The following is a 576,716-nucleotide window of genomic DNA, read 5'->3' on the forward strand; positions in this document are numbered from 1 at the left end:
CCCCCTCTCCCCTCCCGGTTGGAGGTGGGTCTTCACTGTATAAAGGCTCAGGCAGGGACAGGCAACCCCCCAACCCCGTTCTCCTTCCCCAGCCTCAGGCTGCTTCCTGAGGTGTATGGAGAGAGAGCCTGCCAAGTCTCATCGCTTTAGGCCCTGCCATCCCAAATGAACAAAATAAATGTGCCTCATGGCTCAGTTAAACTGCTAGCCATCTTGGATGAGGGGTTGTAGTTGTTGTTTCCTCCAAGCCTGCCTGAATGTACTCTTCTTTACTTAAAACAAACACAGTCCTTCTCAGCCTGTGATTGCTTCTCTGTCACCAAAGACATTTAGCCTGTGACTAGAGATGTTTCCTCCCAACACTGTAGGACTCCCGGGCTGGTGGTCTGCTGTGGAGGGACGGGGTAGGGGGGGCAGTGACTGACCCTGGGCCCCTCTGCTGCTCGGCCTCCCCAGGGCTCTGAGGGGGACTGTGCCCCCCCTGCCCCCAGGGGTACACTTATGCCTGCACCCATCTTACTGCTGGTGGACCACGGGCATGTGTACATGAGGGTCCTGGTTTAGCCTTGGTTACCTTGGGAAGCTGGCACAGGCCTTTGGTGCTGATGCCATCTCTTAGCAGTTCATACCCATGGGCACCCCAGCTCACACACTCGGTGCCCCCCAGTGTGCTGGGATCCTGGACCCTTCAGCATTGTCACCCCTGGAGCCAGGGCCAGTCCCACAGAGTTAGCTGTTAAGTGGGCAGACTGTGTGCCCCCTTGTCTATGGTAATAGAAAAACTCTGGTCCTGTGGTGAGGAAACCTGAGTTCCTGCCCTGTCTTCATGGCTTACTAATGGGTGAGGGACATTAGATACATTATTTAACCTCTGTTGGGTAAATGGGAATGATATATTACCTATTCACCAGTGGTGAAATGGATTCCAAAAGATAGGGGTGACCACTTGAGGCTTCTTTCAGGACTGTGGTCTACAACTCTGGTTCTCCCTGTCCTGTCTCTTCAACCCACATGGCTCCCTGGACTCTAATGCTTGCTGTCACCTTTCCCTAGAAAAGTCTGTTCTTAAGGAGCTGATGTTTCTAATTCATGCTAAGGTGTAAGTGACTATCTTAATGATCAGCTATTTCTTGACCACTGTGGCAGGTACTAGGGGAGGAAAGATATGGAATGAATCATGTTTGGCCCTTGCCCCCAAGGAGCTTACATTCAGAAACACAGATAGGTGTAGAATTATCCAAAGGGAATGAAGGAGGTGAGATGGAGGATGGGTTGAGATGGGAGCTCACCAGCCACTGGATCCCAGTCTGGAAGCCTGGGTCATAGTGTGGAGGGATGGCTTTTGAATCCTGCCCCGGGGAAGGGGGTGCTTTTATTTTGATCTCTCCCAGCATGAAGTTGCACTTAACATTTTACTTTTATTTTTAAAACTTTTAAAATTGAGATATAGCTTACATATAAGGATTGTATGCATTTTGACGGTTACTGAGTCATAAAGGGAATTGTGCACCGATTCTGGAATGTTAGGCCTGGACAGCAAATGCAGGAGGAGATTTTCTGGATGGGGACCTCACCTAGTGTTCAAGCATAATTCAGATCATGTCACTCCCCTGTTTTAAAGCTCTCCAACCGCCCCCGCCCTGCCTAGTTATTCAGAACAAAGCCCAAAGTCCTTGTCGTGGCCTATGAACCTCCTTAAGACCCACCTCATGCTAAGTTCTGTGCTTGGCGCTCCAGGAAATCTGGAGATGAGTAAAAACAGTCTGTGTGACTTGCCCGTGGGGAACTCTCAAGGAGTCTTCTGGGGGCATTAGACACACCCACACGTAACTGCAGTGCAAGATGGGCTGGATCAATGTTGGAAGGAAGGAACCATCAAGAAGGGACCCAAAGGAGGGAGAAACCCTCTCTCTTGTTTGTGAGGTAGAATTAGGACAGTTTCATGGTGGGGGGTGGGAGGAGGGCCTTGAAAGGTGGGCAGAATTTCAGCAGCTGGAGAAGTGGGAGGGGGGTTCCAGGTGCAGGGAAGGGCGTGCGCTCGTGCGAGAGTCCAGGGCACCGCTTAGGGTAGGAGGAGGGAATGGCTATGGGGCGTGAGGCTCTTGCAGTGGAGCTTTACACACAATCTCACTGAATTCTCGCAACTTTCCTGAGAGGTAGGCTCCCCCTTCCTCTCCCTGCGTTTGGATGAGCAAATGGAGGCTCAGAGATGTCGGCTTGCTCAGTGTTACCAGCCACCAGTGTCAGAGCCTGGTTCACTCTGCTCTACTAGGCTTGAAACAGCCCTGGAAAGAGGGCAGGACAGCATTTAAATCCATTTTACAGGTGAGAAAAGAGAGGCTTTAAGATGGAAAGAGACTTCCTCAAATTCACAGAACTCCAACCAGGTTCTTGTGGAGGCAATAAGGCCCCCTTCACCGTTCATTCCACTCAGGGGCCCCAGTGGACGTGGTAGTGTGGAGATCCACCATCTTGCTTTTTTGTTGAGGGCATTCAAAGCCCTTTAAATTACATGCAAAACCCCTCCCTAGGGAAGTAAGTGCTAAGCACATAGAACAAGAGCTTGGCGAGGAGGGCTGGGTGGGTGGGCATTGGTGTCCAGTTTGGCAGTGGAAGAAAATGTGCCCAGAGAGGCTGAGACCAGCGCACGGCACACAGTCAGGCCTCAGGCTCCCTCTGCAGTGCTCCTCCCACAGCCTGCCTGCCTGCCTTTCTGTGTTGCCTCCCTGAGACGGTCCAAGGAGGATCTGGCCCCTTGGGAGGCTGGCGTGGAGCTGAGCCTGGCTGAGGGGACAGCACTGCAGGCGTGCGGGGGGGACACTGTCCTCCTTCCCCTTCGCCCTGCAGAAGCCCAGCAGCTGCCAGGCAGGCTCAGTCCTCGGCAGGGAGGCTCTGGCTCCTCTGTCTGGGGTTGGGATCAAAGTGCCTGGTTGTGTGTGGGAACAGCTGCCAGTGCCTGCATCCTGTCAGCCTCTCTTCCCTCAAGCCCTGGCCTTTCCCCTCCTCTGGCAGGAGCTGTGCTGCTGGGAACCTCGGCTTCAGGAATGTGAGGGCCCGACTCTCAGGGCGGGGAGGCCCTTGGGAGGTGTGTTCTCTAGTGTCTCTTGCTGGTTGTACAAGTGTCCCTTTTTCAAAACCTTGGTGGCCACCCAGGCTCTAATAGAAGAATCCTGCAAGTTAGGTATTTTAATTCCACTTTCAGAGTTAGGAACTGAGGAGCGGAGGTGGGATCCCCCCCAGGGCTGTGTGACTCAGTGCATTCCCTGCCATTGGCCCCTGGCGTGGAGTGTTTGCGATGGGCCAGGCCCTGCAGGGAGCACTTGGTGGGCTTTGCCTCATAGGCTGGGTCCGTCTCCCAGGGGGAGCCTGTGTCCTCTGGCCAGAGGGGCTGAACCATCAGGCACGGCTTCCCTTCTGAACCTCCTTTGTCCTCAACTGCCTCTGTCCCACACCTTCTTTAGAATTAGCTCTGGGTTTTTTTTTTGTTTTGTTTTTTGTTTTGGCCACGCTGCACGGCATGCGGGATCTTAGTTGCTCAACCAGGGGTCAAACCTGTGCCGCCTGCAGTGGAAGCGTGGAGTGTTAACCACCGGACCGCCAGAGAAGTCCCTAGAATTAACTCATCAATTGCAATGGTTTCCTGCCTAGATGGGGGCGTCCCAAAGCAGGGACTGGGGCTACTTATCTTGGTTCTCTGTGCAGCCTGGTACAGGGACGGCCCAGGGCCAGAGGGGTCCAGGGAGGACCAGTTGACCAAGGGACCCCACTTGCTGAGGTGGGGAAATGGGCAACAAGATCTGAGATGCCTACAGTGTTCTTTGGTGGAGGGCCTCAAATGCCACAGCTGTACTTAATCTAGCGAGAGTGGGGACTGGTTGGTGTTTTCAAGTTGAGAAATGACACCATCAGACCTGTGTTTGGATCAGGCTGGTGCAGGTGTCAAGGATGGACTGGAGGCTCAGAGACAAGTGAGGTTGAAGGGATGGTGCAGCAAGAGGTGTTGGAGCCTGAACTTGGTCAAGAGCAGCGGCCAAGGGTGAAGCTGGAGCCCATTCCAGAGGCTGTCCTGAGCCCCCCACGGGAGGGTGGAGTGGATGGGGGGCGTGGACTCAGGTGGGGAGGGCTCTAGACTTTCACTGGTCAGGTGGGGGCAGGGCAGGGGGGAGGCCACAGTGGTGGGCACAGGCAGGGGCCCTGAGGCCTGTGCTCCTTAACCTCCTTCCCCCTTTACTCCAGCCTCCTGAATTGGTACCCAGGGAGCCCTAGCAGCCAGCAGAGCTTTCCCACTGGCAGAGGTGAAGCGCAGAGCAGACCCTCCTTCCTGTGCTCTGCTGGGGCACGTGAGGGATGGGGCATTTCAGCCTGCACGCCCAGAGTCGTGGTGCCCCATTAACATCGGCTGAGTGCTTCCTGCACCAGGCACCGTGCTGAGGGCTTTACAGGCATTGACTAACTCACCCCCTTTATAAGGCATACAAGGTAGTTGCTATGATTGTCCTCATAAACAAGGGCCCTGGGGCTTTGGGGGCTTCAGCTAATTGTAAGGCTAATGGGATGGAGCTGGGATTAGAGCCCAGGTCTGTCTAGTACCTGTTCCTGTTCCACCACCCAGAGTCTTAGACTTCAGGGAGAGCTCAGGATCCCTGAGCTGCTTGTTTACAGAGTGGATTCTTGGCCCTCTGCCCCGGAGATTCAGGTCTGAGCTGGGGCCTGGGAATCTGCATTAGAAACAAGTTCTCTGTGGTGGCTCTGAAGCAGGGATCAGAAGCCCCTTTTCTGAGATACACTGCCTGACTCCACCCTCCTGGCAAAGCCTCTACTGCATCCCTGCTGAGGAAGCTGTCTGAGCAGAGCTGGGGTGGCCCCCCTACTCAGGAGAGGGGGGCCTCATGGGGAAAGGGCTTTATGCTCTGGGGGAATCCTGGGGACTCTGGGTCAGACTAAGGAGAAAGCCACCTCTTTATCTATGGGGATTTGCAAAATCACAGCAGAGGCAGCCAGCAGGGCAAGGGGGAAGTGAGTCCTGGGTGAGTGACACAGGAGCTGGGGTGGAGTCCCAGCCCCGCCATAGTGCCCTCATCAGGGCTGCCGTTCCCTCATCTTGACTCAACCTCTACCGGCTCTGTCCTGCTATGGTTAGCGACCCCTGACGGCTCCTGGCTGCTATCCGTAGGCTGCTGCGAGGGGAGAACTTGGAGGAGGAAGGTGGGGTGGAGAGTGGGGTCTTACCTGTGAGTCCGGCTGAAGTGGGGGAAGCATAGGGTCTCTTTAAGGCTCCTCAGGGCTCCATCCCAGGAGGTGGCAGCAGGGACCTGATCACCCCTGTCATTTGCTGTCGTCCCTGCAGCCTCTGGCTCGGCACCTGTCTTTATACACTCTGGCTGACCTGAAACCTTATCCTGGAGAAGCTAGTTGACAGCCTGGTCACTTGACCAGAGGCGGCTGGTGAGGGGCAGGGAGGTGAGGGGGAAGGTCGGAGTTCCAGATCTGCTTCAGCTCCCTTGACTTGGGAGTTCTTTAAACTAGCCCTTTCCAGCTGATGAAAGAAGAGCTTCCTCGGGTGATGAGGTTATATACGGGGTGGGGGGTTTGGACTTGTCACTTTTGAGAGTCCAAAGGTCAAGGCTTCCACGATAGGCTGGGCAGGGCTCTCCTGGGCCTCCTCTTAATAGTAACAGTGATGATAACTCACTTCTTGGTGCCTACCACATGCTAGAAACTTTACATACATTATTTCTATCTCTTCACAACACCACGAGGTAGGTACAATTAGGAGTCTAAGTTTTTTTTTTAAAAGCTTTATTGAGATATAATTCCCATACCAGACAATTTACCTATATAACTGGTACAATTCAACGGTTTTTAGTGTGTTCACAGTTATGCAACCATCATTTTTAGAACACTTTCATTACCCTCCCCAATATTCCCGAACACATCAACAGTGTCACTTCCTTTCTCCCCTCCCCACAACCCCAGGCAATCACTAATCTACTTTGTCTCTATAGATTTGCTGATTCTGAACATTTTGTATAAATAGAACCACACAATATGTGACCTTTTGTGACTGGCCTCTTTGACTTAGCACAATGTTTTCCGAGTTCATCCATGTTGGAGCATGTGTCAGCACTTCATTCCTTTCTATGGCTGAGGATCCATGCATTTTAATGCTTAGGTTACAGAGGGGAAAACAGAGTCTTAGGGAGGGACAGTGACTCACCCAGGTCGCAGTACGTGGCAGGGCCTGACTTCCAGGCTGCAAACTGTAATGTACTTTGGCCATCTGCTGTTGACCACTGTTCTTTATGATATGACACTTGGGGGCTTCAGCATGGACACCCCTGAAGCCAAAGGGCTCTGGGGAGGGTGTGAGGGGTGGGGCGGGAAGGGTCCCTCGCAGCAGCTGCTGAGGCCCTGTTGGTAGACACGGAGGGTGAGGGGTGGGCGAATCTGAACCTGGGATCCAGGTGACTGAGGAAAGAGGAGGGAGGGGCAGGGGGCAGGGGAGGAGAGAAGAAGAGAGGTGGGAAGGGAAGGGAGGTGACTGGGTGGGGCAGAGGGGCAGGCAGAGGCCACTTCTAGACCTGGGCGCAGAGCCACGGCCACGGTCACAAGTCCAGACACTCAAGTGCAAAGGTCCTCCTCTTTGGAGCAGTCCCTGCGCCAATGTCAGCAGAACAGGCAGTTGGGTTAGTTCTACGAAGGGAAGGGGCTGCTAGGGCTGCTGAGGTGGGGAGCGTTCTGGAAGTAGGTTCTTGGCTCCACCTGAAAATGGCAGTCTGGAGGTGGTGGGTGAATTGCAGCCGGGAGGTGGGGAGGGGTAAATAGTCGGAACCCAAACAAGGGGGCAGTGGGCCCTGGAGAGACCCAGAGGGAGGGCAGCTTAGCTCATGTGGGCCTGGGAGCTCTTCGAGGGCAGGGCCAGGTCTGTCTGCTTTGGCTCCGTGTCCCCAGAATCCAGTCTGTGCTAGAAGTTCCAAAGCTGGCTGCCGTGGGCTGAGATCAGCCAACCCCTGGGTGATCAGAAGCACCCATTTTCAGGGCTCTGTGGAGGGAGTGCTGAAAGGGAAGTAGGGAGACGCTGGCTAGTTCTGTTGGTGGTGGTGGAACAAACATGTACCTCATGCCCTTACCCGGTGCTGCATGCTTGGCAGGACGTTTCTCGTCTGAGCTGTTACTGCAAAATAGATCCAACTTCTGGGGAGAAGACACTGGTAAATAACACACTCTGTAAGTGTAGGGGGAGGTTTTCAAACCCTCAGGGTGCCTCTGTGTTATCAGAGGCCGCCCTCAGCCTGGGTAGGAGTCATGCATGTCCTTATCCTAACTCGACCCCATCAAGTTATTTACAGGAGCTGGAGCAGGATTGGGAAGGGATATTCTTCACCTGAGGCTTAACCCCTCAGGCCTGGGCCCTTAGCTTCTCTGTGGCCTCAAGGGAGGCGGAGACCTGTGCCTTGAAAGCTCCTGGCAGACAGGCGGCTGGTGAGCTGAGAGGGAGACACTGGGGAGGAGGTGAGCTGGCAGGCCGAAGGTTAGGGGGCCGAGACAAACAGATGAAGGGGGACATGCTGGTCTGAGTGCACTTGACCGATGAGGAGGGCACCCTGCATCACCCTGTACCCTCTGGGGCATGTCCTGCCTCACAGTTAGTGGTGAGCCTGCCTATCTACTGACTTGCTCTGGGTCAGTGGGGGGGTGGGGCAGACATTTCCTACGCTTCCATTAAGTGCCAATTGCTGGCAAAGCACTTTCACAAACGTCATCTCATTTAATCTTCTCAACAACCCAGTGAAGCTGGGCTTGTTATCTTGCTTTACAGATGAGGCAACAGAGGCTCAGATGGAGGCTCGGGCAGTCAAGCCGGAGGCGTGGCCCGCATGCCCTGCTGGTTCCTCCCTGGTCTCACTCCCAGACTTAGCTCTTCAAGGAAGCCTTCTCTGACTGCTCCAGCCCACGTGGTTTCCTCCATGAACTCCCCGAATTCAAAGCACTTAACTGGCTGTATCCTGGGCACAGAAGCCTTGTGACATGTCTGGAGGTGTCTTGTGTGATCTGCTTCCTAAGTACGTGAACAGAGGCAAGTCACTTAACTTTGTTGAGCTTCAGTTTAACTATAAGATGGGAATCATAAGATGTGGGTTATAGAGTTGTTCTGAGGACTGAGATGACCTATGCTTGGGGGTGGAAAGCAGGGCCCTCCATGTAGTTCCCTCCCAGCCACTCTGCACATTTCTGCCCCCTTCTAATGCTCCCCACAGGCCCTTTCTATGGTAGCTGCTCGAATGTTTGGAGTCTGACAGTCTAAGCCAGAGCTATGTACTCATCCCAGAGAGATGGGGCATTCTGAGCGGGCCTGTGCCATGAGCCCCATTACTGTGCTGATAGATCTGAGGTACCAGCAAAGGAAATACTAGGTGTCACCCTAATCTGGATCAACCTAATCTTTGGAGGAGTCAGAAGTCTCATGGTGACCCTGGACCCCCCGTTCCAGATGAGCTTCTCCGAGGGATCGTATGGTCGCAAAGCTTTCTCTCTGGCTGTCAGTGCACAGGCAAACTTCTGACACTGCAGTCCAGTGGCCAACCTGGGAAACAGTTGTGCACAGAATACAAATACCAATATGATTTTATTCAAACACAGGCAGGAACAATGACCTTCAGAGCTGGGTAAAAACAATAAGTTAAAAGCATGGTTAGAGTTTCAGACAATCAGATAAAAAGTTTGAAGGAGGTAATTTCCCCCTCCTCTCCTACTGATTATTTCAACACAGCATAAAAATAATTTTATCTATAAAATACCCTTATTCCCAAGCAAATGAACTGGAGGTCGGCCCTATGATTTCCCTGGCTATGCAGATGCACAAAATCTCCACCCACCCTCCCCAACCCTCTTAAGGCAAAAGGGCCTATCATATTCAGGCAGAGGGTAGGCTCATGTCAGCAGGAGGCTCTGGTCAAGGACATTGGGAGGAGTTTCCCAGCCGAAAGATGCCTGCTTGGGTCCCTTGGTCAAAAGACGGGTGGGCCACTTGGGCACTGGAATCCACCATTTCTAGCCTTTGCCTCACCATCAGAGGAGGAAACTGAAGTCCTGGCAGGTGGACACTGGGCTGGTCTGTGACGCTCCTCTAGTCTGGGCTGACTGGTGTCCAGGGACAAGGCTGGTGGTGGTTTCAGGGCTTTCACAGCTCTGAGGGAAGCCAGACAAAGCTGAGGGTGAGTGGGTAGGTGGTCCTTCCCTCAGTCTCTTGGGCTGCATTAGTCTTTCTGGGAGTATTGGGAAGAAAATATCCGTGCAATCCTGCGAGTTTCTTCCTCAGACAGGCTGGGAGGCAGCGAGTTAGGTCTGGGACGACAAGGCCTTTGGGACAGGGCTCCCCTGGTGGTCTCGCTCTTGCCCTGGAGAGGAGGAGGTCAGCTAGGTTAGCACTGCGCACATGGCACTGCCTAAAGATGACTTTGACTCTTCTTGTCTTTTGGTCCTTTGGCTAATACTCGTATAGAGCTGACTGATTTACAAAGCACTTTACACGCGTGAGTGTGTTTAACCCTCACCTCGACCCCACAGGTTGGTACATGGTTCCCATGTCATGGATGAGGCAACTAAAGTTCAGGTGAAATAACCTCAAGGTCCCACAGCTCGGAGTAGCAGACCTAAGATGTAAACCCCTGTTCAGATTCCTTCTGTGCCTCTGGAGAAGGAGGGGCAGTCTCCTCCAGGACATCCCTTCTCTTGCTGTATGTGTCTAGACAAGTCATTTGTCCTCGAAGTGTGACTGTCCTGTGTGTGACCCTGACAGGGAGAAGATGCTGGTGAAAAATACGCTCTCCGTATGGCCCTGGGGAGTTCCTGGAGCTTCCAGGTGACATGAAGCACACACCCACAGCTCTGCTACCAAACATATCCCTGTCTTGGGCTGACTGGGTATCACGAATTTCCCCTTTAAGGTGCATGCATTTGGGTTATGACATTGTGGTCCTCTGGACTCCTCTATGACTCACCCATTTGCTCCTCCAACCCTTTTGTTTGCTTGTTCCTGTGCTTACTCTGTGCCAGGTTCCTGCCCCGAAGGAGCTCAAAGGATACAGGAAAGCCACCCCAGGCAGATGGCTGACAGCAAGGCCCCAGGGAAGAGGTGGAGGCCTGGCAGAGGAAGAGGTAGTGCGGAAAGGACATGGGAGTTCCCCCGACAGGCCAGCTTGGCTGACTCCACAGCGTGCAGCCTGTCCCCAAATACTGAAAGCACACGCACCACTCCCTAGGCCCCAAGAATCAGCTTGGTGGAGACCCCAGGGATTAAGACTACTTCCCTGCCCCTTAGTAATTCTGCTAATGGGAAACTGAGGCCCATTGCTTGTGGGAGTAGATTTGCTTGTGGGATCAGTAATATTCAGTAATTCCTTCTTTCCTTTACTTCTTTAACCTTCTTACTGCCTACTGTGAGAGGGAGATAGAGATGAACAGTTCTCGATCTCCATAGCTCAGAGTTAAGCTGGGGAGACAGAGAGAGCTATTCAAAGAATTAGAATAGCAGCCAGGAAGTGATAGGGGGAATGGAAGTCAGGCAACCTTGAGGGTCCCTGCCAATCTGGAATTCTAAATGCCTAGGGAGTGCACACAACCTGACAAGCTCTCAGCACTGACAGCCTACAGGCAGGTTCTCTTTGCTGGAGAACCAAGAGCAAAGCGGAGCCAGGGGCTGGACATGCCCAGCAGAGGTGAGTACATACAGCTCCCCATCTTCCAGGCACGCCTAGGCTAAAAGGGGAGAAAGGAAACCCACCCTGTGCTGGTGTTTATAGTTCTTCCTTTCAAAACATGGGAGGCACCTGCACCCCATAATGCCTCAGGCTGGGGAGGACAGCCACCCAGCCACTGCCTGAGGCCCTCTCCCTCCAGACTGGATGCTCCTGCAGGGCATGGCCTGTCTCTGATGCTTGTGACTCCCACTGAGACAGGTCCAGGATGGGAGCTTGGTAGCTGATAGACCAGTGAATGGGTCAAGCCACGGTGACCAGAGGCTTAAAGTAATTGGGGAGGAGACTGCCTCTTGGAGCAAATATCTCATTCAGTCATTCTTTCATTCATTCCAGAACTAGTGATTGCTCAAGCTAGAGGGGAGACGAATGCTGACCTACCCAGCAATCCCAAAGAGGAAGCTTAGAGCCCAGGAGCACAGAGAAAGAGCAATTCATGACAGCTGGGAAGGACAGGGCGGCTTCATGCAGAGGTGGGATCGGAGACGCGCAGGGTTTCAGCAGAGCTGTGTGTGGGGTGAGGTCACTGCACTGGGGGGCAGCGTGAGCACACGCCTGCACCTGCTAGCTGGGCTGACATCTGTGAACCAGCCACAGCCAACCTCCCAGTACCCACACCTGGGCCCAGCCACCTAGGGGGCTTTATCTGCATGGCCCAGGGACAGGACGGGGTTTGGCACTGGGTACTGGGCAGGGCAGAGCTGTGGAAGGTCAGCAGCATGTGGCTTTTGTTGACCTCAAAAGGGTCTAAAAACCATCTTGACTAGTAGTAAAGTCTCTTTCTTCGTCAGGGTTGCTATCCCGAGACATACAGCCTTGGCGGGGCTGGGCAGAGGTGTAGCTGCCCACGCAGGGACACCCCTCCATGTACCCACCACTCCTCTGAAAATACTCCCATGCTCCTGCTGGAGCTCTGGGGGCACCAGCAAACTGTCACCATAGCTTATGGTTTGAGGAGCCTCAGCCTTCCTGGGGAGGCAGGAGGAGCCCACATGGAAGCAGGACCATCAGACTGAGGGGCTGCAGGGGCCTTGGAGTCTGGACAGTGGGTGTCATACGTGGGGTGAAGTCCCTGGAAGGGTACTTTCAAGAAGATGGACTTGAAACAACATGAAGGTGGAATCTGAACAAAGAATATGAGAGAGGATGTTCCAGGTAGAGACTAGCTTGAGCAAAGGTGCGGAGAAGGAATTTATTTGCTGGGAAAGCCAAGGGGATGGAACTGGCTGACTGCAGGTATGGAGAGCGGAAGGCAGACCCAGCAAGGGAGGGGCTCAAGTTCCTGAATGTCTGGGGAGGAAATGACCATATTCCTCTTGGACTTTCCAATGATCCGGGGGCGTGGGGCTGACCCCTGTCCTGGGGTGAAGGACAGAACAGGCTTTACTGTGGTCTGGGTGTTAAGCCTGGCAGTACATGAGGGGCTCTGATTGATTGTCCCACTAAATCCATCCAGCTCTCCCATTAACTTCTCCCACTTCCAAATATGGGGACCTGCTCTTTTCTGGGCACCTGGACACCCAGGCTTCTCGGCCTATTGTTTGAGACAGACGTCTCAAAGGAGCCTTCAATATCAAAGGCAGAACTCCACCAGGGAGAAAATACAGCATCAGGGGAGGAGTAAGAAGCAGTGGTGGCAGGAAAACATGGGGCTTCCAGGGGTTCCTCACACCAAGAGGCTAACCCTGGTGGGGGAGCGCTTCTAGTCCTGGCTCTGCCACTTCTTAGCCAAGTGGCTTTGGGCAAGTCACTTCCTCTCTGGGCCTTGGTTTCCTCATCTGAAAACAGATCAGGCTGAGCAGGTAATACAGGAGGCGGTGCTCTGTAACCCAGGGACTTAGCCCGGCCCGTGGCTCCCTCTTTGGCCAGCTCCGTGTGATAGCATCTTCTGCAAACGCTCTCTTAGGAGGCCCCAGCCCTCTTCTTTGGCCTCGAAATGTGAGCTGATTCAAGCCACTGTGTTCTGGGTTCCCTCCATCTAGTCCCCAGAAGGATATCCCTACATAGGCCACATGTTTCCAGGAGGGTGGTAGGTGCAGGCACCCCCATTTACCCCTGCTTCTGGGTGTCCCTGGGACTTTCTCAGAGGGGAGGCAGTGGGGTGGAGTGGAAGGAACACTGGTCTGTGGCCCAGCCCAACTGCCCCACTTGCTTGAGGCCAAGACACGTTGTCTTTCTGGGTCTCAGTATCTTCATTACCAAGTGGAGCTGAGAACCTGTTTGCCTCCTTGCCCCAGGTCTACCGTGAAGCTGAAATACAATTCAGATGTGACCAAGGCTCTGGCCAGATACAAAAGCACGGGGGCTAAATAAGCTGGAGACACCAGCTGCGGAGAGCAAAATGAAGCCCTGCTGTTCTGAGACCTCACTTCAGCTGGAGTAGAACTGGGGTACAGCACCCCCAAAGGGATGCCCAGGGCTAGGCCAGGACTGGCCATGCTCTCCCCCTACCATTGCCCCCCACCCATTGAGCCCCTGGGCCTGGCATCAGGACTGAAGTTTTGTTTTTTTCCCCAGAGCAGATCCCTTACAATGACATAAACACTGCCTCAGGGGCTGGAAGCAAAACTTCCAAAGAGCTGAAAACAGAAGGTAAACAGCCGGCTGGTTCTGGCTGGCTAGGATAGGGCTGCCAACAGATTGTTGCTTCGGAGATGAGTGAGGCTCAGTAGAGCCGCCTGCCTTGTTCAACTTTCATCTCCTCGGCTGGCTGCCTTCCCCTGTCGTGGCTCCCAGAGTCCTCTCCAAAGGCTGGGACTAGGACTTCCCTGTGCTAAAGAGAGTAGCAGACTCAGCAGCTGCAACTAGGAGCAGGGGGGAAGCGAGGACAAGACACGCAGACCAGGGGCCCGGCCTTGAGAGGCCAATCCTAAATCTGACCACCTAGCCCAGCCGCAGTGTGGCTGGGCTCCACGCTCTGAGCTCACCCTCCACTCCTGCCTTAGAGTTCTGGTCATGTGGTTCTCACTACCTACATGCTGCCTCTGTTCCTCCCCACCCCCCCGATGCCTCTCTTTCCTTCCTCCGAGAAGGCTTCCCTGACAGCCAGCCTGTTCTGCAGGGCCTGGGTCGCCCCCCAGCCTGGGCCTCAGTCTCCCAGTCTGCACCGTGAAGACGCCAGACTAGATTGAGACTCTTCAACCTCGGACCCCACTCCCTGCCAGTGAGAGGGAAGGGTTAAAGTGACACTCTTGGAATTCCTGGCTCCTCCCAGACTCTGGCCTCAGCGCTCAGGCCACTTGAGCCTAGCAGCTGCCCAGCAGACCCGTAGGCCCTTTCCCTCGCGGTGCCGGCCAAACCGCATCTGGGCCAAGGTGGGAACCAGCCAATTCTGGCTGCTACCCCTGACTTCTGTACACCCTTGGCCAGAGAGCTCATCTCCTCAAAGCTTTGTGTGGCCTTAATCAGAAGCTCTTTGACCTCTGGGACTCCTGGGGCTCTGCAGAGGGCTAGGGACTTGGTAGCTAAAAGAGGTGACGTAACAGGTCAGGGCTTCTTGCCCCAAGATGGGCAGCTCAGCCATCAGGCCTGGACCACAGGCTGAGAAGAGGACACCAGGCTCAGGAACTTCTCTTGGACTCCAACCACCTGGTCTGGTGATTTTGTGGAGGACTGGGCTCCTCTACCAAGACTGTGTTTCTCTTAGATGGCTCTGGGCTTGGGGAAGGGAAACCAAGGGACAGAAGAATTCTTTGGGCTCCTGGGAGAAAAGCAGCAGCCTCAGGCCTCAAAGGCAGGCAGGCCACGGACTTCTGAGGCTAGGGCTCTACCACCCTTAGGTGGGGGCAGTGGGTCATCCTGGGCCTCTAACTCAGGGTCTGAACTGAGCACACGATCAACTGCTAGGGCCCTGAGCAATGCTCTCCATCCTTCTGGGGCTGCCCTGTGGGGTCTAACTTCCCGGGTCTCTGCGGCTCCCTGCGCCTGGTGCTAAGCTTTTGATGATGTCTCTATCCCTTAGCATTTTTTTCCTACTAGTTCCCCCAGAATGTAACAGCAGAAGAGGGGAAGTTGTCTCAATAATAATGATGATAAAAATAACAATAGTTAACATTCATATAGTTCCCACTATGTCATGTGCTAAAAACTGCTCTAAGCACTTAACATCTTACTCAGTTAACCCTACACAAGCTCTAGGAGGCAGGTACTGTTTCACCCATTTTTCAGATAAAGGAACTGAAGCACAGAAAAGGTAAGTAACTTGCACTAGGTTACACAGCTAGAAAGTGGCAAAACTGAGCTCTGAACTTAGGCTATCTGGATTCAGAGGCCATGTGCCTAACCTCTATACAAAACTGCCTGGTAGGAGAGAAGAGGGACGTATAGCCACAAATTACGTCTGTGTTGCCTCCTCAGACCTTGCTCAGCACCTCAGAAGGCCAGCAGCAGAGCCAGGGCAAGAAACCAGGTTTGGGCTTCCCTGGTGGTGCAGTGGTTAAGAATCCACCTGCCAATGCAGGGGACACAGGTTCGAGCCCCGGTCCGGGAAGATCCCACATGCCACGGAGCAACTAAGCCTGTGCGCCACAACTACTGAGCCTGCGTGCCACAACTACTGAAGCCCGTGCGCCTAGAGCCTGTGCTCTGCAATGAGAGAAGCCACTGCAAAGAGAAGCCCACGCACCATAACCAGAGGGGCCCCCACTCGGCGCAGCTAGAGAAAGCCCGCGTGCAGCAACGAAGACCGAACGCAGCCATAAAAAAAAAAAGAAAAAAGAAACCAGGTTTGCTGACTCAGCTCCCCAGCTGCCTGGAGCGCCTCGATCCCGATGATGTCTGAAACACTGTGGTCTGGCCAAGTGGAGGTGAGAACTCTAAGGTGGGGGGGTGGGCGGGTTGGACAACTCGAGGCTTTCAAGGGGACACTCGTGCCTGGCCTTGTTGCCGACCTCCTGCCTCCTACACACACTCCTCATGAACGGCAGCATCTGGCCCCAGGCCTGTGGTTAGTCCAGGAGCTTGGATGACAGGTTGATTCTTGCTCTTTACTTCTGATTCCTGTCCTGACTGCTTTGGTCCAGGCTGCTCTCTCCCCAGCTCTGACCTCCTCTCTAGCACATACTGTTTGTACTTCCCAGTTACCACATTCTGTTGATTCTCTGAGAGGTTTCTTTTCTCCAAATCCACAGCCTTCAAAGCCTTTCCTTCATCTTTGCTGAATTCTACTCATGCCACCCTACATGGCTCTGTCTTCCTTTCCCTGTATGCATTCTCTTTGTTTTGTTTTACTTAAGTATTAATATAGACTAATGTCATTTGAGAAAGTTAGTGAGTGGTTTGGTGGCCAGTGCCTCGTAAGGAACTGTGACCTCCCTGAAGAGGGTCCATGGCACCACGTGTAGCACTTTAAGCACGACGGGCGCTTGGTGGAGTTGGTGGAACTTACATATAAAGCTTAGTCCCCTGGGGAACTTTGAGCTTTGGCAGGGGAAGGGACCACAGCTCCTTCTCTGTCTACTTCTGCACCTAGCTCAGGACTATGGTTTTGTGATTTGCTGAAAGATACACATTTCAAGTTTGAGGCCCAAACTACTTTCCTACTCTCTGGCCTGCCTGTCCTCAGACCCACCTCGGGCCCTCCTAGTCATCGATGGAAAGTTACTGGAGGGTTCTGAGTGGAGAAGTCACATGATTTATCTGATGATTTACTTAACATCTTAAAAACTTAACAGGATACTGTATGGGGAATGGGGGCAAGGGTAGAAGCAGAAAGGCAAGTTAGGAGGCTCCTGCAACAATCTAGGCGAGAGATGACAATTTAGACCAGGTAATGGTGGGAGTGGTGAGCAGTGGATGGATCTGAATTTAGAGGTAGAGCTGCCAGAATTTCCTGGTGGATTGGAAATCAAGGCATCAGAGAGGATTCCAAGGGTTTTGGCAGGAACAAGTAAACTAGAAGGATAGAATATCTATTAACTAAGATGGGGAAGACCGAGGAACAGAGCTGAGGAATAAAATCTGGAGTTGAGTTTGGATATATTGAGTAGGCAGCTGGACGTATGAGCCTAGAGTTAGAGGAGAGGCCTGGGCTGAGATGATCATTATGAGTCTTCGGCATATACAGGGGATTTAAAGCCTGAGATGAGAAAGGATCATCTAGAAAGTAAGTGTAAATAGAGAAGTCTAAGGACCACACCCTGGTCACCCCTATTAACAAGCAGGGGAAATGAAGGAGAACCAGCAAAGGCGGCTGAGCAGGAGCTGCCAACAAGGGAAGAAGAGGACCAAGAAGCACTGATGCCTTAGAAACAAGTGAAGAAAATGTTTACAGGAGAGAGATCAACTGTGTCACACACATGCTGCTGAGAGATCAAAGAAACTGGGCACTCAGTTAATAACTGGTTTAGGAATATGGAGGGTTTTTTTGGATTTTGACAACCTTGAAGAGTCCCTCCCTCCTCCGGTGGTAGAGTGGGGGTAAGAGATTACAGTGGCCAATAACACTGGCTGCAGTATGGAGACGCATGGTGGTGGGAAAGTGTGGTTGTGAGTAAGTGTAGTTAGAAACAGCTATGGGGGAGACGACTGGGGCTAGATAATGGTGAGAAGTGAGTGGATTCAAAGGTATTTAGGGGACAGAATTCACAGGCCTTGGTGATGGTGGGTTGTGGGGGATAAAGGTGTAGGAGGAGGGGAAGACGACACACATGCTCTGGCAGGAGTAACTACATGACCGTGGTCGTGTTTACTGAGATAAGGAATGCCAGTGGTAGAGGGGGTGTGCAGAGGAAGATGACAAGCTCAAGGTCTGGATGTGCTGAATTGTTTGTAACATCAAGTAGAGACTTCTAGGATGTAGGTGGATCCACGTGTGTCTGCAGCATGGCAGAGAAGTCTGGACTGAAGATAAGGATTTGAGAGTCATCAAACTGTACTAATAACTGAAATAACTGAAGTGGTTGAAATTTTCCCAAAGAAACATCTGAAGAGCAGAAGACATAAGTCTGGGGAAAACAACATGTACATTAGTGCTGTCTCGTCCTCTACCTCCCCTCTTAGAGAAGTTGATAAAACTAGTTTGCCCCTGGCAGCTAAGCAAACAGAATCAGAAGTTACCATAAATAAAACCAGGGAGCTGTCCCATTGAAGAGTTACTTTATCACAAAGAGGAAAGAGAAAGCAGAAGCAGCAGAACCTGACTGATTCATAAGGAATTTCAAATGTGCCACTGGATGGCTGTTCGATGGTCCTGCTAGACCCGCCATCCTCCTCCCTCTGCTTCTTGAAGAGGTGACAACCAGAAGATGCAACAGTCATGAGGAAGGGGGGCTGAGAGCTGGCCTCTATACCCTATCTGTGTGACACCTGGTGCTCTTCAGTGCAACCATGCTTTGAGGCCTGATAACCCCATCTGACAGATGACACAGACTCAGAAAAATCAGAAGACTTGACGAAGGTCACACAGAGAACTGTATCCACTATACTGTGGGGAAAACACCTGTTTCACAAATGGTAGAAATGGAGACTGGGAGGTCCCTGGGTTCAGGTGCATTTTTTCAGTGTGGCTGAAGGATCAGGCCTTCCCTTAGATCTTGTGGTGGAGCCAGGTGAGCTAAGTATAGCTGTCCCAGGACACTGGGTGAGAAGAGCCAGCCTCTCAAAATGCTCCTCTTCAGCCTTCAGAGCCTTAGGAAGAGGCAAAATAGATGGAATCCTCAAGTTGGGGGTACAGGACAAGGCTCCTGCCCTCCCCTGCCTACCTCTCACTTTGAGCTGTTGACTCTGCCTGAAACATAACCACAAATAGAAGACAGAAGAGAAAACAGGGACTTCCCTGGTAGTCCAGTGGTTAGGACTCTGTGCTTCCAATGCCAGGGGTGTGGGTTCAATCCCTGGTCAGGCAACTAGGGTATTGAATGCCAAATGGCATGGCCAAAACAAACAAACAAACAAACAAATAAATAAATGGACATAAGAGAAAATAGAAGCTTCCATCAAATGGGAAACTCACCAAATCTAATCCTATCTGCTTTAGCACCCATCTTCTCTGTCTGCCTGTATGCTTGTATGCTATAGGGTGAGTTTTCTTTTTCTTCTCAACAGGCTAATATCTCCACATGTGCTCTGGATCCAGGGACTAGTCTTTCTATTCTCTCCCTCTCCTGCATCTTCCCCTTCTTCTTTTCTCTACTGGTCACTGCACTGCCATACAGAAAAAGCGGAAGCCTTTCCCATATAAAAAAAAAAAAAAACAGAACAAAAAAACAAAAAAACGTACCTTATCTCAGATGCTACCCCACCCGCTATCCTATACTTCTGATCCATATTCACAGCCAAATCTATGGAAGGACTTGGTGTCTCCATTTTGTCACCATTCAATCATTCTTAAAGTTTAAATTACATATGATTTTGTGATTTCATGGTGTAATATACCAAAGAATACTAACATATTTAAATTATGAAGCATGATAAAAATGAACATCAATAAACCCACAACCCAACCTAAGAACAAAAACATTGTTAATACTGTTGAATAGACCTATGTGCTCTTCCTCCCCCATCCTATTCCCTGTCTCTACAACTGTGAACATTGTAGTCAAACTGTTGAAAACCAAAGAAAAAAATCTTAAAAGTAGCCAAAGAACAAAGGTCACATAACATTCCGGGCAACAACAATAAGAATGATAGCTGCTTCTCATCAGAAACAATGGAGGTCAGTAGAATGTGGAGTGATAGTTCCAAAACACTAAAACAGGTAATACCCTGGCCGTCCAGTAGTTAGGATGTGGAGCTTTCATTGCTGAGGGCCAGGGTTCAATCCCTGGTCGGGGAACTAAGATCCCACAAGCTGCATGGCGTGCCCCAAATTAAAAATGAATGAATGAATGAATGAATAAATCAATTGCTAAAACAAACACAATTCAAGTTAGAATTCTGTATCCAGTGAAAAAATATCTTTGAAAAATGAAAGCAAAATACATTTCAGCCAATTGAAGCTGAGAGCATCAGTTCCCAGTACGTCTGCACTACATGAAATTCTAAAGGAAGTTCTTCATGCTGAAGGGAAATGGTAATAAACTGAGACCAGGGTGTGAAGAAGGAATGAAGCCAAGAGCATAAGTTGCAGAAAACGTGCTGCTACAAACACATCAGGTAGTGAGAAAGGCTCATCACCAGTGAGGACGATGAACACCCTGATGTTTCCTGGATCGTGGGACTTTGAATGCTGAAAATGAGACAGCTCTGGGTGAACTGTGATGACTGGCTACCCTAACTAGGACCCAGAATAAGGCCCCGAGGAGGGAGGTGTTCCTGAGAGCAGCAGACAAACAATGGAGTTTTGCTGTGGGCAAGAAAGAAAAAAGGCTACAAAGTATATGAGACTTTACCTTCTCAAAACTAGACTTGCCCTTTAACTGAAGTAAACATTATTACATCCCTCTCCCACCCTTTGTACCTTACGTTTAATAGATCAAAGATAATAAGTCCCCCCAGGAGCTGGCACATCATAAAGTCAGAAACACAAAAGCAGGAACAGCTGTTCCCTTTGGCAGTTGAGAGTTGACAGCTCAGACACAGTGACTCACAGACCTCCCTTCCTACAAGGCACACCTCACTCACATTTCACCCACTTGGCTGGGAGGGGAAGAGGGAAAGGAAACTAACAGTGTCTGCTTTTTTCCTCTAGGGTAATTCTTGTCATCCTCTTATTAGGTAAGAATTCTATTAGCCTGATGTTGCTTTAAAAAAAACCAAGACTCAGAAAGGTCAAGTCACTTGCCCAAGATCACTTAGCCACGTAGCAGATTCAGTATTTCATGTCATAGATGTCTTGTTCAAAAGCTTGTGCTTGGTGCTGGACACAGCCCTGCTACCCTAGCGTAAGTGCTGACGTGAATACATGGGGCATGCAAGGGAAGATGCAGAGTAGAAGGAGATGAACTGGTGACCTGAACCAGAGTAGAAATAAGGCCACGGAAATGCAGAGCTTCTGGTGGGGACTGGCACCTCTCCTCCTCTAGGACAGGAATACAAATTTGATAAAAACTGAGATATGTGGGAATTTAGACTTATCAATGTGCCAAAGAAATGAGGTGTCCTCAAAATGGTGCTGGGGAAGCTGAGGGAGAAGTGGGGAAGGAAACCAGTAAAAGAACTAGACATCTTATGGCATCTCTTTAGGACTATACCCCTAGGTTCCCAGGATACTTCTGGACTGACCCCATCTGTCATTAAAGTAGGCTCTGGAAGAGCATAAAAAAAGTTTAAACATTAACTTCAAAATGAAACCTATATAAAGAAGGCAAATTAGCTAGAAAAATATACCATAAGCCAAGTGTCATGATTTTAAAGTGGTGCAATGGAAAGCACAGAGTTTGGAGTCATACTGGTTGGGAGACCCTGGGTAGGTGACAACCTACTTAACCTTTATGTGTCTCAGTTTCTACAGAACAGAAACTATAATACCTTGTAAGTCTGTATGGGAAGTTCTGTATGGGAACCTCAGTTTTCTCATCTATTAAATGGGGATAACAATAGTACCCCTCTTATTGGGTTCTTGGGAGAATTAAATCAGTTTACACATGTAAAATGCTTAGAATAATGTCTAGTGCACGGTAAGCGTAACATAGGGGTTGGCTATTATAATTAACAAATAAGCTAATACATTTTGCTCATAGCATGTATTATTCTCTGAAATTGTTTTTTTTTTCAAAGCTCCACAATCCACCTCCTAGAGTAATGAAAATAAAACAAAAATAAACAAATGGGACCTAATTAAACTTAAAAGCTTTTGCACAGCAAAGGAAACCATAAACAAAACGAAAAGACAACCCACAGAATGGGAGAAAATATTTGCAAATGAAGCGACCGACAAGGGATTAATATCCAAAATAAACAAACAGCTCATGCAGCTCAACGTCAAGAAAACCAAACAACCCAATCAAAAAATGGGCAGGGCCTTCCCTGGTGGTGTAGTGGTTGGGTGTCCGCCTGCCAATGCAGGGGACACGGGTTCAAGCCCTGGTCCGGGAGGATCCCACATGCCGCGGAGCAGCTAAGCCCGAGCACCACAACTGCTGAGCCTGTGCTCTGGAGCCCGCAAGCCACAACTACTGAGCCCATGTGCCACAACTGCTGAAGCCCGCGTGCCTGGAGCCCGTGCTCCGCGGCGGGAGAGGCCATGACAGTGAGAAGCCCACGCACTGCAGGGAAGAGTGGCCCCCGCTCGCCGCAACTAGAGAAAGCCCACGCGCAGCAATGAAGACCCAATGCAGCCAAAAATAAATAAATAAATAAATTAAAAAAAAAAAAATTAAAAAAAAAAAAAATGGGCAGAAGATCTAAATAGACATTTCTCCAAAGAACACATACAGATGGCCAAAAAGCACATGAAAAGATGCTCAACATGGCTAATTATTAGAGAAATGCAAATCAAAACCACAATGAGATATTAACCTTACAGCAGTCAGGGTGGCCATCATCAAAAATTCTATAAACAACAAATGCTGGCGAGGGTGTAGAGAAAAGGGAACACTCCTACACTGTTGGTGGGAATGTATGTTGGTGGGAATGTAAATTGGTATAACCACTATGGAGAACAGTATGGAGGCTCCTTAAAAAACTAAAAATAGAACTACCATATGATCCAGTAATCCCACTCCTGGATATATATATATGTGTGTGTGTGTGTGTGTGTGTGTATGTAAGTAGTGCTGCAATGAACATTGGGTTGCATGTATCCTTTTGGATTATGGTTTTCTCTGGAGATATATATCAATATATAGTGCAACTGTAACTAGTGCTGCAATATATATATATATTGTAGCACTACTTACAGTAGCCAAGACATGGAAGCAACCTAAACATCTATCAACAGAGGAATGGATAAAGAAGATGTGGTACATATATACAATGGAATATTACTCAGCCATAAAAAAGAGTGAAATAATGCCATTTGTAGCAACATGGATGGACCTAGAGATTATCATACTAAGTGAAGTAACTCAGACAAAGACAAATATCATATGATGTCACTTACATGTGGAATCTAAAAAAAACCAATACAAATGAAGTTATTTATAAAACAGAATTAGATTCACAGACTTCAAAAACAAAGTTATGGGTCCCAAAGGGGAAAGGTGGCAGGGGCAGGGGTAAATTAGGAGTTTGGGATTAACATACACACACTACTATATATAAAATGGATAATCGGGACTTCCCTGGTGATCCAGTGGCTAAGACTCTGTGCTCCCAATGCAGGGGGCTCAGATTCAATCCCTGGTCAGGGAACTAGACCCCACATGCCACAACTAAAGATCTCACATGCCGCAACTAAAGATCCCGCATGCCGCAACTAAAGATCCCGCATGCCTCAACTAAAAGATCCTGCACACAGCAACAAAGATCCTGTGTGCTGCAACTAAGACCTGGCACAGCCAAATAAATAAATAAATATTAAAAAAACCCCAAAAATGGATAATCAATAAGGATCTACTGTATAGCACAGGGAACTCTACTCAATATTCTATAATAACCAATATGGGAAAAGAATCTGAAAAAATATGGATATGTGTATATGTATTACTGAATCAGTTTGCTGTACACCTGAAACTAACATTTTAAATCAACAATACTTCAATATAAGATAAAAATTAAATAAAAAGAAAAAAAGTCTTCATTGGACTGTTGGTGAGATGAGATGAGCCTAACCATCGCAACTGTACAACCAATAGAAATTTACTCCAAGATTTCATTTACTCTTATAAACTGCGTGCCCAAATAATAAAAAGGGGAATTAAAAATAAAATAAAAGCTCCATGAGGCAGGGGCTTTGTGTCTCCTCCTCAGTATAGCACAGTAGTTAGAAACACAGATTTTGAAACCAGACTGCTTGGGTTCCAATTCTGGTTCTACCACTTAACTACCTGTGTGAGGCAAGTTACTTAATTGCTTTGTGCCTCAGTTTTCTCATCTTAAAATAGGGATAAAAGTATGTACTTCATCAGGTTGCTGAATTAAAGGAGTTAACCTAAAGTGCTTCAAACAGTGCTGGGTACCTGGCAAGCACCACCATGATCATTTTCAGCTTAAACACTGCCTCCTCAGGGAAAGCCTGTTCTTTCTCAGAGCATCTAGGACTCATCACAATTTGTAAATATTTTTTGTTTACTGTTTGTACTCCGTTAAGACAAGGAATTTGCCTTATTTACTACTGCATGCTCAGCACCTAGCACAATGCCTGATACAGCACAGGTACTCAGTAAATATATGCTGAATGATTAGAGAAGCAGATATTATTTCCGTGCCACCTGCGAGAAAGGTCAGGTGCTGTGTCAAGGCAGAAGAGAGCACAGCTAGGATTTGCGCCAAGGTTCCAACCACCTAACTCAGCTGCATGACTAATAGTTATGAGGTATTCTGTAAACAACAAATAGGTCTAACACTCTTGTTACTCTCTTCATCCAGACCTTACTCATCTGCTACGGTCTCCCGAGGTGGCATCTCCTGTTTGAAGCTTCCTCCATTCAAACCCATCTTTGTTTAGTTGGAGCTCCCACAGCGCTCAGTATGCGTTTCTTAGCTGAGTCCTGTTTTTACCCTTCTGTGCTATTTCTTCTACCTGTCATCTCAGCTGATGATGCCCTTGCTCTTAACACATTTGCTCTTCCTCACTTTTCCCGAGCTCCTCCCACTGCTGGGCCCACAGGATACGCTCAGCACAAGCTTGGAGAGTGACCACTGCTGCTGCCTTTCCAGGAGCATGGCCGGGGCCACTCTGCATTCTGCATGCTTTCATGAAAGAGATGATGACTCTATAGGAAACAGGAGGTCGGCCAGGTGTCCTCTTACCTGATCTGCTGTGGCTGGTGGTGGCAAAGCTGTAGAGAGAGAGAGCATCCGCAGGGAGGCCTCCAACTGCTGGGGAGGTAAAAAGAAGTTGGGCACCACAATGGGCTCTGGGCTATAAAGGTAGTTAAGGGACACAAATACCTAGAAATCTTCCCCAGACCAGCATCTCCTCTGACCTCTACCACCCCTTGGTTTCCCTCCAACTTATTCCTGCCAAGAATCCTTTGCTCAAGTGGTTCCCTCTGCCTGGAAGGCCCTGCAACTCCTAACAAATTGGTCTATACTTTATGGGTCACTTCAGATCCTGCCTCCTCCCGGAAGCCTCCTCTAAATCTCAGCCACAGTGACCCCTCCTTTCCTAGTCTAGAGCCCAGCCTGAAACACCGGCTAATGCTTTTATTTATTTATTTATTTTAAATTTTGTTTTGGCTACGTTGGATTTTCGTTGTTGCCCATGGGCTTTCTCTAGTTGTGGCGGGCGGGGGCTACTCTTCGTTGCGGTGAGCAGGCTTCTCATTGTGGTGGCTTCTCTTGTGTGGAGCACGGGCTCTAGGCGTGCGGGCTTCAATAGTTGTGGCACGTGGGCTCAGTAGTTGTGGCTCACGGGCTCTAGAGCGCAGGCTCAGTAGTTGTGGTGCATGAGCTTAGTTGCTCCGCAGCATGTGGGATCTTCATGGACCAGGGCTCGAACCCATGTCCCCTGCATTGGCAAGCGGATTCTTAATCACTGCACCAACAGGGAAGCCCGGCTAATGCTTATTTAGTCTTATATGATTCTCAGTTTGTTTCCCTCAATATTCTCTAAGCTTCTCAAAGGCAAAGGCGGTGTGTTTCCTTCAGTCACCTCACTACTTCCCTAGAGCCCCATGAGGCTGGCAGGTAGCAAGCACTGGATGATACTTGCCGAGGGCCTGCTGGCCAAAACCTGACAGACAGGGTAGGGGTGGGAAGGTGGCTCCAGGGCAGCATCTTAGGCTGGAAGGTGCTGCCTGGCATTGAAGGAGGGCCTGTCCTCCTGGGTGTTCTGTGCTCACATCCAGAAACGAGGGCTCTGTATAAGTAGGCACAGCTGATCCACCACCTGGACGTGAGCCCTAGAAGTCAGGCGCTGTATCTTGCACTTCTCCATATCCTCTGGAGGTACCCAGTACTGTGTTGAGAACACAGTGTTCCAAAAATTTTTTCAGTCAAAGTAGTGATTCAGTTTGGGAGGGGAAGGAGGGGACTATTTTGATGGTCTATTTGTTTCTGTTCAATAAGCTAAGTATGGTTCTGATGCAAATTGGTCTATCACTGTTCTTCCATGCTAGACTTCGAACTCGAGGAGGGCAAAGATGAGCTCTTTTTCATACTATATTCCTGTCACCTAGCATAGTACCTGAGACACAATAAATGTTCAATAAATAGCTACTGAATGAATGAAATTCATCATTTCCTGCTTTGGCTCAAGTCCCTGATTTTTCTACAGAGAGGTGGGGACGGAGTTGGAGATCCTGAAGGGAAAGAGCCCTTTGACCTCAGCCTTCCTCAGAGGCCCTGGTGAGGTAGGGCCTATTTGCTGTTGCACTCTGACTGCTGAGGACTCTCAGCCTGACAGTCAGCTGGGCTGTGAGGTGCCCAGGGTGTGCTGGAACACCAAACTCCCCTGCTCAGCCCAGCACCACCTGTCTTTCTAAGGGTCCTGCTCCAACAGTAACCTCTATCACTTATTAGATGGTACCTTCACAAAAGTTCACACTTTGTGCCTGTTTCTTCACCTGTAAGATGGATATAATAATTGTACCTTTTGAGAATTAAATGACATTATATATACAAAGTGCTTAGAATGGTGCCTGACACATAGCATGTACTCAGTAAATGTCAGCCCTTCCTGTCTCCCCAGTTGAGGGGGAAGTCACCACTGGTTCCCTCACACCTACTGAAATCTGCTTTCCATCCCCACCTCCGCACTGTCCTCCTAATGCTAAGGCCAGCGAATATGTGTCAGTCCACATTGTGCTGGACTTGTCTTAAGCATCAGGGTGCTGACCACCACTCCCCGAAACCCTGCTGCTCCCATCTCTCTCGCCGGCCCTCCTCCACCTCCGCTGTGGGCGCGTCTGCTCCCCCTGCCCTCCTGTACTGGTGATCCTCAGGGCTCTGTCTTGTGTGGCTCTCCCTTTCCCTGTCTCCTTGCTGTTCTTGTCTGTTTCCAGAGATATCTACCGTTATGGCTGACCTCATCTTGAACTCCAGGCCTGCATTTCCTCCTGGACGTCTCACAGGCACATGTGCAAAATAGAAATCTGCCTCTTCCCTCCAAACTGTCTGTCTTTATGTGCTATTTCCTACCTAGTAAATGACCTAACTTGTGACAGAAATCTCTCAGTCATACTTTCTGTTTTCCTCTTATCCCCTGCCCCTATCTAATCCTCTCAGATCCCTCCTCCTTTTCCTCATCATAAAGCAGTCTATGCTTTAGGTCAGACTTTCTTCATCTTTCATTATTACTGCAAGTTTCCTACCTGGTCTCCTTGCTTCTGGTCTCCCCTGACCTAATCCACCCTCTACAAGGCACTGGGAGAATTTTCTAATATGTAAATCTGACCAATCATACGCTTGCTTAACATTTACTGAACACTATTTACGTACCAGGCACTATGCTAGGTAGTTTACATTGTTAATTTAATTTTCACAACAACCCCACAAGAAAACTACTGTTATTACTTATTTATTTAAAGATAAGGAAACTGAAGTTTAATCTGCTAACAAGACAGAGTCCAAGTACCTTAGCCAGATATAAAAGGCCCCTTAAGATCCAGCCCAGCTTCACCCCTCACCACCCCTCTTATCTGGGGGCTCTAACCACAGTGACTCCTGCCCACAGGCCAGGCTCCTTCAAGCGGCTACGCCTCTGCGCACACAGTTCGCTGTGACTAGAATGTTCTTGTCCCTGCCTACAGAATGGCTATTCACCTTTGAGGTCCAGCTCTACTGTCTCTCTTTCTGGGGTACCTCCAGTTATGGCAGTTTCCTCCTCTTGTTCCCTAGCATTTTGTCCATGCCTTAGAAAAATAAAGGCTATTTATCACTGCCTATTTACTGTTACTGTCATTACCTGTCTCCTACCTCACAACGGGAACTTCTCGAGGTAAGGTCTGATTCAAATCTCTGTCCTCGTTACACAGCACCGGGCCTGGCAATACTCACTTTGTGGAAGAATGAGCAGTCGGGAAGGCCCGAATTAAAGCAGTGCCCTTAGGACCTGGCACATGTGACTGCTCCTCCACTGACCATAAATTCTGAGCACAACTAAATCGACTGTAGAGGCAGAAACATCAGAAGCCAGGAAGAATGAGGCCAGGAAAGAACACTGAGGCACTCTGCTTTCAGTGCTCAGCCTCTAGCCATTTCACGCTTTAAGCCTCTCCTGAGCCCATACCCCCTACCCTCAGGTTTCTCTCTGCCTTGCATCAAGAATCACGTCTGTGTGGTATGTACAAATGTTCCCACTCATTTGATTTTCTCAAGAATCCTGTGAAACTGATAGCTCATTTCAATCTATATTTACTGATCCTTTCTGTGTGCCATGTCTGGGGACATGGAGAAAGACAAGGTCCTTGACCTGCCTGGCAGTGTACAGTCTGGTGGGTAAGGGATTATTACCTCCATCTTATAGGTGAAGAAATCGAGGCTCAGAAAGGTTAAACTATACGCTTGATGTTACACAAGTAGTAAGAGCTGGGTCTGAATGGTCGAAGTCAGGCCCCCTGATTTCTAGTGGAGAAAGAACTGCAAAGCACTACAAAGGCAGCCTGCTTCCCCCACCAGCCCTGCAATAACCCCTGCTTGTTGTTGGGATATCAGGTGAGCTGATGTGATCAGCTGGTTAGGCTACAGATGTGAGGGCTACTGATGGTCCCAAGTGGTTTCCTTTCCCCATAACATGCCCATCTGCATTTCAAAGGAGGAAGAGGGGGAATGTCAGATGCCCCTCTCCCCATCAACACTGCCATCCTGGGGGGGCTTGGGTAAGACCATTTCAACAGTGCCCACTTTCCCCTCCCCTTGGACCCATCACTTGCCTTTAAAAAAATTTAATTAGGCAAGTCACTAAAACTCTGAGTCTCCATTTCGTTACATGCAAAATAGAAATGATACCAACTTTAAAGACTTATGTGACCGAATGCAAAATGTACGTAAAGTACCTGGCACATGGTAAATGCTCAATCCGTGGTAGGACTCTTCTTTCTCTATACCCTCCCCTGAAATTTCAACTGAGATTAATGGTCTCATTCCTTAGATGCAGAACTTTGCCTTCAGGTGTAAAATACCCAGAGATTAATCAGATAAATCAGGCTAAGAGAGGCTAATGAATGTACTACCAACATCTAAACCCAGTTCAAAGCATTATGCTTCAGAGGCCTGATGATAATGGTAGAATCATAGCACCTGATCAGTACAGATGAGTCTTCAGCAGGAAGGGGCTCCCCACACCCCTGAGTGCATTCTATGAGGGGGGGACACTGCTCACACTCATGCGGCTGGCCTAAGCACCAGCACCCAAAATGCCTAGAGATGGCTTAAGGGGCTACGTGGGGGAAACACCAAAGGATACAGGAGGATGCTCTGCTTCGTGGACACCTCTGACCCAGATGTCTGCTGCTTCTGCCTGATGTCAGGGCAGTTGATGGGTGGCTGCGTATGGTTTTCCCTTCTGCTCTGGGAGGCTGGGTGTAGAGGGAGCTTCTCAGAGCTATCAGCAGAGTCACTTAGCTCATCGGAGACCACCTCCTTCTCAGCCTGGGCCTCTGGCTTGGGCTTCTGGTCCTGGCCTGCCTTTGGTGAGTGCCACCCAACACAGGTTTTGCTCTGTTGGGCTCCTGAGAGTGTCACATGGGAGCTGAGCTGAGGGCCTGCTGTGGTGGGCTCTCCAACCCTGGCCTTACAGGCCACGCCCTCACAAGGAACACTACTTTGGCTAGGAGAGCCCTGCCTGTGCAAGTGGGGGCTAACAGTCCTTTCCGGGCTGGACAGAAAGCTACTTCTGACCTTGAGCTCCTCTCCGGGGAAAGGCTCTGAAGGACAAGAGGGGCCTTCCCTCTGCCCCTCATCAGGCTGAGGGCTGATGATCTCACTTGCATCTGACATGAAACTGGACCAAGGGCTAGTTTTGTCTGTCACGGTGGTGATCTCATTGAGGGCCCTGGGCTCAATGATGTCTTCTTCATAGTCCTCATCACTGTAGGCCGGGCCTGCCTCGGTGTCCTCACTGCTTTGCATTCTTGTGGGTACCGTGTGCCCCAGGGCCTCATGAAGCATTCCTCTTCCACTTGAAGTCTCCTCAAGAGTAGAGGGAGGTGGGGAGTTTCTGCCCTCATCTGGAGCTCTTGCCAATGGCAGGTCTGGAGTTGTGCTTCGTCCTTGCATGGCTACTGTGTCCTGAGCATCTGGGAGGGTGGTGACTTCTCTGCTTCTACTCCTCGCTTGGTGAGAATACAAAGATCCTTGAGAGTTCCGGGTGATAGTCTGCAGATCTAAACAGTAACAGATATCACTCTTACTACAAGGTAGGGCCACAGACCACTCAACTTTCCCACATTAGCTACTAGTTTCAGATGTAGTCCTGCAATCAGACCTTTGAACAAACCTTAAAGATAATAGTTAATTTGCCCCCAAGAGTCAGTGAAACTATATTCAAGGTGGTACAATTTCTAGCATTTTATTCTAATATCAGAGGACCAAAATCTAATCCATTTATAGCTGTGGTTACGTCTGTGGAAACACTTTCAGAGACTATCTGCTCATGCTCAGGAATTCTTGGGAGCTGGGAGTCCTGGTGGGAATGTTCATGCTTCCATTTACTTCAGTAATTACCTATATTAAAAACCAAAATAAGAATCCACTTATTTACCTATTTGATGACAGTTATTAGAACTATTTTATTTGGAAAATAAAAGCAAAGAAATACCCATCACCCAAATGATAAGGCTGTGGAGATTTGTGAAGAAAATGGAGGCGGCATGGTGTGCTGGAAAGAGCACAGGCTTTGGAGCCAGTCAGTCTTGGGTTCAAATCTCTACTGTCACTTGTCAATTTTGTGGTTACGAGCAAACTATCCTGAGTCTGTTTATCTTTAAAACGTGATAAAACACCACCTTTTTCACAGCGCTATGGTGAAAAATATATGAGATAAATGGGCATACATTGTGTAGCACATATATAGGCATTCAGTAACTCCTTTCAAAATTCATCCTCTCCTTGTGAAAATCAGTTCTCCTTCCGTCATCCCCTTGCTTACAACTCCCTTTTTTCTTCCAGGATAAAGATTAAACGCCTAAGCTTGCCTTCAAGGCCCTTCGGCTTCAAGCCTTTGATTCTCCTCACTCTCCTCTTTTAATATGACCTTTAAAGGGATTCTCCTTATCCACTCTCACCTCCACCCCAAACAAGCCTCCCTCTGTTTTGCTCTTATGCTTTCTTTCTGGAGGGGCAGTTTCTTTGGTTGACTACAGAATGCATGCTTGATGAAAGCACAGACAATGCCTGTCTTGTCCACCACTGTATCCTGCCAGAACTAGTGACACAATAATGCCTGGCACAGTTGGTGCTCAATAAACAGTAAGTGGAAGCCAAACACAGAGTACACTTCTGTGGTCCTGGCTACCAACAGGTTAGGTATCTGGGAGAAGAGGGTAGGAAGGTTTGTGTCTAATATCAACCATGGTGGCTTTTTTTCCCTTTAAAGAGAAAAAACTGAACTTATTCATCCCTGTGTAGAATCTACACATTCTGCTTGAGAAAAATGATCCCGGGAATTCCCTGGCAGTCCAGTGGTTAGAACTCTGTGCTTTCACTGCTGAGGGCCCGGGTTCAATCCCTGGTCGGGGAGCTAAGATTGCGGTGTGGCCAAGAAAAAAAAAAACCTCCCTCAATGATATCAATACAGTCAAAGTGAGAACCACCACTTAAGGGGGCTTTTCAAAGGGTAGACTATGGACCACTAACACCTAGAATCATCTGGGGTGCTTGCCAAAAATGCAGTCTTCTGGCCTCTGAGAATTAAAATCTGAAATATGTTTGTAGCTGAGTTTTTCTGAAAATAGAGTGGCACGAGTTTACGAACTGCCACTGAAGAACTCATCCAATCCATTCCACTCTTTTTCTGGTTGGGGAAACTGAAGCTCAAGAAGGGAAAGGGTATGCTCAGAGTCAAACAGTTAAGTCCGTGCCACAAACCCACCAAGGACTCGACTTGGGTCCCCTGCCTCTCAGTCCCATGTTCTTTCTATTGCACATGTCCCAGTGCCACGCTGCTATGTCTCTCCTTTCAAAAGGAAGACAGTAAATAAGTAAGTAAGAAAGATGGTGAAAGCTGTTGGTCTCTATTTGCCATAAAGACTCGTCTAAAGGCACACATTCAAATGCTTTTTGAATAAGCACCCATGACCATAACTCCTCAACAAGAGTGGCCCTGAGCCATACCTGTGATTAAGGAGCTGACTTGCAACACCAGGTTATTGGATTTCTCCAGGATGCAATGGCTTTTGGGGTCTAGGCTGCTGGCTCCTGGCCGAAGATGGTCCCTCTGACTCTCTTGGCACTGCGAGATGGCAGTATGGGTCTGAGGACTGAGGGGAAGTAAAGGCTTGGTGAGCTTCTGGCTGAAGTACCGCTGGATCTGATCTAACTCACTCATATTCCTCCTGCAAAAGAAGGGGAGAAGAAAAAAGCGTCATTCACTGGGATTATGAGCATCTTTTATGTTCCCCTGACTTTCCATTGCTTGAGCTAGGACCTTAGCATCTCTCACTTGGTCTATTAACAGCAGGGCCCCTCTCTCTCCAATCCACCAATTCATCCTTCACCTCTCTGACTACAATCCCACTGCCGGGGACAACATTTTCCCCCTCTGTCTGGCTAATGGGATTCCTCTTCTTTTTTTTTTTTTTTTTTGCGGTAGGCAGGCCTCTCACTGTTGTGGCCTCTCCCCTTGCAGAGCACAGGCTCCGGACGCGCAGGCTCAGCAGCCATGGCTCACGGGCCCAGCCGCTCTGCGGCATGTGGGATCTTCCCAGACCGGGGCACGAACCCGTGTCCCCTGCATCGGCAGGCGGACTCTCAACCACTGCGCCACCAGGGAAGCCCGGGATTCCTCTTCTGATGTCCAGCAAGTATTCTACCTCCTTATAGGGAACCATTCTTATCATCATTCCAATCCTCACTTCACCTTACTCTGGGCTAGCACTGACCTCTGCTATCTTTTAACCATTCCTGATGGAATGGTTCAAGCAAGTGACCTTCAAGCAAGTGACCTCTTCCAGCAAGCCTTCCCTGACTCTCTGTGTTGGTTTAAGGGCCGCTCCTCTGTGCTCTAGTCTTTCTGTACTCTTCAACCATATCATCTGTTTGTTTCACATCCATTTCCCCTGATGTGATGTGAACTCTGTGCTGATTCCTTTATATCTACTGCACCCAGCACAGTGCGTGGCACAAAATAAATGAATACTGAATGAATAAATAGACATGAATAAATGAGCTTTAAAAAAATCTTCTGTTCAAAAACCTTTAATGGGGGCACATTCATTCTTACTACTCCGAAGGGAAATCACACCAACTATTACCACCTTCACTTGCATAGGATTTTACATTTTATGCTTTCAAACACATTACCTTGTTTAATTCTCATCCAACCAGATGAGATCAGTAATTACTGTTTTACAAATAAGGAATGTGAGGATCAGAGAATTTAAGTGATTTGTCTAGGGTAAGTAGTAGCATGCAGCTACTCGGAAACTGGAACTCCAAGACTTATGCTTTTTCCATTATAGTAGATGGGCTCTGTCCCAACTGGGTTCATTTCTGCCTCACACCCCTGCAGGCTAGAACCCGAGTTCAAGCTGCTCCCTGCTCTGTCCCTGTCCTATTCACTTTTTAAGGTGCAGCTCATATTTCTCCTTTTCAAAGTCCACTGCCCCAAGTCATTAGGCCACCTCTCCCTTAAACTCCTTCACTCTTGGCATCTAACCTTCTGCCTTAGATCTTCCCTTAGTTTTCTCATTATGTGTTAGTTTAGTTTCCCTAACTAGGCCATGCGCGTCTGGTAATAGAAGATAACATCTCAAACTTCTCTATTTCTCTAGTATACTCAGTGTGCCTGGCACAACTTGCACAACACAGACACTAAATAACTGTGAAGTAAACAGAAAGTCTTTCTATCCTTTTGTTAAGAACAGTCTGCATATCTTAGAGTCAAACGTAAATTAAATGAGAGGACAAAGCTGATCCTTATTCTATCACTAGAAGCCACAACTCTATCAAATCATAGTGGATTTACTTAGGTGTCTATATCTGGGTTTATGCCACAAAGATAAATACCTGTAGCAGGAACATGCAGACAAATGTCAACTTGGCGAAACTTTAGAAAATATGCAAACCCAACTGGCCTTGTCAGAGATTCTGGGTATAGAACCTATTAACACCTAGCTGCAAATTCCTCATTTGTGGGAAAAGTTTGGTAATACTTGCCCTGCAGGCCTCACAGGATTGCTATGACTCAAATGAAACACTGCTTTAGGGCTCCATGAACCCAAGGAAGTAATGCAAATTTGACATTATCTTGTTTCATCTCTGTTTCGTAGAGAATTTGTCTACGGCAGTGGTTCTCAAAACCTGGCTCTAGGACTGGCAGCGTCAGCATCACCTGAGAAGTTGTTAGAAATGCAAATTCTCAGGCCCTATCCTAGACCTACTGAATCAAGAACTGTATGGGTGGGTCCCAGCAATAACTATTTTAATAAGCTCTTCATGTGATTCTGACACACACTAAATTCTGAGAACCACTCCTCCAGGGCAGTGGTTTTCAGCCTGATGGTTTTAGCTCCAATGGGACATTGGGCAGTGCATGGACACATTTTTGGCTGTCACAGCTGGGAGAGGGGTGTTGCTGCTATTTAGTGGATAGGGACCAGGGATGCTGCTAAATATCCTACGATGCGCAGGACAGGCCCCCACAGGCAAAATATCTGGCCCAAATGTCAACAGTGCTGAGGTTGAGAGAAACTGCTCTAGGGTGAAGGAGAGTTTCTTTCTCTCTTTCCTCAGTGGGTGCTAAAGTATGTCATGTGAATGGACCAATAAAATGCAGCCACACTGTTGATGGTTTTACTTAGCCTCCAATCTCCAGCATCTTCCTAGAATGAGAATCTGAACATATTACTTCCTTATAAGTTTGAGCAATTTCCCAGTCTATAGCATGACTGCTCAGTCCTTTCTAACCCATGTCCCACCAAAAAAGATTTTGCCAATCTTTCATTCTGAGCTTGTTTTATGAAATCAAATAATAGATTAGTTTTTTCAAAAAATAAAATCCTTTTTTATTTGTTTCCTCAAACTTTACACATTCTCTTCCTCCCGACCCCATCACTTTCCATTTGAGAATCACTGTTGTAAAAGTGCAAACTCTTGGCCTGACATTCAAGGCCCTTCAAGAACTGACTCCCACACAGCTTGCCCTGCTCCTTACATCTTACGCTCAGCCTCACCCTAACTGCACTGCTGGTATCTCCCCAAACTGGGCTTATTGTTTCATGCTCCTGGGCCTTAGCACATTTTTTCCCTCCACATAATGCCCTTCATATTTGTTGACTTGTTCCTTTAAAGACCAGTTCAAATGTGACTTCTTTATATCTTTCCATGACCAACCTAGAATGTTACTCATTCCTCCATGTACCCTTGGCCAGGAAACCTGGAACTCTTATCATACATGGTTATAATTATAATGGCAACATGGCTGTCTCCTCTGCTGGGAATGGCAGAGCCAGGATTGGAAATCAAGTCTATCTGACTCTGGAGCCAAGTCCTTTCCACTGCACCACACTTCTTATTAGGTAATCCAGGGGCTGATCCAAATGATCTCTAATGGTCCTTTCAGTTCTCACAGTGCTTTTCTGGCTCAGATGCTGACTAAACTAAGAAAGAGATAGGGAAGCATTAACAGGACAGATGCTGGTCTGGAAGAATCCAGTGGTTGTGAGGATAAAGATAGTGAGACAACAGGCAGAATCAGGTTTCGTAAGTTGTAGAGCAGATGTGAGGGTGGTTATTATTAAGTGTGATGACCAATCTAAAGTTTCTATATTTATAGGTGGACCAGAAATATAGCCCCCTGAAAGACTGGAAGCCCTCAAGCTGAGACAGATTCATCTGTGAGGACTCCTGTGAGGCTCCAGGTCCACTTTGAAGCTAACATACACGAAAGCCCTTGCTAAACATCCTGGAGCAGTGGTAGCTGATAGAAAGCAGTACTGCAGGTTGCCTTTGCCCCTTCACCTTGCGCTCCACTATGGTTCCCTGTGTGTCTTTACTCAGCAGAGAGCCTCACCTGAGAGAAGTCAGAATGGAAGTATGGGAGGACAAGGGTGATGTGGTCAGTTTGTCATCACTTGGCAAGATTGCCTCTCCCTGCTGCAGGGATTCATGGAATCGGCGGATGTTCTGCACATGCTCTTCATGGCGTGATGCCTTGCTTCTTGTGGCACTGCTTCTATCAGGAATAAATGGGGGCAAAATAAATTCCCAACCAATGAGAAGACAAACAATAAATTTGTGACAACAGACGAATCACCCTCCTGACATGGTACTGCAAATCCATCCCCACTACCACAGTTCTAGCTTCATCGACTCAATTGCTTGGATTATAATTATCTCCTGAATAAGTCTGTCTTCAGTCTTATTTATTCCCCTTTTATAAATTCTCTACATTATAGCCTCAGTGATTTTTTAAAAACACAGAACTGAAATAACAATAACAACAACATGTATGGAGTCCTTATTATGTGCCAAGCACTGTTCTAAGCATTCAACATATACTAACCTATTCAATTACTATCATTCCTTTCTAGCTTTGGCTGCTCTTTTTTTATCTTTAGAACAAATTCCAAGTTCCTTAGCATGGTATTCAAGAACTTGATCCCAGCAATAATCATCTTCTTTTTGCTTTTTAATTAATTAATTAATTTATTATTATTTATTTATTTAAAATTAATTAATTTATTTTTGGCTTAGTTGGGTCTTAGTTGTGGCACGCGGGATCTTTCGTTGTGGCGCACGGGCTCTTCATTGCAGCGCACAGGCTTCTCTCTAGCTGTGGCGCGTGTGGGCTCCAGAGTGCATGGGCTCTTTAGTCGTGGTGCGCGGGCTCAATTGTCCCGTGGCATGTGGGATCTTAGTTCTCCAACCAGGGATCAAACCTGCGTCCCCTGCATTGGAAGGCGGATTCTTAACCACTGGACCACCAGGAAAGTCCCTTCTTCTTTTTAAATAACAGCTTCATTGAGATATAATTCACAAACCAAAGAATTCACCCATTTAAAGTGTACAATTCAATGGATTTTAATATATTCAGAGCTGTGCAACCATCAGCACAATTAATTTTAAAATATTTTCATCACTCTAAAAAGAAATTCTACACATAACAGCCATTACTCCATACTTCCTCCTCTCCCCTGACCCTCCACCCAAACCTCCCAGCCCTACGAAACTGCTAATCCACTCCCTGTCTCTATAGATTTGCCTAATCCAGATATTTTATATTAATGGAATCATACATATGTGATGTTTTGTGACTAGTTTCTTCCATTTAGCATAGTGTTTTCAAGCTTAATCTATGTGGTAGCATATATCAGTACTTCATTCCTTTTCATGGCTGAAGAATTTTCCATTGTATAGATATATCACATTTTGTTTATCTGCTTATCAGTTGATAGACATTTGGGTTATTTCTATTTTTTGGTTATTAGGAATAATGCTGCTACAAACAATCATGTACAAGTTTTTGTGTGGACATATGTTTTCATTTCTCTTGGGTATATACATAGGAGTGAAAGTACTGGATCATATGGTTACTCTATGTTTAACCTTTTAAGGAGCTGCCAGACTGTTTTCCAAAACAGCTGCACCATTCTACATTCCCACAAGCCATGTATGAGGATTCCAATTTCTCCATATCCTCCCCAACACTTGTGATATTTGTCTTTTTGATTACAGCCGTCCTAGTGGATGTGAAGTGGTATGTCATTATAGTTTTCATTTATATTTCCCTGATGGCTAATGACATCCATCACCTTTCATGTGCTTATCGGCCATTTGTACATCTTCTTTAGAGATATATCTATTCAGATCATTTGCTTATTTTTTTTATTTTTTATTTTTTTGCGGTACGCGGGCCTCTCACTGTTGTGGCCTCTCCTGTTGCAGAGCACAGGCTCCGGACGCACAGGCTCAGCGGCCATGGCTCACGGGCCCAGCCGCTCCACGGCATGTGGGATCTTCCCAGACTGGGGCATGAACCCGCGTCCCCTGCAGGCGGACTCTCAACCACTGTGCCACCAGGGAAGCCCCATTTGCTTATTTTTAATTGAGTTATTTGCTTTATATTATTAAGTTGTAAGAACTCTTTATATATTCTGGATACAAGTCTCTTATCAGATCTATGATTTGCAAATATTTTCTCACATTCTGTGGGTTGTCTTTTTACTTTCTTGGTATCGTTTGTAGAAGGAAAGTTTTAAATTTTGATGAATCCATTTTTTCCTTTGTTGCTTCTACTTCTGGTGTCATATCTAAGGAATCATTGCCTAATCGAAGGTTATAAAAATTTACTATGTTTTCTTCTAAGAGTTTTTATAGTTTTAGCTCTTATATTTAGATATATGACCCATTTGGAGTTAGTTTTGTATCTGGTCTGAGGAAGGGGGTCCCACTTAAGTCTTCTGCTTGTGGATATCCAGTTGTTCCAACACATTTCTTGAAAAAAGACTATTCTTATTATTAAACCATCTTGGCACCTTTGACATCTTGGCACATGGGTTTATTTCTGGACTCTCAATTCTATTCTGTTGATCTTTATTTCTATCCTTATACCAGTACTGTATTGTTTACTGTAGCTTTGTAGTAAGTTTTGAAATAGGGAATGTTTTTCTTCCTTTTCAAGATTGTTTTGCCTATTCTGTGTCCCTTAAATTTCCATATGAATTTTAGGACTAGCTTGCCCATTTCCATAAGGAATCCAGCAGGGACTGTGATATAGGGAGTATGTTGAATCTACAGATCAATTTGGGGAACTGATCTTAACAATATTAATTCTTCCAATCCATGAACATGGGATATTTTTCCATTTATTTATAACTTCTTTAATTTATTTCAATGGTTTATAGTTTTCAGAGAACAAGTTCTGTACTTTTTTGGTTATATTTATTCTTAAGTATTTTATTCTTTTTGATGCTATTGTAAATTGAATCATCTTTTCAATTTCATTTTGGATTATTCATTGCTGATGTACAGAAACACAACTGATTTTGTATATTTTGTTTTAAAAGTTTCTCAGTTTGGCGGGGGTTGCAGGGAGGGATAAGTTAGAAGGTTGGGATTATAACATATACACACTACTATATATAAAACAGAAAACCGGGAATTCCCTGGTGGTCCAGCAGTTAGGACTCTGTGCTTCCAATGCAGGGGGCACAGGTTTGATCCCTGGTTTGGAGACTAAGATCTTGCATGCTGCACAGCACGGCCGAAAAAATTAAAAAATTAAAAAAAAAAAAGATAACCAACAAGGACCTACTGTATAGCACAGGGAACTATACTCAATATTTTGTAATAACCTATAAGGGAAAAGAATCTGCAAAGGAATATATATATATATAAAATCACTGAATTACTGTGCTGTACACCTGAAACTAACATGTATTATAAATCAACTATACTTCAATAAAAATAAAAATAAAAAAATTGTAAGAAATTAAAAAGTATCCCCATTTAAATTTCTAATATAGTAAAAACTGATAGCTATAACCTACAGAAACAAACCTCTTGGAGGTCATCAATAATTTTTAAGAGTATAAGGGGGTTCTGAAGTGGAAATGTTTGAGAACCACTGCTTTATTAAAGTATAACCGGTATATAATAAACTTCACATATTTAAAGTGTACGATATGTATTTTGATATATATGTACCTCTAAGGAAACCATTACCACACACATTAATGAACATATCCATCACCCCTAAAAGTTTCCTCCTGTCCTTTGTAATTCCTCCCTCTTTCCTGCTCCATTCATCCTGCCTTATCCCTAGGCAACCACTGATTTTTCTTTGTCACTATAGATTAGTACACATTTTCTAGAATTTTATATAAATGGAATCATATACAATGTACTCTTTGTCTAGCTTCTCTCTCTCAGCATAATTATTCTCTCTCTCAGCATAATTATTCTGAGATTCCTTTGATTGTCTCCCTTATTGTCTATGGTCAACGTAACACCTATAAAATAGATATTGGGATCTAGGATTTCACATACACATGGGCTCCCTTTATGCAGAGGGCAGAGGCTCTCTTCATGTGGTAGGAAAGCTACATAGCACTGAAATGGGTCTTTGAGTGGCTAAGCAGTATTAGAGTATCTTTCTTGGAATAAAGGGTCTACTCAGTAACTGCTGCTGTAGGAGTGGCTCGTATAAGATCCCTTGCCTTCTCCCTGAGGTGGAGAGAGAGCCAAGGAAAAGACTGATGGAGGCAGGGGGATGCCAAATGACACTAGGGCCTGAGGGGAATGGGGTGGGTGGAAAGAAGCAATCTTAGTCTTAGATTCTACCCTTTGACAGGATGGAATATGCTCTAGTCCTGATATCCATATGCATATCCACAGTTGGCTAGGTGAAAAGGGTGGGCCAACTGCTTTTCACAAAATAACCTGGCCTGTAGGTTTGGGAGGGGAAAGGTCATATGTTTCTCACACAGCTGATGACTGATTTTAGGGCTGAAGGTTAAAGGCCTCTGAGGAAAAGAGAAAAGAGTCCCTTGCACTGAAGCTACCCTTTTGATAGCAGTAAAACTTCCCTTTTTAAAAAAAATATTTATTTATTTATTTTTGGCTGCGATGGGTCTTATTTGCAGCATGCGGGATCTTTCATTGTGGCATGCAGGCTCTCTAGTTGTGGCGTGTGGGCTCCAGAGCACGTGGGCTCTGTAGTTGCCGCGCACAGGCTCAGTTGCTCTGCAGCACGTGGGATCTTAGCTCCCCGACCACAGATCGAGCCTGTGTCCCCTGCATTGGAAGGCAGATTCTTAACCACTGTACCACCAAGGAAGTCCCTAGTTTCTATCTTATAAAAACTGTTTTCAGGGCTTCCCTGGTGGTGCAGTGGTTGAGAGTTCGCCTGCCGATGCAGGGGACACGGGTTCGTGCCCTGGTCTGGGAGGATCCCACATGCCGCGGAGCAGCTGGGCCCGTGAGCCATGGCCGCTGAGTCTGTGCGTCTGGAGCCTGTGCTCCGCAACGGGAGAGGCCACAACAGTTAGAGGCCCGCATATCGCAAAAAAACAAACAAACAAAAAACGGTTTTCATAGGATCTTGGGGTTCCCAGGGGTTATGAAAGAAGGTCAATTGTCTTTCCCTGTCTCTCATTTCTTCCTCTAATAAAGGAAAGAGAGAAATGAAAAGCTAGTTTGCACATTTCCACTCTTGACCCCATTTCCTTCTATCATAAAGAAATCACTCACCTCTCAGGAGAGGAGAAATCAGCTTCCTTTGATGAGGTGTGAACAAGTTGTTCTGGAGTCTGTCCTGCAATGCAGCCAGGGAATGCACCATACATATCAGAGGCAGGGAAGGAAAAGGTACTGTATACTGGGATCTGTAGAAGCAAAGAGAAAAATGGCACACTTGTTGCCACAAATCCTTTTGGAAAAAAGCAGTACAAATAAATTTGTAAAATTTATTGTATGCATATAATTTATTATTTTCTGTGTACTAAACACTGTACTAAGCAAGGTACATGCATTTTCTCATTTAAACATCACAATCTTATGAGGTAGGTACTATTATTATCCCCATTTTACAGACTACATTATCAGACTTTTTTTAATTTTTAAAAAACATTTGATTAATTAATTAATTATTTTTTGCCTGCATTTGGGTTTTCGTTGCTGCGCGTGGGCTTTCTCTAGTTGCGGCAAGCGGGGGCTACTCTTCATTTCAGTGCGCGGGCTTCTCATTGTCGTGGCTTCTCTTGTTGTGGAGCGCGGGCTCTAGGCACGCAGGCCTCAGTAGCTGTGGCTCGTGGGCTCAGTAGTTGTGGCTCATGGGCTCTACAGCTCATGCTCAGTAGTTGTGGTGCACAGGCTTAGCTGCTCCACGGCATGTGGGATCTTCCTGGACCAGGGATCAAACCCGTGTCCCCTGCATTGGCAGGCGGATTCCCAACTGCTGCGCCACGAGGAAGCCCTCAGACTGCTTTTAAAAGGCTGCTTTATTTTTATTTATGCTCTTGTTTCCTCCACTAGTTTGTGAACTCCTGGCTGGACATCTTACATTTTCCTTACATGTGAGGATAATCTGGCTGTGATATTTCTTGTCTCATGATTACCAGGGTTGATGTAAAGAAAAGACCCTCCTATATGGGGACTATTTAAACTCTTTGTCATTTTCTCACGCATGCATTTATTCACTCATTCATTCATTTGATATTTACTGATGCCCACTTTACCAAACCCTGGGCCAGGCATGCGTGACAGACAGATGAGTAAAACACGGTCTTTGCCTTGATAGAGTTCTCCTATCTGGGACAGCCTGGAAAAGTCTTCTTTCCTTTACAGTTAAACTCTCTGAAAGAGTTGTCTGTACTTACTATCATCAATTCCCCTCTTCCCATTCTTTTTTAATTTTTAATAGACCAATGATTTTAATGTAACAAGAGTTTTTTTTTAAAAAGTTCATCCAATGTGGTTTCAGATTCCACACTGCAACTAATCTTACTTTATTTAAAAATTGAGATTTAATTCACGTATTATAAAATTCACCCTTTGAAAGTGTTCAATTCAGTGGTTTTCAGTATATTCAGAATTGTGCATCCATCACCACCATGTAATTCCAGAACATTTTCACCCCAAAAAAGTCATGAAGTCATTATGAGACACAAATGTATTCTGTATGCTGGAAAGTACCAAACACATGTAAATTATCTTCTTATAGGTTTTGCTCAGTAGAACCCTTATTGGTTAAGGATGTGAATCAGGATACATACCAGTGATCCTGAGGTCTCCATCCTACGTCTTGCTTGCCTTTCTTCTCTGAAGTGCATCAAACTCTCCAAAGGGGAGATGGCAACTTTTATCTGCCCTTGGCACTCTCCACTGAAGTCTGTGATGTTGTACCAGCCACAGACAAACTGGAAGCCAGAGAGAAGCGGGGAGAGGTCCACTGAGGCAAAGCCAATCACCCTCTCCTCATCTGTGGGGGAAAGAGAAGAGCTAGGCAATGTGGCTGGACATGTCCTGCCACTGAGATTCGAGGTGGCACACAGAGAAACTGATTTAGAGGATGGGAAGGGGTTCAGTGATTCCACAATCAACAGAAAAGACAGATAACGAGGATGAGAGACTGGCAACCACAGCCTGCTTTCTAACTACTGTAAGTTCCCTAACTGTATGGTAGGGAAAGGCTGGCAGGGTTGAGTCCTGTCCTCTTGATACAGGCAACTAGAAAACATAAGAAACACTTGTTCTTTTCCCTATGTTATCACGTCTCACTGATTTTCCTTAGGGCAGTGGCTCTTGAAAGAAATCATTTGAAAGACCATCACCCTTGGAATTACGAGGGATTGGCATTTTCTTATTTTTACTTGTCTGTATTTTCCAAATTCTCTATAACATACATATGTATTATATTTAATTAAGAACAAAGGAGACATAATTCACAAAAAAAAGGACAAATAACCCCCTAGAAAACCAGTACAGGGTACAAAATGAGCTTGGGCTATGGCCGCTCATTTTTTGGTTTTTTTTTTTTTTTGGCTGCATTGCACGGCTTGTGGGATCTTAGTTCCCTGACCAGGAATTGAACCTGGGCCACAGCAGTGAAAGCTACGAGTCCTAACCACTGGACCGTGAGGGAATTCCCTCAGACCGCTCTTAATGACAGAGAGCGGGTAATCTGTGGGATTACCTCTAACATACATATGTGTTCCCAGAACCATCAGTGCCATGGTTTTACTTGGTTAAAAAAAGAAAAGGATTGGCAAATTGTCAACATGATGTGAACTTATTTTTACAACCAAGTAAGACAGAGTTCATACCTCCTTTATGCCAAACTTTGAAGACCAGAGTTTGTTGTGGGTCCAAAAGAAGCTCTTTTGATAGCCTATTAAGAAAAACAACCACCATAGATTAACTGCGTAGGAAGCTCCTCTAGAATGAAACTTAGACTTGAAGAACATCTTATAGTTGCAAAACACTTTTCTAACATTTTCATTTCATGCTTAGGATCATCTTCTAGGATATATTTTTATCTTCACAGTTAAAAGGAGGGACTGGAGGCTCAGAGAGGTGAAGTAACTAGGAACTTGTCAAGACCTAAAAACAAGCAACCGTGATGTAGTATTCTTCCCCCTACCCCCCTACCCCGTTTTATTGGAGCAGGTAAGGATTCTTCTTATGCCTTGTGGTGGTGTGTGGAGATAGTGAGAAGAGAGGAAAAAGTGTTCATTGAGTACCTACCTCGGGCCAGCCATGGTGCCAAGTGTTTCTTATACGTGTAATCTGCACAAAAACCTATGACATGGACATTATTATCCTTGTTTTACAGATGATGAAGCTGGGCTCAGAGATGTGAAGTCAGTTTTTCAAGGTCACATAAGAGTCAGTAAGTGGCAGAGCTGTGATTGGAACCCAGTTTGCCTGACTCCAGAGCCACACTGTGCAGAGGCAAGGCACCAAAATAAGAAAGTACCCAACTTTCTTACCAGGTTAAAGAAGTCAATGTGGAATTCACTGAGCACCTCTAATATATTTTATATGAAGTGAATTATATAGTTTTAAACTACAAAGCAGGTACCCTTGCTCCAGGGGAGCAAGATGGAGAACCAGAGAAAACTAAGAGACTTAATTTCCTTCTCCAGACTCCAATGGGGAAATGAAGAGAGCCGACTTCAAGACCAGTGAGAGGCACTGTGCTAACTTGGAACAAATACTGTGTCAGAGATTTGAATTCTAGCCGGGGGTCAAAATATCCACCTCTGAATTCTAGCTCTCCTAGTATTACCTGAGTGACCCTGAGCACTCAGTCTCTCTTTTTTTTTTTAAATGTATGTTTGGAAGAAACCAAATTTTTTTTTTTTAACTTAATTAAATTAATTTATTTATTTTTGGCTTCATTGTTGCACAGGCCTTCTCTAGTTGCGGCAAGCAGGGGCTACTCTTCATTGCAGTGTGCAGGCCTCTCATCGTGGTGGCTTCTCTTTGCTGCGAAGCACAGGCTCCAGGCGCACGGGCTTCAGTAGTTGTAGCACACGGGCTCAGTATTTGTGGACCACGGGCTCTAGAGCGCAGGCTCAGCAGCTGTAGCACATGGGCTTAGTTGCTCCATGGCATGTGGGATCTTCCCTGACCAGGGCTCGAACCCGTGTCCCCTGCATTGGCAAGCAGACCCTCAACCACTGCACCACCAGGGAAGCCCACTCAGTCTCTTTGAGCCCTGATTTTCCTACCTGTTAAACGGGATATTATTATCTACCTACAAGGTTTCTAGGAGGATGAAATGAAACAATTTTGTGATAAAGAAATTGCACACAGCACCATCATTCATTTTTCTTCTAATCTTGCCTCTGTTACCAACAGACTATGTAACTTCCTTGGGCCACAGTCTCCTCAACTGTATAGTTAGGGGACGAAATGAGGTGATTGTTAATGTTGCTTTAACAAGTTAGTAAAGTTAGGTTCTGAATGAACAAATCACCCTCACTTAGAAGCTCAGCCCTCTGGTCACCTATCTTTTGAGGCAGATTTTATATTTCAGTACTGGCCACTATGGCCAGAATATCTATTATTTCCAGTAGCTCACCATAGACAGTACTGAGTTGTCACTGCAGTTATAGCTCCTGACTCAAGTCAACCACTCAGATTTCACAACACTGAACATGTGAGCAACTGCTGAGACTCAATTAGGTACATAAACACTGTGAGAAAACAGCAGGTCAGATACCATGTGGCATGGCTAGTGTTGGTGGACAAGAATTAAACTTTGCAAAAGGTAATGCAGTGTAAAGATAATAGTAACAATAATTAGTAATAGAATCCCACTTTTAATGATAATGCAACAGGTAACAGAAGAAAAGGGAGGAGAGCCTGGTACCACAGCAGTGGGCCTCTGTACCAGCCCCTGACCTCCGAGCTGCACTGCCACATGGTTGACAGGACTCCATCTCCCCCTTTTTTTGAGCTTCCAAAGGAGATCTGTCATTTGTTATGTACCTACCACGTACCAGGAGGTAATTTCCCTAAATGTCATGTAATTTGGACCTCCTAATAACCCTGTAAAAATTACCTCCACTTTACAGATGAGGAATCTGAGGCTCAGAGATGTTATGTAACTTGTTCACACAGCTAGTAAATGACAGAGATGGGGTATGAGGCCAAGTCTCTCTGGTTCCAAGCCCTGGCTCTTTCCACTGCACCAGAAATCTTTTTCAAGGATGTATAATCCACAGCCTTTCCTGAGATCAGTCCTCTCTGCCTTCTTCACCTAGGTAGCTTGCATACATTCTTCCACACTTAGCTGAGGGGTCTTCAGGGACTGTCTTAATTGATTACCTTTAATTCCCATTGCCCAGAACAGAGCAGAGCATATAAGAGGTCTTCACTGAAAAATTTTTGAGTTGTACTGAGCAGAGTTAAAAAACACCACAAATAAACCTTTAAACCACCACTAGCTGTGAATTCATAAGCACTAGGATTAAAGGAAAGCATTCTCCAACTCTGCTCAATATTGTTGTGTCTGTTACATTCCTCACTCTGAATTTGTCTCTTGGAACAAAAAGCAGATTTTGGAAGGTTGATGGAAAATCATAAAATACAAACCTTGATTGCTGTTGAAAATTCCAGATGGGGGAATCTGTGTTTTCAACCACTGGGGTGTAGATAGGAGATGGCTCATCAGCTGTTGTGAAGGATACACAACAACTGGGTATTGATACTTTCCTCTGTGTCAAGGGGCTCCCTGAAATAGAAAAGAGTGGAGTGACTATACTTTAGGGTACTAAAAAGAATGTGTTGGAAGCCTCTCATTATACAGGTACAAGAAGAACCATTCTTAGCTCTCTCCTACCTTTGGGTCTTTCTTTGAGCTATTCCCTGTGTCTGAAATGTTTCTGCTACTGAAACTGTCCTTTCAAGGTTCAGTTCATAAATACTACCCAGCAAGAAACAACTTCTCCCATCTCCTTGTACTCTGTGGGATGATGGAAAATATTGGATTAAGAGGCAAAAGACAGAACTGCAAAGAGCCTGGACTTACAAGTCAGATGATCAATGATTAGCTCTGCCATACACATTCTGTGTAACCTTGGGCAAGGCCTATCTAGGCCACTGCTTCCACAAATGGGGCATATGATACTTACACCTCCTCAGATGTTGTAAACATTAAAAATAAATAATAATAGTAGGTAACACTTATATAACACTTACTATGTGCCAGGCACTATTCTAAGAACTATACATGTATTAACTCATTTAATCATTACAACAAACCTATGACGAAGATATTATTATTATTCCCATTATATAGATGAAAAAACTGGGGTACAGAGAGATCAAACACTTATTAAGTGGTCACACATTTACTAAACGGTAAACTGAGAGTCAAATTCAAGCATTCTGGCTCTAGAGCCCAAGCTCTCAGCCATTGCCTGTATTGCCTCCACTAGAGTTAAATGAATGTAAAACACTGAGTACTGTGCTGATGCTAATTTTACAAGATCGGGTTTCCAATGTGGGAGACTCAGTCATTTATTTTCTCTTAAAACAATGTAAAATGAAGACGGATGACAATATTAGATAGTCTAACTCGGCTGTCCAACAAGATAACCACTAACCACAGGTGGCTATTTTACTTTAAATTAGTGAAAATTAAATAAGATTAAAAATTCTGTTTCTTAGTTACACAGCTATATTTCAAACACTCAATAGCTACATGTGGCTAGTGGCTACCATACTGGACAGTAAAAATATAGAACATTTCCATCACAGTACAAAGTTCTTTTCGACAGTGATGAATAACACAGACTCTATAATGAAGTAGACTCTATACATTCCATAAGATCCCTTTCAGCTCTAAAATGCTATGACTCAGGATTACAGATGAAGGAAAGAGAAGAGAAGAAAATAAGTATGTCTTAAATATTATTTACGTGATCCAGAGGAACAAATTCTGTATGTGGATTCTAAATGGTTTGTCTTCTTTCTACCTGACTAGCTCAAGGCTTCCCCAAATGCCTACTCCCACTTTACTTTGTAGGTGAAGTTAATCTTTGAGGCTCCACCCTGCTCCTTCTCTGATTGCTCCTTTCAGTAATTACTCTTCCAAAGACCCCAGGCTGTCCCTGTGGACAGAAAATCCGATGAACACGTTTATACTCAGGAATGCTGATTTTACTCCCCTCCACAAGCAGTGTAACATTTAATAAGTAGCCTTTAAAAGACAGACTCTAGTACCTTCTACTCTGAGAAGCCTCTCTTGACTCTCTAGGCAGAATCTCTGAACGTTACACCCCCATCATTAGATCTCTCCAACTTCAACATTCTTTAGGGAAACAGAAGTGCCTGCAATTTTGCTTTGCTATGTTTTCCTCAACCAAAAGAATTTCCATTAGAGTAGACCAATTTTTTTTGTAGTTTTATTAAGTGCTTTTTAAAAAAATTATTTTATTTTTTATTAAAGTATAGTTGATTTACAATGTTGTGGCAATCTCTGCTGTATAGCAAAGTGACTCAGTTATACACACACAGACATTTTAAAAAATATTTTTTCCATGATGGTTTATCACAGGATATTGAATATAGTCCCCTGTGCTCTACAGTAGAACCTTGTTTATCCATCCTACATATAATAGTTTACATCTGCTAATCCCACACTCCTAGTCCTTCCCTCCCCCACCCCCCTTCCCCTTGGCAACCACAAGTCTGTTCTCTCTAATTTCCATTAGAGTAGACCAATTCTTTTCAAATTTTCCCACCAAAGTAACAACTTTTAGAGATAAGTAAATACTAAAATCTGGAGCATTGGGGTTCTTGTTACCTTGAAAGAGCAACAACACACATGACATCTATTAACAGGCTTGTATATTATCTAAAATTTCATGAGGATTTTACATTATCTTCCATAATATAGCCTTATTTGTTTAAACTAAAAATGATATTTCCCCCCAAATCTTGGTTAAAAATTTACGTCATGTTATTTAATCTAGTGACTTCTAACAACCAGACCAGATGGCATTACTTTTTAGTCCCTCTTACTGGGGATAATTAATAAAGAAAGAAAATGGGTGATGAACAGAGACAAAGGAGTGGAGATTTTGCAACAAGGCCTTGGGAAAGAGAACTGAAGAGGAGGAAGAGGAATGCTAGCCTTAGAAGTGAGAGCTGGTAGTGGCTGCAAGGCAGGAGGGAGCTGAGGCGTGTGCAAGAGTTGCCAACAAAGCAGGACCCTGAGAAAGGCTTAACCAGGAGGCAGAGAAACACTAAGATACACAGAAGAACTACAGGAGGAACAAAATAAAACAAAAAACCACTGGCTACAACCTGGCAAAACCAGTTTACAAGCATATTCTTGAAAGAGCAGGAAAAAATGATTCTAATAAAATGGTAGTAAGCAAAGAATAATTAATGGAAATCAATAATATAGCACCCGTTGTTACTAATGTAAAATGTACAGAATAGCACTAATGGTACCTTTATCTAGTGAGCTATCTTCTTTAAAAAGTTTTATTTTTGTGAAACTCAACAGTATTACATGGACTGACTTGCTCAGCATCCACCCCCACTAACTTTTACTGTATTGTATTCCTTTAATGGGGAGACTGAAAGGGTCACAGACTCTTTTGTGCTACAGTATGGATACAAATTGGTCTCTATCTGTTATATGCCATTACAACAGATCTGGAAGGCAGACGTGAGGCAGAGGACATACACGTTCCTTTCCCTTTTGCTTTTGCTACTAGCAAGGATGACACTGAGTTTTCTACTCAGGGTTTGGTCCCTGAGGCCACAGAAGCCCGATGTCAATAGTGCTGAGGCCCCAGAGGCCCGATATCAATAGCGCTGATGAGAGTTTCCAATCACTGGGCTGCAGTGTTGGCACTGTATTTCAAACTTAAAAGATCTACTGGTTCTCTCCTGAAAGCTTAGCCTAGAGCCCACTCCCTGAGCCCTTCCAATAACTTGAAGTACCTTAGTAATCTATATTAAACTCCTCTCTGTTTAAAATGGCTGGAGTGGGACTTCCCTGGTGGCACAGTAGTTAAGAATCTGACTGCCAATGCAGGGGACATGGATTCAAGCCCTGGTCTGGGAGGATCCCACATGCCGTGGAGCAACTAAGCCCGTGCGCCCCAACTACTGAGCCTGCGCTTTAGAGCCTGTGAGCCCCAACTACTGAGCCCGCGCGCCTAGAGCCCGTGCTCCACAACAAGAGAAGCCACTGCAATGAGAAGCCCGCACACCGCAACGAAGAATAGCCCCTGCTTGTCGCAACAAGAGAAAGCCTGCGCACAGCAATGAAGACCGAACACAGCCAAAAATAAAAAAAAATAAAAAAATTAAAAAAAAGTAAATAAAATGGCTGGAGGGAGTTGTTTCCTGTAACTGGACTCTCCCTGACACAGCTTCCATCTCTCTCTCAATCTCACCTCTCTCTCTCTGCCTCCCATTTTCCTTAGTATTAATAGGTCTCAAGCTTCTCAACTGATTTCTTCCAACAGAATGTCATAAATCCTCACAGCTAGGGAGAGATAATCTCCCTCTATACTGACAGCTTCCATAGTATTCTACAATAATCTGTGTGTGTCTGTGTTTCCCTCACTAAACTAATGCACAGAGTAGGCCCACGGCCTTTATTAAAGGTTTGTAGACTCCCTGCTGCCCTTTGTCTACAGATGATTGCCAGGGTTGGAGAAGAGAGAGAAGCTGCCTTGTGTGCGTGCTGTGTGCGCCAACAGAGGACAGCAGCATCTGCCCAGGAAAGCTCTGAGAGAGATCAGCAGAGAGGACCAACTGTAGTTCTGAGAGATAGGACCCCTCAGTTCTGGTGTACTCTGCCACTGATTTAGTGTGACATATTGGGTACTTCATTCTGGCTCTCTGGGCATCAAGTTTCTTCAGAAACATGTGCTCTCAAATTACTTCCTACGATAAAATTCTATGATTCTAGATATATACCAATACTGCTCCGATTTCTCTCTCATACCTCAACCCCCCCCCCCCTTTTTTTTTTTGCAGTACGCGGGCCTCTCACTGTTGTGGCCTCTCCCATTGCGGAGCACAGGCTCCGGACGCGCAGGCTCAGCGGCCATGGCTCACGGGCCCAGCCACTCTGCGGCATGTGGGATCTTCCCGGACCGGGGCACGAACCCGTGTCCCCTGCATCGGCAGGCGGACTCTCAACCACTGCGCCACTAGGGAAGCCCAATCCCCCCCTTTAAGGTTCGTTATTTTTGAGGCTGCTATTAGCTAAAGTCCCTGAAAGAGAAGTACTATTTTTACTTTGGAAAAAAAGAGTTCCTTATTCAGTCTTGAACAGAAATACTCCTTTCAGCCAAAGAGGCAGGTGATAAAGAAATCTGCTTGGGTCTATCAGGTTTCCCTGGCTCTCCCTTTGTGCTTGGAAATTTAGCTGGGCCTGTTTACCTTCCTGGAAAAGGTCAAGTTCTAATATACTTTTGGAGGCAGCCGAGATGAAAACTGCTATACTTCCTACTGGGTTGGGACACACATTGAGAGCAGTTAAGAGGACTTGAGATGAGCCAGCTTTACCATTTTAAGAGTTTTCACTGGATTTCCTGTGTTTTACATAAGTATGAAAGTAGTAGTTTTATGCATCAAAAATGGTATGATTGCTTCAATGAGATTAAAATAACCACCCCTTATTTTTAACACTTTACAGCTTACAGTTTTCTTATCAGCACTAAACTTGTGCTGATGACATCCCTGATAATCACACAAAATGGGTGTCTCTGTCTCTATTTTACAAATAAGGCAACCAAGGAACAGAGAGGTAAAGTGGCTTGCTTGTCACACATCTGGTAAACTAGCATTTGGAAGATCCAGCCAGGTTTCCTAACTCCTATTCCAGGGATATTCCATTGCAATACTTCTAATTAATTCTACCTGGTTAAGAGAAAAGCTCTCCCTCTGGCCTGGAGTGAACAGATGGAAACTTTCCCTCAAGCAATGCCCAAATTTTTATGTTAATAAAAACCTAGTTCAGTTTTGTTAAGCTAACATTAACTGACAGCTGCTCTATGGCACACCTGCACAGATGAGTCAGATCTGATTCTTGATCTGGAGGCAGAGACACAGATAATTATAATACAATAAGATAAAGACTATGCCAAAAGCACAGGGGACTGTGGGAACAGAGAAGGACCCGTAACCCTGCCTGGGTAGTTGAAAGAGAGCCTCTAAAGGATGATGATACTGAAGATGGTTTTGATTTTCACTGAGTATAATTTAGATTACCTCAAATCACTTTACATTTCTGTTCCTTGATTGCCTCATTTGTAAGACAGGGCTAGAGATACCAGTCATGTTGAGTATAAGTACACAAGTCTTATGAGTACTGAAGCTGATTCTTGAAGGTTCCTTAGAGCCTTTTCTAACAAAAGTATCCAAGAAACTCTTGTATTTCAGAACCAGGACCACAGTGGGGACTATGCTGCCTCGGGTTTAAGGCATAATTCAGGACTGTTAGTGAATCCTCTGCATGCAGCTTTGCACTAAGGAATCATTCGTTTCCTTCCTCAAGGAAGAAGCTTCTAAGGCATGAGAGGGACAGACACACAGAGAACACTGTTGAAGGCAGGACGACAGCCAGCCTGGATATTAAGGAAGCATCTACATGGTTTTCACAAAAGCTTGGCCATTTATAACTGACTCAGAGTGTGGGATATGCTGCCCTCAGCTCCATATTCTTAGAAGATGAGAGGTGAAGAGAACCTTAGAAATGATTTTATATGACCATCACATTTCACAGCTGAGGAAAAGAGAATTGGGTTTGCCCAAAGTCACTAAGCAAGTTAATGGCTTAGCTAGGGCCAGAAGTCAGTCTTCTGACTCCCATTCCAGAAGTCCTTCTATTATATCATCATTTGGAAGGCAATTTCAGAGAGATGATGGGCAGGTCTGTACACTCAGGGCCCAGCACAGGGTCTGACTGAAGCATAAATATTTGCAGGGCGAAGGACTATATGGGCCTATCACTGCGAGGGTAGGACTTGGGAGACAGGAGACCTCTGAAAGTGTCCACTCTGAAGCTTGATCTACCCTGGCTAAATGGAAAGAGGCCAAATAACAAGTGATTTACAGATTTGTAACTCATACCAGAAATATGAGAGGTGTTGAGCATCATATTCACAAACAAGAGCAGATTATGCTTGCTTAGTTGCATCAGGAAGACCCAGGTGTTGAGATACAGAAATAAACTCACAGTCCCTGTCCCCAAGGAACAGGCAGCCTAGTGGAGAGACACATTAAGAAACATTTTTAGTACAAAGTAATAAGTATAACCTCAGTAGTATAATGAAAAAGATATTGAAAGAGAATATTGTTCGCAGCAATCATTGAAAGGGCTACCGCATTAGTCCAAGTTTCTGAAGGCTGAACAAGCAAGGAGGCAGTGAGAATAGAGAAAAGGTGACAGAAACCTTCTGTGTAAGAGGACATGATCCTATACCCTGTATTAGACACAGTGGAAGCTTAATAACTATTTGTTGAATGAATCTATTAATCCCTGCAACATCTCCTCTGCTAAATTTCCACATAAGCAACTTTCCTGCAGGAGAGGCAAAGCATAAAATCAGAGTACGTATTAAAAGGAGAAAAAGGGCATTTGAGCAAGGTCTCATATTCATCTGCTCCTCATTTAACAAATATTCACTGCTTATTATGTGTCAGACACAGTTCTAGGTGTTGGGGATTTAGCAGTAAATAAAACAAAAAATTTCTGTCTCTGTAGGACTTATCTTTTTCTAGAAAGACAGAAAATAAACAAAATACACTATTTAAAGGCCATAGGAAAAAATAAAGCAGGAAAGAGGGACAGGTATTGTTGGAGAAAGGCTGTAATTTTAGATGGGTGACCAAGGAAGGCCTTGCTGAGCCGGTGATTTCAGTAAAGACAGGCCAGGAGTGAAGAATATTCCAGGCACAGAGAGAACACCAGATTCAAAGGCCCCAAGCAGGAGTCTGCCTATACATTTAAGAAAAAGCAAAGAGGCCAGCGTGGCTGGAACAGGGTGACTAAGAGGAAGAGAAGGATGTTGGGGAGAATTTGGTAACTGGGGAAGGGAGAAAGGAATCCTGGCTAAGAAAGGTGCATGAGCACAGGCCCAGGGAATGGCTTGCCATATGTTACAATTGGAAGGGAAAGGAAGCCAAGCACTGCTGGAAAAAGTCAGCATTGTGCCACCAGTATGTCCACTGCCACTCTAAAATTATGTCAATTAGTCTTAGTTGAGCCCTTGCTGCAGTTCAGCAATTTTCTTATTTATATCTTCATGATTCTCTATAGATCCCTTGTAATGACCATGAACTTCAGCCAAAGAGGATCAACTGCCACCACAATTCCCCATGTTTGCTCCAAGGAGGCCTAGAACATACACTTTCCCACTTCAATATCTTCGCTCAAGTTGAGATAACCACCTGGAATTTCATTCCCACCTTTCTGAAATCATATTCATTCTAAAAAGTTCTGATTTCTCAGACATGTCTGATTTCTCTGTTTCTAAACGCTCTAGACACTAGATATATATTTTTTGTGCTTCTTTTTTCCTGAATTTTATTTATTTTTTATACAGCAGGTTCTTATTAGTTATCTATTTTATACATATTAGTGTATATATGTCAATCCCAATCGCCCAATTCATCACACCACCACCATCCCCCCCGCCACTTTCCCCCCCTTGGTGTCCATACGTTTGTTCTCTACATCTGTGTCTCTATTTCTGCCCTGCAAACCGGTTCAACTGTACCATTTTTTCTAGGTTCCATATACATGTGCTAATATACAATACTTGTTTTTCTCCTTCTGACTTACTTCACTCTGTATGACAGTCTCTAGATCCATCCATGTCTCTACAAATGACCTAATTTCGTTCCTTTTTATGGCTGAGTAATATTCCATTGTATATATGTACCACCTCTTCTTTATCCATTCATCTGTCGATGGGCATTTAGTTTGCTTCCATGACCTGGCTATTGTAAATAGTGCTGCAATGAACATTAGGGTGCGTTTGTCTTTTTGAACTATGGTTTTCTCTGGGTATATGTCCAGTAGTGGGATTGCTGGGTCATATGGTAATTCTACTTTTAGTTTTTTTTTTTTTTTGCTGTACGCGGGCCTCTCACTGCTGTGGCCTCTCCCGTTGCGGAGCACAGGCTCCGGACACACAGGCTCCGCGGCCATGGCTCGCGGGCCCAGCCGCTCCGCGGCATGTGGGATCTTCCGGGATAGGGGCACGAACCCGTGTCCCCTGCATCGGCAGGCGGACTCTCAACCACTGCGCCACCAGGGAAGCCCTACTTTTAGTTTTTTTAAGGAACCTCCATACTATTCTCCATAGTGGTTGTATCAATTTACATTCCCACCAACAGTGCAAGAGGGTTCCCTTTTCTTCACACCCTCTCCAGCAATTCTTTTTTTTTTTTTTTTTCTTTTTGCGGTATGCGGGCCTCCCACTGTTGTGGCCTCTCCCGTTGCGGAGCACAGGCTCCGGATGCGCAGGCCCAGTGGCCATGGCTCACGGGCCCAGCCGCTCCGCGGCATATGGGATCCTCCCAGACCGGGGCACGAACCCGTATCCCCTGCATCGGCAGGCGGACTCTCAACCACTGCGCCACCAGGGAGGCCCAGCAATTCTTGTTTGTAGATTTTCTGATGATGCCCATTCTAACTGGTGTGAGGTAATACTGCATTGTAGTTTTGATTTGCATTTCTCTAATAATTAGTGATGTTCAGCAGCTTTTCATGTGCTTCTTGGCCATCGGCATGTCTACACACTAGATATTGTACTGCCTACCCTTCTGGTCCTTAGAGCATTCTGCTTTATACATCAATAATCATGTAGTTGCTAATCCCCTTATCTGGGTTATCAGCTCTTGGAGGACAGAAACCATGTGTCATTTGCTCTGCACTTTCTTTACCTGGCACTGGCCTGGCACAGATTTACTACTTGATGAACTGAACCACCATTCTTGCAATATAAGCACAGGACTGGGTGTATAGTACATAAGCACCCTTTTAAATGCAGAGAGTAAACAGGACTAACTGGTAAACACGGTTTATCTCATACCCAAGAGTCAGGATGGTATAGAGGAAAGAGCATGGGTTTTAGGTCCAGACATAGCTGGATTCAAATTCCAGCTCTGTAGAGCTTATTAACTATGTAACTCAAGTCATTTTACCTTTTTGAGCTTCAGTTTCCTCATTCATAAAATGGGTATGTACTGTAATCTGTTCATAAAATAACCCCACTGTGGTAAGGATTAAATGAGATAATTAATGTACAAAAAAGAGAATAAAATTTGGCACAAGGAGATGCTCAATGAACTATTGTCAATTGTCAAGCTGTATTTAAAAAATGTAACTCTGGGGGCTTCCCTGGTGGCGCAGTGGTTGAGAGTCCGCCTGCCGATGCAGGGGACACGGGTTCGTGCCCCAGTCCGGGAAGATCCCACATGCCGCGGAGCGGCTGGGCCCGTGAGCCATGGCCGCTGAGCCTGTGCGTCCGGAGCCTGTGCTCCGCAACGGGAGAGGCCACAGCAGTGAGAGGCCCGCGTACCGCAAAAAAAAAAAAAAAAAAAAGTAACTGTCTAATTGAGAAGTTACAAGTGTATTTGGTTTTTGCAATATGGGGGCAACCCCTAAAATGGAACATAACCATATTTTTGCACATTAAATTTTATTTTCAATGCAAAAACAAAAAACCAAAACAGTTCTTGTAAAAAATTAAAGCTTTTTTTGTGCTTTCCTTAAATTCATTCATGTATTGGTTTTTCTCTTTTAAAAAAATTCAGTTTTTACAAATCAGACTTGTCAAAAATGGGCTGCTTTGGTAGGGCAGTAAAAAAGCAAAAACTGTTTCCCAACATTGTGACTCATACAGTATGGACCTCAGTATCTCTAACACAGCACAGCAAGACTATGTGGAGAAGACTTTGTCCTGAGATAGAATGTTTCAGGGTCTCTGACACATAAAGGTTATGAGAAGGATGAGAACCTCAGAGTCTTTGTAGAAGCTTATAATCCTGGAAGTAATGTCTGTTGGTAGTGTGTATATGGAGAAACAGAAATGAAAGACAGACAACAGTTACTAGGAGCATGAATTCTGTTTCTGTTCCAAAGTAATAAGGATACACAGAAAAACTGAGGCAACACAGAATTGATAGGAACCGAGTAGGGAGGCCAAACCAGAAGATGTATATTGAAACCTTCTGGACTCATAAGGCTATGTTTTTCTGGCTCTCAGAAGCATCACACATCTCAGTACTGTTAATCACAGCCGTTTACAGATGAGAAATTCAAGACACAGAGAGACAATAACTTGCTCAAAGTCACTAACACACACAACTTATTGGAAATACAGGGCTGAATACATTCCTACTAGAATGTAAGCTCCACAAGGGCACTATTTTGTCTGTTTTGTTCATTGTTTTATCCCCAGCACCATGGACAGTGCTCACATATAGCAAGTATGACATAAGTTTTGTTGCTGAATGAATGAATAATGAATGAATAAATGAATGAGATAAGGTCTTTGCTCTTAAACAGCCCCTACCTAGTGGAGAAGAAAATCATGCAAACAATGTTAGTACATGTGATATATGCTATGATAAAAAGGGCAAAAGTGCTAGGACAGCAAACAGGAGGCAGCCTTTATGTCAGAGAAACTCTGGTAAATGGTGATGTTTGAGCTGAGTCTTGAGAGAGGAGTGGGAATTAAGCAAGCCAAAGAGAAGGGTGATGGCAAAAGGGAAGATTTTAGGAGAGATTACAGGCTGACTAAAAAGTAGGGCAGAGGTTCCTTGTGCCATGGATTACTTTGGCTGTCTGGTGAAGTCTATGGGCCTCTTCTAATATATACATATATATTTTTAATGCTAATTGTAAAATACATAAGATTACAAAGAAATGAAATTATATTGGCATAAGTTATCAAAGCATTAAAAAACAGTGACATAGTAATCACTATAGTTTTATTAATGCATAACAAGATCTAACTGTAGGTTTAATAACTACTGTAATTTTAAAGTAGTGACAGGTATAAATGATATTCCAAGATATCTACAGTAACTAAAATGTGATATGAAAATACCTGTGAAAAAAAAAAATACCTGTGATTTCTATTGTTGACAACATCACAAGTACTGTTAATATTACTAGGGTCTATTGCCTACACTCACAACTGGAGGAAATGTTCAATTTTAGTTAGAGATTAATAAAAATAAAGATGTAATTATTTTCCTATCCAAGTTCACCTACCCTGACTTTAATCCTTGGATCCCTGTGGGCTTATGGATCCAATGCTAAGAACCCTTGGCCCTAGGTACATAATGAAGAGGGCCTGAGTTGGAAGGAATGGAGAAGAAGGTAGAGATCTAAGAGAAATTTAAGAGATACAACAATTTTAATGGATCTGATGATTTGATGGTGGAGAAGGAAAAGAGAAGTATCTAAGTTGATACTCAGGTTTCTGGACTGGGGAAATTATGATATGCAAAATTAGGATAACTGACAAGGCCCACTTAGGGCCTCAGAAAGGCTTTCACTTGGCTTAAACCTTTAGGCTTGAGAAATATAATTATGATTAAGATGATTAACAATTCTTCCAGACCCTGTCATGATTAGAAAGATTTGTGAAGACAGGACCATAGCCTGTGGAGTCACATACCTATTTACAGATAAGTGAGCAGAACATACCTTTCAAGCTCAAGTGCATTGCTCTTTCTACCAGGATACTGACTGCAAAAGTTCCATCCAAGGCAGTAGGGCCCTCCTGGGCCAGGCAGACTTCAGCTGTGGTGCTGCTGCAGGGGACCTGGGTGGAGGCCGGAGACTTCTGGTGGTCATGTGGTGGAGAGAGCTGGAGCTCATCATTTCCTCTGGGGAGCTGCTCAGACTCACTGGGGCTGCTGCAGTCCATGGAGTCCAGCTCATTAGTGGGCCCAGGGTGTGAAGAAAGAGAGGAGAGAACCACATGAACTCTCAAGGCAGCTCCTGAGAGGTTGGAAGCATTTCGTCCAAATAGAGGATATACACCTGCAAGAGGATGAAGGAGGATAAGCCTAGGCAAGCAGGGACACTCTCTAAACCTGGAGATGCTCTCTGAGGGTGCTTGCGGCCCTCTCTCCTTTGGCAGGGCTACAGGCCCTAATATACCAATTTGCAGAGAAACTGTGAAGTTAACACACACTGTGAGAGTTTTTACTGCCTCCCTCCCCCATCACTACCTGCAACAATGGAAAGCAGTGAGAGGTCTGATTTCAAGGCAAGAGGATAAAAAGCTGGTGGGAGTGGAAAAGTATGAGGGAATGGACAATCTGAAAAGTTGAATACTGCCTTTGGTATCCCTCAATAAAAAGAGGTATTTGTGTTTGAGTTCTGATCCCTAAATCTATATTCAGTTTCCCAAACCTACTTGCTCCAGCAGAGTGAAGTTAAAAGCCTGTCTTTAAGAAATTTAGTTCAAGTGAGGCTTGCACACTTCGAGGACTTTTTCTGTAGTCTCTTTGAAGTGACTCTAGGCCAGCCCAGATAAAACAGGGCACAAGGCATTTGATGAGGTGCTCAACAGAGCCAGAATTATACCTGCTGGGTCCAGAGAGAACCAGAGAATCTGGGACGATCACCCAGATGCTCAGTTCTCCTTCTTTAGCTTGGGCCACCCGCTCAACAACAGGGTCAGAGCACAAGGCTAACAGAGCTAAAATAGGGTTGTGACTCAGTTTCTTCAACCGTATAGTGGGGGAAATAACTAACCTTACAGGAATGTTAAGATGAATAAATATGACGTTTGTAAAGGGTCTAGTCTGGCCGTCTCCAATTCAGTCTGTACTATAGTTGCCAGCCTTATTTATCTAGAAAGCAAAGCTGTGTCACTCTTCTCTTCAGAAGCCGTTAAAATAGCTTTCCATAGCTCTCACAAAAAAGTCCAAACTCTCCTGCTTAGAAGAGGCCTTCAACATAGTACTCCTGACCAGCTGTCTAGCTTCATCTCCCATCATCTCCCAACCTATGTATCCTGTGATCCAGCAGTACCAAATTATGGCACCTAATTGCACCTAAAATGTATCAAACTGCTTCCTGCCTCTGTGCCTTCACCCACGCTGTTTCCGTTTAGAAAACCCTTCTCTCCCCCTTTTCGTGACTTACTCCTAAATCCTCTGTAACTCAGGTCAAGCATCATCACTTCCACTGGGATGCTGTCCTTGAACCAAAGAGATGTTGTGTCCCTGTGCTCCCACAGTGCCACTGAGAATACCTTTTTCACAGTTCTTATACTTCGCTGTAATTGTTTATTTACTACCCTACTCTCCCATTAGACTATAAGCTCATTAACTATTTCTGACTCATCTTTGAACTCCCAGGGCCAAGTACATGTAGCAAATACTGAACAAATGTTTGAAAGAAAAGCACCCATAGTGCCACTTGCAAAATGTTATCTTTCTCCTTTCAGACCAGTTTATTACCATGTAGATTTTATGATTCCAAGATGTGCTGACCAGAGAGAGAGGATACCCTAATCTCATTAGCAGGTATGCTTTTCAATGTATTTTAAAACCAGCATTCTAGATTATAATATAGGCTCTTATACAGGTGGTTAAAGGTAGTCTCCTAAATTCACTCATTTTTATTTTACATGTATTAACTGAGGGCTTACAATGTTCTAGACACTATGTTAGGTGCAACAACCTTATGAATTTGGATGTAGTCTAAGGCTACAAAGTTCAGCACCAGTTCTTAGATCTCAGATAGTATACCTTAGATTCCACTAAGGTATACTGTCACTAGATAATGCCCTTCTTAAAGCATGCAGCAAACCTCTTTCTGAAATCTCTGTAGTTTTAAGAAGCATTACTAAATTACTATTAATCTTTCAACATGCAACAATGGAAAGAACACTTACTAACATGTGACCCTGGGCAGTTACCCAACCTACCTGAGCCTCCATTTTCATGACTGAAAAACAGGTTTCATACCTACCTCACATGATTGCTGGGAGGATCAAAGAAAATAATGTCTGAGAGGGTGTCTCACACCCTCATGGAGCAGCAGGTGCTCAAACCACAAGTGCTAAGGCTGGTTCCTCACTTACCACTGACAGTTAGTGTCCTTGCTGACCTCTCCCCAAGTCTGGCCAGGTCCACATAGGCTGAGCCAATCCAGCTGTCTGTCTGATGGGGCCTCTCCACACTGTCATTGCCATAAGCCCGCCAAACCTGGATCTCTAACCTCTCCTCTCTGAAGTACCAAAGCAGTGATGGACTCCTAGAGACTTCTGCTCTTTTGGATGCCTTGAAAGTAACCATGACCTGCTTTTTGTTTGCAGATTCCTTAGGCTTCTTGAGAGGTGTCCAAAAGCCTTCATGATCGTATAGCTTGTAGCGGAGGTAGCAATATGTATTCTTGTGAATGTGCTTCTGGCCAGCAAGCAGCACGCAATGGATGGGCAGCCAGAGCCTCGGGGTGGAGATGGTAACAGTGGCTGGCTCCTCTTCATCCATCTTGACAAAATCCTTCAGATTATTCTCAAAGCTCCAGCCCAATAGCTCAGCAGCTTCCAACACTCGCTCTCTGTCTCCAGGATGGGTGAAGGAAATGGAAAGCTCCAGACCACCCACAATCTTCTGCATGAGCTCCAAGCCGTGAGGCAGGGCCCCCTCTTCTGGTAAAATGATAGGATACCATCCTGTGATCCCTTATGAAAGAAAAGGAAGATTTTTAAATTATTGTTTTAAAAGTAAAAAGACTTAGCCACTTCCCACCCCATAGCCACTATCACCCTGGTCCAAGTCAGAAGAGAAAACATATACCCACAGTGCGTTGAAGTTTGTTTCATCTGACCACTGAAAGACAATGAGATCAGGTGGAAGAACAAAGGCTAGGAGCTGGAAGACCTGCATTTTCTTCTTGGCTCAGCCCAAAACTAGTGGTTCAGTCTGGGTAAGCCATTAATTTCTCTCAGCCCTATTTCCTTACCTGACAAATGGGAAAAATAGTGCTGATCTTGCTTACCAGACAACCTTATTATAATTGTCAAATGAGATAATGATTTTGGAAGAGCTTTGAAAGAAAATAAAAAATGTGTAATATTATTATGGTACTATGAGTACAATGGAGAAGGCATGGGAGATCTGGGGTCTAGCCCCAGGTCTTTCACCAAGGGAATTGCCACTTAGTGAACACATACAAAGGACCAGGCACTAGATTTCAAAATAACAATTTAAAATATTAGCTACTTGTTACTGAGCATCTATTATGTGTCAGAAATTCTCTTATGCTTTATATATATTACTTCATTTAATTCTCTTAATAACCCTGTGAAATTCTGAGGATTAAATGGGATAATAATCCCTATTTTGCAGATGAGGAAATGGAAGAGACCTGCCCAAGTTGTTATAGCTACCAGGTAGTAGAGCCAGGATTTGAACCCAGGCCTAGCTGGCTTTAAAGTTTACACACCACCTATTATAGGTTCACAATATCTTTTTTTTTCCTTTAAATTTTATTTATTTATTTATTTTTGGCTGCATTGGGTCTTTGTTGCTGCTTGTGGGCTTTCTCTAGTTGTGGTGACCAGGGGCTACTCTTTGTTGGTGTGCATGGGCTTCTCATTGCAGTGGCTTCTCCTGTTGCGGAGCACGGGCTCTAGGCACACGGGCTTCAGCAGTTGTGGCACGCAGGCTCAGCAGTTGTGGCTCACAGCCTTAGTTGCTCTGCAGCATGTGGGATCTTCCCAGACCAGGGCTCAAACCCGTGTTCCCTGCATTAGCAGGCGGATTCTTAACCACTGCGCTATCAGGGAAGTCCTGGTTCACAATATCTTATCTAGAACCCTTAGGGTCAGATTTGTTTCTGAATTTAAACATTTTCAGATTTTAGAAAGATACTGGGGTACATAAATTATGAATATTTTTCATAATGAATATTATGTACTAGTCAGTGGTCACATAGATCAGGGGTTGGTAAACTTATTCTGTAAAAGGCCAGATAGTAAGTATTTTAGGCTTTTGGGCCACATGGCCTCTGCTGCAACTATTCAGCTATGTTGTTGTAGTGAGAAAGTGGACACAGAAAATATGTAAATGAATGGGCACAATGTGTTCCAATAAAGCTATATAATCAGGCAGTGGCCTAAGTCAGAAAATAAAGACTAAATAGTCTCCTGTCAGTTGAGGTCAGGTTTGGCTGCTTAATGAGTTAATAAAAAACTTTTGACTTTCTGAGCTTTTTGGATTTCATAATTATGTAAAACAGATTGTGGATTGGTATAATATTCACAGCAACTTTCTGAGAAAGGTTTTGTATTAATTAAAATTATAGATGGGAAGATTCAGACTTATTGAGATTAATTTGCCAAAGGCCACTTAAGGTGTTATGATTTTTGGAAAAGGCATTTAATTTTTTTGGGCCTTCCAAGTTTTCATTTATAAAATGAGGACACTGAAATGAGGAGGTTGATCTCTATGACTCCATTTGACTTGGTCAGTCTAAGAACCTATGGCTTTGGCTTTAGTAATTTCTCATCACTTGGGTATTAATTTCCTCACAACCTAGTGCTTCTTAGCTTATTTGGTCACGGGCCCCTTTGGCTCTAATGAAAGTTATCCCCAGAAAAATGTACAAATACAAATACATAAAAAATTTCACACCACTTCAGCATGTAAGTGAATTAGATCATTCCTCTTGCTCTGTGATTCTGTAATTGAGATTACCGGCAGGAAGAAACAAAATAGAATGTTCACTTTAGAATAACTCAGAATATAAAGACCAGTGATACATTCCAAACTGTCTAAAAGGTTTATTTCCAAGGGGTTAAATTTAATTTGTGAAGGTGGGATTTCTCAGATGGTGCCTATTCTCTGACAAACTCTGTAGTAAGTTTCAGAAGGAAGGAAACTGAGGTGTCCTATGTGCCTAGTCCTGTGCAAAGATCTTTCACATGTATAATTTCATTGAATGCTTCGATAATCTTGCAAAGATCTTATTATTTCCATTTTTAGAGATGAGGAAACTATGGATCTGAGAGATGAAGTGACTTGTTCTAGATCACAGTTAGTGACAGAAGTGAGATTTGAACCCTATATCAAGTTGTAGAGACTTCTCTCTGGCAGGCACATAGTACCTGTTTATTGAGTATTGCTCAAACTTCAATTCACAATTAAATTTGGGAGATGTGTGATAAAATTTTGGAAACTAGATTATACAATCCCAGGGAGGAAGATGGGCAAGAGAAGGAAAACTAACATTTACTGAATGCCTACTATGTGTCAGGTACTTTATATAGCCTATTTCATTGATTCCTACCTCGTAGACTTGTCAGCATTAACAGTCTCCATCCATAAGGTAAGTGGGGCTCAGAAAGGTCAAGGTCACTCTGTCAAGGTCACTGAGCTAGTAAAATGTAGGACGGGACCAATATTTCCAGACTACTGCCCTGGTGGTTGTGCCTTCTTTTGGGTCTTTACCTCATACCCTTATTCCTTCTTCAGTGAGAGAGGAGAGTATAGTGAAAAAGAATGGGCAAATCTGGACTTGATTTCTAGTACTCTACTACCTGGCTGTGTGGTTGACAAATCACTTAACCTCTGTAAGCCTAAGTTTTCTCATCTGTCAAATGAAGATAATCCTGTATCCCCATCAGTAAGAGTTACCATGAGGCTCAAAAAAGATCTGAGAAAATATTTTACAAAGTGCTATATAATGCAATGGGTATTGCCATATTTATTATAAATAGTATCATTATCTTTCCTGGAGTAAGATGACAGTACAATGTTTTGAGCTTCTTTGCTTTATTAGAAGGCCTTTGAAATGATCAGGAAAGGACTTAAAATGTCTTTGAGAAAACCTTTGAGGTATCTGGGAGAGTTCAGAAGCATGTGTTAAGGTTTTTTTTTTTTTTTTTTTTGCATATCTTGCAAGAGAGCCAGACAAGATGATCTCTTGCAGGGAAGTGAATGGGAAAGGGTAGGATTAGAAAGTGATAATCCAGGATCCCTACCAGATCTCTTTTTTTTTTTTTTTAAAACTTATTTATTTATTTATTTATTTTTGGCTGTGTTGGGTCTTCGTTTCTGTGCGAGGGCTTTCTCTAGTTGTGGCAAGTGGGGGCCACTCCTCATCGCGGTGCACGGGCCTCTCACTATCGCGGCCTCTCTTGTTGTGGAGCACAGGCTCCAGACGCGCAGGCTCAGTAATTGTGGCTCACGGGGCTAGTTGCTCCGCGGCATGTGGGATCTTCCCAGACCAGGGCTCGAACCCGTGTCCCCTGCATTGGCAGGCAGACTCCCAACCACTGCGCCACCAGGGAAGCCCCCTACCAGATCTCTTGATCAGAAGATCTTTTGTTGGAATCTTTACTACTCCAAGCAGATAATCTTTGAATGAGCGGATACTGGTTATATCACTGGCTGTTAAATCGAACAAAGAAAGAGAAATTATTTGGTGGTCTGCTGACCAAAGGGCTTATATTACAATATAGCCATATAATCCTCCACTTACACTCAGTGAATTTCAGTGTTGGAAGATGCATTAGAGATCATCTTGCTCCAGTCAAAACTTGAATGCCCTCCAAATCATTTTAATTAAATCATTAAGTATGTGTATGCACACACTTAAATTTTGAAAAATTCAGGCATACAGAGAAGTTAAAAGAATACTACAATGAACTCCTATATACCCTTCACCTAGATTCACCCACTAACATCTTTGTTTTTTTTTTTGCGGTACGCGGGCCTCTCACTGTTGTGGCCTCTCCCATTGCAGAGCGCAGGCTCAGCAGCCATGGCTCATGGGCCCAGCTGCTCCACAGCATGTGGGATCTTCCTGGACTGGGGCACGAACCCGCGTCCCCCGCATCGGCAGACGGACTCTCAACCACTGCGCCACCAGGGAAGCCCACCACCCACTAACATCTTGACACATTTGCTTTATCTCTCTCTACATTCTCTCAAACACACTCAATACATATTCTACATATTTCTGCTATACCCTTCAGAAGTAAGTTGCAGAGAATGACTCCTCACCCCTAAACACTTCAGCATGTATCTCCTAGGAAGTGCTATACCATTCAAAACAGTGCCCTTTTTAATTTTGATTGTGAGTCATTTGGTGCTCACCTGACTTGGTATCTTCATGATAAATAGCAAAAGTAACTTCTGCAAACTCCAACAACTCTGCCAGGAAACAGGCTTCTCCACTGCAGTGCTGAGTTACCAAGTTACATGAGAATTCACTGTGATGGGAGAATTCAGGGCAGAAGGAACAGGCCACAGGGTGGGTTTGGCGCTGTTCTCCCTTGGGCAGGAAGGACAGATGAGTGGTGACAAAGGCATTGACCCCGACTGTGGCACTAAACTGCAGAGCAGGTTCCTGCTCAGCCAAAGCCCTGTAGGGGAGAAGGGTGGGAATGAGAAGGAGGTAATATCAGAAATCAGCTTGACTGCCTAGAAAACATCACCACCTCCACAAGGCCACCAAGAACACTAACCAACCATGTGTTTCCTATTTAGGCTTTTGGCAATGCCACTATGTGTTTTCTTAGTAATCTCGATATCACAGTGTACATGTATATGAGGGAGACAATATTCATCTGCCTACTAGAGTGATACTACAAGGACACTCCATTGTACTGGTCTGGCTTCTTGCCCTTTTTTCTTAAAAGCGCAACACAGACCAAATGCGGGACTTACAAAAAACTGCCTGCCATCTAACCTGACTTTCCCTGTGAGTTCCCAGAGAGAAAAGCAACTGAGTTTCTTATCTATTACTCAGTCTCTCTGAGGTCTACTGAGTATCGAAATTCCAAGTCCTTCTCTGTCAATTGAACAGTAGTTAATTTAACACCATGTTTAAGAATTCTGACCTGGGCTGGGTCTTACCCAGAACAGGTACTCCATTATACACAAGTTTCATGCCTCCATGGCCTTGGCACATGTTCTTCTCTTTGACCAGAATAATCTTCAGCTCTCTTGGGCATTATGATTAACTCCTACCCTTCTTTCAAGACTCAGATTAAGATATTTTGAAGGGTCTTGAATGCCACGTTGAGTAAGCAGGTTGCACCTTATCCTGTTGTGGACCACTACCCTAAAGTGGAGTGAGTACAATCTAGGCGGTTCATAGGGTAAACTATTTGAGCATAGGAAAAAATTATTAAAACTTCTAGAGTTGTTATCTCATATATTAAAGTTTTACTACTCTCTGGTATATTTTATAGTGTATATATTAGTGTAGTAGTACAGGAAGATGACTTATACATGAATAAGTATACACATATTTAGAGAGTCTGCTAAATTTTTATTTTTTTATTAATAGGAATGTAAAATTAAAATTAGGAGACCACTGCTACTGACAATGAGAAACCATCAAGAGTTTGAATATATGGGAAAACATGATTAAAAAACTGCCCTGGCATCTCACTAACACTAAGATGTTCTCAAGCAATTATTGGAAAAGTCTATTTGGAGAATTTAGTGAGGAAAAATATTAATTAGACTGAACATTTTACCAGCTACTTCAGTGTCAGATCTCACACGGAAGTAATCCCATTAGTTATTTAGCGACTATGAAGTTAAAGGTAAATAATCTGACTCTAAGTTGTAACAAGGGAAAAAGTTAAGGAGCACTTGTCTCTTTCTTGAACTCATGTCCAAAGTGAGCTAGTCTGCCTCAGGATCGTGATCTAGTTCTCCTTACTGGGCACCTGATATGTGCTGGAACTATGCTATGTGGTGGCGGGGACAGAGAGGAGTTCAGGCAGTATCTGTGTCTACAGGAACTCACAGCCTAGGTGAGGAAAACTAATGTATGCAAATAATTGAAACAGAGTGATATATGCTGCAACCAAGGTGCTAAGAGACAAAGGACAAAGCACTGATTCTATCTACATGTAGGAGAGACAGAGGAAGGCTGCAAAGTCTTGAAGAAAACAGAAGCTTGTTTAGAGGACAAAAGGAGGAAGAACATCCAAATTAGAGAGAAGAATGAGTGAAGACCTGAAGGAGGGAAGAGAAGGCCATGCTGTTTATACACAGAAACAGTGTTTCGGGCAGAGAAAATAGCAAGACAAAGGCCTTGAGGGGAAAAAGAGCATGGTGTGTTCAGAAGTAATAAGAAAGCCAGTGCCTGGAGTGGAGTGAGTAGAGCAGCAACTACCAGGAAGAGAGGAGGTCATAAGGATAACGGGGTCAGATCATGTGGGGTCTTACAGCCATTTTAAAGACTATGGCTTTTACTCTGAATGAGATGGAAAGGCATTGGTGGGTTTTAAGTAGATGCGTGTCAAGACCTGATTTAAGTTTTCATAAGATCACTGGCTTCTGTATTGAGAACAGACTAAAGGGGAATAAGCTAGGAAAATAGGAGGTGGTACTCAGAGATTGAACATGAGAGACTATTGAGTAGTGGTGATTGGTCCTGGCATGGTTGGTGGGCATAGGGTCTGACCTTGGGAATAAGAGGGTAAGTAGGGTAGAGGATAAAATCGCTGGACAAGGTCAAGAAACTAAATTGCTAATAACAGTTAAAACAGCAAAATTTGCAAGTGATTTATTCACTTATATTCCTATATGCTTTCTTAAGAGAAAAAGAGTAGAGTTGTGTTTAATAAACTGGAAATTGTACGCAAGAAAGTTTTACGTTATTTGGGCATCACATATCATGTGGACTGCAGTGGAGAAAGGTTTGCTTTGAGAATTGCTTTTCTAAGGTGAACTTACTTGGCTGCTGCTTGCAAACCACAGGCTCTGATAATCTGGACTGAGATGCAGACGGCTCGGGATGCAAGAACTCCCTCTGCTGTCCTTGGAGTACACCTGTATCTTAGGCCCACATCCAGTAAACCTAAAGAATGAGGGCAAAAGGAAAAATGAAAAGAAGGTTGGTTGGAATAATCTCTGTTCTACCAAACCCCAAGTCTAGTCAGGAAGGAAGGAAGAGGATAAACACTATAATCCTAATGAACAATATGGGGCCTTAGCAGTGAAACAATCTGTCTGTGGTCAGAATCACATTATATTATTGTACTTTAGGATTAATAAAGCAGAACAGACGTCACTATTTTCACTTTATATCCAAGAAACTATGGCTCAGAGATTCAACTGCTTGCCAAAATCACATTAACTATCAGAGGCAGAACTTAATCCCAGTTATTTTTATAGAATTGAGATGGACTCTAACCTTTCTTCTTTTTTAAACCTTTAAAAGGTTTTTGCACTCATATATTTCTGTCACCCTCCTACTGCCACCACCTTAAACACCTTCACATGCCATCTTTTTATAAAAATTCTATCACATTTCAGGGAAAGCTTTAAGGAACAACAGAACAAGCTGATCAGTGAGGGTCAGGAGGAACAACTCAATCTTAATCATAGCAAGATAAAACCTTTTGTTTGGGCAGATACTCTCCAGTAAGAATGAACAGTAATTTGATTTAGAAGGCTAATTCTAGTTATTCATGATATATTTGGAGGGTGGGTCATACAGCTGGAACCATTAGGATATAATTCAAAACTCCAAATTCTAACTAATCCCTTCTAACTTTAAATCCTGACCTCTTCCTCCCTCACAGTGAATTCCCAGTTCATGCTGACTATATTCTTCCAATCCTACATCATGTTGCCTTGGAATGATAATTCTCTGAGTACACCTATATGATACTTAGGTTTTATGCCATGAGGGCTTATCAAATGCCTGCTGAAGTTAAAGGTGAGATGAGACAAGCAACATTTATATACAAAGTCTACATAACTATGAATTTTCTAAAATTATATGCAAAATTTGCAGTGTATATTCTACACTCATTTTCTAAGAGAAGGTATCTCATAGTTTTTATCAGATTCTTTTAAAAGGGTAAGTACCACAAAATGTGAAGAACCACTAATTTATGAGAGAAAAGGGATATTTATATATACTAGGGAAAGATAAATTAGTCTTCAATTACCTGATGATTGGTTCCTTAGTTCATTCCTATTCTCAAGCCTGGGGGTTAAAGGGAGATTAAAGGTCTGCATTCCCACATCCTCACGGTGCTGCATGGTTACAATGGCACAGATCCTTGATAATGGCAAGGTTCCTTTGGCGACCATCTGGTCTCTCACATTAGGATAATAGTACCTGTAGGCCACAAAAGCACAAGCTGTCAGTTGAAAGAATAAGGCGGATGAATGATTCACTCTGCCCCAGGGATCAGCTTTCAGTATCTAGTTATCTTTGGTGCCTGATTGTTCTCTATTTCTGGTATACAGCTGTGGTTGTGTCTGGCTGGATTTACTGCCCAGTACTCGGAGGAAGAACCCCATAAATTATACCCTGTGTTCAAGACAAAGCCCAGCTTCTCACAGGTTTTCTGTTTGAGGAATCTGCAACTGGCTTGGCCCTTTGGGAGCAGCCTCTCCTGAGAGCATCCATCCTGCAGCACAAGTGGTTCTAAGTAGTGCAGTTCCAATCTCTTCTATGGCTTCAGGCCCATGCCCCTTAAATTTGAAGGGGTGATGTTAGTACCTACTCAATTTCCTCCTCACGTTAAAAGTATTTTAGTTGGTTTCTTGGGGGTTAGGATGCAAAGGGGGAGGTTAAACATCTGTATTCATGCCATTATCTTTCCTGGAAATCTGCCAAAGTCTGTGCCATGAGTGGAATTATATTTTACAAAGGCCACTCTTCTGGTGGTGGGAAGAATGGATTACAAGCAAAGATTCTAGAAGTGGGGAGACCAGTTAAGAGGGTATTACAATAATTTAGGCATGATATAATGAGGGCCTGAACTATACAAGGCAGAAAGAGAAGCAGAAAAAAGGTGACTGATACATTTAAGTGACAGTAGGAGATAAAACTAAAACTTCTCTTCCAAATGTAAGTAGTGGTTAGAAGTATGAGATACAACTGTTCCCAAGAGCCTAATAACTGAACAGATTTCAGTAAAATCTGGACAAGAGTCATTATCAAACCTAAATAATATTAAACAGGGCAGAAGGGGACTCTTTGCTTGCTTATAATTCAACCTGGGCTAATTAAGGGAAGGATGCTCTGTGACTGTGCACTTCCTTCCTAGGCACAGGCATGGGTTCTCCACACTGTACCTGCACCAGATTTCAAACTGGACTCCACCTCCAGGTACAAGCCCGTATGCAGAGAAGGCACTGAGTAGGTGCCTTTGCACTGGAATTTCAGCTGGCAACAGGAGAGAGTGACGGTGCTCACTATTAAAGATGGGGTCTGGAACGCAGAGTGTGGTTGCAGACCTGAAAGGCTTCAGAGTGAATCCTTTGGAAAAGAAAAGCAGTTCAGAATAATCCAACACATCATTTAGTGTTTTACAGGGACTTCCCTGGTGGTCCAATGGTTAAGAATCTGCCTTCCAATGCAGAGGACGTGGGTTCGATCCCTGGTTGGGGAACTAAGATCCCACATGCCATGGGGCAACTAAGCCCGGGCACTGCCAACTATTGAGCCCACGCACCACAACTAGAGCCCATGTGACACAACTACAGAGCCTGCATGCCCTGGAACCTGCAGACCACAACTAGAGAGAAGCCCACATATCGCAACGAAAGATCCCGCAAGCCGCAGCTAAGACCCGATGCAGCCTAAATAAATAAATAAATAAAAGAAGTGTTTTATATGTAGTTTTACAGTATGTTAATATCCAGTATTGTTCAATTTTATCCTCACAATACTCCTGTAAAGAAAACAAAGCAGGTATTATTTCTCCTACTACACAGATGAGGATATGATACCTTGATGTTACATAGTCAACCCAAAGGTCTTAGAGCTAGTAGGTCACAGACCTGGAACTGGAATCTGTATCTTCTGACTGTATTACTCCTACCAAGGTCCATTTCCCTAGCAGCTCTGGTCCCCTGAGATGCCATGGTAATACAGAAGACATTCCTTTGTTGGTAGATAACGTGTAAGAGTTCCAACTTCTTCACTTCCTTACCAACACTTATTAGTCTGTTTTTAAAAAAATTATAGCCATCTGAGTGTGAAGTGGTATCTTGTGGAGGTTTTGATCTTTATCCCCCAAATGACCAATGATGTTAAGCATCTTTTCATGTACTTATTGACCATTTGTATATCTTTAGAGAAGTGTCCATTCAGATCCTTTGCCCATTTTTAAATTGGGTTGTCTTTTCATTACTGATTTGTAAGAGTTCTTTATATCAATATATCCTGGATACAAGTCCATTATTTGAACCTCAAAACCAATACTGGCAGCACTTTCACGGTTATTCAAAGACAGGCTCAGAATAGCAGAAAATCTGAGTCACCCAACTTGCTCATTCCCAGCTGAGATCAAACAAGGTGACACTCTGTCTTCTTGTTTTAGCTCTCAGAGATGACCAGAGGGTGGGATGGCAAGGGACAGTGCAATGTAGTGCAGGGGCTCTGGCTCTGGGGCCAGTTGGACAGGGTTTGAATGCCAACCTTGGCACTTGTTAGTGGGGCCGCCTCAGTCACTAACACTCTGAACCTTGTTTTCTCTTCTGATGAGGATGAATCGTTTTAGGATTTAAGATTATGATCTATGTGAGATATGTATATGTACATATTTCCCCCAGGAGCAATGGTTTGGTATTCTCTTAATTCAGTGCTCTTGATGACTTTATAGAATATAACTACAGTGGATAATGAGAATCAACTGTATGTTAATAGATGATAAGAGTGAGTAGGCATGTAAATGATACAAAATGAGACAAAATGTAAATAACTGATGGACCTAGGTAAAGGGTATACAGAAGTTCTTTGTACTATTTTTGTAACTTTTCCATAAATTTAAAATCAAATCAGAATAAAATTAAAAAACAATTTAAGAAAAGTAAAAACTCAGGCTATCTCCTGTACTTCCCAGGTAAGGCTGGAAATACTGAGGAACATAAAACTGACTCAGGAAAAAAAAATTCCTAAGCATATTCAATAAAAGAGCCCCACAAGAATGAGAAAGCCTCATCTCCCAAACCTACCATTTTCAAGGAATTCAGGTCCTTTCAGCACACTGGGTTGCAAGTCTTGAACTGGAAAGTAGTACTGGACATAACAGTCTGCTTCTCCCCAGACTGTTGCCTGAAGAGGAGCGAGCCCTTTAATCTTGTCTATGAGGAGTTCAAAGTGGTGCTCCATCAGTCCATTTCCTTGGTCCCCTGCCTATTAAATGAAACAGAAATACTGGGGAGCTTTAAAGAGTAATTTGTATAGCGTATTCATGCTTCTCTATGAAGTCTGAGAACAGACGAAGAAATAAGCATAATTGGCTGATACTAAAACAGATACTTAATTTTCATTATGTATAAATCTCACAACTGTTCACTGTAATCAGATCAGGCAGGACTTACTCTAGGCTGTGAGACTGGGTCAATATTAGGAAATCCATAAATGTAATAGAGTGCACTAATAGAGGAAGGAAAAAAAGTGACTATCTCGGGCTTCCCTGGTGGCACAGTGGTTGAGAGTCTGCCTGCTGATGCAGGGGACACGGGTTCGTGCCCCGGTCAGGGAAGATCCCACATGCCGCGAAGCAGCTAAGCCCGTGAGCCATGGCAGCGGGGCCTGTGCGTCCGGAGCCTGTGCTCTGCAATGGGAGAGGCCACAGCAGTGAGAGGCCCGCATACCGCAAAAAAAAAAAAAAAAAAAGTGACTATCTCAATAAAGGCTAAAAAGGCATTTGATAAAATTTAATCAGATGTTCCTGATTCTTCATACTCTAAAAACAGAAGGCTATTTCCTTAATAGGATAAAGAACACATATTTGAAACAAGTTTTCATTTACTTTATTATTATTTTTTTGGCCATGCCACATGGCATGTGGATCTTCCCTGACCAGGGATCGAACCCATGCCCCCTGCATTGGGAGCGTGGAGTCTTAACCCAGTGGTTAAGTGGACCGCCAGGGAAGTCCTTAATTATTATTTCTAATGAAGTGAGGAATAACACTGAGACTGTTTATTAATGGGGAGGTAGTGAATACACTGTTACTGAAGGCACTTCTACTACTAATATGATAAATATATAATAGAAAAAGTTTAGAGTCCATAACAAATAAACAATAACAAACAAAACAAAAACAAAACCAATAACCTACTAATAGGTATTTTCTTAATAGTTCTTTCTCTGTTAGAGACATTAAATTTGTCATTCAGATTAAAAAACATAACATACTTAAATGGTGTGGACACTGAGACTTGGCTATACTAATAAAGACATCAAATGTAAGATAGAGGAGGACATGATACAGTGGATTTAAAGAGTCAGAAGACCTGTGTCTGAACACCAATTCTCCCATTCTCAGCTGTGTGACCCTGGACAAGTAACATAACCTCTCTGATTCTGTTTCATCACCTAAAAAAGAGAATGACAATGACCTACCTCATGTAGTTGTTAGGGGAATAAACATAAAGTATGTCAATGTGCTTTCTCAATTGAACAGCACTGTACAGAATAACTTTTAAGTTATTAGTAGAAAAGCAAGGAACTTCACTTTAACCTTCCAACATGGATTTGGTCAAGAAACAGAATATTTTGCTGGTTTACATTTGGGATCACTCTTCATCTCCATCCCCATTTTTTCCCCCAGATTACCTTTTCTTTTTTTTTCATTGAGACTATTTTTTTAGAGCAGATTTAGGTTCACTTCAATTTTTTTAAAAAGGCAATTAAGTTAGTAAATTAGAGGATTAAGATCTGGTTGTCCAATTACATTTTCTTTATAAATTCAAGGAGCTCAGAGGGACACAGGTATCCATTTAAACAAAGAAAGAAAAATACCAATGATTCTTTTCAGCTACAGAAAGCATTGAAGTGCAAGTATGTTCTTTTGTTGAGCCTTTCACTATTGAAATAAGAATTTGGGGCAATGGTTTCATTAAAACACGCAAGATAAAATGAGATTACGGTGCTTGAAATTTGCTAAGAGAGTAGATCTTAAGTGTCCTTACCAAACACACACAAAAGGTAACTAGATAAAATGATGGATATGTTAATTAGCTTGATTGTGATAATCATTTCACAGCATATGCATGTATCAAAACATCACCTTTTAAGCCTTAAAATAAGATTATGTTTTTTGTAAACAATCAAGTGTTTAGTCACTACCATAGCAACAGACGCTACAGATGGCTGGTCCAGGAGATGGGCTGGCCTGGGGTTGAAGGGAGGAAGTGTTCCTTCTTCATTCTTTAATCTTTGCAGTGCTATTATCTGATCTGAAGAACCCATAGCTAAAAAGACGCGAAGACTCCCATTTTGGTGGCCTGAGAACACATCAATCACAGGCATGTAGCTGTCGACAGCAACAACTGGATACTGAGCATCAAGCAGCAGGCGAGAAATCTTGGGATCTCTAAAGGGAGAGAAATTGTGCATGAGTAAGTAACAGTCATCAATCATGTCATAGAGTTGCTTCATTTCTTACTTGGCTTGTTTTCTCAGTTTGTTAAAATGGATCTACAGGGACTTCCCTGGTGGCGCAGTGGTTAAGAATCCGCCTGCCAATGCAGGGGACATGGGTTCGAGCCCTGGTCTGGGAAGATCCCATATGCCATGGAGCAACTCAGCCCATGCACCACAACTACTGAGCCTGTGCTCTAGGGCCTGCAAGCCACAACTACTGAAGCCCGTGCACCTAGAACCCGTGCTCCACAACAAGAGAAGCTTCTGCAATAAGAAGCATGCGCACCGCAACAAAAAGTAGCCCCTGCTCGCCACAACTGGAGAAAGCCCGCGTGCAGCAACGAAGACCCAACACAGCCAAAAATAAATAAAATATAAAAAAATTTTTTTAAAAACCCCAAAGAAAACAGTATACCAATTCCTCAAAAACAATTAAAAAAAAAAAAAGGATCTACAACTAGAAAAGTAATGGTGGTTCAAAAAAATACATGATTCTATCCATAATCCATCAAATAAAAATGACCAGGCAGATAAGTTCCAAACTCAGCAATTTGACAGGCGGGGGGACTGTGTCTAACTTATCTCTGTACCATCATGGCCCCAAGGCTTGCTGAATAGCATTATTTTAGAGGCAGGCAGTGTAGTCAGCAGAAAAAGTATAGATTTTAGAGTCTGGCAGATAAGATTTGAGTAGTATTACAAATAGTATCGGCCATTTACTGAGTACTTACTATGTGGTAAGCACTTTACAATGTTTCTATAATCTTTCTGACACAGCAAAGGTTGCTATTATCCACTATTCACAGATGAGAAAAAAGTCCAAATGCTCTTCATTACACCATGCTGAATCTCAGATCTGCCTCTTACTTGCTCTATGACTCTAAGTAATCAATATAAGTTTTAAAAGTCTGTTTCCACATCTGTAAAATGTAGGTAATAAAACTTCCATCAAAGGGCTGTTGTTAGGACTAAACTGAGATAACAAATATAAAATACCAACATGATAAGTGCTTAGTAACTGATAGCTATTATCACTTTATGCTCTCTCAGCAATGAATGGGGTCTAAGGAAATGAGAAGGAAAGGGGAATACCAGACCAAACTAATACCACAACAAAAAAGGGGAAAAAGCCAAAAGCTTACAGCTGACAATGACATCCATGATTCCAGCAGCACTCCTTAGCCTGACCAGGCTTCCCAATGTTACCATCATATAAGTACTTAACTGTTCACTGAAGGCTTACCCGTTTATTTTCTCACTGGATCCTCACAACTGCTCCAAGAGGGAGACAGGAGATCTGTCATCACCCTCATTTTACAGATGATGAAAACAAAGCCAGAGAGGCTGACATCTCCAAGTTAAATAAGTTTCCTCACTTGTATAATGGGGATAATGACAATACTTCCTGGGGTTATAGAAAGGCTCACATGACAGTGAGCCATTGCTAAACAGTGCCCACAACAGTGCTCTTTGCAAAATGTAAAATACAGCATTTAAAACACAGAACCATGAGAAGGCTGAAAGAGGTCAGTTCTAAAATAATTAAAGATCACTATCTTGAAACAAAAAATGAACAGTCTGTACTGAGGATAGAAATAATCTTCAGATAAATCAATACCCCATCTAGGTTTTGAGTAGTGATAAGCGAGGTACAGCAATCAAATCTGAAGGTCTAAGAAACAATGCTCAGTACAGAAATCTTGCAAATGGCTGATGTGAACAATACTAACTGAAGTTTGTGACAGAGAGATACACCATCAATATTTGAGGTGATAACTTGGCAGCTGAGTTTCTTGGTGAGGAGAGTGGACTACAGAGACAAACTCTCTGGGTTCTAACCTTGGTTCCACCATTTACAATATATATGACAAGTTATTTAACTTTCCTGTGCCTCTGTTAACTCATGTGTAAAATAGGGGAAATAAAATTTACCTGCCTCATGAAGGACTGTTGTGGGGATTAAAATGACTTGATATATGTAAGGTTCTTAGCTTAGGGCCTAAAACATGGAAAGTAGTATCTGTAATACTGCTATAACATAGGAGAAAGAGTAGCAACTGTGGTGAAATTGAGAAAAGTCCTCCAAGGAATTATTGGGTTGTTCATGTTTGCAAACCACAAATACTCCTCTTCAGTTCATACAAAGTTAAAGATATAAAAAAAGAATACTTCAAAAGGTCCTATTTACTTGAATGACATGTAAAACTGATGGAGAGGGAGTTTCACCAGCCCGAGCAGCTTGTCCTGTCCTGGGCTCCGCACCTTATTCCAAGTTTCAATTACCATCACATTGTTCTTAAGCCTTTCCAGGCATTTGGAAGACAGAGAGACAGGAATCACCTGGGGAGAGGAACAGCCGGAAAATAACAAAACAAAACCCCACATCTGAGACAAAGTATTAATTTATACTTTTATTCAACAAGCATTTACTAAAGCCTATTTGTGTGCCAAGCACAGTGCTAGGAGCTGAAGACGTCAAAATAGAACCCACTCTGTTATCCTCAGTCTAAAGCCACAGTCTTGTGTTAGAGACAAACACATAAAGGCCAAATACAAAATGGCATGAATTCTCTGAGGACAAAACTCATATAGATAGGGCTTCTGGGACACAGGTAGGAAAAGAGGATATTCAGGAAATGCAAGTAGCTGAGCACAGCTGGACTATCTAGTGTGAAGAGAAGAGTGGCCTGAGTCGAGACTGGAGAAGTATAGGTAGTCTTAAAGAGTCTTGCAGTCCAAACTTAGGGTTTGGATTCTATCCTGAAGGCTATGGGTAATCACCAAAAGGCTTTCAGCAGGAGAGTAAAATATTCAGGTTAGTGTTTTAGAAAGATCATTCCTGTTGGTGCACAGAGGAAGAAATGGACAGGGAGAGACAAGAAACAGGACAGTCTGAAGGCTAGGTGGAATGAGAGTGAGGGTCTGAATGAAAGCAGTGGCAATGGAGTGGAGATAAGAGAATTTATTCCAGAGATAATTAAGTTTGCAACATCTACTGGATTTGGTAAGAAAGACTCAAGGACAACTTTTAGGTTCTGCTTGGGTTTCTGAGCAAATTATAATATGAATTAGGGCAGACAGGACGAGGAGGAACAGATTTGGAGGGAATAATAAATTCAGATTTGAATACATCTGAATTTCTTCTTCCATTTACACATCTTTATTGGATACCTGCAATTTGCCAGGTGATGTGTTAGGTGCCAAGAGGAAAGTGCTTTTGAGATATCCAGGTGGTGACAACCAACAGGCAGTTAGACACAGAGATCTGAAACAGGGAAATGCCTGGCCTGAAAGAAGTATGGATTTCCAAGTCATCTTCACACAACTGAAGCTATGGGAGTAGATGTGGCGACCATGGGGAAAAGAGGGTTGGTTTGGAAGAATGCCAAGGATAGAGTAATGAATAGGAACACTAATATTTAAAAGTAGGAGAGAGGAAGAAGTACTGGGATCACGACTCTTCTCCTAGTTTTCTTACTGGCCCAATGACTGAAAAAAAAACAGTTCTTGAGTCAGGAAGAAAGAGGAGAGAGTTACGAAAATCAAGAAAGGAAACAATCTAAGCGACAGCATCAAATTCTACTGAGAAATCAAGTAAGATGAGTACTGAAATCAGTGGAGGAATAAATGAGATTGAGGAAAAATCAATAAATAAAATAAAGAAGGAGAGACTGGAGAAACAGAAAAGAAACAAGTTCAACTGATCAAAGCCCTAGAGGAAGCAGAAAGGAACAGAACTCAGAATTCAGGCAAAAGAAACAGTGGGAAACCATATCAACTGAGATAGAATAGAAAGAAACAGACACACAAAAAGTTTTTAAATGTTGGCAACGTCTTTTCCTCTTCCCATACAATAGTGGGATTGGATCTACATACCAGATAATTATAAAAGTACCTCCAGTCTGAAAATCCTCGTTGTTTTTTATGATGGAATTATGATTTGGGAAACATACTTCTCTCCCCTCCCCAAATCCTGCCTTCATCCTTAATGCATATGGAATGTTAAGACATGTACAAAGTTACCTGAGAAAAGTTAAAGACGGGTTTTGTTGTGCCCCATGCGATGACAGATCTGGTGACTTCTTCTGTGCTGAAGAGCTTGCAATTTAAATAAACATTGCATGATGGTTGTTTCTCAGATTCTCCAGTAATGAAATCTTTCCCATCTGGCACCATCAATAGCACATGCAACAGCAAAGCACTTTCTTTTGTTGACGCATTTATCTGATTTATCAAATCGTGAGAGGCTGGCACAGCTGTGAAGGTTGAAGGACTTGGTACAACAGGGCTTGGTGACTTTGGGGTGGGGAGCACCAAATTCTGTGTTTTCTTTACAGTTTCTTCATGAATTTGATTTAGGTTTTGTGGATTTTTGGTACAGGTAACATGTTGACTACGTTCTGGCAGTGTCTTATCTGGACTTGTAAGAGCACAAAGTGGGCTATGTTGGGTGTTGCTACTTAACTTTGTATTAACACCAGCGAAATCCTTGTTATCTATAACAAGCTCCACAGTTACCTATAGAACATAAAAGGAAGAGAGTTAATAGGAATATTTTCTAGAATCAGAATTTTGGAGCTAGGAGCAGCATCAGATTGTTAGGATATAAATTAATTCATCCTCAAATACCACAATAGTAGGAACACTAATAGACTGCACATACATCACCTTACCAGGACTAAGAAAAGCTAGGCAGATGATTTATTAATAATACAAGATGAGCCTAAAACATCATCTTGTGCCATAAATAAGTAAGTGCTCAGAAGAGAATGGAGACATATTTAAAGGACACAGAATCCAGTTGAAGGGGCTCTCACTGGACAAATCCAGGACAAGCTGAGTTTCAAAATGAATAATAATAGTAGTGGATTATAACCTTTTGAATAACATAAGAATCCATTAGTCCATACCAATATAAATAAGGGAGAAGGGACAACTCTTCTATATAGTAGAATGCCAATTAATAAATGCACAGGGAATGATGGAGTTAATGGTGAAGTTAGAAAATCATATTCTTTCAAATATCATAGTAATAAGTGATTCAGATAAACCCCAAATGGAGGACATTCTACAAAGTAACTGGCCTTACTTTTCAAAAATATCAAAGTACTAAAAGACAAAGAAGGGTGGCAGAACTGTTCTAGGCTAAAGGAGATTAGAGAGAGATGACATTTAAATGCAATGGGTGTTTGCTTCTTGAGTCTAAAATACAAACCCGTGTAGTATTTCTGACACACTTCCACTTATTAATGACTGTTAATGGCCTATAATCAAACGCTACCCATTAGCTATGCAAATAATAAGACCATTATGTAAACTGAGGTTAATTAATTGTTTAAAGGTTCATCCCTTCTTCAGAATTAGCTACTCTATGACCTTTAGCTCTATCACATATCATATGAATAAAGGTAATAAAATAAATTTAATTCATTAAAAATAACTAAATAAACGCAATGCATGATCCTGGACTGGGAAAAAAAATGCTACAAAGGGAAGTATTGGCATAGTTGGTGAAATTTGAGTATGGACTACAGACAGAATATACTATTGCTGTTAAATTTATCTTTATAACTGTACAGCATTATGTATAATGTTGCCTTTGTTCTTAGAAAATACACACAAGAAATTAGGGAGAAAGAGGTTTAATGTCTGTAACATATTCTCAAATAGTTCAGAAAGAAATTGTGTGTGTATGTGTATAGAGAGAGAGTGGGGAGGGGGACAAAAAGAGAGAGAAAGAGACAGAAGAGGTAGATAATTATAAAGCAAATACGACAAATAATTGCTGAGTCCAGGTAAAGGGTATATGAGTTCTTTGTACTACTTTTGTAATTTTTCTTTAAGTTTGAAGTTATTTTTTTTTTTTTTTTTTTTTTTTTTTTTTGCGGTAGGCGGGCCTCTCACTGTTGTGGCCTCTCCCCTTGCAGAGCACAGGCTCCGGATGCGCAGGCTCAGCAGCCATGGCTCACGGGCCCAGCCGCTCTGCGGCATGTGGGATCTTCCCAGACCGGGGCACGAACCCGTGTCCCCTGCATCGGCAGGCGGACTCTCAACCACTGCGCCACCAGGGAAGCCCTGAAGTTATTTTTAAAAGCTTAAAATGTTAAAAAGTAAAAAAGGATGTGGGATAAATGATGAAGAATGAAAGTGGTCACTATTACGAGGCTGAATTACTAGAGATAAAGGGGACGTGCAACTCCTTTTATTTAAAACCCACAGCAAAGTTCTTTTGCTCTATTGAATATAGACAGCAATCTATTTAGAACAGTACTTCTCTCAACAAAGCCAGGACAGAAACAATTTCTAGTCCATCAACTCTATTTATTACCCATTTCTGATTATAAACCTTGCAGTCTAGAATGGACTAGGAAAGCAGAAAATAAAACTTCGGTAGTGGAAGAATAATGTGATGTTAATTTTTTGCAATGGTAGTCAAACAAGTTTTTTTTTTTTTTTTTTCTTTTTTTGCGGTATGCGGGCCTCTCACTGTTGTGGCCTCTCCCGTTGCGGAGCACAGGCTCCGGATGCGCAGGCCCAGCGGCCATGGCTCACGGGCCCAGCCGCTCCGCGGCATATGGGATCCTCCCAGACCGGGGCACGAACCCGTATCCCCTGCATCGGCAGGCGGACTCTCAACCACTGCGCCACCAGGGAGGCCCCAAACAAGTTTTTAAAATTAAATGGTATCCATTACTAAGAAGGCCAGGAAGAGGACAGAGAGGGCTTCCAAGAAGAGGAAGCAACATGAAAATCAAGAACAAAAGCATGGATGCATAACCCAGCACAATACTTTAGCAATTCTTTACATAGTTTGACATGGCTATGGGAACAGGGAAGCTGGAACGGAGAAAGCTGCAGTGGTCAGCTGGGGTCATGTGGTATGCCCTGTGTTTTATCCTCTGGGTGATGAGGAGTCATGGAAATGTTTTATGTATGGCTGTGATGATTTCAAAAGCTTGCCAGTACAACAGGACAAAGCTATAGTGAAGCCACACACTCAAATTCTTCCACCTAACGGGAATGTAAATTGGTGCAGCCACTGTGAAAAACAGTATGGAGGTTTCCCAAAAAAACTAAAAATAGAACTACCATATGAATGAGCAATTCCACTCCTGGGTATATATATGAAAGAAACAAAAACACTAATTCAAAAAGATGCATGCATCCCAATGATACCAGCATTATTTACAACTGCCAAGATATGGAAGAAACCTAAGTGTCCATCAACAGATGAATGAATAAAGACGTTGTACATATACAATGCAATACTATTCAGTCATAAAAAAGAATAAAAGTTTTGCCATTTTCAACAACATGGATGGACTTACGGGTATTATGCTAAGTGAAACAAGTCAGACAGAGAAAGACAAATACTGTATCACTTATACATGGACTCTAAAGATACAACAAACTAGTGAATGTAACAAAAAAGAAACAGACTCACAGATATACAGAACTACTTAGTGGTTACCAGTGGGGAGAGGGAAGTGGGAAGGAGCAATACAGAAGTAGCAGATTAAGAGATATAAACTATTATGTATAAAATATGCAACAAAGATACATTGTACAACACAGGGAATATAGCCAATATTTTATAACTATAAACGGAGATAATCTTTAAAAATTGTGAATCACTGTATTGTACACCTGTAACTTATATAATATTGTACATCAACTATACTTCAATTAAAAGAAAATGATTAGGGCAAGCTCTAAAAAAAAAAAAATTCTTCCACCTAAGAAACTGATGCTTCTGAATAAAGGAAAGAACCCTCTCTCCGATGAATTACACAAAGCATTCATCCCACCACACACAAACTCAGCCACTTCTCTCCTTGTTCACTGCCACTACTCTAGTCCAAACTATCAATCATTTCTTTTCTGGATGAACGCAACATTTTCCCTCCTGCACCTTACAATATTCTCTACCTAGTAATCTTTTAAAATGTAAACCAGATGTCACTTCCATGCTTCAATGTCCTTTCTTGGCTCTTAGGATAAAAGCTAAACCCTTTACTCTGACCTACAAAGCTCTGAGTGACATGGCTCCCGACTGCCTGTCTAATCTCCCCCCCTTTTTTTTTGCAGTACGTGGGCCTCTCACTGTTGTGGCCTCTCCCGTTGCGGAGCACAGGCTCCGGACGCGCAGGCGCAGCGGCCATGGCTCACGGGCCCAGCCGCTCCGTGGCACGTGGGATCTTCCCGGACCGGGGCACGAACTCATGTCCCCTGCATCGGCAGGCGGACTCTCAACCACTGCGCCACCAGGGAAGCCCCAATCTCCCTTTTGGCTCACTATCCTGTGGCAACATTCTGCCCCTTGATGAAGTGAAGCCCATTCTCACTTTAGGGCCTTTGCGTGTGCCATTCTTTCCTCTGGAACGATCTTTCCTGTGCTTTTTACTTGGTGGCCTCTTCCCATCATTCTTCAAATCTCATCTTAAATGTCACCTCCTTAGAGAGACCTTCCCATCTCCTACTTCCCCCCAGGTACTTACTGTCACATTGTACCATTTAGTTCCTTCCCAGCAGTTTTTTTTTTTTTTAATTATACACGTGAAATAAATTCATTTATTTATTTTTATTTTTAATTAATTAATTAATTAATTAATTTTATTTTTGGCTGCACTGGGTCTTCATTGCCGTGTGTGGGCTCTCTCCAGTTGTGGCAAACGGGGGCTACTCCTTATTGCGGTGTGCAGGCCTCTCATTACAGTGGCTTCTCTTGTTGCGTAGCATGGGCTCTATGTGCATGGGCCTCAGTAGCCGTGGCATGCAGGCTCAGCAGTTGTGGCTCACGGGCTCTAGAGCGCAGGCTCAGCAGCTGTGGCACACGGGCCTAGTTGCTCCATGGCTTGTGGGATCCTCCAGGACCAGGGCTCGAGCCCTTGTCCCCTGCATTGACAGGCGGATTCCCAACCACTGAGCCACCAGGGAAGCCCCCTTCCTAGAACTTTTGTTGCCCTGTTTTAATATAAGCTGCAAGAGCAATAACACATGCTCCATAAATACTTGACTACCTGAATGTATATCTACATACCTTGAGGGGGCCAAGTGGAGTCTGACCATTTTCCTGTTGCACTGCAAGCTGGTCACTGAAAGAAAGCAGCTCAGACTGAATGACAGCTCTCAAAGGTAGTGATGCAGATCCAATGACTTCAGGCTGAGAAAAGAAGGAAAGAAAAAGTTTAGGTTAAAGTAAAGAGAAGCCACAGGGGACTTTAATTGAAGTGACAACATATGATGACTTATAAAGGAATCCATGCTTTATGAAGTCAGTAGCTTAATTATTTGACTGAGGCAACTCTAAGTGGGAGCCCATATTCTGTCATTTTGGTCTCCCTTCTGGGTTTTACCAATTCTCCCTGGAAGATTAGAAAGGGTTTCATGAGTCACAAAGAGGTCAGAAAATTATCTTTTTCTATTTTTAAGAGTTAGTTTTTACAAAAAATGTTCAACTTCACGCTTAAAAATAAAAAGTGCAATTAAGATGATGTAAATGTTTGCCATTAAAGCTGGGAAAATTATAAAACATGCCTGATGCTATCAAGGTTATGGAGAAACATGGGCTGTCATATGCCTGAAGTTGGGAATATAAACTGGCAACATACTTCTGGATAGGAAATTTAGCAATAAATATAAAAAGCTTTTAATATCCATACTCTTTGGCCCAGTAATTTCACTTCTGGAAATTTATACTGAAGAAATAATAAATAATACATAAGAAGTTTACATACAATGTATATTTTAAAAGTTAACAATGAGAAATAACTATATGTTCAAAATCAGGAATTATTAATTATAGCACATTCCTAGAATGGAATAATATATAGCTATTAAAATGATATTTACTAAAATTGAAATAATATGAACAATATTCGTTATGTTTATTAGAAATAGGGTATTAAATTATATATAGTAAACCTTCACATATTTATAAAATTATGTGGAAAAGATTTACATTTTTGAAAAAAATGAATAAAAATCCTCAGACAATGTTAAATTTAAAAAAAGCAGGATAAAAATTGCATATAGGGCTTCCCTGGTGGCGCAGTGGTTGAGAGTCCACCTGCCGATGCAGGGGACATGGGTTCGTGCCCCGGTCTGGGAAGATCCCACATGCCGCGGAGCAGCTGGGCCCGGGAGCCATGGCCGCTGAGCCTGCGCGTCTGGAGCCTGTGCTCCACAACGGGAGAGGCCACAACAGTGAGAGGCCCACGTACCGCAAAAAAAAAAAAAAAAAAAACAGAAAATTGCATATAAAATTATCCTAATACTGTCAAAGATTTACATATATAATGTATTCATTTGAAAAAGATAAAAGAGATACACATAAATATTAACAATAGTTATTTCTTGGTGATGAGATTACAGGTGATTTTTGTGTTTTAAAAATATTTTTCTATTAAAAACATGTATAATTCTTTTATAATCAGAAAAAAGCCTTAACTACGTGATTCAATGCAAATATACTGAAATGCTTATAGAGGTTGTCTTGAGGTTCTGAAATTATGTTTTTCCTTCTCTTCCTATTTTGCTATATTTTCCAAAATGAACTTGTATTATTTAGATCTCCTGAAAATACAAACAAAAAGAAAACAAGATGCATTCCTCATACTATCCATACCAAAGAGGTCAAAGATTATAAAAGCTACTCTTTTAATTGAAGTAAGTAAAAACTGCTCATGACATAGTTTGATTTCTGTTGTACCAGTTGCAAGTGGATTTTATAAACTTGGAATTAGCTGATAAAACTGCTACCCACATTATATTATTTTGCATATGGATGAATAACTTATGTATTCTGTCTGAAAAAAGAAAGCAGAGCCTCAAATTAAGGCTACTATCCTGTATCAATCCAAACAACCCTCCATAGCAGGGAGCATAGTAAAGAGGTTAAGAACTTAGGATCTAAAGACTCAGGACAGAGTCCTGGCTTTGTCTTTTATTAGCTTGGGTGATCTTAGACAAGTTACTTCACTAAATCTTGGTTGTTTTCATCTGTAGATTGAAGATAATAAGGTATCTAATTCACAAATTGTTTTAATGATTAAATTTAATAGTGTTGTTCACATAGAGCCTTTAGCATAATATCTAGCCTATAACAAATATCAAATAGAAATTTAAAATTATAATAAACAATAATCGTAAGTATTAATATTGTTTGAGCCTGGAGAATTTCCTAGTTTAGGTAGGAATATAATTTTAAGTATGCTCCAAATCCCAAGTGTGAATAAATGGTAAGGCAAAGGTCAAAATCACTTGAAGTACCTTTAACTGTGGGGTTTTCTTTCTGTAAATTTGGAAAGTAAGATTGGAATTCCACCAGTGTTCTATCATTGGGCCACCAAACTGTACCGGAAACACAAATCTCTGCTGGAATTTCACCACTGTAAGGAGAACCAGACACATAAGCACATGTCACACCACCCAACTAGAGCCATCTTCATCAATCCATGCCTTGACACCACCCACCTCCCTTTCAAATCTAACTAAGATCTCTTTCAGGAATCCAGTCAGTGTAATTTCACAAAAGTGTTAGGGTTATTAGGACTGAAGGAACAGAGACAAAGAGAAAATCCTGGGTACAGCACAGAGAAGATAAGCAGGGCTATGTTGCTCTGCTTTGCTATGACAAATGAATGTCAAGCATAGGAGCACAGGATGTGTAAAGAGACATACCAAACACTTCACTGGGTGTAAGGTATGACCAGTGTTTTAAAAGACAAGTTGATAGGTAATGTAATGAAAGAAGGGGGCTGGCTGGATGTGGGACAATGAGGGATAAATGAAGAGAAGAACTGAATCAAAAACTGTAATAATGAAAATGAGTTTATTTTCTGGCTGAAGACCAGGGGACTTCTCCTGTCACACTTGTACAAGGTTCTAAGTACTGATCTTAGTTTGCAGTGTTAGGCAGAATGGAATCTGTCTTTTCATAGATGGAAAGGAAGGGGTTTCTGCTGTAATAGCAAGTGTAAATGGGATAAATTGATGGTAGTATCTGAGTCTGTGCTCATTGCTATGCGGATTTAACAGGTTTAAAAAAAAAGGAATTTGGGGCTAGAATCATTTGATATGAATAAGTTATGTTACTTACTAATGAACCATTTCAGCCACAATTTACCACCTGTAAAATGATCTTCCAGTCCATTCACTTCTAGACCCTTAAAATGGATCTGAAGAACCCACGCAAAAAGGCCCAGTTACAGAGAATCCACTATCTCTGATATTCATTCAAACTGCCCATTTGACCTACTGATCTCTATCCTTGCCATCTTACTTCTTGACTCTTTTTATTTCTTTTGGTACTCATGGGCAGGATCTGGGTCTTGCTATCTGGATCCATCCACAGGAACTGTTAACAAAAGGACTGGGCCCAGCAAGCACACACCCACTAGACCAGTTTACCTGCTTATCCCACCACGGAAAGAGAAGTAAGACAACACCTACACCTCAGTGGTGTGCTGAGAGGATCAACTGAGGTAACAGATATAAAAGCACTTTAAAACACTATAAAATCTTTTATGTACAAACAGAACTGTATTTTCAACCTGGTGCTACTCAGATTTCTTCTTATTAAGTATGTTTTGGTACTATATTATTGTATTTGTCATATAATTCTCTGTTTCTCAAGCTCATTTTTTTAAAAGTAAGTTAAGGCAATAATGGAAGAAGAAATTCATGTAAATAAATTGCTAACAATATGCCAAAGCAGACTTTTTTAAAGTGTTGGAAGGGATCCTGAAAATAACTTGTCCTTTCCATATTATTGTTAAGAGAGGCCCAGAGATGAAAAGTTATTGTGTCTAGGGTCACACAATTAAGTGTGTGGTATAACCAGAACTAGAACTCATCCAATTCCTGGCTTGATGTTTATTCCAGATGTCCCATACTATCTTTCTCAGAAGGACAAAGGGAGAACTCAATCGCTGTGGCCAATAATAATACTAATGCATGAGAAGCAATATAGATGAAGGGCACACGATTTGGAATCAGAAATGTTCTAGTTCAAATTCTAGTTCTACCATAAACCAGTTGTGTTATCATAGACAAGTTACTTAACTGATATATGCCTCAGCTTCCTCTTTCTTCATCTGTGTGTGTGTGTGTTTTAAAGGATTACATGATTAATATATATAAAACACTGAGTAGAGTTCTTGACACATAATTTAGTGCCCAATAAATGTGAGCTAGTATTAGTTACATACGACTTTAGAGTTTAATGCTTTTACATTCATTAGCCCATTTGACTGTCCATTAAGCCCCTGTGTAATACAGGCAGTTCTTGCTTTGTAGATACTATGTTAACTGAAACTCGGGCATATCAGAACTGTGTCCTTGCTGTACCTCAATTTTACAGATGGGGAATGTGAGGCTCAGAGAAGTTTTAAGGAACTCATAAATGTCCTGTAGGTAGAAGGAGGTAGAGGGGGAAGACCTGAGAAAAGAATCCAACATTTTTCTTTGCATTGGGGTTTGATAAAAACAGTTTAATTGCATATAAGCTCCTCAAACACATTGACTTCAGCCAGCAGAATCAAGTATACATTCTCAAATGCTTTTAACAAACCTCCAGAGCACCTTCTGTTGCTATCGATAATTTAAGCATACAGAAAATAAACATATGAAAAATTTTAAATGCCCTAATTCTTCCTTATGGCGATGGGGAAAGTGAAACAATGTACTCTAGTAAAAGAGTATATTAAATTATTTTAGGTGCTGTTTTTAAGGGTAAATAAGTATTTATTTTAAATGCTTGCGCTGGATATACTCACATCAAATGAGAAATGATACATGTGCAAGATTATTCACTGAAGTACTGTCTTTAATAGCGAAATATTGAAAACTTAAATATTAAAAGTTGAAAATATTACAGTAAGTCCAAAAAGCCAGTCACAAATATCACATATTATATGATTCCATTTATATGAAATGTCCAGGATGGGAAAATTGAGAGAGACAGAAAGTAGATTAGGAGTTGCTTAGTGAAAGGGGGCAAAGAGAGAATTGAGGAAAGAATGCTAATAAGTACGGGATTTCTTTTAGGGTGGATGAAAATGTTCTAAAATTAGATTGTGGTGATGGTTACACAACCTATGAATATATTAAAAATCACTGAGTTGTATACTTCAAATGGGTGAATTGTATGGTATGTGAGTTATACCTTGATAAAGCTATTTTTAAAAAGGGAAGAAAAGAAAAACGTCAATAGTTGAAAGAACATGATCTAAGCATCAGGAGTTCTGAGTTACAGTTTCAGCTATGTCACTGCCTTTCTGCCTTGCATCAGAGTAGTCATAGCACCTCTGGACCAGTTTCCTCACTTGTCTTAGATTCACTTCAAAATTCTTTCTGCCTCTAAGATTCTATGATAATACAGGAGTATATGAATAATTAGGGATTCAAAAATTCTTCCAAAGCCAAAATATCTAAGGAGCAGAAATCAAGTTCTCTCTTACTTCCATCTGTAATTTTACTGGATGCGAGTCGAACCACCTCAGTGATCAAAGCTGTCTTTGTCGATCCATTTTTGGAAAAGCCCATAGGAAAGTGATATTCCACAAAGAAGGTGCTAAAAAATCAAAACAAGAAAAGTAATTAAAAAACAAACCAAATAATAAACCTATTTTCTCTCTGATAAATCCTACATATATTTCAAGGCCCTATTTTTAGAACCTCAGGTCCTCAGAGGACCGACCTGCTCTTTTCAAAGCCTTTACCAGTCTTGCGTTCCCACAGCACTTTTCATATAAAACATCTCTTTTGTAACATCTTACAAAAACCCGAACGAACTTCTTGGCCAACCCAACAGACAGCCTTTAAATGTTTCTCTTTCCTGCTGACTGTAAGGCATGGAAGAATGGAGCCTGGGTCTTAATTTTCTTTATTCTCATACTTTTAATGCTTGGGACCTAGTGGGGGATTCAGTACATTTTTGTTGATTGAATGAAGCATATGAAAGCACTTTACAAATCATAAAGTACTATGTAATTATTTATTATTACTACCAGACACACTTTCCAGAAATGTCAAATTTAGTTTTCCCATGTTAGAGACATACCGCTTTTTTGTTGTCAGCTTAGGTGGTCTCCCAGGAAAGCTTTTTTTGCCAGGGGCCTCCTGAGGACTATCTGGAGGAACTCCCATTGTTTCGATGATGATTCTGACCGAATGTGTTCTACCCAGAAGGGCCAGTCTATCCACACTTAGTGTCATCACTTGGGCATCTTCTGGAGTTTCTGATAGCACGTGTTGTTCAATCAAGTTTCTGAAAGGAGTTCATATAGACAGTGAGGTGGATCGTCAGATGCCAAATATGAAACGGTCTAGTTGGTACAGGCAAGAGGAGGAAGGAGGAAGGGCAGCAGGCATCTTATTTCACAAGTTATCAAGGATTGGGAAATGGCTTTAATCATTGTAATTCTGGTCCTAATCTACATGAAAGAAATCTCAAAAAATGTAAAAACAGGGACTTCCCTGGTGGTCCAGTGGTTAAGACTCCACACTCCCAATGCAGGGGGCCCGCATTTGATCCCTGGTCAGGGAACTAGATCCTGCATGCCGCAACTAAAGATCCCACAACAAAGATCCCACATGCGGCAACAAAGATCCCGTGTGCCACAACTAAGATCCATGCAGCCAAAAAAAAAAAAAAGTAGAAACATTCTTATAATCCAAAGGCTTATTATCTCCACACAAGTACAGAAACTGATATAACAGAATTAGGTTTTCAACAAGGGATACAGACTTTACTTCAGTTATTTACTACTTTAATATAACTACTATCATCACTTTTGTGTATTCCTTTTCATTTGTTTTCTTTATGCATATTTTCTACATTAAGTGTAACAGAGCACACATACAACTTAGAATTCTGCTTTCTCCCTTAACTATTTTATCACATCCATCTTTTCATGTTATTGCATGTTAAAGGACTGCAATACTTAATGAGTTACTGTAACTCAACCAGTCTGACAGTGTTGGCAAACACAGGTGATTTCACTTGAAGAGATCTTGTGAAAATAATCTTCCTTTGCTTTTGACCCTAAACAAGCATTCATAAAGAGGCTCACCTATTTTTCTTGCCCACCGCCTTCTTCTTCAACTTATGATCATTTGACTCTAGAACCTTAGAAGATCTGGCAAGAGCTTTTGACTGGCTCATTTTTTTAGAAGGGACAACATCATCATCTCCACTGAAGACATCACTGACACTGGTATCAGATTTCTATGGGGGGAAGAAACAAAAAGAGAGGCACTAAAAGATAACTGCTTTGGGGATAGTGGTAATGAAAACATTTCTCTAAAAGTAGTAATCAAAAGAGATAACTGACACCAGGGAGATAATCCTGTTTCTCCTGGCTATACAAAAATAATATGAAGTTCACAAAAATAACCTACAAGTTCAGTTCAAAGAAAATAAGTGAAAAGAGATTCTTCTTTCGAATTTTCAATAGTAATAACAACCACTATTTACTGACTGCCTTCTATGTATCTGGTACTATGTTAAATGCTGCATGTGTATTTCTAATACTTAGTACATTCCTGTAAGGTGTCCCCATCTCAATTTTTTTTTTTTTTTTTTTTTGCGGTACACAGGCCTCTCACTGTTGTGGCCTCTCCCGTTACGGAGTACAGGCTCCAGACGCGCAGGCTCAGCGGCCATGGCTCACAGGCCCAGCCACTCCGCGGCATGTGGGATCTTCCCGGACCGGGGCACGAACCCGTGTCCCCTGCATCAGCAGGTGGACTCTCAACCACTGCGCCACCAGGGAAGCCCTAAAGATTCTACTTTTTTTCAGCACTCTATACTCCTAATGATTCATTCTGCTTTTAATCTTGCTAAGACGAACTGTTTATTATACGTCACAAATTTTTGTAATGGCAGAACTGGTGGGTAAACCCCCTGTAATTTTATCATGAGAAATGGCAGCTGAAATTGACTAATCAGCTCTAACACAAATGCAAAATAAGAAGACAGTGTTACAGATATTTGGCTCCAATTTTTAAAAAATCTTGCTGTTATAAATGCAGGAGACCAATCCAAAGTAGTTTTAAGCTTATCACCTCCAACTCCCTTTTTTCAGCATCTCAGGGTGTATAACGTATTGACCTGTCATAAGGGTAACAAATTAATAGTTAAATAGGCATGATCAGAATGTCCTTCTAGGAGGCAATGTAACTTTTCCAAGGTGAAATTAAGAGCTTTTTGCTCTTAATTTTTTCTTTGTTAAGTGGCAGCTTCTAAAAATGGTTTTGACAGGGTGATCAAAAGCTAGATGGGTCCACAGCCTGAAGAAAATTAGAGTAAATATAAACCAGGTTGTTCAAAAGCTCATAATTTCAGGAAACAAAACCACAAGGTAATGCTGAGTTTCTAAGCTGTGGATGTTATTCAATATTAAGAACATTAAACACTGACCCCAGGGAAGGGCATGAGCATTCTAACTCCTTGGTCTTCCCAGTGCCTCAAGGCCGATTGGTTCACTCCTTCTTCCAGTAAACAAACGTTTTCTAAAATTATTTTCTTCAGATAGCATGGGGGATTACTTAGTACCATTCACACATTCATTCGTTTATTTACTATGAATTCACTGAGTACTCAAATTCTATCAGGCCTTTGTTTTACAGGTAATAAAAAGATAATGAAGACATGTTTTTATTCATGAGGAACTGTATCATACAACATAAGGGCTATAAAAGAGGTATGTGCAGGATACTGTGGACATTCAGGCAACAAACTCTGCTTAGAGGAGTCTGGGATGGTTTCTTCATAGAGGTGATGAGTTGATTTTTAAAGAATGAAGAGAAGTTTACCAGATGTATAAGGGCATTTCAACATCCTTCAACAAGTAGAAGGATCAGTATGAGCAAGAGATATGGGGATGGAAAAAGCTAGACTGTGGAGTGGTGAGACAATCAGTATGACTGGAGTCTCCAGTGGTTACAGGGCAAAAGTGGGAGATGAGGTTAGGGAGGTTAAGTCAAGATCAGATGCTAATGCTATGCTCAAGACTTAGGAGATGGTGTGGTCTAGTGGGAACAACATGGGCTTTTTGCCAGACAGACTAGGGTAAGAATTCTAGTTCTGCCTAATTACTAGTAATTAATGTCTCTAAGCTTTTATTTCATGATATGTAAAAGGAAAACACTATCTCATGGGGCTAGTAAAAGGATTAAATGAAATAATGAACTTAAAACGTTTGGCACAGTACTTAATAAATAACAGGTAACGTAAATTCCTTGGCACACAGAAAATGTGTACTAAATGTAAGTTCCCTTTCTCTTTTCTCCTACAGGTAACATAGTATCAGTGATGACTTTTAAGGTAGAAAGTCATGAAATCCTAACAATTCACAGTATCTTTTAACTCCATCTCCTCCTTTCCAATCCCACTGCTGCCACTCTCATTCTGGCATGCTCACTCTCTCGCTCTCTCGCTCTCTCTCTCTCTCTGTCTCACACCTCCAATAACCCAATGGCTTCCTATCTGCTCCCATTATTCTCCCCGCAGTTAACCTCCTACATCATTGCCAGTTTAACATTCCTAGAACACTATTTCAGTCATGTCATTTCCTCCTCACTCGACATTCAAACGCTGTTACAGACTGCTTGCAATGCGCTAGCCTGCCTCGTCAATGTCTCTTCCACACGAATTCTTACCCAGTCAAATTAGATGCCTTGTAGTACACAAACTGTTTCTCTAAACAGGTCGTTCTTTCTATTCCTATTTCATATCGTTTATCTCTCTGAACACTACTTTTCAAGTCTCAGTTAAAATCCCTTATCCCTCATGATGCTCCTTCCTGACAATCTCATGTAAAAGTCCTCCCTGCTTCTTCTGCACCCTCGTCACCCTCATTGCTTTTCCACTGAGCTGGTATAAACTACACTGTATTTCAGGTATCTTTGCTGACCTGGAGAAAAAGAAAATAGGGAATATGACAGCAATCTTCACAAATATGATTATTTGTGGAACAGTGAATGAACTCATTTTGTATACACTCTAGAAGATGCTAAACCAATGAATAGAACATACGGCTTGACATAAGAAAGAACTTTGAAAATGCTAAAACTGCCTGAAAAGAGAATGTTCTGTCTTAAGGGTCAGTAGAGGTACTTGTCCACCATGAGTAGAGGTGTTTCTGGAACACCTGTATCTGAAAAGATACCAGTCGAGGGTGGTTCTGAGGGTATACCTACATTAGCTCTTCCTTGAAAGAGCTCTTAGGAAGCCATATAATATATTAAGATTATAGGCTTTGGTCTCAGGTAAACTTGAATGTGAATCCTGGCTCTAACACTTACTTGCTATGATGTGTCCTTGGACAAAATAATCAATCTTAGTAGGCTTATCTCCTCATCTGTAAAACGAGGATAATACTCTCCTCTTCAGATTGTGATTATAATTAAGTAAGGTATGTACAATGGATAGCTTTCTGTCTGGCAAGTGGTAACATGCCTACACCCACGAATATTATTAATACTCTTGTTCTCCAATTCCTAAAGTTTCAGATTCAGTGACTTACAGGTGCTGTGTAAAACAAGTTCTCCAGGAGACTCTGGTCATACTGAGGGTCACTGGGCTCACTGCTGCAATACACCTCACTCCCAGGAGATGGGGAATCTGGAGGAGAGCCTAGCCCGTCCCAGTAACGACCTTGGGATAATTCGGCACTGCAGAGATAAGAAAAACAAAGCAGGACTTTAAGAGAAGTTTCAGCTGAGCTATTCTTTTTTTATTAAACGTTCTGAAATTCTAAACATGGAAGAAAATATGTTAAACAGAAGACTTACATTAAACAGAAGATTATCTGATAAATAGTTTCATATTATATTCCCCCTCCTCTGGGGTGTCAACAGCTAGCATTCAAAAAATACACTACTGGGCTTCCCTGGTGGCGCAGTGGTTGAGAGTCCGCCTGTCAATGCAGGGGACACGAGTTCGTGCCCTGGTCTGGGAGGATCCCATATGCCGCGGAGCAGCTGGGCCTGTGAGCCATGGCCGCGGAGCCTGCGCGTCCGGAGCCTGTGCTCCGCAGCGGGAGAGGCCACAACAGTGAGAGGTCTGTGTACCGCAAAAAAAAAAAAAAAAAAAAAAAAAAATACACTACTGACAGTGATTGTGATCGCATTCATTCATTTAACAAACATTTTACTGGGTAACTATTATGTGCCAGGCATGATGTTAGGTCCTGAATGCTACAGAGATGGCTAACCTAACTTGTTCTACTCTTGTGCTGCTTATGGTCTAGTAGGGAGGAAAAAAGGCAAAGAATTAACTATAATTCAATGAGTTAAATGTTATATACTGTTTTTGTGAAGAACGGCTAATTCGTAAATATGCCTTCTTCTATTAAGCAAAAATATGTGTATTTAGGTTAATTATGGCAAGATTAGTTCTATGTGGGATAGAGAAATAAGTAAAACAGATACTCTATTTATAAAGAGTTTGTAAACTAATAAGAAACATAAGCATACAAATACGTGTATATTTCATTCATTTTTGTTTCTCCTATAGTAACTAGCACTTAATGAACATCTGTAAATGAACTTACTGATTCTTAATGAACATGTTATTAATAATAAAAACAATAGCTATTAAGTACTTAATATGTGCCAAACACTGTGCTAAGCATTTCAATTATTCTTTCAACTTAGCTTCCCTTTCAAGCTAGCTACTATACTTTTTTTCCCTTCTGTAGTTTCCCAATAATATGTGATTACTACCTTCAAATTAGATCGTGTTCCTATAATTCTTGGAACAAAGAAATGCTCAACAAATAGATGCTCAATAAATGTTCCTTTCTTCACCTTTCCTTAATTTATAGCAGAGTTTCTCAACCTTAGCACTACTGACATGTTGGGTCAGATAATTCATTGTCACTGGGAGCTACCCTGTGCATTCTGGATCCCTGGACCCTACTCATCAGAAGCCAGTAGCACTCCTCCAGGTGTGACAACCCGAAGTATCTCCAGACATTACCAAATGTCTCATGGGGTGGGGGTAGGGGAGAACTGCCCTCCAGTTGAGAACCACTGATCTACAGTAATCTCTCTCTCAAAGGTCAAGAACAACTTCCTAACTGCCAAAATCCAACTAACAACTTCCCAATCCACACAGCTTCTCTGCAGCTTGTGAGCACTGCTCTTTTTTGAAGCTCTACTTCTTGGTATTCTACACAATTCTCATTTGCCACTTATGGTTCCCCTTCCCAACCCCCTCCCCAGCACCCCCCACCACCAGTTGCTTTTCTCCCCTCTTTGAACACCCTTAAATTTATGAATTCTGTTCAGTATATAGTCCTCTACCCTCCCCCTCCCCCACCAAATTAACATTTCTTTGAATTTATTCTTCTGTCTTTGACACAGAAAAAGGCATGCCATTTCCCTCCATGCAATATTTAGGACATACTTATAACCAGAAACTGGGAGAGGTCAGAGACATTTTGCACTGGCCAGAGGCCTGGGATTCCTGTTGGGAGGGCAGGAGATATAAAAGTAAAAGAAAAAGGGTGGGGGAGGGGTTGGAATTTGCCTGTATTCTTTGGCTACAAGACAAGTCCATTCTCAGAACTTCCTTCTTTTTCTTTTTAATCATGTTTTAATCAAAGAACACATGTACCTATTTTATATTTTTATTTAAAAATAAATTTATTTATTTTGGCTACACCGGGTCTTAGTCTGCCGCATGCGGACTTCTTTGTTGCGGCATGCATACGGGATCTAGTTCCCTGACCAGGGATTGAACCCGGGCCCCCTGCATTGGGAGCCCCAAGTCTTACCCACTGGACCACCAGGAAGTCCCTACACATACCTATTTAAAAGTCAAATAGGATTACTAAGACATAATGAAAATCAGTAGCTGCCTGCCTCCTTAGAATCACTTTCAACTCCTTAAGATGTTTCTTCTGGTATTTACCTTCATATTTCTAAGTAACACATGTGTACTGCTATTTTCTGATTTTTCACTTTTCTAAATGATTTATGGACTTTCTAGCATGAAAAATGAAGGATCCACTCTCTTGTACCATTATCCTTGGAAACAGATTTCCCTTTCCCGCATCTTCTCAATTTACATTACAACTTTTTGTTGTTAATCTTCAGGGTTAACATCATATCAGAGCCAAGTATAATTTACTATACTTTCTTTACAACTTCTAGTTTTCCTTGTTTTAATAACTGTCTTAACTTTCATTTACTTAGTTTTCTACGTGCCTATTACTATTTCATTATTGAACTCTCCAAGAGAACGGACAGATTTCCTCTCATTCTGCTCAAACACAGGAGAAATGTGTTTCCACCTACGCTTTCCCCTCCTTAGAAATATCCCTACTGAAGCCCTGTTCTGCTTCCATAAGAAGTGTTCGCTCTCTAAATATGACACAGGCCATAAAGCTCCTTTTCTCTTTCTTCTGTTACATCCCCTACTTCTTGGACTCCGTGCCTTGCTCTTTATTCCTATATCTTTGTTGTAGAGAATATCCTATGGTTCCCTGAGAACTAGTGCAAGAGAGGCAATCTTTCGAGTCCCTGCACGTATGAAGATATTTTTACTCTACCCTCACACATGATTGACTGGAAACGGAATTTGAGGTCAACAATTAAGAATTTTCAGAATCCTGGGACTTTCCCTGTGGTCCAGTGGGTAAGACTCCGCGCTCCCAGCGCAAGGGGCCCGGGTTCAATCCCTGGTTGGGGAACTAGATCCCACATGCATGCCGCAACTAAGAGTTCGCATGCCACAACTAAGAAGTCCACATGCTGCAACTAAACATTCTGCAATGAAGATCCCGCATGCTGCGACAAAGATCCCACGTGCCGCAACTAAGACCTGGCGCAGCTAAACAAACAAACAAACAAAAATAAATAAATAAATATTTAAAAAAAAAAGAATTTTCAGAATCTTGAAAGCAATTCTCCACTGTCTTCCATGGAGCTGGTAGAAAACTCTTTTTTATTTCTGGCTTTATTGAGGTATAATTGACAAATAAAATTGTAACATATTAAAAGTGTACAATTGATGACTTGATATACATTGTGAAAGAATTCCTCTCATTGAGTTAATTAATGCATCTATTACCTCACATATTTCCTTTTCCCTTCTTTCTTTCTTCCTTCTTTCCTTCCCTTTTTATTTTCTTGTGAGAACATTTAAGTTCTACTCTCTCAGTAAATTTCAGTTATGCAATACAGTGTTATCAACTATAGTCACATTATAACTAGATCCTCAGACCTTATTATTCTTATAACTGAAAATTTGTACCATTTTACCAACCCCTCCCTATTTTCTCCAACCCCCAGAAACCACTTTTTGATAATGTTTCAATAAATTTGACTTTATTTTTGATTCCACATATAAGTGATAAGATGTAGTATTTCTCTGTCTGGCTTATTTCGCTTAGCATAATGCTCTCCTGGTTCACCCATGTTGTCACAAATGACAGGATTTCCTTCTTTTTTAAGGCTGAATAATATTCATTCCATATTTTCTTGATCCATTCATCCACTGATAGACACTTAGGTTGTTTCCATACCTTGGCTATTATGTATGATGCTGCAATGAACATGGGAGTACATATATCTCATCAAGATAATGATTTCAAGCAAACTAAATGTCCATCAACAGAGGAATGGATAAAGATGTGTTACATATATACAATGGAATATTACTCAGCCATAAAAAGGAATGAATAATGCCATCTGCAGTGACATGGGTGGACCTAGAGATTGTCATACAGAGTGAAGTAAGTCAGAAAGAGAAAGCTGGGCTTCCGTGGTGGCGCAGTGGTTGGGAGTCCGCCTGCCAATACAGTGGACACGGGTTCGTGCCCCGGTCCGGGAAGATCCCACATGCCGCGGTGCAGCTGGGCCCGTGAGCCATGGCCGCTGAGGCTGCGCGTCCAGAGCCTGTGCTCCGCAACAGGAGAGGCCACAACAGTGAGAGGCCCGTGTACCACCAAAAAAAAAAAAAAAAAAGAGAAAGCCAAACATCGTATAATATTGCTTATATGTGGAATCTAGAAAAACGGTTCAGATGAACTTATTTGCAAATCAGAAACAGAGTTACAGAATAGAAAATAAACTTATGGTTACCAAGGGGGGATGGGAGGATGGGATGAATCGGGAGACTGGATTGACATACATACACTACTATATATAAAATAGATAATTAATGAGAACCTACTGTATAGCACAGGGAGCTCTACTCAATGCTCTGTGGTGACCTAAATGAGAAGGAAATCTATACAACAGTGGATATATGTATATATATAACTGATTCACTTTGCTGTACAGCAGAAACTAACACAACATTGTAAAGCAACTATACTCCAATAAAAAAAAAAAAGATAAACAACAAGGACCTACTGTATAGTACAGGGAACTCTACTCAATACTCTGTAATAACCTATATGGGAAAAGAATCTAAAAAAGAATAGATAAATGTATATGTATAACAAAACCACTTTGCTGTACACCTGAAACACAACACTGTAAATCAATTATACTCCAATATAAAATAAATGTTTTTTTACATTTCAAAAAAAAAAAACCAGACAATGATTTCATTTCCTTTGTATATACAACCAGAATTGGGATTGCTGGGTCATATGGCTGTTCTATTCTTAATTTCTGGAGGAACCTCCATACTGTTTTCCATAGTGACTATACCAGTTTACATTCCCAATGACAGTGTACAAGGTTTTTTCTCCAAATTCTCACCAGCATTTGTTATCTCTTTTCTTTTTGTAACAGACATCTTAATAGGTGTGAAGTGATATCTCATTATGGTTTTGATGTGCAGTTCCCTGATGATTAATGATGTTGAGCACATTTTCTTGTACCTCTTCACCATCTGTATGTCTTCTTAGGAAAACAGGTCTATTTAGGTCCTTTGCCCAATTTTTAATTGGGCTATTTGTTTGTTTGTTGTTTTTTTTACTATAGAGTTGTATAAGTTCCTTGTATACTTTGGATATCAACCCCATATCAGATATGTGGTTTGCAAATATTTTCTGCCTTTGCATTTTGTTGATGGTTTTCTTTGCTGTGTTTTAGTTTCATGTGGTCCCACTTACTTATTTTTGCTTTTGTTCCCTTTGATTTTGGTGTCAAGTCCAAAAAATTATTGACAAGACCAATCAATGTCAAGGAGCCTACCCCCCTATGTTTTCTTTCAGGAGTTTTATGATTTCAGGTCTATGCTCAAATCTTTAATCCATTTTGAGTTGATTTCTGTGTACAGTGTAAAAACAGTGTCCAGTTTCATTCTTTTTTTTTGGATTTATTTTTTAAATTTATTTTTTAATTTTTTTATTCAAAGAGAAACAAAATTTATAATCACCCTCATCAGTTCACTCAGTCCCATGTAATTAATTTTTTTTATCTTGATCTTTTGTTAGCACTTTTATGAATTCATCAGTTTTCCATTAGAGTTCTGAAAATGCTTATTCATTCAGTTCAGCAGTATAGTTGGTTACCAGAAACCTGTGCTTGTCACTCTTTTCCATGAATTCCTTGAAGATGAAACCGTTTTATAGGAACATTTTTGCAAAAGCATGAGAGTACACCCAGAACTGTCTGTAAATGACAAAAGACTTAAAAATGACCATGGTTAAAGATCTGATGAAAGTTCATAATAATGCAATTGACAAGGAAATTTAGTTATTTCTGAGATATACATTTTAAAATAATAACTAGAACTATGACTTATAACATTATACCAGAACATATAAGATTTTTAGGAATTTCGTGAAATGTCTGAAACATTTATATTAACATACTTCCATACAAATAACCCGAAGAAAGTTTAGTATTAGTCGTTTTTTGTTTTTTGGTTTTTTTATATTTTAATTTAATTTAATTTATTTTTTTAAACAGCAGATCATTATTAGTCATCCATTTTATACACATCAGTATATACATGTCAATCCAAATTGCCCAATTCATCACACCAGCATCCCCATCCCCGGCGGCCTTCTCCCCTTGGTGTCCATACGTTTGTTCTCTACATCTGTGTCTCAACTTCTGCCCTGCAAACCAGTTCATCTGTACCATTTTTTTAGGTTCCACATACATGTGTTAATATATGATATTTGTTTTTCTCTTTCTGACTTACTTCACTCTGTATGACAGTCTCTAGATGCATCCATGTCTCAACAATGACCCAATTTCGTTCCTTTTTATGGCTGAGTAATATTCCATTGTATATATGTACAACTTCTTTATCCATTCATCTGTCGATGGACATTTAGGTTGCTTCCATGTCCTGGCTATGGTAAATAGTGCTGCAATGAACATTGGGATGCATGCGACTTTTTGAATTATGGTCTTCTCTGTGTATATGCCCAGTAGTGGGATTGCTGGATCATACGGTAATTCTATTTTTAGTTTTTTAAGGAACCTCCATACTGTTCTCCATAGTGGCTGTATCAATTTACATTCCCACCAACAGTGCAAGAGGGTTCCCTTTTCTCTGCACCCTCTCCAGCATTTGTTGTTTGTAGATTGATGCCCATTCTAACTGCTGTGAGGTGATACCTCACTGTACTTTTGATTTGCATTTCTCTAATAATTAGTGATGTTGAGCAGCTTTTCATGTGCTTCTTGGCCATCTGTATGTCTTCTTTGGAGAAATGTCTATTTAGGTCTTCAGCCCATTTTTGGATTGGGTTGTTTGTTTCTTTAATATTGAGCTGCATGAGCTGTTTATATATTTTGGAGATTAATCCTTTGTCCATTGATTCGTTTGCAAATATTTTCTCTTTTTCTGAGGGTTGTCTTTTCATCTTGTTTATGGTTTCCTTTGCTGTGCAAAAGCTTTGACGTTTCATTAGGTCCCATTTGTTTATTTTTGTTTTTATTTCCATTACTCTAGGAGGTGGATCAAAAAAGATCTTGCTGTGATTTATGTCAAAGAGTGTTCTTCCTATGTTTTCCTCTAAGAGTTTGATAGTGTCCGGTCTTACATTTAGGTCTCAAATTCATTTTGAGTTTATTTTTGTGTATGGTGTTAGGGAGTGTTCTAATTTCATTCTTTTACATGTAGCTGTCCAGTTTTCCCAGCATCACTTACTGAAGAGACTGTCTTTTCTCCATTGTATATCCTTGCCTCCTTTGTCATAGATTAGTTGACCATAGGTGTATGGGTTTATCTCAGGGCTTTCTATCTTGTTCCATTGTTCTATGTTTCTGTTTTTCTGCCAGTACCATATTGTCTTGATTACTGTAGGTCTGTAGTATAGTCTGAAGTCAGGGAGTCTGATTCCTCCAGCTCCGATTTTTTCCCTCAAGACTGCTTTGGCTATTCGGGGTCTTTTGTGTCTCCATACAAATTTTAAGGTTTTTTGTCCTAGTTCCGTAAAAAATGCCATTGGTAATTTGATAGGGATTGCATTGAATCTGTAGATTGCTTTGGGTAGTATAGTCATTTGCAAAATTTTGATTCTTCCAATCCAAGAACATGGTATATCTCTCCAACTGTTCATATCATCTTTAATTTCTTTCATCAGTGTCTTATATTTTTCTGCATACAGGTCTTTTGTCTCCCTAGGTAGGTTTATTCCTAGGTATATTATTCTTTTTGTTGCAGTGGTAAATAGGAGTGTTTCCTTAATTTCTCTTTCAGATTTTTCATCATTAGTGTGTAGGAATGCAAGAGATTTCTGTGCATTAATTTTGTATCCTGCAACTTTACCAAATTCACTGATTAGCTCTAGTTTTCTGGTGGCATTTTCAGGATTCTCTACGTATAGTATCATGTCATGTGCAAACAGTGACAGTTTTACTTCTTCTTTTCCAATTTGTATTCCTTTTATTTCTTTTTCTTATCTGATTGCCGTGGCTAGGACTTCCAAAACTATGTTGAATAATAGTGGTGAGAGTGGACATCCTTGTCTCGTTCCTGATCTTAGAGGAAACACTTTCAGTTTTTCACCATTGAGAATGATGTTTGCTGTGGGTTTGTCATATACGGCCTTTATTATGTTGAGGTAGGTTCCCTCTATGCCCACTTTCTGGAGAGTTTTTATCATGTGGGTGTTGAATTTTGTCAAAAGCTTTTTCTGCATCCTTTGAGATGATCATATGGTTTTTATTCTTCAGTTTGTTAATATGGTGTATCACATTCATTGATTTGCATATATTGAAGAATCCTTGCATCCCTGGGATAAATCCCACTTGATCATGGTGTATGATCCTTTTAATGTGTTGCTGGATTCTGTTTGCTAGTATTTTGTTGAGGATTTTTGCATCTATATTCATCAGTGATATTGGTCTGTAATTTTCTTTTTTTCTACTATCTTTGTCTGGTTTTGGTATCAGGGTGATGGTGGCCTCATAGAATGAGTCTGGGAGTGTTCCTCCCTCTGCAATTTTTTGGAAGAGCTTGAGAAGGATGGGTGTTAGCTCTTCTCTAAATGTTTGCTAGAATTCACCTGTGAAGCCATCTGGTCCTGGACTTTTGTTTGTTGGAAGATTTTTAATCACAGTTTCAATTTCATTACTTGTGATTGGTCTGTTCATATTTTCTATCTCTTCCTGTTTCAGTCTTGGAAGGTTATACCTTTCTAAGAATTTGTCCATTTCTTCCAGGTTGTCCATTTTATTGGCATAGAGTTGCTTGTAGTAGGCTCTTAGGATGCTTTGTATTTCTGTGGTGTCTGTTTTAACTTCTCCTTTTTCATTTCTAATTTTACTGATTTGAGTCCTCTCCCTCTTTTTCTTGATGATTCTGGCTAATGGATTATCAATTTTGTTTATCTTCTCAAAGAACCAGCTTTTAGTTTTATTGATCTTTGTTACTGTTTTCTTTGTTTCTATTTCATTTATTTCTGCTGTAATTTTTATGATTTCTTTCCTTCTGCTAACTATGGGTTTGTTTGTTCTTCTTTCTCTAGTTCCTTTAGGTGTAAGGTTAGGTTGTTTAGTTGAGATTTTTCTTTTTTCTTGAGGTAGGCTTGTAGAGCTATAAACTGCCCTCTTAGAACTGCTTTTGCTGCATCCCAAAGGTTTTGGATTGTTGTGTTTTCATTGTCATTTGTCTCTACATATTTTTTGATTTCCTCTTTGATTTCTTCAATGATCTCTTGGTTATTTAGTAACGTATCGTTTAGTCTCCATATGCTTGTGTTTTTTACGTTTTGTTCCCTGTAATTGATTTCTAATCTCAAAGCGTTGTGGTCAGAAAAGATGATTGATATGATTTCAACTTTCTTAAATTTACTGAGGCTTGATTTGTGACCCAAGATGTGATTTATCCTGGAGAATGTTCTGTGCACTCTTGAGAAGAAAGTGTAATCTGCTGTTTTTGGATGGATTGTCCTATAAATATCAATTAAATCTATCTGGTCTATTGTGTCATTTAAAGCTTGTGTTTCCTTATTAATTTTCTGTTTGGATGATCTGTCCATTGGTGTAAGTGAGGTGTTAAAGTCTCCCACTATTATTGTGTTACTGTCAATTTCCTCTTTTATAGCTGTTAGCAGTTGCCTTATGTATTGTGGTGCTCCTATGTTGGGTGCATATATATTTATAATTGTTATATCTTCTTCTTGGATTGATCCCTTGATCATTATGTAGTGTCCTCCCATGTCTCTTGTAACATTCTTTATTTTAAAGTCGATTTTATCTGATATGAGTATTACTACTCCAGCTTTCTTTTGATTTTCATTTGCATGGAATATCTTCTTCCATCCCCTCACTTTCAGTCTGTATGTGTCCCTAGGTCTGAAGTGGGTCTCTTGTAGACAGCATATAGATGGGTCTTGTTTTTGTATCCATTCAGCAAGCCTGTGTCTTTTGCTTGGAGCATTTAATTCACTCACATTTAAGGTAATTATCGATATATATGTTCCTATGACCATTTTCTTAATTGTTATGGGTTTGTTTATGTAGGTCCTTTCCTTCTCTTGTGTTTCCCACTTAGAGAAATTCCTTTAGCATTTGTTGTTGAGCTGGTTTGGTGGTGCTGAATTCTCTTAGCTTTTGCTTGTCTGTAAAGCTTTTGATTTCTCCATAGAATCTGAATGAGATCCTTGCTGGGTAATCTTGGTTGTAGGTTCTTCCGTTTCATCACTTTAAATATGTCATGCCACTCCCTTCTGGCTTGTAGAGTTTCTGCTGAGAAATCAGCTGTTAACCTTATGGGGGTTCCCTTGTATGTTATTTGTTGTTTTTCCCTTGCTGCTTTCAATAATTTTTCTTTGTCTTTAATTTTTTCCAATTTCATTACTATGTGTCTCAGCGTGTTTCTCCTTGGGTTTATCCTGTATGGAACTTTCTGTGCTTCCTGGACTTGGGTGGCTATTTCATTTCCCATGTTAGGGAAATTTTCGACTATAATCTCTTCAAATATTTTCTCTGGTCCTTTCTCTCTCTCTCCTCCTTCTGGGACCCCTATAATGTGAATGTTGTTGCGTTTAATGTTGTCCCAAAGGTCTCTTAGGCTGTCTTCGTTTCTTTTCATTCTTTTTTCTTTATTCTGTTCTTCAGCAGTGAATTCCACTGTTCTGTCTTCCAGGTCACTTATCCGTTCTTCTGCCTCAGTTATTCTGCTATTGATTCCTTCTAGTGTAGTTTTCATTTCAGTTATTGTATTGTTCATCTCTGTTTGTTTGTTCTTTAATTCTTCTAGGTCTTTGTTAAACGTTTCTTGCATCTTCTTGATCTTTGCCTCCATTCTTTTTCTGAGATCCTGGATCATCTTCACTATCGTTATTCTGAATTATTTTTCTGGAAGGTTGCCTATCTCCACTTTATTTAGTTGTTTTTCTGGGGTTTTATCTTGTTCCTTCATCTGGTACATAGCCTCTGCCTTTTCATCTTGTCTATCTTTCTGTGAATGTGGTTTTTGTTCCATAGGCTGCAGGATTGTAGTCCTTCTTGCTTCTGCTGTCTGCCCTCTTGTGGATGAGGCTATCTAAGACGCTTGTGTAAGTTTCCTGATGGGAGGGGCTGGTGGTGGGTAGAGCTGACTGTTGCTCTGGTGGGCAGAGCTCAGTAAAACCTTAATCCGCTTGACTGCTGATGGGTGGGGCTGGGTTCCCGCCCTGTTGGTTGTTTGGCCTGAGGCAACACAACACTGGAGCCTACCTGGGCTCTTTGGTGGGGCTAATGACAGACTCTGGGAGGGTTAATGCCAAGGAGTACTTCCCAGAACTTCTGCTGCCAGTGTCCTTGTCCCCATGGTGAGTGACAGCCACCCCCTGCCTCTACAGGAGACCCTCCAACACTAGCAGGTAGGTCTGGTTCAGTCTCCCCTGTAGTTACTGCTCCTTCCCCTGGGTTCCGATGCGCACACTACTTTGTGTGTGCCCTCCAAGAGTGGAGTCTCTGTTTTCCCCAGTCCTTTCGAAGTCCTGCAATCAAATCCCACTAGGCTTCAAAGTCTGATTCTCTAGGAATTCCTCCTCCCATTTCCGGACCCCCAGATTGGGAAGCCTGACGTGGGGCTCAGAACCTTCACTCCAGTGGGTGGACTTCTGTGGTATAAGTGTTCTCCAGTCTGTGAGTCACCCACTCAGCAGTTATGGGATTTGATTTTACTGTGATTTCGCCCCTCCTACCGTCTCATTGTGGCTTCTCCTTTGCCTTTGGATGTGGGGTATCTTTTTTGGTGAGTTCCAGTGTCTTCCTGTCCAAGACTGTCCAGCAGCTAGTTGTGATTCTGGTGTTCTCACAAGAGGGAGTGAGAGCATGTCCTTCTACTCCATCATCTTGGTTCCTCCGGACTTATTGCCCATGCAGTTTCATTCTTCTACATGTGGTTGTCCATCGTTCCCAACAATATTTATTGAAGAGAACATCCTTTCTCTATTAAGTATTCTTGGCCTCTTTGTTAAAAACTCATTGACCATATATGCATGGGTTTATTTCTGGGTTCTCTATTCTGTTCCATTGATCTATGTGTCTGTTTTTATGACAACGCTATACTATTCTGATTACTATAGCTTTGTATTATACTTTGAAATCAGGAAGTGTGATGCCTCCAGCTTTGTTCTTCAAGATTGCTTTGGCTATCTGTGGTCCTATACAAATTTTAGGATCGTTTTTTTCTATTTCTGTGAAAAATGCCACTGGAATTTTATAGACATTGCACTGAATCTAAAGATTGCTTTGGGTAGTATGGACATTTTAACAATATTAACTCAATCCATGAACATGGAATATCTGTTCATTTATTTGTGTTCTCTTCCATTTTCTTTCATCAATGTCTTATAGTTTTCAGTAAACAGATCTTTCATGTCCTTGATTTAACTTATACCAAGTATTTGATTCTTTTTGATGCTATTGTAAATTAACTGTCTTCTTACTTTCTCTTTCTGATAGTTCATTGTTGGTGTAGAGAAACGCAACTGATTTTCATATACTGATTTTGTATCCTGCAACTTTACTGAATTCATTTATTCTAACTAGTTTTTCGGCAGAGACTTTAGTGATTCATGTCATCTACAAACAGTGGCAGTTTCACTTTTCCAATCTGAATGCTTTTTATTTCTTTTTCTTGCCTAATTGCTCTGGCTGGGACTTTCAGTACTGTGTTGATTAAAAGTGGTGACACGGAGCATCTTTCTTTTATTCCTCATCTTAGAGGAAAAGCTTTCAGTGTTTCATCATTGAGTATGATGTTAGTTGTGGGCTTGTCACATATGGCCTTTGTTAAGTTGAGGTACATTTCCTCTACACCCAGTTTGTTGAGAGGTTTTATCACGAATGGGTGTTGAATTGTGTCAAATGCTTTTCCGCATCTATTGAGATGATCACATGATTTTTATCCTTCTTTTTATTAATACGGTGTATGATATTTATTGATTTGCAAACGTCAAATCATCCTTGCATCCCTGGAACAAATTTCACTTGATGATGGCATATGATCCTTCTAATGTATTGGTTTTTTTTTTGTGTGTGTGGTACGCGGGCCTCTCACTGTTGTGGCCTCTCCCGTTGCGGAGCACAGGCTCCGGATGCGCAGGCTTAGCGGCCATGGCTCACGGGCCCAGCCGCTCCACGGCATGTGGGATCTTCCTGGACCGGGGCATGAACCCGCGTCCCCTGCATCGGCAGGCAGACTCTCAACCACTGCGCCACCAGGGAAGCCCTCTAATGTATTGTTGAATCTGATTTTCTAATGTTTTGTTGAGGATTTTTGCCATTTATGTTCATAAGAGATATTGGCCTATAATTTTCTTTTCCTTGCAGTGTCTTTGTCTGGCTTTAGTGTCAGAGTAATGCTGGCCTCATAAAATGAGTCTGGAAGCATTCCCTCCTCTTACGTGTTTTCAGAGAGTTTGAGAAAGATTGTATTAGTTCTTTAAATGTTTGGTAGAATTCACTACTGGAGTTTTTGGGACCTCAAATTTTTTTAATTTAATTTATCTTTTTGGCTGTGTTGGGTCTTCGTTGCTGTGCACAGGCTTTCTCTAGTTGCGGTGAGCAGGGGCTACTCTTCGTTGCAGTGCGCAGGCTTCTCTTGTTGTGGAGCACAGGCTCTAGGTGTGCAGGCTTCAGTAGTTGTGGCTCAAGGGCTCAGTAGTTGTGGCTTGCGGCCTCCAGAGCACAGGCTCAGTAGTTGTGGTGCACGGGCTTTGTTGCTCTGCGGCATGTGGGATCTTCCCACACCAGGGCTCGAACCCATGTCCCTTGCATTGGCAGGCAGATTCTTGACCACTGCACCACCAGGGAAGCCCTGGAATTATTTTGTTGGGAGGTTTTTAATTATAATTCAGTCTCCTTGCTAGTAATCAGTCTGTTCAGATTTTTCTGTTTCTTCATGATTCAGTTTTGGTAGACTGGATATAAATTTATCCATTTCTTTTAGGTTTTGCAATTTGTTGGTGTATAATTTTTCATAGTAGTCTCTTACAATTCCTTGTATTTCTGTGATGTCAGTTATAGTATCTCCTATTACATTTATAATTCCATTGAAGTCCGCTCTCTTTTCGTCTTAGTAAGTCCAGCTAATGGTTTGTCTACTTTATCTTTTCAAAATACCAGCTATTAGTTTCATTGATCTTTTCTATTGTCTTTTTAGTCTTTATTTCATTTATTTCTGCTCTGATCTTTGTTATTTCTGCTCTGATTTTTGTTATTTCCTTCCTTCTGCTAACTTTGGGCTTAGTTTGTTGTTTTTTCTAGTCCCTTGAGGTGTAAAGTTAGTTTTTTTATTTTATTTTATTTATTTATTTTTTTCTTTTTTGCTTTGTAACAAATTTAATCAGTTATACATATACATATGTTTCCATATCCCCTCCCTTTTGCGTCTCCCTCCCACCCTCCCTATCCCACCCCTCCAGGCGGTCACAAAGCACCGAGCTAATCTCCCTGTGCTACGCGGCTGCTTCCCACTAGCTATCTACCTTACGTTTGGTAGTGTATATATGTCCATGCCGCTCTTTCACTTTGTCACAGCTTACCCTTCCCCCTCCCCATATCCTCAAGTCCATTCCCTAGTAGGTCTGTGTCTTTATTCCTGTCTTACCCCTATGTTCTTCATGACATTTTTTTTCTTAAATTCCATATATATGTGTCAGCATACGATATTTGTCTTTCTCTTTCTGACTTACTTCACTCTGTATGACAGACTCTAGGTCTATCCACCTCATTACAAATAGCTCAATTTCATTTCTTTTTATGGCTGAGTAATATTCCATTGTATATATGTGCCACATCTTCTTTATCCATTCATCTGATGATGGACACTTAGGTTGTTTCCAGCTCCGGGCTATTGTAAATAGGGCTGCTATGAACATTTTGGTACATGTCTCTTTTTGAATTATGGTTTTCTCAGGGTATATGCCTAGAAGTGGGATTGCTGGGTCATATGGTAGTTCTATTTGTAGTTTTTTAAGGAACCTCCATACTGTTCTCCATAGCGGCTGTACCAATTCACATTCCCACCAGCAGTGCAAGAGTGTTCCCTTTTTTCCACACCCTCTCCAGCATTTATTGTTTCTAGATTTTTTGATGATGGCCATTCTGACTGGTGTGAGATGATATCTCATTGTAGTTTTGATTTGCTTTTCTCTAATGAGTAAAGATGTTGAGCATCCTTTCATGTGTTTGTTGGCAGTCTGTATATCTTCTGTGGAGAAATGTCTATTTAGGTCTTCTGCCCATTTTTGGATTGGGTTGTTTGTTTCTTTGTTATTGAGCTGCATGAGCTGCTTATACATTTTGGAGATTAATCCTTTGTCAGTTGCTTCATTTGCAAATATTTTCTCCCATTCTGAGGGTTGTCTTTTGGTCTTGTTTATGGTTTCCTTTGCTGTGCAAAAGCTTTGAAGTTTCATTAGGTCCCATGTGTTTATTTTTGTCTTTATTTCCATTTCTCTAGGAGGTGGGTCAAAAAGGATCTTGCTGTGATTTATGTCATAGAGTGTTCTGCCTATGTTTTCCTCTAAGAGTTTGATAGTGTCTGGCCTTACATTTAGGTCTTTAATCCATTTTGAGCTTATTTTTGTGTATGGTGTTAGGGAGTGATCTAATCTCATACTTTTACATGTCCCTATCCAGTTTTCCCAGCACCACTTATTGAAGAGGCTGTCCTTTCTCCACTGTACATTCCTGCCTCCTTTATCAAAGATAAGTTGGCCATATGTCCGTGCGTTTAACTCTGGGCTTTCTATCCTGTTCCATTGATCTATCTTTCTGTTTGTGTGCCAGTACCATACTGTCTTGATTACTGTAGCTTTGTAGTATAGTCTGAAGTCAGGGAGCCTGATTCCTCTAGCTCCATTTTTCGTTCTCAAGATTGCTTTGGCTATTCCGGGTCTTTTGTGTTTCCATACAAATTGTGAAATTTTTTGTTCTAGTTCTGTGAAAAATGCCAGTGGTAGTTTGATAGGGATTGCATTGAATGTGTAGATTGCTTTGGGTAGTAGAGTCATTTTCACAATGTTGATTCTTCCAATCCAAGAACATGGTACATCTCTCCATCTATTTGTATCATCTTTAATTTCTTTCATCAGTGTCTTATAATTTTCTGCATACAGGTCTTTTGTCTCCTTAGGTAGGTTTATTCCTAGATATTTTATTCTTTTTGTTGCAATGGTAAATGGGAGTGTTTCCTGGAGTTCACTTTCAGATTTTTCATCATTAGTATATAGGAATGCCAGAGATTTCTGTGCATTAATTTTGTATCCTGCAACTTTACCAAATTCATTGATTAGCTCTAGTAGTTTTCTGGTAGCTTCTTTAGGATTCTCTATGTATAGTATCATGTCATCTGCAAACAGTGACAGCTTTACTTCTTCTTTTCCAATTTGGATTCCTTTTATTTCCTTTTCTTCTCTGATTGCTGTGGCTAAAACTTCCAAAACTAGGTTGAATAAGAGTGGTGAGAGTGGGCAACCTTGTCTTGTTCCTGATCTTAGTAGAAATGGTTTCAGTTTTTCACCATTGAGGACGATGCTGGCTGTGGGTTTGTCATATATGGCCTTTATTATGTTGAGGAAAGTTCCCTCTATGCCTACTTTCTGCAGGGTTTTTATCATAAATGGGTGTTGAATTTTGTCGAAAGCTTTCTCTGCATCTATTGAGATGATCCTATGGTTTTTCTCCTTCAATTTGTTAATATGGTGTATCACGTTGATTGATTTGCGTATATTGAAGAATCCTTGCATTCCTGGAATAAACCCCACTTGATCATGGTGTATGATCCTTTTAATGTGCTGTTGGATTCTGTTTGCTAGTATTTTGTTGAGGATTTTTTCATCTATGTTCATCAGTGATATTGGCCTGTAGTTTTCTTTCTTTGTGACATCCTTGTCTGGTTTTGGTATCAAGGTGATGGTGGCCTCGTAGAATGAGTTTGGGAGTGTTCCTCCCTCTGCTATATTTTGGAAGAGTTTGAGAAGGATAGGTGTTAGCTCTTCTCTAAATGCTTGATAGAATTCGCCTGTGAAGCCATCTGGTCCTGGGCTTTTGTTTGTTGGAAGATTTTTTATCACAGTTTCAATTTCAGTGCTTGTGATTGGTCTGTTCATATTTTCTATTTCTTCCTGATTCAGTCTTGGCAGGTTGTGCATTTCTAAGAATTTGTCCATTTCTTCCAGGTTGTCCATTTTATTGGCATAGAGTTGCTTGTAGTAATCTCTCATGATCTTTTGTATTTCTGCAGTGTCAGTTGTTACTTCTCCTTTTTCATTTCTAATTCTATTGATTTGAGTCTTCTCCCTTTTTTTCTTGATGAGGCTGGCTAATGGTTTATCAATTTTGTTTATCTTCTCAAAGAACCAGCTTTTAGTTTTATTGATCTTTGCTATCGTTTCCTTCATTTCTTTTTCATTTATTTCTGATCTGATTTTTATGATTTCTTTCCTTCTGCTAACTTTGGGATGTTTTTGTTTTTCTTTCTCTAATTGCTTTAGGTGCAAGGTTAGGTTGTTTATTCGAGATGTTTCCTGTTTCTTAAGGTGGGATTGTATTGCTATAAACTTCCCTCTTAGAACTGCTTTTGCTGCATCCCATAGGTTTTGGGTCGTCGTGTCTCCATTGTCATTTGTTTCTAGGTATTTTTTAATTTCCTCTTTGATTTCTTTAGTGATCACTTCGTTATTAAGTAGTGTATTGTTTAGCCTCCATGTGTTTGTATTTTTTACAGCTCTTTTCCTGTAATTGATATCTAGTCTCATAGCATTGTGGTCGGAAAAGATACTTGATACAATTTCAATTTTCTTAAATTTACCAAGGCTTGATTTGTGACCCAAGATATGATCTATCCTGGAGAATGTTCCATGAGCACTTGAGAAAAATGTGTATTCTGTTGTTTTTGGATGGAATGTCCTATAAATATCAATTAAGTCCATCTTCTTTAATGTATCATTTAAAGCTTGTGTTTCCTTATTTATTTTCATTTTGGATGATCTGTCCATTGGTGAAAGTGGGGTGTTAAAGTCCCCTACTATGAGTGTGTTACTGTCGATTTCTCCTTTGATGGCTGTTAGTATTTGCCTTATGTATTGAGGTGCTCCTATGTTTGGTGCATAAATATTTACGATTGTTATTTCTTCTTCTTGGATCGATCCCTTGATCATTAGGTAGTGTCCTTCTTTGTCTCTTCTAGTAGTCTTTATTTTAAAGTCTATTTTGTCTGATATGAGAATTGCTACTCCAGCTTTCTTTTGATTTCCATTTGCATGGAATATCTTTTTCCATCCCCTTACTTTCAGTCTGTATGTGTCTCTAGGTCTGAAGTGGGTCTCTTGTAGACAGCATATATATGGGTCTTGTTTTTGTATCCATTCAGCCAATCTGTGTCTTTTGGTGGGAGCATTTAGTCCATTTACATTTAAGGTAATTATCGATATGTATGTTCCTGTTCCCATTTTCTTAATTGTTTTGGGTTCGTTATTGTAGGTCTTTTCCTTCTGTTGTGTTTCTTGCCTAGAGAAGTTCCTTTAGCATTTGTTGTAAAGCTGGTTTGGTGGTGGTGAACTCTCTCAGCTTTTGCTTGTCTGTAAACGTTTTAATTTCTCCATCAAATCTGAATGAGATCCTTGCTGGGTAGAGTAATCTTGGTTGCAGGTTTTTCTCCTTCATCACTTTAATTATGTCCTGCCACTCCCTTCTGGCTTGTAGAGTTTCTGCTGAGAGATCAGCTGTTATCCTGATGGGGATTCCCTTGTGTGTTATTTGTTGTTTTTGCCTTGCTGCTTTTAATATGATTTCTTTGTGTTTAATTTTTGACAGTTTGATTAATATGTGTCTTGGCGTATTTCTCCTTGGATTTATTCTGTATGGGACTCTCTGTGCCTCCTGGACTTGATTAACTATTTCCTTTCCCATATTAGGGAAGTTTTCAACTATAATCTCTTCAAATATTTTCTCAGTCCCTTTCTTTTTCTCTTCTTCTTCTGGAACCCCTATAATTCGAATGTTGGTGCGTTTAATGTTGTCCCAGAGGTCTCTGAGACTGTCCTCTGTTCTTTTCATTCTTTTTTCTTTATTTTGCTCTGCAGCAGTTATTTCCACTATTTTATCTTCCACCTCACTTATCTGTTCTTCTGCCTCAGTTATTCTGCTATTGATCCCATCTAGAGTATTTTTTATTTCATGTATTGTGTTTTTAATCGATGCTTGATTCATCTTTAGTTCTTCTAGGTCCTTGTTAACTGTTTCTTGCATTTTGTCTATTCTATTTCCAAGATTTTGGATCTGGGAACTAGAATCTTGGATCATCTTTACCATCATTATTCTGAATTCTTTTTCAGGTAGACTGCCTATTACCTCTTCATTTGTTAGATCTGGTGCGTTTTTATCTTGCTCCTTCTCCTGCTGTGCGTTTTTCTGTCTTCTCATTTTGCTTATGTTACTGTGTTTGGGGTCTCCTTTTTGCAGGCTGCCGGTTTGTAGTTCCCGTTGTTTTTGGTGTCTGTCCCCAGTGGCTAAGGTTGGTTTAATGGGTTGTGTAGGCTTCCTGGTGGAGGGGACTAGTGCCTGTGTTGTGGTGGATGAGGCTGGATCTTGTCTTTCTGGTGGGCAGGTCCACGTCTGGTGGTGTCTTTTGGGGTGTCTGCGGACTTTTTATGATTTTAGGCAGCCTCTGTGTTAATGGGTGGCATTGTGTTCCTGTCTTGCTAGTTGTTTGGCATAGGGTGTCCAGCACTGTAGCTTGCTGGTCGTTGAGTGAAGCTGGGTGCTGGTGTTGAGATGGAGATCTCTGGAAGATTTTTGCCGTTTGATATTATGTGGAGCTGGGAGGTCTCTTGTGGACCAGTGTCCTGAAGTTGGCTCTCCCACCTCAGAGGCACAGCACTGACTCTGGGCTCCTCAATTTGGGATGATGTGTTGTCTATTCATGTATTCCACAGATGCAGGGTACATCAAGTTGATTGTGGAGCTTTAATCCGCTGCTTCTGAGGCTGCTGGGAGAGGTTTCCCTTTCTCTTTTTTGTTCTCACAGCTCCTGGGTCTCAGCTTTGGATTTGGCCCCGCCTCTGCGTGTAGGTCGCCGGAGGGCGTCTGTTCTTCGCTCAGACAGGACAGGGTTAAAGGAGCAGCCGCTTCGGGGACTCTTGCTCACTCAGGCCGGGCGGGAGGGAGGGGCACGGAGTGCGGGGCAAGCCTGCAGCGGCAGAGGTCGGCGTGACGTTGCACCAGCCCGAGGCGCGCTGTGCGTTCTCCCAGGGAAGCCGCCCCTGGATCCCGGGACCCCGGCAGTGGCGGGCTGCACAGGCTCCCGGAAGGGCAGTGTGGGCAGTGACCTGCGCTCGCACACAGGCTTCTTGGCGGCAGCAGCAGCAGCCCCAGCGTCCCACGCCCGTCACTGGGCTCCGCGCTTTCAGTTGCGACTCGCGCCCGTCTGTGGAGCCCCTTTAAGCAGCGCTCTTAATCCCCTCTCCTCGCGCACCAGGAAACCAAGAGGGAAGAAAAAGTCTCTTGCCTCTTCGGCAGCTCCAGAGTTTTCCCGGACTCCCTGCCGGCTAGCTGTGGCACATTAGCCCCCTTCACGCTGAGTTCTCGCCGCCAGCCCCAGTCCTCTCTCTGCGCTCTGACCGAAGCCCGAGCCTCAGCTTCCAGCGCTGCGCGCCCCGGCGGGCGAGCAGACAAGCCTCTCGGGCTGGTGAGTGCCGCTCGGCACCGATCCTCTCTGTGGGGATCTCTCCGCTTTGCCCTACCCAGGTATGTGGGGAGTTTCTTGCCTTTTGGGAGGTCTGGGGTCTTCTGCCAGCGTTCAGTAGGTGTTCTGTAGGGGTGGTTCCACGTGTAGCTGTATTTCTGGTGTATCCGTGGGGAGGAAGGTGATCTCCGCGTCTTACTCTTCCGCCATCTTACCCGGAAGTCTAAAGTTAGTTTTTTAGTTGAGCTCTTTGTTTCTTAATGTATGTATTTTTTTTATGTCTTATGTGTTATGTCTTACAAAACCTTACATGTTTCTTTTTTTTAATTTTTATTTTATATTGGACCATAGTTGATTAACAAGGTTGTGTTACTTTTGGGTGTACAGCAAAGTGATTCAGTTATACACTTAAATGTACATGTTTACTGCTATAAAATTCCCTCTTAGATATGCTTTTGTTGCATTCCATAGGTTTTGGTATGTTGTGTTTCCATTTTCCCTTGTCTTAAATGATATTTTTACATTTCTTATTTGATTTCTTCTTTGGCACATTGGTTGCTAAGGAGCCTGTTGTTTAATCTGTACATATTTGTCAATTTTCTAGTTTTGGTTATTGACCTTTAGTTTTTTTTTTTTTTTTTTTTTTTTTTTTTTTTTTTGCCGTACACAGGCCTCTCACTGTTGTGGCCTCTCCCGTTGGGGAGCACAGGCTCTGGACGCGCAGGTTCAGCGGCCATGGCTCACAGGCCCAGCCGCTCCGCGGCATGTGGGATCTTCGTGGACCGGGGCACGAACCCGTGTCCCCTGCATCGGCAGGCGGACTCTCAACCACTGCGCCACCAGGGAAGCCCAACCTTTAGTTTTATACCATTGTAATTGGATACTTTATATGTAAATCTTCTTAAATTTATTGACTTATTTTGTTGCCTAACTTATAATCTCTACTGGAGAATGTTCCATGTGTGGTTGAGAAGTGTATGTATCCTGCTGCTGTTAGATGGAATGTTTTGTATATGTCTGTTATGGACATTTGACCTAATGTGCCATTTGAGTCCGATGTTTCCTTACTGATTTTGTTTTGATGATCTATTCATTGTTAAAAGTGGGGTACTGAAGTCCTCTGTATTGCTGTTTATTTCACCTTACAGATCAACTAACATTTGTTTTATATATTTAAGTACTCCTAGGGTGGGTACCTAAATATTTACAGTTGTTGTATCCTTGTGATGAATTGACCAACTATAATTATATAATGACCTTCTTGATCTTATTATAGTTTTTGGCTTAAAGTCTATTTTTTTCTTTTTTTTTTTTATTTTATTTTATTTATTTATTTATTTTTTTTGGCTGTGTTGGGTCTTCGTTTCTGTGCGAGGGCTTCCTCTAGTTGCGGCGAGCGGGGGCCACTCTTCATCGTGGTGCGTGGGCCTCTCACTGTCCCGGCCTCTCTTGTTGTGGAGCACAGGCTCCAGACGCGCAGGCTCAGTAGTTGTGGCTCACGGGCCTAGTTGCTCCGCGGCATGTGGGATCCTCCCAGACCAGGGCTCAAACCTGTGTCCCCTGCATTGGCAGGCAGATTCTCAACCACTGCGCCACCAGGGAAGCCCCTATTTTTTTCTGATATAAGAATAGGTACCCCCCCCACTCTCTTTTGGTTTCCACTTGCATGAAACATCTTTCATATCCATTCACTTTGAGCCCTGTGTGTGTCCTTAAAGCTGAAGTGAGTATCCTTGTAGGCAGCAGATAGTTGGGTCTTGTTTTTTTTATCCATTCAGCTACTCTCTATCTTATGATTGGAGAATTGAGTCCATCTACATTTAAAGTAATTAATGATGGGAGTGAACTTATTACTAGCATTTTGGTAATTGTTTCCTGGTTGATTTGTAATTCTTTTGTTCCTTTCTTGCTCTCTTCCTATAGGATTTGATGACTTTCTGTAGTGGTATGTTTTGCTTCCTTTCTCTTTCTCCTTTGTGTATCCACTATAGGCTTTTGCCCTGTGGTTACCATGAGGCTTACATAAAACATCTTACATTTATAACAGTCTATTTTTTTTTTTCTGGTACGCGGGCCTCTCACTGTTGTGGCCTCTCCCGTTGCGGAGCACAGCCTCTGGACACGCAGGCCCAGCGGCCATGGCTCACGGGCCCAGCCGCTCCGCGGCATGTGGGATCCTCCCAGACCGGGGCACGAACCTGTGTCCCCTGTATTGGCAGGTGGACCCTCAACCACTGCACCACCTGGGAAGCTCTAGGATTTTTTTACATACTAGATCATGTCATCTGTGAATAAAGATAGTTTTACTTCTTCCTTTCCAATTTGGAACCCTTATATATTTTTTTCCTGCCTAATTGTTCAGGCCACATAGGTAGTAAGAGACAGACCTCAAATTTCAACTTGTGTCTGTTTAAAATCCATGTTCTTTTCATTATAACCTGCTAGGTAACGTTGGTGTTGGGGAGAGAGATGAAAAATAAGAATGGAAAGGTAGATTGGAGACCATTCTGTAAGTGAAGCTAAGAATAAAAGGCTAAAGATTGGATTTTTATTTAGTAGGCAGTGAATAACCAAGGGAATGACTTGGTTATTCTAAGGAAGTGTTGCTTTAAGAAGATAAATCTGTTAACAATGTACACAATGAACTGGAGGAATAATTTAAAAGGAAAGAAAGCTAGTTAAGAGCTCTTACCTGCCCAATAGCAGCTGTATGGCTCTGGTATCAGCTTTTGTGTCATGTTTCCAAAATGTATTCTCAGTTGGAGGGAGGAGGTGATCTTCAATGTGGTCTTTAAATTGATTCCTAGACAAGGCTTTGATTCTAAGGAATGAAAAAATACTTTTTCAGTGGCTAACATATGGGAAAAATCTAAATCAGAATTAATTGAACATGGAATATTTAACATACTTCAGCCTTCACCTTAAATATATATAAAACTTCACAGTTTACAAAGCCCTTTCCTATATTAGAATCTCATTTTATTTATGTAAGAGAGGGAGGAGAGAATATACCCATTTTTTATATAAGCATGCTGGTTCAGAAGGAGTTAAGAATTTAGCCATTTACATATTTAAAGTAAGTGTCAGTGCTAGGTCTAGATTTTGGGTATCTTAACTCCTAATTTAGGCTTCTTTTTCACCACATTAGGAATTACTTGCTGAACATTTCCAAGATTATTCAGTCCATATCTTGACAAAAAAACACATGTTAACAACTATCAAGAAATTAACTATTGGGGTTCATGTTTATCCAGTAACTTACTTACTGTGTAGATGCTCTAAGAAAATCTTCCTTCACAGAAGGATGAACTTCTTCCAACAACATGCTAGTATCTGGGCTTGATTTCATTGCAGAAATCACCATGGCATTACGCAGTTTATTGCCTTGTTCTAACAGAGCTGAAGAGGGCAAAACAGAACACAGAAAATCTAAAATCCAACAGAAATACTTGAAATATTTAGCACCTTTCCTTCTCTCACAGGACTTACCATAGTATACTATAACTGCTTACTTGTCTGCTTTCCCCACTAGCTTGAGAATCCCTTGAGGACATTCACCTTACAACAAATGTTTACTGAGCTTCTATCACGTGGACCGTTTTAGATGTTGGCATTATAGCAGTGAATGAAGTCTCCATTATGTAGTGACTGACCACCTTACTAGAGTCATTATATACATGCATTGACTCTTCCAACTGGTGTTTGCACATAATAAATTTAGTAATATCTACATAATATATTATTTTTGTATCCAGCTATCTTACTGAATTCTCTTATTTGTAACAGTTTTAATGTCATTATTATTTGAGGAACACTAACAACTATATCAGCTAAACTGTTAGGAGTCATAGTGGTAATCTAGTCCAAATGTATACTTTTATGGATGAAGAAAAGAATACCAAAACATTTCTACGACTTGTCTAAGATCATACATCAGGTTAACAGAAAAGTCAGGATAAAGTCTTTAAACTTTCTGATAGGTAAAATTTCTCCCATCCCTAAGCAACAACAAGAATTACAGAGGATAACATTTATTGAACCCTTACCACTTCCTAGGCACTACTCTAAGTATGTTATGTATAGGAACTCATTTAATCCTCCCAACAATCCTCTGAAATAGGTACTATCATTTCCTTCATTTTCCAGATGACAAAGCTGAGGCACAGAGGATATGTAACTTGCCCAAGTTATGCATGCAGTATAACCAGGATGACTCTACATCCTACGATTTAACCACTATACATATATGACCCCACTTTTTCTTAGACTTCTTTTTAAAAGCTTAGGACCAGTGGTATTATTTCAAGGAACACTGGGAAGAATTATTATTTTCTTGAGGTTCCACAGTTGCTTAGGAGGTAGGTAAGACTAGATACCAAATGGCTGTCTATCTTGGTCTAGAGTTTTATAGCTTCTAAAAATAAAGAAGATATGGCAGTCAGGCCAAGAAAATAATAAGCCAAACAGATCCATAAACGTTCAACATTTGTTAGCATAAAGAGTTCAAAATATAGCTTAAAAACTCAAAACCCCAAACCCGAAAAACACTGAAATATCATATGTTCAATGTGTTACGTGAAAGTATAAGTAAAAGAAAATAAAGATCACCATCTGTGGTAGGCATAATTCTACACTTGATCTTAGCCAAAAGGCAAAAACATGATGTAGGCAGAATTCTAAGATAGTTCCCCCCAAATTTCCAGCCACTGGTATACAAATACCTTCTCCCAGTGATTCAGTCATCTAGGTATTGCCATAAAGGGATTTTACAGATGTAATTATGGTTCCAAATCAGTCTACCTCAAGACTGGGAGATTATCTTGGTGGTCCCAAATCTTTATAAAGCAGAGTTTTTTTCTGGCTGTTTGCAGGATATGAACTCAGAGATTTAAAGTATGAGAAGGATGTAATGTTTCATTGCTGTCTTGAAGATGGAGAGGACCATGTGGCAAGAAATGCATGTGGCCTTATGGCCTTTAGGAGCTGAGAGTGGACCCTGGCTGACCGCCAGCAAGGAAATGGGACCGCAGTCCTACTACTGCAAGGAACTGGATTCTGTCAACAAGAATGAACTTGGAAGTGAATTTTCCCTCAGAGCTTCCAGATGAGAATTTAGCTTGGCTGACACCTTGATTGTAGCCTATCATACCCTAAGCAGAAAACCCAAGCATACCTTGCTGGACTTCAGATCCACAGAACTGTGACTAATAAATGGGTATTCTTTTAAGCCATTAAGTTTGTGGTTACTTGTTATGCAGCAATAGAAAACTAATATTCCCATTAATGCCACTACCCACAAATACTGATTAACATTTTGATATATTCCAGATAGTTTTTTGTGTGTGTGTGTGGCTACGTTGGGTCTTTGTTGCTGTGCACAGGCTTTCTCTAGTTGCGGCGAGCGGGGGCTACTCTTCGTTGTGGTGCACAGGCTTCTCATTGTGGTGGCTTCTCTGTGTGGAACACAGGCTCTAGGTGTGTGGACTGCAGTAGCTGTGGCTCGCAGGCTCCAGAGCGCGGGCTCAGTGGTTGTGGCGAACGGGCTTAACTGCTCCGTGGCATGTGGGATCTTCCCAGACCAGGGCTCAGACCTGTGTCCCCTGCATTGGCAGGCAGATTCTTAACCACTGTGCCACCAGGGAAGTCCCCCAGATAGTTGTTTTTTTTTTCTTTTTTTTCTTTTTTTTCGGTATGCAGGCCTCTCACTGCTGTGGCCTCTCCCGTTGCGGAGCACAGGCTCCAGACGTGCAGGCTCAGCGGCCACGGCTCACGGGCCCAGCCGCTCCACGGCATGTGGGATCTTCCCGGACCGGGGCATGAACTGGTGTCCCCGGCATCGGCAGGCGGACTCTCAACCACTGCACCACCAGGGAAACCCCCCCAGATAGTTTTTAATCTATGCATACATACACCTATAGATGTATGTGTGTGTGTATATATATAAATTTTTTCTTTTGCAAAAATGGTATATTATGTATACAGTTTTTTTTGAATTTCATTTTACTTTATTTTATACAGCAGGTTCTTATTAGTTATCTATTTTATACATATTAGTGTATACATGTCAATCCCAATTGCCCAATTCATCACACCACCACCCCCACTTTCCCCCCTTGGTGTCCATACGTTTGTTCTCTACATCTGTGTCTCTACTTCTGCCTTGCAAACCAGTTCATCTGTACCATTTTTCTAGATTCCACGTATATGCATTAATATACGATATTTGTTTTTCTCTTTCTGACTTACCTCACTCTGTATGACAGTCTCTAGGTCCATCTACATCTCTACAAATGACCCAATTATGTATACTGTTTTATAACTGCTTTTTCACTTAATAATATGCAGTAACTTTTTCTATGTAAATAATGGCTATATAAGTATGTATTTTTGTTTTTACTTATTTAAAAAAAATCTCTTTGGGATTCAGTCAGAAAATGGCTGTCTTTTTTATTCAGTGAGAAAGGGTGAGGAAAACATGGTTTGCTAGCATTGGAAATTTGGTTAAGGAAGCTTGCTATGTGACAGGAAGCCCTCCTCCTTTTAGTTTCTAGTTAATACTTGGCTTAATTTGATATGGTTTAAAGTTCTTTAATGAGGTGGGCACACTCAATAAATGCTTTATGAATAAAGTAGTTAATGACAAGCAGTGTCAATAATAAATTTCATTTGATTTCAGGGCCATGTAGAAAAATAGTTTTTCTACTGATACCCAAAGTGTCTCTAGAGATATTTGGTACTTGGTACTTTATAATCTAACCACACACAACTAGTTTTAATTCCTTAAACACAATACTTCCTTTGTGCTCTCAAAGTTCTGCGTATCTGATTCCATCAAGGAATTACCATGCAGTATTAAAATTGTCTATCTCACCCAAACAACTGTGAGACGAGAAATTGGCTTTTGTTGGTCTTTGTATGCTCAGTGCCTAGTATATATCAGGAATTTGATTAAATGTTTCAATAAATACTTCCACTGTTGCATATATCATACAAAATTGTACTGTATCTGCTTTAGAGTCTGTTTCCTTTACTACAATGCATTCATTAAGTCAGGGACTATCTTATTTGTCACTGTAACCCCAATACTCAAAACAATGGCTGACACAAAATAGGCACTCAAAAGATATCTGCTGAATTGAAGTGAGCTTAAAGTTTTCATCCCTGCTAAATAAAATTTCCCTGGGAGAGCTCCCCTGGTGGCACAGTGGTTGAGAGTCTGCCTGCCGATGCAGGGGACATGCGTTCGTGCCCCGGTCCGGGAAGATCCCACATGCCGCAGAGCGGCTGGGCCCGTGAGCCATGGCTGCTGAACCTGTGCGTCTGGAGCCTGGGCTCCGCAACAGGAGAGGCCACAACAGTGAGAGGCCCGCGTACTGCAAAAAAAGAAAAAAAGAAAGTTCCCTGGGAATAGTAATATTTTAAGAGTGACTTAATTAGTCATTAACATTTGAATAGGAATAGGTACGGAAGATACTTTACAATAACAGGTTTTAAAAAAGAAGTAAACATTGAAGACAACAAGTAGGACAAATCTGAGCGAGGGTGGTCTGTTCACTGGCCTCCAAGTGGTTTCTTCCTTGAAACAGCCATTCTTAGAATAGTTTCTCTAAAGTCTAAGGAATGGCAACAACAACACCTTAACTCCCGTTCTTAAGAGGAAGCTGGTTCCACACTAAAAGAGCTGTCATGCCATCTTCCTGCACCTCAACTCAATAATTATTTTTTTTAACACAAGGGAAGGGCACTTAGTTGAGTTCATGACAAATGTTTCCCTTGTTTATTTCCTACATGCCTTGGGCACAGCCCCTGCTAAACAGGGAGGTATACAGCTTCTGGTTTTTGTTCCTACTCCTTGTTATATATTCTAAACCCCAACTCTTAACAAATTTATGGTTACTGGGGGGCGGGTAGGGATAGGGAGAAGGGAGAGTAAGGGAGTTTGGGATTGAAATGTACACACTGCTATATTTAAAATGGATAACCAACAAGGACCTACTGTATAGCACAGGGAACTCTGCTCAATGTTATGTGGCAGCCTGGATGGGAGGGGAGTTTGCGGGAGAATAGATACATGTATATGTATGGCTGAGTTCCTTTGCTGTGCACCTGAAACTATCACAACGTTGTTAACTGGCTGTACTCCAATATAAAATAAAAAGTTAAAAACAAAAACAAAAAACCCACCAACTCTTATAAGCAGGATGTGTAGTTAGTGTTTCATAAATTCTAGCTCGATGACTAATTCAGCTCTGCACCCCCCTTACTGGTATGATGTCAGTATAACAAAGACCTGGAAGATAATTAGGTTTATGTATTTGTTATAAACTTCCATGACTAGCTTTAGACCTACTTACTAAAATGACCCACTTAATCTTAGTGCTCCACGGTCTTGTGGTTGGAAGGGATCTTTAAAGATCCTATCTGCCTACTTGATAATTTAATCCCATCTGTAAGAGTCCCATGACAAGGTTATCCAGCCCATACTTGACCATTCCCAGTGATACAGAATTCACTATCTCTTGAAGCTATCCCTTCTCACTTTTGCAAGGTAGAACTATTAACCCAGACTGAGTCACAATCTGTCTTGTTTTATCTTTAAACCCAATGATCCTAGTACCTCTTATGGAAGAGATTTGCACATTGGCAGCCCACGGGTTGCACCTGGCATATTTTATTTGGCTTGAACAGTTGGCCAGCATAGTCTTGATTTTTAAAAAAAGCAGGCCTAGGTAAACAAGGAAACTACAGTAGGATGAAGCAAAGGACTTTGCTGTACAGTTTAAGATAATGATGAACTGGAGCTGAGAAGCAGGTGTCCCGTTTGATAGGGCAGAAGCTCCCTAACTATGAGCCTGTGTCTTCATTTTAAAATGGGGATAACAATCCCAACCTCACTTGGTTTTTGTGTATAAGGCACTTGGCATAGTAGGTAGCACATAATGAACAGTGAGTAAATGGTAGCTGTTTTCTTGAGGATAAATATCTCTTGGTGGTCCCTTCCCCAGTCTAGGGACTCTCCTTAGAAGGAACTCATCTTCTACAGATCTTTAATATTAACTTCTTAAAGAAGACTTCCTTTGGGACTTCCCTGGAGCACAGTGGTTAAGAATCTGCCTGCCAATGCAGGGGACATGGGATCGAGCCCTGGTCTGGGAAGATCCCATATACCGCGGGGCAACTAAGCCCATGCGCTGCAACTACTGAGCCTGTGCTCTAGATCCCGTGAGGCACAACTACTGAGCCCATGTGCCACAACTACTGAAGCCTGCGCCCCTAGAGCCTGTGCTCTGAAACAAGAGAAGGCACCGCAATGAGAAGCCCACGCACCGCAAAGAAGAGTAGTCCCCCGCTCGCCGCAACTAGAGAAAGCCGGCACTCAGCCACAGAGACCCAATGTAGCAAAAACAACAACAACAACAAAATTTAAAAAAAATTAAAAACTCCCATTTACCATTGCAACAAAAAGAGTAAAATATCTAGGAATAAACCTACCTGAGGAGACAAAAGACCTGTATGCAGAAAATTATAAGACTGATGGAAGAAATTAAAGATGATACAAATAGATGGAGAGATATACCATGTTCTTGGATTGGAAGAATCAACATTGTGAAAATGACTATATTACCCAAAGCAATCTACAGATTCAATGCAATCCCTATCAAACTACCACTGGCATTTTTCACAGAACTAAAACAAAAAATTTCACTATTTGTATGGAAACACAAAAGACCCCAAATAGCCAAAGCAATCTTGAGAAAGAAAAATGGAGCTGGAGGAATCAGGCTCCCTGACTTCAGACTATACTACAAAGCTACAGTAATTAAGACAGTATGGTACTGGCACAAAAACAGAAATATAGATCAATGGAACAGGACAGAAAGCCCAGAGATAAACCCACGCACATATGGTCACCTTATCTTTGATAAAGGAGGCAAGAATATACAGTGGAGAACAGACAGCCTCTTCAATAAGTGGTGCTGGGAAAACTGGACAGCTACATGTAAAAGAATGAAATTAGAACACTCCCTAACACCATACACAAAAATAAACTCAAAATGGATTAAAGACGTAAATGTAAAGCCAGACAATAATAGAGAAAAACATAGGCAGAACACTCTTTGACATAAATCACAGCAAGATCCTTTTTGACCCACCTCCTAGAGAAATGGAAATAAAAACAAAAATAAACAAATGGGACCTAATGAAACTTAAAAGCTTTTGCACAGCAAAGGAAACCATAAACAAGACGAAAAGACTACCCTCAGAATGGGAGAAAATATTTGCCAATGAAGGAACCGACAAAGGATTAATCTCCAAAATTTACAAGCAGCTCATGCAGCTCAATATCAAAAAAACAAACAACCCAATCCAAAAATGGGCAGAAGACCTTAATAGACATTTCTCCAAAGAAGATATACAGATTGCCAACAAACACATGAAAGAATGCTCAACATCATTAATCATTAGAGAAATGCAAACCAAAACTACAATGAGATATCATCTCACACCGGTCAGAATGGCCATCATCAAAAAAACTACAAACAATAAATGCTGGAGAGGGTGTGGAGAAAAGGGAACCCTCTTGCACTGTTGGTGGGAATGTAAATTGATACAGCCACTATGGAGAACAGTATGGAGGTTCCTTAAAAAACTAAAAATAGAACTACCATACAACCCAGCAGTCCCACTACTGGGCATATACCCTAAGAAAACCATAATTCAAAGAGTCATGTACCACAATGTTCACTGCAGCTCTATTTACAATAGCCAGGACATGGAAGCAACCTAAGTGTCCATCGACAGATGAATGGATAAGGAAGATGTGGCACATATACACAATGGAATATTACTCAGCCATAAAAAGAAACAAAATTGAGTTATTTGTAGTGAGGTGGATGGACCTAGAGTCTGTCATACAGAGTGAAGTAAGTCAGAAAGAGAAAAACAAATACTATATGCTAACACATATATATGGAATCTAAAAAAAAAAATGGTCATGAAGAACCTAGGGGCAAGACGGGAATAAAGACACAGACCTACTAGAGAACAGACTTGAGGACATGGGGAGGGGGAAGGGTAAGCTGGGACAAAGTGAGAGAGTGGCATGGACATATATACACTACCAAACGTAAAATAGATAGCTAATGGGAAGCAGCCGCATAGCACAGGGAGATCAGCTTGGTGCTCTGTGACCACCTAGAGGGGTGGGATAGGGAGGGTGGGAGGGAGGGAGACGCAAGAGGGAAGAGATATGGGGACATATGTATATGTATAACTGATTCACTTTGTTATAAAGCAGAAACTAACACACCATTGTAAAGCAATTATACTCCAATAAAGATGTTAAAAAAAAAAGAACAACAACTTAAGTTAAAAGCAAAAAAAATAATAATAATAAAATAAATTGATAGGGCTTCCCTGGTGGCGCAGTGGTTGAGAGTCTGCCTGCCGATGCAGGGGACACGGGTTCATGCCCTGGTCTGGGAAGATCCCACATGCCACGGAGCGGCTAGGCCCATGAGCCATGGCCGCTGAGCCTGCGCTTCCGGAGCCTGTGCTGCACAACGGGAGAGGCCACAACAGTGAGAGGCCCGTGTACCGTGAAAAAAAAAATTTTATAAAAATAAAAAAAATTTTAAAAGAAAGAAGGCTTCCTTTGCCAACATACACAAAACAGCATTCTATCCTCTCTCCTTCCTTGCTTCATTTTTTTCTCATTGACATTATTACTATCTAACACTACACACTTACTTACCTAGTTTATCATTGGTATTCCTGTCTAGAATATAGGGGAGGATTTTGTGCCTTTTTAAAAAAAAAATTTAAACTGCTATATTCTTAACACCTAGAAGACTGCCAGACATTTAGTAAGTGCTGAATAAATAACTGCTTAATGAGTGAACAAATATTTTATCAAAGTCTGGTGCCCATGTCTACACAAAATACTCCAGGTGTGAGAATGACAAGTGGTGAGTATAGTCAGACAATTTTCTTTCTTGTTAATGTAGCCTAGGGTTGCATTAAAGTCTAAAATTAATATAGGGATTTCTCTGGTGGTGCAGTGGTTAAGAATCCACCTGCCAATGCACGGGACACGGGTTTGACTCCTGGTCCGGGAAGATCCCACATGCCGCAGAGCAACTAAACCTGTGCGCCACAACTACTGAGCCTGCGCTCTAGAGCATGCCAGCCACAACTACTGAAGCCCACGCGCCTAGAGCCCATGCTCCGCAACAAGAGAAGCCACTGCAATGAGAAGAGTGTGCACCACAATGAAGAGCAGCCCCTGCTCACCGCGACTAGGGAAAGCCCATGCGCAGCAATGAAGACCCAATGCATGCAAAAAAAAAAATAAAGTAAAAAAATAAATAAATAAAATAAAATTAACATACCATAATCGAGTATATTTTTTAAACTAGGGGATCATAGACATTTCAGTTGAAAAAATATTAACACAATGTCTTTCTTCATTAAAAAAAAATCCTTACTAACGTAAATTTTGTATCCAAGTAGTTTTTTTTTGTCTTTAAACTAGAATGTATTGGTATACAAAACTCCATTTCATAGATAAAGTGGCACATCATTGCAGCTTCTATTGCACCAAGTATTGAAGATTAAAAACACACAAAAAGAAACATTTGGTTTTGAAAACACTGCAAATAGCCAAGTACAGTACTTTGGTAAATAAAAAATAAAATGGTTCAGAGTAACACAATCTGAGGAAAGAAACATCCTGGAGGAAATGAACTATGGATATCAGACAATGGTCGCATTACCCCCGTCCAGCTCCACAGATAAGGCAAGACTTGCTAAGTCTATGGATCATGACCTCACAGAGGTCCAAGTAGTTTTAATTTAAAAGAGTTTTCTACTAACGCTGCAGATATTCTACTTTGGAAATTTTACTTGTAAGGATGGAGACAAATTTATGTCATGCTCTTGATGTCACAGAGATATATGGTTGACCATTACAGTGTAACATAAGGTACCAAAATTGCTTTTCATATAATACCACTACCTAAAATGAGGTAATACAACCTCGTTCCTATTTCCTTTTTAAATTTCAGTGTAAGCCCTTACACAGGTAAACTGACTCCTTTCTACTTCTGTTTGGCTGTCAGTCACATTTAATACCCAGGCGTAAGATCAGCAGTTTCTGTGCACTGAATGTTCCCACTGAAACCAACAGTTTTCAGAATATGAAATAGGTTTAGTACTAGTCTCTGCACAACGGTATAAGTAAATTCTGATGATGAGACAAAAATCTTATTTGTTTTGAATTATCTTGGAAAAAATCAGGACTGATATTTTTCTATGATAAAGGCTTTCCTCCCATACCCAGGTTCACTTTAAATGGTTCCTTCCCTAAACTTAAAATTCTAAGTACCCAGTAATTATTTAGAAGAAACTCAGTGGTTTAATAGAGCTGCCCTTAAATGGTTAGAAATTCTGGACTCTAGTAAGATACTCACTTTTATTTGGTTATTTAGTTCAAACAGAAGTCTTGGTTCTGTTTGTAGGTTGCCTAATGAGCAGAGTAATCCCAATAAATATAGCTTAGTCTCAGTTCACAGATATATACATACCTAAAAGAAGGTCCTTGGTAGGAGGGTTGTTTGAAGAAAGAATGCATGAGTCACTGTGACTCTTGGCAACTGTCCTAATTTGAGGCCGGAATTCAGAACTGTTGAGAAGGGACATCTGCTTCTGTGGGGCTTTGCCTTTCAGAGTCATAGACTCTAAACTCTGTCCTGAATTAAGATGGTGCTGTAGTCCAAAGAAAGAGTCCTTCATTGTATCAGAGTTCTCTGCAAAGTACAAGTGGTCCTTTCCCCTGTTTTAAAATAAATGAGAACTTCAGCAGTATATTATCCATTATGGTAACATTCCACTTTGTCAGAGAAAGAAAGTGGATCAGTGGTGTATAGCAGTGTAGCTCAGACTTTGTAAATATGTTTTTCATTTCCCAAATTAAATAAATAATAGATGTTTTACCTATCATTGTATGGTTGTGGCTAAAGTGAGAAAATGAAATAAAGAGCTCAGTGCTGAGCCTGACACAAAGCAAACACCTGATAATTATTTAAAATCAAAATCTGTTTCTCTTACTTCATTCCATTTCACAAAACACTGCCTTTTCCCTCTTTCCCTTCATGTATACTTATCATGGCATCTCTATGTGACTTAGACATACTTATTTATCTGTATATTGGCCTCCTCACTAGATTGTGAGCAATCTTCAAAAATTGGAATTGTCTTATTAATTTCTATGCCTAGCACCTGGTACTGGACCAGGAACATAGTGAGTACTTAATACTTATTTGCTGAATGAATGACTACCTTTAACCTCTTACACAACCACAAATGAAAGACCGAAATTATGAGTACACTGGGAGTTAGCAGACAGTCTGACTGGTATTAGGTGTGGTAATTACCTTGGAGTGGTTGACCTACTGCTGTTGGCTGCTAACTCTTTTCCATCAATTTTGGTGGTAGGGATCCTCTGAGGCCTTGATGGAACCAGAAACTGAGTATTGCCTGCTTCAGTATATTCTCTGAATCCTTGTTCAGATAAAAGCACATTTTCTGTCATGTCAGTGGTAGGAAGAGGATTGTAGCTGTCATAAGTTTCTGACAAAGGCTCCAGGGCAAGTGAGACCTGAAAGGGACATGTAATGTATCAGAAGTCTTTTTTTATAGCATTGATTAATTTTAAGACTCTCTAATATAAATTAATGGCCCTGTTCCTTATAGGATCTAGTTCAAATTCCTGCCTACCTCAGAAGCCTCATCTCTCACTGTGTTCCCCTCCTCCATCTCTCTCTCCTGGATATACCAACTTAGAGTTTTCTAAATGTACCTTATATTTCATTCCCTTATGCCTTCATGTGCAAATTTCCTCCAGCATTACTTCCTCTGTGAAAACTTCTTTGTGTCCAGGCAGAGATGTTATGGCCACTCCGTTTTTCATGTTTCTACTTACTTTGTATCTATCCATTAATATAACCACCATTTATTGAACACTTCACAATAGGCCAGAAACTGTGCTACGTTCTTCACATAGAGAAGCTGATGTGATGATATAACTGTCAGGAAAGTATATTATCCTAATTTGAAGATTGAAAAAAAAAGCAGAGGCTTAAAGGAGGTATTTGTACTTCCAGTTTATTTGTTATCCTGATCAGATTATGAATTCCTTGAAGGCATGAACTATCTTATTCATTTTTCTGTATACTAATCAGTGTAAGTATACACTTAGTGTACAAGTATGCATAATAATGACTAATGGTCCGAAAAATAAAAGAATGACATAGCACCTGTTGCATCCTTATTGCTAGCTATTTGAGAAAAATAAGGCCCTAGTTCTATGCTGGGGATGAGGCAGGGTGAAGAGGGAGGAACATTAAGATGAAAAGTAATTACTTGAAGTTTCCTTTATTGTCCAACTCCTCTGAATTCAGGCACTCTACTAAAAAGCTTTCCAGGTCTCTGAAAAGTCCAATGGAGAAAAGCCTGATGTAGGAATAAAAAATAAAACAGAGCCTAAAAGCAAAACTTTAGAGAAGAAATTGAAGAATGTACTCCAAAAGAAAAGAAGAGCAGTGTTGAAAGTTCAGTTACAATGACATAGACAGCAGAAGGAATTGTTCAAGTAGCCAAAGAGAGTCACACAATGATGAATGGCCTAAGACAAAAATGAAAGATTGCAGTTAAATATTTTAAGAAGTCTCTGGGAAGGTCAATGGAATAATTTATGTGGAAAAACTGCCAAGGCACAGACTCAATAAACACACTTGAGTCTTGATGAGGAGAATTTTGTTCATGAACCAGGTAGCACAAAGTCCTTTAAATCTATTCATCATTAAGATTTTCTACAAAGACAAATGACCGGAATGCAGTGGGATAAATACTTTGTGCAGTCACTGCTATAAGAGGATCACATAAAATCCTGGCTGCCCAAATGTAAGTGTCAGAAAATCGTCCCTTGCCATTCATCACTTGCCAAAAGACTGCCACTTTATTCTAGAAACAAAGGAGACACTGAGAATAAAGGCTGTGTCCCTGGCCTTAACAATAACCTGCTGGCTGGCCAGACTTTTGCTTTTTCCCTAAGCAAATTTGAACTAATCTCAAAACAACTCAAAGGCCTTTACTACCAGTGAGAAAGAAAAGGAAAGTCCAGTTACCTGCCACACCCACCCTACAATCAAAATATAGGTGCTGGCCTAACTCCTTTGTTCAATTAACAAATATTTGTTGATACTAGTTCAGTGCCAGGCTCTGTGCTACCTGCCGGGGGCAAAGAGATGAATAAAACATGGAACCTGACCCAAAGGATCAGAGTATCTTGTAGGGGAATTTAAAAAGAAGTAATTTTAATATAAAATGGTGAGTTCTGGGATTATCTACTACATTTATAACATCTGATATTGGAGAGAACATATTAGTATGTCTATTTTTCAGACTTATGCTAGTCAATATAGCATTTTAAAAGATTTCAAAATTATTTAACAGTGATTAAGAAAACAGATTTTATGTAAAAATTTGAATTTCTGGCTTCTCTTGAAAAATCAGAAGATCCAGCAATGCTGGGTTTCCATCCCATTGTGGCAAAAATTAGCTGGAGTAGACTAGTGGCTTTAGTCAGGGTATGTGCTCCAGTTTGCAAAGTCCCCAACCATGTCCCAACAAGAGGTAGAGGGACAACTTCTGTTTATCATCACATTTGATCTGCTACATTAAAAAAAAATTAACATAGTAAAAGGGACATTTTTGTAAATATACACTTCTATGAATTGTAATCTATGTTTAGGTCCATGTAACCACCACCATAATTAAGATATGGAACACTTCCATCACCCCCCAAAAACTCCCTTTGTAGTCATGCCCTCTTCTCACCTCTAACCTCTAGCAACAGTTGAATTTGATAAAATTCAATACTCATTTATGATCAAATCTCTCAGAAAACTTGGACTTTCTCAATGATAAAGGGCATCTATGAAAAACCTGCATCTAATACCGTATTTAATAGTGAAAAGACCAAATGCTTTCCTCCCAAGAACAAGAACAAGGCAAGGATATCTGCCTGGTTTCATCCAAGGCAAATGGATGAAAATTGTGTAATATCCATACAATGGAACACAACTCTGCAAAAGGGAATTACTGGTACACAAAGTAATATGGATGAATCTCTAAACCTGGCTTCTTTCCGTTATTCTATTAATGTTTCTTTTTTTCCTATTAACATTTCTTAACCTAGTTGAGGAGCCAATCGGTGTTCACTGTATGGTTATTTTTTTTTTTTTTTTTTTGTGGTACGCGGGCCTCTCACTGTTGTGGCCTCTCCCGCTGCGGAGCACAGGCTCCGGATGCGCAGGCCCAGCGGCCATGGCTCACGGGCCCAGCCGCTCCGCGGCATATGGGATCCTCCCAGACCGGGGCACGAACCCGTATCCCCTGCATCGGCAGGCGGACTCTCAACCACTGCGCCACCAGGGAGGCCCCTGTATGGTTATTTTTATATCTTATACATCTAAGATATTCTTTTGCATATCTATCTCTATTTAATAAAAACAAAAAAAATTAAATGAAATAAAACATGTAGTGCCTAACATGTGGTAGGCATGCATATAATAAGTGTTGCTAATGGGAATTCCCTGGTGGTCGAGTGGTTAGGACTCCGTGCTCTCACTGCCAAGGGCCTGGGGTTCAATCCCTGGTCAGGGAACTAAGATCCCAAAAGCAATGTGGTGTGGCCAAAAAAATAAATGTTGCTTAAAAAGTTATCAGCATGAATTCCTTCAATGTTATCCATCTCAAAATGTTTCTCCTCTTTCCCTCCTTGTTATAATTCCTCCATTCCAAAGGTAACCACTATCAGTTGTGTTCTTAATAGAAATTCATTCCCATCTAATTCTCTTCATGACATTACTTGCTCAATTATCCTCTTTTATTTTCAAAATCTTTCTTCACTTGCTTTTCTCTTGGTCTACAAAACAAATCAGGTCTCCTATACTCTAAAAAAGGCTCAGCAAACTCATTCTGTAAAGGGGCAGAGGGTAAATATTTTAGGCTTTATTGCACATTCTTCTTTTTTAAAGTGACCCTTTAAACATATAAAAACCATTTTTAGTTAGAAGGCCAGATTTAGTCCACTGGGCAAAGTATGCCAACTCCTCTTCTAAAGTAGCAACAAACGCCTCAATTCTGCTACCCACTATCAATACTTTCCTCTCCAATTCAAGTAAATTTGGCATGTCCCTGTCATGTGCCTAAGTACCATGTTAAGTGCTTCCATATTTTTTTCATATCATTTAATTCCTACAACAATGCCGTATGGTAAAAGTTATTATCTTCATCTTATAAAATAGGATACTGAAGCTCAGAGAGTACAAATGAACACCAGAAATGTTTTCATAACCAGTTTTTCCATGTCCAAGTCTTGTGCTATTTCCATTAGGTCACACTACGTCTCCCTCTCTTCGCTGCCATTTATGTGGGAAACAGAGAGAAATCTCTAACTGTTATTTCTACTTCTTCACTGTAATTACTACTTATTTACTTATTCCATAATCTTTCAAAATCTGACCTCTGTCTCCAAGGCTCTATTAAAACAGTTCTCTAAAGAACCCAATGACATTTAAATAAAAAACATACAAGTATTATTGTATCAACTGACATTTAAATAAGGGGGGAAAAAGATGCACCACCTTAGAAAACAGTCCAGTAGTTCCTCAAAGTTAAACATACTTACCATATGACCACAATTCTACGCCTAAGTATATACCCAAGAGAACTGAAAGCATCTGTTCACAAAAAAACTTGTATGCAAATGTTCATAGCAGCATTATTCATAAAAGTCAGAAAGTGGAAACAGTCCTAATGTCCATCAACTGAAGAATGGATAAACAACATGTGCTATAATATATCCATACAATGGAATATTATTTAGCTATAATAAGGAATAAAGTACTGATTCATGCTACAACATGGATGAACCTTGAAAACATTATGCCAACTGAAAGAAGCCAGATACAAAAGGTCACATATTATATTACATCATTTATTTGAAATGTCCACAATAGGCAATATATAGAGACAGAAGGTAGATTAGTGGTTGCCAGGGGTTGGGGAAAGGTAAAAAGGGGAATGACTACTAATGGGTATAGTGTTTCTTCTTGGGGTGATAAAATGCTCTGGAATTAGATAATCGTGATGGTTGTACAATCTTGTGAATACACTAAAAAATACTGAACTGTATACTTTAAAAGGGTGAATTTTATGGCATATGAATCATATCTCATTTTTTTATATAGGGAAAAAACCTACCTAGAATTATACACTCCAACTGTTTTTTTTTTTTTTTTTTTCAGTACATGGTCCTCTCACTGTTGTGGCCTCTCCCGTTGCGGAGGACAGGCTCCGGACGCGCAGGCTCAGCAGCCATGGCTCACGGGCCCAGCCGCCCCATGGCATGTGGGATCTTCCTGGACCAGGGCACGAACCCGTGTCCCCTGCATCGGCAGGCGGACTCTCAACCACTGTGCCACCAGAGAAGCCCCAAACTGTTTTTATTTTCCCTTGTTTTTTTTCCCCAGTCATTAATCATATGTATATATGTGGGTATAATTTTAATTCTCTTTTGTCATCAATCCAAAATAATTTTCCATGTTGCTACACAATCATAACTATATAATTTTATCTTTTATGGAAACAAAATAGTCCACTAATAGATGATTTAAATATCATTGAATAAACTGTTTTCATTTTTTCAATATTAAAAATGCATTTCCACTTCCTTCCACCACATGATGTTACAGAGAGAGGTCGGCACTCTGTAACCCAGGAGAGGACCCTCACCCAACTATGCTGGCACCTGGATCTTGGACTTTCAGCTTCCAGAACTAAAAAATGACAAGCTCCATCACGTCCATCATGGACCAGATGATATCATCTTTTGACTGGGTTATTGCAGTAGCCTCCACCCTGGTTCCCTATGCCTGTTCTCTGCACAGCAGATTGGCAAAGGCAACATCAAGTAGTAGTTAACAGCATGAACTCCAGAGCCACACTGCTTGAATTCAAATCCCAACTCTACCATCGTGGGCAAGTGACTTGAACTTCTACCATGTTCTTTCACTACCTGCAACAGCCCATGTAACTCAAGAGATGCTTACTCCATTTTCAGCCCCAGGTAAAGTTATTCAAAGTAAATTGTGGTAATACTGCGTTCCCCATCTCTACTGGTTTAGAATTCAGATTTAAGCTAATCATTATATAGCATTCCTCTGGTGACTGTTAACGGTCCAAGATTGGACACAGGATCTTATTTGTCCAATCAAACTGAAGAGAACTTTTATCCTTTGGCTGAAAGAGAGGTCCACCATTTTTCCTGATGGATATGAAAAAGGAAGCATGTTTTCCTAGTTGATGCCAGAAGCTGTCTTATGACAAAGAAGGAAGTCTGTCCAGGTCAAAGCTAAAACACAGAGGAAAGAAGAGCTCAATGGATTTTAGAGATACTAAATTGTGGCCTATGCATGCATGAGATCATACCTTTTGTTATTGTTTAAACCAAAGTCATCCTCCTATAAATAATGAAGAGATGAAGATGTAGAGTCAATGTATCTGGACATTTATTTCAAGGTGATTAGCCATGGAGGAGAATACAGAGATAGTGTGGGTGGTTGACTGCTGAAAGGAAGAAGAAAACGTTAGATGAGACAGAGAAAATAATTGAGCAAGGTCCATGAGCTGATAAGATGAATAGATCCAAAGCGCATGGGAATGAAAAAGATGATTCCTCAATTATAACAAGAGAGTAAAAGAATAGATGTAGATGCAGGAGGTTCTGCATATGTATTGGAGAAATCAAGAGAGATTTTGCTGTTAAATAGCTTTTATTTTCTCAATGAAGTTAGATAACATGTTGTCTGCTGGAAGATGGAGCTGGCATGGAATGGTGGTTTTTAGGAGCTTGAAGAAGTCATGAAATAGTAATTACAGAGAGTGGGTATATTGGATTGTATTAATGTCACCAATTCTTCACTGCTTCATATCTTTACACTCTTTGTCACATAACTTTGCAGTTATTTCCACAGAAGAGGCAGATAATATATCTATTTTCTGACTTCAGGTATGACTGTGAGATTTGCTTTGGCCAAAAGAATGAGGTGGATGTGACTTTATGTCGGTTCTTAGCTTAGATCCTAAAAGGCCTTGCACATGGATGCTTGATTGCTTGGTTTGCAGCTAATGCCTTAAGAACATGTCTAGGATCGCTTGCTTATTCTAGGAGGAAGATGAGTCATATGTGGGGCAGAGCTGCCACAGCTGAGCTGTCCCAGATGGGTCTGGCCTATATTAGACAGCCCGCAACGGATTTGCAGATTTTGTATTTCTTTTTAGGTAGTAACAGGTAACTGATACTCTGAGAGAGTCAGCTTATTAGGGAAACTTAATATTAGGACTATTTGAAGGCCCAGTTAAAACTGGAGATTATAAATTAATAGTGATATTTATCTGTCCAGTTAGGGAATTTTCTCCTGCAGAGCTGAGCTTCGGGGTATAAGAATATGGAAGGCAGATGAATGAGTTGGAAAGTAACAAGAAGTGCCTGATGGATATTGAGAAGTCAGAGATGTTAATGGGTCAGATAATGCATTGGCATTAAAAATAATGTAGCCATGGGTATACTTAAATACAGTAAACTAGTGAATATAACAAAAAATAAGTGAACTCATAGACATAGAGGACTAACTAGTGGCTACCAGTGGGGAGAGGGAAGGGAGAGGGACAATACAGAGGTAGGAGATTAAGAAGTACAAACTATTATGTATAAAGAAGCTACAAGGATATTTTCTACAATAAGGGGAATACAGCCAATATTTTAAAATAATTATAAATGGAGTATATACTTTAAAAATTGTGAATCACTATATTGTACACCTGTAACATATAATATTGTACAGCAACAATACTTCAATTAAAAATAATAAAATAAAATAAATAAGTTGAAAAAAAAAATGCATTTCCAGGGCTTCCCTGGTGGCGCAGTGGTTGAGAGCCCGCCTGCCGATGCAGGGGACATGGGTTCGTGCCCTGGTCCGGGAAGATCCCACATGCCACGGAGCGGCTGGGCCCGTGAGCCACGGCTGCTGAGCCTGCGTGTCCGGAGCCTGTGCTCCGCAACGGGAGAGGCCACAACAGTGAGAGGCCCGTGTACCGCAAAAAAAAAAAAAAAAGTGTATTTCCATAACCAGTCCAAAGCATATAACTTTCCTCTCTTTTTATGGTATTTCCTTAATATAAGACCCCAGGGGTAGAATTATTGAGGTATATGATATATGATAATTATTATGGCTCTTGAAACATAATGCCAAACTGTTTTTGCAGGTCTAATGCAAATCTGTGCCATTATCAGAAAAGGAGGAGTAAACCAGTCCCATTTTTCCATGAAGTTACCACCATAAGGTGCCACTATCTTTCAATATATTATAAATAAAAATATGATAAATAGAATATAGAAAATGTTCAGTTCTTTTACTTAGTTAAATCTATTTCTGGACTTTATTCTCTTCCTTTGACAATTATGTGCTTGTGGTTTTATAATAGGTTCTTACATCTGGTAATGTTATATGTTCTTTCCTCATCTTTTTTGAACTGTTTTCTTAAATACCTGCTTAAATTTCTATACATATTTTAGAATACATTTGACAAGGTATAAATTTCTCAAGGATTTGAATATTCAGAATTCTCTAGGAAGAATTCCCAGAGTCTCCCTCAGAAAGAGACCCTTTTATGTTCTTTCCCACCATCCTGTACATATCTATAATATATGTGTATCAGTATCACACTGCATTTTACTTGTTACTCTCTTCTATTTCCTCCTACCTGACTTTGGAAAACTAACTGAAAGGCCCATCTCTTATCTTTGTATCTTAAGTTAGTGGCACATAACAGCATATCAAAAAAATGTAGGCTGAATCAATGAATGAACAATCAACAACTGGTTATGGAGATGCACTTCTAATACTGAAAAAATGAAAACAGTGTATTCAACAATATTAAAATTGTAGTCTATTGACTCATTTAAGATACTACTTAAATGAGTCAAACAAGCCATCACTGCTTGGCACTATGTTAGGAGCTGTGGGAAAAACAAAGAAAGTAGAAAACACTGTCCTGTCTCCCAGGGAATCTAGAAACTAAAAGGAAGGGAAATTAAAGGGAAACTACAAATACAAAATTTTGGAGACTATGTAGGATTATAACTGAACAATGATTATGTAATTCATGTTATTCTGAATTTAATAAAAAGTACCGAGAAGAATGAGTGCAGTAGGAGCTGCGAAGGTCTCTTGGAACTTGAGATGGGCAGCAAAGAACTAAGAGGATATGGAAAAGTGAGAAATAAGTACATGACAGTCTGGGTAAAAACATGAACAAAAGCATGAAGTGGGAATTTGCATGGTATGTGGGAGTCATGTACCTACCCATTCTACAAACAGACTCAACTATTTGTGCCCCCAAAGTTTTATTCTATGTAGCAGATAATTATAATATTTTTACCTGGAGTTCTCCAAGTTTCTTAGATGTTGGTGAAACAATGGTAAAAAATCCATTGATGTGATGGGTTGGAGAAAGCTGGGCTAGTCCACTGATCTGAACTCTACCAACCGGAAGATGTTCAAGTTTGGTGATTACTTCCAGCACCAGCACAGCCATATCTAATCAGAAACAATTACAACATAGGCAGACATTTTTCATTTACTTTTTTTTTGGAAGTGGGAAGAGTAATATACATTACAAAATTTTTTTACTTAAAAGAATCATTTTATTTTCAAATAAACTATGCACTTACCATATCATTCAGGGGGTGGGGAAGAGTGAACCCAAGATCAAAAGAACAACAAAGTTTTAGAGAAGAGCAATGACAAATAACTCGAATGGAGAAAAAAATTACATAAAAATATTTAGAATATCAAGTATTTGATAAGGAAAATACCTTTAAGAGAGTATATATATATATTTTACATATTTGGCAAGGACTCAGACTTTAGTTTTGAAATAAAAAAGCAACAATAAAAAAATTCTCGGGCTTCCCTGGTGGCGCAGTGGTTGAGAGTCCGCCTGCTGATGCAGGGGACACGGGTTTGTGCCCCGGTCCGGGAAGATCCCACATGCCGCGGAGCGGCTAGGCTCGTGAGTCATGGCCACTGAGCCTGCGCGTCCGGAGCCTGTGCTCCACAACGGGAGAGGCCGCAGCAGTGAGAGGCCCGCGTACCGCAAAAAAAAAAAAAAAGAAAAAAATTCTCAGTTTTTAAATTCTCACCATTTCTAGTTTTGAACTGGACAAAGGGCTTCTCTTATATAGATGCATGGGTTGGTTCCTGCCTCTCAGGAGTATTTTACTGCTTATTTCTCAATAATATCTGGAACACTGAAAGGCTGAGAGCACTTAGAACTAAAAGGAATGGAAATAAACTCCTTAACTGTATTTGTCAATTGGTTGCTTAGACTTAACACCTTCATGGTCCTAATTTACAGCAGGAGAAATAAAATGCACGCATATGCAATCTGAGATTATTTCAGGACAGTGTGACTTCTGAATATTTTCTTACCAAAGTTGAGAAAGTGGTTCATTTTCACCCTTTGTTCAATGCTGTAGTGAAAAGAGTATTGGATTTACAATTAGAAGATTTGTGATTGTGTTGTGGCTCCAACATTCACAAGCTACTTCTCTGTAAGCCACAGCTGTCTATAAAATAGGCATCGTAATACCTATATCATGGCTGTGTGAGGAATGGGAGTATTGCAAGTAAAACACATAGCACAGTATCCTTTTACATGGCAGTTGCTTAATGGTTGTTACATGATTTTAGGCAACTTACTTAACATATCAGCATCCCTGTCTTACCTAATCATGCAAGTTCTCTGAAAATTCTATGAGCTAATAGGTGTAAAAGTGCTTTGCAGACTATAAAATAACGTGCATATATAGAATAAGGGAAATGTACCAACATATGTTGGTTATTTACTAACAGCCAGGCTCACCCATGTCTCATTTATTTTCTTAATGAAATATCTCTGTGTATCTTTTAAAAGTTCTTATCACTTTCTACCTACTATTGTAACTAAACTTCTTTGTGCATTTAGTTAGAATTAGATACCATTCTGATTAATTTTTTGATTCATTTTTGTAATCTCCACAGTGTCTAGCACAACGTCTAGCACATGCAAAGTGTTCAATACATATTTTTTGAATAACTGAACTTTTTTTCTTTATATTTTGATGTTTTCAAAATTTTCCTCTTGAAAGATTGCAAACTTAAGGACAAGTTAATCTTTTTTTTTTTTTTTTTGTGGTACGCGGGCCTCTCACTGTTGTGGCCTCTCCCGTTGCGGAGCACAGGCTCCGGACACGCAGGCTCGGCAGCCATGGCTCACGGGCCCAGCCGCTCCATGGCATGTGGGATCTTCCCGGACCGGGGCACGAACCCGTGTCCCCTGCATCAGCAGGCGGACTCTCAACCACTGCACCACCAGGGCAGCCCAGTTAATCTTTAATTCACCTCTGGCTCTCCGGTATTCTTAGCCCAACAATATTTACATGATAAATGCTTAATTTTTACTGACTTGAACTGAATTGATTTGATAAGTCTACCATCCAAAACGTGTTTATATGAAAACTTGACCTGAATAGAGAAATAACACAGTACATTCAGAATGCTTTCCTTTAACAGAAATGAAGAAATTTTGGCTCCTGGTTCCAGTAGAGGGATCCTCCCTTCTCTGAAAACCTGTACTATTAACTCACTAAACCACTCAGTTGGCATTTAGCATGTATTATCTTGTATTATTGGTAAATTTTATATCTATATCATCTTTCCTTGAGCATAATGTAAGTCCCAGAGTAGAGACTACAGTTATTCCTTAAAGAAGCATGGTGTGGTGACAAGTGCATGAGTTTTGGTGTCAGAGAGAAGTGGGTTCAAATCCTAGTTTGGCCATTTGTCAACTATGTAACCTTATAGAGGATTCATTTTATTTCTCTGAACCTCAGTTTCATTGTCTATAAAACAGAGAAAATATCTATCTTGCAGGGTTATTAAGGATTAGAAATAATATGTATCAACTAGTAGCACATAGTATACTCTCAATAATGGTGGCTATTATAAAACCTCTTTGACTCCTCAATAATTAACAATGCCATAGATACTAAGTACACAATAAAACCTATTGTTAACAACATAATCACATGCTTCTTATTAGGCCTACAGTTGAAATGATAAGACAAAAACATACCTGTTAGATAAGAGGTAAACTGCTTTGGACCACAGCGAATAGCATAACGTGTAGTTGTTCTCACAGCTTTTGGTTCGGTCTGCAATGCATCCCTGGGACAAAAGAGTGTTCCTTCTGATGTTTCTCCCCACCATCTCACTCGAACAAGTACACAAGCAGGAGGCTTTGTAATCTTCCATATGACTTTATTAACAGTAAGTTTCAGAAAGCAGCGTAGCTGGCCTTCAACCAGGGGTGGTAGGCTTGTAGATGGAGAAATGTCACTTAAACCTGTGGAGGAATCCAAGAATACTAAGTCGAAATTTAGTCTAAATACAGAAAACACATAATCTGCTTTTTGAATGAAAACACACAAACATTTTTGTCTCTACAAAGAGAAGGCTTATTCTATTTATTCTAATACATGAGAAGTAACTAGCAAACCAGACCATAGAATAAGCTATCTGGTCACTTAAGCCACCCTGACAACTAGTTAGTATTCAGGATTTGATTCAGGTTATTGTAAGTAAAGAACATACCAACTTAAGACATGCTAATACAAACTCCTCTTTAACTGAAAGATATTAAATGAAAAATACAAATACAATGATACAGTATACAGGTTTAAAAAAATCTATGAAGTAGTTGAAATTTTTCTTCCAAGTACTGTTGTTCTGATTATTGTAATGTCCACAGTTTTTAAGACATGTTATCTTTACCTACTTCTCTTACTTTAAAACCATCACTAAACATAAAACAGCAACAACTCCTGTCAATCAGTTCTCAAATGAAGTCTACACTTTACAACTCAGCACTTCAAGAAAGACCACCTTAAACTGTGCCTTTTCTTCCTGCTGATATCACACAATGAGGACAGAAACTATCATTTTCAGATTATGCCATTATCTTTTAGCACAGTGCTGGGTTCATAATATTTATGGCTTTTAGACAGATAATAAAATGTAAATGAGGCAATTCATCATGGCTTTCTATAAAGCTTTCCTTTAATGACCCTGATTGTCTTCTATTCACGGTATCTTCTAACCATGACTTAGAGGAGATTTAAGAAGTCATTCCAATATTACACACACCTTTCTAGTCCTCTCACTTTTCCCTGGGGAGTGGTCATGCCTCACAAGAAAAAAATATACTGGAGTCTATCAGATCAGGAATTTATATAACGAATTCTTTGGATTTCTAAAGTGAACAGCCTCTCTGCTTTCTTTAGTGAAGAAAAGACCCACCATAATCGTTATGGATAACTAGTTTCAATATAAAAATTATACACAGGTGTGTACATGAGTACTACTGTATATGCACGTGGTATAATGAGAAGGACATTCTTATGTTATTTCTATTTTGATTTTCTTCCTATCAACCAAATATGCTTGACTGGTTTGACATAGGCAGCACCAGCACTGAACACTTCCACACTTCTGTTTCATATCCTCCCATCATTCCTGGAAAGGCATTGCCTCAAAACTGCCTTAGTTATCTTTAAACAGTTTGGATAAGGTTTATTCCCAGACTGCAACTTTAGTCCTCAATCCAATGGCCTAATGCACTATCACCATTCCTAATACCTCTTTGCCTATACTATAAAATGCAGTCACCCAGTTTTTGTTTTGTTTTGAGGCAGCCCTGTAGAGATTCCACTACATTTCATGATCTGCCCTGGGTTCCCAGGGTGACTGTTCTTGCTGCAGCTCACATTTCCCTGGTCTCTTCATAAGCTTGCTTCTTTTTGAGCAGACTAACCTGATGAGGTCCTCTTGCTACACACTCTTCCATCATCTCAAATCCTTCAGAGATCTTCATGCCCTAACCCCCCCACCCCACTTCAACCCTACCACACCGTCACTCCCCAGTCTTTCTTCCTCTCTCCTCCACAACTATCTTTTCCCTACTCCCACCTGTAGCCCTTCATGATTCATGACTGTCTCATGCTTCAGTCATTCAATTAACATTTACTAAGTCCTGCTTCGTGTTAGTTCTTGGGGATTCAGTAATGTGTAAAACGTGATCCTTGCCTATTAGGATTATTGACATACTCTCCAACTTATTTTTCTTCCAGTTCTATGTGGACCTGCAAAGCTATACCTCCCCCCTCCCGTCCCCACACATTTAACTTTTATCAAAAACACCCCTAAGTCATGGGGATTTAAAGTACAGCACAGTGACTACAGTTAATGATAGTGTACTGTATATTTGAAAGTTGCTGAAGAGTAGATGTTAAAAGTTCTCTTCACAAGAAAAAAAAATGTAACTATGTATGATGTGGATGCTAATTAGACATGTGGTAATAATTTCGAAATATATACAAACATTATGTTGTACACCTGAAACTAACATAATGTTATATGTCAATTATACCTCAATTTTTAAAAAAGTAAAACCGAAACAAAACATTCCTACAATTTTTTTGTTCCCTTCCTCTGGAAGGGTCCCCTTTTAGCCCTCACTTCGTCCCATTTATTCACCGACTTTGCCCCCTACTCCAGCCCCTATATCCTTTCCATTCGCGGGAAGGCCAATTGACCTCTCTTTTAACCTTCTGATTCCCTGGTTCTTCTCCCTTCTCAATCCCTCTTTTTTTTTTTTTTTTTTTCTTTTAACAGGCGGCTGTGGGAGGTCTCCCTCGAATGCTTCGCGTCCTGCTCCCCCAACTCCGCCCAACTCCGCTTTCCTCAACCTTTGGTCGCTCATATTACCTCTCTTCTTGCGGCTACCGCCGCCCCCAGGCCCCTGGGCTTTCCGTTGTTTCATGACGAGCCCCAGCTCTTCTTCACCAACTCAACTCCGGCCGCAGCACTTAAGCCGTACCCTCCCGCCATCCCTTCCCAAGGCGCTGGCGTTCCCCGGCAACCGGCGCCGCTGGGCAGCTTGGGAGGCAGGAAGAAAGCGGCTCTTCCTTTAACAGCCTCTAGGAAGCCATGAGAAAGGAAGGCGCCAAGACACCTTCCCTCCAATAGACTACAACACCCAGGACGCTTTGCTACAGTACCTCTGCGGGTTGGACGCGGTCTCCTCCAGCTGCGCAAGCGCAAAGGGATAAGCCCTTTGAGGACTCCATTGCCCAGGGTGCATTGCCTTCAGTAACGCTTCTCTTTCCGGCGAGGGTCGTCGAGTTCTCCGCTTGGGGTCTGAGGGATCAGAAACTCCGTTACCCAGCTCCCTTTGTGGAGGCTGGTGCGCACTTCCGGTGGAAGCACTGGGGCGAGGGGGTGGAGTTTACGGAGCCGGTGGGCGGTGCTGCTGGTAGCTGGGTGCTATCCAAAGGCGACGGGGCGTCGCTAGGGGAGCGAGCTGTGTGACCGGTTGGGCCGCACTTAGCGTGGGACGAAGCTTCGGCTACTGTTCGACTGCCTGCGGCCTTCCCTTCATGTCGGCCCTCGAGAAGAGCATGCACCTCGGCCGTCTGCCCCCTCGCCCTCCTCTACCCGGCAGTGGGAGCAGTCAGAGCGGAGCCAAGATGCGAATGGGGTACGTAACCCGTACCCCTTCTCCCTAGAGGCCAGGCCCCGGCCATTGGAGAATGGTGTCTCTGGGCGTTTAGAGCGGCACGTCAAGGGAGGCTAAGGATAGGAGAGAATGTTGGCGGCGGCCTGGAGACGTTTAGATGAAGTAGAAGGCAGATCTGGGGACTAGGGGAGGCGCCAAGTCAGTGGAAATTGGAGAATAAATAGTATTGGAGGGAGAAGGGAATGAGGCAAAGATTGAGGAAGCTGAGAGGATAGTTTAAGATATGTAGGAGGCACCTCCAGAAGAAGGGGTGGAGGAGGTTTGAGAAAAGGGAGAAGAACGGTGACAAAGGTGGAGGGGAAATCTGCCAGGGATGGTTGAGGGAAATGGGAAACGACGGAAAGAAAAGTTGAGGGGAATTAGGAGAAGAACTCGGAAAAGATTTGGGAGGAGTAAATCTTTATCTAGTTTTCTCTGAGAACTAGATAATAGAAAAAAGCTGTGGGAAACAGAGAACACCTGAGGCAGAGGTGGAGCGGAAAAGACAACCAGGGAGCAGAAGGTTCTAGAGAGAGTATCTAGGGGTGTAAGAGGCAGATTCTGGGAGTGAGGGAGTGACTTAGAGATTAAGTCTCTTAAGGGGTACTGAGAAAGTGTGGGGAACAGGCCTAAGGTAAGATGGAGAACACAGCCAAGAAGACTGTTAGGGGTGATAGGAATGTGCTGAGAAGTGAGGGTAGGGAATAAGGGGAGGAGTGAGGAGGGAGAGGGCTGAGGGGCTTAGAGAGTAACCATGGGCTCCAGAGATTGAGAAATGACTAGGAATAGGGTCTAGTGAATGGCGTGCTGCAGAGGTAAGGTCTGGGAAGCTTAAAGAGGAAGATTTGGGAAATTGATTTTTGCTGGGCAAATAGGTCTGGTGGAAGCTATGTACTGATCTGATAAGATTCAATTAATGAAACACTGAGAGGAGCCACTTAAAATGTTTTGAGGGAATCCATCGTTTACTGGAATGGGAGGAGCTGTGTTGGCTTTTGGAATTTAGGTTGCTGAATGGCTTGGGCCAGGTTGGGGGATGCTAAGGTGTAGGAGAGAGAGTGTAATGAGTTGAACCTGGGAGAAGTAGAAGGCAGAGGTAATTGAACAGGCAGTTGGTTTTGAGGGGTATTTGTAGTATCAGGATTCTGGAGACTAGTGACTGAAAAGAGAAAAGGGGTAGGAAAAATACTTAGGTATGTGGTAGTCAAGAGTGTGTGTTTGGGATTCTAGAGATAGGTTGGTAGACATTCTTGGAATAAGGAGTAGAGAAGAAAAACCTTAGGTTCTGAAGATTAATATGTACAGAAACTGATCGAAAAGGAGATTTAGATAGGAGATACAATACTGTGAAAGCAGGTCCTAGGAATGAAGAGAAAGGAGAATCTTGTAAATTAAATCAGTGGAGTAGAGGGGTGGTGAGAATGGTTGGAAAAACTGGGGAAGGAAACTAAGAATTGAAGTGAAGACCTGACTATGAGACACAGTAGAAAACTGAGAAAACCTTGACAAGTGAAGATAGGTCGATGGATGCACAATACAAAGAGGTGGTAGAAGCCTACATGTAAGGTAAAATGAAGACCGTTTTGGCTTTGGAAGACAAAGGTAGGACTGTAACATGATTCAGGAGGATCTGGAAGCTGATCCATAGGAGATTTTTTGGGAAAATTAACCTGGACTATAAAATTAATGTAACGTTTATTGTTGATATGTATCTTAGTTGCCACCTTTCTTAAACTAAACTTTGATCTTTCAGTATTCCAGCACTCTTCTTTAAAATATATATAAAAATACTAGCTTTTTAATAACCATGTATCCTTCAGATAAGTTAGAGCTTAGCTTCTCACTTTATCAGAAGTTCTCTGAAGATGAAGAACTGAAGAAAAATACTAAGAAAAAATAAGATCTACTGATTAGATTATTAGTAACTTAACCTCTTTAAATAGATGCTTTAGTCCTCTTAATTTAGGTTAACTGCTTATCCTGGAAGATAAAGTTCTTTAGAAGAATGCTTCTTTATAGTACTGTGAAGAGAAGAGCATATATTGGTGAATTTTATGTGGTCCTCAAGTAGCTTATTTTCCTGTATTTTTATTTTCTACTTCCTTATTGGAACATAGACATGCCTCATGTAAGCCTAATGTTAATGATAATATAGACTGTCTCCTCCCCTAGAATCATAAAGCTGGAAGAGAGTCTCTGAGACCTATTGTGTTTTTTGGATTCATAGTTGTTATCATTGGCAATACTTAATTTGAGTTGTGTATCTTATTCCTTTGCACATACTCCAGGATTCAGTCTTCCTTTTTCCTCAGTCAGTCCTGGTTTATGAAGTCTCATTTCTACCAATTTCAAATCATCCTTCTTTATTTCTAACTTCTTCTCACTTGCTTTTTTTTTTTTTTTTTTAAACTCTTTCTATCTTTTCCACTCCCCAGTCCATCTCTTACTCTCAGGTTGGACCTGTTCCTTTGACAGTTTCTTATATGACTTACTCTTTCACCTATTTTTCATAATCTCTTGCCTTCAGTTTCAGTAAACCTTATTTAGATGTGTTTGCATATTCAGGGTGGTTTTAAGTTTTTGGTTTTTCCTGAGTTTCCATAGTTTTGTTTTTCCAAATGGATTTAGTAATTCCAGAGTATTGCTGGATAAAGCAATAATAACAATTACTTTTTTTTTTCTTTTTTTCTTTTTTTTTTTTTTGAGTGAGTACTATGTGCCAGGCATTGTGATAGTAGCTTTATGTATGTTATTTCTCGGGTAAGGCCTGAAATCCTGGTTTTATTATTCCTTGATAGATGCCAGTAGATGATACCCAAAACAGTGGTTTTGAACTTTTTAATTAAAGCTTTTGGAGCTACTCTGATTTTAGAGCCCTACTTGCAACTGGTATTAGTCTGTTAGCGTTGCCATAACAAAAATACCATATTTTTTTTCTCAAGAGTTCTAGAGGCTGAGAAGTCCAAGATCAAGGCACCAGCAGATTCCATGTCTGGTGAGGACCACTTCTTGGTTCATAGATGGCAGTCTTCTCACTGTGTCCTTACATGTGGGAAGGAAGAAGAGAGCGCTGTGGGGTCTCTTTTTTAAGGGTACTAATCATATTTATGAAGGCTACACCCTCATGACCTTATCACCTCCCAAAGGCTCCACCTTCAAATACTGTAGAGGTTATTGGAGATTAGGATTTAAAGTGAATTTTGGGGGGCACAGACTTTCAGTCTATAACACCTGGTGTGCTTGAGGGTGTTTTTATTTTATTTTATTTTTTTATATATTTTTTAATTTTTAAATTTAATTTTATTTTTTATACAACAGGTTCTTATTAGTCATCAGTTTTATACACATCAGTGTATACATGTCAATCCCAATCGCCCAATTCATCATACCACGATCCCCACCTGCGGCTTTCCCCACTTGGTTTCCATACGTTTGTTCTCTACATCTGTGTCTCACCTTCTGCCCTGCAAACCCGTTCATCTGTACCATTTTTCTAGGTTCCACATAAATGCGTTAATATACACCATTTGTTTTTCTCTTTCTGACTTACTTCACTCTGTATGACAGTCTCATGATCCATCCACATCTCAGCAAATGACCCAATTTCATTCCTTTTTATGGCTGAGTAACATTCCATTATATATATGTACCACAACTTCTTTATCCATTCGTCTGTCGATGGGCATTTAGGTTGCTTCCATGACCTGGCTATGGTAAATAGTGCTGCAGTGAACATTGGGGTGCATGTGTCTTTTTGAATTATGGTTTTCTCTGGGTATATATGGTTTTCTCTGGGATTGCTGGATCTTATGGTAATTCTATTTTTAGTTTTTTAGGGAACCTCCTTACTGTTCTCCATAGTGGCTGTATCAATTTACATTCCCACCAACAGTGCAAGAGGGTTCCCTTTTCTCCACACCCTCTCCAGCATTTATTGTTTGTAGTTTTTTTGATGATGGCCATTCTGACCGGTGTGAGATGATATCTCATTGTAGTTTTGGTTTGCATTTCTCTAATGATTAATGATGTTGAGCATTCTTTCATGTGTTTGTTGGCAATCTGTATATCTTCTGTGGAGAAATGTCTATTTAGGTCTTCTGCCCATTTTTGGATTGGGTTGTTTGTTTTTTTGATATTGAGCTGCATGAGCTGCTTGTAAATTTTGGAGATTAATCCTTTGTCAGTTCCTTCATTGGCAAATATTTTCTCCCATTCTGAGGGTAGTCTTTTAGTCTTGTTTATGGTTTCCTTTGCTGTGCAAAAGCTTTTAAGTTTCATTAGGTCCCATTTGTTTATTTTTGTTGAGGGTGTTTTTAAAATCACTACTTTAGTACATTCCATTACCATTTGAGAGACTATAAGTTATTAAAATCATTTGACCATTTTTCAACATGTTTTTGGTTCATCAATAGTACTCTGTTTCTATAATTATCTCTTACATTTTTATAGTGCTTTAACTGACATATATTAGTGCTTTTTTGTATTATTCCATGAGGTAAGTTAGGGCAAGGGTTAATATTTTCTCTTAATGAGGAAACTCAAATGTTCATTGACTTGCCTAGGATCACAGAATCATGAAGTGGCAGAAACAAGACTTCAGAAACCCAGACTTTAGATTTGTAGTCCGTTGTTGTTCTTGTTATTCCTTGGTGCAAAGAGACTGGTGTTTGAAGTGATAATGATCTGAGTTTGAAGGCTAGCTTGAGTATTTATTTTAGTTAACTCATTTAACCTCTCATAGTCTGTTTCTTATCTCTAAAACTGGGATACTTCTGCTTACCTTAGAGGGCTGTGAGAATGAGATAATATGTGAAAAGCAGTTATGCCTCCTGACACATAAGCTCTTAAGGAATGATAACTAGTAAATTATTATATGTTGAGAACAATGAGAAAGGCTCATTCTTTATGAAGTAGAAGCACTCCTTTCAGTATCTTATAATGTCAACTCCTTCCCCTCAAGCTGTGTATTTATTCATATCTGATCAGATAGTTTTTCATTCAACTTCTTAAGTTTATTACGGATATCAGGCCTCTTAGGAAGGCTTTAAGAGGCTGTTCACACAGATGGAGAAATAAAGGGCAAAGTGGAGTGATTTGCTCAAGGTCACATATTAAGTTACTAAAAAAATTAAATCTTCATGTATCTGTTTATGTTGATTATCAATTTCAAAAAATTAAGTTATAATTCACATACCATAGAATTCACCCTTTCAGAGTATACAGTTCAATGATTTCTAGTATGTTCAAGGTTGTACAATCATCAGCACTAATTCCAGAACATTTTCATCATCCCATAAGGAAACTACTTACCTGTTAGCAGTTACTCCCCCTTCCCCTAGCCCCTGGCAACCATTAATCTATTTTCTGTCTCCATGAATTTGCCTATTCTGGAGATATGTAAATAAAACCATACAGTACGTGGCCTTTTGTGACTGGCTTCTTTCACTTAGCATAATGTTTTCAAGTTTCATCTATGTGGTAGCATGTATCAGTACTTCATTTTTTTTTTTTTTTGGCTGAATTATATTCCATTGTGTAGGTATACCACAATTTATTTAGTCATTTATCAGTTGCTGGACACTTGGGTTGTTTCCAGTGTTTTGCTATTATGAATAATGCTGCTGTGAATATTCACATGCAGAGCTCTATGTGGAAATAATGTTTGCATTTCCTTGGATAATTACCTAAGAAAGGAATTGCTGGGCCATATGGTAAATTTATGTATAACTTTTTAAGAAACTGCCAAATTGTTTTCTGGAGTGGCTCTTTGAAGCTTTTTATGTATCAGGGATATTTTTTTCCATATAAGTGTTAAAAATATTTTTCCAAGTTGCCTTTTTACTTTGCTTATGATATTTTTTGCCATGTAAAAAAGTTGTTTTTAAATTTTAATGTACTCAGATCTATCTAGCAAAATCCATTGCTTCTGGATTTTGGATTGCAGAAAGACATTTCCTTCTCCCAGGTTGTAAAACGATTCATATATTTTTCCCCCCAGGACCTGTATGCTTTCTTTTCTTGCATCCATCTTGTTTATCTTGATGTGCAAAGTGAGGAACAGATCTAATTTTATCTTTATCCATATGCTATCCAGTTGTTGTAACACAATTTATTAAAAAGTCCTTTTCCCATTATGTGAATTTCTCCTCTATAAAAATTAGTCCTTTTCCCCACTAGTTAAAATGACATTTTTATCGTACACCAAATTTCTACATAGATTTGGGTCTGTTTATGAATTTTCTTTCCTTTTCCCTCGGCCTATTTATTTATGTGCCACCACTATGCTTTAAATTGGAGAGACATTATTATGTTTTAGTAAACGGTAGAGGTAGCTTCCCCTTCATTCTTTTTCAGGGTTTTCCTGGCTCCTCTTACTTGCTTATTCTTACAAATAAACTTTCTAATCAACTAGACTAGTGCCTAATAGTGTTTTTATTGGCATTATATTAAATATGTAAATTAACTTAGAATAAACATTTTTATGATGTTGAGTCTTCCTTGAAGAAATATGTTTTTCAGTTTGTATAAATCCCTTTTGAAGGAAAACTATTTCAGATCCCAAGTACTAACATGTTATATTTAATGTTCTACATTATATTATGTAATGTAAACATAATGTTTAGCATTGTATTTAATGTTACTTAAATATGTACAAAATAAAACTAGGGATAAATTCCTGTGTATAGAGTAAATTCCATATTAGTCTTATATAATTATAAAACTCAACAGATTTACTATTTAAATACAACTAAACCTACAAAATTCCTCAAATTCACATTAACAATATTACATTAATGTGAAATAATCTAATTTTCTGTTAATAGCTTGTGATTTAAACAGAAATATTATTCATTGAAATAAGTAATATTTTTTATAAATAAGTTCAGAGTTGATTCAGTTATTCCACTGTATCAATCATGACCCAGGCTTTTTGTATCCTTTCTTTTTCCATCCTTAGAAATGTTGACTTTTCCTTCTCTTGCTTGTCACCTTATGGTTGCAGGATGGCTGCTGCAACTCCACTTGCACCTTACCTTTATTCTGTCTTTTTAAATAAAAAGGAAGGAACAAGGGCAAAGACCTTTTCCTAACTTAGCTCGTCCCTGTTTTTTTCCCCTAGAATGGGAAACTCCCCAGCAGGTTTTTCCCTTAAATCTCTTGGTCCAGAACTGGTTCACATGTACATCCTAAAACCAATCACTGGCAGTAGGGAATGGGATTACTATGACTGGTTTAGACCAATTCTGATTTATTCCTTTGGGCTGGAGGAAAGATAACAAAAGATCTCTACTAGCTACGGAAACAATTTGGAATTCTGGTAGGGAATACAGAGTGGTGGGAAGTGGGAAAGGAATGTCTGGAGTAGAGAGTAAACAGCATCTGTTCAGAGTCCTGACATTAACAAGTCGGGGAGACTAATCTGACTTCAAATTCCCTACTGTTTTCATTGCTGCACAGGTATAGGAAGTGATTTCTTTCTTTCCTTCCCCCCACCATTTCCTCTTTATGCCAGGTTTGAGCCGCTTGACCTGAGCACTTCTGAGTGAATGTCCGTTTTTCCATTTTGCTAGACTTATTGCCAGCAAATCTATTTCTCCAAAATTCAGTAATTGGAATTTTTTTTAACCTAATGAGCCTTTCTTGTCATGTTACTTGATGTCAGATTTGAGGAAACGCCTCTGGTTAGTGAGGGAAAACTTTTTCCTTCATGATGTGAAATAGTTTCTTGTAGAGAAGAAAGTTTTAAGTAATAGCACTATTAAGAGGACGGTCCACTCATATACCACACTTAGTTCTTGAAATACAGTATTGACAACCAGTCCCAAGCACATACTACCAATATAGTTGACCCTTGAACAACAGGGAGTTAGGGGTGCCCACTCTCCCCACAGTGGAAAATCCAGGTATAATTTACAGTTGACCCTCCATATACCATGGTTCAATGTCTGGATTCAACCAACCTCCAATTGTGCTGTATTTACCATTACAATTGTGTAGTATTTACTATTCAAAAAAATCCTTGTGTAAATGGACCCATGCAGTTCATACTGTGTTGTTGAAGGGTCAAGTGTACTACACTACTACAGTTGACGATTGGTTGAATTCATCATGTTTTTGAAATCTTGAATACAGAGGGCCCACGGATATGGAGGGCCAACTGTAAGTTATACACAGATTTTCAATTGCTCAGAGGGTCTCACATACACACACCCTACTCCTCCTCCCATGTTGTTCAAGGGTCAACTCTATATTTTGAAGATTGAATAAGAGATTAAGTTGAAAATTCTAGTCATTCCAAACCGTAGCAGAAGGCTGTAGTTGTTTACTATCAGTCCTTTTTCACTGTGCCTCTGTGTGTGTCCTTTGCCATGGACTTTTTCCAGGTGTAAGTGGGAATCCCATCTCTGCCACTAATAAGCCATGTGGCTTGGTCAAGTTTTCCTCTTCCTGGGCCTCAGAAAGAACTCTGAGGTGTAGTAGAAAGAACTCTTTGGCACCAGACATGCTTGAGTTTAAATCCAAGCTCCAGTGCTATGGGAAGTGGCTCTGGGCAATGTATCTATGTGTCTGAGCCTGTATTTCTCATTTTTAAAGAGAATATTTTTCTTGCAGAATTCAAAATCCTACTTGATACATAATAGACAGCTAATTATTCCCTTCCATAAAGTAAGATTTGGGTTAGATGATCTCTAATAGCATGATCCAGTATGTAGTTTTTAGAATCTAAGTCTGCTGCTTTAATAAGATGCCCTTATCAATAGTAATGAACGTACCAAACTATCATGACCTCAGACAGCCATTTGGTTGCCTTCTTTCCATTCTTTCCATGCTCTTCAGTGTTGCTAATGAGGACTTTTTTTTTTTTTTAAATCAGTGGTGCCTTGATTTAAATAGCTGGCTGCAATTAAACTTCATTATTTTGTCTCCACTACAAGACTCCTAAACTGGAGAATTTGTGACAACAGTGATTAGGACTGCTACTGTGCAGCTCATGACTCATTAATAACTCTCCTATCAGACTTAAGCAGCTTAGTAGATGTTGAAGTATATTATGTCTTTGGATTTGAGACATTCACTTAAAAACATACAACTTATATTTCCTATTCTTTGTTCTCTAAGTAGGTAGGGAAAATTTTTCTTCCCTCCTTTCATCCTTCCCCTCCCTTATTTCCTTAGCAGTTGATATATAGCAGTCATATAATTTTGTTGGTTTTGGTTATTATTGCCTAGTAGGCATCATCACATAGTAGTCAATGAATACATCCTCTATGCCCCCATAACCTTCTGTAGATATAACACTTATCCCTCTGACTATAATTATTGGTTGACTGTCTACTCCTCAAGACTGTGAGCTTCTTAAGGGTAGGAATTGTGTCTTAGTTTCCCTGGTGTCTAACATGCTGACTACTTAAGTGCTAACTGAATGAGCAACCGAAATCCTAGACCTATTTAGCCTCATTCTATAAGGAAAATCTTACTTCCTTACCAGTTCCATTAAGATGGCGTAACTAAAGCTATACTCCCTTTCTTCTGAAAGCTGTTTTTCACTTCATAAAATTATAGAATCCGTACTTTATTTCGACATCAACATTTAGGTAGAGTGTGTTGTGAGTGTTTACAAATACATTGTCCAATTTGAGATTTAAAATACTCATATGGTTGAAACTCATGCTTGGAATTAGTCTCTTGTATGTGAAGATTCATGCCTGTTACTTAGTTTTACTTTATTAAAATTTGACAATCCATATCTTCCTCTCTCATTCCCCAAATCTGAAAGCAAGTCCATTACTATAAGGGAGCAAATGTCAATTAGTAATTATTTTCAGCCCAGCTGCATTTTATAGGATTGGGTTTTTCTGCCCTTACTCAATTTCTCTGTTACTCTCTAAGAAGCCTATTTTCCAATGAGGCTGTATCTACACACTGGTGACTCTAACAAGTGTAGGGATGAGAGCAAGAAGTCTACTGTTAAAAGTAGCATTAAAAGTTCTCCATAGTCATGTCCCAGGCAATGTCAATTTTCTAAATGTTTCTTGTACTTACCAACTGCCAAGTTTATTTTACTTTCGAGGCCTCCCATATCACTTTTTCAAGTCCTTCCCATCCTCTAAAATCCATGAAGCTCTTTCAGACTATTCTAGCTCATTCATTTGCTCTGTCCCTCCTCTGAGCATCTGTAGCACTTTCTGTCATTTCTTCTTATTTGCCAATTATTATGCATTACTACTTGGTATTGTGTTTTTTAATTGCTATGTCAAATTTATTATGGTCATTTTATGGTAATTTAAATGGGTGATTACCATAAACATTATCATAATTTATATTTTATGTTTTTATTTTGTTTTTGTATTTTTGTTTTTTTTTAGTTTCCCCAATAAAATTGGAGGTCCCAGAGTACAGGAGCCTTTGTTTTTATTTCTTTATGTATTCTACAGTAGCACAGTTTAAAAAATGTTCTCATAAGGTTTGATTTAATAGACATGTGGCACACAACATTCATATAAAATGAGATCCTGAAGCTTTTCCTGATTATCCAGCCTGCACTGATCTTTCCATTTTCTATCCTTTTGTAGCACCTATCATTTATACCAGGGCTTGGCAAATTTTTTCTGTAAGTATTTTATGCTTTGCAGGCCATAGTTTTTGTGGCAACTACTCAGTTCTGCCGTTGTAAGGTGAAAGCAGCCATAGACAATATGTAAATGAATGTAATTGTATTCCAACTACATTTTTTTTGGTGTCACTGAAATTTGAATTCTAGGTAATTTTCTCATGTCTTTAAATACTCCTCTCTTCTTTGTTTTTCCCCTCCACAACCTTTAAAAATATAAAGACCATTTGCAGCTCATGAGCCACACAAAAACAGGGGGTGGCTGGATTTGCACACAGGCCAACCCCATAGTTGTCATAGTTTGCCAACCCCATGTCAGTATGATTAGCTCTGTACTTCTGTTGTCTTGTAGTAGAAAGAATATAGGTTTTAAATAGGCAAACTAGAATTCTCTTCCGGGTAATACTAACCTCACAGTGTTGTTTTTGAGGAGAAAGATATACATATGTGGAATTATTATTTAAATAGTAAAGCTATGTAGTGGAAACTTATTTACTGTATTTCATAAATTCTAAGATACATTTCTTTTCATATTTGAAATGATAGTTTCTTAATAATTGCTCTTGGTCAGGTAAGCTGTAACTTGGTTCTCATTGCCTATACATGAGTGAACACCAAGACCAGTATCAAAACTTACAAAATAGGTGTTGGCAGCTTGGAAGAAAATCCTGGAGACAAAAGTGGAGCACTCTTTTAATCACTAAGAGTTGAATGGCTGTGAGGAGGGGTGGGTGTTCAATCAGATGAGTTAAGCAATATTCCTAAAGTGAGAGTCAAAAGTAAGATAGGTCTTTCTACATAATGGTAAAGTCAGCATATGAGCTGGTGTTTAGTTAGTTTTGTTTTTTTTAATTATTGAAGTACAGTTGATTTACAATGTGTTAATTTCTGCTGTACAGCAAAGTGATTCAGTTATTCATAATACATATATATATTCTTTTTTTAAAATTTATTTACTTTTGGCTGCATTGGGTCTTTGCTGCTGTGCGCAGGCTTTCTCTAGTTGTGGTGAGCGGGGGCTACTCTTTGTTGCAGTGCGCGGGCTTCTCATTGCAGTGGCTTCTCTTGTTGCGGAGCACGGGCTCTAGAGCGCAGGCTCAGTAGTTGTGGCTCACAGGCTTAGTTGCTCCGCGGCATGTGGGATCTTCCCAGACCAGGACTCGAACCTGTGTCCCCTGCATTGGCAGGTGGATTCTTAACCACTGTGCCATCAGAGAAGTCCCCAGAAGTGAAATTTTAAAACTGTGATTATTAACAATATATTTATATCCTTCTATGATTCCATATTTATATCCCTCTATCTTTATCCTACTAAGAAAATATAGCCCAGGTTGTTGTGAGGATTAAATTTAGATAATGCTTGTAAAGTGCCCAGCATAAATACATGTGTGTCTGGTTTGTTTAATTTAATTCTTCTCATCCTTTTAATTAAACCAGCTTTTCCTTAAGCATAAGAACCATGGTTCAAGATATATTAATGTCACTTTATTTTATTATTTTTAAAATAAATAAATAAATTTATTTATTTATTTTTGGCCGCGTTGGGCCTTCATTGCTGCGCACGGTCTTTCTTTAGTTGTGGCGAGCGGTGGCTACTCTTCGTTGTGGTGTGCCGGCTTCTCATGGCCGTGGCTTCTCATTGCCGAGCACGGGCTCTAGGCACACGGGCTTCAGTAGTTGTGGCTCACGGGCTCTAGAGCACAGGCTAAGTAGTCGTGGCACATGGGCTTAGTTGCTCCTCAACATGTGGGACTTCCTGGACCAGGGCTCAAACCCGTGTCCCCTGCATTGGCAGGCGGATTCTTAACCACTGTGCCACCAGGGAAGCCCAATATCACTTTAAATTCAGTTTTCTATGTAATCACCTGAACTACATCATTATTATTAGCTGAATTTCATCACAAATAGCATTTTAGTGTATTATGGCTAAATAGACTTGAGAATGGAGCTTCCCAGAGAATCTACCAATATTTCATTATACTGTTAATCAGGGGAAATGTACTTCAGTTTTTCCAACAACCTACTTTACAAACCTTTGGAATATAAACCCATTTTTAAGTTGGAGAATATGGTGACTTTGTTTTCACTGAATATTGGGAAATTGTATTCTTTACTGGTAATTAGAGGATTTGTACTTTTGCCTCTTCCCTATCCAGGTCATTGTTTAATAAAAATAGTACTTCAAATTTTTATAGCATTTGGTTTAACAAAATCTTCACACCAGACATAATCTTTGTGAATCCTTCTCTGACATGGTTCCCTCCCTGTAAGTGTCCTGAGCAAGATTGAATGTCCCATCTGTGAGCTCTTATGGTACGCTAGGCTTATTTCTGTCATAGCTATAGTATACAGTGACTGTTTACTTCCTATTTACCTCCAGACATGAGCTCTTTGAGCTCAAGAACCAAGTTTTATTCATCAGTGGGATTTTCGGGCCTGCTGATTTCCCTAATGCCTAGGAAGTATATCAGGGCCTACAATACAGGGCATAGCCAAATGTCTCTTTAATTGGAATTAAGTTACCTGTTTATATATAAGCAAGTTGTGACTGGAAAGAATCTCTCAGATAATTGCCCTAAAGATATTTGCTCTTTGTCTTTTTTCCTGGATCATTATGGCATTCAGGTGAGTCTGGGGAAGGTGTTATGTCGCCATTGGTTCTGAAATATACTTCATTAGGATTTTCTGTATGGATTTTACTGACTTTTAAACTCTGACCTCAAACCTGATTGCTTTCTTCCTATTGTGATATGTCTAAGCAGTATAGTAACTTACATGCGTTCTGATGACTGAATATCGCCACACACATTAAGAGAGTGAACAGCTCCATTTGGTCCTTGCAAAATATGAAAAAGCCTTGTATTCTGTCTGCTTTTTTGCTTTCATTACTGATGTCTCACTGGTTGTATTTTTGTTTGAGCCCAGATCATTCTAGTAGAATTGTCATATCCTTTTTTCTATGTACTTTTAGAGTTTTGGAAAAAGAAGTTATTAATTATGCTGTTCTGATGTTAGGTGAATGGTAGAAATAAAATTTAGAATATTTTCTAACTTGAGTAAAGCAGAATTTTTTATTATCAGAGGTATAAGATTACAGTTGTTCTTGTGCTGCAGCAGTCTGTCCACATCCATTTAAAACAAAGCATGGGGATATAGTAATAAAATAATCATGTGCCTCTTATGGAGCTGATATTCTCATGGGGAGAGGCCAACAATAAAGAAGAAGCATAGAGAATATGGTGTCCACTACAGATATAAAAAATTTGGTAACCACACGCCTAGATATTTAAACATGCTCCTTTGTCATGGATGTTATTTTGAGGGAAAAGTTTGAGAGGTATTAAGATTAAACCTAACTCCAAAATAATGATGGCTTAACACTCACCATCCTCCCAACCCCTACCAATGCTCACTTCGGTTCACCCTTCTTCTCTTGTATTATCTTGAATAAAATAAAATTCCAAGAAAAATAAAAATAAAACAAAGTATGTTTTTGTGTGATCTGACTCAGCAGGTTGGAAGTTCCCATAAACTCAGTATCTTATCTGAAAATAGATGTAAGTGAGGTTAGGTTTCATTCATTTGCTTGAAACCACATTGTATGTTGGTCCAATGTCTAATGCAGGGCTGTGTGAAATGCCACTATTTCCATTTTTGGATTCCATGATACCCAGTTAACATTAACGCTCTCATCAATGGCCAACAGAGAAAAGTATTAGGGATAGGATGTAGGATTTTCAAGCACATGGTAAATCAGTATATAGTAAGTTGGAACTCTTTTTAAAGGTCTCCTCTGTTCTTTCTTTGTGGATGACATCAGAAAAACTTGAGAATTGTCTTTGATTCTTCCTTTCCAGTCTGCCCTTCTGCTTTCTCCCATCATTTTCATTACAGTTGTAAACCTTGACTTTCTTCTTAGTCTCCACGGTACTTCGGCTTGCTGTAAGGGTCCTCTACCAATCATTTTCCCTACAGCAGGAACCAATCCTCTTTCACCTCTTCCTGGGGATTTCTGGGTGCTCATTCTTAGCTTTGATGATTTTAAGAATGGAGAGAGAACCTAGTATTATTTTGAGGGTAGTATTGAAAACTGATAAGGAAGTGACCCTAAGAATAAGATTCTAGCTGATCTGCTTTCTATGCTGTTGGATGAGTTATTGATATTTAACCTCCCTTGGCTTTACTTTCCTCATTTGCAAAAGAGGAGTAATAGTAGCTACCCTAGAGAGTTGTTGAAATTAATTCATTAATTCATCTCCATTTTCTCCCCAAACCCCATGAAATTAAAGTAATTCGGAAAAAGGAATATGATCAAAGGACAAAGAAGAGGAGGGAAGATAAGATAGGAAGATAGCAAGTTGAAGAATGTTAACTCACTAACAGAGAAGAGCAAACTGAAAACTACCCACAGAAGGAGAAAGTGCAGACTAATCCATATCACAACCCCATAAATGCTCAGGAATTATAGGTGCTAGGTACCTCTGAAAGGGCGCTAAAAACAGGATTGATTGACTCTATTAGACTCCCAGATCTTTTCCTTTCCCTCAATTTATTGAAAATAAATTTCTCAGTAATGGGAGACAGGTTAACTTTTGGAGGAATTGAACCAGATGGCTCTGGACTCAGTAGGCTTATGCGGGCAAAGATAAAGCAACTGGATGAAACAGGTATTAAGTGAAGGTACGTGTTGTGTCTTCTAAATATATTCATAGCTTTCTCCTTTACGTCCCTCAGGTCTTTGCTTAAAGATGCCTTTCCTGATCACTGATTTAAAATTACATTCCTTTCCAACCTGATATTCATTGTCCCTCTTCCTGGCTTTACGTGGCACTTATTGCTACCTTGAAAATTTTTGCTATGTCTCCTTCTACTGAGTGTTAACACAAGAATAGCGGGTTTTGTCTTTTGTTCACTTCAGTATTCCCAGTGCCTAAAATAGTATCTCATAGGTGCTTAGTGCATATCTGTTGAGTGAATGAACAAATGAGACTATTCAGTTTCTTTTCCCGAAGGCTCACAGCTAGTTCTATGTCCCCAGGCAGGAGATTGGAGGATTCCTCTCTGGAGCAATGACTGGCCTAAGAGAAAAGACACGCAGATATTGATATTTGGTGGAAGAGTCCCCCATTTAAAAGGCTGGGTCTCTACTTGATAACTGTACAGTGATATTCAATAGTCAACAAACCCTGCCTTTTCATAGAATCACCAGCCATCCAGGGAAATCCTCTAACACAAAAGACGGGCAAAAACAAAATGGGAAAAGGAAACAATAATGCGTAGAACAAAAGAAAATACTAAAAAACCTAATATCTCTCGTCAGAGGCAAGAGACAGTATGGCATCTGTGAAACAAGAACAGGATGCTCTTTTACAAAAAAAGGAACCTTGTTTCAGAGAACAAAATGTAAATGTTGGGAATGAAAACATGTATAGTAGATATAAATTCAATAGAAGAGAAAGTTTAAGGAATCTCCTAGGAAGAAGCTTGTCCTACATTAAGATTAAAATTTAGAAATATGAGGGATAAAAAGATTCTTAAAAAGAAATCTCAACAGCTATACTCCAATATAAAATAAAAAATTTTTTAAAGTGGTAAGAGATGACCAAAAAAACCCCTATAAATTAAAAAAAAAATCTCCACAGCAGTACCTCAATTAGAAGTTGATAGAAGAATGCCCTAAAGTTTGAGAAAGAACATCTAACCTAAAATGGTTTTGGCTAATATTTGCCTACTATGTCTTTGTCTATTTTTTAAATTTTGTAACTTTTTGTCTCTTTTTAAGTAGTATATAGCTGGAATTTAAAAAAAAAATGTCATCTGCGGGTATTTCAGACCTAGAGTATTTAGTCTACCCTTGATATATTTGGATTTATTTCTGCCATCTTATTTTGTATTTTGTTTCATCTGACCTATGTTCCTTTTTCTCATTCCATTTTTTTTCTCTATTAGTGTACTAATGATATAATCTATTCTTTGAATGTTCCTCATCATTTTTTGGTAACAACTTTATTGAGATAGAATTCACATACCATACAACTGAGTCATTTAGAGTGTACAATCAATGTTTTTTTAAGCATATTCCCAGAGTTCTGCAGCCATTACCACAATTTAGAACATGTTCAGCACCCCAAAAAGAAACTTTATAGCCCTAAGCAGTTAGCCCTCACTTTCCCCCAAACCAACCAATCTGTTTTCTGTCTCTATAGATATACCTAATCTGTACATTTACAATAAATGGAATTAAACAATATATGTGCTCTTTTGTAACTGACCTTTTTTGCTTACCATAATATTTTCAGGGTTCATCTATATTGTGGCATGTTGTAATATTTCATTCCTTTTATTGCCAAATAATATTCTATTGTATGGATATATACCAAATTTTATTTATCCATTCAACAATTGATGGACATTTGAGTTGCTCCTACTTTTTAACTATTATGAACAATGCCGATATGAACATTCTTATACAAGTTTTTATGTAGAAATATGTTTTCATGTCTTTTGGGTATACCTAGGAGTGGAATTGCTAGATCATATGGCATCTCTCTGTTTAACCTTTTGAGGAACTGACAAACTGTTTTCCAAAGCAGCTGTACCATTTTATATTATCATCAGCAGTGTATGTGGGTTCTAATTCTCTACATTCTTGCCAACACTTGTCATTGCCAGTCTTTTTGTTTATAGCCATCTTAGTGGTGTGAAGTGGTTCTTTGTGTGGTTTTGATTTGCATTTCCCTAATAGCTTATGATGCTGAATATCTTTTCATGTCCTTATTGACCATTTGTATACCTTCTCTGGAGGAATGTCTATTCAAATCCTTTGCTCATTAAAAAAATGGGTTGTCTTTGTATTGAGTTATGAGTTCTTTATATATTCTAGATACAAGTTCCTTATCAGATCTATGATTTGTGGGTATTTTCTCCCATTCTGTGGGTTATCTTTCATGTTTTTAATGGTGTCCTTTGTTTTTGTTTTTATTTTGGCTGCGCCGCAAGGCTTGTGGGATCTCAGTTCCCCAACCAAGGGTTGAACCCCGGCCTGGGCAGGCACCAAGTCCTAACTACTGGACTGCCAGGGAATTCCCTTTAATGGTGTCCTTTGAAGCAAACAGTTTTAAGTTTGATAAAGTTCAATTTATTTTTTTTCTCATGCTTTTAGTATCATATCTAAGAAGCCTTTGCCTAACCTAGGGTCATGAAGATTTATGCCTATGTTTTCTTCTTAGAGTTTTATAGTTTTAGCTCTTACATAGAGGTCTGTGATCCATTTTAAGTTAATTTTTATATATGATGTGAGGAATGGGTTCAGCTTTGTTCTTTTGCATGTGGATATCCATTGTCCCAACACCATTTAATGAAAAGACTCCTCTTTCCTCCTTGCATTATCTTGGCACTCTGGTCAAAAATCAATTGACCATAATGTATGGGTTTATTTTTTAACTCTCAATTCTATACCATTGATTTATATATTTGCCTATATACCAGGATCACACTGTATTTATTGCTGTAGCTTTGTAGCAAGTTTTGAAATCAGGAAGTATGAGTCTTATAGCCATGTCTTTCCTTAAAATTTGTTTTGACTCTTCTGTGTCCCTTGAATTTCCATGTTAATTTTAGGATTAGCGTGTCAATTTCTGCAAGGAAGTTAGATACAATTTTGTTAGTTATTACTTTGAATCTGTAAATTAGTTTGGGGAATATTGCCATTTTAGTAATAATAAATCTTCTAATCCATGAATATGGGATGCCTTTCTATTTGTGTATATCTTTTTAAGTTACTTTCAGCAATGTTATATCAATGCTATTATAAATGGAATTGTTTTCTTAATTTCATTTTTGGATTGTTTATTTCAAGTGTATAGAAATACAATTGGTTTTTGTGTATTGATCTTGTATTCTGCAACTTTACTGAAATTATGTACTAGTTCTTATAGTTTTTTAATGGTTAACGTAGGATTTTTGCCTTAGACATTTTAACATGCATACTTAATATATAAAAGTGCAAGTTGAGGGACTTCTCTGGTGGCTCAGTGGTTAAGAATATGCCTGCCACATGAAAAGTTGCTCAACATCACTAATTATTAGAGAAATGCAAATCAAAACTACAATGAGGTATCACCTCACACCAGTCAGAATGGCCATCATCAAAAAATCTACCAACAATAAATGCTGGAGAGGGTGTGGAGAAAAGGGAACCCTTTTGCAGTGTTGGTGGGAATATAAGTTGATACAGCCACTATGGAGAACAGTATGGAGGTTCCTTAAAAAACTAAAAGTAGAATTACCATATGACCCAGCAATCCCACTACTGGGCATATACCCTGAGAAAACCATAATTCAAAAGGACACTTGTACCCCAGTGTTCATTGCAGCACTATTTACAATAGCCAGGACATGAAAACAACCTAAATGTCCAACAATAGATGAATGGATAAAGAAGTGGTGGTACATATGTACAATGGAATATTACTCAGCCATAAAAAGGAACAAAATTGGGTCATTTATAGAGGTGTGGATGGACCTGGAGTCTGTCATACAGAGTGAAGTAAGCCAGAAAGAGAAAAACAAATATTGTATATTAATGCATATATGTGGAATCTAGAAAAATCGTACAGATGAACCTATTTGTAGGGCAGGAATAGAGATGTAGATGTAGAGAACGGACATGTGGACACAGAGGGGGAAGGGGAGGGTGGGACGAATGGGGACATTAGGTTTGACACAAATACACTACCATGTGTAAAATAGATAGTGGGAACCTGCTGTATAGCACAGGAGCTCAGCTCGGTGCTCTTTGATGACCAGGATGGGGGGGGTGGGAGGGAGGTCCAAGAGGGAGGGGATATAGGTAAAGATATAGCTGATTCACTTCATTGTACAACAGAAACTAACACAACATTGTAAAGCAATTTTACTCCAATTAAAAAAAAAAAGAAGAATCCTCCTGCCAGCGCAGGGAACACAGGTTCAATCCCTGGTCCAGGAAGATCCCACATGCCGGGGAGCAGCTAAGCCCGTGTGCCACAACTACTGAGCTTGTGCTCTACAGCCTGCAAGCCACAACTACTGTGCACGTGTGCCACAACTATCGAAGCCTGTGCGCCTAGAGCCCATGCTGCGCAATAAGAGAAGCCACCGCGATGAGAGGCCAGCTTACCGCAATAAAGAGTAACCCCTGCTCGCCGCAACTAGAGAAAGCCTGCGCACAGCAATGAGGACCCAATGCAGCCAAAAATAAATAAATAAAACTTTTTTAAAAGTGCAAGTTGAATCAATATTTCTGCCATTCTTCTGAAATAATACAAAGACTTTAGAAATCTGTGGCAGACAAAACAATGATATCCCAAAGATGCTCGAGTCCTATCACTGGAACCTGTGACTGGATTATTTTACATGGCAGAGGAGAATTAAGGTTGCAGATGGAATTAAGGCTGCTAATCAGCTGACTTTAAAATAAAGAGATTATCCTGGATTATTTGATTGGGTCCCATGTAATCACGAGTGTCCTTTAAAGAAGAGGGAGGCAGAAGAGTAGGCCAAAATCTGAGAGAACTTTGAAGATGCCACATTGCTTGCTGGCTTTGAAAATGGAGGAAGAACCTGTGAGCCAAGTAATACAGGCAGCTTCTAGAAGCTGGAAATGGTGTTTAAATATCTCAGTTTAGGCACTAGAGGAACTCATTGCTACTAGGTTGATTATTGCTATAGGCCTTTACAGGATAGAGGTAGCATATATTTTTTTAACACAAAGGGAATCATGAGTTCATGTTGATACTTCCAATTCAAAATTAAGATTACAGGGTTTTTGGGAATTCCCTGGTGGTCCAGTGGTTAGGACTCTGTGCTTTCACTGCTGAGGGTGCGGGTTCAATCCCTGGTCAAGGAGCTAAGATCCTGCAAGGCGCACAGCATGGCCAAAAAAAAAAAAAAAAATTACAGGGTTTTTAATTTCTTTGACTTTATATCATCTCTTTTCTCTTACAGTGGGAATTTTGGTTCCTCATGATATTAACCTAACTACCTACTTGCTTTATATATGTATATAAATATGCACTTACATGATGTTCAAAATAACCAATTATACCACCAATAAAAGCTACTAACGGGGGCTTCCCTGGTGGCGCAGTGGTTGAGAGTCCGCCTGCCGATGCAGGGGACACGTGTTCATGCCCCGGTCTGGGAAGATCCCACATGCCGCGGAGCGGCTAAGCCCGTGAGCCATGGCTGCTGAGCCTGCACGTCCGGAGCCTGTGCTCCACAACGGGAGAGGCCACAACAGTGAGAGGCCCGCGTACCGCCAAAAAAAAAAAAAAAAAAAAGCTACTAACAGGGACTTCCTGGTGGTTCAGTGGTTAAGACTCCTGGCTCCCAATTCAGGGGGCCCGGGTTCGGTGTCTGGTCAGGGAACTAGATCCCACACGCATACCACAACCAAGGAGCCGGCAAGCCACAACTAAGGAGCCCGCCAGCGGCAACTAAGACCTGGCACAACCAAATAAATAAATTAATTTTTTTTTAAAAGCTAGTAACAATGTGATTACTGAATACTGTTTAAGACTTCTATTCAGTTGTTTTTTTCCCTTAAGGTATATCCCACCAGAGATACATAGTCAAATAATTATGTTTTAAAGTCACTTGGAATAACTGTTAGTATACCATTAGGTTAATTTATTCCCTTTTTTGTTGTTGTTGGTGATTGGTTTTTACAAACTTTCAAACATATTTGTAAAACAAAAGTAAAATTATTTACATGACTCCAAAATTGGAACTATAATAGTGTATTCAGAAAAGTATAACATCTGTCCTTTTTCCCTCCGGTACCCTACAGATTAACTGTTTTCATTATTTTTTGTTTAATCCTTCCACTTAAAAAAAGTGTATATATTTATATCCCCTTCTTTCTTAGATAAAAGATAACATATATACCATTCTGCTTTACTTTTTTAAAAAAAATAAATTTATTTATTTATTTTTGGCTGCATTAGGTCTTTGTTGCTGTGTGTGGGCTTTCTCTAGTAGCGGTGAGTTGGGGCTACTCTTCATTGCGGTGCATGGGCTTCTCATTGCAGTGGCTTCTCTTGTTACAGAGCATGGGCTCTAGGTGCGTGGGCTTCAGTAGTTGTGGATTGTGGACTCTAGAGCGCAGGCTCAATAGTTGTGGCGCATGGGCTTAGTTGCTCCGCGGCATGTGGGATCTTCCTGGACCAGGGCTCGAACCCGTGTCCCCTGCATTGGCAGGTGGATTCTTAACCACTGCGCCACCAGGGAAGTCCCTGTATATTACTTTTTAAAATTTAATATATCCTAATCACTCCTTAATAGTATATAAAGATTTCTTATTCTTTTTTTTTTTCTGCAGCTGCATAGAACTCTATTGTGTGAATATAACACAGTTTATTCAATCAGTTTCCCTATTGATGGATGTTGGGTTCTTTTTATCATTTTCTATTTCAAATAGTACTGAAATGAACAAATTAATGTATACGTCATTTTGCATTTTGGGGAGTAGGGACTGATTTTAACATAATTGTCTTTAATGTTGTGTACTTTTACCATAATATGGTAATTCTCTTAAAATCTTGTGTTTTGTTGACCTTCAGGAATCTGTGACTGGTAGTTTCAGTTATGAAAACTTCAGCTACTACTCTTCAAACCTTTATCCATTCTCTAATTTCCTGTTATAACTCTGATTTGACATATGTAAAGCGTATTTCTGTTTCCTGCATATCTCTTAACTTCTTCCATATTTTTCATCTTTTGTTTTTATGTTGCATTCTAGATGTATCCAGATATATCTGAATGGATGTATTAGTTTACCTTTCTCCTTAGCTGTTAAACTGATCATTTTCTTTTTAATTCTATTCTTTTCATTTTAGAAGTTGTATTTGTTTCAAGTTTCTATTATTTTTTAAAAATACGAAACAGTTATTTTATATTCTACCGTATAATTTCAATATATGAAGGCTTTATACATCTGTTTCCTCGCATGTTTTATGGTTTTTGACTGTGAGATGGTCATGTGCTTTGGAACTTTATCCGTGGGAGTTCTTGGTCCTGGAGTGAAGGTTGATTCCTTCAGAGAGGATTTGCCTTTGTTTCTGTTGGGCTCCTGAGGGCACTGCTGGTCTGGGTTCACTTTAAACTAAATTCTCAACTTGAAACTTATTCGAATGTTTAAGTGTATGAATTTAGCTAAAATCAGTTTAAGAGTTGTCTGTGGTTACAGTTTCATCAGAGAAGGACTTTTTTTTTTCTCTCTCTCTTCTCCCGTTCATTCAATGCCAAGTTTCAAGACATGTATTTTTCTTTTTCTTTTAGTCCTGGGATCAGAGTAGGGAGCAGAGCATTACTATTTTACCCTTTCACTGACGATATGATCCTTTGAGATCTCAGCTTTATGGGAAAAATAACTTCTACTGGCCTCTCCACCAAGGATTCCCACCTTGTGCTTTGTGTCTTGTTCTGTGTGCCCCAGGAAACCCCCAAAACCTCAGGTTCAGCTGGTTGGCAAATGCCATCAAGACAAAAACCAGCTTTAATGGACTGAATGCCTCTCTGAGTTCCCATCTTCACTTAACTTTTGGCCTTAGTATTCCATATTCCTTACTTTCTTGCCAGCCTCATTTAAAAAGAAGAAATGAATATAAGACCATTTATTTATTTATTTTCTTTTGGCTGCACAGCTTGTGGGATGTTAGTTCCCTGACCAGGGATTGAACCTGGGCTACGACAGTGAAAGTGCCAAATCCTAACCACTGGACCGCCAGGGAATTCCCTATGTATATTTTAAAAATATAATCAGTATAATTGCATAAATATGATCTTATATATAATTATTTTTATATATTCATATATTTTTATACACACATACGTATAATTTTAGTCCACATTTCCCAAGTTGGATCTACCAAGGCGCCTAGTTATCGTTGATGGAAACAGTCCCTGACAAAATTTCTATACCAGAGAAAGCTGTCAGTCAAGTGTAAAAATGGGTAACAGCATTTCCTGACATGCAGAGTTTCAAAATTAATCCCTCTTTCTCAGAAAGCTAATGGAGGATGTGTTCCATCAAATGAGAGAGTGCATCAGGCTTCCCTCGTGGCGCAGTGGTTAAGAATCCGCCTGCCAATGCAGGGGACACGAGTTTGAGCCCTGGTCCGGGAAGATCCCACATGCCACGGAGCAACTAAGCCTGCGCGCCACAACTACTGAGCCTGCGTACCACAACTACTGAAGCTTGCATGCCTAGAGGCCGTGCTCCGCAACAAGAGAAGCCACTGCAGTGAGAAGCCCGCGCACCACAACGAAGGGTAGCCCCTGCTTGCCGCAACTAGAGAAAGCCTGCACGCAGCAATGAAGACCCAATGCAGCCAAAAATAGAATTAAAAAAAAAAAAGTGCATCAAGAAAAATGTGGGATATGGGAATGAGGGATTCAACACAGAACAAAGGCAAGGGGAATTTAATTCCAGGATGATGATGAAATGACAGGAATTCATTCTTTCCAGAGAGCAAGCAGTCCCATTTGGAGCAGATGAATAGAAGGTGCCAGAGAAGGGAGTTTCCAAAGAAAAAAATGAACCTGATAGATCATTTAATGTGGTTGACCATATTAAGAGAAGTTTTATAGATTTCTCAAATTATAAATTTATATAAATTTTATAGATTTATGAATTTCTCTTAAATTAAAAAATGTTTAATTATGAAATATAAAGAAAAGTTTAAAAAATATGTACAGTTTAAAGAAGAATAAATTCCCATGTATTCACCACCTAGAATATGACATAGAACCTTTTTTTTAATTAAAAAAATTTTTTTAACATCTTTATTGGAGTATAATTGCTTTACAATGTTGTGTTAGTTTCTTTGTCAGCGCTTTAGAAGCTCATTGCCTCTCCACAAGAGCATTTCCACTCTCCACAGCCTTGAATTGCATGTTTATCATTCCCTTGCTTTTCTTTATATTTTTACCACCTATTCATATATTCATAAAAACATATTATTTAGTTTTGCCTGTTTTTGAACTTTATTACTAATGGAATCATACTGCATTTATTCTTCTGTGCTTATATCTTTTTCCAAATATTATAGTTTTGAGATTCATCCATGTTATTGCATGTAATTCTAGCACATCCATTTTCACATCAGTGCCATATTCAACTGTCTGAATATATCACAATTTATATATTCCACTGATAGTGAACATTTAGCTTGCTTGTTATTCTTTGCTTTTATGGAAATGCTTCTGTGAACATCCTTTTATGTGTATCTTAGTACTTAAGTACAGGCGTTTCTCTGTAAACTGAAACTGCTAGATTGAAGGACACCTGTTCAGTTTTACCAAGTGATGCCTCACTGTTTTCCAAACAGTTTTCCCCATTTACACGCCCACCAGCAGTGGATGACAGTTCCATCTGATCTGTATCCTCCACGGGATGTGGTAATGTTTGGCTTCTTATATTTTGTCAACATGCTGGATGTGAAATTATACCTTACTGTGACTTAAAATTTTATGTCTTTTGGAGTGAGTCACTTTTCCTGGTCTCTCCCCTATATACATGTTGTTAAAGTTTGATTTTCTCCAGTTTTTAAAAAAATTATGTCTCTTGACTATGAATGAAATTGGGAACCTTTTAATGTGTCTATAGGCTATTTGTGTTTCCTCTTTTGTGAAATGCCTGTTAATGTCTTTTGCCTATTAAAAGGTTTTGGGAAGCAATTAATGATAGTTTAATAGAAACCTCAGTAAACAAAATAAAAGACAGTTATTAATTCTGGACAAAAGTTTTACAAGAAAGAAAATATCAGTATACTGTGTGGCTTAGCTATGAACAGTATTTCTGTGATAACTAACATTTATGAAGTACTTATATGCCTGCTTGTAATCACATTTCAGAGCTTACAGTTGAGGAAATTAAGGCAGAAATAACTTGTTAATAATGGTCACAAAGCTTATAATTATTGGAAATAAAATTTAACCTGAGGTAATCTGTACATAGCCATACTGCAAAAATATATATACTGTTTTTTAAATTAAATTTATTTATTTATTTTTGGCTGCGTTGGGTCTTTGTTGCTGCATGTGGGCTTTCTCTAGTTGTGGCGAGCGGGGGCTACTCTTCATTGCGGTGCGCGGGCTTCTCCTTGCAGTGGCTTCTCTTGTTGCAGAGCACTGGCTCTAGGCACGTGGGCTTCAGTAGTTGTGGCATGTGGGCCTAGTAGTTGTGGCTTGTGGGCTCTGGAGCACAGGCTCAGTAGTTGTGGCACATGGGCTTAGTTGCTCTGCGGCATGTGGGATCTTCCCGGATCAGGGCTTGAACCTGTGTCCCCTGCATTGGCAGGCAGATTCTTAACCACTGCACCACCAGGGAAGTCTCTATATAGTTTGTGATGGTTTTTTTTTTTCTGGCTGCATTGGGTCTTTGTTGCCACGTGGGCTTTGTTTAGTTGAGGCGAGTGGGGGCTATTCTTCATTGTGGTGCGCAGGCTTCTCATTGCAGTGGCTTCTCTTGTTGCAGAGCATGGGCTCTAGGCATGTGAGCTTCAGTAGTTGTGGCACGAGGGCTCAGTAGCTGTGGTTCGCGGGCTCTAGAGTGCAGGCTCAGTAGTTGTGGCATACGGGCTTAGTTGCTCCGTGCCATGTGGGATCTTTCCGGACCAGGGCTCAAACTCTTGTTCCCTGCTTTGGCAGGCAGATTCTTAACCACTGTGCCACCAGTGGAGCCCAGTCCTTACAGTTTTAATAAATAGTTTTAATTGTACTGAAATCCAACTCCTAAATCTTCTCTTTTATCATTTCTGCTTTTGGTGTTGTATCTAAGAAATGGTTGCTTAACCCAAGATCACAGTATTTACCCCTGTGTTTTCTTCTTAGAGTTTTATAGTTTTAGCTCTTACATTTAGGTTTGTGATCCACTTTGATTTAATTATGTATGTAGTAAGAGGAAAAGGGTCTAGATTCTCATACTTCTGCATGAATACTCTTGCAGTTGTCCTAACTTCATTTGTTGGAAAGACTGTTCTTTCCCCAGTGAATTGTCTTGGCCTCTTTGTTGAACCACTATTGATGTAAAGGTTAGAGTTTATTTCTGGACTTTGAATTCTGTTCAGTTAATCTGTATGTCTACTCATGCTTGTACTACAGTTTTGATTAGTGTAGCTTTGTAATGTCCCATTTCCTTTCATTGGAAGCCTTATCAGGATTCAGTAAGGAGGATTCTGTTTATTAGCCTCAAAGCATAATAATAATAGTAATAGTAATAATAATAATAATACACCAAGCTACGTACTTTATGCACATTAGCTTATTTCATCCTATCAACAGATAATCATCAGTGTGTCAGGCTTTGAGAGTACACTGGTGAACAAATGGAGAACATTCTTGCTCTCATGGATCTCAAACAGTAGCAAATTAGGTGGATTGACTGAAAGATAATAACAAATACAGGAACAAACTAATTTTAGACAATGACTAGTTGTATGACAAAAATAGAACAGGCTAATTTGAGGGTAACCAAGGGATAAGAAGACTACTTTAATCCTCATAACAAAGTGTGTAAAACTGATGCTATAACCCTATCTGACATGAAGAAACTCAGGCCTGGAGAAGTTAAGTGACTTGCCCAAGGTCACACAATTAATAAAGGCAGAAATGCGTTATGAAAACAAATCTTTAGTCTCTAGCAAATGGAAAATTAATTTAGATTTAGAAAGTTTTAAGGGTGGAGTAGCCCCTCATTCTTTTCTTCCTCTTTAAAAATTTTCCTCTTTCTGCTGGAAATAGATTGTTAAGGTCAACATATAGGCCAAGGGTTCCTTTTTAAAAAATTTTCTTGAAGTATAGTTGATTTACAGTGTTGTGTTAATTTCTGCTGTACAGCAGTCACTCAATTATAAATATATATATATTTTCATTTCTTTTCCATTATGGTTTATCATGGGATATTGAATATAGTTCCCTGTGCTATACAGTAAGACCTTGTTGTTTATCCATCCTATATATACTAGTTTGCATCTGCTAATCCCAAACTCAAAATCCTTTTCTCCCCCAGGCCCCCACCCTTGACAACCACAAGTCTGTTCTCTATGTCTGTGAGTCTGTTTCTGTTTCATAGATATGTTCATTTGTGTTGTATTTTAGATTCCACATATAAGTGATATCATATGGTATTTGTCTTTCTCTTTCTGACTTACTTTGCTTAGTATGATAATCTCTAGGTCCATCCATGTTGCTGCAAATGGCATTATTTCATTCCTTTTTATGGCTGAGTATATTCCATTGTATATGTGTACCACATCTTCGTTATCCATTCATCTGTCAAGGGACATTTAGGTTGTTTCCATGTCTTAACTATTGTAAATAGTGCTGCTGTGAGCATAGGGTTGCTTGTATCTTTTCATACTATAGTTTTGTCTGGGTATATGCCCAGGAGTGGGATTGCTGGATCATATGGCACCTCTATTTTTACTTTTCTGAGTAATTTCCATACTCTTTTACATAATGACTGCCCCAATTTACATTCCCAGCAACAGTGTAAGAGGGTTCCCTTTCTCCACACCCTCTCCAACATTTATTATTTGTAGACTTTTTAATGATGGCTATTCTGACTGGTGTGAGGTGGTACCTCATTGTAGTTTTAATTTGCTTTTCTCTAATAATTAGCAATGATGAGCATCTTTTCATGTTAGGCCAAGGGTTCTTTTTTTTTTTTTTTTTTTCCCCGGTACGTGGGCCTCTCACTGTTGTGGCCTCTCCCGTTGCGGAGCACAGGCTCCGGTTGCACAGGCTCAGCGGCCATGGCTCGCAGGCCTAGCTGCTCCGCGACATGTGGGATCTTCCCGGACCGGGGCACAAACCCGTGTTCCCTGCATCGGCAGGTGGACTCTCAACCAACTGCGCCACCAGGGAAGCCCAGGCCAAGGGTTCTTAATTTGAGATTCATAGATGGGTTTCTTGAAGCCAGGGAATTGTATACAAAATATATATGTATGCATTTTTTTCTAGAGTGAAGGCTCATCGGTCATCAGATTCCGAACAGGGTCTATGAGAATAGCAAAAGGTCCATAAATGCACTTGATTCACGTGGTTTAGGTAGAAGCCATATTTCTTGTGTGTCTCTTATAGTACTACTTTGTTCCTTGGCTGCTGAACTCCTTCCTCTGGTAGCAGGAGATGGGAGGAAATGATACATTTATTTTGTTAGGTTTGAAATAAACTTTTTTCTGACATCAAAAATTTTGTATACATTTACCTCCCAAAGTAGATTTTTATTATTTTTTTAATAATTTTTTTTCTTATTTATTTGGTTGTGCTGGGTCTTAGTTGCAGCCAGCAGGCTTGTTAGTTGCGGCACACGGGCTCCGTAGTTGTGGCATGTGAACTCTTAGTTGCAGCATGCATGTTGGGTCTAGTTCCCTGACCAGGGATTGAACCTGGGCCGCCTGCATTGGGAGCACTGAGTCTTAACCACTGTGTCACCAGCGAAGTCCCCCAAAGTAGATTTTTATTTATAAATTGTTGGACTTAATAATTCATCTATTAGTTCAGAACTTTAGAATGACTTTGATTCTACTGTCAGTCATCTTCCATATCTTGAACATTCCTGAGATTTGTTGATTGCCTTTTTGAAAGTTCTTTCTGTGTTTTCCTCCTTTTAAATTCCATTGTCAGTCTATACTCCCATCTTTTCCTACCCAGGTTATTGCAACATATTGTTTTCCAGAATCAAGTCCATCTTGTACCTCTCACTACATTGATCTTTCTGAAATACTTTAATCTGTGCATTTTATTGGCTGCTCATTTTCTACAATACCATTCAAACCCTATCTGGCTTTTGGGACCCTAACACAGAAATAACAGAAAAAGATCATATATTTTGTACTTTATTATTATTCTTTCTCCACTATCTGCTTTTACTTGTATCAGCTCTTAGTTTTCAAAACTGCTGTACTTATTCCCACCTTATTGCATTTATTTTTTTACTTTGTTTTTTAATAGTATCCCCATGACAGGCATCATACCGGGTGCTTATTTGTGCCCTTCTCTCTCCCTGAAATGTCTGCCTTACCCCTCCCTGTTTCCCTGCTTCCATCATCAGTCCAAATTCTATTTGTCCTTTAATGCATAGCTTAAATATTATTTTTTCTTTGAAGTCTCTATTTCCCAAGCTGAAAGTAATCTTTATTCCCTCTGAACATTTACAGCACTTTAGCTGTACCTCTTAGGCTATTTAAAGTATTTATCTGTACATTATGTTAGATATTTAGGTGTTTGATATTAGCTTCGTGAGAGCAGAGGCATTGTCTCACTAGTTTTATGGTAATCCCAGCATCTCCTACCACCCCACCTCAGTCACAAGCCTGATATAATAGGTTCTTGGTGAATAAATCCTTATTTTTAAAGTATAACTTAACCTTGTTATGCTTTTGAAAGTTCTTTTCTTATTTCAGAATTCTTTCATTATGACTCCATGGAGAAAAAAGTCAGTAGTTAATTCATTTAAAACAATTATAAGTAGAGAATTCCCTGGAGGTCCAGTGGTTAGGACTCAATGCTTTCACTGCCGTGGCCCAGGTTCAACCCCTTGTTGGGAACTAAGATCCTGCAAGCCACGTGGCGTGGCTAAATAAATAAGTAAATAATAAAATAAAAAATTATAACTGAAAAGAGCCTACACAGGCTGTAATGACCATAAAGTAGCTAGGCATAAAAGAATAAGAAACTATTTTTTAAAAGAACCAAAACTTCATCTCTAAAATACAGAGTATTCTTTCTGACTAGAATATAAAGATTCATATTCTACTTCTTATCTAACCTTGTGCAAAATTTCCTGAAGTCATGGAGTGTATAAACAATTATGTGTTCAAATGCAGATGCTAGGAGTATGCCAGAAAAATCTCCGTGGGAGTAGGAGCAACATTTTGAGGTATAGATTATTGGCTTTTTAACTAAATGGGAATTACTCATATGTTGTATAAGTTGGGTAGTCCCTGAAAAAAAATTTTTTTAAATGAAGATTAGAAGTGGAGGCTGTTTTCCTAGGAATGATTTCTGATGGTAGGCAGTAATTTTTCTTTAACTAGTGTCTGGCCAACTTGGAAAGTTTCTGTGGCCTTGGCAAAGTCAGTCATATTTAGACTCTGAAAAGGAAACCTCTGATAATATGCCCTACATAGAGCCTTATTACTTTTCAGAAGTATAAATGAGAGTGAGAGACAAAAAAAATCTGAGAATTAATGTAGCATTGGAGTAAAGAACAGAGACTTCGAAGAGTGATGGAACTGGATTTGAGTCCTGTCACTGCTACTTAGTAGTTGTAGAACCTTTGGCAAGTTGCTTCGTATCTCTAAATCTGTTTTTTAATCTGAGACATGGGGATAAAAACAACTCAAAGTTTTGTCAGAATTAAATAGAGTCATGCCTGTAAATTGGCACAGTGACTCACTGTTGCGTACAGTAAATGTTAGGTACTATTACTACGATATCCTAGCTCTAGACATCAAAATTTCATGCATGGATTCTTAGAATCTATTATAATAGGTTTGGCAGACTATGTTATGATTGTTATATGTACTCAAATTTTAGTATATGCATAGATGAGTTTGTGAGTGACTGATAAGTAGAATTAAGAGTTCTGCTTTTAGAATGAAATTCTGCCATTTGTAGCAATGTGGATGAACCTAGAGAATATTATGCTTAGTGAAATGTCAGACAAAGACAAATACTGTATGGTATCACTTATATATGGAATCTAAAAAATAATACAAATGAATGTATATGCAAAATAGAAACAGACTCACAGATATAGAAAACAAACTAGTGGTTACCAAAGGGGAGCAGGAAGGGGGAGGGACAAATTAGGGGTATGGGATTAACAGATACAAACTACTGTGTATAAAATAGATAAGCAACAAGGATATATTGTATAGCACAGGAAATTATGGCCATTATTTTGTAATAACTTATAATGAAGTATAATCTGCAAAAATGCTGAATCATTATGCTGTACACCTGAAACTAATATAATATTGTAAATCAACTATACTTCAATAAAAATAAATAAATAAGTGACTAAAAAAAATAGGTCTGCTTTTAGTTTTGCAGTAGGAATTCAAGTGCAACCAGTAAACCAAAAAATAGGTCTAGGCTAAAGTTGTAGTTTACTTCCACAGAGGGACTTTTTCTATCAGAAGATAGGTTTACCCATTTACTGAGCAACTACCAAATGCCAGATGTATTAGATTATTTTAAAGGATATCTTATTTTACTTAGTGATTATAATCCAAGGCAGGAGGAATTTAGATAATTTGAATTTGCCCAAGTCCATACTGCAAGTGTTAGGAATTATAGGGAAATGGTATGAACTGTGAGGAATTTGAACTTCTCTCTCATTCCAAATCATATACTCTACCTTTGTATTTCTAGCACCTCTCTCTCAACTTGGGGAACTTTAAAAATGATCAGTACCTAGGCCACATCCCAGACCATTTAAATCAATTTCTAGAGGTGAGATCCAAACATCAGCATTTTTAAAAGCTCCCCAGGTGACTTTATTGTTACATGGATTGAGACCTACTCACCTGTTTCAATGCCTAGTAGAAGGTAGATATTCAATAAATACTTGACTGGTGAGAGAATACATTCCTTACTGCCCAGCTGCCCCACTGTAATTCTTTCCAGTATTATAGTCAACCTAGAGTGCTTTTGTATTAACTTAAGTTTTTAAAAGTAGCTTTGTATTATGCTTGTACATATTCTCAATTCGGTCCCATAGCATATACAAGAAGTTGTCAGGCAGGAGTTAATGTTTTGCTGCTGATGGAATTCTAAATTTCCTACATTACTGGAAAGAATCTGTGTGGAAATAGAGGAAGACTCAGGGTTTCTTTCTTGTGTTCCATCCAAGGTTGAAGACATAGGTTGTAAACAGATATTTATCGATTATTTTTGTTTTGTTTCAAAATAGTTTAATATAATAATTTAAAATAACAGTAAGTAATAATTTAAAATAATACATGGTTCAAAGATCAAAAGATAGAAAGGGATGTACAATGAAAATTGTCCCTCTCACCTCCCAGTCATAGTTCCCCTCCCAGGTTACCATCAGTGTTATATCAGTATTTGTCCAGAGATATTCTAAATATATATAAACAATTACATTTATGCATGTTTCTCATTTTTACCCAAATGGTAGTATGTGCATCATGTTTGTTTCTTTGTTTACTTAACAGTGTATCTTATCCATAAATAAGGAATTTTATCAATATATAATTGCTTCCTTCTTTTTACAATGAAATATTATTTCTCTGTGTACCAAAATTTATTTTAATTAGTCACCTGTTGATATTTAGGTTATTTCCAAATTTTTTTTTATTACAAGCAATGCTATATTGAATAGATAACTCATTTCACTTCTGTGTGAGCTTCTCTTCAGATAAATGCCCAGAAATTCAAGGTATTGATACGGACAGTTTGCCTTCTATGAAGCTTGTATATTGATTGGTTGGGAAATGACAAAGAAGCATGAAAAAATGTGAAGGATTAAAGGTATGAAGAAACAATAGTGACCAAAAATTATTGTAGCAGGAACAATATTAAAGTGGATTGAGAGGATAGGAATGAGCCTATAGCCAAGAACAAGGTGAGAGAACTAGCAGGTTTTGTTGTGTGTATATACACACAATATATTTATGATTAAAACATACTAATGAATTTCTTAAAATCCTTAAATTTTATACGTATTTGAGCTTTTTAAAACAGTTTAATGTAATACTTTGTGTATGAAAACTCTTCATATCTTTACGAGAAAATATCTTGCTATTTTCATTTCAGATTTACGTTTAATATTTGTTGATGAAGATTTTACCTTTTCATGCATAACTATTTTTTACTTGAAATCTCTCTCTTTCTTTTCCCTTAGCCCTGGAAGGAAGCGGGACTTTTCTCCTGTTCCGTGGAGTCAGTACTTTGAATCCATGGAAGATGTAGAAGTAGAGAATGAAACTGGCAAGGATATATCCTTTGTAAAATGGCTTATTCTTTAGTAGGCTTATAACGTTGTCTAAGAAGATTTGTGTAGTTTCTAAAATGTTCTTTATTCCTGCTATTTATTTCTTTTTTTTTTTTTTTTTTTTTTTTTTTTTTTTTTTTGTGGTAGGCGGGCCTCTCACTGCTGTGGCCTCTCCCCTTGCAGAGCACAGGCTCCGGACGCGCAGGCTCCGCAGCCATGGCTCACGGGCCCAGCCGCTCCGCGGCACGTGGGATCCTCCCAGACCGGGGCACGAACCCGTGTCCCCTGCATCGGCAGGCGGACCCTCAACCACTGCGCCACCAGGGAAGCCCCTTGCTATTTATTTCATTTTCATTCTCTACCTGTTCCTTGTACAACATGGAATATTTCTTGTAAGACTGTGCCAATATCTTATTTGGCTATAATTGTCTCATGCATGGGGAAGGGATTAAGAATTAAATTCTTAAAACTGATATATCTTTTGAGGGCCCAGATTTTGAGGGGAAGGTTTCATGAGTCAAGTGAGTTGAACCAGTTTAGCGTCTAGAAACCAGGGACTGTGTCCCCATTAGGGCAAAGGGAATAGTTTTTTTTCCCATTGAAAAAGTGGTGATGGGCATTCCCTGGCGGTCCAGTGGTTAGGACTCAGCGTTTTGACTGTGGAGGGCCTGGGTTCAGTCCCTGGTCAGGGAACTAAGTTCCCACAAGCCATGTGGTACGGTCAAAATAAAAAATAATAATTAAAAAAAAAAGTGGGAAAAAAAACGTGGTCATACTGGCTCCATGCCTCAAAAACAGGTTTGGTGTCTCAGAAACTTCTACTTAAGTGTCTCTTAGGTTTGGAAGTCTGTAGCTTTGCTTATAGCTTGGTCCTGACTGAGTTTTCTGATCCAGTCATTATGACTAAGTAATCAAAAACTTCAGTGAGCAAAAGCTTAGATATGTTATCTTTAACTATTCATACACTTTTCGAGTTTACAAGAGTGGCTCAGAGGGTCCAGTCCTACTTCTTCTGCATGGAGGAGGCCATTCTGCCCTTTCTTGGGCTGTGTTCACGGTAAGTAAGCAGTTGATAGTGGAAGTTAATGTTAGTTAGCACAATCATTATTTACTTGGGGATGAATTTGACTAGCCCAACTTTCTTCTGTGCTCACTCACTTAGCTTCATATAAGATGGTTAGGAATGTAAGTCGATTTCAAACATTTATCATCGTAGTCCAAAATCATGTGTTCTTTAAACTAGAGGATTTTAACTGGAGTGAGCTTTAGCACATGAATTCTTCAGTTTATAAAATGTTCTATATATATTGCACTGGGATGAAGGGGATGGAATTCTCCAAAGTGGGGGACTGTGTCTCAGTGATTTAAGTAATGGATAAGCAGGCAGTCTTTTTGGGTGCTTTCGATAGAGATAATGTCTGTCCTTTGTCTCCCTAATAGAGCCTGCTATAGTACTTAACACATCAAAATGTCCCGTATATATTTGGAAAGTGTTCCTTCTTTTTTAAATAATGTTTATATTTTAATGGTACTAGTGAGCTACTAGGAAGTAATATTTGGTTGATGATACCCTGGTCTAGAGTACAGAATATGTGTCTATGTGAATACTGCCAGTTGTAGATCTTCCCAATATTCTTGACTCTGGGGTAGGGTAGCCCATATATAAGGGGAGATACTGTTGAGGAAGATACTGGCAACATTCCTATCTAAAATGAAATTGTCATCTCTTCTTGTGTGTATCAAGCAGATATACATATGTCTTCTACTTACCACTAGTGAGTCTGAAGGACAGAAAGTGGGAGCAAGTGGGAATGCAGCACTATATACCTGGAGCCAGATAGCTGTGGAGTTGAGGAGGGCCCTGAATATACCATTTTGTTCCTGGCAGCAGGATTATTGGAATTAAGTATAAAGGTCCCTTCTCGTGTCTTCTATTAGACAATGAATTCCTTGAGAACAGGGATAATGTCTTACTTCTTTGTTTCCCAAATTCCTGAAACAGTTCTTGACACATAGGCACTTACTTAACCATTATTAAATTATTGAATGATTTGGCCCTTGTCTTGTTTGCAACTTCCTTTCTCTTACTGTGGAATGTAGCTGTATGATTTGCCCGTAAGTGCTAGACTCTTTGATGTCTCTAGACCTGTGTTATCCGGTAGAAATATAATGTGAGCCACACATGTAATTTTAAATTTCCTAGTAGGGACATTAAATAGGTAAAAAGAAACATGTGAAATAATTTTTAATATATATTTTATTTTATCCATTGTACCCCAAATATTATAATTTCAACAGATAATCAATATAAAAATTACTGTTGAGATATTTCACATTATTTTTTATACTGTCTTTGAAATCCAGTGTGTATTTTATACTTATAACACATCTCAGTTTGGACTAGCCACATTTCAAGTCCTTAGTAGCATGGCTTTAGTCATTTACATCCCTCAACTAGATTGTGAGTTTTTTTGGAGGCAATGGCCAGGGTTTATTTATTCTGGGAACGTACTGTATACTCAAGGGATATTTTTTTTTGCGGTACACGGGCCTCTCACCGTTGTGGCCTCTCCCGTTGTGGAGCACAGGCTCTGGACGCGCAGGCTCAGCGGCCATGGCTCACGGGCCCAGCCGCTCCGCAGCACGTGGGATCCTCCCGGACTGGGGCACGAACCCGCGTCCCCTGCATCGGCAGGCGGACTCTCAACCACTGCGCCACCAGGGAAGCCAAGGAATGTTTTTTGAGTGAACAAGTAACAGCAACATGTGGCTGTTCCTAATGTAGCAACTATAGTATCAATAGTAAACTTTTAAAAGTAGTGAAAATCAGCCTTCAGTCCTTTTCAATTTTGGTACCTCTGAAGGACCTGGGACCAACCAAGTATGAACTGATTGAAGCCAAGAATTGAATCTGTAGTATCTGCTGATGCCTGTTTCTTTTCCCAGTTAATTCAGTTCATGTTAGCAAATATTTATGAATGTATTCTGTATTTCAGGTTTTGTGCTGGGTTACTAAGGACAGAGAAATGAGAGTTCACTCTTTAATAAGATCAGCCAATCAGCAAATACTTAAACCGCTACTTTGTGCCAGGCATTATGCTAGGTGCTATAGATACATTGGAGAATTAAATGTATCCTCTTGTTTTTATATGATGTTTTAAGTCTAATGGGGAAAATAGGAAAAATGGAGATAACACATATATATAGATAATACAGCAAAAATTTTAAGAAGCTTTTATCTCAGACTGACTGGGATTTGAATCTCAACACAACTTAATCTATCATGCTTTAGTTTCTTAATTTGTAAAATGGATATAATACTACCTAGTTAATAGAGTGGTTATGAGAATGAACAAAAGATATGAGGTTCTTGATAAAGTGCTTGACTCAAGCACTCAGTTGTCAGGACTGCCCTGGTGGTCCAGTGGTTAAAAATCCGCCTTCCAATGCAGGGGATGCAGGTTAGATCCCTGGTCAGGGAACTAAGATCCTACATGCCACAGGGCAATGAAGCCCACGCACTCTGGAGCCAGTGCGCCACAAATAAGACCCGATGCAGCCAAATAAATAAATAAATATTTTTTTTAAAAAAGCACTCAGTTGTTAGATGAGTTTATAGCATCTATGTACAAGATACAAAAGTAACAGAGGAGGGAATTATTAACTCTGATGATGGTTGAGGGGGGAGATTAAAGAAAGTTTCATAAGAGAAGGGACATCTGGGCTTTAAAGACTGAATAGAAGTTAGATTAGTAGAGAGGCATTTCAAGGAGAGATGAGTACAAAGGCAGTGAAGAGTGTAACAGTGAAGTATGTTTTGGAAGTTATAAGTAGCTCGAGTATAAAGTATAAGGGTAGGGAGCAGGGGAAGAGGTGACTAGAGAGATCACAGGAACAAAATTATGGGAGGGCCTTGTATGCCTGGCTAGGGAATTGCACCCCTATCCTTTAGTTCAGGGTAATAGAGGGAGCTATTTTTAAACACAAAGCTTCTCCTGTCCATAAACGTATTTTAGGCATGTTAAAATTAGAGAAGGGGTATCGAAAGTCTGATTTGCTTGAAACAATTGCAAACACACCGAGATTGTAAAGTTCTGGGAAACTGAGCATTATGATACACATCTACCTACTTGTGTAATTGAGTATTGCTGTTTTAGGCAATGGGAAGTCATTGAAGAGCTTTAGAATAATCAGGATGCTAGTATAGATGATGGGTTGGGCAGGAGACACAAATGGAGACAGCGAGACTAGTTAAAGGGTTGTCTCTTTCATTACTTAATTCTAAATATTTGATATTTTATGGAATGTTAGTTTCTTCTCCAAAGGAGAAAGTTTAATTAAAATTTTTCACCATGTAAAAATACTACTTAGAGTAGTACTGTTTTAAGTTACCCAATTCATTTGTGAAGGTAACATCAGTCTAATACCAAAACCAGGCAAAGACTGCAAGAAAACTGTGAGCCAATTTCGGTTATAAAATAGATGCAAAGTCCTAAATAAAATAACAGCAGGTCGACTCCAGTAGTGTAGTAAAATAGTAATACATTGACCAACTAGGTTTTATCCCAGGAATGTGAGAATGGTCCAGCATTAGAAAATCTATCAGTGTAATTAATCTCTCGCCTCATTTGATACGAAAAAAGGACTTGATCAAGTACAACACCCAGTATGTTGAAAACTCTTGGCAATTAGGAATAGATGAAAAACTTTCTTAACTTTATTAAGTTTATATACCAGAAAATTACATAAATATACCTAGTGGTAAAACAGACACTTTTAAAGTCAGAGACAAGATAGGGCTGCTATTTTCAACAGTATACTGGAGCTTCTAGCCAAACAATAAAACAAGAAGGAAAAATGAGTTTTAAAGTTTTGAAAAGAGTGAGAACTGTCATTACTTGTAAATACTGTCTCTCTAGAAAACCAAAGAAAATCAACTGGCAAACTACTAGTGAAGCCATAGTTTACAAAGTAAATATTAAAAAATCTACTTTTCCTAAATATTAGCAGTTACTAGATTTGGAAATATAAGAGGAAAAATTATTCTATCCATAAAAGTGACAAAACTATAAAATAACTGGGAATAAGTCTTATTTGTTTTAACTTATAAGACATTTATGGAGGAAACAATACAGAAGAGTGTAAAGGAAAACCTGAATAGAGAAATAAATCATGTTCCTGTATGAATCTAACTCCCCTAAATCTCAATGGGATTTTTCATGAGACTCTAAAATTCACACAGAATAAATGCCCAGTGATTGCTGAGATAATTTTGAAAAAGAGCAAGAGGGAAGGGACTTGCCCTCTCATATATCAGAACATATTCTAAAACTCTATCAATAGTATGGTTATTGGCAGAAAGAATCAAGAAATAGGCCCATGTTTAAAAATAAGTTAATATAAAAAAAACCCAAATGGATTAAACTACTGAATTTAAAAAACAAACTGTAAGAACATTCATATATGACCTTGGAGCAGCCAGAAGAAGAAAAAGCCATAAAAGAAAGGTTGATAAATTCAACTTTACCAAAATGAAAAACTCCTACTAGACAAGATATCTTAAAATTAAAACACAAGCTATGTGCTAGGTAAAAAGTATTTGGAATACGTGCAATAAGAATAACAGACAAAGAGTTAACAGTTTCATTATATTAAAAAAAACTACCGGAACTTCCCTGGTGGTCCAGTGGTTAAGAATCCGCCTTCCAATGCAGGGGACACAGGTTTGATCCCTGGCCGGGGAACTAAGATCCCACACACTGTGGGGCAACTAAGCCTGTGTGCTCTAGAGCTTGCGTGCCACAACTAGAGAGCCCGCGAGCCCACGTGCTCTGGAGCCCACACGCTGCAACTACTGTGCCTGCGCGCTCTGGAGCCCATGTGCCACAACTAGAGAGCCCGCACGCTGCAACTCCTGAGCCTGCGCTCTCTAGAGCCTGCGCACCACAACTAGAGAGAAACCTGTGTGTCGCGATGAAGAGCCTGCGTGCCGCAACGAAAACCCCACACAGCCAAATAAATAAACATTAAAAAAAAAAAAAAAAACTCCCAAAAAGCAGTAAGAAAAAGATAATCCGGTAGAAAAATGAGCAAGAGATATGACGTGGTAGTTCACAGAAGAGGAAATATAAATAACTGATAAACTTATAAAAAATAGGTCTACCTTACTATTTTTCTAACGTTTTTATTGGAGTATAATTGCTTTACTATGGTGTGTTAGTTTCTGCTTTATGACAAAGTGAATCAGTTATACATATACATATATCCCCATATCTCTACCTTACTATTAATGAGTAAAATATAAACTAAAATAAAAGAATACCACTTTTCACTTATCAGATTAGCCAGCATTATAAAGTTTGAGGATTTTATGTGTCTGTGAGGATACCTATTTCTCCACACCTTCACCAATACCTCTCAGAACCTGTTTTGTCAGCAACAAAATTTGGGCTAATATTTTCCCAGCCTACTTCTCAGGGAGATAATTTAGTGAGATAATAAAGTGGTACAGAATACCCAGACCTAACTTCCAGTCTTGACTCTTATTCTCTACTCTAGAGCTAGGCTAAACTTTGTACGTTAGAATCACTTGGGGAATGCTAAAATGCGTTGATATCCTGGACCCCTACCCAGATCACTTAAATCAGAATTTCTGGTGGATTAGTACCTTGGTAGCAGTATTTCCTGAAGCTCCTTATGTGATTCTGTTATGCAGCCAGGGTTGTGAACCACCTGGAATCAGGCTGTTTGGATTTTAATTTTGGCCTCACCACTTATTAGCTGTTTGACTCTGGGCAAGTTACCAAACCTCTCTGTAAAATGTTCTCACTTGTAACATGATGAAAATTGTATCTAAATAAAAGAGTTGTGAGGAGAAAGTTAGATAATTCATTTGAAGCAATTAGATTGGTGCCTGATACATAGTAAGATTTAATAAAAATTACATTCTACTGTTGTTGCTGTTATTACTAACACCACAACTTCTATTGAGAAAATGGTTGGATAAGTCTAGCTCTTAAATAGCTGCTTTTTACTCAACCATTCCAGAAGTGGCAAAGTTGTACTATTTGAAGCAAGATCTAGAGTGGCTACCCTCCATAAACATGCTCTCACAATTTTTCATTATCTATAAAATGTATTACTTTCTGAATTTACTTTGCTCATTTATTGATTACTAGTCTTCCTTCACCAAACTAGAATGTAAACATCATGGGAGCAGGAACATTGACTGTCTTTTTCATACTGTAACCCCATTACTCAATTGGTGTCAGACTTTTAGCAGATGTACTTTAGATTTGTTAAGTAAGTGAGTGGAAAATCTGTTTTTAGTATTATTGTCAGTGTTTTCTGACAGGCACATAAGATTTTGAATTCTTGCTTTCAATTTAAAATTGGAATTGACATTTACTGCCTTCAAATGAATATTTTGTTGCTGTTCTGTGGACCTAGTTTTACCTTTTTTTTTTTTTTAAGTAGAGCAATCAGGCAAATTTGACAATATCTTTGCCACTTAATTTTATTTCCAAAATACAGATTTGTTTTTGGCATTGAAAGCTTTAGTACCACCATAATGCATTAAATAACTCCTGTAAATCAGCTTTCAGGAGCAAATAGCAAAGTATATTAGAATTTTAGTCCTTTGTTCTCTTTAAAGATATTCATTTAGTTATAATGGAAGTAGAAACAGACTTGATTTTCTAGGTGATTTTTAAAATATGATTAAATACACTAACAATGAATTATCTGGAAAAGAAAGAAAACAATCCCATTTACAATAGCATCAAAAAATAAAATGCTGGGCTTCCCTGGTGGCGCAGTGGTTGGGAGTCTGCCTGCCGATGCAGGGGACACGGGTTTGTGCCCCGGTCCAGGAGGATCCCACATGCCGCGGAGCGGCTGGGCCCGTGAGCCATGGCCACTGAGTCTGCGCGTCTGGAGCCTGTGCTCTGCAGCGGGAGGGGCCACAACAGTGAGAGGCCCACGTACTGCAAATAAATAAATAAATAAATAAAATGCTTAGGAATAAATTTAACCAAGGAGGTGAAAGATCTGTACATTGAAAATTATAAGACATTGATGAAAGAAATTGAAGAAGACACAAACAGATAGCCCATGTTCATGGATCATGAGAATTAATATTGTTAAAATGTCTGTACTACACAAAGCCATCTACAGATTCAATGCAATCCCTTTCAAAATTCCAATGACATTTTTCACAGAAATAGAAAAAACAATCCTAAAATTTCTGTGGAACAACAAAAGACCCCAGGTAGCCAAAGCAATCCTGAGAAAGAACAAAGCTAGAGACACAATTCCTGATTTCAAACTTTATTACAAAGTTATAGTAGTCAAAATAATATTGTACTGGCATGAAAATAGAAACATAGGCCAATGGAACAGAATTGAAACCTCAGGAATAAACCCACACATATACAATCAACTAATAATTGACAAGGGATCCAAGAAGACTCAATGAGGAAAAGATAATCTCTAAAATAAATGGTGTTGGGAAAACTGAATAACTCCATCTAGAAGAATGAAATTAGACCCCTATCTTACATCACTCACAAAAATTACCTTGAAATGGATTAAAGACTTAAATGTAAGACCAGAACCTATAAAACTACTGAAAGAAAACAAGGCAGTGATTTTTGGATATGGCACCAAAAGTGCAAGCAACAAAAGCAATAATAAGTTGGGACTACATCAAACTAAAAAGCTTCTGCACAGAAAAAAAAAAGAAAAAGTCAGCAAAATAAAAATGCAGCTTACAGAATGGGAGAAAATATTTGCAGACAATTTATCTGATAAGAGATTAATATCCAAAATATATAAGGGACTCATACAATTCAATAGCAAAAAAAAAAACCAATTTAAAAGTGGACAAAAGACTTGAATAGACATTTTTCCAAAGAAGACATACAAATGGCCACCAGGTGCATGAAAAGATGGTCACTATCACTAATCATCAGGAAAATGCAAATCAAAGCCACAATGAGATATCACCTCACACCTATTAAAATGGCTATTAAAAAGGCAAGAAACAAGTGTTGATGAGCATGTAGAGAAAAAGGAACCCTTCTGCACTGTTGATGGGAATGTAAATTGGTGTAGCCAAACTAAGGAAAACAGTATGGAGTTTCTTCAAAAAATTAAAAATAGAACTCCCATAAGATCCAGCAATTCCACTTCTGTATATCATCAGGAAATGAAAAAATGATCTTGAAGAGATACCTGCACCTCCATGTTCACAGCAATGTCATTTGCAATAACCGCAACATGGAAACAACCTAAGCATCAATCAGTGGATGAATGGATAAAGATAATGTCACACACACACACACACACACGCACACACGCGCACACACACACGAATATTCAGCCATGAAAAAGGGAATCCTGCCTTTTGCAATAACATGGAGGACCTTGAGGGCATTATGCTAGGTGAAATAAGAGAAAGACAAATAATGTTATTGTGGAATCTAAAATGTATATGTGGAATCTAAAAACGCTGAATTCATGAAATAGAGATTAGAATGGTGGTTGTCAAGGGGTGGGAGGTGGGGGAAATGGGGAGATGTCGGGGAAAGGATACAAACTCCCAGCTATAAGATGAATTAGTTCTGGGGATCTAATGTATAGGACGGTGACTGTAATTAATTATACAGTATTAATACTTGAAAATTGTTAAGAGAGTAGATCTTAAATGTTGTGTCCCCCCCCACACACACAAATGGTAATTATGTGAGGGGATGGAGATTATTGCGGTAACCATTTTGCATATACACATATATCAAATTATCCCACTGAACACCTTAAACTTACATGTTATAAATCAATAATATTTTGACAGAGCTGGGGAAAATGATCATAGGAAATATCCAAAGAGATGACATATGGATGGCAAATCAGAGGAGTTTTTTCTCCTCTCTTATTTTCTAAATTTTCAACATTTTTATAATGTGAATATATTCAAAATGTTTTAATCAGTTAAAAATAAAATGAGGGGAAAATGTGATTTAAGAGCTCTGATTTGTTTTATGGTATACATTGACTGTTATGTTAGTAACTTACCTTGATTCTGGTCTTATTTTTGCTACTAGTTGCATGACCCTGAGCAAATAATTTCCTTTCTCTTGACTTCAGTTTCCTCATTCATAAAATGTAAGAGTTAGCCTAGATAGTTTTCCTATCTTATTCTTAAAAGTTAAAAAACTGTTGATGACATTTACTAACACTAATTGTGATATATTATTGTCAAAGAAAATAGTTCATTTGAGGAAGAAGATCCTCAATTATTTCAGGTTTGTTTAAACCTCTGAAATTATACTTCCTCATGATATTATTTCTTTTTCAATATATTTTTGTTTAACTGGTACAAACTTATGTGTACTCCTGCTCTGTCTTAAGTGAATCTTTGGTAGATTTCATGACTTGTGCTGCTTTCAAGGTTATTTCATGATCTGAGTGTCACATTTGTGTGATATCCTGAGCCTAGATATAAACCTGACTCATGGTCCTTATCTAGAGAATTTCCCTTCCAGATTAGGGAAAAGATAACCAGTGAGTATGGATGAAAATCATAAGTAATAGCAGAGCTCAGAGGGTCATTGTATAAAGGTGCATATTCTGTTTTATGAAAAGCTAGGAAGAGTTAAGTTTTAAAGAGGGATTTAGGTGGAGAAAGCCATATTTTGAAGTTGGGATATAACCAGAATGTGCACACAAAAAGCAGAGAATCATTATTTTTAAAATTTTGCTTTAAAGTGGAAAGTCTCTTGATTCTCTTGAGATCCTTGAATTCTGATGGCAGTTCATCTGACAAAGTTATCATTGGTAATGGGGAAAGATTTGCTAACCCAGATGTATCTGAATACTTTTCCTTTTCCTCTTCCTCCTAGGCAGCAATCATTAGTAGGGTTCAATGTAGGATTGTGGCTTTGGATCTTCGAGGTCATGGTGAGTGAAGTTCTTAATTAGTCACTGACTCAATGATATATTTGCCAAGCCCTTTGAATAGTGTTAAATATTACAGATTTCATTGTGGCCTGGGCTGTTCATTTGTGCATTTGGAGGGAAGTCCTAGCTTTCAGTTTTTATAAATATTTTTATACACACATATACATATATATTGTTGTTAAGCTAAGAAAATGTCCACTAACGTAACCAAATTCTGATGCTGGTGATGTATGAGGAATGTGGAAAAATCTTTGCTACTGTAATTATCCTTCTTCAGATGGCCAACTATAAAGATATGTCTGTAACAGAAAATCCTTGCTATGCCCATCATATACCATTATAAAATTCCCATTTCATTATCCCAAGGTGTGATTTTTGAAAGCAAATACTCTTGCTTTTATGATTTATCTTCATGGGAATTTTATTTTTTAAATATTTTCTTTTTAGGTGAAACAAAAGTCAAGAATTCTGAAGACCTGTCTGCAGAAACCATGGCAAAGTAAGTAATCTAATACTGTTTATACAATCACCTGGCTTCCATTACTATTATAAATAATAGTATATCTTTATCACTCTCCTGGTGAGATTGTTGAACAACAAATAACACAGAGAAAATTTTACTTCTTTTCTCTTTCCTCTATATCTGGTGTTTCTTTACTATTTAATCTTGAAAGAAACCTCCATCTTCCTTGGTATATTCAGTGTGATGGTCATCACTTAAAGCACTTGAAAATTCTTCAAGGCACAGTTTAGTTTATGTTGGCTTTTGAAAAGTTTTCTTCTGTTGACAGAGTTGAATAGAATCTGATTATCTACTGGGGACCCATGCTTGAAAAGTAGTTGTATACAGAAGGCTCTGTAAGACGTTCTTAAGATATCCTGCCCACATTCTTTGTCAAGCGTTATAGTGAGACAAAAACAGGATATTAAAGAATAACTGATTATACCCTGGGCCTCAAAGTAAAAGATGAGTATAGCACATGCAGTGGCTCTCAAACCTGGCCACTCATCAGAATCATCTGAGGAGTGATTAAAGTACAGATGATTTGGCCCTACCCCAGACCTATTGAATTAGTGCTTCTACCAGTGGGTCTGGGCATTTAGATTTTGATAAATTTCTATAAAGGAATCTGATGCAGCCAGTCCCATGACTGGTGTTTGGAGACCACTATTCTATATTGTAAACAGGATTTTTCCAACTACCCTGCTTTTAGTACGTACTCTCTCATGTGCTTAATGCATGCTCTCTCAAGTGTATTTTTGGCACCAAAAATATCTTGTCCCTTTTTACTTTAGTAGCTTTAATCCATGAGTAAACTATTTTTCCTTCAGAACCCAAAGTCATGTGACCATAATTGTATTGTTATAGTAGGTGCTATTTATGTGCTTCATTAAGTGTAAATTAAACATTTGTTAAGAATAAATTAATTATTTTAATTAGTCTGTAGTGTAAATATTATCGCTTTTTTACCAATGAGAAAATTGGCTCAGATGGGTTGAATAATTGCCTGAGGTCACACAGTTAATAGACCAGAATTGTGATCATTCAACCATAGTGCTTGGCAGAGAGAGAGAAACAACACTGTGGGAGGACCATTCCACTCAATAAACATGTGCCTGAGAAACCATGAAAAGAGAGCCAAGAATCTGCTCCCTCAGTTGTTCCTTTGTAATGTGAGAACAATAAAGCCCAAAATAATCAAGCTTGTTAGTGATACCTATAGAAAGATTTGTGAATAATTTTTAAAGCGTTTCTTGACTGTTGACAAAAAAGTGAAATACATCATCTAAGTGGCCAGGCAGCCAGACAAGGGTGATGATGGCTTGACTGACATTCAAGAAGAAATTAAAGAATTAATTGATAACCTTAAGGAAACATTGCCTAATAATGTATCAGTCTGGGACAATCAGGAGAGAGAAACCACACAGTAATTTAAACAAGGAAAGTTTAATATAAAGATTTGTTAACTGTAACGGGATTGGACTAATGAGGAATTGGCTAGTAAGAAGTAAAGAATAGAGGGTTAATTAACTTGATTGTGGGAATCATGTCACAGTGTATACATATGTCAAATCATCACATCGTATACTTTAAATATATTACAATTTTACTTATCAGTTATATCTGAGAAAGCTGGAAAAAAACTTGAAAAACAGAGAGAAGTATAGACTAGGAATAGCAGATGTAAGAAGCAGCCACTTCATATTTCCCCTCAGACTGAGATGGAACCTGAGTGGAAGAGGTTGAGATCTAGACCTTGTTGGAGAAGGCACAGTGGTGGCTTACTGAAGGCAGAGAAGTCACTTGGATACTATGTTACATGGCGAAATCTGCCCTTCAGGGTGCAGGAGAAGCTGTTCACAGGAGGTATCTCACCAGTGGCACTTTGCAACAAAAATATTGGGGGTGGTTCCAGAGATCTGCTGTACAACATAATGCCTACAGTTGTTGTTGTTGTTGTTGTTGTTTTGTATTTATTTATTTTTGGCTGCTTTGGGTCTTCGTTGCTGCTTTCTCTAGTTGCAGTGAACGGGGGCTACTCTTCGTTGTGGTGCGAGTGCTTCGCATTGCGGTGGCTTCTCGTTGCAGAGCTGGCTGTAGTGCGTGGGCTTCAGTAGTTGTGCACACGGGCACAGTAGTTGTGGCTTGCAGGCTCTAGAGCGCAAGCTCAGTAGTTGTGGCACACGGGCTTAGCTGCTCCGCAGCATGTGGGATCTTCCCGGATCAGGGCTCAAACCTGTGTCCGCTGCATTGGCAGGCAGATTCTTAACCACTGCACTACCAGGGAAGTCCCAATTATGCACCATTTTTAATATACCAATTATACTTCAATAAATCTAGAAGGGACCAACAAACACATGAAAGGATGCTTAAATATCACTAATCATTAGAGAAATGCAAATCAAAACTACAATGAGGTAACACCTCACACCAGTCAGAATGGCCATCACCAAAAAATCTACAAACAGTAAATGTTGGAGAGGGTGTGGAGAAAAGGGAACCCTCTTACATTGTTGGTGGGAATGTAAATTGATACAGCCACGATGGAGAACAGCATGGAGGTTCCTTAAAAAAAAACTAAAAATAGAACTACCATATGACCCAGCAATCCCACTACTGGGCATATATCCTGAGAAAACCATAATTCAAAAAGAGACATGTACCACAGTGTTCACTGCAGCACTATTTACAACAGCCAGGACATGGAAGCAACCTAAGTGTCCATCGACAGATGAATGGATAAAGAAGATGTGGCACATATATACAATGGAATATTACTCAGCCATAAAAAAAACCCAAAATGGAGTTATTGGTAGTGAGGTGGATGGACCTAGAGTCTGTCATACTGAGTGAAGTAAGTCAGAAAGAGAAAAATAAATACCATATGCTAACACATATATATGGAATCTCAAAAAAAAATGGTTCTGAAGAACCTAGGGGTAGGACAGAAATAAAGACGCAGACATAGAGAATGGACTTGAGGACACAGGGAGCGGGGAGGGTAAGCTGGGACGAAGTGAGACAGTGGCATGGACGTATATACACTACCAAATGTAAAATAGCTAGTGGGAAGCAGCCACATAGCACAGGGAGATCAGCTCTGTGCTTTGTGACCACCTAGATGGGTGGGATAGGGAGGATGGGAGGGAGACCCAAGAGGGAAGAGGTATGGGGATATATGTATACGTATAGCTGATTCACTTTGTTATACAGCAGAAACTAACAACATTGTAAAGCAATTATACTCCAAGAAAGATGTTAAGAAAAAAAGAAAGAGGGGCTTCCCTGGTGGTGCAGTGGTTGAGAATCCACCTGCCGATGCAGGAGACACGGGTTCGTGCCCCGGTCCGGGAGGATCCCACATGCCACGGAGCGGCTGGGCCCGTGAGCCTATGGCTGCTGAGCCTGTGCATCCGGAGCCTGTGCTCCACGACGGGAGAGGCCACAATGGTGAGAGGCCTGCGTACCGCAAAAAACAAAAACAAAAAAAACAAAAAAAAAACTTATTCTAAACGTTAAAAAAAAAAAAAAAGATGTTAAAAAAAACAAAAACAAAGATGAACCTCCCATTAGGTTCGAACAGCTCCCTATACCCCTCCTTCATAGTTTTATCCCAGTTTATACTTGGATTTTCAGTACCGCTTTGCTCACTTCCCCTTCCTGCAAATGTAAGTTCCACGAAGAAGGGGACTTGTCGGCCCTTTTTACCACTGTACCCCCAGACCTGCCACAGTACCTGGCCTGTGTAGAAACTCAACAGACAATGACTTAATAAATGGATGAGTCCTACTACAAAAAAAAAAAAGCTAGAGGGGATAAAGGAACATTGGGGATGGAGGGATGGAGTGCTTGGAGACACCTCCTGTGTTGCAGGAGCTGGGCCCTGGGGAAGCTGTGTGTGCTTCAGGTCTTGGGTGCTAGACAAACTACAGGAGCTTGTGGAGTCAGTGCAAACCAGGAACAAAACCCTCTTTTTCTGCAGTATCTCTCCTTTGCCCTCTATTGGCATCGCTTAACATCTTGCTGGCTGGCAAAGGAAAAATATCTAAAGGCCTCATCCAATTTTGCAGAACATGAAATAAAGGGTGCATGAGAGCTAAGAGACAATAAGTTGATAACTCACACAAAACGTTAAAAAGAAAATAAATGATTAAAACTTCTATAATAGATGAAGATAATTACTAAGAATCAGAAGAGCCAACAAGTTGGTTTCTTGCTGAAATAGCTGAAGCAATAAAACATTTATATTGTTTCTGAGTTCAATCATTCTGTGAAACAAACATCTCAAAATGGGCATCTTAATGGGCAATTAGAGGGGTTTTCAAGTAGCACTGACAGCATGATTTTTGCCTTTGACATCAACTTCAGAACCTAAACCTTACATAAAATGCAACTCCACTGAAAGTAGAAGAGCCAAGATTTGAGTTACTCTGATACTCCTTTTTCTGTTATGTCTGTGATATGCTATACTGCTTCTCAGGAAATGAGCTAGTATTAATAAATATGATAGAATCCCCCTAGAAGTCATCTACCAAAATTGTGGTACATCCAGTTACTGACTAGATAATCTTTCATAGCATCCTTTTATTTTACTCATTTCTGTTATGAACCAAAAATTTTAGCCTTAAATTTAACTCCAAAGGAATATTAAACTATTATTTGTTTTCGCTTATAAAATTGCGTGGCTTTATCTCCCATTTAGATTGTCTGCAGATGCTACCACTACCCTATTCACATCTGTAATTGTTGTATGAGATTTTTAAGATTAATTCCTTCATAAATAATTAATAACATTTATCTTTGCCATTCTGAATACTGTGGAGACCATATCTGAATGGCTGTGTCCCTACATTCACAACTGCTGTATTTGGCTAACATTGTGTGAGTGCCTGAGATATGTAGTGACACTCAACAAGACAAAACTGTCTTTTGAAGTTGACTGACTCACCCACTCACAAAAGAAGACAGTAGAGACAGTGGTCTCTAGAAACACACCTTACTTACCTATTGCTATAGCATGGAAGGCCCATATGGAAATAAAAACCAAAGTTCCTGCTTTACTTCTCATTTTCTAAGCTTTGAGGTTTGACTTTGTTAAATAGATCCACTCATAAAGACTGGAACAGAAGCCAATAAAAATTAGCTCTGAACATCTTTCTAGTTTCTCAGAACACTAAATTTGTGTTCATACTTCAAACAACTTTACATAACGAATTGTAAATAATAGTTAACGCTTGAATAGCACTTTACTCTTTTCAAAGTAGTTTTACATTCAGTGTCTCAATTAATCCTCAAAGCAATCCAGAATAGTAACTGATATTCTTATCTTCATTTTATAGATGTTGAAACTTTATCTGAGAGATTAAGTAGCTAATCCAAGTCCACATAGTAAAATATAAACTGGGGCTGCAATTCATCTTGTGACGTCAAACTTCACTACATTACAGTGCTTAAAATTGTTTTCCTGTTTTATGGATGGGGAAACTGAGGCATAGAGCAGTTAAATGATTTGTCCAGAATTTCAAGCTTAGGTTTAAAATAAAGGTATATGTTTATGTAATTGTACTAAATGTGTGGAATAGTGAAGGTGTGATGTAAAGGAAAATTAGAAAATTTTGGTTCTTAGTCCTTAAACTTCCATTTATCGGAAGAGCTAGCTGTGTGGCTACCCTGGGGGGGGGGGGTTGTTAGGAGGTTTACATAGGTACATTTGCAAGATGCTCCAGTAGACCTTTACAGTCCTAGGACTGTTAGTTACAGATCAAAGGAGAGAGTTAGGAAAGAAAACTATCTTTACAGTGTTGTCAGAGTACATTCCATGCTTTTTTTCCCTTCTCTTTGCAGAGATGTTGGCAATGTGGTTGAAGCCATGTATGGGGACCTTCCTCCTCCAATTATGCTCATTGGACATAGCATGGGTGGTGCTATTGCAGTCCACACAGCATCATCCAACCTGGTGCCAAGCCTCTTGGGTCTGTGCATGATCGATGTTGTGGAAGGTAAGTTTTTTTAGTGCTGAGCAAATCAAAATCTTTGACTTACAGAGACATCCATGGTAGATTATTGTTATCTTGTTTTTATTTATTATTGACTTCTCTCATCTCGAAGTATGTTCCTCTGTCTATTATATCTTTTTTTTAATGTTATTTTGTGGCAGAGGCATTCCCAGTCTTTTTTTATTGGGATACAATTGACATATAACTTTGCATTAGTTTCAGATGTACAAAATAATGATTTGATATATGTCTATATTGTGAAATGATCACCACAATATGTCTAGTTAACATCTATCCCCACACATAGTTACATATTTTTTTTCTTGTGATGAGAACTTTTAAGATCTATTCTCTTAGCAACTTTCACATATGCAATACAGTATTAACTATAGTCACCATGCTGTATGTTACATCCCTAGGACTTATTTATTTTATAACTGGAAGTTCGTACTTTTCACACCTTCACGCATTTTGCCCACACCCCACATTATGTAATAATTTTACATGTCATCAAAAACTCTTCATAAACATCTTTTATGGCTGCATAATATTTCAGTAGTATGTATGTCCCATAATTTTATTTAACATCTAAAAAGAAACTGCCATGTCTTTTATGATCCAGCATCAGAAGTCACACTATTGCTCATATAAGTCAGCCAGCCCTATTCAGTGTGGAGGGACTGTTGAACACCAGGAGGCAAAAACCATTGGAGGTCGTCTTGGAAGCTGGCTATCACATCAGTCTTCTGAATTTTCTTCAACTGCTTCTTTTTTTCCCCCCAAGTGCCACTTAATTCTGCTGTCATTGAGGGGAGATGTATACAGTTGACACATTAAGTATAAATGCTCAGAATATCTTAAGTGCTGTGGTTAAAATTTTTTGTTTAACATCTAGGTACAGCCATGGATGCACTTAATAGCATGCAGAATTTCTTACGTGGTCGTCCTAAAACCTTCAAGTCTCTGGAGAATGCCGTTGAATGGAGGTAACCCACAAATCTATATTGTCTATATTTTAAATGTTAGATTGTAGCTTTCCTTTTTCATCAGCTCAAGCACCAAGTTGAAAGGAATATTTTAATTCCCATGCCTTAGCTTTATTGTAGTATCATGTATGGAAACATTTACATAAGGAGCAGATTTTTTAAAAAATATTTTAAATGTTTCAAACTTGGCTCAGTTCTCTAAAACCCATCCTTTTTCCAATACACTATAGTACCTCCTAGAATCTTAACAATTATGGATCATCTGTCTAGCTGTTCCCATCTCTAAGGTGGGAGTTTGGACTAAATGAGATTCTAAGGCCTTTTCCATCTCTGATGCTCCATGGCTCTAGTTTCACTTTCTGTGTTCCGGAGAAGATGGAGAAACAGATGGTTGTGGGTTCCCTTTACAGTTTTTATTTGGATTTTGCATAAATAAAAACCCTTTGGCTAAATGGTTCTCATAAAAATTACTGATACAATTGGCTATGGCTTCCACTTAAGTAAAGGCTGTTCAGTTATTAAGTATACACTAATTCAATCAATTATTTGAATATTTATTAAATGCATTTATATTTATTGAATACTTTGTGCTAAAGGGTAATGATTCAAAGATGAGTAAAGCACTATCCCTCCCCCCAGGATATCAGTCTTGGGATAAAATATCTTCAGTGTCCTGTCTTCCTACCTATCCCTCAAAATCCATTTCTAGTCCCCTCTCCAGAACCCTTCCTATAACTCCTACAAACCACCCAGGTCCCTCCTTCAGCAAAATTGCTAAAGACCTTTAAGTGTGTATTATATTGTACTGTTTACCCCTTAAGTCTTCTAATCCTCCTGTAAGGGATATGCTTATATTGTTAATTTTCATTTCTGTCTTAATGCCCTTCCTGCATCATAAGGTCAGAAGCTATTCTCTGTTTCTTTTGTACTTTCATATAGCATATAGCATACTGCTGGCTGCTTTAGCAGGCAGAATGTATCTGTTTACTGAGTCAGAGATATCTAGTGGAAATAAGGACCTGGTAAACATATCCTAGGGATTCCTCCTAGGACAGAGGATCTCATGCCAAATATGGCTTGCCAGAATGATATTTGTGTTTGATATGGTTGCTTTTGCCTCCCCTGTTCACTACTGTGATGCAAGATGTACTCTTGGAAGCACCAAAAGTCTCTCCATCTTGAGCAGCCACACTGAGAATGCGGCTGCTGCCAGCTCAACATGAACCTTGGGCACCCTGCCTGCTTCCCCAGTAACAACTAGTGAGAAAATTATTCCAAATAACTTAAAATTTATTCAGTAAACATTTTTTTTTTTTTTAGTACCTAAGATGTGTCAGTGCCTGATCTAAGAACTGGGGATGAATCAGGCTTAGTTCCTATCATCAAAAAACTGGAAACATACATACAAGTAAATGCATAAACACAATACAATGAAGAAGGTACAGAAGACAGGCACCCAAACCAGCCTGGGGGTCATGATGAACCTTTTGTTAAGGGGAGATAGAGTCTTGATTCTAGTGCCAGATGTAGGGTAGAATAGACATTCCACTTGTTGAATGTTAAAATGTTCTGGGTTCTATGAGAGCCACTGATTTCTAGACACTTTGTGAGCCTAAGAATCAGAAAGACTACAGTGAAGTTTTTGGTAATTTTGTTTTGTGTCTGCTGGATATCTGAATCAAGTTTATGACTCATGGCCATTTTGGTTATTCTAGATAATTTTTTTTTGAAAAAAAAAAAAGGTGTTGAAATACAAGACCAATCTATTTAAATTCAGTAAAGATTTAAAGCAAAGTGAATTTCTGCTTTTGCCCTCTTGGTCATCCAAATGAGAGGCAGTAGGGTGTAGTCATTAAGAGCCTGGGCTTTAAAATTTGAAAAAGAATAGATACAGGTGTATATATAACTGAATCACTTTGCTGTACACCTGAAACTAACACAACATTGTTAATCAACTATACCCCAATTTAAAAAGTTAAAAAAAAAAAAGATCCTGGGCTTTGAGGTCTGATATGGATTTGCATCTTGGTTCCACCACCTGGCTATTCTGAGGAAAACAGAATAGGGGAAGGAGTGGGGAGTAGGGGTGATAACAAAAGTGAGAAATTGGTTAGGAAATAATTATAGTTGTAGGAAAGAGTAATGATGGTAATCATAGACTGTGATGGCAACAGAGGAAGTTATGTGGTCATATTTGGAATGTAGTTTGAAGGTAGAGCTGACAGAACTACCTTATGGATAGTGTGTTGGGAGAGGGGGTTGGGGAGATGCCGTATTCAAGGATGACTTCTAGGTTTTTAGCCTAAGCAATTGGTGAATGGTAGAGACAAAGAGCAGCAGATTTGAGAGCAGGCAAGGGGCAGGGTATCAGGATTTTTGTTTGGATAAGCTGAAATGCTTATTATACATCTAAGTGAAAATGTTAAGTAGGCACTTGTATACACTAGTTAGAAGAGGTTGAGCTAGAGATAAATTGGAGAATCATCATCACATAGATAGCATTTAAAGCCAAAATATTGAATGTAGTCAGCTAGTTGATAGAAAAAGATCCAAGAACTGAGCCTTGTGTTACTCTACAATATTGAGAGCTTGGGAAAGAAAGGAAGATCCAACAAAAGAAACTGAAAAGACACAGTTGGTGAGATAGAAGGAAAGCAAGATAGCAGCATAGCAAGTGTTTATAGAAAGAAGGAGAGGGGATCTAGGTCAAATGCTGCTGAGAGATCAAGTAAGGTAAAGAGTAAGAAATGACCATTAGGATTGGCATGATGGAGGTGACCTTGACAAAGGAAATCTCAGAAAGTAGGAGATAAAAACCTGATATAAGTTGGGGATATTGGTTGAGGAAAGGATGGGAGGTGACAAAGTGGAGAAAGCATGTAAGATAACTTTTTTGAGAAGTTTTGTTGTATAGGAGAGCAGAGAAATGGGGTAGTATCTAGAAGTGAATATGGGGTTGAAAATGTTTTTAAAGGCTAGAGAAGGTTTTTATTTTTATTTATTTTTTGATGTGGATCATTTTTTTAAAATATTCATTCATTCATTTAGCTAGCTAGCTACCTGTGCTGGGATCTTTAGCTGCGGCATACAAACTCTCAGTTGTGGCATGTGGGACCTAGTTCCCTAACCAGGGATGGAACCCGGGCCCCCTGCATTGGGAGCGCAGAGTGTTAGCCACTGGACCAACAGGGAAGTCCCCTAGAGGATGTTTTTAAAGGATGTTTTATAGTATTCACTAGAGAAAAAAATAATGACATAAGAAAGAGACAGGATAAGTAAAGGAAACGAGGTCTTCATAAACAAGAGAGGATGGGAAACCCGTGCCCAGCATTGGCCTTGAATAGGAACAGAGATATTTCACCTATTAAACAGTCTTCAAAGGCAGAGTATATGATTATAAATACTAGTGGATTTGTAGATTGAGTTTGTGGTAGAAAAATGACGTAGTAGTTCTCATTGCCTCTGTTTATCATTAAAATAAGAAACAAAGTCATTATCTAAGGGGGGGGTACACTAAAATTTTATGTGATTTTTGTTTGTTTGTTTTAAGCTAAAAAATGAGATTTGAAGAAATGTGTTCTTGTGGGCCTGCTTCAGGTGGTGTTTTCAGTTCCCCCTGGGACATGTAGTCTTTTTGCTTGGGCCTCAGCCAACTCTGAGAAGACTAATCTATATTTATAGAGTCAAAGCTCCTAAGTCCCATCCTGGCATGCCAGACCCTCTAGGAGCTGGCCCCTGCGTGCCTATCCTTATTCTGTCACACTCCTCCTTTACCCTCCTCTGCTCCTCCTTGCACTCTGCCTTCTAAAATCGTCATCCTGCTGACCTTTTCACATCACAGTGTCTTCATTCACAACGTGCCTTCTGCCTGTTTTGCTCTGACCACCGGCTTTTATCTTCCGCTTAACATATCTTCAGTCCTCAGTTTAGGCAAGACATTTGGGAAGCTTTCTCTAACCTCATTTAGAATAAAGTGGTTCCTTTGAACCTTGCCTTATTATATTAAAATTATTTGTTGTATTTCTTTCCCCCACTGAATTATGTGCTTCTTGAGCGCAGGCCTGGCACATAGTATCCTACTGGTAAATATTTGCAGAACTGAAGTGATTTTAATGCCTTTACTTAATTTTTACTGCTTGGCTTATAGCCATAATAACCAAGTAGGAAGTAGTGGTAGCCTCCATGGTAAGCTACATTAGTAACCACACCTTTTTAGTAGATCGCACAGAATCTGAAGAATTATTGATTTGACCCTGGTGACATGATAAGATAGATGCTGAATAACCTCCTCTCTCCTGTCTCACTTTTCTCCTCTAGTGTGAAGAGTGGCCAGATTCGAAATCTGGAGTCTGCCCGTGTCTCAATGGTTGGCCAAGTCAAACAGTAGGTCTTATTTTGCCCCCTTGGGCTGGTTAGAGGCTGAAACATGGTGAGGGAATTACAGATTGCTTTTATTGTCATATACCTATTCTACCATCTTTGGTGAATGCCTTCATTATTTTAGATAATTTTTATAAGTGAGCTCACTAGGGCCAGCTATATAGATTTTCTTTTTTTCTTTCTTCTTTTTTGAAGAAATCCCAAAGCCAAATAATGTCTTCTATATAATACTGGATTACCTTATTAGCACAACTGTAGGTGTTAAAAGGTGAAGAATACCAGAGAAAGGACGTTAAATTAAGTGTTCACTCTAGTGCTGGCAGCTATGGTTTCATTCTTTTGTTTTTTAACATCTTTATTGGAGTATAATTGCTTTACAATGGTGTGTTAGTTTCTGCTTTATAACAAAGTGAATCAGCTATATGTATACCTATATCCCCATATCTCCTTCCTCTTGCGTCTCTCTCCCACCCTTCCTATCCCACCCCTCTAGGTGGTCACAAAGCACCAAGCTGATCTCCCTGTGCTATGCGGCTGCTTCCCACCAGCTATCTATTTTACATTTGGTAGTGTATATATGTCCATGTCACTCTCTCACTTTGTCCCAGCTTACCCAGCTTACCTTTCGCACTCCCCATGTCCATTCTCTATGTCTGCATCTTTATTCTTGTCCTGCCCCTAGGTTCTTCAGAACCATTTTTTTTTTTTAAGATTCCATATATATGTGTTAGCATATGGTATTTGTTTTTCTCTTTCTGACTTACTTCACTCTGTAGGACAGACTCTAGGTCCATCCACCTCACTACCAATAGTTCAATTTCATTTCTTTTATGGCTGAGTAATATTCCATTGTATATATGTGCCACATCTTCTTTATCCATTCATCTGTCAGTGGACACTTAGGTTGCTTCCATGTCCTGGCTATTGTAAATAGTGCTGCAGTGAACACTGTGTTACATGTCTCTTTTTGAATTATGGTTTTCTCAGGGAATATGCCCAGTAGTGGGATTGCTGGGTCATATGGTAGTTCTATTTTGAGTTTCTTAAGGAACCTCCATACTGTTCTCCATAGTGGCTGTATCAGTTTACATTCCCATCAACAGTGTAAGAGGGTTCCCTTTTCTCCACACCCTCTCCAGCATTTATTGTTTGTAGATTTTTGGATGATGGCCATTCTGACGGGTGTAAGGTGATAGATACCTCATTGTAGTTTTGTTTTGTTTTGTTTTTAATTTATTTATTTTTGACCGCGTTGGGTCTTCGTTGCTGCGCATGGGCTTTCTCTAGTTGCAATGAGTGGGGGCTACTCTTCGTTGCAGTGCGCGGGCCTCTCATTGGGGTGGCTTCTCTTGTTGTGGAGCCCAGGCTCTAGGCACGTGAGCTTCAGTAGTTGTGGCACGTGGGCTCAGTAGTTGTGGCTCACGGGCTCTAGAGCGCAGGCTCAGTAGTTGTGGCGCACGGGCTTAGTTGCTCCGCAGCATATGGCATCTTCCCAGACCAGGGCTTGAACCTGTATTCCCTGCATTGGCAGGCAGATTCTTAACCACTGCGCCACCAGGGAAGCCCTCATTGTAGTTTTGATTTGCATTTCACTAATGATTAGTGATGTTGAGTGTCCTTTCATGTGTTTATTGGCAATCTGTATATCTTCTTTGGAGAAATGTCTTTTTAGGTCTTCTGCCCATTTTTGGATTGGGTTGTTTTTTTTTTTTTTTTTTTTTTTTTTTGCGGTACACGGGCCTCTCACTGCTGTGGCCTCTCCCATTGTGGAGCACAGGCTCCAGACGCGCAGGCTCAGCGGCCATGGCTCACGGGCCCAGCCGCTCTGCGGCATGTGGGATCCCCCCAGACCGGGGCACGAACCCGTGTCCCCTGCATCAGCAGGCAGACTCCCAACCACTGCGCCACCAGGGAAGCCCTGGGTTGGGTTTTTTTGATATTGAGCTGCATGAGCTGCTTGTATATTTTGGAGATTAATCCTTTGTCAGTTGCTTCATTTACAAATATTTTCTCCCATTCTGAGGGTTGTCTTTTCATCTTGTTTGTAGTTTCCTTTGCTGTGCAAAAGCTTTTAAGTCTCATTAGGTCCCATTTGTTTATTTTTGTTTTTATTTCCATTTCTCTAGGAGGTGGGTCAAAAAGGACCTTGCTGTGATTTATGTCATAAAGTGTTCTGCCTATGTTTTCCTCTAAGAGTTTGATAGTGTCTGGCCTTACATTTAGGTCTTTAATCCATTTTGAGTTTATTTGTGTATGGTGTTAGGAAGTGTTCTAATTTCATTCTTTTACATGTAGCTGTCCAGTTTTCCCAGCACCACTTATTGAAGAGGTTGTCTTTTCTCCATTGTATATTCTTGCCTCCTTTATCAAAGATGAGGTGACCATATCTGTGTGGGTTTATCTCTGGGCTTTCTGTCCTGTTCCATTGATCTATCTTTCTGTTTTTGTGCCAGTATATGGTTTTATTCTGATAAGAGTCTCCTTCTAAGCCAAACCTGATTGTGAGGAAATTATATTATAAAAGCTTTGTCATAGCCTGAGTGAAAGCCAGATTTTAAGGGTGAGCTAAGATTATTTAGCCCAATTGATCCTCCTAGATAGGGTTACATCAGTCCTGGGTATTGCTATATAGTCACAAAATAAACTTTAGGTGAATTGGGAAAATGTTGCCCACCAGGACAAACAGCACAAGAGTTGATGAAAATGACAATGGCATTATTGAATGCCTGCTATTTGCCAGGCACTGTGCAAGGTATTTTATATACACTGTGTAAACTTTAAAACCTTGTGTCATGGAAATCTTTCAAACATACACAAGTAGAATAATATAATAAACCCCAGTGTACCCATTGCCCATCTTCAACGGTTATGAACTCATGGACAGTCTTGTTTCATCTGTGCCCCTATTTATTTCCCCTAAGGACAAACTATATTGAAAGAAATTTCAGAGAAACATACTTTCCTTTGTAAGATTTTGGCATGCTCTACTCTAAAGGTAAGGACACTTGAAGCACAGTCCCAAGACTGCTGTCACACTAAAACATTAGCAGTTCCTTAATATCATCAAAGGTCTTTAGTATCCACTTACCTGATTACCTCATAAAATTGTTTAGTTCAAACCAGAATTATAATAGGGTAAATACATAGCAATTGATAAGTATCTTTAATCTATAGGTTCCACTTTTCTCTCTCTCTTTTCTTTTCCTGGCAATTAATTCGTTGAGGAAACCTAGTTGTTTGCCCTTTAGAACTTCCCACCATCGGGATTTGCTGATTGATGCCTCAAGGTGTAATTTAACATGTTCCTTTATTCCCCGTATTTTCTGTAAATTGTTAGATCAGAGGTTTGATCAATCTTAGGTTTGTTTGTTGTTATTTTGGGTTTTTTTATTTGTTTGCAAGTATAGGTGATATCGTATACTGCCATCAGGAGGCACATAATGGTCTGGTTGTCTCTTTTATTTTTTTAATGTTAGTAGCCATTGATGATCACTACCTAGATTCATTCATTCATTCATTTGCACTATCTCATTTAATCCTTACCATACCTCTTCAAGGTAACTATCGTTTTATAGGGGAGGAAATGGAAGTTCAGAAAGGTAAAGTGACTTTCCCGGGATCACTAGCTAATGAATGATAGAGCTCATATTCAAATTCCCGTGTATTTGACTTCAAGGCCTATATTATGGAATTTATATTCATAATATAAAAAGGGAAAGGGAAATTTGAGTACTAATATCTGGCAGGCACAATGCAGAGGTTTTAAATAAGCTGTGAGGCTGCTCACTTTTCAATGCTTAAATATTTTGAGATCTGACTTGTCTAAGCAGTGGTAAAGCATTTTGAAAGGGAGTTAATTTACATGGCTTGTATGCAGGTAGTTCGCTGATTTCTAAATTTTTACTTCAAGTGGTGTTTTCTCTAAATATGTAAACCTATGTATGTAAGAGTCTGTGTTTTAATTGTGACATAGATATCCGCTGGAATCTTATTGCCTCTCTTGATCTAGGTATAATTCTCTTGAACCTCCCAATCCACTCCCAAAGCACGTATTGTTTCTTTGATACTTTGACCTAGACGTGAAACTTGACACCCTAAGTTCCTAAGAAAACCCCCACTTAACAAAACACTTGTGAACACACAGGTCACTGAAGGTTTGGTAGAGGAGACAGAGAAGGAGAAGTTATTCTTAAAAATCCACCACTGAAGCTTGACTGACCCTTGAATTTATCCCAGTCTCTTTTTGTCTTGCTTGTTCTCTCTCCTTTCCTCCCTTCTCTCTCCCTTTTCAAGGGCAAAATAACATTATCATGCAGAGCAGACCTTGGCCCTAGCTGCTGCATAGGCTGTTGAGGTTTTACCTTTAACACTTGTCAATGTATTTTTTTCCAAGTTCTCTTTAAAAGGAATTATGGTACCAGCTGTTCCTATAATAATTTTTCTACCTAATTACATAATAGAGATAATAGTTTTAGATGAAAAACAACAATAATTGGCTGCATCAGATGTGCTGATCTCTAAGGTTTATCTGGCTCTGGTTATTGTTTTATTTTATTTATTTTTTATTTATTTACTTATTTATTTTTATTTTTGGCTGCATTGGGTCTTCATTGCTGCACATGGGCTTTCTCTAGTTGCATCGAGCAGGGGCTACTCTTCGTTGCGGTGCGCAGGCTTCTCATTGCAGTGGCTTCTCATTGCAGAGCATGGGCTTCAGTAGTTGCAGCACGCAGGCTCAGCAGTTGTGGCTCACAGGCTCTAGAGCGCAGGCTCAGTAGTTGTGGTACACGGGCCTAGTTGCTCCGTGGCATGTGTGATCTTCCCAGACCAGGGCTCAAGCCCATGTCCCCTGCGTTGGCAGGCAGACTGTCAACCACTGCACCACTAGTGGCCCTGGTTATTGTAATTGCCAGTTTCTGTCAGCTCATTAAAAGTGGGGGCCTTTGGGCTTCCCTGGTGGCGCAGTGGTTGAGAGTCTGCCTGCCAATGCAGGGGACACGGGTTCATGCCCTGGTCCGGGAAGATCCCACATGCCGCGGAGCGGCTAGGCCCGTGAGCCATGGCCGCTGAGCCTGTGCGCCCAGAGCCTGTGCTCCGCAATGGGAGAGGCCACAGCAGTGAGAGGCCCGCGTACCGCAAAAAAAAAAAAAAAAGTGGGGGCCTTTTACCAATCTGTTTGAGCCTTGTTCTACTACAGGCAGGGTACAGTAGAAGAGCACTATGCTTTAGAGTTAATTGGGCCTGGATCTGTCTCCCAGCCTCATCCACTCATGAGCTAAGTGATCCTGGACAATTTTTTTAACTCTTCAGAGCTACTTTATGGGATTGCTATGAGGATTATATAAGATAATGCCAATAAAACTCTTGTCACCATGCCTCAGGAAACGGTTACTCCCTTCCGTGGGTCAGTATTGATTCAGGAACTGGAAACCAGCCCTTGGAGTATAGTCAAACATTGGTGATGACTTCCACAGTCCTGGTCAACTTTTGTACATTTTAAAATGCACATTTTTCACACCCTCCTTCTCCCAGGAGCACTGTTAAGTTTTAACTAATATTTGATTAAAAAAGGCCATAAATATCAGCATCTCTAAGGTAATTTGTGTGTAGAAGAGAGGTGTGTGATAACACTTTTTTTTTTTAAAAAAAAACATAGGTGTGAAGGAATTACAAGTCCAGAAGGCTCAAAATCTATAGTAGAAGGAATCATAGAGGAAGAAGAAGAAGACGAAGAAGGAAGTGAGTCAATAAACAAAAGGAAAAAGGAAGATGACATGGAGGTGGGTGAAAGCCTGTATTCTTGGAAGGATGGGTTAGGGAATGGTTCAAAAGTGTGTAAGGTGTGAAAGGGAGGTAACATTGTTCTTTTTGTCCATCGTTAGGAGAAGAAGATACCATCGTAGTAGATACTTAGATTAACTGTAAGATATAAAGCACTGTTGATGGCTCTGACAAATTGGAACATAAAACTTACAGTACTACCCTACCCTCAAGCAGACTGCTTTCTCATCAGGCCCTTTCTCACCTCTGTACTTCCGTTCCTGTGATTTATCTCATGAGAAAATCCCATTTCGTACCAGTCTACCCTAAACTTATCCAGATCCTGCCCATCTTTCAAAGTGTATCTCCTTGGGGAAGCTTTCTGACCCTGTTTATATTAGTCCCTCTGCAGTACAGCACTGAGAGTCTGTAGGACACACCTTAGCACTTTCTTTTCTGAAGTTGTGACCAAGTCATAGAACTGATTTTCATAAGCCACATTCAAAATATTATGGTTTTCTTTTAGTCATCCCTAGAATGCAGATTCAGTGTCCTCTAATAACATAAGAATTGTCTCCCAACAAAAATAACCTATGTATATTGAGGGCAGGAACTGATGTTCTGTGTGAATTTCCTTCAGCGTATAGCTCAGGGTTGTGTGCATAGTGAGTGTTTTGTGAGAACTTGCTGAGCAACTGATTTGAGGACAACAGTGGGAAGGGGGGTGCTTTTTCTGGGAAATGATGAGTGAGTGTGAGCCACAGACTTTCTGGGATGGATTATGAACATCTTACTAATGACGGAATTAGTAAGATGTTACTAATCTTACTTACGTATACTTGGTGTATACCACATATTCCTTTGCATTTGGAGATGCTAGTGTTAGCAAGGAGGAGAGTGCATTTTTTTAAACAGTAGTTTTAATTTAATGAGGATCTTCTTGTCATCCTTAAGATCAATGAATAATCCTTTGTACCTCTTTGGAGTTTACAAAATTATAAATAATACATGATCAATTTGCCCTCCAACACTCTGTGAGGCGAGGGGAGACCTTTTCTCACATGTTAACACTATAGAAACTGAGACTCAGAGATGAAGAGATTTGTTCAGGGTAATCAAGTAGTGTTTAGTAGATTTGAGACTGATACAAACGATCAGTTACGTTTTACCTTTTATGTGCTAGGACCGATACTGAATGCTTCACATTAATATCTCTAGTTCTCATTTTGCCTCTGCATTGTAGATATTAGCACTGTTTTACAACTCAGATGCAGATACTTGCTTATGGTTACATATAAATGTTAGTGCTAAAACACATCTAGATCCTCTGATTTTTAATTCCAACTCATTTTTTCCTTATAATTTTTTATAGGGCCTATTGTATGGGGTTTTATGAACTCCAGCAGTTTTGTTAGGAGGACAAACTGAGGCATATCAGTCAATGAGGAGCATAGCTAAACATTCTCCACCTGAGGAAGGACACAGAGCAACTCCAGTAGTCACAACTTCTTGCAACTAGTAGATAAGTCCTGGAGATCTGATGCACAGCACAGTAATTATAGGCAACAATACTGTATTATAAACTTCAAAGTTGCTAAGACACTAGATCTTAATTGTTCCCACCACAAAAAAATGATAATTATGTGACATGTTAGAGGTGTTAGGTAACACTGTGGTGGTAATCATATTGCAATATATAAATGTATCAGATCAACATGTTGTACACTGTAAACTTAAACAATGTTGTATGTCTGTTATATCTCAATAAAGGAAAAATAAATAAATAAAAATGGAGAAAATGTTAATAATGCCAATTAAACTTAACAACAACACAAAAAACCGGGCAAAGCTTCATAGGGGCATCTCTGTTTAGCACAATATAAAAAATTGTGTTTCAAATGACCCTGAGGCATACATAAGAGGTCAGTTGCATCCACTCTGCTCTGTAAAAGAAAACAAGCTATACATTTTTATTGGGGATGGGGAGAATCTAATACAAAATGGTTAAAATACAGAAAAGAAAGGGAAAACATTTAAGCTTTGATCCTTAAAGGAATAAACTTCACTTGTCCAGGAGATATTCCTTTATGCATAAATCTCTCTCTTTTTCGGACTGCTTTATTGAAAGGTAACTCATCCAAAGTTTACCATTCAGTGATTTTTAGTACAGTCAAAGTTGTGCAACCATCACAACAATCTAATCTTAGAACATTTTCATCACTTTTAAAAGAAATATCTTACTCATTTACAGTCACTTCCCATTTCTCTCCATCCTTTCCAGATCTAGGCGATCACTAATCTACTTTCTGTCTCCACAGATTTGCCTAATCTGAGCATTTAATATAAGTGGAATTATGCAATATGTGATCTTCCATGACTGGCTTCTTTCATCTTCGCATAATGTTTTCCAGGTTCATTCTTGTTGTAGCATGTATCAGTACTTCATTCCTGTTTATGGCTGAATAATATTCCATTGTATAGATAGACCTTTTTTTTCAGATTTGAGGTATAATTGCCAATTAAAATTGTAAGATATTTAAAGTGTACAATGTGAGGAACAGAGGCATTGTGAAAGGATACTCCTCAATGAGTTAACACATCCATCACCTCACAGATTTACCTTTTTTGTGTGTGTCTTTGAGGACATTTAAATTTACTCTCTTAGCAGATTTCAGTTATATAATACATTATTGTCAACTATAGTCACTATAATTGTGTTTTATATTAATTAGATCCTCAGACCTTTTTCATCTTATAACTGAAAGTTTATACTCTTTTACCAACTTCTATCTATTCTTCTACCTTCTAGCCCCTGTCCTGGTAACCACTTTGGTAGACCACACTTTTAATCCATTCATCAGTTAATGGACATGTGGGTTATTTCCACTTTTTGTCTATTAGGAATAATGCTGATATAAACATTCGAGTACAAATTTTTGCGTGGGCATAGGTTTTTATTCTCTTGGGTATATACCTGTGAGTGGAATTGCCAGATGGTAACTCATTTGAGGAACAGCCATTCTGTTTTCCAGAGTGCCTGCATCATTTCATATTCACAGCAGCAGTGTATGAGGGATCCAGTTTTTCTGTATCCTTGCCAGCACTTGTTACTGTCCTTCTTTTTGATTATAGCCATCCTAGTATGAAGTGGCATCTCATATCTGTGGTTTTGATTTACATTTTTCTAATGACTATTGATGTTGAGCATCTTTCCATGTGCTTATTGGCCATTTATCTATCTTCTCTGGAGAAATATCTCTTCATATCTTTTGCCCATTTTTAAATAGGGTTATTTGTCTTTTTATTATTGAGTTGTATTTGCGGATGAAATCTAGTATGCATGTGGGAGCGGCTTGTGAGATTATGCTGTCTCTGTGGAGCTGATCTCTTATAAATGACTCATAAATGGGAAGCACTGCATGCAGTAGGACAGGCTGAGGTTCCAAGTTGAAATGACAATTAGTGTTCATTTCAAAGTGTCCTGTGCCTGGAAAATATTAATAGAAGAGAATAGAATGAGTTGTTTAGTGAGATCTAGAATATCTTAGTTTCCTGACTCCCCATCCAGTGATCTTTTTCTTTTTTTTTTAATTGTGGTAAAAAACACACAAAACATAAAATTTACCATCTTAACCATTTTAAAGTGTATAGTTCAGTAATATTAAATATATTCACACTGTTGTGCAACCAGTGTCCAGAATTTTCTTATCTTGCAAAACTGAAACTCTGTACCCATTAAACAACAACTCCCCTTTCCCACTTCCCCCAACCCCTAATAATCACCATTCTACTTTCTGTTTCTGTGAATTTCACTATACTTTAGATACCTCATATAAGTGGACTCATATAGCATTTGTGATCATTAATGATCAATGCAAATCAAATCAAATGTAAATCAAAACCATAAATATCACTTTGTACGCATTAGGGTGGCTACTGCCAAAAAAACCCTAAAATAACAAGTATTGGCAAGGGCGTGGAGAAATTGGAACCCTTGTGCACTATTGGTGGGATTACAAAATGGTACAATCACTATTAAACATGGTATGGCAGTTACTCAAAAAATTAAAAATAGAACTACCTTATGATCCAGCAATCTCACTTTTGGGTATATAGCCAAAAGAAATGAAAGCAGGGTCTTGAATAGATATTTGCACACCTATGTTCATAGCAGCTGATCTCTTAATAATAAGTGCTGTTGGAACATCTTTTCATGTACTTATCGGCTGTTTGTACATCTTCTTTGGAGAAATGACTGTTCAAGTCCTGTGCCCATTTTTAAATGAGGTTATTTGATTTTTTTGTTGTTGAGTTACAGGAATTCTTTATGTCCTTTGGATATTAACTCCTTATGAGTTACATGACTTGCAGATATTTTCTCCCATTCAGTGGTATGCCTTTTCACTTTATTGATTGAGTTCTTTGATGCACAAACGTTTTTAAGTTTGATATAGTCCATTTATCTATTTTTACTTTTGCTGTCTCTGCTTTTGGTTCCATAACCAAGAAATCATTGCTAAGTCCAATGTCGTGAAAAGTTTCATGACACTTTCTTCTAGAACTTTTATAGTTGTAGGTTTTTATATTTAGGTTTTAATCCATTTGAGTTAATTTTTGTATGTTGTCCAACTTCATTCTTTTGCTTGTGGATATCCAGTTTCCCCAGCACCATTTGTTGAAAAGACTGTCCTTTCCCCATTGGGTGGTCTCAGCATCCTTACCAAAGATCATTTGACTATATATGTGAGAGCTTATTTCTGGGCTCTCGAAGTTTTTATTCCATTGCTCTATTTGTCTGTCTTTATTTCAGTACTATGCTGTTTTGATTACTGTAACTTTGTAATATATTTTGAAATCAGAGAGCATGAGTCCTCCAATTTTGTTCTTCTTTATTAAAATTGTTTTGGCTATTTGGGGTCCCTTGAGATTCTATATGAATTTTAGGATGAATTTTTCTATTTTTGCAAAAAATGCCATTGGGATTTTGATATTGTGTTAAATCTGCAGATCATTTGGGTAGTATGAACATCTTAACCATGTGGTGATCTTTAATACAATATATGCTGTCTCATGCTCACTTCTAGATTTTCATATTTTGGTTGATATGTGGTCATCTAATTATTTATTTCAGTTATAATATTTCAAAATTTTGATGCAGAAAAGTATAGAAAACCTTTTATTTGTTCAGCTTGTATTTGATGAGTGCATATTCTGTGCCATCTACTTTATATCGAGATTTAACAGATATTGACATTTTGTCACATTTGTGTCAGATTTCCTTTTTTAAATTACTGTTGCAGGAACATTATATCATTGTCATAAATAAAAATATAAGAAAACATGTTCTATGAACAAATCAACATATTTTCAGTTTTCCGTTCCAGTTCTTTCCCAAAGTATACCATATTTTTCCAGTAGTAATCCTAACTTAGATGACATGTTGTACTCTGCTTCTTTCACTTAATATTATATTGTAAGCATTTTTCATACTACATTGTGTTTTTTTAGTTATTCTTGTGATGATGTGTTCTTTTTGCCAAATGAGTATAAGAAGCTCAATCTTGGCCTTACCATTTACTAGGTTTGTGATCTTAAGAAAGTTTCCTAGGTTCACTGAAACTAATAGAAGTTAAAAGTAAACTTCTGATTATCTAAACATGGAAATTACAACAATAACCTATGTCACAAGGCTGTTATAAGGATTAAATGTGTATTAAAATGTCAGGGACATGGTAAGCTCTTAATATGTGCTAGTTTCCTTCCCTTTCCTTCTCCCAGGGAACCTAGTTTTTATCCTGTTCCTCCAGGGGTTGCCCTCAGAGACTCAAAACTTGCTCTTATTCCTCCAGACCAAGAAAGACCATCCTTACACTTGGAGAATTGAACTGGCAAAAACAGAAAAATACTGGGATGGCTGGTTCCGAGGCTTATCCAATCTCTTTCTTAGTTGTCCTATTCCTAAATTGCTGCTCCTGGCTGGTAAGTGTGTATGTGTTTTTATTAGTCAGCTTGGGCTGCCATAACAAAATACAATAGTCTGGGTGGCTTAAACAACAGATTAATTTTCCCACAGTTCTAGAGGCTGGAAGTCTGAGATAAGGGTTCCAGACTGGTCGAGTTCTGCTAAGAGCTTTCTTACTGACCTGCAAACAACCACCTTTTCACTGTGTCCTTACATGGCAGAGAGAGCGAGAACAAGCTAGCTCTCTGCTGTTTATTCTTATAAGGACACTAATCCTGTCCTATGAGGGTCCTACCCTTATGACCACATTCAACCTTAATTACTTCCTCATTTAACCTTAATTACTTCCATATGTCCAAATATGGTCACATTGTGAATTAGGCCTTCATCATATAAATTTTGGGGGAACACAGTTGAGTCCCTAGCAGTGTATGTATGTTGTCATCTCAGCATGTCTTTGTTAAAACTATTTACCAAATGGGTAGCGACTTCCAAAGTGAAGTACCATCCTCACTCATTTGTGCCCTTTCTCCTCCCTTTGCCGAATCCCTAAACCTAACCAAGCATAAGCATCCACCTGGTATGGCCGAATTCTGGCCTGGCCTCTACCTGGTCAAGCCCAAGTCCTTCTCCTTGAGTGGTATAAGGATATTCTGAGTATAATGGAAATTTGAAAAGTAAAACCCTATTTTCAGAAACCAGCTTAAACAAGCAAAGTGGTTACGGGGAACCTCAGCCTAGAAAGCTTCATGTGGTGAGAATATACCCTCAGGTTGGCATTAACATGAATTGAGAATGTCATCATGTTTACAACTCTATAGCAATTTTTACTTCATTATTGAACAGCAAAGCCTATTTCACACAGCTTTTTTCTAGCAAGCTACTTATGGATTCTCTTATTTTGTTCTAGGTGTTGATAGATTGGATAAAGATCTGACTATTGGCCAAATGCAGGGTAAGCCATGAAGAAATTATGTTCCTAGGTCCCCTGAGGGCAGAGAAATGGGCAGAGTCATGTGGAAATTTTCCATCTAAAAATGGGAATTATACTACCACATATGCCTCAGAGTTGTAAGGATTAAAGTGAGGCAATGTCTTTGAAAGGGGCATTATAAACTATAAAGTACTCTGTGTAAATATACAATATTGTGAAAGGAGATATTCTGAATACTGATCAGTATTTTTATTATTGTTAGAATTCTTAGGAAAGGGAAAGGTCCAAGATAACCCAGATACAAAAAGGTTGAACTCTATTTAGAAGACAGCATAACAAGGTGGTAAAAGCAAGGACTCTGAGAACTGCGTCTGAGTATTGCTTCCTTCCTACTAATTTTTTTGACCTTGGGCAAGTTACTTGACCTGCCTTAGCTTTAGTTTTCTCAATCTGTAAAATAAGAAAATTGATGGCAACCTCACAAGGATTGTGAGGTATAATGAGTAGGAAAGTGACATGTTGTGCTTAGGTCCAGGTGTGTTGGCTAGATGACTGTGGAGGTAGTGGAACCAATTTCATGGAAGTTTTTGGCTTTAATACAGATGAAAGGCCTGGTGAAGGTGAAGTCAATAGGCACTGGCAACTTTGGGTTATAGGAAGAAGAGGTGCCAACTCCAAGGCCCAGGTTTAGAGCTTAAGCAGATTCTGTTCTTGACCTTCCTTCTTTTCTACTTACTCTCGCTGGGCAATCTCATGGCTCCCATTTATACCCTGATAACTCCGAAAGCTAAACATCTGACTCATACCTCTCCATGTATCAAACCTGCTGGACATCTCTACTTGGATGTCTCATGGGCCCCTCAAACTGTTCCTTGAGCTGTCCTCAAGCTCTCCACAGAGAAGGGGGCTATTTTCCTTGATAATAGTTGTTCAAAGGCCTCTGAATGATTTATCAAACTCTGACCTTAGACCCTCATACCATACCCTTTCCTTCCCCCAACTAATAGTGTCCTGAGGCCTTGAGCAGGACCATGGGCTGGGACTATGTGATTTTTTTGGCACTGATGTTGGTAATTCTATTTTATTATATATATATATATATATATTTTTTTTTTTTTTTTTCCGGTATGCGGGCCTCTCACTGTTGTGGCCTCTCCCGTTGTGGAGCACAGGCTCTGGATGCACAGGCTCAGTGGCCATGGCTCACGGGCCCAGCCGCTCCGCGGCATGTGGGATCTTCCCAGACTGGGGCTCGAACCCATGTCCCCTGCATCGGCAGGCGGACTCTCAACCACTGCGCCACCAGGGAAGCCCCTATTTTATTTTTGAATTTATTTTCGGCTGCATCAGGTCTTTGTTGCTGCACGTGGGCTTTCTCTAGTTGCAGCGAGTGGGGGCTACTCTTCGTTGTGGTGCATGGACTTCTCATTTCGTTGGCTTCTCTTGTTGCGGAACACGGGCTCTAGGCATGCGGGCTTCAGTAGTTGTGGCACGTGGGCTCAGTAGTTGTGGCTCGTGAGCTCTAGAGTGCAGGCTCAGTAGTTGTGGCGCACAGGCTTAGTTACTCCGCGGCACATGGGATCTTCCCGGACCAGGGCTCAAACCCCAGTCCCCTGCATTGGCAGGTGGATTCTTAACCACTGTGCCACCAGGGAAGTCCTGATGTTGGTTATTCTGAGCTTAGACATTTTCCCTTAAATTCAATTAAGCAAACCTTTTCTAAGCACTCTTTCTGTGTAAGACCGGTGCTTGATGCTGGGCGCACAGAAGAATCAGACATAGCTCTTGATACTATCTGAAAGCAGTTAATCGCGACTAGAATAGCATTTGGAATCAGTGTTGATCACCAGCCTTGGAAGCAGACAGTCCTGGGTTTGTATCACTCTTACTGGTTTTGTGGCCTGAGTGGATTGCTAATAACTTCCTTAATTCTGAGTTTCTTCATCTATCAAATGGAGATAATGAAATATCTCAATTCAATTGTGTGAGGTTTAAATGAGAAAATGTGGGTGAAGTAAAATAAATGATGGCTTCATTGTGTCCAGGAGGCACTCCTGATACCTCATTAAATCCCTCCTGTTTCCCTAGTAAGGTTTATGCCAAGACCACCTTCTCTTTCAAAGCATTCCAGGAGTATGTATAGAGAGTGATGACATCCATAAAACAAAAGGAAATGGCTAAATCACCACAGATTCCAAACCACAGCCTTCCCAGCACTGTTTAAACCAGATGAAGTAGTTACTGAATCCTAGAAATCCAGCACTCATTGATGGTGCAACTTAGGTGAATGATTTAGGCTCTCTGAACCTAAAGTTCCTCATCTGTAAGATTGGCGGGGAGGGGCTTCCCTGGTGGCACAGTGGTTAAGAATCCACCTGCCAGTGCAGGGAACATGAGTTCGAGACCTGATCTTGGAAGATCTCACATGCCGTGGAGCAACTAAGCCTGTGTGCTACAACTACTGAGCCTGCGCTCTAGAGCCCACGAGCCACAACTGCTGAGCCCACATGCCACAACTACTGAAGCCCGCGCGCCTAGAGCCCACGCTCTGCAACAAGAGAAGCCACCGCAATGAGAAGCCCACACACCGCAATGAAGAGTAGCCTCCACTCGCAGCAACTAGAGAAAGCCCACATGCAGCAATGAAGACCCGACGCAGACAAAAATAAATAAATTAAAAAAAAAAAAAAAAAGATTGGCGGGGATTGGAAATATGCCCACCTCATAGAATAATTGTGAGGATTACCCATGATTACATTATTTTATGTGTACTGGGTACAGCATTGTTAGTATGTGTGAGTTCTCCCTGATTCCTTATACCCACTCTTCCAAAGAGGAGTGAAAAATGCAGCCCCAGTCATCAAGGTTTGAGTTGTAAGTTTTATCAGGTTATTTGCTCAGTCGTTCATTCATCCAAGACTTACTAAGCACTTATTTAATATCTAGCCCTGGGTTGGGCCCTATTAGGGATATAGAGCAAGTAATGATATTAGCCCTGTTCTTATAGAAATGACACACTCCTGGGGAGGCAAGCACCAGTGGCATATAGATATTAGCTTACAGAACAACAGGGGCACAAGCTGCTCTGTGTTTGGATCCATTAAATGCATTAACAGTAGTACATTAGGAGATACACGGGAGAGGGGACTAGGCTGGAGCACCCAGAGGCAGCTTACTGCAGGAAGAGGGGCATAAGCAGGACCTTACTGGAGGGAATGGTCTTAGTTCCTCTGCTGACTAATTAAGTGGCCTTGGGCAAATCACTTCACTAATCATGGCCTTGGTTTCATCATCTCAAAAAAGAATTTCAGTATTTGTCCTTAATTTTATAGGGTAAATTTGAGAATCAACTTAAAAAATGGATAGATGAGTATTTTGAAAAAAATTTTTAAAGCACTGTGTAACTGGGGTAAGAATCCCAGATTGTGATAACCAGGAGGACTTCCAGAGCTTACTCCCTTATTTTGAGGCTCTGAGAGTCTGCTCTCTCTACCTATGGGAGCTCTGGGTCCCATATTCTTTAGTCTCCTTAGAGATCTTGCTTTATCAATCATTTCTGTTCATTCTTAATAACTATCACATTAGTTGTGAGCTTACAGTGTTCTACAGGACAGTGTGAGAAAGTGCCTAGGACCGTGTCTGGCACGTAGTTAAGCACTCAAATGGTAACTTATTATTGTAATAATATATTTCAAAGTCCTTAACATGGCCTACAAACCCCTTAATGGTATGGTCCCTGCTTACCTCTCCAGCCTCGTTGTTAATTCTCATGAGCACCGTGCCAAAGTTTTTCTTTTCAGGAGCAAATACCATTTCATCCTTCTTTCTTTGTGTAAGTTATTTTTTCTGTGTGGGAAGCCTTCCTGGATCCCTATTTGATTGCAAAGCCCCTCTTCCTGTGTTTTTCCAGTTCCATACTGTGTTTTTCCATTTCCATATGCCCTGTGTTATCATAGGAACAACATGCTGCATTAAAATGTTGGTTTTTATGTTTTGCTCTCCCACTAGACTGTAGCGTATACAGGAACTGTTTCTATGTGTCTGGCCGAAAGTAAATGCATACTAAATAGGTGTAGAAAGAAAAAGTGAAGGGAAAATGATTTGCTCAAGGTTATAATTTCAAGTATTACCATCCTCCTCAAAGGCTAGGTGTAATTGGGTCCAGAGTATTGGCAGGGAGGGGATGGGGGAGTCCTGGCCTCCTGGAATGACCTGTGAGGCTGCAGAGATGGTAAGGAGAGGACCATTTTAGTCCCTGAGGTGGCTTTGGTTTGTATCTTCCCCAGGGAAGTTCCAGATGCAGGTCCTACCCCAGTGTGGCCATGCAGTCCATGAGGATGCTCCAGACAAGGTGAGTCTGGTGCTTGATGAATGTAAAGGGACAACGTGGAATAACTGTGGATCTCACAGAAGATAGAACCAGCCTCTGAGTCAGCCTGTGTCACCTGCAGCAGCTGCTGTGGGGCCTACACAGATGGGACTCCACCAGCTCCCCAGACCTCTTCCTGGCAGCTGCTTCTGGTCTTGGCTTTGTGTGTATGGGCTGAGGAGTTACTGGCACCCTGCTATTTCACCCAGGGCCCTATGGTTAAGATCTTAAGCTCTACTTCTCCGTTGCCCCCGAAAGCCAGATGGTAGAAGGGATAATCGGGTAGAAACTGCTCCCTAAACCACAGTCACAGTTAGGAATTAATATGTGCTCCTCCTGTAGGAAAAAAGTTCTTTGTAACTCTAAGGGGATAAATAAGCCTTCACATCATTCCTCTTGACTTCTCTGGACCCATCCCTGGCAAATGGTGGGGAGGAGTCTCCCAGCCCTGCCAGGACCCAGGTCCTTTTGATTTCAGGCTCCTCAGAACTGTAGGACCCATGAGTCCACCAGAGAGCCTTACCTTCCAACAGAAGCCCACCAGACCTCCAAGGATGAACCCCGTTGCTACCCTTAACATGGCCTGGAATATCTCTCCCTTTTCCAGGTAGCTGAAGCTGTTGCCACTTTCCTGATTCGGCACAGGTTTGCAGAGCCCATCGGTGGATTCCAGTGGTAAGGAAGTACAAAGGTTTAAGGAGCCCAGCAGTGCTCCAACAAAGAGATATTTGCAAGGTTATAGGTATTTCTGCCTTACCCCTGCCTGGTTTAGGTCACCTTGCCTTTCTTCTTCCTCTTCAACACAGAGCCCAGCGTGTGTGTTTCTGCAAAGCCGTGGTTGGTTCTTTCCATGTGCTCTGGTTCAGTGAGTTGTTGCCTAGCTGACATCAAATGATGCCTAGTCCCCCACCCTCACTGTGATGCATACTTCTTGAGATGCCCCTTCCTGTGGAGGCTGGGATGGGAATCCGTCCTTTTCCGGGCTCTTAGAGAAGTTCTATATGCCTTCTCCTGCCCTGCTGCCAAGGAAGGTGGGGCAGGCCTTGAGGCTGTGTAGAGATCCAGAGCAGGGTTTCCAACCCCAGCACTAGTAACATTTGGGGTGGGTAATCCTTTGTGGTGCGGGCTGTTCTGTGCACTGTAGCATGTTGAACAACATCCCTGGCCTTTACGTACCAGAAGCCGGTAGCACCCCCGAACACACACAGCTGTGACAGGCAAACATGTTTCTAGATTTTACCAAGTGTCTCAAGAGAGGCAAAGTCATTCCCAGTTGAGAACCACTGGGTCTAGAGGAACAAGGATGCCCCTCATCCTAGGAAGCTCTCTGTGTGATTAGGCAGACATAGTAGTTTCTTTGTTGAGGAGAGGAGGAAAAGAGGCATGGTGACCCAAACCACAGGGTCCCAGCCCCACCTTAGGGAGCTCCCAGTCTTTGCTACAGGAGGCCCCCGATCCTCAGAGAGCCCACAGGCCTGATGAAGAGTCACACCTGCCAGTTGGGAAGTCTCTTATCTGATTTTGATCATGGTCTAGGGGAACTTGTTCCCCACCCTCAGGAAGTTTGAAGAAGAAAAAATGTTGAAGAAAAAGAAAGGGTTTCTGCATTAGTGAGTTCTAAATGCCAGGGCCTAGGAGGTGTGGATGACAGAGCAGGGTAGGCATTGGAAATGAGGACAGGAGCCTGGTACAGTGAGCCACACACGTGATTCCCTTATGCCAAACCACCCCTCAAGCAGCTGACCATTGATGGATCCCAGGAATCAAAATAAAGACTTAGTTTGGCTTAATAAGCAGTGTTTGGGGCCCCTGGCCCATTTGGAGCTGTGGTCAAATCGGCAGTACCCTGAGAGCAGACCCTGTGTCTAGCCCTGGACGGGGCTGAGAAGAGGTGGGAGAGATCTACAAAGGCCTTTGTGATCATTAGGGTTTCCTGGATGAGACAGGGTAAGCAAGCGGAAAGCTAGTGACGGTCACATTGTTTTCCACTCTCTACTCTTCACAGTGTGTTTCCTGGCTGTTAGTGACCTGCTCTCCTTCCCTCCCTCAACACTGAGCTCTGTTGTAAATACATCGCACCAGAGGCCACTGTGATGCCGCTGTCTCCTCCTCACCATCCTGCCCGACCATGTGACACCGGCTTCCTATAGACGGGCATCCCCAGATGTACAAACCCTTTCGTGTATTCCTGCCGGAAGCATTGTTTTCCAGGGCCTTTGACCAACATTGGTCTCCCCAGTTTAAGGCTCCCCAGCTCCTGTCCCTTCCCTGTTCAGGGGTAGCCCCTGCCTGTCCTCCCTGCCTTGCCTAGGGTGAAGCCTCCATCAGAACTGCCACCCTGGGCCCCTATTCCTGGCATTAGGCAATGCACCTGCATCCATATGTTTCCCCAGGCTCAGGGACCTCCATTCCTTGAGATTGTTCTTGCCATGGTCCTGCCCTACCTCATGGGATGGACCACGTGTGGGATGGTCCTTATTTTTCCCTTTTAAATAAAATACCAGTCAGGTACCTTTTTATCCCCGTCTTACTATTCTAGGCTTGGAAGACCCAGGGAGGCCAGGATCTCATCCTTAGGTACAGGGGTGGGGGATGGATAGCATCACAAGAAACCAGCCTGAAAATCAGGCCCGGCCAGTCCAAGCACATGGCCTCCCATCTGGGGAGGGCCCACGGTCCCACTCCCACATGTCTGGGCACCTGCCCTGGGCTGAGGCCAGGCTGCTCCAGGGGTCTCTTGAGGTGAGAACCTGCCACAGGGCAACCCAGGTTGAATACAGCCCACGCACAAAGCCACAGGCTAAGGCCCGTGGAGTTGTTTTTAAGAATCAAATTGAACCATTTCCATAATTGGTCCCTGGAGGTGTGCAGAGTGCCCGCTTGCCTTTTCTAGACCCACAGCTTATCTTAGCCATTTGTGGTTTCCATGTTACTCTTCATAGAAACAGTACAGCCCAGCATCCTCAATATTTGCCCTCTTCCAGCTGCCTCATCACAGCACTTCAGCCTCCCCCTGCTGCCCAGGCACGCCGTTCCCAAGGGCAGGGAGGGGCAGTCTCCTGCAGCCCATCTTTTCTGTGACTGTCTTAGGTGATGCGTAGCCCCCTCCACCTTTGGACCCAACAACTTCCTATCCCTGTCCTGCTGCAGGGTCTGAAGTCTGGGACCTACTTTGTTTCTTTGTTATTTATGATCTTGTTTAAAGAAAATAAATCTCCTAACCTTTATCTATCTGGTCTTTATGGAGTTGTCCTTATTTCTGTTGATCTGGGGGCAGGGAACATTTCACTGGATTTAGTCACCATAGAGCACCAGAAAAACCTCTTTCCTGTAGCCTATCAACATCTTATGCTCTGCCTGCTCCCCAGATCCATAATGCCCAGTGGAATGGACAGAACCAGCTTCCACTGCAGCCCAGGAGACCATATTCCAGTCCCATCTCTTCCAGTTATTTGCTGTGTTGACTTTGGCCCAGAACAGGACAGTCTGTACACCGTCCACATGACCTCAGGCACTCAGGGCTTCAAATATGCCAACACCCAAACTTTGTCTACAACCTAGATATCTCCTGAACTCCGGATACTTCTAGAGTTACTAGATACCTACTCTAGGTCCATCTACTTCTCCATATCTCCCAGATGTCCAAAAGCCACTCATTGACCATTCCTAAAACCGAACTCACCTTCCCCCTAAAGCTTGTTCTTCCACCCACATTTCCTAGCTCAGTAGTGATAAATATCACCATCTCTCCACTTGTCCAAACCAGGCAGCCAAAGTGCCCTACATGGCACCCTCTCTTACATCCATATTCAGTCTACCACCAAACCCTGTCCATTCTTTGTTCTATGATGTCTCCTTGCCTTGCCTCAGCCCCTCCCCTGGTTATCCTTTACACACTGTTGGAGTCCTCTTCCTAGTAGGCTTTGGAGCCAGGCTGCCTAAATTAGAACCTAAGGCCCATCCCTTACTGGCTGTATGAGATAGCTACGTACTCTCTCTGTGCTACAGTTTCCTCATCGGAAAAATGGAGATCAATAGTATTTACGCCACAGAGTCTTGAGGACTATGCAAGTTAATATAGGTTAAGTGGCTCTCTCAGTAACTGATACAGGGTAGGCACTTAATAAATAGTTCCTGTCATGTCAATCCCATATTCTATTTAAGACCTTCTTTACTCAGAGTAGTTTGTGGGCCAGTAGCATCAGTATCATCTGGAAGCTTGTTAAAGATTTTGTCCCTACCGCAGACCTATTGAGTCGGTACTGATCTGCATTCCAACAGGCACATTAATACTGAGAAGTTCTGGTTTAGATGTTCACTAAATATTTCTGAGTAAAGCATGAACTCCCTAGCAGAGAAGAAAAGTGCCTTGTGTGTGATCTGCATCCTCCCACCAAGCCCTTTGGGGGTGGGGTGGGGAAAGGAGCAGGCCAAGGTCTCTTTGCTGGGCTGTGTGCACTCTGTCTACAGGGGGGCAGCATAGTCAAATACACGGTTTTCAGGGACATCAGACAATTTTGTTCACCAGGCAAGTCATAATAGTCTTCAGAGTTGATCATCAGCTAATTCACTTTACACATATCTATTTAATCCTCACGGCAACCCTATGAGGTAAGTGATGTTATGTTCCTTTTACAGGTAGGCATTAGGTCCAAATTTGTATAGCTCAGAAGTGGTGGTGTCAGAATTCAAACCTAGGTTGTTTCCTCTTCATGCTGCCTCTTGGACAATATAGGGGACCCTGGTCAGAGTTCTTTTTGGTGCAGATACCTGGCAAGAGGATGATGACCAGCCTTGATGGATGGAGACTGAGAATGAATGAAATGTTCATTGAGCTTTGTGTTAGATACTGTTCTAGTTACTTACATCTTTATCCTTTGTATCCTTGTGAAGTATGGGCATTATCCCCAGTTTATTTATTTATTTTTTTTTAAAGTTCACATAAATTATATTTTTAAGTTGAAGTATAGTTGATTTACAGCATTGTTAGTTTCAGGTGTACAGTAAAGTGATTTGGTTATACACACATGTATATGTATTCTTTTTCAGATTCTTTTCCATTATAGGTTATTACAAGATAGTGAATATAGTTCCCTGTGCTATGCAGTAAGTCCTTGTTGTTTCCTATTTTACGTATAGTAGTGTGTATCTGTTAATCCCAAACTCCTAATTTATCCCTCCCCACCCCCACCTTTCCCCTTTGGTAACCATAAATTTGTTTTCTATATCTGTGAGTCTATTTCTGTCTTGTAAATAAGTTCATTTGTATCATTTTCTTTTTTAGATTATACATATAAGTGATATCATATGATATTTGTCTTTGTCTGTCTGACTTAATGTGATAATATCTAGGTCCATCCATGTTGCTGCAAATGGCATTACTTCATTCATTTTTTATGGCTAAGTAATATTCCATTGTATACACACACACACACACACACACATACATACACATACATATATATATACCACATCTTTATACATTTATCTGCTGATGGACATTTAGGTTGCTTCCATATCTTGGCTATTGTAAATAGTGCTGCAGTGAACATTGGGGTGCATATATCTTTTCGAATTAGAGTTTTTGTCTTTTCCAGATACATGCCCAGGAGTGGGATCGCTGGATCATATGGTAACTCCATTTTTGTTTTTTAAGGAACCTCCATACTGTCTTCCATAGTGGCTGTACCAATTTACATTCCTGCCAACAGTGTAGGGGGGTTCCTTTTTCCCCACACCCTCTCCAGCATTTATTATTTGTAGACTTTTTGATGATGGCCATTCCGACTGGTGTGAGGTGATACCTCACTGTAGTTTTGATTTGTATTTCTCGAATAGTTAGTGACCTTGAGCATCTTTCCATGTGCCTGTTGGCCATCTGTATGTCTTTGGAGAAATGCCTATTTAGATTTTCTGTCCATTTTTGGATTGGGTTGTTTGGTTTTTTGATATTGAGCTCTATGAGCTGTTTGTATATTTTGAAAATTAATCCCTTGTCGGTTGCATTGTTTGCAAATATTTTCCCCATTCCATAGGTTGTCTTTTCGTTTTGTTTATGGTTTCCTTTGTTGTGCAAAAGCTTTTAAGTTTAACTAGGTCCCATTTGTTTATTTTATTTTTAATAAATTTATTTATTTATATATTTTTGGCTGCATTGGGTCTTTGTTGCTGTGCGTGGGCTTTCTGTAGTTGCCGTGAGCGGGGGCTACTCTTCGTTGAGGTGTGTGTGCTTCTCACTGCAGTGGCTTCTCTTGTTGCAGAGCACGGGCTCTCTGCGCACGGGCTTCAGTAGTTGTGGCACGCAGGCTCAGTACTTGTGGCTCACGGGCTCTAGAGTGCAGGCTCAGTAGTCGTGGCGCATGGGCTTAGTTGCTCCGCGGCATGTGGGATCTTCCCGGACCAGGGATCGAACCCATGTCCCCTGCATTGGCAGGCGGATTCTTAACCACTGTGCCGCCAGGGAAGCCCCATTTGTTTATTTTTGCTTCTATTTCCATTACTGTAGGAGACGGATCCAAAAAAATATTGCTGTAATTTATTGAAAGAGTGTTCTGTGTTTTCCTACAGGAGTTTTATAGTATCTGGTCTTACATTTAGGTCTTTAATCCATTTTGAGTTGATCTTATTAGGTCTTTACTCCATTTTGAGGTGTTAGAGAATGTTCTAATTTCAGTCTTTTACATGTAGGTGTCCAGTATTTCCCCAATTTAAAGGCAAGGAAATTTTTTTAACATCTTTATTGGAGTATAATTGCTTTACAATGGTGTGTTAGTTTCTGCTTTGTAACAAAGTGAATCAGCTATACATATACATATATCCCCATATCTCCTCCCTCTAAGGCAAGGAAATTGAATTTCAGAGATGTGAAATGACTTGCTTACAGACATGGCTAGGAGATGGCAGCATCTTTGGTCCACTATACCCCAGCAGAGAAGGGGCCATTCATATGTTCACATAACGTATCTTTAAGGAGCACCTGCTATGTTCCGTATGTCACAACATCCTTCTGAAGCCTACAGATCAGCACTCCATACTCAGGAAGAAAATAAAGGAGACCCTCGGACCCTTTGAATGAAGGAGTTCTACAGAGCCAGAAGGAACATATTTCGGTCAAACCAGAGGCCGTTCTGTCAGACACACACTCTAAGGAATGTCCAAGGAGAGATGCCTGAAAGGAGAAGGTAGGCAAATGGGTAGACACAGATCTAATGTTGAGGGCAGAGAATCTTGAGATTGAGAAGACTCAAAGGCATGAGGAGAGTTGGACATGACTTGTTGGTGTTATCCTCTTCTAAACCTGCAGTTATGAACATTTATTTGCTGATTAAGCAAACCTGAGCAGTTATTCTGTGCCAAGCCTCCAGTGGACTCTGGAGACAGAGATAAATAAATAATGAGACACTTCAAATGAGCTCATAGTCTAGAGAGACCATTATAGAAACACTGCCCACATTGTATAAAGGGAAAGGGACAGGTAAACCTCTTTGGAAACAGGTCAGGGATAGTTTCACAAAGCAGGTAGCATCTGAGTTGAGCTTTGAAGCATCATCACAAAATGGAGGTGGAGAAAGAAGGGAAATACTTTGCAGGAAGAGGGGGCAGCGTACACAAGCCCAGGAGACTTGAAAGTCAGTCTGATACAGCTGGTAGATTAGTACAATTAGTATGGCTGGAGTAAAAGCTGTAACAGGAGAGGCTGCAGGAGGCAGGTTATAAAGGCCTTGAGTGGCAAGATGGGGAGTTGCCAGAGGTTAAGGAAAGTCACTCTGGTATCCATGTAGGTGGACTGGCAGGCACCAGACTAGAGGCAGGGAGAGCAGTAAAGAGGCAGTGGTAGTCTAGGTAAAAGGCACAGGTATACTTAACTAGACAGTGGCTGCAGGGTGAGAGAAGGAGAAAGGCTCAATGTTTTAGAGATGGAATGAACAAGACAAACTGATTTGGACAGTGAGGTGCCAAGGACCCTTAAGCTGGATTCAAGGGCCTGCCATCAGAACTGGGGGTGGGGAGTTAAAAGGTCACAACTTTTAACAAGGGGAAAGCAAGAAGAGAATCTACAACAGGAGCAGAGAAAGCAAACAGCGATCATACTCTTTCCTGCAGGGACAGTGTTTTGTTTGTAATCTTCCAGCCAACTCTTCTCCTGCTCCAGCTGGCTGCCCCATCAGCGGCCAGAGTCAACACATTCTCAGTCTGGGTTCCGGGCTCAGAAAGTTATGTAAACTCAAGAGGCTCTGATATTCCTAGAGCTGGCTTCCTCTCCCAGCAGTTTGCTAGAAACCCCAGCCTGTAGCCAGGTGAAACCTTGTAACCTGAGACTAGTCAAGTGGCTGGCCTCTTACAGGTGGATGGAGGGAACAGTTAACTGGGTAGTTAGCTGAGCAATGGGGGGAGAAAGTTTTTTCCTGATAATCAATGATGATACCACATATCAATGGCTTAATCGAATGTAAACTTAGAATAATTGACACAATACAGTATGTGCCATTTACAGAACACATTTACAGCCTTTTGAGACCTCACAACTCTGTGGAGTGGGTAAGGCAGAGAGATTAGCAGTGCCACCCTACAGATGAGGAAATGAGAGCTCTGATAAGGAAAGTGATTTGCCCAAGGTCACACAACAGCTCCCCCTTTCTCCCTGCCCCCAGCCCCTGGGAACCTCTATTTTACTTTCTGTCTCTCTGAGTTTGTCTGTTCCAGGTACCTCATATAGGTGGAATCATACAATAATTGTTTTTCTGTGTCTGGTTTATTTTACTTAGCATAATGTTTTCAAGATCCATCTGTGTTAAATCATGTATCAAAATTTCATTCCTCTTTGTGGCTGAATAGTATTCCATCTCATGTACATGCCACATTTTGTTTATCCATTCATCTGTTGTTATACGTACTTGGGTTGTTTCCACCGTTTGGCTATTGTGAATAATGCTGCTGTGAGCATGGGTGTATAAATATTTATTTTGAAGTCCCTGCTCTCAGTTCTTTTGGATATATACCTAGGAGAGGTATTACTGGGTTCTGTGGTAGTTCCATGTTTAACTTTTTGAGGAACTGACAAACCATTTTCCACAGCAGCTGCAACATCAGCAATGCATGAGGGTTCCAATTTCTCCACATCCTCTCTAACACTTAGTATTTTTCCTTTAAAAAATTATAGCCATACTAGTAAGTGTGAAGTGGTACTTCATTGTGCTTCTGTAGTTTTTGTATTCCAAGACAGCTAGATGCGGGAGAGAGTGAGTGAGGTGACCCCGGGCAGAGCCCCCATAGAGGGCTCTGGAATTACGAATGTGGACTGATGCTGGCTGGCCCAGGCACTGGAGGCTGGCCCTGCCTGTCCCCAGGCCCACAACCCCAAGAGCCAGAGGGACTCAGGGAGCTGATAGAGAGGATGGCTTTTTCTGGCCTCAAGCACCAGAGGACTAACAGGCTCAGTGGCAACCAGAGAAAGAACTGATTGAGCAGAGGCAGCAGGATAGATTGCCTTGCTCCTCCAGGATGAGCCCACTGACAGTTCCTATTTCCTTTTTTGTTGCAAGAGGGTTAAAAATAGAAATTCCAGAACTCTAGAACCTGGAGAGCATTGTGGGAATTTCTAGGCTGATGGCATCCCCTAGGGAACAGTGTGTAATTTTTAAAAGAATATTTAATATAATTTTTGATATGGTAAGGGGGAAAAAAATCTGTTTTCTGAAACAGATTAAAGAACACAAAGTTAGAGAAAATCTCTCCTGAATGATGTGTCTGAATTTTCAAGACTAAAGCAATTTTTAGATTTATCAGAAGGGTATGGCGATTTTTTGAGTTTTTTAATACGCTTGTGAGTTAGGGAGAGAAGCTCCCACATCTGCATCACACACACACACACACACACACACACACACACACACACACACACACACACACACACACACACACACACACACACACACACACACACACACACACACACACACACACACACACACACACACACACACACACACACACACACACACACACACACACACCCTCATCGTTCAAGGCCTAAATCAAGTGTCACATGAGCCCATCACACCAGAGATGTACTGATATCCCTTCCGGACATGTAACATGTTGCGTGTCCCCTTTCCACTAGTATTGTCATTGTGTGAGTTTTCTTCTCTGGGAGCTCTTCAAGGATAGACAGAGTCATCGTCTCCAGCCCCAGCAAAGGGCCAGGCACAGAGGCAACATCAGTAAAGCTTAGTTGAATGAATGAGTGACAGCCACACATGAAATCTGTGCCCATGAAAACACCATCAAGGGTTGGTTGATTCCATCATCTGCCCGCTGTGCTCCTGTTCCAAGAAGCGGACAGGCATGAGTCTCTGAGCCCAGAAATCTGCCTTCTAGTCTTGGCTCTGCCACTGACACACTGTTTAACTATGGACAAGTCACTTCAACTTTCTGGGCCAGGGAAAGTAACTGCCACCCTCTGGTCCCATAAGATGATAAGCAGTTGGACAGAAGGCATGATGGTCATTATTTTAGTTATGCCCCATCTCAAAATGTGGTGAGAGAGACAGTAGTTATCTATGGGGAGCCATCTGATCCCTGCCCTTAAATCCTTAACCAAAAAGACACCTCATTCCTTTGAAATTATATTTGATTTCACCATGGGCTACCCATTTAAAATGCAGATATGCCGCTGGCAGGGATAGCAGGACCCTGTCACTCAGACCTTAGGGGGAGCAGGCCTATCAAGCATTTGATGGGAAGGGTCACGTGATGAAGAAAGGGAATAAAAGAGGATGGGGCAGAGGGGAAGAAGAGGAAGAGGCAGGCTCTACTTCCTAAGGGGGAGAAAGTTGTGGGGATCCCAACGTGAGGAAGGAGAGGTTAGAAGCAGCTGATAGCGGGAGAACTCCCAGCTCCAAATCCGGCTCTGCTTCTAGCAGAGGTCTTTTCTTTGAGCCTCCTTTCCTCTCTTGCCAAAAGAGATGATAATTGTTGTGAATAAGATAAGGGAGATAAAATAGCTGGCACAGAGTAGGTATAAATGTTTGTCTCCTCCCCCAGCCCTTAGCTGATTTCCTCATTTTTCTGAGTATACAGCAGTCTGCAAGGCAAATGTCCCTCTGTCCCCACCTCACCCCCTCTCCTTTGGCTTCTCCCAGCTTGAGCAACCAAGGCCCCCGAACAGGGAACTCTTTGAGTGGTCCCATGAAAGGGCAGTTTGTGCTGGCTCCTCTTGGCATTGCTGGATAAGGGCCCCCCAGAATCAACACCCTCTCACTTCCTCCTTCCAGACAGCTCTCCCTGCCCCCTTGTGCGTGAATGGGGGACAGGTGAGGTGGCAGCTGCTCCCCGCCCTCTTCAGGCACATTCTCACTCTTTCTGTGTTCCTGGGGTCCCAATGTGGAAGCCCTCTCATCCCACTCCAGCCATAGGGTTCTCCCCTTTCTCCCAACTCCTGTGATCCTTACGGTGAGCAGCCCACAGCTTTCTATTTGATTATATATAATTCTTTATTCTTATATTTGGGCATGTGCTAATTTTGCTTTAAGGGCAGTGAGCAGACCTCCTCATTTTATAGGAATCTCATGGGGCACCAAGCATGCGGCTGGTCCCACAATAGGTGTTCTCTTTACATCTGTGGAATTGAGGTGATTTGTTCGTGTATTCAGTACCTACATCTGACAGGGCTCTTAGCCATTAGGCATTAGAGGCACAAAGGAAAGATCTTTTCAATGCCTGGGAAAAGGCTGGAGACTCCTTTCAAAAACTGTTGGCTCCAAAAGACATAATTGCTAATGGGAGCAAAGCAACCACAGCAAAATAACATGTAATTCAGACAACAGAGGGCTAGTTAAGATCTTTGGAGACAGACATTCTTTTTGATGGCTGAGTAATATTATATTATATATATATACCACATCTTCTTTATCCATTCATCTGCTGATGGACATTTAGGTTGCTTCCATGTCTTGGCTATTGTAAATAGTACTGCAGTGAATGTTGGGGTGCATATATCTTTTCAAATTAGAGTTTTCTCTGGATATATGCCCAGGAGTAGGATCACTGGATCATATGGTAACTCTATTTTTAGTTTTTTAAGGAACCTCCATGGTGGCTGCACCAATTTACATTCCTACCAACAGTGTAGGAGGGTTCCTTTTTCCCCACACCCTCTCCAGCATTTATTATTTGTAGACTTTTTTATGATGGCCATTCTGACTGGTGTGAGGTGATACCTCATTGTACTTTTGATTTGCATTTTTCTAATAGTTAGCCATGTTGAGCATCTTTTCATGTGCCTATTGGCCATCTGTATGTCTATTTTGGTGAAACGTCTATTTAGATCTTCTGCCCATTTTTTGATTGGGTTGATTGGGTTTTTTTGATACTAAGCTGTATGAGCTGTTTGTATATTTTGGAAATTAATCCTTTGTCAGTCTCATTATTTGAAAATATTTTCTCCCATTCCATAGATTGTCTTTTTGTTTTGTGTATGGTTTCCTTTGCTGTGCAAATGCTTGTAAGTTTGATTATGTCCCATTTGTTTATTTTTGTTTTTATTTCTATTGCCTTGGGAAACTGACCTAAGAAAACATAGGTATGATTTATGTCAGATAATTTTTTGCCTATGATCTCTTCTAGGAGTTTTATGGTGTCATATCTTATGTTAAATCTTTAAGCCATTTTGAGTTTATTTTTGTATATGGTGTTAGGGACTGTTCTAATTTCATTCTTTTACATGTAGCTGTCCAATTTTCCCAGCACCACTTATTGAAGAGACTATCTTTTCCCCATTGTATATTCTTGCCTCCTTTGTTGTAGATTAATTGACCATAAGTGAGTGGGTTTATTTCTGGGCTTTCTATGCTTTTCCATTGATCTATACGTCTGTTTTTGTGCCAGTACCATACTGTTTTGATTACTGTAGCTTTGTAGTATAGTCTGAAGTCAGGGAGCCTGATTCCTCGAGCTCCATTTTTCTTTCTCAGTATTGCTTTGGTTATTCAGAGACTTTTGTGTTCCCATACAAATTAAAAATTTTTTGCTCTAATTCTCTGAAAAATGCATTGGTAATTTGATAGGGATTGTGTTGAATCTGTAGATTGCCTTGGGTAGTATTGTCATTTTAACGATATTGATTCTTCCAATCCAAGAACATAGTATATCTTTCCATCTGATTGTGTCGTCTTCAGTTTCTTTCATCAGCATTTTACAGTTTTCAGAGTACAGGTCTTTTGCCTCCTTACGTAGGTTTATTCCTAGGTATTTTATTCTTTCTGATGTGATGGTAAATAGGATTGTTTCCTTAATTTCTCTTTCTGGTATTTCGTTGTTAGTGTATGGAAATGCAACAGATTTCTGTGTGTTAATTTTCTGCAACTTTACCAGATTCACTGATGAGCTCTAGTAGTTTTCTGGTAGTGTCTTTAGGATTTTCTGTGTATAATATCATGTCATCTGCAAACAGTGACAGTTATACTTCTTCTTTTCCAATTTGGATTCCTTTTATTTATTCTTCTCTGATGGCTGTGGCTAGGACTTCCAAAACTATGTTAAATAAAAGTGGTGAGAATGGACATCCTTGTCTTGTTCCTGATCTTAGAGGAAATGCTTTCAGCTTTTCACCATTGAGTATGATGTTAGCTGTGGGTTTGTCATATATGGCCTTTATTATGTTGAGGTGTGTTCTTTCTGTGCCCACTTTCTGGAGAGTTTTTACCATAAATGGATGTTGAATTTTATCAAAAGTTCTTTTTGCAGCTATTGAGATGATCATATAGTTTTTATTCTTCAATTTGTTAATGCGGTGTATCACACTGATTGATTTGCAGATATTGAAAAATCCTTGCATCCTGGGATAAAGCCCACTTGATCGTGGTGTGTGATCCTTTTAATGTATTGTTGGAGTTGGTTTGCTAGCATTTCATTGAGGATTTTTGCATCAATGTTCATCAGTGATACTGGCCTGTAATTTTCCTTTTTTTGTGATATCTTTGGTTGGTTGTTTGTTTGTTTTTAGTATCTTTTTATTTATTTATTTAATTTATTTATTTTTTAACGTCTTTATCGGAGTATAATTGTTTTACAATGGTGTGTTAGTTTCTGCTTTATAACAAAGTGAATCAGCTATACATATACATATATCCCCATATCTCCTCCCTCTTCCGTCTCCCTCCCACTCTTTGTCTGGTTTTAATATCAGGGTGCTGGTGGCCTCAGAATGAGTTCAGAAGTGTTCCTTCCTCTGCAACGTTTTGGAATAGTTTCAGAAGGATAGGTGTTAACTCTTCTCTAAACGTTTGGTAGAATTCACCTGTGAAGCTATCTGGTCCTGGACTTTGGTTTGTTGGGAGTTTTAAAATTACTGATTCAGTTTCAGTACTGGTACTGGTAATTGGTCTGTTCATATTTTCTGTTTCTTTCTAGGTCCACAGATGGACCTAAAGATTATCATACTAAGTGAAGTAAGCCAGACAAAGACAAATATCACATGATATTGCTTATATGTGGAATCTAAAAAAATGATAAAAGTGATGAACTTATTTACAAAATAGAAACAGACTCACAGACATAGAAAACAAGCTTATGGTTACCAAAGGGGAAAGGGGAGGAGGGATAAATTAGGAATTTAGGAATAAATTAGGAATCTACACTACTATATATAAAATAGATAACCAACAAGAACCTACTGTATAGCACAGAGAACTATACTCAATATCTTGTAATAATCTATAAGGGAAAAGAATCTGAAAAAGAATATATATATACACATATATACTGTATGTGAATCACTTCACTGTACACATGAAATTAACACAACATTGTAAATCAACTATACTTCAATTTAAAAAAATTTTAAAAAAAAAAAGATCTTCGGAGGCAGACCTGTATTCATTCAAATCCTGCCTCTGCCACTTTATAGCTATGTAACCTCAGGCAAGTTACACATTCTCTGCCTCAGTTTCCCTCATCTATAAAATGGAGATAATAGTACCTATTCATCATGAGGATTGAAGGAGACAAGTACACCTGAGTTCTTAGCACAGTGCCTGGCCAGTGGTAAACGGTCAGTATGTTACTAATGACAATGATAATAGTCATTAACATAAAGAATCTTCCCTGTAGTGAATCTTGTGAGAGATACTGAGTGCAACACCAGGAACCCAGGTTGGAGAAAGCTGTTAGAAAAACAGTTGAAGAAGCATGCAAGAAAGAAACAAAATTATAAACTAGCTATGTACCAAGCCACAGTCAGTCCTATTTAGAAATAGCTACCTACTAAGCGCTTTTGTGACCTCACAGACACACCACTTTCCCTGAACTGCTCTCACCTGCCTGAAGACAGATGCTCCAAAAGGAACTCAATTGTTAGAAATCCCCTCCTCAAGAGTTTCACCAACCAAGGAAGACTGATCCTTACCACAGGAGAAGAGACTAAAGTGGACACCACACCTAGATAAACTGTCACTATCACATCTCCCACCTATGGGCTGTACTCTAAGGGCCCATTTATCATTCCTAAAAATCTAAGAGGGCTACATCCCCCCTTTCCCTATTAAGATGGTATTTCATCCCAAGTTCTAAGCCACCTCGGGAAGTTATTCATTTTCCTCTGGGTATCTCCCATGTATACATGATATATACATGTCACTAAGCTTGTGGGTTTCCTTTTGTTAATATGTCTTTTATTACACAGGTTTCAGCTAAGAACTCAGAAGGGTAGGGGGAAAGTACTTTTTCTTCCCTACATGACAGTAATTTAGTAAGAGGGTTTCCAGAGTCCTGATGCACTCAGCGGAAATACTGGGGATGTGACCAGGTGCTCATGGAGGCTCTTCAGGAACCTGAATATCAGCACACCAGAACCTTTTCCTTGGGGCCCACAGAGCTCTGGGAGGCAGAAACCCTGACGTGCATGGTGCAGGGAGGGGGCGGAGGCAGCACAGTGTCTAAGCACCTAGTCCTTTACTTGTGTGGCTTCTTTGTGAGCAAGGCACAAGCCCTCGCTCCCGTTGAGGAACCTGAGCCAAGTCGCCTGGAATGTTCTCTTTGCACAAGTCACTCATCAGTGCAGCTTTAGCTCATGCTAGTCCTTCTGCTGGGAAATGCTTCTCCTCATTAGACTCTGCCTGTAAAAAAAATTCTACCTGGCCTCCAAAGTACAACTCAAAGGAGGCCTTCTTATTCATTTATCCAAAAATATTTGCTGAATGCCTACTTATTTGAAACAGACCTTTTTCTGGGGATACCAAGAGGTGTAAGGAGTGCAGGCAGCCAGGCAAATAAACAAATAGTGAAATTCAGCAAGATGGGGGCTACAGTAGAGGCATTTACAAAGTATAGAGGGGTCTTAAAGCATTCACCCTGCAGGGAAGGCCACTGGCCACAATTAAATGAATAAAGTAATTTCAAGAAAAGTGTTAGGAAGAAAACAAAGTTGGCTAATGTGAACAAAAGTGGCTGGAAGTTTGGGTGTCAGAGAAGGCCTCGGAAGCGACACTGAGCCAAGAGTGGACCGGTAAGACCAGCAGCCACAGCAGCAGCAGCGAACACAAAAGGCCTGAAGAGCGGGACTGACGTTGGTTTTGAGGAATAGAAAGAATGTCTTGTGTCTGGAATGTAGTGAGAGGGGAGCCAAGATGAGATTACACATAAATAAAATGTTATACTCTGCCTTTTGCAGAGACTCACTATTACAATGTAAGAATGTTCTTGGATGTGAAAAATGATTTGTAAACATCTTTAATGTATTAAAATTTTTTAATGGCTGTATTAAAAAATCATTTTTAAGAAGTTATTTTCTGCTTTAAAAAAATCATCACATGAGGTACACTCCTAATACAGAGACACCCCCTGCTCAGCCTTCACCAGAAGTCAGTAGGCAGAAGGGCATATGGGGGTCAGGCACCACCTGCAGGCATCCTCACTGCCACATCTGGGCCCCCGTGGTCAAGGCTCAAGTAGCAAAAGCCCCAATGACCAAACCCTGGAGACTGGTGATATGTCCTGTTCCCAGCAGAGAGTGTCTGAGCTCCAGAAACTTCTCTCTCCAGCCTCCTTGCCCCCTCCTTTGTATTGTTCACTCTACTGTGACTCATGGCTTTAGGAGAAACTGTAAGTTCTCAGATGTTCCCTGCTAGAGACCACTTCCTTGTTTTCCATTTGCAAGGAATAGGCAATGCTGCCAAAGGCCCTCCTCCAGAAGCTTGCTCTCCTTTCTCCTCTCTTACCATAGCTTTTGGCTTCTGGCTTCTCTGGAAAGCCAAAGGACTCCTCCAGCTTCTCTCTGCCAACAGTTTAGTCTTCAGGGCTTGAGCTGCAAGGTCTGCGGAATTCCTGTCCATACTCGTGTATCCACTTGTTGGCCACTGGGGGAAATGGGGAGGAAGAAGAGCAGGCTCAGTGGAGCAGACAGCAGCCATGCTCACTCACAGGGCCATTAAATTCCACACCCTTGGCAACTCACTTGCCTCACCCTGGTCCCAGCCCTACTATGGACTACAAGATGTTGCTTCAGCAGCAGTAAAGAGCAAAAAGGACAGTGGCACCTGGAAAAAGTCCCTGACAGCTCCTGCTACTACAGACTTATTTCAAACCCGTGGGTACTGTGGTCACTTACCCTTCATGTAGCTCCTAAAAGCCCACCTCCCCCAGGGAACCATTCCAGGGTAATGAGAGAAAAGGGATGGATTCTCCTGGCAAAGTCCACCTCAGCACAAGAGTCCCTCTTCTACTTCTTTTTCTGTCTTCAGAGCTAAGTGCTCTTAGACACATATATGACATAAACACATCCCCTACTTATTTATCTCTTCCTTGTTCGACCATCTCCTCATGGGGAAGCACCTGATGGTTCTCTCCGTGGGATAGAGGACTGGGACTTGGCAACATATTATTCCTTAGCTGTGCTCAGGAATCAAGGCCCATCTGGTCAGGCCAATAAACTTTTACTGACACCTGCTCTATGACAAAAGCCTGCCCTTATGGGCTCCCAATGTACTGGTGGCAACTAATCCAGAATCTGATCACCTCAATATAATGTGGCACTGTTAAGCTTTTGGAATGAAAAGGCTATGTTATTTTCTATCCATCCCTTATTTCACTTTACCCTGAACCCCTCACCCAATTCCCATGACCAAAAAGGCAGGCCTTACCCCACTTATCTCCTACCAGGACAGGACAGCCAGCATGAAGTGTGTCACCATCCCCTTCACCACTCCTATGCAGGTTCCACCAAAATAGTGCTGCATTCTGAAAACAAGCAGACCCCGCCCCAGGGGAGGTTAGCCCAGAATCTGAGTCCTTAGGAAGCACTTGACTGAGGACAAAGGCATGCATGTCATTAAACAAGAAAACTGTCCACGCAGATTGGGGGCAAGGCATGCATAAACTGCCACAAAATGGTATAAGCTGCCATTTACTCATTCACTCATGCATCACTTATGGAGGGCCTGCTCTGCTCTAGGCCCTGAGGATGCAGAGATGGATCATGTCCAGTTCTCTCAGGGAGTTCATAGCCTTGTGGGAGAGACAGACATAAAAACAAGAGGATGAGACAGTGTGACAAGTACTAAGGGAAAGGTGAGCACATAATTTAAAGGGCTTTAAATAATGCAACTAAGAAGCAGCAAGGTCAGGACTCAAACCCAGGCATTTTGATTCCAAATCGTATATGTTCTTTTTCCCCCCATCCCCAGCTTTTTTTCCTATATGCTTACTTTAACCTTGGCCAACCCCCTGAGTTTTGATAAGATACCCAGCATTTACTCACTGAATGCTTAGGATGTGCTGGGTACTGTGCTAAGTGCTATGAGGCGTGATCTCAGTTATTTGTCTTCATTTCATTCTTGAAGTAAGGGCTGTCATCCCTGATTGATTGATCTGACATTTGGGGGAGATATTAATTCATTAAACAAACCTCTTACCACACTGGCCACCCTCTATGCCTTGCTTGACGTTATACTGCAATACGTTGTTGACTTCTGGAGGCAAGGACTATGAGTTTTCCTCGGTACTCTCAGTGCCTCCAGCCCCCAGTGTTTACTAAACAAATGACTGAAGGGACCAGTTGTTGTCAAGTATCCGAAGGGGACTCTCACCTTTGAGGAGCTCTATTGTAATGGGAAGGCACACATGTAATCATCCTCTTGTAATATAAGTGTAAATAAAATAAAAAATAGGGGTACAAGTAAATGCAGGAGTCAAGAAAATTGAGGGATTATCTTTGATTCTGGGAATGAGGGGAGACCTCTTTTCATTCCCTCTCGCAGGAATAAGCTTGCAAGCACAGGCAGCATGAACGCTAGGGTGTTAGTTCTGCACTGCTAAAACCACCTGCTGGGGTCAGACCCCCACTCACCTTGACCACAGGCACGCTAAAGTTGCCGTAGATGAAGGCTGTGGCTCCTCCAGCTTCCACCGAGCTCAGCTGCAAGGCCAGAGGAAGAGCCAGGGTTGAAATAGCCCGACTGCCCTACTCTGCCTCCCATGACGTCTGATGTCATTTCTGCATAAATTCCCTCTTGTGTGGCCCTCTTTCAACTCTGGGAGAAATACTTAGGGAAATACAATCACCCAATTTAGGAATTGAGAGAGCCTACTCAGTGGCATCAGTATTTGCTTGCAGGGCCACAAGAGGGCAACATTTAGAAATGTCCCCTTTCTTTACCCTTTGAGCTAACATCCTTATTGAGAGTTGCCATAAGTAGATTCGAACTTTGAGGCACTCAGGAAGAAATACAGTTTATGTCACAACCCAAGACACAGACACATCCCTGAAGTAAGTTTCATAAAACATTCTTAACTACATCAGATGCCCTCTGTTATTTTCCATTTTATTTTATTCTATTCTAGTTCAGATTTCTTAAATGCTGACCAGATCCACTAAATTGATTTCACAGCCCACTAATGGATCATGACCAGTGGCTTACAAAACACTGTTTAGATTACAATGATTATTTTTGAAAGCTGGGCATCATAGGAACTACTGATTGCACCTTTGGTGTGTTTACCAGATCACTCAGACCCTCTCTAGGTAATCTCAGCTAAAGGTTTTCACCACTGGTATATTCTAGAATTATGGATGTGTTTACTTAACTTGAAGAGTTATTTCTGATTGTCAAAGAAATATGTAATAACCTAAACATTTTGAAAAATACTGGAAAATACTTTAAAATACTTAAAATAATATTATTCTTCATCTTACCAACTGGAAAAAGAAAAAAGCACTGTTATGGTTTAACTGTAATAGTTGACATTTATTGAGCACTGGCCATATGTTAGGCATCACACTAAGTCCTTACAAATATATTATCTCACTTATTCCTCACAACAAATATATCATCCTTACTATTCCTGTGAGTTAGGATTGTTATTATTTACATTCTACAGATGAGGAAACCAGTCTCAGAGAGATTGAGTGGTTTACAAAAGGTCATATAACTCCTTGTTGACTGAGCCAGGCCTAGAGCTGAGCCAATGCTGTCTGACTACAAAGTCCCTGCTCATAACCATTATGCTACATACACTCTTGAACATTAGGTTATTTCCCACTGTTTACTATTATAAACAACACTGTGAACATCTTAACAAGTAAAATCATTTTTGCGTTTTAGATTGTTTTCTTAGGAAAGAGTCTGAGCATTAGTAGTATTGGGTCAAAAGTATATGCAAATATTCAATACTTTAGATACATACTGATAAATTATTTTCTCACCAGCAGCATGACACAGAGTGTCACCCTGGCTAACTGTCTACCAGCACATTCACAGATCCCGCCATATTTGCCTGTGTTACAGAGCAAGGGCTGTGGGAGTTGGGATGTTAGCACTTGTTAGAGGAAACAACTGACGTGGCGATTCAGAACCTGGAAAAGGCAGTGGTGATTTTTAGCACATCTTGGCTCCCCCTGTAGTCCTTTGGGAAGGGCGATGAGAGCAACAATTTGCTCCTTGTGTTCAAATAACTAACAAACTGGATGATTCTGTTCAGACCCCTGCTGTCAGCCACTGTGGGTGTAAGCAAGATACAACAGAGGGAACCTGGACTTTTCTGCCTTCCTCTACCTGTGGTTTCACAGTATAGTGGGAAGGAAGGACTTACCCAACAAATTGAAAAGAGAATCGGATCTGTGTGCTATGAAGCTCACGAGCAGGGCATGGATTGTAAGATTGGTGGAGGGGAGGGAAATCTTCCCTCTGTAAACCTTCCACTGTTTTGTACTGGGACTGATCTTATGTCCAGTCTGAGTAGAAAATCACTAACCTGATTTCAACTCAATCCTCCCAATACTTCTTACAGATTATTTTCTCCCTATATAATATTACTCTTATGTTCTCCATAAACCTTAGCTCTTATGTTCAGAAATGTTTATGATGGTCTTAACACCAACCTGAAGATGAAAGGATTGGGCATAACCTAGCACTTCCTAGGTCCCACGATCCCATTTATGGGGTCCTATGCTTGCTTTCTGGGATACATGAGAGAAACATATTGTATGAAACTTCACAGAGAGATATCCCCTTACATTATTTCATCAGATCCTCATGACAGCCCTGTGAGGAGGCGCAGAGCAAGAAAACAAGCTCAAAGAATTGATGTGATTTGTGCTGAGGCCACATGTTAAGTGGCAGAACGAGAATTAGACCAACTGACTCCAAACCCCAAACGCTTTCCATTCCACTCTGTATCAAAGGCTTAAAATCCAAACATATACACACTCTTGCATTTGTCATTTAAAATTGCTGGGCTACCCTTACCATAGTACCCTTACCATAGTACCCTTACCATAGTAACTGGGCCTCTGTAATCAGGGAGTCAGCTACAGAAGATACTAGGGGGATAAAGAACAGATACTGGCCCCTAGATGTCCTATTCTTTGGTTGATATCAATGTGCTTCACTGCCTGTGACCTCCCATGCCAGCTTGAGTCATCAACCAGAGATGTACCAGCAGCTGATCCAAGCTGTGTCTCCTGCCCAGAGAGCTGACGTCAGCCATCCCTCTGCCTGATCAGAATGCTCAGAATGACCATGAGAGGCCAGACACCATTGGCAATGGCAGCCTTCCAGTTCTGCATAAAATTAAAACCGAGCCACATGAAGAAACATGTTGGGATTGCCAGCATTAAAACTACAGAGTGCTGGCCTCTGATTGTCCTTTCTTGGCTACACTGTGGAGACCAGTTAACAGGACTAAGGAAAGAGGGAATGCTAGGGTGTAGGTGTCTGCTATTCTAATGAGCCTGAAACCAGGCCTTCATCTTAGGGTGTTATGTAGAGGACTTACATTTGGCATGTTTATTCCTTCATTTAACAGTAATACACCTCTTAAAATTTAAGTGACAGATGCCTGAAATTATGACTTGTCCATAGAGAAGGAGGTAAACCCACATGATCTGAAGGGAAGAGGATAGGTGAGATAATGAAGACTGGGTCCGAATTCTATAGGATCAGGTCAGAAACTAGGAGAGGAGGCCAATTTTTTTTTAAGGGGCTATAATGTAGATTTTAGTGAAGAATTTGTGAGGAGATAAGGAAGAAAATTTTCACCGCATATGAGAGAGCCACACTTACTGAATTTCTCTGTAGGCATCTCTGTTCTTCCCTCTTGTAATCTCAGCTGCTTCATTTCTCTCCTCTCTCCCCTCACAGCTCCACAACCTCATCTATAGGTCCATGCTTTTCAACACCAACTAGTCTATGGGACCTCAAAGACAGAGACTCTCACATCCCCTTCCTGTGTTGTTCAGGTCCCAGGATCTCTTGGCCTTCGGTGTAACCCCACTTCCCATCCTAATCACTGACAATGACAAGGTCACATTTAGGTCTACACAATGTAAGCTCTTTGAGGGCAGGAACTGACTTGTATTGATATTTCTTTATCTCTCCTATAGTGCCTAACAAGAGTGCTGTAGGAAATTCACAAACATCCTGGAGATTTTTCTGCTGTGAAATTCAGATAAAATCAGTATCTGATATTGCTTTGAAAACCGTAAAATAAAAGAGATGTAAATAGTCATTAAGTAAGCAGCCCTGGTCCCTCCAGAGCAAGACTCACGTAGATCATAAATGTTGCGACTCGGTTCCCAGAGTTCATTCTGTACAGTGGGCTGGTTGGTGACTGAGACAAAAATAGAACATATCATTATTTTATGCAGATGGCACCAGAGTAACAGCCAGGATGCCACCATAATACAGGGAGGAGAAAAATGGAGGAGTCACAGATGGGATATAGCCTTGAGCTATACTTAGTCAGGTATGTGCCTCTCTTTGCTGGCAGGTACTCAATATACTTTTTTCCTCTTACCACTTTATTAGATACTCATATAAGTGAACTGTATACTACTAATCAAACAAAACTGCTTGTTAGTAGTGAAAGCACTATGTGAGGGGTTGATTGCACCTTCAGGTTCTTGGTGAAATAAATTAACATATAAAATATTACAGGGGCTTCCCTGGTGGCGCAGTGGTTGAGAGTCCGCCTGCCGATGCAGGGGACACGGGTTCGTGCCCCGGTCCGGGAAGATCCCACATGCCGCAGAGCAGCTGGGTCCGTGAGCCATGGCTGCTGAGCCTGCGCATCCGGAGCCTGTGCTCCGCAACGGGGGAGGCCACAACAGTGAGAGGCCCGTGTACCGCAAAAAAAATATATATTACATAATTATTCTGTAAAAATACTAAGTCATAAGACTGGAGTTCCCAATTATTTGCCAAAGAGGCACAGTTTTTTGTCATAGAAGAGTTTGATATAATTTACATGTCATAAAATTCAATCATTGTAAGAGTGTTTTTCAGTGAGTTTTAGTAAAAAGAAGATGAGTCAGCAGCAATCAGCTTGAAACCAAGGCTTTCAATCTACCTAGAATGAGAACCTTTGTTCTAAACTTTCACGCAGTATCCTCTGGGGGCCCTGTAAGAGCTCTGTCTCAGAGAAATAAATAACCCCCTCGTTGCCTACCCCCCGAGATTTGTCACCCACCCCATGGTTACCGTAGCATGGTCAAAGTGAGGCGCATAGTGCCCTCCGATTCCGTAGTTCACCACCTGGAGATACTCTGCGTAGGGAGGCTGGACATCAAGGCCTGTAAGGCAGGCAATGCGATGGTCAAGGGTCACCAGCACTGGGTCAACGGTGTCCTTTAGCCAGGCACTAAAACACACCACAGGTTGCAGCATCAGTGATCTGATGCCAGAAATGACTAAATATCTGTGAATGAATGAATGAATGATGTCAACTGCCCGAAGGAAGGAAGGAAGGCAAGGAGGACAGGAAGATAGACACGAATACCTAATTACCTACTCACTTCTCCTGTTAAGTCGGCCCAGTCCATTTTGTGCTCTATCTTAACATTCACACATTCATTCAACAAACATTCTCTGAGGCCTACTGTATGCCAGACCCTGTGCTAGGTGTGTGAAGAGTGAAGGTTCACATCACCAGGCACTGGGATACGAAGAGAAGACAAAACCCTGTCTTTAAAAATGCTATGTTTAGAGACATCTCAATGGAGGAAGCTGGGTGCAATGGAAAAAGCTCTGGATTCAGAGGAGTAAGACCAGTCCCGGATCCTCGGCTTGACCCTTGGTCAGGCCCTTAACCTTTCACCTCTCTTAAGGTTCAGTGTATTCACCTATAATATGGGGATGGTAATAATATCTACTACACAGACTTATGAAGATTGTGACAGACAATGCTTCTGAAGATGTTTTGCAAGCTGTATGTTATTGATTGCTGTAAATCACAGAAAAATCTCTGCTCTTTTGTTCTACTCCAGGACAAACCAGGATAGGTCAAAGACCAGAGAGCAAAGTTCTGTCTCTTTTCCTGAATGTCTTGTTGAGGTTCTGATAAAGTGGAGGATTTGGGATCAGAATGTGGTCCCTGGGAAGTGAGGGAGTGCTCCCCAAGCAAAGCCAGTGAGCCTCCTGGGGAGATGATGAAGGCTCTTAAGGGAAGCACCTTGGCATGTCTGGGAAGACCACTTCTTTGGTCTATAAATGATGGATTAATTTGTTCATTCTTTTGTATGGAGTGCATGCATAGTGCTATGCTGTGGGCTCTAAGGTTTACAAAGATACCCAAGACAACGCTGTTGTGTTCTAAGAGCTCATGAGAGGAGACACACAAATATACACAAATACAACTGAGCACAAATCAAGGTAGAGTGAAAAATAAGAACCAGCCCTTAAAGTAAAGTTCTGGGGAGCACAGAGGAAGGAGATGTTAATTCTGACTGGGGCACTTAGGTAAGATGGACACGTAGGCCAAATTTTGAAAGGTGCATAAAATTTCAATAGATGGAAAAGACATAGGGATATTCCAGGCTGAAGAAATAGCATAAGCACAGACATGGTGGGGTGATATACTACAGTGTGTGTCAGCAAGAAAGCATTTAGTCTATGAGAGAAGTAATGGGAAATAATGCTAGCAAAGTAGGCTCAGGGCATGTTGTAGAAAGCTGAGGACACTGTGGTCGGGAACCTGGTCTTTGTGGATAGTGATTAGGAGTGCATAGGTGACCTTTGAGGGACCAGTTCCAGTGAAGTTGTGAGGACAGAATCAAAATTCAAATGGGTGCGCTGTGGTGGAGGGTGGGTAGTGAGAGGAGGCAATGAGGGTCTCAGTTTCTTTACCTGAAAAGTAAAGAGAATATCACCTACTCCCCTAAAAGCAATGACTCTAAACAGAAGGTTGAATTTTCTCCTTGACACTACAATATCAGAAAGGTTAGCAAAGCAACGAAGCTGAGGTTAGATGGGCCTTTCAAAACTTAGAAAATAACTTCTAATGTAAAAGGTCCCCAAAACGTACCAGACCAAATAAGTTAAGCCAGATGATTCTGAATCCAAGCTTTCATCACTCACTTTGCTTCCCAGACAACAAAACCATCCACCCAGCTTGAGGTCTGGCCTCTCCCCAAGGATGTCATCACCTTCTCCCATGGCTCCGGTGGGGACCCTCCTCTTACGGTATCCTGTCCTTACAGCACAAACCAAGGGCTGCAGTGGAGGGGGAGCAGGGTTGGAGGGGAGGGAATACGGCTGGGCTCTCAACTACAGAAGGTATCAGATCCAGAGATTCTGGCCATCCGTCTTGCCTGAGTGGTGGCAAGGCATGCTTTGAATATGAGTCAGGAGGTAAAGTCAAATTCCAAACAGAGACAGGACTTGTTCCCTGGAAAAGCAATCCTGGTTAGGAGAACAACTACACACTTAATTTTTGGTCTAGGGCATAGGAGTTTTTTCAAGTCTTTCCCTAATAGCCTCCTAGTTAAGTGCTCAGATGATGTAACCACCTGAGAAAGGCCCTTGGGTAAGGGGAGTGGAAACTGCTCCCTCTCAACGAGCATGTACAGATGTAGGCGTGAACTACAGTGGCGTCTCTAATGGCACCTGAATGGCTGTTGCTGACCTTCAGTCACCTGTGCCACAGGCCCAAGGGTGGCCAGCAGGCAGGACCAGAGTCCCTGCCAAGAAAGGACCCCTCTTACCTTTTGCTGATGCGGTACTCCACTGGTAACTGCTTTTCGCCTGATGCCACCACAGATCTCTGTAGCTGGTGTGAAGGATGTAAGAGAAAGTCCAAGTGGTTATGATGCAAAGGGAAGGGCTCTCACTTCCATAGACACGCTTCTCTCTTAGCATAAACCTAACAATCACCTGTTTCTCCTTAATTAAAGGATATTTTGTACATGCTACTAATTTAGTGATAGCTATCAATCTTAAGTGACATAAAAGCTCAGAGTTGAAAATAACCTTTAGCTTCATATCTGGTAAATAGTAAAAACTGAAAAAGGTCTGTAGAACTGCAATACAAGTGATTTTGAATCCCTTTTGCATCTGCAAGACTGTGAGTTCTGTAAGAACAAGGGCTGTTTCTTATTCATCTTTATATCCCAGTGTTTGGGGCAGGGCCTGACTGATGGTAAGTTAAGCTCTGACTTAGTGTTCATCAAATTAAATGAACACCTCCAGTGACAGGACACTTTCTACCCTCAGAGGCAGCCCGCTACTTCTGAACAATTCTGATAAAAGCCCTTCCTTACAGAGAATCAAAATCTGTTTTGTTTGCAGCTGCCTTGGTTATGGGGAAAAAACAACCAAACAGGTTTGAAGTCACTAATTTAACTGAATGTCTCTATTTTGTTCTGAATGTCTAGATATAGATTTTAAATTATTTTTAAATAAAGTGGCCTCTAATTGCAAAAGTACTGTACCAGGGACAGAAAGAGAAATATTATTTACATAAGGATATCTACTTCTGCATTTGTCATCAGAATGTCAGCTCCAGGAGGGCAAGGACTTGGTCTTTTTTCAGTGCTGTATCCCCAGGAGGCAAAGAAGGCCTGGCAGGGAGTAGGTGCTCAATATTGGTGAAATGTACCCAGGAGTGAATGAACCAGAGTCCTGTGGCTAAAGACACAGCCCCGGCACTTCACATGCAGTCACAGCAGAGCACGGAGCAACAAAGGGCACGTGACAGAAACCCTTTCCCTTCTCAGAGGCTTCTACAATATTATTATTCCTGCTGCTAAACCAGGTAGACAACCTTGGAAAAGGCTCTTCCCTTGCTTGGACCCGTTTCCCCAGCTATAAAATGCAGCACGGGAACAATACATTCTTGTAGTCCTTCTCAGCCTCTCCCTCTACAATACTAGGATGCAGGGACTCGGTAAGTAACTGATATTGTCTCTTTCTAGTCCTCTAGCCAGCATCCTCTCCTGAGCCATTCATAGAGGAGTGAGGAGAGATTCATAGAGAGATAGTCCCTTCTGTTCTTTTCGGACAACATCAATGGTTTAAAAACAAATCCCAGGGAATCTCCACTCCACCCTGCCTGCCCCCTCCGTTAAAGAGCCACACTGCATTTAATTCCTTTAAGAATTATTTACTGTGCACCTACAAGTCATTCATCTGGGGGGACAAATACTTATTGGTCGTTCTCTGTGCTAAGCACTGTGCTATGCATTGTAAATACAACCTAGGAAACCAGACATAAGGCATCCAATGGGGCCCTAATGGACAAGTACAGGGTGCTATGGAAATACAGAGAAGGAGCATCTAGCCCATTCTTATGAAGGACAGGAAGGCTTCCCAGGATGCCCAAGAGACAACTGGAATCACACAGGTGAAAAGAGGCCAAGGGAAGAGTGGTTCAGGCAGAGAGAAGAGTGTGTGGGGAGCCAGTGAGAGCACTGCCTGTTCATGGAGATGCAAGTTGTTTAGGGTGGCTAGGGCGTCAGTATAATGTGAACATGCTGCAGAGGGAGTGGCAGCAGCCAGGCCAAGGAGCTCTGTAATCATTTGAAAGCAAAAGTAACCCATTAAAGAGTTTAAGTGGGCTTCCCTGGTGGCGCAGTGATTGAGAGTCCGCCTGCCGATGCAGGGGACACGGGTTCGTGCCCCGGTCCGGGAGGATCCCACATGCCGCGCAGCGGCTGGGCCCGTGAGCCATGGCCGCTGAGCCTGAGCGTCCGGAGCCTGTGCTCCGCAACGGGAGAGGCCACAACAGTGAGAGGCCCGCGTACTGCAAAAAAAAAAAAAAAAAAAGAGTTTAAGTGAGGGCTTGACTCAGTGAGATGTGACCCTTTGCAAATTGCTCGGCTACAACGGGCCTAATACGGAGCCAGGCATTTCAAGGACAACATATGATCCCTGCTAGTTTACAGTCTAGCTGGGGGGACAGGATGCTTACCCATGAAACTGATAGTGATTCCAGACAACACGTAAATGGCAGAATAAATGAAAGTATCAAACAGGTGGAGACAAAAACTGAGTTCGGAGGAGGGAGGTTACTGTATGTGGCTCCAAAAAGTGCTCTGAAAAAAATGTTCCTCCTGAAAGAATCTATGAAAGTGGGCCAAAGCGGTCAGGGATAGGGGCCAAGAGAGGCATAGGGTTTCAGCTGAGTCTTCAAGGATGCGTAGGATGCAGATGGGGGAGGAGTGATGAGAGAGCAGAGAAATGCTTCTTTGAGAAACACACAGTGAAGAGGAGCAGAGAAATTCAACACAAGCCACTGAGGTGGCTGTGTCCCACGGGGCAGCCACTACCACACACCCCCAGGGCTTATTCCTGGGTGAGCCAAAGACCAGACAGGGATCAGCAACCCGTGGTGAGACGCTTCTGGAGGAAGGGAGAGTGGCAAGATCTGTGCGTGCCAAACAGACGACCTGGCTACAAGGGATTAAATGAACATCTCCGAGTGGGCCGCCTGTCCTGTTACCACAGCAACAGAGTTGTCCTGAGGAAAAAGGAGCTGCGGCCAAACGCTCCCGCTGGCTCACTGAGAAGCCAAAGCTATTGAAAATACATTGTTCCAATTCACCAGGGAGGGGAGCTTAATCGCTTCAAAAACCTTCTGTACAAAGATTCCAGATTTCTCTGAAGGGCTTTTAGATGAAATTATTATTGCTGTTTTTCTCCCTCCAATCCACGTCTGCTGTCAGAGACTTCCTCAAAATCTGCAGACCTGATCAGGGCACTCCTGTTTCAAACTGTCCCACAGCTCCCCGCCTACCTCTGAGATAAAATCCAAACTCCCCAGCTTGGTACTTCCAGCGCTTCTAATTGTGTCTCACGTTGCAGCCTCATCTCCCATCACCTCGCACCCCCTCCCTTGCACATTTCAGCCCCCGAGCTTCCCCCCACTCTCTGGACACACCACACAGCAGGCCCGTGCACAGATTGTCTGTCTCCCTGTAATACCCTTTGCCACCTTTCACTCTGATGAATCTCAGGTCCACAGAGAAGCCTTCTCTGTTTCTAACTCTCCCCCTGCCCCCATTTGCTCTTCACCCGACTGCCTTTCCCTCGGAGGAAGGTTCACCTTTTTAGGCTGCCGTAGCACAACTCCCTCACACACCTCTATTACAGCACGTAGCACAGTGCATTGTAAATATGTTTTCCCCATTCTGCAGGAAGCTCCTAAATGGGAGCGAGCAATACTTAACCTCCTCGTAACAGCCCAAGCACCTGGTACAGCGTCTGGCACACAGCAGGTTTGTGACGGCCTGGCTGCCGGGGTGAATAGCACACCGTGAAGGCCACAATGTCTGCTTTGACACAGTAGTTCTGAGACCATCTTAATGTACCGTTTGTAAAGAGGCAACATGCTTATAGTGGTGAGGTCGACTGCATGATTTTTGTAAATATTTGCCACACTTCCTGACGGACTAAACTCCCCTCTGCATCAACATCAAGCTTGGCGCGGTGACTGTAGAGCCTTCTCCATGGGAGAATAAGATATACTCTCCCTGCTGACTGCAGTGTTAGCTGTATGCTGTGCCTTAGCCAGGGAAACGTGGGTGGAAGTAATGCCTGGTGCTTTCAAGCAGAAGCTTTAAGAACCAGCTAGTAGTTTGCCATCTCTGCCTTTTTCCTCTCGCATGAGACAGCAGTGTTCCAAAAAGAGGCTGCTCTGTTGGGCTGGGCCCCAGAGGAAGACAGCACGGGGCGGAGCTGCAGCCAGCCCAAGACAGACAGGCAATGGGAGGATGAAGCCGACCTCTACTGCTGTTGTAGACCTCTTCCACGTATATGGAATGACTGATATTGGGGGAGGGGGGCTCCTTTATTTTATTTCTTTTTTTTTTTTTTTTTTTTGCGGTACGTGGGCCTCTCACTGTTGTGGCCTCTCCCGTTGCGGAGCACAGGCTCCGGACACGCAGGCTCAGCGGCCATGGCTCACGGGCCCAGCCACTGCGCGGCATGTGGGATCCTCCTGGACCGGGGCACGAACCCGTGTCCCCTGCATCAGCAGGCGGACTCTCAATCACTGCGCCACCAGGGAAGCCCCCTTTAATTTTTTTAGGTTAAATTTATATGCGATGATATGCACAGATCTCAGGAATACCATTTGCTGAGTTTTGACAAAGGCATCCAGCCAGGCACTCCACATCCCTAACAAGACATTGACAGCACATTTTCAATACCCCAGAAAATCCCCTTGTATCCTTTCTCAGCCAGTCCTCACCCTCCAGAGGCAACCACTACTGTGATTTTTTTTTTCACCATTGATTAGTTTTATGGAATGGCTGGTATTTTGAACTCCTGAACAGATGAAGTATCTAGTTGTTCAGGCTGCCTATTCTCACACTTCTGAACACCAGTCATATAAAGAAACAAAGGGAAGTTCTTGGCAGGCCTTGGGGACACTCACCCAGGGTTCTGCAAGGCCTCTAATCTTCTGAGCCTCGGTGTCACTGACAAAGTCATGGTAGAGAACAACATAGGGTTCCAGGTGGATGACCTCTTTCCGGACAGGCTGGAGCAGCAGGTAGGGACTGGAACTGGTCTCATAGGAGCAGTAGAGACTGGGGATCTGGTAGTGAGTAGGCTGAAAGGAAAGACTAGAATCAGCTTAAGAGAAGAAGGGTCTAGGAGCAGAAACTGATTTAGGGGAACTACAGCATAAAAAACCTGGAATGCAGGAGATTCAGAATTCAGTCACTGACGCTGTCCAAGTAAGCTTTATTTATTTTTTTTTAGTGCATCAGCCTTTCCCCTCATATCGTCCCAATTCTACCTTTTCTCCCTCTATCCGAGCCTGTTCCATTTTTCATTCCCTGAGAAATCCTACCTGGGAACCCAGGGTCTGACATAACTCCTCATAGGTGTCCCTGGTCTGCAGGTGGGGTACGTTGGGCCTCTGGATGACAGCCTCAGCTACGGCCTGGTTAGGGCTCTCTGCCAAGAGCTTTTCGTATTTCAAGACATTCCTGGCCATCCTCTTATTATCTGGGCCTGGAAGAAATCGGAGCAGGGAATAACACAGGTTAACAAACGGTGGTCCCAGAGAGTGCCACCAAGGTTTCCTATAGCTTCACTGTCACACGTGATCAGCAACTGGACACCTAAGTAACTCCCTGTGTCCATGCACAGGAGACTGTAAGGCCCTCACTCCCAGGAGAGTACCTGGCAGTAAGAAAAGACTGAGTAGGGCCTGGTAGATCTGAAGGAACACTCTTAGACCAAGGGATCATGAGGATGTGGCTGTAGGATGGTGTGATGGTCAGTTTTACGTAGAGGGAAGAAGCTTCAATCTTTTATTCATTCATTCACCAACTCTCCAGTGAACATCTACTATGTACCAGACACTGTGCTAGAGGCTAACCTCCCAGAGTTGAGAGTCTAATGGAGAAAAGACACATTAACTACTTACAACACAACACAACAAGGAAGTGCTATGAAACAGAAGTTCAAAGAGCCAAAGCCTATAGCAGAGAGACCCGATCTAGTCTTCCCTAGAGAACTGGAAGCTAATTTATTCCCAGCTCTACCAGATCCTTCAAAAAATCCCTAACTGGCCTAGACATAGCAGAGCAGTATGGGACAAAGGGGTTCTAGACGTTGGTTATAGCCTAGGTTCCTACACGGGTCTTGTGTCTTGTTTGTGCCCACTTTGGCTGCAGATCCCCCATGGATTGGAGCTACCCATGGCCTGCTAGCCTCTGTGCATGATTCTCAGTGCATCTCAGAAGGAGGTGCTGACTTGTTGTGAGGCTCACAAAGCATCTTTCTCTGAGGAGCTCAATGTCCTTCTAACCACCACCGCCACCACCACCATTATTCTGGCAAAGGAGGGGACAGAAATTACCATCCTTTTTTAACCAGAGAAGAAATGAAGTCTGGGGGAATGGAAATGATGAGCCCAAAATACCAACAAAAATATTGCAAAACCATTTATGGAACCAGGAATCTCAATTTGCTGTGTCCTACTTATCCACCTATAATAGTGCACAATTTGGATTCTCTGGGAGAAGCAGAGATTTTAATAGATAAAGCACAAAGAAATAAAGAGGGGTTGGGTTATCAATTTGTACCACTAACTGTCTACGTGTTTCCAGACCATACAGCTACTTCTTATCCTACTGTTTGCCAAATTATCAGAAAGGAATAACATTACTAAATGGATTCATTAGTAAGTGACAGTGAAATCCTACACAAAATACTTCATAAATATTAAAACATAATAGTGATTGTGTATCTTACTTTAGTATCTAACTATCTTATTAAAAGAAAACCTGGGAAGCCATCTACCACCACCATTTTAAACAAAAATATTCAAGTAGAGCTAAGCTAGTAAATCTCCCTCCCAGTTTTACTCTGGTGAGGCGCTGCCTGAAGAGGGTTGAAGCTGAACTCTGTGGCCAACTTGGCAGGATGCTTGCATAGCAAAGTGAGCTCCGGTTTAATGAGAAGAATTGCTATCTTTCTATGAGCAGCCAGAGTGAACATCCCTGCTGAGTCGCTCTCCTTCTTGCACACACAGCTCTCATTGATTGCACTCGTTCCCAGGTCTGCTCCCGAAACCCGCATCTTCAAATGTCCCTAAAGAAACTGGCTCCCAATCTCGGACTTGTTCTCCACTGAAGCAACACTAATATATATGACTGGATGGGGGTGAAGGAGGAAGGGGACAGGTTGATATCTTTTTCTTAGCTTTCTAACTAACTTAAAAACTCTTGATCAGTATGTAAGATTTAATAAAAAATTAGAAATGTGCCTTGGATTATGAAATTAGAAAAATAAAAATAGACAGCTGTGTTTCATTTGCAAAGACTAAAGGCCAAGAGCAGGAGGGAGTTCCCAGTAAGTCAGACCCGTAGTTATCTTTTATCATTACGTACTGTACAGAAGAAACTCTCGGGAGAGGCTGAGGGCACAGGAAATATTTCCCACCTATAGAAAAGAAAGAAAGGGAAAAGAAAGAGTTAACTGCACTAAAGATATCTCCTCTGACGAACCATTACATGGATTTTTAAAAAAACTATAAAATATTCTAAGAGTAGATAGTAAGACTCATTGAAATGAGCTGCAGACTAAAATGTAGAGGTTCTCTGTCCTAATTCAGGATTTGAGCCCTGATCCAAATCAGGTCTCCTCAGTTTCCTCATTTACAAATGACTTATTAACACCCTTACCAGGGAATGGAGAAAAATAAATGAAAATAAACTGTCTTAAAATGCCCTCAAGTCTTTCAAAGCATGCAAAACCATGTAATTGTAGAGTGTTGTTATTTTGGTATATTTTATTATTAAAATTAATACGGAATTATAAAAACCCTACTAAAAATATAATTTGCTCTCCAGGCTCAGTACTTCTGAGAGTCCACAAAGTTAGAGGAAGGCAAAGGAAGAACTAAACCTGAACCGTTCCCACTGCATAGTAATGACTCTCCCTGCAGCCATTCAACCTTGGGCTACACGTGGTCAAAAGTAAACAGGGGATTTCCAGACAAACCTGGGGAACAGAACCCAGGGCGGGTGGGCTGTGATCCTGCTCTGAGTGCCATGGAATGATGATGAGCTGCTAGAACTGTATTTCCCTCTGATCATTTTATTTTTGCATGTGAAAAAATTCATTTTTAATGATAAAAGTAACAATAAGAACACTAAAACATATGAGAAATAGGGGGAAAATGTTACACTGAAACCCAGGCATTTCAAGCACTTTGGGTAATATATAGTGTTTACATAGTTACAATCATATTTCTGATACATTTTCATATCCTGATTGTTCCCCTCTACAGTGTAATCAGGAGTACTTTTTATATCTTTACATAGTCTTCAGAGACAGCATTTTTTAAATATTATTTTTCATTGTGGTAAAAAACACAAACATAAATTTACCGTCTTAACCATTTCTAAGTGTATAGTTTCCGTAGTATCAATATTAAATATATTCACATTGTTGTGCAACCAATCTCCAGAGTTTTTTCCTCTTGCAAAATTGAAACTCTAATCATTAAAAAACAACGGCCAATTCTCCCCTCCCCTCAGCCCCTGGTAACCATCATTCTACTTTCTGTCTCTATAAATTTGACTATTCTAGATACCTCATATAAATGGAATCAAACAGTATTTGTCTTTTTGTGACTGGCTTATTTCACTTAGCATAATGTCCTCAAGGTTCATCTATGTTGTAGCATGTGTTAGAATTTCCTTTTTTTTAAAGACTCAGTAGTATTCCATTGTATGTATACACTACATTTTGCTTATCCGTTCATCCGTTGATGGACACTTGGATAGCTTCCCACCTATTGGCTGTTGTGAACAGTGCTGCTATGAACATGGATGTACGAGAGAGACACATTTTTTAAAAAATTTACCATCTTAACCATTTTTTAAGTTATTTATTTGGTTGCACCGGTTCTTAGCCTCGGCAGGTGGGCTCCTTAGTTGCAGCACACAGGCTCCTTAGTTGTGGCATGCGATCTCTCAGTTGCAGCATGCATGTGGGATCCAGTTCCCCGACCAGGGATCGAACCCAGGCCCCCTGCATTGGGAGCTCAAGTCCCAACCACTGCATCACCAGGGAAGCCCCAAGACAGCATTTTTTTTTTTTTTTTTTTTTTTTGCGGTATGCGGGCCTCTCACTGTTGTGGCCTCTCCTGTTGCGGAGCACAGGCTCCGGACGCACAGGCTCAGCGGCCATGGCTCACGGGCCTAGCCGCTCTGCGGCATGTGGGATCTTCCCAGACCGGGGCACGAACCCGCATCCCCTGCATCGGCAGGCGGACTCCCAACCACTGCGCCACCAGGGAAGCCCAAGACAGCATTTTTAATGGCTGCATTTTATTCCATCTAGAAGCTCCATCACAAACAATCTAACCATTCTGCTATTGTTTGGGCATATAGATTGTTTCTAATTATTTAATATCATGAATTACTCTGTTCTGTACTTAACAGAGGGATAGTTAAGTAATCTACTAATATCTTATAATGTCAGATATTAACCCAGGGTTATAGATTTTCAAACCCTTTTGAGATGAAGAGAACTAAAATACAAATTTACATATTTTTAAAACTCAAGGGCTTTATCACAAGGTAAAATATTTTATCAAGAACAAAGTTAGAGTTACTTTTGATGTCCCAGTTAAATTCCTTTGGAAATGTGTACACTAAATAATGTTAAATGAAAAAAGAGAATATATACTGTGTATAATATAAAAATAGATTACATTTCTTGAGTGCATATGTGTCATAAATTGTGTTAAGGGCTTTACATGTATTAGCTCATTTAATCCTCATGACAATCCTTTGAGGTAAGCATTGAAGGGTAGCAGAATATGCCACCCTAAAGTATGCCTCTTTGGCATAAAGGTTATTTTGAGCTAATTATTTTGAGGAACAACAGATACAGGAGAAGTTTTTCAAACCAGAGTAGAAGTTGCCCTTTTGTAAGGCAAATTTACATTTATAAAGGAAATCTCCATTTGTGAGGGTGTCTCCCCCTGTGTACCTGGAAGAAAAGGATGACTCTACATCAGAGGAGAATCTTATCAATGGAGAAGGCACCCACTTAAATATACATAACAGTCTTAGCCTTGCTTGCTATTCCTGGTCACCTCCCAGAACTGGCTCTCCCCACACCTTCTTTCTTTTGTCTTTAGCTGAATACAGTATTTAAGATGGAGGTTTAGATCCCCTCAGAGTTACGCATCCTCCCTCCCAGCCCCAATATCTCCCATGTCTACAGGAGGTATACATGTTAGTTAACTTATGTTTATTGTTCCTTTTGTTAATCTGTCTTACATTACAGGGAGGTCTCAGGCAAAAACTCAGAAGGTTATTCGGAAAATTATTTCCACACTCTTACAGCATCATTATTATCCCCCTTTAAAGATAAGAAAATTAAGGTCCAGGGAGGTTAAGTAAGTTGCCCAAGTTTTCACAGAATTTGAACATAGGTCTGCCTGACTTCAGAGTCTATGGTTTAATTACTACACTTTACTGTCTCTCATTATTAGTAGTTACTGAAATGATTTTTCACTAAAATTTATCATGAAAAAGAATTAAATAATAATAGCACTATATATAATATTATATATATTATACTTTTCATGGTATATATAGATATATAATTTTATAAGATAATGTAAGGTCCATGGAGGGACATTTATCCCTAATTTACTAAGGGTAAAAAGGGGACCAGAAATTGTCCATAAGACGATGCCAATGTGTTCTATTCCTGTGGGATAAAAAAAAAAAAAAATGTACTATGAGAGCACAAAGAAGGAGAGTCTGAGGAGAATTAAGGAAGACTTCACTAAATAGGTGACATTTGAGCTACACCTAGTAAGATGAATAAAATGTACCAAAGCACGATTGTGGAAAGGGAGAGTCTACAAGTGAGAAGAGGAGAAATCTAAGTAATCATAGGGGAAAAATACCAAAACAATTAGTCAGACACTGTATTTAAAACTCTGTCTTTCAGGGTGAGCTGCTTTAGTTTATCTTCTGTGAGTCTCCACATCAATTCTCCATTTTCTTCTATTAAAATTCAATAACTTCTCACCGTTTGTTGCATCACAGGGATTCTGTTTCAGCTTTAGTATGTAGCAATTAAGCAGCAGAGTTAGGAAGAGCACCTTGGAAAGTTTTACAACAAAGAGCCACTTACCAGGAACTTGTACTGGAACAGGACTATTTGCTGCACTGCTGTTTTGGCAGCAACACATGGGTTTGGACCACGCACATCCTCCTCCCTTTTCTCAGGAAAAGGGAGAAAGGAAAAGGAATGTATGGAGCAGAAATGGTTTATTAGTTTTAGAAATTCTAGGGAATTGGCTCTGTAGTGATTTTTCCAGCCTATTCTTGAAGACTGTACAACTCTGGTGGGAAATGGGATTAGCTACACAAAGGATGGCAGCTCCCACATGTAGGGAAACGAGCTTTCACGAGGGGCACAACAGGTTATAGCTCAACAGTGCCAAAGAAAAACAACAGCTGGAGGAGGTACTGAGCTGATGCTCTGGACCAACGGCACCAGCTGTGTATCCAGACACTATTCACGTCACAGCTGGACTTGACTGCAGACGGGAGAGGATAACAATCAAACTTCGTCCTTGACACTGGCAGTATCATGGCATAATATCTGTGATGAGTTATGAAACATTGAGAGGGCAAAAGAGCGATCTGCATTGACTATGAAGCTATTAAACAGTTGTGGATGCAGCCGCTGCTGCTACAGGTGAGAGACCGCCTCCTACATGGGAGACGATGACTTTAAAGTAGTCAGTACATTGGAAAGAGTACTAACGAAGAATCAGACAGACTTGGGCTCTAATCCCAGCTCTGTGAACTTTGTGACAAGCTAGGAATTTTTTGGAGATTCAGTTTACTCACATGAGAAATAGGGAAATAACAAAACAACTGCCCTTCTTGACTCACATTTGGTCCTGTTGGGAAGACGAAATAAATTAAGAGACATGAAAATGCTTAGAAAATTGTAAAGCAGATATAAAGCATTACAGTTACTGTGATGAAAGCAGTGAGCCTCCTGCTTACTCCCCTACCTGGAAATAGGCGAAGGCCAAGTGATCCAAGGCATCCTCTAGACTTGCCTCATCCTCTGTCTTCCATTCTCCATAAGAGCCTCGGAAGAGACTGACAGCCTCCTCCAGCCATGGAATGGCATGGTAGTAATCTCCCATGTCATAGGCCACCTGCAGGGAGCATAAATACCATCACTAAAGCCTTAGTCCAGGGCCTCCCTGGTGGCGCAGTGGTTGAGAGTCCGCCTGCCGATGCAGGGGATACGGGTTCATGCCCCGGTCCGGGAGGATCCCATATGCCGCGGAGCGGCTGGGCGCGTGAGCCATGGCCGCTGGGCCTGCGCATCCGGAGCCTGTGCTCCGCAACGGGAGAGGCCACAACAGTGAGAGGCCCGCATACTGCAAAAAAAAAAAAAAAAGCCTTAGTCCATGGGTAGAGAAAGGAAATGATACTGCAAAGAGTGGAGGGCCTTTGGAACCCAAGAAGGCAAGTTTTCTCTCTAATTCATTTAAATTAAATATATTAAGCATCTATTATACACAAGACAATGTACTAGGCATGGAGAATATAAAGCGTTCTTTCATTTAAAGAATTTATAATCTGGGGAGATGTGAGATATGAACTCAAGTAATTATAACACAGGGCAGAATGGCATGAATGCTTGAGAATCTCAGAAAGCTTCATGGAAGAAGTGCCATCTGAGATGAGCCTTCATTGAAGAAGGAAAAGAATTTCAATGAGCAGAGATTGGAATGAAGGTCATTTTACGGTGAGGAAATGGTAGAAACAGAAGCCAAAACCAAGAATGTGTTCAAGCAGTATATTGTGGCTATAGTCTAAGTCAAAGAGAGGCAGGAAATAAACATAAAAAGGCAATAGGGGCTAAGCTAATTAGAGTGTGACTGTCATGTTTTTAGGAAGATGCCGTTGGTAGCAATGTGAGGAATGGATTAAAAGCATTCAATTACTTATTCAATATTTATTGAGTATTTACAATGTACCTGGTGGTCCCTGCCTTTAAAGAGCTTACAATCAATCAAGGGGCACATAAGTAAACCAATAATTGTGACCTAATGCATTAGACATCTTAATGAAGGTAGACATTGGAACGTTATGAGAGTTCAGTGGATCTGTCCTCTATTAAATGTCTGAATGTGGGGAATATGGCAACACGCACTAGACACAGCTCCTGTCTCCTAATAGCTTACAGTTAACTAGAATACCAGAACTGCAGGTGGAATTTCCTGCAAGTTGATGTTGGAGAGAGCAGGGAATTATGAAGTCACAGATTTGGAAGGCCTCTTTCTAATTCAGGTATAATATCCAGCAGGCAGAAAAATAGGGCAGAACCTAGAGATACTGCAACTCTGCCACCTAAACAGTTAAGTCCATTCGTATGCCCCATCTGCCATTAGCCTGCTGTGTTATCTTTCTGGTCCTTAAGTTTTCTATTTGTAAAAACGTTGAGTTGAAGAATAACAATAAAAAATGACTGAACTTTTCCTGTTAACAATTTATTTAATTAAGATTTCCATGAGGAACTTTAAGTCTCAGCAATACAGCAGATTGAGCTAACTGGAATACTTCCAACCACAAAGACTTAGAAATTTTGAATAAAATATAAAAAGCATTTAATTATATATTTTCAAGAAAGATTGGAAAATACCCAGGTACCAGAAGTAAAAAAGGAGTTGAAAATCCAAGTAATAAGCTTATGAGCAGATGCTGAAGCTGCTTAGGACGGGGTGGGGGTTGGTTCTAGTAACCTTGGTACTTAGTAACCTTAGGTTATAATACCCACATGAGGACAGTATGTGAGCCTTCTGTAGACCTCCCAAAACCTAGGAATTGGAATTAAGACACACTCATAAAACTGAAACCCATGAAAAACTACACTATAAGGGAAAGAGTAGACCAGAAAAAAATCTACCCACTGTCATAAGGAGACAAGAAAGTTGGTTTGTTTCTGTCTGGCCTCTATTCAGAGAAATAGATATGGAAACAACCTAAGTGTCCATCAATGGATGAATGAATAAAGAAAATGTGATCTATATAATTCAGCCATTAAAAAGAATGAAATCTTGCCATTTGCGACAACATGGATGGACGTTGAGGGCATTATGCTAAGTGAAATAAGTCAGACAGAGAAAGACAAATACTGTATGATCTCACTTATATGTGGAAACAAAAACAGAAACAAAACCAAAAACAAACAAAAACCCCAATCCCATAATTAGAGGGAGCAGATTGGTTGCCAGAGGCCAGGGATAGGGGGTAGGCGAAGTGGGTGAAACGGGTCAAAAGGTATAAACTTCCCGTTATAAAATAAATAAGTCATGGGGATGTAATGTACAGGGGAAAAAAAAAAGTATCTAAGGCTAGTGATACCACCAGACTACCTGGAAGAAGAAAACCCAAAACACTATGAAGGCATATTCCTGCAACTCTGGGCAGAAAAAGGCTCTTAGGGGGGAAAAAGTCCTGCTAAAAATAAGCTCACAATCAAAAATGATAAACTATATCAGGAAATAACTGATAATGAACAAGAGTCAACCAACACAACAGGAGGGTAGTAAAACTAGACAATTAGGAATTTCAGAAAATAGAAAGATTGATCTGCTTTAAAATAATCCATGGAGGAGGGTGCAGATTTGTCTACATGCTAATAATTATCGAAGTTTATTCTTTGACCCAGCAATACCACTCCCAAGTAGTTAACCAAGAGAAATGAAAACACATGTCCACAAAAACACGTACATAAGAATGTTAATAGCAGCTTTATTCTAGCTGATGCTGGAAACAAATCAAGTATCCATCAACATGAGATTGGATAAATAGTTTGTGGTATATTCAAACAATGGAATACTACTCAGCAATAGAAAGGAATGAACTACTGATAAATGCCACAACATGTATGAATTTCACAGATACAACGTGCTGAGTGACTCAAGAGGACTTTGTATGGTTTAGGACAGTGGTCACCTGGTACCTGGGCAAGGTTAGAGTAGAAAGGGTGGGAGTGGTGAGAAGGAAAAGGAGTAGGGCTGTATTTAGCTATCTGTAAATTCTTTTTAAAAAATCTGAAACAAATATAGCAAAATTTGAACATATATTTCATCTCAATATAGATATAATTGCTTCTTATTTTATGTGTACTTTTCTTATATTTGAAATATTTTATCTTTCAAAATAAGTAAATAAATACAGAAATAAGGATTGCCAGTGAGACTTTTAGGAAGCGACTTACTGAATTTTCAACATATGGTTTTAGTCTCAGAAAAGCCTCACTAAGGAAGCATATATTGGTACCATACATGGAACTGTTTTAACTGGCTTCAATTTAAATTAGCAATGAACATGATGATTCAGCTCTGATTCTATTCAGGATTTCAGAAAAGGAAAAATGGCATACGGAGAGGCTTAGGGCAACCCTCTCCACATTAATTTGGAAGACTGATTCTCAAAACTTGGATTCAGGACACATGAGGCCCCCTCTTATATCAGCTAATGAATACAGCAGGGGCTGGGAAAAATTCACTTTCCTGCAATATGCATCTTCAAAATTAAAAAGGATTTACTCCATTACTTCTTGGGCAAAGGCTAACAAAGAATATATTGTAAAATAACCTCAAGAGTGTTTAAAACTTGTGATCAAAGATCAGTTAAATATCTCATATGGAAGGTTCTTGAAGTCTGTTTTCTCAAGCAATGTTAAAACGATTTTTTTTCCTTTGGCTGCAGCACGCAGCTTGCAGGATCTTAGTTCCCCGACCAGGGATGGAACCTGTGACCCCTGCAGTGGAAGTGCAGAGTCCTAACCACTGGACCACCAGGGAAGTCCCAAGTGGCCTGTGTTTTGGCACTACTTTAATTTAGTATTTATAAATGCCTAGGAAATGTTGCAAGGGATTTCACAAAGTCTCAGGAGGCTGAGTTTCCGTGATCGACCTTCACATCACCATTTCCTTTCCTTTCCCCCACCCTTTGACCCTGCTTCTCCTTTCCACCTGGCTGTTCATCTACTGGCGGGGTACTCTACTTAGGGTGACCATAGGGCCATTTTTCCCAGGACAGTCCCATTTTATGTCTGTCATCCTGGCTAATAACACCTCCTTCACTCTCAAGAGTGTCCTAAGTATGTGATTTCCTTATTATGGAAAGAGCATGGGATTCAGAGTTAAAAGATGCAGGTTCAAATTTTAGTTCTGCTACTTAAAACTGTGTAACCTTAGGCAAGTTATTTACCCTCTCTGAACCTCAGTTTCTTCATCTGAAAATGGGGAATAATACCAAATTTCCAAGTTTGCTGTCAGGATTAGAAATATGTAAAAGGAATCAGGATATAGTGATTTCGTCCCCCAGAAAGAGAGCTGAGCAATTTGCCCTCCCTCTGAATATCATTACCTTGCCAACTTGGAAGCAGTCATCCCCCGTGAGGGAAAAAAGCCGTCTGGGACTGTACAGGTCAGTGACAGCACAGCCGGTGACTCTCTGGAAGACACCTCGGGCAAGTCCCTTCACACTGAGCATGTACACGTCCTGCAGCCGCATCAGGGCCCTTGCTGCTCCCTCAAGGTCCTCAAAGGCTGGCAGGTCCTGTTCCACCTTCTCATAACCATCCTTCAGAGCTGTAAAGGTCATGAAAGCATCAATCTACCATTCAAAAAACAGGAGGTGAGCATTTAATACAGCAAGGCATCATCACCTTAATCACCATAATCATGAGGCTCATAATATTTCATGAGCAAAGATAATGTTTTATCTGCTTTTGTTCCCAGGGTAACAAAATCTTCTGAATGAGGAACAAACACTCTAGAGTAAAAACTAAGCACCTTTATCATGTTGTTCCATTCTACCTGTCTCCAGGAGTCTTGCCTTTTGGGGGACAAACTCTTCTTCCTCTTAACTTCCCCAAAGTCAACAAACTTCTTCAAGTACAAAGTAGAGTAAATTAGGAAAGTGATCTTACTACAGATCACACTGTAGTGGCAACTTAATAAAACAGAAATTATTAGAAGACATCACTTTTAGGGACTTCCCTGGCGGTCCACTGGTTAAGACTTTGCCTTCCAAAGCAGGGGGTGTGGGTTCGATCCCTGGTCGGGGAGCTAAGATCCCACATGCCTCACGGCCAAAAAACCAAAACATAAAACAGAAGCAATATTGTAACAAATTCAATAAAGACTTTTAAAATGGTCAACATCAAAAAAAAAATCTAAAAAAAAAAAGAGGACGACATCACTTTTTTTTTTTTTTTTTTTTTCTTTTTGCGGTATGCGGGCCTCTCACTGTTGTGGCCTCTCCCGTTGCGGAGCACAGGCTCCGGACGCGCAGGCCCAGAGGCCATGGCTCACGGGCCCAGCCGCTCCGCGGCATATGGGATCCTCCCAGACCGGGGCACGAACCCGTATCCCCTGCATCGGCAGGCGGACTCTCAACCACTGCGCCACCAGGGAGGCCCTGACATCACTTTTACATGTATGTAAATGGGATGATATAACCTATAGTTCTTCATAGCATTGGAGTGAAGATCAAATGAGATAATGGATATGAAAGTGCTTTCTAGGACTTCCCTGGTGGTCCAGTGGTTAAGACCCCGCGCTTCCACTGCAGGGGGCACAGGTTCAATCTCTGGTCAGGGAAGTTCCTCATGCTGCATGGTGCAGCCAAAAAAAAAAAAAAAACCAAACTAAAAACTTACTGAAAAAAAAAAAAGAAAGAAAAAAGTGCTTTCTAATTATAATCATATAAACATATTAACAAAGGGACCTAGTTCTTTGTAATAGTTAGAGCTAAGGAGATCAAGTAATACCTACCCACTTCATTATCCTTCATCACATCCCTTCAGAATCTCTCTCCTTTCCACTAAGTCAGGAGATAGAATCTTCTCTCACCCTCCAGCCCTCCTCCTCATTACCTCGGATGTTCTCACTGGCCTCCAGACTATGTACCACATTCTTCCAGTCGGACTGTAGGCGTTTGATGAGAGTAAATGCAAGCAGAGGGTTAGACACAGGGGTTGCTGAATCTTCATGCAAAGATAGCACCTTGTCATAGAATCTGAAAGAGAGGAGTAGAATGATCTCACCTACTGATACAACCACTCTACCGAGTGAAGGCTGGCATGGTGTATGCACATGTAAAGTAGTTAAAAATGAAATGCTGAACCCCTTGAGACTCATGTAATATTCTAAGCAATAAGCACAAAGAATATGAAAACTATCAACACAACAAAAGTAGGTCCATTCATTTGTTCATTCAGCGAGTCAGTCTCCACTGGTCAATTTTTGTACGTCAGCTATCATGCTAGATGCTCGAGACCCAAAGGCAAGAGAGAGTGGAGCTCTCAAGGAGGTCACGAATAAGAAAATCCTTTTTTCTCTTATCACTCTATAATCAAAACTTAGAATCTGGTAGAAGCTCAAAAACATTGTTGAATTAGTTATGAAAACTGTGATATGTGCTATGAGAGAAGAGAGCATATAATGCTATGAAATGCTCTGGCAATTTGTAGGTAGGGCACCTAACCCAGGTGGGAGTTAGAAGGTGTAAGGGAAGACTTTCCAGAGGATATGCCACCTGATCTGTGTTCCAAAGGATTAGTTAAAATATCAGTAGCTACTATTGAGCACTTACCATGTATTAGGCATCCTGTTAAGTGGTTTAAACATATTGTCTCATTTAATCCCCCCAATGATGCTTAGATTTTATCATGCACTTTTTACAGGAGGAGAAACTGCAACAAGGCTACCTGTTGGTAAACAACAAAGCCAGGAATGAACCCAAGCCTGCCTGACTCTGAAGCTGGGGTTCTTGGCTGATTTTGCCACACTGTTTCCCATGGAGCTAGAACAAAGAAGGGAGGAGAGTAGTTTTATTGAGCCAACAGAGACCAAAGTGTCCAAAGGCACAGAGGCTTGACATATATTTGATCATTCAGTAAGTCACTTGCTAGATGTCAGACTCCATGCTGGAAGCTGAGGATAAACAGGCAAGACAGGGTCCAATGATCAAGGATTTTTTTTTTTTTAATAAGGAGGAGGGGGAAAGGATGGTGAAAGGGAAGGGGAGGGGAAGAGGAGGGAAAGGGTGAGGGAGAGGAAGAAGGAGAAGAGAAGGAGAATTTATCATTATTATTTTTTTAAAATTTATTTTTGGCTGTGTTGGTCTTCGTTGCTGCGCGCAGGCTTTCTCTAGTTGCAGCGATCGGGGGCTACTCTTCATTGTGGTGCGCGGGCTTCTCATTGCAGTGGCTTCTCTTGTTGCAGAGCACAGCTCTAGGCTCTCAGGCTTCAGTAGTTGTGGCACACGGGCTCAGTAGTTGTGGCTCACGGGCTTAGTTGCTCCACGGCATGTGGGATCTTCCTGGACCAGGGCTCAAACCCGTGTCCCCTGCACTGGCAGGCAGATTCTTAACCACTGTGCTACCAGGGAAGTCCAATCAAGGGTTTCATGGACAAGAAAATAGCTGATTTCTCATCACACTCTTTTCCTAAGTTCAATATATATTTCTATGAAAGAATAAATGAAATACATTCTTCTAGGAGCTAGGAACAAAATTTTGAATAAGACAATAACCTTCATCTTAAAGACTTGCAGCCTTTGAGATCACAAATAATTACATTACAGGTGCAACACCAGATTTAAGAACAAGGCTTAGTGGAGAGTACACAACGGGGGTGATTAATTTGGCCAGAGCAGGTCAGAGAAGGTTTCACAGAGGAGATAATAAACTGACTTGATGGGTAAATGCAAATAATGAGGAAGGGAGAAGGAGGCTTCCTTCCAAGGCAGGCAGAGACAGTTCAACATATGCAAAGGTACAGAGAGAAACAGGGAAATTACAAGCCGTTTAGTATTGCTGGAGCACGGGGTATATTGGGAGGATGGGGAGACTAGACTGGAGAAGTGAGGAGCACCTCATAGACCCTGCTGAGAAATTTGGTTTTTACCCTGCGTGCAATTAGGAGCAGCAAAAGGTTTTAAGTGAGAGTGGAATGCACTATGATACGTTACATATATAAATCTGTGAGAGGGTGGGGAGGAGGGGTTAGAAGTGGAAGTGACCAGAGGCGGAAAGACCATAACAGTGACAGTGGGAGCAGAGAATGGGATGGTTTCAAGAGAGATATTTAGGAAGCAGATCATATAGAAACTGGTGATGGTTGTAATGGGGAATGAACAGGTGGGTTATCCAGCATGCTTCCAACCTTTCTGGTTTGCCAACATTTGCAGAAAATGGCCAGAAATGTTGGGGCCAGAAGTGATGATCTTCCTCATTAATTTCTCTCCTCCTCGATGTCCTACAAGAGTGTTCATACAAGCAAAAGATGCTGTTTCCTTTCCTGGCATACTATGGTTATTCCATTGCTAACCCTCTAACAGGATTTATATTGTTGAAAGTTATTAGTTATAGTAAGGCAGACTTAAGAGTTCTAGTCCTGCCCTCTAAGACTTTTTTCCCTTTGTTTTAAAATTATTAATTTTGAAAACAATACAATAACAACAATGGAAGTAAAAGAAAAAAGTGTGGGGACTTTCCTGGTGGCGCAGTGGTTAAGAACCCACCTGCCAATGCAGGGGACACGGGTTCGAGCCCTGGTCGGGAAGTTCCCACATGCTGTGGAGCAACGAAGCCCATGTGCCACAACTACTGAAGCCCGCATGCCTAGAGCCCATGCTCCGCAACAAGAGAAGCCACCACGATGAGAAGCCCACGCACCGCAACGAAGAGTAGCCCCTGCTCACTGCAACTAGAGAAAGCCCGCGTGCAGCAACGAAGACCCAATGCAGCCAAAAATAAATAAATAAAATAAATAAATAAGCTAAAAAAAAAAAAAAGAATCTGCCTGCCAATGCAGGTGACACAGATTCAAGCCCTGGTCCGGGAAGATCCCACATGCCACAGAGCAACTAAGCCCGTGCACTATAACTACTGAGCCTGTGCTCTAGAGCCCGCAAGCCACAATTACTGAGCCCACATACAAAGAGGAGCCCCCGCTCGCTGCAACTAGAGAAAGCCTGTGCGCAGCAATGAAGCCAAAAATAAACAAATAAATAAATAAATATTTTTTAAAAAAGGAAGTGTGAGCAAAGTGAAAAGGATATGGATTTATACGAATGCATGCAAGAGCACGTGAGAATAGAAGAGTCCTTTGGCCAGAGTGGAGGACTTCAGTGAGTGGAAAGGGATGGAAGTGACGAATAGAGGGAGTGGCAGGGTGGTGGCGTATTTCAATCCCGTGAAACAGTCAGACCTAAGGATTTCTCAAGGGGACCTCAACTATAAACAGAGCCTGAAACAGAATACTTGCTTTGGGTAGAGGTGCTTCTAGCGAGCCAAACGTTCAATTCAAGCATAAACTAAGGAAAAAGGATCTGCACCTGGGTGCCCCAGGGAGGAAATGGGAAGCCTGTCAAGTCCCAGGACGTCTCTGATCCCCAAGACAGGGGTATCTGAGAGCAGCTACTCTAGGGTTTTGAAACTAAACCAGCCTCCAGGGTGTGGGATTTTGTTTTACTACGCATTATTTCCTGCTTCAGCTCCATATGGAACTACTTAGCGAAAGATATTCCACTGCTAGAGAAAAACACTTACAAGCAAAGACTTGAGCTTGAGTTCAGCCTGAAGGGTAAGTGTCCAGGGACAACTGAGGCTGAGTGGGCAGGAATTTTATAAGACAGTTGAATAGGGAGGAGCTGGAAGGAGACCTGAGAGGTATCCTGACCCAGCCTCCAACTATCCCTCAGTTTCCTCCTCTATAAAATGGCAGAACTGGTCTAGTCTAGAATATCTCTATGAATCCTTTTGGCACAACCATTCTATTATTTCTTTCCATCACCTTTTCCACAAGTGAAAAGAACTTGAGAACTAATGCATAACAGGCATCAGAGGAAACTGTGGCACAAAGAGAAAGAAGCAAGACAGAGAGGTGAAGATCTGTTCCAAGTCACCCATCAGATCAAAAGCAACATCTTGTTCTCTTCACATCCCACTTTGTATTATGGTGTCAATTTATTTAGGGCAGGGGTTTGATCTCTACTGCAGCACACAATTCAGTTCAGTGTTCAGGTATGTCATCTTTCTGTCACACAAAGAAAAAAAGACCTATCAACTGCTATCTGAGGCTGGTTTGGAATCTAAACGTTGGCCTTATGCTCAGCCTCTGAGCAAATAGCTGGTTTTCAGAGACCGAGTTACTGGATGCTGAATTCAAACCTCAGGGTTTCCTAAATGGCATTTTGCTTTAACAAATGCTGAAAATGGAAAATCAAATCCTTTCCTTCAAGAATCTGCACATAAAATTTGCAACCCAATCCCTGCATTAAACATAGCCTGGACAGGTTACCCAACCACAATACATGGGCTATTTTAATTCAATGTTTCTCCTTTGGAATTCAGAAATGGCTTTGTTTCAGTTCTTCTGAGATATTCTGAATGCTTAATTCCTAGCACAGAAATAATTGCTGCTGATACTACTTTTTAAATCTTGGTGGTTTTTTTAAACTGCAACAACAAAAAAAGGTAGGGGTTAGCTAAATAGTATATAACTAGTATTCATAATACTATACTAGTATACAACTGTATATATTATTGGGCTGGCCAAGAAGTTCGTTCAGGTTTTTGGAAGATGTTACGGAAAAACCCGAATGAACGTTTTGGCCAACCCAATATAACTAGTATAATTTTTATTCATTAACTTGAGGTAGGGAGTAGTAGTTTCAACACCAAAAATATTTAACTTCTAAATTTAGAAATTCAAAGAAGAAGTGATCAACACTGCAAGTTCTCTCTTCTGAACCTGTTCCCCAAGAGGCCCGGCATTAGGATTCTGACACCCATCTCCATCTAAGCCCCTCAAATAAAGAGATTAGTGGTATGAGAACAAGCACATGAGTAGCAGGGAGCAGGATGGCATCTTGAATCAAAGAGAAGAGTCTGTTCTACTTCCACCAATGAACAAAATTATATCATTTTGCTCTGTAAGCACAGGCCCACAGAACACTAGGCAACTATGCTACTCCAAAGAGTGACAAGAATTATTGAACTTCTCATCATTTATTGTTATAATTAATACACACTTATGTATACTCTACATATGTGTGTATCATCATGCTATTTCAAACTAACAGTAAATTTAAACATGCATACAACCACTTATAAGCAAACTACATACTTAAGACCATGTACCAAATTACATCATCATTCAGTCACCATTAAGTAACAAACAAGATCTCTCACATACACTTCCTCACACAAACTGATTCCCTTCTACGTGGGCTCTCCCACACAGCCATAGTGGCCCTCACACCTTCTTCCCATATGGCCTGGAAACAGTGTTACTACCGCATACACTCGCTCACAGTTTTATCAGCGGCACACTGTGAGATAGCTCTCTGTGGTCTCAGCTCAGCTGAGGGTCACAAGATATAAATACAGTATTAATATATTCAGATAACTATGTGGTTACACCTCTGTTTCTCATATTGTGAGCTTCTCAGTGTCCCAGGAGAAGGTGCACAGCACATATTCATACATAGGGTATCATATCCAACCATTCATCTTTCATTGTTTGACACTGCAGAGTCGATACATGGTGACAGTGCCTCAGTGTTCCAAGTCTTACAGTAGTTTGTTGACTGTATAGCAGAACAACATTGGCCGAGCATCTGCCGGTGTGTACTACACTCAGCATCCCCTAGCATCAACTATGGTTTTGCCCAGTGTTTTCTTGGTGTCAAATACTTTCATATTCATATAACATCTCAGTTATAGTATTTAGAGCTGTTACGTGTGTAAAGAGAAGGGAGGGCAGAAAGCAAGGGGAAGGATGGACGTCTCAGATTAACAATCATGATGTTACAGACTCCGAGCTCCTAGAGGGCAGGGTTTGGTCTTGTTCACCATTCTCTCCCTAGTGCCTGGAACAGTGCTTGGCTCATCGAAGGCACTCAAACATATGTGTTGAATAAACTGATGAACACAAAGCATTATTCATACAGTGACCTGGACAATTATTCGGCATCCTTCACATGCAGACTATGATACCCATAGTGTCATGCCTGCCCAGTCTCAATGACATGTAAATCTCATACATGGTCACAGAATGTCACCCCATACTAAACATCAGTTCCCTGGCTCACACGGTCAACACACGTGTGGCTACAGTGTCACTCTTCTCTCCATTTCACTCTTGCAATGTTGTTGTGTCTCTGTGACACAGAGCCTGGGGGCCCACACAGCTTGACCCAGCACCTTGGGCGGCCCTACTCCACCTCGGAGTCGCTGCTCCACACTTTTCCACAGTGTATCAACTTGGCGGTGTGATGTTGGATTGGGGTGCCACTGTGTGTGTGTGAGGGACAGAGTCAGAGGTCCTACACAGTGTGACACAGTGTCTTGAGGTCCCACACAGGATGACGGTGTATCTGGGGAGTCACACTGGGCCATGGTATCGCAGTCTCACGGTGAGAACACCGCAAGTGAGGTCCCGGCAGGGTGTCAATGAACCTAAGAATTACCCAACCCCGTGGCACGGTGTCTTGGCCTCGTCCTCTGACTCGGTCTCCCCTACTCAGACCCCAACCCCGTGCCCTCACCTGGTCAGATCCCGCAGCCGCGCCTCCTCCCCGCGCAGGTAGCGCCGCAGCAGTCCCAGCAGCCGGCGCTCGGGCGCCAGGGCGCGCGCCACACTGGTCAGCGCCGAGAACGTGTCCCCGCGCGCCGCGACCCCGGCCGCGTCCCCTGCCTGGAGCGCCAGCACCGCCAACAGCGCTGCCAGCCGCGCAGCGGGGCCCATCGCCGGCGCTGGCGCGCGTCCTCTCAGACCTTCCAGTCCGGCCCTGCGCCCGACGCTCCGCCCCGGCCCGCCCCCGGCTCCTCCTCGCTCTGACCCCTCCCCTCGCTCTCCACCTCCCACCTTCTTGCCCCCTAGGTCCCCAGACTGCGTGTGGGCTGCCTGCAACCTCAGTGTCCGCCCGCCCTCCACTAAATCACAGCCCTGGGAAAACATTTCCACTGTGTCTATTTCACACTTGGGGAAATTGAGGCAGCGGGTGTGGTGAGGCATGAATTCACCAGTCTATGGCTGTACAACGCCATCCAAAAATATTCACCCCTCTGCATCAAGGGGCGGAAATGCAGAAACATCACTGGATTCTGATGGAGAAATCGGGAGAGTAAATGTCATGGTATGGTAACAGCGGCGCGGGTAAAGAGCTGTGACAGACCAGAGGGGAAGAAAACACTTCACACAGAACTTGACGTCTGAACCATCTTGAAGGATGAGTAGAATTTTGACAGGAGGTAGAGGGTGAAGGCCATTAGGGTCAGCGCATGACAAATCTAGGACCTATACAACCACAAACTCTGGGGTCCTGGGTCACTGCTCTACACAACATACCCATGATCACTGAAGCAAACAAAATTATTATTATATCCTACTACTTATTCTTTCCCCCTCTTTCCCAGGCAGTGTTATTCACTCATTCGTTCATTTAACAAATATTTAGCACCTGTTCCACTGCGCTGAGGACAAAGAGAAATAGCAGATCCAACCCTGGACTCATAAGGGGAGACAGAGATGTAAACAAATAACCACAAAGTGCTGTCAGGGTAACCGAGGGTTGTGCAGTGAGCAAGGGCAACTCTGAGGAGGGAGCCCATCCCCATGCATAGACGGTGGAGAGGGCTTCACAGAGGGGGCAACGTGTGCAGGTCCAAAAGGATGAAAAGGAATTGTCTGGAAGATGTCGGGCAAGGGAGGGATGGGCTTTCCTGGAGAAGGTACTATGTATGCCAAGGTTCGGAGATGGAAAATAGTTTGAGTTGCAGAGATGATGAAAAGTTCCTTGTGGTTGGGCCTGTCAGATTGTGAAGTGTTTTTGCATGTCATACTAAGAAATTTAGCCTGTTATGAAAATCCAATGAAAGGGTTTTTTTTAATTGAAAAAAAATTTATTTATTCGGCTGCATCGGGTCTCAGTTGCGGCACGCGGGATCTTCGTTGAGGCATGCAGATCTTTCGTTGCGGCACGTGGGCTTCTCTCTAGTTGTGGCGTGTGGGTTTTTCTCTCTCTAGTTGTGGCACACGCAGGCTCCAGGGTACGTGGGCTCTGTAGTTGTGGTGCCCGGGGTCAAGAGCGCGTGGGCTCTGTAGTTTGCGGCACACAGGCTCTCTAGTTGAGGCACACGAGCTCAGTAGTTGTGGCGCACAGGCTTAGTTGCCAGGGATCGAACCCATGTCCCCTGCATTGGAAGGTGGATTCTTTACCACTGGACCACCAGGCAAGTCCCCCAGTGGAAGTTCTTAAGGTGGCATTAATAGCCATCCAGTGACTGAGCAAGGTGAAGGAATAAAGGTCCAGACATTTAGTCCAACATGAGAGAGCTCCGACAGGCAATACTAGCTCTAGCCCTCCTGCCACATTAATCAACGCTTTGTCAAGCCTCTTTGACCTCTTGCTCTGCCCTTTCCTGCTTCCTGTCCCTTTCACAGATGTTGATCCCTAACAAATATCTTGCACTTCAAACTTCATCTCAGCATCTGCTTCTGGAGAACCCGATCTGTAACACCAATGCAATCAACATACACAGCTGGTAAGTGTAGAGCAGGAACTTGAACCCAGGTGGTGTGGATCCAGGTGCCATATTCTTTTTTTTTTTTTTGGGGGGGGGTGCCATATTCTTAATTGCTACCAGAGGCAGATTTACCATGAAGCCTTTGAAGCTTAAGCTTCAAGGCCCCTAACTTGCACAAACCCTTTCCAACACCCTCAGGATTGAGGGGTGGCAGAACCTAACAATATGTTCACATTGTTATATGTATTTGTAAAATTTGCAAAATAAAGCTATTTTAATGACAATTTTCTCTTTCCACTCTGACTTCCTCTCCATTACACTTCCCCTTATGGTGGGCATGTTGGAATGACCAAGGGTCTGTATTTACAACTGAGTAGTCATCTTGGCCTGCTTTCTGCCCATAGAAGGTTGAGGGTTGTAGTATGAAGAATAATGGCCCCCCAAAGATGCCCATGTCCTAATTCCCACAGCCTGTGACTATGTTGCCTCACATAGCAAAGGGAATTTTGCAGGTGTGATTAAGGATCCTGAGATGCCCCATTTATTTACTTATTCATTTATTTTACATCAGTATGGGCTCATGAATTTTACTGAATGAATTATAATTCATTACTTTGCTTATTTTGAATCTCATATTGCCCTAGAGTTAGTCAATGGTAGCCTCTTCAATCTGGCTCCTGTGTCCTTTTGATATGTCCCCTTCATTCCTTGAGCACTTCCATAATTTGTTACTTCCAAGGTATTCCAAATCGCCATGTACTTTCCCTGCTCCTGTCCTGGAATCAAGCATTTCCCCCATGAGCCCTGGTTGCTTGTATTCAGAAACTAAGGTCTGGGTGCTAAGTATGCTCATTGCAACTGTAGTGTCTCTGCTCTCAGGTCCTTTCAGCAGACAGAACTACGTAATTATATATAACTCTGTTAAACTTTTCTTAAGTATTTTTTCTTTTAAAAAATGAGATATAATTTACAAACTATAAAATCCACATTTTTAAAGTGTACGATTCATTCATTTTTACTATATTCACAAGGTTGTGCAACCATCACCACTAATATTTTCTTGCACCCCCCCAAAAAAAACCCTATGCCCATTAGCTGCCATTCTCCATCCCCCTCCCATGTGACAACCACCAATCTACTTTCCATCTATATGGATTTACCTATTATGGGCAATTCATATAAATGGTTTCACTTCTGATACTATAATAAATGGAATTTTCTTAATTTCATTTTAAAATTGTTCATTGTTAGTATATAGAAATTCAGTTGATTTTTGTATATTGATCTTGTGTCCTGTAACCTTACTGAAATTGCTTATTATGTTTAATCATGTTTTTTGTTTATTCCTTATAATGTTATATATAGAAGATTAAAACATTGGAAAATGGAGAGAGTTTACTTCCTCCATTTGAATCTGGATGTTTTTTCTTTCTTTTTTTTTCCCTAATTTACTTTGCTAGAACTTCCAGTGCAATATTGAAGTGACCAGAGATGATATCATTGTCTTATTCCAGATCCTGGGTGGAAAATTTTCAGTCTTTCACCATTAAGTATGATGTTAGCTGTGCATTTGTCAATGCTTTAACTAGGCTGAGGAAGATCTCTTCTGTTCCTAATTTTTTAAGTGTTTTTATCTGTCAAGTACATTTTCTGCGTCTATTGAGATGATCATGTGGTTTTTATCCTTTTTTGTCTTAATATTATGTGTTATAATGATTGATTTTTAATATTTATTTACTTATTTGGTTGCATTGGGTCTTAGTTGCGTCAGGCGGGCTCCTTAGTTGTGGCAGGCAGGCTCCTTAGTTGTGGCAAGTGAACTCTTAGTTGCGGCATGCATGTGGGATATAGTTCCTGGATCAGGAATCGAACCCAGGCCCCCTGCATTGGGAGTGTGGAGTCTTAACCACTGCACCGCCAGGGAAGTCCCATAATGATTGATTTTTGTTTGTTAAACCAACCTTGCATTCTGGGTTAAATCTTGTTCATATGTTGCTGGGTTCACCTTGCTATTTGTGCTTCACTGAACTTCTTGGTTTATGTCTTGTCAAATCTGGGAAATATTCATATATTATTTCTTCAAATATTTCTTTTTGAAAATCTTCTGGAATTCTGATGACATAAATTAGGTACTGGCTCACAGATCATTAAGGCTCTGTTCACCCTTTTTGTTGTTGTTGTTATTTTTATTTTATTTTTGAATTTTTTAAACATCTTTATTGGAGTATAATTGCTTTACAATGGTGTGTTAGTTTCTGCTTTATAACAAAGTGAATCATTTATATATATATATATATATCTCCCCATATCTCCTCCCTCTTGTGTCTCACTCCCATCCTCCCTATCCCACCCCTCTAGGTGGTCACAAACCACCGAGCTGATCTCCCTCTGCTATGCAGCTGCTTCCCACTAGCTATCTATTTTACATTTGGTAGTGCATATATGTCCATGCCACTCTCTCACTTTGTCCCAGCTTCCCCTTCCCCTTCCCTGTGTCCTCAAGTCCTTTCTCTATGTGTACGTCTTTATTCCTGTCCTGCCCCTAGGTTCTTCAGAACCTTTTTTTTTGAGATTCCATATATATATGTGTTAGCATACAATATTTGTTTTTCTCTTTCTGACTTAACTTCACTCTGTATGACAGACTCTAGGTCCATCCACCTCACTACAAATAGTTCAATTTCATTTCTTTTTATGGCTGAGTAATATTCCATTGTATATATGTGCCACATCTTCTTTAACCACTCATCTGTTGATGGACACTTAGGTTGCTTCCATGTCCTGGCTATTGTAAATAGAGCTGCAATGAACATTGTGGTACATGACTCTTTTTGAATTATGGTTTTCTCAGGGTATATGCCCAGCAGTGGGATTGCTGGGCTGTATGGTAGTTCTAGTTTTAGTTTTTTAAGGAAACTCCATACTGTTCTTCATAGTAGCTGTATTAATTTACATCTCACCAACAGTGCAAGAGGGTTCCCTTTTCTCCACACCCTCTCCAGCATTTATTGTTTGTAGATTTTTTTGATGGCCATTCTGACTGATGTGAGGTGATACCTCATTGTAGTTTTGATTTGCATTTCTCTAATGATTAGTGATGTTGGGCATCCTTTCATGTGTTTGTTGGCAATCTGTATATTTTCTTTGGAGAAATGTCTATTTATGTCTTCTGCCCATTTTTGGATTGGGGTTTTGATTTTTTGATATTGAGCTGCATGAGCTGCTTGTATATTTTGGAGATTAATTTGTCAGTTGCTTCATTTGCAAATATTTTCTCCCACTCTGAGGGTTGTCTTTTTGTCTTGTTTATGGTTTCCTTTGCTGTGCAAAAGGTTTTAAGTTTCATTAGGTCCCATGTGTTTATTTTTGTTTTTATTTCCATTTCTGTAGGAGGTGGGTGAAAAAGGATCTTGCTGTGATTTATGTCATAGAGTGTTCTGCCTGTGTTTTCCTCTAAGAGTTTTATAGTGTCTGGCCTTAGATTTAATCCATTTTGAGTTTATTTTTGTGTATGGTGTTAGGGAGTGTTCTAATTTCATTCTTTTACATGTAGTTGTCCAGTTTTCCCAGCACCACTTATTGAAGAGGTTGTCTTTTCTCCATTGTATATTCTTGCCTCCTTTATCAAAGATAAGGTGACCATATGTGCGTGGGTTTATCTCTGGGCTTTCTATCCTGTTCCATTGATCTATATTTCTGTTTTTGTGCCAGGACTATACTGTCTTGATGACTGTAGCTTTGTAGTATAGTCTGGGATCCTGATTCCTCCAGCTCTGTTTTTCTTTCTCAAGATTGCTTTGTCTATTCAGGGTCTTTTGTGTCACAATACAAATTGTGAAAATTTTTTTTCTAGTTCTGTGGAAAATGCCATTGGTAGTTTGATAGGGAGTGCATTGAATCTGTAGATTTCTTTGGGTAGTATAGTCATTTTCACAATGTTGATTCTTCCAATCCAAGAACATGGTATATCTCTCCATCTGTTGGTATCATCTTTAATTTCTTTCATCAGTGTCTTAGAGTTTTCTGCATAGAGGTCTTTTGTCTCCTTAGGTAGGTTTATTCCTAGGTATTTTATTCTTTTTGTTGCAATGGTAAACGGGAGTGTTTCCTTAATTTCTCTTTCAGATTTTTCATCATTAGTGTATAGCAATGCAAGAGATTTCTGTGCATTAGTTTTGTATCCTGCTACTTTACCAGATTTGTTGATTAGCTCTAGTAGTTTTCTGGTAGCATCTTTAGGATTCCCTATGTATAGTATCATGTCACCTGCAAACAGTGACAACTTTACTTCTTCTTTTCCGATCTGGATTCCTTTTATTTCTTTTTCTTCTCTGATTGCTGTGGCTACAACTTCCAAAACTATGTTGAATAACAGTGGTGAGAGTGGACAACCTTGTCTCGTTCCTGACCTTAGAGAAAATGGTTTCAGTTGTTCACCACTGAGAATGATGTTGGCTGTGGGCAATATTTTTAAATCTTTTTTTCTCTCTGTTGTTCAGATTAGATAATTTTAATGAATTTATCTTCAAGTTCACTGACTCTTTCCTCTGTCATGTCTATTCTGCTATTGAGTTCATCAGTGAGTTTTTTTAGTTTGGTTATTATACTTTCATTAGATTCCTCTTTATATCTCTTCTTTCTTGATACTTTCTACCTTTCCATTCACTTCAAGAGTATTCACCCTTACTTCTTGGAGCATTTTATTAAAATCTTCAACAATTTCAACATTTGTGTCATCTTTTCCTTGACATGTGTTGATTGTCTTTTCTCATACTAATTGAGATTTTCCTGATTCTTTGTATGCTGAGTATCATAGGATTAAATACTGGATATTTTGAATGTTATGCTTTAAATGTCTAGATCTTGTTTAAATCTTATGGATAATAGTAATATTTTTCGTTTTAGCATACAGCTCATCCAGTTTGAGTCAGAAGTACTGACCTGCCTTTGTGGTTGTGGTTCCAATGTCAGTTCAGTTTTCAAAGCTTTTGCAATGCTATTCAGATCTGTCCCAGTTGTATGCCACCCAATGGCCAGTCTTAGATCTGGACAGTGGTCTATTGTATACCTCAGTACTCAGGTGTATGGTATGCTACTTAGCATCAGATCCATGCCTGCACAGTTCAGGGGTGAGGTCACAAATTATGGGGTTGCTTTCCTGAACTCCTCACTCTCTGTGATTTCTCTGATACTTTCCAGTCTTCTAAACCCCCCACTTTTCAGTCCTTTGGCCAAAAACCTGGGGGTTCAGTTACTCTTCTCTGCTGTGTCCTTTTCATGATTGCATGTATCTAGGGCCAAGTGGCAGGAGGATAGAGGTAGAAAAAAAAAATCAATGGGGGTTTTCCCTACTACTGGGATTGTTGAAAGCAAAAATTACAACATTATTTGATATGGTTTCAGTGTACGTAGATGTAATACATAAGATAAATTGAAGTTTTAGGTGGCCATAGACACTCACTGCCACCACTGCCATTGTGGCCACCACTGTGGGATTGCCTGGAGGGAGGGGTGCAGGAGGACAGAGAACAACAGACAAGAAAGGTTGGATGTTACCCCCCCACCCCCAAGCCTCAATGTGAGAGTCCTCTTTCCCTCTTCTTGAGCCAGAGTTAGAGGGCTTCCCCTGCAGCTTTCTCAGTACTCAACCCGGGGCCCACGTACAGGTTTAAGGTTGCTGAGGATCAGAAAGAGGAAACTCACTGCCAGTTCAGTGGTCCTTCAAATTCTGGTCTTTCCCCTCAATCTAACTGCTATCATTTACTTTGTAGAGTCCTCAAATGCCTGTTCCATGGATTCTGTCCAGGTTTTATAGATGCATTCAGGGGGCAAGACATCATCCCACAACCAGAATTTCCTACGCTTTTATATTTTGTTTTAATTCTGCATCAGAGAGGAATTTTTGAAGTCACTCTAAGTAACAACAGAGTTCCAAGTTCAGCCAAAACCAAACTAAATTTTAACTAAATTATGCTACAAGTACAAATAATTGTGTGACAATAGAATAGATATTTTCCAAGAAAGCTAAGTTTGTGAGGCTCAACTTATGTTCCTGTTTGGTACTCAGCAAGGTTTTTTTGTTTGTTTATTTTTTGACCTGTGTTATTAGACAATTTCTATTCCTGAACGTTAAAAACTAAAAAATGCATGTTAGCTTTGAGGAAATGTTACTATTAGGTTTTTTAATGCAAAAATAGAAAATTGAAGTAGAAATAAAAGGGTCAAGGAAAAGATCACGATTTTCAAATAAATATCAAGGCAGAGGAGAGAAAGGCTTTTCCATAAATGATCAACAGCATCAGCTTCATGTCATGCCCCTCTTCCCTGCTCACTCCACACCAGCCACACTGGCCTTTGGCCTTTTCATTTCATGCTCCTGCCAAGCTCTTTCCTGATTCATGAGTAATTTCTGACTCACCCCTACTTACCCTTTGAGTCATTTCCTCAAGGATCTTTTATTTGTCTGCAGATTAGGTTCAAATCCCCATAATATTCAAAACACCCCCTATATTTTCCCTTGGTAGGATTTATTACAATTATAATTCCTTATTTCTATAATTCATGTCAATCTGCTCTACGAGATCATAAGTTTCATATAGGCCGGACTGAGCTTATCAGAGTGCCAGGCAATAGTAGGTACTCATTTAAAGAGAATAAATAGAGCAAAAGGAGCATTCAAAATAATCCCACTCATCAATCTCTTTATTAAGGGTCCTCTATGTGCCAGTCCTCTGCCAAGTCTTTTCTAATATTTATCTCCTTTATTCTCACAATAAGCCTTAAGGTATGTATTGTTTTTTTGCATTTTATGGTTGGGAAAACCATTGAAGTTAGTGATTCAACAGCAAGATGGTAAAGCCTGAAATTGAAACCAGCTCTCGGCTGAGTACTCTTTCCACTGCATCATTACTTGGTGTTGCTCATCACCAGCTCCTGGCTCAGCCTCCTTCCGATACCCAAGAAGAGTTTCTGGGATACTGACTTCTCACTTCTCAGTTTTATTCTCCTCTGTATTATGAAAGGATTAAACAAATGGATTGATGTTTCTAAAACTGTGGTCCACAGTACACCTGCATCAGAATCATAGGGGGAAGAGTGGATGTGCTTATGAAAAATTCAGTGTCCATAGCCCTACCAGACTCACTGAATCAAAATGTAGGGGACGAGGAGGCAAAGTCCAGGAATCTGCATTTTTAACAGGCTCTTGAGGAGATGCTTATGCACATTTAATTTAATTTGGTGATTTCCAAAGTTCCCTCCAGCTTGACAGTCTTTTCTTCTAAGACATTAAATTTGGAGGGCATGCCTTTGTATCTCTATCATCTTTTACAGAGCTGTGAACTCAATATATACTATTTCTAGTGAATGAATACATTTGAATTTGGAAGACAGATTCTTAGGTATTTACCAGCTGTGATTCCTTGGAAAAATTACTTCACCTCTTGACCCTCAGAGTTATCATCTTTTAAGATGGAATTAATAATAACAACCCCTATCCTGGCTTCCAACAGTTCGTGTGGGAGATAAATTAAATCATGTTTTTGAAAGCTCTTGTGATTCCAAGTTGAGGAACCGCTACAGGTATAAAATGGACACCAACAGGTGTTACTTCAGTCCTCAAACTCACAGATGGCTCAGTTACAGCTCTTTCAAATGGACAGAATAGGTAGTTTATTAAAACACAAAACAGCAACCACCACCTTTGAAAATCATATTTCCTTGGGAAGACTCTACTTGCTTTTTTATAGAAACCTGAGGCATTCCTATCGCGCCCCCTGGTGGAACTTAGAAGCTAACTCAAATCCACAATTCTTGTCAAACACCGTTTACTTAGCAACAATGTATATAGCCTGGTCCCGGAAGATCCCACATGCCACGGAGCAACTAAGCCCGTGGGCCACAACTACTGAGTCTGTGCTCTAGAGCCTGTGAGCCACAACTACTGATCCCACGTGCCACAACTACTGAAGCCCACATGCCAGAGCCTGTGCTCCGCAACAAGAGAAGCAACCACAATGAGAAGCCCCCGCACCACAACGAAGAGTAGGCCCTGCTCCCTGCAACTAGAGAAAGCCCGCATGCAGCAGCAAAGACCCAAAACAGCCACACACACACACACACACAAAGTGGAGTCAATTTCCCCTCCCCTTGAATCTGGGAAGGCCTTATTTCGTTCTTTAGCCAATAAAATGCAACAAAAGGGACAGTGTGCCAGTTTTGAGCACAAGGACACTTGCATGCTTTGGCCCTCTCTTTGGGAACCCTGCACGGGCACCCATGTGAGCAAGCCGGGGCTCGCCTGCAGGAACATGGGAGCTACGTGAGGCAGAGCTCGGCCAACCCCGCCGAGGCCGTCCTGAACTAGCCAGCACCCAGGCGACTTGGCAGCTGACCTCCACCTATACGTGAACCCAGCTAAGACCAGAAGAACCAGCCTGCTGACCTCAGTCCAAATTGCCAAACTGCAGAACTGTGATATATATAAATACTTGCTGTTTTAAGCCACTAAGTTGTGTGTAGTTTGTTTTGCAGTAAAAGTTGTTACAGAAATTGGTGTCTGAAATGCTACCTTTAACAAAAAACCCCAAATTCACGGCATTGGCTTTGGGATCAGGGATAGATGAAGATTGGAAAAATGGCAAGCAAACAGTGAAGTCTCAGAAAATGGTGAGGGAATTGTGACCGGAGGCTGGAAAAATGGTAATCTGTGTCTTACAGTGGCAAAACAATTGGCAAAACTGTTGCCTATGGTAACTTGGAAGGTGGAGGAAAAATACTCAAAAATTTTTGGTTTGACTAAGGAGATTTCTAAGCAGAATGTTGAAAGTGTCAGTTGGGTTCTCCCAGCTGGGTATGATAACTTTATAACAGGTAGAGAGGTATGAGCTAAAGAAAGGACTGGCCTGCTTGAAACATGAAGTTAGAGAGAATAGAGAGGGGCAGGACTTACTATGTTAAAAAATAAAACTTTCTTCATCTTGAGGCTCTCTAGCCAGCAAAAAATTTTTACAAGGAACTATAGCCTGGAGATGTGAATCACATCAAAGGTGTGGCTGTAACACACTTTATAAAGACCTTTGAGAGAATTAAAGTGATGTCTAGTAGACTCCTAGACAAAAAGACTTCTTGGAATCTTAAGAGCAATATCCACAGAGATCTAATTCCAAAATAGCACTGATAAAATTGAGAGAGATGTCTCAAAAACAATTGTGTATGTGTCATTTGGAGTATGGAGTAGACTATAATCAGATACATAGAAAACCCACAAAATTTTTAAATGAGTTGCACATGTGAAAGTGCCACCAGCCAGGACTAAAAGGGACTGAAATAATTCAAATTGCCACTCAGCTACCAATATGAGCCACTTTGTCAGAAGTAGCCAAGGAAGGTGATGGACAAAGGATAGTTCAGAGAGCAGAGCAAAGAAGCAGAGATCAATAGACTAGGGAACGACTCCAGGGAGTAGAATTTAGGCCTGAGCAAGGAATATTCCCTCTCCCAGGATAGGGGACCTGACAACCTTCATCTACGTGGAGTCCAAGATTGCTCTGTTTAAGGATGTCTATGTACCTTTCATGCTTCTCCTTCTTGAATGGAAATGTCTATTGATGTTACCCTGTCTGCCTCATTGCATACTACGTGTATGGGAGGCAAATAACTTATCTTTTAAATTCACAGATATCAAGGTCAGAAAGAACAACATTCATCAAGTCATTTACAAACCTGATATAGATGATAAGATCCTAGACTTTGAGCCTGATGACATAATTGCAAGAGACTTCTGGGGGTTCTGGAATGGAGGTAAGCATATTTTGCCTGTGGGAGGAATGTGAATAATTAGAGAGTATATATACTGTGGTAGATTATAAAAATGGTCACAATCCTTCAGTCCTCCCTGAATCCATACTCTTTGAGTTGTGACACTGCAGTTCCTCTTATCGAAAGATGGAGACTATTTCTCCATTCCTTAAATCTGAAGTGGCCTTGTGACATTTTTGGCCAATGGAATGAAGCAGAGGCATGCTTAAGGCTCAAGATGCCTCAAAAGCATGTTTCAGTTCTTTTTCTTGAAATCCTGTCCTGCCGCCCATGTGAACAGACCTTACCTAGCCTGCTGGAAGACAAGAGACCACATGGAGCAGAGAAGAGCCATCCCCCCAGAGGCCATCCAGCTCCCAGACTTGGCAGCTGACTTCAACCCATGAAATGAACCTAGCCAAGACCAAAAGAACAACTCAGCTGAGCTCAGCACAAATTCTTGATTTGCAGAATTGTGAGCTATATAGATACTGGTTTTAAACCACCAAATCCTTTGGGGGGTAGTTTATTATTTAGCAAAAACTAACCAATTGAAAGACATCTAACCAATATAGGAGTCAAGGCAGGGAATTGGATTGGGTAGGGGTTTTATAGCAAAGGAAAATATATGAGACAAATGAGAAAGAGTATTGACATTTATTGTTCTAGGTGGTGGGTACATGAGTGTTTGCTGTTATCTTTCTAATTTTATTTATTTTAAAGTCTTTATCATGCAAAATTAAATTGTAACTTTAAATTTAATATAAAAAGAGTAAATGTGGAAGTTCCAAAAGGCAAAGACTCTCCTCTCCATACTATCATTAGGTGATCATATTCATGTCCGTGGCTTTAAATATGTTGATAATTTCTAAATTTAGATCTCTAGCTTAGACCTCTCTTCTGAGTTCCAGACTCATATTTCCAATTGCCTATTTGTCATCTACACTTGGATGTCTCTCAGGTGTCTCAAACATAGCATGTTCAAAATTGGTCATTTCATCTTTCTGTCTATGATAGCTAGTCTCCAAGATGGCCCTCATGATCCCCACCTCCTGCGTAGTCCCTCACAAACTGTATCAGGATTGATCTGTATGACCACAGAATTTTGCAGAAATGACAGCGTGCGACTTCCGAGGCTAAGTCATAAAAGACACTGTGGCTCGTGCCTTGCTCTCTCTTTGGATCACTCACTCTGGAGGAAGCCAGCTGCTTTGCTGTGAGGACCCTCAAGCAACCCTATGGAGAGGCCCATGTGGTGAGGAGCTGAGGCTTCCTGCCATGTGAGTGAGCTACCTGGGAAGCTGATCCTCCAGCCCCAGCTGATCCTAAACCTCGCATGACTGCAACCGCAGCTGACATCTTGATTGCAATCTCATTGAGACACGGAGCCAGAACCACCAGTTAAGCAGCGTCCATACTCCTATTCCACAGGAATGGTCAGGGCTTCCAAGCTCACACATGTGCTTCTCCATAGGGCTGCTCATGACATGGCAGCTGGCTTCACCCAGAGTAAATGATCCAAGAAAGAGTACCGAGATGTAAGATAAAGAGTCTTTTATAACCTAATCTTGGAAGTAGGATGGCATTACTTCTGCCAGGCAGGGATTATTGGGGGCCCTCTTGGAGGCTGGCTTTCATATTGCTCAAAGTCTCATAGCTAGTAACAGATAGAAAGGGGGTTTTTGAAACTGGGCGCTCTGAAATTAGAACCTGGTTCTTAGCTACTACAAGGTAAAGAAGAAAAAGGGGGAGTTTTACAGATACTGTACAACAAAACTCCACAATAACTGAATTCAGTTGACAACTACAGCTGGATCTCAAATCCTGGCTGGGCTAGAGTTATTGGAAGTGAAGGCGAGGCTCAGTGGGTAAACGACAAGACAACCCCAACTCTGGAAACTGGAAAGTAGAGAATGGGGTCCCAGGGTTCCCAGTTTTCTACTGAGCCAATCTCCCCACATAAGCTGACTGAATGCATGTCAACTAACCAGGTAAGTTCCAGAATCCTTGCTGCCATTCCAGTCCCAAACAGCCTTAGAACCAGGAATTGTTTCTAAGCCATGTCTTAGGCTGGCTTAGAAAGGCTAGATAGATCTGGATGGTGCAACCAAACTTCCAGAACTTCAGGCTGGCTCCATTACCCTAGTAATCATATGACTCCATATTTTATTCAGTTTTAATTGAAAAAAAAATCCTCACCTCCATCCTGTTACAGTAAGGGGTTTTCATGCATTAAGAAGTAAGATTGGCAGCTCCAGGTGCTTATTTCAGTGTGGGGGAGGGGTGGGGAGGGAGAAGAAATAATGAACGACGACGCATTGAGACAGTCCATAGAGGAGAAGGAGCAAGCTTGCTGGCACCAGGTTGGGGGGGGGGGGTAGTCAGGTGTGAGAAAAAAAGCTTAGGCCTGGACAACTTAAGTTTGAAGTGCTGTGGGACATCCAGGTAGAGATGACTTGAAAACTGTTGTGTGGCTCTGAAGCTTGGAAGGAAGGTCTGGCCTAAAAACATAGACCTGGAGTCGTCAGCTTCAGAGTGATAGTTGGAACTTCGGGAATTTCATCCAGAAAAAGAGTGTAAAATCGGAAATGCCGTTGGCCGAGATCAGAAACCTATTATCTAGCCTCCGCAGGATGCTTCTTCCTGCGTTCTTTTTGCTGTCTGCTGTGTCTGCAAGGTCTTTTCTCTTTTCTCTACCTGACAAGCTCCTGCTCTTCCTTCAAGGCTCCACTCTAGTCCCAACGATTTTTTCTTTCTTTCTTTCTTTTTTTTGCGGTACGCGGGCCTCTCACTGTTGTGGCCTCTCCCTTTGCGGAGCACAGGCTCCGGACGTGCAGGCTCAGCGGCCATGGCTCACGGGCCCAGCCGCTCCGCGGCATGTGGGATCTTCCCGGACCAGGGCACGAACCCACGTCCCCTGCATCGGCAGGCGGACTCTCAACCACTGTGCCACCAGGGAAGCCCCCAGCCATTCTTTAGAGCCCTTCCTGGATCCAGCAACGATGCCCCTCTATTCCTGCACCATTCTATACTTACCTCTACAACTGCACTTTTATTGCATCCTAATTGTTTTTGTCTTCTTAAAGATGTGGGTTACATCTTATCAACTTTTTATTCACTGTCCTGCTCCTGGTAGGTTACTAAATATTTGTACAGAAGGAGAAAGGGACTACCAGTCAGGAGACCTGAGTATTAGTCCCAGGTTTGCCCCTGAACTGCTTTGTGACTCAGGGGCTCACTTCTCTTCTCTGGACCTTAGTTTACTCCTGATTACAAGGAGGGAGGACTCCTTATGGCTGAAGACTAAGATTCACTGAATGAATTTTAACCAGGTCGTGGGGGAGAAAGCAGCAGATTGGGAAGATGAGTTGGGTTCTGCAGAAATCCACTCTGTGGACTCAAAGTGGATCTCCAACCTGACCCTCAGGCTTTCCTCACTGTAAAGAGAGATGCTTGCATTGAATTTGGGTTCCTTCCAGGGCAGAGGTTCTGAGTTTGTTTCACGGGACATGGATCCCTATCCACCAGGGGAAGCATGCATATGTGGGAATGGCAAACAATTGGAAAAAACTCTGATCCAGTTACTGTTTTATTTTTTTCTGCCCTTGCTCCCTGCTCACCTGAGAATAAATCTCTTCCACCCCTCCCCCAATTCAGCTTTCCTGATTTAGCCTCAGGTTGGTTTCCACCCCACCTCTTCTGGTATTATATTAATTTTGGACCCAGCTCTTTGAAAATTGTCCATGGGGTGATCAGGAAGGTGAGTGGGATCTAAAAAACAGGTCACACACCGGTCAGAATGGCCATCACCAAAAGTCTAGAAACAATAAATGCTGGAGAGGGTGTAGAGAAAATGGAACCCTCTTGCACTGTTGGTGGGAATGTAAATTGATACAGCCACTATGGAGAACAGTATGGAGGTTCCTTAAAAAACTAAAAATAAAACTACCATACGACCCAGCAATCCCACTACTGGGCATATACCCTGAGAAAACCATAATTCAAAAAGAGTCATGTACCACAATGTTCATTGCAGCTCTATTTACAATAGCCAGGACATGGAAGCAACCTAAGTGTCCATCAACAGATGAGTGGTTAAAGAAGATGTGGCACATATATACAATGGAATATTACTCAGCCATAAAAAGGAACAAAATTGAGTTATCTGTAGTGAGGTAAACGGACCTAGAGTCTGTCATACAGAGTGAAGTAAGTCAGAAAGAGAAAAACAAACACCATATGCTAACACTCATTTAGATTCCATATATATGGAATCTAAAAAACAAACAAAAAAATGGTCATGAAGAACCTAGGGGCAAGATGGGAATAAAGATGCAGACCTACTAGAGAATGGACTTGAGGATATGGGGAGGGGGAAGGGTAAGCTGGCACAAAGTGAGAGAGTGGCATGGACATATATACACTACCAAATGTAAAACAGATAGATAGCTAGTGGGAAGCAGCCACAAAGCACAGGGAGATCAGCTCAGTGGTTTGTGACCACCTAGAGGGGTGGGATAGGGAGGGTGGGAGGGAGGGAGACGCAAGAGGGAAGAGATATGGGGATGTATGTATATGTATAAATGATTCACTTTGTTATAAAGCAGAAACTAACACACCACTGTAAAGCAATTATACTCCAATAAAGATGTTAAAAAAAAAACAGGTCACACAAGGAACAGTTGCTGAATTATGCATATTTAGACTGAGGGGAAAAGTCTTTGAGTGCCAAGGAAATGGATTTTTGTATAACATTGAGTTTCCAAGTGCAGCCAAATAGTAGAAGCTTCAGGAGGCAGATTTCAGCTGAACACAATAAAGAACTCTCTACTGGCCTTTCTTTCCAAGGGAACAACTTGTCTTGGCAAGTTGTCACTGGAAAGGTTCAAATATATATCCTCACTTGGTAGTCATATTGCAGAAAATGATGAGATTGGATAAGATGACCTTTAAGGTTCTTTCCAGTGGTGGATTCTCTCATACCTCCCCCATCCCCACCACCCTCTCTTGGAGACTTTCTGCTTAAACCTTCCCGTGACTCTCATTACCTGCTGATTGAAGTCCAAGCTCCGCAGTGCAGCACACAGGGCCCTCTCCCACCTCTCCACTCTCATCCCTACTCCCAGTGTTGCAAGACGGAACTACTCATGGTTCTCTGCACACTCGTGCTGTCTTCTGCGCTTAAGATGTCCCCCCTCTTCCTTTGCCGAGCTTTTGCTTCTTCTCCAACACTCCCTCTGGCACTGTAGTGGATGTTTGTCACCTTTTGTCTGAACCACAATTTCCAATTGGTCAATTAACTTCCTCTCACTGTCTTGATGGAAGGGTAACTGCAGTGCCCTGTCTCCTGCTACCATTCAGAAGGAAGGTGAGGGGGTCACATCTTTCCCTTATCAGGCTCTAGTTTCAGCTAGGAGGCAGGCATGTGACAAAAGTCCAGCCCACTGGGCCTTCTCTCCAGGTACTTTGAATCCAAAGACATCAGGAAAAGATAAAGGTGATCTGGTGGTGTGAGGGCGGTGGGAACACTGTCCCGAACAGGCTGTTCCAGCAGTAACCTGGTTGCTGTGTCCTTTTTCCTACTTCTTAGCCTTCTGCAGTGCTCTTGGTTCCTACATATTTCCAGGTCAATAAATATTTATAAAATGAATGAATGAAGCAGAGGGATAAAGGTCAACGACTTAATTTAAGCAAATTACATGCAATACTGGACCATTTAATGATTAGAACCAGAGGTAAAGAGAGGGAAATAAACAGGAGAATGGTCACATCACTACAGGAATGAGGAAGTGCTAGTTTGGGGAAGACAGGGAGGTGGAATGGAGAATAAACATTTTTATTATAATCCCTCCTCCAAGACATCTCCATTTATATACACATGAACTCTTCTCCCTTGGGGATAGCAGTCCTATTATTATTTTAGGTGGGATTAGCTTCTTGGTCCCTGTTTTAGGTGGGTCTCAGACCAATAGCCTTGCCCTTACCTTCAGAGACTGTTAAATTTAAAGAACTTGTCAAATATCACATATCCAGTGGCAGGAGAAATCAAAGATGACTTGGAGGTTTCAAACCAGGAAGATACGGGGCCAGGAAAGCAGGAAGAAAATGCTGAGCTCGAGATCTCAGGAGGACATGGGTAGAGATGACCCAGAGGCAGCAAGAAGTAGGTGTTGCCTGAATGAGATGTTGATTAATGGGTTTATAAATCTCTAAAGCTGGTGGTATCACTGCTGCATATTTCTCATCATGTGCAACTCTGTGCGTATGCAGAATCAGTGCAGAATTTAGTGCTTTTCTGCTGCAGGCAGAAACATGAGATGGGTTCATCCATTCAATAAACATTTACTGGGCACCTACTATGGTGCCATGCACTGTTCTAGGCAGTGGTAAAGTAGTGAAAAAGCTACACTCATGGAGACTATGGAGTCAGGTAATACTACTACTTAAATTTATTTGTTATACTGTTTATGTGCTATGAACAATAAAATGGAGGAAGCGCTAGGGATGGGATTAGCATGGTTCCCAGAACATTCCATGCAGAAGGTGATAAAATGACCTTGTAGAATGTTACTCTCACTCATCTTACCTTTAAGCCTGATCAGAGGAAGGCAGGCCTTCCTGGAGACCAGGACTACAGGGTCCTAACAACCCTGGAAACTAATTCCATGACCACCACTTTATCACAGCTATATAGTTACTTCTTTGAGAGATTTCCAAACCTTTAACTTTTTATTATATTAGCTGATGCTAACATGGGCAGACGAATTAGGTCAACTGAAGGAGAGAAGGAGAAAAATAAGGTGGAAAGAACTTTAATGTTAGTCCTTTCTTCTGGGACTGCTGATGAACCAGTCAAGAAATATTTACTGAGTAATGAGCTGTAATATTCATTTAGGGTCAAAGTAGCTTCTAGGGTATGCCATGTATATATATCAAGAATGTATATATGCCATGTGTGTGTATATATATATATATATATATATATATATATATATATATCAAGAATGTGTTCAGTTTGGATAGCCAACTTTATAAACTACACAGTATCTAAGATAATAAAAATTACACAGAAACTCATGCCTATGAAGAGACCTGTTTATTACTGATAACACTTCATTTGGCTAAAACCACACGAAAACCACACACACAAATACTTTAATGCAAATTCTCATAGGCAGTACTTATGATACACCCTGGTGTTTTTGTAAGGAAAAATGAGAAGGTGTTGACAGAAACTATTAAAACAAGGGCACAATTTTGAACTACTGCTACACAAAAAAATAAATAATTCTTAACTGCATATATTTTATCTGGCATATTCAATGATGTATACAAAGAGTTTGTTTTAGCCTATAACACAAGGCCTCATCATACACAGATGCAACTCTTGTTTGAGTGGTTCTTGTAAGATATATGATGAATCATAACACTGAACAAAAATATACCAAACAGTATCAAATTAGTTGTGACTCACTTGGAAAGCAGCCCTAGCAGGCTCATAATGGCACTAATACTAGTGATATTAAGTCTACACAGACACTTTCTTAGCCTTCTTGGCCAACATCTTGCTTTGAGCGTAAAACACTAGGCATTACATACAATTTCGAAATAGGAATATGCTCTTCTCTCTCCAAAGAAACAGGGTATTTAAGGGTGTGCATGCTTAATAAACTTCGGTACTGAGAATTGTTTTAAAAGCTGAATCAGAAAATGAATGTTTTCAATTGTTTCCTAAACTATTTGTTTCTTTAAAATAAAATCCCATAATTCCTATTGTCATCCATTAAGTACTCTACAACAGGTACTATACTAGGTGGTGTGGAGATGAAAAAATAATAAACCATGATCCTTGCTCTCAGGGAGCTGATAGTCAGGTGCTCCTTCTTAGTCAAGGAATGCCAAAGAATTAAAGAGAACAAACTGGCCAACACCTCTGACTATATTACAAGGTTCAGTGGTAACATAACTGTTTCAGGTCACTTCAATTTGGCATTAATACTTTCAAAAGTCAGCTTCTAAAGGGAATATGCTTGGTATGTGTTTATATTTCTCACGCTAGAGTCCGTGCGGTACCCCCAGGGATAATGCAGCAACTGAGGGAGGGCGGGGGGGAGAAAACTGAGAGCCCATGTGATAAACACGGTGCCTCTTTCTGGCAGCACCAGTTTCCATGAAGACTGAAGGAATCATTTTTATACTAAAACAGTTTTATTATGGAGAATGCAAAATTCACTTACATTTTTAAGACAGAACAGGAAATTTCATGAGTGGCAGGCTGCTTCTGATTTTGCTCTCAGGCCCCTTCCCCTACACATTCAGGCTCCTCTGCTTGAGGATTATGCTGGTGGAAAGATTTGAGAAGCAAACTTTAGGTACGTCACTTTGCCCTTATCTTGGTCACTTTACTCATTCTTCTATGTTCTCTTTTTTAAGTACACAATCGTGAATTAACAAACAGATGTCTTAATGAATGTAACAGTATGGTGAATATTTAAAGTAACCAATGGTAAACACTAACTTTGTTTCAAACCGGGAGTAAAATCAGGCTGTATAAAGAGTCAGACAATGAGAGATTCTCTTCTTTCCACTTAGTCTTCTTATGGCTTAGGGTAAGATGCTTTGAGGGACAAATGTGCAAAAACATTATCTCAGATCTTGTGCTTTGCATGCCCAAAGTACAAGGAAACCTGAAATAAAATGCTAGATCAATTGACCATTCATTTAGGTTAGTATGACTCTTTCTTCATCAGTTTCTAGAGCAATTTCAGAAAACAAGTGAATTGTAAAAGGCCATAATAAATTAATATATAGTAGTATCCAGACAAACCAAAAAATGTTATGCAATAGATTTAAAATTACTTCTTACAATGTCTTAAATATTCTCACAATAATAACAAAATAACCCAAAGTCCATAAACAAAAACAGCTTAGGAATAAGTGTAAAGCATTCTGAATGAATACAGTTAAGATCACTTATCAGTGAGGTAAAAGGACAACAGCTTTTCACAGTAACAAAATGTGGGAGGGCACCTAGGGAAAGAGGGAGGTAGAGAGAAAAAAGCATAAAACAAATTTATCCAAGCAGAATTTGGATTTTTCAAGCATCACAAACATCAGTGGAAAACATCTAAGAGAAATACCAATAGCAGCAGTTCGTAGAAAAATTTCTCCATTAAACTCCAGCTAATATCTTTGTTGCATCAATTCCAGAAGCAACTTGCTTAAGAACTAGGAGGTCTATTCCCTATATAAAGATATTCCAAAGCATCCAATCTCTTAGAACCTTCTGTCTGCTGAAGTTACAACATCCAAATAACAATAATTTATATTTAAAACAAACCTCTCAACTATCCTATAATGCTATACATTCTTCAAGATGAACAAGATTGTGTTCAAGTCTCACTTAATTTGCAGGTTAAATTAAGCAGGTCTTTATACAATGAATAAAGACTGCACTCATGCATCTACTATTCAACATACACAAGAACTATCTTGTGAGCTAAATTCTTCTAGGTATGGAGTGAAACTGAAATGTTACTTTCAGTGTTCTTTATGACATCATCTTTGTTCCAACCTGAGATTAAAAAAAAAAAAGTATTGGAAGGAACCTTAAAAAGCCATTTAGTATACCCCTTTAATGTTAAAATGTTTAATTTTATTTAAAAAAAATCCTTATTCCCTATTATGCTGTCCTTGATGGAGATGGAGAACAGTTTGTCATATTATCAAACTTCCTACTTTGAGTTCTTCAATAAACGATTCAATTAATAACTCAAGAGTTATTAAACTATCTCAACAGCTCTCTCCCCTCCAGAGTTAAATGATCTTAATCCTTTGAACTTCTCATGGATCTTATTTCCCAGTCTATATTTCATTCCTTTTTATTTCTGCTATATACTCCCCTCCCCAGTTCCCATGTGATCCTAAAATACAACATCCTAGCAGGAACTGAATCAGTAAGAGAGGTACTTTTTCTCACCTCCTCAAAGGCCTCCCTGATCTCTTTTTAGTGGTCACTAATAAAGGAAAACAAAAGCATCACTATCTGCTCATCATAATAACAAGTAAACACAAGTAAACAACTTGCCCACAGCCAGTTCACTCCCCACTTTTCGGGTGATAAGTTTGCCCTTCACAAAAAGCATTTCCTGTGCCACCTTACTGACCTTTCTATTGTTATTTATACTGTTTATTTCCAGTGCTTTGATCTTGCCCCATTAATTCTTTCCTTTTCCCCAAAGCTCTAGAAAATACCAGTTTTGATTTATACACTCAATGAAAATGCAGTCATTTCCATGATATTATTCATAAACAAAAAGATAAACAATGTAGATCCTAAGGCTGAGACCTACTGGCCAGTACTTCTGTTTCTCCTGGTTGGCTGGGGCTACTGAATTTATTCTGTTAGGCAAGTGTACACCCACTATGTCAAGTTCTTGTTAAATATGCTTAGACAGACTCGAGAGCTTGGCTAGAATCAAATAATTCCCTCAATCTATACACTTCAGGAACATTTGTAAAATTTTGTTAATTTTAACTTTGGATTTTTAAATTTTTGAGATAAGAATCCAAGCCTTAATGACTTTTCACCTTGATTAAGATGACTCAAGTGTTGCATTATATTAAAGCACTCAAAACTGTTCCATTTATAATAGAATGATAGTATGACACGACTTTAGTGATTATGAATGAGCTATTGTATCATTTTAGCTCAACTTTGTTCTTCCGTCACTGAAACACAGATACTAAAACCCAATATACATATTTTTCATATATATATATATATATATATATATATATATATATATATCATTGTTCATACCACTTTGTAGAATATAGGCCATTTCTTAAATTACAGTCTACATTCCCAAAAGCAAATAAAGCAAAAAATTCTACACATTTCTTCTTTAGTGCAAAGCCTTTGAAAACAAATTCATTCAGAAATAGTGCTCTACATTTAGCTCTATTATCTACAGTCACACAAGACTCAGCTACAAGAAAGTAAGGAAGGAACAAATTAACAATAGTGGCAATACAATAATTTGAAAATCACATCTGGATTATCTGGATTCAACCAAATGTTAGCTGATAGCTGCAATAAACCAAACCATGACTTAATAAATGTTCTAGTCAGTTCAAATTTTATATTATTATTATTATTTAGGAAATAAATTCTCTCATACTAGTTATCGCCCATAGGCAATTTGTGTAGTATAATTACGTACATCCAAGGCCTCATTATTGTTACCTCTTAACTATACCACATGTACTAAGTACTCTGTGAGCTATGTAGGATAGGATACACCTTAAGAAGATTAAACAACACTTCTCTATTAACTCTTTTCTGGAAGATGCAGAATCAACTAAAAGTGACCTTCCAAAAAATTTTTTTTCCACACTAAAAAAGATAAATAGTACTCTTGCAATCCGAAATTCTACAGAAGTCAGCAAGATGTTAGGATAAATTGGACTTTAGTTTTATTTATTTATTTATTTATTTACGGTTGAGTTGGGTCTTTGTTGCTGCATGTGGGCTTTCTGTAGTTGTGGCGAGCGGGGGCTACTCTTCGTTGTGGTGCGTGGGCTTCTCATTGCGGTGGCTTCTCTTGCTGTGGAGCACGGGCTCTAGGCACGCGGGCTTCAGTAGTTGTGGCTCATGGGCTCTAGAGCACAGGCTCAGTAGTTGTGGTGCATGGGCTTAGTTGCTTTGTGGCATATGGGATCTTCCCGGACCAGGGCTCGAACCCGTGTCCCCTGAATTGGCAGGCGGATTCTTAGCCACTGCGCCACCAGGGAAGTCCTGGACTTTAGTTTTAAAACATGTAGTTTTAGTGTTTCATAAGATCTAAAATCTGGATGTTTTATTTCTTAGTAAAATGAGCATTACTTCATGTGATAAAGAAATAAATATACTTGTAAAAATGTAATTTAAAGGTTAGGCTTTTAAATAAATTCACAGCTCCTTTCTTAGTTTGGATATTTTTCTTTACTTAGAGGTTGTGATAACTGACACAATTCTAACATGAAGATCCTTAACTACAGTTACACTGAGCCTGCTTTTATTGAGATTTTTACCTACATTCATAACACTTTTATTTTATTTATTTATTTATTTATTTATTTATTTTGCGATATGCGGGCCTCTCACCTTTGTGGCCTCTCCCGTTCTGGAGCACAGGCTCCAGATGCGCAGGCTTAGCGGCCATGGCTCACGGGCCCAGCCGCTCCGCGGCATGTGGGATCCTCCCGGACCGGGGCACAAACCTGTGTCCCCTGCATCGGCAGGCGGACTCTCAACCACTGCACCACCAGGGAAGCCCCATAACACTTTTAAATCAACAAACCTATTTGATATAGAGGGGAAGCACCTATATAGTTTGGAAGATTTTCTTTAACTGTCTGCAAATTAACTGATTAAATTATATTCAATGCAAGAACACTATTTCAATTCAAACCATGCCCTGAGAAGGCACTGAGAAATTTGACAAGAACCAAGCCACTAGGAACGTTGCCACTACTGTTTTATGTTCGGTAAATGTCAGAATTTTAAATAAATACAATAAATTTACACTGCACCAAGAGCACCTGAAACAAAGGTGCTGAAACCACATATTGTAACATCTGTTCTAAGCTAGAAATGCTAAATACCTCATTTCAAATACTCTAATTTGTAAGTTAATACCTGTGATGTAACAATGACACTTTTCCATAGTATACTGGGAACAATGCCATTTTCTTGCCAATTCTATGGATTAATTTCCTTAACTAATTCTACAGTTATATAGCATTTATCTGCCTTAAAAAAAGTGCTATACACAATTACAAGAATATGGAACTAAGCTTAATCACACTTTAATAAGAAAACTCATTTGTATTGTTTTGTTTCTGTTGAAGGAAGAATGACGTGTTACCATAATACTTTTAATGTAATGACTTTTGTTCAAGATTATGAAAAAATTTGAATCACTTCTCTCCAGACCTTTTCATTTCAAATGTATACAGTTTGTTTAGTCAGCCAACCAAAAAGAAAGAAAGGAAAAGGAAAAAGATAACTCGGCCAGATGAGACAGAGAGAGAATGCTAACTCAAGTTCAATGCATGAAGTTCTTGGTTGTTCTGTTCCATGGGCCAGTGCAAAGCAATGCTGTACTGGTGAACACTACACAGAACGCCAGGTCAGTCCATTTTTCCTGGGCTCAAGAAAATTCTCAATCAAAGCTTCAATGAGTTTCTTCAATTCCTCTTCTAGTAAGGCAGTGTCACTGAGGAAAAAGGTTAAGAATTTTGAAGTTCTTTATTTTCATAGCCTTAAAATTTGTTCAAGTTGTTATAACTTTTTAAGAGGGCATATACCTGATGGGATGATTAAACAACTGGTAAACGAAAGAGAAATTCCCTCAGTTAAAACAAAACAAAACAAAACGAGACCAAAGGTGGGAAGAGGGGAATCACACACACAGAAAACACCATTATCACAAACTGAAATTGAACTGCATTAAAAGGAGTTCCTTGGTACTGAAACATGGATGAGTTATAGTATATCTAAAGATCTCTCCTGAATCAGATAATTTAATGGCTTAGAACACCAATATCAGGTATTAAGATAAAATGGCTTCCTGAGATGTGACTAAAAAAATGAGATGTTTAAAAAATAGCAAGTATTCCCTTCAAAGTTCTCACCTGAAGAGGTACCACTGCCCAAAACATTTCTAGGAATGCCTCTTTAAAACTGCCTTCACGGTCGTTTTACAAGCTACACAACAAATCAATTTTTATTACTTTAATAATCAACCTTCATTCTTAACCAAAGATAGCATTATTCAATATGTTTTACTTCACACTCTGCTCTGAATGACTCCAGGAGGTCATTTTTTTCCCCCAAAGGAAATAAAATCTGCTCCTAAACACAAAGATTAGGGAAACAGTAAATAATGTAACTTGGGCTCTGAAGGCAATTCCAAAAAAAATCTCCTTCCCAAATATATATTGATCAATGACAACCTTATAGGAGATACTACTTATGAAAGTTTAAAAAGTTTAAATACCCTCTGAATATATTATTAAAGTCAAGTTAATTTAGTCACAATTCATACTCCTAAAAGGATATTAATTGGCCAGATTAAGTCAAATCATGCTATATGTAGAAAATGAGAATTTGGCAATAAACAAACTACTTGTTGATCAATTCTTTATGTTCATCAAGAGTTAAAGCTCAGGGCTTCCCTGGTGGCGCAGTGGTTGAGAGTCTGCCTGCCGATGCAGGGGACACAGGTTCATGCCCTGGTCCGGGAAGATCCCACATGCCGCGGAGCGGCTGGGCCCGTGAGCCATGGCCGCTGAGCCTGCGCGTCCGGAGCCTGTGCTCCACAACGGGAGAGGCCACAACAGTAAGAGGCCCACATACCGCCAAAAAAAAAAAAAAAAAGAGTTAAAGCTCAGAGAGCCTTCCCAAGAATATAAATTCACTAAAAAATTAAAATTCAGTTCCCAAATAATGCAGCCTCTTTGGAAAACAGTCTGGCAGTTCCTCAAAAAGCTAAACATAGAACTACCATATGACCCAGCAATTCTACTCCTTATATATATATGATACATATCCAAGTGAAATGAAAATATACGTCCACACAAAAACTTGAACACAAACACTTAGAGCACCATTATGCATAATAGCCAAAATGTGGAAATAACCCAAATGTCCATCCTCTGATAAACGGATAAAAAAATATGGTATATCCATACAGTGGAATATCATTGAGCCATGATAACAAATTTTTTAAAAAAGGAATAAAGTACTGATTCATGCTAACATGGATGAACCTTGAAAACATTATGCTAAGTAAAGATGCCAGTCACTAAGGACCACATATTGTATGATTCCATTTATATGAAATGTCCAGAAGAAGCAAATCTATAATGACAAATAGTAGATCGGTGGTTGCCTAGGGCTGGGAAGGAGGGGAGTGGAGAGTGACTGCGAATGGGTATGGGGCTTCTTTCTGAGGTGATGAAAATGTTCTAAACTTGATTATAGTGATGTTTCCACAACTCTGAATATATTAAGAAACATTGTTGTATACTTTAAATGGCTGAATGTAAATTACACCTCAATAAAGCTTATATATATATATATATATATATATATATATATATATATATATATATATATATATATAATATTTAAAAAGTCAATTCTCACCTCTGGTCAGGTGACGCACACATCTCTGCATAATACTTTATCTTTGGTTCTGTCCCACTTGTCCGAAGAGTAGCAACACAGCCATTTTGAAAAGTAAATGTAATCATTTGGCTGTTTTTACTCACAGGCAGCACCTATGCACAAATGCAACAACAGCTCAATTACACTTGGTACCTTTCTTGTTTTTAAGAGTTGTAAAATACATTCCACTTATATGAGGTGTGTAAAGTAGCAAAATTCATAGAAAGAGAAAGTAGGAGGGTGGTTGCCAAGGGCTAGCAGGAGGGGGAAATGGAGACTTGTTCAATGGGTACAGAGTTTCAGTTTAGCAAGATGAAAAAGTTCTGGAGATCTGTTGCACAACAATGTGAATATGGTTAACACTACTGAACTGTACTCTTAAAAATGGTTAAGATGGGGCTTCCCTGGTGGTGCAGTGGTTGAGAATCTGCCTGCCAATGCAGGGGACACGGGTTCAAGCCCTGGTCTGGGAAGATCCCACATGCCGCGGAGCAGCTGGGCCCGTGAGCCACAGCTACTGAGCCTGCGCGTCTGGAGCCTGTGCTCCGTGACAAGAGAGGCCGCGACAGTGAGAGGCCCGCACACCGTGATGAAGAGTGGCCCCCGCTCGCCGCAACTAGAGAAAGCCCACGCACAGAAATGAAGACCCAACACAGCCAAAAATAAATAAATAAATAAATAAATAAAAATTTAAAAAAAAGGTTAAGATGGTAAATTTTATGTTTTTTTAACTGCAATTAAAAATTTAAAAATATTTAAAAGAATTGTAAAATACAAAAGATTACATGCATAATAATTCACAGCTGTACCACTTACTAAACATTTATAATTGTACAGGCACTGGATTATATACCTTACACACATGATCTCCAGGCCTCAACAATAATCCTGCAAAGTAGATATTACTGCCAATTTACAGACAAGGCTCAAAGAGAATAAACGACCTGTTCAAGGTAATCAGCTAAGTGGCAGAGCAAGAAGTTGAAGCCAGGTCTATTTGTACCAAAGTCTAAACTGCCTCTACGTTTGCAAAGTGCTTTAGAATTTCAAAGCACTTTCACAGATAGTTTATCAGTAGTCTCCAAAGCAGAGTGCACATATCCTAGAGGACAGGCAAAATAACCCACTGGGGTGCAAAATATATATGTATTTTTTTTAACCTAAAAGTTAAAACATGAAATGAAGCTTTATTGGGGCTTCCCTGGTGGTGCAGTGATTGAGAGTCCACCTGCTGATGCAGGGGACACAGGTTCGTGCCCCGGTCTGGGGAGATCCCACATGCCGCGGAGCGGCTGGGCCCGTGAGCCAATGTCTCTGAGCCTGGTGTTCGGAGCCTGTGCTCTGCAACGGGAGAGGTCACAACAGTGAGAGGCCCGCGTACCGCAAAAAAAAAAAAAAAAAAAAAAGAAATGAAGCTTTACTGACATTAAATATATGGATTAACACTGGTACTCCTCCTGGATCACAAATCAGTCTGTGAAGGTATCTCGAGGGACCCATGGCAGTTGTACTAGGGCAGAAGGGTTGACAGTGGTGCCTTCCCTCAGGTGTAGCGAGCCTGGTCCTCTCCGTGAGATCCCTCTCTCAGTCAGTGGTACTACTAGTTGCTTAAGACAGAGACCTTCCTTCCCTCTTTTCCACTCACAGGCCATCAACTAGCAAGTCCTGTCGATTTTATCCTTTATTTAACTCAATTTTGTCTGGCTCTCTCCATCACTACTGCTATCATATTACATTCAGGCTCCCATCATCTCTCATCTGGATTACTGAAACAGCGTACTAACTGATCTCCCTCCCTGGAAGTCTGCCCCTCTCTAACCCACTCACTGCACAGGCCATTCTTCTTTGCACTCCACACTACAGCTGTAGAGAACTCCTTGTGGTTCTTTGAAAGAAAACATGCCTTCTCACCTCCAGACATAGCACTTGCTGCTCCCTTTGCCTGAAACATCCTCTGCTCCTCCCACATCTGGATAACTCCTACCCAGACTCTAGGACTCAGCTCACAGAAGTCCTCTGCAAAGCCCTCTATAAGCCCCTCAAATCTGAGTAAGGGTCTTTCCTATGCTCTTCCATGGCACCCTTATGTACCCCCAGTAGCCCTTATCATTTTGTAAAGTAACCACTGTTTACTTGACCATTTCCCCACTAGACTCCTGAGTGTAGAAACAGTGCCTTTGTCATTACTGTATTGCCAGTGCGCCTGTGCCGGTAGCACAGAAGGGTTTTAATAAATGCCTGTTGAACACACAGTTAACGTCAATCTGAAGTTGGAGAAGAAAGAACTCAGGAAGTCTTTGACAGTCACTGTGTGTGACCTTAGGGGATTAACAAATATCTACACTATGAGTCTTACAAAACTGTTGTAAGCATCAGTGGAGAATAGATAGGAAAGCACTTTGAATAACAAATATCATAAACTTTAAAGGGATTCAAGAGGAAAAAAGCATCACACCAAGGACTATTCTAACCACAACAACGTTAGAGAAATAAAAAGAAGCAAAAAATTAGGTTCTTTTCAATTAGTTTACGAAGACAGAAAAATAGAAACACACATATGTGCACACCGAATAACAACTGAGAACTAATTTTTGTTGACTGGATGAAAATACACAAAGGGAATATGGGTAGTATTCTACATAAAAGGCTTACAGATTTCCCAAAATATATTATGCGCCTAGAAGCTTGAGACAACATCAGAAATTATAAGTAGAAATTTAGGCTAATAATTGTCATCATAACAATAACAAAATAAATATAATCAGCAATCTATAGGGCTTTTAAATATTAGTTGAGCACCCACTATGTAGGTAGGAGCTTTGACAGGCATAAAGCTATATTAGAAATGGATCTGCCATGAACAAGACAATGATAACATAAGATGGAAAGTGATAAATGACAAGAGGAAGGCACAATATATAATGAAACCTCAGGAGGATGATATCGGATTATGGGACCTGGAGGGTATGTGGAGGAGGTGACATTTGCATGAAGTCTTAAAATGGCTAAAGTGTGGATCTGCAGCAGTAGGAAGAAAAGGTAGACTGAGGAAAAAGCCTGAGCAAAAATAGAAAAAAAATTTTTAATGTATATATGTAAGAAACTATAAGTTATTCCATTTGGCTGGAGGTATAGGGAATAAAGTTGAAAAGGGAAGTTAAAACTAGAAAGATGAATAGCTTTGAAATTATAAGCATTTATTTATTTATTTATTTTTAGGTGCTAAGATGATTAGGTAAAATATTAAAATTTAAAAAAATTTTAATTTTATTTAAAAATTTTTTATTGAAATATAGCTGATTTACAATGTGTGTTAGTTCCAGGTGTACAGCTATATATATATATATATATATATATGTTCTTTTTTAGATTCTTTTCCATTATAGGTTATTACAAGACATTGAGTATAGTTCCCTGTGCTATACAGTAGGTCCTTTTTGGTTATCTATTTTATATATAGTAGTGTATATATTTTAATTCCAAACTCCTAATTAATCCCTCCCCCACTTCCCCTTTCATAACCAAAAGTTTGTTTTCTATGTCTGTGAGTCTGTTTCTGTTTTGTAATATGCTCATTTGCATAATTTTTTAGATTCCACATATAAGTGATATCATATGATAAAATTATGGGCTTTTAGACTTTATTTTCAACATTATTTAGCATCATCACACCTTTCCCCTCCCTCCCTTTCTCTTTCTGTCTCTCTCATTCTCCTTCCCGCTCCCCACCCACAAGGGTAGCATACACTTGGGGGAGTGACGAGGACAGTATGGGAGTCAGAGCCAGTTGGTGAACTTACAACTGCTCTGGAGAAAAACAATGGACCCTAGTTTCAAGAAACTCACAGGCTTGACCTTCAACTGTTTTACTGTAGTATGAGTTATCACAAATTGTTGAAAATTAAAAAAAAATAGGTACTTACTGATTTCTTATTAGGCTGGCTGCTATCATATCCAGTGGTAACATCTCGTATATGCAATATAGCAAATGTCCCACAAAACTTTGGGTATTCTTTTGGAGAATCAAAATTGCGAAGCCTTTCAAATATACTTTTGATGGTAGTTGGATCATAACACAAGAAATACGAAGTTTTTGAAATATGATAACCATATCTGCACAGAGATTTAAAGTGTTAAAATCAGATTTCAACTCACTCTTTAGGAAAGTATGTATTAAAGACAAACCTATTACAGTGTTATGTAGAAAGTGGCAGTCCTTAATGCAGACAATTTTAGTACTTTTTAAAAAGGAATGACTATTCCTCAAAAATAAATTTAGAAGGTTAAAAGTAGCACCAAAACAATAAAATAATTAGAATGCGAAATTCCTAATAGTAGAACTTACTTTTCATAAACCTGAATCAGTTGTTGTTTCAATGTTATATTCATGGTTTCCAGGTAAGATGCCATCTCAGCAACAACAACGGCTGCACTCACCCCATCCTTATCCAAAACTGAAGTTCCACACAGAAAACCTAAGAATTAAAAACATCTTTAAAAAGAAGGAAAACACAAGCCTATATATAATTTCAACAGTTTTACATTTCTTCAGAAGGACCAATGAATTTAAAAGCCTAGTAATAAATGAAACCCACCGATACTGAAGGTATTTAGGGGACCTTTAAGGTCTTTTTTTTTTTTTCCTGATGAGAAATGTATCTACACATTTTGGAGTTTGCGGTGGTTTTTTTTTTAAACTCAAAATGCAAAACCAGATGACAAAAACTCCTCTGTACAGAATTAATTTTAAAAAATGCTCTCATTCAAATTTCAAATATTTTAATATTTACTACATACCAATAGACTCCTCAAATGCAAAAAGGACTTCTTTCCCATTTTCCAGAAGGTCTTTTATCCTACTTCCAATCCATTTAAAACCTGGTAACGTTTCCTGAAATGCAGAGGAGGCCATTCTAGTTAAGTGACTCTCTCATAAAAATACATATTAGAGAAAAGTCTGTCACTAAATGCACATAACACTTCCATAGTGATCTTCTGTTATGGTCTTCACCACAAAGATTTATATAGTGGTAAACATATAGTCATAAAGGGCACAGATACACACACTGTCGTGACTGATGACCTACCATTTTATCGAGCACAGAAATAGGTGATGTAATCCACGAAATATAATCCAATAAGTGGTGATGCATAAAGTCACAAAGTAACATACACACATATATTATGACCATCTGCTATTTATCAAGCACTGTAACAGCTGCTTTTAATGCTCACAAAAACTCTGTTGCTGAAACAGAGGCTCAGAGGTTCAATAAATTTGCCCAAGATTACACTGCATATAAGAGATGAAGCCAGGATTCAATTACACTCCTTCTTAGAAATTGTCCTTTAAGCTGTATTATAAGCACTAATATAAAAGTGCCTATGAAGGTTGTAATTTAGTCCATCTGGGCAATCAAAGGCGTTAAAGTTTTTTTTTTGCGGTACCCATGCCTCTCACTGCTGTGACCTCTCCCGTTGCGGAGCACAGGCTCTGGACGCGCAGGCTCAGCAGCCATGGCTCACGGGCTTAGCCGCTCCGCGGCATGTGGGATCTTCCCGGACCGGGGCACGAACCTGTGTCCCCTGCATCGGCAGGCGGACTCTCAACCACTGCGCCACCAGGGAAGCCCAAAGCTTTTTAATGATACGTTTTTAACATTATCACAACATATACTTGAACCAAGTGTACTTTTACCATAACAGCATGGCCCAAATAAAACCATCAAAAAGTGACTAAGTCCTTCTTTGGAAATTAGATTTGAGGAATTTTCATCTGATGAACTACTGTTCATTTTAAAGACATGAACTCTTTTAGAGTCAATAGAAAGAGCATGTAATACACAGTGACTCTGGAGCTCTCCATTACTAATTTAAGATTTCTCATTCACCTCTCTACCTCCTCACTGGAAAAAAAAAAAAGCCAAAAATATCTGCAGCACCCCATCCCCAACAAAAACAAGGAGGCACATTTATAAATAGGTCTTCAGAATCATGTTCTTTTTTCTCTTTTGTGCTCATTATACATTTTTCTTTCTACAAGGAAAAGGTTAACATTAGAGTAATTCAGAATTTTAGGTTTGAATAAATTTTCAATTTCTTCTATTTTGCTATTTGTACTTTAGAAAGCCAGAGACTGGAAGTTCTATTTCATTAAGGAAGGTTCAATTTTCTTTTAGTTAGCCAATTAGTGTTAAGACCTGTAGCTTGATTGTGGCTCAAGAAAAATGCCCAGAGGTGACTTTTTCACTGATGTTTGGCAAAGTTGGCAGAGGAAAAGTAACTTAATTGGTGTCAGTCCCAGTAGCTATAAAAGTGGTCAGTTTAACTGCCCGAGGCTCACAAAGGTTAATGATCTGTGCTGAGAGAGAGTCATTATTTGTTTTTTGGATGTAGAATCACTGGGTCTTAATTTGCAATCTAGGGGACTACTTAAAGTTTCTTAAGACTGAACTTGAAGAGCCTAAACATGCAGTCAATGACACCTACAATTTTTTGGAGTGGAGTTTATGCGATTGATGAGGTCACTCGGAGCCAGATTTTCTCAGTATGGAAGCCAGATACTGTTGTATGGAATAGTAAGCATTAAGGCAATTTTTTGTTTGTTTGTTTGTTTTTTGCGGTACGCGGGCCTCTCACCGCTGTGGCCTCTCCTGTCGTGGAGCACAGGCTCCGGACGTGCAAGCTCAATGGCCATGGCTCACGGGCCCAGCTGCTCCGCGGCATGTGGGATCTTCCCGGACCAGGGCACGAACCCATGTCCCCAGCATCGGCAGGCGGACTCTCAACCACTGCGCCACCAGGGAAGCCCAAGGCAATTTTTAAAGAACGTCCTATCTTAGTTTCAGAAACTCACATACAAGATGAATTTGGCTCAACGTTACTAAACAATCAAAAAGATTAAAGTGTTAACAGAATTAGAAAAAAAGAGGGAATTAGAAATGAAATCAATAAAAGTCAGTTTTGGTGGGAAGATGGCTTTAATTTATAGAAATAGGTTTAGAAAAGGAGCACAGAGATATTATCTATTCTTACTTCAAAGTGAAATCCTTCTTTTAGTGCAATTGCCTTCAAAATTTTGGAAGAGACTGTGGTGGCTAACATATAAATGTTCTTCACATCAGCATTTCTTGATTTATTTTTCTTCCAGCAATCAAACATCCACCACCCAAACAAAGCTGCCAACTCATTCCCTGTGAAAACTTTCCAATCACCACTGTAGAGAGAATGAAAATTCAAGTCAAGACCTTTATAACTTCTCATTAAAACTCCTTGACCCCAGGACCTACAAATTACCATCATTCACACAGGAAAACCCAAAAACTACTGTATGGGATTTTTGAGAAAACATTTACTACTACTTCTCTAACTGACCAGGGAGAGCTTAGGGTAGGAATGGCAGCAAAGTACTTTGAAAAATTATTATGCTGTTACTTTTATTTTCTTACTTAATGAGAAATATGTTATAATATGATGTCCTCTTTATGTAAAGACATTTGTCACCACATTATAATGGCAAAAATACACAGCAACCAAAAGGACCATGATTAGGAAATGATTACACTGATAAAGCAATCTGTTGCGATACTATGCCAGTTTAAAAATGAATATTTTAAACAATATTTAAGGACAGAGAAAAATGCTCACAGTACAATATTAACTGGAAATAATCAAGATACAAAACTATATATAGTATGATTACAATTTTATAAAAAACAAATATATCTTAAATATTTGAATAGAGATAACATAGGAAGGAAATGTCAAAATATCAATCTAGGTGGTTATCTCTGGATAGTATGCTTATGGGAGATTTATTTTCTTATTTTTTTTATTATTTCCAATGAGCCTATAAGACTTAAAATCAAAAACTATTTGTCAAAGTTTAAGCTTTTCATCAAATAAGAGGTTTTACTTACTTCTCCTGAAGTTCTGCCACTGCCAGTCGGTCTGCATCAGGATCTGTGGCTAGCACTATCCGGGCATTTTCTTTCTCTGCCAGTCTCAAAGAAAGTTCCTGAAATGGTGACCCAAAAAGCTGGATTGCATTGAAGATGTTAAATTCAATGTAATATTCCTAAATGTAGGCACTATGTTAGTGATACGAATTCTAGAAGGAACTTAGTTTGGCTAAATTTTTTTTTTTTACTTTATTTTACTGAAGTATAGTTGATTTACAATGTTGCGTTGATTTCTGCTGTACAGCAAAGTGATTCAGTTATACATATATATACATTCTTTTTCATATTCTTTTCCATTATGGTTTATCACAGGATATTGAATATAGTCCCCTGTGCTATACAAGTGCTATACAAGTAGGACCTTGTTGTTTATCCATTCTATATATAATAGTCTGCATCTGCTAATCTGGTTTGGCTAAATTTAAAATAAGCCTAGAAGTAGGGATATCCACCATAGAGATTTCAAACAAAACAGAATATATGGCTCTAATATAATTTAAAAGATGTAAACTAAAGTGTTTTTTGCTTTTGTAAGTAATCTTTGAACTGTCTAAGAGTTCTAGCTATATGATAAAGTTTAATACACTAATAATAATTTAAATATAGAAAAAATATACCAGCACAGATTCCCCTTCTTCAGGATTTGGGCATTTAACAGTAGAAAAGTCTGGATCAGGATCTTTTTGTTCTGGTACTGGAATTGGAGGCTTAAAACCAAATACTTGAAAAGCCAACTGCACATAGTCATGTCCGACTCCATGAAAAGATGTATGTACAAATTTCAAGGTGGTCTTTGAGTTTAATTCCCTGTAAAGGAAAATATCATTCAGTCAATATCATAAAACTCACTACTTGTGGTATAATTAAAATAATCTAGAGAAAAAGCTAAAATTTATTTTGCTAGAATAAGGAAAATATATTCAACAAGCCATGATATTTTCTAAAAATAGTGTTAGCTATTTATGGAATAGTTACAGAAATATGGAAATAGGTAAGGAAAAATCAAATTTCAGAGGAAATTTCCTTACCTTATATAGAGTGAATACATATATTCAGCTATAATTTTTAACAGCTTTATTGAGAGTTAATCAATATACTATAAATTCATCCATCGATAGTATACAATTGAATGGCTTTCACTATATTCACAGAGTTGTTCAACCATTACCATAATCAATTTTAAAACATTCTCATTACCCACCAAAAAACTCCATACCCCATAGCCACCACACCCTAATCCTCCCATTTTTCCCAGCCATAGGTAGCACTAAATACACTTTCTGTTTCTATCTCTATAGATTTGCCTACACTGGACATTTCATATCAATGTAACCATACAACATGTGGTCCTTTGTGACTGGCTTCCTTCACTTAGCCTATTTTTAAAGTTTATCCATGTTGTAGTATACAACAGTACTTCATTTCTTTTCACTGCTGAATAATATTTCATTGTATGGATACACTACATTCTATTTATCCATTCATCAGTTAATGAGTATTTGAATGTTTGTGTTATTTCTACTTTTTAACTATTATGAATAGTAGTATTTAACGATAATTTTAATATAATGAATAGTCAACACATTTTTATCCCTATTGCTTTCTCTTATTTGTTAATCTTATGCTAAGGTAATATTATCCTATATTCCCACTTGGATACCTGTAAAAACAGATCTTTTTCAGATCTTCCATGTATCTCCTACAAATGTCCTGCAGAGGATCTCTCTTCAGTGGGCTGGTATCCACTAAATTATCATTCCAGGAACCATTCCAGGGTTCCACACATTCTTCTATACATTTCAGAATTTCTTTGTCATGAGGAGATGTGATCTGAGCACCGTTTTCCCAATAAACCTAGAAGATAGGTAAACACAGCTATAATTACTTGAAATGTTGGCCATATGTTTTCTTAGCTACAGTAGAGATATTTGACTTTAAAAAGAAGCATACCTAGGGCTTCCCTGGTGGCGCAGTGGTTGAGAGTCCGCCTGCCGATGCAGGGGACACGGGTTCGTGCCCCTATCCCGGAAGATCCCACATGCCGCGCAGCGGCTGGGCCCGCGAGCCATGGCCGCGGAGCCTGTGTGTCCGGAGCCTGTGCTCCGCAACGGGAGAGGCCACAGCAGTGAGAGGCCCGCGTACAGCAAAAAAAAAAAAAAAAAAAAAAAAGAAGCATACCTGGACTTCCCTGGTGGTGCAGTGGTTAAGAATCCGCCTGCCAATGCAGGGGACACGGGTTTAAGCCCTGGTCCAGGAAGATCCCACATGCCGTGGAGCAACTAAGCCCGTGCACAACTACTGAGCCTGTGCTCTAGAGCCCGCGAGCCACAACTACTGAGCCCACATGCCACAACCACTGAAGCCTGTGCACTTAGAGCCCATGCTCCGCAACAGGTGAGGCCACCGCAATGAGAAGCCCGTGCACAGCAACAAAGACCCAACACAGCCAAAAATAAATAAATAAATAAATAAATAAAAAGAAGCATACCAAATTAATCAAGTAGAAAATGTGAACACTGGACTAACTTAATAAATACCTAAGGATATTGATAGTAATGATTCAACAGGGATTTTTCAATAAAATGATCCAGTATTATTTTCTCATTTAGAAGTATACTTTAATAACAATACAAGTAAAATATAATCGGGGCATCATTATGACAATGTTAAAATATGCATATACCATAATGTACAATCATAATCTTAGATCTATAGCTAAATATATACTAAAGAAGATCTAAGAAACCATGGAGTATCCATGAAACTTGATACTATGAAATTTTAGCATTATAAAATGGTTCTGTTATATGATAAAGAAGAAATTATTTTTCAGCTATAAATTAAAGTAGAATTTATGTCACACTCAATAAAGTCTATTCCAGGAAAGATAGTTAACATGCTAATTATTCCATACACATTTCAGTATATGTATTTTCAGTATTTAATGAAAATACATTTCATTAAGTTGTCAGTTTGTCAAGTAGCCTGATCAACAAGACAGTAGGAACAGTTAACAAAAAAGCAAGAAAATGTATTTCTATAATTCACAGGATCTCAAGGTTAGAAGGGACTCTGCTTAGAGAATATCTATACCAACTTCTCCCATGTATTTGACATGAATCCCTTCTACTGTGTCCTGAATGAAGGAAAGAATACTTTTGAATATATACTATGTACAAAACTCTGTATCAAGCAATATGGTAGACTACATGACCTAAAAATTCTCACTCTGTAAACACCTCAAAATGCTAGATAAAGTAGAAAAAGTATTATCTAAAATGCAGTTTGGTTCACAAGAAGGAAAGGGAAAACTACAGGCAGTGGGAAAAAAGGAAAGAATAGACAACCAGAGTGATAAAGCTGTGGGTTGACGCTGTGGCCACCTGGGGTTTAGGAACTGTTCGTTTATCTGACTCCTGAGTTTTGGGGGTTTTTTTTTGTTTGGTTGTTTTTTTTTATATCGGCTCCTGAGTTTTAATGCCCATGTGGAAGGTAGGGAATTGGAACTGAGATGCCACTCTTAGTGGAAACGTAGAATAGAAAAAGTTCTGCCCACTATTATTGAAAGATGATGAGGAAGCATGTCTGTTTCTTCCTAAATTCTGGGTGATTAAAAAATTTCAAATCTGAGATCTAAATTGACACAGAAATTGCTCCCAGTCAGTGAAACGCCTGTGTTTCCTGCAGAAATTTAAAAAAACAAAACCAAAAATTGCTCTTAAAGGATGCTCCCACATTCCAAGCAACCAACAACACTCTGTCAATAGGCCCTGAAAGCTCTTTATGAAAATTTATATAACATGAGAAAAAAACATCTTGGCCTTTCCTCCCTGCCTTGTAAGTGAATGTGATGCCTAGAGGAACAGCAACACATATAATGGCCATGCTTGAAGAAAAGGCCAAAAAAACTGCAGAGGCGCCAGACCCGACAACGCTGAGCTACAGAACCATGCCAGCAGCCACATACTTCTGGATTTTTTGTTATGTGAGAAAAATAAATTCCTATCAGCTTAAGCCACTTTTGTGGGTTTTCTGAACCTGCAGCAGAAAGTAGCCCTACCTGATTTAGTAACAGAAAAATCCATGCCACAAAATATACCCAGAAATAAACTTAAAAAGAAATGTAAAATATAAAAAATCTTTAAAATGTTACTGAAGGGGCTTCCCTGGTGGCGCCGTGGTTGAGAATCTGCCTGCTAATGCAGGGGACACGGGTTCGAGCCCTGGTCTGGGAAGATCCCACATGCCGCAGGGCAACTAGGCCCGTGAGCCACAACTACTGAGCCTGCGCGTCTGGAGCCTGTGCTCCACAACAAGAGAGGCCACAATAGTGAGAGGCCCGCGCAATGCGATGAAGAGTGGCCCCCGCTTGCCACAACTAGAGGAAGCCCTCGCACAGAAACGAAGACCCAACACAGCCAAAAATAAATAAATTAATTAATTAATTAAAAGAAAAATAAAATAAAATGTTACTGAAGGGTCTAAAAGAAGTCTTGGAAGAATAGAAAGATACATTCTGTTCTTGAATAAAGAGACTCAATCATATGAAAAAAATATTGAAGCTTCCTAAATTAATGTACAAGTGAAATATGATACCAATAAAAATGCCAACATAATTTTTCCAGATGGAAAAAAAATACCATAATACTATGCATGGAAAAATATCATAAATAAAGTCAAAAGGCAAATGACAATATGGGGGGAAAATATCTGAAAAACAAATGACCAAGAGCTACTTTGGAGTTCCTACAAATCAACAAGGAAAAGAGCAACTACCCAAGAAAAAAATGGGCAAAACCTTAAACAGACTTTTCAGGAAAGGGAACACAAATATCATATAAATGCATGAAAAGAAGCTCAACCTTACTCATAAGACAGGTACAGATTAAACATAACATTTCCACATATCTGATTGGCAAAGATGAAAAAGTTTGATAATACAATAATGGACCGTGTGGGATAAAGACCTTAATATTGGTGGTGAGAGTATCAATTAGAACCACCACCTTGAATAGAGAATGACAAATTTTATTTCATAGTCCCTTTGACTCAGAAGTTTCACATCTAGAAATTTATTTTATAGCTCAGCAGGGCCACAGATATATAATGTGAGCCACAATGCAAGTCATATTTACATTACATTCTTTTATTGTATTAACTGTCCGAAATCTGGTGTGTATTTTACACTTACAGCACATCTCAGTTCAGACTAGTCATATTTTAAGTGTTCGATAGCCATAGGTAGCTGGTGGCTATCAGCTTGGACAGTGCAGCTATAGATAAGAATAAAAACAATAGGTAACATTTATTATTTACTGGAGCCAGACACTATACTAAGCATTTTTCATGCACTATCTCCCTTAATCCTTACTCTCACCCTATGATGCTGGTTCTATTATTATTCTCAGTTTGTAGATGGAGAAACTAAAGCACAGAGAAATTAAGTAACTTGCCTTAGGTTACAAAGCTTCTGAGTGGCAGAGATAGGTTTCAAACCCGCAGTACGCGGGCCTCTCACTGTTGTGGCCTCTCCCGCCGCTGAGCACAGGCTCCGGATGCGCAGGCTCAGCGGCCACGGCCCACGGGCCCAGCCACTCCGCGCATGTGGGATCCTCCCGGACCGGGGCACGAACCCGCGTCCCCTGCATCGGCAGGCGGACCCTCAACCACTGCGCCACCAGGGAAGCCCACCTCTTTCGTTTTTATCATACCAGCCTCTTCCGGTCTTTGTCCTATCTCCAGCTCCTCTTCTTTCTCCCTTCACTTGAAGTAGATATTCCCTAGGGTTCCATTCTTGACCTCTTTTTCTAACCTACACTGTCTCTGGGCTGCTCATCCAAATAAAGAATTTCCAAATATTCTTATATGCTCTAATACAATATGTATGATGATCCCAAAATCTGTAACTTCAGCGCAGATTTCTCCCCTGAGCAACACATCTACATATTCAACTGCCTACAAGTCATTGCTGCCTGTTTGACCCACAAATCCCTCAGACTTAATTATGTCCAAAACTAATTAATTATGATTTTTCCCTGCCTCTATAAATGGTAACACTATCCATTTAGCTGGCCAAGGCCAAAATCTTAGATTAGGATTAAATATTCTTTTCCCCAGTAAAACAGAGCTTAGTGTGCCTGGAGTCTCCCTACACAAGATGAAAAGAGAATATAAGATCATGGACTCGTCAGCTAGGAGCCCCAAACACTGGTTCAATACTGTGCCATATCTTCTGTTTGCCCCTCCAGAGCCACTCTTCACCCTTCCCCACCCTGCTTTCTGCCATGAAGCCTGACACATCAAATAGATCCTGTGGCCAATAGGGAGTCCCAGCAGAAGGTTGGAGGGAGAGGAGAATGAGGTCAAGATACTATTCCTCTGGCTCTCTTCCATCAAACTCCCATTTATTCTTTAAGTTCTTGGTACAAAATGACTTTATTTCTGAAATGGTAGAGAGGGTGGATTTGGGATGGGTTGGGGAAATCAAAGGCAGTAAGATATCAGAAGTAAAAAGACCACTGAAGAGACTATTGTAATAGTACATATTGAAACGTAATAAGGGCCATTAGGGATACACATTCTTTGAGGGGTAGCCTCAATGTTTTTATCTTTCTGTTCCCAATGTCTAACCCTGCTCTCCACTGTAGAAAATATACTCAGCACATATTATTTAAATAAAATAAGAACTATGAAATGACCAAAGATGAGGAGTCCAAGGTTTACCTTGTATCCATTGTCTTCTTTGCGGTTGTGAGATGCAGTAATCATCACACCTGCAACTGCTTTGAGCTCCTGGACTGCATATGGCTAAAAAAACAATAACAATAAATATTTGTTTCTTAGCTACTCATACATTTGACATAAGAATAACTTTGATTAAATAACTGGAAAAGACATTAAGATATAAATAGCCTAAAACCTCAATAATCAGCTCCAGGTTCCTTGGGTGGGATATAACTAAAGCCATCTAAATATTAGGTCATCAGTAACGACCTAACTGTTAGACTGAATGGTTTTTTTCCCCCTCTAGTCTCATTTAACTTAGCCCTATAATTATTTTGTTCATTTAAAAAATATTTAACAAACACCTATTATATGCCAGATACTCCACAAGACTCTGGAGATATGAGAGGGGAATATAATCATAAAATATTAGACCTGGAAGTAAATTTAAGAAATCATCTAATGTATCAGATTTTACATATTTTAAACACTGTATACTGTTTATCCAACATTATATAATCATAAGGGAGAATATATAAGAGAAGAACTTAGGTCTCTTGCCTTCCAATTTGAAGATCTTTACATATACTCTGTGGCCTCTATAGCATATAAAGGTAAATTTACCATCTCCCCCAAAGTTAATTCCCAGGTTGAATTTCCCTTTTTCTTTGCAGTTATTATTTATTTGCCTAAGATGTTCCCCATATTCCTTCTTCCATCACATCCAACTTCTCTCCTCCTGGCCATGGGCGGGTGGACACGTGACCCTGATCTGACTAAAGTAACCTATTCCCTTAATGATTTAACTCAGAGACTGGCTCACAATCCAAGCCTGGTCAGAGTCTTTCTCTAAGATGTCTCTGCTATAGGTAGTCAAGGAAGATTGCCTTTTGACTCAAAGACATGGTGATAAAGGGTGCTAAAGATAACTTCCCTAGCAGCTAGAGCAAATCTACCTGCAATAAGAGAGGAAGGCCAACACATAGTTACAGCTGGAAATGGTAACCCAGTGGCAGACTCCTACATAAATGTTCTACATTTCTGGGCCCTCCCTGGTTTCTGTCATTCGTTAGAGCTAATTGTTTAGAAATTCCTTCAATTCTTTGAGCCACTCCATATATTTCCAATAAATCACTAGTAACAGTTTATAGAGACATTATCTAATGGTCAAACATTTGGTAAAACTTGTCCACAAAATCATGTGAACCTGGCATTTTTATTTTGAGAAGATAAATAAAAACCAGTCCAATTTCTTTAGTGGTTATAGGTCTATTCAGGTTTTCTATTTCTTATCAGTTTTGATGTATTAATTATTCTAGAAAATTGGCCAATTCTCCTACGTTTCACATTTATTTGCACTATGTTATTCAGAATATTGGATTTTCTTAATAGCTATGTATTTATTATTCACTTTTTTACTTTCTCTGTCTTTTTTTTCTTCATCATCCTTGCCAAAAGGCTTTGTCTATTTTATTAATTGTCTCTTCAGAGAGCCAACTCTCACTTTTGTTGATATACTCTTTTCTTTATTTTCTATTTAATTGATTTTTCCTCATATCTTTATTATTTCTTTTATTTTATTTGGATTTATTCTGTTTTGGTTCTAACATACAAAGTTAAAGTCTTAGCTCGTTATTCTAAAAATTTTTTTCCTAATATATTCATTAAGACTATAAATTTCCCTTTAAGTAGGGCTTTAGCTATATCCCATAGTTTTTGCTATTTATTGTTTTCATTGTTACTCAGTTTTAAATACAGACAGTCCTTGCTTTGCAAAGTTCCAGTATACATGAATTTCTGATACCATATTTTAGTTAAATAATACCAGTCTCCCAACAACATGCTCAAATTTTAGTTACCATGCTATACTGTGAGTAACTGCATCAAGTGTAAACCTGGCTGCTAGCTCTTCCGTCTGAAATAATTATGTATATAAGAGATCCATCATGATTAGTAACCAATCATGTCATCAAGTCTGTCAGTGATTGGTCACTGTGCATCTGTTAGTCAGCTTTCTCACAGACAGCAAAGCATGTAGTTGTGTTGCCTCATCTCCCAGTGATATACCCATTTGACAATTTTGCAAAAATGGATAACTGAAAGAAGGAACTGGCCAAAAAAGATGAAAGTGCAGCAAAGAAACAAAAGTGATAACAGTGGAAGTGACATTTGAATCGACCATAAATGGAGTTATAGAAGAAATAACCGGGAACGTTGACACTGCTGTCATTCAAGAGACTCTAAATGTGCAAGCAGATGAGCTTAGTGAAGGTGAATGTATGGATATAAATGAAGGATGTGGTTGTGATGAAAGGGATGAAGCTGTCCCAGAGGGAGTGATACTGGTAAAAAAAGCAATTCTCAGAGACATTTTATGATACTGAAAGTACAAGCGATAGGGAATTCCCTGATGGTCCAGTGGTTAGGACTCCACGCTTTCACTACTGAGGGCCTGGGTTCAATCCCTGGTTGGGAAGCTAAGATCCCACAAGCTGCACAGCACAACCAAAAAAAGAAAGAAAGTACAAAAGATAAAATGTGGGAAGCTGATCCAGACTTAGAAAGAAGTGTGATAATTCAGCAAGGCATAGAGAAGATGCTTACTCATATTGTTAAGTTATATGACAAGAAGCAAGCACTGGTCACAGTCTTGATACATTGTATTACAAAGAAATAAAACACTAAAGTGTTTTACCACTTCTAATGTTTTAAATTACAGAGTAGCAGATAAATATTAGTTTATTACTTTTTTCTTTTCTCTGTACATTTTTAATCAAGAGAAAAGGTATATTTAAGGTTTTGACAAAAAAATTTTAAAGGTCACAGAACAATCGAAATTTCCCCCATTGATAACTAACATTGCTTTGCATGGTTTTAGCTTACACAGTTATCTTTTCAGTCCTGCACTACCATGCAAAGCAAGGATGGCTATAGTTTCTAATCTTCATTATATCTTCCTTAATCCATAAATTACTTACGAATGTTTTTAAAATTCCAAACATATGGGGATTTGTGGGCTTCTTTATTTTAAATCTTACTGCATTGGGGTCCAGAGCTATGGCTTAATAAGCAATTATCTTGTATTTGTGAGATTTCCTTTGTGACCCTATTTGGTAAGAATGAGTATCCTACCATCACTGAATACAGGGTTTACACACAGACACACACACACACGATTAAGCACGCTAATTGTGTGTTTAAATCTATCCGTAATAATTTTTGCCTGCCTGATACATCAGTTTCTGAAAGAAGAGTATTAAAATATCCCACCATGACTGTGGATTTGTCAACTTGTTATAGATCAAATTCTTAGGTGGTTTGACACATGCTTGTTGAATGAAAATAAATTCAGAGCAAAACTGGTTTTCTTTAGGTCCCTCATATCACTTAATACAGAACTATATGCATGACAAAGATTTAAATCCTGCTTGATTTAAGAAATCTTTTCAAGAGCAATCTTTTCAATCTTTTCTGTACAATCAGTGATACAACGCACTTACTACAAAAGGCGTAGGAACATATCTTGAAAAAAGGTACACAGGAACATCTTTGGCCAGTAAGACTGCAGCAGTGAGTTTAGCAAGCCTAAAAAAAAGAGATTTCACTTGGTCCTTAGCTTTACATACTTTTTGAAAACCAACCTCCCATAAAATAAATGCATTACAATTATTCTGAATATACAGTAGCAGATACAACCGATTCCTATAATCACTAGTTATTTAAGATTCATGCTCCAACTTTAAAATGTTAAATAAGATTTTTTTTGAAAAGGAGTAACAAGGAACAGAATTGACATTTAAATTTCTTCCTTTTTTCTCATTCATCTTCTGATGGCTCTTTTAATAAGAAATAAAACATGCAAAAGGCAAAAAACATGGAAGAAAGCGAAACCAGAGACTTTGATAAACACAATATGCCTATTTACCCCGTGAAGAAAAAGTATCACTACATCATGATTATCTATGTGTGAAAATACCCTAAAACTAATCAAATAGCACTATGATGAGAGAATGCAAGTTACATAATCCTCCTACCCAGTGCCTCTGCCAAAATCATCACACAGTCTATGTCATTCTAAACACTAACTCTAAACATTTAGAAATTTAATCCTTTCTGTAAAAACCAAAGGTTATCTTTGAAATGCTTCCATTTCAGCTCTAAAATAAACATTAGCATGTGATCACATTTTTTTGGACAGCTTCCTATTTCAGAAATCCTACAACTGGGCATAACATTTTTTTCAAGGTTTTATTCCAATCCAGCTTAATCTCTGAAACAATTAACACTGTACCTCTGGCTGCTGCAGCTGCTGGTTACTTGACCCCGGGTGTCGTACCCCACGACAAAACCTCTTTGCTTGAAGTTTGAGAAACATCTCTCAAGGTATTTGTACATCCCCTGAAGCAGATAAACACAGAAAATTAGTTCCTGACTAATGCCTGCATTTTCTACGACTTAAGGGCTATTTTTTTTTTTTTTTTTTTTTTTTTTTTGCGGTACATGGGCCTCTCACTGTTGTGGCCTCTCCCGTTGCGGAGCACAGGCTCTGGACACGCAGGCTCAGCGGCCATGGCTCACGGGCCCAGCGGCTCCGCGGCGTGTGGGATCTTCCCAGACCGGGACACGAACCCGTGTTCCCTGCATCGGCAGGCGGACTCTCAACCACTGCGCCACCAGGGAAGCCCAGGGCTATTCTTTTTATGTGTGGTGTGCAGCTTATTGGTTCTCAGGGAATGGCTTCCTCCTTTTGCCCATGTTTACCAATGTGAGAACAACAATGTTCTGTCCTCGGACATGAGATGATAAACACCTACTTCCTGGAGTTTCAGACACATTTAATACCACAGAAATATCAATTAAGTAACTTAAATCCAATACATTAGGGAAAAAAAGATGGGACCTGAGAGTCAGAATGCTAAAAAAAAAAAAAAAAAAAACTGGTTAGAAGAGGCAAAAGAAATTGTTTCTTGCCTTAAGGCTCTAGAGAACAAAATTTTGACCATATTAGGCCTTGCTAAATCATAAGATTGAAGCTAACCAGAAGATTTGATCTAATTTATGACACAAATATTTAAAATCAGCAACATAAACCTTCATTAGAACATTTCTTAAGATGGCGATCCCATTCTTTAGTTTTAAAATCTCACAGAAAGAAAATCTCATAAACGAGGAAAATTTGCAGTCAAGGGTGACAAAAAAATGAAATGAAGTATTTAATATTGAAAATATCACAATAATAAGCCAAAACACCATTTAACTATCTTATGAATGATTTGCTAACTCTAATAAACACTTCCGTCTGTAAAAATAACACTTCATATTGCTACAGTCCTTTTAAAACTACTTTCTCGGATGTTGCCACATTTAATCCTCACAACAACCCCCAAAAGAAAGAAATGAAGATACCAGTTCTATTTTTGTCTCTGTCTTTCAACATTTCTTCCAAAAAAGATGAAACAAAGTAAGATTGAAGCTCCATTTAATGACTTACCCAAAGCCATTCATTCAACCAAAACTATATTATACTGATTTATTGAAGACCTACTATATGGCAGGGACTGCTAAGTAACTATGTGGCAGCACTAAATGAGACCCCAGTGACTTCTGGACCATTCTTTCATGGTTCTTTCAAGTATAATTATTCTTCCTAACCTACTCCCTACAAGTGTGTGTGCGCCCAAGCATGCATGCAATATAGCCCAAATTGACTAGTTTCACCAACTTATTTATTTCTAATGATGATACTATCCTAAAACCTCACAGAATCTCATTCTCTGGTGTAAAAATCCATCTTCTCTTATCCATCTATACATAGGTTCTGAAAAAAACTAGGGTTTAAGACTTAGATTCCATCTGGCTTTTCCACTTCAAATAATGGAATCTCAACTCCTGTAAAAATTTGCACTTCTGTAGAAATTGGTTTTCAAACACCTCCTCCACTCCTTTTTCTGAAGTCAAGGAATCTTCAGTTAAAATGAAAGCTTATAAGGAAACCCAACATACAAAAAAGATCGAACTGAAGCGTTTCTGGATGAAGAAAAGAAAGGGAATGGGGGCAGGAGGAGGCAAGTATCCTACCTATTCAGTCATCTTGTCATCCTTTGTTCCTGATCCCCTACATTAGCCCCTGGATTTAGAGAATTCCCTCAGAATAAGGGTAAAGATGATTTACTGTTTGGTAGTATCAATTAGAATTATATCTACTGAGCAATTCTCTAGTTCAGAACTACTTTTAGTATATGCTAAATGCATTTTGGCCTCAAAAGTGGAGTTACTTGAAACACTAAGGATGATTCACTGGAAAGAAAAGTAATCTGTTTCTAGAATAAGTTGCATAAAAATGGGGAGAAATAAAACAAATTGTATCATATCAACACTGTCTTAACTCTCAAAATATATGGAAAACCATGTTAAAAGGAAATATTTTCAACTAAATTTTCCAAATACTCTGGTTAATCTTTATCAATGGCCGTATGCCAAAATGAGCAATCACCTTCTTTCTATCTAAATTTGTTTCTTTGTATTAAATGGAAATGTCAATATCCATTTCCTGGTTTCAAATGCAAAGTAACATTGTCACGAAGTTGACAATGGCAACCAAAATAACTCAATAAGCAAGTCAGTCTGTGACTCTAAAGATACATAAATGACCTCTAAGATCAGTTTTGTGCAAGACCAAACGTCAGAATTTATTCTACATTTTTTATTTACAAGAGAGTATCTTGCTGGATATAAAGCTTTTTTTGTTCTTTTTTTTTTAAGAAAAGAAACTAATTTATAAAGCAAAAAAATGGAGTGATACAAGTACACATATTATAATTTATAATACTTACCTGTGTTGATTGTATTACTGTAAGATCATTAATATAGCAAAATCCTGCCCCCATAGCAGAACGAAGTCCTGCAGTTCCAAAAGTCATTCGGCAACAAAGTCTATCTCGCAGCTCCTTGTTCATCCCATTCCTTAACAGATTTTCAATTTGCTCTTTTGTCTTGGGATTCTATAAAAAAGATGTATTAAAACTTAGTCAGGATCCCAAGTAGAGTCCTAATATGAAGCCCTTCTGAGGAAGCAATAAGTATTATTCATACATAACAAGGTTCTACGTTGACTATAAATTCCACAATGCTACTTTAAATTAATATTAATATGTATAATAAAAAAACACCTGCCATTTATTGAGTCCCCAAAGAGGCCAGACCCTATTGAGTGTGATTTACATATCTCTAATTGTCATATTTTAAAAATAATATATTCAAGGGCTTCCCTGGTGGCGCAGTAGTTGAGAGTCTGCCTGCCGATGCAGGGGACACGGGTTCATGCCCCGGTCTGGGAGGATCCCACATGCCGCGGAGCGGCTGGGCCCGTGAGCCAAAATTACTGAGCCTGCGCGTCTGGAGCCTGTGCTCCGCAACGAGAGAGGTCGCGATAGTGAGAGGCCCACGCACCGCGATGAAGAGTGGCCCCCGCTCGCCACAACTAGAGACAGCCCTCGCACAGAAACAAAGACCCAACACAGCCAAAAATAAATAAATAAATAAAGCAAACTGTCAACAAGTAAAAATAAACACTATAATAATAATAATAATAATATATTCAAGAATTTTTTTAACAAATTGACAAGAGCTATGGATCCAAAATAAACCTCTTAGTCAAAAATGATATCAATTAAAGTCTATGTTAAGTTTTAAAAGAAATATGGAAACTATTAGATAAATGCCATCAAAACATGCCTACCAAATACTTCCTAAACATCTGTAATTCAAAATGGCCAGATAAGCCTTACTGCTCTTTAAAGTCACAGAAAACCGTTCAATTTATCTACAGCAAAAGTTGACCATGAAAAGGTCTTAAGTGTTAAATGTGGACTTGGTTAAGAGTGAGAATGAAAATTCAGTCCAAATTTGGTTTGTGAAGCAAGACATGCCAACATCTTTATTTTAGGGTTCGTATTTCATTAGCACATACTTCAACTTATTTTCATAAAGCTCAGGGTGCCTATAACTGAAAACAGTGCTTCACAAATGAGTAGCAAGTTTTGAATAGAAATGCAGTTACAATAAGAATAAAACTTAAATGGAATTTTCCAGTATTTTCTTTTTAGGAGAAAGAGTCAAATAATAAGAAAATAAGGTAAAGCATAACTTCTCTCTTCCATACCATACATAATATGGATTTAGTCCATACTAACTGCATAGATTGTCTACATCTACAGTCTATATAATGACAATGAATATTCAGAATGATAAACCAAGGTACTTGAAAGACGCTAAATATTAGAGTATATTTGTACTTGTAAAGGAATAAAATCATATTAATATATAATTTAAACAAAAAGGTATTCTGGGGATAGTGGAAATTAAAGTAACCAGAGGACATGCCACAAACTAATGAGAAGCCATGGAAATTTTGATCAACTGAAATTGTAATCTGCTTAAACTAGATGGATGTTAAAAAAAATGTACACACACACACACACACATATATGTGTATATATAGAGAGAGCACCTTGACTCAAGGAGTCTCTATTTCATAAATGGCACAAACTAACAAATATAGAGCCTACATTAAAATATGAATAGCTATTAAGAGAAAAATCTAAACAATAAGATTATCTGGGCTACTATATATATTCCAATGTCTAAGATATCGCTAGATTTGATACAGAGGTCAGAGACTTGAAGAGAGTTAACATTTAAAAATAGGTTATAAGAAAGACAAAAACTGAAAAGACTGAAAAACTTCAGTACAATAGAGGGTACAAGGCAGTGTCATACAGTTAGTTACATTGAAATTGGGAGTCTTTTTAGAGTGATTTTGCAGCAATTATCAATATTTAAACTGCAAATGCCTTTTGGCCCATAGATTTCTCTGTCCACAGTAATACCTTCACATGAACAAGATTCATTCATACAAGAATATTCACTGCAGTATCTTACTGGTAGTAGTATTATTACCACTGTATTGATGAAGAGATTAAGATTTAGAGAAGGAGCCTTGTAACACTGAGCTAATATTGGAGGTCTAGACAGGATTTGAATCCAGTTTGGTCTGGCTCTAAAGCCTATACCATCTCACTATAAACAAAATAATTATGTAGGGCAGGTTAATAATGCTTCTAATAATAATTTAACTCCAGCTACAAAGCAAAAAATATTCCTTTTTATTACAGCTGTATAAATATAAAAATGATCCACCAGACATGAATGCTATTAGGTTACTGAGTGTACTTCCTAATATTTATTGCACAGCTACTAGAGTAGGGCCTAAAAATTCTATTTTCTGTTATACATCACAACCAGTTCTAACCTAATTCCTGGTTCTGAAAAAGCCTGTAAGTTGGAGAAAAATAAAAATGGGTAAAGAATCATGATGCATTAGAAATAAGCAAATCTTTATGGTAAAAAGAGCTAAGTGACTAGGTGACAGTCATTTGAAATCTACTTTAAAGGCAGATTTCTCTACTATTTCATAGCTAGACATTAAATTAGATGTTGATGTTACAAACATTTAAAATGTAATTAAAAGTCTATCTATGTAGCCATGATTATCATATATTTTCCATTTGGATGATGAAATTACATTTGTATTTTGCTGTTAAAATCTTCAAATAACCATGATTTTTATAAACTATAATATGTGAAGATTCTCAAGAATTACAAAATTATTTTAAAAATACTATTTCCGGGCTTCCCCGGTGGTGCAGTGGTTAAGAATCTGCCTGCCAATGCAGGGGACACAGGTTCAAGCCCTGGTCTGGGAAGATCCCACATGCCGTAGAGCAACTAAACCCATGCGCCACAGCTACTGAGCCTGAGCTCTAGAGCCCACGAGCCATAACTACTGAGCCCACGTGCCACAACTACGGAAATACGTGCGCCTAGAGCCCGTGCTCCACAACAAGAGAAGCCACCACAATGAGAAGCCCGCGCACCGCAATGAAGAGCAGCCTCTGCTCGCCGCAACTAGAAAAAGCCTGCACGCAGCAACAAAGACCCAACACAGCCAAAACTAAATAAATAAATTTATTTAAAAAAATACTATTTCCACAAGGAACTAAGATATATTAAATGAAAAGGAAGGAAAAGCAGAAGAGTATATAAGGTGTTTAAATTTGTATAAAAAGATGTATATGTATACTTATGTATAATTCTAAAAATACTCCATGCAAATATAAGACACTACAAATAGTGATTATCTATGATGGGAAAATCAGGGGCAAATGCTGAGGTAGAAAGAATTATTTTTATTGTACAGTCTTGGTTCTGATGGGCTATTTTATGTATGTATTACTTATTTTATGGTAAAAATTATATAGATATCCATGGGGGCTGAGAAAAACTACTACTTGTGTATCTACATGAATACTTTTTACCTCACAAACTACTCTCTTTTTCCTACCTACAGAAAGCTATTAAGAAGACCTGAATCTATAAAACATATATTGGCGCTTTCTCAAATACAAATTATTGTTTTCTTTCTAAGTGTGCGCTCTTATTTACAATTCACTCATTACTTGAGAGTAGGAGAAGCCTTATCAGCAAAAAAGAAGAAAATTGTTTAACTGTTAAAAAAAAAAAGCACCTCTAAAATTAAAATGTAAGTCAGTAGGAAAGTTGATTTACATACTTCTTAGAAATGTACTTATTGACCTACTATATAAAATGAAAATTAATTATTTAGAAAGTAAATGTATCCAATCTGAACTAAATTTGCTCTTAACTAGCATATTTTAGAATCCTAATAATTTTAGTACCTTAAAAAAGTAACCCTGAAGAAAATCCAAAGAGATTTTAGTGACTACTAGCATGTTCTATACTTCATCAGAAATGAAGCTGGTTGTTTAGTATGAATCAGTAAGCTAAAGAATACAGAATTAAAGCCATGCATTATTTTCAAATTTTACCTGTATACCGAAAATTTTCCTTTGGTTCTAATCATATGGATTGCTGCAACTTTATACGGCTGAACTGAAGACAAGAAAGCGTCTTCTTACATAATACTGTGTGGAGGTGTTTTTTTGTTTTTTTTTTTTTCCCATATTGTAGGTCCATAAGGCCCAAATTCAAAGAAAACATGAAAGAACTGATTTACAAAAAAGGCAACACTTTAAATATATAGAAGTGCCTCTTCTAACAAACTTAACTTCTTAAAGACTTTCATAACTGTGAAGAAAGCTCACATCAACCCAAAATCACACCAACTCTGCCTGCCATGAAATGAAAGTATTAGCGTTTACTTATGAAGGCTCATTTTGGACTCACCCAAGCTTTTCTGAACCTATTCTGTTAATAATTAGGGGGCTTCTGTATTATTTATGCATAACAAATATAAATGTGTATAAAAGTATATTAAAAAGTATGTAATCGTCATTAAATAAAACAAATCAAGTTTGCCAGTGAGGAATTCACCTGTAAATCTTCTTTCCTACTACTTTTATAAACCTAGTATTTTTATAATTCTTATACAGTCTGAATCTCTATTAATATTCTACTACTAAACCTAACAGCTTAAAAGCAATCTAAAATATGAATCTCATTGTTTAGAAGATTAGAACAGATCTAAAAGAACATAACATATATCTAAAAGAACATAACATAAATCTTAATATTGTTAAACATCTAAAGAGGAGACAACATATAAAATTGATTTTTTAGTAACTCAAATATATCTAAAATTACAAATCTGTAACACTTTTAAAGGCTTCTGACAGAGATGGGTGTCTAAACAATAAATATCAGTTTTATATTAACTACAGAGAAAAAAATTAAGTTTATTTCTAGACAGAAGTTAAAATAGGAAACTGCAATCTGAAAATCTGAACGGTGAATGCAACTGACATTTACTTCTGAGGGTCAGCCAGCTTGGAGATCCAAGTCTAGAGTCCTGAAGCAGAACATGTTATCCAAGCCAGATGCTTCCTGAGTCCAAAATACACTCTCTTAAAACCAATAATTTTTTTCCCTTTAAAATGATTTTGGTGTAATTCTAAATTTAATTTCTCCATCTTTAAAAATATTGTAGAAATTAGCATAAGCTAAATTGGCTTAGATAAAACACTTGAATGACTATACTTGTCATATAAAGTGAGATTTACTTAATAATAATTAGTTTAATAAAAGTTGAATAATAATCACTGAGTGAATATAAAAATCATATCCAGGAAAAAAAGATGCTAACTACTCCAAAAGTAGAAAATAAGCTTTAAAATAAAATACATTGAGGGCAGACAGCAGAAGCAAGAACTACAATCCCGCAGCCTGTGGAACAAAAACCACATTCACAGAAAGATAGACAAGATGAAAAGGCAGAGGGCTATGTACCAGATGAAGGAACAAGATAAAACCCCAGAAAAACAACTAAATGAAGTGGAGATAGGCAACCTTCCAGAAAAATAATTCAGAATAATGATAGTAAAGATGATCCAGGACCTCAGAAAAAGAATGGAGGCAAAGATCAAGAAGATGCAAGAAACGTTTAACAAAGACCTAGAAGAATTAAAGAACAAACAAACAGAGATGAACAATACAATAACTGAAATGAAAACTACACTAGAAGGAATCAATAGCAGAATAACTGAGGCAGAAGAACACATAAGTGACCTGGAAGACAGAATGGTGGAATTCACTGCTGCGGAACAGAATAAAGAAAAAGAATGAAAAGAAATGAAGACAGCCAAAGAGACCTCCGGGACAACATTGAACGCAACAACATTTGCATTATAGGGGTCCCAGAAAAAGAGAGAGAGAAAGAACGTGAAAAAATATTTGAAGAGATTATAGTTGAAAACTTCCCTACCATGGGAAATGAAATAGCCACCCAAGTCCAGGAAGCACAGAAAGTCCCATACAGGATAAACCCAAGGAGAAGCATGCTGAGACACGTAGTAATCAAATTGGAAAAAATTAAAGACTAAGAAAAATTATTGAAAGCAGCAAGGGAAAAACGACAAATAACATACAAGGGAACTCCCATAAGGTTAACAGCGGATTTCTCAGCAGAAACTCTACAAGCCAGAAGGGAGTGGCCTGACATATTTAAAGTGATGAAAGGGAAGAAACTACAACCAAGATTGCTCTACCCGGCAAGGATCTCATTCAGATTCGATGGAGAAATCAAAAGCTTTACAGACAAGCAAAAGCTAAGAGAATTCAGCACCACCAAACCAGCTCTACAACAAATGCTATAGGAACTTCTCTAAGTGGGAAACACAAGAGAAGAAAAGGACCTACAAAAACAAACCCAAAACAATTAAGAAAATGGTCATAGGAACATAAGATTGCATAAAGTTTTTTTTTTAACTTACAGATTTTTTTCTAACAAAGCACAGTCTACTGAGTCTACTATGTTCAACTCTTCTTCCTGAGCACACAGTTAGAATATATTTTCCAGCCTCCCTTAGAGCCAGACGAGATCATGCGACAGAGTTCTGGTCAATGGATCTGAGTAGAAGAGATGTGTGGCATTCCAGGCCTAGCCCATTAAACACTCCCTTACCCCCGCAATCCTCTCTTTCCTCATCTACCCACGAAAGAGAGAGGGCTCCAAGGACTTCCAGGAGTATGTAGCATCAAGATGGAACAAGTGATTCACAGAGCAAAATTCCCCTCTACCTCCTACCTCACAAATACTCCAACAAATTTTGGACTATTTGTTACCACAGTTAACCTGACTTGTTTAATAAAATTAGTATGCAGAGAGGAATACTCGCATACTCCTCAAAACTTTTCTTTTAATGGTAGATTGAAAGAAATCACTTCACTTTCTATGTTTGTATCTTCAGGGCTTATGCAGTATCCTGGTTGGGCTTACTCTTTCCATAATGTTGTTAGTTTCTTTAATAGACTAAGATGTAGAAGACTTGAGTTCTTTACTCAGTCTCTTCTATCAAATAAACTATGAGCCCCTGGACAGGTCACTTCTCTCTGAGGCTCATCAGTACAATTTAGGGGTTGGAATTTAATCTGAAAAGATCTCACTCTAGTATATAGCTTTTCTATGTGCATTTTTTTTTAAAAAAGAAGAAGAAAGAAAAGATCTCTTCAAACCCTAACATTTTGATTGTTAGACTCACTTTGGAATCTAGTCAACAGTTCAAACTCCTTGTCTCTCTCTATTTAACTTTTTCTCCAATAAAGTTCATACTTGGAACTTGTTTTGTCCAGTAAAATACATCAATTTATTAAATTTTTTTCAATCAAGGACAATTGCCAATTGCTAAGAACTGAGTATATCTTGAGTACTACCATACACACTCCTAATTCCAATCAAAAGCAAAAAAAACTTAGAATTTTAATTGGATTATAAACAGACACATATATAAGTTTCCTAAGGTGTTTTAAAAGTTTGACAATAAGTCAGGAATCTTAGGACCCCAGATTGGTAATAGCACCCAACTGCTAGAGGTCTCCCAATATTTCTCTCTCCTTTAATCATACAGTTGGGTACATACATGGCAGCCCAGCTAAGGGCTATACTTCAGTCTACCTTATAGCTAGGTGTGACCATGTGACTAAGTTCTGGCCAATGGAATGAAAATGGGAATGACATGTTCCACTTTCAGGTCTTTCCCTGAAAAGGATTAAGTGTACACTCTCCTGAGTCTTATTCCTCTTCCCATGGGCTGAAGACATCTTGGATCAATAGTGGAAGTCACATTTTGAGGATGGCACAGGTACCCCATACCAACCCTGGACTGCCAGTGACCTCTGAGTGTTACGAGAGAAATTATCTTCTCTCTGTTTTGAGCCATTACATTTTATAGCCCTTGGTATAACAGCTTAGACTGTACCCTAATACAGTAAGTGATGTTTGTGTCCCAGTGGGAAATAAGGTTGAGCCTTCTTGACGCCCAATATAATGCTTCTTCAAAACACTGAATTCCATCCCCTAACATTCCTCCTTCTCCTACCTATCCAAGCATTCTTCTTGCCATTCATACATTAAAGCAACATTCATCAAAGTCCTTATTTGGCAAACATTTTGAGGGAAATAACTATACATTTTTGTTATTCTATATTTTTCCTATAATTCTAAATGCAATGTAACTCAAAAATAAGTATTAGGAAAAATGTTAACAGATGATAGTGGGCATTTCCTTAAAAAGAGTATTCAATTACATAATGGGGGTGGGGGTACCTTCATTTGATAGTAGTAACCATATATTTTTTTTTCCCCTGTGGTACACGGGCCTCTCACCGCTGTGGCCTCTCCCGCTGCGGAGCACAGGCTCCGGACGCGCAGGCCCAGCTGCTCCGCGCAGCATGCGGGATCCTCCCAGACCAGGGCACGAACCCGCGTCCCCTGCATCGGCAGGCAGACTCTCAACCACTGCGCCACCAGGGAAGCCCTGTGACCATATTTTAAACAACTCTATATTCCCCACATTACCTAACCTGTACTTTGTACACAGAAGATGTGTTGACTATGAGTCATTAATGGTGACAAAATAGCCATGTTCTTTCAGGAAACATAAATATTAGGGAAAGAAAATATCAGAACAGGTTTAAGTTATCATGCAACCAAACATAAGAACCCCCAATTGAAATGAATTTTCTAATTAAGTGGATATATTTTTTAAGATAAAGGCCTTTAGAAAAATAATTTCATGTTTTTCTTTGAGGCTAAATTAAATCACAAATATATACTTCACGTGATCACTCAAAAATATTACTTTGTGGGGCTTCCCTGGTGGCGCAGTGGTTGAGAGTCTGCCTGCCGATGCAGGGGACACAGGTTCATGCCCCAGTCTGGGAAGATCCCACATGCTGCAGAGCGGCTGGGCCCGTGAGCCATGGCTGCTGGGCCTGCGCGTCCAGAGCCTGTGCTCCGCAACGGGAGAGGCCACAACAGTGAGAGGCCCGCGTACCGCAAAAAAAAAAAAAATATATATATATATATATATATATTACTTTGTTTTAATTATTACCATATCTTCAGTACCGAGAACAGAACCTGGTACCCAGTAGGCACTCAACAAATATTTGTTGAATTAATCAAAAATATCTACTTATTAAGCACACACTATGCGCTAGGTACAGGAAACACTATAGGGAAGAAGAAGAAGACACCTGTCTTTGCTCTCACAAGGCTCAAGATCTACTGAGGCATAAAGATAAGTAAAAGGGTAATTACCACATTGAATATAAAAAATATTAAAATAGGAGTAAGTAATAGGGTTCTATAGGAGCACACAAGATAAGTCTCTAACCCAGAATGGATTGAAAGATAGAGAGCAGAGTCAGGGAAACCTAACTGGAGGAAGTAATATCTGAAGTGAAAAATGAGTAGAAATTGGAGGGTAGAGGGTGAGGAACAAGTTGAGGGTAGACTGATAGTGAGTTCAGCATTAGACTTATTTACTAAATTTGAAATGATATCTACAGTCAGCATGCCAACTATTAACTTCCCTACCCGATAGCCTCTTCCTAGTAACCGAGGAAATAAAAATTACCATTTTCACTTAGAAACTTTATTAAGAGTTTTCAAAATTATAAGCCCAGTGCTGGAAATGGAGGGTATATAAATTACTATGGCAGGGGTAACAAACCACTCCAAACTTAGTGGTTTAAATCAATAATCATTTATCTCTCACAGTTTCTGTGGGTCATGAATTCAGAAAGGGTACAGCCAGGATGGGGCTAGCTGGGGCTGTCAACAGGAACACACTATCTGTGACATGGTTCCAAGGGCAGGTATCTCAAGAGCAAGCAAGCCAGGTGGAAGCCACATTACCGTTTATGACCTAGCTTTGGAAGTCAGGAAGCTTCACTTCCACTGTACTGCATTTCTGGAGACAGTTACAAAGATCTACCCAGGTATCAGGGGAGGAGATATAGATCCTACCTTTCAACTGAGATGTGCCAAAGTTATAGCACGTGAGATGGGATATGTATATATGATATGAAAAAGATAAATGCATATGATACCAAAAAATGATACATAGCGATATAATATATATGCATATATATAATATATATGGGTGCAGCCATCTTTGAAAAATACAATCTATCATAGAGGGAGTATAAACTGATACAATATCTCAGATGACAATTTGCCAATGTCATAAATAACTTAAATATTAATAGCCTTTGATCCAGCAATTCTATTTTTAGAAACTTATCCCAAGGAAATAATCATAGATGCATGTTAAAATTTAGTCATGAGTATATAAAATTTGTTATTGTATTATGTATGTAATAGTAAAATATGTATATAAGCAAACTACATATCCAATAGAAAACCAGTTAAATAAAAAGTATGATGTAACAGTGCATTAGAATAGTATATTAAAAATAACTTTAGAATTCTATGATATGGGGAAAAATTCTTGATATATTAAGGGGGAAAGTATATACACCATATGTGCAATATGATTTCAAATTTATAAAATGGATACATACAAATGCACAGAAAAATAAAACTAAAAGGAAACAGACTGTTCTTTATTAGTGGTCATTAAACTTTTTATTCCTTTATTTCCTTGTATGGAAGGATGATATAATCAGGGAGAAAAGTTTAGGAAGTACAAATTAACCCCAAACTCATTTACCTGTGGATTGATATCATTCACCAGTTTAGGAAATTTCACAGCTGTTGTCTCTTCAAATGTTGTTTCTAGTTCATTTTCTTTCCTCTCCTTAAGAGATTTCAATTAAATGTATGTTGGAACTTTTTCACTGTATCGTCTTATGTCTTATGCCTTCTTCTTTATTTTCCTCTTCATCCTTTTGTCATTCCATCCTTCAATTCTGAACATTTTCCATGACCTATCTTCTAGTTTACTAATTCTCTCTTCAATTCTGTTTGAAATGTTATAAATTCATTCACTGAATTCTTGATTTTAGTTATTGCACTTTTTCAGATCCATAATTTCTGTTAAAATCTACTATGTCTTTTTTGTATCATTTTCATTTCTCTGCCCAATTTTTAATTGGGAAGTTGACAAGCATAGTTATTTTAAAGTCTGCATTTGGGACTTCCCTGGTCCAGTGGTTAAGACTCCCTTCTCCCAGTGCAGGGGGCCCGGGTTCGAGTCCTGGTCAGGGAACTAGATCCTGCATGCCACAACTAAGAGCCTGCATGCTGCAACTAAAGATCCCGCATGCTGCAACAAAGATCTCACATGCGGCAACGAAGATCCCGTGTGCTGCAACTAAGACCTGGTGCAGCCAAATAAATAAATAAATATTTTAAAAAATAATACTAAAGCCTGGATTTGATAACTGCAGTATAAAGAGCCCCTTCAGGAGTTTCTGTTATCTGTTGGTTCTTCAGGTTCTTGTTCATGTTGACTTGTTTCCCTGCGTGTCTGGTTATCTTTGACTCTGTATTGAATATTATATTTGAAACATTATTAGTAGGAATAATTTGAAACCTGGGATGAAGGTACTTTCCTCTAGGGAAGATTTTTTTTTTTTTTTTTTTTGCTTCTTCCAGGCACCTGAAGACACTAGTAATCCAGGTTTCCCTTAATTCACTTTTCAGGCTCCAAATGACTCAGAGCTGGATGCAGTCTGTGTGCAAGATGTTTAGTTCAAGTTCACCAGTATTCACAGGTAAGTATTTACGGTATTCACAGTATTCACCAGTATTCAAGTGGAAGTATTTTCAGCCTATGGTAGGCCCTAAATTCCAATACTTGTCCCTCTATTCTAGCAAGGCTAACAAAAAGACTGCTAAACCTCTTGGCTGCCCATCCTGAATCAGAAAATGAGTACAGGTCAAAGGTGGCCCTAAATGCTAAACTCAACCTCTCTGAATTTCTGTCTTCTTCCAGATCTTGAATGGGAAATTCCTGACTAACCTGCTGAGTCATTAACACCTATAAATCTATACTTTGTCTATCTTTTCTAGCTGTTAGAGGAAAGTTGTCCAAACTACCTCATCTGTCATTACTAGAACCAGAAGTCCTTCTACTATACAATACTGTTCTACATAGTATAGTTTTATATACATTTAACTTACACATATTCAACTATATGTACTTAGCCCTACCTCCCAAAGCACTGCTAAAGATTACATTTTGAGCATGTGCTCCATTATATATGGTGAATTACTATATATGTTATTAAACAGTAATGTAACTGTACCAAGATAGATACTTGAAGTCACATATTCTGTAGTTCATAGGCAATTTAAGATATCCCAAGTGTAATTTTTTACTTTATGAAATTTTCGTTATTTATTGGCTTTAGAATCTAGCTCCCAAGTAAGACAAGAGCCTACTATATCAGGGATATTCTGACACTGAAGTTATCTATTAGGGATACTTTAGACATTTTAATTCTGAGTAGGAGCTTAAACAAGATGACATCTAGGTCCCTGTCAACTGAGATTCTGTAATTCTGTACTTAATTTAATTTGTACCAGAAAAAGATTCATGGCCTGATGTTTAATACGTATTTTGGAGTAGTGAAAATACTAACAATCAGGAGAAACTTTCCCATCAGCATGAAAACTATCAATGAAGGAAACAATAAGACGGGTTTTATTTCTTTTTTAATAAGGCCCAATTTTCATATGCTTCCAAACTCATGCTACAATTATGGTCTGACTGCATTTCTCAGAAATTAAATATCTCTATCTCATATATATGTCATCTTTACATATGCCACACAAATAATCCAAAAGAAAAAAAAAGCTGTATGTAAAACAATGCTCTCAGCATTCTTGAAAATAGCTTTTAAAAAATCAGAAACACCTTATTGTATCTGTATGAGATGATGGATGTTTACTAAACCTACTGTGGTAATCATTTCACAATATATGTAAATCAAACCATCATGCCATATACCTTAAACTTTTTTTTTTCTGGCTGCACCATGCAGCATGCGGGGTCTTAGTTCCCCAACCAAGGATCAAACCTGTGCCCCCTGCAGTGGAAGCATGGAGTCTTAACCACTGGACCCCAGGGTAGTCCTGTATACCTTAAACTTATACAGTGATGTATGTCAATTATTTCTCAATAAAACTGGAAAAAAATTAGAAACACTTTAAGATGTTCAACAAACAGAAAATGTTAAGTATGACATATCTACCAAGTATTATCTGTCAATAAAATTATAATTATGTTCTGCATGATAAAAATTACATAAATATATCCAAAAGACAAACTGAAAAAAAAAACATTTGTAATCAAAACAACTAACAACCCAATTAAAAAAATGGACAGAGGACCTAAACAGACATTTCTCCAAAGAAGACCTACAGGTGGCCAACAGGCACATGAAAAGATGCTCAACATAGCTAATATTAGAGAAATGCAAATCAAAACTACTGACACAATGAAGTATCACTTCACACTGGTCAGAATGGCCATCATCCAAAAGCCCCCAAATAATAAATGTTGGATAGGGTGTGGAGAAAGAAGAACCCTCCTACACTGTTGATGGGAATGTAAATTGGTGCAGCCACTATGGAGAACAGTATGGAGGTTCCTTAAAACACTAAAAATAGTTACCATACGATCCAGCAATCCCACTCTCAGGCATATAAAATCCCACTTTTCTGGAAAAGATGAAAACTCTAAGTTGAAAATATACACACACTCCAATGTTCATAGCAGCACTATTTACAGTAGCCAAGACATGGAAGCAACCAATGTCCATCGACAGATGAATGGATAAAGATGTGGTGTATACATATATACACACAATGGAATATTACTGAACCATAAATAGAATGAAATAATGCCATTTACAGCAACATGGATGGACCTAGAGATTATCATACTAAGTGAAGTCAGACAAATGTCATAGATGTCATTTTTATATGGAATCTAAAAAAAATGATATGAATGAACTTATTTACAAGACAGAAATAGATGCACAGGCATAGAGAACAAACTTATGGTTGCCAAAGGGGAAGGGGGGAGGGATAAATAGGGGTTTGGGATTAACAGATATACACTACTATATATAAAATAGATAAACAACAAGGTCCTAACTGTATAGCATAGGGAACTATATTCAATATCTTGTAATAACCTATAATAGAAAATAATCTGAGAAAGAATACATATATGTGTATAATTGAATCACTATGCTGTACACCAGAAAGTTAACACAACACTGTAAATCAACACTACTTCAATAAGAATAAAAAATAAAATAAAATAAAACCATCTGTAATATGTAAGTTAACCAAAGGTTTATTTCTTTAAAATAAATAAAAAAAGAGAAAAGATCAATGACTCAATAGAAAAATAAACAAAAGATATGAAGACAGTTCATAAAAAAGGAAATACAGATAGATGTCTTTTAAATATACTCAGGCTCATTTTTAAGAAAAATTAAAATTAAAATATAGCTTTCATTTTTCACATTGGCAAAGAAAAATATTTGATACTACACTGTGGTGCAAGAATTTGGGAAAGCAGGCACTTTTACATATTTCTGGTAGAAGAATAAATTGGTACACCCTCTCTGGAGGGCAATTTGGCAATATCTATCAAAATTTAAAGGCACATAACCTGACTCAATATTCTGTTTCTAGGAATTGATGTCACAGAGATACTGAGAAACACACGTCTAAATATGTGTGTACTACAAGCATTACCCTGACTGAAATAGTAAATAACAAAACAAAACCATAAATGTCCATTAGTAAGACACTGGTTAATTAGTTTGGATATCAATTTAATGAAATACTATCTAGCTCTTATAAAGAATGGAGCAGTTCTATATATACACTGACAAAAATATTTAAAGTGGGGGAAAAAAGCAAAGCGCAGGACACTGGCAGGATAGTATACTAGTATTTATATTAAGGGACAGGTTAAATATCTGTGAAAATATGTACAAAAAGCTAATAGGGCTTCCCTGGTGATGCAGTGGTTCAGAGTCCGCCTGCCGATGCAGGGGACACAGGTTCGTGCCCCAGTCTGGGAGGATCCCACACGCCGCGGAGCGGCTGGGCTCGTGAGCCATGGCCGCTGAGCCTGCACGTCCGGAGCCTGTGCTCCCCAGCGGGAGGGGCCACAACAGTGAGAGGCCCGCATACCGCAAAAAAAAAAAAAAAAAAAAAGCTAATAGTAGTGTCTCTGGGTAGGAACACTTAGATGGATATGGGAAAACAATTGAGAGGGTATTTAGTCAAGTACCTTTTGAATTTGTGTATGTATGGCCTATTTGTTTAACTATATAAAATTACATAGGATAGAATTCCATGCTATGAGCATGGAAATGTTGTGGTAAATAGAAAAAGAAACAAAAATTTAAGCACACTGTGCTAACAGGCAAAGAAAAACTATTTACACTTACAGACAAAGATTAAGTGGGAGGGAATTCCTAGTGGCTCAGTGGTTAAGAATCCACCTGCCAATGCAGGGGACACGGGTTTGAACCCAGGAAGATCCCATATGCCACGAAGCAACTAAGCCCATGCACCACAACTACTGAGCCTGCGCTCTAGAGCCCACGAGCCACAACTACTGAGCTTGCATGCCACAAGTACTGAAGCCCACGGACCTAGAGTCCATGCTCCACAATGAGAAGCCTGTGCACTGCAACGAAGAGTAGCCCCGCTCTCCGCAACTAGAGAAAGCCTGCGTGCAGCAACGAAGACCCAACACAGCCAAAAATAAATAAATAAATAAATAAAATTAAAAAAAAAAAGACTAAGTGGGAAAGGGAAAAATGTAAAAAAAAGATGTCATATTATAGTTTAATTTATATTAATATATTAAAATTATTTATATATAAAATACTGATGAAGGAAAAAGACCTAGATATATGATTTTCCACAAGACTGACCCCACTTCAGACATTAATCCCAAGCCCCAGGCTACCCTTACTTCTTTTTTTTTTTTTTTTTTTTTTGCAGTACGCGGGCCTCTCCCGTTGTGGAGCACAGGCTCCGGACACGCAGGCTCAGCGGCCATGGCTCATGGGCCCAGCCGCTCCGCGGCATGTGGGATCTTCCCGGACCGGGGCACGAACCCGTGTCCCCTGCATCGGCAAGCGGACTCTCAACCACTGCGCCACCAGGGAAGCCCTACCCTTACTTCTTACAGATTGGCTATAAATCAGGGGTTGCCATGATCCCCTCCTCAGGTTCAATAATTTGCTAGAATAGCTCGCAGAACTCAGGAAAACACTTTACTTGTGTTACCCAGTTCATTATGAAGGACACAACTCAGGAAGAGCCAAAGGGAAGAAATGAACAGGGCAAGATACATACCCAAAACCCAAGGTATTTACCCAACAGTAAAGCATGGAAAGATAAGAGAGTCTGAGAGACAAAGAAGATACAGGGTGAAGGTTTAACACATTTAAGAAGATTCCCTGAAGGAGGAGAAAGATACAGAACACAGCAAAATTGTTGTTCTCCTCTTCTACCTACCTTCACAATTTTCTCTTTGTCTATGTTTTCTAGAGATTAACACCTAGAAACATCATAGCTAATCTTTTGAAATCAAGACAAAAAGAAAATTATAAAAGTAGGTAGAAAAAAATTACCTTCAAAGAAATGATAGTCATTCTAAGTTGACTTTTCAACAGTAACAATGTAAACTGGTAGGCAATGGGATTATATCTTTAATGCACTGAAAGAAAAAACTGCCAGTGTTAATTTCACCCAGCAAAAATATCTTGGAAGAAACACTGTAAAATAAAGACATTTTCAGACAAAAACTAAGAGCTCAATGTCAGACGGAAGTACAATGATCCCAAATGGAAGGTTTGAGTTGAGAAATGAAGAAAAAAGGATATATAGATTACTCTACATAAATATTGACTATAAAAAGAACATATGGTAGGGCTTTTAAAATATAGACTAATAAAAGTAAATATAGTTAGTGTTCTAAAATCCTTGTGTTATCTGAGAGTTAGATAAAGGTATTGATTAACATCTAAATAACACAATGGTCAAAAAAGAAAACAGCAATTAGGAATATTTTGAATCAAATGGTAATGAAAATACTACATATGAAAAATGAATGGGTACAACTAAGTAGTAGTTTGAGGGAGAAAAATGTACATAGTAGAAAAGGCTTAACATTAATGATATAAACATGCATTTTAAGAATGAAATGAGGACTTTGCAGGGGACATGGGTGGTTCGAGCCCTGGTCCAGGAAGATTCCACATGCCACGGAGCAACTAAGCCCGTGCACCACAACTATTGAGCCTGCGCTCTAGAGCCCGTGAGCCACAACTACTGAGCCTGTGTGCTGCAAATACTGAAGCCCATGTACCTAGAGCCCGTGCTCCACAACAAGAGAAGCCATTGCAATGAGAAGCTTGTACACAGCAATGAAGAGTAGCCCCTGCTGGCCGCAACTAGAGAAAGCCCGCGCACAGCAACGAAGACCCAACACAGTCAAAAAAATAATTAAAAAAGAAAGAAAAAAAAAGAATGATATGAACAATGGAAGGACTAAGAGGACATTATGCTAAGTGAAATAAGCCAGTCACAGAAGGACAAATACTGCATAGTTCCACTTATATGAGGTATCTAAATTAGTTAAACTCATAGAAACAGAGTAGGATGATGGTTGCCAGGGGCTGGGGGGAGGAGAAAATAGGTTGTTGCCTTTAGAAGGGTATAAAGTTTCAGTTATGCAAAATGAATAAATTCTAGAGATCCGCTGTACACACTGTGTCTATAGTTAACAATACTGTATTGTGTACTTAAAAATGTGGTAATAGGGTAGATCTCATATTAAGTGTTCTTACCACTAATAAAAGAAAAAAGAATGAAATGAATAATAAAATTGACAATGAACAAAAACCCCTAAACTAGAAGAGCATAAATTAATGAACTAGAAAATAAACATCAAAAGAGAGTATATACAGGGACTTCCCTGGCAGTCCAGTGGTTAAGACTCTGCACTTCCAATGCAAGGGGTGCAGGTTTGATCCCTGGTCAGGGAACTAAGATCCCACATGCCGTGCAGTGCAGCCGAGAAAATATTTAAAAATTAAACAAAATTTTTTTAATAAATAAATAAAAGAGTATATACAAAGCAAAAAATTTGTTTTGAAAGAAAAAAGAGAAGGCACAAATAAATAACATCATGAAAGAAAAACAGGTCAGTGCTAGAGATACCACAGACATTAAAATGATAAAAGGATATTAAGAACAATTTTGTACCAATAAATTTGAAATTTAGACAAAATGGACAATTTTGCTCAAGGAAAAAAAAACCTGATTAGAATTATAAATGTGAAAGAGATTAAATAATAAAATGCTCCTGCAAAGAAAGCTCCAGCCCCAGCTGACTTGAATGGCAAGTTGAAAAGTATATTTAAGAAATAAATCACTCAAATCTTAAAAGAACTCTTCCAGGGAAGATAAAAAGAGGGTACACCCATCAACTCTTTTCCTCTGCTTAGCTTAACCTTGATACAACAACCAAAGATATCATAAGAAAGAAAAATCATAGTCCGACCTCACTAATGAACACAGGTGCAAAAATCATAAATAAAATTTATCAAATCAAATCCAGCAATATATAAAAAGGATAATAAATCATGACAAAGGTGAATTTACACCAGAATATAACGTTGGTGTAATATTTGAAAATCAGTCAAGGTGATCCACAACATCGACAGGTTTAAAAAAAAATCAAATGACAATCTGAACAGACAAAGTACCTGATAAAGTTAAACATTTATTACATATGATAAAATCTTAGCAAACAAGGAATATATACAAACTCAGGATGCATGTGCTAAGATCCTGTTAAGATCCTCCAGAGATCGTTTTAACTGATGGTTGTGTCCCTCTCTAGCTGCTATAGGTACTACTGCTATGAGTTCACACATGCAACCTTCTCTGGAGAACTGCCTTGGGATGATCAAAGGCAGCTTATGCAGAGGACCTGAGGGTTATACACACCTTTCCCCTACAGCCAATAGCCAATGACTGTCTGCTGCAGGAGTATAACTCTGTTATGCAATTAATACTCCAGAGAGCATAGTATCGAGCTGAGATTAAACTTCACCTGAAACTATATCATTGCTTAGTTCTTTCCTTTCCCTAACTCGATTCCCTCACTCCTTTACAGGTTTCTCCTGAGAGAAATCATTTGCACAGAAATTCCTATCTTTGCTTCTAGGGAACTCAACCTAAAATACATACAAGTAAAAGTGTTTAACCTTTCAACTTTTAGCACATGAGGAATAGAAAGGAACTTCCTGAATCTGATAATGGCTAGCTATGAGGAGGAGGAAGGCGGGGGTGGGGGGTGGGGGTGGGGAGAAGAAAATCCTACAGTCCTAGCCAAAAGAAAAAGAGACAAAAAGTACAAGAATTGAAAAAAAAGAAACAAAACTCACATAACTTGCAGATGAAATGACTGAACACATTAAAAAATCTAAAAGAGTAAATAGGGCTTCCCTGGTGGCGCAGTGGTTGAGAGTCCGCCTGCCGATTCAGGGGACACGGGTTCGTGCCCTGGTCTGGGAAGATCCCACATGCCGCGGAGCGGCTGGGCCCATGGGCCGTGGCCATGGCCATGGCCGCTGAGCCTGCGCGTCCCGAGCCTGTGCTCCGCAACGGGAGAGGCCACAGCAGTGAGAGGCCCGTGTACCCCTCCCCCCAAAAAACACACAAAAAACAAAAACCAATAATGCAAATAAAAAAGAAATATTAAAAAAAAGAGTAAATAATTTTTAGAATTAATGTTAGACTATAGTAGAGTTTTTGGATACAAGGTCAATATACAAAAGTCAATTGCATTTTTCTATACCAGCAAACAGAAAAAGAAATAATTTTAAATGGTGCAAAAAAATATCATGTACCACCTGTTCCCTGTATAGCCAAGTAAACTCCAACCATATCTGACCTTCCCACAGGTAACAACTATAACCTCTAGAAAAAATTTGAAAAAAAAAGAAAGAAAACCAAAATCCACAATGACCTTAAGGTCCTGGAGAGTGAACAAATGCAGATTTGATTCTAAAAGGGAGTTAACACTGGGGAGAAGGAACCAGCATGGGATGTTTCCTGTTTTTATGGCTTTTGAGAGCAGACAGTAGTCAGAGCCCTGAACAGTGGCTGAAACACCAATGGAAATCCCACGGTCCTTGTGGCCTGAAGAACCAGAGCACAAAATTCAGGGCAACCACAGCCACTGGAGTATATGTCCAGAAAGGAGAGAGTTGGAGAGGAAGAACCCCACATTCTGTGCATAAACTCTGTCCAAAACTCTAGCTGACTCCTGTACTACATGTGTGGGACAGACATCAGCTAAGGATAAAAGAAGAAACTGAGATTTGAGCAGCCTTCCAGGAAACAGTTTGCAGTTTGAGTTGAACCAAGTTAATTACATGCTAAAATAAACACAATAAACACTCTCTTGAGGAATAATGGATTCCAGGCTCTCCATAATAGAACACTCATAATGTCCATGATGCAATCCATAATTACCAGACAAATGAAGAACTAGAGAAATGTGACCCATTCTCAAGAGCAAAGATAATTAGTGGTGATCAACTCTAAGATACCCAGATGTTAGAATTAGCAGACAAGGATTTTAACACAGCTATTATCAGTGACTTAAAGAAAAATGTTCTTGCAATGGAGGAAAAGATGAGATATCTCAGAAAAGAAATAGAAACTATACAAAAGAACCAGATGGAAATTTTTGAACTGAAAAATACAATATCTGAGATTAGAAATTCACTAAATGGTCTTAATAGCAGAATGGAGATGAAAGAGAAAAGGGTACATGAACTAGAAGACAGATCAATAGAAATTATCTATTCTGAAATACAGAGAGAAAAAGGTTAAAAATAAATTTAACAGAGCCTCCGAGATCTAAAAGACAATACCAAGAAATCTAACATATGTATAAAGAAAACTAAGATAATTCATTGCCAGTGAATCTGTATTACAGTAAATGCTAAAGGAAATTCTTCAAGTTGAAGGGAAGTGATACTACTTGGAAATTTGAATTTTTAGGAAAGAAAGAAGAGCACTGGATATGGTAGACAGCTGGATAAATATAAAAAGACTATTTTTCCTTCTTTATGTTTAAAATGCTTAGGACTGATTAAAGCAAAAATTAAAACACTTTTATAAAAAGTGATACAAATGATAAAGGATGGAGGTGGTATTGATGATAAAACATGGGCCAACAATGTTGCAAGAATTTACAAGGAGTGGTATAATATTAACTCTAAATAGACTGAGAAAAGTTAATTTTCCAAAATTGAAACTAATGAAACAAAATCCCCAAAGCCCTTTATCTGTCAAAGAGATTATACTTGTTCTCAAAAAGCTTTCCATGAAGAAAACTTCAGGCCCAGATGGTTTGGGTGGCAAATTCTATCAAACATTTAAAGAAATAAATGCCATCATACAAAAACACTTTCAGAAAATAGAGCAGGGAACACTTCAACTAATTTTACAAGGCCAGCATAATCCTGATATAAAAATCTAACAGATATACAAAAAGATCCTTACCAAAATATATAAAAAGAATAACAAGTGGTATTTTTCTGAGGAATGTCAGTTGAATCAACATCTAAAAACCAATGTAATTCATTATATCTCAAAGTAAAAAAATTGCTTAATGCTATGGTACACCCAGATAATGGACTATTATTTAGTGATAAAAAGAAATGAGATCTCAAGCCATGAAAAGACATGGAGGAAACTTAAGTGCATATTACTAAGTGAAAGAAGCCAATTTGAAAAGGCTACATACTGTATGAGGCCAGCTATATGACATTCTGTAAAAGGCAAAACTACAGAGATAGTAAAAAGATCAGTGGTTTCCAGGGGTTGAGGGTTGAGGAAGGGATGAATAGGTGGAACATAGAGGATTTTTAGGGCAGTGAAATTATTCTGTATGACAATATAATGGTAGATACATGTCATTACACATCTGTCCAAACCCACAGAATGTACACCACCAAGATTAAAACATATGTATGACCAGGCCACCCAAGATGGCTGTTCTCTTGCTCTCTGAACATCCCCTATTCGACCAGTGCCTGCTTCACCTACACCGTACTCACATGACTAACCTTCCCTCCTAATCATAGAGACATACTTGCCCCCAGCCCCAGCTAGTGATTGTTCTAATCTTCAGATTAGAACATCTCCGCTATGATAGCTTAACAAAGGGGCAGTGAGGGGCATGCTACTCTGCTGGTTTCCCTGATAACTGATGAGCCAACCTGACATCAATTCCCTCTATAACTGGTAAATTGCCCCCTCCCTTCCACAATAGCAAAGACTACTGCCATGTCCTGCCTGCCATCTCCCACACATGGTGGGGTGTTGCTCCAGGACCTTGCTTCAGACATGTAAGATCCTCATGTCCATTAAATCACTGATGTCTCTGTTGCTGACTCGGGGCTCTTTCTTCGGTCTTGAGGCTGGGCAAGTATAAGGCTGTCAGGTCTGCGGGGTGCAGCCCAACAACATAATATAGATGATGGACTTTGGGTGATTAATATGTGTCAATGTAGGTTTATCAGTTCTAACAAGTGTACCACACTGGTGGTGGATGCTGATAATGAGGGAGGCTGTGCATGAGTAAGGGCAGGGGGAGTATGAGAAATCTCTGTACTTTCACTTCAATTGTGCTGTGAACCTAAAACTGCTTAAAAAATAAAGTTTTAATTAAAAAAAAACAAAACATGATCTTCTCAGTAGATGCAGAAAAAGCATTTGACACAAATTCAATACCCAATAATTATTTTAAAATTTCTCAGTAAATTCTGAATAGTAATTCCATTCCTAGGTATCTACCCAAGAGAAATGAAACATGTTCACACTATGACCTGTACATGAATTTTAATGGCAGATTTATTCAGAATAGTTGAAACCTGATGTTTCTCAATTGGTGAATGAATAAACAAATTGTTGTACACCCATACAATGGAATCCTACTCAGCAATAAAAAGGAATAAACTACCAATATGGACAACAAAATGAATAAATCTCACAAGCATTGTTAAGTGAAGGAAGCTAAACCCAAAAAGTCTATATACTGTTATGATTTCTGTAAGGCAAACTATTGGAACAGTGAAGAAATATGACAACTCAACGATAAAAAGACCACCCCCCAAAAAAACGGACAAAGGACTTAAGCAGACATTTTGCTAAAGAAGATGCACAAATGGCTAATGAGCTATAATTACTGATTTATGCTACGACACAGATGAAAATTGAAAACATGCCAAGTTGAAAGAACAGGGACATAAAAGGCCATATATTGTGTGGTTCCATTTATATAATAGGTGCAGAACAGGCAAATCCATGGAGACAGAAAGCAGATTAGTGGCTGTCAGGAGTTAGGAGAAGAGAGGAGTGACTATTAATTATGGGTATAGAGTTTCTTTTTAAGGTGATTAAAATGTTGTGAAATTAGTGGTAATTGCATAACTTTTTTTTTTTTTTGCGGTACGCGGGCCTCTCACCGTTGTGGCCTCTCCTGTTGCAGAGCACAGGCTCCGGACGCGCACGCTCAGCGACCATGGCTCACGGGCCCAGCCACTCCACAGCATGTGGGATCTTCCCGGACCGGGGCACGAACCTGTGTCCCCTGCATCGGCAGGCAGACTCTCAACTACTGCACCACCAGAGAAGCCCATGATTGCATAACTTTTTGAATATACTAGAACCCCTTGAATTAGATACTTTAAAGTGAATTCTATAATTTTATGTTATGTGAATTACATCCCAATTAAAAACAACTACTGGACTTAAATTAGATCAGTGGTTGCCAGGGGCTGGAGTGATGGGATTCACTACAAAAGGACATGAGGCAACTTTCTGCAGGATAGAAATGCTCTATATTTTGATTGTGGTGTTGGTTATGCAACTATTTACACTTGTCAAAACTCTTTAAATTGAACACTTAAAAGGATGAAATTTACTGTCAATTATGTAAATGTAAATTATATTTCAATAAGCCTGATTTTAAAAAAAGTATATAGAAAAGCTGTAAAACTGATGTTGGAGCAGAGGAAAATGGTTAAGTACAGATGCATAGTGTTTTACCTTATAAACCATGAATTAATGACAAACAATATTGGATGGTTTTTTCCTTTCCCTTTACAAAACATATGGAAAATGTAATTTAATGTTAAAAATACAATACTTGGGGGACTTCCCTGGTGATCCAGTGGTTAGAACTCTGCGCTTCCACTGCAGGGGGCACAGGTTTGATCCCTGGTGGGGGAACTAGGATCCCACATGCCACGCAGCACAGCCCCCACCCCCACCCCACCCCAAAAAAGAAAAAAAATACAATACTTGAAAAATGCTTGAATTCTCAGTGGCTTTATAAAACAGAGTTGTTTTTTTTTTTTAAACAGAGTTTTAAAAAAGGATATGCAAATTACAAAAAATAAATTCATGTCAGTGTGAGTTGTGATATAATGTCAACTCTTTTACTGTTAAGTTTTCCTTCATAATTATGTAAAAGTTCCTTGATATTTGGAGGAGAGGACATTTAAGTCATTTATTTTATGTAAGTATGAATCTAATTTTACAGAAACCACAAATACAACTGATTACTATCTTTGTAAAATGTGACATTTCTATTTAGAGAACATCTTAGGCTGTATTTGACATAAGTTATTGTTGACTTCTCTTTTTAAAGAACTATAGCTTCTCAAAATCTTACAGTGTACTATTTAAGGATAAGTTAATAGTATCCATATTTTCAAAAGTTATATACTAAGCATATATTATAAGAAATGTAATACTTCAATTTTGATTGAGTGTTTTCAGGCATTGAAATAGTTTTGACTAAGGATTTTTTTTTTTTTTAAAGCTGTTTAACCTCCAGGGTTATCTTTATTTAATTGAAAAACAGGGACTTCCCTGGTGGTCCAGAGGGTAAGACTCCGAGCTCCCAGTGCAGGGGGCCCGGGTTTGATCCCTTGTTGGGGAACTAGATCCCGCATGCATGCTGCAACTAAGAGTCTGCATGTCTCAACTAAGAGTCCACATGCCGCAACTAAGAAGTCTGCATGTTGCAACTAAGACCAGGAGCAGCCAAAATAAATAAATAAATAAAATAAATAAATAAGCAAATAAATAAATAAATAATTTTAAAAAAGAGAAAAGAAAAACAAAACTATTTTTTAAAGAAACAGGAAATTTAGACAAAACCCTAGTAGTCCTAAATATGCCTTAGTTACTTTGGGGAAAGGAGGAAGAGAGGAGAATGGGATCAGGGAAGTAGACACAGAAATTTAAACTGATTTTACAATTTATTTCTTTAAAAAGGAGAGCTGATTCAAAGTTAGCAAAATGCTGTGATTTAACAAAATGGGAAGTGTTTACCATTCTGTGTGTTTTTAAAAAAGACAGAAATCAATTTATTAATAAGTCTCATTATTTCTTCCTTAAGTTTCTTATAAGATTCTATGAGCATCCTAATATAAAACTTTTATATCTATATTTCTAGAAGAGTCTCCAAGCTACCCTCTGCTACTCTAAACCATCTCATCCTGATTACATACTGCAGCCAGATTAATCAACCAAGAACCAACAATAAAGTCCAATTCTGATTACATCAAATGTAAAGGTTGGGAAGGGTGGGATCAGATCTCAAAGGGCAGAGGAGTTCAAAACCTTTTTGGATTCAAATACTCTCTCCATTTCTCTGAGTTTGTGTGTAGGTTAAACAAAAAGGTAATTACTACCTCATACAATCCTTGGAAGGATTTAAAAAGACTTTTTATATGAAGGTGTCTAGTACCATGTTTGGCATATTGTCATTCAATAAATACTAGTTTTCCTTCACCTATTCTTAATCACCACAAGAGTCTAACACATGTGCTCTACCTGAGTTTTTAAAAAATCTCTTCATATATGGTCAGTTAATCTATGCAAAAGAAGGCAAGAATATACAATGGGGAAAGGACAGTCTATTCAATCAGTGTGCTGGGAAAACTGGACAGCTACACGTAAAAGAATGAAATTAGAACATTTTCTTACACCATATACAAAAATAAGCTAAAATGGACTAAAGACCTAAATGTAAGACTGGAAACCTTAAAACTCCTAGAAGAAAACATAAAACACTCTTTGACATAATCGTAGCAATATTTTTTTGGATATACCTCTTATGGCAAAGGAAACAAAAGCAAAAATAAACAAATGGGACCTAATTAAACTTAAAAGCTTTTGCGCAGCAAAGGAAGCCATCAACAAAATGAAAGAACAACCTACTGAATGAGAGAAAATATCTGCAAATGATATGACCATTAAGGGGTTATCCTAAATATATATATCCTAAATATATCCTAAATATATAACCAGCTCATACAACTCAATATAAAAAAAACAAAACCCATTAAAAAAATGGGCAGAAGACCTGAATAGTTATTTTTCCAAAGAAAACATACAGGGACTTCCCTGGTGGTGCAGTGGTTAAGAATCTGCCTGCCAATGCAGGGAACATGGGTTCGAGCCCTAGTCAGGGGAGATCCACATGCCGCGGAGCAACTAAGCCTGTGCGCCACAACTACTGAACCTGCGCTCTACAGCCCGCAAGCCACAACTACTGAGCCTGTGTGCCACAACTACTGAGGCTGTGTGCCACAACTACTCTAGGCGGCCCACCTAGAGCCCGTGCTCCACAACGAGAGAAGCCACCGCAATGAGAAGCCCGAGCACCACAACGAAGAGTAGCCCCTGCTCACCCCAACTAGAGAAAGCCCGCGCACAGCAATGAAGACCCAATGCAGACAAAAATAATTAATTAAAAAAAAAAAAAGAAAACATACAGATGACCAGCAGGCACATGAAGAGATACTCAACATTGCTAATTATTAGAGAAATGCAAACCCAAACTACAATCAGGTATCATCTCACATCGGTCAGAATGGCCATCATTTAAAAGTACACAAACAATAAATGCTGGATAGGTTATGGAAAAAAGGGAACCTTCCTACACTGCTAGTGGGAATGTAAATTGGTACGGCCACTTAGGGAAAACATTAAGGAGGTTCCTCAAAAAAAAAAAAAAAAAAAAGAGCTACTATATGATCCCGCAATTCCACCCCTGGGTACATGTCTGAAAAAAACGAAAACACTAATTCGAAAAGATACATGCATCCCAATGTTCATAGCAGCATTATTTACAATAGCCAAGCTATGGAAGCAACCCAAGTGTCCATCAACAGATGGATAAAGAAGATACAACACACACACACACAATGATGAAATTTTAAAATTTTATTTATTTATTTATTTATGGCTGCGTTGGGTCTTTGTTGCTGAGTGTGGGCTTTCTCTAGTTGCGGAGCACGGGCTCTAGGTGCGTGGGCTTCAGTAGTTGTGGCACGTGGGCTCAGCAGTTGTCGCTCGTGGGCTCTAGAGTACAGGCTCAATAGTTGTGGTGCATGGGCTTAGCTGCTCCACGGCATGTGGGATCGTCCCAGACCAGGGCTCGAACCCATGTTCCCTGCATTGGCAGGCAGATTCTTAACTTTCCTGCGCCAGGAAAGTCCCCCAAATAATGAAATTTTGCCATTTGCAACAACATAGATGGACCTGGAGGGTATTGTGCTTAGTGAAGTAAGTCAGACAGAGAAAGACAAATACTGTATGTAATCACTTATATGTAGAATACAAAAAATAAAACAAACTAATGAATATAACAAAACAGAAACAGACTCACAGATATAGAGAAAAAACTATGGGGAGAGGAAAGGGAGGAGGGGCAAAATAGAAGCAGGGGATTAAGAGGTACAAACTACTATGTGTAAAATAAATAAGCTACAAGGATATATTGTACAGCACATGGAATATAACCAGTGTTTTATAATAACTTTAAATGGAGTATAATCTATAAAAATTTTGAATCACTGTTTCACACCTGAAACTAATGTAATACTATAAATCAACTATACCTCAATTAAAAAAAATCTCTTCATTGTTCTTGCATGTCCCCTGTTCAGTTTCATTTCCGTGATCAGTTTCATTCTATTTTATTACTCTATTTCTCCCACTCTAAATTTTCTGCCCCCATATCCACCATCTATTCCTATCCTACTTAACCTTCAAGACCCAGCTCAAATTCTACTTCTTACTTAAAGTCTTCCTGACTTTGAACTCCTATTGCTCTTAGAAACCATTACCAGACAGTTGACCACTTAACTGTTCTTTGTTCATGTTTGAATTTTTACTTTTAATTATTAATTATAAGTACATCAATACACTTTCCTTGTTTTAAAAAATACTAATAACGCAAATAAAGCTACAGAGATCTTTGACTATTATCATTCCCAGACCCCTCTTTTAGGGGGGCCAATACTGTATGTGATGTATCTTTCCAGACCTTTACCTACATCTACATACTTACAGAAATGTAGTTTTGCTTTATCTTTTTATTTTATATACGTGGTATCAAATTGTACACAATGCTCTGGAACTTGCTCATTTCATTCAATAAATCTTGGAGGTCCTCTCAATACATGTAGATATGTGTATTCTTTTCAAATGTCACAGTGTTCTAGTTTATTTATTTATCCTTTCCCCTATTGGTGGGCATTTAGGTTTTTTTTATAGTTTTTACCTACATGAATAATGAAATATTTCAGAGGGAAAATGACATGAGAAAATTCTGAAGCAGAAACCACAAAACAAAACTACCACTTACACTGAAGAGATTTTCTAACAAGGTTAAGTCTGGTGAGCCGAAAGCTAAGATGACTTTGTATCTGAGAAGCATATTATTTTTCATTTACATTATAATTTTCATATTCTTTTGGGCACTCAGTAAGACCATTTTCATAGTTTTTTTTGGTAAGGTATAGTGCTCATTAAATTATTTGGTGTAAAAGATCCCATGCAGGATTGGATATACTACCTGTCTGTTTATTCCTTCCACCAGCATTAATCATTTTCTCCATTAACTCCCAACACCAGAGGGCAGCAGCCTCAGTACTAATTAGCAATAATGTAGAGAGTTAAGTGACTTAAGAAAAAAATACTCCTTTAGTAAAATCTACACTAAATTACTAACCAACCTTTTATTTGGGGGAGAAGTGTTTCTAAACATATGAAATAGGTAAAAACAACCAAATAAGCAAAACATACTGTCTTTCCACAAAGATAGATAAAAGAAATCAAATTTAGATTATCCGGGGAGGGACCATGAAAATCCGAGCTAGTAGAATATAACATTTACATTCTATGGTTAATTTAATGTATCTTATAAGTACAATTCAGAAGAACCAAATAAAGATAAATTCCTTTTCATTAGCTTTTTCAAAGAGGAGGAAAGGAAGAGATGGGGAAAAAATAATTCCAGATTAAAGATATATCCAAATAGACTTCTAATGGCCTTGTAGAAAACTTAAAGGAACTAAACAAAAAACCTTTATGAAAGAAAAAACAGGGCAAAGAAGACCCCCAAATAAAAAGCAGAAGTAGCCAGTCTACCTATTTTGAAATTTTCAGGTGGGAAAAAAGAAAGTGCTTTCAAATAAGAATCCTTTCCCTTTCAAGTATAAGTACTTTTTAAATTCACGGACTTTAATTTTTAGAAGTTTCAGGTTTACAGAAAATTGAGCAGATAATACAGGGAGTTCCCATAAATCCTCCCACCCAACCCGTTTCCCCTGTTGTTAACATCTCGTATTGGGTCTGTAAAGAGGGGAGGTAAGGGGACTTCTTTAATGGGTATAGAGTTTCAGATTTGCAAGATAAAAAAGTTCTGGAGGGCCTCCCTGGTGGCGCAGTGGTTGAGAGTCCGCCTGCCGATGCAGGGGATACGGGTTCGTGCCCCGGTCTGGGAGGATCCCACATGCCGCGGAGCGGCTGGGCCCGTGAGCCATGGCCGCTGAGCCTGCGCATCCGGAGCCTGTGCCCCGCAACGGGAGAGGCCACAACAGTGAGAGGCCCGCGTACCGCAAAAAAAAAAAAAAAAAAAAAAAAAAAAAGTTCTGGAGATCTGTTTCATAAAAATGTGAATATGATTAACGCTATTGAACTGTACACTTAAAAATGGTTAAGATGGTAAATTTTATGTTATGTGTTTTTTACCACAATAAAAAATTAAAATTTTCTGTTTTGTCTTCAGATTGATCCTCAACATTGAAAATAATGTTAAGTACCAGGTTAAGATCATCTAAATATTGTTCACTACAGACCCTAGTAGTGGGCTTGGATAAAATTTCCTTCTCACCAGGCCCACCTTGTGTCTTCTGAAGGTACTGAGATCAAATGGATTTTTTGTTTCCTTAAGCTCCATCAATTAATTGTTCAAAATCATGCCCTGTTTTAGTTTTCTTCAGTTTTGAACCATAACTTGCTTAACCAGGTCTGTTTTCCTTCCTTCCTCCCCTCCCTCCCTCTTCCCCTTCCTCCCTTTCTTCCATCTGTGGATAACTGCTTTTCTTTTTTTGATGTTGCTGTTGCCAGAAATAACATGCCATCTTCAACATTATCATTAACATCTTCCAGCTTTTTATTATTTACGGCATAGGCATTGCATTCTTTTTCAAGACACATTTCTTTGAAGCCCAATGTCAAACTACTACACAGTTGTCATCTGGGATTTCTTTACACTGGACTCCTGGGTTAGTTCCTTCATGTCAGCTTCCCTCATATCTCCTATTTCCTTTTGCTATAGGTTTTTTCAACTTATGCTTTTATATTTTCTATTGCATTTGGCAGGGGGTGGAGGGATACAGTTGTTTTTTTTTCCCTTAACTCCCAAGAGCTCATTCTTCTTTCCTATTCCTTTTTCATCTTTCATCTTTCATCATTCCTTAGCATCTTTCCTTGTTTGATGGAATAATTATCTTTTTAAACTTAATTTTAAGATTTTAAGTTCTTATATTCCCTTATTTACCTCAGTTCCTTTCTGGGTCCATTGCTTTGTTTTTATTTTTCATGCTGCTTGTTTTCTTTACATAACTTGATCCTTGGTTAGTCATTGATATCCACAGATTTTTCTGGGAAGCTGGTATGGGTTTTCTCTGGTTTTGTATACATAGGTATGTTTTCTGCCAATCTCTTCTCAAATAAAATGGCCAGTTGGGAGCTCTGTGTTTGTGAGCTAAGCTTACTGTTCTGGAGACTTTGTTAGCACTGATTACATTATTTAAGCTTTCAAGAGAATAACTAAAACTAATGGCATAATGAAATTTAGGAAGGGTGGGGACTCCCCTGGCAGTCCAGTGGTTAAGACTTTGCCTTCCAGTGCAGGGGGTGCAGGTTTGATCCCTGGTCAGGGAGCTAAGATCCCACATGCCTTGTGGCCAAAAAACCAAAACATAAAACAGAAGCAATATTGTAACAAATCCAATAAAGACTTTAAAAATGGTCCACATCAAAGAAAAAAATCTTAAAAAAAAAAGTTTAGGTAGGGTGGAGAACAGTGTTAGTGAGCTCTCATTTTTCATAGTATGTATTTGACAGATAACATCCAAAACAAATCAAGGAATAGTGGTACTAGCATATTATTTAGTCTTTTGATGGTAGTCATGAGAATAACTAAAGACACACAGTTAAAAATGGTTTTTAAGGAGCAAACTGAGGATGAGAAGAGGCAATTAGGAACGCCGCTTTCTATTATAATCCCTTTGTACTAATTTTTAAAAATCATAAGCATGTATTTCTTTGAAATAAATAAAAATAAATTAAAAAATAAAATGGTAGAAACTGAAGAGCAAATGTAAGAAATTTGGAAATAAAAAGAAAAAAAAAATGTGTGTGTGCGTGTGTATCTCCAAACCCTTATTTATATGTACTAAATCTCTTGGACAGAGGGAGAATGTTGTTGCCAAGGAAACCAAAGCAACTGTTGAGCAGCAAATTCAGCTCTTTTAAAAAATATTCCATGGCAATTTATTCTGCAGAATATTACAGCCTACCACAGCTTTCACAAAAGTCAATAAAATGGTTTTAATGAGGTCCTTGAAACTTGGTTTATTATGTCACTAACATTTACTAAATATTCAGGTTACAGAGTCTAGTACAGTGATAAGAAAACGAGAGTAAAGGTCAGATATCCTAGGTTTGGTACCAAGTGTACCACTTAAAAGCCATATGTCCTTGAGCAAGTCGTTTTCCTTGTCTGAAACTAAATTTCTTTACTTATAAAAATAGGGATAACTACTACCTAGCCTGCCTACCATACACGGTTGCTGTGAATATCAAATGATTCAGATCATCAAGGTTTGAAACACTACACAAATAAATTCAAGTAATAGCACTAATATTTTCCAAAATTAATAAGGTGATAAGTGCTCTTCATTGATTAAATGCCAAATTATGTAAAGTATTAGAAAAATGTGAACAAAAAATGTAATATAGACCAGTATTGTAAAAATTGGATTGAACTAGGTGGCAGATCCAAGTTCTGGTCCAGGCTCTACCCACCACAACTGATAATTTCCACAACTTCTTTGGGTCTCTGCATAATGAAACTGGACTAGACAACCTTTGTAGAGCTGCTTCATAGGTGTGTTTTCCATCACACGATGATGATTTAAAAGGAAATTCATTCACCACTTTTCAAACAATTTGGGCTATATTTTGCTTGAAAAACTTTCATTGCTAGATGTTTGAAAATCACTGACTTTAGAATGAAGTCTTTTATTTCTATTTTCAGGCATTTCATAACCCTAACCTAACTAACTTATCTTTACCTTTACCTTCTACTCTTTCTCAACATAGACCTACATTCTGAGACCATAGTACTCTACTCATTATTTCTCAAAACGCCAAACCAATTCCTGCCTCCACATTGTTTTCAATATGTATGTAGCTGTTGCTGCTACAGCTGGCTGAGCAGCTCTGCCCTGGGTCCCATCCTACCCCCCCACCCATACATTCACACACCCAAATTTGGCCAGTGCTTAATATCTTTGATAAGACTGTTTTCAAAAAGTTAAAATTTACAGCATATCAAAAACAGGAGAGAGTTGTCATGTTAAAGAGAACCTGGCTTCTAGGCCAGCAAGACTTGTCTGTAATTTGATAGAATGTATGAAAGCTGTGAAAGAAAGAAGTAGGAAGGAAGTGGGGGCCTTAGTCAGCTCTAAAAGATAGAAGGGGAGAGAACTGTAGAAGAGTCATCTGTGCATTGCCTGGAGGAGGAACACCTTGATCCACAGACTTGTTGGATTCCAGGGGTAGGACAGTCCCATCATAGAGATTGATGCATTTACTTATTACAGGCTAATGCTGTTAAACATTTATGCCATATATCTGACTCCCTGTGATTTGATTTCACAATCACTAAAAATCTTCTGATTCTTTGACTTCCCTTATGGTGCATCTAGAAAATGGCTTGACTGAGATGAATCTATTTATATTACAACTGTGCCATAAATTAATAAAACAGCATTCTGAATTCAGACATCAGTTTCTGTAACCTTGAGCAGGGTGAGTCCATCCTGAGACAAGACAGACTAACAAATTAGTCTGAAGGTATAGGAACCAAGGGTCAGATGCTGGACTATACTAAACGGCACAACAGAATGCCACTCCATAGAAACAGGAATGGGTACCTGGGACCTCCCCAATAAACACCCTGTCTTGTTGCACTAATTTCTTTTTAACACTTACATACACCTTTATTTATTCAAGGCCACTAACGACATACTAATGCGTTTCTATGACCTGGTCTACATGCCTTTCCAACAATTTCTCTCTATGTACCCTAAGCTACAGCAGAAACAAATGTTCTAAGTATACACATTAATGTTTTTATCTCTACTTGGAATATTCCTCCTCTCAATGTTGACAAGTCTAAATTTTAATTAATCCTGAAGGTTCAGCACAGATAACACCTCTTTCATGAAGAGATTTCAAAGAACACCACCCGCCAAGGCTAAAACTAGCAATACTGGTGACCTGGGCAAGTAGCAAGTTGCCTTTAGATCAACTTATGTCTTAGTACTATGTGCCAGAGTCATCAAGATGATGACTTGATGACCAGAGTCATCAAGAATCAGGGCATTTGGTAGGTTCTTTTTTTCACTATAAAAAAAAAATAGGTATTCATCAGGTATTAAACTCAGTTTCTCTGTGCTGGAAGACCACATATGCTATCCACGTGTAATGCAATAAATGCTGTTGGTCTGATCTATTATTTTACATTTCTGCACTCTACATTTCAGTGCCCTGGGACATCATAGCCTAGCTTACCTACACTATCTATCTACAGTAGATATACCTTTGCTTACTAATTAAAAGTATTTTTCTCATTAAGAGAGGGATCAATTAAGTAAATCTTATTTTTATTAAATAATGATTAAACTTATTTAAATCTGTTTATCTGTTAAAGGCACTTGTTACTTGCTCCCTGTATTATATTTGTGAGCTTTTGTTTTATTTTCCCTTCTATTTTCTTTGAAGATACAATCCATATCTAGTTCATCTTTGTGTCTCCCACAGATTTTCAGCCAGTGCCTTGTATGTAGAGGGCACTTTAAATATAAATTAATTTCTCTTCGACTTTCAGTGAAGGCTCTTCTCATTCTTTTTAGATGCATCCCATCTTCTTATCGTCTTCCTTGACTACCCAGTCCACAGGTCACTTACTTTTAAACTACTATAAAAACTGACTGCCTATAAACCATTTAATTGCCACCAATACCACCCTTGCGTTATCTTTTTACATGTATATGTATTTCATAGTCTTTTTACATTTTAGTATACCCCAACAATATCTAGGTATAGCCTGGACAATTAATAAATATTAATTCGGGCTTCCCTGGTGGCGCAGTGGTTGAGAGTCCGCCTGCCGATGCAGAGGACACGGGTTCGTGCCCCGGACTGGGAAGATCCCACATGCCGCGGAGCGGCTGGGCCCGTGAGCCATGGCCGCTGAGCCTGTGCGTCCGGAGCCTGGGCTCCGCAACGGGAGAGGCCACAACAGTGAGAGGCCCGCGAAACGCAAAATAAATAAATAAATAAATAAATATTAATTCATTCAGGTAACATTTAAAAAAAAAAATCAAATCAGCAGACCCATTAGGAAAAGTGTAGTCAAAACTGGCACCTAAAGAGAACAAAAGATTTCACCCATGGCAATGAAAAACAAACTCCTATTGTTGAAGGGCCAAAGGCTATGACATCCATAGTAGTTACTAGTAAATTAAATTGTGTTGGAATTCTACAAGTGTCTTTAAAGTTCATAAATCTTCCTTTCACTTTAGGGAGACACAAGTGCAACCACATTCATTTACTGACAGCAGATGGCTTTAAACAACAGCAATTAACTATATTAAACATGTAAGGATAACTTTCATTTGTAATTTAGTTAGATATCCCTGCTGAAGATATTTATACAGTCAGTTTGTAGTATATATCATTTCACAGTATGCTAAATCTTAGCTCTTTTATTTCTATTAGGCTTCCTCCTCCCTAATGAACTAAAAGTAGAAGAGCAATCTCTGAATCTTCACTTCTTTTGTATCCTTCCACAACAAGGAACTATATTCACAGCAGGCAATTAATAAATAAAAAGTTCAGCTTTTCTTACTGAGTTTCCACACTGCTAATAAGTAGATGAAATACAAAAATACATCAACATCTCAAAAGCAAAAAGAGAGAGAGCATGAAAAAGGCAGGGGAAAAATGTGGTTTCACTTCCAAATGTGCTGAATAAGAATAATTATGTATGTAAGGAGGCCAGCTTTAGGTTTTAATCATTGTTTTTCCACTACCTAATAATTTGCTATTCAGCTCCTGCTGTCATATAGGTTTTGGGTTGGGTGGCATAAGCTCACCAGGTGACCTAATGGATTTAAAGTTATTTGCATTTTGCACATCCTTAGGATAATTAATGGGATACCACAGATTTTTCACACTTGATTGAAAAAATATATATGTATATACATACATATTTTTTATATATATGGTCAAATCCCACAAAAAGGGTGTTAGCTCTCTAGTGTCTCAGTCAGAACACTCTAGAGCCTTGCTACTCAAAGTGTGGTCCACAGCCCAGCAGGATTGGTATCACTTGGGAGCTCATTATGAGGCAGAAGCTCAGGCCCCACCCCAGGTGTCCTAAATCACAACTTGCATTTTAAGATCTCCAGGTGATCGGTAAGCACTTCAAAGTTTGAGCCGCACTGGTTTAGACTCCAGAGGAAGTATTAGAATGTCCAAGATACATATGATCAAGTAATACTAAATAACTCATAATTGCTTATTTGTTGGTCTTCCTCATCTGCTGACTGAAGGCTTTTCGAGGGCAGGAACCCTTTCTAGCTTCCTCACCACCAGCATACCCTGGGCCTAAAAGGCCCTGAAGCACTACCCAGTGCTCAATGGATATTTTTTGCTGAATGCATGAATGACTGAACAAAGTGAAAATAAAACTTTTTAAGAAAACTAATAATCCTTTAGGAAATTGAATAACATGATTTCACATATTACCACACTAATTCTTTAATTCAGTATTATTAATTCCATTTAAAATATGTTGCCTTCTCTATTTCAACAAATTCATTTAATGCATTCGACAAAGCAAAAGCCTGGATTATCTTGCTCTGTTGGAGCCAAGGGCCTCTTACAAGTGAAATAACTGCATTTTAATTTTAGCTCTCACATATCCATCCTATATGCCTGCACAAGATGAAATCATCGCAACAGTTTGGAGGGGGTGGGGGCAGAATAGAGGAGGAATGGGTAAAGCAAAAACAATTCTGTATCAGGAGCATCACATGAAATCTGGAAAACATGATTTTTGGAATAGGATACTTCCATAAAATAACTCCTGGCCAGAGAAAGAAAGAGAACCCTTATCTTTCTCAAGAGCAAAAGGTGATATTAGAGAATACAAGGGAGCGATAAAAGACCAGCGACTACCTAGCGACGCAAGGTGGAAACACACCAGACCAGAACTAAAAAGGATAGCGGTTAGATAGCGTCCAAGCACAGAGCAAAAAACCACTTTCAGATTTGCAGAGAAGGAAGTCAAGAGAGAAGAAAGGGGAAAGGAAACAGTTGTATTAAGGGTATAGCTTACGATGATGATTAATTATTATTTATTATTATTTTTTTGATTAAGAGGGATGACATACACTTAAAGCGGGGGGGAAGGATGGGAGGAAGGGAGGTTGCACTTTCGCGCACTGCAAAAGGAAGGGACTACAGGCGTTCTTTCTCAGCTCAGACGGTCCCAGGGAGGCAGCCCAGGCATAGGTGGGTGGCAACGCCCGGCTCCGCTAGCCGCTGCAGCATGGCCTGAGCCATGTCCCCCACAGCCTGCCTAGCACCGGGTGGGGACGGGAAAGGGCGTACACTGGGTGAGGGGCGGATGCCGGGCTGACCAGGTACCCACCTTATCCCAAGGGAGCCACTGCCCAATGGCCGTGTCTAGCTGAGGGTCCCCGGAGTGATAGAGGGCGGATGCCGGGCTGACCAGATACCCACCTTATCCCAACGGAGCCACTGCCCGATGGCCGTGTCTAGCTGAGGGTCCCCGGTGTGATAGGGGGCGTGGAGTAGGTTGGAGTTCAGGTCCCCCTCGGCGTTTTCAGCCATGGCAGCCAGACTTGGGTGTGCGGGCCTGGGGGGCCGGCGAAGACACGTAGCTGGAGGGGCTTGACGTGCGCTCACCAGGATCCCGACGCCCCCTCCTCACTGAAGGGCATCAGAGACCAACCGCAGGATGTTTGTGCCAGCTCCTGCCGCAGCTTTGGGGGAAGCAGGAGAGAGGGGGGACGCGGCCGCCCCGCTCCCAACGAGACCAGCTCCTGGTCTCTCTGGGCGACCAGACTGTGGCGGTCCCACCGAGAGAGAACAACAACAGTTCTAGATGTCTGGGTCGTGGCCCCGCCGCGGCCGCCGCACTCGCCACTCTAGGCCCCGCCCCCCGCGCCGCTGGCCCCGCCCCTTCCCACCCCTGCTGACTTAAGCTTCCGAGACCCGAGGCGCGAGCCGGGAAGCGCGCTTCCGACGCCTCCTCAGCTGCGCAAGTTAGGACCCGCGGCGTGGTGAGGAATTGGGGCACAGCCCTTTTTATTTTTTAATTTGCCTTTTTCCACGTGTTTTATCCTTGTTACAACCCCCACACATTCCCACTCGTCTCATTTTCTGGATCAGCCGCTACGGCCACCACAACGCGCTCCGCCTCAGGGCTCGCTTTGTGAATCCCCGTCGCGCGCATAGGCCCCCTCCCGTTTGGTCCAGGGGCGCCCGCCGGCGGGAGGGTGCGCGGGGCTGTCCCCGCACGGCGTCACGGGAGTTGTAGTTCTTTTCTTTCCTCGAGGTGTGTGGAGACCGCCGCAAAGACTACAACTCCCAGCAGCTCCGCGCCATGCGTTTTCTCAAAGGAAAAAAGATCTACCTCTAGGCTGTTCCCTACGGACACGCCCTGTCCGCATTAGGTTCGCTGCGGTTTGTGGCTCTGGGCTTCAATTAAATTAAACAAGGACTGGTACAGTAAGGGGACAGCTGATACCCATTCAGTGCTTTACAGTTTACGAATCGCGTTCTGTCGTTTCAACCATCGTGTGACAGAGTAAATGGACGTGATCCATCTCCATTTTACACACAAAGAGGAAACTGCCTCTGAGTGAACCGACTTTTTCAAAGAGGCGGAATTCGTGATGCAACAAGGGTTCCAACCTCATTTCAGATCTCAGATGGCAGTTCTTTTTGATCTGCTGCTACAGTGGACTGGGAGGCAGAAAGAACAAGATGGGGGAAAACAAAAATCAAGTTGTGAAGAGGGAAGATGTGTCAGCATTTAACCATAACATAAGTAAGAATGAATAGGAGAGTGCAAAAATCAATGGCAGTAGGAATACAGAGGAAGAAGAAAGATTATTGAAATAGCCTTAAATTTCTCCTTATTTTGGCCTCCTCTCTTCTACAGAATGCTCACCTTTCAAGTCACACGACTTTAGGTGTGGGAGTTGCTGAGAAGTGCTTACCTGTCAGACGCAGCTGCTCCTGAGTTTCTTGGTGTAGCCTTACAATGGCTCAATGATTTTTTTTTTTTTTTTTGCGGTACGCGGGCCTCTCACTGCTGTGGCCTCTCCCATTGCGGAGCACAGGCTCCGAACGCGCAGGCTCAGCGGCCATGGCTCACGGGCCCAGCCGCTCCGCGGCATGTGGGATCTTCCCAGACCGTGACACGAACCCGTGTCCCCTGCATCGGCAGGCGGACTCTCAACCACTGCGCCACCAGGGAAGCCCATGACTCCATGATTTTGATCGAGTATCTTGTAACTCTTTCTCTGGTCAGCTTTTTTGCAAGGAGAGTGTAATAGTATTTACACCTTGGCTACAGTAACTTAATGAATGGCTTTAAAATGCTTTGAGGTTCACAGATAAAATACATAATAAATTCAAAGTATTACTTTCTTTCCTTTAAAAATGCCACTTACCATAATAAAATCCCAACTACCACGGTACAAAAGGATTGTAGCACCAATCCCTGAAAAATAACGTGCTGTGGTTGGGAATTACAGTTTTTGCTAATTAGTTGGGTGTTTCCTTTATGGAGTCAGCGGGTTGTTTTAATCACACAAGGCCTGGGAAATAACCATGAGGCCTGGAGAGAAATTCATCAGTCACTATCATTAGCATTATTGTCTGCGATGAACGTTAATTAAACATGTACTCTATGCTAAGCATTATGCCAGGGGCTGAGGCTACAAGAAAGTATGCAGTTGTTCATTTCAAGAAATAAAATCTGTCTGGGCAGACAGGATGTATGCAAGAAAAGATAACCCATGATAAACAGCAAGTGCTTGTTGCAGACAACTGTTAAGGATTTAGAGTGTGAGATAGTTGATAAGAGCAACAAGTGGCAGAAGGGACCAGCAATGAGCTTTGAAGGACAAAAAATTAATAACTAGAGAAAAAGGTAGAGGGCATTTTAAACCCATAGACCATTGGTCTCCCTAGGAGTTTGTTTAAAATATATATTCCTGGGGGCTTCCCTTCCCTGGTGGCGCAGTGGTTGAGAGTCTGCCTGCCAATGCAGGGAACACGGGTTCGTGCCCCGGTCCGGGAAGATCCCACATGCCGTGGAGCGGCTAGGCCCGTGAGACATGGCCGCTGAAAAAAAAAAAAAAAAAAATATATATATATATATATATTCCTGGACACTGCCCCAGAAATTCTGAATCAGTACGTTGGGATGGGGATAGGGCCTGGGTATGTACATATTTAACAGATATCTATTGATTGTGACATAGGTGGCTACTCAAAGTGTGATAGGAGGACCAGTCTGTTAATCTTCTGGGAGCTTATTAAGAAATATAAAATTTCAGGCCCCATCCCAATCTACTGAATCAGAATCTGAATTTTAACAAGATCCAGTGATGATTTATATACATATTAAATTTGATTAAGCAGTGGTTTTTATAAGACAATTCTATTTCTATTCTGCGAAACACTACTAAGTCAACAGAACTTTCAAGAGATATAACTATATAGGGCAAGTATAAAAGATGGGAGAAAGACAAGTTTTAATTCAATACCAGAGTCAACCAGCCCTCAATTTTATCAGCAAGATCAAGACAGACATAAACTGGTTACCAGAAACTGCCCAGCATCTCCAGTTTGTTGCTTAGGAATTGAAGGGTAACCAAGAGGACCCAGAACTCATCAAATCCAAGAATGGTATCTAAGTGTGTCCAGAAGAGGGAGTATAATAGTTTTCCTAGTCAGGGAAGCTCAGAAGCTTTCATTTCTGTTGGAATTTTCCCAGGGTGTCCTGCATTTTTATTTGCTAAATCTGGCAACCCTAACTGTGGTTATGAAAGAGAATAGCTCTCTTGATCCTAATATATACCTTTTATTTATTGTCTTTAAAAATTGAATTAAGGGGCTTCCTTGGTGGCGCAGTGGTTGAGAGTCTGCCTGCCGATGCAGGGGACGTGGGTTCGTGTCCCGGTCTGGGAAGATCCCACATGCCGCAGAGCGGCTGGGCCCGTGAGCCATGGCCGCTGAGCCTGCGCGTCCGGAGCCTGTGCTCCGCAACGGGAGAGGCCACAACGGTGAGAGGCCCGCGTACCACAAAAAAAAAAAAAAAAAAAAAAAAATTAAGCTACTCAAAGTTCTTATTCTGTCAAGGTAGCAAGAAATTAAATTTTCATCAATATCAGGGATTCTCATCTCCAACCCAGACTTTAAACGATACTGGGGAAAGAGAGCAGATAGCTCTAGTTCATCACGGTTTCTGCTAACATCTGTATTGTCCAGAGTCATAGTGGTCTCTGGAAGTCTGACAGCTTTCTCCTTGCATACCATTCAGGTATGGCCAGGAAACTTGGCTGAGGCTATGAACCCCAAAGCCTCTGTCTAGGCACATGGCCATCTCCTCTAAAATCCTGCCAGTTCCTTGAAATGCTGCACCAAGCAGAGCTCAGGTCTCATCACCTTCCTATTTTAAAACTTTAAAATTTGAGGAAATCTGTCATTCTATCATTTTGCTTGTGATCACTCTGAAAAGAGACGTATTTTCTCTTCTTGTTGTTCCCAAAGATGCTTGTCATAAACTCTAGTGAATGCTGTATTAAAAAAAAAAAAAAAAGGTCAGGAAAGGAAATGAGTATCTTGCAAGCAACTTTCTACTTTTAGCTCCCTTACTTAAAATATCTGCTGAGGGACTTCCCTGGTGGTCCCATGGTTGAGACTCCACGTTCCCAGTGCAGGGGGCCTGGGTTCGATGCCTGGTCAGGGAACTAGAGCCCGCATGCCACAACTAAAGATCCTGCATGCGGCAACAAAGATCCCGTGTGCAGCAACTAAGACCCGGTGTGGCCAAATAAATAAATTAATGAATTTTAAAAAAAACAACAAAAACCCTCTGCTGAGACAAGGGATACAACCACAACAAATAAAAAGTGGTTTTCTTTGTGTAAGGGGAAAAAGATGCAGAGCACACCTGGGATTAGGGTGAAGCAAGGTAAAAACAGCTTTATTGAGATATAATTCACATACCAAACAATTCACCCATTTAATGTATACAATTTACTGTTTTTTTCTTATGTTCACAGATATGTACAAACATCACCACAGTCAATTTTAGAACATTTTCATCACCTCAAAAAGAAATCTTACGCCCTTTAGCTATCAGACCCTTGTCGTCCTATCTCCCACTCCCAGGCCTAAGCAATCACTAATCTACTTTCTATCTCTATAGATTTCCCTGTTCTGAACATTTCATATAAATAGAATCAAATAATATGGGGTCTTTTGTGACTAACTTCTTTCACTTATCATAGTGTTTTCAAAGTTCATTCATGTTGTAGAAGTATCAGTCTTTCATTCCTTTCTATAGTTGAATAATATTCCAATATGTAGATTTACAACATTTTGTTGATCTGTTTGTCCATTGGTGGACATTTGGGTTGTTTCTGCCTTTGGTTATTATGAATAATGCTGCTATAAGCATTCACGTACAGTTTTGTGTAGAATGTTTTCGTTTCCCTTACGTATATACCTAAGAGTGGATTTCTTGGATCATGTGGTAACTTCTATGTTTAATCATTTGAGAAACAGCCAGACTATTTTCCACAACAGCTGCACCATTTACATTCACACCAGCAGTGTATCCGGGTTCCAATTTCTCCACAGATTTTCCAACACTTGTTATTATCTCACTGTTTGATTCTAGCCATTTTAGTGAGTGTGAAGTGGTATCTCATTGTGGTTTTGATTTGCATTTCCCTAAAGACTAATAATGTTGAGAATCTTTTCATGTACTTATTGGTCATTTGTATATCTTCTTGGGAGAAATGTCTATTCAGATCCTTTGCCCATTAAAAAATGTTTTTAAGTCATTGAGTTGTAAGATTTCTTTATATTTCTGGACATAAGCCCTGAAACAATTCAGATATATGATTTATAAATACACCCCTTCATTCTGTGGGTTGTGTTTTCATATTCTTTTTTTTTTTTAAGTATCTCTATTTCTCTGTTTTTTTTTTTTTTTTTTTGGCCATGTGGGTTGTGGGATCTTAGTTCCCTGACAGGGATTGAACCTGGGCCTTCAGCAGTGAGAGTGCTGAGTCCTAACCACTGAACTGCCAGGGAATTCTCCATATTCTTTTCAGTGTCTTTTGAAGAACAAACGTTTTTTGTTTTGAGGAAGTCTGGTTTATTTTTGTTGTTGTTGCTCATAATTTTGGTGTCATATCTAAGAATCCTTTGCCAAATCTTAGGTTATAGAGATTTTCCCTTTATTTTCTTCTAAGAGTTTTTATAGTTCTAGCTCTTACATTTAGGTCCTTGATACCTTTCGAGTTAATTTTTATATATGGTGTTAGGAAGGGATCTAACCTCATTCTTCTGCATATGGCTATTCAATTGTCCCAGGACCATTTGTTCTATTCTTTCCTTATTGGATGGTTTTGGCATTCTTGTTGAAAATTAGTTGACTATAGACATATGGGTTTATTTCTGGACTCTCAATTCTAGTCCATTGATCTATGTCTATCCTTGTGCTAGTACCACATTGTCTAGATTACTATTACTTTTTTTTTTGCCACAAAATGTGGCATGTGGGACCTTAGTTCCCCGACCAGGGATCGAACCCGCACCCCCTGCATTGGAAGCTCGGAGTCTTAATCACTGGACCACCAGGGAAGTCCCTAGATTACTGTTACTTTGTATTAAGATTTGAAATCAGGAGGGATAAATTAGGATGTTGGGATTAACACATACACACTACTATATATAAAATAGATAGTCAACAAGGACCTACTGTATAGCACAGGGAACTTTACTCAATATTCTGTAATAACTTACATGGGAAAAGAATCTGAAAAAGAATAGATACATGTATATGTATAGCTGAATCAATTTGCTGTACACCTGAAACTAACACAACATTGTAAATCAACTATGCTCCAATATTAAAAAAGAAAAAAGATTTGAAATCAGGAAGTATGGCTCCCACTTTGTTCTTCTTTCTCAAGACTGTTTTGACTATTCTAGGTCCCTTACAATTCCATATAAATTTTACAAGGATTTTGTCAATTTCTACAAAGAAGCCAGCTGGAATTGGGATTGGGATTGCATTGAATCTGTAGATCAGGCTGGGGAGTATCCTTGTCTTAACAAGGTTAAGTCTTCTGATCCATGAACATGTGGTATTTTTCCAATTATAGATCTTCTCTAATATCTTTCAACAGTGTTTTGTGGCTTTCAGAGTATAATTTTTGTACTTCTTTTATTAAATTTATTCCTAAATACTTTACTCTTTTGGATGCAATTGTAAATGGAATTGTTTTCTTAATTTCATTTTTTAGTAGTTCATGCAAGTGTATAGAAATACAATTGGTTTTTGTATATTTATTGTATCTTGAAAACTTGCTGAACTTTTTATTAGTTCTAATCATTTTTTAGTGAATTTCCTAGGATTTTCCATATACACTAGCATGTCATCTGTGAACAGATAATTTTACTTCTTCCTTTCCAATCTGAATGACTTTTATTTCTTTTTCTTGCCTTTTTGCCCTGGCTAGAACCTCCAGTACAAGGCTGAATAGAAGTGGCAAGAGCAGACATCCTTGTCTCATTCCTGACCTTAGGCAGAAAACATTCAGCCTTTCATCAGTAAGTATAATGTTAACTCTGGAGTTTTGTTGTGTGGATATTCTTTATCGTATTGGTGAAGTTCCCTTCTGTTTCTAGTTTGTTGAGTGTTTTTATCATGAAAGAGTGTTGGATTTTGTCAAATACTCTTCAGTATCTATTGAGATGTTCATGTAAGTTTTGGTTTTTTATTATATTGATATGAAGTATTACATTAATTGATTTTGGGAAGTTGGACCAAACTTGCATCCTGCTTGGTCATGGTATATCATTGTTTTTATATGTTGCTGCATTTGGTTTGCTAGTATTTTTTGAGGATTAATTTGACCATATTCATAATAGATATTGGTCTATAGTTTCCTTATGATGTGTTTTTCTGGTTTTGGTATCAGAGTAATACTGGCGTAGTAAAGTGAGATGAGAAGTGTTCTGTCCTCTTCTAATTTTTGGAAGAGTTTATGAAGAATTGGTATTAATTCCTCTTTAAACTTTTAGTAGAATTCAGTGGTGAAGCCATCTGGGTCTGGAGTTTGTGGGTAGTTTTCTAATTATTGACTCAATCTCTCCACTTATTATAGGTCTATTCATTTATCTATTTCTTCTTGAGTCTATTTCAGTAGTTTGTGTCATTGTAAGAATTTGTCCATTTTATCAAGGTTATCTAATTTGTAGGCATAAAATTGTTTATAGTACTCCTTTATAATCCTGTTTTTTATTTTCTGTAAGGTCAGTGATAATGTCCTTTCTTTCATTTCTGATTCTAGTACTTAAAGTCTGTTTCCCTGCCACCCCCCAGCCCCCCAGCCCCCCACCCCCCCGCCCCATCTGTCTAATTAAAGGTTTGTCAATTTTGTTGCTGTTTTCAAAGGACTAACTTTTGGTTTCGTTGATTTTCTCTATTGCTTTTCTATTCATTATTTCATTAATTTCCACTCTAATCTTTATTATTTTTCTTTTTCTAATTTCCTAATTTTCTTTTCATCAGAATGCAGTCTTCTAAACTGGGTGGGCCTTGGGTTTTGTGTATGTGAATGTATTCCAATAAAACTTTATCTACAAAAACAGGTGGCAGACCAGATTTGGCCTCTGAGCCACCGTTTGCCCATTCCTGATCCAGAGTAATGGATCCCAACCCTGGATGCATAGCATTTTAAGGAACCGACTCCTGGGTCTTACTCCCTAAGATTCTAATTCAACTGATCTGGGTTGGAGCATGGTAATTAGGTTTTTTGCTTGCTTGTTTTTTGTTTTAAGCTCTCCCAGGTGTTTCAAATGTGTAGCCAAGGCCAAGAGCCATCTTTTCAGAGCAGAGATTTGCCCTGTGTGTGTGTGTGTGTGTGTGTGTGTGTTTGGCTTGAAACAACAGAAATTTATTATCTTAGAGTTTGAAAGCCAGAAGTCCGAATTGAAGTGTCAGTAAGGCGATGCTCTCTCTGAAGGCTCTAGGGGAGAATGCTTCCTTGCCACTTTCAGCTTCTGGTGGCTCTAAGTGTTCCTTAGCTTATGGCTGCATTACTCCAACCTCTGCACCTGTCTTCACATGGCCTTCTCCTCCTCCAGCTCAGGAACAGCCAAATGGAAGAGATACATAGGCCAAAGTATGGGGAGAGGGGGTGGCGTGGAGCTTCCATTCCCTCCCAGGGTGTGCCACCATCACCATCCTAGTACCTGGATGTGTTCACCAACACCTTTGGGGTTTTAATTTCAGTTACTGTATTTTTTATTTCTAGAATTCTTTTAGATTCTTTTGCAACTTTATTATAGCACTTTTTATGGTTTCTGTTCTCTGTAGAGATCTTCAAACTTGTCTTTTCCTTATCTATAATCAGCATAGTTGTTCAATATCTGAAATCTTTGTGGATCTGTTTCTCTTGTCTATGGTTTTTGCTAGTTCTTGCTCATAGACTCTAGTTTCTTTGTGATCCTTGTGTTTGTGTTGGACATTATATTTGACCAATTATTTGTGAGAATAAATTTAGACTTGCAAGGAAAGGGGATATGACATCTAGAAAGGATTTGCATTTGCTTCTGCTAAGTTCCTTGGAGTTCAGCTACTTTAAGGCTTATAATTCTCTGGTGCTCTTATGACCCTACATAAGGTGTAATTCTGTATAAGATATTTCTCTCCTAGTTTATCCTCACTCTGGGTGTAAAGTTCCAACATATTGTGAGAAGTTTCTTTTATGAGACTCTCAATCTTTTGCAGACCCTGGGCTTTACTTTCTGCCTTTCTTGCCCGAAAGGGTTTTTAATTTAAGGTACAAAATTTTAAGGATTGACAAATGCTTTCAGGGAAAAAACCACATTTCCAGTTACCTCCCTGGGATGACCTTTTCCCTTCACTTTTGGCCTAGTAATTTCTTGTTGGCTTGTCACGTTTCTTCCGTGATTTAAAAGAAGGTGAAAAACTATTAATTGAGCTTTGTTATTTAGTTATAGCAGGAAGATTAATTTAAAAAAAAACCCTAGTCTGCCATTTTAAGAAATATTATATTACTTTGATAATCATCTTTTGGCTGTAAAATATTACATCAAGTTGATCTACCATGTTATTTTTTAAATGAATCTCATTTTGTATGACTCTTAGCTTATCTCCATTTTTCTTTAATAAATAACAATAACAATGAACATTTTTGTGCATAAAGCTGCTTTTGCCTTCTGCGTTATTCCATACATCTAACTTCTTGGGAGTACAATTACTGGGCAATATACTATAAATGTTTAGGACATTTGATTTCCAAAGGGTTGATCTAATTTCTTATGAATTGAATTGCATGATCTTAATCTATTTAATTCTGTCATGGTGATATTAATATCTTTTAAAACCAAGTCAGATAAACAAGTCCTGGCCACCTGTGTAAATAGTTCTCAGGCAAAAGATGACCTTTATGAGTTTTCTTTTAAAATATTAACTTTTTTTTTACAAAAATTATTGAAGTTCAAGTTAATGCAGCAAATACTTGCATGTCTGTAGTGTGTGGGCACCCTTCTAGATGGTGCAGATTCAGTGGTAAACCAGACAGATCCTTGTCCATGCCCTTATGAAATCTAAGGTGGGGAGCACAGACAAATAACACATCATTGAAATGCACTGTGGTAAGTGCTTTGATGACTGTAGTTCAGAATACTGAGGGAGTGTAGAAGAGAGGCACTTAACCCAGACTGGAAAGGCCATGGAAGGTATCCTAGGGGAAGGAATAGCTATGCATAGTAAGTCTTGAAATCAGGTAGCCTAAATTCTCCAACTTTGTCCTTATTTTTCAATGTTCATTGAATTTTCCTTTGCATTTCCATGTAAATTTTAGAATAAGCTTGTGACTTTCTATCAAGAAAAAAAAAAGCCTACTGAGATTGGAATTGGAATTGTGTTAAATCTCTACATCGATTTGGGGATAACTGACATTTTAACAATATTGAGTTTTCCAATCCATGAAAATGGTGTATCTCTTTATTTTTAAGGGTTTCTTTAATTTCTCTCAGCAATGTTATATAGTTTTCAGTGTAGAGGTCTTATAAATCTTAAATATATTCCTAAATATTTTATTTTTTAAGCAAGTGTAAATGGTTTCAGTTTATAGCATAGCTTGGAACTGAAGAATAAATAGGAGTTAGGGAAAGGGGATATGACATTTTAGGCAAAGTTAACAAAGTAAGAAGAATATTTGGATGTTGAAAGCTCAAAATGACAAATATCAAGCCTCTTTTATCATACCGACATGGAAGAAATATCTCTGAAGTAAGTAACAAGCACAACAAAGAAGACATAGTCTTTTTGAATTCCAGGGTCTGTAGCTATATACCTAATAATAATATCTAATAATGTTTATTAGGTGGAAATTATTATCTAACAATAGAAAAATAATATCTAATAAGTTGAGGAGTTAGTTTAAACTCTTTTGGAGAAGGAATAATTTGGAGAACTTATACTTTCTGCTTACAAGACTTACTATAAAGCTATAGCAACCAAAAGAGTGTGTGGTACCAGCATTCTGAGGGACAAATAGATCAATGGAACTGACTCAAGAGACCAGAAACAGACTCAGAGTCACTTGATTTTCAACAAAAGCACCAAAACAAGCAAATGAGGAAAAAAAGTTTCTTCAAAATATTATGTTGAAACAACTAAATATCCATCTGGAAAAAAAAAAAGTCAACCTTGACACCTATCTCACACCAAATTAATTTTAGATAGATTACAGACCTAAACAAAAAGCTAAAGCTATAAAGCTTCTAGAAGAAAACAAAGTAGAATATCTTTGCAACTTGGGAATAGGAAAAGGTTTCTTAGGATAGAGAAAGCATTAATCAGAAAAAGATAAAATTGATAAATTAGTTGTCATCAAAATGAAAACATCTGCTTATCAAAAGACAGCCTTAAGAAAATAATTAGGTAGGCTACAGACTGGGAGAAAATGTTCTCAAAATATGTATCTGATAGGGCTTCCCTGGTGGCGCAGTGGTTGAGAGTCTGCCTGCTGATGCAGGGGACACGGGTTCGTGCCCTGGTCTGGGAAGATCCCACATGCTGCAGAGCGGCTGGGCCCGTGAGCCATGGCTGCTGGGCCTGCACGTCCGGAGCCTGTGCTCCGCAATGGGAGAGGCCACAGCACTAAGAGGCCCGTGTACCTCAAAAAAAAAAAAAAACCAAAAGTATCTGATAAGGAATGATATCGAGACTATATAGAGAACTCTTATAATAGAATAATAAAAAGAGGGGGAAAAACCATGTCTTTTGATTACAGTGGACAAAAACAACCTTAATATAGTTTAAGTAGAAAACAATTTTTTCACAACAGTGTGAAAGTACATAACGCCACTGAACTGTATACCTAAATATGGTTAAAATAGTAAATTTTATGTTATTTATATTTTACCACAATGAAAAAAAAATGGAACTTATCGGCTTATGTACCTGAGAAAGGCAGGAGTGGAGCTAGTTTCAAGCACTCCTGGATCCTGACACGAAGACTCTGTCTCCATTTTTCAGCTTTACCCTCTGCCCCCTGACCCGTACCCCAGGCTCTCCTACTTAACGCTTCAGAAGAAGACAGTTATGGCTACACACAGCTTCTGGCAAATGTCATCCCAGCTAGCAACCCCAAAAGGAAAGAGAGGATTTATCTCTCTGCTTCAGTAGATATAAGTTTCAGGAAATAATTGGCCCAGCTTGTGTTCTGTGCCCACCACCCCTATGGCCATAGGGTAATATGATTGATCATTCCAGAAGAATCACATAAAATGGATAATGAAGGAGGAACAGTTCCTCGAAGGAAGGGCAGGGTTCTGTTACTGGAAGAAGGAGAAAGGGGAACCTAAACAGAGCAACAACAAAAAAGCCTTCAGGGCTTCCCTGGTGGTGCAGTGGTTGAGAATCTGCCTGCTAATGCAGGGGACACGGCTTCGAGCCCTGGTCTGGGAAGATCCCACATGCCGCAGAGCAACTAGGCCCGTGAGCTACAACTACTGAGCCTGCGCGTCTGGAGCCTGTGCTCCACAATAAGAGAGGCCGCGACAGTGAGAGGCCCGTGCACCGCGATGAAGAGTGGCCCCCGCTTGCCACAACTAGAGAAAGCCCTCGCACAGAAACGAAGACCCAACACAGCAAAAATAAATTAATTAATTAATAAACTCCTACCCCTAACATCTTCAAAAAAAAAAAAAAGCCTTCGAATTGATTCACTTTCTCTTCCTTTATTTATTTATTTATTTATTTATTTTTGCAGTTTGCAGTACGCGGGCCTCTCACTGTTGTGGCCTCTTCCGTTGCAGAGCACAGGCTCCGGACGCACAGGCTCAGCAGCCATGGCTCACGGGCCCAGCCGCTCCGTGGCATGTGGGATCCTCCCGGACCGGGGCACGAACCCGTGTCCCATGCATCGGCAGGCGGCCTCTCAACCACTGCGCCACCAGGGAAGCCCTCTTCCTTTTTTTAAACAAGTTCTTTACCATCTTGTCAGTCACCTTTCTCAGTTCTTTCTGAAATGTCCTAATTTTCATTTATTTATTCAGCAATGTTATATCGTGCACCTCTATTGTGCCATGCATTCTTCTAGGCATTGGAGAGAGAGTGTGGTGAACAAGTTAAAGTCCCTGTACTCCTGTGACATGAATGACTTCCTCTTTTATATGCAAGTATTTGCCAGCTTCACATCGTGGCATATCCAAAGACCAACAGGAAGGAAATTTTTTTTCCTCTTGAAAAAAGAATGTTAACATTTTGAAAGGTCAAAAATAACCTTCCACTTTTAGTGATGTTGTAGTATTCTTTACCTAGAGCCGCTTAATGTGTCATTCTAAGCTTCAAAAATTATGAAGTATCTTATATTTATTTCAGTTCTAAACCTTTATTTCCCCAGTTTGTGTTCATTTCATTTTCTGCATACCCTATAGCTCATTTTGAAATAATATGTTGTTTTCTATTTTATAGAAAGTGTGCTGTGGACGCTATAAAGTGCATGTAGATGATTATAAAATGTATGGTAACTTGTTTTCCTATAAATATATATTTTTGGTGTTCTGTTTATTCAGTGAAAGAACTGGTAGCCAGTAGTCAATTTTCTATACCTAACTTTGTTTCATTTCCTGATGAAATCCAAGATCTACCTTATATTGTGATATGCAGACAGTATGGTATATGTAGACAAAGGGAAATTGAATTAGTTTACTCAGCTCTGGACTCTGGAAGAGAAGCTATGATTTTATGATGATGTGATGTCCTCAGCCTGAAATATCCTAGATATTTCTAGGATTAGAAGAAAATGACACATTCTGGACTCAGAGCAACAGAGGGGAAAAAACCCCACATTGTTTGGTAAATGGAAGATTAAAAGATATTATTTTCTGTGGAGTTCATTGTTTTAAAAAATTCTATATGAGTCACAAGTTGGAACAAGTTATATATCATATATGATATTTAATTTTTCTAACCACTCTTTAGTTAGGAATATCAGTGAGGAGTGAAATGGCAAAAAAAATGTATCAGTTATGATTGTATTCAGCTACCTGTAATGAAAACCACACTACAGTGGCTTAACCAAAGAGAGGTGTACTTTTTTTTTTTGCGGTACGCGGTCCTCTCAGTGTTGTGGCCTCTCCCGTTGCGGAGCACAGGCTCTGGACGCGCAGGCTCAGCGGCCATGGCTCACGGGCCCAGCCGCTCTGCAGCATGTGGGATCTTCCCAGGCCGGGGCACGAACCCGTGTCCCCTGCATCGGCAGGCGGACTCTCAACCACTGCGCCACCAGGGAAGCCCGAGAGGTGTACTTTCATTTTCCAAATAACAAGAAGCACCTAGGAAGGAAATCCAAGTGCAGTAAGTCAAAGATATCATCAGTGACCAGCCTCCTTTTATCTCCTTCTCTGTCATCCATAACATGTGGCTCACATTTTCATGGTCAAAAGATGACTATTGACTTCCAGTTTCTGGTCTGGCACGTAAGGAGCTTGGAAATCACCACTGTATCCTAACAACAAGCTGAACAAATTGAAAAAAGATCAACAACTCTTCTTGGATCCATCAGAGAAGTGAAATCACAGTGCAAACTGCTGCCCGAAGACACAGGCCTATAAAGAGAATCACAAACTTACTGGAGCAGAAACCCAGAAGCAGAAACCTCAGGAGCCAGTGCAAGGGTTGGAAAACCTAAACTGTAATTGATGAATTGCTGGAGAGAGGCTTACTGTGGACAAGTTTGAGAGTCAAAAACTTCAAGGGGGACCCAGTTATATGGGGGGGGCAGGGTCCTACACTTTGGTCAGTTTTACCTCCAGGCGCTTGACCAGGTTCTCACAGTGAATACTGGAGAAAAACCCCTTGTGCTTCTGGCAGGGCAAGGGGGAAAGTAGCCATTTTGAATATGCCAGAGCATCTCTTCTTCTTAACAAGGTCTGCCCTCAGGAGAAACTATTTAACCAGAGTCTAATCTGCTGGGCTTTTATCAGAGCCTAACTGACCTGGGGAAAGGGAAATACCCAACTCCAGCCTACTCTAGCCATCCTGTCCCACCTAAGGGTTGGGGGAGGACTAAGAAGTACTTGTCAAGTTCAAACTCCAGAGGCACAGGCACATTAAAAGACTGATACCTAATCTTAGAACTACAGGCACTTCCTCTCCCCCCACACCTTACCACCACAAATGACCTTAGTTTGGTGATGACTTTTTAGATACAACACCAAAGGCACAATCCATGAAAGAAAGAATTGGTAAGCTGGACTTCATTAAAATTAAAAATTTCTACTCTGTGAAAGACACTGTTAAGAGAATAAAAAGACAACACACAGACTGGGAGAAAATATTTGCAAAAGACATACTGATAAAGGACTGCTATCCAAAATATACAACACATTCTTAAAACTCAACAATAAGAAAATGAGCAACCTGTTTTAAAAAATGGACCAAAGACCTTAAAAGACACCTCACCAAAGAAGATACACAAGCATATGAAAAGGTGCTCCACATAATATGTCATCATGAAAATGCAAATTAAAATACAATGAGATACCACTACATACATAATAGAGTGGCCAAAATTCAGAACACTGACAATACCAAATTCTGACAAGGATGTGGAGCAACAGGAACTCTCATTCATTGCTGGTAGGAATGCAAAATAGTACAGCTGCTTTGGAAGATAGTTTGGCAGTTTCTATTTTTTATTAATTAATTCATTAATTCATTAACTAATTTTTGGCTGTGTTGGGTCTTCGTTGCTGCGTGCGGGCTTTCTCTAGTTGCGGTGAGCGTGGGCTACTCTTCATTGCGGTGCATGGGCTTCTCATTGCAGTGGCTCCTCTTGTGGAGCACAGGCTCTAGGCATGCAGGCTTCAGTAGTTGTGGCTCGCGGCCTCTAGAGCTCAGGCTCAGTAGTTGTGGCGCACGGGCTTAGTTGCTCCGCGGCACGTGGGATCTTCCCGGGTCCAGGGCTCGAACCTGTGTCCCTTGCATTGGTAGGCAGATTTGTAACCACTGTGCCACCAGGGAAGCCCCTAGTTTGGCATTTTCTTATGAAACTAAACATATGCTTACTATCAAATCCAGCAATCATGCTCCTTGGTATTTACCCAAAGGAGGTGAAAACTAATGCCCACACAGAAACCTGCACATGGATGTTTATAGCAGCTTTATTAATAATTGCCAAACCTTGGAAGCAACCAAGATGTCCTTCAGGAGGTGAATGGATAAAAACACTGTGGTACATCCAGACCGTGTAGTACAGTTGTCCCATGATATCCACAGGGGATTGGTTCCAGGACTCGCCCCAGTTACTAAAATCCACAGATGCTTGAGCCCCATAGTTGGCCCTGTGTATCTGTGGTTCCACATCCCAGATTTAACCATGGATCATATAGTACTGTGTGTATTTTCTGGAAAAAAATCCATGTACAAATGTACCCTCACAATTCAAATCTGTGTTGTCCAAGGGTCAACTCTATTATTCACTGCTAAAAAATGAGCTATCAAGCCATGAAAAAACATGGCAGAAACTTAAGTGCATATTACCAAGTAAAAGAAGCCAGTCTGAAAAGAAGCCAGTCTGAAAAGCCAGTATGATTCCAACTGTATGACATTCTGGAAAAGGCAAAACTATGGAGACAGTAAAAAGACTATTGTTTGCTAGGAGTTAGTGGGGAGAGAAGAATGAGAGCACAAAGGGTTTATAGTGCAGTGAAGCTATTGCATACAATACTGTAACCATGGATACATGTCATTATACATTTGTCCAAACTCATAGAACGTACAACACCAAGAGTGAAAGGTAATGTAAACTATGGACTTTGGGTGATTAAGTTAATCAATTGTAACAAATTACTACTCTGGTGGGGGATGTTGATAGTAAGAGAGGCCGGCTATGCATGTGTGGAGGCAGGGGTATTTGGGGAATCTCCGTAGCTTCCACTGAATTTTACTGTGAACCTAAAATTGCTCTTAAAAAAAAAAAGACTATTTTAAAAAGATCACTAAACCACCTTATCATTGTATCTGAATTCTAGGTAAGAAGAAGGGTGAAAGGTGAAGGGCTAAAGGTATTTGTCAGAGAAGTTTGCCCACCCATCTTTTTTTAATACAGGAAAAGCAATTGCTTTCCCATGAGCTCCTTTCAGTAGACTTTCCCTTACATCTCATTGGCTAGAAGTATGTTATACAGCCACTCCTAGGAAATCAAATTTCTAATGGTAATGAAAAAGAAAAATGAGATTCAGTAGGTATTTAGCAGTGCTGACACAAGTGACAAATAGAGGAAAGAAGGTATGGCTCAAGATCTGGGTACATCTTAACCTCTTTAGAAACTATAACATGTTTCCTGGAAAGTTAATGAGCATATCAGCATCATTTATACAACATCTAGATCAATGCCTAGCATGGTTCTGTGGCAAACACAGCAGCAGATTTCAGAGTCCAGTAATGGGAGCCCCGTTCAGTTACCTTCCCTATAGTTGGAAGTCTGGAGGTGCATTCTCTAGGCTGCCACAGCATTCAAAACACCACAATTTATGGCATTCTGTGCTATCTTCATTGCTGGCTTTTAATAGCCCATTAGTTAAATGCATATTCTTTGGGGTTCTTTTTGAAGCCCTTTTCTTAATTTTCACATTTTTCCTGGATGATTTTTTTGTGTGTTCCTGTGGCTTCAGTCATGAATTAATTTATCATGTTTCTCAAATCAGTGACAGCAGCCTTTGTCTCTCTTCTGGCCTCCCAACCCCATCAGATATTTCCACTTGGATATCTCATAGACAAGTATTAAGTATTCTGATTCCATTATTTTAATACTATTTTAACACCACTATTTCAACCATGAGGACATTTTGAGAGTAAAGAATCTCATCAGAATTAGGTCAATATATATATATATTTTTTTCCGGTACGCGGGCCTCTCACTGTTGTGGCCTCTCCCGCTGCAGAGCACAGGCTCCGGGCACGCAGGCTCAGCGGCCATGGCTCACGGGCCCAGCCGCTCCGCGGCATGTGGGATCTTCCCAAACCGGGGCACGAACCCGTGTTCCCTGCATCGGCAGGCGGACTCTCAACCACTGCGCCACCAGGGAAGCCCAGAATTAGGTCAATATTGATGAATTTTCATTAAGAAACTATTTTATGGGGTAAATTCTACCACACTGGTTTAATGCCATGATAAATTTTATACTTTATACTATTTCTTCCCAGTTTGCCTGTCTTATTTTTATTTTTCCTAAAATTGTTTTTAAATAAATTCTTCTTCCTTTACATTTTACAACAAAGATTTGATTCATTGATCAGTTTTCATCCATATCAAATGTTTCTATAACCTCTGCCTTTTTTAATTTTCTTTTGTGGCCATTATTTCCACAAAATCTAATTTTTCTGGAGTAGCTATTTTAAATGTTTTATTTTTTATTATTATTATTTTTTTTTGCGGTACGCGGGCCTCTCACTGTTGTGGCCTCTCCCGTTGCGGAGCACAGGCTCTGGACATGCAGGCTCAGCGGCCATGGCTCACGGGCCCAGCCGCTCCGCGGCATGTAGGATCTTCCCGGACCGGGGCACTTACCCGTGTCCCCTGCATCGGCAGGCAGACTCTCTACCACTGCGCCACCAGGGAAGCCCTAAATGTATTTTTTGAGAAACAAATAAATTATAAGGAAAAATAGAGAGAGGGAAAACTGTAGATTAAAATAGACTTAAGAAACCATGTGAATCACATTTAATCTGCACACCTTGTTTGATCTTGATTTGAACAAATTGACCATCAAAATTATGAAGCAGCTTTGGAAATTTGAATATTGACAGGTATTTAATGTTAATAATGAGTTATTCATTTTAGGTATGATAATGCTATTTTAGTTATATATTTACAAGTCCTTATATCTTGGAGATACTTGCTAATCTTAGAGGTATTTCCTGATGAAATAATATGAGGTCTCCAGATTTGCTTCAAAATATTCTAGAAGTGGAGAGAGTAGGTGGTATAGATGAAACAGAATTGACCTTGAGTTGACAGTTGTTGAAGCTGAAGTGATAGGTACATGGGACTTCATTATACTAGTTTTTATTCTTTTGAATTATCTTGAATTTTTCCACAATTAAAAATGGGAATAGATAAATCCTTTGAAGATTTGATTCTCTGAAAACAACAAATTTTACTGTATGTAATTTTAGCCATTGTCAGTTTTATTCTGGTGTTAATTTTTTTAAACATCTTTATTGGAGTATAATTGCTTTACAATGGTTTGTTAGTTTCTGCTTTATAACAAAGTGAATCAGCTATACATATACATATATCCCCATATCTACTCCCTCTTGTGTCTCCCTCCCAATTATTTCTAATACTAATGGTTATTACAAATTGGATAGAATTTGATAGTGTGTGTTCATTTCTTAGCTATCCATGAGAAACTTGTGAGAAATTTTGTTAGAATGTTTCAGCTGCAAGTAACAACAAACCTTAACTCAACTGGTTATGACCTTAGGGGAATGTACTGTTTCCCATAACTAGAAGCTCTAAATTGGGACCACAGCAGGGTTTATTCAGTCGATGGCTCAGAACTGTGCCATCCTCAGTGTGTCATCCCTGTCCTCATAGTTGTAAGGGACTGCTTCATTTCCAGTCATCACATCTGGATCCAATAATGTCTGAGAGCACAAAAGGACAGTGTATCTCTTTTTACTAGCCTGAGAAACCTTTCCCAGAGGTCCTTGGCAGCTTTCTACTCATATCTAATTGCCCAAATTAGATACATGCCTAATCAGTCTTTGGCAAGGAGAATGAGACCACATGAATGCTTTAGATCAGCCATCGTTCCCTCCTGGAGTGTGCAGGAGCTGAAGAGCCTTGGGCAGGAAGGTGGAATCTACTCAAAAGTGGAGGTCTGCCAGCATGAGAAAAGGAAGAAGTGGCTCCAACAATATCTGCTAAAGACAGGAAAAGTAACAACAAGGAGAGACAGAGACAGAGACACCAAAAGAGAGAGCAAGAGACAGAGGCCACACTATCCTAAGCTCTTGAATGCACAGTAGCATCAAAATTTCCCGGGGGGGGCTTCCCTGGTGGCGCAGTGGTTGAGTCCGCCTGCCGAAGCAGGAGACACGGGTTCGTGCCCCGGTCCGGGAGGATCCCACATGCTGCGGAGCAGCTGGGCCCGTGAGCCATGGCCGCTGAGCCTGTGCGACTGGAGCCTGTGCTCCGCAACGGGAAAGGCCACAACAGTGAGAGGCCCGCATACTGCAGGGAAAAAAAAAAAAACAAAAAAAAACTAAACACACAGACTGTAGTTTATTTATTACATGCATTCAAGATGAAAAGAAATGAAGTGGTCCTAGCAAGTCACCTGGGAATAGCTCAAATTTTGTATCTAGCCTTGCTACATGATTCTTTCTTTGCCCTTGTCTTTTGGTTACCATGACAACTGGAGAGCTCAGGGGGAAGAAAGATTGTTTTGACTGTTGGACTGAGTGGGAGGAAGATTTGGGATAGGTGTAGAAACATGGATTTAGATCAGGGAACAATAAGAGCTGGGGGCTTAGCATTTTGTGTTATTGTATAGGGCAGACAGGCATGACGCTGAGTAATATTACAATGCAGAGTACTTGAGTAAGACATGGAAAACCTAGAGGCCAGTGGAGCAGAAAAGTTTTGTGTAGCCACAATGTCCCCTGCTGTCTCCTGCCGCAGATTTTGTGCCTTAATCCACCCGAGAGTATGAGTGCCTGATCCACCCAGTCCATCAGCCAGGCAACTAACACAAAGAAAATATATCCATTTAATAGCTAAGTAAAAATCCTTTCCTCCAACTCCACTCCCTATTATCAAGATATCTTGAGTAGAAGAATACAACCAGCTTGATGCTGTCTTGCTGAGGTGCCCTCAGGGGAAGGGACTTGGTGCCAGAGCAGCAACAGCAGGCCTTGACAGGTCCTCTCCAAAGTGTGGAAACTAGCAAGTCCCCAACTCATGGAGCAGCCAAGGTGTGTTGGGGAACATTGTCCCCTTCGGCGATCCTGGGAATAGGTACCGGCAACGGACAAGCTGAGACTAACTTAGAAGAGGGCTGTTGTTCCCAAGTTGAACCTGGCCTAATTTGGTACACATTGGTAAAGGCTGGTCCTCGCACAGGATGCCATTCTTGGCAGTGCATCCTGTCCATTTCGGCCGTGGGCACAGCCATCTCTTGGGCTTCAGCGGCGATGGAGACAGTTTCAGAATTGATTCTGGTTTCTACCCATCACAGATGCAGAATCCCTCCCTTGTGTTTTATTTTAAAACTTTTTATGTTTTAAAAATATGTTTTTACCTACTACTTTGTATTTGTTACAGTACTGATTCCAAGTAGGGGTAGAGCAAGTACTTGTTCCCCAAAATAAGAATTGGAAAATTTTACTGCTTAAAACCGATGATGAGTCATTTGACCCTCAGGAACTCTTCCATAATGAATCAATGACTTGAATTATATCACGTCTTTATTCTAAAGTCTGCCTTTTGTGTTACTTCCTCTATTTCCCTGACCTCCTGTTGGTGAAGAGGGAGTTTGGTGGTGTGTAACCTTTGAAAAGTGCATTCATTAAGGCTCCCAGTACCATGTCATTTGAGCATTACAATCCTGGCTTTTTATTATTGTTCTCAGTTTGTTTGTTTGTTTTTTTGCGGTACGCGGGCCTTTCACTGCTGTGGCCTCTCCCGTTGCGGAGCACAGGCTCTGGACGCGCAGGCTCAGCTGCCATGGCTCACGGGCCCAGCGGCTCCACAGCATGTGGGATCCTCCTGGACCGGGACACGAACCCGTGTCCCCTGCATCGGCAGGCGGACTCTCAACCACTGCGCCACCAGGGAAGCCCCTGTTCTCAGTTTTTACTCCTGAATGTTCTGCAATCTCTCTTTACTGCATGTTGAATTACAAGTATACACACACAAAAAAGGCTTTTATGACATGCTAAGGCAAGAATGTTATGTTTTATGACATGCTAAAGACTGAATAGGCTCTACTTCAAAAGACTTTTAGAAAAAAAATAGAAAAAAAAAAGACTTTTAGTTAATTAAAGTTAGGGTGATGAAGAGCCTAAAAAGTAACTCTTTGACCCAATACTAGTTTAATTTAGCTATTAATTAAATATATTTTCATTGTGTTTTTAGCCTTACCTCTTAGTACTTTTGTTTGCAAATAGACAAACAAAAATGCATGTGCTGAAAAGATGTTAGCATCACTAATTATTAGAGAAATGCATATTGAAACTTCAGTGAGGTATCACCTCACACTGGTCAGAATGGTCATTATAAAGAAGTATACAAATAAATGGTGGAGAGGGTGTGGAGAAAAGGGAAACCTCCTACACTGTTGATAGGAATGTAAATTGGTAAAGCCACTATGGAGAACAGTATGGATGTTCCTTAAAAAACTGTATGGTCCAGCAATCCCACTCCTGGGCATATATCTGGAAAAGATGAAAACTCTGATTTGAAAAGATACATGCACCTCAATGTTCATAGCAGACTATTTACAATAGCCAAGACATGGAAGCAACCTAAATGTCCATTGACAGATGAATGGATAAAGAAGATGTGGTATGTGTGTATATATATATATATATATATATATATATATATATATATGAAATGGACTATTACTCAGCCATAAAAAAGAATGAAATAATGCCATTTGCAGCAACATGGATGGACCTAGAGATTATCGCACTAAGTGAACTAAGTCAGAAAAAGACACATATCATATGATAACACTTATATGTGAAATCTAAAAAAATGATACAAACTACACTTCAACTTAAAAAAGGAAAAAAATAAGAAATAAAAAACGATACAAATGAACTTATTTACAAAACAGAAATAGACTCACAGACATAGAAAACAAATTTATGGTTACCAAAGGGGAAGGGGCAGAGACATAAATTAGGAGTTTGGGATTAACAGATACAAACTACTGTATATAAAATAGATAAAACACAAGGACCTACTGTATAGCACAGGGAACTATATTCAATATCTTGTAATAACATATAATGGAAAAGAATCTGAAAAAGAATAGGTAGATAGATGTACACATAATTGAATCACTTTGCCGTACACCTGAAACTAACACAACACTGTAAATCAACTATACTTCAATTAAAAAAAAATAAGAAAAAAGAAATATAGTGAAAAAAGAAAAAAATGCATGTGCATGTTAGACCGCCTTTACTGTATTTAATTACTTCTTTTATCTACACTATGACTTACTAAAAATGATGTCATATTTGCTGACACAGTACTGATGATTCACATTTATTACACAGTTAATATGAGGTGTATTTTGCATCTAAGAGTAGCAACCTGGTCATCTGTTCTCCTGCCCCCTCTCTGCAAGCCGTCTGCTTTCTCTCATAACAGCTCTACTCCTTACCTATTCCACATGCTGGCTCTGACAAAAAATTCATTTATTCATTTACCTAACATCTGATATGTCCATGGCACAATTGTACACATTACAGGAAATGTAAAAAATAACAGTATATTATATACTGTTTTATAATTTTTAAAAATATTTTTTTACAATGTGGGGTGGGTGGGAAGTAGTCAGGAAGGCAGTAGGATTCATTAGAGATGAACCCTGAAGTAGATACGTGGGATATTGCCAGACAATTGAGAGAGAAGAGAGTCATATATAGAGATGTAAAAATAGGTAAAGTTTACCCCTGTCTCTCCCATCTTGCTCCTCTCTTCCCACAAAACTAGCTCCCAGCATGCCTGTCCATTCCTTCCCAAAATGAATGTGAGCTTCATGAGGGCAGGGGTTTTTATCTATTTTATTCACTGCTGCATATTCAGTACAAGAAATGTCTGGCACATGCAGTTGTTAAGTATTGTGAGTTGTTGAATGAATAAACATATGAATGAAATGATAATTACCTATAAGGTTTAGGGTTTCTGGCCTTCAAGATGTCAGTTCACTTTTCTCTCCTTAAACCTTGACCAGTACAATTTATTATCAAACTTTTAAAAAGTCTTTTATTTTAATTTATATCTTTAAAATTATGAATGAGATTGCACATCATATTATATATATATTCCAGACATTTTTTAGCTTATTGTTATTAACTTCTGTTTGTCTTTTCCCATTTTTATATTGGTTGTCTCTTATTGCAAGAGCTCTTTTTATATATCAAGAAAATCAATTTTCTGTTTGTCATATGTCTTGCAAACATTTTTTCCAGCTTGTCATTTATCTTTTGACTTTGTTTATTGTATTATTTACTGTGTGTTATTTTTAATTTTTATGTAGTCATCTATGTAAATATTTTACTTCATGTTTTTGGAGTTTCTCCTTGATTATTTAAGAAAAATTATCTCATACTGGGACTTACCTGGTGGTGCAGAGGTTACGAATCCACCTGCCAATGCAGGGGACACAGGTTTGAGCCCTGGTCCAGGAAGATCCCACATGCCACGGAGCAACTAAGCCCGTGAGCCACAACTACTGAGCCTGTGCTCTAGAGCCCTTGAGCCACAACTACTGAGCCCAAGTGCCACAACTACTGAAGCCCATGTGCCTAAAGCCGGTGCTCCACAACAAGAGAAGCTACTGCAGTGAGAAGCCCGCACACCACAATGAAGACCCAACACAGCCAAAAATAAATAAATATATTAATTTTAAAAAAAAAGAAAAATTATCTCATACTTTCTCCTCACAATTCAGTTATTTTGCTTTTTTTTTCTACTTATATATATCTTTGATCTATTTAGGGCAATTTTTATTAAATAATCCATCTTTTTTGTCACTGATTTGAAATACCTATAGAAAACATATATTTCTATATTTTGGATCCATAACTGATCTCTCTTTTCCATTCCATTGATCTTTTTTTTCCATTCATGTGTCTGTACCAACATGCTTGGAATACTGTATCTTTATAATATGCCATTTGTGTGTGTGTGTGTGTGTGTGTGTAGTTCTGTGCAATTTTATCCCATATGTATATTTGTGTAACCATCACCACATTCAAGATACAGAACTGTTCATGACTACAAAGAAACTCCCTAGTGCTACCATTAATATTCCTATCCCCACCTTGTCATGCTTCTGGCAACCACTTTGTTCTCCCTGTCTATAATTTTGTCATTTCGAGAATGTTATTAAATGGAGTCATGCAGTAGATAGCCTTTTGAAATTAACTTTTATCACTAAGCACAATGCCCTTGATATCCATCCAGGTTATTGTGTTTACCACTAGTTTTTCCCCCTTTTTTTGCTGAGTAGTATTCCAGTGTGTGGATGTACCAGATCTTATTTAGCCATTCACCACTTTTTTTTTTTTTTTGGCCACGTTTGGTCTTTGTTGCTGCGCACAGGCTTTCTCTAGTTGTGGTGAGTGGGGGCTACTCTTCGTTGTGGCAAGTGGGCTTCTCAGTGTGGTGGCTTCTTCTCTTGTTGAGGAGCATGGGCTCTAGGCACGTTGTGGCACACGGGCTCAGTAGTTGTGGCTCACAGGCTCTAGAGCACAGGCTCAGTAGTTGTGGCACACGGGTTTAGTTGCTTCATGGCATATGGGATCCTCCCAGACCAGGGCTCAAACCCGTGTCCCCTGCATTGGCAGGCAGACTCCCAAACACTGCACCACCAGGGAAGTCCCCACCACTCACCACTTTACTTAGTGTTATTTGGGTTGGAAGTTTGGTTTATTTTCAGGTTTTCTTTATTACAAATAAAGCTGTTATGAACATTATTCTTGGTGAAGAGAGTGTTGGATTAAACATGATCCCCGGTATGTCATCACTGGTCCAGTGCAGAGCCTTATTATTCATTTATTTATTTTCATTTATTTATCTGTACTAATAAAATAAACATCTGTGAATCTACCACCTAAGCTAACAACAAATAACTTACATCTTCCTGTGTTCTCCATTCCTATCCCATCCCCTTTCTTCCCCCTTAGACACCCACCCTCTTGAATTTTGTTTCTATCACTACTTTAGGGGAAGGAGTGTTTTATCACATACATTGTTTGTTTTACTTATTTTTTATTCTTATAAAAAGATTTTAATAATCTATGTTATCTTCTAGGATTTTCTGTGTTACTAAAATTTTGTTGTCACTTTATTTTCATTCCTGATTAATACTCCACTGTGAAAACATAACAAGAAAATTTAGGTTGTTTTCAGTTTTGCTGTTATGAGCAAAGGTCCTACTTCTAATCATTAAGCTATAATTTAGTAATAGTAATACATTGTTTTAACAGTAATAAAAATAATGCTCTAATCTAGTAGTACTACTACTAAGTAATGTGATTGCCATCATAACACTGTTACATTGATCTGAGTTGCCTTGTATTTAATGTCATAAATTAAACAGGTCAGTGGAAAACCAAGTAGGATCTAAACACTCTGCCCACTCATGGTGATACTTATGTTTTATAATAAACCTCTCCCCAATATACTCTTTATAGAGTATTTCTTGGGAGTAAGGGATTACTTATATGTTGACATTCAGATGACGTGAAAAAGAAATGCTCTCATTCTGCAGAGGCTGCTGTCCTTAGTGTACTGGATGTCTTCCATATGCCCCTCTAAATCTATCCTCCACCCTTCTACAGCACACTCTGCCTCAGTGGGTTGACCTGTATGGAGTTCATCCACAGGCTTCCCTCTTGTCTGCTTCCAGTCTGTTCGGCCAATGGAGAACATCAGCAGATAACTAGAGGAAGGAGGAGATTTAGGTTGGGACACAATCTGACTTATCCTTTGGCACAAGTGCTGTCAGATGACCCTCTTCACACAGCTTTTTGGTCTCTGATTCCAGTAACTGCTACCTCCCCTCTTCCCTTCAGGCTTTGGAGAGGTAACAGATCTCCACCAGGCTGTTTCTAGCCCTGGGACATTGCATTATCCTTTGTGGTATTTCTACCCATATCTTTGTACGTAATCTCTTTGTACTCCTCAGATTACAGTCTGAAAGGCCTCTCTTTCCTGTCAGCACTCTCTCTGACACCCTGAGGTGGCAGGTGATCATTTACTTGCCACATAGTGGAACAGGCATGTCTTCAGCAGAAAAGAATGAGACAATTAAAGTACAAGATGCAGAGGGAAAGTCCTGATGCCGCAGAGATCTGAATTCCAGTCCCTGAAGTCCTTGTTTCTACAGCTCTTCCTTCCATTCCTTCAGTTACCTTAGTAGACTCCATGGCAAACAGGCAAGTAACAGGAAGCCCTTTAATGTCTATGCTAATTTGAGTTGAGTTTTCTATTACTTGCCATGAAGTATGCCAAGATAGCTCATGGCTTATGAAACTGCAAAGTCTAGAGGTGTATTGGGCTTCAGAAATAGTTGATCTAGTACTTTAGTAATGTTACCAAAGACCCTGTTTGCCATCCACTTTGTCATCTTTGTTCTAAGGCTGGTTTTCTACATAGTTGTAAAAAGGAATGTGTATCCATTCCCCTCACATCTGGTGGGAGACATTTCTTTCCAGATACTTTCTCATTAAATTCAGGAAATTCTTTCCCTGAAACTCTTGGCAAACCTCTCCTTGCTTCTCATTGGTCCATATATTGTCACATGCCTGTCCTTGAACCAATAACTGTGGCCAGGAGGTGGGATTATGCTGATTAGTTTAAGCTTGAGCCTAAGCCCTTCTTCTTGAAACAGGGGTGGGTCAGTTTTCCCCAAAGCACATGGGCTTCACAGTAGGGATGGAAGGGGAGAGAAGAGAATGAACAACAAATAGGGGGGATTCCAAGAGAAAAGAGAACAGTTATTGAGGAGATAACCACAATATCTTTTATACCTTGCCAGCTATCTAAGCCAGAAGTTTGTTTCCTGCTTAAACTATTGTATGTTAAGTTTCTTTCTTGTCTTGATAAAGCCCTAATTAACTCCACAAGGAATACCTTGGTATTAGTCTTAGTTCTGACATTTCCTAGTTGTGTGACTTGGGGCATGTTGTATAAGCCATCGAAGCCTTAGTTTCTGCTTCTAAAAAATTAAGATAAATTACATCTGCCTGACAAGGTTGCTGGGGGCTCAAGTGAGATGAGAGACATGAAAGCACTCTGTAACCTATAAAGGGCTAAACAAACGTGACGGCTTTTTATTAGCAGTAGCTTTGTTCTTCCATACCCTGGAGATCATGTTGCTCTCTTTAGTGAGCAAATTAAAAGTTCCCACCTGAGTCAGTAATGCTAAATTGTTAACAACCTCACTAAGGTTTTATCTTCTTCCCTTTTCATTAGAGACTTTTCTCTGAGCTACTAAGAGCCAGAGTTGGATTAAATGAGAAGGTTTTCTCCCCTGTTCTGGAAAAGAACCAAGATGTACAAGTCATTCTAGTCAATCCAAAAACATTTATTAAGCACCTTCTGGTATCTCCTACTGTGCTAGATACAAATATAACCATAACAAATTGTTAGCATGAGTTATCACAGAGAGCAGTCCCCTACGTAACTGGAGAAGCAGCAAACGTTTACTGTGCTATCTTCTAGGCATTATGCAAACTCGCTGTCAATGTAAGGACTTTTAGGATTTGACCCTAATAAGGAGGAAAGCATTGATGGTAATGACTATATGGTTAGAATTTGGCCAGGTGGGTTTTGTAAGTAGACTGTAGAGAGCTTGGGACACTTATGAATCTCTTCAGTCCCCTGGAGTTGATAACTCTAATTTGAGAAAACAGTTACTGGGTTCTATTGAATAAAAATAGCTCTCAGTAATCAGAATAATCATGAGATATGGAGAAAGATGCTTTCTCCCTGCAACTGCACAAAGCTGTTAGAGGTAACTACACTGAATAATCTCAGAGTCTAATACTGTAGTGGTTCTCAGCAGAACATTTCCTAAATACATCTCTCTCTGTTGCCTTCCCATCCTAGAGTACATCAATGAGCAAGAAAAGGGAAGGATCAAGCCTGTGTATTGTGATAAAAAGTGACCACCCCCCTCCAATCTTTGAGACCCATTGGCCTAAGATAATGAGCTTTGAGTACCCAAGGACCCCCGCTCTCTTCATCCAATATTTTCTCCCATTGTACCATAGGTTTAAGGGATAAATAAGTACTTCTTGGTCCAGAATCCCAGAGCCAGCACATAAGCTTGGAGCCTGTGCTTCTAAATCCAATTTTCTTTCCCACTGTTCCAAGCTGCTTCATGCTCATTGTCAACACAGTCCTCAACAGGGAGGTTTTGGGAGATATGTATTGCCCTTCTAGTATGTTTAGTGCACTTTGATAGAACTACAAGGTAAATATATATTTGCACATATTTTTATACGCATATGTATATATATCAAGGTTTTTGCCTTTATTAGTGTTTTTAACCTAGTTAGGAACATAGGACATCCTTTAAAAGATTTTTTAAAAAGGGGTGTGTGCTTAGTGCCAAATGAGTGATTTTTTAAAAAAAATTTTAAAATTTTATTTTCGGCTGCGTCGGGTCTCAGGTGTGGCATGCGTGATCTTCTTTCAGGCATGCAGGATCTTTCGTTGTGGCACGGGCTCTTTGTTGGGGCATGCGGGCTTCTCTCTAGTTGTGGCATGTGGGTTTTCTCTCTCCAGTTGTGGCGCGGGGGCTCCAGGGCATGTGGGCTCTGTAGTTTGTGGCACGTGGGCTCTCTCATTGAGGTGCGTGAGCTCAGTAGTTGTGGCGCGCAGGCTTAGTTGCTCCATGGCACGTGGGATCTTAGTTCCCTGACCAGGGATCCAACCCACGTCCCCTGCAATGGGAAGCAGATTCTTTACCACTGGACCACCAGGGAAGTCCTGCCAAATGAGTGATTTAGACCAGTGAAACGTCACAAATAATTTATTGCTGATAATGAAGCAAATTTTGCAAATGATTTACCTTTATAAAATAAATTAGGAAAATAAAGACATTTTTATTCACATTTCAGTATACTTTCTTAAACTGGGGAGAAAGGGGTTGAATTATATCCAACTAGCCAGAAGTTACAAATTGTTCATAATAATAAATCATTTCACATGTAACTTAATCTATTAAGTTTTTCTGTAGGGATGGGGAAAAGGCTGAGAACGGTTAATTTATACATAGAACTTTGGAATTCCCTAATATAGACAATTATTGAAGGCTAGTGATTTTGGAAATTTTTGTAAAGAAGATGAGACTAGAACTGCATTTTGATTGAAGTGTAGGATTTAAGCAGATTGCAGAGAGATGATGGGGAGTGGGAGGAAGGATTCACTCCAGACCCTAGAAGTGTTGAGCAACTGTAAGACATACAGCAAGTGAAAATAACATTGGATAAATGGTCGTTATATGGTAGGGAGTTTGTTAGGTACTTATACATTATCTTATTTAATATTTACAAGAACCCAAGACAATTGGGATTACTTTCACAATTTCCCAGATAAGGAAACTGATCTCAGGAGAAATAAATTGCCCAAGGTCAACCAGCTAGGAATTGAGGTAGATTACATATGGCCACAAATTCTTTTAAGCTCTTCTCACCAGCACCACCATATAAGGAACCTGGTTTAGCCTTCTGGAGGATGAATAGCCACGTGGAAGGCACCCCAGCAAAGCCAGACATGTAAGTGAGGCCACGATGAACCTTCCACCCTGCAGACCATCCCACTAATTGCCACCCCATGAGTGAACTCCAGTGAAACCAGCAGAGGAATGGCCCAGCTGATTCACATAATTGTGAGAAATAATAAATTGCTGTTGTTCTAACTGCTAAGTTATGGAGTGGTTTGTTCCACAGCCATAGGTAAAAAAACCAGCCAAGTTTTGACTTTAAGTCTTCCTTGTTCCAAAGCTGGTATTCTTTCCATGACACATACTACTCTTTGTCAGTGATAACATAGGATTATCCAGTAAGATTATCAGGCTCCTTCGAATTCTTAAGAGAATTATATTCTAGATGCACAGAGTTGGAAAAGTCCAAGGTGTGTTTGGATAACAGGAGGCCATTCTAAGTAAGGTGGAAGGTTGTTGTCCATGAAGTAGTAGAAAGAAGGGTCTTATAGCATAGTGACTAAGAGCAAGAGCTGGGGCTTCCCTGGTGGCGCAGTGGTTGAGAGTCCGCCTGCTGATGCAGGGGACACGGGTTCGTGCCCCAGTCCGGGAAGATCCCACATGCCACGGAGCGGCTGGGCCCGTGAGCCATGGCTGCTGAGCCTGTGCGTCCGGAGCCTGTGCTCCGCAATGGGAGAGGCCACAACAGTGAGAGGCCCGTGTGCCGCAAAAAAAAAAAAAAAGCAAGAGCTGGGTTTGAATCCTAGCTCCATCAGTTGATAGCTCTGTGACTTCGCACAAGTCTTATAACCTCCCTGTGTCTTGGTATTCCCATCAAAAGGAAATAAAAATAGAACCTTCTTCCTAGAGCTGTTGTTGTAAGTATTAAATGAGATAAAGCATGTGAAAACTTAGAACAGGAACTGACTCGCAGTGGACACTCAATACAGGGACACCAAGTACAATAGATTGAGGAAGAGACCAGAGGCAGGGAGTCCAGCCTGCCCTTGAGGTGAGGATAATGTCATAAAGGCAGTGCTTGACTCTGGTGATGGTGTTTGCTGATGGCAGTAGCAGGGCCCTTCTAAACATTTAAGAGTCTTGGAAACTTTTGTGGATGGAATGCTGAATTTTTTTTTTTGTATCTCCATATCGGAAACAGAGTTTTTTTTAATTTTTATAGTAATAGCCGATTTAATGAGTTGTCATAATAAGTCCTTCACATAATGTGTTCAGCTATAAAGTATTCACATCCTTTTGTTATTTGATCACTACTACGCAAATAATTAGGAACCATGGAGTCAGAGTTCTGGTCATTCATTCAATAGATATTTATGCAGCATTTGCCATGTGCTGGGCTTTTTTGCTGGGTCCTGGGGGAAACAATGGTACAGGGAAACAAAAATGAATAGTCTCTGTGCTCACAGAAGTTATAGTAGAGAATAGTGATAAAGTAAGCAGGCAATTACTGTCCAGGGTGATAAATATTTTGTTGGAGGAAGTATGGGGTACTAATTGTGCTTATAGGAGGTATTCCTGACCCAGCCAGGGGAAACAGACCAAATAAAATATATTTCACTTCCCAAAATGAAGTGATCTAAATGGATATCTGAGAGATAAGTTGGAGTTAGCAAGTTGATGCCTGAAATTCTGCCACAAGTCAAGACTAGTTTGCTTAAATAGTGGGTTCATGTTGAAAAGTAATGAAGAGAATATTGCATAATTGGTGGGGGAATCTCTCATTCCTGACAGCAGAGAATAAGACAACAGCTAGTTGACTGGACCTGGAGGTGACTAAACAGTAATATAGTAAAACTGACCTAGAGAAGGTATCTCAATAGGTGACCCAGAGATACAAAAGAATGGGAAGAAGGTGAGATGAAGGGGTAGCTCATCTTTCAGGTCATAAGTGTGCAGAAAAACAAAGGGTGCCACAATGGGAAAACAAGTGTCAGATGACATGGAGTCTGCTCTTGGTATGGCCATTAACTCCCTTTTAATATGATGTTGTATAAGAAGTATTCCCTCTCGGAGACTGATTTCTTCATCTGTGACCATCTCAAGAGAGTGGCCTTGTCTCTGGTCTGTTACAAAAAAGAAAGTGAAAGTGGTCAGACTAGCTGAGTAGTATTTTGTTTCAGTAACATTGTCACTTGAGCCACAACCAGGCCAAAGCCCAGAGGATTTTAGGATCGAATGTTGAGCAGGTTAAGTCGGTAGCTACCAGTTCTAGAAAGGAAGCTACCGGTTCTAGAAAGAGAGCTAACCTTTCTAGGTTTGTGGTTGGCCCCTCTGATTATTTACTGAAGGTTTGCAGAGGAGAGTGGACTGTGATTTTACTTTGTTGCCCATCCTACTCCCTGCTCGTGTCACCCTTCTGCTCTCCTCCTTCTGTTACAGGGAACTCAGAGAAGGTATATGAGAAAATGAGCCTAGGGGAGCAGAACCCAAACCAAAGCTAATTAATTGCAAATGGTGGCACTTCAGGTCTCAGTGTGGGAATTATCTTTAGAAAATGGTGATGGACCACATTTACAGTATTGTTTTGTCTGGCTGGCACCCACGCTTTCTTCTTGGAACAGTAACCTCCCTTCTGTTTGAACACTGATTGCCCCACTGTAGTCATGTGGTTCCAGGGGGGGCTAGAAATCACAGTGTCCCCCACCCTTGGCACGGAGTTGGATATGTCACTCAAGGCAGGACAAAGGGAGATTTTGCAAATTGGAATTAAGAGAAGGGGCTCAGTGCCTCTCAGCTGGCAAAACTGTGAGGTGGAGCCTGAAACTAGTGGTAGCCACGTCCCTTGCTGTGTTGAGGGAGCCCATCTGTAGTAGGTAGGCCGAAAAGAGAGGGAGGCAGGTGTGGGGGCAGGGTTAGGGGTAGGGGGAGACGAGAAGGGGGAGGAGAATTAGAAGACTGTCTACCTTGTGCCATTATTGTGCCTATTTCCATTGTCTTGGAGGCCCAGCTACAACTTTCCCCTTGTTACGCGAAGAAATAAATTTGCCTTTTAGCATTTTTGGGTTTCTGTACTGAGCAACCAAAAAAGTACTACCCGACCCAGAAATCTTTAGTTTTCTGTTGGAAGTCACTACTCACTCTGTTCAGATATAAGCCTACTGCTGGTCCTGAGCCTCTCATAGGTCCAGCTTCCCTGGAACAGCCACTTACTTCTCATGTTGTTTCATATTTTTACAGTTTACCAAGTGGTAGTTTTAAATCGTTCCTCACGATGACCCTTTGAGATGGACAGGGCAAGGCAGGGTTATTCCTATTTTGCATCAAAATCAAGTCACACAGTTTGTGAGAGGAAGAGCAAGGTCTTAAACCCAAGATGTGGCTAGGACTCTTCCTACTATGGCAGGCTCTCTGTCCACTTGGGCAAGAGCATCGGGCTGGCTCCGAATATGTTGCTCATTCGTTCAGCAAATACCACTGAGCCTGCGCTAGGGCCAAGCACCTTTCTTGGCCCAGGGTACGGTGTCGAACAAGACACAGACTCTACCTTCACAAAGCTGATAACCTGGAGTGGATATAGACCAGTAAACAGGCATTTAGAATAAAGTGTGGCAGATATGATGGTAGGGGGAGTACAGGGTCCTTCTGAAGCAGATAAGAGGGGCACAAAACCTGATCTGATTTAGGAAAGGCTTCTCAGTAGGATCACTGCCAGCCCAAAACTGATACCTTTTCCTTAAAACACTTGACAACCAACTGCCAAAAAATTGTTATAAAAATATATAAATCTGTAATATCTATACTGTGACACACCCTAGGTGTGTGCAGTGTGCAGCCTGCACTAACTGTGTGAGGCACCCTATTTCCCAGAGGAAATACTATTTAAGCTGAGATCCAAAGGGTGAGGGTGAGTTAGCTGACTCTCTACCTGTAGGCCCCAGGCATGAATTGGGTTTGCTGCCAAACACGCCATTATTTATTTAGGCAGCACAGTCCTCCTGTGGCTACTCTTATGTCCTCATGGACACCACACCCTTTCCCCTTCACTTCAGCCTGGTCTCCCAGGGAGCCCAGAGCACTCTGTCCCTGCGGGTCATACAATCTCCCCAGACCTGTTTGTCTACCAGAGACTAGGTTTAGGGTTTGTGTTTCTGGACCATAGCCCTCAGTGGTGCTTAATTCAAAAGGGAAGAAATCCCAAGAGAAAACCTGATCCTCTCTGGGAGGCACTAGCCTGCAAGGTACAATATCTGAAGGCCTGGAGCCTTCTCCCGATTGGCTGCTAATTATGCCATTCCCTTGACTGCAGGTTTTTTTTTTTTTTAACTGTGGTGTTTTCTTAGCTTAATAAGAGAAATAAATGAGAAGGGAGCATGGAATCCTGTTCTTTTTTTTAATTTATTTATTTTTGGCTGCATTGGGTCTTCGTTGCTGCCCGCGGGCTTTCTCTAATTGCGGCAAGCGGGGGCTACTCTTTGTTGTGGTGTGTGGGCTTCTCATCGTGGTGGCTTCTCTTGTTGCGGAGTACCGGCTCTAGGCGCACGGGCTTCAGTAGTTATGGCACGCGGGCTCAGTAGTTGTGGCTCATGAGCTCTCGAGTGCAGGCTCAGTAGTTGTGGCGCACGGGCTTAGTTGCTCCACGGCACGTGGGATCTTCCCGGACCAGGGCTCGAACCCTTGTCCCCTGCGTTGGCAGGCGGGTTCTTAATCACTGTGCCACCAGGGAAGCCCCGGAATCCTGTTCTTAGTATCCTAAAATATTAGGCCTGGGGAAAATCCCACGGTATGCTTTCCCCTCCAAGTGTTCTTATCTAGATGAAAATAAGCAGCAAATGCAGACTTAAAGGGGAGTAGAAATTGTTTGTATAAGAGAAAACTGGAGGAGTGTTCATAAAGGACAAGGACAGTGCTGTTTCGATGATATTGGGGGTTCATGTGTTGGTGGAATGTTTATGAATCTCAGATCTTTTAGAACCAGCTGACAGGTGGAACTATTTTCCTCCCCCGATCATCTGTACCTCTATATAAAGATAGAACAGAGTCACATTTTGATGTCCTAAATGTCTTGATCGTGAAATAAGCTCCACTTTAGAGGTTTTACTGGTCCCCATTCCTACATTCTACTACTTATCATAATGATTGTTATGTTTTGTTATGTTATGTTACATTATGTTATATTATTCCTGAGTTCACTGTAGGTTCTTTTCATCTTACACCCCCTCTTTTTCATGCCTCTCTGCAGGCTCTTCCAGGGTTGTTTCATGGAAGCTGTTAGAATGTTAGACTGTTCAAATGGGAAGAACTTTAAAGAGTGTCTGGCCTAGCTCTGCGGATTATAGCCAAGGAGCACAGGCCCACAGGGGCACTGAGTGACAAAGGTCAGCCAGGGAGTTAGAGGCAGAGCTTGGGTGTCATGCCCAGCATTCTTTCTGCCATGGACACTATCTCTTTTGCCAGGTGATGAGGCTGAGATGAATTTTGGCATGGTTCTGAAAAGCCCGCTGTCTTCTTTCTTCCCACTATAAATCCCTCTTTTCCAGTTCCTTCCTCTTCTCTCCTTTCTCCCTCCCAAACTTTGACTCTGATCCAGGAGCTACAACAGGTGTTGGGCCTGCCTTTCAGCAAATCCTGAATCTTGGCTGGCACGGTCCTGGGGGTGGAGCATGCCCTTGTGCCACCCGGTTGGCTGCCAGATCTTGTTTCAAGGTCTCTCTGGTAACCTGCAAGGCCAATTCTACTAAAAGTCTCCTTCCTCCTTGGCACATCTGGTGAGTGGCAGGAGAGAAGTCTTCAAAAGTCTCCTCTGAGCTCCCCAAAGGGGAGGGATATATATATATATTTTTTTAGCGGTACGTGGGCCTCTCACCGCCGCGGCCTCTCCCGTTGCAGAGCACAGGCTCTGGACGCGCAGGCTCAGCAGCCATGGCTCACGGGCCCAGCCGCTCCGCGGCATGTGGGATCCTCCCGGACCGGGGCACGAACCTGCGTCCCCTGCATCGGCAGGCAGACTCCCAACCACTGCGCCACCAGGGAAGCCCAGGGGAGGGATATTTTATTGCAACCTTATCTTGAGCTCCCTAAGGATTTTTCTTTTTTGTATTAAGCTTGACACAGTACTAGTATACAATGGAGGCTAGTAAAACATACCTAGTGTTGGCAATAATGGTAATAAAAAACTTACCTGATTATCTGAAACCTTCCCAGACTCACTCATTCCACCGGAGAGGGTGGGGCTGCTGTAGTGCTGAGTGTAATACCTTTTAGAGGCTCGATAAATATTTGTAATAAATATGTCAAATATGTGTCAGCTTGAGCTTAAATTATATCCACTTTTTGAATTCACACAGGTGTGTGCATGTCTGGTGTGGCAGGCATGGGGAGTATACTGCTCAGATCCCCCACATGGAGAGCTTGCTGGGAAGAGTGTTGCTGTCTGACAGCCTCTGGCTGTAGCACCTCCAAAATCTACTGCTGTGTTTACACCACAGTCATGCTCTCCCTCTCCTTCTCCCTGTCAGTGACGGAACACTGCAGACATGCTAGAGCCAAGCCATTCCTGCCTAACACAGCGTTTCTCTAATGGGCAGTCTTGTTCTGTGGCTTCCGATTAGCCTGGCTGAGACTTTCTCAGAGCTGCATCGAAGTCTGAGGCTTCTCCTGCCCAAGCCTCCTTCCTTCTCCCTTTCGTTTCACAGGTGTCAGGCCTGCATTGCAGCCTACGGCTCTCCAACCTGCTCCTCCTCCCTCTCCCTTTTATCCTTCCCAGGTGTTTCCCCTAGTAAGTCTTTTGTATTTCTTACTCCATCTTGGCATCTGCTTCCCAGAGGACCCAAACAGGTGCTTCCACCTTAGTGGGCCCAACTCACAAAGTCTATTTTTCATGAAGGTCTTGGGTCTCTCCGGGGAGGAACTCATCCTAAGGAAAGCAAGGAGATAGGCAATCGGGTCCAGCAACTGAATCTTCAAAATCAACGAGAAGTGAGTCAAAGTTCAATCAATATTAGGTTTATCGTGCAGATTTGTTTCCTGGCCTCACTGCAGCCCTATCCCTACCCCTACCCCACCATTGGTTCATGTTTAGTAATTTGTGGAGGTGAATGGGGATGAGGAGGAATCAGCAAAATATAGAAGACCTTCTTTACTAAAAACTCCGTGAGTCAAAAGGGCATAAATAACACCTATTGGAAGCTCATGTGACAAAATATAGCACAATGGCGGGAGAAAAGTATTCTTCTCTCCTCTGCACAATCCATATAATGGATTCTGTGGACTGGGGACTCCAGAAGGGTCAGCGTCACCTGGCATCTCAACAACCCAGTGAGTGAGAATCACTCTTTGGGCCTCCCAGAAATTAAGAGATGCATTTCTTAAGGAGCTAGGGTCCTTTATTAACAGGTGGAGGCAATGGCTTGCAAAACTACATACAAATATGAATTACAGATTATCAGAACTGAAAGGAACTGTAGAGATCATTTAATCTACTGGTTCTCAAACCATGTTCCAAAGAGATTTTCACAGGCCTTGGGGGGAAGAGTGCTACAGACAAAATATAAGTGTATGGTAGCCAAAGAAGGGAGAGATTAATTTGATGCAAGAGGGTTTTCAATGAAAGTAAGAGGATGAGCAGATGAATGAACTAGTCTAGGTCCAGTGGCTAATAGAGGAAGAGCTAACATGAGAATCATGATTTCCTGGCCTCCTGTGTGCTTTCGTAAGGGACTTTAGCTGTTACTTTTGTGATGTGGTGGCTGTGAGCAAATTGCTCAGAATGGAAAGAATTTGGGGGTCATGGTGTATGTCTTTTCCTCTATATTCCTGCTCCTGGGAGAGGGGCAGAGCAGATCTGTCTTTTGGATGCAATTAGGTGACTCTAAACAAGTATGCTCTTTCTGGAGTCTGGTTTTCATTATTTTTATATCCTCAGGCTCCAAGTCAGCCAGGGCAGAGATGTGGACAGAAAGGCCTAATGGAAGGGATATGTTTGCTTCTAATTTAGAATAAGAACAACCACACCCTGCAGATCAAAATCCATGGAAACTTCCACTGCCCTGCAGCAGTGTATAAGAAAGCATTCTTAGGGCTATTTAATAGGCTCCTGAGAAAGGATTCCATATCAATACTTGGGGGAATGTTCCATTTAATATCCTTGTCTTGGAGATTCATGTTGTTCATAGAAAAGTCTCTTGAAGAGCTCTGCAAAAGATGTCTATTTAACCTTGATCCAGTGTTTTGCAAACTTGCTTGTCGATGGAAACTTTTATTCATGGAATATCTATTATCATTATACAGAAAACATTTGAGAAGTGCTGAGGTGAAGACTACTGACTGAACAGAGGGGGTTTGGGTTGTGGTCCTGGCTCTGCCATTAACTCACATTTTTCATCTTCTTTGGACTTTAGTTTCCTCAGCTGCAAAAGGAGAGGGTTGGAATCAATGATCTAGAGAGAAAAAAGAACTACCATTATTGCACACTTACTCTGTGCCAGGCACTGACATGCCATCAGGACCCTTAGAGGGGCCCCATGCTTGGTTTAATCTGCTGTCATCATCTTGAAATTCTTAATAATTTTTAAACAAGAGGCTTTGCATTTTTACTTTGTACTGAGCCCCATAAATTATGTAGCAAATCATGTAGCTGGTCCTATGTGTGTGTATGTATGTATATGAGAGAGAGAAAGAGAGAGAGAGATTATCTCTAATATTATCTCTAATCTTTACATCAGCCTCAAGTATGTGTATTATTATTTATGATATACAGATATGGAAACTGAGAATGAATGAGGTGATATAAATTGCTCAAGGTCATATAGGGAGTGAATAGCAGAGCCAGGATTCCAAATGAATCCACTGGGCTCTAAAGTTTTGCTCTTTCCACTAGACCAGCTGCCAGTGCAAACATTCTATAATTCTAAGATTCTTTCATTCTTCAAGCTATTACTAGATCTATCTCACTGTTCAAGTAACAGAATAACTGTATTGCTACCACTCACTGTCTAAGTGAATATCTGGCTAAATGAATTAGTGAGCAATGGACTAGATGTCAGTGAATGCAAGGCTAGATGACAATAGAAAGTTAGACAGACATGGAGTCCAGAAAACCTGGTTCTGCCATTTACTAACCACGTGACCTGCGGTGACCCACTTGACTTTTCTAGGTCTCAGTCTACTTCATAGGTACGTTGTGAGGGTTAAATGAAATAGTGTATTGCCTAACGCTTGATAATCCCTCAAAATATTATTACTATTCTTTTATTTACCTAGCCAGTCTAGATTTACTATTGTGATATCAGAGCTCCAACTATTGGAACCCATTTGACTTGTTCAATAATAACAAGCTCAAAAACATTAGATGGCTTTACTTTTTTTCTGAATCAAATTAAGTTTTAATTTTTCTAATTCACATTAAATTTAGCTTCAGCCTCATCTACCATGTTGGTGGTACATTCGATATCAGAACTTCTGTGGGGATAAAAAAACCTCAGGGCTTACCCAATCTAGAAAACCTGGGGAACTGTCTTCAGTTCATTGAAGTTGTAGCTCACTGTCCAAGCAGGAGTATTGCAGTCAGATGTATCTGACCCAGTTGCTCAAGGCATCTGCTCCTTCTATTCTAAACCAGGCCACCAAGAACTCCTGTATGGCTCCCAAAGCCATGGCTTGGTGTTCATTCCCCAGGTGTGCTTATAGTCACCACTGCCAGAGATACTGGAAGAGAGCCAAGTTCAGGTCCCTTCCTGGCTGTGGAGACTCCAACTCTGCTCCCTATTAATCTTCAGAGTTTCCCCCCCTCCCAAACAATCCAGCTCTGTCCCTTTGAGAATGTATATGTTGGAGGGTTTCCCTGGTGGCACAGTGCTTAAGAATCCGCCTGCCAATGCAGGGGACACGGGTTTGAGCCCTGGTCCGGGAAGATCCCACATGCCGCGGAGCAACTAAGCCCGTGCGCTGCAACTACTGAGGCTGCGCTCTAGAACCCGTGAGCCACAACTACTGAAGCCCTCATGCCTAGAGCCCATGCTCCGCAACAAGAGAAGCCACCACAATGAGAAGCCTGTGCATCGCAACGAAGAATAAACCCCACTCACCGCAACTAGAGAAAGCCCGCATGCAGCAACGAAGACCCAACGCAGCCAAAAATAAAATAAATAAATTTATTTAAAAAAAGAATATATATGTTGGAAACTAGTGAATGAAACAAAAAAGAAGCAGACTCACAGATTTAGAGAACAAACTAGTGGTTACCAGTGGGGAGAAGGGGAAAGGGCAATATAGGAGTAGGGGGAAAAAAGGGTTATTATGGGATTACATGAAATCATGTGTGTGAAACTTTTGAAAATTGTAAAGCACTATAGAATTTAAAGAATTTTTCATTCAATTTAAAAAAAAGAATACATTAAAAAAAAAAAAGAATGTATATGTTGGAAACAGAGACCTCTAAATGGTCCAAACCCTCCCTCCCTATCCCTCAAAGAAAGCCTCCCAACCTACAAAGGACTGTGTTTCTGAAAAGGATACAGAGGAAAATTTTCTTTAAGTCTTTTTACTGAGTCCACAGCCGAAAAATAAATAAATTGATTTAATTAATCAATCATTAATTCATACACAACGTTCTCAAACTTTCTCATCTTCTGTGAAGATTCCCATGACCCCTTTCTTCCTTGGCCACTGTAGTTCATATGTAATCCTGTATGTCTTATCTTTACTGCCAACTGGGGAAGTGGGGTGGGGAAGGGGAAGTGACAGGACTAAACAGACTATGTTGCTGATTCTCTCCATTTTGGGGTGAAAATTGTCACAACCAACTGTTTGGAATTCCACATTTCTGATCTTTGGAACCCCTTGGGAACAATGAGAGCAGTGGGTGGAAAAAACACAGGCTTTGGAAGCTTTGATTTATGGGAATACGTTTATATGTAATGGCACAGAGTGCTTGGTGACAGGGTATTGGAACAGGCTAGGACACTGATGTTCATGGCTTAGGTAAAAGAGAAGGAAGCATTAGACCAGCAGTTTTCCCCCTCGTGTAGACAATTATACTGGTGTCTGCCAAGTCAAGGGCAAAATTAGAATTTTGCTCTAAGGTAGCTGCACAACTATAGATGAGTAGTGCTGGGCCCTCTAGTGGCCAGTTTTTATTCAGTGACCATAACTCGCTGTTTTTCTACACCGCCAGTCTCTATTACTGCCTTGTCTTCATTTTGGTTTTGCTAGAACCACTGTCTCCATCTATATTCTATCATCCCATTCCTCTGTCATTACTGACAACTACTCAGGAACAGTCTCAGTGCTAGGAAACAGTTCTTGAGAGAGAGATTGATTCCCTTGGAAACAGACTGAGGTGGAGAGTGGCATGCAGGTCTTTTGGAGAGCGCTCTTGGGAGCTACATCAGTAAGGAAGTGAGGAAGCAGGAGTGGGCAGAGGGAGAAGCTAACTCACAATTTGGTTGCAGCTGAAACCTCAGCTGATCCTACCAGGAGTTCTGGAGCTGAGATGGCTCCTCAGGGTTGTCCCAAATTGATGCGATGGAACCAGCCCTTTGTATCCCTGTATCAGTCTGTCATTGGTCATGAGCTGCCCCCCAGTAGGGGTTATAGCCTTGGATGAAATAGTTCCCTCTGGCCCAGGAAAATGCACAGTGAGGGGTGCAGCTCTGAGCTGCCAGCAGCCCATGTTTGCAGCAGCTGGGTGATGGGTGCGTTGACCCCAAAGATCCGGGCAGAGTGTCACTGTATCCACTCCTGGGAGCTAGCAGTCATATTTAGGGGCTCCCCGAGCAATTTGTCTGTACCTTTCTTTTGTCAGTTACCCCTGAGGCAGGGAGGGAAAGTCCAGAAACAGAAGTCAGGGGACAGAGATTCTAGCACAGACTACTGCTGCGTGATCTTAAGTATGTTACCTAAATTATCCTGGCCTCGAGACTAGCAATAGTCAATGTGGTTCAGTAACAGTCCTTACCATTCATATTTTACAAAGTGTTCTCACATCCACTTTTAACTGAGTCCACCAGACCAAACTCTCTAAACCAAATGAGAGAATGGAGATGAAAATGTCTTGAAAGGTTGGAAGCACCATACACATACACATGTGAGAGATTATGTAGCACAATACACATAATAATGTTGATTCACTTCACCAATACTTATGGAGCATACACTTTGTGCCAAGACTTATCCTAGTTGATGAGGGCATAGAGATGCATTAGACATGGTCCCTGCTTGCACCTTTGCAGTGTTCCTAGGAGGGGAAAAGACATGCCTGGAGAGTACACTGTGGTAAAAATTATCAGAGAATTATAAGCAGGGCAATAACATGAGTGAAAGAAGCCTCCACCTGTGAAGAGGAGGGTAGTTCAAAGTAGAGCTTCATAGAAATGGAATAGTTTTATAGGTAGAAAAACAAGTGGGTGAGCTAATCCTTGCCCCCATGAAGACAGGGACTGTGCCTTTCTTGTTTGCTGCTATATTCTTTTGCCAAACACATTGCCTAATATCTTGGTTGTATTTAATAATTATTTCTTGAATGAATGAAAGGTAATCCAAGAGCAGAACTGTAAGCCTGTAGCTGTCCCACAGAGATCTTTTGAAATGTATTTAAATAATCTCATCCTCTCTCCAACTGAGGGAGGTGCATCAATGATTCACATTAGATCTTTCCTTGAGATTTAACCCTTCTAATCTCCCAGCAGATTCTGTGGCTGCTCTCTATATGTTTCTCTTATTCCCAGTGTTGAGTTAGTGCTGTAGGGACTCAGGGACTCTTACCCAAGAGCTGTCCCAATTGACTTATTATTCCCATAAGCACTGTGACAATGACCTCTCTTCTCTTTGAGGCATCTTGCTTGGGGGTAAAAGGAGCTGGGCGAGGACAAGATTGTGACTGCTCTACTTGATCCGTGAAGGGGAGAGGAGAGGCCAGCCACAGAATGTGCTAGGAGATTAAGAGTGTTTAGTCTCAAGAAAGGATCTAATGTGACTCTCAGAGGGACCAGCTATAGTGGGGAGAATATGGGCTTTGAATTTAAGTGAGTCTGTGTTAAAATCTAGACAGTGCTGCATATTAAGTGAATGTTAAACAAGCGATTTCACTTTTGAGCTTCTGTTACTTCATCTATGAAATGAGGTTAAAAAAATAATTATCTCTAGGGCCTCCCTGGTGGCGCAGTGGTTGGGAGTCCGCCTGCCGATGCAGGGGATGCGGGTTCGTGCCCCGGTCTGGGAGGATCCCATGTGCCGCGGAGCGGCTGGGCCCGTGAGCCATGGCCGCTGAGCCTGCGCGTCCGGAGCCTGTGCCCCGCAGCGGGAGAGGCCACGGCAGTGAGAGGCCCGCGTACCGCAAAAAAAAAAAAAAAAAAAAAAAAAAAAAAAATTACCTCTAGAGCTTCCCAGCACAGTGCCTGGCAGAGATTGTTTGGTCATCAAAAAGTAATTTTTCTTCCCTTTCTTTCCTGCTCACTAATTTCCTTCTCTCCTGCTCCTAGACCTCATTCTGTCACAGTTTAACCACAGATGGGTTCTCTGATTTCATCCAGGCACATCATGCTCTTGGTTTCCTAGTGGCACGTGAAAGAGGATTCTTTTTCCTACACAAAGCTGGCTGAAAGACTTGCTTTGTCTATTTCCCCTTTGCCTAAACAAATATCTTGGATATTACCACTCCAATGAGAGGAGAGACCAGACCCACCAGTGCCAGGAAAAAAAAAAAAAAAAAAAGAGCAAAAGTCACATTCCCAGGACAGGCTTAGTTAGACCTGCAAGGCTCCCACCTGCACCCCTCAGAAAACATGACTGAATCAGAGTAATAGCACTTCTTCCTCTTGGCAGGACTGTACTTTTTTTTTTGGCCACACTACACGGCTTGTGGGATATTAGTTCCCTGACCAGGGATTGAACCCGCACCCTCAGCAGTGAAAGCACGGAGTCCTAACCTCTGGACGACCAGGGAATTCCCAGGACTCTACATATTTTTTATCATGACCCGTCCTGGGGAAAGTGAGGAGGGTAGAGTGAAGACCACTAGCTGTCCACAAAATCCATTCTTTCTTCCTTAGTAATTGAGGTTTGGCTGCTTGAAGCCAGCTGTGGCCATGTTACTGAACCCTTGTCAATAGATGTGAGAAGATGGGATGTATGCAGCTTTTGCCTTGCTTGCTTAAGAGAAAATCTCAGGCTCTGGAATTCTGTTCTTTCTCTCTCCTCACTAACTAGAAGTGCTTCAACCAGAGTAAACTTGGAAGCTACACATTGAGGATGGCTGTCATCATCCCAGGTCCCTGAATGACCGAGTAGAGCAGAGCCATCCACCTACTTGGAATGCTGCCTTGGACCATACTACACTGGACCACCTAATCAAATCCTACCGCACATCTCCAGGAAACATCCATGAATACATCCCTCTCCCTCTTCTTCTTCTTCTTCTTTTTTTTTTTTTTTTTGCGGTACGCGGGCCTCTCACTGTTGTGGCCTCTCCCGTTGCGGAGCACAGGCTCCGGACGCACAGGCTCAGCGGCCATGGCTCACGGGCCTAGCCTCTCCGTAGCATGTGGGATCCTCCCAGACCAGGGCTTGAACCCGGGTCCCCTGCATTGGCAGGCATATTCTTAACCACTGCGCCACCAGGGAAGCCCCCTCTCCCTCTTCTTGACCATCACATTTAATATCGGTTCCCCACATTTTCTGATACTTAAGTGTATTGTTTCCTATTAGGTTCTTTTCGGTGTAATCTTGTTTTGTTCTTTATTTAGTGTGTGCTTCTTGGCTCTTAAGCTAGAAGGAGATCACAAGATGTGACACTCTACTTCTGCTCCCATTTCCCCAATAGCACAGCTGTCGTGGCTGCTGATGGAGCCCCGTGTGGCCCCTTCCCCAGCTGCTGTGAGTGTTGGCTGCTATCACTTCAGAGCTGCTGCCTTCTCCAGCTCAGCCAAATGTGAGCACCTGGGGGAGGTTACGTGCTCCCCTCTAGCAGCCAGCAGTCAGTGGTGACTGACATGGGGTAGAAAAGGATAGTCACTAAAGATGAGGCTGATCCTGTGATGAAAATTGAGCTTCAGAACCTTCCTGAGGAACTAGGCTGTTGCAGATCTCCAACCAAGACAACTGGTCTAGGCTGCCATTGCTCACAGGTGCCACCCTTCTCCAGAGACCTGCCCTCAGCAGATGGGCACCTCCTCACAACCCTCCTCTCTTCCCCCTCCCCACCAGGGTGGCCCACAAGCAATGACTGACTTATATGGGGCGTAAAAGCCCGGCCCCTTTGCCTCAAGGGGGTGTAAGTCTGCCTTGTGGTTTATGCCCCAGTTCCCTGTGGATCAGGCCAGGGCTAGATGTGACCTGACATGTACCTTGTTTGTCTTGTTCCCTTTCCTATCTACTTCACTCTTTCCCTTGCATGTTTCCCCCAAACAGTGCTCCCTCAATAAATGCCTGTCTCAGACTTTGCTTCTAGGGGACCCAACTTCAGTCTACTGGTGTCAATACTCTGCCGTCATCTTCCCAAATCATCTCCGGGGACCGTTCAGACCCATGGTCTGGGCTGGGTATGCCATGGTGCTGAAATTGGGCTGAGAGTGAGGAAGGAGCTACGTGAAGAACAAGTGGGCTCTACTGAAGTAGTTGTAAGGAATACCTGCTACATAGGGATGTTATGAAGGTTTTAAAAGTTAAATGAGTTAATGTCTGTAAAATGCTTAGGCCATAGCCTGACATGTAGTATCTTAAGTATTAAGTGCTTTTAAGTATTAAGGCAGGGATTTCTTTGGTCTTTTTCATTTGTTTATGTATTCCAAGTGTGCCTAGATGAGTCCATGGCACATAGTAGGTGCTCAGCGTCTGAATGAGTGAGTGATTATTGAAGTTTTGCTTTGAGGGCCCAAGGTGATGTGCTGGGCTCTGGCCAGCAGAGGGCAGAACCAGTGCAGCCAAAAGAGCCTATGGGCTGAAGGAGGTAGTGGGATAGAGCTGGGGGGAGAGCCAAGGGGAGTACCTACATCATAAAATATTAGAATGTTTAAATTATACCTTAAAATCTTAGATTTTTATTTACCCCAACCTTGAGTATACATAATGAGGTATATTGAGCCCCTACTTTGTAAATTAAGACAAATAAGTAGTTCCAGGCCCCAAGATCCCTAGAGTTGCCCCGGTAGCTCCTTTTTTTTTTTTTTTTTTCAGTACGCGGGCCTCTCACTGTTGTGGCCTGTCCCGTTGCGGAGCACAGACTCCAGATGCGCAGGCTCAGCGGCCATGGCTCACGGGCCCAGCCGCTCCGTGGCATGTGGGATCCTCCCGGACCGGGGCACGAACCCGTCCCCTGCATCGGCAGGCGGACTCTCAACCACTGCGCCACCAGGGAAGCCCCGGTACCTCCTCTTTTGAACTACCCCATACTCCTCTCAGTAAATCCCCTTTTGTGCTTATGCTAATACACACTGGATTTCTGTAACTTACAAGCAAAAGAATTTGTATTACTCTATTTTTAAGCCCTGTGAGTATAAGGACTGTGTGAAGGGGAGTCTGCCCCGTAGATGGGGACACTGAACTCCCAGCGCAGCTACTCTGGGCTGCTTCCTGCTCCATCCACCCGCCGACCTGCTCTCTTCAGGAGGGTGGTCTTGCCACATTTCTGCCTCCAAGCTTCCCTTGTCTTGTTCCGTTCATTCTCTCTGCCCATGTAGATCTGTCCTATCTCTCAAAGCCCAGTTCAAATTCTACCTTTCTCTGGCTCCTCTACATCCACTCAATCTCATTTCTCAAAATCCTGATAGCATCCATTACCTGACATTCATTCTTATTCTTGTTGGGATTCCATAATTTATTTGGGTGTTTGGGCTGGGCGGTCTCCAAAGTCCCATCCAGCTGTAGACTTCCGAGTCCGTTGTCCACCCATATGTCACGTCTTCTTAAGCAGGTCTCCACCTTCTCCCTCAAGAAGATATGAGGAAAGGCTTGAGAGCACACGTGGGGCTCAGCACTGATTTGCATGGAATCAACATAACTAACTGCTCATGGGAGCAAATGTGTACTGTGATCCTCCATTCAAGTAACACACAGGCATTTATTTTAATTTTTTCAAAGTAGAAGTAGCTTCCCCCCCCCTTATTATATAAGAAACATACTTACGGTCAAGTAAATCAAATATTACATACATTTTTAAAGTAGAAAGGGAAAATCACCCATAATCCTTCTCTTCAGAGATAAGTGCTCTCAAAATATGATTTCAAAGTTTTTGATATACACAAATATGTATGTTTTGATAGGGCTCTCTGGAGACCCCATGGAGATTCCTTAATAACAGAAATTAAACAGAACAGTGGGAGGTTCCATCCTGGGATTTGTAGCTGGCCACATTTCATGTATTCAGCTGAAGCATGTGAAACTACTGATATTCAGCTGTTTTTGACTTACAAGCACAGCAGTTTTATGTGGTTCAAATCAATGTATGTGAAGCCTAGAATATCAGATCTGGTAGAGCCCTTAGAGACTTTCAACTATTTCAACTTTCTATTTCACGGTGCTGAAGAAGGACAAGAGTCAGAGAGAGAAGTGTCTAGCCAGTTTATACACCACACTGGTAGTAGAATCAGGGCTGGTTCTCTTTCCACTGAATCAGGTACCCGCCTCTTTTAATATGATAATCTTCTAGGTGTGATAATAATCTTCTAGAAGCAGATTTCAACTTGATATCAGAAAATTACTCACAGAATTCATTCAAAATGTTAGAGGCTGCCTTAGAGGTAGTGAAGTCCCCAGGGCTGGAGATGAGGCTGGGAAAGGCACTGGGATATGGGTGGAAGGGTACAGGGACCATGGAGCTAGTGAGGCTTAACAATCAGGGCTCTGCACTTGCATGGCTCCTTCTTAAGATCTTAGTAGGGGGGCCCTAACAATGTATTAACATGGTGATACGTTTTTGTAATACTTGCAAAAACAAGATATTTTAAAATTCTTTTTCTTAAGGAGGGCCCCCCAGAATTATATAAGTTTCAGGCCTAGATCCACTCCTAGGTAGCACACAGTTTTGCAAAGCACTAGGCAAGGTGACCAGAGAACCTGGGTTCCAGTCATGGTACTGCTTTGGCCCAAATGGGCAGAATGGCACTTGCTCTGCTTCCCTCACAGGGGGTAAAATCACAAATGTTAAATGGGCTGAAAAACATAGAATGTGAAAAAATATAAATAAGTAACATAACTTAGATTTCCTGTCTGTGATATGGGATAATCACTGCTGCTTCTCATGGTCATTGAAGTTAACACATCAAAAAATGTGTCCTCAGGGCATTTTCCTGTCTCATTTCCCTCTGCTACAACTTCCTCTTTTCCTTCCTCTAGCCCCTAGCCCCCAACACTCCGGCCACTAGAACACTCATTTGTCATTATATGTTGCCACTTTTATATATGTATACATATGTGTGTGTGTGTGTGTGTGTGTATGTGTGTATATATATATATATATATATATATATATATATATATATATATATATACTTTTTTTTTTTTGGCCACACTGAACGGCTCGTGGGATTTCAGTTCCCTGACCAGGGATTGAACCTAGGCCCTTGGCAGTGAGAGCATGGAGTCCTAACCACTGGACCACCAGGGAATTCCTGCCACTTTTATATACTTGTTCAAAGGGCTCCTACTGTCTATAAAGTCTATCTTTGCTGGAAAAAATCCTTATCCACAAGGCCTAGGTCTGCTAGATCCTCTCCTCCTTCCCTAATGATGACCTCCCTTAGTACTGTTTCTTGTTGATCTTACAGATTAGAACACTGAGGCCTGATGTAACACACAGCTGAGTTCTGGAGGCCCCACAAGATAATCCTCAGGAATCTTGATCTTCTGCCATCCCCGGCCTCTTAGCATTAGAGCATAGACACACGGTTCTTGATGTATACGTGATAGGGGTCACTGCGCTTATCCACTTTGCGGGAGCGGGTGTATCCCAGGATGAGGCTACCCACAGTGGCAGCAAATAGGAACATGACGAAGAGAATGTACATGTAGGAATTGTCATTGCGGCCAGGTAGGGTGGCCCGCCTCTCCTCAGTCAGGTTGTCTGACCCTGGCCGGCAGAGCAAGTTGCTGTGAAGAGTGGCATTTAGAGCCTTCAACACAGCGTGCAGGCTCTCATACCAGGTCTCAGTCCCATTGGTGGTCTCCATAGCAACAGGGCTTCAGGTGGGGGAAGAATCGGAGGATGCTCTGGTAGTGACAGAAAAGAGAGAGGATGGCTTCTGTTACTTATAGATTGAATGACCTTCCCACTCCTTCAGACCCCAGCTAAAATCCCAACATCACAGTTTATTCTAACTACTTGTTTACTTGTCTGTCTTCTCCACTAGACTGCCAGCCCAAGGAAGGCAGGGAATATGTCTGTTTTATTCACTGCTATGTATGAGCACTTATGACAGCACTCAGTAGGTGCTCAATAAATACTTGTGGAAGGAAGTCTTCCTTGACCATTGTAAGCATGCTGATCTATCCTTTCTTTGGGTTCTATAAGTCACTGAGCTTTAGGCTAGAAGGGCCTTAGGGATTATTTAGTGTAATTTCTTCCATTTTACACACAGGCCCAGAGAGAATAGTTGGCTTGCCCATGATCACAGAGAATACTGGAGGTAGAGCCGAGATAGAGCCCTGCTCTTCGACGGCCAGCTCAGAGCTCCTCTGGCCTCCACACCAGCTCTGGGGAGGACTGTGTGGCACAGTTAGAAGACATTCCTCAGAACTCTCCCTCAGCACAGTTCTTTCTTATGCTCCACAGACACCATGTAGAAGATGTTTGGGGATGGCTTAGATTTCCCCCTACCTGGAGGCCAGAGGCTGGGTCGTTTGACCTCTAAAGCATCCTAGGTCCCGCTCTAGATATTCCTAGCTATTGAGGAGAAATTCTGTTGGAAAGGAGGTGGCTGGGGGAGCAGGGAAAGGCTGATAACCACTGCAGGCACTGGGCCTGAGGGCTTCAGAGTGAAAGGAATACTTAGTCCGGTTTGGGGTTTTACCCACCCCAGAGAGAAAAGACACTAGCACCTCAACTATCCTGCCTTCCAAAACAACGTCACTATGTACATGGCATATAACTGGTGAGAACAGATGTTCCTTTTCCTTCCTCTCAGAGATCCTTAGTCTACAATGTAGAAAAATAGCCAAAGGCAGCCTTGTATCCTAGTCTCTGGAAAAACATGTCATTCCGTTAAACAAGGCTCCACGCTTACTTCCTTCAGGAAGCCTTGGTATGCTCCCAACATACTCCACAAGCTTTATCATCGCAGCCTTCCCTTTGCCCCAGCACTTACATATAAGGCAATGTGTGGCTGTCCTCTTGCTATTGATAAGGGTTATCAGCAGACCACATGCTCCTGGTCAGCAAGGCTGCGTCTCTCCTCCAAGTCTAGGGGACTACCCTAGTTCTCCTTCCCTCAGTGGTCTCCAGTAAAGATGGCCACTTTGGATTTCTCCATAGGCCAGGCACTCAGTGTTCGCTGACTGGTTCCAAAGCCCTCCTTTATCTAGGTAGAGCTGTTTAACACACTTGACTATTAACCATCACGTCTCTTCCCGGGAAAAGTTGACAGTTAGTTATGACCATGATAAATATTCATGAAGAACTCTATGAATGCAGAATTTGGGGGGAAGAATCAAAATAATACAGCAATAACCCAGGACTGGCCCACATTTTATGCAAGGCCTTGGGGCCCCCTGCCATCTAGTACTTGGGCAACCTTGTCTGGATGGAAAAGGGGAAGAGTTAAGATCCAGGAGGCATAGGTTCTCATCTACTATTCCACTTGTCAGGCAACAAATTTGTGCCTTCCTCTTTCGTCATATGGGCTAATGGAAAGTGGGAGCAGCACAATGAAATTAATGGCTCAGTGAATCACCTGGCCAGTCATCGTTTATGGAGGCCCACTCCTGGGCAGCCTTATTCTGGGAGCTCTAGGAGGCCAGTCCCTACACTGAGGGGCACATCACCAGCTCTTAATGTGGGAGACAATCTAGGAGCTACTGGGACTTAAAGGAAGAAGGGATGAATTCTGAGCAGTGCTCAGAGAGTGTTCACAGTGATGGAAGAATTTGAGTTGGACCTTGAAGGATTTTTTGGAAGTAGAGAAGGCAAGGGAAGCAAACAGATGGACTAGAAAGCACACTTTGAAGAATGGAAAGTAGCATAAAGAGTGTAAGATGCGTGAAAGGATAAGATAGGATGTGGGATGGAGACACTGGCCCAAACCAGACCATAGAGGACCTTGAGTGCCAGGCTGGAGTTGGAACTTTATCCTGTAGGTGGAGAAAAACCATGGAATGATATTTTAAAAGGGGGTAAAATAATCAGATCTGTGCTTGGAAAGGACACTCTGGCTGCTATGTGGAGTGTGGAGTAAAGAGGGCAGGGATGGAGGCAGGGAGCCCAGTGATAAGTGAAATAGTCTGGGTTCAAGGTGCTGAGTCCTGAGCTGGGGCGGAGGGGATGACAAGGTGGGGGCGGGGACAGATAGAGGATGTGAGAGGCATTTGGGGGTGGGAATGGCTAAGGCAGTGGTTGCAGGAGGAAGGGGCCTCAGACAGTTTTATAAGCAGACAACAGACAGATGGCATAAGTGCGGGAAGAGCTCACTTTGAGGGAAATAAGTTTCTCGCCCTGTTTGCACTTCAGTTTCCTCATCTATCAAAAAAAAAATATCACCAGGAGTTGTTGTTCAGTGGGTACAGAGTTTCAGTTTTGCAAGATGAAAAACATCTAGAGATCTGCTGCATAGCAATGTAAAGATAGTTAACACTACTGAGATGTACCATTAAAAATGTTAAGATGATAAATTTTATGTTGCTTTTTACCACATTAAAAATTTTTTTAATTAAAAAGAAAAAAAAAGATTATTATCTCTGCTCTGCCCCCTGCCCCAGGCTTGCTTGAGCATATACTTTTATTATAGTGAAGAGGATTTTTAAAATACATTTTAATAAAAAACACAGTTTTCATTAAAATGAAAATCTGTTTTTCATTTTTGAGAAATACATATACACAGCAAAAAAAAAGAAATTGAAGCAGTACGTACAATGAAAATGCAGTCTCTCTGTTCCCAATGGCCCAGGTTTCTTTCCCAGGGTAGTCACTGTCACCAGTTTTCTTAGATAGCCTTGCATGGGGGTTTGAACTGACAAGGCAGACGGAGGGCCACCTCCATCTGGAAGACTCACCAAACAACAGCAAATTCACTGGCTCCTAGTCAGCTCTAGGAATCTCCCTGTGGGCGCCCTAAGGCTCCTCAGCCCCTCAGGATGTCCTGACATGTCTTCAGGATGTCCCTGGACACATCTGGGGTCTCAATATTGACTTTGGGAGCTGGGAATGCCCAGAGCTGGGTGGGGAGGGGACAGAAAAAGGAGGAACTAGACACACAGAAAAAACTTCAGAACAAGGGTGGATCGCCCGAGGCCAAGCCCCAAAGGTTGTGCAATAGCTGTGCTGTGGGTGCTGACACCCTGCAGCTTCCCCTCCCCTTCCTGCAGCAGCTGGATCAGGCCAACCTAGGGTTGCAGTTATAGGAACTGTGCCATGGCCAAGGGACATCTGATTGCTGTCCCCCTACTCCAGATTCACAATGTCTCATCTGGGTGACTTCATGAGAAACCTCAGTTCAACACATGAGCTGCTGCTCAGGGACCAGCTAACAGTGCAGTCTAAAACATCCCCTTTCCCCAGGGTACTGGCATCTTAGCAGGAGCCTCTAAAAGGCTGAAAGGGCCTGAGACCCAAGGAAATGATGTGAGTGGCAGAATGGCAGCCAGCAACTGGGTTGCTATTTTACGTAGGAACAAATGATGTTACCAGTCAACCTATTTGGATAGACTGGGTATAAACATAGGCATGGCATCAACACTATCTGTACCATAGCTTTGTTGTGAAAATTAAAGAAGAAAAGTATGCAGTGCCTGGCACTAGACACTCCACAGATGTGGTGGTGGTTTTATTTGTGCAGAGCAGAGGCTGGCAGGGCCTTCAGAGTCCATCTAATCTAACCTCCCTCATTTTACAGTGAAAGAAATGAAAACCAAAGAGCTGTCTTGGTTCAGCTGCTACTTGTGTGACTTTGGGCATGTGACTTCCCTTTTCTGGGCCCCAGCTTCTGTCTGCATCTGTAAAATGAAAGGGTTTTACTATGTAATCTTATAAGGTCCTGATCAGCTCTAACATGAAGATACCACAAAACCATATGTGAGATTTGGGAGATTGGGTAGGCTGGTGGGAGAGGATTTGGGGGGCTCTCTAGAGTCCCTCAAATCACGAGATAGAGAAGACTGCAGATTCTTTCCTCACAGGTTAAGATGCTTCACAGAGTCCCAGGACTGAGTTACACTTAGTATTCCAGCCTAGATAAACTGAAGGCCAAATTTGCTGACTTGTTCATTTTTCCTCTTTATAGCTCACCTGCCAGGGTGATCTAGCCTGGGGGAGACAGACTCTGTGTTAGAAAGTGGGGGTAGGGGGAAAGCATCGGGGACAGGGTGGGCTCTGAGGTGGAGTTCAGTGAGAGGAGTAAAGGTTCACAAAACCATTCATTCCTCACACCCTCCTTCCAGTGCCTCTCTGGATAGACCTGGATGGATATTTGTAGTTCTCATGGAACGTGCAAAGGAGCCACAGGTGCATATCTTTAGAAGCTGGGTTGAGGTGGGATGGAGGACCTGTGTGCAAGGAGAGGCAGAGAGCTCATAAAGGGACAGCTTGGTTCTCTATGACCTGCCTCTGGGTCCCAAGTTGGGAATTGGCAGCTGGCGATGTGGGGAATTCTGTTCCTCTTTCTGAGCTCCTTGTCTTCCCTCTTCAAGACAGTCGCTGATTGTGAAGCTTTTTGGATGGGGAAGACAGAGCTCCTGCCTTGGAGAGTCCCTGACTTGAAACAAGAGATAATCATTTAGGAAGGGAGATGAACAGTGACTGAAAAGAGATTTTGAAGATCGTTTAGAATCTAGATTCTAGGCCAACCCCTCCATTTTGTAATTGAGAAAACTGAAGGTCAGAGAGGGGAAGTGACTAGTCCAAAATGACATGGCTAGTAAATGGCAGAGCTCTGATGAGAACCCAGGTCTTTGGCGTGCTGTTCAGGTGCTCTTTCCGCTACAAATGGCAATGTCTTCTGGCATCTGAGCTGCATATCACACCAAACACAGGCTCTTCATGTCCTGGGGCATCATCTCCTCTAAGTTCACCACTACTCCTTTTTCCTGCACTACAGATTCTTGCTAATCTTTTTTTTTTTTCTGGCCACACCACTAGTATGTGGGATCTTAGTTCCCTGACCAGCGATCGAACCCGCACCCCCTGGATTGGAAGCGCGGAATCTTAACCACTGGACCTCCAGGGAAGTCGCTCTTGCCAATCTTGACTGAGGATCCAGTAAGGGGAGAAGTTGGTAACTTTTGGAGGAGTTAACCTTCCTTTCTAGTCTTGCTCCCCATGGCCCTTTCTGCTCCAGACCTACTCCTGCTTTTCCATACAAGCCAGGTGCACTCTCTTCCTCCACACCCCAATGTCACTCTTTCCAGCACATTAACAGGTTTGCCCAAAATGTTCTTGACTTGAGCTCGCCTGGCCTCTTACTTGGGGATGGAGGCATAAAGCTGGGACCTGGAGGATGAACTGGGTATCTTAGTAAGGTTTTCTTTCAGGTTTCTCTGGGGAAAAGTGAAACGCCACCATCGGTTCTTTTGGTTTCCCTATGCTCTGTTTCAGCTACTCTTGCAGACTGAGTGTCTGAAGTGCTTGGAAATGTAGTAGAGAGGCAGGGGGAAAAGGCCACATAAAGCAAGTGGATCCAAGGACAACTCCTGGGAATGCACAGTTTTGCCTCTGGCCCCTCTGGTGGTCTTATCACCACCATGGGCTGGTGGGAGAGGAACCTTAACTTATAGTTAGAAGGAGACACAGAAATAGAATCTGAGCTGGAAGGGATCTTAATAATCATGTCATTGGTGTAACCCCCTCATTCAACCAGTGGGAAAACCCACCCCACCCCAAGAGGAAATCACTTGCGCAAGGTCTCACAGCCTAGGAACTGGGACCAGAAACAGGTATCTCATCCACATTTCTTTCCACTATAAGTCCTCTGTTGCCTATAGGACGGTCTAACCTCCTGCGATTATCATTCAAGCTCCTTTGGATATGACCCTGCCTCCAGCCCCATCTCACCACAGCTCTCCTCACTGCCTGTGCCCCATGATACTGAGCTATAGGCCATTCCCCAAACGTTCCTTGCACTTGCACACCTCTTGCCTTTGCTCATGCTGTTTTCTTAGGCAGAAATACCCTTCCTCTTTTTTATCTGCCTAGTGAACTCCTACTCATCCTTCAAGACCCAGCTCCAGTATAACCTCTGTAGACCCTCTCCTGAGACACCATCTTCCCCACTCCCTAGCCAGTTAAGTCTCTTCTTGTCTGTTCCTAAAGTGCTTTTCATAAAACCCTATTAGAGCACTATGCTGTACTGAAATTGGGTGTGTATATCTGTATAAATTAGATATAGATATACTAAACTGTGCGCTGGGAGGTGTGAAGGTAGGGACCTGTGCCTCATACATTTCTTTAGAGAAGGCACTCAAGAATAGGTGGATAAATGTCTCTTCTTATTAGACTATTCCCCCCTGCACACACACATACGCATTCATGAAAACAGCTTACAGCACTTAAAAAGCAACTTCAAGGGCAGGCCAAAACAGATTCCATTTGGTCTGGGGAAGGGGAAGCTCAAAGAAAAGACACCATCTCAGTCAGGTGGGCAAGTGAGTCAGGGGAGGAGGAATTCTAAGCCGCCTTTGGAAGCCCAGATATTCCCTGCACCGGAACCCCATTCAATCCAAAGGGCAAACATTCTTGGCCCCAAAACACCAGCAGCAGCTTAGCTGTGTACCCACCCAGGGGGCAGCCACACCCACCCACCTGCTGCACACACACAGTCCAACTCCCAGTCTCCCAGCCTCTAATCTTGCCTTTCAGGTATGCCCTTCATGGTTCCAATTCTTGGCTGTATGCTTGGCTATGTGACCTTGAGCACTGCATTTATGTTCTCTGAATCTCATCTATGAGATGGGGATAATTACCCCAGTTCTGCTTGCCTCACACGGCAACTCGGGGAGACCAAGGGGGAAAGGTGTTTTAGAAATTGCGAAGTATTATGTAAACATAAGAGAATTATTGGGCGGCCTGGTCACCTGTTTCCTTTTCTGTTTCTCTATCTCCTCTGCCGCCCCCCAGTATTACCAAGAACAGCTATCCCTATGTCCCCTCTCCCCACCTTAGGTTCTCCTACCCTCAGAAGAAGCCAGGAGGTTCTTTATTACTTTTCTTGATTCTCAGACACACTTACCTCCTTCAGAAGCCTTCCTTGTTTCTCGTCCTCTCTGATCAGCCCTGTAATCTCTCTCCATTTAGGGGTACCATTCTGTAGTCCTGCTGGTGATAGAGAACACACCAGAGTTGGAGTCAAGAGACCTGCCCCTATTTTGTAGACATGTCTAGCCGTGTGTCTTGGTTAAGTCATTTCTCCACTCTGGGGCCTCATTCTGCCCATCAGTAAGATGGGATATCTTGTCTTGCCTCCCTCTTAGTAGGCATTTTGAGCATCCACCCATTCAGTTTATAGATAGAAATGTGTTTTGCAAAGTGTGGAGTGAGTGAGGGATGAAGGTTGTTTGTTCTCATCTTAAGGAGTCAAGAACATCTGAAAGCATTTTCCTTGCCTCCAGCTTGGCTCTCCTCCATTCAGAGCGGGTAACTGGCTGGATGCCAGGAGATAAAGAGCAGCTAACACATTTACAATTCACTTTTGTAGCTGAAGTGGAATCAGTCCTGGGCTAGGAGTGAGGAGAATTGGGTTCTACTTCTGTCTGGTCCCTGGTGTGACCCTGGGCGAGCCATCTTCCCCCTGGGCCTCAGATTCCCCTTATGCAAACTGCTGAGGAGTGGGGAGGGGGGATAGGAGGAGACACTCTCCAAGGGCCCTCACACAGGGCTCTGAACTCCTGTACTTTCTAAACAAGAGACTCCCGGGTCCAGTCCCCTTCCCCCACATGCCATACGGAGTACATGGGCAACAGGACCAGGAGGCTCATTTTACATTTAGTGACCCAGGAAAAGAGCGCACAAAGCACAGAGCAGGTGGGCGATTGGCACAGGTTTACACAACCTGTAAACTAGAACTCAAGTCTCCTGACTCCCAGCCTAGATCTATGTTACTAGTACTAGAAGACGTCTAAGGGAGCTCCTAGGCTTTTCCCAGGACTGGGGCGCATAGGGCGAGGGGCACAATAAAGTAGCGAATGGGCAGGTCAACTCGCACGCTGAGCAAGCGGCTCCCGCCAAGCAAGAAGGCACACCGGGTCCCGGAGCGCCATTTCCGCGTGTGCTCGCGCTGCGGAGCCGCAGGTTGGTGGTTATATTGTGCGCTCGCATATCTGTGGATGTGGAAGGAGCTTGGGTGCCGCCGTCCCGGGGCCCGTGAGTGCCGACCTAAGCCCCCACGGTTTCCGGGCAAGGCGTGCCAGGAGCCCAGCTTCGCGCTCCCACGTGCGCCCCGGGATCCCTGTGGCTCTGTCCAGGGGAGGATCAGTATGTATCTGAGCCGCCCCCTACGTCGGGTCGGCGGCCTCCAGGGAGGCGGATACACCCCTCATTTCTACCCCCGGCGCCGGCTCAGCCTTCCCGAGCCGGCGGGTGCGCCTTACCTGCCGGTCGGCAAGGCTTCCAGGGGCGCCGTCTGTTCGTTGGACACCTCGCCCTGGGCTCGCGGGTGCCCTGCACTGCGCCCCAAGGCGCTCCGCCAGCCCCCCTGCTCGCAGCCCGCGGCCAGCACCGCCTGTGCCCCCTCCACTCTGCGCTCCAACCCACGCTCAACTGCCTTTTCCCTTCCTCAGGGCGTCCCCTCACCCGGCCCCGCCCGGCCCCTAACACACCCACTTCTCCCGGAGCTGGCTTCGGGCGCCTCCCGCCCAGCTGCTTGGCCTCGCCCAGCTGCTTGGCCTCACCCAGCTGTGCACTGCGACCTCTCCGTCCCCTGCAGCGCCTGCTTCCTGGACCTGAGACCGAATGTTCCTTGCTTCGCTTCAGCTTGCCCGGTCTGAGGAGGATCTCAGAAGAGCGTCGGGTGCTGGTGGAATCAGACCTTGCTCCTACGTGGTTGTATGGTGGTGGGCTGGTCACTGCTCCTCACTGGGCCATGGCTTCCTCGCTATAAAACGGGTACAGTTCCTGCATGCATTCTTCACAGGGTGATGGTTAGGGTCAGATGAGATCTTAGAATCCAAAATATTAAAGCCGGATAGTCACTGGAGAAATCATCTGATTCTAACACAAGCCCTCTTTTCCAGACAGGATGCAGTTTGGGGAAGGGGCCCAGTTTGGGGAAGGGGACTTGCCCAAGCTCACTAAGGAAGTCACTGGCAGAGCTCAGACTCAGAATGCACTAGGCCACTCTCTCCCCTTAACCTCGGCCAATGTTTCATCCAAGTCTCAACAGTCCCTCACATGCCCAGACAACTGGTGTCCAGCCACACCACGCTGCTCCCTGTCCCTGAATACCCTTCACTTTCTGGTCACCAGGCCCTCACTCAAGCTGTTTCTTCCTTGCTGGGGACACTGCAGTTTCCAGAGAAGAGAAGCATCCAGGGACAGCTGGGAAATGAGAGCCAGGAGGCCATGGGCAAGGGAGTGGACAGTGGCAGGGAATAGCCTCCCAGGAACTCTGTGGGGAGTCCTTATCAGAGCCCTCTTTGCCAGCCTCCGGCCTTGGGATAGTTAATAACAAACTGAGGGGACTTCCCTGGTGGCACAGTGGTTAAGAATCTGCCTGCCAATGCAGGGGACACGGGTTCGATCCCTGGTCTGGGAAGATCCCACATGCCACGGAGCAACTAAGCCTGTGTGCCGCAACTACTGAGCCTGTGCTCTAGAGCCCGTGAGCCACAACTACTGAACCCACATGCCACAACTACTGAAGCCCTCATGCCTAGAGCCCGTGCTCCGCAACAAGAGAAGCCATGGCAATGAGAAGCCCACGCACCGCAGTGAACAGTAGCCCCCGCTTGCCACAACTGGAGAAAACCTGCGCGCAGCAATGAAGACCCAATGCAGCCAAAAATAAATAAATAAAATAAGTAAATTAAAAACAAAAAACAAAAAACCGAGGCCAGCTCTGGCTCCCTTGCAAACAAAAATCTCTTCTAGGGCTTCTCTGGTGGCACAGTGGTTAAGAATCCGCCTGCCAATGCAGGGGACATGGGTTCGAGCCCTGTTCTGGGAAGATCCCACATGCCGTGGAGCAGCTAAGCCCGCACGCCACAACTACTGAGCCTGTGCTCTAGAGCCCGCGAGCTGCAACTGCTGAAGCCTGTGCGCCTAGAGCCTGTGCTCCACAACGAGAGGAGCCCCTGCAATGAGAAACCCATGCACCACAGCGAAGAGTAGCCCCCGCTCACCACAACTAGAGAAAACCCACCCGCAACAATGAAGACCCAATGCAGCCAAAAATAAATAAATTAATTTTAAAAAAGAAAAGAATCAAAATAAAATTAAAATTAAAAAAAAATCTGTTCTAGGTAGGACATCTGAGGCATATACCCTCAATCACAGAATCTCAGATTATATCTAAGAAGTGCTATCATTTAAAAGAGACCTATCACATGGAGGGAATGTTGTACAAAATTGCTAATCTTCATCAAAACATGTTACTTCTGTCCCACTACTGGGCATATACCCTGAGAAAACCATAATTCCAAAAGAGTCATGTACCAGAATGTTCACTGCAGCTCTATTTACAATAGCCAGGACATGGAAGCAACCTAAGTGTCCATCGACAGATGAATGGATAAAGAAGATGTGGCACATATACACAATAGAATATTACTCAGCCATAAAAAGAAACAAAATTGAGTTATTTGTAGTGAGGTGGATGGACCTAGAGTCTGTCATACAGAGTGAAGTAAGTCAGAAAGAGAAAGACAAATACCATATGCTAACACATATATATGGAATTTAAGGGGAAAAAAATGTCATGAAGAACCTAGGGGTAAGACGGGAATAAAGACAAAGACCTACTAGAGAATGGACTTGAGGATATGGGGAGGGGGAAGGGTAAGCTGTGACAAAGTGAGAGAGTGGCATGGACATATATACACTGGCAAACGTAAAATAGATAGCTAGTGGGAAGCAGCCGCATAGCACAGGGAGATCAGCTTGGTGCTTTGTGATCACCTAGAGGGGTGGGATAGGGAGGGTGGGAGGGAGGGAGATACAAGAGGGAAGAGATATGGGAACATATGTATATGTATAACTGATTCACTTTGTTGTAAAGCAGAAACTAACACACATTGTAAAGCAATTATACTCCAATAAAGATGTTAAAAAAAACCCAAAACCAACCAAACAAAAAAAACATGTTACTTCTGTGTGACTTCTGTAGTTTCATATTTTGACCCAGCTACTTTTTTTTTTTTTTTTTTTCTGTCTGGATATCATATCTCAGTGGAGTCATCCTGACTCTGAGCAGGCAGTCTCAAATTACAGTCCACCTAAGAATCACCTTGGCCTTTATTTTAAGTGAAGTAGACTTTTGGGTTCCACTCCAGAGGTTCTGATTCAGGAGATCTGGACTAGAGCCCAGAAATTAGCATTTAAAAAAAAAAAAAAAAAGCTTCTGGAGAGATTGTGATGCAAGTGGTTCTTGAGACCAGCCTTGAGGAAACAGCCATGGCTCAGTAAGCATTCCTTCCCACATCCTGCCAAGCCTTGCAACTAATCTATAGGACTGTTTATTACAGTTATGAAAAGTCACTATTTGTCCACCTCATCTACTAGATTGTGAGTTCTCTGAAGTTAGGGATTGTCTCTTGTCCTAATAAAATTTTGGAATCACAGTCTTAGAATCATACCACGTTAGAATTCTAGAATCATTTAGTGATAGAACCTAAGTTGGAAGGACTCTTAGAGTTATCTAGTCAAATCCCTTACCCAAGAATTCCCTATATTTCTTTGTGTGGGTGTAATAGAGGCTTTATTGCTTATTAATTGTGTCATTCCATACAATTTTAAGTAAACAAACTTAGAAAATGATGATGGCAATATTGATGAGCATGTTCAACTGTTTTAATAAGGTAGTAAGAGGCACCACTGCCACCATCACCCCACCTCCAAAATTTGTACATTTCATATAAAAAGAGTAAAAATAGTTAATTGGCATTTAGCTAGCATTAGTTTTTGTAATCTATGAACCATGATAAGCCTGAACAATTTCAGAATCTTCAGAGCAAAACAAACCATTTTCTTCCACTAGCAAATGTAGCAGTTTCAATTTCTTTAAAAACACAAGCGAACAAATCAACATATTCCAATGGTCCTGAATTTTAATGTTTATATCATATTAATTCAAGAAATAAAATGTGATTCAGCATTTGAAAATGAGGCTGAACTTCTTCACCATAATTATACTTACTTCACAATTCAAATGATTTAACTGAAGCCAGGTTAGCCCAGTAAAAACCATGGTCACAACTCAACTGCTCTTTTGCTAAGGAAACTTCTTTAAAAGTTAGCTATTCTTTAAAAACTCAGACCCAAGCTGCATAACTGTGACTTGAGGAACCAACAATGAACCCTTCCAGATACCACTGCAGTAGTCCTATGTGGGTTTTTTTGTTTTTGTTTTTATTTTTGGCTGCGTTGTGTCTTCGTTGCGGTGTGCGGGCCTCTCATTGTGGTGGCTTCTCTTGTTGCAGAGCACGGGCTCTAGGCATGCAGGCTTCAGTAGTTGTGGCTCACGGGCTCTAGAGTTCAGGCTTAGTTGTGGCACACGGCTTAGTTGCTCCGCAGCATGTAGGATCTTCCCAGACCAGGGCTCAAGCCCATGTCCCCTGCATTGGCAGGCGGATTCCTAACCACTGCGCCACCAGGTAAGTCCATCCTATGTGTTCTTATAGCTGGGGAGCACATACAGAATCACTGTGAATCACACATACAGATCAATAACTTCCTGGTAAAACTACACCAATAGTTTCCTCTGTTAATGATTAAAAAAAAAATAAGCATGTACTACAGTTCAGCAGTTGAAAGACTTCTAAGTCTATTATTTTAAAGATGCTGAGAAATACATTTGGATACTTGAAAAGAAGCAAGACTAGCATTGTGGTTTTATATTAAACCATTTAGAAGACCTCAGTTACAAACAACTAAAAATACATAAATAGGAATTTCTTTAAACCATTGTCTCTGACAATACAAAAATTAAATATTAAGGCATCCTTTACTCCCATCTATTTTGGTATATACAGCAAAGAGAAATGTTTTAAATAGAAACCAGCACTTCTATTCAAATGCTCTCTAATGTCTTTGGCAGATTTGTTTTTATATTCACCTGTTCAATGTTCCATTGAAAGCTCTTATAATTGAACATTGTGACCCAAACCAAGAGAAAAGTATAAACAGATATTCGTTTATTAAAAATAAGCAGTTCACCCTTGAAAAGTAAAAAGTAACTACAAACAATATTATGTATAAAATTCAAATACTAGTATTTAAATCTCTGAAGCAATTTATGCTTCAGTAATTAAGAGAAAGAAGAGATGAAGACTTCACTAAGATGAGAAGCCTATCGATATGGATCATGCTGTGGACTAATTGTTCACTCAGTATTCTGCCCCACTGGGATGAGAGTTTGAGAAGGGCTTCATATTCCTTTAAAAAAATTACACCGGGGGCTTCCCTGGTGGCGAACTGGTTGATAGTCTGCCTGCCAATGCAGGGGACACATCCGGTCCGGGAAGATCCCACATGCCGCGGAGCGGCTGGGCCCGTGAGCCATGGCTGCTGAGCCTGCGCGCCCGGAGCCTGTGCTCCGCAACGGGAGAGGCCACAACAGTGAGAGGCCCGCGTACCGCAAAAAAAAAAAAAAAAAATTACGCCAACTAGAATAAGATCATATGAGTTAACGTTGATTATTATTCCCCATATTTGTCCATTTACAGAACTCAATTGGCTTCATAAAGTATACTAATCAGTAACATTTTCACCTTTTATTAAGGTAAGTTTGTGAAAATAATTTAATACAACCAGATCTCCTCATGCACTTTCAGCTTCAAACATTTTTTATGTAAGAAATATATAAAAAAAAATCTGTTTTATAAAAAGCCACTTCAATACCAGAAAAGAGTAATAAAAGATTTTGAACCCAGTTTATTTTTTAAAAGATGCTCTTCCCATGTCTCAAATTCCAAGTGCTATTCATCATCTTTAAAGCCAGTTTTACTTAACTTCACCACATCAACCCAGTTCCATCCTCGAGGAAGTTCTCCTTTGTGATCTGCTTTATCTACCAACTTATGCTTCTGGGCTTTTTTTTTTTTTAATTCTCTATTTTAAAAAATATTTATTTATTTGGTTGCACTGGGTCTTAGTTGTGGCACACGGGATCTTCATTGTGGCTTGTGTACTCTTAGTTGCAGCATGCATGTGGGATCTAGTTCCCCGACCAGGGATCAAACCCGGGCGCCCTGCATTGGGAGCCCAGAGCCCTAGCCACTGGACCACCAGGGAAGTCCCCTAATTCTCTATTTTTTTAATTGAAGTATAGTTGATTTACAATGTTGTGCTAATTTCTGCTGTACAGCGAAGTGACTCAGTTATACACATATATACATTCTTTTTTAAAATATTTTTTTCCATATGGTTTATCCCAGGAGATTGGATATAGTTCCTTCTGGGCTTTTGAAAGTTGTCTTTTTTGTCTTTTTTTCTCACTTGATGGGGCTGTATTAGGAATTTCAAACAAGATGATATTTCTTGTGGATGTCGTAGAATTAAGAGGGATGGTGATTCTCCATGAACTGCTGTTTATTGTCCTTCGCATATTCAAACAACATGTGGGTCATGGCAGTCCTTCCACTGCTTCCTGTAACTTGGCTGATATGCTCTGCTTTACAGCTGATGATATGGTGCTAAAAGATGCGTTCATAGATATGACTGGAGGTGTTTGAGGATATGTTTCTGTCCAGGAAATCTCTATGAAGAAGGCTTTGGGATCACCATTTTCTCCTATCTTATACTGAAATGAAACTGGACTTAATTCCTGGAAACTTGTCATCTCCTTCATAAATAGAATGTGGTGCCTCCAGTTCCATCTCCTGGTCCTTCTTGGCGCTCAGTGCGCTGGTTGCAAGGCACCTCCCTTGGACTGCATTCAAGACAGCAAGAGAAAATGAGGGCAGTGGCTCCGAGGCCCATAGTGGTGGGAGGCACACCCTTCACAGGGCAGAGGAGAGTCATGCACGCACCCCTGGCCCTTGGGCAGCATGAAGCTGCTGGCTAGGGGCTGGCCTATATTTCATTTTTGACAACAGATTCATCAGCTTCTCTTGCACACCTCTAGTGAAAAGGAGCTCATTGCCACCAAGGCATCTGAGGCTCTGATTGTTAGGATGTCCTCACACTTTGATAAATACTGCCTCCTATTGACTTCTACCCTTTGGTCCTTGTGCACAATGGAGACATCAAGTACACTCCTAATCTTTGTTCCCTTTTTCAATCCTTCAAAAACTTAAGGCCTATCTTCCATTTCCCCTTCTCTGGAGTGAAGATGGGGCAGGAACCCTGTTAGGGAAGGCAGCTGGCCAAGGGGCCAATGGAAAGTGGGCCGAACTGCCTAATTTTCCCCAGCTGTGCCTTGCAGTCTTGCTATGAGGCTTAGATGGCCCAATGTGTGTAACATGCCAAGAGTGTGATGCACATGCTTAATAAATGGCAGCTTCTAGTGTTATTAGATGAGAAAAGGAAGGATGAAACAGAACTCCTCTCCTGGGGAAACCGTAGTCTGAGAAGGACCTTCAGGGAACTCTCTAATCCAGAGAGGTTGGGGACAAGGCCCTGGACCTTGAGATGGGGGATGGGGGAGTGAAGTGGGCCAACTGAAGGAGTCTGGGGAAAACTCATCTAGAGATACACCTCCTTCAAGTTTTGCTTAAATGCCACCTTTTTTGTGAGGCCTTTCCTGACCATCCTATTTACAAATCCTAATCCCTCCCTTCTCCTGCCCTCCCTTAAAGCCCTTCCCTGCCTTGTTTTCCAATCTGATCTACTTAACTTTAAAATATATATATATATTTTGCTACTGTTGTTCTTGCTGCATCCCTCAACTGAAGCTCACAGCTCCTGTCTGTCAGCCCTATCTCAGACCTCTCTTCTCTGGATTCCTGTAACCACCCCCTTTCCTCTCCCCTTCAGGCCTGGAGAGGTAATGGTGCCCAAATGTTTCAAGATCCAGGGTACTTCACAACCCCTTGTGGTTTCCCTACTCCCTGCCCACCTCTTTGAATAGAGCCTCCTCAAATTACTGATGTAATGTGGCCATCTGCTTCCCGCTGGACCTGGCTGATGCAGAAGGCCATTCTCCTACAGCCCCTTACACTTCCCTTGAACACAGCACTTACCATTCTGTGTTATAATTGTCTACTTTATTTGTTGATTCCACACCTTAGTGCTCCTTAAGGGCACTAAGCCGGCACTAAGTCTGCACAGAGTAGACCTTACTGAGAATTTGTTGAATAAATGAATGAATGAATAAAGGTAATGAAAGGAAAGGTCACTAGGAATTACATTATCAGGGAAAGCTTCCAAGAAGAGATAGAACCTGAGAGAGCCTGATGTTCTTTCAACCCCTCGGCCAGACTTCTCTCCTCTGAGCACTAGAATCCTATATCTAACTACCTACTTGACATCTCTGTTTGGATAACATGTTGTGGCTGGAACTCGTGACTTCCTTCCCTGCTCCCTTCAGTTTTCTGTCTCTTGGTAAATGCAACCATCATCCATCCAATTCCCTGTTTGTTTTCTTCATAGGACTCAACCCCAACCCAGTCTTCTATTTATCTGTATATTGATTTGGGGTCTGCCTTTCCCATTAGACTGTAAGCGCTACAAGAAGACAGGCCAGGTGTATCTTTTTCGCCATAGAATACCCAGGATGTAACTCAATGTCTGTCTAGTAGGTGGGGGAGAAGCGTTGGGAGGTAGGACGAGCATGGATGATGTCTGTCGTCAACAGTCTCAGAAGCCTGGGTTACCAAGGAAAATAGAGCATGAATCACAGAGGAAGTTTAATGATCACATCAAGTAATTTTATTCCATTACTCATCAGGAGCCTGTGTCTGTGCTTCTGCAATCTTGTCTCCTCTTGGCCTGTCAGTTTAGCCCACAGAACATTTGTCTTCTTGTTCTGAGCTTAACCATTCTCCTGCCCCTGCAGGCAGCAAACAGCAGTGAAAAGAGCACTGGAAGACATGCAGCAAGGTGTGGTGTCAGGAGACTGAAAATCTTAGTGGCCTCTTCTTCCTCACCCTCACACATGCTGTGTCCTGGGCAGCAAGGTGGAAGAGTGCTCAAGAACACAGCTTCTGGGGTCCAACCGAGCTGGGTTTGAATCCTAGCCCTGCAATTATCAGCTGTGAGAACTTAACCTCACTGAGTCTTAGTTTCCTTATGTAGAATGGGGATTAAAAACAACTACATCTTATGGTTGTATGGATTAAAGTAAGATATTGTATTTAAAGTGCTTCACCTGATACCTGGCACATAGCAAGTGTTCCATAAAGAATAGCTATTGGGAACTCCCTGGTGGTCCAGTGGTTAGGATGCCATGCTTTCACTGCCGAGGGCACAGGTTCAATCCCTAGTCGGGGAACTAAGATCACGCAAGCAGCACAACATGGGGAAAAAATTAATAAGGGCATGTGTGTTCATGGTTGTATAAATATGGACTTTTGAACCTTATGGTTTAAACAATAAGGGCTATGGGAATGCAGAAGAATGTGGGTTCAGTGTGGACTAGGGTTTGCAGAGATGAGGGATGTATCAATCAGGAATCTTACGAAAACCCAGCTCAAACTGACTTAAGTAGAAAAGGGAATTTCTCAGCTCATAAAATTATAAAATCCTGACATATCTAGCTTCAGGTATGGCTGGATCCAGGAGCCCAGATGATGTCTTCAGGAAGCTGTCTCTGCTTTTCTCACTGATGCTCCATGCTCAGGCAGAATCCCATGTTGTGGTAACAAAATGACTGCCTGAATTCCATGCATACACTCTATTCTATGAATGAAACCGGTAGAAAGAGCTTCTTTCCCCCACAACCCTCCTGACAGAAGTCTTGGGTCAGACTCTTATTGTCCTGAAACGGACCCAGTGCCTATCCCAGTCACAGAAGCTGGTAGGGGGTGTGTCATCTCTATTCAAACCACATACACTTGGGTGGGGGAAATGGGTGGAGGGGGCAAAAGGTACAAACTTCCAGTTATAAAATAAATAAGCCAGGAATTCCCGGACTCTGTGCTTTCCCTGCTGTGGGCCCAGGTTTGATCCTTGGTCGGGGAACTAAGATGCCAGGAGCTGTGGGGCACGGCCATAAATGAATGAATGAATGAAATAAGCCATGAGGATGTAATGTACAGCATGGTGACTATAGTTAGTATTACTGGATTGCATGTTTGAAAGTTGCTAAAAGAATAAATCTTGGGCTGTAGAGCGGCCTCCCACGCCTGTACCAACGGTGGTGGCTTACGAGGGTCACTTTTAGCAGGGGTGTGGAGGGGGAGGCCTTCTAGCTTTGCTAATGTAACTACACATTTACAGAGCTCTAAAACAGAGATGGATAAAACTGCCCTGCCCCGGGGAACGTAGGCACCGCCTGTCTGGGAAGACCCTGTGGCGGGCAATGCAACAAGCTCCCGATGGGAACCATTCACTGTGCCCAGGGAACTATGGCGCCCGCGGAGGGGCGGGGACCGCGTTCTTCCGGGCGCTTAGAGAAAGTTCCTGCAGGAGGCGACCTGGGAGCCAAGTTTTTAGATTGACTGGGGGTTAGCTGGGAAAAAAGGAACAAGATAGAGCATTAGAAGCACTGGGATAGTCACGCGTGTAAGAAAAATTTTGTTCAGGAAAGTGGTAATGGCTTATTCTGGCGAGTGTGGCAAAGTGCTTGGGATGGTGGAGGTGTCCTGGTCGCTGCCCGCCCTATGCTTTCCACTCTGCCAACCCCTGAAGAGTGAAGGCAGCTTAACGCCTAACTCTGGAAATGGGATAATGACCCCGATGAGCTGACGTCCAACTCTGAGTTTGGAAGGAAAAGTAGGTGTTAGTGATGGGGCAAAGAGACCTTTAAGTGCAAAGGTTGGAAAGTATGACAGGGTTAGAGGTGTCCGGAAGAGGGACAGGTGGGAAAAGATTGAGGCCACATTGGGGAAAGATATGCTGAGTCATTGATACAAAATTTACACACAGCAATTGGAAACAATAATGCCTGAGCAATCAGTCACAAAGTCGACCTAACTTGTTCAGTGGATCATAAGGACAAGAAGGAACCAATCAAGGGCAGAATATGTGCTGAAGCTGGAGTGATCTGAGAAAACTCTACAAAAAGGTGGCATCTGTGTGTGACCGGGAAAATCAGCTAGGAGGGACTATGATCTTATAAATAAACAGATGAGATGAGTCTTTCCCAGGGTGATATCATGCCAAAAGATACATCCAGGCTAAAAACCCTGGAGAACCCTACTGCTGGATTACATCATCTCCTCAGTCTTCATGTTTAGGAAATAACCTTTTTGGCTGGCAGATCTGGCAAGATTAAAGCTGCAGGAGAATGGACAGTGAGGTACAGAGAGATGGAAGGATCTTGGATTTGATTGATGATGCTTGGTGAGAAGACAAGCTGCCTTATGAGGATGTTGCAATACCACTGAATGAGCTTCCTGAACCTGAACAGGACAATGGCGGCACCACAGAATGTTAAAAAACAAGAAATGAAGCGGACTGACTTACCCTTACAGTACCTCCATGAGAACATTCCCCCCATAGGAAACTGACACCTGGCTCCTTGTTCATTGACAGATTTTTTAAAATACACAGATACAAAATGTTTTCTTTCAGTCCCCTAATTTGAATCTTTGAGTGATAGATCAACACTCAAAAATGTACCACTAATTTTGTGGCCGCAAAATGCAGGGTGAAAATATTTAACCAGAATGAGAAGCTGATGGCGATTTCTTGGGAATGCAGAATATCTGGCCCTTTGAACCTAAAGTTCTTCATTGACTAGCTTGTGTTTGAACATGATTCATTAAACATTTGCCTTTAACTCTGATTTTGCTTTACTGTTAGAGTTTAACACTTCCCAACTACTTATATGTGTCCTGTGACACAGGTGATTGAAGATATGAGAGGGAAAGGTGAAGAACCACAAAGCCAGGCATGAGAATTAACTTCTCATATACCCCTATTCTGAGAATCATCTGAGTGGGTGTGTGTGTAGTCTGTAGATGTAGTGGACATATAGGTAGGCCATTCACTGACTAGTGGGATTCCTAAGAATCCCCATGATATTTTCAAACTTTGGATAAATTTACAAATTAAAAGCTATCTTGACAGTTAACCTCTGCTCTCCCTACAACTTCCTTTGGTGCTGCTGGAAAGGCGAGATGGACCACTAGTTTTATCCAGTAACAGGACTTCTTATTTTCTCAAAGCCCTTTCAGATATAACTGAAGCACCATGGAGTCAGTATTTAGTTACACGTTTGTGTAAGAACTTGTATTTTGAAAAACACATTGAGGGACATTTATCTCCTAGAATTATTTGCCTCTGTTATGTGGTATCTCTCTTGTTCTCTCCCCAGATTGTAAACTCTGTGGGAAGAGGCCCTGACTTTTCCATCTGTATCCCTTATTGAAAAACTGGAGACACTGAATAACTGAAACCTCCCTTCAAAAAACAAAAAAGAATAAATCTTAAAAATTCTCATCACAAGAAAAAAAATTTTGTAACAGTGTAAGGGGATGGATGTTAACTAGACTTATTGTGGTCATCATTCCACAATGTATACAAATATCAAATCATTATGTTGTATACCTGAAACTAATATAATGTTACATGCCAATTATACTTCAATGAAAAGAAACAAACAAACAAATACACACACATAAAACTAGTCGGGGGTGATTCCCTAAGGAAAATCTGGATGCTACTATCAGAGGTAGTCTAAATGGCTATACAGGCTGAAGCAACAAGTATCCTCTATAGTAGGCCTTGGAAAACAGATATGATTTGGGCAGATAGGAGATTCACAGTTGAGCAGAAATGAGAAATGAGAAGAGGGGAGTAAGTGTGCCATGAGCACGGCTCACATACCTGGGCAGAGGGAGCAGGCATGTTCTGTGGAGTCCTAGAGAGAAGACCTGAGACCAAGCGGGCTTGGGGATGGGAGAGTCACAGGATCCACATCTCTGCTCACTGGGAGTGTGGGACAGGCTGCCTCTGATGGGAATGGGCTTCTTATCTTGGAGGTGAGCAAGTAGAGCTTCCTTGTCAGAGTGGCTATCAGAGGAGCCTTCTAGATGGGCTCTGAAATCCCTTGCATCCCTCACGTCTGAAATTCTGTAGTCCAGAAATCATCAGCTTCCCCCATCCTGATCCCCACCCCTTCTCTCTCTTCTAAACTTCTCTCTAAGGGGAGTGCTACATCCTTCTCCCTGATATATTTATGGGGTGTCTGAAGACATTCTAAATTCTAATTCTGGCTCCTACTGCAAGTGTAGGACCTTGGGGGAACCACTTATCTTCTCTGGGGCTGTTTCTCCCTTAGCACAGGAAGGGGTGAGGCTGTCTGATCTCTGGGGCCTCTGCCAGCCCTGACCTTCTTGAGTGCCTGTCAAAGCCTCAGCCTGACCCTGGGGAGCAACAGGACACACCACAGCTCTCAGGCCAACCAGGTGTGTTGGCTCTTCAGGGTCTCAGAAGCACTTTCACACTCATTGTCTCCTTTGGTCCTTTCACCTTCCTGTGTGGAGGGCAGAGTGGGAGTCAACAGGAGTGCTGTTTAATGTACAGTCTTTGGAGTCCAGACTTGAGTTCAAATCATGGATCTGCCTCTAACTAACTATATGAACTTGGGCAAATCTTCATCTGAGCCGGTTTCCTCTTCTCAGAATACAGTCAGCAATACAACCTTGTGGGTTTGTTATTTGCTGTGATGATTAAATAATGCCTGTAAGGTGCTTAGAACAGCCCTGGGCCCACGTGGGTTGGGCTGGAGAGGGGTGAGTGTGGTGGAATTCAGCTGAGCTGAGCTGAACAACAAAAACTCCTTGAAGGCACCCAGCATCTCACAAGGCATAGCATGTCCCCAGTCCAGCCTCTGACTGCAAATCAGGGCCATATCAGTCAGGGTTCTGGCAGGAAACAGATGGCACCCTGAAACTAGACACTTTGAAGAGAGCATGAAGGAGAGTTTAGGAAACTGACAAGGAATGGTGCAGCATGTCTGGCTAGCAACAGTGAGGAGGGAAAGCATTGCCAGGCTTGGAGGGCAAGGGTGGGATGGGTTTATTGGAGCCCAAGGAGGGCAGCCAGGCTGGGACTGTGACTTCATGTAGAGACTGCAACCAACCCATGCTGACCTAGCAGAGACAGAGCTGGGAAATGAATCCCTTCCTTTCCCTCCACTCCCTCCCCTCCCACCCTATGGTCTTCTACTGCTGACTCTTTTTGTACCAACCCAGATGGAAGCTCAAGAGCAAGGAGTCCCATGGTGGGTGGAGAAGGGTGGTGAGCATACAGAGGGGCAAATGGGAGGATCAAGCAGAGGCAGTGGCAAGTCAGTCAGATGGGTGAGGTCCTCCGCATTCATTTTCAGGCTGCTCCGGGCAAGGGGTGGTAGGGAGGAGCAGGAGAAGTAAGGAATGTGGGAGGAGGCTGTGAGCCCAGGCTGTGAGCCCTAGAAAGGGGTAGGACAATCTGCTGTTCTTGCAATACCCACCTGCTCTCTTTCACCTCCGGGCCTTCGCCTATGCTGCTCTCTCTGCCTGGAACACCCTTCCTCCTGGGGCTGGCTAACTCACCCTGAGATGTTGCCTGCTCCTGGATCAATCTGTGCCTAAAGTCTATCCCCAGACTTCTTAGTTACGAGAGCTAAGATACTGCTTTTCATTGCGTTTGAGCCAGGTTTTCTCTTTCTTACAACTTAGAAGTCACTTGAGCCTTTTCTGCCCCTCTTCCCTTTTAAGATTAGTCACTTCTGTGTTCCCATAGTACCTATACAGACTTCTCTCATGGTACTTATAACAGGTTACTGTGAACAGTTTTTACTGGTGTGTCTCCTCCACCAAGCTGTGAGCTCCCTGAAGACAGGGACCAAGTCTCTGTGTTCCCAGGGCCCAGCACAGGCTGACACACCTTGCACTGGCTGTTTTGCCAAAAGTCTGCTTTGGGTTTTAAGGTTCGTTGGATTCGCTGGCAAAATAACCACTCGTCTCACACAAATAAACAGCTTCAATCAAATCTTTAATAGAAGGTGATTTAACTTAATTTCAATATACAACCATTAAAAGGAAAGGAATAAGAATATTAACAGAGTATATAACAGAGCATACATCACCGAATTGGGCCGACACCTACTTCCAGATCCAAGCAGCAGCTGGGAAGTCCCTTGCACAGCAATCTGGAGTCCCAATTGGGAAGGTCCCAGGCGGTGTGTTCACCCCACGGGTGAGACTGCAGAGTGCCGCCCAAAGGAGTCCTGCTTTTAACGCCAAGCTGCAAACTGATGATCATCAGCTTGCATGAAGATATGCAGCTCTAGCTGTTATTGCAAATGCTTTGATACTTTAGTTGTAAGTCTCAGAATGTTCGCTGATCCCCGAGAACTGGCCAGATTCCCAAGATTTGCTATAGCACCGTTTCTGCTGACCTGCATGTAGTCTAGCAGTTCGGCATGTAGCTCTTCCAGCGTCTTTTTTAGTCAAAGGCCTATTGTTGCCTCTGAAGCCTGGACAACACTATTTGACTAGCTTCCCCAACACTGGCTGGACCACACCAGGCATGTTATCTTCAAGCAATACAGGTTAAGGCCATGTTAGCCAATTGGAACCTGTTGAGATGAGGGCAGTGGGGGCAGAGTCTGGAAGCCACGTTTTGTGAAGAACAGAAGAATCAGGAAAGTTTAACTTGAAGAAGAGCCTGCTCCTAGGATAGAATTCATTTGCTGACTCAACAGGCCATTTCTGGGCACCTCTGTGTGAGGCCCTGGGCTGGTCCTGAGAGGGTCATGGGTGATACAGCTATAGTCCCTGCCTGGGGAGCTCACAGTCTGGACGGGGTCAGACATGGAAATAAGTAACTACATCATAGGGGCCACTGCCACCCAAGGGGGATGCACGGTGTGGCGAGGGAAGACCTCTCAGAGGAGGACTTGCAGGAGGGCAGAATTATGACACTGTTGAGGGCAGGTTTCAGTTTGGGATGAGGAACAACTTCCTAACAATCAAAATTATGAAGAATGCTCCACATCTGGAGCTGTGTGAGCAGGGCTGGGATGACCACTTCACAGACTGGATACTGATGTCTGTCAACAAAAGGACCAAAGTAGAGGCTACAGGGAATTCCTCATAATAACAGTCACTGAACCACTGTTTCCTTTCACATGCTAGGATACAAACAAACAAAACCAAGAAACAGTCTCTGGCTTAGAAAAGCTCACAGTTTAGGTAAATTGAAAAAATGTAACACTATAGCCTTATACCAGTGTCTCTTGAACTTGAATGATGTATGAACCCCTTTTAAAGGAAAAAAATCATTGAGGTACTCAGTGCTGATAATCTAAATATGTTCAAATTTAAACTCAGTTTAAACTCCAATGCAACTGTAAAAGCAAATCTTTTACATAGTATTTATTCAATACAAATTTTAATGAAAATGAACAAAACTAAAAAACTAATAAAATGCTAATAACACTAATGCTACTGGACATGTTGAGTTCTTTTGCACTCAGCCTGCCAGGTCTACAGACGTATTCCAGCTGGTAAGTGAAGAAGGAATGATAGAATCCGAGTATCACATCTTTCAAACCCCTAATAAAATAATGAATCTAGGGCATAGTCATCACAAAAAAAAAAGAGGAAAAAATAAAACCCCAAAACAGATACTACATGCTACTTGATGTAAGAACACACCATCACCTACAAAGCAGATGTCCTAAAAAAAATCATACCTGAATCATGTCAATTGTCAGGATCTACTTTTTAACCTTCAGGAAACACAGGAGAAAAAGATAAAAAAGATGGCGGGGGAACCATAGGTGAAAAGAGACATTTATGAGACATATGAACCAAATTCAGTGTGTAGACCTTGTTTGAATCCTGGTTTGAACAAACCAACTACGGGAAGGAAGGAGGGACGGAGGGAGGGAGGGAGCGGGGGAGGAGGGAGAAAGAAAGAAATCTGAATATTAACTGAATATTTGTTGATATTGAATAAGTATTTATATGTGTTAATGACATACTGTGGTTATGTTTTTTTTTAAAGAGTCCTTATCTTTTGGGAATACATACTGAAATATTTATGCATGAAATAATATGGTACCTGTGATTTGCTTCACAACAATCCAGGGAGGAGGCAGGAAATGGGCACTGGTTTAGATAAACTAAGAATGGCCATGAGTTGATTGTTTTACCTGCGTGATGGGTACATGGGGTTCATGGGGTTTGTTGTATGTTTGAAAGATTTTATAATAAAAAGCTTTAAAGATGAAGAAAAATCTAAGATGCTACAACATTTAAAATTCAGGCATTGTGCATTGCCGATGGGAATATAAATCGGTATGTTTTATGAAAGGCAATATGACAACATCTATTAAAATAAAAATGCACATATCCTTTGACTCAGAAAATCACTTCTAGAAACGCAAACTCTGTGCTCACCATGTGTGATACAATATGCAGACACAGACACACATGCACATTTATACAGGGATCATCACTGCAGCCCTATTTGTAAAAGAAAAAGATTAGTAATAACCTAAACATCCTCCATAGGGGGCTAGCTAAATAAGTCATGGTAAATCCACTGAATGGAATACTCCACAGCTGTTTCGAAAAATGAGGATGATTCCATAGCCGTTTTTAAAAATGAGATGTTCTTTATATACTGACCTGAAACAATCTTACAAAGTGCAGGGATGTTTGTATAGTATGCTACTATATGAAAAAGAATGTACACATATAAGCATGTATGCTTATATATATATATATATATATATATATATATAATATCTATGAAGAATATAAATAAGACATTTACAATCATTTAGGCCTCCAGGAAAGGGACTGGGTTTACAGGGGAAAGGGATAGGAATAAGCCTTACATTTCAGTGGTAGCATTTTGTACCTTTTAAATTTTTTTCCATGTATATGCATTGCCTATATTTTTTTAAAAGATCTAAGTTTTAAAAGAAAAAAACAAGATTAAGGGCTTCCCTGGTGGCGCAGTGGTTGAGAGTCCGCCTGCCGATGCAGGGGACGAGGGTTCGTGCCCTGGTCCGGGAGGATCCCACGTGCCACGGAGCAGCTGGGCCCGTGAGCCATGGCCGCTGGGCCTGTGCATCTGGAGCCTGTGCTCCGCAGCGGGAGAGGCCACAGCAGTGAGAGGCCCACGTACCGAAAAAAACAAACAAGCAAACAAACAAAAATCAAGATTAAGATGTTAAAAATATAAAGACTATCTAGCAATGTGGGAAAATCTTTGTAATATTATGGTTTAAAATAGTATACATTTTATCCACATAATAATTCATAATAGAATTATAAAACAGAATAGAATAATAAAAGATGTCTGCTCATAATCAAGTGCTGGAAACACACAAATGAATGTGTTTTTAGGTGGGAGTGCAAGTGTTGTTGTTTGTTAAAACTTTATAGTTATTATAATATGGTATGATAATAGGTAAGGTAAATTATGATTTAGTGAAAAAATTAGATTTTGATTGCAAATATCTGATATCCATGAAGGTTTTCAGTCAGAGGCTTTTTTCATGAAGCGAGGTGCACCTGGTCACACTGCCAGAGCAGGTTCTGTTTGGTTTCCTGCCAGCCTTGTTGAGGAACAAGATGCTGGGCCAGTCACTGCAGTTGGTCACGTCCTCACACTTAGCACTCATTCACCAGACCTTGGACAATTTGTTTATTTATGAGGAAAAGACTTCTCATAAACAAGAAGAGGCTTTCTGGAGGTGGAAAAGCCAGCGTGTTAACTATCCTCCTTCGTACACTCAGCTTCCTTCCTTGAGGAAGGGCCCCAGTGGGAAAGCGTAGGTGGGCTCTGTCCAGAAAGGAAGGAGAGTCAGGAACCCACAGCAGTGGCCTGAGCCAATTCCACACGTCCAGCCTCAGCCTAACTCTGGCCTTCTGCCCTGTGTCCTCCTCAGCTGTCGACCCACCTGTTCTTGGAGGCATGTCTCCTCCAGGATACCTGCCCTGCTCACTCGTCAGAGGCAGCTGTGGAAGAGTGGGAAAGAGCCCAGATTAGGAGCCAGGGACTGACTCTGCCCCTAACTAAGTGCATGACCTCAAATAAGTCACTTAGCCTCCCAAGCCTCAGTTTTTTCATCCATAAAATAAGCCTACCTATCTTGCTGTGCTGCCAGAAGAGTGAATGAGATCGTCGTGTTGTCTCATTCTGGGTCCCACACTATGTCTCTGCCTAGACTGCTTCTCAGTCTCCTTGGCCCGTGCCTCACATTTATCAGTCCTCTGCCCTCCCCTTCTCTTTGGGCTCCCAGACCTAAACCATCGCTCATCACAGCCATGCTCCAGATCCAAACACCCAACTGGTCCTCTCCACCTACATCTTCCACAAGTATCTCAAACCTGATTTACCTAAAACTGAACTCATTATCATTCTCTCCAAACTTGGTCATTATCCAGAGTTCTCTATCCCAGCAATACCTCTAGCATCCACCCACTTGCTCAAGCCAGAAACCTGGGGATTTTCCTTGACTCTCCTCCAACATTCATGGATAACAGCAGCAGTAGCCATCTTCCACTACATGGCCTGGGAAACAGAGAAAGCTGGACTGAAGTAAGATAGAATGAAGCAAACACACCAAGAATCACGGCAGAGAACAGGAGAGAAAAGACCATGTGGGTTCCTAAAGGGCTACATGCTCTGGTTCTGTTCTGGAGCCTAGCTGCAGCCCCACCCTTGGATTTTATGAGACCCCCCTCAGTACCTTTTCCAATAACCCTCCCATTGTGGGGTTTGCTTGATTGTTTGTTTTTGCTTTAGTTTGAGTTGGGTTTCTACACTTGCAAATACAAGAGCCCTAATTAATATAAACATATTTTATCCGTCAGCATAAGCTAGTTATGCTGTGGTAATGAACAACCCTCACATCTTGGTGGCTGAACTCCACCACATGTCCATCAGCAGCAGGGAGCTCTGCTCATTGCAGTCCCTCAGGAAGCAACCACCATCTTGAATGTTGTTGGTTACTGTTCCACAGAGCCAGGACTGGAACTAGAGTTGCCTGACTTCTCATTCAAGGCTCTTTCTACTCTAACTTCCTGTGGTAGTCAGTCTCCAAGATGGCCCTTAATGATCCTCACCTCCTATCACCCTCGTGCAGTCCCTTCCATACTGAATAGGGCTCACATATTAAGAGACTGCAGAAATGACTGTGTGACTTCCAATGCTGGGTCATAAAAGACATTGTGGCTTCCACCTTGTCTCTTTCTGGCATCACTTGCTCTGGGGGAAGCCAGTTGCCAGGTCATGAGAACATTCAAGCAGCCCTGTGGAATGATGAGGAACTAAGGTGAGGAATTAAGGCCTCCTTTTAACAACTACTACCAACCAAGTATGTGAGTGAATCATCTTGGAAGCTGATTCTCCAGCCCCAGTCAAACCTTCAGATGAGAGCTGCCCCAGCTGACATCTTGATTGCACCTGAGAGACCCTGACCAGAACCACCCAACTAAGCTTCTCCCGAATTCCTGACCCACAATATACGAGATAATAAATGTTTATTCTTTTAAGTCATTAAGTTTTGGGGTGATTTGTTACACAGCAATAGATAATTACTACAGAACCTTACAAACAGAGATCTCATATAAGAAAAACTTACTTCTATCTTTGGCATTTGTACAGTGTGAGAAATTATTCTTCTCTTTCCCCTAGCCTCTGGCCTAGCTCAGGTTACCTAACTAAAAATAGCTATCAGGCTTGAGGAATCCAACCCAGGAACACATATCCCATTTTATTCTTTAAAGACGCCTTTCCCTTTCCCTTTTATTGCAGAAAGTACCCAGGTCTCTTGAGAATGAAAAAGCACCACATCACATCACCTTCACCTGGATGATCCAGAGAAATGATTCTTACAAAAATCAAAGGAACTGGAGCCCAGGCTTCCCCAGTTAAATACAGTATTGAGGAAATAATAAATATTTGAGAAATGACACTCTATGATATCTGAGTTTTTCTAAGCTGAGAAAATGGTGTCAACAGTAGTGCTAATGCCTTATATTTATACAACATGCTTTTCATAATGTTTTCACATCTGTATCTGAGGTAGGTGGGGAAGATATAAATAAACCAGGATACATATGGAACCAATGGCTCAGAGCTCATGATTTGCCCATAGTCTCATGGCGTGTGAATGACAAGGCTGGTTCTAGAATCTGGGTTTCAGTGACTCCAAGTCAGGTGTGGTGCTTTCCAAGGCAGGACCTCCAGGCTGTGATAATATAAATGCCCTTCAGCTGGGGCTGTCCTCTGAGATCAATGTGCACTTGTAGGTCTCTTTAAAGGCCTCAAGGAAACGTGGTATTACTTCATCCACAGTGACATGCCTCTGGAGCTCCTTACTCAGGGAAGTGACACCTGTCCCAACCAGCCCACAGGGCACAATGTGCTCAAACCACGTAAGGTCCGTAGAACAGTTCAGCGCCAGGCCGTGAGATGTAATGTGCTTTCCACAGCGGACTCCTGCAAGGCAAACCAATGGGTCTTAGAATAGGTACCCTCCCTCCCCAGGCTTCATGATCCCCCTCAGTGTGATGAGGAAACTGGACTAGACCACTGACTTTCCAACTTCGTTTCTAGAGCACCCAAGGGGCTGTGCACAGATCAGGGGAGGGGGACAAAATGGGAGGAGAGGTGTGTTGCTCCACAGTAGCTGCACTTATTATGGAGATTACAGAAAATGTCCTTTAACAAAAGGATTCCTCCGTTGCTTAAAAAAAAGTTCGAAAACACTATTTCACCCTTATTGTCCTGATATTGTTCACTTCCCGTGTGTCTCCATTGGTAAAAATGAGTGTTGAACGAGTTGGCCCTTCTGGTTCTGAATATTTCAGTGAAGAGGGTTAAAAACTTTGTTTTGTTTGTTGTTTATTTGTTTTTACATGTAATGAGATATTTATTAAGCCTTAAAAAGGAAGAAAATCCTGACACACACTACAACATAGATGAACCTTGAGAACATTATGCTAAGTGAAATAATCCAGTCACAAAAAGACAACTACTGTATGATTCCACTTAAATGAGTTACCTAGAGAAGTCAAATTCATACATATAAAAGTAGAATGGAGGTTGTCAGGGGCTAGGGGGAAGGTGAAATGGGGAGTTGTTTAAAAGTGGAGTTTAAATTTGGAGAGATGAAAAGAGTTCTGGAGACTGGTTGCATAACAATGTGGAAGCACTTAACACTACTGAACTGTACACTTTAAAATGGTTAAGATGGTACATTTTATATTATGTGTATTTTACCACAATTTTTTTTTAAAAAGGGGGGGAAAATCATTCAGAGGAAGAAAGATACATTACATCCAGGACTAGTTCTGATTCAAAGCCCGCGCTAGATACACATCCTCCCAGCCGGAGCTCTGCCCTCACCACCATTGGTCCGGCCCCGCCAGGCCCCGCCCCGAGGCGCTCACCGATTGCGCAGATCTTGCGCTCGCCCAGCCAGACGCCGGTGTAGGGTGGGGGCCGCGCGCGGGCTCCTGGTAGGCCCTGGAGCTCGCACAGGCGCACGGCACACGCCTCCAGCGCCGCCACGTGGGCGCGCAGGCGTAGGCCAAGGGGTCGCAGGTCGAGTACGGGGTGGCAGAGCAGCTGGCCCGGGCCGTGGAAGGTGGCTAGGCCGCCGCGGCCAGTGGCGCGCACCTCGGCACCCAAGGCCCGCAGCCGCGTCGCCTCCTCGGACGTCAGGCCGCCGCGCAGCCCGGCGGTGTACACGGGCCCCGCGGGCTCGCAGAGCAGGAGCGCGCCCGCCTCGGTCCCTGGCTCGGCCTGCAGCCGCCGCAGCCAGCGCTCCTGCAGCGCCAGCAGCTCAGCATACGGCACCTGACTCAGCCGCAGCAGCCGTACCGCCGGTTGCCGCATTGCGCGGGCCGCGGCGTCTGCGGGGCCCCGCCTCCTGCCTGGGCCTGGGGGCGTGCTGGGGGGGCGGGGACTCGGGGACTTGTCCGGAGTCTCCGCCCCCAAATGCTTGTTACTGGCTCTTGAGAGACTGGACGATACCTAGGGCAAGGTGTGTCTCTTTTCATTCGTTCATTCCAACAACCAGTATTTAGGGCCTGCTTGTGTTCTGCAGGCGCTGCCCTAGGTGCTTGATACAGTAGTGTACATTGTATGGAAAAAGAAAAAGGTCTGTGTCCTGGGAAGCTTACATTCTTACAGCAGGCAATAAGCAAGTATTAAAGCATTAAATAAATAAGGTTATTTCAAATATTGATAACTGCTATGAAAAGAAAAGTAAAATAGGGTAATACGTGTCCTGAGTGGAGTTCCCCGAGGAAGAGGGAGATTAACATGCAGAAGCTTTATTGGGGTGGGGATGGGGTGAAGGTACTTTCAAGGCCAAGCCTGTAAGGTAGTGATGCAAGCAGGATTAGGCAGGAGGAGAGGTTGAATTGTGAAACTATCTAAGCAGAAGCCTCAGCCAATCCCAAAGAATGCTCTGAGCCTGGGATGACCTTTCAGAATTATTCCAAATTAAAGGAGGGGGCCAGAAATTTATGTCCTTACATTGACCAGTGATGGAGGCTGTATGTGGACAGGTCCTGTAACTTTTTTTTTTTTGCGGTACGCGGGCCTCTCACTGTTGTGGCCTCTCCTGTTGCGGAGCACAGGCTCCGGACGCGCAGGCTCAGCGGCCATGGCTCACGGGCCCAGCCGCTCTGCGGCATGTGGGATCTTCCCGGACCGGGGCACGAACCCATGTCCCCTGCATCGGCAGGCGGACTCTCAACCACTGCGCCACCAGGGAAGCCCCAGGTCTTGTAACTTTTGGCAAGGCTGTTTCCTGTGGAGGAGGGCAATTCCCAGAGAGAAATTGAGTCATGAGCAACCTACTCCCAGAAGCTGGGGGAATGACTGACGAGATCCTGAGGATGGATCTGGATCACAGCATCCATTATGTTGTATTAGAGTGTGATTTAAACAAATTAAATTCATTTAATAAACTTTTACTGAGTACCAACTCTGTGTTTGGCCCATTGCTATGTGAAGAGGTTACACAAGACTATCCTACCCCTGTATTCCTAATAGCACACAGAACCCAGTTTTTCTGTCCTCAATCTGTCCTCTGAATGTGTCTTCTAAGCTGCAACCAAGGATTGTTTAATTGAAAAGAAGAAAGCAGAGAAGTATAGAGAATAATGTAACAAATTACCATTTACCCACCATCCAGGCTTATCAAATTTTAATATTTTATTACTTCTGCTCAGGTCTTTTTTTCATTTTAGAAACTAATAACATTGATCACTCCCATAGGTACCTGAAAGACATTTCATAAATGTAGACATAAAATCCTAAGCAAATATTAGCAAATTTATCCAGCAATAAAGTATTGCTTATCCCAGGAATGCAAAATTGGCTTAACATTCTAAAATCAAACAATATAATTTTCACCGAAAAGGAGAAAAACCATGAGATTATTTTCAATAAATGCATAAAAAGCAGTTGGTAAAAATCAACACCTACTCTAACTAAAATTCTCATCAAACTAGGAAGAGAAGAGAAATTCTCCAATCTGATGAGGTGTATTGCGTCAATCAAGATTTAGATGACAGAGAAACCACACAGGTAATATTTTAATTAAATTTTTTATTTTGAGAAAATGGTAGACTCACGTGCAATTGTAAAGAATAATACAGAGAGATCCTGTGTACCCTTTACCCAGATTCCCTCAAAGGTAATGTCTTGCCAATGTCACAGTTGGGATATGGACATCGATACAGTCAAGATACAGAACATTTCGATCACCATGAGGATCTCTTATGTTGCTCTCTTATATCTACACCACTACTTAACTCCCAGCAAACAATTATCTGTGTTATATAAATAGCATCGTACGGTATGTAAACTCTGGGAACTGGCTTTTTGTTTTCCACTCAGCATAATTTTCTAGAGACTCATCTGGGTTATTGCATGTATCAATATTCATTTCTTTTTATTGATGAGTAGTATTCCATGATATGGATGTACCATAGCTTGTTTTACCACTCATCCATTGAAGAATAACTAGGTTATTTCCAGTTTTCAGATATTCTGAATAAAGCTGCTACAAATATTCATGTAAAAGTTTTTAATGTGAACATAAGTTTTCATTTCTCTGGAATAAGTGCCCAAGAGTGTAATTACTGGATCACATGGTAGCTGCATGTTTAGTTTTTCAAGAAACTGCCAAACTGCTCTCCAGAGTAGCTGTACCATTTTACATTCTCATCAGCAATATATATATGAATGATGTAGTTTCTCTGCATCCTTGCCAACATTTGCATTACCACTATTTTTTATTTTAGACATTCTGATAGGTGTATAGTGGTGTTTCATTGTGATTTTAATTTGTATTTCCCTAAAGGCTAATGGTGTTGAACATCTTATCATGTGCTTGTTTTCCATCTGTATATCCTCTTTAATGAAATATCTGTTCATGCTTTATGCCCATTTTCTAATTGATTGTCTTTTTTTTTTTTTTTTTTTTTTTTGCGGTATGCGGGCCTCTCACTGTTGTGGCCTCTCCCGTTGCGGAGCACAAGCTCCAGACGCGCAGGCTCAGCGGCCATGGCTCACGGGCCCAGCCGCTCCACAGCATGTGGGATCCTCCCGGACCGGGGCATGAACCTGTGTCCCCTGCATCGGCAGGCAGACTCCCAACCACTGCACCACCAGGGGAAGCCCCTCTGTCTTTTAATTAGTGTATTTAGACCATTTAGGTTAAGGTAATTATTGATATATTAAGGCTGAAGCCTGAACCTTTTTTTGTTTTTGTTTGTTCTCTCTGTTTTCTTTTTCCCATCTTCCTGTGCTTAATATCATTAATCATATGAAAATGTAAATTAAAACCACAATGAAATGTCATTACACAATCACAAGAATGGCTAAAAATTAAGAAGAATGAATACATCAAGTGTTGGCAAGGTTGCAGAGCAACCAGAACTCTCACATATTGCTGGTTGTAGTGTTAAATGGCATAAACACTTTTGACAAAGGACTGGCATTTTTCATGATATTAAATATACACCTATCCTATGACCCAGTTTTAATCCTAAGAATTTATCCATGATAAATGGAAACATTTATACCACAAAAAGATTTGTACAACAAAGTCCACTGCAACTTTATTTACAATACTTCCAAATTGGAAACAGCCCAGGTGCCTATCAGTAAGAGAACTGATATACCGTGATATATTCATACAATGGAATACTGCTCAGCAATTAAATGGACAAACTATCTTCCATGAGTAGCGTAGGGTGCGGCTCACAGGAGTCTCAAGTACTATGACTCTGCTAAGTGCTTCATGCAGTTTATCTTATTAATCCTTCCAGCCCTAAGGGGTAATCATCATTATTATTGCTAAGTGCCTTGCATATATTTTCTTATTTGATCCTGTACAACCCTATGAGGCAGTATTCTGACACTAGCAGCTGATATACTGAAATACAATTTAATTCCAATGCTAACCACCCAGAGTTAGCAGCAGACTCCACAGGTTCAAGAGCATACTTCCCGGGACTTCTCTGATGGCGCAGTGGTTAAGAATCCACCTGCCAATACAGGGGACACAGGTTTGAGCCCTGGCCTGGGAAGATCCCACATGCTGAGGCACAACTAAGCCCGTGCGCCACAACTACCGAGCCTGTGCTCTAGAGCCCACATGCCACAACTACTGAAGCCCGCTTGTGTAGAGGCTGTGCTCTACAGCAAGAGAAGCCACCGCAATGAGAAGCCCGTGCACCACAACGAAGAGCAGCCTCCGCTCTCGGCAACTAGAGAAAGCCCATGCACAGCAACAAAGACCCAAAGCAGCCAAAAATAACTAAATAAATAATTAATTAATTTTTTAAAAAAGAGCATACTTCCCAACAAGACTGTCCTCACTTCAGATGCCAGTTGCACTTTCGAGGGTTCCCCAGCCACCAGCATTTCTGACCAAATGGCTACAACTTCTGGGGTTCCCGTGACCCCCTTGGGTTCAATGATTTGCTAGAACAACTCACAGAACTCAGAAAAGCATTATACTTATGATTACAGTTTTATTATAAAGGATACAAATCAGTTTCAGTTAAATGAAGAGACACACAGGGTGGGGTCTGTGAGAGTTCTGTATGTAGAGCTTTCATGACCTCTCCTCATGGAATCAGGATATGTCACCCTCCAGGAACACTGATGTGTTCATCATCTAGGAAGCTCTACTGGGCTATGGTGTCCAGAGTTTTTATTGGATTTTCATTACAAAGGTATGATTGATTGAAGCATTGGTCACATGCTTGAACTCAATCTCCAGTTCTTCCCCTTGTCCCTAGAGATCAGGTTGGCTCAGAGTCCCAACCCTCTAACCACATCATTGGTCTTTATGATGACCAGCCCCCATCCTGAGTCATCCCATCTCTTAGCAGAAACTCAGATTTATGATCCAAAGAGCTCATGATAACAAAGATACTCCTATTACTTTGGAAATTCCAAGGGTTGAAATTCACCTTCCCAGTAATCAGGGACAGAGGCCAGTCAAATTCTTTATTACATAAGAGATGGGCATTATTATTGCCCCCATTTTACAGATAAGTAGAGACCTACAGAGGTTGCTCAAAGTCACACACCTAGTAAGTAGCAAAACCAGGACTCAAACCTAGGTATGTCTGACCACAATCTTGATACTCCTCCACTATATATATTGTCTGAAAGTAAATGCTCACTATTTCCTGAATGAATAAACTACTAGGAAAATATCAAAAATGATTCTGAAATTTCTAGCTTGGGGGACTGAAAATGATCAAGGCCTTTCTAAGAACTTCATTGGTCTTCCATACACATATTTTTTAGGTCCTATCCTATATTAAAATGTTTCTATATCCCATGTAAAATATTGTTTCTTTGCTGAAAATATTTTAAAGGATTTTTAAAATTTTACTTTGAAATCATTTGCTATGTCTACTTAAATTATGACAAGATTTGATTTCTTGTCAGTCACAGCCCATACATGGAATGTTTGCAAAGTGAGAAAATCAAACTTAGAAATTTTGTTTTGTTTTGTTGTTTGTTTTTTATTTTTGGCCGTGCCACGCGATTTGCAGGATCTTAGTTCCCTGACCGGGGATCCAACCCACACCCTCGGGAGTGAAAGCGCAGAGTCCTAACCACTGGACCGCCAGGGAATTCCCTACAAATTATTTTTAAGTGTAATCAAATGTTTATGAATACCAACTCCAGCTCTTGCCTGAAGGTCTGCATCTCAGCCAGGGGCAGGGCCGCTGCATTGCACAATGGCAGGGAGCATTCTCATAGACTGCAATGCAAATGTGCCCCCTGGAGTTGTCCAATGCAATAACCCTGGCCAGTGAGTCAGGGGAAAGATGAAGAGCCCCCATCCACTGCACAACCAGAAGTAGCAGGTATCAAGTGTACTCACTACTTCTCATGTCCAGAATTTAGTCACATGACCACATCCAGCTTCAAGAGATGCTGGGAAGTGTATCTTGCTGGGTGATCTTGTGCCTGGTTAAAATTCAGGTGATCTATTAATAAAGGAGGGAGGGCATATGTGGCAGTCACTATCACAATTAAATTGAACAGCTAATGAAGCTGATATAAATTTACATTGGTAGACGTTTGTCTAAATATTTATTGATTTTGATTTTATCGTTTTCTTTTGGTATTCTGGATTCTCTAAAAAAAAAAAAAAAAAAAAAAGGGAGGAGGTAGTCTGAAACTTTTCTCTAGGCCCTTGAAAATCTTGTCAGTACTAGATGCTGAGCCTGTGAGGCCTAGTGGATACAAGGTCTATGAGGATGATGAGTCCACTAACCAAAAGAGGGAACCCAGAGGGGGTGTGATCCCTCTCGGCTCCAGCGCCCCCCTAGACAAGAAGGTAGCCCCTCAAAGGGTGTGTGCCCAGATTCCGTATGCAGTTTGTGCGGCTAACGGAGTACAGACATTTAAACATTAAATATCAACTAATCCTTATGTAGTTGATTAGTCCACAACTAATCCTTATGTAGGGGAATAGTCCACAGAGGTGGGGAAGGAGGAAGTGAGAACTGGAGTGGGGACAGGAAATAACAACCAAAATGAGGCTCAGGGCCAAGAAATTAGGAAGGAGACAAAATAGCTGGACAGACTGGGTTTCAGAGCAGATTACAAAAGTCGCTGTGAGTCATCAATGGCAGTGCTGTTGTTTAAAAATAAACATAACATTTAGATAGCTCCAGGCTCTGAGGGAAAAACAGAGGTTGGATTGCTTAAGGCCCTGTCCCAAGGTGCCTACAGTCTATAAGTAAATATGTATGAGGTGGGATCCCTGGATCCCACCTAGCCTAGAGCCTGGCACAAAGTAAGTTCTTAGTAAATATTTGTAGAATGAATGAATGATTTGTTAAATAAATAACTAGCTGTGTGTCCTTGAACTGGGACCTTTTACCAGGGGTCTCAACCATAAAAGGAAACACTGGGTCACTGTGGCCTTCAGGTCCCTAGTGACGCCAAATTTTCTGGACAGGAGGACTGATATTTGGCTACCATCACCTGAAAAAGTGTGCATCCCATGGCATGCTGCATCAAATCTAAACTCAACCCACAAGGTTCAGCTCAAAGACTGCCTCCTCCACAATGCCTCCCTACCCCTTCCCTCAACAAATTGTACCTCTTCTAGTACATAGTCTACCCAGGTTACTGTGTGTTGGGTTCATCATCCCCCCCACTTGACCTGTGACCTGAGAATACAGAGTAAAGCTAATACTTATGTTGTACTTACCATGTGTCAGGCACTCTGAAAGCTTTAAAATCATCAATGTGCTTAATATCTTAACAACCATGAAGTAGGTACTATTTTTCCCTCAGTTCACAGATGAAAACTAGAGGCACAGAGTGAGTAATTTGTTTACCATTAGGCTGCTAGTAAGTGTCAGAGACAGGATTCAAATCTGGGTAGTCAGGGTCCAGAATCCTTGTCCTTAACCAGCACTCGGTCTTATTCCTCTTTAAACACCCCATAGCAAAAATCTCAGTTTGGCACATAGTAGGTACTCAGTAAAAATGTCTATTGAATAAATAAATAAAAGCAGTAAACTGAGAAGCTGGGTATTAGAAGGGTATGCGGTTCCCCTGAGTATCCATCTGCTTACTGAGCCCCAGTCTTTCTCCAACATATGGGCTTAGTATGTGGTTCAGTCCATCCACCTATCCACTTATCATTCATCCATCCATCCATCCATCTACCCATTCACCCATCTCTCCATCCATTCAATGAATAGTTACTGTCCTACCCCACCCCACAATGGGGGCCAGTGATACGAAAATGAATTGGCACAGTAGTGACAAATATGTCCATAGACAGTGGCAGTACAGCATGACAGGAGCTACACAAAAGAGGGCGCCACTAATTCTGCCTGGATGGAGTCAGGGACTTACGGACTTACTGAAGGGCATTTAGGGAAAGAAACATGACTGGAACTCAGGGCTTCTGACTACCAGCCTGTGTGCTTTCCTTTACACTAGGGGCTCTGAAGTCCATTTTTAGTAATGGAAACTTTCCAAAAATCGTATACAGATTCCCATTACATAAAGCAGAAAGCCTCTGCTTCTTGGTTTCTCCCTCGCTGTCTCAGCCTTTAAGTCACTTTTTTTTTTTAAATCACTAGCTCTCAACAGTGGAAGTTGGTCCAGTGAGATCTTAAGCCCATGCATAGATGGCAGCTGCTTCCCTCTAGCCTGTTTCCACCTATTTCACCTTCCACACTGCAGCCAGAGACCTTTCAAAAACGCAGACCCATCTGTGCCACCCTTCAGTTTAAAAACATCCATTCATCTGTTTGGCCAACAATACTTACTAAGTGCTTTCACTGTACAAGGTAAGAATGCCAAGAACAGAACAGATAGTCCCTGCCTGCTTTCGGGGGTGGGGGTGGGTGAGGGAGACAAGAAACCTGTGGGCAATTACTCAAATTGCTAAATAGGATGTGCTGATCAAGAGTAAATCCGGCGGCTTCCCTGGTGGCACAGTGGTTGAGAGTCCGCCTGCCGATGCAGGGGACGTGGGTTCGTGCCCCGGCCCGGGAAGATCCCATATGCCGCAGGGCGGCTGGGCCCGTGAGCCATGGCCACTGAGCCTGGTCCAGAGCCTGTGCTCCGCAACGGGAGAGGCCACAACAGTGAGAGGCCCGCGTACCGCAAAAAAAAAATACTAATAATGTCACTGAACTGGTTACTTTTAAAAATGGCTAAAATGATATACATTTTATGTTATGTATACTTTACAGTAAAAATAAATAAATAAATAATATCCTGAGTAAAAGAAGCCAGACACACACAAAGAGCATGGTCCCAGACCCAGTGATCTGTGTGTCTGAGCTTCTTCCTTCCTTCTGGATTTCCTTTCACCTGGGTTCCGGGGCCACGGCCAAGAGGCAGGATGAAGGAGTGCATGACGGGAGGGAGGGAGGAAGTGATTAAACGTTGAACGAGGATCTGGTGGTTGTGAGGTCAAAGCCAGGACGGCCCATTGGGAAGGCCAGGCATGAGGAGGTGGGATGCCTCCCTGCCTGGAAGGAAGAGGGTATCCGGAGGTCAGGGATGACACTAGTGTTTTGGGCCGTGGGAGAAAAGTGAGATATCTAAATTAAGGAGGAAAGGTGGGTGGGAATTGCAGGATGTCCATATTGGCCTATGTGGCAAAAATAAATGCTTTTGGAAGTAAATACATACGTAAACAAAAGAGTACAGATTTTTTTTAAGCCTCCAAATCCACCTTCTTGCTCCACTTTACCAAGGACAAGGGCAGCATAATAAGCTGAGAAGGGAAACAAAGATATTTCTAGATTCCGGCTGCTATGGGGAAATTACAAATGAGGTCTGACGCTATGTTTGTTTCTTTTTCATTAGGAAAAAATACCTTGCCTGACATGGGCACCCTGCCACCGTTGGGAGAACCGTGAGAATCCAGTTTGTTCCCAAAACACTGCCACTGGGAGGTGAGGTCACAAGGTAATATGGTTTTCCCCCATGGCAGCCCAAACCAAAAATAAATCAATGAATAAATGATAAATAAATAATGTCCTGGGAGAAACACTGAAATAGGAATCAGAGCACATGGCCTCTGGTCTGATGCTTTCATATCCTAGCTGGGTGCCCTGGGGCAAATCATTTCCCCTCTCTGCACTTCAGTTGTAGGGCACGTCTATCGCTAATATTCTATGGGTCTAGAATATACTTTTTTCATGTCCTTAAAGAGAACAATGATGACAGTTGGAGAAAGGAAAAAATGCTGAGCTGAATGGTGGAGCTGAATATCCCAGAGCTAGAAGAGAGTTCGCCTAGCTCATTCATTCATCCACTCATTCATTCATTCATCCACTCATTCATTCATTCATTCATCCATTCATATTCCTACCTGAGCAAATACCCTGTTCCTGGCCCCTGGTAGGGAAGTAAAGACCAGAAATGGATCAGACCGAGCTTTCAGTCTAAGAGATAGAAGAGATGATGTGGGGCAAAGCAAAAGGGTAAATAAATGATTATGCCACCAGGGGCTATGAGCCTGGGGACTGACTGTGGAGAGTATGGTAGGAGTGCAGAGTGGGCCAGACTCGCTCAGCTTGCAGAAGCCAGGAAGGGCTTCCAGAGGAAGAGTCTGCTCAAGGGAGAAGTAGAAGGTCACCAGGCAGATAAAGGGGGAAACAGCAGACTAGCATACGCACACGTGTGTGACCCAGTCATTCCAATCCCGGGAGACCAATGTTCTGCGTTATAGCTCTTCAGGAAAAGACATCCCAGAGTTGTGGAAATGATTAGACCAGAGTTTCTCAGACCCGAGTCTGTAGACCCCTTGAGGCCAATAGATGTATTTTTAGGAGCCTGAGATGTGTCTCTGAGATCTTCTAGATGTTATATTTCATTTTGGTGATAATCCAGACAAGTTAAAACAAACATGTTCTGAACTGGTTGAAAGACCACCGCCTGCCTTGCCACTTTGGCATTCACTTTGTGTTTGTGATCGCTCTAGTGCCCAATAGTGCTATGTTAATTGTAGCCTGATCAGGAAAATAGGGAGGTGGTGTACATGACGTTCCTGTGCATAGTGAAAGTCAAATGAGATCTTGGTGCGCTGTCACAATGAAGATTTTCCAGGAGTTTGACCAGGGAAGCATGATGGGAGCTGCTGTAGTACACAGTGCGATGGGTGCCAGACTCAAAAGAACTGTGTGTGTCACGGTCAGGTTTCAAATAGCAGTCTAATTTCATCAAAACAACATCTTCTGTCACATTAAATTGAAGTGTTTATTTGAATTTCATAGGTTTTATAGTTTTATTTTCCATGTGTCTTGGTTTAGAGTTGTAGAAGAGCTATAAGCATAAGGAATATATATACTGAGCGCTACGTTTATAAATATGTAAGTGGTATTAAAATTAAAATAATTTAAGTCAACTTTGGGGTGAGTCTGTGAGAGGTTTTTTTTTTTTTTTTGCGGTACGCGGGCCTCTCACTGTTGTGGCCTCTCCCGTTGCGGAGCACAGGCTCCGGACGCGCAGGCTCAGCGGCCATGGCTCACGGGCCCAGCCGCTCCATGGCATGTGGGATCCTCCTGGACCGGGGCACAAACCCGCATCCCCTGCATCGGCAGGCGGACTCTCAACCACTGAGCCAGCAGGGAAGCCCTCTGTGAGCGTTTTAAACAGGGGCCCATCCATCACTTGAGTTTGAAAAACATTCTGTTAGCTGCTTACTGAACATTCTCATCCTTAAGAATTTTATTTGAGTCTAATGGGAGTCTTTCCTGCTGCCACCTAAGGCCAAAATGACCTCCAAAAAGATGAACCACAACATATTATCATGTAGTTCCAAGAAAAGGTGTACAGGGCCTCTTGGATGTAACTGTGTCTTCCAGGATTAGGCACATCTGACATTTCCTTTACCATTTTCCGCTGCCCCCAACGTGTACCTTCTGCTGCAGCCATGCTGCGGAGGTTGATACCTTTGCAGTGTTTCCTGAGCAATTTGGGTAAAGTCCTTAACTTCTCCGAGCTTAAGGTCCCTAATCTGTAAAACAGTCAGCCTAATAAAACTTTACCTCTCAGGGCTATTGTGAGGATTAATTGGGCAGGTGCTTGGAATGCAGTAATAGCTGTTCTAATAGTCACCATTAATGCTAAACACGTTTCCACCTTTATTTAATTCAATCTTCCCAATAAGTCTGCATGGAGATGGTTTATCTCAGTCTTATAGTTCAAGAAACAGGCTCACAGAGGTGAAGGGAATTTGCTCAAATGGCTGAACTGGGGTTCACACCTAACTCTCAAACATGCAAAGAGTCTGCTTGTGACCATTGCCCAAATCACACCCTGCCAGGTTCAAATGGAAATCCTGCCTGCCTTTAAAAAATTCTTGCCAGAGTTAAGTTCTCTTCCTGTGTGCTCATACTTTTAGCTTGGCCTCATGGATTGCAGGAATTTAATCTAATTTTGTATTATACAGGGTCAGTTTACCCAGGACAACCCGCTGGGGTTGGGAGATGGGGACAGATTATTTGGGGTCTGGCAACAATCAAATGTTCTCTGGCTCTGAGCCCCGACCTAGTGAAGTCACGTACACACACAGCCCCTTCCCAGAAAACCCTCACCACTCCTTTCCCTTGGCTGGGCTCCCAGGGGCTCACTTGGTGTTTGTTATACTGAATGGAATTGACTTGAGCCAGGACACTTGGGCTCTAGTCCCTGCCCTGTGACTACAGTGTTTAATTTGGACAAGTCATTTGAACTGTCTGCGCCTCACACTCTGTATAATGAGGGTAGGGGAATGTCTGTGGGAAATGACTGCTTGATGAAGTCCTACCTAGCTTCAACACTTGATGATTTCTAAAGCTGTAGCCACAGAATCAATATGAGACCTGTGGCCAGGTTAAGTTTCTTGGAGCAGGGCATTTCCTGTGATAACATTTATCATAGTATATCTTCGTGAATTGTAGCAAGAAGGGGAAAAAATGGATATTGAAAACAAAACTTGGCATAGTCTTGTTTGCCTTCCAGGGAATGCCATATTCATCAGTAGAGAAAAGATTTTATTTGTTTAGAAAAATACCATAATCAGTCTTTTTGGATATGAAAAGTGGGTCTTTCTCCCACACCCCTTGGATAGGGTCTGATCTGGAAGGGGAGGGCAAAACAAAGAAAGATATAAATTGCACTGTGTAAGAGAATAATGAGAGTTTAGGTATTGTTCATGGACAGCTTGAGAGACTAGAAAGTAAGAAGTTTAAGAGTAGAAAGAGGAGAAGAGAGGGAGAAAGAGCATACAGAAAGATGCAGCCAGTGGGGGGAAAAACCTGTGGTAGGGGATGGATGATAATTAACCTTTAGGGAAGCAATATTTGACATTCGATTTCTTTCTTGCCTGTGATGTAATTACTCTCCATCACCTGTTAAGTCTTCAGTAATAGCCATGTGTTAGTGCCACTTTGGGAGAAAAAAGGACAGTGGGGCAGGGGGGTTGGTGGCCAGCGTAGGGCAAAGGGGATCAGCCACAGAGTACAGGAAGGACCAAGGACAATGGTCAGAAGCAGGATACAGCAGAGCTGCTGAAACAATTCAGTGCAACAACCTGGACTGACTGAGAAGAAGGTAAGACACCTTTCCAAACCCTTGGAGATGTGGAGGAGGGATCTGAATTTCTGCAGTATATGGCATGAAGAATTGGTACATTTCACTTTTGATTCTTTAACACTTTGTTGAGGTATAATTGACATACAATAAACTACACATACTTAAAGTTTATAATTTGATAAGTTTTGACATATGACATATCTGTTTTGAGACCATCATCATAATAATGAACATTTCCATCACTTTCCAAAATTTCCTCATGCCCCTTGGCAATCTGATCCCTTCATCCATTCCCAGGCAACTACTAATCTGCTCTCTGAAACTATAGATAAGGTTGTATTTTCAGTGTCTATTTCTTCTTGAGTGAAGCTTGGCAGTTTGTGCCTTCAAGGAAATCGTCCATTTCATCCAAGTTGTTGAATATGTTGACATAAAGTTGTTCATTCTTTTATTGTCCTTTTAATATCTGTAGAATCTATAAGGATGTCCCAGGTCTCATTCCTGATATTGGTAATTTTGTCATATTTCTTTTTTCCTCATCAGTGTGTCTAGAGGTTTATCAATTTTATTGATCTCAAAGAACTTTCTTTTGATTTCGTTGACCTCTATTTTTCTGGTTTTGACTTCATTGATTTCTGCTCTTAATTTTTTTCACTTTCTTTGGGTTTAATTTGCTCTTCTTTTTCTTGCTTTTAGGGGGAAACTGACATAATTCTTTTGAGACCTCTGTTCTTTTTCTAATATATATATATATATATATATATATATATATATATATATATATATATATATATATATATATACATATATATATATAAAATACAGTTCTCCCTAAGTATTGCTTTAGTGATATCCCACAAATCTTGATATTTTGTGTTTTCCTTTTCATTCAGTTCAAAATACTTTCTAGGGCTTCCCTGGTAGCGCAGTGGTTGAGAATCCGCCTGCCAATGCAGGGGACACGGGTTTGATCCCTGGTCCTGGAAGATCCCACATGCCGTGGAGCAGCTAAGCCTGTGAGCCACAACTACTGAGCCCGTGTGCCGCAGCTACTGAAGCCCGCGTGCCTAGAGCCCGTGCTCCACAACGAGAGATGCCACCGCAATGAGAAGCCTGCGCACTGCAACGAAGAGTAGCCCCCGCTCGCTGCAACTAGAGAAAGCCCGCGCACAGCAACGAAGACCCAACACAGCCAAAAATAAATAAATAAAATAAATGAATTTATTTAAAAAAAATTCTCACTTCCCTTTTGACTTCTCTTTTGACCCATGGGTTATTTAGAAGTGTATTTGGTTTTCAAATACTTGGGAGATTTTCCAGAGATCTTTCTATTATTGATTTTCAATTTAATTGCACTGCATTCAGAGAACACTCTTTTTATGATCTCAATAGTTTAGTTTTAAATTTATTGAAACTTATTTTATGGCCCCAAATGCAATCTATCTTGGCAAATATTCCGTGTGAACTTGAACTGAATGGGTATTCTGCTGTTCGGGATACAATGTACTACAAATATCAATTAGGTGTTTAACATTATTGTTTAAATCTATATCCTTAATGATCTTCTGTCTATTCTTTTTAAAATTATTTAGAGAGAGAGAGAGTGAAATCCAATTACAATTGTGGGTTTATTTCTCTTTGTAGGCATATCCATTTTTGCTTCATATTTTAAAACTTTATTAGGTGTCAGTGTTTAGGATTGTTAGATGAACTAACTCCCTTATCATTATTAAGTGATCCTCTTTGTACTTATATTATTCTTTGCTCTAAGTATTCCACTTACCCATCTGTTCTTTGTTTCCTTTTGCTCTTCTGCCTTCTTTTTGTCTAATTAAATTATTTAAAATAATTCTGTTTTATCTGCTTTGTTAGCCATAAGCTATAACTCTTGTGTATTTTAGTGATTGCTTTAGGGTTTAGACTATACATCTTTAGATATTTCAGTCCACCTTTTTTTTTTTTTTGCGGTACGCGGGCCTCTCACTGTTGTGGCCTCTCCCGTTGTGGAGCACAGGCTCCGGACGCGTAGGCTCAGCGGCCATGGCTCACGGGCCCAGCCGCTCAGCGGCATGTGGGTTCTTCCCGGACCAGGGCACGAACCCGTGTTCCCTGCATCGGCAGGCGGACTCTCAACCACTGCGCCACCAGGGAAGCCCTCAGTCTACCTTTAAGTGATATTATGCCACTTCACATATTGTCTATGTGAGATAATAGAAACTATATGTTGGTCTCTACCCCCAGTTTCTGGCACAGAACTCCTAACACCCTTATAACTTCCTAAGTGATGAGAACACTGGGAGCATCTCTTGTTCTAATATTGGTCTTTGACCTCTGTTCCTGACCAGAGTTCCTGAAATCCCTGTAATTTCCTGGGTGATAGGAGTGTCTTTTGTTCTAATGATGTAACTCTGGGTGGGCTCCTGGATGGCTCCTGGATGAGGGCTGGTCACCAGAAAGACCAAGCCATGATTAGAAGCTTGGAATTTTCAGTCCCATCCTCTATTCTCTTGATTAGGGGGAAGGGCTGAAAATGGAGTTAATGATCAATCATGCCTTTATGATGAAGCCTCCGTAAAATCCCAAAAGTATGGGGTTTGGAGAGCTTCCAGGTTTTTGAACACATGGAGGTTCTGGGAGAGTGGTGCACCCAGAGAGGGCATGGAAACTCCATGCCCCTTCCCACATACCTCATCCTACGCATCTCTTCCATTTGGGTGTTCACCTGTATCCTCTATCATATCCTTTAATAAAATGTTAAATGTAACTAAGTTTCCCTGAGTTCTGTGAGCTGCTCTAGCAAATTAATTGAACCTGAGGAGGGGGTCAAGGGACCCTCTGATATACAGCCAGCTGGTCAGAAGCCCAGGTGACAATCTGGGCTTCGGCCTGACATCCGAAGTGTGGTGGGGGGGCAGGGGGCAGTATTGTGGGACCCTCCTGGTGTTCGAGAATTGCTTGCTGGTGTGAGGGAAAACCTCCACACATTTAGTGACCAGAAATGTCAGAAGTGAAGTGCTGTTCTGTGTGAAATAGAAAATACAAGAAGAGAAACACAGTAAGGAAGAACTAGGTTTTCTCCTACACAGAAGAAGAGAAACTGAGTTTTTTCTAGCGCAATATAAGAATTGTAAAATAGTATACTTTCATTTCCCTTCTCCTGCCCTTAGTGCTATTGCTGTCATACATTTTATTTTTACATATGTTGTAAACTCTACCTTGTTCTTTTTGTTAAACAGTTAATTTTCTTTTAAAGAGATACAAATAATGAGAATTCTTATATATTTTCCCGTGCAGATACCCCTCCCTGTGCTCTTCATTCCTCTGTGTAGATTCATATTTTCATCTGGTATTTTCCTTCTTGATGAAAAAATTCCTTTAGCATTTCTTTCAGTGTTTGTCTCCTGGTGATGAATTCTTTCAGTTTTTCTATGTCTGAAGACATCTTTATTTTGATTTTTTAAAATGATGTTTTCACTGGGTATGGAATTCTAGGTTCACAATTTTTTTTCAGTACTTTAAAGATTTTGCTGCACTATACTCTCACTTGAATTGTTTCCAATAAGAAAACTGTTGTCATCCTTATCTTTATTCTTTTGTATATAACTTGGCTTTTTCTCTGGCTGCTTTCAATATTTTCTCTTTATCACTGATTTTGAACAATTAGGGTATGATGTGCCTTGTAGTTTTCTCCATGTTTCTTGAGGTTTTTTTTTTTTGGTAATGACAACTTTTTTGAGATATAATTCATGTGTAATAAAAATTCACCTTTTTAAAATTGACATATAGTTGATTTACAATGTTGTGTTAGTTTCAGGTGTACAGCACAAGTGATTCAGATATATATGTATGTATATATATATATATATATATATATATGTTCTTTTTCAGATTCTTTTTCCTTGTAGGTTATTACAAAATATTGAGCAGAGTTCCCTGTGCTATACAGTAGGTTCTTGTTGGTTATCAATTTTATATGTAATAGTGTGTATATGTTAATCCCAAACTCCAAATTTATCCCTCCATTGAAATTTGTGTCCTATGAGTTTACAGTTTCAATCAAATTTGAAAAAAATTCAGCTGCTGTTTTTTTCAAATATTTGTTTCTGTTCTCCTCTTTGTTCTATTCTTTGGGAACTGCTATTACGTGTATATTAGACTGATTGAGGTTGTCCCACAGCTCACTCATGTTCTTTTCAATATTCTTAACTCATTTTTATCTCTGTATTTCATTTGCATAGTTTATATTGCTATGCCTTTAAATTCACTAATATTTTCTTCTGCTATGTCTAACCTACTGTTAATGCCATCCAGTGTGTTTGTCATCACAGACATTTGAGGTTTTCATCTCTGACGATTTTATTTGTGTCTTTTTATATCTTCCGTGGCTCTACTTTCTGAACATATGGAATACAGTCAGAACAACTGTTTTAATGTTCTGCTCTGCTAGTTCAAACATCTTTGTCAGTTCTGGGTGTTTCAATGGGTTGATATTCTTCTCACCATAAGTCACATTTTCCTGCCTCTTTGCATACCACTACTGAGCCAAGCTCTTCCTGATTGCTTCATCCAATGCCCCATTCAATATGAGTTTTACTAGTCTGGCTGGTGGGAAGAGACACTTCCTGGATGGTACTGGCCACTGTCACCTCTAGTCTGTTCAGGTGGTTCTTTCCCTGGCCCTGGTAGTTTCCTCACATGCATGTGCTGATCATTACTCAGCTGAAAGACTCAAGTAAGATATTCTGGAGTTCTCTCTGTGTGAAGTTCTCACCTCTCTGTACAGTGCCTTTTGAACTCTAGCTATTCCTCCCTGTTGAAAATTTGAAAAATCACTGCATGTTATAACCAATGAATATATTAATAAGAATATTAATTAACATTTATTGAACAGTTACAATGTCTGAATGAAGAAACTGAGCTTAGGAAAGTTAAGTAATTTATCACAGGTCATTAAAACAGAGGTAATCTCTCTCTAGCACTCACAATTTAAACCATCAATTTGTACTGCCTTACCATATATTTTATGTTATTATTTCCTTATTTTTATGATGAGTTGCTATTAAATCTAAGGTGTGGTCTATAATCAGTGGCAGTTTAGAATAGAGGAAATTTAAGAATTAAAAAAACTGAAGATATAGACTAAGGAATGTGAGGTCATATGAATTGCCTGATAACCATAAGTATTGCTAACATTTACCAAGCACTTTTTGCAGTCCAGACATTTGGTTGAATGCTCTGAATACATTACCTATTTTATTCTCACATTCTATTCAGCAAATACTATCTCTATTTTATAGATGAAGAAATTGAGGCTGAGAAAGATTTAAGTAGGTTGTTGCCTATAATCCTACAGTAAGATGGCAGACCTAGACTATACCTAGGTCTGTCTGACTACTAAACCCATTATATCTACCACTCCATTAAATTGCCTGTTTTTGGAGAATATGGAATGACAAAAAAGATAACGCAGGATCTCTGCCCTCTCAGGGTTTATAGTTTAACAGAGGAGATAGGTATTAGTTGCATTATACTGTTCTTTTCGTTAGGACCTTCTTGATTGCAAGTGACAGAATTCCAATTTGACCTAGCACAGTAAAAAGAGAAAAAATTTTCCTAGGTAGTCATGATGAGCAGGGCAAGAAATCAGCTGGGCCCTTAGGAGAACTGGACCCAGAGGCTGGAATCTCCCCAGGACTCTCTCACTCTTTGACCCTTGTTTATTTCTTACCCCCTCCTTCAATAATTTACTATAAAAAATTCCATATACAGAAAAGTTGAAAGATTTGTACATATATATACCACAACTTAAATTTTACAACTGTTACCATTTTGCTATATTTAATTTATCACATATCTGTCCATCCATTTCTGTTTTATTTTGCATTTATTTTCTCAGATTAACTTCCCCCCTGATGGCTTAATTCCCCGTCTCATACCTTACAGTCTTAATTCTGCAGCTCCGGTTCAAAAACTCTTATGATCAGACTCAAATTCATCTAACTGGGGTTGTGCATCTGCCCCCTGGACTAACTAAGGGGAAGGTATACTGTAATAGGCAGCTCCTGATAGGACTACATGGTGGGCATGGAGGAAGAGGCAGGAAATGGAGGCAAGCAAACAAAACAATATATATGAGATAAGTCCTGTGACCACTGGAACAGCAAGGGAGTGTGGGAATGCAAAGGGAGGTACCTAATCCAGTGGAGGTAGTCAAAACATGGCCTCTTTCAAAGGAGGTGATTCCTGAACTGAGGAAATTAAAAGACATGGGAAGTTAAGCATTGGGAAAAGGTTAGATGCTAAAGAGATCATGGAACTCAAAGTACAAAGTAGTGAGAGAGTCTGGGGAGGTATAAACTAAGAAAAGAAAAATAATGTGGCCACACAGGTGTGCTCCAGTGTTGAAATACTTTATGGTGCAGGCAATAGTGAATTGGCTTTCAAAGCTGATTGTATGCACGTTAGTAGTTTGAAATTGGCCATTGTACGAGTACTTATACCAAGGAAATCAGCAAATCTACAAATGCGGGCTTTCTTTTTTTCTTAGACTAAACATTTACCGGCACCACTGGTCCCAGGCTATAAAGACCTGAAGATGACTATTATATCTTCTCCTGATATCCTCTGGTGTAGGCTTAAATATATCTATTATAAAAGTTTCTGCAGGGGCTTCCCTGGTGGCGTAGTGGTTGAGAGTCCGCCTGCAGATGCAGGGGACACGGGTTCGTGCCCCGGTCCGGGAGGATCCCACATGCCGCTGAGCGGCTGGGCCCGTGAGCCATGGCCACTGAGCCTGTGCGTCCGGAGCCTGCGCTCCGCAAGGGGAGAGGCCACAACAGTGAGAGACCCGCATAACGCAAAAAAAAAAAAAAAAAAAAAAAAAAAGTTTCTGCTGAAGATTCTGTTTCTGGCCTGTAATTCTTTTCCCTTGATGTTTCTTTCATTCATTCATTTCACAAGCCTGCCTACATGGTGCCATACTTGTGCTGAGTGCTGCAGATAAGTGGGTAGGTGCTGACACCACCAAGAAGTCATGGTACCTGCTCTTAAATACTCCCAGGATCCTAGGGCCAGTGCCCTTATTCCTGTCTGGACTAGGAAGAGCATTTTATCAGGAACTAAAGTAGACAGATTGCTATCAAGAAAGAAAGATTTCTTAGCTTGTGGGATTTTAAAAAAATTATCCATTAACATTAATGGAGTCCTAGTTGGCTCCAGGGTACCTCCTCTCTGGATCCCACAGGAGATTACAGTAGGGGTTGGCCAACTTTCCCAAGTACTCTACCAAGTCCACATGTAACCATTCTCCTATTCAAAATTTTCTTTCTCTGCAGTGGTAAGTTTAGACTACCTTCACTATCAACAATTATTTATCAAAGTACTCACTGAACTGTGCTAAATGACACTTCCTACCCTTACGGAGAATCAGGACCCATTTTAAAATATATAAAGTAAAATAAAAGCAAAAGTAAATAAAAATAGTACTTAGAGAATCATAAGAGTGAAAGGAACTATTGTGCCTCCATTCTGTGTGTTGTGTTTTCATTTTCTTAATGATGTACTTTGAAGCACAGAAGTTTTAAATTTTGATGCTGTCAAGTTTATTTTTTCTTTGTTGTTTTAGTTTTTAATGTCATATTCAAAAAGTATATATATTGCTTTATACAGTTGCTTTTATTTATTTTTTAAATTTATTTATTTTTGGCTGTGTTGGGTCTTTGTTGCTGCACGTGGGCTTTCTCTAGTTGCGGCAAGCAGGGGCTACTCTTCACTGCAGTGTGTGGGCTTCTTATTGCGGTGGCTTCTCTTGTTGCAGAACATGGGCTCTAGGCACATGGGCTTCAGTAGTTGCAGCATGTGGGCTCAGTAGTTGTGGCTTGCGGGCTCTAGAGCACAGGCTCAGTAGTTGTAGCACAAGGGCTTAGTTGCTCCACAACATGTGGGATATTCCTGGACCAGGGATTGAACCTGTGTCTGCTGTATTGGCAGGCGGATTCTTAACCACTACAACACCAGGGAAGTCCCTACAATTGCTTTTAAAATCAGTTAATAGAATAAAGGAGAAAAAATATGTATTTATTTGTCTTTTATAACTATAAAGGTAACGTAATTACCTTTACTAGGCTCTTTGTGTTTTTACGTGGATTTGAATTACCATGTGGGTTGAGTTGCTTTCAGGCTGAAGAATTCCTTTAGCATTTCCTGTAAGGTGGGTCTGCTAGCAAAAAAATTCTCTCAGCTTTTATTGGTCTGGGAATGTCTTCATTTCACCTTCTTTTTTTTTTTTTTTTTTTTTTGTGGTACGCGGGCCTCTCACTGTTGTGGCTTCTCCCGTTGCGGAGCACAGGCTCCGGACGCACAGGCTCAGCGGCCATGGCTCACGGGCCCAGCCGCTCCACGGCATGTGGGATCTTCCCAGACCGGGGCACGAACCCGTATCCCCTGCATCAGCAGGTGGACTCTCAACCACTGCGCCACCAGGGAAGCCCTCACCTTCATTTTTGAAAGATAGTTTCACCACTGGATGTAATTTTTTTATTTTCAGCACTTTGAATATGTCATCCCACTGCCTTCTGGCTCCCACTATTTCATACAAGGAATCAACTGTTAATCTTACTGGGGTTCTCTTGTGTATGACAAGCCTCTTGTGCTTGCTGCTCTCAAAATTCTCTCTTTGTCTTTCAGCATTTTTTCTGTAATATATCTGAGTGTGGATCTCTTTGTGTTTATCCTACTTGAACTTCATTGAACTACTTGGATGTGTATATCAGTGGTTTTCATCAAATTGGGGATATTTTCAGCCATTATATCTTCAAGTATTTTTTCTGCTCCATTCTTTCTCTCCTCTTCTCTGGTACTTCCTTTACACAAATGTTGGTGTACTTAATGGTGTCCCACAAGCTCTGTTCATTTTTCCTTATTCTTTTTTTCTGTCTGTTCTTTAATTTGCATAATCCCTATCAATCTATCTTCAAGTTTACCAATTCTTCTGCCAGTTCAAATCTACTGTTGAGCCACTCTCTCTACTGAATTTTTAATTTTACTTATTGTACTTTTCAACTCCAGAATTTCCATTTGGTTATTTTTAATAATTTCTATCTCTTTGTTAACATTTTCAATTTGATGAGATATTGTCAGTGTATCTTCCTTTGCTTCTTTAAACATGTTTCTTTGAACTCTGAATGCTGGACATTGAATGTATGAAACACAATGGCTGCTTTGAAGTCTTTGTTCAATCTGACATCTATGCCTCCTCATAAGCAGTTTCTGTTGCCTGCTTTAAGGAAAAGAAAAAAACAACAGTGTATCTGCCACACTTTCCTGTTTCTTTGCATGTCTCATAATTTTTTGTTGAAAACTGGATACTTTAGGTAATATATTGTAGCCACTTTGGATCCTAATTCCCTTCTCTCCTCTCTGAGGCTTGTTTTTGTTGATTTTTGCTTGTTCATTTGTTTAAGAACTTGGCTGCACTATTTTAGTAAAGTCTATTTCCCCCACAGTGTGAAGCCTCTGATGTCACTCCTCAGATGACACAGCCTTAAGTATGTGTGCAGTCACCCTGGGTTTACAGTGGTTTTATCAGGGCTCTTTTTGTCTTTCCCTTATTTCTCTGTTAAGCTGTCTACCTCACTGGTATCACACCAAGATGTTAGGCTCCACTAATTGCTGGCTGATCGCTCTATTGTTCTCATCAATGCCCTGGGGCATAAACTGCCCTGAAGCCTAATTTAACATTAGAGATACGCTGCCTCAGATCTCACTTCAAGGAGAATTTGTGGTTTTTTTGTTTTTTAAAAAAATATTTTTATTTACTTATTTATTTGGTTGCACTGGGTCTTAGTGGTGGCAGGCAGGATCCTTGGTTGTGGCACGTGAACTCTTAGTTGCGGCATGCATGTGGGATCTAGTTCCCTGACCAGGGACTGAACCTGGGCCCCCTGCATTGGGAGTGCAGTCTTATCCACTGTACCACCAGGGAAGTCCCCAAGGAGAATTTGTTGCCCCCATTGCTAGGAGTGCTGCTCCAAGACAACCTCCAGCTGTCAGTTCATTCAGGATTTGCCTCAGCTATCTAGAGACCTACCTTACGCAAGGTCTTGTCCTTCCCGGGGCAGCCCATGCTAGGTGATGGAGTGAGGCAGGGATATAAAGGCTTGGCCATTTTGGCCCACCATGGGACAACTCTGATGGGTTATAAATGTTTCAGAGACCTCATGGGTTGGCTGAAGCTTTGTCAGACCTGCATGGCATTTGGGCTTTTCCCTCTGCTCAGTTTTGTTTTGTTTTCCTTTCCCTCCTTTGCACAGATATGGACCCCTGATAAATATTCTGCAGGCTGAACTCCTACAGTTATCAGCATCTGCATCTGGAGAATGCAGCCTGTGGAAATTTGTGCCAGGAGAGGTCCAAAAAAGCAGTTGGTAAGATGAGATTTTAAAGCTAGATCACTAACCACCTGGTTGGCAATGAGGAGCTCATCACTGGTAATAGGTAGAGCATAAAAGGTTGTGATCCAGTTCTCACTGGTGATGAATTAGGGTGGTATGTCCGTGGAGAGGAATGCACTAGCTGGTGTGATGTACTAAGCATTTGAGAAATATAGGAGAAATGGTAACTATAAGGGTAATAGACTTGAGTGATGATTGCAAAGTCCATGGATATTCTAGAAAAAGATAGTAACAAGCTGCAGGCCATTAACAGGCAATGAAAGCCAAGTGAGAAAGCTTACAAAGAGGTTCTCATCTCCTGCAGCAGGAGGGCAGAGAAAGCTGAAGACCTGGACTGGGACTTAATAAAGTAGTCAAGTTCCAGAGATGGTAAATGACTAACCAAGGCAGGTCTGATATACCAAGGTTAATGGGACTCTGACACTTAGGATGGGGATGTCTGTGTATATTTTGAACTCCCAGACTCCTCTAAATCCTCTGAGCATGCAGAAGTACCCCTCTTCTCCTTTTAAGAGTTAGCACACCCTGCTTGTTTGAAGGCAAGGCAGAGAACTCAGACCCTTAAGACAAAGTATGCCTCCCTCAGGAACTGCCCCCACCTATACCCCTGGCCACTAGGCCTACACTTAGGGTTAAGTCATGGCATAATCCAGCTGGGGATGTGCTGGGCCTATTAAAGGAAGAAAAGGACTATTCACCAAAGGAGCTGCAAAGGAACGACAAGGCCCAGCCATCATTTACTAGCATGAGCCAGGGTGTACACATGAGACTGGACTCTGAGGAGGCTTGGTCAAGGGAACCAGAACATAAGACTGGATAGAGGAGAGTCTGATTTAGTAGATAGACAAACTTGCTATTAGGATGGCTCCTGGAAGCATGGAAAAAGTGATGGCTCACACTAAGTGAAGTTAAAATGTCACAAGGGCCAGTGCAGCTGGTGGAGGAAAGGATTAAAAGGTTCAGGGAAGTGGATACACTATGTAAGGCCAGAAGACTCACCAGATAACTATGCTCCAAAGGAACTTTACTCCATTTACCAAAGCTACAAGCAATGTGCTGCTAAGAGGGGCGCCAGCATTACTGAAAAATTCAGCGGTGGCTCTCCTGCATACACCAGCGCTGGTAGTAGGAGAAACTGTTATAGAACTAGGCACACTAAACAGCAATGAGGATGGTAGAACCGCAAAATGATAGAAGCCAGGTGGCAGTGCTTAACCACTGGATTACAGAGGTAACTAGAAACCAGGTAGATACAATTATGCTAATGAGCCATTGAAAGTTATGGCCCCAATTAAAATTTGATGATCCTGAGCCACTTCTCAGACCAGAACCCACTGAATGAAGAAGAGGCTAGGTCCCCAGAAGGAAAAACTCTATGACATTCTAGCAAGTATACACGGTAATGATTTCCCTCTCAGTCCTCCCACTACCGTGGAAATGAGAATACCAAAATATTTTGGGGAGTGTTGATTATAGGGTCCTGACTTCCAAAATATATTCCTAGCATGCAGCACATAGCACTACAAGTACAGAGTTGGGATGGGACGGTTAATCTACCCTTTCCGTCTGATCATCCATCTCCAAGCACTATTTGTTACATTACATAAGTACCTAATAAAACTCCACCCAGAATTTCTATTTGGTAGGTCAGTGTTAATTTTCTTATTTTTCTTCACTGCCTCTACCACATTTAATGTCTTTTTGAGCCAATTATCAAGTTTCCTTGCCCTATTAGTAGCCAGCGGGTTTTTCCCCCCTCTTTTAAAATAAATGAGGTATATATGGAATTCAAGAGAACTCAGCTCGTTTCCTTTGAGAAGCCTCCTTACCCTTGTACCACCAACCAACAAACCAGTACAGTGCAACCAGTCAATTTCACTTCAGAACAAAAAGTTGGTACGTTACTCAAGTATTGAACCCTTGCTTTCTCATCTTATTAGTTAATTATTCTTACAGTTACGGCTTCCTCAGGAGTTGAAGTGGTATTTTATCTTTCTTCTGGATCTCCATTGTAGAACTTGGCCCATAATGGGCCCTTAATAAATCTTAATTGACGTTTGATAATTAGATTGATCCAAAATATCAAACTCTTTAATGCCAAGGTGCAGTTTTAACCTAAATGTAATAATAATAAACCCCAAACTTAGCCTCAGAGTCATCAAAAATCTAACATTTTTGAAAACCCATTTTTAGTTTATTAATCTTAAAAAAAAATAAAAAATAGAGCCATGACTCATTTTGTTCATAGCTAGGCAAAATTATAGAATGCTGGAATTGTGAGGAATTTTAGGGATGATGTAGCCTAAAATTCTTGTTTTATACCAGAGGAAACTGAGGACCCAAAGACATAAAATGACCTGCTGGTGATCTGACCTAGAGTAAGGGGCAGGCAGCTGCTCCAGTTTATAAGACTCCAGAGGTGGAGGTGCCCAAACATCTCTGGGTACCAAAACACTGCAGGAAATTTAACAAGGTAGGAAAATTTGTGTATGTATATGAGAGCCCTTCTGGGGCAGTGAACTCCAGTTGTTGTAAGAGAGACTTTGATTAGTAATTTAAGGTGAGAATGAATAACAATGAACTCTCACTCAACAGCTTCCTAAGGAGTCTGGAATGGACAAACAAAGGGCTTTTTTTTGTGGAATGGAGTAAGCAAATTTGGCTCACAGCTGGATTGCCCTGGAAAATAAAGGTGAGGATTAGCCTACCGCCTCTGGTCCTCCCTTCTACCCTTCCTCTATCTAACTGTAGAACAAAAGTTAAAGAAACATGGTTTGAAGAAAGTGTGCTAGTAGCTCTTAGCCTCCAATCTACCCTTCCAAACCCTGAGCTGGGTGGGGCTCTGCAAACCACACTTCTCCTTTGCCTGCCTGGTCCTCTGTTAAGCTCTCCCTGCAAAGGGCACTGGAGGAAGACTGGAACACTGCAGGAGGCAGATGGGACTTGGTTCTTTTGGTCTATTTCCTGTTCCCTGTCAGTGTCACCCTAGCAAAGGCCATTGACCTTGACAGCAGCAGTTAGTGCCAGTTTCCAGATTTGGGGGTGGTGGGGAGGTGCCCTCTCAGAACAAGCCTGAACTCCAAACTTCTAGATTTTGATAACCCCATCCTCTTCCCTCTCTATTCCCCCAGGCCTGGGGGAGGTCGCCACTAATGCAATTATTCTCTCTTCTCTGCTTTTTCTCTTCTTTCAGTCCTCTAACGCCCATTTAACTAAGTCTCTATATTAAAATTCTACTAACATGACTAGTGTGAATTTTGTTTTCCTGAAGGGATAAAACTGCTGAAAGCTGCCAGAGCATTAACCTGCTCAGAGTTCCTATAAGTCAATCCAATCTTGAGTGGGGCTAATTATAGCTACAGTTTATTAAAATACCTGCTATGGGGACTTCCCTGGTGTTCCAGTGGGTAAGACTCCATGCTCCCAATGCAGGGGGCCCAAGTTTGATCCCTGGTTGGGGAACTAATGCCCACATGTATGCCACAACTAAGAGTTCGCATGCCACAACTAAGAAGCCCGCATGCCGCAGCTATGAGCCTACATGCCACAACTAAAGATCTCTCGTGCCGCAACTAAGACCTGGCACAGCCTAAATAAATAAATAAATATTTAAAATGACTGCTATGTACTCAGCACTTAAATACATGATCTCTTTTAATTCTCACAACTCTAGGGGCTGGGTATCATGCCCATCTTAACAGATAAGAAGACAGAGGCTCAGAGAGGTTTGAGTAAGTTTTTCATGGTTACCCAGCTAGTGAAAGATAGAATTTGGATTCAAACTTAGGTTTTTTGAACTGCCAAACCTATGCTTTTACTCTCTTTTCTTTTAATTTTTTTTAAAGATTTTTTTGATGTAGACCATTTTCAAAGCCTTTGTGGAATTTGTTACAATATTGCTTCTGTTTTACGTTTTGATTTTTTTAGCCACAAGGCACGTGGGATCTTAGCTCCCCAACCAGGGATCAAACCCACACCTCCTGCACCCGAAGGAGAAGTTTCAACCACTGGACCTCCAGGGAAGTCCCTCTTTTCTTCTAATTTTTAAACATGCTTTTTTTAAAAATTAGAGTAATTCATATACTTTATAGTAGGTCAAACAGTGGAAAAATTAACATATAAAAGCACATGTTAATAATTTCCCGTTTCTTCCCTCTAATGCCTTCACCACTCCCTTACCACCATCCTCCACCCCACCTCAATCAACCAACATTAACACTGTGTTGTGTAACTTCCCATGACTTTCTTTTTGCTGATACAAATATATAAACATAAAAAGTGGGTGCTTTTCTCCTTTTTTTTCCTTAACAAAAATAGGGACATGCAATACACATTACTGTGCAACTTGCTTTTTCACTTAACAATATTTCATACTCATTCCTCCTGGTTGGTACAGATAGATTTAACTCATGTTTTTAATAGCTAGATCATATTCCATAATATAACATAAATGCATAAAAATGTATTCAGTTATTTCTCTCCTGTTGGACATTCAGGTTACTTCCAGTTTTCTTTTTTTTTCTTTTTTTGCCACTATAAGCAATGTACCCATAAATATTCTTGCACATATATCATTAGGTACTGATACTTTTACTCTAATAGCATAGAGTCTTACAAGAGATTTCTGGACCAAAGGGTATCTACATTTTAAATTTTAATAGATTCTTCCAGAAAATTTTCCAAACAGATTATGGTACAGTGTTATACCTCTACCAGCAATGTGAAATGTGTCCGTTTCCTTACTCTTTAACAGGGGCTGGATGTTCTCAATCTTTTATTTTTTTGTTAGACATATTGTTGAAAAGCTATATTCTGTTTTTTTACATGTGCACTTCCCTGACAAATAGTAGGTTTGAGTATCCTTTCATATGTTTATTGTCCATTTCATTTCCTCTTCTATTAATTGCCTGTTCATATTAAAATCATTTGTCTGTTCTTCTCTGTGGATTGTCTTGTATACATTCCCCATGTGCAACTTAAGTGGTCAGTGAAAGAATCAGGACTACAGTCCAATCTCTCAGCTTCCAGTCTGGGAATTTCTCCACTTGGGCCACTTCCTGAAGCATTATGTGTTTGTGTTGCTATGCTGTGTATTTGTTTTACTGTATTTATGCCTCTTCCTTTATAAGTGTAACTAGTTTGTTGAACAAACTGGACTCATACTGCTGCAGGTAGAATACCTTATTTTTTCCCACCAGTTTCCCTAAAATTCAGTTTACTATATAGGTCTTTCCTTGCTGCTTGATGAAATTCATAGGTAGTTTTTGGTCCTTGGGTAATGAAATTTCTCCAATTCCTTTTAAGTATTGACATTAGAAAGAAGATGGAGTCAGAGGGATGTACTCTGTCTGGTCTGGAAAGCAAACATCTGTGTCGTGATCTGCATTGGGTGGGGGTGGGGAGGCATGTATTAGTCAGCTCAGGCTGCCTTAACAAAATACCACAGAATGAGTGGCTTAAACAACAGATTTATTTCCTCATAGATCTGAAGGCTGGAAGTCTGAGATCAGGGTGTCAGCATGGTCAGTTTCTGGTGAGAGCTTTCTTCATGGCTCGTAGATGGCTGCTTTCTCTATAGATGCTCACATGGCACACAGAGCCTGCTCCTATGTCTCTTCTTGAAAGGACACTAATCCTGTCGGATACCTCACTTAACCTTAATTTTAACTTCCAAAGGTCCCATTTCCAAATACCATTCACACTGGGGTTTAGGGCTTCAACGTACGAATTTGGGGAAGAGGGAACACAAACTTCTCAGTTCATAACAAGGGGCCACATGGCAAAGTATTGGGAGTGGACTATAGGAGCTGACAGTGATCCCCAGCTGATAGCCAGTAGGGAAATAGGGATCTCAGTCCTACAACCATAAGGAACTGAATTCTGCCAATAACCAGTGAGCTTCAAAGAGGACCCTGAGCCCCAGACCTGACCAATACCTTGTTCAGCCTGGTGAGACCCTGAGCAGAGAATTGATTCGTACATGCATGCTATGCCCAGACTTCCAGCATATAGAAGGGAGATAATAAATTTATGTTGCTTTAAGTTGCTAAGTTTGTGGTAGTGTGTTACACATCAACAGAAAACTAATACACTCTTGAAGAGAAAGAATAAACATTATAAATATAAAGTTTATGGGCCTAAGGCGGCCCATGCAAGTGAGAGGCCCTGAAATATAAGCTTTGTTAGTTTCAAAGAACATCATCTCTGCCTCCAAGGAAGAGAGAATTTGAGGAACACAGGGCACCAATTGCAATATGATGCTGCTGTCTGGAGAGGGTCAGATGTCCAAAACCAATTTTTTCTCTTCAGAAGGCTTTAGAAGTTCCTTTGGACATCCTACCCTGGAGCTCCACCTGCACTTCCCTTGATAAGGCAAGACCTCTCCTCCAGGTTAGCTCCTGGGCTTCTAGCAGTCCATCCTCTTTGTTGGGGTCACAGTGCCCTCCATGCAGTTGTTTTGAGGGCAAGTCATTTTTAAGAAGATCCAGGTAATCTCCCTTCTTCTAGGTCCACATCAGTCCCCAGGATACACCTCTCTTTGCCCCATGGCCAATGAGAGGACAGTCACTGTCAGCATAGCCACCTCTCTCCTTGTCCTACAAGTTCATCAGTCTCTCATCTTTAGGTTTTTCAAGCCTGTGTCAAACTCTGTGTCTTATGATCACTGAACTTTAGGGTTACATCAAGCTCTCTGAGCAGTTTTCTTGAAATCCCCTGTCTTCCTCAACGTAGAGAAGGAGGAGAAAACCCCTCCCCTCCTCTATGCACTAATTGTCACCCAGTAGAAAGAACGTTGGTCTGGGATTCAGGAATTCTGAGCTCTAGTCTGGGTTCTGATACTAACTCACTGTGTGTCCTTGGGAAACTTTCTTTTCCATTCTGGGCCTTGCTTCTCTGGGTCAGTTAAAGAAAGATGTTGGACTAGATTCACTCATTTATGCAGGAAATGCCAGCTGAACCCCTATTGTGTGCCAGGAACTGTCTGGGTCCTGGGAGTCAGCAGAGAACAGACTAGATGACCTCTGGAGGCCCTTTCAGCCCTCACATTCTCTGATGATCCCCCCAGCCCAGTTTCCATACACCCCCAACCCCCACTGTAGGCAGTCAGCCCTGGCCTTTCCCATGACCACGTTTTCTACCCCAGCAGTGCATAGCCCCCTCTTGCTGGGACCTTTGATGGAACTAGGAGTGAGTTTCCTCTGCAGGCAGCATTGCTGTCTCCCTCTGTAATTGCCCATCAACCTGATCTGTCTGGCCTGGAAGTACTGCCTGGCCAACCACAACGGAAAGGTTTATTTGTAGAGGTCAGGAAGTCCCCCATGACCCCTCTCCATCCACCTCCGGGACAGGAAGCCCCAGGAGGAAAAAACAAAAGATGAAACGCTGGCTGACTTCCCAGCTTCCAAGTGTTCAACAATACTTTGGTCTGGAGGATCCCTTCTGCCCAAAGGACAGTGACCTCCCTCAGCTACTCCTTCCTTGTCATTGGGCCCCAGGACCTCAGTTCCTTTCCAGGGGGTCCAGAAGGACTTAGGTGACGTAAAAGAGGTAAAAGAAATGAAGATTGACTCCCTGGGAAAGGATGCATGTTGTCTTATCCTAAGCTAAGCCTCCGTGTCTGGGAGGGAAGGAGGCCGAATTCACGGAGTGGGAAAAACATTCCCAGTGGTTAAGAAAGCAAGTGACTCACGTGCTCTGACCTTCATCTATGCCTTCCCATGGCCAGGGTGGCTTCAGGGAGGGGGTGGGGATGGAAGAGATCTCCTAGCCTCAATTTTTGCTTCCTGAGTTACTTGGGGACCCTTACTTATGACATCCCCTTCCATCCATCACTTCTCCCAACATCTTAGCTAACCTGCCTGGAAGAAAGTTAATATCAAGAGGATATGACTGTGTAGATGCCCAGGGCCCTGTGCTTAGAAGGACCTTGTGCTTGGTTTAATGCTCTGTTCTTGCCATCTTGAAATTCTTGATAATTTCTGAATAAGAACCCCACATTTTCTTTTTACCCTAGGACCTGCAAATTACACAGCTTGGGCTGATTTAGATGTCCCATGTATTTCGTTCTAAGCCAGGTACCTGAGTACTCCTTCCATTCCAGTCTCTAACTATGCTGAGTTAGGGACTGTTAGCTCCTTGTCACCACTGATGAAATTCAGGCTTAGGTAAGTAACTTGCTAAGGTCACATAGCAATTACAGGGTGGAGCCAGGATTCAAGCCCAAGTCTAACTCCAGCATTAGTGCTCATTCCTGTCCACAATGCTGTCTCATGAAGAGAAATGCTTTTACTTCCCACTTTATAGGAGAGCTGAGTCTGGAAAAGCAATTCAGGAGAGTCAGGCAGGGGTGGGTGAAGGGCTTTCACCAGATCTGGAAGTTCATGCAAGCCCCGAGTATATCTTTTTTGAGAATGATCTGCATGCACACTCACACACTCACACTCAAACATTCATGCACACACACTTGCACACGTTCACATCCACCCACACACACCACCTAGCCCAGAACCTTCCTTCAGAAGCAATTCACCTGGGGAAAAGCAAGATTCAAGTGTACATTCCCTAGCAGTGGTTCAATAACTAATTTTAAAACTGGATCCAGCCCAAAGTTTATCTTTTCTAAATTCTTTCCTTGATATATATATTTTTTCATTTCTAGCATTTATAATTTTATTAGATTGAGCTGTTTTTTTCATATCTACCTATTTTTGTTCCATAATCCCCTATGTTTTGTAATTGAAACATTTTCTTCTTTTATCAGTTTGAAGATATTAAAATGCTTATTAAAAAAAAAAGCAGTTCAGTTACGTGAACCATTATAGTATCCTAAAGTGTCAACACCACAGGGACCCTATAGGGAAGCACCTAATCTGATCATCAGATTCCTTTGTTTGACGGATGAGAAAACTGAGTCTCCAAGAGAAAAGAGAGTCGTCTAGGGCACACACTTTACTAGCGGCAGAGCTAGGGGCCACATGCCAGCCTCCGGACTCTCAGTTCAACAGTACAGAATGAGGGTGAATTGACAAGAGGTAAGATGGGGCCACTACAGGTGTATCTGAACAGAAAGGAAGCTTGATCTAGAGGTTAACCAGACTTTCTTTCTCTCCTGACCACCCTTCCTCTGCACCCTGAGCAAAACTTACCCATCAGCATCTGAGAAATGCTTTGCTTCTGACACTGTCTGGGCACAGAATCCCTTTACCTCTGGATACATATTTATAGTAATGCTGTAGCTCAAGACCCCAAACACCTGCTTTAAGGGGTTAAGCAGTTTGGATTAGGAAGGTTGAATTGTTCTTTCATTCATAAGCAAAACAAAAGACAAAGGCAGAATATAAACAGGATGAGGCATGAGGGTTTAATTACCCTACAGAAACAGGAGAGTTTCTATGAAGTAAAAAACAAAACAAAGTACCATGATCTGCCAGGAACTGCCCTAGGGGAGCAGATAACCTGGGGCTGGGCCCAGTTTATGACCTTCTCTAAACAGTTTCCCAGCACCAGCCCCTGGGGCCAAACTGGGCTAGAGTCATATGGTTAAAAATGCAGGGCTTTGATACCTTCCATCTTTCATTCTAAAAAGGCTTCTCCTTTTATATTTCCTCTTTGATAGCTCTGGGTTCAAGTTTTGACTCTGTCACTTAAGAAATGTGATTTTAGGCATGTTGCATAATCTCTCTAAGTCTCAGTTTTCTCATCTGTAAAATGGGCATGATCCTCAAACCTATGTTCAGATCTCAGGGGATTCCCAGAATGTGTGACTTTCAGGGGAGTCCTGGCGAACTGGAAATGTTGTTCACCTTAGTCTATTAGGAAGTTCATTTTAGTAAAGCACTCATCATGGTGGCTGGCGCACAGTACTAGCTTTAAAAAAAATAATAACTTTTTCTTCTTACTTCAGATATTTAAAAAGCACCTCTGCCTGCCACACTGTGTGCTTGGCCCTGTTAGAGTAAATTACAGACATTTGTAAAGCTCACTTTATAATTTACAAAGTATTTTTGTACCTATTATTTCATTTAATCTTTACAATAGCCCTATGAAGGAGGTAAAACTCAACATCCCCATTTTACAGGTAAGATAGCTGGAATTCAGAAAGATGAATGACTTGTTCAAAGTCACTCAGTGAATAGGTTGCTAGGACTAAATGGCCACCTCCAGCCATTCATATGTTGAAGTCCTAATCCCAATTGTGATGATATTTGGAGGTGGGGCCTTTGGGAAGTAATTCAGTTTAGAGGAGAGCGTAAAGGTGGAGCCCCTTATAAAGGACTGGTGCCCCTATAAGAAGAAGAGACCAGAGCAACTCTCTCTCTCTGCCATGTGAGGATACCGCAAGAGGGTGACACTGCAAACCAGGAAGAGGGCTCTCACCAGGAGCTGAGTCGGCTGGCACTTGATTTTGGACTTCTCAGCCTTTAGAACCATAAGGAGTAGATTTCTGCTGTTTAACCCACCTAGTCCATGGTATTTTATTATAGCAACCTGAGCCAACTAGACATAGGTGAAGGGCTAGGTTATGAACATGAGTCTCTTTGCTCCAGAGCTTAATAACTTTCACATCATACTGCGTTCTCTCTCTTGCTACCCTTCTCCCTTCTAGTCCACTAAAGCTGCTGGTAGCTCCTGTTCCATTTCCCCTTTATCAAGCAAGAGTCCTTGCTGCAAGCAGGGAACATATTTGGCTTATATAAGCAGAAAAGCAATTATTGAAAGGATATTAGGTAGCTCACAGAATCTCCTGGAGGGTGGAGAGCTGGGCTTGGACCTTTCCCCCAGGATCAACTCCCAAATTCACCATGTAGAACTGGCCCAGTGAACACAATGACATTCACTGTTCTGGGGATTGGGACTACTCAAGTACGATCAACATGACCACTCCAAGATCCTGGAGTCTGCCACTACAGCTGCTGCCTCTGCTGCCAGCCATGGCTCACACTGATTCTGTACACCCCTGCTTCTTTGCCTCACTAGCTTCCAATTCAAAGTCTGTCTAAGGCAGGTGTATCTGATTGGCAGGGCCTAGGTCATGTGCCTTGTCTTAGTTGCAGGGGATGCTGGGAAAGTGAGTTGGCATTCTCAGTTTCTGTAATGGGAAGACAGCTCTGCCCGTCTCATAAGATGAGGAACTCTCCAAACACGAAAAGGTCCTAAAGCTTGGCAGCCCCAAGTAATTACAGTTGACATAGGTTTGAACTTTGTGAGTTCACTTATAGGCAGAAATTTTTCAATAGTAAATACTACAGGACAACACCATCCGTGGTTGGGTGAATCCATGGATGTGAAACTGTGGATAGCAAAGAACCCTGGATAAGAAAGAACTGTGGGTATTGAAGGCCAACTGTAAAGTTATACTTGGATTTTTGACTGTGCAGGGTTGGCATCCCTAATTCTTGCATTGTCCAAGGGTCAAATGTACAACTATTTGCTCTCTCCTACCTTCTCCATTCTCTCTACACCTCTAGGCCATCTACCTCCAAACTTCAGATTTTATTTTGTCTGATTGTATTAGGTTGGCCAAAAAGTTTGTTTCGGTTTTTATAAGATCGTACAGAAAAACCCGAGCGAACTTTTTGGCCAAGCCAATACTTTACTAAAAGTATCTCAGGTCTTGTGAATTAGTCCGCAGTAAAGTCCGAAGTCCTTAAATAATGTATACTTTTACACAGGTATGTTACTCTGGGTCCTTCTAGAAGCAAAGTCAAGCAAGGTTTAAGCGTGCAAGATTTTACAAAAATTGGAAAGGAGAGTTTGGTTGAACGATAAATCCTCCATTCAAGTCTGACCCTGAGTAAGCAGAAGGGAAAGGAGGGTTGGGTGGAAGTGTCCGATTCTGCTGTATGGTCTAAGGAAGGTTGGGTTATCCTGAAGCCACAAAGTTGGCTGTCAGAGGTCAGAGGAATCCCTTGCCTCTCAGGAATACACCTGCCTTAATCTCCCTGCTGTGCCCAGTTCTCAGCTGACAGCAGCTCATGGGAGGTTATGTCTCAGCGCAGACTGGATGCTGGACTCGAGAGAGCAGCGTCTGGGGCCTTTGGTCTATTTCACTCCTATAAGTTGGCGGACTGAAAGATACCGTTTCATGGCCACATAACATGCTCTTCTCTCTGACCCCAGTGCCTCCTTCCCAGAATTTTCTTCTTGACCAATTCCTCTTGATCTTTTTTTTTTTTTTTTTTTTTTTTTGCAGTACGTGGGCCTCTCACTGTTGCAGCCTCTCCCATTGCGGAGCACAGGCTCTGGACACGCAGGCTCAGTGGCCATGGCTCACGGGCGTAGCCGCTCCGCGGCATGTGGGATCTTTCCTAGACTGGGGCACGAACCCGCGTCCCCTGCATTGGCAGGCGGACTCTCAACCACTGCGCCAGCAGGGAAGCCCCCCTCTTGATCTTTTAAAACAGGTCTCCAATCTTCTCTGTGAAGTCCTCCTTGAACTCCCCAGTTAAAGTGCTCCCACAGCCCCCTCCATCCAGCAGTCTCCTAGCAGCCATCGTACTCTTTATAACTGTTTAGATGCCTGTCTCCTCTCCAGTCAGGGCTCCTCTAAGGTGGGAACAATTTCTGTATCCCCAGCACTTACACATTAGTAAGTGTTGGGGCAGGAGTGAGTGAGTGTATAGATGGGAGAGATGGGTGAATGGGTTGATACCATGTTATCAGTGTCCTGCTCGCCCTTAAGCAGTTCTGACAAGATAAGGTGAACAAAATTTTTCCTTATGTATTATCTCATATCCGTCTCTGTCCCTCTCATTGCCACTGCTACCACCCTGGTCCAGATCCTCTTCTGCCATCTAATGTCTGGACTATGGCAGCAGCCCGCTACATGACCTCTTTGCCCGATCTCTCCTCCAGTTCATCCTCTACACAACATCAAAACAACGTTTTGACATGGAGGGGAGGGATAAATCAGGAGCTTGAGATGAACATACACACACTACTATATGAAAGGTAGATAATCAACAAGGACCTACTGTACAGCACAGGGAACTCTAATCAGTATTCTGTGATAACCTATATGAGAAAAGAATTTAAAACAGAATGATTGTATGTACATGTATAACTGAATCACTTTGCTGTACACCTGAAACCAACACAACATTGTAAATCAACTGTACTCCAATAAAATTTTAAAAAATATATATTTTTAAAAAATATTTATTTATTTATATATTTGGCTGTGCTGGGTCTTAGTTGCGGCACATAGGACCTTTTAGTTGCGGCATGTGGGATCTAGTTCCCTGGCCAGGGATCGAACCCAGACCCCCTGCACTGGGAGCGTGGAGTCTTAGGCACTGGACCACCAAGGAAGTCCCTAAAATATTTTTTAAAAATTATGTTTTGAAAACAAAATATCCTTCAACAGCTCCCTGTTGAAAAGAGGGAAGACCAAACTACTTAGTCTGAGCTTTATGACCCCTTATGATCTGGCTCCAGTGACCTCTCCAGCCCCTCTTGCTGTGCCCCGTGTCACACCCCAAGCTTCTAGCACAGTGTTTCTCCCTGTCTCCCCCCTGCACTTGGCTGCTCCAGGCCCCTATTTCCTCCCTTCTGCCTAGCAAGGCACCAACCCACCTTTTAAGAGTCTCCTCAAAGTCATCTGGGCATTCTAACCTTCTCCTCAAGGAGAGCTGATCAGTCCCTCTTTGAGCCCCCGTTTTACTCCGTGTACTTTTTAGCCTGCAACCCGTAACACTCCATTTTTCCTCCTGCTCACTGGGATCGCCTTGAGGGCCAGGTTTATTTGTTTCTTATTCTGTGGGGCTTAGCATAGAGCCAGCAAAGAGTATTTAGGTACTTCGTAAAGGCTCATGGTGATTGCAGGCATACATGAATGAATGAGCGTTTAAAGGACAGGTGAATCTGGAATATTTGCATTTTAACTGGGGTTGTATATATGTATAGATGTCAGGATGTTTGCTTTTGTTTGTTGTTTGGTTGGTTTGCTCATTTGTCCAACATTGAAACCCCTTTCGTATATCTGGAGAATTCTCTGCCATATGCATCTTGCAGGGGGTCAGATCTTATCTCCCATTATAGAAGTGATGATAGCCAGATATTTGCTTTCCCAACCCCCCCTTTCAGCTAGGGTATGCACATATGATCCAGACTCAATCAATCAGGTACATTCTCCCAGAACTTAGAATAAGACATTTGGGTTGAAAGGAAGCAGGGACAATGGAGAATTCATTTTGGTAGTGTTGGGGGCAGTGGCCTTAACATCTAGATTTTGGGGTAGGAATACCAGCAGAGCAAGTAGTGGCCTCTGGGTCCAGTGTTCAGGGCAGGGGTAGGGGTGGAACAGGTGTTCTTATTGAATTGCTTCTGTAGCATGATTTGGGCTGAGGTTGTACCTGTCTTGGCTCCCTTTGTTTTTGCCAATGTTTTAACAGCTTTATTGAGGTATAATCCACATACCACACAATTCACCCATTTAAACTATACAGTTCACTTTTTAATATATGCATAAGTATGTGCAATCATCGCCACAGTCTAGTTTAGAATATTTCTATCTTCTCAAAAAGGAACATTATATCAGGGACTTCCCTGGTGGCACAGTGGTTAAGAATCCACCTGCCAGGGCAGGGGACATGGGTTCGATCCCTGGTCTGGGAAGATCCCAAGTGCCACGGAGTGACTAAGCCCATGTGCCACAATTACTGAAGCCCGCGTGCCTGGAGCCCGTGCTCCACAACAAGAGAAGCCACCTCAGTGAGAAGCCCGCGCACCACAACGAAGAGTAGCCCCGGCTCGCCGCAACTAGAGAAAGCCCGCGCACAGCAATGAAGACCAAACCCAGCCAAAAATAAATAAATAAATTTATATATAAAAAAAGAAAGAAATGCTATACCATGTAACTATCACTCCCCTACTCCTTGTCCCTCCCCCGTCCACAGAAACCCTTAATCTACTTTCTGTCTCTAGATTTCCCTATTCTGGGCTTTCATACTAGTCATATGGTATGTAGTCATTTGTGACTGGCTTACTTCATTTAGCGTAATGTTTTCGAGGTTCATCCATGCTGTAGCATGTATCAGTACTTCATTCCACTTTTACAGCTGAATAATATTCTACTGTATACCAGATTTTGTTTACCCATTTGTCTGTGAATGGACATTTGGGTCTGTTAAAAAGAAATAAGCCCAAAATGGAGTCACTTCTCCTAAACCTCACCAAGACTTAATACCTAACCTAAATGCAGTTTCAGCCACTCCCAGGAGTGGAACTGTAAACCGATCAGTCTGGAATTTCCTGTCAGCACTAGTGAGGTAATAAGCGAGATAAGACCCCCCCACCCCCACCCCCACCCCCGTTTGCTGCTTACTTAGGGAAGGTGACCTAGCCTGAAACAATTCTTTCTTTTCTTTTGCAAATAACTTCCTTGTCCTGCCCCGTTTTCTGCCTATAAAAACCTTCCGTTTTGTACAACTCCTCCTTGGAGTGCATCCCATCTGTAAATACATTATTTATTAGATGGGATGCTGTCGGTTTCATGAATCATTGAATAAAGCCAATTCGATCTTCAAATTTACTCTGTTGAATTTTGTTTCTTAAAGGTCTTTTCCATAGTTTGGCCATTATGAACAAAGCTGCTATAGACATTTGTATACAGGTGTCTGTGTGCATATATGCTTTCATTTTTCTCCCCCCTTTTTTGTTTTGTTTTTGTTTTTTTTGCGGTACGCGGGCCTCTCACTGTTGTGGCCTCTCCCGTTGCGGAGCACAGGTTCCAGACGCGCAGGCTCAGCGGCCACGGCTCATGGGCCCAGCCGCTCCGCGGTATGTGGGATCTTCCCGGACCGGGGCACCAACCCGTGTCCCCTGCATCGGCAGGCGGACTCCCAACCACTGCACCACCAGGGAAGCCCTTCTGCCCATTTTTTGAGCCTAATTCTCCAGGCTTTCTGGTAACTCTACGAGCTATAGAAGATTATCTTAATAAATTTATTTCTCATTCTAATCAGTCAGAGTTGATTTCTTCTCTTTAAGTGAGGTCTTTACTCCTTTCCCTTGGGGCTAAATTCTTAGCCCCAGGACAAAAAGGCTATAATTGGCTAATATGACACACTTCCCAACTAACTTTCAAAGTCTTGAGTTTAGCTTTCTCTGTACTTTGATGTGGAGAATAAGGTCCAGAGAGGGAAAGTGACTTGCCCAAGGTCACACAGTCAGTCATTGGTATAGCTAGGACTAGAATCTAGGGCTCTCCATCCCGATTTAATGTTCTTTCCACTACACTATGCTGCCCTTCATCAACCCAACAAATGTTGTCAAGCTCTGTGGCCATAAAATATATGGAAGAAGCAGAGGGTATAGAGTCCAAAGATGTGATTCCTATCCCTGGCTTTGCCACTTCCTAGCTTAGTGACCTTGGACAAGTTACAGTTTTTCTGGGCCTCAGCTATCTTATCCATAAAAGCTGGGGACTGTGGGGAGGGGTTGGGTTAGAGGGTGCAATCTCAAATGCCTACAGCCTCCTGTGGGTGTTACTGTTTCACTTATTGAATTATATTTTATACACTTATAATTTATACCCTTAATTCCATTTGATAGCAGAAACATTTATTTGCATTCAAAAGAATAAAATCTGTTGAAATTTGAGTCCTTTCTTCCATGGTTGCTTTTTCATATCACATCTTTTCTATATTCCTTTTGGTTCTTATTGTGCTTTATTTTTAAGTTTTATTTATTTTTTATAAATTTATTTATTTATTTTATTTTTGGCTGTGTTGGGTCTTTGTTGCTGCGCATGGGCTTTCTCTTGTTGTGGTGAGCCGGGGCTACTCTTCGTTGCGGTGCGTGGGTTTCTCATTGCAGTGCTCTAGGCACCCAGGCTTCAGTAGTTGTGGCATGTGGGCTCAGTAGTTGTGGCTTGCGGGCTCTAGAGCGCAGGCTCAGTAGTTGTGGCGCAGGGGCTTAGTTGCTCCACGGCGTGTGGGATCTTCCCGGACCAGGGCTCAAACTTGTGTCCCCTGCATTGGCAAGAGAATTCTTAACCACTGCACCACCAGGGAAGTCCCATTATTGTGCTTTATTTTTGTAATGTCACCTTAAGTTGTGTTATTTCAACACAGACATACTGCTTACTTCATTTTCACAAAGAAATGGGTTCTTCCCTTCCCCCATTTTTTGGAACTTGTGGTTCTCTTAATCTAGGTCTTATGTTCTTCCTTTTGTTGAAGACATGGTTAAGAAAGATTTCACTTATAAGAAAAAGGTTTAAGAAAAATGACAATACAAGTACTTTGATCAATGGCAAAAGACATTTGACCTAAATGTTGGGAAGATCATAGGGAGTGGCAAGGACCAAGGCCCACGGGAGAGCACAGCCTGGACAAAGGATGGCAGCCAGATGTTTGGATTAATAATTAAAGCCTGAAATCCTATTTTAATATAAAATCCCCTATTCTTTCAATTCAGGCAATTAATTCAATTAAAGTCTGGCCCACAGAGCGTTTTCTAATTGATTGTTGAGGCCCTATCTTCATTGTTATTCTTCCTGTGTGAAGGAGCACCAGCAGCTCCTGATGGGAGATGACAAAGGAGGAGCTGGTGCTGCCCTCTGCTGCTCAGTGACGGTACGTACCTGCCAGTTCTTTATTAGGGTTTGGGCACTGCCTGCAGAACTGATCAGATCTGGAAGGCCCTCCCGTGGGCCCTTCGTTCTATGGATGGGATGTCTGAGGCACTTGGAGGTCTTTCATTTCAGGACCTGGAAGCCACCTAGCCAGCCCCTAGGTAAAACCCACAAGCAGAATCTCTCCTCTGGTGAGCATCAGGGATGTGCTGGCACAGAGCACAAAGTGTAGAAGATGCAGGGAGAGGAGAAAGGATTAGAACAGGAGACACCAAAGGAAGCTGGAAGCTCCAGAAAGGGGCACAGTTCAAGGAAAGAAAATGGAGAGAAAAGAGTGGATTTGAGAAACAGTACAAACAGAAAACCAGACCTGGGGAGACATGGGATCCCAAGAATAAGGGGGTAGGACTACCAATGCCTCCCAATGACTTGTACTTTGTGCTACCAAATTCATCTTCATAAAAGTTCAGTTTGATCATTCATTAACTTTAGCCTATTTTGGCTTTCATACTGCAAGGCAATCTGCAAAGTGGACAACGAATGCTCCTACTCACCCCACGAAATTGAATGAATCTGTCATGAATCCTAAAGTTGGTGGGGGGTCAAGAAGTCCCAGTGTGAGTGCCAAGTTCAGTCGCTTTCTGGCTGTGTGATCTTGGAGAAAGACACTAAACATCTGGGAGTTTAGTCTTCTCATCTTTAGTTTACTCATCTGAACAATGGCTCCCTCTATTAGGCAGTTATGTCGAGCCCAGTGGCACATGAGATAATGTCTGACATCTATCATCTTATTGAATCTTCACAACGCCAGGGAATGGGCACTACCATTATCCCCTTTGTTCAGATGAGGACACTGAAGCTCAGAAAGGTGGAGTAGCTTGCCCACGGCTACAATGCTAGTAAGTGACGGAGCTAGAATTCAAACCCAGGCTGCTTAGCTCTAAAGCTTTATTGCACTGAATCTCTGTATTGGTTAGCTTTTGCTATAAAATGACTCACTCTGAAACACAGTGGCTTAAAACAATGATCACTTTATTTAATTCGTATTCTATAGGTCACCTGGTCTTGGGCAGCTCAGCAGATCTATGCTGGGCTCCCCCTCGGGTCTGTAGTCAACTGGCAAGTTGGGTGGTGGCCGCACTCACATATTGGGAGCACCTTTTTTCTCCTCCAATGTGGCCTCTTGTCCTCCAGCAGCCTAGCCTAGGCTCATTCACATGGTGGTCTCTCGACTCCATGTGTGACAAGAGAAGGGAAGCCCCTGTACTCAAGCACGTTTCTAGTCAAAGTGAACAACAAAGCCAAACCAGAGTCAGTGTGGAAGGACACTTTTAAAAGATGTAGATAGAAGTGAATAATTCCTGGCCATTTTTACAATCTGCCATAGCTGCTAAACTATAATCCTTATGTGACAGAGTTGATCAAAGGAGATAAAGGATATGAATAAGCTTTGTAAATTTTTATAAAGCACTGTCTAGATGAGAGGTACTGTCTATTAGATTATACTCCACTAACATCTGAGACTCAATATGTCTGATTATTATCTCCATTTTACAGATGAGGAAACGAAAGTCCAGAAAGGACACAGCATATGTAAAGACTTGTAAGTGAGAAATAGCATAGTATATGCAGTCTACTTATGAGCAATCTCTGGTGCTGAAGCAAAGGTAAGAAGCAATAAAGGGTGAGAAGTGAGGTTGAAGAAGTAAGAAACTTAAACTTGATTTTAAAAGCTCTGGGATCTACCCAAGAGAAATGAAAACGTATGTTCATGTGAAGACTTGTATGAAAATTTTTTTTTTTTTTTTTTTTTTTGTGGTACGCGGGCCTCTCACCGTTGTGGCCTCTCCCGTTGCGGAGCACAGGCTCCGGACACGCAGGCTCAGCGGCCATGGCTCACGGGCCCAGCTGCTCCGCGGCATGTGGGATCTTCCTGGACCGGGGCACGAACCCGTGTCCCCTGCATCGGCAGGCGGACTCTCAACCACTGTGCCACCAGGGAAGCCCGAAAATTTTTTAGCAGGAGTTTTAGCACCAGAACTGGAAACAATCCAAATGTCTATCAACTGGTGAATAAATAAACAAAATATGGTACATCCATGGAATACTACTGTCAACAAAAAGTAAATAACTACTAATATTTACAATATTATGAAAGAATCTCAAAAACATCATGCTACATGAAAGAAGCTATATTAGTTTGCTAGGGCTACCATAAGAAAGTACCACAAACTGGGTGGCTTAAACAATAGAAGTTTATTTTTTCACGATTCTGGAGGCTAGAAGTCTGAGATCAAGGTGTTATCAGGGTTGACTTCTTCTGAGGCCTCTCTCCTTGGCTTGTCGATGGCCCTCTTCTCCCTGTGTCTTCACATGGTCTTCCATCTGCAGTGTACACGTGTCTTAATTTCCTCTTCTTATATGGACTCCAGTCATATTAGATTAGGTCCCACCCTAATAACCTCATTTTAACTTAATTATCTCTTTAAAGACCGTATCTCCAAATATAGTCACATTCTGAGCTACTGGGGGTTAGAATTTCAACATATGAATTCGGGGTGGGGACACAATTCAGCCCATAACAGAAGCCTAACCCAGAAAACTACATATTCTATAGTTCCATTTATATCAAATTTCTAGAAGAGACAAAATTATAGCGACAGAAAGATCAGTGGTCGCCTGGTGTTGGGGGTGGGAATAAGGATTGATTGTGTAAGCAGGGAATGAGGACACAAGGGAACTTTTGGGGGGCAATGGAAGTGTTCTAAAATAGGACAGTGGTTCTTAAGCAGGGAGTAATATCATCAGTTCTGTGTTTTAGAAATGTCATCGTGGAACTGGTGTTAAAGATGGACCGGGGGGGAGCAGGGGCAGATTGGAACAGAGATCAGGCTAGAGAAGATGTAGATGAGCATGATTTCCTTTATAAGCCGAAAAACAAGTTAAAAAAAAAAAAGACTGATGATAAGGAGGGTTTGAAATAGGGCAGGTCCAGGGAGATCAGAAGGGTGATGGAGGCATTTCCTCATCAGACAGAGAAAGGGGAAATGAGGAGAATTAGTTTGGGGGGAGTCTACCATCTGATTTTGTCTCTTACTCTATAGAGTCTTGGAAGAAAATATTGAAAGGTAAGATACTTCAAATTAGTCACCCCAAAATGTATGGAGTGTTTACTAGATAAAATCCTGTCTATAAAGATTGTACATATAGGAATGCATGGAGCCTCCCTTCGGGGTCTTCAGCAGCAGTGCTCTTTGCAGCTCTCAAGCTTGTTTAGGATCTAGACTTGGTCCTGACTTTTGTCCATAAAAGGTCACTCCTCTCCCCCTATTTCTTTTTTTATTTTTTTTAAATTTTTTTATTTATTTTTGGCTGCGTTGGGTCTTTGTTGCTGCGCGTGGACTTTTCTCTAGTTGCTGTTGTCTTCGTTGTGGTGCTTGGGCTCCTCATTGCGGTGGCTTCTCTTGTAGTGGAGCACGGGCTCTAGGCATGTGGGCTTCAGTAGTTGTGGCCCACGGGCTTAGTTGCTCCGCAGCATGTGGGATCTTCCCGGACCAGGGCTCGAACCCATGTCACCTGCATCGGCAGGCGGATTCTTAACCACTGCGCCACCAGGGAAGCCCATCTCCCCCTATTTCTGATCACTGGCCTTTGAAGGCAGCTGAATCTCCCCAGTTAACTTATCAGTAAAGCTCCCCATGATAACAAGACTATGTAACAATTTCAGTGGTGGAGGGAAAGGAAAGACAACACCTTCCACAAACAATGTTCTGTAAATCAACAAAAGGGATTATAGAGCAGAACAATATTTAATTCAATTCCATTCAGCCATCCATCTACTTATTCTGCCATTCAGTTATCAGTCAACAAATATTTGCTAACGGCCTACACCATGCCAGCTATGGCCACGCTGGGTGCTGGGAATGCAGGGATGAAAAGACTTGAAAAATTCCCATTCCACGGGAACCGAGGATCTACCACATGCTCTCCTCCTGCAGATTCAGACCTGCAGTTTCTGAGGCACCCCTGACTGAGGACCTTCTACATAGAAAAGACCCCAGAATGCCTATCATACTTCCTTCTCAGCCAAACACCCACCACCACCTCCCAGCCCTGTAGCTTAGGCAGACGTGTTGTGAAATTCATGACCACCCTCACCCCCACCCACCTCTCTGTTTCACAGTTAGTTGGCCAACGTTGTCACTACCCTGTATCTTCAGTTCCTTTTTTCACTCTTTCTCACTCCTTAACTCACTGCAATCTGGCTTTTGCGCCGCTCACTCCTCTGGCCAATGTCATCAGAGGCCCCCTAATTGCCAAATCCAATGCCTTCCTCTCAATCCCTACCTAGCACTACTTTGGGGAAGCGTTTGACACTGTCAAAAATTCCTCCTTCAAACTCACTTCTCCTCTTGTTTCCACTTTGAACCCTCTAAGTGCTCCTTCTCCCTCTCAGTCTCTTTTTAGGCCTTTTCTCCTTTGCGTGTCCCTTAACTGCTGATGTTCCCTGGGGTTCTGCCTTTGGCTCTGTCCCTGGTTCATCTGATCCCCTCCAGTGGCTTCAGGTGTGGATCCCCACTCTAATTCTGCATCTGGGCACAGGCATACCCCACAGTCTACTGGACATCTCTGATGGGTGCACAGTGTTTGTTTCCTCTCATAACATGATCTCGTAACTTTTCGTTAACTTCTCTATTTCCATCTAGGGCCACGTGTCTCTTGTATTCTATCGTATCTCGCAGATGTAGTCAGCTCATAGAAGGAACTCAATCAACAATTGGAGAATGAATGAAGAAGCAATTATCCCAGAGGAATCTTTCCACTGGCTGCTCAGTATCCTGAGAAAGATATTGCTCATCTGAGATTTAAAAGAAACAAAAGCCTGAGATAAGCTGAGCATATCAGGTTCAACAATTTAGGAATTACATAATGGGGAATTGTTGAGAAAATCTGTAGTGACGGACAAAAACTGGACGCCGTGGGAGAGAGGAGCCATGGCAACCTATGGCTGTGTTTAAACGGAAATTCTGAGGAAGTAGAGACAGTGGTTAAGCCAAACAAGAAAACAGAATAGTCATAGAGAGAGAAGCAGTGATGTCAGGAGACAGACTGAGCAAAGAGAGCAGCCCACTCCATCAGGACTGTGTCTAGAATGGCCTCTGCCCCATGTTCACCGGAAACTAAAGCTGAAGCCACACAGCGTTTCCTCAGGAAGTATTCCCACCCAACAGGGTTTGGGAGCCAGAGAGCAATGGTCTGTAAGAGAAGGATCATATGCTTCTTTTCAGCCCTGAAAGCCAATGCCCCCTGCCCCCAATTTTAATAATTCAGAAATGATATGCTTGAGACAAAACTTCTCATAGCCAATTTCCAATTAACTTTCACCTTCAGCATCCCCTCCACCCCTAGCCCCCTTCCAGCCCCCAAGGGAATGGACAAAGGAAAACAATGTACAAAGCAACTGCAAGATGGGGCGGGGGTGAGGTACTCCTGCTCTTCTTCTGAATGTCTGTGGCAACAAAGATGACACGGTGAGCCTCCAGTGGCTGAGCTGAGGGATGAATGGGCTGGGGTGTGAGTGTGGGCTGGGGGGAGGTGTGGTTCGGTGCCGTGGGTATGAAACAAGAGAACCAGTGTCTGAGTGTCCTCTTGCCTCATCCACCTTGTTTTGATAACTGAGGGGTTTTACATTGATTTTTACAGAACTGATAAAGTGTTTTAAAACAGCACCTGGAGCCTTATCTCACTGTCCCCTGGGCTCCTGCCTCCCCAGCTGTCAGGAAGGTTGATGTGTCCTGGCCTTGGTGGCTGTACATTCCACAGGACAGTCTGCACAAGGTATATGTATTCTCATAAAACAGCTTTTTTTAAGAGGAAATACAGGTGTGTTTTGCGTTGTTAAAAACTATAAAAATGGCAGCACCCTGAGTTCATTTCTTTTATATTTTGCCTAAAGTGAGAGGAGGGATTACACATCTAATCCTGGAAACACAAGTCCACTTTTCCCCGCATTTCTTCTGATCCTCAGGCTGGGTTGGTTGCCTCCTGTGGGTTTGCATGGCACCCTGTGCTTCCCTTGCACTGTATTGCTGTTTGTTCCCCCCCAATTCTAAAATCCCCAGGGATGAAGACCATGCTGTGTTCCCATTGGTCACACGGGGTCTAGTAGGTAAGAGACCTTTAGTAACGCTTGATGAATGAATGTACGAATGATCTAATGCTAAATACCTTGGTGTTAATAAGTCCTGGGCCTCTGGGACTCTGGAATGGCCCTTGGACAGTTATGTGGCCTCCGAGTCATAATTCTTAATCTTATACTCCTTTGTTCTAACCCGTTACTCTGACTGGAATGCTATCCCCCAGAGACCTATGGCAGCCCTGAAGCCCAGCCAGCTGGTGGGGCTCCTGAGTTGCTCTTACAGGCCCTCTTCCCCTGCTTGAGGTCTGGGGATCCTGCCCACATACAGGTTGACAGCTCCTCATTCCCTCCCAATACTGAGCCCCGCCTAGATTTCCCACCCCATGCCCTGTCAGAATCATTAGACTCTCCGAAGCCAATCATTTCTGGGGTAAAGTGGGATGAAGAGGAGGAAAGAGGAGGGTCAGCCTTCTATTTCTAACGTCAGCCTTAGGTTCTGTTTTGAGACATGGAGCCTTGATGCTATGGCTCCCACTGCTGGTATCACCTGACACTGCCATCTCCAGAACTGCTCGTGTTCTTACAACTAATCTTAAGCCTCATCCTTAAGGAATAGGGAGTGAGTTGTCTTATTTAAAGAAGCAGTATTTGAGGTGAAGGAAGGAATGGTGGTACTTTTCCTTTTTGGAGATTTGCCTTTTACATTTCAAATAGGGAAAACACCATGCCTGGAGTAGGAAGTTGAGTTAATTTTACGTTGCTAAATGCACTTTTTCTTCAAAATGAAAATATGTTCATTTTTTTTCTAACAATAAAAATTATACTTGTAAAAATGACTTGTAAAAATTCAAAGATGCACAAAAAACAATAAAATAAGGAAAAGAATAAAAATCAGTCCAATGCTCTCCTCCAAAGACAACCACAGTGTTTGAGCATGGGCTCTGGGCACACCTGGGTGGAAACCTATCTCCACCACTTACTACCTGGATGGTTTGGGGCAAGTTACTTAACCTCTCTGAGCTCCAGTTTCTTCATCTGAAAAACAGGGATAATAGTAGGTAAGTAATAATATTTATTTACTTTATAGAATTATTTTGAAGATTAAATGAGAATATTAAAGTAAAAGGCCTAGGGCTTCCCTGGTGGCGCAGTGGTTGGGAGTCCGCCTGCCGATGCAGCAGACACGGGTTCGTGCCCCGGTCTGGGAAGAACCCACATGCTGTGGAGTGGCTGGGCCCGTGAGCCATGGCCGCTGGGCCTGCGCGTCCGGAGCCTGTGCTCCACAACGGGAGAGGCCACAACAGTGAGAGGCCCGCGTACCGCAAAAAAAAAAAAAAAAAAAAAAAGTAAAAGGCCTAGCATGGTGCCTGTACACTTTCCATACTCTCAGAATGAAAAGTAAGAGTGAACACTGTCTCAGATCACCTTGTTTCTTTTAAAAAAAATTTTTTTTATTAGTTTCTGCTTTATAACAAAGTGAATCAGTCATACATACACATCTGTTCCCACATCCCTTCCCTCCTGTGTCTCCCTCCCTCCCACCCTCCCCCACCTTGTTTCTTAATCCAGTGTTTTTCCCCTTCAAATCTCACTTCCTTCAGTGTAATTGAATTTAAGTCAATAAACGTTACTGAGAACCTATTAGATGCTAGTGAGGTTGTTGTTATTATATTAGAAGGAGGCCAATTCTAAAATCCTACTTAGTTATTAGTTTAAGCAAAACTTGTCTTGGAACTTATATGAAATCATTTCCCATTCATCCTTCCTGCCAACAACATAAAATTGATTTCAAATTTGGGTTCTTTTTTGGTGAAGGGATAATCGAATTTAACAGGGTTGTTTGAGGATTAAATGAGTCACTCTCTGCAAGGTCCCCACAGCATGGTAGGTGCTCAATAAATGATAGTTATTAACATTCCAGTGATGCACATGAGCTGAAGGAGTTTCATACCTATGATTTATGGGCGTGAAAGTGCAGAGCACTCCTTTCTTTTCTGATTTAGTTTCGACCCCAGAACTAAGCTTTCAGGCATTAGTTAGAAAAACACTAATCTCCTGGCCACAGTCCTAGGCTTGTACACTGGCATTTGTTAGCTGTGGTTTCCTCCATAAACCTAATCAAAGATCCATTCCTCCCACCACCAACTTTCCTCCCTCAACCTTGTTCCCCCCCTGCAACAATTGTCTTGAAAACTTCTAAGATTAACTCCTGTTTACCTGGACTCTATATTCCCACATCCTTTAGATACTCAACATATATCATTTGTTACTTGGCTTCCACTGAAAGCAATTCTCACTTGACTGATGTGCACAGGGATTCCATAATTCTGCAATAAAGTGTGTTAGACTTTCACAGTACTTATTATTTTCCTATATGCAGTTGTAAACTAATAATGAGGCAGCAAAATACAATGTTTAAGATCATGGATGTTGGAGCCAGACTACCTGGGTTATAATTCTGGCTTTGCCACTTACTCTGTGATCTTGGGCGAGTTACTTAACCTCTCTGTGCCAATGTTTACTTATCTGGAAAAAGGGGCTAATAACACACCTTACTTTCTAGGACTTTTATGGAGGTTAGATGGGTTACTATTTGTGAAGCACTTGTAACAGAGTCTGGCATATAGTTAGTTGTATGCAAGTCTTAGTTATATAATAATAGTTACCATTTTTAGAGCACTTAGCTATCTGCCAGGCACAGAACATGTTTCCTTCAATCCCCTCAATCATGCAAGTTAAATTATATTTATAGTAGTGTGCTGGAGCTGGCCCATACTTGCTTATGAGAGCTGAATGTTAAAGTTTCAGAAAGTTTGCAAGTCACTTGTTAAACAGAGCTGTTACTAAAAATTAAATTACATAACTTACTATTAAATAAATTATATTAAAAACAAAGATAATATTCAAATCTTATTTCTCAATTATATTACTAAATTTTACTATCAACTATGCTCTTGAGGTTATTTGCTTATTGTATCTGTACAGTGGATATATTGGTGTGATAGTGTGCATCTCTTCCTGACTGCATTCTGTGACGTCACTATCTGTAGTTTGGAATCTGCTATGGTGGGAATATTTACACCACAGAAGCTGGCAATGACTACAAATCAGGGCTTTTTTTATTTGGTAAATTGGTTCTTAAAATCATTTATCAGAACATCACTGCGTATCATTGTCCCTTCTTCTTTTTTTTTTTTTTTTTTTTTTGCGGTACATGGGCCTCTCACTGTTGTGGCCTCTCCCGCTGCGGAGCACAGGCTCCGGACATGCAGGCTCAGCGGCCATGGCTCACGGGCCCAGCCGCTCCGTGGCATGTGGGATCTTCCCGGACCGGGGCACGAACCCATGTCCCCTGCATCGGCAGGCGGACTCTCAACCACTGCGCCACCAGGGAAGCCCCTGTCCCTTCTTTAAAGATGATGAAAATGAGGACTAGAGAGGTTAAATGGTTTGCCCAAGGCCACACAGCTAGGAAGTGGTGAAGCTGGGATTCAAGCCTAGGTTTTTGTTTGTTTGCTTTGCTTGCTTTTTAAAAGAAAAATGTACTTCCAAAGCCCACATGCTTTCCAGTCAGCTACGCTCCCCTGAGGTAGGAATGTTCAAAGCTGGGTAGGCCTCAGACATAAGCAGAAGAGCTTTCCCTTCCGCCTCCAGCTCCCTGCCCTTAATGTACAAGCCCAACTCCAAACCTGCCACCTCCCGGGCATAGCGGTGGTCATTCCATTCTAGTCTCATTATTCCAACCCAGTCTTGGAGATGCCTTTGATCATTTATCTTAACTTGATAATTCCATTACTGTCTTGCCTGGGGTCCATTTGTCCATTATCCCTTCTTCCCAGAATCTCTTTTCTTTTTTCCAAGGTTAAGACTAAACCTATCCTTTCCAATACCCATCCTTACCTGTACCTATTTTCTGTTTTACTGATTTGAGAAGACCTGGCACAGTAGTTAAAGATTTCCTGAATAATCATGTAAACTTTTTATAGATGTAAACATACATATAGAAAACCATATATATCAAAAGTGTACAGTTCAAATTTTCACAGACTTGACACACCCATGGGATTAGCACACAGATCCAGAACCAGAACATTACCTTTTTCTCAGAAGCCTCCTCCTACTCCCTTTCATTTTCTATCTTCCCAAAGACAAACACGAATCTGGCTTCTAAAAGACATGTAACTCTTTTAATATTGGCAGATCTAGGACCATGTTGGGCCAGGTAGTCTGTAAGTATTATCATCTGCTCCCTTTAGGCGGGGAGGTAGTATTGAGACTCTTCTTTGGTCAATTTTGACTTCTTTTCCCATCCTGTGGAGCAATGACTAGAAACGAGTTCCAGTTCCAGTACTACCACTTAACCCTGTGACCTGGAAAATCCGTGTCTCCTCCCTTGAGCCTCAGCAATCTAGTCTATAAAATATGGACAAACACAATCCATTTGCAGGGATCCTATGAGAATCAAATGAAATCTCACTCTCAAAGCCTGGTACAGTGTGCCTGGTATATAGTAATGTAATAACTGTTTTGTTGTTGTTGTTTTCTAACTTTAGTCATTTTATTATTTGCCAATGCCAAGTACAGATACTAATTGTTGATTTCATTGTGTGCAGGCATGGCATGAGGGGTATATGTATATTATCCCGTTTATAACTCTGGCCAAATAAAATTCTTAAATTTTCTCATCTGCTCCTTCTCTCAGTCTTCATATCTCAGTAGTCAAAGGCATCACCATTAACCTAAAGATTTAGGTTCCAAATCTAGGCATTTTCCTTGATTACTGTCTTATACTCCACTCATCTAATTCATTAGCAGTTTTTGCTGACTCAGAGAAAACCCAGGTTACTCAGTTCTCAATTTCCAGTACGTACGATCCTATTATAAGCTGCTACGGTCCCTCACTTAAAAATCTCCAAGAAAGGGCTTCCCTGGTGGCGCAGTGGTTGAGAGTCCGCCTGCCGATGCAGGGGACACGGGTTCGTGCCCCGGTCCGGGAGGATCCCACGTGCCGCGGAGCAGCTGGGCCCGTGAGCCGTGGCCGCTGAGCCTGCGTGTCCAGAGGCTGTGCTCCGCAGCGGGAGAGGCCACAACAGTGAGAGGCCCGCGTACTGCAAAAAAAAAAAAAAAAAAAAAAAAAAAAAAAATCTCCAAGAAAATGTCAGCTACATGTGAACAAGCTCTGTGTGTTATTGATCACAGCTGTATCCCCAGGGCCCCAGTACCCAGAACAGTGCCTGGCCCTTAGTAGGCTTTTGCTAACTATGTCTTGAATGAATGCATGTTGCAACAAACATTTGAAATGGGTGCTATTGCTACTTCCATCTTTTTTTTTTTTTTTTTTTAATGTTTTGGCCGGGCCTTGTAGCATGTGGGATCTTAGTTCCCTGACCAGAGATTGAACCCGTGCCCCCTGCACTGGAAGGGCAGAGTCTTAACCACTGGATTGCCAGGGAAGTCCCACTATTTCCATTTTGTAGGTGGGGAAACAGGCTTGCAGTGTTTAAATAACTTACCTAAGTTCACACACAAATATCAAAACCAGGATTCAAATCCAGGGTCTAACTCTAGAGCCTGCTCCATTATCCACTATGCTGCCCTACTGAAATACACTGGCTCCTGCTGAATGGTTTTTTAGCTGATGTTAGGAGAAATTTTAGTTGAAATTCCCCAATTCGAAAACTTTTCTTGAGAATAAAGTGCACGTGCCCCTTCACACAACCCTGCAGGCATAGCATGATTTGGCTTCTTCGGTCTCATCCCTCCTCATCGTCCTTTTCTCCCGGCATTCCAACCAGCAAATACTCCCCCTCTCTCATCCTCTCTGGAAAACTTTCCCTGATTTCTCAATTCTGAGAGATTATAACAGGCAGTACTTTATCCCAGCTGGCAGGACTTTACTAAAATACTTGTTTATTTCTGTCTTTATTGTTCACTGCTATGTCCCAGTGCCTAAGAAGTGCCTGGAATAGACTGGGTACTTAATAAATATTTGTTGAATAAATGTATGAATGTATGAAAAGGTAAGGATTATTTTATCAGTTTAGAGTTGGAAAGACTGTGGTTCCTAGAGGTGAGGTATTTTGCCCTGGGTCAGTCACTAAGAGGCAGAGCTGGGATTTGAAACTAGGGCTCTACACTCAGCCCCTGCAGAGCACGCCTGCGCTGCTAGGACCTCACTTCCGTCCGCTCCTATTAGCTCCGCTTCGTTCAGCCTGCGCCGTCTCCGAGACTATTTTGACCCATGGGCGGCCGCCGTAGCGCGTCGCCTCCGTTGCTGTGGGAAACGACCCGGGACCTGCGAGGGAGGAAAGACGTTTCCCGCCGGCGGGAGCTGCAGTTGTAGTGGGCAGGGGAGCTCGGAGGCGAAGGGCCCGGCGCAGGCACCATGGCGGACCAGTTTTATCTGGAAAATATAGACGAGTTCGTCACGGACCAGAACAAGATCGTGAGAAGCTAGGATTTGGGGAATGCGGGCGTGCGACTGGGGTCCTGGGCCCAGCGAGGGTGGCGGGGGCCTTGATGCCTCTGCGTGTGCCGCGTGGGGACTGGCCCAGGGGAGACGGTCCCCACACCTGGTGCCCCAGGGCGAGCGAGGACTCGCCGGGGAGGACCTGTGGCTCGCGCGCAAATCCGCGTCCTTCGGGTGGGCGTGCTGGGTTCTGTGCACAGGCCCGGGGCCCCGGAAGTCGGGGACGGGGGCGGTGGGGGGGAGGAACATTGGTTGATAATGTTTCTAAGGCGTCTCTACACCTGTCTGACGACGTGGTTGGCGTTTGAAGTCTCAAGTTTACAGTTGAGGAAATTGTGTTTTGACCGGGTTAAGTGACATGTTGTTTAACCTTCCGGCCGTCAGTTGGTTTCCTCCTCCTGGAAGTTTGGTATTGATACAGGCTTGGCCTGCCTCACAGGGTTGGAGTAAAGATCAAGTGAGACGATGGATATGAGAGTGCTTCGCAAATCGTGATGACTGAGTGCCTACTGTGAGCTTTGGATGCACATTATTGCGTTTAGTCTCTACAGTGACCCACCTAGAGGTCGGTGGAAGTATCCCTAGAAAAGGCAGTTGAAGCAGAGGGACCAAATAAGTTATTTGTGGTTAGTAAGGGATAATCAGTTTTCCAGCCTAGGTCTGTCTCTTTTGCTAGTGCTTTCCTCTACATCATACTGCCTTTGCCTAACCTATATAAGTCTTCTAATTATTGGAAACTCAGCGTTTAGAGTTGGAAGACTTTGAGAGGAGGGTGACAGGTTATTAGGAAGTGGCAAATGACAGGAGAGTTCAACGAGGGATGGAAGAAGGTCAGAGCTTGATGCCAGTAGTTCCCAGTCTAACCTCTTGATACAGTATTCAACAACTTCACTCATTCCCTGACCCCTGCACCACCTGTGCCCTTTAATGTTTGTATGGCTGCAACTTTCCTCAGAAGTTTCTGAGTTATACACTCCAAAGTAACCTAGCTTCTGGGTGAGTTTGAGGATAGTTTTTGGTGGTGACCCCAAAAAAGGACAGAATGTGAAAAAAAAAAAGGCCTTAGTAAAACTAGGAGTGTGAGAAAAATGAGATTTTTTTCTATGTATATTCAGCCTTTCTTTTTAGATTCTTGCATTAATCTGTGATACAAACTTCTTAGTACTTGTAAGATAAATATCTGAGTCCTACCTGCCTAGGTGGATGGTTCTTGGCAAAACTGGGGTGGCATCTAATGTAATTTGTAAGGCTTAATCATCTAAGAGTAAGAATCTTTAGGAGCCCTTGGGACTGACCTGCACTCTGGAGTCATCTAATAAAACATTAAAAAAAACTCCTTCTTCTTGCAGGTGACATACAAATGGCTGAGCTATACACTAGGAGTTCATGTTAATCAGGCCAAACAGTAAGTACAATTTATTACTAATTTTAATCTGATTGGAATTTTTGGTTTTATTTGTTTGTTTTCTGTTGCTCTGTTAGCTTTACAGATAGTCTCTAGGTTAGAACCCACACCCCACCCACCCTGAGGGGGAATGGGAAAGAATACCTTTTACTACCTTTAATGCTTTTGTCTATTATTTAGGAGATAGGTGGACTTGTATACAAATGTGTGGTGATATGTTTACTAGATTTATTTGTAGCCTTGCCCTCTGGTTAACATCACTTTGTTATTTCTGATTTATTAAATGGGCTAGCCAATTCTGTTTACATCTCAGATTTATATGTCTGCTATCTTAAACATCTTCATTACATTTTCACATGTGCTCCTTAGGCCCATCTCTGGGTGTTATTGAAATAACTTCCATAATGAGGTCAACAGGTGTTTGACACAGGCTGTGTAACAATATAAGACAGGGTAGAACTATTTAAGTGAAACTAAAAAGGGAGTGTTCAGGATGACACAGAGCATTGCCCTTCTTGAATTTTGCCCTGTCACCTTTCCTTGCTGAAACTTGTAGTCCAACTTGGGGCCAAAATGGAAGGCACAGGCTTTTGAATTAACTTCGGAATTTCTTCACCTGAAAATGTGCAGGTGTTGTCTATGTCCAATGGGTAGGAATTGGTGAACAGGCTGAGAGCACATATATTGAGTTAAATACTCATTTTGTTTGCTTTATTCCTAAAGGTGGTTTGGTTTTTCCCTATTCCTTGAGTCATAATAACATTCTGTGAGTCTTAAAAAAAATCCCTGATCTCTAGAATGGGTTGATTTGGGTTGCTTTTTGGCAGATCTAGGAGTTTAATTTTGACTCTGATGTTTATGCCTTCAAGACCTGAAACTCTTGGCCAAGGGATGGGTTCGGACTGATTTTGACTATTTGAGATTGCCATTGCTGAGACCAGTCCTGGCCCAAACCTAACAGGTTTAGGTAACTTTAGGATTAGACACCCATAAGAGTAATTATTTGTTATGGTTATAGATGTTTAAATATGAAATGAGGTAACTGTTACTATATAAGCCTATTGAGATTAAAGATGCATATTGAGGACTGGAGATGAAATAAAGTTGCCGGCAATTTTACTGTAGCTATAATTTTTATGGAATTATTTCCTATAATTTTTATGGAATTAATACACTGTCTAGCCCCTGCCTGTCTACCAGTTTCATCCCATACCACTCTCTACGTCACTTATACTCTAGCCATATTTGCCTTTCTGTTCCTCAGATGTGCCAAGCCCATTCTCACTCAAGGAAATTTGTACCATTCCCTCTGCCTGGAATGCTCTTCTCACGGCTGTCCTCATTGTTCAGGTTTCAGCTCAAATTTCACACATTACTTCATATAGCAACTCTTCCCTAATGCTCTATTTCAGGTGTCCCTACTCCTCTCTCTCTGACATGCATCCTGTTACTTTCTTTCATAATTATTATTTTTTTAAAAACAGCTTTATTTACATATATTTCATATACCATACAATTCACCCATTTAAAATGTACAATTCAATGATTTTTAATATATTTACAGAGTTGTGCAGTTAGCACTATAATTAATTTCAGAACATTTTAATCACCCCTCAAAAGAAACCCTGTATCCATTAGTAGTCCCTCATCACTCTTCTCCCCCCACCCCCCAAGCACTAGGCAACCACTAATACACTCTCCATCTATAGATTTGCCTATCCTGGACATTTCATATAAATGGAATCATAAGTAATTATTAATACTTATTAGTACTTAAAATTACTTACTAATAATAAGTAATCTTGTGTGTCTGGTTTCCTTCACTGAGCATAATATTTTCAAGGTTTGTCCATGTTGTAGCATGTATCAGTAGTTCATTCCTTTTTATGGTTGAATAATATTCCATTATATAGTATATTAGTTCTCTAGGGCTGCCATAACAGAATACTACAAACTGGGTGGCTTAAAACAACAGAAATTTATTGTGTCAGTTCTGGAGGCTAGAAGTCTAAAATTAAGATGTTGGCAGGGCCATGCTCCTTTTGAAACCTGTAGAGAAAAATTCTTCTTTGATTCTTCCTAGCTTCTGGTGGTTTGCTAGCAATGTTTGGCATTCTTTGGCTTGTAGCTGCATAACCCCAGTATCTGCCTTCATAGCACATGGCATTCTCCTTGTGTGTCTGTATCTTCACATAGCCATCTTATAAGGATACCAGTCAGGCTAGACTGGGAGACAGATGAGACACCAGGCTTGGTGGCTCCTGTTTGGAAGGCCTAACCCTTAGAGGGCTCATCCTGGCTCCCTCTAGCCAATGCCAGCAGAGCAGAGTTCAAAGCACAGGAGCCTTAGGATTACAAACACTGGCTTTGGAGGCCATGCATCCAGAATCAGAATCCACTCATTTAGCTGAGTTACCCACTTGAGTCACCACTCTTAGGTTCTGAGCTTCTGTCTCTGTTTGAAAAATGGGAATAATAAAAAAACATGTAGCTTCTAAGGTCAGGGTGCAGATTGAATTTTATGGAAAGTACTTAATATGTGCTCAATAAAAAGCAGTTGATACCATTAAAAAAAAAAAAAAAAACAAGGATACCAGTCATAGTAGATGAGGAGTCCACCCTACTCCAGTATGACTTCATGTTAACTTATTACATCTGCAAAGACCCTATTTCCAAATAAGGTCATACTCTGAGGTACTGGTGGTTAGGACTTCAACATATCTTTTTGGGGGGGACACAATTCAACCTATAACATGGATATATAGCATTTCGTTTATCCATTCATCAGCTGATGGACATTTAGGTTGCTTCCACATTTGGCGTGTTATGAATAATGCTACTATGAACATTTGTGTACAAGTTTTTGTGTGGACATGTGTTTTCAGTTCTCTTAGTATACACCTAAGATTGGAATTTCTGGGTCATATGTAACATTTTGAGGAGCTGAGGAACTATTTTTCAAAGTGGCTACACTATTTTACAATCCCACCACCAAGGTATGAGGGTTCTGATTTCTCAGCATTCTTGTCAACTCTTTCTGTTATCTGTCTTTTTAAATTTTAGCCATCCTGGTGGGTGTGAAGCAGTATCATTATGGTTTTGATTTGCATTTTTGTAATGGCTAATGACACTGATCATCTTTTCATGTGCTTATTAGTCATTTGTGTATCTTCTTTGGAGAAATACCTATTCAGATCCTTTGCCCATTTTTTCCATTGTGTTTGTCTTTCTATTATTGAGTTGTAAGAGTTCATTATATATTCTAGAGACAAGTCCCTGATCAGATAATGATTTCTTTGCACTTTCTTGATGGTGCCCTTTGAAGCGCAAGAGTTCTTATTATTGATGATGGAGTCCAGTTTTTTTTTCTTTTGTTACCTTTGCTTTTTATATAGTATCTAAGAAGGCTTTGCCTAACCCAAGTAAATCATGAAGATGTACTTCTGTGTCTTCTTCTGAGAGTTCTGTAGTTTTAGCTCTTAAATCAATAATTATCACTTTATTTAACATTTCTACGTATCTTGTGTTTGTTATACTAAAAATGCTTCGGTCCTCACAATAAGAATACACTGTGTTGGTTCAAGCTTATTTATAAGTGAAGCCCTAAAAGGTGTATAGGCTTACCTCAGTTTGTTGTGCTTCACTTTACTGCACTTTGCAGATACTGCATTTTTTTGTTTGTTTTTGTTTTTACAAATTGAAGGTTTGTGGCAACCCTGTGTTGACAAAGTCTGGGTGCCAGTTTTTCAATAGCATTTGCTTATTTGTTGTCTCTGTGTCACATTTTGGTAATTCTCATCATGTTTCAAACCCTCCACCAACAAAAAGATTATGACTTGCTGAAGGCTCAGATGATAGTTAGCATTTTTGAGCAATAAATTATTTTCTATTTTAAAATTTATTTTATTTATTTATTTTTGGCTGCATTGGGTCTTCATTGCTGCACGTGGGCTTTCTCTAGCTGTTGCGAGCAGGGGCTGCTCTTCGTTGCGGTGCGCAGGCTTCTCATTGTGGTGGCTTCTCTTGTTGCTGAGCATGGGCTGTAGGTGTGCAGGCTTCAGTAGTTGTGGCTCGTTGGCTTTAGAGCGCAGGCTCAGTAGTTGTGGCGCACGAGCTTAGTTGCTCCGTGGCATGTGGGATCTTCCCGGACCGGGGCTTGAACCCATGTCCCCTGCATTGGCAGACGGATTCTTAACCACTGCGCCACCAGGGAGGTACCTATCAACCATTTTTAATGGATGAGAAAACTGAGGCTTAGAGTGTCCTGTCACCCTTTTTTCTTTTAACTATAGTGAGAGCATTTAAAGTTTCACTGTTGGCACTGAGGGCAGTGACTGGGCATGGTTGTTACTATTTGCTTGGATGCAATAAAGAAATATTTTTTCAGTTTTTAGCATTATTTTAGGCTCTGTCATAAAACAGCAAACTTGACAGACAAGACCCTTCCCATCATTGACTGAAACAAGATAATTTCAGGTTATAAAAATGCTGTGAAGGAATTAGATTAGGGAAGACAATATAGGTATACACTGTATTCATCCTATGGGAAAATTATGAGTGGAACTGATGAGGAGGGATGAGAAGATGCGAAGGTATAGTTAATCATGTGTGTAGGAAGTGCATCTTGTCAGAAGTCCTATGCATTGTTACTCATATTTAAGAATACTTTGCATGTTTTGTTGGTAAGGTGTTTGGCATAATCAAATTAGATGAACATGTCTTAGAGATTCAAAAGGTATGCAGAAAATTTTTAAGAGTTTGTGCAGTTTTGACCATCTTGTTAATATAAAAGAGAACTGGGCCTGATGTAGGGGAGATAAGTGCACAGAGGACAATGACTATGATGATACAAGCAAGACTGAATTGTTGATAAAAGACAGCGTGTTTCGCCAGCAAGCTCAAAGCATCTTGGGCAGGCTTCCCTGGTGGCGCAGTGGTTGGGAGTTCACCCGCCGATGCAGGGGACATGGGTTCGTGCCCCGGTCTGGGAAGATCCCACATGCCGCGGAGCGGCTGGGCCCGTGAGCCATGGCCGCTGAGCCTGCGCGTCCGGAGCCTGTGCTCCGCAACGGGAGAGGCCGCAACAGTGAGAGGCTGCATACCGCAAAAAAAAAAAAGCATCTTGGTCATGGTCCCTTCCTACCATTTCTTCTGCTAGCATGGTCCTAACTAGCATAAATAGACCAAAATGTTCATGACTCTGTCTTCCTCATCTTTCCTAACATAATTGCTGCATGGAAGGACACACTAAAGAGAACAAGATAGAGGAATCAACAAAAATGTTGCTTTTTTTCCTCAAGATGTGTATAGTCTAGTGGGGATGTCAGATACATAAACTAAGTAATTGGAATACGGTGTGGTAACTATAATAACAGATATGGGATAGGTCCTGTTAGAACTTAGACGGCAAGGGTGCCCTGCTGGCCTAGTGGTGTTAGGGAAGGCTTCACATAGGAGGTGATAACTGAGCTGCTATCTTGATGAGGAATTAGGTGGATGAGGTCTGAGAAGAGCATTCTAGGCAGAAGGAGGGGCGTACAGAAGAGCCAGGTGAGCTGCAGAATGTTCCATAAGGCTGAAAATTGTGTGCGTGTGGGAGAATGGTGAGAGATACAGGGGTCGGAACAAGAAAGGTCTTACATGTCACTGATAGACCTGTGGAGTTGCTCCTTAGGGGATGGGGTGCTACTGAAAACTTTTGAACAAGGAATAATACTTCAGCTAAGAATAATCAGCTACTTTTTAACAGCACTTAATGACTTATAGGTATCTCAGATTTAACATGCCCCCAAACTTAACTCCTCATTTCTCCCACATCGCCTCCTTCTCTTGCTTTTCTCTATCTCAGTGAATGACAGCTTTGTTCTTTGAGTTACTTAATCAGTCATCCTTGATTTCTTTTTCTCTCATACCCCACAGTCAGTCCATCAGCAAATCCTGTTGTTTCTCCCTTTAAGATGTCCCCAGAATTCATCCACTGATTACTGGCTCCATTGCTACCACTGTAGTCTGAGCCACCATCATCTCTAGCCTAGATGACTGCAATAGCCTTGTAAGTGGTCTTCCTTGCCCCTTAACAGTATATTCTCCACACAGCAGTCAGGAATCCTCCTAAAAGGTGAGATCATGTTGTTTCTGCTCTAAACCATCTGAGGACTTCCTTCCTACATAGAGCCACAAGGCCCTACATGTCTGGTGCTTGGCTCTCTTGTTCCCTTCTTCCTTATTCAGCACACTCACCTCTTTTCCGTTCCTTGCACCTTGCTTACATTCTTGCCTCAGAACCTTTGGATTTGCTGTACTTTCTGCCTGGAACATTCTTCCTTGAGATATTCACATTGGCGGCTCTGTAACTTCCTGCAGGGAAGGAGTCCTTCCCTAATCATCTTATATAAAATAGCAAAACTTCTCAGGCACTCTCTATTCTCCTAATCTTTTTCTCCCCCCATAGATTTACTACCATCTGACATATATTTACTTGCTTGTTTATTGTATCTCTCTTTTCTGCAGTGCAGACTCTGAATGGGTAGAAACTTTGATTGCTTTGTTCTCTGCTCTATCCCCAAGGCATAGAGCATGAAGTAGCCACTTATTAAGGTTTTGCTGCCCGAATGACTTAATTTGCATTTTTAAAACTTCACCTTGGCAGCCTTGTGGATAATGAATGGGAAGGTGGTGTGAGGAAGGCATTGACACTTGGAATTGAAATAGTCCAGTCAAGAGATTTGGAGGGCATGGAGTCAAGAATTACTTGGGATGGAAAACTGACAAGATTTGGCAACTCACTGGACTGGGAAAAGTGAGGGATAACGACTCCCAGATTTCTGGCTTAGGTGGTTTGAGCAGATGATGTTGTTGTTGGGAATAAATGAAACCATGGGAATGAATGAAATGGATCAAGGAGAAGATTTAGTAAGGTGACCAATCATCCTGGTGTGCCCTGGACTGTTGGTTTTAGAACTAAAAGTCCATGTCAGGAAACCCCTCAGATCCAGGCAAACCCAGATCATTGGTTACTCTAATATATATAGAGAAAAGATAGCTGAAGACAGCCCCAGCAGTACAGAAAAGGAGTAGGTAGTCAAGTCTGTGCAGGAAATGGATCAGAGGCAGTTAGAGAGGTGGCAGGAAACTCAGTGAGGCATTGGATCAAGGAAGCTAAGAGAGTAGTCAACAGTGTAGGTTGAGTTTCCCTTATTCTTGCCAGAAGTATGACATGTCATAGAGGCTCGGTAAATGTTTCTTGAAATAAACGACACAAATGATGTCTCTTGGTTGATGTTTTTGTTAAACTGTAAGTTATTGAGGGGAATCAGCTTCTGATACTAAGTGGATCATAAGGATAAGAATGAATTTAGGGCATGTTATAAAAGCAACATTATTTCTATATTGAGTGGCAGTCTCAGGTTAATGAATACTGGACAGTGAGTAAGCTGTTACATTTGCAGTTTTGAAACAGCATTGATTCTGAATGATCATAAAATTGGAACTTCAGAGCTATACACTTACGATCATCTACATAATGGTTCTTAATGTTCTGGAGTAATCCTTTTGCAAATCTGTTGAAAACCTTGAACCATCTCCACCCTCTCCCCTCTTTCCCTGCAAAAAAACACCTACATTTTGCTTACAGTTTTGAGGGATGGAGGCTTATGTTCTTTTTTTTTCTTTCTATCTTTTTTCTTTTTTTTTTGGCCGTGCCGCAAGGCACGTGGGACCTTAGTTCCCCGACCAGGGATTGAACCTGCACCCCCTGCATTGGAAGCACGAAGTCTTAACTGCTGGACCACCATGGAAGTCTGGGATGGAGGGTTATGGATGGCCATAGGAATCCCAGATTAACAGAGAATTGCCAATCTTGTACAGCCCTCCCAAATTATACCTCAGGATAGAAAGAGGCCTAGAAAAACTAATTAATTTATCCAGGATCAAATGGCTAGATAGTGACTGAACTTATCCTTGATTGATTATTCTGTCCATTATATGTCTTTGCCTCTTCTAGTGCAGGCTCAGTCCCACTTGACCAATTATTAGATTTCTTTTATTTCAGTTGCTTGGTCACTGTGCCAGCTCAATACAAGTTGACCCCAACCCCTATGTTCCATTCATCTTTTTTTAACTCTCTGTCCATGGACAGAGCAAAAATATTCTGCAGAATATTTGATGGACTGTCAGATTTAATATATCTAACTTTTAAGTCATGAATTAAGAGTTGATGAGGTAAACTTTTACTAATGACTTACTTGTGCCTTTTGTTTGTAACAGGATGCTGTATGATTATGTTGAAAGGAAGCGAAAGGAAAATTCAGGAGCCCAACTGCATGTCACTTATTTAGTGTCTGGCAATCTCATTCAGAATGGACATTCCGTAAGTTCTCAGAATCTTATTATGAGTTTAAATGTGTTTGAGCTATAAATAGTGTTATATAACACAACACAGGCCAAAACCAACAAGATTCAGTATTATGGAAATTTTAAAAAGCTACTTGAAGATGGTGATTATTTTGGATTTTTAGACTAAACCTAAAACTCTTGAGGAGTTTGGGTAATATCTCGGCTGTGATACAGAGACTGTCATTATTGTGCAATTTTCCTAGGCAACAAGACATTCGGAACTGCTTCTCTTTTTTTTTTTTTTTTTTTTAAGTATTATCAGTTACACATCTTTATCAACAAAAGATAAATAAAATACAAAATAGACACTAATATCAGACTATGTTGAACCATCCTATGTTAAGGTAGGAATATAAAAATGTAAATTTTTGACATTCTTAAAGTAGGTAAGAATTCGATGTATTTGCATTGCTGTTTTAATTTCATACTGGTCTGAATCTAGATACCATGTATATCCACAGAACTTGACAATTTGATTCAGTTACTCTCCCACAGCACTATTTCTGAGATGCTAACTTAATGCAATATTCTAGTGGGTTTTGGTAGTTTAGAAAAGCCAGTGAGCTGTTAAAAGTCAATGTCCTTGTGTCAGGGGTTTTAAACAGGCTGTTTTCACTGATCCCACTCTCACTGTCAGTATTATCTTCACAGTGTTCTTAGAAGAAGGCTAAAAATCACAGCAATCTCAGTTACTAATAGCCCTACAAGCTATACTTGTAATTCTTTGAAAAAACCTTCAACTTCAGGTTTTGCTTTTTACAAATTTTACAAAAAGACACCTGCTGGCTATGAAGGTTAGGTATAAGAGTTATTCTATAGTCTTTAAAAAATCTAATATTCATGATTGTTATATAAAGGCATCACAATTAAAACAGCAATTAGTATCACAGACCATATCCTCTATGCTAAAGGATTTCTGTGTCTAAACGCTCACTCATGTCTAGAATGGTAAAAGACCTAGTACTAACACTGACTCAAGGGTGACAAAATAATTTTTTTTCCATGCAAAGGCTAACGCATTTAATTCTGAGTATAAGATACAAGGAAATGTGAAAATCAAAATTTTATAACCAAGTGGAAAACAGAATTATTACTACGCAGACTGACATCAGGGATAAAGTTTTCACACGTTCTACAGTCCTTTCAGTAACCCAGAGCTCAAGATAGGATATTAGCTTCAGGTCAGAAAAATCCGAGAAGGCAAAAAGAAATGATTATCAAATAACTACAGTTATAGTGACTACTAATTAAAAAAAAATGAAGCCCTTGTTTTGAGAAAGAGTAACTAACTGCCTTCAAAATGAGTGCTAACACTAGATAAAGGGCCATAAAAATTGAGGAAATAAAGTTTGAAATTTAATAAATAAATGTTAAGATATTTGTGATAGGTGGAGAGCCAAGACCTTTTTCCACATCACTAATATAAAATTGGAAATAAAATCTTAATCTGCACTTAGTATACCGCTTTTTTTTCTTCTCTGTTTCTTCAGTGTGGAAAGGAATGAATTTACTGTAAGTCTTCTGGATGCTTTAAAGTCAGGCAGCAAGGAGAGTAGATACAGATTTTTCCATTGATAATCATCAGCAAGAATCTAAAAGAATGTATCAGCAGAGTCTATCTTCGGTGACCATCTGTGACCAGTTACTACTGTCCGAGGAAGGAGGCCATGGGGTCATCTGGCCTCTGACGCTTCATTCTGTAGGCCTCCATTTCCTCTTCAGTGGGTTCCCGAGTTTCATATATGCTAGTGTAAGGCCGCTTCCTCTCATCAATCTGCATGATCTCCTTGACATGAAGAAGACGGGCCTCCTCTGCATTCAGTGCCTTTTTCAATTTTTCATGTTTCTTTTCTTCGTCATCACTCTCTGAACTGCTCTTTCGATGCTTTCTCTTCTTCTTTTTCTTCTTTTTCTCCTCTTTTAGTTTTTCCTGATGCATCTCCATGAGGGTCTGAGGTTTTTTCACAGATTCTTCTCCAGTTGTATCATTTATAATACACTCCTCTGAATTAGCAGTCTCCTTCCCAGCTTCTCCAGTACAATAGGAATACTTGAAAAAAGAGTGACAGCATTTGTATCCCCAACGGCCTTCTTTCCAGTAAGAGCCCCAGATATAAGTATGATTGTGGATCTTCACATACTCCTCATACTTGGAGGAGGCAACAGCCCGCTCCTGTCCTTTGATGACTGTCCCATGTCTTGAGTACTCCACGTAGTCTTCGGTCTGAGCTAAAAGCAGTTCAGCTGGAGGGGCATCCAAGTGTTCTTGGCCACCATACTTTTCCAGGATGCTTTCTTTCTGCTGTTCTTTGAAGTCTTCTTTCTTGACTTTGAAGGACTTATACAACAGCTCTAGTTTTGTAGGATCAGCTTGCAGATGGACTTCAGACCCCTTGTCATAGGCTTCCCAAGCAAACAGTTGTGTCTGAGCCATTGAAATGGTATCACCTGTGTATCTAACAAAGTTATCCCCCGCGTAGCTCACTTCATCTGGATTCTTTCCTGCATTGGCATAGGGATTCTCTCTCATCGCTCTAGTTTTGGGATCATAGGAGGCAGAATTTGGATCTAAATTCCGCAAATATTTTGCAATATCTTCTCGAATCCTGAGATTCCGGACAGTAATTCGTCTCTTAGAGTCAAAATTCTGTCCAGGCATGTCAATGTCATCTGCATATTTATCTTCATCCTCATCTTCACTGTTATGATCTTTTTCCGTCTGAGAGTTTGGTTCCTCTTCTCCCCACTGGTGTTTTGGAGAATTAGCCTGTTCCACTAATTTTCCTGAGGCTAATTCTTCTTGGAGTTTTTGGGCTTTCAGCGTTCGTTTTGCCAGATCAACTTTCGCATATTCTTCTACAATTCTCATGTGTTCTTCTGGATTGTAGCCATTCCACCGATCCCTCTTCCCATCATAGTCAAACATCAGCTGAGGCTGGACGTGTTCATCTGGAGCTATATTAGTACCTGTAAATTTTGCTCCAACTCGCCTAGGTCTCTCAAAGCAGTCTTTCTTTTTGTGTGTCATGGCTCCACAGTTTTCACATGCTCCTTTGCGGTACTTAGTAGTTATGGAATTCTCTTTTACACCCCTCTTGTACCAGTCTACAGATGAGCTATACTGCCTTTGTTTCTCTGGCTGTGGTCTCTGATGCTTTAAAGTAGGCCTTTTTGATGGATCAATATACCATGGCACTGAAGAAATATACTGAGGAATATGAGGATTGATGTCTTTTCCTTCTTCATCAACTTCTGCAGGGGCGTTACCCAATTTTCGCTGTTCTTCTAGCTCCTTCTTCTTTCTCCAGTCCTCTCTGGTCATCTTCTTTGGTTCCTCCAAACTCATTTCTTTGGACCCCGAAAGGGTGGCCGCATTACCTGCATCCATGGCTGCAGCTGACATGGTTATCTGGCCTTCTTTTAAAAACCACTGAAGACACAGTCCTGGTCTGACTGGGCACAGGTACTATGACTGAGGCCTAGGACGGCGGCTTCCTTCTAGGTCCCTGTTCCCTCCTCAACCTGGCGTTCCTCAGTTTCGTGAGGATATTTGTAACAGTTAGGAGCTTCTGGTCCACTTCTCGGGGTTCTTCACCCTCACCCACCTCCCTCTTCAAGTTCTCACAATATTTCCCTACCCGGTCCCGCCGCTGCTGACCCCAAGACAGCCGGACATGAAGGAAGCCAACCCTCTATGTTTACTTCCTGACGGAACTGCTTCTCTTATTCCTCTTTCTTCCATTTGAAGGTATATTGGGGACAATGGTGGTTAATTTTCAGCCCATTCAAATGTCAAGCCACAAACTCTGGTGTTCAGCAAGTACAATTTTTTTTTTTAAGTGAACTTGATTTTAATCTGAGCTTTCGTCCCAGAAGCTCTGCTGAGATAACTCCATGCCTTCTCCCGTACTAGACTGATCCTTGGAACTTTGATAATTCCTCCTCTTTTGCTTCCTCCCCAAATGAGGCACACCTCCTCTGTTCTTACTTCCCAAACCTCTTACCTGAAGGTTCTTTTGCTCCCATAGCCACCAGCCCTAGAGAATTTAGCCCAAGGATCAAGACTCCTTCTCAGAGATCCACTGATACATGTTTTCCTCTTCCCTTTTGACTTTCCCTAAGATTCATAAATTCAGAAGCCAGATTTATCAAAATACTGACTGGATTTGTCTTGTATCAATAGAGTCCCAAGCATGTGAGATTCAAAACTGGAATGGTGATTTAGTAATTTACAAGGAGAAACAAAACTGCTAGGGGTATCAGATCCTTATATTCTCTGACTAGCATATTCTGTTCTTGTTGGTAAGCTGTTTGGCAAGCCAGATGTTAAGATATTTGCAAGTGTAGATGGAATCAGATGTCATTATATATCTGAAACCAGGTTAAGCACACCTGATTCATTTGCTCTCAGAAATAAACCTGACCAGAATCCTCTCCCTGTATGGCCCTTGAATGGATTCTGCCAAAGTTTGCATCTGAATGTCTTCTTTTGTTTCCAGGGTTAATCAGCTCCCTCTGTCTCTTTCTTGAGTTTAGTCAAAGCCTTCCATTTAGTCATAGTCAATTCTTTACCTGGGAATCACTGTGTACCTTTAAAGCAGTGGTTTCTGTTCTTTTTTTGGTCACTGATTCCTTGAGAATCTGAAAGAAAAATGTATATGTTGACATATTCATGAAATTTTCAGTGTTCACAGATCTTCTGAACAAGGGTCCAAGGTTAAGAATTTATGTTTTAAGATAAAGTTGTAGATTTTTATTTTAACTCATATGACAGAGGTTCTTAATTTCAGATTCTTGCATGGTCTTTAGGGTTCAAGGAATTCTTGGGTGAACCCTTGAAAATACATTCAAATTGTGTTCCTCAGTGCATGTTTTTGAGACCATTTTTCAAAAAGATGTGTAACCCAAGATCAATTAAAAACTTCTGTGCTGTGGTTTGCTTGTATAAAGCCTTCTGTTTCTAAGTTTAAGAGAGCATTTAAATTCTGCCCAGCTTTTTTTTTTTTTTTTGCCCACCTTTTTTTAAAGCAGCAGAACACTTTATCAAATGAAATCTTAGAATCCTAAAATATAAAATATATTACGAGTAGGGTTCCTGTGAGAATTTTAGAGCCCTGCCCTGTGGAACCCTGTAGAATTAATTACTGACCAAGTGTGGATGCTTATCCATGCTTTTTTCTTTTAAGAGAGCCAGGCTAAGAAAAGGCAGATTATTAAGCATAATGTCAGGTTTTGTTCTTATTCTTTCTCATTTCTTTTTTACGTTTTTTTTTTTTTTTTGCGGTACTTGGGCCTCTCACTGTTGTGGCCTCTCCCGTTGCGGAGCACAGGCTCCGGACGCACAGGCTCAGTGGCCATGGCTCACGGGCCCAGCCGCTCTGCGGCATGTGGGATCTTCCCGGACCGGGGCACAAACCCGTGTCCTCTGCATCGGCAGGAGGACTCTCAACCACTGAGCCACGAGGGAAGCCCAATTTAAGTGTTTCTAGAAAGAAAAAAAGATACATAGGCTTTGTATGGGTTTTTAAACATACGAATAATTTCTATTTTTCCAACGATCATTATTGTAAAAAATGCTTGATAATACATAGAAAGTAAAAGCCTCCTTCTAATCTCATCTTGGAGAGTCTTCCAGAGAATTTTTGAAAATTTCAAGGAAATGTTTGGTTGATTCTTTTAGAGGTTATTAGCTTGATCCATTCTTTATTAGGTCCCCCATTAGCTTTTCATCTAATGATTTTAGCTGAGATTGATTTTTATCATTGCCTAGATCATTAATTCACTAGGAGTTACAAAATAGTGATGTTCTAATTCTGTCATTGCTTCTGGATTTATTGGCTGGAATGTTTCTATAAAGAAGACCTTTCTCTCATCAACTAGCTATGTTTTCCCTTTTTCTTTAACTGATAAAAAGCTCAAGGGGCTTGCCCCCAGCCAGGCTCTGGGTTTATGGATGCTGAACTCAACTCCTGTGTCCCCCTTAATAGGATCCCCCTGAACCATAGCTCTACTCTGGTCTACGTTATTTTAGCACTGGCATTTCCACTGCGTTGTTTTTATGCATTTCTAATATCCCCTAAGGCAGTGTTTAGTCACACTGAACTGTCTGGGCTGCGATATTTTCTCCTGAGGGTACCAATTATTGTTTTTAGGGCTCCTATTACATAGGTTTGAGTGATTAGTTCCTAATGCTCTTTTTCTCATAAGCTCTGTAATTTTTATTGTACAATTTTGCAGAACATGACATTTTCAAGAATGCTTTTTTTAAGAGAAAATGCATTATGAAGACACGCCAAATTCCCAGTTCAAATTTACAATTACATTTTTTAAAAACTTACTTGATTTTATATTGTTCTTTTTTCTTATGTTGTGAATTTTGGTTGTTCCTAACATTAAAATAAATATTTATTTGCTTTAGCCAAATATATGAGATTTAGAAAAGCAGACCCAACAATTTTACTAACCATATGATGACTGAAAACAGTTTAAGGTTTCTAAGTTATCCCGAGCATCACTCTGTTGCAGTTATAGAAATGTTTCTCATTCCTTATTACAGCCACATGATCCTACATTGATAGATATACCTTAGTTTATTCAGCAGTCCCTTATTAATAGTTATTTGAGTTATTTACAATCTTTGGCTATCACATATAGTGCTGCAGTGAATAGCTCACTGTATGTGTTTTGTATATTTTTGCCAGTGTGTTTTAGGGTTACATTCCTAGAAGTAGGATATATATATAAGCTTTGTTGGGTATTGCCAAATACCTCTCCATTTTTCATTCCTACCAGCAATGTAGGAGAGCATCTGTTTCTACACAGCACATGTAGTCCTGTTTCAGGGTCATCTGCATTTCTCTTCTGTGAACTGTTTCTTCATACCTCTTGCCGATTTTCAAAAGGATAGTTAGTCTTTATTTTCTCTATTTTAGGAGCTGTATATTAACCCTTTGTGATGTAAGTTGCAGATATTTTCCCCACTTTACCATTTGTCTTTTTACATTGCTTAAAGTTTTTTTTTCATCATCCAAAAATGATTTTTTAGCTTTTATGGATTATTTCAGTTACTTCTGGATTTTGAATTATAGTCAAGAAACTTTTCCTCATTCTCAGGTTATATTAGTTTATAGAAGAATTCACCCATATTTTCTTCCTGTGCATATTATATATATATATGTTTCATTCTTTACATTTAGATCTCTGATCCATTTAGAATTTATTTTTTTTGTATGGTGTGAGAGATCCAATTTTTATCTGGTTCCATATGATTATACAGTAATTCTCATTACATTACTTAGTAAAAAGTCCTCTTTTCCTCACACTAGTTTGAGCTGCTGTGTTTTTTTGAGTTTTGGGGTTTTTTTTGGTACTGATATCTACACTCTCTCACTTTCCTTAACCTGATTGAGAAGTTTCAAAGTAAGCAAGTTAAAAATGAGTCTGACTTTATTAAACTGTAACATACATTTTCAGGGGTACCTAATGTTGCTGATTTCATATCCAAGTGCAAATGAATTTTTGGCAAGGAAACGTTAAAATTGCAAGTTGTACTACTTTAAATACCAATGAAGTGTTATTTTGTTACAGTGCCACAAGGTTGCAGTAGTGAGAGAAGATAAATTGGAAGGTAAGTATTATAGCGATTTAGCAAGTTTTTCCTCTTTTTAAAAAAAAAAAATTATTTATTTATTTTTGGCTGTGTTGGGTCTTAGTTTCTGTGCGTGGGCTTTCTCTAATTGCGGCGAGCGGGGGCCACTCTTCATCGCGGTGCGTGGGCCTCTCACTGTCGCGGCCTCTCTTGTTGTGGAGCACAAGCTCCAGAAGCGCAGGCTCAGTAGTTGTGGCTCACGGGCCTAGTTGCTCTGCGGCATGTGGGATTTCCCAGAGCAGGGCTCGAACCCGTGTCCCCTGCATTGGCAGGCAGATTCTCAACCACTGCGCTACCAGGGAAGCCCAAGTTTCTTCTCTTATGGCATCAGTGTCATTAACATCTCATATATGTTTAGCTGTTTTACTGGAGAGCCATGTATTCTTTTTATTAGTAATTTCTGAAACATGTTAAAATATGATACTACACTAATTTCCCATTTTTAAGGCCAATGGCTGCTGACATTTATAAAGCGCTTTTATCACGGGATTTCAAAACTGTGACAGACATGTAAAAAACTATTATGAATACCATATGGAACACCTCATCAACTGCCAAAACACAATGGTCTCTAAATATTGTGTTGTATTCCATAACAGTTTTTTTAGGAAGAAAATTAAAGAATGCTTTTCTGAAGTCAGAAGAACTTAGTATAACTTCTAAATTAAATTCGTCTACCCATTTCAAAACTATTAATGCTACTGTTCTATTTTTAATACCCAGTTCAAAGGAATTTTGTAATAGTCAGCCACATGATCTTGGATTATGTTTCAAGACAAAACCTGCACTGTTGTACTTTGTATATAAAGATGCCTACCAGTGGAGTTGTTTTCTTATAAATTAACTTTGAGGTATTCAAAATGGTGGAAATGTCCAATATTTTCTTTCTGAATTCCCACAGTGGTAGATTTATTCATTCAGTAGATACATAGTGAGTATCTACTCTGTGTCAAGCTCTGTGCTAGGCACTAGAGACTTGGACAAGTTAGGCATGGTCCCTTCCTTCATGGAACCTAAAATTTGTTCTTGTGATGTTCTTTTCTGTATTTCCTCTGCAGACTCATCTGGTTAGTAGTATTTTTGTTATATAAAGTTTCTTTTTGTAAACTAAAATTGAATTATATAAGTGAGACTTCTCAGAAATTACTTATTCCTCAGTTGCTATGTTTATATGCTAGAGTATAAGATTCTTCCCTGACTGGGGAGAAAAAAACCTCACATAATAGTATCATCAGTTATTCATTAATATTTACTGAGTGTCCACTGGATGAGTGATACCTTCACAGTACTGTACTTAGAACTGACTCACCACCACCTACCTTTCGTAATGTCCTTGTCACAGACAGAAGAGTTGATATCATACTGTGTATAAGACTGTTTGGCCTTTTAGAGCTTTTTGGACCACCACAGATTACAAATGGTTTTAATGCAGAAGGGTTTCTTGTTAAACTCCCCACATGCTATGAAGTTTGTGTATTAACAGACTGCTTTTCCTGTTGACTTGTAGCAGTGAAGTCCAAGCTAGCTGTGACTGCCAGTGTACATGTGTACAGCATCCAGAAAGCCATGCTAAAGGACAGTGGGCCTCTGTTCAATACCGACTATGACATCCTTAAAAGCAACTTGCAGAACTGCAGCAAGTGAGCTCCTTAATGTTTCTTGTGGGCTTCTTTACGAATTGATTTTGTAAGATGTTTACACAGTGGCTGCCTCTTAAGAGTGAATGCCAAGTCTAGTAAAACCCCATTTATCTTGCAGTAAGACACATGCCTGGTTTTATTAGTACATCATAAGGTGAAAAATAGCAGCCACAACCCATACTGAAAACCTCAGTAGACTCCCCATAAATCTATTTCTCATGTATTTATCCTGTCACTACTACCAGAAATGTTGTTTGTTGGGCCCCCTCATTAATCTTTTACCCCAGTCTCTGCTTGTCTAAATCCTACCCATCTGTCAAGAGCCAGTTCAAATGTTATCCTTCAAAAAACGATTCCTAATTTAATATTCCTCTACCTTCCATCCAAAATCAGTTGATCTTCCACAGCCAGGATCAGATCTTGTTCATCTTTTGTATCTTTCACAGCACAGGGAGGAGGTGGACTATAATGCACATATGTTTTGGAAATTGATGGTCATGGGCTTGATTTTTGGCTTTGTTGCTCATGGCCCAGTAGCTTTGGACAAGTTACTTAAACTCTTTTGAGCTTTGGTCAAATGCCTACTTTGTATCGAAGGTTCAGGCCAGATCCCCAGACATATAGTGAACACCTACTACTTTGATAGGTACTAAGCAGGATAATTTGAATTAATTCAACAAAGATCTGATGAGTACGTGTGACATGCCACATACTATAGAGTGAATATGGCCCAGTACCTGCTTATGGAACTGATGATCCTATGGGAGGCAATTACAGTATAGTGTGACAGTGCTACAATATGAATAAGAGTGTGGGAGGATGTTGGACACTCATCCCCCCTTCTTGGTTGGGGTGGAGTGAGGAGGTAAGACAGAGGTGGCTTCTTGAAGGGTACGGCATTGAAGTTGAGGCCTGAAGGCCTAGTAGAAGTAGCCAGTCAGAGGAAAGTGGGAGAGTAAGGACAAGGCTGAGAGAACACGTGGTGCTTGTGCAGAACCACAGTAGTTTTCTATGGCTGGAAATTAGAGTGAGAGGCAGAAAATAATGATGCAAGGAATCAGACTCTATGCTTGACTACTAGGATAAAGAGCTTAGGCTTTATTCCAAGGGCACAGGTGAGCCACTGAAGATTTTGAAGCAGATGATTGAAATGATCAGAATTGCATCATAAAAATATCACTCTGACTGTGATGGTGAAAATGGATCTGAAGGGAATAATCTGAAGGCAAGTCATCAGGAAGGAGAAATGTTGCAGTGATTCAGGGTGGAGATGACAGTTATCTGAAGTATAGTAGTGGTGTTGGAAATAGAGAGGTACAGAGGTTAAAGGGTCATACCATCAAAACCTGGATGGTGTGGTCGTGGTTAGGGACCAGGAGAGTGTGTGTGGTGGGAATGGGGGTGGGGTTCATGGTGTTAAGGATGATGGCCGTGTTTCTGGCTTGAATTGCTTAATGGATAATGGTACCATCACTAAGAAGAGGAATATATGAGGAGGAGCAGGCTTTGGGAGAAGGGAAAAATGATGAATTGGCTTTGGACACGTTGAGTTTTAGTACCCTGTGGGGAGTCCAAGTAGATGTGTCCTTTGCAATACATAGGGGAGTCTAGAGCTAAGGAGAGAAATCTGAGGGTAAAAATAGGGATTTTGGAATCAGAGAAAATAGATAATTAATTGGGCTACAGCAGTAGATACAGTCATGCAGAGAGAATGCATAGACTAAAAGAAGGGCAGAAGGTTATTAAACTCCAGCCACAATTACTAGCTGTGTAACCCCTTGGGCAAATTATTTAACCTCTCTGCTTGAGTTTCCTCATCAGTGAAATGAAACTAATAAAATTAGTATCAGCCTCAGGGTTGTAGAGGATTAAATGAGTTAATATATGTAAAACACTTAGAACAGTGCTTGGCACACAGTAAGCACTATTTAAGTGACAGCTGTTTTTTAAGGGGTGGGCAGAAAAGAGGGACCTAAGAGGGAGCAGCCAGAGATAAGAGGAAAATCATGAGAGTGTCTGGAGTTCTAAAAACTAAGAAGAGAGTTTCAAGAAGGAGGGACTGGTTGACAATATCAAACCTTGCTGAGAAGCTGAGTAAAACAGGAACTGAAAAGTGATGGCCTTGGTAAGAGCAGTTTCAGTGGAGCAACCAGCTTCTGGTCAGCTGGGTAGATCGGGATATAAAGAAGTGAGACAGCAGATAGGGACAACTTTCCAGGAAATTTGACAGTAAGATGAAGGAAAAAGAGAGGTAACCTGCTACAGAGGAACTGAGGCTCAGGGAGGATATATATACATTTTTAAAGTTGAGAATGCCTTGAACTTGTATTATTAGGAAAGAGCTATAAAAAGGAGAAATGGTTGAAGATACTGGGGGGGATGGGATAACTGATAACGTTGGGTCCTTGAGGAGAAATAGGTATAGGATTGCCAAAAACAATTTCTGTAAGTTCCATGAGCATAGGGATCATGTCTATTTTGTTAACCACTGTATACCCAAAATGGTGCCTGGCAAATGGTAAGCATTCAGTAAATAATTGTTGAGTGAATTAATGCTAGACATTGGTTCTTTTTTTTTCTTCAGTTCAAAACCTTGAGTATAATAGGCATACAAATATTTATTAGATAAATAATGAATATACAGCTAAAGAGTAATTTATGTCTGGTATCTTTTAGGGAAGGATTATAAGAAAACATTAACACCCAGATATGTTTATGTAAGTTGTATTATTAGGTTTCAAAAATAATCTGTATTAAAATCTAGTGGTATGTCAAACTCTAAAAATCAATTCTGTTGTATCTAGTAAGTAAGCAAACAAGAATAAAAGTGACTCAGAAGTCCAAAATGAAATTTGCATAGGGACCGCTAAAATAAACATGGCAAGTAGAAATGTGATAGTAGGAAGCACTTTAATGAAACTTTACTTAAATACTTAAAGTATCCTCGGTAGAAATGAGAGGAATTTATCTCCAGTAAAGAAGTTTGTATTTGGTCCTGAGAATCATGGGCCAACTGAGATCTGACACATTGTTTCATGTGTTTTAAGAAGTGTTGTGACAGGAAGAAAGTTGAAATTTTAGATTGAGCAGATTCTTCTCTGTTCGGACATGTTCCCAGCCTGACCTGGTCTCTTCCTCATTGCCAATTCCTGGTCCTGACCCTAAGGTGTGGAATGTAGACCGAATGGAGAAAGAGTTGTCTCGGGGCCAACTTTAGATGTTGACAATGAAATAAAACATTGCTCTCTTTCCCTGTACATGGAAGCACTGCAGGGCCAGAGAGGAAGAGTGGTGAGTGAAAGGAAATGATTTCCGTCTGTTCTTAACTCTGATGCACAAAATATTTGTGTTAATGTGGGGTTTTCTATGTGGACTGTAATAAATCAATGGAAGGTTTTTGGAGCTGTGGACTCTAGCTCAGGGCTGTTCAGCCTAAAGTTACTTCAGAAATTAAGTGATATTATCAGGGATTTTTTATCTTAGGCCAGTTAGTCTCAGAGTTGTGCCTGGTTGATCTGTAAGATAATTGCTATCACCACATAGTTTCTTAACCTCCATCTTCTCCCACCCCAAGTTGAGATGATACACTAAAGAAAGGAGAGAAGCCAGAAGCCTCACTTTCAGTGACTTAAATAATCTTTCTTTCAACCTGTATTTCTCTGTGCCAGGTCTTGTAATGGGTGCCTGAAATACAAAAGGTGAATAATATACTTACCTTCAAGGAGCTCTTACCTACCCTCAATAAGCAAAAGACTGAGGGAAATAAAATGTTCTTTGTTAGGAAATGTTGGAAAACTTTGCTTTAAGTACAACTGTTTGACAAGGCTGGATCAGTTACCCATTCACAATGTAGGACATTACATTATGGATTTTTGTGAAACAGGCACATCTACAATGATTAGAGAAGAAGAGATGAATGTTCCCTTTAATACATCATGCAAATTGTTCCAAATTTCTTCACTTGGCTATGGGCATACTTGTGTGGTGCTCTTAGTTGGGATTATTATAAATTATTAAATAAGTGACTTTAAAGGACCACAGGTTATAGAAGCCAGTGGCTCTGTTCCCAGCTTATTCCATGTTTTAAAGCATGATCCATTCTGACCAGGAGAGTTGCCAGGAAATTTGTTAATATTTAAAGCTTTTAATTTTGATTCAGTCAGTATTTATGGAATTGCTAGCCCTGTATGTTGAAGGTCTTTAAAAACAAGAGATAACCATTTGGTTTACCAAAGATGGTGAAATTACTAATGTTTTATTATTGTTTGGTGTATTCTTACTATTTTGAATTAGGATGCTTTTTTCAAAAAAGCAAGAATACCCATATGGCTTGGTAGAAGACACCTTCCAATCTTAGTTTTATTACTAACGAGATGTATAATCTAGGACTTCACTCACTCCTCTCCAGTACTTGTTGCACAAACTAATTTCTAAAATCCATTCTAGTTCTAAAATTTTCTAATTTTATAGTATTAGGGTTAGAAAGTATTGTGGGGAAGAAGCAAGAGATTAAAAATAAGGTTTGATGTTGACATCAATTAATTTAATGTAACATTTCTGTCCTCAGGTTTAGTGCCATCCAGTGTGCAGCTGCCATCCCTAGAGCTCCTGCTGAATCCTCATCTTCTGAAAAGTTTGAGCAGTCAGATCTTCCAGTATCACCTGAGACACAAGCCAGTAATGAGTTGACCACCAATGGTCATGGCCCACCTATCCCCAAACGGAGTTCCCAGCAGCCCAAAGGAATCATGGGCATGTTTGCTTCTAAAGCTGCTTCTAAAACCCAAGATGCCAACAAGGAAACCAAAACAGAGGCTAAAGAAGTAACGAATGTAAGTCTTCTTTAAAAATATGCTTTTATAGCTCAGAATGGGTAACTAGAAAAGCATTTAATAATTCCAGTGGTAGTAGTTTAATTATTTAAGGTTCTGATATCTAGTTCTGTTTTTTCTGCTTTAGTGTAAATCCTTTAATTCTTGATATTCTCACCTGAAGTAGTCCTTTTTCTTTCGATAATGCTTCTCACCAAGCCTCAGATTCTCCTGTAAAATGTAATGCCTGCCCTGTACACATCACAAGATTATTGTGAGACCCAGTTGAAATAATGCAAAGAATTGTATATTAGCAGTATGTTATTTGGGAACATCTATATTTTGGGCTTTGCCAGTGTATTTAACATTCTCATTCTATTTAATGAATTTTTCTTGTTTTTTTCTTTCATCCCTTTCCTTAGTTTTTTATTGTTCAGTCATCTGAACTAACTTAAGTGAGTTGACTTAAGAAAAGTCTCATAAGATACTATTAAAAATAATCTAGAAAAGCGTAATTATTGACATTATTATTATTACCATTATTGTCATTTTAAAGCTTCCACTTTGGGAAAGGAGAGGAGAGGGAGAGGGAAAGCACTGACAATTATAGGACTCCTACTGAGTGCCAATAGTTTGGTCTTTGCTTAAATCCTCTTATCGCTTCTGTGAGGGAGATATTATCATCTTGTTAAGTAATTTGAATGTCATATTGCTATTACGTGGTGGAACCAGCATTCAGTTCTGCTTAGGATGATTACAAATGTAAAGTTTTGGAGGTTTTTCCCCATTTTGTACCATGTTGCCTCTGATGTGTTTTAATTCTGTCAAACTAAGTAGTTTTTAAATGTACTCTAAAAAAGTTTAGACATATTCATGGGTAATAATTTTATAAAAACCGGGGGAAACTAAGCTTTGGCAATTAACACCAAATACTATCTGGTCTGGATTTGTTCTTATATCTAGTGCCTACACGTTTTGGCCTGATAATATAGAGACTGTATGATCATGAGAGTGTGCTCTGCTATTGAAGAGATTTTTTGACTGCTACTTGAAGAACGGCCTAAACACTAGAAAAAAAAATCATGTGTGTTTTCTCTTTCTGTGCTTTTAGGCATCTTCGGTAGGCAACAAGGCACCAGGGAAAGGGAATGCGATAAGCAATTTTTTTGGAAAAGCTGCTATGAGTAAGCATGTTCTTACCTTCCTTTGACTAATATATGAATGTTAATATAATAACATTATATCTGAGGTGAAAGCCACCTTGTCCAGTTTTTACCCATCTAACACACTACCATGTGGCATTCCCACATCCTAACATAAACTTGTAGTATACAGACCTATATGTTGATGAATATAACCAACTGGAATGGTAGATTTTATGGGTGAGCTGAGTTCAGTCGAGATATCCTGGAGGGTAGTTTACTTATTTCTATTTTTACTTCCTGCCTTGAAAAGAGAATTAAATATTTGTTTCATAGTGTTCTTGAAAATGGGTGTTTAAAATAAAAGGGAAGGGCCTCCCTGGTGGCGCAGTGGTTGAGAGTCCGCCTGCTGATGCAGGGGACACGGGTTCGTTCCCCGGTCCAGGAAGATCCCACATGCCGCAGAGCGGCTGGGCCCGTGAGCCATGGCCGCTGAGCCTGCGCGTCCGGAGCCTGTGCTCCGCAAGGGGAGAGGCCACAACAGTGAGAGGCCCGCGTAACGCAGAAAAAAAATAAAATAAAAGGGAAGTTTATTTATAATGGCCATTTATAAATATTTACTTTTTGAGAAAGCAAGTCTCCTTTATTTAAAAAAATATATTTAGATGAGGATTTTTTCATATAGAAAGAACCAATAACCACATATTTTTGTACTTCTCATATCAAGTACACATCCCTTGGGGGGGTGTGGCCAGAATACCAGGAAGAATGCAGGAGTTGCAGGATAATTATGGCGCACTTCTTGGAGCATAGCACTTTACAAAGATTTTGTGGGAAGCAGTTTTGTTACATGCCTATGCAAGCAAAATTAGTCAGAAATCTGCTTTTCTGTGATGGTCAAAATAGTAGTTAGGGGACAGATTGGGGTAATAGTTTTTTTATTTGCCATAAAAGGTATCAGAGAACATTTTTATGTTCTGAAGCAATATTGAAAATTTGCTACTCTCAGGTTATTGGGAGGCATGATTGTGTTACTGCAGGCACAGTGCATAAGGAGGGCTCCCTACTTCTGTGAAAATATGTCATGCTAATGTCACTGGCCTGCACGGCTGGTGCTAGTCCATTATACCCAATCAGATTGTGTGGTTTCTTGGCAACGTTGATGAGGCCCACATCTTTATTTGTTGTTGTTGTTGTTGTTTTTAATATGTTTGTAACCTTAAAAGCCAGTGAATTTTAAAATTACTATTATTTCTAAAATACATAAAACATGACTGCAAGTTGTAAAAGTCAAACAGAAGTATACATTTATTTATTCATGTGTTTATTTAGCAAATATTTATTGAGCACCTACTACATGCTTGGCACTATTATGCACTAGTGATACAATGCAGAAAATGTCCTCATGGCCCTTATATTCTACTGGAATAGAAAGACAAATACAGAAAAAATAAAATACTTAATGATTATAATAGCTAGGCAGAGAGTAACAGGATATTATGATAGAATGTAATAGAGGGAGGGGGGAAACCTGGATAAAATAAAGGAATGAAATATTCACTTAATTAAAAGAATGGCTTACAAAGCTGATTTATTTAACAGATGTTTTTTTCAAGGCTTAATGTTTAGAGTAAAATTATGAATGTTTTTATTGTATTTGACACATGACAAGATCAGTGCAATGAAAATGAAGCTTGAGAGCTGGATGAAGAGTTGATTGTTGGTATTTGAACCATTTAAAACTTGATGCCAGACAATAACAAGTGTTAGCAAGAATGTGGAGAAATTGAACCCTCATACATTGCTGTAGGGAATGTAAAATGATGTGCTCACTTTGAAAACAGTGTGGCAGTGCTTCAAAAAATTAAACATATTTACCCAGCACTTCCACTCCTAGGTATCTCCTCAAGTGAATTAAAACTGTGTGTCCACACAAAATCTTGTACAAATGTTCATAGCAGCATTATTCATAATAACCAAAAAGTTCTATCATGTGATGAATGGTTAAATGATATGTGATATATCCATATGATGGAATATTTTTCAGCCATGAAAAGGAATGAAATACTGATGCATGCTACAACATGGATGAACCTTGAAATGTTATGCAAAATAAATGAAGCCAAACACAGAAGGCCACATGTTATATGATTCCATTTACACAAAGTGTTCAGAATAGGCAAATCTATAGAGACAGAAAGTATATTAGTGGTTGTTAAGGGATGGGTTGGAGAGTGATGGCTAATGGGTACAGGGTTTCTTTTAGGGGTGATGAAATGTTCTAAAATTGGATGGTGGTGTTGTTGCAATTAAAAACCATGGACTTGGGCTTCCCTGGTGGCGCAGTGGTTGAGAGTCCGCCTGCCGATGCAGGGGACACGGGTTCATGCCCCGGTCCGGGAAGATCCCACATGCCATGGAGCGGCTGGGCCCGTGAGCCATGGCCGCTGAGCCTGTGCGTCCGGAGCCTGTGCTCCGCAGGGGGAGAGGCCACAACAGTGAGAGGCCCGCGTACCGCAAAAAAAAAAAAACAAAAAAAAAAACAAAAAAAAAAACATGGACTTGTACACTTGAAAAGGGTAAATTTTATGATATGAAGTCTGTTTCAGTAACAAAAACCTTAATGCTTTATATATTTCAAAAAATTACAGCATTGGTGACAAAATTAAAAAGTCATCATCTGTTATTCTTTGCTTAAAAAGGTGTTTCATATTTTTTTGCGTATACAAAGGAGACGCTTTTCTGTTTTCAGAATTCATAAGCTGCATACTCTTGGGAAACATCTTTTAATCCCTCTGACTCTTAATTTCCTCATCTAACAAATGAGAATGTTGGTACTTCATAAAGTTGTATTCATTTTTTTCCTAAGTGCTACGTTTACTATCATTTGGCTTGGGGGCTGTGATATAATGAGGGATTAGCAGGAGGCAGAAATGAAAACAGTTATAGCTAGAGTGGTAGTTGGAATGGAGAAATGTTCTCTGACTAGACCATGAGCTCTGTTAGGACAGGGACTGTTTTTTATCCCTTTAGCCCCTGTTCCTAATATATTACCTGGCACTTAGTAAACTGTCAAAGGAATGATAGATTAATATTGCACGATGGGGTTATATGTCGTCTGCTATACTTTATTTACAGATAAAATTAAAGTCAATTTGGATTCAGAACAAGCAGTGAAAGAAGAAAAAAAGGTGGAGCAACCTCCACTGTCTGTCACTGAACCAAAGCTGGCAGCCCCTGTGGGCCTGAAGAAATCTAGCAAAAAAGCAGAGCCTGTTAAGATGCAGCAGAAGGAAAAAAAAAGGTAGGAAAATTTTGTTACTTGTGGGGGAAGAGTGTCTCTGCTGGGGGTGAGAAGGTCTTTTTGGGCTTATTGACAAGCAGGCAGTTTTCAGCTGAGCACTAAATCCTACTAGGGATAGCCTTAGGGATACAGCTGTATAACCAAAATGAAGAGAGAAGCTCCATAGCCTGTCTAGTGAAGCAGAACTTGAATCAGCCAGTTCAGGTGATTTAGAGCCCAAGGCCAGTTTTTTGGGCCCCATTGATTTAAATTGACTGTCTTCTCCTTTACTTCATTTTATATTTGTGGACATGGCATAAGTGTGCCTGATTGTATGTCTCTGTGTCTGTTTTTCACCTCAGATTGCCAAATGAGGGGTTACTGTTTCCAGTGAAATTTAAGAGAAAAACTTCTTTGTTTTCTTTTTATATCAATGAGTTTATTTTTCAAGTGGTAAAATGTAATTAGAAAAGAAAATAAAAAGCACACAAGCTGTTAAAAATGAATCCAGGAATTTGAGACACTACCTCATAGTTGGTAGGAGCTAGTCTGTTGAAAGAAATTCTAAAGGACACTGTCAGCACTGATAGGCCCAGACATACTTGACTTTTGTGGCAAGGTTGGGGCTACGCTATTAGAAAACATCAACAAAATGCTGACGTTGCAGAGGGTCAGAGCTCTCTGTCCAGTGGGCCTCACCTCCTAGGAACATGTGATAGGGATGGATTAAAATGTTTCTAACCATGGGTACAACACTCGCTGTTGATGGTTATTGCCAGGAATACATTCAGGATCTCACCACCAAGTAGGACATTAACTGTATGTTTTTAGTAGATGCCCTTTACCAGATTCAGGAAGTCTTTTCTATTCCTAGTTTGCGGAAATGTTTTATGAATGGGTGTTGAATTTTGACAGATACTTTTTCTGCATTTATTGAGGCGATCGTATGGTGTTTCTGTTAATGTGGTGAATTACACTGACTGGTTTTCAAATGTTAAACCAGACTTGCATTCTTGAGATAAACCCCACTTGGTCATGATGTATTATCCTTTTTATATATTGCTAGATTCGATTTGTTAATGTTATGTTAAGAATTCTTTGCATCTATATTTCTGGGGGCTATAATCAGTTAATTTCTTTGCTGGTAATGTCTTTGTCAGATTTCAGTATCAAAGTTATGCCCATTTCATACAATCAGTTGAGAGGAGTTTCCTCCTCCTCTGTTTTCCAAAAAAGTTTGTGTAAGGTATGTATTGTTTCTTTCTTAAAAGTTTGATAAAATTCACCAGTGGATCCAGGCTTGGAGTTTTCTTTGTGGGGAAATTTTTATTATGAATTTGATTTCTTTAAATAGAGCTATTCAAATATTCTTATTCTTTTGGGGTCAATTTTGAATGTGTTTTTAAAGGAATTTATTTCATCTGAGTTGTTGACTTTATTGGCATAAAATTGTTTATAATATATATAGCCTTATTCTTTGAGTATCTATGGAATCTGTAGGTATCGCTATAGATTTCTTCATTCATTCCTAACATTGGTAATGTATACTTTTCTCTTTATCAGTCTTGTAAAAGTTTTACTAATTTTATTAATCTTTTCTTGAAAAATAACTTTCACCTTTTAAAATTTTCTATTTCATTGATTTCTGCTCTTTATTATTTCCTTCTACTTATTTTGTGTTTAATTTGTTATTTTTCTAGCTTAAGGTAGAAAAATAAGTTGATATTTAGTTACATAAGAAATAAGATTGAAGGTAAAAACTATGTCTTGTACTTATTTTTGTCTATAACACACACTAGGCCCTTGATAAATTATTGCTGATTGAATGAATAGTGTGGTGGAGTATCCAGACAGAGGAGCTAAATAATGTCAAGATGGATCTAGGTTATTTGTCCAGTAAAATTTATCACATTGTATTTTATAGTTAGTGGTATTTATACCCATTTTTCCTGCCAGAGCTTCTTGAGAACAATGGTATTTTCTTGATCTTTGCATCTGAGTGTTTAGCAAAAAGCCTTTATGTAGGTAGTAGCTGCTTATTTCATGCTTGTTGAATGATTGAAAGGCCAGTAGGGGAAGTAAGAAGGAATTTGGAAAAATTTTCAATAACCTGGTAAGTAGCTTACAGTGGTCTTTAGAGAGCTAGAGAAAGTTTTTATTCTGGTTACCCCATGAAGTGACCTAGTTGTGGTCAATTAGCAGAGTATCCTTATGGGTCTATTACGACTTTTACTTTCTACCCTCTGGAATTAAGATCATGAGTTATGAAGCAAGGCTGACAGTAGCACAATACTTATATTTTTATTTTGTGTAACATGCTTAAATTATTCCCAAACAGCAACAGGAGGAAGCAAGTGGAGTTATCTGATGATGAGACAAAAGAAACTGAAAACATAAAGAAAAAGAGGAGAAGAATCAAACTTCCTGAGTCTGATAGCAGTGAAGATGAAGGTGGGCATTGCTAATTTTTTAAATTTTAATTTTTAATGTTAATTTTAATTTTTGGCTAGTGAGATTATTATCTCAGTCAATTTGGGCTGCTATAACAAAAATACCATAGACTGAGAGGCTTAAACAACAGGAATTTATTCCTCTCAGTTCTGAAGGCTAAGAAGTCCAAAATCAAGGTACCTGCTGATTCAGTTCCTGGTGAGAGCTCTCTTCCTCATTTGTAGACGGACACCTTCTTGCTGTATCCTCCATGGCAAAGAGAGAAATCATCTTTCTTGTGTCTCTAATCTCATTCATGAGGGCCCTATCCTCGAGACTTAATTATCTCCCAAAGGTCTGCCTCCTACTTCTATCATATTGGGGATTAGGGCTTCAACATATAAATTTTGAGAGAACACAAACATTCGGTCCATAGAAGGGTCAGTTCTTATTATGATGATTTTAGGTTCAAGGAGCTAAAAAGTTACTTATTATGGGTCACAGTGACAATAGTAATCCTAGCACTGAGAGACACAGTGTACCTATTTCTGTTTAAAACCTACTTTAACCTTTTGACAAGAACCATAATCTTATGATAATTTGTCAAAGTAGCAAACACAAAGGGAAAGAGAATAAGGATTATTACATTTATTATCAAAGACGTTTTCTTTTTTAAAAAATAAAATGGAGCTCTTCCTTTGGGTACCTTCATGTGAATCTTATAAAATGGGTAATATTGTAGGCATCAGGGGTATTGGTGGTGTTTTGTACCACATAAGTAAAACCATGCTAAGATGAAGAATCTGTATGGTCATTGTTGAGAGGGAATGACACTGTGAACCCTTCCAGTTTTAAGTTGTAGACACTGTTGTACAATAAGCGAACAGAATAAGGACAAGAGTCTTGCCTGAAAAATTACTGTGCCTTTTAAAAGAATATCAATTATTCTAAGAGCCAGTATCAGGTATCCTTCCTAAAATGTGTAAATGAAAGTGTACAGAAAAAGGAGGAGACCAAAGAGAACCATACCTGGGTTGGACTGATATGCCAGATGACTTCGATCCTGAAAAGCCTGGTTTGAGAACCAGTGGTGAAAAACTTGAGCTGCTGTGATTGATTCTCCATGAACTCATGGCCTAAATTGTATAAAACATTTTTGGTAATGGCCAGGGGAACTCTCGTCCAAAGGGATTCAGCATCATATAAAGGTAGACAAAAGTAAACAAACTGACACTAAAAAGAGATTAAAGAAAAATGAATGCAAAAAAAGGAACCTGCTATGCTGTTGAAGGACAAAGCTAAACTTGTTAGACTCTACTCTTACCAGAAACTACTGTAAGAAGCACTGAAAATGGTAACAGAGGTTCCCCAAAAGTGGGGGGATATTAGCTCAAGTGAGTGAAAAAGCAAATTATATATACAGGTGACAGTAATGCAAAGGACATGAATATATGTAAGAAATTGTACAAGAAAGTTGAATATGTCTATGGCAGAGGTACATCTTTGACTCTTCCATGGATTTAGGGTTTCCATTGACTGTGGAATGGATAGGGATAGGGTATTGTGAGCATCCCAGTGGGGCAGTTGCTATATACTCATTCCATGTCATTTATCAAAATGCTTTAACCAAGACTACAGAAAGGAAGATTCCCAAGTGTGTGATGAAACAACCATCAAGGAACATTCTGACTGGTTAAGAGTTGAAGGAAATAGAGGCAAATCTATGCAGACACACAGGAAAATAACTAAGCAAGTAACTTAGGAATATGTGCTAATTAGAACAGTTTTCCCTAAACTCCAACCAGGAAAAGAACTTGAGGAAGATTCTAAAAAAGTCTTTGAAGCCATCATCCTAATGTACATTAAAAAAGTAAACTAGATACTCTAGTATTAGTGAAGGAGTCAGCTCTAAGTCAAGGAATTACTGTGGTTGATTGAACACTCTTTACATACTTCTGAAATATTCTCACAAAAATAATACCCTTAAGTGATTAGAAATATGAGTGGGGTTATTTAGTTTGGAAGGGAGAAGAAATGTGAAAGAGGTGGACAACCTATAACAGCAGATGATATAAAGCAGAGGCTCTCAGATTTTTTTCTCAGATTTTTTTTCTGGCAAAGATAATTTTTGGCATCTGACTAAATTTATAAACCTTTGCCATTTTATTCCTAAATTTCTTCTTTGTCTCAAAGCCAGTGGGATTTCGTTTTAAACCTTCATACAGTCTCTAACCTATTATTGTTTTATTTCTGTTACACTATTAGTTCAATATGCTATTTTCAGCTAGAAGTTAGTACATGAGCAGCAGGAGTGGAGGAAATGGCAGAGACTTTGCAGTTAGACAGACCTGGGTTTAAATCTTAACCTTTACCACTGACCATGTGACTTTAGGCAGATTACTTAACTTAATCAATTCCTGTTTTCTCATCTCTAATATAGGGATGTTATCACAAACTGTGCCGGCCTTTTATGAACATTAAATAAGATGCCGCGTCAAAAGTGCCGGGACAGTGCTTAACATATAGTCAGTTTTCTTATTATTCACCCCACTTTTCCTATTGAATTTCAGTAAGCATTTAATGGTAATAAACACACTTGAAAGTACCTTCTCTCAGAAAATTCCCGTCAACTTCATATCCTTAACTCTCTACCCAAGGGACTGTTCCTTTCTCTTTCTCCCTGGCAGAGTCATAAGCACCTTTAGCAGTTCTATTGTACATACTCCCTCTGTAAAGCAAGAAAAGGCCAGACCCAGAGAGAAACAACATTAAGAGTAATATCTATATTGCTAGGAAAAAGTAGTTTTAAATGGTATGTTTCAGTCCTTGCTACCATTTTCAGTCCTTGCAAATTGCTTATAGAGAATGTTAAGCAAATGACCCCACTGCCCCTTTTTTAAAGGTTAAGATAAGTAGTTAAAAAAATTTCCTAGGAAGCTATGAATGATTTTCAAGAATTCTAGTTACCCATCTCTTCCAGAAAACTCTCTGATAAACAGATGTTACATTACTGGATTCCTGCAATTAGTTTTACCACAGCTCTTATGCTGCCCCAACAAAGGTTGCTTTCCTGGGGTGAGTGATATTTCACTACTTGAGAACATTTCATCTGAAGAGCTGCAAATCCGTTACAAATATATTTAAAATACACCAATGCATCCATCATTCCTTATGCTTATGTCACTAAAAATATATTGAGGGAGAATGCTTGGCTTGGTAATAGAGACTAAGGCAGGCAGACATGGATTCTAGCATATGAATGTGGGCAAGTTTTAAAAAAATCTCTTTGAACCTCAGTTGTATCAATATAAAACAGAAATAGTAATAGTGGTTTTGTAGGGTTGTTGTGCAAATGAGTGATTAATGTTTGTAAAGCCCAGAAAATTCTAGTTGTTTTCCCTGTCCTTCCTTTCTTAAAATATTTTGTTTAAAAAAATTTTTTTAAACAAAGTAATACATGTACACAATTTCAAAAATCAGATAAAATACAAGTTTTATAATATATAGTAACCTCTCCTATCAGACTCACCTAATTAACTGATGCTTCCCTTGTCAACTTTTTCCCATCTGCCTTCCATCTTCCAGGGATTTGTTGAAATTTCTTATTCATTAAGAGCTCTTGGCTCCTCTGGTGTTCTCTTCCCTATTATGAGAGGGTTACAACATTTCTTTCCTTTATTATCATTATAATGTTTCTCTTTGGGGGTGTGTGGAAGGGAGAAGGAGGTATATGCTGAATCTTCCTTGACCTAGAAGCCCATCGTCCCAAATTTAGTTCAGAAAATGATTCTTTTCCTTTATTTAAAAGAAATAGTTTCTGTATATTCAGTGCTAGGGAAATCGTGATGCCTCTGCCTGTGTGGAGCTTAGAGTCTGAAGGGGGAGTGTAGATAAACAGTCCATACAGTGCAGTGAGAGGGGTCTTAGAGGGTGCCACTGGGATTGTGTTTTCCTTGGTTAAGTCAAGTCGTTACAGAACTGGAAATAGAGTAAGAACTCTTAAACTTATTACTGAGAGTACTCAAAATTCCTTTTTTTTTTGCATCCTCACCGCATAAACTTCACTCCCACCACTGTAACACATTGTGACACAACTTTCTTAATAGCTATACCTTCAGAAAAATGGGTGCTTCGTTCTGTGGTTTGACTGGACTTTTGCTTCCTTGAGCTCCCATCATGTTCTAGCTTCCCAGAGCTGGTTAATAGCTGGACCACTTTCCTTTTATGTTTTTATTTCCTAGAGTTCATAAAGTTTTGGGGCCCATTTCATACTTGAAGTGTATAATTTATTGTTTCTTTCTGGCTGTTGTTCTGCTTCACCTCTTTAGGTCATTTGGCCTTGAACCCTCCACTGTCATAATTTTTAACACTGACCTAATCGGTTGGGAGAATTTCAGATCCAAGACTTGTGCTAAGAATTTGAATACAGCCAGGAGATTCAGGGAGCAGGTGAGGCTAAGCAGCTTACCCAGACCCTTGACCAGCAATTTCTTTGTGGTAATTAAGCAATAGGTCAGCTGAGGATTTTCACTTCCTCTCTTATGGGCCTTATACTATTTCTGGAACTATTCAGAAATGATGTGATCCCTCTGGTGGTACTGTCTTTTCAGGTGGTACCACTCCCATAGCAATATTTCTCTCCTTAAAATATTCTTTCCTGCTAATCTCAGTGTAGCAAAATAAGCCTCATCAGTGAGGCAAGTGAGAAGTAGTTCCCAAACACTTATTAACAAGCAAGTCCTAGTTGTTAGAGCTGTAATTGTGATCATCGTGTCAAAGATGATTCCCCAACCCCACAGTTTATGCTCTTAATATCAGCTGGAAAATTTCAGTCTAACATACATCTCAAGTGATGGCAAGTAATCCTCAGACCACAGTCACAAAATCACTGTTACTATTATTTCTGTTTTATACAACTGAAGTTCAAAGAGATTTTTTTACAACTTGCCCACATTCATATGCTAGAATCCATGTCTGTCTGCCTTAGTCAAGCATTCTCCCTCAATATAATTTTAGTGACATATGCATAAGGAATGTGGATGCGTCGGTGTATTTTAAATATATTTGTAACGGATTTGTAGCTCTTGAGATGAAAGGTACTCACATTTGGTATAATCTGAGGATTATCTCCACTTACTTGATCTTAAGAGAAAATGTCTGGCCCTGAGTGATAAGGTAGCATGGGAGAGTTGGAATAGTAAGGCTGTGGAATCAGACTGACTGGGGTCTAAAACTTGCTGCCTCAGTTGCAAGCTCTGTGCCCCTGACAAGTTAACTAACCTCTCTGAACCTCTGTTTACTCAACTCTAATGTATGAATAATGGTATTTGTCTCTTTGTTGTGAGGATAAAGTAAAATAATGTAAGTGAAATACGTGACACATGGTAGATGATCAGTGGATATTTTTTTGATCAGTGAATATTTATAAAACAACTTCATACTTTGACTTATCTATAAAATTAGAAGCTTAGCTAAGATGATCTCTAAGGTATATTCCAGCTCTAATAATTCTTGATTCTTTGATTCTCTTTGTATGAAAATTAATAAAATATGTATTTTAAAGATATTTATAGTTATATAATTGCAGAGTCCTTGGTTGTCATGAATTACTGCTTGCAAAATACCCTTTGTTGGACATGGAAGTTTAGAGAGCCAGTGGAGAAGGCATTGTACCAGACACTGCTGTAGTTCTCTTATCTAAGCTTGATTCCTTATTTCAGTCATACCAGACTCTCCTGGGGCTTATGAAGCTGAGTCACCATCCCCACCTCCTCCTGCTTCTCCATCTCCTGAACAAGTGCCGAAGACTGAGCCAGAGCCTCCTTCTGTAAAGGTACAACTTTACTGGGATGTGTCCTTTATCGCCCAAGGATAAAACTACTCTGCTACGTTAGTCGCTGCTGTACACTTCACAGATGTCAGTAGCCGGCTCCTGTCTCGTCCTGCTCTCCTATGGGTAGTGCAGAATGGGCATTCCCTCTCTTCCCACCTGAAGAGGGAGTTCAGCCATAAGGTGTCATCTCAGGAATGTGGCCGAAGTCAATCCTGGGAGCTCCTTTGTTTTTCATTCCCTCCAGCTTTAGGCAGCTGTGCCACCCAACTCTTTTTGGCATTGTGCAAAGTGAAGTCTTGCAGCAGAGTGTGTGAAAGACAGAGTAGAACAAACAACTTATGCAGGTTTGTTGCTCTTCCAGAAAAGGGCTGCAAATGGGGAAATACAGTTTTCAATGATCTTCATCTGGCTCTTGTCTGCCTCTGTTAGTGTAGGTAATGAAGGACTGAGAAGATGGGTGGTTTTTTTCCTTTATGACTACTAGTTTTCCTTAATTCATTGTGTTAAGACTGTCATTTAAATTTTGCACTGATTTCCTCATTAGCTGAAGAGAAAATGGGGTGGAAGACCAGTGGAGAGAAAGGGAAGTTGGTATAAGTAATACCTTTTGATACTAAATTAGACAGTTGTAACGTTGCAGTGTCAAGATTGAACTAGCAGGTATCCACAGCAAGGGTGGATGCCGTGGAGACCTCTGGTCTGGTTTAGAGGCCTTCCCTGAGCACTTCCATAGTATCTGCTGTGGCCTTCCATTAAAGCCCTTACCACAGTGGATTGCAATGGTCTGTTTTCTTTGTCTCTCTCCTCCACTAAGGCCCTTGTCCTATTGGTCTTTTTAACCTTGACGCCTGCACTACCCAACAAAAATTTGTTGACCGAATGAACACAGTTCTTTGCTCAACATGCTACTTTTCTTCTCAATGAAGTATCAATGAGCGTAACTTGTCTGTGGTTGGGCTGGTCCCCTAAAGGGAAATTTGTAGATAACTTGTTTAACTTTTTATCGTCATAGAATATTAGAGGGTGATTGTTATAGAGTAAAAAGCTTTTATTATTTTTCTGTGTAGCTTGATTGGTCAATTTAATGTTGTATCCTCTGATCTTCCTATGATCTTTTAGGGCTCAAGTGGAGAAAACAAAAGAAAACGAAAACGTGTGCTAAAATCTAAAGCCTTTGTGGATGAGGAGGGCTGCATAGGTAAGAAAAATTTTTGATTCCAAATCCAGAGATAGAGTTATTACTGTGGAGAGCACCTTAATCCCTTACAGAGCAGGGTGCCTCAGACTTTAATATGCATATGATTCATCCCCAGGTGGTGCTGGGCTGCTTTCCTGTGGCCCACACTTTGAGTAGTGGAATATAGGGAACACTACAACTAGAGTCAGAAGACCTAGGTTCCTGTTTGGGTAATATGCTTGAGATCTTGCATAAAAGTCACATCATCTCTGGTGGGGAGTTTCTTGATCTGTGGAGTGGAGGGAAAATACCATTTTGCCTACATGTGGGATTGTTGTGAAGATTCATGTGAAGTAATATATTTAAAAAACACTTTCAAGATGGAAACCACAATACCAATTTTAAATCATAGACATTGAGAAACATTTGGGGTTTTTTTGAATGTTTGTTTTATACATTGAACAGTGGAAAAGAAGCTCCTATAGATGACTAGACTTTGAAGAGAGTGTCAAGAGTCTTCTTTGTGTTTTGTCCCATTTGTTCTATAGAGGGGTCTGACTCATCCAAATCACTTCCTTTATGTTTCCTGCTTGTAAGCCATGTTAGGTAAAAGCATGTGCTTTTTATGGAGGCCTAGAGGGAAATTAGAATTCATGCGTCAAGTCATTGCTTGATTCTTCAGCCATGTTTTAGCTTGTTCTGCCACGATTGACCGACTTCTGTGGGGCTTTTAGGATTTAGCACTTGAGGCCCGATGAGATGTTCAGATCCTGGTACTGTCTTTTGTGTTTGTAAAAAGTTGTGGGTTTAGGCTCTTCAACCGTTTGTTAGTGAGATAGCCGAGAATTGTCATTTCTCCTTTCCTGTGGCACCTGCCACATGCTGGCTCTCCTAGAGAGAAGTATTTTTTCCCTTTCTTGATTTTCTTTTTCTGGTTCAAATTTTTGTCTTAAAAAGATTGATAGACTCTGAAGAATCAACTTTCCCTAGGCAATGTGGTTGTTAAAACTAGTGAAGACCTTTCATCAGTCTTGAGCCCTCTCCCATTCCCCACCTCCCACTCATCTGAAAAGGCCTCTGCCATTTTAATTGTAGCATGTGATTGGGAATAAAATTTCTACACAGGAAATTTCTGTCTTTTCAGTGCTAACTTTCTTGTGCCTATGAATTCTGGATTTTGGTCTTTTTTTGTTGTATTTGTTTGTTTTTTGCTTTTAGTCTTCTAGTAATGAATTTCAAGCCTCTTGGTTTGACTGTTAATGGTAATTTACATATTTACTGTTGAATTTTTTATTCTTTTAAACTTAAGAGGACTGAAGCATCATTGCCAGTTTTTCCCTCCTGCTACCCCAAAAGAAAAGTGTCAGGAATATCTTTATGGGAGTTCATTGGGAATTTGTGGCTAATTACTTATTGCTTTGTTCAAAACATAGTACTCAAGTTTTGGCCAGGTATGGGATGTGAACTTTTTTGTACTCCTGTCTCCAGACAGGACTATTAAGAGCCTTGGATGCAACAATGAAAACTGTGCTCACATAGCACATTTTTTTTTAAGGTTTTTAGTCCAAGCTCAACCTAATGAATCTTGGCTCCTGTAACCAACAAAGGAGTTCTGCTTTCCTCTCTCTGCTCAGACTGTTCCAAACGTACCAGCACAGGGGGCTTCTCCTGTCCTGTGCTGGATGGGAGTTGGTCTGTGGGTTTAAAAAGCTGATCTTTCCCTTTCTGTGAGTTTACTACAGGGACTGGGGAGTTGGGCCCCTGAGATAAATTTGGGGTGGACTTCTGGACAGGGTGGATTTCTAAGAGCAAGACAGTTGAGTGGAAAATAATTCTTTTACCCATGCAAACTGGGCCTGTTTTTATGGCAGCCCAGAAGAGTGGCGTGTTGTTCAGCTAAAATAAAGGTCCTGTATTTTTAAGTTGAAATCTCCTTTGTTCTGTAGTTTGAAGTAGCCACAGCTTTGAATATAGAAATGCTCCTTTTAGCTCTTAAGGTATATACAGAGTGTTCTGCTTAAGAAATTCTGTTGGTGCTGCCCTGACTGGTTTTTAACTCCCTCAAGCAGTGCGTTGCACAGAATCGGCAATGAGACAACCAGTGGTTAGTCATGAAATAATGAGCTAATTGATGCTGAAGTTTAATATTACAGACATGCCGCCATTTGAATACATAATATAGCTTATGGAGGAGCAAGTCTTGTCTTTTCTATATCTGTAGGTGGCTCTTTAGAATTCCCTAATTTGAGATATTGAGTAAATAACAGCTCATAATTTTGTTCTAAGATCCAGTTATGTAATTAATGCTTTTGAAGTTGCATCAGGATGGGGATGATGTTCTGGGATCATAATTGTTGAACTAACAGGTATACCATGGAAATTCCTGAAGTATCTTAGAGCAGCATTTCTTAAACTTTGTTGAGTAGATGCATTACTTGAAGATCTTGACAAAATTCAAATTCTGATTCAGTAGGCCTGGGTTAGGACTTGAGATTCTGTGTTTCTAATAAGCTCATGGGAGATGCTAATGCCTCTGGTCTGTGGAGCCTTAAGATCTTCAAGAACGCTTAGTATATATTTAAAACTTACTGGTGTTTTTTTAGCCTCTTACTTGACAGGGGTCAGCCAAAGTGAATTCTAGGCTGTTGAAAGTAATGACAAATCCTAGGAACTCTTAGGGAGGGGACTGTTGATTATGCAACCTTAATAAGAATAGATGAATAAGGTGAAGGAATACTCCACTGGTTATAGCCAGTTGACCTCCAGCGTGGCCCATTGCAAGGGGAAAATATAGCACTGAAGAGTGCTTGCCAAAGATTACTGGGTGTATTTGTACATTTCGTAGGGCAGCATATCACCTTTTACAGGGGAGCAAAGAATGGTGATTCTCAAGGTATGGTCCCCAGGCCAGCAGCATGTCAGCATCACCTGGGAACATGTTAGAAAAGCAAATTCTTGGGTTCACCCCAGACCTATTGAATCTAAAACTCTGGAAATAAAGCCCAGCCATACGTGTTTAAATGAGCCTTCAAGTAATTCTGATACACATTAAAATTTGAGATTATGTAAGTGACAGACTAGGTATTAGAACACAGGTGTATTTGATTCCAAAGCCTATGCCTCTAGAAGAGTTCGGCGGATATATTTTATTAGAAAGAAATGATCAATAATCAAGAGTTTAAAACTATCATTGTTTGTTAATGGGAAAAAATACCTTTCACTTTACTCATTTGAGCATTATGCATATTAGGTTACTCTATTCAGCTAAGAAAAGGTGTTTTCCTTTTTCCATCATTTGCTGAGAAAGGATTTAGATGACGTTGACTGTACAGCTGCTGCATCTCTCTAAAGTCACAGGAGGGTGGCATTGTACTGTTTCTTGCGGTTGGTGTGTGCACTGCAGTAGTATTGAAGAGACCCTCATCAGTTCTGGGACATCATTGTTGGAAGCGATTGTCTGTGCCTGTGCCCTTTGGGGCTTCCTTATAGTGACTCCTCACTGGTATAATTTTTTTTAAAGTTTCCAGTGGGGAGGGATCAGTGAATTTTATTGGTAGGAGAAAAGGCAAAATACACCCTTGGCTGACAGGGAGTAAAAACACTGGGAACTTTTTCTCATTTTCTCATTGTCCTTCCTTAAAACTATCAAGTTTGTCATCTGACCAAGTTTGCTTGAGATAGTCATTCTTCATGATGTAGACCATTACTAAATCCTGGGTCACTGAGAACCAAGAACTGAATAGTTGAGTAGCTAATCTCCAGTTCACAGTGGGTGACATCAGGATAGGACTAGCCAGGAGGGTCCATGGCAATGAGTCTGGCTAGGCAGGATGGGGACTGGCTGGTAGAGCAGAGCTTAAGACCAGGAACACCAGTGATGGAAATGGCAGGCACTGTGGGTCAGGGAGGTGAGACTGAAGAAGTCAGTCAACGCATGGAGGTAGAAGTAGGTGTTTGAGATGCAGATAGTTCTGCTGTAGAGTTCAACAAGTTAGCTAAGCATAGACCAAGGCCCAAATGCAGGATTTGGGCAACCACATGATAAGGGCCCACTTAAAGGCATGGGGCATAGCAGTGACGGAGTAAGGGTGAATGATGATTTTGAGCCCCAGCTAGAGGCTGTGTGAGCTCAAAATGCTGCTTCCTCCCTGAGGCGGGATCTGATCTCCCAGCAGGATTGAGCTGCGGTGGTTAGTGAGCACACCTCCCTTGGTCAGTGGGTCTGAGGGGATTGGAGTGAACCAGACATCTCATTCTCTCGAGAGAGCAGTGTTCTAAATGACTCAACGCACTCATATCCCAGTTTTTCCTTTGTTCTTCCAGTAACTGAAAAGGTCTACGAGAGTGAATCCTGCACAGATAGTGAAGAAGAGCTTAAGATGAAGACTTCCTCTGTACATAGGCCTCCCGCCATGACTCTGAAAAAGGAACCCAAAGAGGAACGAAAGGGCCCAAAGAAAGGAACTGCTGCTCTGGGCAAAGCCAATAGACAAGTGTCCATTACTGGCTTCTTCCAGAGAAAGTGAACTGCCATCTCTGTTAGGTCCAGAGATGTGGAGTGGTCAAGGGACAAGACCAAGACATACAGACTCTCACTTACTGTGTAAGTTCATCCAGTGCCTCACCTCATCTTTATCAAAAGACTGTTTTTCCATCCTGTCAGGTTTATACGGCTTCTGGTTTTCAACAAAAAGGAAATCACCTGGAAGCAAGAGGCAAAAGAATATTTCAAAAAGCTGTTATCTTCCAACATTTTTTAAGCACAATTTTGACCTGTCCAGGAGAAGAATTCATTCCAAAAATAAATTGGAACAGGTTTCAGAATTATCACTGAAGCCGTTAGTGGCTAATCCACTGTGCCCTACCCACCCTGTGCCCTTATCCATCCATTTATGGCTCAGGAAGTGATCCTCCTTGTTCTTTTGTATTTTGTGGACTTGTGTGGGTATTCTTTTATGCCTGAATTTTACTGGATGTGTTTACCACTTCCCCATCCTCCCTTCCCCACTACCACACTTCTGTGTGAAGCATTTTCTGTAAGTCTTTTAAATCTTGGTTGGACTAAAGGCTGAAACAAAAATCTCCCGGTAATCCTCTTTTCCTCCATTATAAAGTACACTGACACCTGGCCACAGACCAGCACATTACTTGTTTTCTAGCCCTTTCACAAAAGCTCTTACTCTCGAGCTCTTTATTCGCAATTAGTGGTTAGGGAAAAGCCTCAGGCAGAGCACAAATAAAAATGTAATGATGTATTCAACCCCACCAGAAATTACTTAGAGTCAACATTGATGACATTAGAGGACTTGTCATGTTGCTGACACAGGCTGTGCTTTATACTACACTTTGTGATTTTTGTCTCCTCCTCTCTCTCCCTTTCCCACTCTCAGTACCTAGAGAGGGAAACCCATACAGTGAAATGAAGGCTAAAAAGAGAAGTCCCTTCTTACCTGCAATGTACAACAGTTAAGTAAAATTTCTCCTTTTCAAGGAAACTGGATGTTAGGAACAACAATTTTCCAGGAAGGTAATGAGGAAGAGGTAAAGCACATTGTCTATTGATGCTGCTCCTCTGTATTTTTAACTTCCTCACATGTTTAGAAGTACAGGCTCCCCTAGAAGAGATGGAGAGACTGAGTCATTGGTAGATCTAAACATTTTCATTTGTTACTTATGGAAAATCATTTATTCCAGTGATAACTTGGAAGCACCTTCCTTTATGGCTGGACAGTGAGCTCAGGGGATGGAGGTGGTGTGGCGGTGACCTTGCACAGTGAGCTCTGGGGAAAGGAGCACAGGCTCAGCTGCTGGAGTGACTCATGACTTAACAGACGAGGGACATCTGACTTGCTTCTTGCTTCTTCTGCCTTCGCCTGGTGTGTGTCGTAAGTGATGCAGTCAGCCGTCTACTGTTTAAGGTTAGGATTGTGACTGACCTTAGATTAATAGGAGCTTCTTTAGCAACTGTCACCCAGGGCCCTCCAGCCAGGCACCCCGTGGACTTGATTAAAACCAGAGGTTTGGGAGATTAGTCCCAGCATTGCATTACGTCTACAACTTGAGAAGGCAGGGGCTTTGTGCAGCAAGCTGAGTAAAGGTTGACACATTCCAAACTCCTTTCTTTTTAAAATGTAAAAGGATGGAGAGAAGGGTGGAAAGGCTGGATTTAACTTTACAAAAAACTTCTGGAGAGGAATCCCTTTTAAATGGTTATTTTCGCCATTGCCTCTAGTCATTTTTCTAAATAGAAATGGAAAATTAAAGAAAAAAAAGCAACAATCCAGCCTTTAAAAAAAAATTATCGTGCTGGGATCTCTAATTAAATCACATTTTGAATTGGAAAACTCTGGTGCTGGTGGAGTTCTGTCTTTGCAAGCATAATGCAAATCCTGTGGTCACTGTGCCCAGTATGCTGCCTACACTCTGAGCCGTCTGCAAGGCTTAGTGAGTAGTAAGTGCCGGCTGTTTCCTTCTTTCTGTAAAAAAAACAAAACAAAACAAAAAAAACTCTACCATGTTATCCACATGAGTTAAATAAATTTGAGAAGTTGTTTTAAAACAGTGCTTCAAACTGATTGTCTGATGAATCTGTTATTTGACAGGATGGCAACAGTGTATGCAATTATTTAAACTCTGAACAGGAACAAGGCTGGTTTTCAGTTTATATTGTTAAAACTGCATACCCATAGTCTGAGATGGACAAGTTATTTGCTGTCTTCATCATTTTTTCAGTCCTGTGGGAAATCTTAGATTCAGCCGGCCTCATTTTTTAGTTCCTTTAGAAGAAAATCTAGTCCTGATCTTGCACATTGTGTTAGTCTGGCTTCACCACTTGCTGGCTCTGTGACCTTGGGCAGATTTCTAAGCCTCAGATTCTTTATCAAAATAGAGCTCAAACAAGTTACCATGGGCCACCAAGAGTGAAGTAATGTGTATACAGAATAAATTCGGCACACGTCGGTGCTCTGCAAATGATGGCTTCCTTCTTGATGTCATAAATGATGCAGTCCGCCACCAACTTCCTGAAATGTTATCAAGGATATGACCCAGTTGTTACACTCTTTTAAAATATTCATTCTGGCTGTCAGTGTGGTCAAAGAGGGAAGATAGTTACCCTATTTTATGAAAGGTTTTAGAGAGTGTATTATTGAGAGAAAGTGAGATTCGTAGATGGCTATATTTACTATTCATTACAACATTTATTGCATATCTCCTATAGGTCACGCTTCTGTCCTGAGCACTAGAAGGTAGAATCCTAGAATTTGGCACTTGTCCTCAGGAACTAGTGGAAGGGACAAGAAAGTAAAGCGAAATCATAGCATCACATGGTGAGTGCAATGATAAATAAGCGCAGGGTCCTCAGCTCATAGGAGGGGGGCTGTTGAGGACGTCTTCCTGAAGGAGAGGAAGCCAAGAGTTTTTTTGAAGGATGAGTAGGATTTTACCAAGCAAAGAGGAAAGGAAAGGATTTTCCAGGTAGAGGAACATGACTTTTGGGGACAAATGGACTATTAGAATTTGGGAATAGGGAGGGAAATATATTGGGAAGTGAAGTTGGGGTCCTGCTAAGGAGTTTGGATTTTATTTGAAGACTATGAGGGCCAATCAAAGAATTTTAAGAAGAGGAGTAACATTAGAAATTGATTTTTATTTAAGCGTGACAGCTGGCATTTTCTTAGATTTTGTGTGCCATACAGGGAGTGTTTCTACCCATGCTTGCCCATCGTATCTTAGTTCTAGTAGTATTCAAATTAAAGTTCTAATGGAATTAAAGAAAAATGTTCTGGCTAAAGTAAGACTGCTTAATTCTGGCAGTCAGGGTAGGCAGTTGCAGTATTTTCCCTTGCCTCCCCCCATCAAAGCAGCTTTCTCTAGCAGAAATGACTTCAGTTTTTAAAAAGTGATTTCAAAAACTGGTAGTTCTTCTTTGACACTCTGAATGATATGAGCCTCTACTCATTTCCCTGAAAAAAACGGAGGAGGACGAGTGGAACAGTTCTATTCCTTTTCTTTGTTTCTCTAAGAAGACATTAGTTATTATACAGGAGAGAGCTGAAGAGAAGGGCCATATAAGGAAACGAAAGAGTTGCTCCAGGACCTGAGTAGAGTGAGTGCATAATAATGTATTTGCCAGAAACGTACTCTGTGTCAAGACTCGTTTTGGTAAACTTGTCTCCTTTCATTGGTTCCGGGATCTCAGTATGCTGTAATGCAGCTTTTTACCACCACAAAACATTCTGGGGCTGCCTCGTTTTGTTGTGAGAAGGCAGTATTGCTTTTTGAGTTATTACCCTGGCGGCTCTGTAAATTAGCCCATGCTGTCACTATGCCCTCTCTGAAGGGCACGTTGTACCCAAATGACTGCATTGAGGATGGACTCTTGCCACTCCCTGCTGCATGACACTTCTCACCACTTGTATCTGTGTCCAGTTTTTTTGTATTCTTAAGTGTGGGCCACCCACAGATTGCCACCCAGGCTCTTTAGCCTGAGAAACTTGGGAAGGCTTCTGATCCAAACCCACCTTAACTCTAGAATTCCTATTCATTTCAAACCCTAAATATCATGTGGCTCCTCCGCCACCTCTCGCCTTCTTTTTTCTCATTTGCTTTTGCCAGACTCCTTGTTTCTTGAGGCTTCACTTTGGCTTCTCCCCCTCTTTTTTTTTTTTTTTTCTTTTGCGGTACGCGGGCCTCTCAGTGTTGTGGCCTCTCCCGTTGCGGAGCACAGGCTCTAGACGCGCAGGCTCAGCAGCCATGGCTCACGGGCCCAGCCGCTCCGCGGCATGTGGGATCTTCCCGGACCAGGGCATGAACCCATGTCCCCTGCATCGGCAGGCGGACTCTCAACCACTGCACCACCCGGGAAGCACCCCCCCTTTTTTTTTTAATATTCAAAGTTCTTCACAGCTAGTCCTTCTTTAACTTCTTTTTTTTTTCAGTCTTTTACGGCTTTCTTTCTCAAGGTTCTTATGTCTTTTATTGAACTGCTCTTGAAGAATGGAAAAACCACATTGTTTAGCATCTACTTTGGGTCATTCAAATCCAGAGGGTCAAACAGTTGTTGAATATTAGTTATGTTTAGTTCTGGATAAGATACTTGAGGGATTGCAAGAGCGCAGAGGCTATCATTTTTGAGTGGAGGACAGGCACACTAAATAGCATTAGATAGCAACTGAGATGATGCTTAGATGAGTGGTAAGAGGAACTTAATTCAGAAGAGAACCTGGATAATCATAATGGGCGAAAATTTATAGTCCTGTGTAAAGAATAACAAAGAATTTAAGACAAGAAACAGGCTAAGGAAGGTTCACCATTTTAGTGGATTTTTAAAAAAATGTTTATTTGGCTGCACTGAGTCTTAGTTGCAGCACGTGGGATCTTTAGTTGTGGCATGCGGGCTCTTTTAGTTGTGGCATGTGGGATCTTTAGTTGCGGAATGTGGGCTCCTTTAGTTGCAGCACGTGGGATCTAGTTCCCTGACCAGGGATCGAACCCAGGCCCCCTGCATTGGTGTGCAGAGTTTTAACCACTGGACCACCAGGGAAGTCCCTTTAGTGGGTTTTTATCTAGCTGTTTGAACATCACCATTTACACAATCATGGTATAAGTAAACCATGATAAAGTGAATCCTTGACAGGGTTATTTCTGCCCTACCTTAAAACTGAGAGTATTGACAAGATAGCAAGCAGGTACCCAGCGTTATTCCAAAAGGCAGTTTACAGGATCTACATATATTGGATCAGCATGAATTCAACTCAGTTTTGCACACACTCAATAATTTTGACATACTGGGGAAGCAGGGTGCTGTGATGGAAATAACACAAGTTGGGAGGCAGAGGGCTCTGGATTCAAACCCTGTTTAAGGCACTGACCTTAGGTAAGACACTCATCCTCCGAGAACTTGTTTCCTCATCTTTAGAATGAGCTACACCGTCTACCTTAGTTGTTTTCAGGCTTTTTTTTTTTTTTCTTTTTTTTTTTTTCTTTTTGCGGTATGCGGGCCTCTCACTCTTGTGGCCTCTCCCGTTGCGGAGCACAGGCTCTGGATGCGCAGGCCCAGCGGCCATGGCTCACGGGCCCAGCCGCTCCGCGGCATATGGGATCCTCCCAGACCGGGGCACGAACCCGTATCCCCTGCATCGGCAGGCGGACTCTCAACCACTGCGCCACCAGGGAGGCCCTGTTTTCAGGCTTTAATGAAATGTTTCATGGGCAGTCAGTCCCTAGTATTCTGACATATATTAAGCTAACACAAAGCAGGATAACTCATTTTTTTGCGCACCTACTATGTACCAGACACTGTTCCAAGAATGTTAAAGGTATTAGCTTCTTTTTTTTTTAAATAGATTTATTTTATTTATTTATTGGCTGCGTTGCATTTTCCGTGGCTGCGTGGACTTTCTCTAGTTGCCGAGGGCTTCCCATTGCGGTGGCTTCTCTTGTTGCAGAGCACAGGCTTCAGTAGTTGTGGCACACGGGCTCAGTAGTTGTGGCGCACGAGCTTAGTTGCTCCGCGGCATGTGGGATCTTCCCAGACCAGGGCTGGAACCCGTGTCCCCTGCATTGGCAGGTGGATGCTTAACCACTGCGCCACCAGGGAAGCCCCTAGCTTCTTTTTTTAATTGAGGTATAGTTGATGTACAATATTAGGTGTACAACATACTAATTCACAATTTTTAAAGGTTATATTCCACTTATAGTTATAAAATATTGGTTATATTCCCTGTGTTGTACAATATATCCTTGTAGCTTATTTGTTTTATATTAGTAGTCTGTATGTCTTAATCCCCTATCCCTATTTTGCCCCTCCCCCCAGATATATTAACTCTTAATCCTTACAGCAACCCTAAGAGAAGGTACTTTTATTTCCATTTTACACATGAAGAAACTGAATCAGAGAAATAACGAAACTTGTTCAAGGTCACAGAGTTAGCAAGCGACAGAGCCAGTATATCAATCTTGACAATTTGGCTTTAGTGCCTGCAGTCTTAACCACTGTGCTATACTGCTCTTGGCTATATATTAGTTCACATTGCCACACCGCCCATGATGATTCATGTTCGTTTTTACAAGTGAAATTACAACTAAGTGGGCTTCCCTGGTGGCGCAGTGGTTGAGAGACCGCCTGCCGATGCAGGGGACGCGGGTTCGTGCCCCAGTCCGGCAAGATCCCACATGCCGCGGAGCAGCTGGGCCCGTGAGCCGTGGCTGCTGAGCCTGCACGTCCGGAGCCTGTGCTCCGCAACGGGAGAGGCCACAACAGTGAGAGGCCCACGTACCGCAAAAAAAAAAAAAGAAATTACAACTAAGTTGTTCAGATCCCAGATTGTCAGATTTGAAGGTGATCTTAATGTTTATCTAACTCAGCCACCCATCTGCTGCATGAGTCCTCCCTGCAGCATCCCTGCCACATGGTCTTGAATCTGTAAACAAAGATTCAATTATGTTCAGTATACCATACTTACTAAATTACAAAGTTAGATAAGTAGACTAATAAATGTTAAGAAGAAGGTAAAGAGAGGCTAGAATAAAGTTTTATAATTAATTTTAGATCATCAGGAAACTCTTCTGAACAGAGCATAGTTCCCTAAGTAACCCATTTGGTTGCTTTTAGTTTAAATCAAGAACACTTTTTCCTTGGAAAAGATTGTCCAACTCTTGGCCTTGCCTTTGACTTAACCTTTGTAAGAAAATCAAAAAGAAATTTGGCATTTTTTGCCCTATTTAAGCCATGCAGGTAGTAAAGTGGCCTCAGGACACTTGTTAGCCACTGATTGCTCTGAATTAGGCCAAGGGAGTCTTCTCAAAACCAGGTTTTCCTAAAACATATGTGAAGATTACATAAATATAGCATAATCATGGTATTGTGCTTTTTTATTCTCTCCTGGAATGGGATGTACAGGAAGCAGAACTATTTTCCTGAAAACCATAAAGCCTGATAGGAGTGTTTCCCTTGTCCCTCTTAGTTATATTCCACCTTTACATGGTGCTTTACTTCATCCTATTTCATCCTTGTGATAACCCTCAAGGTTTTTCTCTCCCTGTTTTGCAGAAAACAAGCGTAGGTCATTTAACGAGTATGCCTAACACCTCACATTAAGGGAGTGGACCAGGGCTAGAACCAAGGTCTTCAGACTTCACAACGTGTAACTTTTCCACTGTAGAGCAACTGCTAAGAAGAAGAATGTGTTGGTTTACTCATGAGTTTGCCTTGAATGACTGCTTACTGATTTGCTCCACAACCATGGTGGCTGCTGTGAAAGATGAAAGAAAAGCACACAAGTTCTCTGCCTTCCTGGAACTGACAGTCATTGGAAAGGCAAAATGTGTGCATGTTATGCATCTCACAGACTTTTGCCAGAAGTTTCTATGTGCCCAGCACTGTTGTGCTAGATGCTGGGGGATATAAAGATGAATTTCTTGCCCTTGAGGGATTTACTATCTAGTGGAGGGAGAGACAAAGATAAATAATTTAAATGTGCTATAATGATACAATAATATTAGTGCTTACCGTGGGCCAAAATTTGTGCTCAATCCATTTTCTCTAATCCTCACACTTTTCATTTACACATGAAGATAAAAGAGGCTCAGAGTTTAAATGATTTGGCCAGTAAGTGGCAAAGGTGAGATGCATTTATTTTTAATAATAAATTTGTAACAAGGAATTGGAGGAACTAGAATACTCAAGTGGTTGTGATTAGCAAACCTGTATAGGAAGCTGACTTCCTGTCACATGGGTGTGTGAGCAAACATGGAGGTTGGAACAAAAGGAGTTAAATGAATTACACCTTTAGAGTTGTCAATCCCAGATAGGGATGATCTCACCAGTGGTTCAGGTCACTGAATCTTTTGGTTACAAGCCCCCGCATCTGTCTTTACATAAGGAAAACCACACCAGTGGACTATACATTAGGCTAGAAGACTATGTCTTTCCCTCTGGTTGGTGTTCCAGCTGGCCTGGGAGGAGGGCCAGAGTTTAACCTCCAGGCTTTCTGACTTGAAACCTATATTCTTTCCACTGTACCATGTCCTTCCTTCCCTGTGTAAGGGTGAGCCCAGGGAAGGGTTGTCTGTGACTACCTCAGGGATTAAGGATTCACAGAGGATGAAGTGCTTAAACTGAGAATAGAAGTTTGCCAAATGGGAAAGTGAAGGGCACCCCAGGCAAAAGGAACAGGACATACTACATAAAAGACATAGACATATGAGAAAGCACAGAGTGTTTAGGGAGCTATAAGTGGTTTAGTGACAGATGGAATAGTGGGTTATGAGACAAATAAGTAGGTAGGGGCCAGATCACAGAAGTCTTTGCTAGTAGTTTGGACTTCACTCTACAGGCAATAGGAAGCCATTGAAGAAGTTTAATATCTCAGATTCGTACATTAGAAAAATCGCCATTTGTAGCCTGAAGAGAGAATCACCAGTATGAAATAGGTCATAAAGGCCAAATTGCACCTGCATCTTGAGACAGAACAAGCCGAGGAAAAGCTTGTTCTCTCTCAAGATGAACAAGCTTGAGGTTGGATTTAGTTCAGTTTTAGGCAAATGATTCCTTTGATCCCCTTGGAAACTCAGGACAGGAGAGAATTGGGAGTGACTTCAAATGTGGAATGATTAGCCTTTTGCAGCTTCATCTCATGCTTGGAAATCCTCTGGCTCTTGCCTGAGCCATGGTCCTCGTTAAACCATGGAGATGGGATTGGTTCCACGGTTCCACTAAGGATCCATGTAGGCCGTTCTCTGACGCACGAACACACACTCTGATTTAGACCTGGAACTGACTGCATCTCCCTGGAATTCTTTGGGCCAAAATGACCCATAGTCCCAGATTGGTCAACCAAACTCATCCTATGAATAATGAATAAATATGACTAAAATCATATTTATTGTACACCTGTTCCATGCCAGGTGTTTCTGTATACTTTATCATTTATTCCTCACAATTTTGTGAAGTGTAGATATCAGCCCAATTTTGTGAGTTAGGAAATTAAGGGAGGCTACCACCAGGCTAGCATACAGTAGAGCTGGGGGATTTGAGGGCCGGACTGAGTGTCCCGTTGTCATCCACTCCTGACGTGAGTTCTTTTCCAGTGAGGTGGAACGCAGTGAGCAGTCTTGCTTATCGTAACTAGGGTTCACATCAGGCACTTACTGAACAGCCATTATGCTTGGGATTGTGCAATGATATGATTCTACTCTAGCAGTGAGTTTTTGCTGCAAACTCCTAAGCTCACCCCTAAAATAAGGGACCAGCTATCCTGAAGCCTCTGCATGAAGCCCCCCACCCTTACTTAGAATCGTACATAACTCACAACATGAATTACGTGGCTTCCCAACCAGTAACACATGAGTAGCATCAGAGCAGCTAGAGAGGGTCGCTTTTTGCTCTCCAGCAAGTGGCTGTCGCTTCTTGGTTTTGTAGAAAGTACTTGGATTTTAGAGACAGATTGGAGCTCAGTGCCCATTCACCACCAGTGTGACTTCTCGAAAGTCACTGAACTTCCCTGAGCCTCAGTTTGCTCATCTCTAAGATGAAGATAATATCTATGTCAAGATTAGTGTGAGGATGAGAGATCATGAAATGTCCAGTTCATAGTGCTTGGTCAGTAAATGATAACTATCATTATTTTCAAAGCAGTGCTTTGGGCTTTAATCTTCCCTATGTGAGAAAAATGAGTTGTCATCCTTCATTTATTTGTTTTTCAACTAATCTTTATTAGAGTGTCTACTTTATGTTATAAACAACACTTTGGACTATCAAAACTGATGCTCTGCCAAAGTGAGGAGGGAGTGTTTCAGTGGGCAGCCTTGTGATCTGCTCACCTGTCCAATCCATGACCCCCTTGATCCACCAGCACCCCTCCCTCTCAGTGGGCTGCTGTGTCATTCTGCATATGTTCTGAACTCTCGTTTCAACCACATTTCTACTTGAAACAGTTTAGAGGAAAGTCAGTGGTCTGAGTGCACATTCGATTTCTCCAAGTACAGGCATCAGAGGGCGCCTTTATAAATGAAAAAAATAAACAGATCTTCGGCAGCGAAGAGGCCTCCCTCTGCTTCGCCCAGGGATGGGGGTGGGGTGCTCAGGCAATAGTCACGCCTGCAGTTTGAGCCCATCTGTTTTTTCTGTCTGCCTCCTGAGTACTGTCCCCTTGTGGTTTGCATCATTCCCAGACACAAGCCAACTCCAACCCTCCTCAATCCACTTGGTCAATAGCTGTCTTATTTAAACACACTCCCTCTCTCTTTGGGCGCCAGATGTGAAGTTTCAAGGCAGTAGAGGCCAGGCTGGCTAATGCTGGGACACCTGCTTTAGCAGGCAAGCCAGTCAGCTGCTGCTTCTGATGATGTTGGCCCTTTTTCACGGACTTCATGAGGGTTTCACCCCACCAAGCACACACACAGGCAGCTGAAGGAGCCTCATAAATTATGGTTTTGTTTGTTTACTTAGGGCAGGCAGCGTGGTGTAGTGGAAAGAGCCTGCACTTGGAAGCAGAAAACATGGGTTTGAGTCCTCACCGGTTTTGTCTTTAGAGCATCTCTTTCTTCATAGATATCACTATCTCATATGTTATATAAGTGTTATTTGTTTACCTGCTTATCTCCTCCACTACAGGTAGTAAGTCCTAGGAGGTCAGGGCCTGCTTTGGCCATCGTTCTATCTCCAGCACCTAGGACAGTGCCTGGAACATAGTAGGCTCTTAGAAAAGATTTTTTGAATGAGTGAATGAATTCTAAAACTGCCTCTTCCACTCATTGGCCATGTGATCTGGGAAAAGTCATTTATCTTCTCTGGGCCTTCATTTTGTCAGCTGTAAAATGAAGCCATTAGATCTCTATCCCTGATGCTCTAGGATGATAAGAATTCATTCATTTAAAAAATTACCTTGAGACTTCCCTGGTGGCACAGTGGTTAAGAATCTGCCTGCCAATGCAGGGGACATGGGTTCAAACCCTGGTCTGGGAAGATCCCACATGCCGTGGAGCAGCTAAGCCTGTGTGCCACAACTACTGAGCCTGCACTCTAGAGCCCGCAAGCCACAAATACTGAGCCTGCGAGCCACAACTGCTGAGCCTGCGAGCCACAACTACTGAAGTCCACGTGCCTAGAGCCCATGCTCCACAACAAGAGAAGCCACCGCAATGAGAAGCCCGCACACAGCAATGTAGAGTAGCCCCCACTCGCCGCAACTAAAGAAAAGCCCACGCGCAGCGACAAAGACCCAACGCAGCCAAAAATAAATAAATTTATTTAAAAAATAAATTACCTTGTGTCTCTGGGCTGGGCACTCTGCCAAGCCCTGACACTACACAGTCATGAGCAAGTCAGAAATAGAACCTGCCCTCATGAAGTTTTGAAAGGGAGAGGAAACCAAATAAATTATGGCGTAAACAGGTGTTGAAGGACCATTGTGATAAGCCTTACGAAGGATCCATAGCAGGCACTATGACAGGATGTAATGGGGGGATCTAACCATGTTTGGGATCATCTGGGAAGATAACCTGGTAAGAGTGACATTTAAGCTTAGACTTTACGGATAAGTAGGAGTTGACCAGGCAAAGTGGGTACAGGATTTCAGGCAGAGGAAAGAGCACACGTGAAAACCCTGGGGGAGGAATGTCTATCTCCAGCACCTAGTGACTGCACAGTGACTGACAGGTAGGTTGTACCCAAGATGAGGCCAGAGGAGTAGGCTGAGCCAGACTGTTGGGAAGCTTGAGGCTGTGGGAAGGACTGTGTCATTCTAAAGGCAGAGAGAAGCCGTGGAAGACAATCCGTGTCATTACAGAGAGAGCTCTAGTACAGACAAAAGGGAAAGCTGGATGCCCTCCTTACACGCCTGTCCAAGATAATGGGCAGATTTTACCCCATTTTATAGGTGAGAAAACAGGTCCAGAGAGGGCAGGTGACCACTGGGCAAGTCAGTGGCAGAGCCTCATCTTAGACATTTCAGTCCACTCCTCTCAATACCCTATCGCTTTACAGAGCTGAGAGCTTTTTCTCCTTCTAAAATCCTGCAGATGGCTAGGCTTTGGATCTAAATACCTTGTAATAGTAACTCTTATCTGAAAATTGAATGTCTCATAAGCCACTTTTAAGCAAGTCTGATAGAGACAAACTTTTCCTGAGCATTATGCTTGCATTTGGGGTAACTGCAACCAAATCTTTGATGTATTTTAAGTTATCCTTAGGATCGCTTCCTAGGAATAGAATTACTGTATCAAAGGATATGCATTTTTTATTTTATTTATTTTTGCGGTATGCAGGCCTCTCACTGTTGCGGCCTCTCCCGTTGTGGAGCACAGGCTCTGGACGTACAGGCTCAGTGGCCATGGCTCACGGGCCCAGCCGCTCCGCAGCATGTGGGATCTTCCCGGACCGGGGCATGAACCCGTGTCCCCTGCATCAGCAGGTGGACTCTCAACCACTGCACCACCAGGGAAGCCCAAGGATATGCATTTTTAAACACATTGCAGACTGCCCCCTCAAAGCTTGTACCGATTTGATGTTCATTGTCAGTACATGAGAATGACCTTCTCACTGCTTCAAGTAACATAAAACTGAGTTGCCATGTGTATGGCTGATTTATTTTGTTGTGTAGTGGAGGCTAACACAACATTGTAAAGCAACCATACTCCAATAAAAATTAAAAAAAAAAACAACTGAGTTGCCAGCCATACTTAATTTTCTCGCTTAGAGACAGGAAATACAACAAGACTTTGACAATTTTAATTGAGGAAAGAAGATGAGGCTTTAGAGATGGTGTCCAGTGGAGGCAGGAAACTCCCCAAGGCCTAGGAGGAAGCTGAAAGGTACCTCACATGGGGTCGAGTCATTTGCTGACAGCAGGGCACTCCTGTGCAGCTGCTGTTGCTCAGAACTTGGTGTGGTTCCTGGAGACGTAAGCAGAGGGTCTATGAAGCCAATAGAGCCCTGTGGACTGGGGACATTAAAAGTCCTGAGAAGGAAGGAAAAACTCCAGCAGAAGCTAAAAGTCAGTAGGGAGAGCAGCATGAGTTATCACTGCCAGCAGACTCGAGAGAGTATCATAATGGGCTTGTTAGTTCACCAAGTGGGGTCACTAACAAGAGTGACCCCAAGAGTCAGAGATCTTGCCGGTCATTTCCCTCACTTGGCTGGTGTGATAGACCTGTATCTTTACCTCCTACAGGGCCTTGTACAGAGTCCTTGCTCTGGATATGTTTCAGGGCCAAGGGGACTTTTCAGTAATTTGCTGTTAATTCAACAAATATTTAATGTGTTAGGAAGTGGAAATAAAGTGAAGATTAGGATGACCATGGTTTGTGATCCTGCAGAGTTTACAATCTAGTGAGGGTTAACTATAGGTAAGAACTAATTACAATATTTAAGAGAAGGGCTATGAGAGAGAAGTACAGGACATCATAAAAATATATCAGAAGGGGCGCCAAGTCCAGACCTGGTGGATATGGTAAGGGTGCAGGGTGAATTCCAATGAGGACAGGGACTGTGTATACCTTGTTCACTGCTGTATCACAGTACCTGCTACATGATGGGTCCTCCATAAATGTTTGATGAATGAATGAACAAAAGAATGAGTGAATAAAGTTATGCCGATATCTAAATTCGTAAGACAGAAAGGATAGAAGTCCAAGTCAAGGATAGAAATAATGTTCCATACAGAGATAAAGGCAGTGTAAAGGCCTGGATAGATTAAGAAAATAGTTCAATGTGGCTGAAGAAAGTCAAAGAAGCTCAGAGTGGCAAGATTCAAGGCTGAAGAGGTAAAAGGAGGTCTTATACTAAGGAGTTTGGATTTTTTTAAGGGAAATAAGAAATCAAGGAAAGTTATTAAGCAAGGAAGTGATATAATCAGATGATAGTTATTATGTGTCAGCTGTGTATCAGAGACTTTACATATGGCATCTCTTATTTTCAGAACAACCTTACAAAATATATATTATCCCCTATTTTATAGTTGAGATTATGTGGTTTACCTAAAGTCAAATAACACATGTGGGATTGAAATCCATGCCTGTCTGAATCCAAAGCCTGTGTATTCTTCCCATATGTCCCACTGCCTCCATTGTGTCTGATGTTCTCACTTTCATTTCTTGTTATGGACAGTGCCCTTCACCTGGTCCTTGGCTCCAAGAACACCATCCTTTAGCCAAGCATGTCACTAGCTGGTTAGGACAACCCCAAGCCTACAGGCTGGGCCATTACTGTGTGGGATGGTAAGAGCTTGTGGCTTCAGATATGATTCTTCACCTGTCTGTTGCTCTGTTCGCCTTTTCCATCACATCTGTCCAGCAGAGATTTTAACACACTGTAACATAACTGCAGTGATAACAATCATTTGTGACGCTTCTGCAAATGTTCTACGCACTAAGATCAGGAATTGATATGTATTACTTCTTTCATCTTAACAACAACATTTTGATTTAATTATTATAAGCCTCAATTTTCTCATGTCAAAATCAGGCTAAGAGAGATTGACTTGCCCAAGATCACACAGTTAAAAAATGGCAGATTTCTGCTTCTGGTCACACAGAGTAACTGGTACTGAATTAGCTGCCCCATCACGAACAACTACAAAACTGGATACAACATATGAAAAAATTGTTTTCAGACATTGGACAACAGGCAAAGTAGGAATATTATCCCTAATAGAAAGAAAACAAATATGATGTGCCTCATTATCACCCAATTTGGAGGCATTTTCTAGACCCTGATGCAGGGAAGGGGTTGCTAAACAGAACATTTGTTAAGAAGAATAAACAGAAGGTGAAGTTCAGGGTTACTGTGGCAGCTGAAATTTGCAGGGCAGGGTTTCAGAGAGACTGGAGCTGCATAGCAAAGGAGCTCCAGAAGTATGCATAGGTGTCCCCGACACATGCAGAGGAAGATGCGCCATAAGCCCAGGCAGGGAACAACTACTGGAGAACTGTGAGCTGAATAACTACCACTGCATGCAGAGAGCTAAGATATGGCTGAGTTGTAACTAGTCAGAATATAGAGGTCTCACTGGGTACTCCGCACATTCAATAGAACTCTCAGAAAGACCAAGCCTTAAGGTCAGGGCTAATCTAGCCCTAGAGTAAAGGCTACTCTGGATGCACCCTAACAAACACCAGCCTCAAAAGGATCAAGCTCATCCACAAGTAAATTACCTGCCAGAGCAAAGCTCAACACCCCATTAAAGAAGACAACAAAATCCAGACACCCAACAATGTAGCATCCATAATGTCCAGCATAAAATAAAATATTAGTAGACATGCAAAGAAGCAGAAAAATATGACTCATAACCAAAAGAAAATAATGTAATAGAAACATCTGTAAATGATATTAATGTTGGAATTAGCCGACAAGGAGCTTAAAATAGTTATAAACTTGTTCAAGGCATTAGAGAAAAGTATAAACATAATGAGGGAAAGTAAGGAACCTCAACAGAGAACTGAAAGTTATAAAAAAGACAAATAGAAATGATAGACTGGAAAATATATTAATTTTTTAAAATGTCGCTGCTTGATCTATGGATTCAGTGCAATCCCAATCAAAATCCCAGCAAGTTATCTTGTGGATATAGACAAACAGATTTTAAAGTTTATTTGGAGGCTTAAAAGATCCAGAACAGCCAACAATATTGAAAGAAAAGAACAAAGTTCAAAGTCACTATCTGACTTCAAGACTTACTATAAAGCTATAGTAATCAAGACAATGTGATGTTGATAAAAGAATAGACAAAAAATAAATGGAACAGAATAGAGAGCCCAGAAGTAGATCCATATAAATATAGTTAACTGATATTTGACAGAGGAGCAAAGACAATACGATGAAGCAAAAACAGTCTTTTAAACAAATGGTGCTGGAACAACTGGACATCCACACACACAAAAATGAATCTAGACACAGACTTTACACCCTTCACAAAAACTACTCAAAATGGATCATAGGCCTAAATATAAAACGCAAAACTGTAAAACTCCTAGAAGATAACATAGGAGAAAACCTAGATGATTGTGGGTATGGGGATGACTTTGTAGACACAACGTCAAGAACACAGTCCATGAAAGAAAGAATTGATAAGCTAGACTTAATTTAAATGAAAATTTTCTGCTCTGTGAAACATAGTTAAGAGAATGAGAAAACAAGTCACAAACTGGGAGAAAACATTTGCACTAGATATATCTGATATAAGACTGTTATCCAAAATATACAAAGAACTCTTAAAACTCAACAGTAAGAAAAAAAAAAACTCAACAGTAAGAAACTGAACAACCCAATTTTTTAAAAAAGTGGACAAAAGAGTTAAACACACCTCACCAAAGAAGAAATACGCATTGAAATAAACATATGAAAAGATGCTCTATATCATATGTCATTAGGGATTTACAAATTAAACAATGAGATACTACTACACACCTATTAGAAAGGCCAAAATCCAAAACACTGACAATACCAAATTCTGGCAATGATGGGGAGCAATAGGAATTCTCATTCATTGCTGGTGGGAGTGCAAAATGGTAAAGCCACTTTGGACAGAGTCTGGCAGTTTCTTACAAAACTAAACAGTCTTACCATAACGAGCCAACAATGGTGCTCTTTGCTATTTACCCAAATCAGTTGAAAACTTATGCCCACACATGAAAATCTTATGTCCACACAAAAACCTGTGCATGGATGATTAGGGCAGCTTTACTCACACATGAAGTAAAAACTAACAGAACTGGAACTTCCCTGGTGGTGCGGTGGTTAAGAATCTGCCTGCCAATGCAGGGGACATGGGTTCGATCCCTGGTCTGGGAAGATCCCACGTGCCGCGGAGCAACTAAGCCTGCGAGCCACAACTACTGAGCCCGCACACCACAACTACTGAAGCCCGCATGCCTAGAGCCCATGCTCCGCAACAAGAGAAGCCACCACAATGAGAAGCCCACGCACCGCAACGAAGAGTAGCCCCCACTCGCTGCAACTAGAGAAAGCCCACGTGCAGCAATGAAGACCCAACACAGTCAAAAATAAATAAATAAAATAAATAAATTTATATTAAAAAAAACCTAACAGAACTGAAAAAAGATATAAATCCACAATTTGGAAGGATATAGAATGATGAGGGCAGGCCTTCTGGAATGGCAAAGTAAGAAGCTCAGAAAATGCTCTTAAAAAAAACAAAACTCAAAAAACCAAAACATCAAAACTGGACAAAATGTCAAAAACAAAAATGATCAAAGGCTTACAACAAACTGAGAAGTGTTGATTCATGAAATATTACTGAACCTTTGGTAAGAAACGTAAGCAGTCTGTGACATCTTAGCCTGTGGCTGCTCCTAACCCTTTCCCCTCACACCACCACCCCAGCTCAGTCATTGTGGTAATTGTTCTACAGGGAGAGGCAAGCCATGAAAAACTGCAGCTTTGTTTCAGGAAGGGTCTCACTTGATTTGGAGCAGAGCTTGAAAAACCCATGCCTGGGGCATTGAGAGAAACAGTAGCAATCTTGGTGACAAACAAACAAACAGGGGAGGCCAACAACACAGGTAGCCTGATTTTGAGGTGTTGGTTGGGGCAAGCAAAGAAATTTAACAGGGATATACCAGGACTGAGCCAGCTATTGTAGGCCTTGATAAGCTCCCAAACAGTTCCAGCAAAGCACATGTGCAGGAGAGACCAAAGAGTGCTCTGGCTATCTACATATTCCTGGTAGAACTTGAGGCCATGTATGCAGGTGCAGGGGACATGAGAGTGCCCAACAGACTTGTAAACTGCCAGAATTTTGAATGTGCTCTCTAACCCATACATTAGATTCATCACAGAGCCATTGAAGAAAACAAAAATCTTATGGGCTTAAGGTGTTTGAGTGCAAACTGTAACCAGTCACTGGTTGACTACTTAGCAATGCTGACACGGAGGCAATCCCTAGGAAGCAAGGCTTAAAAATAAAGACAAGAATTCAAGAAACAAAACAAAAAATAAGAAAATCACCAGTGGCGGGACTTCCTTGGTGGTGCAGTGGTTAAGAATCCACCTGCCAGTGCAGGGGACATGAGTTCGATCCCTGGTCTGGGAAGATCCCACATGCCACAGAGCAAATGAGCCCATGTGCCACAACTACTGAGCCTGCGGTCTAAGAGCCTGTGAGCCACAAGTACTGAGCCTGTGCAGCACAACTACTGAGGCCTGCATGAGCCCTAGAGCCCACAAGCCACAACTACTGAGCCCACACGTCACAATTACTGAAGCCCGCATGTGCTAGGGCCAGTGTGCCGCAACTACTGAGCCCACGTGCTGCAACTACTGAAGCCCATGTGCCTAGAGCCTGTACTCCGCAACAAGAGAAGCCACTGCAATGAGAAGCCCGTGCACCACAATGAAGAGTAGCCCCCGCTCGCCACAACTAGAGAAGGCCGGCACGCAGCAACGAAGACCCAATGCAGCCAATAATAATAATAATAATAATAATAATAGTAAATTAAAAAATAATAATAAGAAAGACACTAGTGGCTGCACACTACAGGCTCCACAGATTTATTCCAGGCAAGTTACTAAACAACCAAATGCAACAACAACCCCTAAAAGAAGAAAGAACAGATTTCCAAATTGCTAGAATAGATTATCTAACAAATACAAGAAATGAGATATGTGAAGAAATGGGAAAGTGTGACCCATATTCAAGGGGAAAAAGCAGTCAATATAATAATATACAAGATTTGAAAAATCTTATCAACCAATTTTACCTGATTGACATTTACAGAACACTGCACTCGGTAACTGCAGAATACCTGTTCTTTTCAAGTGCGTGTGGAAAATAAACCACACATATTTTTACACAATTCAACACATATTCTTGATAAAAAGGATAAAACACAATTTTCCAAAAACTAGAAAGAGAACTAAATATTCTAAATCTGTAAAGCAGAATCTATGAAAAACCTATGGCTAATTATATACTTAATGGTGAAATACTGAACACTTTCCCATTAAGTTTAGGAACAAGGCAGTGATATCTGCCATTATCAGTTTGTTCAGTATTATATTACTGGAGGTTCTGGCAAATGCAATAAGACAAAAAAAGTAAATAAGAGACATACAAAAGGAAAGTATGCCTTCAAAAAGGAAGAAGTAAAATCGTCTTTATTCTCCAAAAAACATGATCACGAACATAGAAAAACTTAAGAAATCTAAATGAACAAACAAGAAAAACAAAAAAACTATTGGGGCTAATAAGTGAATTTAGTAAAGTGACAAGATACCAGGTTAACATACAAGAATCAATTGTATTTATATACGCTAACAATAAGGAACTGAAAAAAAATTAATTTAAATACTATTCATAATAGTATTGAAAACAAAATATTTAAGAATAAATATAACAAAATATGTGCAAGACCTCTACATCAAAAACCATAAACACTGAAGAGAGAAATTAAACAAATTCAAAATTAATGGAGAGATATCATGTTCATGGATTGGAAGAACCCAGTATTGTTAACTTGCCAATTCTCCCCAGATTGATCAATATGTTCAAAGAAACACCAATCAAATTTCTAGTAGTCCTCTTTTAAGAAACTGACAAGTTGGTTCTAAAATTTATATGGAAATATAATAGACCTAGAATAAATCCATCTTGAAATAGAACAGACGTAAAGAATTTACATTACCATTACAAGTGAGAATACATGAAACTAAAAAGCTTTTGCACAGCAAAGGAAACTATCAACAAAATGAAAAGGCAGCCTACTGAATGGGAGAAGATATTTGCAAATGATATATCTGACAAGGGGTTAATATTCCAAAATATACAAAGAACTCAAACAACTCTACATCAAAAAAACCAAACCACCCAATTAAAAAATGGGCAGAGAATCTGAATAGACATTTTTCCAAAGACATACAGATGGCCAACAGACACATGAAAAGATGCACAACATCACCAATCATCAGGGAAATGAGATACCAACAAGATACCAACTCACACCTGTCAGAATGGCTATCATCAGAAAGACAACAAATAATAAGTGATGGCAAGGATGTGGAGAAACAGGAACCCTTGTGCACTGTTGATGGTATTATAAATTGGTGCAGCCACTGTGGTAAACAGTATGGTGGTTCCTCAAAAAATTAAAAATAGAACTACCATACGGCCCAGCAATTCCACTTCTGGATGTTTTCCAAAGAAAATAAAAACACTAATTAAAAAAGATACATGCACACCAATGTTCATTGCAGCATTGTTTATAATAGCCAGGATATGGAAGCAATCTAAGTGTCCACTGAAAGATATATGGATAAAGATGTGGTGTGTGTGTATGTGTATGTGTATATGTATATACATGCACACATACATATACACACACACAACAGAATACTACTCAGCCATGAAAAAGAATGAAATCTTGCCATTTGTGACAACATGGATGGACCTAGAGGGTATTATACTAAGTGAAATAAGTCAGACAGAGAGAGACAAATACTGTATGATTTCACTTATATGTGGAATCTAAAAAATAGAAACAGACTCATAGATACAGAGCACAAAAAGGTGGTTGCCAGAGGGGAGGCAGTAGGGGAATGAATGAAATAGGCAAGAGAGATTAAGAGGTACAAACTTCAGTTACAAAATAAAGGAGTCACAGAGATTCAATGTACAGCATGGGAAATATAGTCAATAATATTATGATAACTTTGTATGGTGACAGATGGTAACTAGACTTAACATGATCATTTTATAATGTATGATTTGATAGACATATCAAATCATATGGCATATACCTGGAATTCACATAGTGTAGTAGGTCAAGTACACTTCAATTAAGAACAACAATAAAAAAAGATGTGTAATCACAGTTTTCTAATATGTTCTGCAGCGAACAATAACATTGTTATAATGATGCAAAAGCTAATTATCAATATAATTAAAAGTATGATAAAATTTGGGGCAGAAGATGAGGAAGGAGAGGTGGAGGTATTAAGTCTTCATCTCTTATAATATTTATAAATTTAAAAATTACTTTTTTGAGTAGTTCCAATAGGGACTCCCAAAGTCTAAGATATTTATTACCTGATGCATTATAGGAAAAGTGTGCTGATCCAAGTTGTTGATCTTATGGCCACAGTGATGTTCACAGTACAGCCATACCTTGGAAATACTGTGTGTTTTGTTCCAGACCACCACAATAAAGTGAATATTGTGTAAAGTAAGTCACAAAATTGTTGGTTTCCCAGTGCATGTAAAAATTATGTTTATACTATATTGTAGTTTACTACATATGTAATAGCATTATGTCTAAAAAAATGTACACACCTTAATTAAAAAATACTTTATTGCTAAAGAACGCTAGCCATCATTTGAGCCTTTAAGAAGTCATGGTAGTAACACCAAAGATCACTGATCACATATCACCATAACAAATATAACAATAATGAAAAAGTTTGAAATATTGTGATAATTACTAAAATGTGACAGAGACATGAAGTGAGCAAATGCTGTTGGAAAAATAGTCTCAATAGACTTGCTTGATTCAGGGTTGCCATAAAACTTCAATGTGTAAAAAATGCATCATCTGAGAAGTGCAATAAAATGAAGAGCAAAACTTAATGTCAAAAAAAAATTACTTTTTTCAGGGACTTCCCTGGTGGTGCAGTGGTTAAGAGTCTGCCTGCCAATGCAGGGGACATGGGTTCAAGCCCTGCTCCGGGAAGACCCCACATGCCGCGAGCAACTAAGCCCGTGCACCACAACTACTGAGCCTGCGCTCTAGAGCCCGTGAGCCACAACTACTGAAGCCCGTGTGTCACAGCTACTGAAGCCTGTGTGCCTAGAGCCCATGCTCCGCAGCAAGAGAAGGCACTGCAATAAGAAGCCTGCGTGCCGCAACAAAGAGTAGCCCCCACTCGCCACAACTAGAGAAAGCCTGCGCACAGCAATGAAGGCCCAATGCAGCCAAAAATAAATAAATAAATAAATAAATATAAATATTACTTTTTTCTTTTCTTTTTATTGTATCTATATGAGATGATAGATGTTAATGAAATGTAATCATTTCACAATATATGTAAATCAAGCCATCATGCCGTACACTTTAAATTTATACAGTGATATACATCAATTACTTCTCAGTAAAATTGGGGAAAAATTTACATGGAAATTTAAAAGATCTAGAGTAATCTGTGGTCCATCCATGTTGTCACAAATGGCAGTCTTGAAATAGGACATAGTTGAAGAATTTACATTACCTGATCTCTAAGCTTACAGTAATGCCACAGTAATCAAGACAGTGTGGTACTGGTATAAAGATGGAAAAAATAGATCAATGGGACAGAATACTTAGTCCAGAAATAGTGAGTGGTTAATTGATTTTCATCCAAAGTGCAAAAGCAATTCAATGTGGAAAGAAAAGTCTGTTCCACAAACAGTGCTGAAACAATTGGCTATGAAAATGTTTTCTAGAAGAAAACGTAGTTATTTTAATGATCTTTGGATAGGCAAAGATTCCCTAGACAGGTCCCAGAAAGAAATAACCATAAAAGAGAAGTCAATAAAATAGAATTCATCAAAATTTAAAGTTTAATTGAGAGCTTCTGCTCATCAAAAGACACCATTAAGAAAATGAGTAGGGGGGCCTCCCTGGTGGCGCAGTGGTTGAGAGTCCGCCTGCCGATGCAGGGGACGCGGGTTCGTGCCCCGGTCTGGGAGGATCCCACATGCCGCGGAGCGGCTGGGCCCGTGAGCCATGGCCGCTGGGCCTGCGCGTCCGGAGCCTGTGCTCCGCAACGGGAGAGGCCACAGCAGTGAGAGGCCCACATACCGCAAAAAGAAAAAAAAAAAAAAAAGAAAATGAGTAGGGAAGCCATAGACAGCGGAAATAGTCACTATACTAGATACTATCTATACTAGATAGATAGATACTATCTATCTCTATATCTACATACTGACAAAGGACTTTTATTCAGAATATATAAACAACTCCTACAGTGCAACAGTAAGAAGACCCAACTAAAATCCAATTTTTTAAAAGTGGGCCAAAGATACAAACAGACTCTGAACAAAGGAAGATAAACAAATGGCCAATAAACACATGTTCATGTGTTTAATATAATTATCAATAAAATACAAGTGAAAACATTGGGATATCACAACATGCCCACTAGAATGGCTAAAATTTAAAAGACTGGCAACACCTAACATGGTGAGGATGCGGAATAAGCAAAATACATTGCTGGTGGGAGTGTAAAATGTAGGGATGCAATCACTTTGAAAATTAGTCTGGAACTTTCTCATAAAGTTAACATGTTCCTACCAAATGACTCAGCAATTCCACTTGTAAATATTTACCCAAGAAAATGAAAACATATGTCTATATAAAGATTTGTACACTAATGTTCATAGCAGCTTTATTCCAAAACTGGAAACACCCCAAATATCTATCAGCGGGTGAATGGATAAACAAATTATGCTATATTCACATAATGGAATACAACTCAGAAATAGAAAGGAACAAACTCTACCAAACATTTAAAGAAGACTTCACACCAAGTTTTCCAAACTCTTCCAAAAATTAGAAGAGAAGACACTTCCAACTCATTCTATGAGGTCATTGCTACCCTGCTACCAGAAACCAAAGACATCATAAGAAAACTACAGACTAATACCTCTTATGAGTATAGACGCAAAAACCCTCAAGAAAGTACTACCAAACTGAATCCAGCAACATATAAAAAGGATTATGCACCATGACCAAGTGATATTTATCGTAGGAATGTAAGATTGGTTAAACATCTGAAAATCAGTTAATATTCAATATAACATCAACAGAACAAAGGATAAAAACTACATGATCATGTCAGTAGAGTCAGATAAAGTATTTGATAAAATCCAACCCTTTTTCGTGATAAAAAAACCCCCACTAAAACATTAAGAATAGAAGGGAACTTCCTCAACCTGATAAAGGACATCGATGAAAACCTACGGCTAACAGCATATTTAATGGCGAAAATCTGAAAGCTTTCCCCATATGATCAAGAACAAGGATGTCTCTTACCACTTCTATGTAACATTGTACTGAAGTTCTAGCCAGAGCAGTTAGGCAAGAAAAAGCAATAAAAGGGACCCATATTGGAAAGGAAGATGTAAAACTATCTCTACATTCATGTGATATAATCTTCTACATAGAAAATCCTAAGGAATTCACTAAAAAACTATTAGACCTAATAAACTAGTTCAGCAAGATTTCAGGATACAAGATTAATATACAAAAGTCAATTATATTTCTACAAACTAGCAATGAACAATCTGAAAATGAAATTAGAAAATAGTTCCATTTAGAATAGTATCAAAAAGAACAGAAATACTCAGAAATAAACTTAACAAAAGAAGTGCAACACTTGTATTCTGAAAACCACAACACATTTAAAGACCTAAATAAGTGGAAAGACATCTCATGTTCATAAATCAAAAAACTTATTATTGTTAAGGTGGGAATGCTCTCTACATTGATCTACAAATTCAAAGCAATCTCTATCAAAATCCCAGATGGCTTTTTTTTTTTTGCAAAAATTGACAAGCTAATCCTGAAATTTATATGGATACGTAAGGGACCATAAATTGTCAAAACAGTCTCAAGAAGAAGAAAGTTGGATTTGTCCTATTTCTTGATTTCAAAACGTACTACAAAGATACAGTAATCAAGACAGGCTGATACTGGCATAAGTATAGACATACAGATCAATGGAACAGAATTGATAGTCCAGAATTAAACCCTTATATTTATGGTCAACTGATGTTTGACAAGGGTGCCAAGACACTTCATGGGAAAAGAATAGTCTTTTCAACAAATGGTGCTGGAACAGCTGGATATCCACACACAAATAAAGTTGGGCCCCTTTCTTACACTATACATAAAAGCAAACTGAATAGGGGTTGGAGGTAGGAGGGAATGGGGAGTTCTTTAGTAAGAGTTTCAATTTTACAAGATGAAAACTTCTGAAGATTGGTTGCACAACAATATGAATGTACTTAACACTACTGAACTGCATACTTTAAAAGAGTTAAGATAATAAATTTTATGTTATGGATATTTTACCACAATTTAAAAGTTTTTAGTAAAAATATTTAACTCAACATGGATCATAGAGCTAAACATGAGAGCTAAAACTATAAAACTCTTAGAAGAAAACAGGGGTAAAACTTTGTGATCTTGGGTTAGACAAAGCCTGCTTAAAACACCGAAAACATAAGTGACAAAAGAAAAGATAGTTAAATAGGACTTCAAAGGATGCTTTCAAAAATAAAGACCACCCACAGAATAGGAGAAAATATTTGCAAATTATTTATCTAATAAGAGAATCGCATCCAGAATATATAAAGAACTATTACAACTCAATAGTAAAAAGACAAATAACCTAGCTGGAAAATGGGCAAAGAATCAGAATAGAAGTTTTCCAAAGAATATACACAAATGGCCAATAAACACATGAAAACATGCTAAGCGTCATTAGTCATTAGAGAAATGCAAATCAGAATTACAATGAGAAACCACTTTACACCCACTGGAACAGCCATAATAAAAAAGACAAACGGGCTTCCCTGGTGGCGCAGTGGTTGAGAGTCTGCCTGCTGATGCAGGGGACACGGGTTCATGCCCCGGTCCGGGAAGATCCCACATGCCGCGGAGCGGCTGGGCCCGTGAACCATGACTGCTGAGCCTGTGCATCCAGGGCCTGTGCTCCGCAACAGGAGAGGCCACAACAGTGAGAGGCCTGTGTACCCCCCCCAAAAAAAAAGACAATAACAAGTGTGCTGAGGATGTGGATAAATTGGAACCCTCATGCCTTGCCGGTGGGAATGTAAAATGGTGCAGCCCTTTTGGAAAACTGTTTGGCAGTTCCTCATGAAGTTAAACATATAGTTACCACATGACCCAGCAATTCTACTCCTAGGTATATACCCAAAAGAAATAAGGCATATGTCCACACAAAAACGTGTACACAAATGTTCACAGCAGTTATTCATAATAGCCAAAAAGTAGAAACAACCCAAATGTCCATCAACTGATGACAGATAAATTAAATGTGGTATATCCATACAAAATATTATTTAGCCATAAAAAGGGATGAAGTATTGACACATGCTACAACATGGATGAACCTTAAAATAATTATACTAAGCAAAAGAAGCCAGGCACACAAGACTGCGTATTATGTAACAATGGGATGCAGAGTAGACTGGAAAGGTGTAGCATACAATCAGTATTTGTTGGATGAATAAATGAATTAAGTTAAATGGCCAGGACCTGGCCAACTGGATTTAGGAGGTGAAAGACAAAGACACTAAAGTAATGCTGAGTTTTCTAAACTGGATGAGCGAGGGGCAGCTGGAAACATTAAAGACACCTGGAGAGGTCACATAGGCTCTGAAGATCTCAGGTCTCAGAGGGAAGCACAGATTTGAGTCATCGGCTTAGAGGTGGTAGTTAAGGTGAGGCGATGGTTAAGTTTACCAGGGGAAAAAGTTGAGAAATAAAAAGAGCCAGGGGCAGGGGTGCACCTGAGTCTTCTGCCCTTTCTGGTTTTTGGAAGAGGTTGTCTGATACCCTGAGTATTCAAGTGACAAGAAGGGTGTGTGGTGCAAGGGAAGGAACCGAGGACTTGGGTCTGAGGACCCAGGTTCTTTGCTTTAGTTTCATCTTGCTTATGACCTTGGGCAGCTGATCTTACTGTCTGAGGTTCAGTTTCCTCATCTGTAATCAGGGACAATAATGCCAGCTCTCTCTCCCTCCCCAAACTGTTGCCTGGACTAAAAAAGGAGAAAGCATAAGAAAGTGCTTTGTAAACTGTAAAAGACTCACCAGATGTAAAGGATTATTATTATTGCAGTGGCAGATGCAGAAGACCAGTAAAATGGATTTGGTTGCAGTAAGCACAGGGGTTACTTTCTGTTTCTTAAAAAAAAGAAAGAAAAACCAGCAGCAGCAAGTACTGCCAGGTGCACAGCATAGTTTTTCCAACTTTGAGAAACAAATAACAGGGAGGGGCCAACTGGCTCATCCCAGGAGGCCTGTCTTCACCAGTTGAATCTGAAATCAGGGCCCAGGGAATGGCTGCAGGCACGGGCCCAGGACAGCAGGCCCTGTCCTGGCCAGGCAGGACCCAGGGAATGCGGGGCCGACAGAGGTTGTCCACATGGTCAGAGACCTGGTCCCTGGGCCCCTGTGGCTTGGAGCTTCCTTCAGGCCCTGAGCAACCAGATGTACTCCTTAAAGTCCCAGGTGGCCCATGAAGGGTGCTGCCCAGCCCCCAGGCCACATTTGGGAGTATCGCCTCAGGGTTAGGCAGAGAAGTGACCATGGTTTCACCACAAAATAGGCCAAGCCGGGCTTCTATGGCTCTCCAGGTGGCGGGCCTCATTAGAGCTGAGGGCTGCACTGGGCCTGCCAGCATTGAGGGACAAGGTCCAGCACAGGAGGCTTGGGGAAGCTCCTCCCAGTTCTTTCCATGCCCAGAGACACATCTCCCCAGTGCCTGGCTAGATGTGAGCCCCAGCAATTTGTGTGCCAGCCTGGAGACAGTCCCCTCATACAGCACCTCTGAGGCAGCCACAGTCTTCTCAAAGCTTCTTGGCCAGGGCGAGGGAGAACCTCAGCCACTACCTTGTCCAGCCTGTTTGCCCATTTTCAGTCGAAGAACCTGAGGCCCGGAGAGACAAGAACCTACTGAAAGGTCAGATCAGGGGAGCTTCTCTGAGGCCTAGCGATGGGGCGGAGAGCAGAAATCAGGACTCCAAGACTCCCAGCCATCCACCTCTCCCCATTACTGTTATTTTCCAGTCTCTTCCCCTCAAGGCCACTGCTTTCTCACCTCCCTGAGCTGCTTGGCCAGCCCTGCCGGCCCGAGGCTTCCACCTGAGGCTAAGCCTCTGCTTCTTGCCCCTGCTCTGTGCCAGACTCCCTGAGCAGGTGGCAGGGACACAGGGGAGGGAAGGGGGTCAGCAGCTGGAATGCCAGGTCCACTTCTGCCGCCAATGGGTAGCAGCGGGCACAGAAGGAATGTCACCTTTTGCAAAACGACTCTTCCATTGAGGCCCTATGTTGGAGTTCCTCCTGCCCCTCCTGACGCAAACTTCTGGAGCATTTGTTCTTCCCTTCAACATTCATCCTCATTCCCTGAAACCTGGCTAAGGACTTAGACCTGGCACCATGTCCTGTGCACACACCAGAGCACAGACACGACTTACCAGCTCCGCCTGGCCCTTGGGTGCTCCCAGTCTGGTTGAGGAGACACCAGAACGGGCACCTGCCACCAGAGTGACCAGCATAGGAGGGAGGAAAATGAGTGGAGGGGACTCCTGAGGCCCCGGGGATGCCCCCTCCACCCCCAGCCTGGGCTGGTCAGGGAAGGCCTGGAGCTCAAAGGAAACTTGAGGAGACATTTCCTGGGCAGACAAGGTGGGGAGAGGCATACCCGGAAGCCCACTCTGTGGTGAGGAGGGAGACAGGCTCAGGGGACGGTGCCGGCGTTCCCGTGCCTTAACCCGCAGGCTGAGCAGGGGTAAGGCTCAGGAGTTGGCAGAGGCCACAGGTGAAGGTGGCTGAAAGCAGGTCAGAAGTGTGTTTTCTAACATCACCAAGCAATTAACGCAATTCTGATGTCCTCTACCTGGACACAAGACCACCCCCACCTGTGCTGCTGGCTGATTAACTGCGAATTGCTGATTCCCACAACCTCCTCCTCAGATTTGGTTAATTTGCTAGAGTGGCTCACAGAACTCAGAGAAACAGTTACTTACAATTACCAGTTTATTATACAGGATAAAAATGAACAGCCAGATAAAGAGGTACAAAGAGCAGGGTCTCAAAGTGTCCCCGGTGCAGGAGCTCCTGTACCCATGGAACTGGGGTATCCCATCCCCATCTCCCAGCATGTGGATGTGTCCACTAACCCAGGAGCTCCCTAAACCCTGTAGTTTAGGGCTTTTTATACAGGCTTTATTATGTAGGCACAATTGATTGAATTATTGGTCACTGGTGATTGATTCAAACTCCAGCCCCTCGCCCCTCCCCAGAGGTCAGAGGTCATCTGGCAGGGGGGTTGGGATGGAAAGTTCCAACCCTCTAATCCAGGGTGGGGTCCCCTGGCAACAATTCAGGTGTGGTTGAAAGGGGCTTGTTATAAATAACAAAAGACATAATTTTGGCTCTCATCACTTAGAAAATTCCATGGATTTTAGGAGCTCTGTACAAGAAACAGGGAGGAAGACGAAATTATATTTCTTAGGATAAATCACAACATCCCAGCAGGTTAATGTTTGTCCTTATAAGAGGAAGAGAATAGAACACAGACAGACACAGCAAAAAGACTCTGTGTGGACACAGGGAGAAGATGGCCATCTACAAGCCAAGGAGAGATGCCTAAGAAGAAACCAGCCCTGTTAGCACCTTGGTCTGGGACTTCTAGCCTCCAGAAATTAATTTCTGTTGTTTGAGCCACCCAATCTCTGGTACTTAGTAATGGCAGCCCTAGAAAACTAACACACACAGCCTGGCCAAGGAACTAGTGCTTAAAAGAACTGACCAAGGGCTTCCCTGGTGGCACAGTGGTTAAGAATCCGCCTGCCAATGCAGGGGACATGGGTTTGAGCCATGGTCCAGGAAGATCCCACATGCCGTGGAGCAACTAAGCTCGTGTGCCACAACTCCTGAGCCCACTTGCTGCAACTACTAAAGCCCACATGCCTAGAGCCCATGCTGTGCAACAAGAGAAGCCACTGCAATGAGAAGCCCATGCACTGCAATGAAGAGTAGCCCCCACTCAACTAGAGAAAGACCACATGCAGCAACAAAGACCCAGTGCAGCCAAAAACAAACAAACAAACAAACAAATAAATAAAACTGGGCAGACAGCAGAAGCAAGAAGAACTACAATCCTGCAGCCTGTGGAACAAAAACCACGTTCAAAGAAAGATAGACAAGATGAAAAGGCAGAGGGCTATGTACCAGCTGAAGGAACAAGATAAAACCCCAGAAAAACAACTAAATGAAGTGAAGATAGGCAACCTTCCAGAAAAAGAATTCAGAATAATGATAGTGAAGATGATCCAGGATCTCAGAAAAAGAATGGAGGCAAAGATCAAGAAGATGCAAGAAATGTTTAACAAAGACCTAGAAGAATTAAACAACAAACAAACAGAGATGAACAGTACAATAACAAATAAAAACTACACTAGAAGGAATCAATAGCAGAATAACTGAGGCAGAAGAACGGATAAGTGACCTGGAAGACAGAATGGTGGAATTCACTGCTGCAGAACAGAATAAAGAAAAAAGAATGAAAAGAAATGAAGACAGCCTAAGAGACCGCTGGGACAATATTAAATGCAACAGCATTTGCATTATAGGGTTCTCAGAAGGAGAAGAGAGAAAGGACCAAAGAAAATACTTGAAGAGATTATAGTCGAAAACTTCCCTAACATGGGAAAGGAAATAGCCACCAAGTCCAGGAAGTACAGAGAATCCCATACAGGATAAACCCAAGGAGAAACATGCCAAGACACATAGTAATCAAATAGGAAAAAATTAAAGACAAAGAAAAATTATTGAAAGCATCAAGGGAGAAATGACAAATAACATACAAGGGAACTCCCATAAGGTTAACAGCTGATTTCTCAGCAGAAACTTTACAAGCCAGAAGGGAGTGGCATGACATATTTAAAGTGATGAAAGGGAAGAACCTACAACCAAGATTACTCTACCCAGCAAGGATCTCATTCAGATTTGATGGAGAAATCAAAAGCTTTACAGGCAAGCAAAAGCTAAGAGAATTCAGCACCACCAAACCAGCTCTACAACAAATGCTAAAGGAACTTCTCTAAGTGGGAAACACAAGAGAAGAAAAGGACCTACAAAAACAAACCCAGAACAATTAAGAAAATAGTCATAGGAACATACATATCGATAATTACCTTAAACGTGAATGGATTAAATGCTCCAACCAAAAGACACAGGCTTGCTGAATGTATACAAAAACAAGACCCATCTATATGCTGTCTACAAGAGACCCACTTCAGACGTAGGGACACATACAGACTGAAAGTGAGGGGATGGAAAAAGATATTCCATGCAAATGGAAATCAAAAGAAAGCTGGAGTAGCAATACTCATATCAGATAAAATAGACTTTAAAATAAAGAATGTTACAAGAGACACGGGAGGACACTGCATAATGATCAAGGGATCAATCCAAGAAGAAGATATAACAATTATAAATATATATGCACCCAACATAGGGGCACCTCAATACATAAGGCAACTGCTAACAGCTCTAAAAGAGGAAATCGACAGTAACACAATAATAGTGGGGGACTTTAACACCTCACTTACACCAATGGACAGTTCATCCAAACAGAAAATTAATAAGGAAACACAAGCTTTAAATGACACAATAGACCAGACATTTAATTGATATTTATAGGATGTTCCATCCAACAACAGCAGATTACACTTTCTTCTCAGGTGCGCATGGAACATTCTTCAGGATAGAACACATCTTGGGTCACAGATCAAGCCTCAGTAAATTTAAGAAAATTGAAATCATATCAAGCATCTTTTCTGACCACAATGCTATGAGATTAGAAATCAATTACAGGGAAAAAAACGTAAAAAACACAAACACGTGGAGGCTAAACAATACGTTACTAAATAACCAAGAGACCACTGAAGAAATCGAAGAGGAAATCAAAAAATACCTAGAGACAAATGACAATGAAAACACGATGATCCAAAATCTATGGGATGCAGCAAAAGCAGTTCTAAGAGGGAAGTTTACAGCAATACAAGCCTACCTCAAGAAACAAGAAAAATCTCAAACAATCTAACCTTACACCTAAAGGAACTAGAGAAAGAACAAACAAAACCCAAAGTTAGCAGAAGGAAAGAAATCATAGAGATCAGAGCAGAAATAAATGCAATAGAACAAAGAAAACAATAGCAAAGATCAATAAAACTAAAAGCTGGTTGTTAAAGATAAACAAAATTGATAAACCATTAGCCAGACTCATCAAGAAAAAGAGAGAGAGGACTCAAATCAATAAAATTAGAAATGAAAAAGGAGAAGTTACCACAGACACCGCAGAAATACAAAGCATCCTAAGAGACTACTAAAAGCAACTCTATGTCAATAGAATGGAGAACCTGGAAGAAATGGACAAATTCTTAGAAAGGTATAACCTTCCAAGATGGAACCAGGAAGAGATAGAAAATATGAACAGACCAATCACAAGTAATGAAATTGAAACTGTGATTAAAAATCTTCCAACAGGGGCTTCCGTGGTGGTGCAGTGGTTGAGAATCTGCCTGCCAATGCAGGGGACACGGGTTCGAGCCCTGGTCTGGGAAGATCCCACATGCCGCAGAGCAACTGGGTCCGTGAGCCACAATTACTGAGCCTGCGCATCTGGAGCCTGTGCTCCACGACAAGAGAGGCCGCAATAGTGAGATGCCCGCGCACTGCAATGAAGAGTGGCCCCCACTTGCCACAACTAGAGAAATCCCTCGCACAGAAACAAAGACCCAACACAGCCATAAATTAAAAAAAAAAAAAAAAAATCTTCCAACAAACAAAAGTCCAGGACCAGATGGCTTCACAGGTGAATTCTATCAAACATTTAGAGAAGAGTTAACACCCATCCTTCTCAAACTCTTCCAAAAAATTGCAGAGGAAGAAACACTCCCAAACTCATTCTATGAGGGCACCATCACCTTGATACCAAAACCAGACAAAGATACTACAAAAAAAGAAAATTACAGACCAATATCACTGATGAATATAGATGCAAAAATCCTCAACAAAATACGAGCAAACAGAATCCAACAACATATTAAAAGAATCATACACCATGATCAAGTGGGATTTATCCCAGGGATGCCAGGATTCTTCAGTATATGCAAATCAATCAATGTGATACACCATATTAACAAATTGAAGAAGAAAAACCATATGACCATCTCAATAGATGCAGAAAAAGCTTTTGACAAAATTCAACACACATTTACGATAAAAAAAAAACTCTCCAGAAAGTGGGCCTAGAGGGAACCTACCTCAACATAATAAAGGCCATATACGACAAACCCACAACAAACATCATTCTCAATGGTGAAAAACTGAAAGCGTTTCCTCTAAGATCAGGAACAAGACAAGGATGTCCACCCTCGCCACTATTATTCAACATAGTTTTGGAAGTCCTAGCCACGGCAATCAGAGAAGAAAAAGAAATAAAAGGAATACAAGTTGGAAAGGAAGAAGTAAAACTGTCACTATTTGCAGATGACATGATACTATACATAGAGAATCCTAAAGATGCCAGCAGAAAACTACTAGAGCTAATCAATGAATTTGGTAAAGTTGCAGGATACAAAATTAATGCACAGAAATCTGTTGCATTCCTATACACGAATGATGAAAAATCGACAGAGAAATTAAGGAAATACTCCCATTTACCACTGCAACAAAAAGAATAAAATACCTAGGAATAAACCTACCTAGGGAGACAAAAGACCTGTATGCAGAAAACTATAAGACACTGATGAAAGAAATTAAAGATGATACCAACAAATGGAGAGATATACCATGTTCTTGGATTGGAAGAATCAATATTGTGAAAATGACTATACTACCCAAAGCAATCTACAGATTCAGTGCAATCCCTATCAAATTACCAATGGCATTTTTTTACAGAACTAGAACAAAAAATCTTAAGATTTGTATGGAGACACAAAAGACACTGAATAGCCAAAGCAGTCTTGAGGGAAAACAATGGAGGTGGAGGAATCAGACTCACTGACTTCAGACTATACTACAAAGCTACAGTCATCAAGACAATATGGTACTGGCACAAAATCAGAAATATAGATCAATGGAACAAGATAGAAATCCCAGAGATAAACCCATGCACCTATGGTCAACTAATCTATGAAAAAGGAGGCAAGAATATACAATAGAGAAAAGACGAGCTAACTCTTCAATAAGTGGTGCTGGGAAAACTGGACAGCTACATGTAAAAGAATGAAATTAGAGCACTCCCTAACACCATACACAAAAATAAACTCAAAATGGATTAGAGACTTAATTGTAAGACCGGACACTATAAAACTCTTAGAGGAAAACATAGGCAGAACACTCTTTGACATAAATTACAGCAAGATCTTTCTGATCCACCTCCTAGAGTAATGGAAATAAAATCAAAAATAAACAAATGGGACCTAATGAAACTTCAAAACTTTTGTAAAGCAAAGGAAAGTACAAACAAGACAAAAAGACAACCCTCAGAATGGGAGAAAATATTTGCAAACGAATCAATGGACAAAGGATTAATCTCCAAAATATATAAACAGCTCATGCAGCTCAATATTAAAAAAAATAAACAACCCAATCCAAAAATGGGCAGAAGACTTAAATAGACATTTCTCCAAAGGAGACATACAGATGGCCAAGAAGCACATGAAAAGCTGCTCAACATCACTAATTATTAGAGAAATGCAAATCAAAAGTACAATGAAGTATCACTTCACACCACTTAGACTGGGCATCATCAGAAAATCTACAAACAACAAATGCTGGAGAGGGTGTGGAGAAAACGGAACCCTCTTGCACTGTTGTTGGTGGGAATGTAAATTGATACAGCCACTATGGAGAACAGTATGGAGGTTCCTTAAAAAACTAAAAATAGAATTACCATATGACCCAGCAATCCCACTACTTGGCATATACCCAGAGAAAACTATAATTCAAAAAGACACATGCACCCCAGTGTTCATTGCAGCACTATTTACAATAGCCAGGTCATGGAAGCAACCTAAATGCCCATCAACAGACGAATGGATAAAGAAGATGTGTACATATACACAATGGAATATTACTCAGCCATAAAAAGGAACGAAATTGCGTCATTTATAGAGACGGATGAATCTTGAGACTGTCATACAGAGTTAAGTAAGTCAGAAAGAGAAAAACAGATATCATACATTAATGCATATATGTGGAACCTAGAAAAATGGTACAGATGAACCGGTGTGCCAGGCAGAAATTGAGACACAGATGTAAAGAACAAACATATGGACACCAAGGGGGGAAGCGGCGGGGTGGTGGTGGTGGTGGTGATGTAATGAATTGGGAGATTGGGATTGACACATATATGTATAAAGTGGATAACTAATAAGAACCTGCTGTATAAAAAAATAAATAAAATAAAATTCAATAAAACCCCACAAAACTGACCAAATATGCAGAATGCAAGCGGGAAGGACATCTGGGCAGTGTGTGCTAGGTAACCCAAAGCTTAGAGATATCACCACAGGTCTGATCCTGACAGGAGCCAATTAGCTTCCCATGGGTTCACAGAGGCATGCCTCTCCTGCAAATGTGGATGCTTCAGAACAGTCCTGCCCTACAGCCTAATGGGCCTCGCTTGGGCTCCTGCTCACCCACAAAGAGCCACATCTACAGGGATGACCAGAAAAGCTGAAGGCTCTTGCCCTCTGCAAGGAGGCTCCAGTGGGAACGGGCCTTGGGAACCACGCCAAGGACTCGTGCTGCCCAGAGAGACCCAGAATGGGCAAGGACCTGGCCTGAGGTCACACAGCATGACGGATGGCACCCAAGCTGGAATCTCATCCCCCGCTGGTCCCAGCTGCTTTCTCCTCCAGCCCCGGCACCTTGCCCGAACCTGCTGCCACCCACTCTGCTTTCCCACCCTCTCCTCCCCTCCTCTCTGGCTCTGGTTAAGGCCAGGAGCATGATTTCAGAATGATGAAACCCAGCTCCTAAGGTCACACCGGCCTCTTTGCAGTGGCTATAATTTTGCATGGCCCCATCCCCCTGGGGAAGCTGCCAGGCCTTTGGCACATGTCTGGGGGAAAGGCGAGGATGAGACAACCAGAAGGGATCACTTCAAGCCAGGTCAAAGGAATTGTACATTACAGACCATCTCCTGACCCAGCACTGGTCTGGGAGACACACAGACCCATAATGCAACCTTATGCTCATGTCACGCCTTCGCCCATCATCCCACTTAATCCTTGTGGCATCCCGTTTACACTCAGGCTTTCCAAGTCAACACCACCAGGCTGTTTGTACCTCTGTCCCCCACGCCGTGCTGATTCACATCGCTGGGGTCTTGCTTCTGCCGTTTCCTCTGTCTGGATTGTTCTTTTCCCCTTCTTCCCAATCTTCCTTGTCTCCTTTACTTGGCTAACTCCTACTCATCCTTTAAGGCCCAGCTCTGGTGTCACCTTTTCCAGGAAGCCTTCCCTGACCATCCTCCCAGCAGGTGGGTCTATATATGTCCTCTCTGTATGCTCATAACAATCTATCTTTGTGTTCATCGCATTGTATTTTAATTATCTGCTTACGTGTCTGTCTGTTCCTCCATCCAGAATGGGAGCTTCTCAAGAGCAGGGATGGGGTTGGGATTAGTCTTGTTCACCTAGGTGCCCTCCTCCCCAGCACAGAGCTGAGCCCCCAGCACAGAACTGAGCATAGCATGGATCACTGAATGTTCGACAACCCCACCTCCCCACCACCCCCACAAAGAGGGATGAGGCAGGAATGTTAACCCCCATTTTACAGAGAGAAAACGGAGGCCCAAGAGGAATTACCTGAGCTGTTCAAAGTCCCAGGGTGAGTTAGTATCAGAGCAGGGACTAGAATCCAGCTCTCCTGGAGCTTAGACTAGTTCTCTTATGGTCCAAGGACAGCACTGTTGGAACGGCCAGCCAGATGGACCCACCGAGCCATACTAGGCGTATTAGTTTCCTATTGCTTCTGTAAAAATCACCACAACCTTAGTGGCTTAAAACAATACATGTATTTTATCTTATAGTCCTGGAGGTCAGAAGTTCAAAATGGGTCTCACTGGGCTAAAATCAAGACATTGGCAGCTGTGAATTCCTTTCTAAAAGCTCTAGGGACAATCCATGTTCTTTTCCAGCTTCTAGAGGCTTCCCACATTCCTAGGCTCATGGCCCTCTTCCTTCCTCAAAGCCAGCAATGGCTGGTCAAGTCTTTCTTGCACTGCATCATTCTGTCACTCCGTCTTCTGCTTCTCTCTTCAATGTGTTAGAATCTCATGATTACACTGGGCTCACCCAGATAATTCAGGATAATCTCCCATCTCAAGCAGCTCATCTGCAACCTTAATTCTCTTTGCCGTGTGATCTAACAAATCCTCAGGTTCCAGGGATTAGGAAGTGGCTGTTTTTGTGTGGGTGTGTGGGTGGGGCATTATTCTGCCTACCACACTGGTGGGCAAGGGGGTAATGGATCTGTCGAGGGTGGAGTGACTGGACTTGCCAATGTTCCCCGAACTGTCCTGGCTTAAACCTGTCATCCCAGGGTAATTACTGATAGCACCCCCTTTCACTCTCAGAAGTATCCTGGTTTGAAGGATAAACTGTATAGTTACCCCATTCACAGACTATTAGAGCAGGAAGTCCAATCCTACCATTTTGTAGATGAGGAAACTAAGACACAGGGAAGAGAAGGAACTTGCCCTCCCTGTCACAGTTAGTGACAGAGTTGAGACTAGAATCCAGATGTTTTGCCAGAAGGAGGAGGCCAGCTTGATGCCCAGTTCAGACTGAAATCTTTCATCAAGTCAAGGTTTCCTAGAGGAAGTGGTAGACAGTCATCAATGATGATGGTAATGAAGATGATGATGATGATGACAATTTATTAAATACTTTCTATATTCCAGGCACTGCTAATTAGTGCTGAATATTTTATGTGTATCATCTTTTTTTTGCCACTCCAGTGGCTTGTGGGATCTTAGTTCCCCAACCAGGGATCGAACATGGGCCCTCGGCAGTGAAAGCGTGGAGTCCCAACAACTGGACCACCAGGGAAGTCCCTATATCATCTCCTTTGATCCTCATGGAAATCTTCCATCATTTTACAAATAGGGAACTGAGATTTAGTTAAGTGACCAACCAGAAGCTACTGAAGCTAAGTTTCAAACGCATATCTTTCTTATTATAAACCTAATGTCTTCCCTCTCAACTTAGAGGGTTACTGGGCTTGGGGAACTAAGAGGACTGGAAGCTTTACTTTGGAGAAACATCAGCTTTAGGGCAGAGATGGAGAGTAAAAGAGGATGCTTGTGATTTACTGAGCCTGGGAATCTGCGAGGGAAAGAGCATGAAGATGAGGTGGCTGAAATAGTTGTGTTTAGTTTCCACTGAAGATTAAAATTATGGTCATGGCAGGGGGAGTGTATCTATTTATTTTAAAAGGTTTAGCTATTTTTCCATATCTGCTCAATGTAGAACATTTGGAAAATACCAAAAGCAAAAAGAAAATAATAACAATCATGATAATTCCATACTCCCAAAAACCACTGTTAAGATTTTGGCAAATTTCCTTACAGGGAGATTTTAAAAGTGAAATACTTTACATATGAAAAAGTATAAGAGTAATATTATTGACACCCATGTACCCACCCTCCAGCTTGAGAAATAAGCTGTCATGTATATAATCCAAGTCTGATGCACCCGTTTCCCATTGTATTCCCTCCTTTCCTGACAAGAGGTCCTTCCAGGCTTTTCTCTATGCATATTGCTTTTACTTAGTTGATGTCACTGTGATTTTACAATTCAGTTCCAGAAGAGTTCAGAATAAACATCAGAGGGTCCCCAACCCTCCCTCGGTCAGCGGTTCTAATTTTTTTTTCTTATGGAAAATAGAAAGTGGCTTTGGACTGGCTCCACCTCCACACGTCTGGCTCTTGGTGACCTAGCGATGTCACGCCACCCTTGGTGGTTCCTGCCCCAGGTGTGCAGTTGAGGACCTGGCTCAGTGCGACCCCCTCCCCACCTGTCTGACCTCTGTGCTCTCCCTCCTCCTTCTCGGGCTCGACCTCTCTGTTTTCTCCCGTCAGCCTCACTGCCTTCTCCTGTCAGTCCCTTCCTCTGTCTTCCTACCTCCTGTCTCTGGCACCTCTCCTTATCTAGGCCGCTCCCCCTCCTCTACTGTGATGCTCAACCAGACTATGCAGCTGCCCAGGTGCACAGAGCAGCTCTGCTTCCTGGTAAAAGCCCTGTTGCCCGAGGGTTATAAAGTCCCTCCCATCTTCCCCGCTGATGCCTGGAATTCCTCCACTTCAGCTAACTCCTTGATTATCAGGACTGGAAGTACACTTAGAGGCCATTTAGCATCCCCTCTTCCCCCCACTTTACAGCCAAGGAAATAGGCTGAGAGGGGAGAACTGATCGGCCCACATCACTCTGCAGAGTGGACTACAGAGAAGAACCAGAACCGGGGGTTCCTGCCTCTTGTCCCAGTGCTCTTGAAAGCTTTCTTACTAAGTAGCACCCGCCAGGGCTGGGCCACTCCCCAAAGCCTGCTTGCAGGGAACTGGTGTGTTGTGTGTTGGGTGTGGAGTGCTGGTCACTGCCACTGTTCCATCTGGCATGAGGGAGCACCTGCAGCAGGGGTGTGAGAGGGCTGGACCAAGACCTGGCCCTTTCCCCTCTTCAGGGGAAGAGGGTCAGAGCTGCTGGGGTCTCCTATCATCCAGAGCCCATTCCCTGCAGATGGAAGGAAGCCGGAGCACAGAGGGACTCTGCTTTGCCCAGGGTAACGTGCAGTCTGGGGCGTTCCATCACCTGATTCCCGCTGACTGTCTGCCCCAACTGGCATGCAGTTAGAGAGAAAGAAACCCACAAGCCCCAAGGAGACATGGCCTCTCCTCCTGTGTTCATGTGTCCCCTCTTTCTTGTTTTCTGAGACACAGATGTGTGTTGGTGGGAATGAGCAGTTCTGCTTGAGTACAGTGAGGAGAGAGACCAGTCTGCTTGATGGTTTTGAGGTCATTCTGCAAAACGTCTTGAACACCAGATGAATTTGATCTTTACCCAAAAGGATGCTGTGGGATGTAGGGAGTCAGGAGACAGAATGGAGGCCCGGCTCCATCATTTACTAGTTGTGTGACCTTGGGCAAGCCACTAAATGTCTCTGAGCCTCCATGTCCTGATCTGTAAAATTGGATAACAATAACATTTAATGTGCAGGTTAAATAAGACGGTGCAGGGCAAGCACCCAGCGCAGAGCCTGGCACACACACACTTACCTACAGTAAGTGGCACTTGTGTGACTTCTGCAGATGGCCTGGGCCCCCACTGGGTGCTGCTGCCAAGACCCTGAGCTGCACCCGATTCCTGGGACCTTGCTATGCACTCCCCACCGAGGGCTTGACCCCATGGAGGGTCAAAGGTGAGGGGGATTCGTTCTCTCTAACCTGTCAAACACAGAGCTCACAGTCTTTCTGAGGAGCTAGCTGCGTGCACACACAGGAGCTGCGATTCCTACTGTGAGGGGTCAGAGGTGCCAGCATGGGAGCAGATGTCCTGGGAGGGGACACCCAGAGACGCGGAGCTGAAAGGCAGTTCTGGCCACACCACATGCTCTTCAGGGCGAATAGCTCAAGATTCTGCTCTGGATACCACTACGTGGTACAAGGCCCGGCCAGAGCAGACATCAGGGAGTGACAGGGGGCAGCCCCTCCTGCTGCATCCAGACCGCTCTCGATAACATCCACAGGCAGCCAGGGATGCTGCAAAGACCACACACTCAGAGGCAGCTTCTACTGGGCTCAGCCCAGTTTCTCTGCCACTAACAGTACGACATGGGACAAGCCTCCCAGCGGCCTTCCGGAATCTCAATTTCTCATCTGTGGACTGAGGATAATACCAGCCACGTGAGGGGGTTGATTTATTCCGTGAAATATCATGTATAGAGCACACCGCGCAGTGCCGGCATAGAGTAGGTGCTCCCCAAAACGGCGGTGCTTATGTTCTGTGTGAATCCCATCTTCCCGGACAGACTATGAGCTCTTGGAGGGCTGTGCTGGGGTCTTTTTCTCTTGTGCCCCCTCAGACCCAAATGGTGCCAGGTACCCAAGGGTTTTTTTTTTTTTCTGTACCCACTGACCAAATGACTGAAGAATCTGCTAACCTGAGAGAGGGAAGAAGGCAAGGAATTGCCATTTGGTGTTTTCACGCGGGTGAGGTCATAAACGATGAATCACGTGTAATTGGATGTTGAGTCTCCGTGTGGTTTCCAACTTGTGATCTCATTTTATTCGCACAACCCCGCCCCGTGCCAACATCATGTTTTGTGGGAGGATATGGAGAAACTGGGATTGGTCGCCCCAATTTCCAGATGGGAAAATTGAGCTTGGGAGAGGCTGAGTGACTTATCTGGATCATCTGGCAGTTAATGCCATAGCTGGGGCTTGCTTCTCCCTTCCAGACTGAGGGTTGGTGCAGGAGTCCAGGGCTATGTTTGGGTTGGTCAGGTTGCAAGAATACAGAGTCACTGATTATTGTGGGTACATGGGGGGATGGTGAGGGAGCACAGGACTTCTTGGGAGGAATGGCCTTTTTGATATCGGCGTCTAAACTGCAGCTCTGCTGGCCGAGCAGCCCCTCGAGCTGAGGTGCAGCCTCAGCTCCCACCTTAGCTTCTCCTGGTTCCATGACCCAGCCTCTCTCAGCCTCTGCTTCTCTTTCCTGCCTGTTCTCTGGGCCTCCCATTTAAACCCCCTAAATGACAGAATCTGTTAGCTAAACAAGCATTTTGGTTGCAAGGAACACAGGCTCTCTCAAGCCATCTTAGGAATCCATTTCTGGGCGTGGGGTGGGCACACATGGTCTGGAAGTGGGAAGAGCTCAGACACCAAGGCAGCCCTCCGCCCTCTCCACTCTCACCTGCCACTGCTCTGACCAGCCCAGTCCAGACCCCTGGAGGGTGCATTCAGACAGGCCGAGCTATTCACCACTGGTGAGCTAATCCCCTCACTTTCCAACCCTTCCCAGACACCACCTTGGGGCCCAGGGAACCCGTAAGCTGATGTTCTCCCCACCTCTGGATGGATCAGTGGCCTTCCCTGGGCAAACACCTGCCCAGCAGTGCTTCCTTGAAAGGACACGGGGTAGCTGTTTCACCAGAAGAAAATGCTGGACAGGTAAGGCTGTGAACATCTTTACTGCCTTAAGACTGGCTTTGCCTCTACTTATCCTGGAGTGCCCCTAGGGGGCAGGATTCCCAGGCCAGGGCACCTCAAAGAACACTAATCTCTCTGAGGTCCAGCTTAGGGATGGGTTTCTTTTAGCCTGAGGTGTGGCTAGGGTAGAAGGGGCATATAACTCAAACCTGGCAATTTATGTGTCCACAGTAGCCATTTTCATCAGCAGGGGCTATGCAGGTAGCAGGCTCTCTGAGGCAGGAGCTGCCTCTCTATTGCAGATGAATCTCGGAGCGTGAGCGGAGTGAAACAGCCAGTGACTCCCTGGGTTCACAGTCAGAGCCCTGTCAGCCCACCAGGTGTGTGATAGCTGGGGACTCAAGGCAAGTGTTGCATCATGGTGTTCTGGAAAGTTCTAGGCTGCAAGTGGGGAGGTATAGATGTGGTGAGGCACCCCTGTGGGTGTGGGGGAATGGCTGGAGTGAATGCACAGGCCCCAGATAAGCCCACCTGGAATGAGTCCTTTGCAGAGTAGAATTCACTGTGACGTCAAAAGAGGAAGAGGGAGGGGGAAGGGTAAGCTGGGACAGAGTGAGAGAGTGGCATGGACATATCTACACTACCAAATGTAAAATCGATGGCTAGTGGGAAGCAGCCGCATAGCACAGGGAGATCAGCTCCGTGCTTTGTGACCACCTAGAGGGGTGGGATAGGGAGGGTGGGAGGGAGGGAGATGCAAGAGGGAGGAGATATGGGGATATATGTATATGTATATGTAGCTGATTCACTTTGTCATACAGCAGAAACTAACACGACATTGTAAAGCAATTATACTCCAATAAAGATGTTTAAAAAAAGAAGAGGAAGAAATGGTACACAGACCCCACCCCAGTGGGGGGGTCCTGGGGCTCTAGAGACCACAGGGGGCAATGCCCAGGGGCTGCTGTGAGGGAGCCAGCACAGTCAGGCCCCCTCGAGGGAGGTCACATGACTTTGTGTTGCTGACCACCAGCCCTTCCTGCTCTAGACCCTGAATGGGGCCTGTGTGAGGGCCAGGAAGATAACAGCTCTGGCTTTACTTTCCCATTTCAGGAAATGGCATTTGCATCTGGTCTGATTGATTCATGGGAGGGTTAGAGAGAGCAGGGAGAAGCCACCATAGTAGGGAGAGGCCAGGCTTTGCCTGGACTCTATGAGAGCCAGGATCTACCTATGTAATGTGTCCAGGAGATGCCACTGAATCCAACCAAAAGCAAGGTCACTGAGGGCAATCTGGTGTTTCTGGTCATGGGACATCCCAGTGCACTCTTAGCTCTCATCCATGGGGACAGCCAGAACAGAAGGCTTCCAGAGGCAAGTGATGCCTCCTACCGGCTGTCCCCACTGATTTAGAAGGAACCCAAGGCCTCCTGAGGTAACATGGGGAGGCTCCAGTCCCAACTTTACTGCATGACCTCGGACAAGTTATTAACTGTCCCGAGCCTCGGTTTCCTCAAGTCACTTGGGAAATACAATATGTGTTCTGTTTTGTGAGTTCACATGAAAGCACCTTGAACACAGCAGAGCTCTGTGCACACCTGAGCAGATCTTGCAGCTAGACTGTAATGGAACTTACCAGAAAGCAGGGGCCTGCCTGTCCAGTTCACCTTTGTGAACCCAGTGTCTGGCATGCAACACGTGCTCAGTAAACCTTTTCTAAATAAGCCAGTGATGGAAAAGGAGCATGTTGAGACTCATTATTAACGATGGTCATTCCATCAGCCAGCAGAAAGGGAGGCCAGGGGCCTGTTGGAAAGGGCATCGGGCCAGCAGACCCAGTCTTGCCACTGGCTTGCTGAGGAACCCAGGGCCAGTCAGACTACCAATCTGGGCCTCAGTTTTCTCATTTGCTCAATGAAGGAGTCGGACAAGAGGAGCTCTCAGGCTGCTTCTCGGTTCTGAGGGCCC

The 576,716-nt window shown here is 41.1% G+C and overlaps 8 protein-coding genes, 1 long non-coding RNA gene and 1 pseudogene across 17 annotated transcripts; 3 read left to right on the forward strand and 7 right to left on the reverse strand.

Annotated features, from left to right (window-relative positions):
• Positions 1 to 6,809: 6,809 nt before the first annotated feature.
• Positions 6,810 to 145,040, reverse strand: C2CD3 (C2 domain containing 3 centriole elongation regulator). The gene is made up of 33 exons (XM_081239099.1): positions 144,796 to 145,040; positions 142,106 to 142,375; positions 139,370 to 139,527; positions 130,234 to 130,457; positions 129,385 to 129,632; positions 119,065 to 119,197; positions 118,491 to 118,619; positions 94,770 to 94,917; positions 91,314 to 91,468; positions 90,302 to 90,508; positions 89,700 to 89,812; positions 86,509 to 86,627; positions 84,278 to 84,400; positions 79,261 to 79,755; positions 77,426 to 77,577; positions 74,941 to 75,187; positions 72,816 to 72,996; positions 70,932 to 71,115; positions 69,794 to 69,966; positions 68,571 to 68,694; positions 65,970 to 66,238; positions 65,172 to 65,261; positions 60,947 to 61,549; positions 58,552 to 58,890; positions 46,443 to 46,581; positions 43,664 to 43,728; positions 42,614 to 42,819; positions 41,091 to 41,224; positions 35,911 to 36,072; positions 32,013 to 32,233; positions 29,146 to 30,064; positions 24,549 to 24,660; positions 6,810 to 9,398 (listed from the first exon to the last, which is right to left on the reverse strand). The coding sequence occupies exons 1-33, from the start codon at positions 144,848 to 144,850 to the stop codon at positions 9,258 to 9,260; spliced, it is 7,038 nt and encodes a 2,345-aa protein (XP_081095225.1). The 5' UTR covers positions 144,851 to 145,040; the 3' UTR covers positions 6,810 to 9,257.
• A 299-nt stretch (positions 145,041 to 145,339) lies between these two features.
• Positions 145,340 to 222,287, forward strand: PPME1 (protein phosphatase methylesterase 1). Of its 2 annotated transcripts, XM_081239107.1 has the most exons (14): positions 145,340 to 145,567; positions 179,119 to 179,212; positions 180,173 to 180,265; positions 190,110 to 190,167; positions 190,615 to 190,666; positions 196,514 to 196,668; positions 197,561 to 197,651; positions 201,969 to 202,034; positions 207,688 to 207,811; positions 213,641 to 213,770; positions 214,664 to 214,708; positions 218,974 to 219,038; positions 219,664 to 219,731; positions 221,062 to 222,287. In XM_081239107.1, the coding sequence occupies exons 1-14, from the start codon at positions 145,467 to 145,469 to the stop codon at positions 221,078 to 221,080; spliced, it is 1,161 nt and encodes a 386-aa protein (XP_081095233.1). In that variant the 5' UTR covers positions 145,340 to 145,466; the 3' UTR covers positions 221,081 to 222,287. The 2 variants fall into 2 exon arrangements, with proteins under 2 accessions (XP_081095233.1, XP_081095234.1); XM_081239108.1 differs by lacking the exon at positions 201,969 to 202,034.
• Positions 222,288 to 233,062: 10,775 nt separating this feature from the next.
• On the reverse strand, positions 233,063 to 270,239 carry P4HA3 (prolyl 4-hydroxylase subunit alpha 3). Its single transcript, XM_081239116.1, has 13 exons — positions 269,917 to 270,239; positions 263,234 to 263,376; positions 261,721 to 261,944; positions 257,337 to 257,486; positions 252,667 to 252,718; positions 250,617 to 250,780; positions 250,197 to 250,373; positions 245,527 to 245,591; positions 243,026 to 243,185; positions 242,094 to 242,156; positions 238,396 to 238,464; positions 237,191 to 237,287; positions 233,063 to 236,407 (listed from the first exon to the last, which is right to left on the reverse strand). The coding sequence occupies exons 1-13, from the start codon at positions 270,114 to 270,116 to the stop codon at positions 236,337 to 236,339; spliced, it is 1,635 nt and encodes a 544-aa protein (XP_081095242.1). The 5' UTR covers positions 270,117 to 270,239; the 3' UTR covers positions 233,063 to 236,336.
• Positions 270,240 to 281,653: 11,414 nt separating this feature from the next.
• PGM2L1 (phosphoglucomutase 2 like 1) lies at positions 281,654 to 356,351 on the reverse strand. 3 transcript variants are annotated; one of them, XR_014016268.1, is made up of 15 exons: positions 355,923 to 356,351; positions 318,430 to 318,597; positions 315,888 to 315,994; positions 315,097 to 315,181; positions 311,597 to 311,680; positions 306,534 to 306,727; positions 305,491 to 305,680; positions 304,832 to 304,929; positions 303,948 to 304,128; positions 301,710 to 301,803; positions 301,258 to 301,387; positions 300,836 to 301,025; positions 296,892 to 297,025; positions 289,933 to 290,036; positions 281,654 to 281,713 (listed from the first exon to the last, which is right to left on the reverse strand). XR_014016268.1 is itself a non-coding variant. In XM_081239103.1 (14 exons), the coding sequence occupies exons 1-14, from the start codon at positions 356,031 to 356,033 to the stop codon at positions 290,003 to 290,005; spliced, it is 1,800 nt and encodes a 599-aa protein (XP_081095229.1). In that variant the 5' UTR covers positions 356,034 to 356,351; the 3' UTR covers positions 288,805 to 290,002. The 3 variants fall into 3 exon arrangements, 2 of the variants coding, with proteins under 2 accessions (XP_081095229.1, XP_081095228.1); XM_081239103.1 differs by lacking the exon at positions 281,654 to 281,713 and having other exon boundaries at positions 288,805 to 290,036; XM_081239102.1 differs by lacking the exons at positions 281,654 to 281,713; positions 289,933 to 290,036 and adding an exon at positions 294,005 to 294,957.
• Positions 356,352 to 356,416: 65 nt separating this feature from the next.
• Positions 356,417 to 445,767, forward strand: LOC308620550. Of its 4 annotated transcripts, XR_014016338.1 has the most exons (4): positions 356,417 to 356,485; positions 362,978 to 363,068; positions 438,297 to 438,372; positions 438,470 to 438,512. It is a non-coding gene; the product is annotated as an uncharacterized lncRNA (long non-coding RNA). The 4 variants fall into 4 exon arrangements; XR_014016337.1 differs by lacking the exons at positions 438,297 to 438,372; positions 438,470 to 438,512 and adding an exon at positions 445,669 to 445,767; XR_014016339.1 differs by lacking the exons at positions 438,297 to 438,372; positions 438,470 to 438,512 and adding an exon at positions 434,581 to 434,616.
• On the reverse strand, positions 403,482 to 414,305 carry KCNE3 (potassium voltage-gated channel subfamily E regulatory subunit 3). 2 transcript variants are annotated; one of them, XM_081240226.1, is made up of 3 exons: positions 414,147 to 414,305; positions 412,790 to 412,872; positions 403,482 to 405,629 (listed from the first exon to the last, which is right to left on the reverse strand). In XM_081240226.1, the coding sequence occupies exon 3, from the start codon at positions 405,587 to 405,589 to the stop codon at positions 405,290 to 405,292; it is 300 nt and encodes a 99-aa protein (XP_081096352.1). In that variant the 5' UTR covers positions 405,590 to 405,629; positions 412,790 to 412,872; positions 414,147 to 414,305; the 3' UTR covers positions 403,482 to 405,289. The 2 variants fall into 2 exon arrangements, with proteins under 2 accessions (XP_081096352.1, XP_081096351.1); XM_081240225.1 differs by having other exon boundaries at positions 412,790 to 412,875.
• Positions 419,688 to 420,421, reverse strand: LOC308620013 (RWD domain-containing protein 4-like; annotated as a pseudogene). Its single transcript has 2 exons — positions 420,167 to 420,421; positions 419,688 to 419,795 (listed from the first exon to the last, which is right to left on the reverse strand). The product of its transcript is annotated as an RWD domain-containing protein 4-like (transcript).
• On the reverse strand, positions 435,038 to 436,668 carry LIPT2 (lipoyl(octanoyl) transferase 2; the record flags this gene model as incomplete). Its single annotated transcript, XM_081240227.1, has 2 exons — positions 435,038 to 435,267; positions 436,221 to 436,668. 2 exons carry the CDS (start codon positions 436,666 to 436,668, stop codon positions 435,038 to 435,040), a joined length of 678 nt encoding a protein of 225 aa, XP_081096353.1.
• A 44,046-nt stretch (positions 445,768 to 489,813) lies between the features above and the next one.
• On the forward strand, positions 489,814 to 532,862 carry POLD3 (DNA polymerase delta 3, accessory subunit). The gene is made up of 12 exons (XM_081238758.1): positions 489,814 to 489,995; positions 491,369 to 491,424; positions 499,690 to 499,792; positions 507,406 to 507,445; positions 508,974 to 509,106; positions 513,674 to 513,938; positions 515,029 to 515,101; positions 518,198 to 518,363; positions 520,681 to 520,793; positions 526,493 to 526,605; positions 527,725 to 527,803; positions 532,106 to 532,862. The coding sequence occupies exons 1-12, from the start codon at positions 489,936 to 489,938 to the stop codon at positions 532,306 to 532,308; spliced, it is 1,404 nt and encodes a 467-aa protein (XP_081094884.1). The 5' UTR covers positions 489,814 to 489,935; the 3' UTR covers positions 532,309 to 532,862.
• LOC308619686 (pre-mRNA-splicing factor SLU7-like) lies at positions 500,316 to 503,497 on the reverse strand. Its single transcript, XM_081238757.1, has one exon. It carries the CDS (start codon positions 503,219 to 503,221, stop codon positions 501,464 to 501,466), a length of 1,758 nt encoding a protein of 585 aa, XP_081094883.1. The 5' UTR covers positions 503,222 to 503,497; the 3' UTR covers positions 500,316 to 501,463.
• Positions 532,863 to 576,716: the final 43,854 nt, after the last annotated feature.

The sequence above is a fragment of the Mesoplodon bidens genome (assembly GCF_964165515.1).
Source record: "Mesoplodon bidens genome assembly, chromosome: 7".
Classification (NCBI taxonomy): Eukaryota; Metazoa; Chordata; class Mammalia; order Artiodactyla; family Ziphiidae; genus Mesoplodon; species Mesoplodon bidens.

Excerpts from the sequence above, each read along its gene's own strand:
- KCNE3 (XM_081240226.1), bottom strand. The coding sequence starts at position 405,589 with ATGGAGACCACCAATGGGACTGAGACCTGGTATGAGAGCCTGCACGCT.
- LOC308619686 (XM_081238757.1), bottom strand. The coding sequence starts at position 503,221 with ATGTCAGCTGCAGCCATGGATGCAGGTAATGCGGCCACCCTTTCGGGG.
- PPME1 (XM_081239107.1), top strand. The coding sequence starts at position 145,467 with ATGTCGGCCCTCGAGAAGAGCATGCACCTCGGCCGTCTGCCCCCTCGC. Across the intron at positions 180,266-190,109 it reads TTTCTTGGGCTGTGTTCACG|GCAGCAATCATTAGTAGGGT; the intron begins GTAAGTAAGCAG and ends TCTTCCTCCTAG. Across the intron at positions 190,667-196,513 it reads TCTGCAGAAACCATGGCAAA|AGATGTTGGCAATGTGGTTG; the intron begins GTAAGTAATCTA and ends TTCTCTTTGCAG.
- POLD3 (XM_081238758.1), top strand. The coding sequence starts at position 489,936 with ATGGCGGACCAGTTTTATCTGGAAAATATAGACGAGTTCGTCACGGAC. Across the intron at positions 491,425-499,689 it reads CATGTTAATCAGGCCAAACA|GATGCTGTATGATTATGTTG; the intron begins GTAAGTACAATT and ends TGTTTGTAACAG. Across the intron at positions 515,102-518,197 it reads TTTTGGAAAAGCTGCTATGA|ATAAAATTAAAGTCAATTTG; the intron begins GTAAGCATGTTC and ends CTTTATTTACAG.
- PGM2L1 (XM_081239102.1), bottom strand. The coding sequence starts at position 356,033 with ATGGCTGAAAACGCCGAGGGGGACCTGAACTCCAACCTACTCCACGCC. Across the intron at positions 315,182-315,887 it reads AGCAGCTGCAGCAGCCAGAG|GCTTGCTAAACTCACTGCTG; the intron begins GTACAGTGTTAA and ends TCTTTTTTTTAG. Across the intron at positions 311,681-315,096 it reads ATGTTCCTACGCCTTTTGTA|CCATATGCAGTCCAGGAGCT; the intron begins GTAAGTGCGTTG and ends TTGTTTTTTTAG.
- C2CD3 (XM_081239099.1), bottom strand. The coding sequence starts at position 144,850 with ATGAAACAACGGAAAGCCCAGGGGCCTGGGGGCGGCGGTAGCCGCAAG. Across the intron at positions 90,509-91,313 it reads GCGGTGGGCAAGAAAAATAG|AAACTTGATTGAACAACACG; the intron begins GTGAGCCTCTTT and ends AACTCCTTTCAG. Across the intron at positions 42,820-43,663 it reads CAAAGTTTGGCATAAAGGAG|ATGAGGAGAGGGTGATTGGC; the intron begins GTATGAACTCTG and ends TTTCCCCCACAG.
- P4HA3 (XM_081239116.1), bottom strand. The coding sequence starts at position 270,116 with ATGGGCCCCGCTGCGCGGCTGGCAGCGCTGTTGGCGGTGCTGGCGCTC. Across the intron at positions 257,487-261,720 it reads ACTGCTTCCAAGTTGGCAAG|GTGGCCTATGACATGGGAGA; the intron begins GTAATGATATTC and ends TGCTCCCTGCAG. Across the intron at positions 250,781-252,666 it reads CCGAGAGTTTCTTCTGTACA|GCCCAGATAATAAGAGGATG; the intron begins GTACGTAATGAT and ends GATTTCTTCCAG.